This window comes from Periophthalmus magnuspinnatus, chromosome 11 (assembly GCF_009829125.3).
Source record: "Periophthalmus magnuspinnatus isolate fPerMag1 chromosome 11, fPerMag1.2.pri, whole genome shotgun sequence".
Classification (NCBI taxonomy): Eukaryota; Metazoa; Chordata; class Actinopteri; order Gobiiformes; family Gobiidae; genus Periophthalmus; species Periophthalmus magnuspinnatus.
In genome coordinates this window covers 26,580,578-27,157,293 of record NC_047136.2, presented here as the reverse complement: position 1 = coordinate 27,157,293, position 576,716 = coordinate 26,580,578, and the positions used below count along the sequence as shown (strand labels likewise).

Genomic DNA, 576,716 nt, shown 5'->3' with positions numbered 1-576,716 from the left:
ATGGCTGGTATGAGAACTGCCAGTCCCTGATGGTCCAGCCAAGGTCGTCTTACGTACAGCTGTGTTTCTGATTTCTCCTGAACGCCTCGTTTGGCTGACCCTTTTGGGTTTGTGTCATGTTTTGAGTAGTGCAGCAGACAGGAAGCAGGAGCATCTCGGCAGCATGGTGTGTGTTCCAACAAGGAGATAAATCTTTGAGCAAGTAGAGTTTATATGACGGCAGAGGGATCAAATTTGGCGTTATGCCTCGGGTTACAAAGTTCACAGCGGCATTTCTTTTGAGATGATTACACCACACAGGTTTAGACATGTCAATACCACAGCTCACACATAATATATCAAATGTTTGGACTATTCTGAGAGCCTATACATGTATATTTCGTAGATTTTGAAATATAATTTTCTTTGTGTATTCTCTATTAAAGTGTCTTCCGTCTTGGTCATGTCTTCCAAAGGTTTCATCCAAGTAATATCTATCTATTATATTGGATTGGATTTGTAATGAAACATATTTTTTGTAGAAGTAGGTAAAGAGATTCACATGTTTTCCATTTCTCTGTGAATTACAGTTGAGATAGATCTGAATGAGGTTGTGTGTGTTAGGGCATGCTATAATACTTTGGTTTTGTAACTTAATTTGTTCCATACACTTAAAATTGTAGAGGCAGTGTGACAGACTGTTTTTCATTTGTAAGCACTTTAAGGAGTAGCTTGCAGGGGCTTGCACAGACTTGTATTGAGACATATTTGGCTCCTCAGGTTAAATCTTTTGCTGGATTCAACACTCATGTTTATCCTCTCTCTTTCAGGTGGTCAGGGCTCGGCTGGAGGAGCAGGGCGTGGTGGTCCGTGATGTGAAGCTGAACGGTTCTGCAGCCAGTCACGTTCTCCATGAGGACAATGGGCTTGGATACAAAGACCTGGACCTCATCTTTGGGCTGAGCCTCAGTGATGACAAGATCTTTCGCCTGGTAAAGGACGTGGTGCTGGACTGTCTGGTGGACTTCCTGCCTGATGGAGTATGCAAGGAGCGCATTTCCCCACTCGCCCTGAAGGAGGCGTATGTCCAGAAACTGGTCAAAGTGTGCAATGACACTGACCGCTGGAGTCTCATCTCTCTGTCTAATAACACGGGCAAAAACGTGGAGCTCAAGTTTGTGGACTCTCTTCGAAGGCAGTTTGAGTTCAGTGTGGATTCCTTCCAGATCACTCTGGACTCTCTGCTCCTGTTCGACCGCTGCCTGGACAATGTCATGTCAGAGACCTTCCACCCCACGGTGAATGGGGAGAGTATGTATGGAGACTTTGAGGAGGCCCTGAGCCACCTGCGCACCAGGACGATAGCCACACACAGCCCAGAGGAGATCAGGGGCGGTGGGCTGCTCAAGTACTGCCACCTGCTGGTGCGGGGCTTTCAGCCCTCATCTGAGGCTCAGATGAAACAAATGCAGCGCTACATGTGCTCTCGATTCTTCATTGACTTCCCTGACATCAGTGAGCAGCAGAGGAAACTGGAGGGCTATCTGCAGAACCACTTTGCAGGCATGGAGCACAAGCGTTACCAGTACTTACTGACACTTAGACAGGTGGTAGACGAGAGCACTGTGTGTCTGATGGGCCATGAGCGCAGACAGACTCTGGCACTTATCTCTGCTCTAGCCCTGCGCGTGATGGCAGAGCAACATGCCATCCCAGCAGTGGCTAACATCACCTGCTACTACCAGCCCGCTCCTTATGTTAGAGATGTCAATTTCAGCAACTATTATGTGGCACAGGTCCATTCGCCCATGGGTGCATGCAGTAACTCTTATCAGACATGGCTGCCTTGCAGCTGAGCTACAACTTTTAAGGACTTTTAAGGAATTTTGTATTATTTGATTCAGGCTGAGCATTGTACTGAAGTGCCCTCGGTATTTTTGTAGCAAAGTGGGCTTTGATCTGAAGCCTGTGAACAAAAAATGAAAAAAAAAAAAATCTCTTTTGCCAAATGTTTTATCAAAACCATTCCACTAAGTTATACTGTTTATTACTGCTGTAAAAAGAAAAAGAAATACTCGAGCCATTGGGTACATTTTGTATTTTATAACATAAACACCTATGGTAAAGGGATGTTGTATGACTAAGGAGCTTTGCTGGTTCTGTTTCTGTGCAGTTAAAGCTGGGGGCAGGTCTAGATGAAATGTAAATAGTTGGTAAAGCAGTTTTTTGTTCCGACTGTGGTTTCAGCTGACGTGACCAGAAGAGAAAAGGACCAAAGAAATACTTTCTTGTAGCATAAAAGCAAAGACTGTATGTGTGGTTCCAAGTGCCTAAAACTGACCAACATCTACAACTTTATAGTAGTGGCTTTGTGACTTGTTTTGGAATATTTTTTTCAGCCAGGTTACTGTGCAAAGGTCAGGGTATTTTGCTATATAAAAAAATATTAAAACATGTCAAAACTAAATGTGTTACACTGGTCGTTATTTTCTTAAGTTCAGTCATTCAGTATAATTACAATAAAGTACTTTGTGAGAATATGTGCTCTACACTATCTCATTGCTGATAGCGAGATGTCTGTACTATCTGCCTCTCTCACTCCTTCAGACAGCAGTGGCCTGCTCCGCACACAAACATCCACTTGTTTAAGTTGTGTGCATTTTTTCTCAGAGTAACAAATTCCCCCGAGCTTGGGCCCATACATTAGCCATTTCCTTTCACTGGTGCATCCAACAAGGACTCTCCTTGGCCTCATTGACAGAGAGAAGACTGTGGGGGCTTGTCCTGGATGAGTGGAGCTGTGTGGGGGCAGCTGGGGACCAGGTGCTGAAATGCATTTGCTGGCGTTTTAGTAGAGCTGGGCTAATTAATCTAATCTGAATCAAGATCGAGGTTCAGTCATGTCTAATCATCGATGATCAGCTTGGGTCTTTTTATTTTAATCATGAGGTTCACAGCCAATCCTTTGTCAGTAGAAGCATTTTGGAGTTCAGAAAAAAATACATTTTTGGATGATATATTACCCAATATTTTGCTGCATCTTTAAATAAAATGTGTTTTACTGCAGTATAGATGTAATGTATAAGCAGCTGTTAAGGTAGAAATGAGACCACTGTGTGTGTACTGTCTGTATCTAATTATAAAGCATTTTATCCTATTTTAAGTGTACCGTTAGCATGCTAGCTGTTGTTAGTATTACCGTGATGGCAAAACTTTGATCTGGTGTCTAAAAGTTGTGAAATTAGAAATAATTAGAATGCTCAGGATTCACGAAATAAATGAGAAATAGCTTTGGGCCACTGAAAAGCATTTAAAATAAACTAGTTGTTTTTTTTCACATTTTAAAAACAGTAAAAGGTTAAGGTGTACTTTATTGTTCCTATAGGGAAATTTGGCTGCATTTGACCCATCCTTCAATGCCACTGGGGCACCTCATCAGTGCCGTGTGCAGTGTACCCAACAGTGCCTTTAAATAGCACTAATTAAAAGTAGACTCTGTATTTTTTATGTTAATGAAATCAATACTGAACACCATTTTTATTTTGTTTTAGATAAAAAATAAAATTTAATCAAATGTTTTTGTCATATTGGCCAGCACTACTTTTTAGCCCAAGTAGTAAAGTCATTCCAACATGTCTTTTCTTGAATGTTCAAAACTCCAACACCAACAGCTGGCCAACCCACACATTTCACTATAACTGCTTTTGCATGGGGATTTGATCTTGGCAATGTAGTGGAGCTTATAGTAGTGTATGCACCTGTTTACAACCACCACTTAGGGACACACAAACTTCAACTGTAGCTCTTGATTTCTTTATAAAAGTGGGTTTACTAGCGTAGCATGTGTCAGAGTGATTAGAGGGGCGAGACATGAGTGTGATAGGGGAACAGTGCCTCCCTCCCTGGGTGAGCTGTCAGACCCATCTCCTCACTGCTACACTAATGTTTGTGGAAACACACAACCTCCCCTCCAGGGTTTCACTGGAATAAACACAAGAGCTGCTGCTTGTCTAATCTCTAACAAAGCAGTGATTTAGGCGCCTGGAGGACCAGGCTCAGGGGTAAAACAGAGAAATGTGAACACTTTTAATAACTAACAAGTATGTAATAGAGCTTGAATGTCATCTCACCAAACAGCTCCAGGGATTGGAATTCAAAGCATAATCTATTAAGATTTTACATTAGCTTCACAATTAAAGGTGCTGCACCTGATTTTTATGTTTTTTAAAAATGTGAAAAACTGAACTAACTCAATTTAAAGTGTTTGCAGTGGTTCAAACTTATTCCTCATCATTGTCATCTAATGCATTCTGATCATCATAATTAATCAATGCAATGAGTTTATAGAGTCAGCTTTCAGAGATGAGAGTGGAGTTTTGCCATCCTGGTAAAGCTAAGAACAACTAGTAGCCACTTCCTGATTATCAACAATAAAAAGCTTTATAATTAGATGCAGACAGCATGCAGCGGACATATTTTGACATCAAGAGCTACTTACACAATATATCTGTAGTGGGAAGTTTAAACAAGAATGCTCTTCAATCAGTTTGTTATGTCTGAATTCACAATTTCCAACCTCTATTAGAATCACTATTACATACCCCATTGAAAAATTCAAGCTTTCCATTCGCCCTCTTATTCCAACACTTCCAACAAAGTGGTAGCTGCATTCCTAATTTGCCTTGTCAAATTGCACAGATACATTTGGTGGGATGTGTGGTTCATCCTTTGGCCTAGCATCAACAGCCTGTCCTTCTCCTCCTCTGCTCTGCACTACGTGGGTGGGCCCCAGGGGCGCCTGCAGGATTTTATTAGAGGGTACACACAAAACCAACATAGGCCTACACTTGAAGACACATAAGCTCAGCACGTGCAAAAACATATCAAACCATAGCCTAAATACATGGTGAATACAAATTATAGAATAAAGATGCCTATTTGAGGTAAATTCTTGTCCTGTTTAAGCATCTCCTCACTGTCAATACTGATATGAGGATGAATGTTCATTAGAGCCAGTCCAGTGAGCCTGGTGTGCATCATCGTGTTGTGCAAATGTATCTAGAGATGCCTCAGGGTGCTCAAAGTTCACTTGGTTGAGGCAGCAGACACTGGCATAGACAGAAGAACTTTAAATATTGTGTGCATATTTGGAAATATATTTTGTCATTATTTCTTTTTACACTTTGCAAATGTCACTGTTGTTTCCTTCTTTATCATTAAGCTGCCTCCACAGCTCCAACTCAACATCTGCATTGTCCAGACTGGGCATCAGCGCTCCATATTCTGTTTTTATCTCTTGCCAAACAGCGGCCGAAAAATCTGACAGTGCACTTGGCAGAAGATCTTGGCCTTTTAGCTGTGGGAGTGCCAGGCACACACGGTCTCTCACTTCTGTGGCAAGATAATCAATAAATGGAAGGAACAGGCTACGTCGCTAATCCTGTGGTATTGGTGGTGGCATGTTTGACCTTTTTGTCTGCACAGTCACAAATCTGGGCACTGATGGACAGGTATGTACAAGAGCAACTTCATAACCGTTATTCACATTTTTCCAAAGCAGTCGTCCTCTCTCTTTTTGTCAAGTCGCATAACTAACGTGCTGGCACTAGTAGCAGTACTGAGTAAATCACAGGCTGGGCTTTGGACACTGCTGCTGAGAGGTGTTAGATGTTGTATTAAACCCTGAATAACAATAACGCTGATAATGAAATCAAGAGACTCCATTGCTCTGCTCAAAGACACTTCAGTATTTCAACTTCAAGTTTAGGTTCCCTTCAATCTTCAGTTCATCCAGAGTCACAAAGATATTCTCTTAGTTTTTTGTTACAGTTGGAATACAAGCATCATGCTGAGAGCAGTGCACATCTGAAAACTTGTAAATGCTGATGGATGCTGCTGTCCAAGATATGTAGTCACTTTGATGATGCATTTATGAATGACACGATGTCACTGACTGTACTGACGGGCATTTTGTACTAATGAGATGCATGTGTAATCCCTCAGTCCAGGTCTGATCCATAGCCAAAGACAAAGTTTAAATCTGTCAACTGTACAAATCGTTGTAGGAGTGAAGACCTTTCAGTGCTCGTCCAAGCCGCTTCTTCAGTTCTGGTCAAATTGCAGGTGGACACTGTCTTATTTCTATCTAATGGGAGGAGCTAATTACACTGAAATTGTAAAGAACAGAAAAAACTTCTGAGAATTTTCAGACAGTATGAGATTCCGGTTTATTTCAAACCTACAAACACTTTAAGACAGAAACTGGTCCATCCAAAGGACAAAACCCTGAGCCATAAACAAAGTAATGTGGTCTACTCCATTCAGTGTAGTGAAGAGTGCAGTGAGTGTTTCACTGGAGAATCTAAACAGTCACTCCATAAGAGAATGTACCAACACCAGCGTGAGAGCTCCTCTGGACCCCAGTCTGCTGTAGATCTACATCTCAAAGACACAAACCACTCCTTTGAAGAGAGTGAAGTTCAGATCTGAGCCAGAGAAAAGAAATGGTTTGAGAGGAGAGTTAAAGATGCTATTTTGTTAGGAAAGAGAATTCTTCCTTAAACAGGAATGTGGGCCTGAGACATAATCTCTCACAGATCTATGATTCCAATGGAGACAATAGCTGTTTACAGTTTCAGTGTAGTTAGCCCCTCCCTTCAGCGGCTTGGACGAGCAGCGAAACGTCTTCACTCCCACAACGATTTGTCCAGTTGATAGATTTAAACTACGTCTTTTGCTATAACAGGATGGATGCACAGTGTCCAAGTTAAGTACATGATTTCTGCAGTACACATAGGGGGCAGCTGGATACATCTGTTTAATGCAAGCCTGAACTCGTCGCACTTTTCCACTGACATTCCTTGCCCCATCATATCTCTGTCCCAGTAGTCTAAATTTGCGTAACTTGTTCAATAGAATCCCCCATAGTATCTGCAGTGGAAATAAAGCAAAGGAAATTTTCTCGCGCTGTAAAGTCACAATCCACATAGATATCTGTCGGCTGTTTCATCTAACAATATACTTGCACATTTTTCAACAATGGAGTTTTGAATTTGTTTCCCACATATTTCAATAATTTAGCTTTGTGTTTGATGTCCAGTGTATGATGCATTTGCAGGAGCCTGTTGTAAATATTCTTTTAAGATTGCGTCACCATCTGTACGATAATTAAGAAATACTGTGAAACTGCTGCATTCATCAGTGTGGCCGCTAATAGTTATGTATTGTTTACCGCAAGTGACAGTGAAGTAAATGATTGCCTTGAGACTGTACGTCTTACATTCCAAGGCCTCTTGGTAAGACTCAACACACCCATAAGGCTTTGGCCTGAACAAAAGTGTAGAAATTCTGAAGCATGCAAATTGGAGCTCCTGTGTGCTTGTGAAGATACATGTTTAGAGACAATTTTCTTGGCATTACTCCAATCACTGAGTGGTTTTGTATGGAGAATCATATCACCAGATGAAAACATCATGGAAGACACACAAAACAGTCTCTCTTGTGAAATGCTGTATCCTATTTTCGGGTATAAATCTTCACTGAAGATCTCCTCTGGGACTTTTTATTGTCTCCAAAAAAAATGATCCAACGACCCAATTTCTTAAGGGTGTGAAACATTTTTGTAAGGCACAGAACTTTATAGAATTTCTAGCATTTTTTAAGTTTGTCCTCTTTTATTGCACCGATATCAGAGACGTCTTAAACTAGATGGTTCGCTTTGAGACCAGGACTCCCCTGTAATCTGAATTTTAGAGGGATTTGTCTGATTACATTTTAATGAGTAGCTAACGATTACCTGTGCATTGACAGTGGCTGAACTAATGGGCTGCTGCGAGAGTGAGAGGAGGGCTGGAGCTGGGCAAAGATGCTAGCGGCCAGATCAACCAGGTTAAAGGTTGTTTATTCAATTCACCATATCTTTCTTTATTGTTTCTTTTTTTTTTTTTTTGCTAATCAAAAATCTGACCAGTAGCATTTTACATGCACCTACACCTACATACATGTAAAAACATGTAAAACATGTTTATATTATTTTATTGTGTGATATTATTAAAGACTAAATAGCCAATTCAGTTACATAAATAATACACAGAGTACACACTGGATCCCAAAAGTTGCAGTTATCATCCCTCCTCTTTTTGTTTTGCTGTAGACAGTCTACAGGCCTCTTTGTGTGAATGGTAGGGATGTGGTGGTTATCGTGTCTGTGATTAGATTGTGGTAATGTTGGTTAATTTCACACCACCTGTGAGATTGAGGAGGAATCCAATTGTAACAAAGTGTCTACAGTATTCACTTCAGCTGTGGGAGACGTTTGTACTCTGTAATGATTCTGTATGTTAGCATGATGGCTTTGCAAATGAACATGAATGCAATGAACTTTGACAGTAACACAGTAGCTCTCAAGCTGTGTTGCATGGACTTTAGTTAGTCCTGGTTTAGTCTATATATATATATATATATATATATATATATATATATATATATATATATATATATATATATATATATATATATATATATATATATATATATATATATATATATATATATATATATATATATATATATATATATATATATATATATATATATATAGGGAAGGTAGTCCACACAGAAGGGTCTCCCACAAGCAAATGGCAACCTTGAAGAGGAAACAAGGAAAGCAGCCACGGCCAAATACCTCAGACGAGTAAGACAAGTCCTAAGGAGTCAGCTCAATGGCAAGAACAAGATCCAGGCAATAAACACTACATCCTGCCAGTAATCTGATACCCAGCAGGAATCATAAGCTGGCCAAAGGAGGAGATACATACCACAGATGTTAAGACCCGAAAGCTCCTGATGCATCCCCATGCATCCCAAATTCAGCACCCTGAGACTGTACGTGAGCTGACAGGAAGGAGGCCGAGGATTAGTGAGCGTGAGAGCCACAGTCCAGGATGAAAAATCCAAGATCCATAAGTACATCAAGGACAAGGCCCCAACAGATGACGTGCTCAGAGAATGTCTCAGACAGTGGAGCGCAGAGGAAGAGGTGCTGGAGGAACCATCATGGAAGGACAAGCCCCTGCACGGGATGTACCACCAGAACATAACTGAAGTGGCTGATATCAAGAAATCTAACCAATGGCTTTAGAAAACTGGACTGAAGGACAGCACAGAGGCACTCATCCTGGTGTACAGGAGCAGACCTTGAGCACCAGAGCAATAGAAGTCCAGATCTACCACACCAGACAAGACCTAAGATGTAGGCTGTGCAAAGAGGCCCCTGAGACAATCCAGCACATGACTGCAGGGTGTAAGATGCTGCAGGGAAAGCAAACATGGAGCAGCATAAGTGGCGGGCATAGTGTACAGAAACATCTGTGCAGAGTACGGACTGAAAACTCCAAGATTAAGGTGGGAAACACCTCCAAAGGTAGTGGAGAATGATCGAGCCAAGACCCTGTGGAACTTAAGATACAGACTGACAGAATGGTGATAGCGAACCAACCGGACATTGTGGTGGTGGATAAATAACAGAGCAAAGTCATTGTGGTGGACACTTGCAATACCAAGTGATGGGAACATCAGGAAAAAGGAACATAAGAAACTAGAGAAATACCAGGGGCTCAAAGAAGAGCTGGAGAAGGCCTGGAAGGTGAAGGCATCAGTAGTGCCAGTGGTCATCGGAGCACTCGGGGCAGTAACCCCCAAATTGGAGGAGTGGCTACATCAGACATCTCAGTCCAGAAAAGTGCAGTACTAGGAACAGCAAAGAGACTGCACAGAACTCTCAAGCTCCCAGGCCTCTGGTAGAGGTCCCGAGCATGGCCATAGTTACTAAGGAGAAACTAAAGCCAAATATTTATGAGGTGTTTTTTGGATTGCAACAAAATAATCTGCTCCCCATGGGATGTCTTACAGATAGTAAGATAACAATAAAGACATTTAAATGTCAGTGTTGCCAGATCACCTTAGTCAGAATGAACACAATGAATGAATAAATACATAAAATGGTTGTGTACTTATAAGAATTTATATTATTCATGGTGTCCAATTTTCTCTTACAATGGCACCACATCTTGGATAGTAAAACAACAAGCTGACTATTGTTTTTTTTTTGTTTTTTTTACAACCACACCATAACAGAGTAGTCATGGGGATATTTTAAGGAGGAGAAAATGCAACTTGAGGCAAATGAGGTCAGACTGGTAGTATTTTTTTATTCCAAGGAAGTATTTCAAAAGTAATGCTATAACAGCTAAGAAATTGCTTTCAGCAGAATAATCATGGTGAGGAAAGAATAAAGGAGTATTCTCTCCAAAAGTCAGTTTCAACATCTATCAATATAAAGCGGAGCTCTGATTATCCAAATTTTCTTCAATAAAACTTTCCCATGTTTTCAAACAATCCATGACTGCAACAGATTAAAACAAATAAAAAAATTAAATAACAAATCAAATGAATCAAACTGATACTAATTTCAGGCTTTACAGCTGGAGAACCAGGAAGTGGTGCTAAAGTTTTGCTCATAAAGCTGTTTTACTGGGCCGGGTGGCACGGCTCCATCCATCATCATGTCATTAGTAAGAAATTCCCAGGCACTTTCAAGATTTCTATTTGGATACTGTGAGAATATTCTGAGCAACGTTGCCACGGTGATGTTTATTTGTTGTCCCAAAATGCCAAAATGGGGGCTGCCCGTGCCGTTAAAAACTACACATCCACCTTGGCTTTGGATGCATTTTTTTGTGCCACAAAGTCTCCAAAGTCAGTTTACTAGGGGAATTTCTCTCCAAGAACTCTAAAATTCCAGATTTTATTTGCAATGTATAATCAGTGTTATTGTTAGTTAAACTGAGCGATACGTTGACTTTCGTCTGACCGCTCCATTGTTGGTAATTGACAACTTTTATTTTAAAAGCAACACCTCAGTAAACACATCCAAAATACAAAAAAATGGCTATATTTTAGTTTATATTTTTGTCTAAAATTGTTACACCTTGGGGCTTTAAGTACATTTTTTTTCACTGACATAAAATACATTAGACACCAAAACGCCAACAACAACATCAACCAATTATTCAAATGTAATTCAACAATTTTCCAGAAGTACAGTGGAAATATGTTCTTCCAAATGTGCAAAAAATAGGAAAGAATTTTCTACTCCTCACAAATAAACAGCCTTCTACAATCAAACTGATCAAACTGTAAACAAAAAAATCGACGTATTTTCTCTGCAATTGTAAAGGTCACTCCCAGGAATAAACTCCCCATAAAACCCAATTCAACTCTAAATCCTTCTCCAAATTTGTCTTCTAAGTCATAATTTTCCAGGCGTGACACATTCTATAATTCTCCCCAACCAGTAGCTGCAGTTATTTTTCCAACACAAGACTTTTCTTATAGCCTTCTTTTGCCCTCACCACTTTGAACAAATTAGTGAGTAACCTATAATTTACCAACAACATCAGAGACAGTACGTAGAACCCACCGCCTTTTCATTGCCAATAGGGGCTGGAACACATGAGGTTGAGCATGGATTCTGTTTAGTCATTCCCAGGCTGAAAATAATGAACCGTATTTTTAAGACACAGAGGGAGTAGACTATAAACAATGAGAGACACCAGGAAAGGCTTGCTGAATGGAAATGTCTTAAAATGGCACTGCTGGTACACTTTTGAATTTCTTTTTTATAAGACATGGATGAACTGGGCTCACACGCTTCCATGGCACTTGCCGGAATCTTTTGTCAGCACTTTAGCTCAAGGCTAAAGCTAACAATACAATGCCAACATAAGGCACCATCCAGAATTGTACTTCTCCTTTTTTATCACAACACATTCTAAAAAAACAGACTGAATGAATTAACATGCCGCTGACCTTCAGCACGGTGAGATTTTAACTAAGCCTGTAATACTATTGCCTCAAATCCATGTACCATCTCTTTACTCCACTCTACTACCACTGACATGATCACAACCACACCAAAAAATGCAAAAAAGTGGCTTCTCGTGCCCAGTGACATAACATTATGCAATGCAATTAGTGGGAATCAAACCTGCAATTTTTCAGTTTCTCATAATATATTCAATTACAGTTACAGTTCAATAAAAAATATAATATCAGAGGATTCAAGTAATGCCAGCGTTACATGCTAACATGAAAATGCCAACATCTGCTTTAAACTGGCAGCAGGCTGCTTTGATTTGGATGGACACTGAAAAAACGCCTGTCTTTCCTTATCCCAGAGGCTTCCTGACAGTGGCAGTAAACACTAGCCCTCTGAAAGGTCACCCTGTTTGTCCCCCCACGGGGCCTCCTCTAATAAATATTAATACTGTACCGAATGGGGCCCCGGACTCTTAACTAGGGGTGTGTGTGCAAGGCTGGTATGGTTTAACACTCTTTCACTGTGGGGCCATGGGAAAAGTTGGACCAACCTTGAAAAACCTGGCTCCTCGCTGCAGGCATGTGGATCTTCTTAGCCTCAAGTGATCTGATAGCTTTGATTGCTTCCAAACTTCAATAGGCAATAGGCAGTTTACCACATCGCCTCTCCAGAAGAATAACTAGCCATAGTAAATCTCTCTGAATGATTGATTACACCGCAGGCACTCTGAACATTCAATGCACCCAGCTGGGCTAATAATGCAGCCTATAGTGGGGCTTGTTTATCAGCAGGCTCAGACGACTTATGTAACAGGATTATATAATGGCCCAAAGGTTTACAGACTTTACCATATCACCTTTGCCCGTTTCTTCATAAGGTCCACATCACAGTGCTCACAAGCCACACTCTCACACAAGAAGTGCCGGCAACATCTGGTCGTCTGCTGATTTTAACCGCGGTCAAATCATATCCAGACATGAGCCACTGCTTCGGTTAACTCTTGAGAGTTTCTGAGTTCATGTCAGTTAGCGTTGGTGAAAGCGTTGGCATTGCAGTAGAATCTGAAATTGCCATTGAAGGATATCCCAGGATGGAAGAGATATTCGTAAAAGTTAATCTGGTCTAATTAAAACTTTGTTATTATGTTTTTATACCGCGAAAGGAGTAAGTTTGTATTTAAGTTCATCTAAGTCAGGGGTGTCCAAACTTTTCTTATTAAGAGGCACATATAAAAACACTGATAAAGCCGAGGGCCGATCGAGGGCCATAGACTGGTCAGAAATACAGTGAATACTTAACATCTGCGTTATTATTACACATTAAACTGAACCACTAGATCTTGATTCACGCTTACATCCTCAGTGGGACACATTAAATATTTGATTTGGGCTTGTTAACGTAGATTTTCAGAAATGTACAGTAAAAAGTACTGTTTAAGGTAATATGGGCCAGTTCACCTGCAAGATTGAGAGCCGAGAAAAATTGCTCTGAGGGCCGCATTTGGCCCCCGGGCCACAGTTTGGGCATGCCTGATCTAAGTCGTCCTTAGCTCTTATAAACCTTTTGCAAGCCCTCTTACTTCTGAGGCTGCGATCACGAAAATAATGTATTATTATATCCAATTTAAGTTATACAAAGACAAATTTATATTAGCATCTCATTGTTAGAACTGAGATGTCACGACGTGAATGAAAATGCATTTTGTTACATATTTGAGCAACATTTGTTTTGACCCAGTGCAGATATATTGCATGAGCAGCTCGAGGTCAAAATATGTTTGCTGCGTTAAATTTACCGCCACAGCAAACTACTCTGTGCCGGTGTCTGAGAGCTGTGAAAAGGGATTATAAAGCCTTTGCGGTGACTAATTATGATGATTGGAATGCACAAGGTAAGTGAGGAAAAACTTTGGACCAAACCGTTTAAAATGGTCTAGTGGTGGTTTTTCACTTTTTTAAGACAATAAAAAAACAGGAACAGCGACCTTATCTAATTAAAATACAAACATTAGAACATAAACCTTTTTTGTTTGTTTTTTTACAGTTTGATAACAGCACATTTCCCACAAATTTCAAGCTCAAAACAGTAATTGCTGATCACGCCAAAATGGATTTGAGTACCATATGTTCTCATGGTAAATGCATTTGACTGAGTACACATTTGGATGCATGACAGTTTTCCTATTTATCATCCACTTCAGGGCCAGCCATTACTTCATAACATCCAGTATGATAAAGAAATATTTTATCATTTTTGGAAGATCATTAATAGAATGTACATTATTTAGTAGAGTATTTATGTTACCTTCAGATTTGAAGCTAAAGGTCATGTTTTTCCAAGCTAAATGGCAGATGTCATTCCAAGAGGATCTCTGCATATTTGGCAGTGCTGATGTTTCTTTATGAAATACGGCTCAGCAGGCAATGGCATCAGGGCTCCCGCTGTGGAGACGACCGGGAGGCTTGATGGATGGATACAAGGCAGGGGTTTCTTTTCGAAGTATGAAAAAACGTGACATTTGATCTGCCAAGATGGGAATGGACAAGACTGCATCTGTTCCCATCAAACCCCCTTGGGCTTGTCCATAGGCATGGCAGAACACACATCAGGAGGGTTACATACACAGATACATAGGCTCTAGTAAGTTCTTGAATAATTTTTTAACTTAACTTCAACTTATACTTCATAAGTTTATGGTCAAGATACTTTCATTTCTATGTGTTGTCTATAAGTTTCAAAATGCAAATTTTTTTAGACTATAGCTTTTCGAACGACAAAATGCTTTTCAAAACCTTTTATTCTTTTAAAGGGGAGTATTACATGTCCATGGGGTATTAACTGCTGACATATTTAGATCATCACGTTATGTTTTTATTGTTTTGAAAATAAAATAAAATTAAAACAAATTGCTTCAATGTTTAACTGGAATAACTGTAGCTGTGCATTATTAAACCCACTAACACTAAGGTAGGCTAGTTGCTATCACTTGCTAATACAGCCAGGAAAAACACAGTTTATGAGGTAGAAGGAAACTTTGTGTAAAAATCCTGATGTTGATGAGGTAAAACAGTCAATTAAGCAAGCTGTTATGGATCTAACGCTGTAGTAATAACTGTGACATTTTCATATGCACAAAATCTGCTACGCTACTCACCCCAGCCAGCAGAATTACAGCAGCTACAAATCGATGAGGACAGCCCATGAAAGCTTTTCCATTTGCTCCCTATAGACTGAGACATTCATGGCTTACAGAAGAGGGGAAAATGCCACAAAAGCACACTTACAACAGACCTGTGGAAAACATAGTGTCACATGTCATCTATACAACCTACAAACGACGCCTGGTTAGCATCTAGGCAGGGAGCGACAATGGACTGAAAAAGAAAGGCTGTTACAGTAGGACAGTAGGCAATATAAGCAGACAAACCGGACAAGGAATAGGCTGGCATTAAATGTAATTATTTTAAAGGACAGAAGCTGAAAGATTAGCAATAATAAACTACCTGGAAAACTATGGCACTGATGATATTACCGACCTATCTTAAAGGATTAGGCTGCTTTTGTGGTATCTGTCGACTTAAACATGTGCCTGAATTTTTCTTTGTAAGTAACAAAATGAGAGCACTGCACATTATCTGCAGCTAATAATAAAGTACCTTTGTTTCTCATCGACCTGGAAGTAAAGCCTGAATGCAGCGCTCTGATTGGCTGCTGTCATGGGCGGCCCACCCATAGACTGTATATAAAGCAGTGGAGCAGTGGGAGGAGGCGGGAGGAGGCGTGCACCTTCAACAGCCTCGTTCCTGATTGGCTCTTTGGTTTTGCGCTCAGATTAATCATTATGGTCTGGTTACCACTATAGCTGCTAGCCTGGATCAGCTTCATTTGGTCACATCCAAACCCTAGGATGACGTCACTCTCCCTTTGTCTACTTCTATTATACAGTTTAGGGGTCCAAAATATCTTTACTTTGTAGTCTGAAAAAACTGTTCTAAAGTCATGCTTTAATGCATACAAATTAATGTACATAAACTATGTAGCTTACGCTTTTTAAAAAGGTCGCCTACAATCACAACAGAACCTGGGTTGCCAGTTCCTAAATCTGACACATACAATTTTTTCAGTTTTACTTGTATCTGGGGACACAGATAGGTCAAGTTTATGATATTTAAAACGATGTGCCAAAGGGTTGGTGAGAGCTAAGAATGATTTACTAATAAAAGCTAACAAAGCTTGCCTTGCTTGTCTTTTCTCTTTCACATACAGTTAAGATCTTAAGATCTCTGCTCTCTCACAGACTTACATTAAGAGTTGTAACTAACACGTGGCTGTAAATGTACACACAGATTAACTGGATTAGGTCGACCTGCACAAAGGCTTCTCAAAGACACACTTGAGTCCAGTTTTGAGACAATCAACCCACGCAACACCAGATGCTCTTTTAGAGTGACTGTTGTGTATTATACACTCGCTGCAGCCATGACTGAGTCATAATTAAAATAAAGTGTTCTCTTTAGGAGAGCTAAATACAGATATTATTATTGTTTAACTATTATTGTTTAACTTACTCAACTTACTTACAAGATGTGAAATATAGCTTGGCATACGTTAGTGCACATTCTATGGTGAATCATCATTAGATTAGATTAGATTAGATTAGATCACTTAACAAACTTGTTGACAGCATTAAAAATAAAATGAATTGGCTCATTAAGAAGTGCTTATGTCTTCGATAAATGTTTCACCTTTGAAAGTACATTGCTGTTTATCTTAATAACTGCATAAACAAATTTTATCCTTCTTAATCCAGATATTTCCTTTTGTCACTGACTACTGTACACGTTTCAGTTCATTATGGCCCTCTGCTTCTTCCTTCCCCATTGCACATTCATCCAGCATTTCTCCCATTGATCAAATATTTGCTCTGTGTGGGCCCGGGCCTGTTTATTTTTTGGAGTGCGATAGGAGCGGTGGTCAGTGCAGTGCAGTTCAACAGTGCCGTCTCAGAGTCTGGGTGTTTGGCTTCACGGCTGGGGCACAGAGGCCTGGGACATGGGGGAAGGGGCTCTGAGCTGAACCGGTAACGTTTTGGCTACGCTCCCTTGCAACCAAACTGGGCCCGAGCAACTCAGCACACTGCTCCCATTCACGTAGCAACAGCTCGCAGTATAGAGTCCAGATTGTGCGGAGGCCCGGTGGCAATGCCAGGAATGCTTGAGTTCCCTGGGAAAAAAAATGGTATTTGGTCGTGCGTGCTCTTCTTCCTGGCCCTCCTCCTTTGAAAGTGGTGCAGTCAGATGGAGAGGGATCACTAGGTGCACCGGGCGACCTGCTTCCGTTTTTTCCAGCAGATTCTGGATTGCACGGCTGTGAGCTCGGGCCTCCCAGCCAGAGGAATCCTGACGAGAGCTACTGCCTTCCATTCTGGTATTTCCTGACCCAGTCCCACATCCCCAGTGGCCCATTCACTGTTATACTAATAAAACCTGATGCTAAATGGAGATGTGTGATATAACAGCCATCTTTAACCCTGCATTCCTTAGGACGGGCTATTTCAAGTTTTTGGATCAATAGGACATTCAGTTAGACTGACCATAAAGGTTTCTAATCCAATCCACAAGTAAATTAAGGTTCTGGTATATTAGCTAATATGACCGCTAAGTGCTAAACATGAAAAATAATTCTCCCTGAGGAGAGGTATTGCTTTAGTTGCCCTGAACTTAAATCCATCACAAAATATAAGTAGAGTGGTAAAAGCTCTGGTTAGTGAAAATATAATATCAGGTGGATCTTTTCTGGCACTTTACTGACGGTTAGGGAATGGATATACTGTGGATGTGTCGACATATTTTCTTACTATATCTGTGTTTATTTACTTTTTTTTTTTTACAAAATAATGTCAAAGTGACTATGATTTCACAGAGATTTTAAGATATCAATCCAGTCTAGTCTTTCATGGCTCAAAATGATTTTTTACCATCTTAAAAAAATAATTCATTTTAAACTGTTCACAAAAGACTGATTATTCCTCCTTTGTCTTTATTAACATAGTCCTAGAATTCTTATTATTCACCACGATGAGTTTCACAACTTTCAGAGACCGGAGCAGAGTTTTGTCATAGCACAACACAACAGCACATCAAGTTTGCAGCCAATGATAAAATATAATAATAATAATAATAATAATAATAATAATACATTCTTTTTACTAGGTACACACAGAGGTCTCATTTGACTGTAAGAGATGCTTTGATGACACATCTGTACTGCCACAAAACAATTTTTACTTTATTGTGTGAAACAATTGGGTATACTTCTGTTCATTTGAATGTTCTTCTTTTCAGAAGTCTTGCCAGTTGCTACAGGTTTCATTTCAATCTCTGTCAGAGATCATGATGCCTCTGATTTAGGTTTTTCACAGGTGGTCCATGGTTTCTGCAACTAAGCCTCTTCACAGCCATGTCAAAACACCCACATGTCTGCATTGTCCTCCTCCAGACATATTGTCATCCATCATTTTCTCATATTATTAATTCAGTAACCAACAAACTCTTTAAACTGTTCCCCATATGCACCCGTTCTTTGGTATGTTCAACTCAGGTATCTGTTAATTCAATACATACATGAAACCACTAAAACAGAGGAAGCCATTGAGCTGAAAAGTATGAAAAATCTTCTGTGGGGCAAACATAAATCTGTAGGCACTGTCAGCAGAAGTGGCTTTCTTAAAAATCTGCAGAGGTAGTTTCAGTTTCCAATACGATAAGCTGGAAAATCCATTCTATTTATTTAAGCAGCTTCTCGAGCTGCCGAGTTTGGTGCACTGATACCCCGTACGTTCATAAACAAGAGAATGGGTCCAAGTGGAGGGCTTTACAGAGCTACGCAGCATCATAAACCTGATTACTACAACATTTCCTCGCCTTCACACTTCAGTAAACGCAGGCATCAAGGGGCCAAGTGGAGAGCGTCCAAGCCCATTTGCTCTATCGTGTTGGTTTTACAGCTCCGCCGCTAGAGAAAAGGTGATAATGTCCAGTACAACTTTGTAAAACTTTCAAGGAAACAGCCCTAACAGTGGAGACGGTGCTGTGTGCCTCTCAGGTCTGGTTGTCGGGGGCTTGTGAAATTCTGTTTTCAGTATGTCTCCACATGCCAAAGGAGCTCCCTGGGGTGAAATCACATCACCTCTGCAGCTACAACATTCAGTGCTCTGTGTATCGTCTGAATGGAAGGAAAGTGTCATATGGTTTGATGAGAATCGCAGTCCAACAGTAGCCGAACAACACTGGACGCATTTCCGTAGAAACAAGAGTTTGAAATGCAAATTTTGTGATGCTGTTTACGTTGGAGACAAAAATATCATGAAATATCAACTTGTTCAGCACAATTGGTTTTTGCCACCTGCTGCCATTTTGCTTCTAGTTGCTAATGTAGACAAATATAAATTTCTGCCCAAATTATCAGTATTAAACCAGTATCAGGTCAATTTGAGTAATTGTGCTCATATTCAGTTCACAGCAAGTGCTACATATGCCACACACATTATATATATATATATATATATATATATATATATATATATATATATATATATATATATATATATATATATATATATATATATATATATATATACATAAAACCAGTTTACATGTGCTTTTCACACTGTCTGACATGAAACATTTCCTGTTTTTAGGTTAATTAGGATTTCTATTTGCTAAATGCCAGAAAAATTAGGGAAGATTGATAGATAGATAGTTAGATAGATAGATATTTTGATTGATTGATAGATACAGACCAAAGATGTTAAGATATGAAATCTCTTGACCATGCACGGAGGGTTTCATCCCAAATCCAGCACCCTGACACTGTATGGAAGGAGGCCAAGCACTAGTGAACGTGAGAGTCACAGTCCAGGATGAAACATCCAAGATCCATAAGTACATCAAGGACAAGGCCCCAACAGATAATGTGCTTAAAGAATGTCTCAGACAGTGGAGCACAGAGGAAGAGGTGCTGGAGGAACCATCATGGAAGGACATGCCCCTGCACGGGATGTACCACCAGAACATAAATGAAGTGGCTGATATCAAGAAATCCTACCAATGGCCTGAGAAAGTTGGACTGAAGGACAGCACAGAGGCACTCATCCTGGTGCACAGGGGCAGACCAGAAAAGTGCAGCGCTACAAACAGCAAAGATACTGCACAGAACTCTCAAGCTCCCAGGCCTCTGGTAGACACCCCAAGAGTGGAAAAAGGATGAGACCAGCCGGGGGGAGGAAGAGATTTTGTTTTTAAATATATAAAACATGACTCACAAGGGAGGATTTGTGCTTGTTGCTGCATGCTTTGCTTTGAGTGACTTCTGATTAGATTGGCAGAGGTTTGTTTACAAACTGAAGCTGAATGTGAATAAATGAGTGTCTTGTGCCATTATCTGGACATGTGGGAGCTCCTCAGGGTGACAGGTGAGTGATGCTGCTGCAGATGTGAGACAATTCTGTATATACAAATGCAGTGAAGAGTTATCACAAACCAGAACAGATCAAACTGTACTGATATTAGGAAAAATGCAATATTTTCATTATATTTATGTAATGATTTTTACTTAACAAAACTTCTGCTTTTAAAGGTGTTCCACGGCACAACATAGAACAAATGTTACACTTACTGACAAATAGAAAATGAAAGATGTTTTTATTGCTAAAAACATTGAAAATGTGCATTCTTACTGCGAGTGTCATTGCCTCTCCACAAATCTGGAGTCTCATTTCTGAAGTGCATACATTGTCTGCACATACACTTTTTGTATGAATTCCAAGGAAAGACATAACATCTCCATGGAGACGCAAGCAGATGGCAAATGTTTCTCTATAAAGTTACATAGTGCCTCTTTTAGGAGGACAAGACAAGCTAATCTTTAATCAATATATTTTCTATACACTTTCTCTAATTATTATTAACCCTGCACTGTACATATATATACTGTATACTTTCTATTTGCTCCCCTGTGAGTAAAATCATGTGACCAGCCATGACACATCTTTCACACATTGAACAAATTCCCGGTGACATTTTACTGGACTCCCGTGCTTAAGCGCCGCTATAAATGCCCTCCTGTCTGAATAAACCTGTCCACAACCAACCCCGCAGTGACTAAAAGCAGGAAGCAAGAACCTATATTTGAGGCATATGGTCACAGAAGAGAGACTAGCTCCTCTGTTCCTGGCTCTAAACAGCACATCTCACAGTGTGGGACTCATGAGTACAGATATAAAATACTCACAGTTTGCTCAGAAACGCTGTCATTATGCTCAAAAGTGATACTTAGTGCAGTGGGATGAGGCGTTCACGGGCCAGCGCGGGGCAGAGCAGAGCATTCTTCCATGAGTTTGGAGCTAAAAAAGGAACGTTAATCTCATCAGTCGAATGGAAATCTACTCTAAATGTCAGTTGATAATATACAAAGAGTTTCATAGTTTTATTACGAAGCAGCAGGTGAAATGTTCAGTTTTCTGCACAAAAACACATTGCATAGGATTTGGTTGTAGTTATTTTATGTTCAACATTTGCAGTATTGCAGATGTTTCTTTTTTTAAGAAATAAACATTATTTTTAAATGGTATTAACCTATATCAGGACTACTACTACTACCTTCCTTTCACTGGTACTGTTCTATGAGTTGGCTAAGGCTTTTTCAGTGGGAAGGTTAGTGTTACCAACCAAACCAACTCCAAGATATGAAAAACTAGGGCAGCAGAAGATGATACTACCACTAAAATTTGCACACAGCCTAATAAGCATCCCAAACACACCACTCCTGGAGGGTTTAGATAAGATCACATGCTTTAAAGTGGCATTACTGCGTATCAAATCATGTTTAAAGAGCTAACCAACTTATGTCTACTGAGGGATTACACAGACTACACTTAATGAAATGCCACAAAAGGTAGTCTGGCTGGCCAAAAGTGGTAAAAAGTGGGATTGGAAAACTATTTAAAACCAGTATCTCATAACTCCTGACCAGGATTCTGGACTCAGATCTGCTCCCGATGCCACTTGCCTTGGAAATGACCAAACTTTTCAGAATTTACTGGAATCACCACCACTAATAACCCATCACTGCGGCTGGAACACACGGTAGAACTGAGCCGCGATTCTGTCTGTCTGCATATTATTCTAAACAGATTGGACTCTACCTACACTGGACTCTACACTTAGAACCATCGTGGGTTCAAATAGAAGCAAAGGGTGGATAAACAGCGCTCTTGACTGAATCTTGTGCCGCTCCCCACCGTCCACCAGCACCACCACAGCTGCGTCCATTCCATCCTGTTCAAAGCCTGACCCTCATGCCCACATCACAGTGCACAACCAGTCCCCCTGTGGCTACATGTAAGCAACATTCATCTCCTCCTAAGAAATAAATCTCTCATTAGTTTGTGTGCAAAGACCTCAGTCCCACCTTGAGGTCAAACGAGGCTGGAGTAGTCATGAACAGGTTTCCTTCTCAGTCCGCCAACAATAACACCACCCTCGCCATTAAGGAATACCGGAGTCTGCTCTGTGCAAACTTCTCACCAAATTTCAACAGGTAGTTTGGAGTGATGAATAGAATTGGGCTAGCATTTTTTCCTTTTTTTCCTTTTTGTATTCCAAGACACAACAGGCAATATTTTGGCTATTGCGATGTTAGGGAGAGTGGAACTGATAAAGATGTATTTGAGTGGAAGTGTGTCGTTAGCTTATCTGTAGAAGTATGGGAACTATCTCAGAAATGAAATGCGGAAAGATCTGTGGGATATGGAAAAGAATGAGAATCCTTTTAGTAAATATTTGCTCGCTTTTGCCGTGCAGCTGTTCCTATCATTCTGCCAATCATGAATGCTAAGTTGGTGAGTCACTTCAGTGTGTATGCTAAATTTATTGAGAATATTCACTAAATTGTTCGAAAATGTCACCACTGTAACAGTAGAACGATCAGTCACCTCATCCTCTTTATCTTCTCCTCAGTGTTTATTCATGAGTTTCAAGCTATGACAATGATCCTCTGTCGCCATAGCAATTAAACAATTAAAATCAAAACATATCTTTTCAATGGGGAAAGGTACTCACAAAAGCCTTGAAGTCAGGGGGGAGAATCAAATGCATGAAAAGGCCCTGTCGTTTGACATTTTCTTATCATAGACGCTACAAAAGATAGCTGCAATAGTAATTCAAATTTTTGGACAACTAACTAAAATTCCCAAGCTAAAAAGCCCAATAAAATGATAATAGTTGGTGCAGTGTGGATGTCAGGCAGTGGCACCAACGACAAGTGCTCGGCAGGAAGTAGGACCCAGCGAGGGTGGCGGCTGGCACTGCTGTCCATGGGTTTGGATGAAAAGTGGCAGTCTTTTTATAGCAGCAGTGCGTCCGGGCCGGGCGGGGTCAGCAGGTCTGACTGTGTGGGAGTGTGGAGTCGCTCACATGCAGACAGACGGATGGACTGACAGGAACAGACTGAGGTAATGGGCCAAAGAGAGGGTAAAAATAAAAACTGTTGTGTTTGTGTAGTTTAACTCTTTGTTCACATAACAATGCATTAAAGAAGCAGTGTGAAACGCATTTCTTCAAAATGTTTGTGTTCCTGAGAAAGCAAAAGTTTTCGGGAATGTTGTTTTTGTGTCTCAGATAATCCAGTGTATGAATTACTGTGGGATCCCTTACACTGATGTCAGTAAAAAAAATGGAAATGTTGCTTATTGCAATAATAAAAATGACAAGCTCTGGGGTCATTTGTATAGAATAATCTGTACAAATAATCTGCCATGTGCATTTTCCTTGGCCAAAAATGTTATTGTTAACACAACTCCTCTTGGCCATAGACTGACAGACTGACAGGGCAAGAAACTGTTGATGGAGCTGCATTAGAGCAGTACAGATAGTGACAAAGCTGACAAAAATATGAATGTTTTATTGTTTTGTTAACATTTAATTTAGTTGTATTTGAAAACTACATAGAATATTTCAGTTGGTAAAGTCGAGGAGAACCGAGAAGTGATTCAGGAAGTAGTCTTTTTCCAGCACTCCTCTTTAGTCACTCTCTCCCATCTGCCTTCAGTTGTGACTATCATAAACAGCTGAAATCCAGCTAAAATGATCTTATACAGACACCGTCATCTGGGCTGTGTTTATTTGGAGTTTTCTCTTTACGATTGTAGCCACATTACAGATGACTCAAGTCTGTTACACAGTGCTCTCTTAGACTGCAGCTGGGGGAGGAAAATCAGAGCACCAGGTGGGCCTTGTGATCCTGGCAAAATTCAAGAAAACTTGTCATCTATATACGACAAACTAGAGATATTTGAATGATAAGCACTCATAGTACAACCAGGGCTTTAGGGGTGTCTGTTACAGGTTAAATGCATATTACTGGTTCATACAGTTGCAAATGATCAAGACACAAACAATGCGTAACATTTCTTTCTTCTTTTTGTTGTCTTTTGAACAGCTTAGTCACACCAGTTTCTTGTCTACAATAAAAATGCCTGTCACTGAACATTGATAGATGCAGATTAAAATTACCTTTTAACCTTTGGCCTTAACCATTTTATCATTCATAACTTGAGGTATGATAGAAATATTTGTTTTAACATGATAGAAATGAAGAGAACTTGCAAGAGAACTTACAATGTCCCTGATGTTGAACTCTTCAAGGACCTGAGGCAACTCATCCATGCTGGGTGAATGTCAGAATGTCAGGAGGTCAAAGACTTATGGATGGTGTGAAAGTAACAGTGTCTGAGCCCTATGTGTTTTATAATTGAGATGTCAATCAGGAGAACACAGAGGGAAAATATCAGTTTTCAAACAGAATGTGAAAAGGGTCAACTATTTTTTTTTTTAGGGAATGTGAAACCTACACTGTACATCAAAATGAAGTATGTGTGCACTGTCATATACTATTGAATTCCGTTTAAGTACTTGTTTTATCACTATCTAGTATAAGAAAGACATACTTCTGTCAGCACACACCTCCAGATCATGATCATAAGCCAGGATCCAAGCCATGGCTTTCAGGTTAGCCTGCACTTTGAACACAAAAAGTGTGTGGTATAAACATTCCGCTGAAAAGAGCTTAAGTGGGCTGGATAATGACTAAATTGTGGCAGATTTCTGGATCAGAACATTTCCAACAAGCTGTTGTAATGTCTCCAGTGAGGAGGTGATAAGTGATGAAGTAATTCCACTACAGTCATATGGTGCTTTATAGAAAAAAAAAAAAACATGTTTTGCCCTATTTGTTTCAGCTTTGAATGTTCCCTTGTGAATTAATATTTCAGGCGAGATGTGCACAGGCAGTAACTTAGTCAGTAAAGAAAGTGAGGTCAGTGATGAAGCTGTAGCTTGTTTAAAACCTCATGTAAACTAACATTTGAACAATGGTAAAGCTTGGCATACATTCTCAATACATGTTTGACCTACCACTGACACCTACCACTTCTCATGGACTTGCCCTACAGTCAACTACATCACAGACTCTAGCTGTCCCAGATCCACCATACATGTAAACTCAGTGTAAATGCCCTATTCTCATACAAACCCACCCTGTACTTACTTGGTGTGGGCCTTGGTTTTTGGCAGCAGAGCGAGAGTAGCAGCACGCTGACTTATCGCCATGGCGCTCCCTAGACTCCGCTGGCCTTACACCTTGTTGTGCTACTCTATCTAGACTTGGCGGCCACTATTGTGTTCGGGGTGTCCGGTGAGGCAATGTACCTTTAAAAGAGTTTCTTGGTGGTGCTTTGGTTGAACAGGGACAAAGAAGAAGCCTGGGAACTGAAACGCAGTAGGCAGCCACTAGTGGAAATCCTAGAGCTGTGATCTACTCCCAAGTCGCCGGTCTTGTTTTTGTCATTACACTGCCCTATAATGTAGCAAGGCCTTCCCACTAAGAGGCTTCTATGGTTGGCTTGTGCTTGCGGAGGGTAAAGCAGGACACGTTTTTTTTTCTCAGGGCGGTTGCATGGACATGATTAACGAACTCACTGACGGACAAGCAAGACAGTATGCAGCTCCATGAAAAGTATATATCCAAAAAAATCTCTATTCTTCCGCCAAGAGTTGAAGAATGAATTATGATTTACTTTCTGAAGCTCTGGGTACTATTTTGTTGGTTCAAAAGGGTCAGAGAATGGATCCATGTGTGGGCACTTACAGGCTTGACTTCAAACCTTCAGTTGACAGACAAAATACATGTGCATAGCCTCTACATGAACCCAAACAACATGTGAACTTTGGCCAACACTGTGAAGTTGGGTTTATCGTAAAACTCTTATGGGGAATCTACATGTGGAAATATATTCAGTGTCTAATATTATACGTTTGAAGCATGTAAATGGAAAGCAAATCTGGTTAGCACACTTGCCTCCCAGCTAGAAGGTGGCATGGGGTATGTGATATGTCAAATTCAGAGAACCGATTTTCTTGCTAGGGTTTTATTTTTTTTACATGAAATAGTTAGAAATGATAGATAGAAATGATATAAAATGTGATGACCTGCAAGCTGGCTGTGTGCATACCGTACACGGCAAAGCTCTCAGCACTGAACTCAGGTTTAATTCTGCTCTGGCTGGACTAGCGTTTGCATGTCATTAGCCTACTCCATTTACCTACTTTTCCTTTTGCTTGATTCTTTCCAAGAACTCACTGCTGCAGGCCACCGCTCAATGCGCTCGGGCACTGAGATCTAACATCTTCATTGCCTCCGTTAAATCAGAAAGCTTTTGGCTAGTTCAGGTTTCTGCGGAAACTTCATAATTTCAACATCTTTTTAGATCATAAACTTGAAATAATTTTTATTATACAGCCCTTCTCTAGCTTCACTCCAGCCTGTCATTGCACTGATTAATCTGAGTGATGCCACGGTGCTCAAGCAGAAGTGTGCAGGCTCCATCAGTGAAGTAGTGCAGTTTGGAGAGCTACACTGTGAAGCTAGTGCACTAATCTAATTCGCCAATGACTTCAGCTTATTGCAATCATTGGGATGTTTGATTGTATGCACTGGCTACACGAGGGTATGTAATAACGTAGCTTTAATTTGACATCAGATAATCTTAGCTTGTCTATCTTAACTACACTGCATAAAATAGTCTTTCCCCGAGTGTACTTGCATGCTTAGTTGTCATGTAATCCTTTTTTGATAAATCCATTTTGAATAATATTTCCCACTCTCCAGAAATCCATAGATTAGAGTAATCATATTTTTTCATTTTGCTTGATGTCTGCTTTCTATTATTTCTGTTGACTTAATTATTCTCTGGCATATTTATGGACAAAGGTTATTGAACTGTTACAAGAAGCCAAACACAGCTTAATAAGAGTTATGTTTTATATAAATATACACTGGAAACTGTCCTGTCCTGTTAACACAAATCTTTGCCTCTTATCTTTTACTTGTACGTGGGAAAGCAGCACTTCTTTGGGAGTGTTGAGTCATAAATATATCTGCGTGCGGAAGCTGCCAATAGGCCAATGACGTAACAACATTTCTTGGTGTCTCAAGAAAATGGAAACATTTTTTAGCAGTTGAATGGATTATCAATTTCATGTTTTATTTCCATCAAATATTATAGGCTATGAGTAGTAACAAATGGCTTCGGTCAACAAGTTCTCAAGTTAACAGATGAGAATGGTCAGATATTTTTTTAAATAAATATGCACTGCCTGGCCAATAAAAAGTCGCCACAAAAAAAAGCACACACACTCTAATATTTGGTTGTTCTGCCTTTAGCTTTGATTACGTCACACATTCGCTGTGGCATTGTTTCGATTTCACTTCTACAATGTCTCAAGATTTATTTCCATCCAGTGTTACATTAATTTTTCACCAAGATGTTGCATTGATGCTGGTCGAGTCTGACGCTGCACAAAGCTTCTCCTGCACATCCCAAAGATTGAGAATTGAGAGAATGGGGTTAAGGTCTGGACTCTGTGGTGGACAATCCATGTGTGAAAATGATGTCTCATGCACCTGAACCACTCTGTCACAATTTGAGCCAGATGAATCCTGGCATTGTCATGTTGAAATATGCCCGTGTCATCAGGGAAGAAAAAATCCACTGATGGAATAACCTGGTCATTCAGTATATTCAGGTGTCAGCTGACCTCATTCTTTGAGCACAGACTGTTGCTGAACCTAGACCTGATCAACTGCAGCAACACCAACTTATTTGCCTAGTTAAATCCAGATGGAGACTTTTTTTTTGGCCAGGCAGTGTATTAGTCAAATGTGTTTTAATACTTTAATCACATCATAGTCAAAGATAAAAAAATTTAAAAAAAAAGTATGTATTGTATGTATTGTGCAGATGATATACACTAGGACAGTTGTTCATGTCACATTTGAGCAGTTTCAGTGTTTAAGTGCCAATATTATGCTATTCTTTTCAAATTTATGATATAATATTGTTTCCTCATAAAAACAGACCCGGAGTTGTGTTTTATTTCATTCACACATGTTTAACACACAAACTCTGCAGATTTAAGCTGAGTTATTCTCTCAGACTGAAAACACTCTGCTCCACCTGAGGTGTCGTGTCATGTGGTTATACAGGACGTGCTCCGCTGTGTTTTTGAACTCCATACATCTTCACTAGAATCATTTGGATGATTTGCAGCCCTGGAACTGCTATACTTTGAAGCTACAGAGAATATATTGTAAACTGTATTGCAGAGTAAAGCAATAAACTATTTAGGCAAAAAATAGCTGTTAACTTCAAAACTACCACTTGATGACATCACAAGGTGGAACAGACCATTAAGCTTTGGAGATGTAGACAGACTAATAACACAGGATTACTCAAACATGTGTGAATGAAACAAAAGGTTTTCGATGATGTAACGTGGGTAAAATCTCACAGGAGTTAGTTTTGCATAACATTGAATCTAAGTTTGTAGATACAAACATCATAAAGTATTTCTTTATTCAAGTTTCAGGTGATGCCAGTAGTCGTCAGATGGAACAGCAATAACATTAACATTTCAGAGAGTAAGACGCATTTAACAAATTGTATTTCCATGTCCTCCACCCTTTGGACAAATGAATTCTAAAGGACAAGATCCAAGAGCGACTGGACGATGGAAATAACAGGTGAGCCATTAGTCTGAGGGATTCACTGTGGCTGCACTTGAAACGACAATTACACGTCAAACAATGCAGTCTTTGTTTAACAGTCCAAGTTTATTTAAGTTTTTATACCGTCGCTTTTTCCCCATACAATGGTGAAGGTGCAGACGAGAGGCTGGCAGGTGCTGACAGAGGATGCTTTACAGTCCACACACTTTTCACCATATTTCATTCAGGATAGTTTAATCCAATATAGAGATAGCAGAGACCAGACAGGCCCAGAGCTAAGTCTGATGAATCACCCTGTCTTGAAAGCACTTGAATTTATTTTTTATTCTAACAAAAATATTAAACATTACAAAATACTATTTTGTCTTTGATGGTTCTTGATATTTTAATTATTCAATGACATTCTGTCCCAGCTCAAACTGACTAGACAATAAGTGAAAGCTCCTTGAAAACACATCACTCACTTTAGCTGCATTTGAATCACTGGTATTTAAAATGCACAATGTAACTTTTCTGAGAGAAGATCTTACACCTATTTATGTCCACGAGATGTTATGTAATGTTGGAATGTTCTACAATATGGCATTAAACTTCCATCTCAAAATGATTTCAATTACATTAGTTTTTATGTATGGTGGAAAACAATTACCTTAACAACAAGCATTATTACTGGGAGCAGAGCTGTATTATTTTCCACAGATCTGAGCCAGGTGTGTCACCTCATCTCCCTGGAGCTAGATGTAAGTAAAATGCCATACTGTGGAACATTTCAAGATAAGCAAAAATATCAGCACGGAGAGAAGCTGGTGACTGACCCTTAAAAATGCTCCTTTAAAAAGAGTACTGTTGCTCATTTTTGCTTAGATAAACATGGTTAGATGTGTTAAAATAACGACATAACCAGTTGGTCCAACACTTTAAATGAATCTGATTCCAAGAAGCAGAGCAGCAGTCTCATTAGTTTGCCTGGGGAAGTGAAAGTGCAATTAACACTACAGCTTTTAGGTTGCACTGCAGTATGTTTACATTACATTTATTACATTGGTTTGTTCAGTTGTTTGTTACTGTAGCACTCCAGTGGACATACGTGGTGGCACAAATAATTTTTTCATACAATTTAAGTAAAGTTATATTTCTATATTTATGACAATACAAAAACCATAGTGTGATTTTGCGACGCCAGTGTATAGTCCAGGTTGTTTTAAACTATGGGAGAGAATTTTAGACTATAGCAGGTCGTCATAACCTCGTCTATAAATAAGAAACTCTGCACTTTCACTGACAATCTGTTGACAAAAGCAGGGTGTTGCTTGCACAACAACTCTTAACACAGAAGACGTCTTTGTTAGGGCCCAATCTCCCCTATATACTTTTTGTAACTCCAATAATATGGCTTTAGTTTGAACGCTGTTGTGAAAGAGAGAAATCTGTCAACGTACACTTTTTGTGCCTCCCTGCCAGGCCCTGGGCTCCCCTGAGTTCCCAGCACTCCCCAGGTGGGGTGTTATAATGGCCATATGGGACAGTTTAATATGAAACAAACTGTATGCCTGTTAAAGCCTCGTGGCCCACTCCCCACTGAGGTCACAGAGCAGGACTGGGAGGCAGGATTGTGAGGCAGGACTGTGAGGCAGGACTGTGAGGCAGGACTGGGAGGCAGAAGGGAGTCATGCTGCTGTGTGCACCAGCCTGTGGCACTAGCAGCTGGAGCATTTTCCACTTCCACTGTTTGAAGAGCAGGGGCCAGTTCTACTTAGACCTGGAGGGGGAGTGAAAGTGGTAATTAGCTTGTACTTTTTCAGTAATGGTCTTGCGTGCATGTCCTACAGGCCACAGTGTTTTTGAAGTATTTATTAGTAATATTATCGCACTCATTTGCACCTGGGCTCAACGATGTGCTCATTGCGATGTGAGCTTGTTGATGTTATTACGTGATATTGAAGGGTGATTCCAGTGATTTTATTTCAATACCATGTAAATCTGATTTGACTGATTGATTTTAAAATGCACTGAAATTCCGTTGCTAGAAATACTTTTATTTTGGTGGCATTATCCTTGCTCCATCCAGCTTGTATACATGAATACAATATATTTAATGTATTTCAAAAAATTGCAGTCAGTCAGTAAGTATATCAACCTTTTATTTATCTATTTATTTTTTTATTTTAAGAAACGATAAGTTTACGTGAGAACTGATTTTTTTCCACACCTCAGTCAGCATGCTGTGCTATGCAAACAGAGAATGATTAACACCTTACACCAGCGTGGAGATGTGAGAGCCATAATTCATTTATTCATAGTGAAAAAGGGCTTCTCTGGCCTTCGGTAAATTCCACACTGTGACCTCTGCTCCTACATTCCCCTCCAGAACAGGAGATTTGCATTTGTCAAATGTTTGGCTCCATGTGCTTCCTGTGTGTAGATTTGGAAAACACTTGTGTTTTAACCAGTTGACTCTAGAAGGAAATGACTGTAGAGGTTTGATGGAGGTTTGCAGTCTGGTGCACTCTTGGCATATTAATGGCAGATTGATGAGATAGTTCAGATAGTTTTGAGAGCTTTTGCTTACACTACGCCAATCCACTTTATAGTTAAGTAATTGATGCTCAAGACATATCTTTAATCAACCAAGAATTTACTGTATACCTTTATACCATCTTTTATTGATGATATAACACTAAGTAATGTCCAGCCCTACGCACATGTTGCAGCTTAAACCTGGAACATTCTTCCTGAAGATGTGAGACAGGCCTCTACTTTGACAATCTTTAAATCCAGGCTCAAAACAGTTCTGTTTATCTGTGCATATGCCTGAAAGGGTTTTATTCTGCACTCTTCTCTTTTAATGTAAATTTTATGATGATTATTTATGTTTTGATTTGTTGTATTGTGATTTTAATGTCTTTCTTTTTCTTTGTCTTTGTGTACAAATTGTGCTATACAGATAAAACACCCTTTCCTTCCCACGTCAGTAGCAAAAAAGGAACAAGATTTTATACAACTTGTCTGGCAAGTCCCGACTGATATCTTTGTATTTTTTATATAGAGTGATATCAGTGTGGTCTCCACTCCCTCCACTGCACCTCAAACCAGGTTCAAACACGGCCGTGCAATCACATTTGATTATTTCAGTGACGCATGTGAAACAAAGGAGCTCATTGGTCATCTGTCATTTTGCAACAAAATTAAATTTCTCTCACCTCAGATTAACAGAGTTTTGTGATATTTTTCAGTCCCCTGTGATATTTTCTTCTTTCTTTTTTTTTTTGTTAGCAGCCATATTTGTATTGATATGAACAGAGCCATGTCCCTGATCTCTGTCTAATCCACCTGTCAATCACGACCTTCGTAAAGTAAGAATGAAGTATCCCTGGATCCCAGACAAACATACAACTATTTATTAACTTAAATGTACTAAAGTGCAGTAGTATCTGGCCTGAGCTTCTCATTACTGGGTATTTATTATGTCATCTAGAATTAAATGACACATTTTACCATTAACATGTCCTTTCATTCCATCTTGCTCTGCATTTCTCCAACAGTGTTCATATGATCGGACCACATTCCTCTGGCAGCAGATTAAAGTTAGTAGAACGTTGAGTTGATGGCGTGCTGAGATATTCCCCTGCTGTGGAGTGTCATAGTGGATCCCTGAGTTCCTGCGCCACGAGTATTGGTGAATTCAGACAGTAATGGCTCACACATGTCAAGTCTACAGCACAGATGAGACACTGTTTTTCTGTCTCATCTCATGACGTGTGTCTTATCTTTGAGGTCTTTGCTTTTGTTATCACAAGGACCAGACCAGAATGTGTGAAATGAAATCGATTGATATGGATTTAATTTTCCATAGTTTATCCCAGTGTGAATTGATATTGCTTGAATCTATACAAGGCATAGCATTTGAATTAAAGGTCCTGTATTATGCTAAAAAAACAAACAACTTTTAAGCTTTTGTGTTCTGATTCACATTTCACTGATCCAGGACATTACGTCTGTCTCCAGCTTGCTCCCCACTGTGGTATATGTTGTCTTATAGCAACGTGAAATCAACCTTTATGGGCTTTTAACCATGTCATAATTATATTTACTGATTCAAAGTTGTGTTTTGACTGAATCATGCTTGCATTGTTCTTTATTTGAGGCTTGAGCGCTTGAAAAATGTGACCTACCCCCTCTCTCCCCACAGCTCTGGACTTACTCGCCAAGAAATAGAATAAAATAGAAAATGTTAAACTCCAGGTCAGACAAGTAAGTTTGAAAATGTCACACAGATGCGCTTTCTAAAATTAAAATAGAATGGAAGTTTGCTGCGGGTGGGCGGGGCCTGTCATTTTTGCAGTTTTTTGAAGAGGAAGTCAACAGTCCCCTATCTATTATCAAGCTGTTGTAAATAAAAAGTGTTTTATGATGAACAAACGTGAACTCTTTAAAGTTTTTTATTAACTACTAGGTGGTGTGGGATAAAAGTGGTGCCACATCTCTTGAAATGTGAATGTGAAATTGTGCAGAAAAAGCTTAACATTACAGAATACAGAGGCTTGAATAAATATTGCATTGGAATATATATGAAATGTGTGTCTGGGGTGGTACAAAATAAAACTCCATAAGTCAGAGTGATTGCTTGACCTTTATATTTCCTGCAGGATTAATTTTACTCCATTACACACAGGTATCAATATACAGACAGTCTCCCTTCTGGTGCAAAAGTCCTTGCCATTAATGAAACATAAGAGAAGACATATGCTATTTCAAAATATTACAAGCCCTCAAAGTGAATATTTAAGTTTGAATTACTTTATCAGGTTTGGTTTTCCATCTCAGACTGCATACCTATGAATTTCCTGCCAACAATATGACAGTGTGATGTAGCAGACCTTGTACCTCATATGGAAGTGCTTTTCTATGGGGACCTCAGTGTCTAAACATTTAAGTAGCAGCTATTTTTCTTAAAAAGATCTACTATTGCCAATTTTCTGGTGCATTGAAGTAGCATACTTTCAATTGTTTGACTGTCCTTTTTGGAAACATTTAAAAATTTCACAAAAGCTCAATTTATATGTGAAATATACCCCAAATACACACATACAGACATCAGTTTTGTGATAGAAACATTTTTGTTTACTTTCTGATCTCTGTTGATATGCTTGTTGTTTGTTCACTGCCCCCCAGGATACACATATGTAATTTTGCTATTGGTCAAATGTGAATGCACTGCATTTTTACTGCCGTATGATAACTCTATATTATAAAATAGAAATAAAAACAATTCAACACAGTAAGAAGCTGAACATCATAATTAGCTCATAAGTCAAATTAAGTCCAAATTAAAACATGTCTTGGACTCTACTGAGCTGTTTTGAGTTTAATTCTGTGCTAATTCTTAAATGTTAGCGGGGTCAGCGTAGTGGAGCAGTAGACCTTGTCCATGTGAGCGGTGAGGCTCTGACAGGAAGACGCAGAGCGTTAATGAGAGTGGGCACATGGGAAAGCATCACCCGGAGCCACTCTTAATCACAGACATCCATCTGGATTCAGGCCACAGCTCATAAAGCCTCCTTCTGAAGCATTCACTTTTTTTCAATGCCTTTGGAGGCACATTGTCAGTACACACTCTTTATTAAATGTCTTTGTCAAAAGGGCAAAGACCCACGGTGGCAATGATTCGTCCTGGGCACGCTCCCAACTCCTCTGCATATTGAATCTCTATCGAGCACATTGCACATGACCCAAGTACAACATTTGCACCAGCTGTAGTTTATACAACATTGATATGGTTCAGCGACTTTGATGAAAAGTCCAGTTTCCCTCTTCTTGTGTGCTCTGACCACTGTGGAGCATGTGATCTCAGAGACGTCTCCCCCTCACCGGCCTAATTAGATAGGAACTTTCCGAGCTCATAAACACCAGTGCGACCATCAAAAGACGGAATGCTTGGAAACAGAGAGCAAAGCTCCAGGAATCACAATCTTCAGGCTGACGGAAGCCTCGTGGATTACTATTTACAGTGACACGAATCTGGGAAGACGGGAGCAGAGGAAAAAATGAAAATGGTTTGGGAAAGATGGAATACATTGCCGGACGTCTGGCCAAAAGGCTTGGTGGAAATAAAAAGCACTAAAACCTATATGCAGTAATTGTCTACAGATTGTTCATATTCCAGACGGATGAGCTCCATTATCCCAAACAACTCCTGTCTGTTATATACAGAAAAATTACAACACAAAATAAAATATCAGTCTTAAAAAGATGTCTTTATGTATTATTGTGGTGTAATTTGCTCTACATAAACACCTTGGCCTTAACCTTGCACAGCAAGATAGATTCTCTCGGTATTTGTGGGTTCAGAAACTCATGCGTATCCATCTTGAGATACTCTCGCTGTGAGGTTCAAATTTGCTCAGTCTGGGCCACTCATAGAACAGCACTGAGGTTTGTGCAAAAGCCAAAGACGAAGTGCCCAAGTGAACCAAAACAAACATGGCAACACCAGCAGACGTACTTCATTATATCAGCAAAAAAAGTACAGCCTGCATTTTGTTTGTGAAAAATGTGCAGAAGGTAAGAGCTTTTGTGCACTTTTCTATCAACTGAATGGAACAAAAGGTTTGATTTTTCAGCTTGTTCTGTTGTTGTGGCACTTCAGCCAATCAGATTTAAATATTCATCTTGACTTTCCGCCTTTTCCTGATCACTTTCAGTGAGATCAGTTTCAGATAGATAAATGTGTAGAACTCAGAGAGCTGCACATATCAATCTGGTGTGATCCAGGCTCCCTTGACATTGGAATTCAACATAACATAAAATAATGCTGTCCTATAGTAGGGTCCAGAGCAAAAAAAGGTAGAATTTTCTTAACTGGACAAAGTTTTTAGAGTCAACAACAACAATAAATATATACTCCTTACAGTAAACAACTAGGGTGTGTTAGTTTCACAATGGCTCCTCCCTTCAGAAAGATACAAGTCCCTTACGAGGGCCGCTTGAGAACTGAAGAAGCCGCTTGGATGAGGAGTCACATATTCACTCTAAAATATTTGCAACTGGATTCCCTCCCAGCGGAAAGCTGGTTGTACAGAAAAGCTGAGATGACTTCAGAAATTTTGTTTTTGCTACAATCACCAAAAACTTGTAAAGGAGTATTGACTGTGAAGCTTTGAAGGAAGAGACAACAGTACACAGTTTTACTTAAAACTGTGTGAATGAAGCAAAACAAGGTATGTTTTGTGATGAAGAAATTTTATTGCATAGTGAAATGATAAAAAGTCTTACCCATTTCTTGTGATGAATTTCTTCCCAGACCCAGTAAGGTATTGGTCCCCTCCGCCTGTAACATAAAACACAGTATTGCTGCTGTCATTATTAGCTATTGCTTTACCCCTCAGAAACCATGATGTATAGCCAACTCTACCGCAGTTGGGAACCACTGAAGGTAATGCCAGACGAGGCAAGATGATTCTTTTGGCCAGGTCGTCAGCAAACAGTGTTCTACCAGCATGAAACGCAATCACTCATAAAGAAAAATTCTATGTGTAACTTTGCTTTGGCTTTTCATGCAGCTCATACTATGGAAGTATACCCAATGTAGCTACAGCACAGGAGATGCCAAAAAGAATATTTGAACAGCAGGTTTAGCTCAATGGAAAGTAATGATAGATAATGAAAACATGTTAAAACGGTTAGCATACAAGACATGGGTGATCAACAAGGTATGAATAAGAAAGGAAAGAAGCCATTTAAGAGGTTAGTGAATTCAGTACCACCCACTGTGTTGGTCTCTGGTCTCCTTCTATTTGGTCTTGCAAGTATATCATTTAATTTGGGCGGTCTAGATGCCCCTGAATACTTCTTTTTGGCCTCTATGTTGACGGGACAAGAGAGGTCTGAGGTCAGTATGATGACCAGTTCTATGGAGAAATAAAAATAAATAAATAAATGACTAAAGAGCATACTCAGAGAAGGCCACCACTAGTCTACTGCATAAATGTAGTGAGCATGTGAACTGTATTAGTAGCACATTAGCAAAACCCAGCACTGAGCTAACTGACCCTGCAAATTCACTCCTTCTGCATCATTTAAAGTCTTAAAAGCATATAAAAACAGAACTAGTTGACTTTAAACACTGGTCCAAAGTTGTTCCTCACTTACCTATGCATTCAACATTCAACAACTGCATGCTAACTGCTAACTTCCTGATTACTGTAAAATAAAATACATTGCAGTTGACTTATTCTGACCTCAAGAACTACTTATATCTGAATGGGAAAAAATGGGTACAAGGCTTTAATAACCATATCCACCTTATAATATAATCCAGAGATAATTCCACTATTCTAGCATAAAGCTAATGTTTGCTTTTAAGAGGTCTTTGAGGAATCACATGAAAGGCTAAGCCATATTGTATGTGCTATCATTTACCCATCTGGATGTCAGTTGTGATTTATTTCCTTAGTCTAATCCTTCCTTCCTTGTCAGTCTCTCATAAGTAGAGCAGTGGTATTCAGCAGACGTCCTACCCAGATTTGCAAAATGCCATAGGTGTTTATAAATGGACACTCAAAGGATTATGTAAACTTGATAATGGAGAAAGAGCCATATACATTTAACATATATGTTTCTTCATCCGTAACTTACCTGGCTCAAAACACTTGCAAGGTGACATTAGGTGATTTAAGTCCATAAGCTCTGATAGTCCTGTAATTGATGCTAGTAGCTCTGTTTTTAATTTAATAGCCTAAACTTGCCACACTGGTGCCCACCACTAGCAGAGGGCTGCTCAGGAAGTCTGCTTCATATCAGTCAAATAAATCATGTTTTTTTGTCATCTGACATCACACAGTGCAGCAGATGACATACTGAGTCTATCAAATGGGAAAAGACATCATTTTTTAATGAAATAATTGAAAGTACTGAGAATGTGATCAATTAATTCATATTTCCTTTGCAGTTTACATTAGCAGCTAGAGCCAACATGGCATCTGGCCAAATAAATAAATAAATAAATAAATAAATAATGTCAAAAGGGTTTTACACTAAATTCTGTAATATTATGGATAAAAATAGGTTTTACCAAAATAAAAAGTAAATATCAGCACACAAGCACAACTAAAGAAATGCTTTTAATTGCAGGTAGCAAAAAGCAGAACATTCTACCAAAGCGTCACTTTTGGCGCCCTGTAAGGAAGACCAAGATGCAAACCACTACAGTAGCCCCCTACCCCTGTGATGATCTTTAACCTCTGCTAAAAAAAACCACATAAAATGCATGACCTGTGTTTATACTCACACCACGTAAAGACTAAAGAATATGGCCATATATGCACTTGTTTAGCCAGCCATCATCAGCAAATGATAATCTGAGGTAGGACACAGCCAGCCACTCTGAAGTACAGTCTGAGGAGTCAGACGACGTTTTACAGTCATGGGTCTGTCTGTGAGCGGACCTGAACTGACATTTTACATTTCCACTTGACATTCATTCAGTGGCCCTTTCATTAACATTCCGGGCATTTTTCAACACAAGTCCAAAGTTGGACAGGTTTGCTAAGAAGAAGAGAGCTGGCTCTTGTGGCTGAGGACAAGGACAGCTGCTCAAGTGATTTCCTAGGGTGATTTCAGCTCTACTCAACAGTCTTTTGTACTACTCTTTCTGATGGAATTTGCTATTGTGCACTTCAGCTAGCTGGTATAAACCCATTACACGCAAAATTAGCAGTGTAATTAGCAGCAGATCAGCAGCAATGTTACCTATCAATGTTTGGGAACTTATACAACAGACTGTTTTCTGTTAGCATTTACTTCACATGCAAAGTTGTTCTCTCACAGCAGTGATTCTTAACCTGAGTTCGATCAAACCCTGGGGGTTCGGGGACGCTGGCCGTGTCCCAATTCGACAAATGCACCCTCTGATGTGCCTATTGAAGTACCCACCCGACTTAAATGAGCCGTTCGAACTGCATAAAAAAATAAAACAACATCAAAATGAAGAAAAGGAACAGACTTTGCGGTGAAAATGACATGAGAGTGGCACTTGCCAAGGTGAAGCCACACGTTTCTGAACTGGTCTCTCAAAGGCAACAGCAGAAGTCACACTGATTTGCAGTAAATATTCATTATTATTCTAGCCTGATGGAAATTAGGTGATGGGTGTGTGTTAAAATGTTAAAAATAATAAATAGCATAAATACAATAAGTTCATTGTTGGAATACATAAGGTTAAAAAATGTAATCATTTCAGTGTGGTAGTATTAAAAAAGGTCAAGTCTTTGTGAAAAGGTATGTATGTAATTTGTTGTGAGTTCATGCATTGTACTGGTTTTATTCTTTGAACACAGTGATGTTAATACACGGTTCATTTTGTGCACCAGTAAAACATACATATGTATTGAATTTGAAAAAAAAATTTTTTTTTTTCAATAAAGAAGGGTTCAGTGAATGCGCATATGGAACTTGTGGGGTTCAGTACCTCCAGCAAGGTTAAGAACCACTGTCTCACAGTCTTTTGATGAGGTTGTGTATGGGTGGTGGGTCCATAGGTCTGTCATGTGTGAGCAGGTGTTACATTTACAAACAAAAGACACAAATGTCAATAAATGTTTGCTTTTGTGTCCTTTTTATTCTAATACCCTGACTTATTTGACTGACGTACAGTATATAGTGACCTAAAAACATTTTTAATCAACTAAAAAGGGGCGTAGTGGAGGCAAAATCTAAAAAATGTCTGACAGGAGTGTCTAGCTTTCAAGCCAATTTTTGTCAGATTCAGATCTTATGAGATCTCCATTCATCCATTTTTTTTGCCCTTATCCGGAGTCAGGTCGCAGGGACAGCAGTCTAAGCAGAGTCTCACAGATTTATCTCACCCCAGACACTTTCTCTAGCTCCTCCGGTGGGACCCCAAGGCGTTCCCAGGCCAGCCGAGAGACATAGTCCCTCCAGACTGTCCTAGATCTTCCCCAGGGGTGGAGATCTGACATACTCAATTAGTTTACTAACAAAGGTTGACTATAATTCCATAAGCCGTTTAACCAACTAAATCAAGATTGTCACCACAACAAACCCATCATCAGAGAAATAAGCCTATTATCTTTATTGTCAAACGTTGTGGATACAGCTGCTGTCATAGTACTTGTCCAGAAGGATTCAAAATGATTGTGGGGCTGTATCTGTTGGGACTCTTAAAGGTGTCTGACCGCTCCACAGCTGATCTCAAATGATTTATATGTTCTTGGCCACATGCTCAGTCGCGCTGTCCAAATATTCCCTTTGTGCTCTTCTTTATGGATCCCTGCTGTCAGTCTGCTACCTATTGTGAGGGAAAACGAATGACAGACATTGAGTCTGTTCATCTAAATCATAAAAGCACATACTGCCTGAACAAATTTGAAGGTTTTACCCCCATAGTCTTCAGTCACTATGTAAAAAAATAAAAAAATAGAATGAATAAAATTGTATCCGCCATGTCAAATGCAATAGATCAGTGAGAGGATATCCAGTCTGGATTGTTGTATAGAAGTTTGATTTCATTTGGGATTGTACAGTTTAAATCTTTTTGGCCTGTAGGCTTTATTGGAAAGGACTGCAAACATGAAATGGGGTTGAAGAGTGTGCACCTACACCTCAAAGCCGCAAAAACTGTCTGCAGATGGTACAATGCCCCTATAACGGGATGATTAGTGTCAGTTCCTACTGCACACAGCGTCAGTACATACCACTGTTGTGTCCAAGAGCAAGACACCTTATCTTTGTGAAAATCGTGAAGCAACTTTCAATTCTGAGAAAATGATTTAATGATGTATCAAATAAACACCACTAGTTTCAACCCAAACATATTTAAAAAGTAGCTGGTCAAATTAATGTACTGAATGATTCATTTGTGCAAAACATAAACAGACATACTCCAGTACTAATATTTTGTTTTGGATCAGTGATATTGGGAATCTGGGAATACGCTTCCTGTCTTGGAACACCCATTTCTCATAACAGGCTTTGAAACGCCTCCGTAAGTCTCAAAGGGGTTCCACATATGGGCAGCACTTGTTGGCGCCTTCTCTTTGAATCTGCAGTCAATCAAAGCCACGTAATTTATGTTCTCATGTTTTATTTTGTCTGCGGGTGGGAGTAACTTCTACACCTCGCGGCCGTATGTTGGTCATGGTGTTTTTTTCTCTCTGTTTTGTGAGCCGTGTGGTAGGCGCTCACACAATCACGCCAACAATAAAACAAGAATGAGAAGAGACAGGTGAAGATCAAAACCTTAAATAGGCAGATGTTGACCTCAGAAGTCTCCGTAACACATCCAAAATCTGGGTTTAAAAGGAATTTGCTGTAGCTAATGGGTACTTTATCTTTGAGTGACCCTTTGGTGACCGTGATGACTTGAAACTATTAGGAGAGCGCATGTAGCAAGTAAAGATACTGACAACTGCAGAAACTAAGAAACTCTATGTGACTAAGATTTGACATAGAAATACTCCTCTGGTCATGGATTCAAATGTGTTGTAAATAAATGAAGTAGCCCAAGAGTGTAAAGAGAGGCAGTATAAGGGACCTCTAACGCAGGAGAGTTTATTTATCATCAGAAGGGAACTGGAGACTTGAATATTCAACACATAGGGGTGGTATTTTTCATTTAAGCTTGACCATGCTTCCGTTGTAGGGAGTATTATAACCTCTGATCACGTAGGCCTGGGCTGGCAGTGTCCTTGGTGCAGCAGTGCAATTTCCGTATCAATTTGGTGTGACTTTCCTCTTCTGGATGCCATTTTGAGGACTTTTGGAACTGTGATGTCTTGAATTGTTTTTTTCTAATGACAATAATTTGAATAGAATGTTCACAAAAATACCAATATGTTTAGTTGTTGAAAAAAATGTACTGGATTTTGACCACAACAAACGTCCTTTCACATGATCGACAGTATGTACAGTATTTATTCTATGTAATAACTTTAGCAAAACATATTGGCCTCTTAAAAATGAAACTTAAATAGGTTTAAGCCTGTCTGTCTAAGAGGCTTTTCTCATGATTAACCATGGCTTGATGAAAAATAACCAAAAACATCCCTTCTGTCCCTGGTTACAAAAATGTCATTTTTAAAATAACATTTCAGAATCTTCCAGTTTTATTTTACTCAGCGCCATGAGATTACTAACACCTTCCAATGCCCGCAACAGAAACCCCAAAAGACTGAGTCCTCTTATTCACTGCTACACCACAGGAATATGGGACAGATCCTGATGGAAAAAACCTGGTCCTGGTTAGATGGTATTAATATTCACCAAATATAAAGTGTCAGGTTGAATTTGGGCCTGTGCGTGCAATAAAAAGAGGGATATTCTAAGTGGTGTTGTGTCAAAATACAGAGCAGCAGGAAACCGTTATAAAACGAGCTTTGCTTTCCCTGGCTGTCCCTGTGTCTGCTGGGAGTGGGCTTGTGGCTGCCATTGGGATTAAACTAATGTGTGGTAATAGGTGACATCCTGAATCTGGAATGTCTGTAGTTATATAGAATGTCTATTATTATCATCTGCAAAGCTATATATAATCAACACACAGACATCTATATCTTTAGCTATAGCTGTAGCACAAACACTTTTTGGATTTTGGATAGAGAAAGTGTCAGCAGTCACCTCCAGTGTCTCTCTCTAAAACCTTCAAATCAGGCAAGAAATCTCGGGGTAATACTGGACTCAGACTTGAACTTTAACAGCCACATCAAATCAATAACATCTGCAGCTTTTTACCACCTGAAAAACATTGCAAAAATCAAAGGTAAACTGTCAAAACCAGACTTAGAGAGACTTATCCATGCATTTGTCTCCAGTAGGTTAGACTACTGTAACGGCCTGCTCAAAACAGTTCTGTTTATCTGTGCATATGACTGAAAGGTTTTTATTCTACACTCTTCTGTTTTAATGCTAATTTTATGATGTGATATGACAATTTGTGATTATTTATGTTTTGATTTGTGTGATTTTAATGTCTTTCTTATTCTATAAAGCACTTTGAATTACTTTGTGTACGAATTGTGCTGTACAAATAAACTTGCCTCTCTTTGCCTTGCCTTGGATTAACAAAGTAATTTCATCTTGAAATAATCTAGAATCTAGTTAAAGTGAAGGCCGAGTTAAAGCGGCACATGTTTAAAGTTATGTAATACATATGGTTAATATTCAAAGTTGTGGTTGTCAAATTTGATGGAATTGAGTAACATTTGTACAAATACCCAAATACAATGTTTCAGCACATACATCCACATCATGGACCCTATATATTAATTAAATGTTTTTAGTGGAAAAACTCTACAGGAAACTTACAAAAGTCCACATAGAAAGGAAATCTTTTTGCTGCCACTGTGCCACTTTTACTAGATGCAGTAGCCAAGACACACAGTGCACCAATTAAGCCACAATTAGCACAATAAGCTCTGATATTGTCAGCTATGATTTAGGTTGATTGTACATTTCTCAGTTGTTTCAAATGGAAATGAATGCGATGTATGCATTTTTCCTATTGCCAAAACAGTAAAACTCATCTGAGCTCTTGGCTGTTTGGAGAGAGAAAACAAGACTCAGCAAAGCTTCCTCACGGAGCACTAAGTGGATCAGGCTCTGTTTCCTCCCAGGTAAGGTAAGATTAGCCTGCCTGCCTGCCTGGGAAAAGGGCACAAGTAGGTATTAGCACAGTGACATAGCCCCTCCACTGGCCCTGATGGACTACACCCCGAAGGCAGAATGGAATCAGATAATCAAATTTGCTGCAGTGGACTTATTGTATTATGTAAGTCAAAAGGGAAAATCCCATAGACAGATGAGCCAGTTGGACCAAATGCATGCACTGGGTCAGCTATATAAGTTTTGGTTCCACTTTATTGGTCTGTATAAACACCAATAATTGATAATATGAAGTCATGTCTGGTTCTTGTTATGTAATCCAGACTATCTAACAAAATCAATAGTGAACCATTGGAATAGTTCTGCATAGTTTATAGGCTACTGCAACTAAAACCGCAAAAGAAAAAACAAACATAGTACAGCCACCTGTTACAAAGGTAGAATAAGCAAGAAAAAAAATCACAGAAGGTGTGTTACCCCTCAAATCAACTTGTAAAGTAAAATTAAGGCAATATGTCGCAATGGTAATGGTACTCTGTCATAACTCATCACTGAATCAATCTAACTCAACCTAATTTAAGTGCACGGTGTAACGTTTTTGGTGGAGGGTATGCCACCGGCTCACCTGTCTCCATGGAGATGTGCTTCGTCAATTTTTTGTGTTATATAACTGAGGCAAAACTAAGTATAAACTGATGATTCAAAAGGACATTCACTATCTTTAAAGGTTTGGTTTTCATCATCACATTCACATATCCATTCATTTTCTTTAAACAAAGACTCACAGAATGTCAGATGTATATGTGGGCTATATATTTTTCTTCTTACAGTCAAAACTTGTTGCACTCGTGATGAAAATGACAGACGAGTAACGAGTTAGTGAAGCCCGGCTTGTCACACAGACTGAGGTTTGTGGTGTAAATTTTATGGATGCGTGTACGTTCTTGTAGACACTGGCCTATTTCTGCAGCGCTCTCACACAGCACTGTTGTACCCTGCAGGCAGAGCAAACACTTGGATATGTGCCGCACTGTTTTGACACAACTCTATAGTGGAAGTACAAACATACACACCAAGTATTTTTAACTTGGCACAGTTTCACGCAGTGTGGAGGTGAGGTAGTTATCCCTGCTTTAGCACAAAACGGCCATGTATGCTCTTCGCTCACGCAGGAGGGATCAAGGGCCCTCACGTTACTCTGTATGGGCACATTCACACCACAGCCTTAAGAAAAAACATATTACTATTTCCTTGTAAAATCATTGCGCGAAACTCACAAGCACTTTGAGCTCTGGTCCATATGAAATAAAGGTTAAATTGACTTCCAGCTATATCCTCGGGGAGTGTGTTATCCAAGATGGAGTTGGGGGTTTATTGGTGGAGTTACAGAATGCAAAGGTTCAGTGAAGGGACTGGCGTTACATAAATTCTTGCTTTGTAATGGTTGGTGTCTTGATGTGTGCGGTGCAGATTTTGAGCGTTGTTATTTATTTAGCAATATACTAAAAGCCAGTCAAGTTGCATAAAATAAACGATCATGTGTATCATTCTATCAGTGCTTCAATGATGTCCCTCATATCACAGCACAGCGGCTGTGAGAAGGTTCCAGGCCTTTCTGTGTAGAGTTCTGGGTGGGTTTCCTTTGGGCACTTCGGTTTTCCCTATCAACACAAAACACACTTCCAGCTCTGCTCTAGCCCAGCAACACTGAATGAGCTAAATGCATTTCTCTATGGGGACAATAAAGTGTACCTTGTGATTGGTTTTCCCCTCTGAAAGTCCAACCATTTCTTGCTTAAGCCCATATGTGGATATGCTTGGGTGACTGATTAGTGAGGGTCGAAGATAACAAAGGCACAGTTTGGCAGTCACACATTCATCAGGGCAGCCAATACAAGACCTTTAGACCTGGTTTATTATGATTTCGCTCAAGACTTTGTTGTTTGCGAGGAACCTCCAATCTTTCTGTACCCATTTGAACCCTGACCCATGCGGTGGTAATCGTATCTAGGTCTCATAGCATGTCCTTGCAGTCCTGCCATTTTAACGGAAATGCATAAAGAAGGTGAAATAGCCAGCTTGCAAAGAACCACAGAGTTTGTTCACAGGCAGCCTACAGAAAAGATTCCACATTGCCGACCATATGTAATTAACTCTTTTAGGTAGGTAGCAATAAAACTGCATTCGTCCCTTTTTCTTAAATTCTTTCTTGCCACTGCTGGGACCCAATCTCTCGGGACAGTCCAGCTTTTTGTTTAAATCTTGGTGAAGATCTGGCGGTTTGGGTGAGGAGAGCGAGAGTTGTGAGATGTTGTGGAGGCGCCGGGTGGAAGTGGACAAAAAGAGCGTGTAGTCTGACCATAAACACACAGCTGAGGTGAGGAGTTCAGGCCAAGAGAAGAGATAGGGGTCATTTATGTCAGAAAAAGTATAGAAATATATGACAATACAGCTCCTGCCGCAATGGACAGACACAAAAACAGCGCTTGTTATTTAGCAAAAAGAGCAGTTTCTTTTCTTATGAAAAGTGTGCGGAAGTGCTACTTTACTTGTGTCAGCTCAACAAAAGCAGGGCTGGAAAGTAACTAATTACAAATACTTTTGTTCGGGTAACTGTACTTTTTGAGTGGGTTTTTAAACCAGTTCTTGTATTAATTGAGTAAATCCTATGTACGTATGCATCTATGTAACTAAATATCTTGTATTTACATTTTAAATAATATAAATAAATATATTATAAATATAAATAAAAATAAATAAATAAAAGTTACTGAGTACAGTACAAATCATAATGGGACCATTATTACCCATGGCTGTCTCTGCTCCTTTATGTAGGTGTACCATTGGTCAGATGTAAGAAATATGCAAATTGTGATTTAAAACATCTAAATACAGTTTTACACTTTTTCATTAATGAAGTTTTGTATAAAAGTATTGATATTTAATGTTTAATGTTAATGTTAAAAAGTAACTAGAGTAGTATTTTCCATGCTTACTTTTTACTTAAGTGCACGTTTGGCAGCAGTACTTGTACTTATAATTGAGTAGATTATTATCCATGTAACTGTACTTTTAAGTGAGTACAAATTTTCTTTCCGCCACTGACTAAAAGGTATTTTTGTACATGATATGTGATTCAAATAGCAGTTAACACACCAGGACCTTGGAAGATGGACATTGATACTTAAAAGAGAGAAGAAGCTGCACTACAGTATACGGCAAAGGGATTTAATAGCAGCACATATGCCACAGGCTCAGATAGTGTTGTGCGTTTTATTCCCGACTGCAAATATTTGCTGAATGTCTCTCCCAGCTCTATACCCCAATTTCACATTGCTTACTGTTCTGTCCAATAAAGTCTACAGGGTAAAAACTATTTTTTTAAAAAGCGCCTGGTGAGAGGTAAGTATGCCCATGACAATATATGATAGAATTTAAGGGTAGAACTGACAAAAATTGATTCAATATTTTTACTGGCTTTTTCATTAAAAAGTATTAAGTTCAAACAAGAACATTTTCTTAAAACTTAATCATTACAACTTTTTAATGGCTTCATTCTCACATTTGAACAACATCAGTTTCTCGTTTTAATGTGAAAAGTTTCATATTTGAACAACACCACTTTCTCATTTAACGTGAACATATTAAGCTCATATCCAGTGCAATGGCTACTGGCAAGTCACTTTAAGCAGGTCTGAATGTGCAGTCTTTATGATCTGTAGCAATGCACAGAGGAAGATCGAGACAAGCACTTTTCATTTTGCTTATGTTTAATGACAGGATAGACTGCATGGCCGTCCTAAAAGAACTCAGTCTAGGTCTAGGTCTATAATAAGTTCATAGGTACATCTAAAATGCAGGCCCAGAGCTTATTACAGTAGGCCTACGTCTACAAGTCAGTGGAGTAGGAGTGACATGCAGCCTGTCCTGTCATTAGGCATAAGCAAAATGATCAGCGGTTGGCACTTCCCCTGTGCATTGCTACAGATTATACAAATCACGATATGAAGTGACTTACTCCTCTTCAGTGCATCGAATATGAGCTTAATAATTTCAAACGAGAAACTGATGCCGTTAAAACATGCCAGACCAAACTATCAGCAACAGTTTTATCCCGTCTTTGTTGAACGTCAAGAACGCTCACTCAAACGTTTTCTGAGATTCAGATACAAGATTCAAGATTTTATTGTCATTGTCATAGAAAACAACAAAATTACATTTAGAGTTCCAAGCACTGCATCGTTTTGATGTAAAGTGCAATACAAAAGTTGCAAGAGCCCAGCCAATGACCCCATAAATACCCCAGTGTAAACATTAGCACCATAATAGTGTTGAGTACAGCCCATATGTCATAAACAGTAAAGGTCTAAGCAGCAGCATAAAGAGCGTCTACAGTGCATCACAAAACATACAGTCACTATGTGGAGTTTTTTATGTCATTATGCAACAATGCAAAGTCAAATAGAATGTTTTTGTATTGGTGGGAGTGGATATTGTTCATGGGAGGGAATACAACCTTACTAATAGTCCATATGTCACAATACTGATGGCTCAGTTGTAGTTCACTCTCAGTGTTCTGGGGATGCTGGCACTCCTCAGTTTCCTCATGTAGTAAAGGTGCCATTGGACCTTCCCCACAACTGAGGCAGTGTGAATGCTCCAGAACAGGCCCACAGTCACAGTCACCCTCAGAAATGTAAAGTTGGTCACCCTCTGCCACTTCAGTGCCGACAGAGAGAAGCCGGTGGTTGTTTTGTCCACAATAATCTCCTTGGTCTTGATATTTATGTTATTGCTGTGACACGATGAGGCCAGATGTTTCAGCTCATTTCTGTAGTCTGTCTCATTGTCATGATAATCCGTGATAAAACCGAGCACAATGGTTTCGTCTGTGACTTTGACAATGTGATTAGAGGAGAAAGAGGCAAAGCTGTTATGTGTACACAGAACCCCTGTATTGATGAAAGAGGGGAACAGGTGTGCTTGTTCACCCTGACACTCTGTGTGCAGTTTGTTAAAAACTCCACAGTCTACCCCACAGTGTGGTGTTTAGGCCAAGATGGTGCAGTTTGGACTGGAGTGTGTATGGTTGGATGGTGTTGAAAGATGAACTGTAGTCCACAAAGAGGAGCTGCACATAGGTGTTCTTAATCTCCAGGTGCTCCAGCAGTGTGTGGAGCACAATGGCAAGGGTGTCCCCTGTTGACCTGCTTTCCATATAAAAAAAATGAGATGGGTTGAGTGATGGTGGTATTGCAGCTCTGATGCGTTTGATGACCAGTCTCTCCAGGTATTTGGCAGAGATGGAGGTGAGTGCCACAGGTCTGTAGTCATTTAGACATGTGACATTGGACTGTTTAGGGACAGGGTCTAGTGTAGCTGCTTTGTAGTAGGCTGGGACCCATGATGTGGACAGCGGCAAATTGTAAATGGAGGTGAAGATGTCCGCCAGCTCCGCCGTACAGTACTGTCTTTCAGCACCTGACCTACCACTCCGTCCGGTCTTGCTGCTTTCCTGATGTTGATGCTGCAGAGGACACATCTCACCTCATGTGTGCTCAGGACAGGGGCAAAGTCACTAGAGAGGAGTGGGGCAGGGCAGAGTCTGTATTGTCTCTGTCACAGGCATAAAAGAGGTTTAGGTCTTCAGCTAAAGTGGGACAGTCAGCTGAGGGAGGTGGTAATTTTCTCTTATAGTCCGTGATGGCCCTGATGCCCTCCCAGACCTGCCATGGGTTTGTGGCGGTGTCAAACCTGGCCTCAGTATGCCTTTTTCTGGCTTTACTAATACGCTCCACTTCCATCCGGAGCCATTCACAGTCTGTCATTGTGCTCCGGGCTAGGCCTTTCTCACTGCCACCCTGCAATCCCAAATAAAGTCACCCAAATTTTGCTGCTGATGTCATCCGCACCAGTTCAATGATTGCCCTATAATCAGCGGCCCTCTGCTCTGTGATTGGAGAGCCGCTCACATCTGGCCTCCCTGATCTGAGGACCTGACAGAAATTTTATTTTACTCAAGTTACTTCAGATTTATGGTTTAAACTCCTTCCCGAAAAATGTTTTTTGGCTGCAGATGACGAGACTTTGAGGCTTCAGGCTCAATAATGAAGTACTGTTTTATAATTGACAACTTTGAGTGAATGAAAAAACCTATATTGCCCCGAGGCCAGGGCGATTTGTCTTCATACGAGAGCACATAAAACCACTACACAGAGGCAAGGGAAGACAAAGACCGCATAAGAACACATATAGGCAAATTAAAATAGGCTACAGTCCATGCATCAGAACACTAGGATTACAGTTGAGCAGATGAATACTGCGTGGGAAAGATGTAAGACCTCTCTTGGTCTTTATTCGAAGCAACACATACCTTTGTCCAGATGGTAAGAGATTACTTCCAGACCTCAGAGGATGGTGTGTGTCCACCACAATCATCTGAGCAAGATTTAAAGTTTATTTGTCAGCCAAAAATGAAATTCTGCCAATTTGTTTCCATGAAATTTGACTTTCCTAGAAGTCTGAACACAGCATTCGAGTTCCAATTCAGTTCATTGTCTATTATTGTGCCAGAGTAAAGTCTGCCATAATTTCATAGGCTGTATTGTCTGGCTTCACAGGGGTGAGCTTTTCCTAAAAAACAAAATTATTTGTTTTTTCAATGTTTAAAAACAATGGTCCTCACACCAAATATAAAAAATAGCCAACTGCTCTGTAGCCTGCTGTTGAAAAAGCCAACAACAGCAACATCATCACCTACTAAATAAGCAAGCAGGTGCTTAAGTAGCTGACACAGTCGTTAGTACACACTGTGAATAATAAAGGAGGCAATGTCCTTGAGGTCCTTGAGGAACTCCTGTGTGCTGCATTTACGTAATTTCAAAACTGTACGCAATTGCTAAATATACAGCTCATTTGATTTTAATACTACTAATTATATATTGCATATAATAGGGAACCGCTACAGCAATTTATAGAAATGTCTATCCCTTTCTGATATAAATCCTAATCCCTGTTTTTGAGTGGCTGTTTACCCACATCCATCTAAAACCACCAGCTAAATCCTACACATCTTTAAAGTGTTAAATAGGCAGCGCAGCTTATTTAAATTGAAGGCTTGGATGGGTAATGGGCTTGCGTGGTGCCTGCTGAAGTTGCTGAATTTGGTTGGGATTGAATGGTACATTGTGTAGGCCCATCTCACGACAGATTTAGTGTAATGGCTGCCAGTTATTCCCTTAAGTGCATCCACAGGGGGGCTAAATAAAGCTTAATAACCGCTCTGCCACAACACGTTCAGCAGACCATCATTAACAGTCATATACTCAACTCTGCTCAAGGTTTTGCAGCTGTCTAAAGGAAAAGGCTGTGAAAGGGAAAACAATGGGATTTTTTAATGTAAATATTAAAGGTGTACTATGTAACTTTTCTGGTGGAGAGTCTGCCACCTGCTTGTCTCCATTGAGCCTAAAATGTTCCACAGTATTGTATTATAAATTTTGCAATTGGCTAATAGTTCAGAACTTTAGACATCAAACTCACTAACAAAAAGGAGGAGCACAATGATAACAGGGTTGACACTATGATAAGATAAAAATGTGGTTTTAATGAGCACCTTGTTAGAATGCATGCAGAGCAGGTTGGTAGCCTGGTGAGTAGGGGGCTGTCACTAGCATGATGGGACCCTGTGGTCACCAGTCTGTGGGGGACCCTGATGTCTGACCCTGCACCAGCCCTGTCACTGCACTACACATCAGCTGTCCACTCAGGGAGGAGAGAAGAGGACCAGAATAAAAACACTGCATGTAACCGTACAGCAGTGGGTGCCAGTACTATAACACAATGACAAGGTAGGCAGTTGATTTAGCCTTTACTGCACGAATTTGGTTATTTGATTTACTATTTTAGTCTGGATTTATTCAAAGTTTTGGCTCATTCCACTATAACCACCACAAAGAGCTATTCAGATCTATTCAGGAAGATAATTCTGTATTTATTCAATTATTTTGAGGAAAAATCAAGAAATTGTTAAACACTTTACTCTAAAATGCCCCGACAATGTATAGGTCCAGTCATATTTTAATATATTAAGATAAATAACAACAATTACAACAACAAACAAACAGCAACGTAAGGGACACAATAAAATGGAGCAAAGGATCATGGTCTAGGTAGTTTCTAGAACACTTGTAACATTGCACATGGTGGTTATTCATATATAGTTTTTAATTTTAATTTAATTTTTGTTTTAATTTCTGGTTGCTACTGGTTTGTTTTAGCTTATTTTGGGAAATTGTTACTATGGAAACATTCCTGAAATGTTCCAAGTCTGTGTCCACATGTGGCTGCTTCATGTGGAGGGTCAGGGGTCAGTGGGTCATTCACCCTGGTTGCCCTCTATGTGTGGGGCAGAATGGTAAGTTTTAAGGTCAAAGGTCATGGACAAATTGTAACTAAACTGATGTGGAACTGACACAACAGATAAAATCCATGTGTTAATGAGACACAGTAAGGATTGATTGCCTCTTGATGAAATGTTGAGTGTAGAAAATGATACTTAGTATTTAGTAGTTGGACTGTTGGTAATATGTGCAGTTTTTCAGTAGGCACCCCTTGTTATTGTGTAAGGCATGTATAAAGAGCTGGAATGTGTAGGATACAGATTAGATATGTATCTGTCCAACCTTTATAAAATGGTGAAACAAGACAGTAAAGTAACTAGCATTTCAAAAACAACAATATTGGTTGTTCAAGATAGATTTTTAAAGAAATATATGGTTTTAAAATTTGATGGATAAATTGTTGACATTATAATTTTAATTATATCAAGTTTTTTTTTAAGAATCCATAGTTTATTTCCTGTCTTATCTCGGAGGCTCTACTTTGTAAGGGGTTTGCATTCTACTACATTACTGAGCCAATAACACATTCAAGAGCTTCATTCTAGACTTTGTCTCACCAAGCTGCTTAGACTCCAGAACAGTGGAGGCAGACAGATGATGCAATAACAGTGCCCCCTACTGATACATTTCAAACATACAGTGCTGTTTCAGGTGTTGTGCAGACTACATAGTTTTGATTATCTTTATGGAATGATTTAGGTGTCAATAAGCATTAGCCCACTATCTCAAAGATTGCATTGCAGTGTGCTGTTTCGACACAATAGCCCTGACTCCAACACAGACGAGCTTTTATTAAGATTTATAAATCCTAAATAAGTCTGACAATACCAGGACTGAATGTATAGATTTACAAATGTCATAGGTAGTTAGTTAGAAAAAATAAAATAAATGAACTCTTTCATAATAACATTGAGTCTACCTGTATATACGTTTGCATTTATGATTTTTGTTGTTTTATTTCATCGTGATATTTTCTTTTTTACTTTTACCCATGATAGGAGAATGTCCTGCTGCTCGTGAATACTCCATTGTTGTCGTGTGCTCAGAGCAGAGGAGCAGAGGAGCAGGCAGAGGAGCAGAGGAGCAGTCAGGCGCCAGGCTGTGTGGTCCAGGCCGTGAGCTCCAGACACGTGTGAGGATCCGGAGTGAGCACAGACCTCAGACTCTGTGAGGGACACAGATCAAGAAAAGCTGGCTGCTACACTACGTCGGATTTTACTCAGATCAGCGATTAATTTATTTCATTGCAGACGGTTTTGTATCGAAAGTAAAGCCCTGGTAAGGAATGATCGTGATGCTGATGGTGAAGTTGTAGGCTAGTTGGTAAAGTTGCAGTAGAGCATTAGAGTGTGCAGCTCTGTCTGCTGCTTCCTGCTGTATGATGTGCTTAAGCCTTCATTAAGTTTCGGTTTTATTTTATTTTGATTGTATAAAGCTCTTAATAGTGATGTCATATAATAAATGCTTTACAAATTTTAATTCACAATTTGAGTTTATAGTGTGTATTTGTGGTATGTTATAGATCTGTTTGTGTCTTTATTTTGTAAACCGGTCGAGCTGCATTGTGCTCATGTGCTAGCTTGATTTAGCACAGGATGTCAGCCGCGCTCTCCTTTACATTTTATCACTTTATTGGTTACTTTTTGTCATGTACATTTCTACTCGTCGTTCTGTTAAGTTCATAGTTTTAGTGATTGTTTTTTTTTTTGTTTGCCTGTGCACCAGTGTTTACCTCCTTAGGTAACCTCAGCAGCTAGCCTAGCCTCTCGTGGCGCGGCAATATTGTGGTGTGTTAGTTTTTTTGTGCGGGGTTTCCTGTAAGAGCGGTGCACGCTGATTTAATGCCCTTATAATAACGGTGAATGAAACAGCGTTAATATCTGGGCTGTGAAGTAAATAATAACAAATGCACCATGTGCACATGCTGGTATTCACTAAGGGGGTTAGTAGGGTTAGTTATTATTATAGAGTTCCTTTTCCTTTGCCTCGAGGCAGCGCGTTGTTACACGCTCATATGAGCTTTTGTTTTAGGCTATTTAGTAGTTCCGGGTTTGATGAGAAAAGATTATTTAATAGGAACACTTTTTAATAGAACAGTTTTAAGGCTTATGATAAGAATAGTAGTTTAGGTCTTGTATATTTTACAGTAGATTGTGGGATTTATTTTGTAAATGTAAACTATAAGAAAATGCCATCAAGCTTTGCCAGTCTGCAGTGTTCCACAGTATGGCATTAGCTTCTATCTCCATGGAGACAAGCTGGTGGCAAGCCCAGTTGACAGACACCAGAAAGGTTACAGAGTGCACCTTTTAAAGTTCAGCCCAAATTATTTTAACAACCAACTTTCACTGACATCTCAGTTCATATTTTGAGTCAAAGGGATACCAGTATTGATGCACCTGAAATACTGAACGTGACCACACTGTATTCACTTTTATTCTGCATATTTGTTCATATTTTACATTTTGTTTGATTTAAGATACCAGAGCCCAGAAGGACAATGAAGTACATCCTTGTAACTGGTGGCGTCATCTCGGGCATTGGCAAAGGCATTATAGCGAGCAGTGTGGGCACCATCTTGAAGTCTTGCGGTTTACATGTGACAGCTATTAAGATCGATCCTTATATCAACATAGACGCTGGAACCTTCTCACCATATGAACATGGTATGGGAATGACAATTTTCAATGTATACGCCCAATCACTAGGGTTGTTCTTAATGTTTCCTTGTATCTTCAGGGGAAGTTTTTGTGCTGGATGATGGAGGTGAGGTAGACTTGGATCTTGGGAATTACGAGAGGTTCCTGGACATCCGACTCACCAGAGACAACAACCTGACCACGGGGAAGATTTATCAGTCAGTCATCAACAAGGAGAGAAGGGGAGACTACCTCGGAAAAACAGTGCAAGGTTGTTGTCACATTTGGTTTCTTGAGAAATAAAAATATGTATAATTTGGAAGAGATTCTCAATATTTTTAATTTGTTTTTTGCAGTGGTTCCACATATAACAGATGCAATTCAGGAGTGGGTTGTGAAGCAGGCCAAAATTCCTGTTGATGATGATGGTGTAGAACCTCAAGTTTGCGTTATAGAGGTTAGTCTGAGAAGTCTTGTTAAGTTGTATATTTTCAGTAAAAATCATGTTGTGATCATTTTGGCTGTGTTTGCTTTTAGTTAGGAGGAACTGTTGGAGACATTGAGAGCATGCCTTTTATTGAGGCCTTTAGGCAGTTCCAGTTTAAGGTCAAGAGAGAGAACTTTTGTAACATCCATGTGAGCTTAATCCCACAGGTTAGAAAATTGTTTCTCAATCTTTTAAAAATACCTTACCCTATACCTTAATAAAACCTATTGAATGTATAATTTATGTTATTTTGTTTTTCAGCCCAGTGCGACTGGGGAGCAGAAGACCAAACCCACCCAGAACAGTGTGAGAGAGCTGAGAGGACTGGGTCTGTCTCCTGATCTGGTGAGTCATGTTCACAGTTGGTCTGTCACTGTGACTGATGTCTGAGCAGAGATAGAGACTATCGAGGTGAAAGAATAGTGCCGAGTTTTGTACAATGATTGTTTTCTGATATTGACATATGATGTTTTCTAGCATGTCAATTTTTGTGTTGTTATTAATTTATAATTAAATCACACGCAATGTTGCAGCTCCTCACCTTCTGCAGTATCCAAATATACATGTCTTTAAAAATGGAAGAAAAGGAAATAGAATTTTGAGTGCAGATGCTACAAGTTATATGGGTTATTGATGAATTTACGTGTTGTGAAACTTCATTTGTGTGTTTCTCGTGACGGTAATAAGCTCATCATGTGTGCTTGTTCCTCAGATTATGTGTCGTTGCACAGCAGCTTTGGAGACTTCTGTTAAAGAGAAAATTTCAATGTTCTGCCATGTTGCACCAGAGCAGGTAGAAACTTGTCTCTTTTTGGAACAAACTTAGAATCTTTTTTCCAGATCTAAATGCATGTTGTTTTTCAGGTCATCTGTGTGCATGATGTCTCGTCCATCTACAGAGTTCCTTTACTGTTGGAAGACCAGGGAGTGGTGGGATACCTGAGTCGTAGACTCAACATGCCCATTGAGACACGCCCCAGGAAGATGCTTACCAAATGGAAGGAGATGTCTGACAGGTTAGTCACAACAGCAGAATGCCATGTTTTAATCCTAAATTAATAAATTCAGAGACAAATGGATGTTTGCATTATCTTCACAGATCAGACAGATTGCTAGAGCATTGTTCCATAGCCCTGGTGGGAAAGTACACCAAGTTTTCAGACTCTTATGCCTCTGTTATTAAAGCCCTGGAGCACTCTGCTCTGTCCATTAGCCACAAATTAGAAGTCAAAGTAAGTGCTCCTGTTGAAGTCGGACTTTTGTATAGGTTGCTCAGGTAATACAATGTACAGCGCTGTTGAATGCATTCATTTATTGTAGTTCTTCTCCTTTAGTACATAGACTCTGCATCTCTTGAGCCAAGCGCCCTTCATGAGGAACCTGTAAAATACCATGATGCCTGGCAAAAACTCTGCAGTGCTGAGTAAGAAAAATGGCGTACTTATTGCTGTAAATGATCATTTATTCAGTATAACAATCGGGTTTGCCTTTGCACTTTCAGCGGTATCCTGGTTCCTGGAGGCTTTGGTGTCAGGGGAACTGAAGGCAAGATTCATGCCATTGCCTGGGCCAGGAAACAGAAGAAGCCTTTCCTAGGTAACAAATGAGGACCTTCTATATGCATTGATTTAATATGTTTTATATTTATATATTTTTTGTGCAGGTGTGTGTTTGGGAATGCAGTTGGCTGTATGTGAATTTGCCAGGAACACACTTGGTTGGAAAGGTATGATATATATATAATGAAATTATGTATAACTATGTCAGTACTATGATCCAGTAGTCATAAAACATCTGATTAAGCCTGATATATAAAATTTTATTTTTGTTTTACAGATGCAAACTCAACAGAATTTGACCCAGAATCTAAACACCCAGTGGTGAGTTAAACATGATGTTCTTGGTTATGGCTTTTAAGTTGAATTGACTAATTTGACTGCATGTTTTTGTTACAGGTGATAGATATGCCAGAACATAACCCTGGTCAAATGGGCGGCACAATGAGGTTAGGGAAGAGAAGGACCATCTTTAAAACTAACAACAGCATATTACGTAAGGGAATCAAAGTGGATATTGACATGGAAAGATTTTAATGTATTTGTAGTGATGTACTTATCTTGTTATAGGTAAGCTCTATGGAGATGCAGAATATGTTGAAGAAAGACACAGACATCGTTTTGAGGCAAGTGTACTCACTCTTAATATGTATAGCTAAACTTAACTGGATGTAGTGATAAGTTTTTCTCTTCCTGATTTAGGTCAATCCAGAGCTCAAGAGCCACTTTGAGGAGAAAGGTTTCCGATTTGTTGGTCAGGATATTGAAGGGGAACGGATGGAAGTTATAGAATTGGATGGTACATGGAAATACAGGTTTAATGCTTTTAAGTAAATGGGTCATAGCTTTAACACTGAAATGGCGTTTTTATCAGATCATCCATATTTTGTCGGAGTCCAGTACCACCCAGAATTCACCTCACGCCCTATCAAGCCATCACCACCTTATCTTGGATTACTCCTGGCAGCAGCGGGGAAGCTTCCGAGCTACTTGCAGAAAGGCTGCAGACTGTCTCCACGGTACGTTGACGTTTTATGCTTCTGGTTATGTAAACAAACATGTGTACACTTGTATTTACCTAACATTTATACTTCTTTTACAGAGATACATACAGTGACCGAAGTGGAAGCAGCACACCTGACTCTGAAATCTCAGAGTTGAAGTTGCCATCAATTTCTAATGAATAAAGTGTGGTTTATTTTAAATGACTTTTTACACACCTCAAAATATTTTCTCATTTTATAGATTTAATCCTGTTTAATTAGCCGCTTTCAGCAGTAGAGGTCATGGTGCTCTAAACTGTCCCCCCCATTTATCAGAGGTTTGCAAATCTTTGACAAATAAGTGAGCCAATCGAGTCCATGTGTCAAACTGTGTGCCACTTTAAGTCACATGACTGACATCTCCCATGTCATTTTGTGTGGCCTGTGTCAGGAGCACTGAAGCAGATTGTGTAGTGCAAGGGTATGACAGTGTTGCTGTCCATCACAAAAAAGCCTATTCTGTGTGGGCTCATTTTGATCAGTCCCAAGAGGCGCTCAGTGCAGATCTGCTGAAAGCAGTTTCTGTATTTTTTTTTTTTACAACCATACACCTCATCATGCATCACTTATAGCAATTAACAGCCTATTGTAGAATGAGTCTTGGTCAGTTCTTTCATTTGTTGGATATCAGCACATCTAACACAAATTAATGTTAACGTTCCTCAAAAAGCCCTTTAACGCTGCTGCATAGGGAAGGTGATTCTTAAACCACCAGATGGCGCTATAATGCAAGTGTTGCACACACCTTGAGGCGTCATTAATGGGCCTCAAACTAAAGCCAAACCCAGTTCAGTGTGACAGTATTCCATGTAACTAGTGCAGCAAAGCCAACTACACGTTATATGGGGGCAATTCAGCTAGAGGCCTGGTGCAGGAGTGCCATTGCATAGGTACCACCAGTGGCACTTTAAAAACTTTCAGTGTCATTTTAGCCCTGGAAAGCCAAATATTTTCTAGGTGGTACAACAGGCAATTCAGTGAAACATGTAGACATTTTGCCATTTGCAGTCATGAGTTTATTGATCTCATCTCATTACACTTTCTAGAAATGGTGAGATGTCAAACAATTTGATCATCTTGAGCACTTCATCCAGATATCCTCCCCTCCCAGGACCTGAAAAAACAAGTTGCTCAGTAAAATGTATTCACTTTTACCACAAAGCATCATAGTACAGCTGATCTCAGTCCCATATCCGCGAGCTTCATCCAAAAGTCACCATTAATTTTGGGGTCATCATTGATCAGAAAATGAACAGCCTCTAAAAACCATGTTGCTCACCTCGAAATTGGGCTAGTAGGGGACAGGTTCATGCCAGTCTTTAAACCTCCTTGTAATTCTATTAAAAAAAAAATTAGCCTAGGGTTACAACTGAGAAATGTGTCAACTATATTGAAACAGTGCATTTGTTGGACAGTTGAGTGGCTGCTGACAGCACAGAGGGGCCACAACAGTCAAAGACCACCCAATGTTCTGGCATGCACTTGGAGAACCAGCACTACAAGCAAGTGCAGGTCCTTAGGATAGCATGCCTCCCCCCATAGTCTACACGGCATTTCTGAATCCAGGATTTACCTGAACAACAGACTTTGTGACCAGATTCCTTCACATGTTGCTCACAGCTTCCTTAAGAAAAAAATTAATTAAATTAAAATGCAACATTTCAGACATAAAAATCATACTTGAGGTCTAGTGTGGCTCAGGTAGAGTACATTAAAGGTCTCATCACCTTTATCAGTGAGGGCAAGTGTGTCATCAACGCCATTAGACTAGCAATAGAAAGCATGTTCAAGTTACCTTATAACTAACTCCTTTTAGAAATTCATTCAGGACTCATGTTTTGTCATCTCCATGGTCCATTGAGGGGCCGCACCTACACAAGACACCATGATTAATACAAACACAAAACTAGCACTTTTTTGATAATGTCCTTTCCCTAAATGTTGCTGAGACAGTTACACTGAACTGAACAGCGACCGTCGGTGAAAGTATTCATTTTGGCATCCTTTTGACCGTCCTCTGCTACTAAAGAACATGAACGGCTTCGATAGGTGCCTTCAAGTTGTATAAAAGTAATACTTACCACTTTTCTACAGCCTCCATTCCAGTGTCTTTTAATACGTTTAGATGACTCATAGCTGAAAAAGAAAATACACACGTTTTACCATTTAGATCGCATTGTGAAGCATGCATTTTACTAAGACGAGTTATAACATGCAGTCTGCTGTGCCATGTGGTCTGCAAAAAAGCGCCAATGAAAAATGTAGCCAAGCTTTAGCAATTCGCAGTGAAAAATAACGGCCAAATATGTCTGTAATCCCTCAGTTACAGCGGACAAATATGCACAATTATACAGGCATCCAAAGCCACTGACACAGTACAAGTTGCTAGCCCTCGCTTGTTAGCATAGCAGCACGAGTTAGCTTTGGCCTGTTATTTTCATCCGACTTGTTTCCCTCACTTCTACAAGACTAAAACCATGAGCTTTTTACGCGCTGAAATGATAACAAACCAAGATAAACGTACATACCTTGAAACAATTTAGGAGATTGAATTCGACCCTTCTCCCAGAAACCACGAGGGTAAAAGAGACTGAAAAACTGTCAGCACGCGCCTATATACCCCAGCGCCTTCCCACTCCTCGCTGATTGGTCCGCTGAGCTCATGTGATAAAAGGCATTCTGGGATATGTAGTTTGTTGTGCGTTCTGCGTAATAACTGCGTTTGTGTTGTCCCAGCACCGCACTTAAGATGCCGTACACATACACAACGATATTTAATCAGGGTTTATCCCTTCTCAGAGTCGCAACACCGTTCAAAACATGCACAACTGCTGTAAATGTGCCGTCTATGTGTTTCCCGAGCCTATTTCAGAACCACGGACAGCGACCTCTCTCTGACTACTATTTGGACTCTGCAGGATAGGCCCATTCAATCAACACATGAGCAAAAAGGAAGCATAAACTACAACGTGAAATGATTTCAGAAAGGGAAAGGAATGTGTGAACGCGCGTGACACGTAGCAGACTTGTGACCCAGATCTGAGTAGAGTTTTACGGCTTAAAATATCAATAGGGCTTATCTTTTTGTTCTTATAATTGGCCTCTGTGACTGTAGGTTTATAGTGGCCCGTGGTGGAGCAGAGGTACATGCGTCACGTGATTTGCGCCGTGGTTCGCCTGCTGCGCGCTCCTTCCTCCAGAGCAGCGCACGCACGGACACCAGCACCAGTCTGGGCTCCATGTAAACATTTTGTGGGGGGCTTTTGTTCCACGCACGCTAGTCATGCCATGGATATTTTGTGGCAATACCAGTTTAGGATCATTCTGCTCGGGGACTCCACAGTGGGCAAGTCGTCGCTGCTGAAGCGCTTCACGGACGGTATTTACAGTGATGTAGCAGATCCCACGGTCGGCGTAGATTTTTATGCCCGATCCCTCGATATCGAACCCGGGGTGAAGATAAAGCTGCAGTTGTGGGATACAGCCGGACAGGAGCGATTCAGGTGAAGAATCTCTGTAAAATAACCCATCTGTTTGGTATTGCATTACATGGCATTTTTTATCATGGGGATTTGACGTTTAATAATGGAGGGGCAGAGGCGTACTCATCTATAGGGGACAAAACCACACAAATATCGCCTCAGCTCACAACCTGCACATGCAAACTCAACCAGCCTAGCATAAATAATTCTAAGCTTATATATAAAAATCATATATAGGCTTAGAAAAAACACAATACATGATGTCCAGAAATGCACTCACTCATAATGGCCTCCAACAACAGCAGTGATAGCCTTGCAACATTACATTATGGCACTATAGCTACTAAGCCTACAACAAAATAGTTAAAATACACGTGCAAGACTCAAAATTGATGTTATGTGGCTAAATTTAAAACTAAAGCTGTGTGTAGTGTCCACATTTAAACCATTTCTATTGCTTTGCCTGCCTAACAGACAGTATACAGAGACAAATTACATACAACTAACGTGTTGATGATGCAATCTGGACTTGCACTAAAGTCTACCCTATCTTGAACAGCTGATGTGATAAAGGGGACGTTTGAAAACCAGGTCAGGGCATGATTATTACCAACCCTGGTCTTGTGTTGTCCCGGCCTGTGCATGAAAAAAATCACATTGCATCACTGTTCCATTCATTCACGGATGATGGACATTTCTGCATCCTCCACAGAATCTTGCCTCCGCTTGTCTTTATGCTCTGGGAATCTACAGTCTCCTAGGCAACGGAGACTGCAACAGGAGGATGACAAGTCTCAAATGTGGTCCCTCTTGCCTGTTGATTGCTCTGTTTCATGTGTAGCCGGCTGTCAAAGCATTTCTTAGTTGGTTAGATCTCCTTTGCTTTTGAAATCCAGACTTCTGACGAGAGGTTTTTCCACAGGCTCGCTTTCACTTTCTCTTTGCTAAGATGGAATGAAAAACTGAAACAAATAACAGTTCATGATGTGGTCTTAATACACTAATCAAACCTGAAATTGCATTAAAAATACTGCTGATTTTGTTCATTTAATGTTATTCTAAACCTTTAAATTAATACTTGGTGCGGAATAGCCTGCAGACCAAAACCAGGGAAAACTAAAGCCATCTGCTGACCTTTACCCCCACAGACCTTTTGTTAACTTTCTATGAGTCAATTGCCTAACAAAGAAGCTATAAAGAAGCCGGTGTCACTAAAGACACTAGCAATCCTTGTTTTGGAATGCAAAATGGCAGGAGAAATTAGCCTAATCCCAATTGAAATGTTTGCATAAAATAGTTTTCCCAGGTTAAACAGTTGCATGAAAGTGTGGAGTAATGATAACAGCTAACCACACTGGTTTGTAGCCGATCATGTGACATTATGTTAGTTCAGCAGTTTAACGTTTTATTCATAAAGTAATGCTTCCCTTTATTGTTCTTGTCAGACTAAACCCAGCCCTAGTAAATAGAAAAGTAGTTACAACTCATGGTTGTCCCAGGGACAAAACAAAACAAAACTAGGAACTGAGACTATAATGGTATTAAATCTATCTCTATTTTAATGTAATCACACTTTTTAGTTCCATGCACTCAAGATAATAGAAAAATGTGGACTTCAAACTAATCTAATTAGTTTTTTAAGAAAATGTTACCCTAAACACTACAAATGAAGAGCACAGTTTGAGAAACACCGATCTAGCGCTAACCATTAGTTTCTCTCTCCTCTGCAGATCCATCACTACCTCCTACTACCGTAACTCCGTAGGCGGCCTGCTGGTGTTCGATCTGACCAACCGCAAGACGTTTGAGCACGTGAGGGACTGGCACAAGGAGGTGAGCGAGCACATCCTGCCCCACCACATGGTCTACATCCTCATCGGCCACAAGAGCGACCTGAACAAGGAGCGCAAAGTCAGCCGCGACGAGGCAGAGCAGCTGGCCGCAGACCTGGGCATCCGCTACGTGGAAACCTCGGCCAAGTGCAACAGCAACGTGGACCGTGCCTTCGAGCTGCTCACCAGGGACATCTACGAGCTCATGAAGATGGGAGAGATCACCACCAGAGACGGATGGGACGGGGTCAAGAGTGGTCTGACCGCCAAGGTGCTGTACCCGGCCGACGAGGAGGAGGAGCTAGCCAGAGCAGCTCCGGAGAAGGGCTGCCACTGCTGACTGCTGAAGGACGGTGATATGGTACGGGTCAGGAAGGTGCTGTGGGGGTCTGCTGAGGGGAGCTGGCTGGACACTGAAGAGTGAGGTGTGCAAAGCAGTCCTGTAAACAGCGAGGGTCATACAAGATTTATTTTTCATTGATTGATTGTTGATGCAAAAATGTTCAACGTAAACCCTGACTTTACATGAGTTACTAAATAATATATATTGTGCCAAAATATGATAAAACATTGGGCCAGGGTCCGTCTTTTCCAGGTCACACATAGACATACTCCAGAGAATAATAATTTGTTTTCTTCAAATTAAATAAACATACATTTTTCAAAAGGCTCCTTATAACAGTCATGCATCTTTGGAAAACAGACCATCTGGCACTGTCTAAAATTAGAAACTGTTATTTCCAGTGAACACAAACTAAAAACAGAAAAGGACACTTAGTATGTTGACTGCTGACTAACCTGTACCATACCACTCAGATGGAAACTGTCCACGCTCCTACTAGTTCTCACAACCAGCCTTCCAACAGACAGACTGAGGCTGAGTACTGCTTGTTTCACCTCCATCACCGTCACCATGTGCTCTGTGGGACTGGCCTGATAGAGGACCAGTGTAGAACCTGTCGTGTCTCCAAACCACGTGATGAAGCATGTTGGACTGTGTTCTGTTCAGAGGAGGGAGCTCAGTCTTTGTGGCTGCAGTTGGCGGACTCCTAACAGAAAGTCTATGAAGTCTTCAGCCTGGTATCACATCAATGTTTTACTGCACTGTGTGGGTTTCCATGTGAATTAGCTAACCATCTTGTGACTGTACCATTGTAAATACAACTGAAATCTATTGAGATGAAAGCGGAAAAGGTCAGTGACTGCTGTCTGATGAGAACAGATGCGCTCTCCGCTCTATGTCACAAAGTCAATGCTTAAAGCTCTAAGTGCGCCTATGCCATACTTAGACTCTTCATTCTGTTAATAGATGATTGTTTTGTAAAAGAAATGTAGCTGTAGGTAAGATATCTAGAGTAAGACTGAAACATAGTTTCATTAAAATATTTGTATTATTAATGCAGGTGCACAAAGTCAAAGTTTTAACAAGCTTTTATCAAATGTTAGTATTTGATTACAGTTTAAAGCTGTAGTTATTTTTACAATCAAGCTCCAAACAGTGTCCCCTTCAAAAAGAAAAGAATACTACTTCCGTAGACACGAAAAAGACATAGTGGCCATTTTTAGTTAATTGTAAAAAAGAAAAAGAATGCTTTTGTTTTACCTGTTCAATCACAGACACATATTAGACATATTAGTTCAAATTTAAATCCTATGTCTGAAAAATGTGACTGATAACACTAGCGCTTGAACAACTGGGGGCAGTGTAGATGGAGAGTGGGTTTCTCTCATTTAACCAACCGTTCATCCTTTACAAACTGTGGTACACTTTTGTCTAAAACTTCTTCTATTTAGCAATTCCCATACTACTAATAAAACAAACTACTGAAGTGTCATCAACATTGCCAAAATATACTCAAGTTCACCTCTTCAGTAATATAGGCCTACACAATAACAGACTCAAGTCAGGTTTTTAATTACATTGATGTACAAATCTAAACTGCTATTGAAACACATTAAAACCCAAATCAGTAGAACAAATTATGAAGAAACTCTTCCTATGCTCATGTGTATGTTCAAATAGTCACAAGCAGAGCATTAACATCATAAGCAGTTTTGGATTAACTGATTTCACAAACAATGAAATGCATTCATATAGAAATCCACTAGTTTAATCTGTGTTCATACTTAAATTTAAAAATACTCAAAAGATGACTTGATACTGCCTGACTGAATCACTATTTGCCAGTAAGTTACGCTATTGTCTTTAACCTGGACCTCATTTTGAGCGACAGTATGTATTATTTTTGCCTAAACTATGTATTTCCGTAGTTGGAATACTACCCATATGCCATTTTGCATCAACCCTTTACTACTACAGCTATTACTATAAAACAAAGATGCTTACTTATGATAGCATGGGTTGACGACAATCAGATATGGTGTTTTATTTTCACTGAAAAAATATTTCATATTATTTTTTCCCTGTTTCTAATCCAAACAACTGTAAATTATTGTCTGTGGTCGTCACCTATATATTCTAAAAAAAAGTATATGCCATTATTCCACCAATAGACACTATTTCACATGTAATATACACATTACATAGGCCTATATAAGTGTGAGCAGAGTGCATTTTTGCAATAACAATAGTAAGAGTATGGTCTACTACAAACTGACAGACTGAATCAAGCTGCTTCATCTTCTGTACTGAAAAAATAATAATAACATTATTTATTTTATATATTGTGTTTAAGGGAATTGCCTTTTATTCACTGTCATTTTAGGGATTGGTTTAAAATAAATACATAGATGTTTGATGAAGGTGTCTGGACTTGTTTGTGCTGTCTTGCGCCCTCTTGTGGCGATTGTGTGAAATGGTATGACCCACTTACTGCTCTTGGGAAAATTACATACAATGCTTAGAAAATGATTATAATTCAGCTATACTAACATTTATTATTATTTATACTTGTATAGTTATAATATTTGTATATGATACTAGTCATGACAGCCTACATCTGAGGTTCCCAACGTTTATTACCTCCTAAACTCAGTCCGACTACTCCTCAACCCGGGTACTAGGTAAATAAATCTGTTTTTGTTGTGGTTTTGAGTTTGTCATTTATTTCTATCATATTTTCTTGTTTTAACTGATTAAATTGATATAAGCCCAGTTGACTCGCCACTATTTAAGTAATGTGGATAAATGACACTATCTACAAGTATTTTTACTTCTCTACAGCCAACTAATTGTATTATTATTATTATTATTATTGTTGTTGCTGTTGTTGTTGTTGTTGTTGTTGTTGTTGTTGTTGTTGTTGTTGTTGTTGTTGTTGTTGTTGTTGTTGTTGCTATTATTTAGAAGAAACCAACGTTTTCCTGGGAAGTATCAACGCCGCACAGTGGCAGAGCCAGAGACCACCAATGAGGGAGCAGACGAGTGCATTTCCCCGCCCTCTTTTTTACCCATGATGCCTTTTGCACAGAACGGTGAAACAAAACATTACGTCTCTTTAAAACTGTGTACAGCTAGGGCATTTCCTGATATGATGTTTTACTACTTTGTTTTCCATCCATTACTCATCTCAGAATAACACATCTCTCACGTAACTTTAGTTGATTTAACGCAGGGCGGATAAAACCCTGAGCGAGAGAAGGCTGCCCCCTAGTGACCACATGTCGCTTTTAAGAACATCATTAAAAAGGGTTTCTGCTGTACTGGCACACGGAGCGTGACGAACGTTATGCTTCGTGCGGAATCGCAATCAAGAGATTTCGGAAGCACAATTTTTAGTCCCGGGGCTGCTGGAGACCGCCTGTCCTGGCGCCCCATCTGAGAATGTGGAATAAAAACTCAACGTTGATATAAACCTGTAAACTCCTCCACTCCGGTGAAATGATACCGAGTGAATACAATACTCTTGTTACACGGAGTCTTGAGCGCTGGAACTTATATCTGTCATTTCTCTCTTGCATCTCGCTTCTGAATCTTTATGAACATTGTATATCTCTGTAAGAAAAATATTACTTGAAAGTCGTGAAATTGACAGTATAGATTGAAAGTTGAAGGTCACATTTAAGCAGCGCCGAAACACGTACATAGCAAATCCGAACAATGCTGAACAACGCTACATGTGCAAAGTGGCCTGTTTGTACTGTCCAGTGTTTTAAAAGACTTAAAAACTTGTGTTTTAACGAGATTTATAGAAGCGTGAAAAGAAGCCGCTGTTCAGCAGGAAGTTAAGCTGTAACCGCGATGTGCGCATGCGCCTCAGCTTCTCCCAATCTAGGGATGTGTTTCACTCCATAAACGGTAAGGCTTGAATTATATGTTTCTCTGCTTTATCTATGTGTTTTTTAGAGATAGTCGAGTCGCTCGGGTCGCACTCATGGCAGGTGTAGTCATGTTTGGACTTTAATTCACACAGAGCCAATCAGCCAGGCTCGTACAGAATGGAGGGGCAACGCCGTCGCCGTGCCGTTGTTTGCCGTACGTGCTGCCGCACAGGGAGACGTCATTTTGAGGGGGAGCGGAGAGTTAAAATGCACAGTTACGAAGGGACGCACGGCTCATAGACAAGCAGCACGCAGCCGTCACACTCCTAATGCACCGCTCTGCTCGCCCCGGGTCACTTCTTTTACTCTTATTTCAATGAATTACGCAGCTAGTTACGCCCTTGTGTTAGCCGTAATGGCTACCGTCAGAGCTGCTCTGTACATCAGCGGGGAAAAGCTGTCAGCTGCATTTGGCGGCAACGACATGCACCAAACACCACAAGACACGAAACGATTCAGTTTACACAACTAACATGCATTTATTGGACATATATAAATACAGTTTCGTACAACGGCAGAATAAGCAATATTTGGCACAATCAATACTTTATATGTTATCAGGCAGTCTTTTTATTGTAGGAGTCAGTCTCAGGCTGTAAAGTAACTCATTATAAAAACTCAAACTGCTGCAAGGAACTGGAAGTGAACTACATTTTTTCGGTATATTTGAGTTGATATTTAAACTTAGGTTTACAATTACTTGTACTTCTATACTTGTAAACTGGAAGTACAACTTGTAATTGAGTATAATGTAGCATGAGTAAACTTTAAAATGATAGAAGTTATAGAGTACAGCCCCTGTCCTGATGCACAGAGCTGTCTCACATCAGTGTGTCTTTCTATACTCCAGATCTACACAGATACAAATTATGACTCCAAATCTCCTGCTCTGAATGGTCAGAGCTCAAAGAAATGTGGGTTGCGATTTTAAACGACTGAATTCAGTTTAATTGAGTACTGTTGTTTATATATCAAAAATAGATTACCGAATTGTGTAGACAAAATGTTCACATTTTCTGCCAAATATGTAGGCAGTGTTTATGCATATTGCTTACATTAATTTGAAGTGATGTTCTTATAGCAATGATCATAAGCCTGAAAGGAAGTTGCAGAAGCTCTCCCCCCTCATAGGATACTGTTATGGCATCCCCTAATGAGGTCACTGTGCCTACTGTGGAGGACATGGTCATGGTAAAGGTAGAGGATGGTGACCCTGATGACCCCAACAAGACCCAAGTCATTCTACAACTTCAGCAGATCACAAGGTTTGTATGACTTGCTACTTTGTTGGTTAAGAGTAGTGCATTTTGTGAGATGACTAAGGTTTCTGACTTTTTTATCTTATGTATTTTTGTAGTGATGAGTCAAGTGAAGCATCCGCAGCAGTTATGGCTGTTGAAGCTGCCCCAGGTAAGTTGGCCCAAGTTAGATTAGATACATAATAAATAAATAAATAAATACATAACTTTTTTTTTTTTCAGAACAAGGTGAAGAAGAAGTAGAAATCGGCTGTCCCATTACCTGTGGCGACTGTAAAGCTCTCTTAATATTGAAAAAATTTGTTTGCCCAGGGATAAATGTAAAATGTGTGAAGGTACGTTCTTGTTTTTAATTCACATAGTTATTTTACTAATGTTACTGAGATTCACAAAATAACTGTTTAAACATCACTTGTCTTGCTAGTTTGGAGACCAGCTCATTAGCCCAAAACAGTTTGTGCATCTATCTGGAAAAGCAACTCTGAAGGACTGGAAAAGAGCCATACGTATGAATGGGGTCATGCTCAGGTGAGTTATGTCAGTCAGTTGAGAGAAAATTATTATTTTTTTGCTACACCGGTATAGAATTGATGTTTTTCCTATGCAAAGAAACCCTATTATACAGATATATACAGGTCAGACTTTGCTGATTGTCCTATTTTGCTGGCCCAGTTTTAGAGATCTGAATCTGAAGTTGTACTGTTTTATCGCCAAATGTCTACTAGTGCCAAACCGCCAAATGAAGAAAGTTAAAATTCTGTATTTGTATTTTCCAGAAAAATGATGGATTCAGGTCAGCTGGACTTCTACGAGCACACCACACTCTGCACTAACACATGTCGAAGTACCAAGTTTGACCTTCTAATCAACAATACCAGGTTCCCTCCAGATGGCACTGGACTCACCACTCCCACTCAAGGTAAAACACGGCCCCAGCTTTAAAGTACGTTGTAAAATAGCATTTATATACTTTGTTAGTTATTTCAAAACACTGGTGGAACCTTCTGTTTCATTGGTCCAGTTACCAAAATGGTTTATCAGTCACTATCTTCTCTTAAACCTCTGTAGGGATGTAGGACTTTTAATTGTTTGATGATGTCTTAGTTGACTAATGATTTATTTTTTAGATTGTAAGGATTTGGGACAGCAGTAGAAAGGACAAGTGAGTGAGTGAGCGAGTTAGCTGAAGTGTTTATTGATATGTATATGTAAAACTGCAGATTAAACTCATGATTCATCAGTTAAATCTGATCTAGTTTTTATATAAATATAAATACTTTTTATTTAAATAGTGGTTTGTGCATGAACTGCTTTGCAGGTGTAGTCTTGTGAATGCAGTTTGAGTCAGATACATAGAGAGACATAATAGTTTTTTGAGCTTTAGCCCCCTTTTTCTGACTAATCAATCAGCAGGGCATGTCTTTATCGGCTACAGCCCTAAATCTTTGCTATATAGAGACACTTACTCATACAAACCATATTCATTTAACATTTGTTCTTTTTATTTTAAATGTTTTGTAGGCCAAGCAGTTCTAGGTAATGGTGGCACTGGGGGAGATGGTCAAATAGAAGGTCTGGGTGCCAAGGTGGAGTGGAGCTCTGGGGACACGACGGAGAAATCCAACGAGATCTCAGGTCAGTTACATCTCATAACTGGATCATAAACTCTCAGATGTGGAAGAAGTGTCACTGAGGTACAGATGCAGGGGCAAAAAAATACCCACATAAAACAAGTAAACATATTAAAGTGCCATTTTACAATGTACTTTTAGAGTAAAATAGATTTTGTAAACTATTAAAGGTACATCATGTAACTTTTTGGAGGTGGCACGTCATCTGCATGATTCCACGGAAATAGAAAGTTAAAAGCATACTGTGGAATATTATGGTCAAAGGAACAACATTTCTATGCAAACAAGCAGGAGAAGGCCCTCCTCCAGGCCAAATAAGAGTAAGGTCTGTGGATTTGCAAGCCAAACACAACAAAATTGAAAAAAAAAACAAAAACATGCCTATACTTTAGCTGTGTAATCCCTCCATCGTCCTAACGCACATATTTGTTTACAGTTTTTGTTTGTTGGCTAAGTCTATTGAAATACACTAAGTATGAATTGTGCCTGAGGCATATTTTGCATAATGGTTTAGGCCTGTAATGGACATTCTCACCCTATTAGCATACTGGCCATCACTGTTGTTTTCCTTGTTTTGGGTCTGAGGATGGAGTTATAAATAGGAACTGCTCCTTTGAAGATAGTGAGGTACAGATCTTACCCAAACAAATGAAATGGTTTGAGAGGAGAGCTGAAGAAGCATTTTTTGTTAGGAAAGACAGTTCATCGTATTTTGCGTAATGAACAATTACGCAAAATATGACTCCGGCACAGAAACTGGAACTAACACAAATATTTGTGTTAGTTTCAGTGAGCTTAGCTCCTCCCTTCACATAGATAGAAGGCAGTGTCCACCTGCAACTTTTTTGTCCAGTTGACAGAATTACATTTTTCTTTTACTATGCCTATATTTTAGTCTAATTTTTTGGTATGGAGTTGAAGTTAAATTCAATATGGAGTTAAAGTGCATCAAAACATGTAGTGCATCCACCACTGTTTACTGTTGTCACGCTGCCTCTCATAAACTGCATAAAACTGAAGAATATTTCCTTTCCACGTTGTGCGTTCTAACAGAGGACACACTGAACTTCTGGAAGGGCATTGCAGACGTGGGCTTGCTGGGTGAAGTGGTGACCAATATCAACACTGAGCTGCTGGCACTGCTCAATGGAGTACAGCAGCGGAGTGAGCCAGGAGTGTTACAGGACACAGGTACAGAGATACACATGGTGCAGGTGGGGTTAGATTAGATATCATAATTTCAGTCATTGCAGAGGCCTGTATAATTAAAGTATATGTACCATAGAACTCTGACTTACCTCATCTCAGTATTTAACTTTGCTACATGTAGAATGCTTTGTTAATATGTCAAACTATTGTACGGACATGAGCATTTGTAAATGATCTTTCAGTATTGTTGTTAGATTCAGATACAGTATTTATATTTTATTATTCATTCATAATAGATAGCGTGTCATCTTCAAAGTGTCACCCACATTTCGTAAGAGTGGTGTATCATTATTATGCAAATGGACCTAATTGAAGCTATGCAAGGAAAGAACATATTCAGCTGCTATTGACCCTTTTGTGTGTCTAAACAACATGGCTGAGCTGTTAAATGCACATTGCAAAACATTGTTAAAAAATAGATTAGACGATTATTATTAAGAACTTTTAGTACATTTGTGTAATACGAGTTTAAACTAAGAATTTTCTATTCAGACACCCAGGATAGAGAAAATTGCAAATCAAACAACTACTAGAAAGTGTAGTGTATCATAAAATGACTTGTCTTGTAAAATGCCTCCTATATCGCCTGTTTAACTATAATTCTCTCACTTTTATAAGGGTCTATGAAGCATTCAAATGTATAATAATGTAAAATGAGTTTGAATGCACAGCAGCTGGATGTGTCCCTTCTTTCTAAATGACCCTGTGCTTGATTGCCGCACTGATCTCAGATTCCTGTCTGGTAGAGGTGGCCGTGCTCAGTAACCTTGCCCAAGTGTTCGGTCTGCTGGACACGGTCAAGAGGATCCTGGAGCGAAGGAGGGAACAGATTGACCCCAGCCAGGAGGAGGCGCTCCAGGTTCTCAGCAGTAAGCATTAGTGTTTTTTGCTATACTCTTTTTCGATACTTGATACTGTTTTCAGCGCCACACTTTGAATAAAGACAGGAGAATGCAAGTTTAACACAAAATACTAGTTGTTTTTTTTAATATTACAGTGTGGTCTTAGACCACAGATCATAATTATTCTAAAACCAATCAGAAAAGGTCTTATGTTATGCCATTTATGTAATAGTTCTTAGTATGTATTAATACTCCAAATTAAATTTCAGTATCTAGTTTTGATAGTAGTTTTAGTAATGATTACACTATACCTTAGTTAATACAAGTCATACTTGAGTATAAATATTAAGCTAAATTAAATAATCAGTCATAATTTTCCTATATACATATAGCACCTTCCTTGTAGTTGTGTATATTGATATATAGAGGTTCGCAATATTGACAAAAATGTGCCTATAAATATCTTTGAGGTTGAAGTATTTCCTTAAAAATGCGCTGTAAAATTAATAGTCCCTTGTGTATAATGACCCCACAGATTCTGTTATGTTTTTCTTTTTTCTTTTGTAAGTTGCTCTTATCATGGACAACTTGATATCATTTTTGCTCACCTTTAAAACAGCAATTTGTAGTATCTTGAAGACACACATCATCCACCTGCAATATAAGTCACTAATACTTATCTAACTGATACGAAGCATAATTTGTGTTTATTGAATTGAGCTCAATATTGAATCATATCAATAGCAAGGCTATACCAAACCTCAAAAGACCACGGTTTATTTCAGAGTTGCACTGTTACGAGTAAAAGTTTAAAAACTCCAGCTGACATTTTCCAACTCGAGCAATATCAGGTGAATATTGGCTTCACATATTAATATACATTTGAATGGATTTCCTCAGACCTCATTCAGTGTGTTTACATGTAGGAAAATTGAATAACTAGCCTAGTTCACTTTAACAGTTTTTTAATGCATATAAACTTATGAACTTACAATTGAGTTGAGAGGTTATGAATCGAATCTGAAGATCCCAATGACACATCTGGAGAAGCCGATATGCACTTGGATACCTGTTGCATGTTTACATTAAGCACGGACTAGCAGAGGCGTTCAGCTACACAGGGTAAAAAACAGCCAGGAAAATATTAGACATGAGTTTAGACGTGTACTCACTTATTTTAGATCAGCAGAGACGACAAACTACGGCCTCCACTGAGCACCCACTGAGCTCATGTTGCTTTGTTTTGATCCACCACGTTAAACGGAAAGTTAAAGTTACCGAAGCTTCAGTGTAGGCTATATTTGTGATGCGGAGAGAAAATAAATTGTGAGTAATGTAGGTCCTAGCACCATGTCTTATAATAAAATGCTCAACAAAAATGGGATGTCGCTTAGCTATGTCTGCCAGTGTGGTTATATGTAAGATAGTCGTTTTTATTACCAATTATAGGTGCAAAGCTTTAGTGCTCATGGTACAAGATTACAATTACATACAATAATACAATTACTACAAGCACCTGAACTCCCCTTAGCCCTCGTTCCCACCATTTCTGTTCTTTGACCTGCATGTAGGGCTGTAGGTGACTAAAGAAATTCTTGGTTGACATATCCTTCTGATTAGTTGACTAAAAAAAGCAGTGTGGAAAATGCTTTCAAAACTATTACGTAGCTCTGTGTATCTGACCCAAACTGCAGTCACAAGACTACACCTGCAAAAGAGTCCATGTAAAACAACTATTTATGCAGAAAAAAGCACTAGAAAACAATGTCATTATACAAAGACAGATTAAATTAGTTAAACATGAGTTTCATCTGCTTTTTAGCATATAAATAACATCTTCAGCTCACTCACTCACTTACTTCTCCTTTCTGCTGTTGTCCCATATACATGTTTATCATCTAAACAAAATGATGAGTTGACCGTTTAATGGACTAAACAATTAAAGGCCTACAGCTCTGCCTTCATGTATTTTAATAGATTCTTTTTTCAGACCGAGGTTTAGTCTGATTTCATACCTCACAGTTTGGACTGGTCACCAGCGCTCTTCCTCAGAGTGGTCACATGATGTCGCTATGAGGTGTCTGGTCAGCTCATTTAAACAGGTTTTGGTGCTGTCTTCATACCTGTGGAGACAGAATGACAGCACCACCTGCAGTCCAACTTCCTCTAGACAGTATTCCAAATGTGTGAGAGTAAAAAGGTCTTCTCATCCCGGTTTAAAGTCCTGTTTCGATTGCCTCTTCACACACCTGGAACACTGTGGGGAAGAAGTCAGATGGTGCAGTCGTCCTGCCTCCAACGGAAAGTAAGACTGGATGAAGCTGCATGTAGACTGGGACAAGAGAGGTTTTGAATTTGATTGTTTAGTGCACTCTGATTTCTCTGTGCATGTCAACGTAGTGATTGTTCTTCGTTGTAGATCTGGAGCTACAGTTGGAGGAGCAGAAGAAGCAACAGCAAGTGAGGGCTCTGTTATCCTGCCCTCAACCTCCCAAAATCAAGACTCCCACCAAGCGCCCCACCAAACGGCCCAGACTCACTCGACCCGCCTCCACCACCACCCTGCTCGCCTCGCCCCAGCAGACCGCCACCCTCCAGCCGCAGCAGTTCACCGTGCTCTCCCCCATCTCCCTGACCTCCGTGGGGCAGCCGCTGACAGTCACGGGGCTGCCCATCGCCTCCCTGGCCCAGTCGTCCAACACGGTCACCCTGTTGCCGGCCGGATCGCAGTTTTTCACCCGATACATGGTGGCGGGTGACGGGAAGACTGATACTATTACGCTCCACCCGTCGTCTGGGCTCACTCTGGTGGGTGATCAGTTATTCATCAGTTATATTATTATAGTGATTTGTTCCTCTGTTTAAAACTAGGAAATGTAAAAAAAAAAACAAAAAAGAAACAATTATGATAGATGTAAGAGTCAAAACAATATGTTGTTTAATAGGGATGGGACAAGATCTCGCAAGACAAAATTGTCAAAAAATTATCTGTTAAGATTTTTTTCTCCATGTGTTTATATTTGAATTGGACAAAAGAGAGTTAACTGCTGTTGAGTGACACCTCATTGAAAAGCTGTAGTTCCAAAATACACTGCTATAATACAACAAAAATATTAAATAAAATAATAATAATTAAAAAAGGGAACTGTATTGCACAATTTATGTATTACAAATTTGGTCAAAATCTTGTCTTTATCTCGTGGACCCAACCTCGTATCCCTTCTCGTCTTGTAGGAGCTGAGTCCCATCCCATCCTTATACAGCTTTTACTGAATAACCTACATTTAGCAATAACACTTACTACACCACTTGTACTTCTGTGGGGCAACACTAGTACATTAAATACAGCATGTTGCATATATTAATTACGATTCTATATATCATTCAAGTGAATAAATTGCGCACAAGAAAAGTGGGCCACTTCCTACTGCTTTAGAACTACATTCTGCTAAAACATTTATGCCAATACATATATAAAGTTTGTGGCCAATATTTTGCTGATATGGGCTCCACCGTTCAATGTTTGAATTCATATCAGTTCATTAAATTAGTTTAGACAGACTGAGCACATGAACAGGATTACTTAAAGAGGTCTTTATGTAAAATCTAATTTGATGAAATTGTAGCCATGTTGTAACAGTGTTCTTTATTAGCTTACTCCTTGTAAGAGTTGTATTTTGTTTGGTTCATGCTTGATTGAGTAATTTATCATTGTCCTGCATTTGAGGCTTGAGTGCTCAGAAATGTCAATTTTCACCTATCCCCTAATCTAGGTCTTGCATGCAGGGTTCAAAAATGTAATTTTTCAACAAAAGAATAAATATAGCATCATTTCACTGCTACAGTGAAATGTCACGATGAGTGGGTGGGTTTTTTGGAGTTCTGCGATTTTGTAAATGGACCAGTTTCTACTAAGCTATTTTAGTCTTGCCACACTTTCTAAAATGCAGTAGTATTGCAGTTTCCAATGAACAAAATGTCAATTAATGAGCTACGTGGTTTAATATTAATTACCCAGAGAAAAAAAGTGTCTTCTTTAAATTTTCCCTGCTTCATTCAGATATTGGCTGTACTGCCAATGTGGACTAAAACTTTCTGCTTTTCCAATGGTGCAATGGTGTGTAATCATCTGCCCTGTTTAAAAATGCTTGCCTTTTTATCTGATTGTATGTGCAGGACTCGAGCCAGCTCGGGGCCATGATGAACCCTGTGGAGTTGGTCCAGTTAAGCCAGCAGGGCGGCAGCACTGAGGTGGTGCCTCTCGACGGTCAGGTGGTGGTGCAGCAGGAGGGCGAGGTGCAGGACCAGGCCTTGGGCGTCATGGAGCTTCAGCTTACGGGGGACGCTGCTAAAGATGCCATGATGGTACAGAGTGGAATGGAGGTCACCATGGCAACGGAGGGGGAGGAACCACAATGCCAAACACAGGAGGGGCAGACTGACACGACCCAGGGGCTGCAGTTGGATGCCAGCGGACAGTTACAAGGCGTACAAATAGTGGTGTTAGAAAATTAGAAAACTCAGGAGGTCACATAGACTTTTTAATTGTGTGGAGCAGTTTTGGACTGTGTGCTTTGTAAATACACAGATATTACATTGGCTTCCGACCAAGTGCTAGGGTAGCCATTTCCCTCTTCGCTGTGTTAGTAAATATTCCTCACCACCACTTTTATTCTTTGTACGGAAAAGCAGAGGAGCAGACATTTAGTTTGTACTTCTCGTAGTTTTGTAACGTAAGGAGCATTCCAGTTTACTACAACGAGGTCATGGCATTTGTGAATAGTATCAAAAGTCACTCCATTTTGAAACAGTGGTGACGTTATGAAATTAGGACCAAAGTTGTGTGTAACTGGAAATGTCCGTTTGGCCTCTTTAAAACAATCAGAGGAGAATGCACTATCAGTGTCTACATGCAGGGTTCACCGGTGCTGTTCAGAATACATTCTCTTATGCAGAAGCCTCATTTTTACCAAGTTCCTAGTTTCAGTGCTTAAGTGGAAGACTTCAGATGAGTTATTCAAATGCTAAACATAAATATATATGTTATATTGCATTACTATTGTATATACCCTGACCTGTAGTGTAGGCAGAACTGCATTGTCCATGGTGGATGAGTAAAACTACATTGCCATGGAAATTATCACCAATAATTTCAATGTTATTAAACATTGTATACTGTCTTATGCTATATTGGAGAGTTAAATTGGTACAATGATTTATACTCCACTATTCTCTATACATCTCTTTACTAAAATAGATTAGAAGGGAATTTTGTCTGCTCTAAGACGAAACATAAAGGTGCACTATGTAACTTTTCTGGTGGAGAGTCACCAGCTTGTCTCCATGGAGACGTTATTGCTTTGCCTGGAATTTTTCAGGCAAATTTACTGTGTCATTAAACTCATCTATCATGCATTTATTTAATTAGAGGTGTTTTTATTGCATAAAAATATCTTAGGAAACATGCATGTGTACTATGAAAGGGTTCGCCTCTCCACTGATCTGACCTCTGCAGCTTGACCTGGTGGTGCCTCCTCCTTGTCACCATGGAGATGCTTACATTTCTTTTCAAGTGGAACATTCTAGGCAAAGCAATACAATTTCTGTGCACACTCCACCAGAAAAGTTACATTCTCAGAAGTAAAAATTCTCAACAGACATCAGTAATTTGTCCTGAAGTAACCGTACTGTTCAAAAAGGACCTCTTTAAATAAGGTTACAGGTGTCATCTGAAAAAATGTTGTAACCCCCCCTTTTCTTGTGTACCAAATCGAATCCCACCTTGGTGAAAATGAGGCTTCACTGACCCATCACAGACAATTGCTGCCTGTGGTCAATACTCTTACCAGGTTCAGTGTTGAAGTTACCTTTGAAATTATTGCACTGTCTATTGTGTTGTAGTGTTGCATCTTAAACTATAGCAGATGTAAGGTTTTTGCACATTGTGGTGGTCACCTTTTCCTGTCCACACCAAATGTTTTTCGCGACGTTGCCTGCTCCCTTAACATTTCTTTAGCCACAGCTTGGGCAGAATGTCTTCTTCTGTGTATAGTCTGGCTCTCACTGGAAATGCATTGCTTGTGCACTTACAATTTATTTTTGGAGTGCTCTCTTGCTGACTGAATTTATGGAGAGGTTTGCTAATTATTATTATTTTTTAAATAGATCTTATGAGTTCCTTTTTCAGTATCACAAGTCAAGTGACCTACTGGGCCATGGAAGATGAAGATAATTGTTATGTTACACTTGGTATGCCTGTATTTTACATTTGTATATTAGTGTCATATTGTATTTATTAGTTTGAACGCTGAAATCCTACCAACATGGACAATACATAACATTAATTTATGCTAACATCAACTGAAAACCTGTTGAAGACTCAAGCATTTTCAATAATTTAATTTAAAAGAGGATATTTACACAATGAATTTGTAATGTGTTTTATTAAGAGATTAAAAAACAAAAATGTTGGTTCTATTTAATGCCACAAGAGGGTGCTGTCTGCTCACACTACATCGGACAAGAAAGGAGGAATGATGCTCATAATATGAGGGATTTAATATCCGACTGGGCAGTATAGAAGGTGATATCGCTGCTTTGTGTGAGGTCCAGTGCTGACAGGGCATCATGGAGGCCACTTATTACTTTCACTTCTTATTTTGTTAATAGTCACCAAAGGGGGTAAACAAGCAGAAAAGGAGCGTTAAGGCAGCATTGAACTAAATTAATACTATTTTTATCAAAATAGACGTCATATGTAATATGAAACTTTAAGTTTATCAAAATTACAACTATACGTACCATAAGAAGTGACCATGGGCGCACTTTCAACTCCATCGACTCCAATTCACTTTACACTGAAAAACTGTGGCCCCTCTCTCTGTCACTGCTGCTGTCAGGCTTGTTATTTTGCTCTGAAAAACGTTCATATTAATCTGCGCTACATGATCCTAGTGTTTTATTTTGGCTATTTTAACCATAAACCAAGATATGAACATTTAGAACAGAGAAATAAGGCCCCTTCTGTCCTTGAGGTCGCTCATGTTAGCATTAGCAACAAGTTGAGCATTGCTAAGCAGCCGCTCCTTGCTAAATCAGCTGTGCAGGTGGAAAGGGGCATTACCTTCAAGAGCCTTGCTTCGGGTTGCCTCTTTGGTTGCTATGATACTCACGATTGGAATTCCAAATATGGAACTAACTGCTAGCTTTGAAGAGCTTCATTCGGCTGGAGCTGAACACTATGAGTGACGTCACTCTCCCTTAGTTCACCTCTTTGTACAGTGTATGCCCATCACTTTCAAACACTGATCCACCTTGTCTAGGTTTGGTCCAGAGGATGTGCTGTCAGTAAATTAGCCTGCTTTCCCCCAGGGGAAAAGTGAGTTTCATTTCATAGCTGGAACACGATAAAAACAGAAACAAAAGTTTTATCTGTTTGTTAGAAAAGCTCATAGCAGCAGAGGGGTTGAAAGGTTGTTAAGGCAGGCTAGTGGGCTGACGTTTCCCTCTCACCTCACCCTTAGCTAACACTCAGAATAGACTCAGCCACATGTCATCTTGTAGCTAACAAAGAGCACTATCTATAGCGTGTGGCTCCATAAACAAACTGTGTTATCACGTTCCAAGACTTCATTTAGGAGTGACAGCGACAAAGCGCTGTTTAATTAGGAATAAGACTTGAGCTTGTTTTTAATTAAGCCGTGAATCATTTTCCGCTTTTAAACATGTAAATGTGTCTAATGCTATGCTAACACTGTGAAGCATGTCACATAGACTTAGCTTAGTTACACTGATCCAAGCATTACTTTTGACAGCATTTTAGAAAGTGTTGCAATAATTTAAGGGTGTTAGTAGTATTTTGTGTTGCAAATTTAAAGCCAGTCGTAAACTTTTTTAATTTGTCAATGGCTTACTTTTTAAAGTGAGAAGTTTCTGAATTGCAAAAATGAATAATTATAACAAGGCACTGAATCACATTTTTACAGTTATTTAGAAAGCCATATTATTGGGACTTTCACAAGCCCAAGGTTCACTGCATAACATTTCTGGAACCTTCTTGTGTCCATGGAGATGTTATTGTTTTGTCTGGATTGTTCCACCAGTACATAATTGATCCATTATTGTAGAATACAGTTGTCCCTCACTATAACACGGTTCACCTTTCTCAGCTGCACTATTTTGCACATTTTTTTGTGTGCAATTTTACATGTTTTTTTTTGTTTTTGTTTTTTTTACAGTGTATGATCGTGCATTGTGTTCTGCGTTCTGATTGGCTGTTGGACTGTAGACCATTGTCCATCAGTCTCCTCCGTGCCGTGTCTCCTGTACAGTACAGAATGTGTTCAGACAAATTTACATAAATGTTGGATCACAGTGTGACTCTGAAGTGCTGTGTGTTTGCAAGTTTTCTCCCCGACAAAACCCACAATGTCGATGAAATGTTCTGCGGCGCCTACGAAGGTTTGAACTTTGAGAGAGTTTAAACAAGAGAGAAATGTGAGAAAATGTTAATGCCTGTGTGAGAAAAGTGTATAAAGTGTGTGGTGAGGGGTTTTACAGCAAAAAACATATTTGATAATTGTAAAAAATAAAGCTGACGACTTTGCGGATTTTGCTTATTGTGGGTTATTTTTAGAACGTAACCCCCGCGATAAACGAGGGACAACTGTACATTACATACTGGTGGAGCTGGTGAGTTTTCATTCCTAAAAATATATTTAAATATGCATTCTTAAGGTGAGCGGCTGTAATTTTGCTTGGTGCTGTTTCTTTCTTGTCACCATGGAGATAGATATGTTTAATGTCCTGTGGAATATCCTGGGCAAAGCAATAACATCTCCATGGAGACCAGCAGGTAGTTCACTAGAAAAGTTACACAAAACATCTTTAAGAATATTTACCAATGCACTTACCATGACTAAAGTAAGCACGCCCGTTATATCTTTCTGAATTAAAATTCCCACATTGACAAAAAAAAAAAAGGTTTGTGACGGTGTCAAAAAGCTGATTCTTAAATAGTACAACAGGTTCTCACGCTCGTAGTGCCTGTCCCGGTGCTCCTGTGTGCATTGTCTGATGGCTGCATGGAAACCCACTGTGTCTGTTCAGATGCATGTAGGCAGAGCATGGCGGGGTGTCACTTCTGAGCGGCATCGGGAGCAGCTGTAGGGCAGGAGCAGGTAGGCGGCAAATATCACTTTAAAACAGCTCCAAAAGGACTCAAGTTTCAGGCCCCTTAGGAGTTGAATATTTATAACTCTGAAAAGGAGTGCATCACAACCACCGTAAAGATAAAAGATTATATTTGATATGAGATTTTGTTTTTGCTTCTGAACGAATAATGACCATTTGTGATGAGAGTAGGAACATTTTGTAGATTAATCACTTACTCAAAGATAACATTTGGATGCGTAGCAAAAGACGAAATTAAATCTGTCAACTGGACAAATCGTTGTAGGGGTGAAGACGTTTCACTGCTCGTCAAAGGCGCTTCTTCAGTTCTGGTTAGATTACTGCTGTTGGGCACTGCGTTATATCTATCTGAAGTGAGGAACTAACTACACTGTAAACAGCTACTGTCTCCAGTTTCAGCCTTAACAACGCTATTCAACCTGTAATGGTCTATTGTTCTCTTTGTTTCCTGTTTGTTTTGGGTCTGAGAATAGAGTTGTAGATCGGTAAGAGATTATGTCTCAGGAAAGAAAAAAAATCCTTAAACAGGAATGGAGGCCTAACAAAAATTGCTTCTTTAACTACCGTCTCAAACAATTTCTTTTCTTTTTGGCTATGGACCGGACCTGGACGACTGAGGGATTACGCAGACATTTAGATACGTACAATGCCATTCTTAAAAAAAACAACAAAAAAAGGCAATATATCTTGTACTTATTCAGGTGTTAATGCTTAAAATATCACGAAAAAGCACTGTTACTTTGAGTGTGCTCGCCTATCCACACATCTGACCAGTAACTTCGTCCGGTAGTGCCACCTTCACGTGTCCATGGACATAGCCAAGTTTAATACATTCATTTTAAACATTCCAGGCAAAGCAATAACATCCCCATCCATCAGAAAAGTTCTATAGTTCACCTTTAACTTTCACAGACATAAGGGTTTGGCAAAAGTATACAAATCTCTGTGCGTTTGACATTTCATCCATCTGAAACCATCCCAGTTCACCAAAAGGGATGAGCGCTTAAGAGACCTATTGTACTCAAACTCCTCAGCCACCTCTTTTGTGAATAAACATGGCATTTCCAGCTTGTGCCCCCGAGTTGAGGTTAAATCGCCCACTCAACTGACACAAAACCCGCAGCCTTTAATCCACTACAGTAGCATCCCAAAGTCCCTGTTCAGTCCTGCGTGAAAGGATTTGTGCCTGCTATGTACACCGCACACAAAAGAACTGTCAACCTTGTCTGATTTGCGGCCTTGTTATATCCCTCCTGTCCTCCTTGCACCGGCGGCCATCTTGGTCTAAATTTACCCAAAAATGCCACTTCTTTTCTTAACTTGTCAAGAGCTGTTGCCGAAGGGTGCACGTCTCTCAGAGGGGGAGACCGTTGACCCATTGATGGACAGAGGCGCTAACCCGGGAATCAACACTTGGAGATAGCCGCGCCGTTGTTTACAAAGTCCCAGGCAAGAATCGTCACCTTGTCGGTTAAGGAAAAGTCCTATCTTCGCTTATCTGGCAGGAAGACAGCTAACCACTCTGCTGGCGAGGAAAGAGGGTGAAAGACTAGCTGCACGTCACTATAAATCATTCCTCCGAGACTTACTTTTGTTATGTTTTTCGTTTCATTTTTCCAGTTTTTGAAGTGTGTCCCCGGATGGCTTGGATTCAACGGGATATTCTTCACGGTCCAGGTTGACAGTGACCCTAGAGTCTCCGGTGCACTTAAGGGGAGGAATTTACATAAAAGCACCATTGGAATGATAACACCAAGCAGAGGGAAGTTTCTAAATGAAAAGCTTGTGTCAGATCATCTTTTCATAAGCAACTTTAGAACAATTAGCATCCTGGCAGGGAGTATAAAGTGTAATTAAGAGGTCTTACATTCCATAAATACAAAAACACTGCAAGAGCCCATATGTCGCTCAACATTTCAATGAAGCTGTGCAGTTATTTTCTCTGTCAAATGTGTTTTTCCTGCTATTGAGCCTTCACACATGACTTGGTTATCATCTTCTTTGATACCAGTAAAAGGATTTGAATACCTCGAGTCTCCTTTTCCCCCAATCTGTCCCCTGCAAAGACACATAGAAAACAATGTCAGGTCCATTGGCAAGTCTGTCTTACAATAGTTCCGACATCCAAAGATCATTTCCATTTCAGAAAAGCCAGGCAAAGATACAAGGTTCGATTCTAGGACTGTCTGAGGCCAGTCACTTGTACTTAAATGCTCTGCAGTGTTAACGAGTCTTTATTTGAACCATTCTGTCAGTTAGCCTGTGGGGATGTCCTCAATTTTATAGTAAAAGAAAAATTCAATTCTGTCAACTGGACAAAAAGTTTTTGCTCTGCTCATCCAAGCCATTTCTTCAGTTCTGGTCAGATTGCTGGAGGACACTGGCTTATATTTGTCTGACCAGAATGGCAGAAGCAGCTTGGATGAGCAGTGAAATGTCTTCACTCAAAAAACGTTTGTCCAGTTGAATGAAGTGAATTTCTTTTATTATGGATCATACCTGGACGACTGGGGGATTACACCTTATTTTTAAGGTTAAAATCTGATGGTTTAGCACAGGACTTTCACACACGTAACAGTACCTACAGTCCCTATTATCCCCCAGTACTTATTTAGTAAGATGAAGCACCCTGTCCCCCTGTGCCTGTCCACACAGCATGGAGGCTGAGAGAGAGTCTCATTGGCTTTAAAGTTAGCAATGTGTAAACTCTTATACTTTGCCATTAGTGTAGCTGCTAGCTCTGGTGCTGTACCTGTAAAAACCTGATTTCTTACATACATTTTACCATGTGGCTAAGTGTTAAAATAATAACCATGTTTTAAAACAGACTTATGGACTTAAAGCTGTATAGGGTTTCTACCTGTGACACAACAATTCTGGGAAAATTCAAAGTATTCAAGTATTTTGTGACTGCTCAGGAGTGGAATTACTGGACAAAATAAAATTGAAATACTTTTCATGCACATACATTAAAACATTGATTTTCTTCAATTTAGTGAAAATCAATATTAAAATGCAGAAAAAATATGAAAATAAAGTCAGTGTTCTGCTCTGAGTGAATGGGAGAGTGCCCGAGGACATGGACGGTCGCTGTCGATGTGTTGCAGCCTGATGGACAGTTATTCCACATATACATTTAAATGTGGTGTGGGGGCGATGCAAGGACGGAGCGTGCAAGTCTGAGAAAGTCCCAGATGTTACAAGTATTTTTATAAAGTGATGTTCTTCAAGTCAGAAAGAGAGAGAAAGAACAGAGAGGAAACAAATTGACAAGTGTTGAAAATGTGGATTTAACCAGAGCCGGTCTCTCCTGTTCTCGTTAGGAGTGGGAGATAACAGTTTTTGTCAAGCACAGCCTTTTGCATGTAAAATTAAATGAGACAACTGTGTTTGTGTGGCAACGCAGATAAAACTATACCAAATTGGAAAATGTGCAGAATATTAAGTGATCTGGGGAGGGAAGTTTCAGCTCAAGTCACAGAGTTTGGCCTGTGGGGCCGTATGAGTGTGCATATACTCAACAAAAGACAGCACAGCACAATGGTTAGATTCAATAAAAATGACCTCCAATTTAAAGCTCGATGAAGAAAAAGCCACAATAAGCATTATGTGTATTTCCTATTACAACTGTTGCAAACTTGAAAGTGCTGTACCTGATTTTTACTGTGATAAAAACATGAGAAACTCGTTCATTTGAACCTTTTTGCAGAGGTCTAAATTTATGACTCACCGACTTATGCATTCTGAACATCCTAATTGTTCACCATGATGAGTTTATAAGTGTTTTTCACAACTTTGAGAAGCCAGAGCACTTTGGTGTCACTGTAAATGTGTCTGTTAATCAATTCCTTTTTAGAGTAACTTGTATTTGAATTTGAATATTTAACATTTTCTCTTTTACTTTTGTCGTTGCAACATTACCTAGCCCTTTTTTACATAATCTTGCTTGACAAAACCTGCACATCTGTGAACAATCAGAAAGAAATCAGATCACTCACATCAGATGCAACTGTTCATGTGGCATTTGAATAATCTGACAACACCAGAAACCAGATACTAATCAGATTTTTTATGTGAACATGTCATAATTTGCACATTTCAAATTGCAACACAGTGGTCCCTCGTTTATCGCGGGGGTTACGTTCCAAAAATAACCCGCAATAGGTGAACTCCGCGAAGTAGTGAAATGTGAACCGCGATATAGTGTGGGACAACTGTATTCTAAAATGATATAATAAAAAAAAATGTAAAAACCAAGTCCGCTGACAGTTAGAAACCTGCAGTGCCCAATGGAAGCTGACGTCACCGTAAACCCCATCACAACAAAGCACCGTGTAGCTGTCGACCTCTCCTCCTCTCCCACAGCTGCAGATCACACTCCCGAGTAGTGTTTTTTATTCATTTTTTACAAAAATGACAGCGTAATGCTGCAGAATCCTACGCGTATCATCGATTAAGAAAATAAAATGAGAGAACGAAGTAAGTACGGAGCAGTGGGCGTTTGCTGGTGAAAATGGGGATTGATCGATAATATGGCATTTTGAAAATAAGGGATTAAAGATGAATAAAACATGCTAGAATCACTCCAAATACAACTATGAGACGGTAAATGAGAAAGGAAAACAACTACAACATGGATAAATGCTCTGAAAAGTAAAGAATAGGTCTGCTTTAATTAATATAATCTCTTATAATTCGCCCACCTCTGTTTCATATATGGGTGTTTTTTGTTTCTATCAATGATGAGAGCTGAAGATAGTTAAACAGCCTGCAGAATTCATGGCCAATTCCCTCCTGATTTATTAATATGAATCCAGGCTCTTGAGCTAAATCCTGTGGTTGTGCAGTCAGCATGTGATTCTGCCTGTGTACAGACTCAAGCTTTTAACAGCCACAGGCATTCATGTAATTTATGCACAAATATTTATTTTTATTATAGACGTGTCATCTACATTCTGCAGCACCCACTGACAAACTTGGGTAGGTTGTTTTATGGTTTCATGTTGATCTAAGGGACAGTGAATGAATTAACACTTTTTTTTTTTCATTTATCTTTATTTATACAGGGAGAGCCCAAGAGACTCAGACTCCTTTTCCCCTGTTCAAATACAGAAAAAAACAAAAATAAACAAAAGAAATAAGTCCATTTAAAACAATAAAACAGGAGCAGGTGTGAGTGTAAATGTTTGTCACCAGAGTATTAAATGACATTTGTGACACCAAAATATGAATGAAACTCATGACATGACATCGATAAAATGTTTAAATCACACCAAATATGGCTTAATTTCATAATGTCTTTACTACAAGTTCATTTCTGATGGATTAAACATTACAATTATCTGTTAATAAAATATTCTATCTGTGTAACCCTGTGTATGAAACCTTCATATAGTAAAAACAAATGTCTGAGTAAGAAGACGTTGTTTTTCTGGGATCACATCTAGAGCTTATTAATTCAAATATAATATGTAAAAGTCACCCATATCCTCGTCTGGTTTCCTCCTGTCTCCAGGCTGTTTCTAGGCGTCAGGTTTCTCTCGTTCAGATCATTTAAATAAACACTCCTTGGTGTTCCTGTTTATATTTTGGTTTAGGTGGAAGTTGATTAAACTGGAAGAAAGCCTAATTACATCAGCCCGATTCACTCCACTGATCATTGTCGTATTCAAATGAAATGTGTCTGCTCCTGCCAATGTTAGATAAAGATTTTTCTCACGGAATAGAAAGGAAAACATGAGAACAATTGCGGTTCAGATGTTGGATCCACGAATGCAAAGTTTTGTTTTACAAGATGAGAATACATTCTGAAAATTCATTGGCAAGAAGTTACCCTGGTTAGCCAAAAGCAAACAAGCAATTGCTTTATTTCTTAATTTTTGTTGTAACAGAAAACAAAATGTGTTTGCAAAGATAAAGGCCTGGCATGATAATGTGGAACATGATTTGTTCTGTATCCAGAATACACACTTCAGTACTTTACTGAAAGTAATTGCTGCTGATGTGTGAATGTATATATATATATATATATATATATATATATATATATATATATATATATATATATATATATATATATATATATATATATATATATATATATATATATATATATATATATATATATATATATATATATATATATATATATATATATATATAGTCACAGACTGAAATACATTGTGTATGAGCAATAACTGTTAACCTGAGGTTAACAGTGTTTCATTTGTTTTTTTTAATTATTGTATATTTAGAAAAGAGTTTATACTGCTTTCAATATTATCCTTTAGATCTAGTTTTATGGTTTATTAATATTGTGGACTGTATTTTTGACAGAGTAGCTCATTTATGCAGCTGAGCCTTCAGTACATTTGTTATTTATGTTATGATTATTATGCATATGACAGCTCTACACATGTGCAATGCACTTACTACACAAAGAGATACTAACAACACTGCACTGGTCACACAGGTGCACTGGTCACACAGGTGCACTGGTCACAGAGGTGCACTGGTCACACAGGTGCACTGGTCACACAGGTGCACTGGTCACAGAGGTGCACTGGTCACACAGGTGCACTGGTCACACAGGTGCACTGGTCACACAGGTGCACTGGTCACACAGGTGCACTGGTCCTGCAGGTACAGTACGGTGTACTAAAGGACACTGTGACTTGAACCATGCTTCAAACAGGCAGAAGTAAGGATAAAACCTGATTATTTGGAGATATTTCAGGACTATTTAATTATACTTTTGACACGCGCTGACTTTAGATTTTATTGGACAAGCACTGCTTGTCTTGATTGCCCTGATCGCATGACATTGCTTTGGATTTTCTTTAGCACTTTATCACATAATCGTGACAAGCCTACAAAGATGTAAAGAGAGGGAAATCAAAGTACATTTCAAAGACAAATAAAAAGAAAGTCATTTGGATGTTATGGTTGGGTTGGTAGTTAGACAAAAACACAAAATTGAGCTGGTGTCTGTTGTTCCAGATGGTGGGCACTTTTCTTGGTTCCCCTCACACATTTCAAGTGTATGAGTAAACAGAATGAACTGAGTCAGCCTGAGTCTAATGTACTTAGTCTCACACAAAAGTGCTCCTGCACCGCTGTGTTATGCCTTCATTTTAAACAGAACAGTGCGGGCAACAGGGAGACTGACACACACCTTACACTGTAAAATCTATGGGCCTACACTTACAGTAACACGCACTTCCTGACCCCTGTTATGGTCCTCTCTCGCTGTTGATTTTCAGGTACAGTAGTTCTCTTGTTCCTTGTTAGATTACATTTAATCCATTCCTCACTGGTCCTGTAGTTTTAGCTCTGAGGTGTGATTGCTGCAAGTGTGAAAGGGCAGCTGAACAAGTACCGCACATGTTAGTACGATGTCTGTGTAATCCCTCACCGTGGGCTTGACCTGCAGATTTATCTGTGTTGTTGTGGGCTAGAAGTGACCATTAGTTTATCGTTAGACCTGTCACCATAATTACTGTGTCGACTTATCTGTCAATATATGAAAGCTGAAACGATATTTTAGGGGTCATTGCGTGTTGTGGGTACTTCTTCTACTGGGGCATTGTTGGTTGTTGGTTTTTCAGCATATGATAAGATTTAAGTCATAAAAGGTTGGATTAATAACATCTATGGGTCATTACAGACACAAGCTGAGTACTTAAGTCTTTTATTCTGCTGTTTATTTATTGCAACTCATGATTTTGTTCGGGGAGTTTGTTCGGAACAAAGTTTAATACATTTTTCCAATTTAAATGGATTATTATTAATAATTTTGAATAACAAAATTAAATTGTTGCAACTGAACATTTTGTATTTACTTAGGATATTATAGTGGTGATAAAGTTTTTTTTATCCTGATCTTAGACACTTGAACGCACTGAGACCAGCAGGACATGCACAAGTTTAAGTTATTGTCAACAGTTCCTGGTCAATTTGTCTATTTTAGCACAAACTAGGTACATTCGAAGCTTTCTGGTCACAAACAGTCACAAACTGAGCATGTGCTGTCTCCCGTGGCCACTCCAAATTCAAGCACTATGTGACATCACCACCCTCTGCCCTGATTACATCCAGGTGTTTCTGATTACTAACACCAGGTCAGTGTGGACACCTGTCTGACCACACTGTTACTTATACCTCTTAACTCTGCTCCTCCTCTCCCATCACTCTTTTCTTTCGTCCTTCAGGCACTGTCCAGTTTAGCAGCTCTATTTGAAATGTGGTTGTGGAGTTGATGTGTTTAGTTCCACTTTAAAGACGACCTATTAAGCTTTTAGCATTTAGTATTGGGCCTTAGCATCGATAATTATCACATTTTGCTCACTGTCAAAATAAAAATTGCTCTGAAATGAGTAAGTACTAGAAATGGACCATAGACCGACTGCAATAAGAGATTACTCAAACATATATGTAGCAATCTAACTACAACTGTGAGAAAATCATAAAGCAGCACTGATATAACACAGTCAACAGCTCATTAAAGATGATTTTGCGCAACATATTAACGCTTGCATATAGGTAGAAGAAATGTACAGAAGAACAAATGTTTAAAAGTACCAAATGTGATCAAACTGTATCATTTAAAGCTGAAACTAAGCGGGTTGCATGTTGCTTAGCCTCTTGTATGTAGCTCTGCACAGCTCAGCGCACACAGGATTTATATAGAACAGGCAATTGGTTGAGTATATATTCTTTGTATTTCATTGAGAAAAGTGGTGTGCAGATCACATCTAGCTCTGCAGGGCTGGACGACTGGAACAAAAATAAATGTAGGCATAGTGTGAGAGGCATATATGTGGAAAAAGGCCAGTCCCTATAGAAGCCACAGGATCTGACATTAGAAGTTAAAGAACACACATTATGTAAAATGTTCTGGAGGTTGCTGTGGGCACTGCCATCGTCATTCAGGTTGTATTATTTTGCGTGGAGCTGCTGATCTTGAGAGCAAATAAATTCTATATGGACTACAAAGCTATTTTAAAGTCTCCTCTCATCTTAGTCTCATTTATAGCAAAAGTGGGCGGGGCTGAATAGGGTCAATAACACTGTACTCTCATCAAAAACAAGATAAGCTGTATTTTACTTTATCCATGCGTGTTAACTGCATGTTTCTGTTAGCATGCTGGAGACAGTTGCTAACCCTATTTCTTATGTGTTTATTGAATTGTAATTTCCCTCCTGCAGGTAGATGGCGTCCTAACCTCAGTTTCCAGTATAAGGACCGCCTCTGTAGAAATAAGAAGTCTATTGTCTGTAGATAGCCATTATTTTAAGTTCTAAAATGGACTGACATAAAAAGATAAAACATATTTAAAGATTAACAAAAATATGTGCCGTATTTTCTGGACTATGTTACTCCGGAGTAAAAGCGAAAAGTCTCACTGGACTATAAGTCACATTTTTGGGGGAAATTAATTTTACAAAATCAGACATTTTATCTTTAAAGGCAAGCTATAATAATAACAACAATAAAATAGAGAACAACAGGCCGAATAGCAGTACATCACGCTAACGTAACACATTTATATTTATTCAGCTACATGAAGCACAGACAGAACTGAACACGTGTCTGGTTTGTTAATGTAAGATATTAACAGTTAATCAGATAAATAAAGCAGAAAAAACAAGTTTACTCTGGATCTCACTCCAAATCAATAAATCCACTGAATTTTTCATTCCCCTTGTCGCTTCTGAGCAACTCCTCCTGCTCCAGAGGAAGATGAAACGCCACTTCAGAAGTAGATGTATGTCATACTGGTACGCAATAATGTGAAATGTTGTACTTTAATAATTTCACATATAAGTCAGATCTGAGTATAAGTCGCACCTTCAGACAAACTACAAAAAACAGTGCGACTTATAGTCCGGAAAATACAGTACAACGCATTTCCAAAATGGACCCAAAAAAAAAAAGAGAGAAAATCAATATTTGAATCAATTTTGATGCTTGGGAACCGATACTTGATACCTCAGTAAGTATTGATATATATATTTGGTATTGATTCACAAGCAAGATAAATAATAAAAACAACTGTTATACCCATCATAAGTAGTTCAGAATAGACAAGGCAAGTTTATTTGTACAGCACAATCCCTACACAAAGTAATTCAAAGTGTTTTACTGAATAAGAAAGACATTAAAACCACAATTCAACAAATCAAAACATAAATAATCACAAATAATCATCATAAAATTAACATTAAAGGAGAAAAGTGCAGAATACCTTTCAGTCATATGCACAGATAAACACAACTGTTTTGAGCCTGGATTTAAACATTGTCAAAGTAGAGGCCTGTCTCATCATCTTCATCCAGATTTTAGCTGCAGAAAACTGAAACACTGATTCTCCATGTTTAGTCTAGCGAGTCAGATCCACTGACCCAAAGGTTGACGGTTTGAACCCAGTTCCCACAGATAAATGCTGTTGTGTGTCCTTGGGCAAGACACCCAACCCACCTCGCCCCCAGTGTCTGCGTACTCTTTTGTGTGAATGGGTGAGTGGTCCCTTGATGTAAAATGCTTTGAAGGTGAAAAAGCGCTATATAAAAATGTGACCGGTTACCATTTCCATTCAGTCCACTATGCTAACGCTACAATTCAGCATTTTCTTAGCAACATGTGTCTATCCAGAATGTGTGCACTTGCCATTCACTCTACATTTATTATTTCTTCCTCCCACACTTCCATATATCTTGTACCACCCTGAGCACAGAGTGGTAAATCCTGTCTGCAAACACTCCCCCCACACACCTTGTATCTCTGTTTACGTTGTGCTGTGTTGTCTCTGCGAGTGTGTGATAATGAGTCCTGAGAAACAGGAGAGGAGCTGGAGGAAAACCGTGATTGTCATAAACGTTGCACCCCAGTCTGCCAAAGTCCCCTGCTTTATCTCCTGGGGGATATTCTTGGAGGAGGGAGAAAGGACGTGTCAGCTTAACAGGTTGAATCCACTCCTCTCCCGGGCCAGTGTGCCAAACAGAAATCTACTGTGAACTCAAACTCCAAATGGCAAATGTTGGGGAACTTGTTTATTGTTTTAAAGGTGCACTGTGTAACTTTTCTGGCAGAGGGTCTGGCAGAGATTTTTTTGCTTTGCCTGGAATGTTCCACAGTATCTGCCTCCATGGAGAAAATACATCTATACAAATGCAAGACAAGTTTAATGCCAGACAGTAGAAAAGTCCAGGAAAAGCGATAGCATCTCATCTCAGTTTTGCTGATATAACTGAAAAAAATAGGAATAGAAAATAGAAATGAAAGGTTTCTGTTTTTAATTGCAGTTTTTGAACAAAACATTGCCAAACTATCAGTTACCTTCATATGATGTAAAAATTCTCAAAAGTCTATACTTTAACACTGGGTTTGATAACAGTCATGAAGCTGCTGGTTTGCCATGTTTTTGCCTTTCACATGGAACAAAAATATGTACAAAGTGTAACATCTTCTGAGCACAAATGAACCTCAGTGTACAAGTGTCTTTAGTTTTTTTCTTCTTACTACAGTGCTACTTTTTTAAACACCAACATTAATGTCCAACAATTCTAATGGGAATCCAAAACACCTCAAAGATGACCTATTCTGTAAAATCGACTTTTCAGAGCTTTTAACCATGTGATAGTTGTTTCCCCTCACCATTTACTTGCCCAAAGTTGTGTTTGGGGTGATTTGTACATGTTTAAATAATCTTTAATCGCCTATTTTCAAAACACCATTTTCCAGATCAACTTCACTTTTCATCAGCACTGGCATACGCCCACTGTGACATACTTACTTCATTCTCCAATTTCATTTTCTTAATCTGTGTAAAAAAATAAAAAAGTGCTGCTCACTGGTGTGATCTGCAGTTATCCATCGGAGGTGCCAACAACTTCATGGCTCTGTGTTGTGATGATGTTTATGTCAACTCCCACTGGACACTGCAGTTTTCTAATACAGAAGTCTTATATCTTTTATTAAGTTGTTTTAAACATATATTACAATTTAAAGTGTTCAAATTACAACATTATGGATTATAATCATAGCAGACACAAACACAATAGGTCTTCTTTGACAAATATGCCATAAAAGTGAAACCTGCATGCTGCTTTAAAATTTTTGTGGGCCCTGTGTCAAGTCGGTTGGCACATCTTAGCTCGCTGTGTCAGCAACTGCAGGACGAGGCCGGTTAGAGTAACAGATGTAACTGACATAAGCAAATTGATGAGCATTATTACTTGAATAGACAGCACATTTACTATATTTCTTTAGGCAAGAGAACAACACTTCTTCTATTTATTGTTTGAATTACCAAAAATATACATTTTTATACATTCAAACACCTATGATTGGCTGATTTATAATAGTAAATAAATACAATTATAATACAAATCTATAATATAATGTACACTCTGCCTTTGGGGACATTCTAGACACTGAGGCCCTATGCAATAATAATAATACCTTGCTGTTACCACCCAGCTCAGCTAGGGAAAGAGGAAGTAACAAAACAAGATGGAAATTGGTCAAACTTAAGTTATAATTTATTTAAGAGGAATTTTAATGTGAAACCTACTCTGTTAAGAGCCTCTTTTTGTTAGTTTTTAATGTGTAACTCAAACACAGCTAACGAAACAAAAGTACCAAAAGTTACAATTACCAAAACAAACAGGTCTCAGAATTAACCAAAGATCTAGAAGAGTCACAGTTTCAAAGTTCAGTTTACAAGAGTCACAAAGAACAGAAGTGGCATGCTGTTCGTGCCAGTACCAAGCAGCCAGGAGCGGCGGAGGAGGGTCCTTTTAAAGGGATGCTGCCACGGGTGGAAGGTCGTGATTGGCCAGGCTCTTGATTGTTGCTTCAATCAGACGCAGGGCCCTCCAGTCAATCACCAGCCAGCTAGAGGAGCACCACCTGGAGAGGTCCATGGAGAGACAGCAGGGACAACACCGAGGCATGCAGGAGGAGCTGGAGGCCCAGGACCGTAACACTTGCACTTGTGCTTTACAGGCTTGTCAAAGCCTCTCAAAGCACTACACTGTAGTCATTATTCATTCACTTGGTTTACTACTACTTTTGTAGCCACAGAAGCAAGACTGCGCCATCAGCTCCTCCGACCACCACCAATCATTCAGACAATGACAGAACTTGGTCCAAGAGGGAATCGATCCTCTGACCTGCGGGTTCCAGCCACTGTCACTCTGCAACTGTAGATCTTATGCTTGTATTAAAGGAGGCCTATTATGCAAAATGTACTTTTTAAAGCTTTAACCATAATTGTTTTTCCTTCTCAATTACCCTCTCGAATTTGAATTCCCCAGAAATTCGTTCGTGTTTAAGTAATCTTTGTACTCCTGTATTCAAGACGTCATTGTTCCGTTTTACCCCGTTTTCACCACCACTGGTGCACGGCCACTACTCTCTACTAACACAAATGAAAAACAAATCAGTTGCTCACTTGTGTGATCTGCAGCTATCCATCGAATAACTATGGATGTATTCTCCTGCACAGCAACGCTTTGTTGTGATGACATTTACTGTGTTGTTGGCTCCTATTTTTCTCCACAATTTACCAACATGGAAGTCAGTTAACTTGTTTCTTTTATCAAGTCCTTTTAGATCAATATAACATCACGATCCATGGGTGTATACAGCATACAAAACTATAATATGTCTTAGACCACACAGACCTGCACAGTACATTTTACAACTTTGACTATATCCAGTACAATAGAATACTTTCTTTTGCTTTGCTTGTGCTAACCCAGTAGCAGAGGGAGAACCAGGCTGGGCAGTAGTCCTTCACTCCATGGTCGTCTCTCTATGTGGCTCTAAATCACGCAGCATCCTTTCTACCTTATAACTCCCCAACTCTGAACTTTGGGCTTGTGACAAATGAATATGGCAGTGGAGGGAAGCGTCTCACAATGGTATAAGTTACAGCGCGTGAAGGCCTTAAAACAATAGGCCATTAGCATAGCTCGCCCCTATCCATCAGAGGAGTGTGCCAGTGCGCTAGCTACCCATTCATCACATCTTTATGCCACTGAGCACAGCGGCCCCGGGCCCCCAGCACTTCTTATAAAGAGGTGTGTGAATACAACATGCAAGTTAGGATAAAGACAACCAAATTCAACAGTGAGTGCAAAGATAAATGTGTAAGCACTAAACACTGACAACAAGACTGATGGCTTTAATACGAGTGCATAAGATGTGTGGGGACTAGCATAGCCTGTTTGTTTTTATGGCTCTGTGACATGAATGATTACAGCTAAAGCCTATGCAAGGCCCTTTCACACGTCAAAGAATGAGAGGTAAAGCTAATACCATCGCTCAACAGCTGGTAGTGTTGTTATGTAATAATAAAACTACAGATATGCAACAGCATCAATGCAAGTGGTTACACAAGCATTGTACAGAAATATGTTGTTGTAGACAGTAGCTCAATTGGTAATGTTTGTCCACTGACCTACAAGTTGGCGGTGTGTCCTTGGGCAAGACACTTAACCCACCTCGTCCCCAGTGTCTGCGTACAGTTGTGTATGAATGTGTGTGTGAATGGATGATGTAAAGCGCGTTGAGTGTTGTGAATGTGGAAAAGTGCTATTTAAAAATGTGACCGTTTATAATAAATTGAAGTAGTCTGAGAGGAAGAAGAGTTATGAGGCTGGACTTCTAACTCAGCAAGTTTATTTACCATCAGTACAGCACCGAAAACTCTGACACATGAACGCTCAAGGCATTGTAATAGTGTTGTACATTCCAGTCCAGTCAAATCTGATCTAATCCAGTCTCATCTATGATTCTGTTATATAGAGTAGACACGGGCTAAGATAACAAGGACTGAGCTGGCAGTGAGGGGCAGGCACAGCACAGAAATGTCAGTTTTCTATTTTATACCACATTGCTTCTAGATAATAAAACTCTGAAAATATAGAAAAAAGTGCTGAGTGAACAATACACATGTTTTTCTTTCTCAATTCTGACTCTATATAACACAAAAGTACAAGCCCAATGAGAGAACTACACTCACCCTGTTAAAATCCACTACAACACAAACAAAAACAAACATATAACTTCATAGGCCTGTTGAAAACTTTAAAAACAGGTGCAGGTTTATTGGCAAATTATAAAACGCTCTCGTGTGAATGATTAAAACAGCGACAGCACCCAATGAAAGAGTCACAGCTGGCAATGAGCTAAACAACATGCTAATACTAAAACAATGCTGAATTTGAGTTAACACATGTAGCATAACACATGTAGCATCACACGATTTTGTCAGTAAATATTCACCTTCTGTTCTGCACCAGAATTGTGCAAATTATTGTGAGATTGTAAAATTAAACATGTTTGTAGATAACAGAGCCTCATTTATTTACATTATTTTATTGCATTATCCTTACGCATATCTTATTTTTTATATATTGAACACTGCATACGAATATTTTCACAATTTACACAATTTAATAAACATTTCTCTAGGTTTATTTTTGCGTGTTAGGTCATTTTATCAGTCATTTCCATTGCATCAATACATTTTAAATCATACAGTGCACCCAAAGACTACTGTTATGGCAACCTTCTCAAATATTTGATCTATAAACATACTCCTTGGTTGGTTTTTCGGACTATAAGAACAGTCTAAAGTCCCATGCATTTGGCTAACTGTGTGCAGCGCCTGAAAATATTAACGCAAGTGTGGTAACAGGCGCCTGCTGGGACTCTGCTCTGTGCATTCTGCTGTTCTTATCTGTTTACTACAGTACAGCACAGCGGAGCAGCCGGCAGACACAGGCACCGTCTCGCACATCGCCCTCCCCCACCAAGTCTACGCTGTGAAACTCCAATTAGTACGAACCCAAACCTTATTACAGGCAATTTATGTTCACCAAATATGATTATTAATAGTCAGACAGAGCTAGTGTCTGTATCAAATGCAGAGGAATGACAAGCCGCTTAATTATTTACAGTGTGCAAGGACTGAGTAGAACCAGTGTTTGTGTTCAAGGTTAAAGGAGACTTTTAAGAACTTTTAACCATGTAATAATTGTTTCCTCTTGTCATTTACAATCAAAGTAGTATTTAGAGTGATTCATGTATGTTTGAGTAATAGTTTAAAGACAGGGAATGAGCTCTGCAGTTTTTAACCCAGACATCAGCAGACCTGTTTCTCTTAGTGTGATTTTGCTGTAGATTCATATTCAAAAATGTCCAAAATACAACATAATGATCCACAGGTGTTATAGATTATAAATATATAGCACACAAAGCAATAGTAAATCTCCTTTAAAGGTCCTATATTATGCAAAATTAACTCTTGTAAAGCTTTAAACCATGTTATAATGTTGTTACCTCCTCAAAAACACACCTGGAGTTGTGTTTTGTTTCATTCACACATGTTTGAGTAACTCTTTATTATTAGTCTGTAACATCTCCAAAGCTCAAAACGCTCTGTTCCGCCTTGTAATGTCATCTAGTGGTAGTGTTCACATTAACAGCGACATTTTACCTTTAGTTCAGGTAATTCCAGGGCTGAAATCATCCAGATGAAGCTAGTGAAGGTGTATGGAGTTTAAAAACACAGTGGAGCACTTTCTGTATTACCACATGATGACATCAGAATCAGAAGACTTTTATTGCCATAGTCTGTGAACACAGTTCACAAACTAGGAACTTGATTCGGTGAAAAAGTGCAACATAAACACACTGAATAAATACAAATACAAATAAGGGCATGCACAAAGTTAAAGATATGCTTAAAAAAAAAAAAAAAAATCAAATCAAATACTTAAAGGGAGAAAATATATACAACAGCAGCATCAGAACAACAGTGCAAAGTGGCTTATTAAAGTGACTGGTGTTATTAAGTGTCCAGTTTAGTGCAGATATTATAAAGTGTTCATGAGACAAACAGCAGAGGGGAAGAAACTGTTCTTATGGTGAGAGGTTCTGGTCCCAATGGACCGTAGCCTCCTGCCAGAGGGAAGTGGCTCAAATAGTCCATGTCCAGGGTGAGAAGTGTCAGCTGCTCTACGGCCTGCTCGCCCCCGAGTCCTGGAGACGTACAGGTCCTGTAGAGATGGAAGGCTGCAGCCAATCACCTTCTCAGCAGAGGCACAATGCGCTGCAGTCTCTGTCTGTCCCTGGCAGTGGCCCCAGCGAACCACACAGTGATGGAGGAGGTGAGGATGGACTCAATGATGGCCGTGTAAAACTGCACCATCATCTGGACTGGCAGCTTGAGTTTCCTCAGCTGCCGCAGGTGGAACATCCTCTGCTGGGCTTTCTTGATGAGGGATCACAAGGTGGAACAGAGTGTTTTCAGTTTTAGAGAAGAACTCAAATGTGTGAATGAAGTTTAAAAGTTTCCAACAATAACAAGGAGCACACAGGAGGCAAAACAAGGAGCAGAAACACGTGAATCATGACATTGTGTTTTCACAGTTTTGTCTTGTGTATTTTCTATGAACTTATAATGAAATCAAAGTGTAACCCCCGACTCAAGACAAATATATTAAGATAATCTAATAGACTGGACCAAGTGCTAGGTTCGTAAGGGCTACAATAAAAATAAGACTAGAGAGAGTGTAAATGAAATGGCAGCAGACAGAAATGAGCAATGAAGATTTAGTTAATTAGAAAAAAAAAAAAAATTAAAATGGTTAACAAACTAACAGCCGGCAATTGTTACATTTACTTGCGTACAATATAAATCAGAAAAACAAGTCCTACTGAGCTCAGTGGTATTTCAGTCATTCAGTCACAGTCAATTGTCCAAAAAGGAAAGTTCCTCGTTGTGGTAGTTTGAGTTGTTACCACGTGATGATCAACAAGAAGAATAGAGAAAGTTGCCATTCTCCATTGACAGTTCAGGGTTCTGGGACAGGCTCACCATCTCCTCTGAGAGTCTTCTGAATCCTCTCCAACCATACAAAACCTAGCCTGCATAACAATAATGTATACAGCTAGTTAAAAGTCCATTTCCATTCTTTAATCTTTGTAGTAGTAGCTATAGCTTTGTTTCTTTTTTCTCTCAAAGTATCAAGTATTGTATTCCCATTGTACAATTTACAATATCAATAACATACATGCATGTTTTAACTCAAAATATCATTGTTACACATGAAATTGTTTTTTACAAATGCAATAATAACAAATTGAATCGCTCCTTTAATCTTAACTCACTAACCATGTGACTTGTGATTAACATTTTTATCCAATTGAATTAGTAAACCTTATCTGGTTTAGCATTACATTACATGCTTTTGCATAAAGCATCTATATGTACATTTAACATAAAAAAAAAAAAATCACATTTCACCCTGAAATAGTGCAAAATTAAATAAAATACAGTGCCATTTGTTAACTTTTACTTTTTCTTTAAAATACTGTAAAACAAGCACACATACGTTTCATATTGACCTTAAGCAGTAGTTTACCACTCGCGATTAGCATTAGCGATTAGCGTTAGCATCACGTTAGCTTGTAATGAGCACATGTTCACTCAACAGGATGAGGGTTTTGCAATGAACATGCACACCGTCAGGGCCGCTCTGGTTCACTCAGGGAATCAACTTAAAATAGTATAAACAAGTTCCCAATTAGAATTCTACACTAATATTTACATCAAAATAATTCAACGTGCACTCACCAACAATCTGTTAGCTTAGCAATTTAAACAGTTCGTCAACCAGCCTCTCTCGTGTGTGTCCAAAGCGTAAAAGAACAAAAAACTAAAGTAGACCTAACTTCACATCTGAAGGAGGTGGAACTTAACTACTTTCAACAAATAAGAAGGTCATTATCACCCAACGTGACTGATAATGACATGGGATCCAAGATGGCGCCACGTACGGTCGCCCTGGTGATTTGGTGCGCTGTGTGTTTTTTGTTTTTGTGTGTTTCTTCTGTGTCTGCGTGCTCTTACACCCATGAAGAGCTCTTAACAATCAGAACAACAACTCCTGTTGATCTACTGCCAGTCTTTCTAGTACCTGCAGTAGATTTTGTCTACTCTTTGGCCAAAAGATTGAGGCGCCGAAGACGAGGAAAGCGGGCAGGGGCCTTGGTGCGCCTCCGGAGACGCGGCGCTCGCACGCCCCTACCTGGAATTTTCTTGTCTAACGTTCGCTCACTCAGCAACAAGACGGACGAACTAGCGCTGCTGATGAGGAGAAACAAAGACTTCTCTTCCTCTTGTGTCTTATGCTTTACGGAGACATGGCTCAACGAGCGTATCCCGGACTGTGCACTTCAACTGGAGGGATTCCAACTCCTCCGCGCGGACAGACAACGGGGACTCTCCGGGGGAAAGACGAAAGGTGGAGGTGTCTGTTTCTACATCAACAACGCCTGGTGTACGGATGTAACTGTGATCTCCCAACACTGCTCTCCCACCGTGGAATATCTTTTCATTAACTGTAGGCCTTTCTATTCTCCACGTGAGTTCACTTAATTCATTCTGGCCACTGTTTACATCCCTCCGTGCGCGGACACGCACGAGGCCCAGCGCGTGCTCGCGGAGCAGATTCTGGATGTGGAGCGAACCTTCCCGGACTCTTTACTGATCATCCTGGGGGATTTTAATAAGGGAAATCTGAGCCAGGAACTGCCCAAATATAAACAGTTTATTAATTGCCCGACGAGAGAGCAGAAGACGCTGGATCGCTGTTACACAACAGTCAGTGGAGCCTACAGAGCCGTGCCCCGCGCTGCTCTAGGGTTCTCTGATCACGTCATGGTTCACCTCATCCCTGCTTACAAACAACGGCTGAAACTCTCCAAACCTGCTGTGAGGACTTCTAAGAAGTGGACCAGTGAGGCTAGGGAGGAGCTTCGCACGTGTTTGGACACTACAGACTGGGATGTGTTCAAGGCCACAGACAGTTTGGATGAGTACACAGACACTGTGACGTCATACATTCAGTTCTGTGAGGACAGCATCATTCCATCATGCACCAGGGTGACTTTTAACAACGACAAACCCTGGTTCACACCCAGACTTAGACATTTGAGGAGGGAAAAGGAGATGGCTTTCAGGGCAGAGGATCGTGAAGGCTACAGGTGTTGCAAGTATGTGTTTAGCAAAGAGGTGGAAAAGGCTAAAGCGAAGTACAATACACGTCTGGAGCAGCAATTCTCCACCAACGACTCTGCTTCTGTCTGGAGAGGGCTTAGGCAAATCACCAACTACAGGCCCAAAGCCCCTCCCGCCGTGGACAACAAACAACTAGCAGAAAAGTTAAACGGCTTTTATGCGAGGTTTGAAGTTTCACACCCCTCCCCCTCCTCCCCCACCATCATGGACATTACCTCCAAACCCACCTCGGACCCCCCCTCCTCCCCCACTGCCCTCACAGTTGTGGAGCAGGACGTGACTAAGCTTTTCAGGAAGCAGAATCCCCGTAAGGCAGTGGGCCCAGACGGTGTCTCTCCTTCCACCCTCAGACACTGTGCTGAGGAACTGGCTCCTGTCTTCACGGACATTTTTAACACCTCCCTGGAGTCATGTCATGTCCCAGCCTGCTTCAAGCTGTCCACCATTGTCCCCGTCCCCAAGAAGCCCAGGATCACTGGACTTAATGACTACAGACCTGTGGCGCTGACGTCTGTAGTCATGAAGTCATTTGAGCGCCTGGTCCTGCACCACCTCAAGTCCTTCACCTCCCCCCTCCTGGACCCTCTGCAGTTTGCCTACAGAGCCAATCGGTCTGTTGACGACGCCATTAACCTGGCCCTTCAGTTCATCCTCCAGCATCTGGACTCCCCGGGAACCTATGCCAGGATCCTGTTTGTGGACTTCAGCTCTGCATTCAACACCATCCTCCCTGCTCTGCTCCTGCCTGACTCCACCTGCAGGTGGATCACTGACTTCCTGACAGACAGGAGACAGCGCGTGCGGCTGGGGAAGAATGTCTCGGACACTCGGACTATCAGCACAGGATCTCCACAGGGCTGTGTACTTTCTCCCCTGCTCTTCTCCCTGTACACCAACTGCTGCACCTCCAGCCACGACTCCGTCAAACTGGTTAAGTTTGCGGATGACACCACCCTCATCGGACTCATCTCGGACAGCGATGAGTCTGCCTACAGGAGGGAGGTGGACCGGCTGGTGTCCTGGTGCAGCAGCAACAACCTGGAGCTCAACGCCCAGAAGACAGTGGAGATGATTGTGGACTTCAGGAAAGTCACAGCCCCCCTGCCTCCCCTCACCCTGACGGACTCCCCCATCACCACTGTGGTCTCTTTCCGCTTCCTGGGCACCTGCATCACCCAGGATCTCAAGTGGGAGCCGACCATCAGCTCCCTCATCAAGAAAGCCCAGCAGAGGATGTTCCACCTGCGGCAGCTGAGGAAACTCAAGCTGCCGATCCAGATGATGGTGCAGTTTTACACTTCCATCATTGAGTCCATCCTCACCTCCTCCATCACTGTGTGGTTCGCTGGGGCCACTGCCAGGGACAGACAGACTACTTTACTACTTTACTACTGGGACTTAAATACAGGCTGACCTGAGAGAACAGACCGTGGACCTGTACGAGATTCACGAACTGTTCTGGAGTCAGTCTGGAAAAACAAAATCTACCCCCCCCCCCCCAAAAAAAAAAAGAAAAATTAAAATAAAAAAAAAGATTAATAAATTAAACCTACAAAAAAGATTATTTGTAATGTCTTTTATTCTGTTGTTTTAATATTTGACTTGTTCTTGTACAGTGTCCTCGGTTTTGAAGGTGTTTTTAAAGGAAATGTGGGTGGCACTTTAAAATACGGTCTGGGACTTACCAGGACTTACTGTGGTAGTTAGTAGAAACTTGACTGGTAATTACGGTGGTACTTACAGTGGTAGTTACTTGGGTAGTTACTATGGTACTTCTGGTGGTACTTTGGCTGGTACTTATACTGATACTTACTGATACATACTGTATAACTAAAAGTGGTACTTTGTGGTACTTACAGCGGTACGTATAGTGGTACAAAAAGTGATACTTGTACTAATAAGTACTGGTGGTAGTACTGGTTCTTATTGCAGTATGTCATATTAAGTGAATGGTTTAATGTCTTTTTGTCTTTTGGTCCTCTGCCATGTTTGAAGAAAAAAAAACCAAAAAAACCCAAAAACATTACATCACTAATTGCTTGTTTGCTCAATTAATATCAATAGCAACTTCATTTTTCAGCAAATGGTTAAAAAGTGGAAATATTCTTATTAATTCTGTTTGCACAGCTCAGTATTATGGTATGAAACATCATTTTGTCTTGGCCATCAGATCTGATTCTAGTGGAACTATCTACAGTACTACAGATAATAAATAACAATACAATGAATGTCTCTGCAGTTTATAAACAACAGCTTTATAATCCTAAACCCCTATGGAGCCCCCGGATCAGAACATCCATGACAGCTGGACCAAAATAGAAGGACATGACCTTTGCATCTCTGCTCTGTCTCTCCAGCCCAGAGGAAGCAGCTTTGACTCACGCTCACACTCAGACGGCTCTATGGATGTAACATATGACAAGAGCAGGAAAACTAGAGGGGAACCGGAGTCCAAACTTTAAACTTACAGAGTGCGTTTTCCCAGTACGACGGAACATCTCAGAGCAGAAGAGACAGCAAACCTCACATTTGAGCACAGAGTTGACAAGGCCAGAGAATCTCTAAAATAAGATATTAAAAGTAAAAGTTGAAGTTGCACACATATTAGTTTATTGTAGTCCTTGGAAATAGTGGTAGTTTGAGTGGTAGCAGTTGTGTTGGCAGTATGGTATCGACATCCAGATCAACACTAAAACAGAACAGAGGCTTTCCTTGCATAACTTTAGAATGGTCTTGGTATAGGCCAGTGGTTCAAGTAGACCAAGGGTACGCAGACGGACATTCAATGAACAATGGCAGCATGATAGTTATTTATAAATATCTTGGAATATCTCGCTTGCCTGTTGAACACTGACACCGGAACATTTAATAAAAGATCATATGATTGTATAAGTCTAAAAATGGGCTGCACCAGAACTGACATGGCTTTTTGCTGTTTTACTTCACAAAAATAGAATATATTTCAAGGACAAGGAAAATAGGAAACCTTAGTGCCACAAATGCATTTTAATAACCTGGTGATAAACATTTATACACACACCTGCATCTGTTTTTAATGTTTTAAATGTTTTGTTTGTGAGTCTGAGTGCTCTCATCGTGTAAATAAGGATAAATAAAAAAATATAAAATAAATAAATAATAATGTGCTGTGTGTCCTGTCCAAACACCAGGGTCAAGTCCACAGCGGTGCAAAAGAGTGCATAGCAAACTCGGTTAAAAATGTTTGCACCCTCATATCAGGCGCCTAAAACAATGTCAATGTGTGTGTGTAAGGTTACATTTTACTTTTATTTATTTATTTTTAAATATTGTGTACACAGACACTGGGCAAGGTGGGTTAAGTGTCTTGCCAAAGAACACAACAACAGTATTCACTATTCATCTGCGGGAGCTGGAATCGAACCACCAACTTGTGGGTCAGTGGATCTGCCCACTCAACCAGTGATTTTTTATGTCGAGAATAGGATACAAACCGCCAATCTTCAGATCAATGGACAACCTCTCTAACAACTGAGCCACTGTGGCCCCACTGAGCTACTGTCGCTCCAGAAAAAAACAACTTGAGTCACTAGGGCGCCCTCTAGAGGAGAGTGCAGCAGTCCAAAATGTAGGACCTCTTTCACTAAATCCACTTTCTCTATTGTTGCTATGAGCAAGTGGAATAGTGGAATAAGCCAAATGAGATTATAACATGCACAAGTTTTCAAAAGTTTGCACTTGTGACAAAGAAATGGCTAATATCAACGCAAGTTTGCACCCATTAGTGAATGTGTATGAAAGAAAGAGTATTTGTATATCTGAAACTGAGTGATTGTATTGTAAATGTTGTATTCGAGGGGCGAGATGTGTTCTATTAGATGTATGTACCATATATTTACAGGTCTTTTATCCACCTACACCAAACCGTTACTCTTATTTAACATCAGCCTGTCCAGGGACAACAGGTGGAAATAAGCATTGCTGCTATAACCTGGCACCAAACATCTTTCCTGTTTTTTTAAAGTCATTGTATTGTTGTGCACTGTCCCAGTCCAAATAAAATCATACATACCATACTATAACCATATGGTAACTGAGGAATAACTTCGGACCACTGCAAACCTTGAAATTCACTTGTTCTGTGTTGTCGTTTGTTTGTTTTTCTCACATAAAAAAAAAGAAAATCAGTGACAGCATCATAAATTATCATTGTGGTCAAAATCAATCTCGAGCATCAAACATGTTCCTTAGTATTGAAATTGAGCGGGACATTTTAGTCTTGTGTTTCAGCACGGTGAGCGGCCGTAACAGAAGCGGTCGTAGTAGTCATCCAACAACGTTTTCCGTGGGCTGTCGGAATAGCGCGAGCATGGACCCACCTGCGCCCTATCCACATGTGCTTTGTTCTTGTTCAGTCTTCTTCATATGCCTGCTTAGTCACACACCGACTGTAAAATCACACCGCTGTTAGCCAAATTACCAGCTAGCGGCGTACAGTGTGGGGAACCATGTTTGTCATCACCAGAAAAACAAAGCATGCTAGGAATAAAGCCAGGCCTTCACATGTTCATCGATCCAGGAGATTTACTTTTAGAGCTTTGCCAAAACATGATGTGAAAATGTATTGATTTTGAGGAACAACGCTGAGAAGCAGAGAGAAAGTAGCACGCAGAAAGACAAGGTATAAAATGAACATGTTTTTTTCTAACACATCAAAAACACAAAATATTGAATTGTCTTGACCATGATTAATAAATGAAAAAAATCCTATCTTATCAAAGTATCAAAGAAATATCCACTGCATGACTCAAAACTGTCAATTAGTATTAGCATGTAGTAAATTTAAGAAGTTATATATATATATATATATATATATATATATATATATATATATATATATATATATATATATATATATATATATATATATATATATTTCCCCCTATTTTTTTGGTTCTCCTGCTTTTTACGGTCTCTTGTCTGATGTGGGTGTTCATTTATTTAAAGGTTCTATATTACGCAAAATTGACTCTTGTGAGCATTAAGTCATGTTATAATGTTGTTACCTCCTCATAAACATACATGAAGTTGTGTTCTGTTTCATTCACACACGTTTGAGCAACACTTCATTATTAGTCTGTTTACATCACCAGAACTCAACATGCTCTGTTCCAACTTGTGATGTCATGAAGTGGCAGGTTTCAAGTTAACAGCTCCTTTTACTGTTTGTTCAACAAAGACAGTCAATTCCAGGGCTGAAATGATCTAAATGTTTCTAGTGAAGGTGTATGGAGTTTGAAAATGATTGGAGCACTCCCTGTATTACCACATGATATGACAAGGTAACACCGGCGTGAGAGCTCCTCTGGACCCCAGTCAGCTGTACGTCTCCATCTCAAAGACACTAACCACTCCTTTGAAGATGGCGAGGAAAAGAAATGGTTTGAGAGGGGAGTTAAAGAAGCTATTTTTGTTAGGAAAGACAATCCTTCCTTAGACATCATCTTTCTCCCATCTATAACCATCATCAGACCCAAAGTAAACAAATGAAACAAAGAGAAAAATAGAACTAGCCAGGATGCCAGTATGTGTGAAAGTACCCTTTAAGAGTTGTATGAATATGCTAAATATGACTCAGGCACAGTGCACACTCAGAGTAGTCCAGCAGACCTAGCCTACAAACAGAAAATGTAAACAAAAGCTGTATACAGTTTAAGTGTAGTTAGCTCCTTCTTTCAGATAGATATAAGGCAGTGTCCACCAGCATTCTGACCAGAACTGAAAAAGAGGCTTGGATGAGCAGCCAAACAATAATTTGTGAGCAGTGAAACGTCTTCACTTTTTGTCCAGTTGACAGATTTAACTTTTGACTTTTCCTATGGATCAGACCTGGCTGACTGAGGGATTACATAGACAAGGTGGAACAGAGTGTTTTCTGTTTGAGAGGAGAACTCAATAACCTAAATATGCAGGATCTGTGTGTTAAACATGTGAATGAAATGAAACACAACTCCAGGTCTGTTTGTGATGAGGAAACAAGACCATAAGAGAAAATAGTGTAAAATGGGATCTTTAAGGTTATACAATGCATTTCACTTATTTTAAAATAATGTTTGTTTGTATGCTGAGGTATTGTCTTCCTTTCTAATTATGTCATAATTGTTTACTCATCAAAAACATCCCTGAAGTTGTTTTATATGTCATTCATTCATGTTTGGGTAATCTTTCGATATCTCCCGGGTGCTATTCGTCCCCTCCTTACAGTTAGCTGTACGATTCTGTCCAAAGCTGAACCCATTAGACAACATCACCCACACTCCCACACGACAGTTCTCCATAAATATACAAAAACACGATACAAAACAATACACTACAACTTCACAAACTTGATATGATGTGCAGTAGTTTCATGGCAGTGAAATGTACACTGATTGTATTGCGATAGCGCTCTGAAGGGGGAGTGACTTAGCGCAGGGAGCAGGTGAAAAAGGGATTCAGAGAGTCAAAAAACTAAACAGAAACTAATTATACATTTTAATACATTGTTTTTGGTGAATGTAGCTTTTTCAAATCAATAAAAGGCAACATGGCGATCTAAGTATGTTGTGTTAGCAGTTAATACCCCATAAAAGTGTAAAACTCTGCCTTTAAACTTTAAACTGATGTGTATAGGCCTACATGACCATGCGGCTAAGGGTACTTTTACATATTACACATCTAAAAATGCATCATCATTTTCTAATTCTCAAAAGACTCAATGGCGATAATTGCTGCAGTTGGGAAGTTGCAGGATAAATAGAATTTGTTTTGTTGCAGGTACTAACAATCAAACTGTCATAACAAGTCATAACAATGTGTGTGGAGAATCTGAATTAAAAGCTCACTTAACATAAAAAACACACACAAAAAAGGTGACCTGGTAAATTGGCGTGATTAGAACCAGTACAATCACACACGTGTTCTCTGGAGAGGTCTTATCAAAGAACTTTTACATTTTTGTTTACCTTCTGTTTGATGATGTACACCTGTGCCTTGTTTTCTTTATCTAAACAATACTTAATGTTTTTTTGTTCACAACTAGGTCAGCTTTTTATCTTATGTATCTGGTTTAAATAAAATCCTCTCCTCTTTAACCTTCGCTGCATGTCTTCTTTTAGCCATAAAGGCCTATCACAACACATCCTTGAAAGATTACAGTAGCTCCTGTAACAGTTCTGTTGAAATACTTTTTTCAACACTTTGTTTAGTTTTATAAGGAACAGCATTTCCATGGAAACCAGCAGGAGGAGGCCAAATAAGAGTCAGATTTGTGGAGACTCATGTTTTATCAGGCTTTTTAAAAAATCATTTATTATTATATAATAATAAATTATATATATATATATTCCCTGAACCGCCATGTTAACGTGGTGGAGGGGTTTGAACCCGAATGATCCTGGGAGCTATGTTGTCGGGGCTTCACGGCCCTGGTAGGGTCACCCATGACAAACAGGTCCAGGGGGACGGGTCAGATTAAGAGCGGTTCAGAAACCCTTTATGACAAGAGATAAATCAAGGCTGGTTACGTCGCCCAGACCGGCGTTACTGGAGCCTCACCTTGGAACCAGGCCTGGGGTGGGCACCTGGTGGCCGGGCCTTTCCCCACAGGGCCCGGCCAGGCACAGCCCGAAAGAGCAACGTGGGGCTGTCCTCGCATGGACCCCCCACCCGCGAGAGAATCTGTAAGGGGCTGGTGTGGGCGAGCTCATTGCCCCACAGCTCAGCCACATCGTGTTGGGGTTCACCCTGGTGAATGAGAGGGTCACGTCCCTGCGCCTTTGGGCTGGGGACAGGTCTCTCACTGTTGTTGCGGCCTACGGGCCAAACAGCAGTGCGGAGTACCTGGCCTTCTTGGAGTCCTTGGGAGGGGTACTAAACCGACTATGGACTCCATTTTTCTCCCAGGGTACTTCAATGCCCATGTAGGTAATGACAGTGACACCTGGAGGGGCAATTGGGAAGAACGACCTCCCTGATCTGAACCCGAGCGGTGTTTTGTTATTGGACTTCTGTGCTAATCACAGTTTGTCCATAACAAACACCATGTTCAAGCACAGGGGTGTCCAAGCATGCCGCAGTTTATGCGGTTACAGAGGCAAAAACTCGGGGTTGGGAGGAGTTCGGGGAGGCCATGGAGGAGGACTATCGGGCGGCCTCAAAGAAATTCTGGCAAACCGTCCGACACCTCAGGAGGGGGAAGCAATGCTTCACCAACACAGTTTGCAGTGCAGGTGGAGAGCTGCTGACCTCGACTAGGGATGTTGTCGGGCGGTGGAAGGAATACTTTGAGGATCTCCTCAATCCCACCATCACGTCTTCCGAGGAGGAAGCAGAGACTGGAGACCCGGAGGCGGACTCGTCCATCACCCTGGCTGAAGTCACCGAGGTGGCTGGCTGGGTGTACGAGATCCGTCCCAGTACCTCAAGTCTCTGGATGTTGTGGGACTGTCTGTCTTCCCGGTAAGGTCTTTTCCAGGGTACTGGAGAGGAGAATCCGGCCAAGTTTGCCCAACCAGTCCACATGTGTTTTGTGGACCTGGAGAAGGCATTCGACCGTGTCCCTCGTGATGTCCTTTGGGGGGTGTGCTCTGAGAATATGGGGTCCGGGGCTCTTTGCTAAGGGCTGTCCAGTCCCGGTGCATGTTGGACTCCGCCAGGGCTGCCCTTTGTCACTGTTTCTGTTCATTATATTTATGGAGATAATTTCTATCCAATCCAATCCACTTTATTTCTATAGCACATTTCACAAACAAATGCAGTTTCCAAAGTGCTGCACAAATACATTATAAATAAAAACAACTAATTAAGTAAATCAACATTTAGACTAGAATCAAATAGCAAAATTAAAATAATAAATATGTATATAAAAGCAATAAAACAATTACCAATAAAACAATAAAATCAAATAAAACAAGCAAATCAATAAAAGACAACAGAGGATCATACGACTCACGCTAAGTTAAAAGCCAGAGAGTAAAAGTGGGTCTTAAGGCGAGACTTAAAACACTCCACAGTGGGAGCTGTTTTGACGTGAGGAGGCAGAGCATTCCAGAGCTTTGGACCAGCCACAGAAAAGGCTCTGTCTCCTCTGGTTTTAAGTCTCGTCTTAGGCACCACGAGCTGGTGCTGGCCGTCGGACCTCAGTGTGCGCATCGTATATATAGTATAAATTTGGATGAGGTCCGAGATGTAATCTGGGGCCAGTCCATTCAAAACTTTAAAAACAAACAATACAATTTTTAAATCAATTCTAAAATGAACAGGGAGCCAGTGCAAAGACGCAATTGGAGTGATGTGTTCATGTTTTTTATTTCCTGTTAAAAGTCGGACAGCAGTTTTTTGGACTAACTGCAAGCAATAAAGTACATTTTGGTTAATTCCTACATAAAGTGCATTGCAGTAGTCCAAACGAGAGGAAATAAAAGCATGCATCACGCGCTCAAAATCTGAAAAAGATTAAATAGACTTAATTTTAGCTAAAACACGAAGATGATAGGTGCAGTCAGGGGCTGGGGGGGTATTATTATTATTATTATTATTAATAATAATAATAATAATAAAAACTGCAAGCAGTGATAAAGGCCCTTGCCATCCCTTGCGACCGCGGGGTATATGCCACCATGGAGTTCTTGCCTCTTGTTCCCACTTACATTGCCCCTCCCCCCAAAATCAGCGACTGAGTAATACTACTGCATTCATTCCAATGAGACCATTTCTGAAATTTTTCATGTATAGCAAATTTCAATAGTCTATGACAAAGTAATTTTTTTCATCCCAGTTAACAAAAAAACTCATGTATTTCAATGAGAAATGTCAGACGTTGCCATGGCAACGCACTTTTAAATGGAGCTATGTTCTCATTGGATTTTTTGTATGTGATAGAAATGTTCGTTTCTGATGCAAGCGTCAAAGAGGAGAAAGAGACTGAAATATAAGTCAGAAGGGTTTAATGAGTTCGTCACAGGTAAAGTTAACAATGGAGCACCGGACTCTCAGGAAAGGATAGGAAGAGAGTCCTGAGATGTTTGTCTTTCCAGCTTTTATAGGCCTCCCAGTGTGTGAGGCGGGTCTTCCTCTCGGCAGCATGTGATTACACATTAAAAACCTTTTTTGGCAAAATCCCTGAAGGTGCGTTTTTAAGTCAATCAATCTTATTGTTTTATGACCCTCACAGGATGGGGGCACTCAGACCTTGGTGAACAGGGCCACAGATAAGAAGTGGCCCTGGTCCTAGATGTTATCTTCTTGGCCCCAGTGCTGTAGATTGCTTTACGACCCTCTCAGGGTGGGGGTCTTTAGTGAGTAGGGCTACAGGCATCTGAGGGTAGCATTACATTGTTAAGAAAATACCTTACAATTCCCCCTTTTCACACCATGCTACATGGTGTGAACCCAACTATGAAAAAATAAAAAGTAGTAGAATAAATGAAAATAATTTTTCTAAATTAAAGTACGTGGATTTATGGGTACAAAATCTAAAAACCCATTTATTATAGTTTTGTCATTTTTTCACCTTCTGACTTAAATGGGAAAAGACATTTTGTGGCCCCGCTCCCGGCAACCGTCCGAAGACACCACATATACCCACAGTACTGTACATGATTATGCTATTATTAAACCAACCCAAAATCAAAAACATGAATTTCCCAAAACAACATTATACAGCATGTTTACACTGAATGTCCTCAGTCTCAGAGTCAGAAATAATTGTGATGTACATAGGAGGAGGGGTGTTAGAAGAAATAGGAAGTAGTGCCATTTGTTTTGCAGCAGTAACTTCTTTAGAAAAAGCTTCCTTTCAACCATAGTACGAGCAAAAGAGATGAAACAACAGCCACAGACCATCAGTATGGTTAGAATTATGCTAAGTGAAGTGAAAAGTGAGAGAAATAAAGTTTTCCATTTACCGAAGGTATTAGAAAACCAATCACCTATTACATCATTAATTCCAGAGACAGTAAGCATCTGGTCTGAGTGATCTTTCATTTTATCTAAAAGTTCTTGGAGAGGCCCAACAGGGCCAGTGTTATTGGGTATGATTGTACAACACTGGTCACCAAAGAGTGAACATACACCTTGTTTTTCAGCTAAAAGCATGTCTAGAGCAATACGATTTTGGTAGGTCATTAACGTATTAGCATGTAGTTCTTCTTATAATAGAAGTAAAGCAGCTCTAGTTAGATTGGCCTGATACATAACATTGTAATGAATATAATTAATTCTACATTTTTATTAATGGTACACCACCAACAAAGAATAGATTCGAAACCTGCAGCAACTTGGTTAGCAATCTTATAGTTAATGGAACATTCTCTAAATGATAACACCTTTTTTCACACAATCCAGTTTTGAAAACTAAAATTAAATTTGTAATATCCCCCCTTTGACACATTTATATATCTATATATACATGTGTCAACTTTGGATTCGTTGTCTTCTGCTGCAAGAGAACAGTCAAATTACTGTTGCTGAAATAAACATTTTGTGAAGCCCAAAACTATTATTGGTTAGTTGTTAGTGTTGTTATTGTGTGATTATTTCATAGGAACATGCAAAAGGAGAAAAAAAAAAAAAAAAAAAAAATTATGCAGCATCCGCATTACAATTAATGTAGTATCTCTTTGAGAGTACTCATACAATGCCACAGTCATAATTAAGAAGAATCAATTTCGGCCAAATCAGTTCTAATTTGTTTCAGAGTGCGTTCAGGAGGTTGGGCTCTGACGCAATGAGTAATGTGAATCCAGTGGCTCACTTTACTTTTGTGGGCTTTGTCAATTTTTTCGATTCTAATAGCCCTTGAGTGACTGTTAAGTACCTTGTAAGGACCAACAAATTTGGGTTCAGTCCAATTAGGTTTAATACTTTTTACCAGTACCCAATCACCAGGTTTGATTGGGTCTTCCAAAGTTGACTCAGAGGAGTTCTCCAGGTTCAGGATCTGTTGGGAGAGAACTAAACTTAAATTAGTTAATGCTTTGTAATAGTCAGAGATTTCATGATCTTGGTCATTTCTAGGTACACACACATCAGGTTGGAGAGGAGTGTCCATCCTCCTTCCAGTTAAGATCTCATGTGGAGAGAGATTGAGATGTTTATATGGTGTGGATCGCATTGCCATCAGCGCTAATGGCAAGGCATCCAGCGACGTCATTTTGGTGGAGTTCATGATTTTAGATAGATAGCTTTTCAATGTGCGGTTTGCTCTTTCAACCAGGCCCTGGGATTGTGGGTGAAAGACTGTTCCAAAATGTTGTTTTATTCCAAAATATTCACACACTGCTGTCATATTTTTGTTAGAAAAGTGTGTGCCATTATCAGATCTGATGGTACGGGGAAACCCATACCTAGGAACAAATTCTCTTGTCAGCCACTTAATGACTGAATTAGCTGTCTCTCTCCTTACTGGGGTAACTTCAACCCATCTTGAGAAAGAGTTAGGTGCAACTAAACGTCCGTCATGTTAGCGCCAAAGTCCTTCTTCGTCCTTAAATTAGTCCAAACACTATGTTCATACGGTCCTGCGTGAGTCTGTAAGTCAATAATATCCTGCTCTGTCAACTTAACTGAATCTTTCTCTTCATCCATCTGCACACACACATACTTTTTACTTGGAGGTCCTTTATAACCTGCTGCCTTTTTTGCTGCTGCATCTGCTGCTTCATTCCCAAGTGTTCAATTCTTCAAGTGTTGTTCTCTCTGCATGGCCCTTGCATTTTAATACAGCTACTTCAGATGGGAATTTAACAGCTTCTATCAATTCAGTCATTTCTTTGAGATGTTTAATAGGTTGTCCAGTGCTGGTTATGAATCCCTTACGCATCCAATGAGGGGCATCAATGTGTATTGCATGTGTTACATAAGCAGAATCAGAATATATATTTGCTGTTTGATCTTTAGCTAATTGCAATGCTCTGGTTAAAGCTATTACTTCTGCTAATTGTGCTGAAGCCCCTGGCATAAGTATCTCTTTAGCTTCCATGATTTCAAACTTTTGTCCAGTAGCTTTCACTACTGCATATGATGTTCTAATTTTCCCTGTGTTATCTCTATAGCTACATCCATCACAAAACAGCATTAGTTGTGGGTTCTGCAGTGGTTCTGCATACAATGTTGGTACTAGAATCATGTCTAGTTGCGCTATGTCAGCGCAGTTGTGCGGTGTCCCTGTCCCTAGATCATTTGCCATATTGATGGTTGTGCCTTCAAATGCAATATGTGGCTGATCTAGTATTTGTTAGATTTTTTCTGTGCGTCGTTCTGAGAGTGTAAAAGCTACTGATTGTAAGTAGGCTGCTACTCCATGTTGTGTATGTATGATTAGAGGATGACATTTCACTATGTGTGCTGTTTTAATTATGGCCATAGATATAGCTGCTACATGTTGCGTGCATGGTGGATGTCCTTTTTCTATATTGTCTAATTTAGCACTATGATACATCAGCACTTTACGTTGACCTGCCACACCGTCCCCCTTTTTCTGATAAAGTATTGCATTGCCAACTCCATTTTTCTCATACACATCTAGGTGAAAAGGTATGGTATAATCTGGTACAGCCAAGTCACATGAATGTGCCATTTGTTGTTTTAAGGAAATAAATGCTTCCTCTGCCTCGATATTCCAGTTTAATTGAGCAGTAAGGTTAGTTGGTCCTGCCTCAGTTATCAGTGCTCTTAATGGGGCTAGTAGTAAAGTATACTGTTTCCAAACTTTTGTTTCTAATTTTGTTAACTGTGGCCATTCTGAATGTCGTTTCAAATATGTTGCATATGCATTATGTAGAAGCCCCAGTGCGACAGCTCTGATGTACAATGAAAAGAAATAGCTTAAATAATGTTATATTGATATATGATTATTTTCAGGAATGGAGCAAAAATGTTTCAATTAAATGAATACACTTCTAAATTTTGTAATTGGGTTAAAAACAAAATATTTAACTATGTGGATCTGAGAACAGGCTCCAGTCATGAGTGCCCAGGCAAACACAGCCCAAACGCAGCAGCAGAGACAGTTTTATGGGGCCTTTAGAGGAGCAGCAGAGCACTTGAAGCTGTTGATTCAGTTCATTCATTTGTCATGTGACCAGTAGTGGAGGAGCCCAGTCCACAGACGAGTTTCAGAGCCAGCAGGACTTTCTTTGGTTTTAGTTCAGTTCATGTTTCTCAGTGACGCAGCAGCCATGTTTAGACAGTCTTTAGACAACAGCAGAGCAGAGCCAGTCCAGGTCATGTGACCTTTCAGTTCAGAGCTGGAGCGATGCACCCAGAGAGCCACTGCACTTAGACCACGCCCACCCAGACACAACAGGCCAAAGACCCATCTCAAATCCACTTCAGTCAAAACTAAAATCTATTTAAAGTCTATTCGAACTTGCATGGACAAGTTGTTCATTTTCACCTCAAAAATGTGTGAACAGTTTGCATAAGAAATCTGTATCTATATTTACAATATCCTAAAGTTAAAGTGAGGAACTTTCAATAATTATAAAGACCTGGTTTGAATTGTTTACTTAAATTTCAGTATGATCTAATTAAACAAAAATTCTTCTAAAGTTTATGTGAATGCTCAAATAAATCATTACTGTCAGATGAGTTTAAAACATACTGCTCTTTCTTTTTATATGCATACTTCTGATGAGTAAACTGTTCAGGGAGTGCAGGATTCTGAGAGTATGGTGATCTCTCATGCCTGACCCATGTAGGAGGGGTCAAAAGGTCAGTTGGAACTCTATCATAACCTGTGTTTGGTAGATCACTTAATATGTAAACTTTTTGGCCTTGTAGATTTAGGTTTAATATCAGTTGTAAACGAAGTCTTATTTTACTAGAAACCTCTTCTAGTGTAGAACTTTGAGAGTGCTTATCATCACTTCCAAATTGTATTGTTTTTCTTATTGATTCATGCCCTTCACATTAACAAATTTCAGTGTTTTAACATCATCTGGGTCAATCAGTTGCCCTGCCATAGATGTTGCTCCTGCTGCACTGTCATCACTGATTGCTTCTGTATTTTCATCAAGCATTGTGTTTACTACTTTAATAGCTTCAATTGTGGTAGGTTCTTCTACTATGTCTACTAATCCTGCTTTAACTAATACCAATGGACATTGTAGTGTTGTGGTGTTAGAGTCATTAGTTGTTATCAGTGTTGGGGGTGTAACAGCCCAAGTTTGTGAATTAGTAGCTTGAGTTAGTAATTTATGGGCCTTGCTATAAGGTGAAAGGTCAGTATAAGGAGGAGGGAGAAATGCATCTTCCCCCTTCTTATCTAAGGTCATTTCCCTTTCAGTTTTAGATTGCACCACTTGTATTTGTGGCGTCACTGTGGTGTATGTTATGTTAAAACCTGCCCCCCTCATTAAGTGGGGGAGGTATGCATTGCAAAGAACTTTATTTTTTCTGGCTATATCCACTCTCTTTTTAAACTCCCCTATACATTTTTTGCCATTTCGCAGTGAAATCACAAGCAGCATGGACAACCGTTTGAATATTCAGCAATTGTTCTTTTCTAGGATTTGGAGATGTGTCCTGTCCTATCAAACCTCTCATTTGCAAGTCTTTTACCCATATCTCAAACTTTTCTGTTTCTTTCTTCTTTTTCCTATCCTCTGTCCCAAACAAAAGTATATCTAAGGCATTAGTACACGCTTCTTTCGTCGTAGCAGGAGTAAACTTCGTCCCTGTATCGTCCATTGTCTAGTGGTGGAAAAGGTTCTCAATTTGACCTTCAGGTGAGAGGGAAACAGGCAAATGCTGATGGAAGATAGTGGGGGTAGGGTTGAAGAAAGGAGGGGATGTATAGCTGAGTAAGGGAGTATGATAAGCAGGAGAGATAAGACTCACCCTAAAGGAACTATTCACTTAGAATTTATTTGAGAGCAAATAGTCAGAATCCTAATTGAGTAAACCCGCAACTGCTTTTCCACCACAGTCAGTCAGTCTGTTTGTCACCAAGTCTGTTTTACACACCTGTAATTTGGACTATTGGGAATGAAAATGTTAATAAAACCTGTTTACATAAGCCTAATGTATGGATCCAAACCTTTCACCACAGAGATCCCTTTAGATCTACCCTTATCACCCATCCTTCTACGCAGAGGCCGAAGCGTCTGTGCGGGGTGGGGGTTCTAGCAGGATATGTGATTTTAGTTTTAAAGACCCGACACTCCTACACCCCGGGCTGTTTGCCTTTATTTTCTCCACCCCCAAATGCAGCCTACGCAGTCTCTACTCCAGCCAATACTCTATGTGATAAAGGCTAAAAATGAGGAGTCAGAGACCCAAGCCACCCACAGTGACCCAAAAAGAAGAAGAAGAAGTTCTGTCCCTACCGGTTTATTCAATCGTGCTCAGCTGAGTGGGTCCCGGACCCAGGGCTCCACACCCCACTTACACGGTCCAACCGTGTCTTGGTCACAGAGCGCTCAACACCCTCAGAGTCCAACTCTGGCCAACAATAGAACCTAGTCTATTGTCAGACGACCGGGCCTAATGCCACCTGGTCCCGGACCAGGATTTTCCCCCTAACACGGTCCCAGCCGTCTTGGTTACAAGGGCTTCGTGCGTTTCTTAGCAGTGACTACGTTCAATAGACTCTCGTCAGATTCTATTCCAAGAGGTAATTTGATTAAGAATTTAACTAGTTGCCCTCAGGGTCCAGCCCTGGCTTTCCAGTAGAACCTAGTCTGCTGGCAGTCTCTCAACCGGGCCTAGCGCCACCTGGTCCCGGACCAGGATTTCTAACACCGGCTCATTGATCTGTCCCTATGTGTTAGTAAATGTGCTTCATGTAACTTTACATGTGAAAGAACAAACTGGACTAGATAGCCCACCCAATAATATTCTAAATTTGCAAGACAAAGAATTACAGATTCATGTGACAGTGACAACCCTAATAAAGAATAAACTAAACTATGCAGAAATTTTATTAAAAAGGTTTTCTGCTTACCTTATTTTGGGGCCCCTGGTTGTCACCGACTCAGTCATCAGACTTCACCTCGATATGCCCAAAGGTCCTCCAGATCACTTGACACCAATCACGTCAGGGTCACCAAATTGATAGAAATGTTCGTTTCTGATGCAAGCGTCAAAGAGGAGAAAGAGACTGAAATATAAGTCAGAAGGGTTTAATGAGTTCGTCACAGGTAAAGTTAACAATGGAGCACCGGACTCTCAGGAAAGGATAGGAAGAGAGTCCTGAGATGTTTGTCTTTCCAGCTTTTATAGGCCTCCCAGTGTGTGAGGCGGGTCTTCCTCTCGGCAGCATGTGATTACACATTAAAAACCTTTTTTGGCAAAATCCCTGAAGGTGCGTTTTTAAGTCAATCAATCTTATTGTTTTATGACCCTCACAGGATGGGGGCACTCAGACCTTGGTGAACAGGGCCACAGATAAGAAGTGGCCCTGGTCCTAGATGTTATCTTCTTGGCCCCAGTGCTGTAGATTGCTTTACGACCCTCTCAGGGTGGGGGTCTTTAGTGAGTAGGGCTACAGGCATCTGAGGGTAGCATTACATTGTTAAGAAAATACCTTACATATGGGAATGTCAAAATGTATATTAATGCTGGTTTACAGGGCACAACATGTTTGAGTTAAGTGCAAGTAAATACGAAACGCCATTTTTGTTTGCATGTTGGCCACACCCACATTTTATGACGTAGCAAAATCCAAAGAGTAGTCAATAATTCCACATGGGTCTAGTTCATTTTGACCAATTTGCAAGTTTCGTGAATGAACATCCATGGCGTAAAAAATTCAAACGTGAGAGTTAAAATTTTGAAAAAAAATTGTTCCACCCACAATGACCGACTTCCTGTAGGGTTTAGGGTGGGGTCATAATATAATTTTTTACTTGCCTTGACATGTTCTATGTTTGTATCAAATTTCATTTGTCTATGATGAAAAAGGTCTCTCATTGTCGTAATGTATTTTGATTTTTGATGTGGCGCTAAATGAGTCATTTTGCAACATTAATTTTGTTTCACATGAAAATTGACAAACATGACAAAATTTGTCACCAATCTTGAATTTTAGACCATAGTTGAGTTATTGTCGCACATCTATTTAGTCTACAACAAAGTCCAGTACTCTGAACCGCATGTATTTCAATGACACATATTACATTATTATGTTACCATGGAAACATGGCCGCTGCGTGTTGGGGTTCTCTCCGGTGAACGAGAGGGTCGCGTCCCTGCGCCTTCGGGTCGGGGACAGGTCTCTCACTGTTGTGTCGGCCTACGGGCCAAACAGCAGTGCAGAGTACCCGGCCTTCTTGGAGTCCCTGGGAGGGGTACTAGACAGTGCACCAACCGGGGACTCCGTTGTTCTCCTGGGGGACTTCAACGCCCATGTGGGTAACGACAGTGACACTTGGAGGGGCGTGATTGGGAGGAACGGCCTCCCCGATCTGAACCCGAGCGGTGTTTTGTTATTGGACTTCTGTGCTAGTCACAGCTTGTCCATAACAAACACCATGTTCGAGCACAAGGGTGTCCATCGGTGCACATGGCACCAGGACACTCTAGGTCGGAGGTCGATGATCGACTTTGTTGTCGTGTCATCTGACCTCCGACCGCGTGTCTTGGACACTCGGGTGAAGAGAGGGGCTGAGCTGTCAACTGATCACCACCTGGTGGTGAGTTGGATCCGCTGGCGGAGGAGGAAGCCGGACAGACCTGGCAGGCCCAAGCGTATTGTGAGGGTCTGCTGGGAACGTCTGGCGGAGCCCTCTGTCAGGGGGGTCTTCAACTCCCACCTCCGGGAGAGCTTCTCCCTGATCCCGGGGGAGGTTGGAGACATGGACTCCGAGTGGGCCATGTTCTCCACCTCTATTGTTGATGCGGCTGCTCGTAGCTGTGGTCGTAAGGTCTGTGGTGCTTGTCGCGGCGGCAATCCCCGAACCCGGTGGTGGACACCGGAAGTAAGGGATGCCGTCAAGCTGAAGAAGGAGTCCTATCGAGCCTTGTTGGCTCGTGGGACTCCTGAGGCAGCTGATGAGTACCGGCGGGCCAAGCGTGCCGCGGCTCGGGCAGTCACAGAGGCAAAAACTCGGGGTTGGGAGGAGTTCGGGGAGGCCATGGAGGAGGACTATCGGACGGCCTCAAAGAGATTCTGGCAAACCGTCCGACGCCTCAGGAGGGGAAAGCAGTGCTTCACCAACACTGTTTACAGTGCGGGTGGAGAGCTGCTGACCTCGACTGGGGATGTTGTCGGGCGGTGGAAGGAATACTTTGAGGATCTCCTCAATCCCACTGTCACGTCTTCCGAGGAGGAAGCAGAAACTGGGGACCCAGGGGCGGACTCGTCCATCACCCTAGCTGAAGTCACTGAGGTGGTTGGCAAGCTCCTCGGTGGCAAGGCTCCGGGGGTGGATGAGATCCGTCCTGAGTACCTCAAGTCTCTGGATGTTGTGGGACTGTCTTGGCTGACACGTCTCTGCAACATCGCGTGGCGGTCGGGGACAGTACCTGTGGAATGGCAGACCGGGGTGGTGGTCCCTCTGTATAAGAAGGGGGACCGGAGGGTGTGTTCCAATTACAGGGGAATCACACTCCTCAGCCTTCCCGGTAAGGTCTATTCCAGGGTGCTGGAGAGGAGAATCCGACCGATAGTCGAACCTCGGATTCAGGAGGAGCAGTGTGGTTTTCGCCCTGGTCGTGGAACACTGGACCAGCTCTATACTCTCCATCGGGTCCTCGAGGGTTCATGGGAGTATGCCCAACCAGTCCACATGTGTTTTGTGGATCTGGAGAAGGCATTCGACCGTGTCCCTCGTGGTGTCCTTTGGGGGGTGCTCTGGGAGTATGGGGTCCGGGGCTCTTTGCTAAGGGCTGTCCGGTCCCTGTATGACCGGAGCAGGAGCTGTGTTCGCATTGCCGGCAGTAAGTCAGACCTGTTCCCAGTGCATGTTGGACTCCGCCAGGGCTGCCCTTTGTCACCGGTTCTGTTCATTATATTTATGGACAGAATTTCTAGGCGCAGCCAGGGGCCGGAGGGGGCCTGGTTTGGGAACCACAGGATTTCATCTCTGCTGTTTGCAGATGATGTTGTCCTGATGGCTTCTTCGAGCCAGGACCTGCAGCAGGCACTGGGGCGGTTTGCAGCCGAGTGTGAAGCGGCTGGGATGAGAATCAGCTCCTCCAAATCCGAGGCCATGGTTCTCGACCGGAAAAAGGTGGTTTGCTCTCTCCGGGTGGGTGGTGAGTCTCTGCCCCAAGTGGAGGAGTTCAAGTATCTCGGGGTCTTGTTCACGAGTGAGGGAAGGATGGAGCGTGAGATTGACAGGCGGATCGGTGCAGCGTCTGCAGTGATGCGGTCGCTGTATCGGTCCGTTGTGGTAAAGAAGGAGCTGAGCCGGAAGGCGAAGCTCTCTATTTACCGGTCAATCTACGTTCCTACCCTCACCTATGGTCATGAGCTTTGGGTAATGACCGAAAGGACAAGATCGCGGATACAAGCGGCTGAAATGGGTTTCCTCCGCAGAGTGGCCGGGCGCACCCTTAGGGATAGGGTGAGGAGCTCGGTCACACGGGAGGAGCTCGGAGTAGAGCCGCTGCTCCTACACGTTGAGAGGAACCAGCTGAGGTGGCTCGGGCATCTGCTCAGGATGCCTCCTGGACGCCTCCCTAGGGAGGTGTTCTGGGCATGTCCCACCGGGAGGAGGCCCCGGGGAAGACCCAGGGCACGCTGGAGGGACTATGTCTCTCGGCTGGCCTGGGAACGCCTTGGGGTCCCACCGGAGGAGCTGGAGGACGTGTCCGGGGTGAGGGAAGTCTGGGAGTCCCTGCTTAGACTGCTGCCCCCGTGACCCGGCCCCGGATAAGCGGAAGAAAATGGATGGATGGATGGATGGAAACATGGTTGCAGATAGAGGTATGTTCTCTTTGGCTTTTTTGTTCAGTTTGTCAAGCCAGATGTCCATGCCGAATTTCAAATGATTTTGACAAAGTAATTTTTTTGGTCCTATTCAAAAGTTCAAGACATATATTAATGCCGAGAAATAGGACACTGCATGTTTGAGTTATGGGCCATTTAAAACTTCAAAAAACATCTTTTCCAATTTGCAAGTCTCTTGAATGAAAATTCACGGCGTAAAAAATTCAATTCAATGTGAATGAAAATTGTGAAAAAATGGGGTTCCGCCCACAATGGCCAGCTTCCTGTAGGGTTTAGGGTGGGGTCATAATATAATTTTTTACTTGTCTGGACATGTTCTATGTTTGTACCAAATTCTATTTGTCTACAGTGAAAAAGGTCTCTCATTGCCGTAATGTATTTTGATTGTTGAGGTGGCGCTATTGAGTCGTTTTGAAGCATACATTTTTTAGCACATGAAAATTCAAAATTTTTCACCATTCTTGAATTTTAGGTCATAGTTGGATTAGTGTAGAGCATCTATTTAGTCTACAACCAAGATCAGCACCCTGAACCCCATTCATTTCAATGACACATTTATTATGTTACCACGGTAACATGGTTGCAAATAGAGGTATGTTCTCATTAACTTTTATGTTCAGTATGGCAGTAGGGATGTTCATGCCAAATTTCAAATGGTTTTGACAAAATCATTTTTTTGGGTCTCATTCAAAAATTCAAGGGGGCGCTGTGGAGCAATCTAATGTCTGACCTATGTAAATTGTATATCATTACGTTCAGATCAACATTTTTAACAAAATGTACATTAATACCGGGAAATAGGACACTGCGAGTTTGAGTGACGCACAATTTAAAACTTAAAAAATAGCTTTTTTATTTACAGGCTGGCCACATCCACATTTTTTGATGTAGAAAATTCCAAATGAGTTGCCTATAATCCCACATGGGTCTAGTTAATTTTGTCCAGTTTGCAAGTTTCTTGAATTAAAATTCACAGTGTAAAAAAATTTAAATGTGAGATGTAAAATTTTGAAAAAATGGGGTTCCGCCCACAATGGCCGACTTCCTGTAGGGTTTAGGGTGGGGTCATAATATAATTTTTTACTTGTCTTGACATGTTCTATGTTTGTGCCAAATTTCATTTGTCTACGATGAAAAAGGTCTCTCATTGTCGTAATGTATTTTTATTTTTGAGGTGGCGCTATTGAGTCATTTTGAAAGAATAATTTTTGTGAACATCAAAATAATTAATTTTTCGCCAAACTTGAATTTTGGGTCCAGTAAAATTGACTTTTTGTTAACATTTAGGGGGTCAAAAATGGCCTCAAATCAGTAATAATGGATTTTTTTTTCTCCTAAGCAATAAAAGCTACAGTCATGTAACTTTCTCAGGTTGTGCTCCATCACAAATAAAATATGATATGATTTGCATATCATTATGTTGAGTTTTCAAATGTGCATAAACGCTGTATTAGCTTTTTCCAAACAAAAGTATGTGAAAGTAAAATATTTTTGTGAAACTTTCCAAAAATTGCAATTTTGTTGAAAATTCACCATGACCACACCCAAAGTCATATTTAAAAGACAATTGATAATCTTTCATTACACATTAGTTTAGTGGGTTTTAGCCAAATTTGAATTGTTTGTGATGAAAACTGTGTGAGGAAATGTCCTAAATGCAAGGGTGTGTGCTTTAGTCAATTCCGAGTTTGATCCAATATGGCCGACTTCCTGTACATTTTAGGGTGGGGCCATTATATAATTTTTGTCATGTCCTGACATGTTCTATTTTTTGATACAAGTTTCAGATTTTTACGTTGACTTTTTCCGAGTCGGGCTTTCATTGGCCTCATGAAAATCAAAGTTTGAGGTGGCGCTACCGAGTCGTACCGTGTCTTCGGTGACAATTAGACACAACTCTGACATGTTGGGGAGTGTTAGGGGACTTTTTTTTTTGCTATTTTCCAGGTTTCGGATGCGGTTTTAATGAGTCCCTCGTTGGGACAATGTCCCAGGCTCGGGCCTAACAAGCTAACTGCTGTCATGGTAACAAGATACATTCCATGGTTGCTAATAGTTGCATATATAAGCCCTTACATTCCAATTTTCTGCCATTTTCTCTCTGCACTCGGAGAGAGAAGCTAAGCTAACTAGCTAATAGCATCAAGCTAATCGGCTAATTCTTCATGTGTTTTTCAGCAGAATTTGAACTCAACGGGCCTCAAATTCAACCACTTCAGCTCTCAGCATGTCCCAGGTCAGATAACTTTACTTTTTTACTATACTTTACCTATATTTAAGCATTTAATTTATATACAAAATATTAAATATAATCTGTTTAACGCTAGTAGTTATTAGCTAACTGTGAGTCAAATGTTGCTGTCACTTGATGTCCGTGCAAATTGGGTAGAGCTGGCCACAAATTGTACTAATAAGATTAAGAATAACCCAAGAAATTTGTCAAGTAGCAAGGAGTATTTATACTAATAAGTATTGTCATATTGTCAACATGAAGGTTTTGTCACTTGTTGACTGTTACTTCAAACTAAATATTAAGTTGGAATAAAGATAGTAAAATGTAACTGTACTACACATCTCTGCTTATAGACTTCCTCACAGTGGGAAAAGTCATAGGTACAGGGCTGGTGAGGCTTCCATTTATTCAACATAAGTGAATTGACAATGTTTACCGCTCTTTTCACCATGTAAAACCATAACAGCAAACCTAAAATTAAATCAAAACAAGCTAACTGCTGTCATGGTAACCAGATACATTCCATGGTTGCTAATAGTTGCATATATAAGGCCTTACATTCCGATTTTCTGCCATTTTCTCTCTGCACTCGGAGAGAGAAGCTAAGCTAAGCTAACTAGCTAATAGCATCAAGCTAATCGGCTAATACTTCTTTTGTTGTTCAGCAGAACTTGAACTCAACCGGGCTCAAATTGAACCACTTCAGCTCTCAGCATGTCCCAGGTCAGATGACTTTACTTTTTTACTATACTTTACCTACTTTTAGACATTTACTTTATGTACAAAATATTAAATATATTTTGTTTAACGTTAGTAGTTATTAGCTAACTGTGAGAGTCAAATGTTGCTCCATTGATGTCAGTGCAAATGGGTTAGAGTTGGTAACAAATTGTACTAACAAATTTCTTGGGTTATTCGTAATCTTATTAAGTAGTAAAGAGTATTTATACTAATAAGTATTTGGGGAAACTACTACTGAAGAGGTGTGCAAGAAACACAAATGTTCAAATCATTTCATTTTGTCACCATAAAGCTTTTGTCACTTGTTGACTATTACTTCAAACTAAATATTAAGTTGGAGTAAAGATAGTAAAATGTAACTGAGTACTACACATCTCTGCTTATAGACTTCCTCACAGTGGGAAAAGTCATAGGTACAGGGCTGGTGAGGCTTCCATTTATTCAACATAAGTGCATTGATAATGTTCAGCGCACTTTTCACCATGTAAAACCATAACAACAAACCTAAAATTAAATCAAAACAAGCTAACTGCTGTCATGGTAACCAGATACATTCCATGGTTGCTAATAGTTGCATATATAAGCCCTTACATACCGATTTTCTGCCATTTTCTCTCTGCACTCGGAGAGAGAAGCTAAGCTAAGCTAACTAGCTAATAGCATCAAGCTAATCGGCTAATTCTTCTTTTGTTGTTCAGCAGAACTTGAACTCAACCGGGCTCAAATTCAACCACTTCAGCTCTCAGCATGTCCCAGGTCAGATGACTTTACTTTTTTACTATACTTTACCTATATTTAGACATTTAATTTATCTACAAAATATTAAATATATTTTATTTAACGTTAGTAGTTATTAGCTAACTGTGAGAGTCAAATGTTGCTCCCTTGATGTCTGTGCAAATTGGGTAGAGTTGGCCACAAATTGTACTAATAAGATTAGGAGTAACCCAAGAAATTTGTCAAGTAGCAAAGAGTATTTATATGAAGTATTTGGGGAAACTACTACTGAAGAGCGGTGCAAGAAATAGAAATGTTCAGATCATTTCATATTGTCAACATAAAGCATTTGTCACTTGTTGACTGTTACTTCAAACTAACTATTACTTAAGTAGGAGTAAAGAGATGGTTGTTCAAAAAGTAAAATGTAACTGAGTACTACACATCTATGCTTATAGACTTCCTCACAGGAGGAAGGGTAACCTAAACTGTATACTCCAGTACTGTTACTTCAAACTTTAGATGTGCTCATAGAACTTTGTTTTTCAGGGGTTGTGGTCGTTGATGGATGTTTGGTCACAGGACAGACTGTTTACATCCCAGAGGAGATATCGGAAGAACCTCTAATCGCATATGGGCATAGTTCATTTTGTCCAATTTCTTGAATTAAAATTCACAGTGTAAAAAATTCAAATGTGAGAGTTACAATTTTGAAATAATTGGGTTCTGCCCACAATGGCTGACATCCTGTAGGGTTTAGGGTGAAGTCATAATATATTTTTTACTTGTCTTGACATGTTCTATGTTTGTACCAAATTTCATAATATATATCATAATATATTTTGATTTTGATCATATTTATATTTTTAGGTGGCGCTATTGAGTCATTTTGAAACACTTTTTTGCTCATGAAAATATAAAAAAATTTGCCAATCTTGAATTTTAGGCCATAGTTGAGTTAGTGTCGCACATCTATTTAGTCTACAACAAAGTCCAGTACTCTGAACCGCATGTATTTCAATGACACATTTATTATGTTACCACGGTAACATGGTTGCAGATAGAGGTATGCTCTCTTTGACTTTTTTGTTCAGTTTGTCAAGCCTGATGTCCATGCTGAATTTCAAATGATTTTGACAAAGTAATTTTTTTGGTCCTATTCAAAAGTTCAAGGGGGCGCTGTGGAGCAATATAATGTCTGACCTATGAAAATTTATATCATTACATTAAGAACAAGATTTTGAACGAAATTTATATTAATGCCGGGAAATAGGACACTGCATGTTTGAGTTACGGGCCATTTAAAACTTCAAAAAACATATTTTTTCTTTGTAGGATGGCCACACCCACATTTTATAACTTAAAAAAATCCAGGAGAGTATCCTATATTCCTAAATGGGTCTAGTTCATCTTGACCAATTTGTAAGTTTCTTGAATGAAAATCCAATGCCCAAAAAATTCAAATGTGAGAGGTAAAATTTTTAAAAGATGGGGTTCTGCCTACAATGGCCGACTTCCTGTAGGGTTTAGGGTGGGGTCATAATATAATTTTTTACTTGTCTTGACATGTTCTATGTTTGTACCAAATTTCATTTGTCTACGATGAAAAAGGTCTCTCATTGCCGTAATGTATTTTGATTTTTGAGGTGGCGCTGTTGAGTCATTTTGAAACATAAATTTTTTTGCACATGAAAACACAACATTTTTTGCCAATATTGAATTTTAGGCCACAGTTTAATTAGTGTAGATCATCTATTTAGTCTACAACAAAGTCCAGTACTCTGAACCCCATTCATTTCAATTACACATTTATTATGTTACCACGGTAACATAGTTGCAGATAGAGGTATGTTTTCATTGGCTTTTTTGTTCAGTTTGCCAAGTCAAATGTCCATGCCGAATTTCAAATGTTTATGTCAAAGTAATTTTTTTGGTCCAATTCAAAAGTTCAAGGGGGCGCTGTGGAGCAAAAATAATTCTGACACATGTAAATTGTATATCATTTGGTGCCGATCAACATTTTAAACAAAATGTATATCAATGCCCAGAAATAGGAAACTGCATGTGTGAGTTATGCGCACTTTAACACTTCAAAATATTGCTTTTTTCTTTGATTGGTGGCCACACCCACATTTTATGATGTAGAAAAATCCAAGACAGTTCCCTATAATCCCACATGGGTCTAGTTCATTTTGACCAATTTGCAAGTTTCTTGAATGAAAATCCACGGCACAAAAAATCCAAATGTGAGAGGTAAGATTTTGAAAAAATGGGGTTCCACCCACAATGGCCGACTTCCTGTAGGGTTTAGGGTGGGGTCATAATATAATTTTTTACTTGTGCTTGACATGTTCTATGTTTGTACCAAATTTCATTTGTCTACGATGAAAAAGGTCTCTCATTGCCGTAATGTATTTCAAATTTTGAGGTGGCGCTATTGAGTCATTTTGAAACATTAATTTTTTTGAATATCAAAATAATAAATTTTTCACCAACCTTGAATTTTTGGTCCAATAAAATTGACTTTTCGTTAATGTTCAGGGGGTCAAAAGTGAATTCAAAGCACCTACCAAAATAATAATAATAATGGAAACGCATTTTCCACCCATTATTTTTCTCCTAAACCATAACAGCTACAGTCATGTGACTTTCTCACATTTTGCCCCATCACAAATAAGGCCCCTGTGAATTTTTTCACAAGTCCACGACAAATCGTTTGTCTTCTACGAATTTTTGAAAATGAAATTTGAAGAGGGCGCTAGAGAGCCATTTTGTGAGAGAGTGCCTTGATTTACATATCATTGCGTTCAGCTCACAAATGTGCATAAATGCTGTATTAGCGTTTTCCCAACAAAAAATGTTTTATAACATTTTTGCAACAACATGTTTTATAAAAATGTTTTAATTTTATTGACATTTTTGTTGAAAATTCCCCCTGACCACACCCAAAGTCATATTCAAAATGTAATTGATAATCTTTAATCACACATGGGTTTAGTGGGATTTGACCAAATTTGAAGTATTTGTGATGAAAACTGTGTGAGAAAATGTCCTGAATGTGAGAGGGTGCACTTTTGTCATTCCCGGGTTTGATCCAATATGGCCGACTTCCTGTACATTTTAGGGCGGGGCCATAATATTATTTTTGTAATGTCCTGACATGTACTATTTTTTGATGTGAGTTTCAGATTTTTACGTTGACTTTTTTCTGAGTCGGGCTCCCATTGGCCCCACGAAAATCAAAGTTTGAGGGGGCGCTACTGAGTCGTCTTTGGTTATTTTTTCTCGGGGTCTTAAAAAATAAAAAAATCCAAAACACAATTGAGGTGACCATATTAATTTTAAAAACATAATTTGAACTACAAAAAATATAGAAACCTAGAAATTACAATAATTTCACACAAGACTGTTTGAAGTTAAAAAGAAAAAAAAAAAAAACATAAAAAAGCTTTAGGTTTCACCACAACACTTGAAAAAAAAAAACCCTGAAAATGTAAAAAAAAAAATAGTTCCAACAAGTTAAGAATTCCCAGTCATCCGTGCGTTCATTGAGTCCCACGCCGTAGAGTTTTGAGGCCTGTCACATCAGAATGAGGACAGGAGCATCCATCAAGCGCTCATCGCGGCAAGTACCAGCCTTCAGCCGTTTGACAGGGGCGCGCGCTGTGAAATGATGTGCTGTTTGAAGTGGAAACCATTTGATTTACAACCTGCTGCTATGACAGGACAAGCAGTCGGAAAGCGATGGGTGGGAACGCGCACTGTGGCGGCTGCATCAGAAACTGCACTGCATGGGAAGTTCCAGCTGAATGGGGAAAGTTTGAGAACAAATTACCCCATTGACAAAAATCAACCAGACGCTTTTACATTTTAACATGGAAATAGCCGTACTACTTCATGCATTTCCAGAGTGCATAAGGGAGCTGTTATGTCGCAAGTGTTATGAGGACAAAGATACATTTTAATACTCAATTTGTATTCATAGGGACTTTTAGAATGCATTTGCTTATGTTTGTAAACTCATTCAAGGTTAGCCAGCATACCAATAAACAAAATGTTATGCAGGAACACAGAGCACAGTGAGGACAGCGATGCATAGATCAGCACTGAGCCAAGACAATACAGCAGTGTCCTGTTATACCAGTTCAATCTGCAAGTATTTTTGTCTGGCCAGCCCAAACAGCATGCTTTTCATGTACTTTACAAAGGCATTTGGGTCTGGAAATGTCTCCAGGATTTCTGAAAGCATGACTGACAGATTTAATGACCAATCAGAGAAACACATGGTCGCTTTTATCAAAACAAATATTCAGTTTCAGGGGAAAAAAATAACAGAGGACACAGAGTTTAGCAGAATCAACAAGGAGGAGGAGAATTGTTCCACCACCCTCTTTTCATATAATGCGAAATAAATGTGTGTGTGTGTGTATATATATATATATATCTCCTAATAATCCCTGGTGGTAGGCCCAATCACCACGGGTTGGAGATTGGTGGATTGGTAACAGATGTACTTCTATTTTTTCTGAAATATGGACCATTTTGTTTTTGAAAAATGTGCAGGAAGAGCTTTATGCATCATGGATGGGAAGGATACCTGTGCTTTTCTCTCAACTAAATTGAACCAAAATTTGATTCACTGTTGTGATGCTTCAACCAATCAGCTTGAAATATTCAGTATTTGAACATCACGATCACTTTTCGAGACCTAGATTGATGATGTGTAGACTTAAATGCAAGCTGTCAAAAAGTTGCACTAAAATTGACATATACATTTTTTCCCTGGCAGTCTCGTCAGTAGTCAGTTCCTCTCTCCAGGATGCCGCGCAGTATCCTACCACCAGAGGCTGATATTTTTACTGATGCTATGGCTGGACCTCCACAGTCCCCTATAATGAGGCCTGGGAGATGGAGGCTGCTTTGCTTTTCACAGCTCCATGGACTGAAAAAGCTCCCTCTGCTCCCCCCGTGTCTGCTCCCTGTCTGGGCCTTGGTGCACCTCTTCTAGACCCCTCATAAGTATTCACTACATCCAGTGTATACTCCAGTCGGCCTGCTTAGAATGGGCCCTCTGTAGCGGCTCCCCCATCACCTGCCAGCGCGTACAGTTCACTCTCCTTGTGTTTTTATCTGCAACCCCTAGGGCCATATGTAATTGCACGGTGCTGATGAGTATGGCGCCCCGGCTCAGACTACCATCTTGAGTTACAATTATTATACAGATGGCAGTGCAGAGGAAAGAACACTGGGGAAAATATATAGGACGTTGTAGAGGAGGAGAACTAAAATCAAATTTCAAGATTGCATGGAAATCCATATTTTGGAATACACTCTGTGGAGATAGATCTGTTTTATGCTTATACCGTACTGTGGAATCCCATTGCCAAACAACATTTCCAAGGAGACGAGGAGGAAGAGTCTAATCTGGCGAACATCAAATTGATATGTATAGCACTCTGAACTGAGCCATACTCTTTGCATCTCCTACTTATTATCAATCTTGAACGGCTCTTGCTGAAATTGATTGGGAAAAGGCAGAACGTCATGACAGATATTTGAAGCTGATTGGTTGAAGCAGCGGACAGCGAAACAAGTTGGAAGATCAATGCTGTTAAATCCATTTGAGAGAAATAGGTCTAAGTACAGTACGTCCATTTGGATCTATATGTTTGTTTTGGTTGGTTTGGGCGCTTCACTGTTGGCTTCATCCCAAAGCACAATGCTGCTCTGTGATTGGTCTGAACCACAAGTCGCCCAGGTCCAATCAGAACAGTGGGAGCTGGGCCAGATGGATAACTTATAACTTCATTTAGTCAGCTTATTATTTCTGTTCTTCTTCATCATTCGTCAAATCCAATTTCACAAACCTGGGGGCATATGTAATTTCTTGCTGTTAACGAGAATGTCATCGCAGCTTGGACAACCTCATCATTATACCAGTGGCTGTAAGAAAATACTATATACAGATTAAAGCTGGTCTAATATGGAATAGGTGAAGGTATGGACTCCTAGACAATCTGAGAACCAAAAGTCAGCCATCTCCTTCGGGATAAAGAGGTGTTAAGAAGCTAATCCCAGGTCTGTGCATGACTGAGCTTTGACATTTGAAATCTTTTATGTTTAACTGAGTGGAGAGAATCAATATGAATATGACTTCCATAGCCAGTGGGGTTTAGATGGATTTAGACTCGACAATGGGCAGATTAAACTTACTGAAACTAAATAAATTAAACGGCACATAAAATACATAGTTTTGTACACGTAATTGGATAAGGCTAACACATGTTCTGAACCTGTGCAAAAAAACTGCCTGCCTGAAGAGGTTTTAGATGTCATCCATGCATTTTTTTCAGTAATTTAGTGATCTCTCAGGCCCTGTTTGAACCCTCCTCACGTTTGGTGTAAGATTCTGTCCAATGCTCAGCCCACAAGACTATTCTTCATGAACACGACACACAACAATTCTTCATGAACCTGTGGGGTGCCCCAGGGTCAATCCTGGGACCCCTGCTGTTCAATCTCTACATGCTGCCGTTAGGCCAGTTAATGTACAGCCATAATGTGTCCTAACACAACTGTGCAGATGACACTCAGATCTATGTCTCACTGCAGCAGGTGAATATGGACCAGTAGATTCACACAAGTCTCTCCATGGACCAGCATGAAAATACATCTCTGACATGTTAGAGCCACATGAACCATCTCACAGTCTGAGGACTTCAGGGATCGGCCTCCTGCTGGTGCCTAGAGTCAGGACTAAACATGGAGAATCAGTGTTTCAGTTTTATGCAGCTAAAACCTGCAACAGTCTTCCTGAAGATGTGAGACAGGCCTCGACTGTGACAATGTTTAAATCCAGGCTCAAAACAGTTCTGTTTATCTGTGCAGATGACTGAAAGGTTTTTATTCTCCACTCTTCTGTTTTAATGTTAATTTTATGATGATTATTTGTGATTATTTGTTTTGATTTGTGTGATTTTAATGTCTTTCTTATTCCGTAAAGCACTTTGAATTACTTTGTGTACGAATTGTGCTGTACAAATAAACCTGCCTTCCATTGCCTTGCCATAAATATATAAATCTGTTGACAACAACCCAAGACAAAAGAGAGGAGGGACTCAGAGTGTCTAAAAAATGTTAATACATTGGGGTTTTTGTTGGCAAATATGGCATTTTCAAACCATTAAAAAGTAAAATGGTCTAATCTAAATATGATATGTGTTAGCAGTTAATAACTCATAGAAATAAAATACCACCTCTTTAACGTGAAGGTTGTTGTATTGCCAATATGTCTTTATGTCCTTTAATGCTTTCTGTAGAGGACAATTAGGCATGATGGGATTTCTTGTTTTGAGAATGATTGCAAAAGGTTCAACAAATGAAAAATGCACCACCATTTTCAGCTCACACATTTTTTGTAAAACTAATTTTTTTAAACCATACTATAACATTGTTGAATCAAAACATATCTGGAGTTGCTTAATTCAGTAGGTCCACTCTAAGCAGTCATCAAACACTTTGGATTTTCCCAGGATCGTTACGTTGCAGGTAGAGTTCATAAATCATAGCCAGATTTGAGCATTTCTACCATTAAATTACACTCATTACATCATGTTTACATCAACATTTTGGTGCATGTTCCTCATTAGCCTTTTTTTGGTTTGTTTGTTTTTTTGTTTGTTTTCATCGGGAAATCCCTCTGTTACCAGTAGGTGGAGTTCTACATCAGATTCCAGTATGGGCACCACTGAGGTTGGAAAATGTCTGGTTCTATACATTTATAGCTGAGTAAATATTTAATCATTCATATGTACCAACAAGACAACCCTTTTCTATAGAAGACTTGGAAACAGCTTTGTAGTGTGTATGAAATCATAAATAAATGATAATGATAGTGACACCTTCCGACAGCTTCCAGAATAAGATCAATATCCTCAATAATTATATCTCTGATGTATCATTGTAACTACCTGCTGAATATAAGTGCTATAAAAAGACAACTCCTCTGGTATGAGTGCAGACAGTGACAGCTCTGTGCTTCCGATGGTTATGAAAATAAATGCTGACAAGTGTTGAACTGTCTGGAGCCTGTGCCGTGGTGTCACCCATGAGGAGAGCCAGCTGGAGGTGCTGACGGGAGCACCCCAGGCCTGATTTGCATGGAGATTTATGACATCCTCGATCACCCATAGGCTCCGAATGACGCCCGTGTAGAGCCCTGGTGACTGCAGTGTCTATATGTCTGTGTCTATATGTCAGACAGGACGGACTGTCGGCTCTGAATGTTGAATAAGTACAAGTTTTGTACAGTAGTGGTTACCAGTCATTTCTCACAATTTAAAAAAAGTAAAGTTACAAATCAAAGCAAAAGTATGAATAAATGTATTTCTGATTCTGATTTGTTTACACTGAGCCAATAAGTAAATATATTAGTGAATGATTGCTCCACCATAAACACTCATGTGCCTTGTCCGTATGCCTTTTTCTCCTGATTTTCTTTCATTTTAATTAAAGCCCCAGTACGTAACTTTTATTAGACTGAAAAATGAGGAAAAACATGTTTGCTTACTAAAACTGGACAGGTTTGCACTTCCATAAACCTGAGGAGGACTTCGTTCTTTGTTCCATGGAAATTATGTTCCTTTAATTATAATCTTCCACAATATGACATAAAAATATAAAACGTATCTATCTCCCTGGAAAAAGTTCCATAGTATGGTTTAAACTTTGTATTTCCATGGAATCATGTAAGTGATGTGCCACCTCCTGAAAGACAGTGTTGCTTTAAATTGTGGGATTTTAAATTCAACATGTTAACCTGATATACTGATGAAATGAAAACATAATAAAACTAAGATCTGAACTACAATTAAGTAAAAAAATAAATAAAAAAATCTGCTTTCCAAAAATGTTTTTCCAAATGTTGATTTCAATTATATTTCAATTCAATATATATATATTTTTTTTATCTATCTGTTAATCTTTTTGCCAGATATATTAACTATAATCAACGAACCACAGGCATTTACCTCCGCTTGACCCTTTATCAGAACCATCACAACTTTAGCGTAGACGTGTTTTCTTTTGTGTTTATGTTGGGATCTCACGTTGCATATGAATAAGGCAAAGATGATCAGAGTAATGGGCAGAGCAACTATCCAAAACAAACTGCAAAGTGGAGGCAGGCAGACAGTGGGAGAATACCAAGTTGTTGAAATAGACCGTTCCATCAGCACAAGTGGAGGTATCGAGATTCCACAGCCTCTAGATGGATCCTTGACATCTGTTTGCACCAAGAATGGGCTAACATGTGCCCACACCCCTGGAGCCATCTGGAATTTAAAAGAAACACAGAAATGGAAAGTTTAATGGCAAACAAACTTAAATAAGAGGTGCATCTTAATTGTCCAGTGGGAGGTACCGATCTGATCCGTACTCACACATGACATATTTTGCTGAAATACATGCAAAAAATCTGGTACAGGGACTTTAGGCCTATTTATTGTGGCAAAAAGAAAGTACAGTTCTGCTGATATCAAGTGTATAGGTTGAGATCACTTTGTGGCAGTCCTTCAAAGTTTTATCAAATATAACCTCTCCTGTTTGAAGGTAAACTGAGGTGAGTGCAGTGCGGGTGGCCCTGGCTGACTCATAGTAGACAAGCCAACTTCCCTCTGTGGCTAGAAATTATTTTGAAAAGAAAAACATTACAAGAAATGTTTATATCCTGTATGACTTTTCTGAACCACTGCCTCACTGGCTCCACAGCTGATAATAAGAGATTACATGAATATGAAAATGGGTCCCCCAGTTTGCAATATTATACATTTTAATTTCTTGTTGGCAACCAAGTTTTTGAATGTTGGTAAGAAAAAGGTTTACTCAAGAGTACTGAATTCAAAAACATTCCATTGCTGTCGAGTTGTTTACTTGACTTCTGATGCTGAGATAATGTAGTTAAAATGGTCAAAACACCAATGCGGGAAGGAAATCTCAAATCTCTCTCATAGCAAGAAGGTCCTGGGTTTGACTCCCAGGCAGCGTGATCCTTTTTGTGTGTAGTTAGCATGTTTCTCTGGGTAGGTTTCCTCCGGCACTCTGATTTCCCCCATGGGTATGAGATAGTCGAAGCCTAGCAGATCTGGAGATGCACTGCAGCTGCCCACAACTTCTGCATCTGCTTCTAAAAGGTTGTCTAAGCAGCACTGAAGATGGGTCAAACACAGAGGATCAATTTCCTTACAAGGATCATTAAAATGTACCTTAAACTTACCTCTTGAAATGTACCTATTCAAATCATGCCTAACCTGGTGTTACACCTGCACTCTGCCAAGCTCAGTCTAAGAGATTTTAAGTCTTGTGGAACCTGCACGAGTCCTGAATCACACCACACTTCCAGTCAGGGTCTAACCTTAACCATTATCCCACAGGCCAACAAATTCAGGAAGTCTGCCTGGCAAATCCAGAATAATAATAATCTGTATTTTTTTTATCCAGATTGGTATCAATTTGGTCCCCAGGCCTCTTTTGCATCTAAAGCCCAGCCAAACGTGATCAGGCGTATGTGAAATGAAGAAGCTCTTTGGTCACTTGCAAAAAAATCAAATTGATCTCACCTCAGATTAACAGTTTTAGTGCTTCACTCACTGATTCTGCAGAAATCCGCTTTTTTCCCTTTATTTTTTCCATATGGACAGACCATGCATGTCCCTGATAGGCTAATTCATCACACCCATTTGAAAAAGGGGAGATTCACCAGCAACCAGACTCGCATCTTTGTAAAGTATTGAAGAAGTGTGTATTTTGGATGCCAGGCAAGGAATGTAGAGCAGTGGAAACAACATTTTCTAACAAATGTAGAAAGTTTATCCCTGCGGTACACTCTATCCTACGCCAAAGTCTACACGGGTTTTATGGTGAGATGTTGATTTGGCCTGCTTCACTACACACCCAGCAGTGTGTCAGGGGTAAACTTTAGTAGGACAACATTCACGCATGAAGCCCACTGACAGTTACATCATCCTTTCTCCTCTTAAACTTTGCTCTGTTGTCTATATTTAGCCATGACGATATGGTCCTGCTATCGCTTTCACAGAGATGGTCCTCGTTGTGTCCAGTGCTGTTGAGTTGAGAGCCCTTGAGCCTGTTTTGCGCTGACATTCATCATCGGGTCTGGCTCATACTCGAGCCGTTGGAGGGCCCAAACACCAGTCTGTTCAAAGTGCACCGTGATGGATCTGAAACACGGACTCCTCACAGATGGTAGGTGGGTAAGAGCAGAGAAAATACGCTTCACGCTTCAAGTGTCGCAGCAATCTGTCTCAAACGCAAGACTGGTCATGGGAGAGATTATTTTACAGTTGATTTTTGGAGCGGTTCTTTTGGTGACGGTGACTCAAGTACATTAACAGTGCGTGGGTTGTCTGAAAAATAAAACTTCAAACAGGAAGTTATTGTCTTGCTGCAAACTTGTCACTTGATAGTTAGTATTTTAAAGTTGTGTACTATAAACTGTCAACCAGTGTTACTTACTCAAGTACATTTGCTTGAGTAACTTTTGAATGAACTTGAATTAAACGTCTCAGAGTATTTGTGTGGCACCAAGCTTTTACCTCTACTTGAATAATGACAGTGTAACAGAACTTCTTACTTGAATAAAAGTTTTAGTTACTTTTCCCAATGTGATTAAACAACTTACAACTTACAAAAGCTTTAAGTTGACTATACTCGATTTAGTTTTTGCTCTTGAGAACAATTGGCTCTGTGCAGTAGCCAGATACTTCCAATTAGAGAGACAGTAAGCGACACCATTCCCGCTGTTATATAATGTCTATGAGGTTTTTAGGCAGTGGACATGTTGTCAGTGACATGTTAACACTTTAAATATAAGGGGAAAATTTGGACAAGACTTCTGTTTTTACAAATGTACGCTTTTGTGCTAATTTCAGGGCTTATTACATATTTAATTAAAACCGCAGCCCGAACCATTTTAATAAAAGCTAGCATTAGCATTGAGACAGACCTATCTTTGTGTTCTGCAGTGAAGTTTTCTCCTCATTTGTAAAGTGTTTAACATGTCGGTAAACTCCACCCGCAGCTCCCTGTCCATTGCCTGATCTGACTTGCTGATTTTATCGTAAAAGACTCATAGACATTATATTAGAGAGAAAATGGCTTTACCGACCCTTCCACTGACCGAAAATAGCCAGCTGCCATTGCGCACAGAGCCCATTCACAGCTACACTGCCCATCTCTCCGGACCATTTCAATCAATCACCTCTCTAGCCTTAAGCATTGTAGTAATACAGATACTCTCTTGTTTGTCATCCTGCAGTTAAATCTGGGGTGAAATCTGAAGCTGATCAAAGTTTACATCATCTCCAGAAACTGTGCAAGATGAATGCACTGCTGAGTTTTCAATATTGACTTTGCAATGTTCCAACTTTGTTCCTTTCTTTTCCATTGGACACTAGGCTGATTATTCCGGTCACAGTTACACAGTTGTCAGTCTGTTCGATTCGTTCTGCTGTGTCAGACATTGTGGAAGACAGCGGATTTTAGTCTTGGCCAATTGAGCATCTTTGTCAGCCTCACAAGAACTCTGAATGATGGCTGCCATTTTTCATTAAATTAGAAAGCAATTGGCATTTAGTCCAATATGCTTCTCCAGTTACCCCATATCAACCCAAAACATGCACAGTTGGCAAACCCTCCAGCAAGGTACTCCGAAATCCTGACTCAAGTTCTGTGAGTGACACTGAATGGCTGTGCTCTTACTGGTTTTAAAAAGTTACTTCAGTCTTACTTGGGTTATCAGTGCCTTAACCTACATATAGAAAATACATTAATGTTATTTTCTCAGTCTTGGTATATGAACAGGTTACGTTTTATTTCAAAGCCATAATTCAGAATTCACTCACTGTTTACAGGAGGTGCAGTTGCTGGGGTTTGGGTATTCAGATCAGAAAGAGCTGATGAACACATTTCCAACTCTGGCAACCCAAAGTCAAGAGCTCATTCTGTGTCTGATTAGATAATGGACTTAAGAACCAAAACACCAAATGACATTCGTGTATTCAAGAATAACATTAGCATTAATAAGACATTGTTAAGTCTGCAAAATATGATAATTAGATGAAAATTAGAGCTTTTGGGGATGGTCAAGCCCTACTTGCCGCCTAATCAACTAAAGCCACTTTCCAAAGCAGGTTCCTCTAGAATTTTGCTCACTGGATAAAACTTACTCTGATTCTGAAAAGTATATGCACTAATTGCATCATGTCTGCACTATTGTAAATCACTGCACCACAGCCTGGACCAGTGCTGAACTCGCTGTCTACACTTGGTCCAAAACGCTCCTGCACAGCTCATCACAGGAAAGAGACACCACGCCTTTGCTGTCCTCCCTCCAATGGCACCTTCTAATTTATGTGAATTGCTTACTTTGCACAGTCTGCGCAGAACACCCAGGTCCTCAAACCAGCTGCTCTGAGACTGCCCAAGGACCACACTCAAGACCAGAGGAGACAGGACATTTGCTGTTATGGGCCCTAAACTGTAACTTTCTCCCTTTACATATCAGAGCTGCTGCTTCCCTGGAGAGTTTTAAATGGCTGCTGAAAATGCACTTTTTTTTACACTTTAATTCAAGCAGATTTTCTATAGTTTTATAATGTGTGGTCTCAACTCAGTTTTACTCATTGTTTCATAGCTGTGCTTTACGTGTTTGGGGCAGTACTTTCAGTTTTTTAAAGCACTATATAAATAAACCTACCTGAGGCTGCTGCAAAAGTCTGAAAATAGGAGACTGTTTGTGGTGAAACGAATCCATCAAAACATCATCTAAATAATAACGTCAACAGACCTTAAAGTTCCACTGTAAACTATGGTCGTACTTGTATATAGTGCAAGCATCACACTTTAAGCCTCTTTTCTTGTGCGTTCTATTCTTCACATAAGATAACAGGGCCGTGCGATAACAGTAGTGGATACATCATCGGTTGTTGAAGTGCTACAGGCAGAGAAAAAATGGGCTCCCAGTCAAGGACATGCAGTCTGACACATGGTTTGAGAACACAGAGGAAACAGACTGCAGGTGAACAGGTGGAACTACCTTCAACAAACGAATGTGAGTGTGCACGCTCAGTTCTCATTGTCCTTGAACTTTTGTTGGGGAGTACTAACTAAGAGCAACTTCTGAGTGGTCATTTTGCAATTCAAATTTCACAACAGTCGTGAGAGGTTGAAACAGGAAACTACTACTGAGAGCTGTATTTAAATTGTACATAGACTGGATGTATTTATATATTGTTAAAGGGGTTATAGTTTATTTATATGTATTTATTAAGTGTAAATAACATGAGCACTTTTTGTTTAAGCCCATTTTACTTGGTTTTATTTGCTGTGTGTATTTTAATATCTGCATATTTAGCCTTCAGGCAGAGAGGACATTGAGAGTGGAAGCGGGGCACCGGGGACGTTGGTCTGTGCGGCGCGCTGGGAGTGAGCAGAGTTTGTGGGACCTCTCTGTTCATGTGGTGGTGGTGCTCGCAATAGAAATGGCCTATGGCTGTTTTTGTGGGTCAGTGGTGTATGGTCCTGGCTGTGTTTGTGTTTATGTCCACAGATGATGGAGAGGGATCTGACATGGCGCCGCTAGTACCACGTCCCCAGGTTGCCCCGGCTGGACATTTTTTTTAAATATTTTAACTTTTATTTTTACATTGGTCTGTTTTTAGAACATGTATTTTGCCTCTTTATTGGTTACATTGAAGTCAAACCCTTTCTCATAAATTACCCATAGCTATATTTATTTGACCATTTGTGTCAATAATAATCATCTCCTCCATAAACATCCACCCACCTACCACAAGTACATATACATCATAAAAACTGCTCTTAAGGTCAAAATGAAACTGTTGCTGCATCCAATTATAAAGCATTTATAAAGCATATTGCCCACAAACTAGGCAGTAAGTCTGGTGCACTGTTAGCATGCTAGTTGTTTATAGCATTATAGCACAATAGAAAACTCTACTCTGGCAATTGAAAGTTATGGAAGTTATAAACTCATCGCAGTGAATAATTAGAATGGTAAGTTTAAAAAAACTGCAAACACAAAATTAGCTACTTCTGTTTTTTATGTTTAGAAGATTAAAAAAAAAAAAAAATCAGGTACAGTGCTTTTCATCTAACCTGAATGATAGTCATTTTCTATAAAATCACTGAGCATTAAATTAAGTTAATGTGGTTTGTAGAAAAAGTTTTTGTTTTTGACACATTTGAATCAAAATTTGAATTAAATGTCAAACAATCACAAATATAACTGTGGTTCTATGAATCACAGATGAAAAAGAACCAATGTCAAATCTTTATGCAATTTTCTAATTTGTTTTTAACTTCCTTGACCATGTTTTGACAGTGTCCTTCTTGCAACTTTCCAAGAACACTTTTGTCATGCAGTACATTTTAACCACTGGGAGCAAAAAAAAAAAACAAAAAAACTTTACCTTTGAGACTAGCTGCGAACACAACTTATGAAATATTCTGAGGATTCCATGGGAGAAAACTATGGATTTTTTCAGTGCACTTTGAAACTGTACGTTACACTCTAAGGAATCTACCGCCTACCTCACGAATGCTCACCTCATACGAGCTCAACTGGACTGTGGAACAACATGTGCCTGATGGAGAATTAAAGGCACTGTACGAGATTTTTACTATCTTAAAAATGTAGAAAAACAGAACTGGCTAATTTTAAACGTTTACACTGGTCCACTGTTATTCTTCACTTATTTTTTTATCCTGAACATCCTAATTATTCACCGTGTGTTTTTTGCAGCGTTTCACCATCACAAACTAGCATGCTAACAGCGCAGCACCCTTACTTTCTGGTTCACAGACAATACTTGCAGCGTTTCACCATCACAAACCAGCATGCTAACTGCACATTTCCTGACAATAAAACTGTTTAAAATTAGATGCAGACAATACCCATCTGCCTTTTTTTTTTTTTTTTTACCTCAAAAGCAGCTTATGCAATATATCTGTACTGGGGCAAGGCGAACTTTGCTCAAATACAGGGGGAAAAAAAAATCAGGTACAGGGCGGGATTTTAACTATTTCCCGAAAAGTTAACTTTCCCAAAAATTGATTTTGTTCTGCCGCTCTTTTGCATTTTCCTAATCCAATAACACTCTCATTTTTGTTCTATTACCAGCGTTTGCAGTGCCTATAAGCATTAGTCCAGGCTCAATCTTTACCTCTTGATCACCGCCCACCCTTTCCTTTCCTGAAACAAGCACTTTTATTCTCTTTTTTGACACTGATTAAATTCCCCCGCAGCCCGACTCAAGTTTATTGGAAAATTGATGTGTGGGAATGAAAACATTGTCCACAAAATGCTCCATAATTACAGCGGCGGTTCGATATGGCGGGCGGACGAATGAGTGCGCTCGGGCTGCACAAACATGCATTTACTTTGAAAAGTTTGGTAAATGTACTGAGTGTGAAAGGTGGCTGCACTATTTCAACTATAGAACTGTTCAGAGCGGTAGAAACTGTGGCGTGCATAAAAAGTACATCTTGCTTATTATGTAAGTAAAGTGCTGTGTTAAAAATATCAGCCTCGGTGAGAATAAAATCCTTCCATATCACTACACATAAGTCCATTATTTAAACTCTCCATTGGTGGTGAACTATTTTCAGTAGAGATGTGCCACATACCGGACAACCACTTATCACTAATACATATTTGAACCATGGGGGTTCTCTCAGTGTTGCACCATAAGAGAGAAACAACTGTATGAATGCCACAGGTACGTAGGTGACAACATAGTTCTTGTGGATTCAGTCCTTCAGCCGATAGCAGCAGTACACCATCTGCTTCTCTAAAACAACACAGAATGCACTTGGTTCTTCTCATCACACAATATGCCCATATGGACAAAATAGGGAACAGAAATTGTGTGGTTCTCATTCAATAAATAGTATGGTATGCTTTTATATATAACAGGTACAGTGCACAACAACCATTAACCAAGACAAAAGTCAGAGGAAAGATGCTGGTGCCAGATTACAACATGAACGCTTGTATTAGTTCATACATTTCACATTTAAATTCTATTCCTACAACACACTGCTTAATGCAAAGGAACTAGAAGGAACCAGAAGAGCTAAAAGTCAGACACAGGGCCCTTAGTCTTGCCCAAAGATCCTTTAGTTTTTTGTGTAGGAGTTTGTCCTCCTTACAAACAGTGTCTTTGATCAAGTACAGTCACATATTAGACATGATCTTAGTTGACTTCTATTTTATAAATGTTTTAGCACCAAGCAGAGTCAATTTGACTACCAACTTTGATGTAGCTTTTATGATGCATTTAAGTTTTATTCAAGGTTGTATAATTGATTTGACCAAATCTAAATTACATATACTCAAATATATTATATTACACTGCTCCATGGACCCGTGTGTTCAAAGCAGTACTTGGATATTTATTGTCTAAGGTGTGGGTATTTTTAGTTGAAATGTAGTAGCTTAAATTGATTTAGATATCTGTTCACGTCTGGTTTTATAGTTCTCATTCTGCACTTGGAGAATATCTGATCATAACGACTCCTTCTGAAGCACACACAGATGCCTCCGTGCTTTGACTTCACTTTGAACAAACCAGTATTTTCTATCTGTACAATGCCGACTGCCCTTTTGACCATGCTCTGCACCAGACAGCCATGTGAATAAGGGACTGGTTGTTGCAGATAGAAGAAAACCCTGGTAAAATGTGGAGCTCATTTCTGGTCATGCAAGTATCACCAAAGCAAAGAGCAGACACTCTTAAGAATACATCAAGTACACACTCCAGTGCTACTGCTAAAAGCTTTATATGACCCGAGTCCCGCTGAGTGCCCTTAGCCCTGCTCACTACAACAATTTGCTGCGTGGGAAATCAGAACTAACCTTTCAACCTTTTGAAAAACCTGTTTGCCATCAATGTCATTTACATCAAAGTTAGAACAGTGCTCTGCAAGGTTTTCTAACACAAAATCTGATACCTGGTTATGTAACGATTTTGACTTCAAGTTTAAACAAATACCCATTATCTATAATTAGATTTGTTCCAGAAGGAAGTTATTGATTTAAAATTGATTTCAGCCTTCTGGCATTTAGATTTTTGAGAACTCAGCAAATATACAGAGTATTTGAAACATCTGGGGAAAAAACAACTATCTGAAAAAGCCTTAGTGCTCTTACTTCTTCATAACTAAACTAAAGGGAGGCTAGAATTTTTATTTCAGCTTCCATAAATCTGTTGTCAGATTAACAAATATCAATTGTGATATTCTCAAGACCATTATTACATCAGAAACCAGAATGAACTTCACATGAGTCTCTCATTTAGGTTGCCACTTTCAAAGCTGAAATCCAGTTGGTTTAAGCCTAAAATTACTGTCTCTGATCTGAATCCTCTTTACCGAAACTGTAGCATGTGCAGCCATTCATGAATCAGTTCTGGAGGTTCTGAGCTTTCACATGAGGCCTGTTCATACTAAGAATGAGAAAATCTTGTATGTGTCCTTTATCTGCAAGATACAGCACTGGCAACCCAGGTTCAGTTGTGATTTTAGTTCCTTTTTAGTAAGAGTGCAAGCTATGTAACCTCCTTTTAAATGCATTTTTAAGTGAAATGTGCATCTTGTGGTCCCCCTGGTGGCTTGTGTTACCTCATGCATCTGCAGAATCTGCTGATACGCTGCTTGGCCCAAAAAAAATGTCACCATCAAAAAACAGGTCACACATTTTAATATTTGGTTGTTCCGTCTTTAGCTTTGATTACAGCACACATTCGCTGTGGCATTGTTTTGATTTCGCTTCTGTAATGTCACAAGATTAATTTCCATCCAGTGTTGCATTCATTTTCCACCAAGATGTTGCATTGATGCTGGTCGAGTCTGACGCTGCACAAAGCTTCTCCAGCACATCCCAAAGATTCTCAATGGGGTTAAGGTCTGGACTCTGTGGTGGACAATCCATGTGTGAAAGTCTCATGCTCCTGAACCACTCACACCCCAATTTGAGCCCGATAAATCCTGGCATTGTCATCTTGGAATATGCCCGTACCATCAGGGAAGAAAAAATCCATTGATGGAATAACCTGGTCATTCCGTTAACTGGAGTGAGTATGTTTAACCACTCATCTAAATAGCTTCTTCAGTTCTGACAAGGTTCTGGTAAGTCACTGCCTTATTTTCTTTTTCTACTCAACACATTGACTAACAAGTTGGTAACACTTCTACAAACTCTTGAAATGACAACATAGATTTCGCCAGACCCATCAGTGGAAGCTGTTCACCACCTTCACGACTTGTTGGTAGAATCTCATGCATAACGAATGCCTTTAATGACAAAATCCTTTCATTAAGGGTCCCAGTGAACTCTCCAATTAAAACACTACCCTTACTTACACTCTCGCTAATTTTCTCAAGTTCTCTCTGCCCTCCGGTATCAACAACCGCAAACGACAGACTCCGCAAAGAACATTCGAGTCCGCAAAGAACGATTCAGCGTTTGGTATTGTTGTAAATAAATACATAAATGAGTAAAACATTTGAAACTACCACAATTTTGGTAACAAGCTTTCTATTGAAGCCAGCTTTGTACTGAGGGCTTTGGAGGGCCCATTGAAACGAAATGGTCGCCCACGGAAAGCAATGTCATGAAGTACAATGGAAGTACACGGTTGGTGAACACGTGCAGTATTGGAGGAGTACTGTTCCTAATGTGAAAGCGTGAACTTTGGAGGATAAGTGAGAGCAAAGGAGGAGCGGGTCAAGTTATGGGGGACAGGGACATGCAGATGAGAATAAAGCGATGTGCCGCGCTACTTAAAATGAGATTGGTTTTTCATTTTGTGTTTTCAGTGTTTTTATATGTGCTTGGTGAATCATACAATGGCTGGGATTTGCAGTACAATGTGTCACAGCCTGTTCATGAGTGTGATTTTATGATGAGGCATGAAAGTAAAGGTGAATTGGGAAATAAAATAACACAATTAAACACATTTAGAAATAATAACTGTAAACCTGCCTACTTATTACTGACATAAATAAGAAAAAAATGAATTGCAAGATTATATTTTAGTGTTTAAAGCCACAGTATGTAACTTTTAGCCAGAAGTAGATATATTCTGCATCCATACTGAGCGGCGTCTCCATAAACCTGCCTCCTCCAGCTTGTGTCCATGGAAATGTTGCTCCTTTTGTTATAATAATCCACTGTATGTCATTAAATGCATGGAAAATGTATGGGTTTATCTTTCTATTTCTATTGAAACAGATGAAGTGGCACCTCCAGAAAATTATGTACTGTACCTTTAAGCGAACTAGGCATTTCATGTGTAAAAATACCCAAATTTGTATGGAATTTGCAGGATATAAATCTGGATAATGAGCTGTGCGTTGGTATTTATCGAAACATGTTTTGCATTTCGAGTGAGTTTAGGTATATGCAGCTAGAATAAATAAAGTAGTAGTTTAAAGTAGACATGGCAGTTATACTTCACTGCAGCATGGCCGTATCTATTGGTTTTAAAAAGGACTGTGAACTGTACACTGTAACCGCACACATTACCATAGCAATTGTGCCACAAATAAACATGCTGAGTTCATGCAACAGCAGGTGGCTACAGGTTAGCTTGTTCATTTTTGTATGTTAATGTGTAGGATTGACTGAGCGGATGGGGAGCCAATTACTCACATCACCGTTTGAAGCCAGGTCTAAGTGGACTGACCACACTGTAGGAATCAAACATTTTCTCTTTCACATAAGCTTCTACCCACGTGCCCATGGATGCAGGTGCCGCTGGTAAAATGAACGGAAATGGGGTTAGCAAACGGCTAGTAGTTGTGACATAAAAACAGATTTAGATGTAAGAAATTAGCACATAAGAAAAATACTTTTTACTACTTGTACCGGTGTTAAGGCAGTTAAGACAAGTCCATTTATAGAGAATGGTTCATACACAAACTCATTCAAAGTGCTTTACAGAATGAGAAAGATAATAATCAACAACATTCCAGGATGAGGGCAGGAATCAAGCTAATTATACAATTTGGAATTTACTATAAGCTGATGGCTCTGTAGCAAAAGATGAAGTTTAAATCTGTCAACTGGACAAACTGCAGGAGTGAAGATGTTTCACTGCTCATCCAAGTCGCTTCTTCAGTTCTGGTCAGATTACTGCTGGACACTGCCTTATATCTGTCTGAGGGGAGGAGCTAACTACACTGAAACTGTAAACATCTATTGTCTCCAGTCCCAGCTCAAACTGCCCTATTCATCCTGTAACGACCCTGTTATTGTTCTTTTTGTTTTGGGTCTGAGGATGGGGTCATAGATGGGGGATAGATGATGTCTAAGGAAGGTTAAAGGAAGGATTATTTTTCCTAACAAAAAAAAACTTCTTTAACTCCTCTTTCAAACCATTTCTTTTCTCTGGCTCAGATCTGAACCTCAGTATCTTCAAAGGAGTGGTCTGTGTCTTTGAGATGGAGATGTACAGCAGACTGAGGCCCTGAGGAGCTCTCACGCCGGTGTTGGTACATTGTCTTATGAAGTGACTGTTTAGTTTCTCCAGTGTAACTGCACTACAGTGAATGGAACAGACCACATGCTTTGTTTATGGCTCGGGGTTTTGTCCTTTGGGTGGATCAGTTTTTGTCTTAAAGTGTTTGTAGGTTTGAAAAAGACATTTGGCTCTGTGCTCAACAGTAGCCGACTCTCATCAGAGAGAGAGAGTCGGCTCAACCATATCTGCTGCAATGTAGCATCTTTGAGGTTTTTGACAAGATCCACCAAAATCAATAAATCCTGACAGATCAGGCTGTGGACAGGGAGCTGGATGTCACTGACAATGTGTAAACACTTTACAAATGTGAGGAAAACTTCACCACCTTCTGTGTAATAAAGGTATGGTATGTCTTTGTCTGTCAAGGCTAATGCTAATGCTAATTTGGGAGTTTAATAAATATTTAAACAACCCCACTGACTGAAATTATCCAAAAAATAATTAATTATTTAAAATTATTGGGATGTCCTTACAGAAACTTTTATGTGGTTATGTTACATTTAACGTTTTAATAGAATTTAGCATTAGCACACAAAGTTCTTTCTTAAAAGCAGAAGCATTCTTTGGTAACGTTTTCCTGACATTTCTAAGGTGCTTAACATGTTGTCAGTGACATCCAGCTCCTGCCTCATCGGCTTTGATTGATTTTAGTGTAGCTTGGCAAAATCTCATACTGATATTACACTGGAAATAGTCAGTCTGACTGTCAGTCGGAACTCGCTGGCTACTGTTAGCTAAATGGCCAATTAGACATAGATGCCATCCCAGGAAACCCTAAATAAATAAAAAAAAGAACATCTCACACAAGGGCAACACAGGTTTGTTTGGCTGAAAGACAGAGCTGATTATTTTAACACTGGATTTAAGAAGCAACTGTTCAGTTACACTTTTTCACATCCTGGAATGTGACCGGGCTCCTGTACGAGCAGTGTCTGACGCTGGAGCTGAGAGTACTCGTGTGGAGGGGTGAAGTGATGCCCTTTTGTAGGCACACAATGGTACCACCAACCTACTACACGGGCAAAGTACTATCATCTTCACCTGAAAAGTGAAGATGATAGTACAAAATTACAAAATTCCTGATCTTGTAAAATATGTTACATTAACTATACTATTTAAAGCTTCCATAAACGTGTTACCGAGTAAGCTGCAAGTTTTGTTTACAGCCAAAGAGAGAACATACAATCTTAGAGAATATGAGAAATTCAAATTGCCTAAAGTTAGAACTACTTGAAAAAGTTTCTGTGTATCGGTATGTGGTGTTAAACTTTGGAACAGTCTGGATATACACATCAAGCAATGCCATAGTATCAGTACGTTCAAGCATCGATATAAAAATATGATCTGGTCGCAGTATCTAGAGGAAGAGTCTTAATATAATTTCAGTAATCTTGTAATGCTGGCTTTGTATCTACCATTTCTTTACCATTGTTGGTATCTGTTGTCCATTACCATTGTTGGTATTTGTTGTCCATTACCATTGTTGTATTTTGCTGTCCATTACTATTGTCGTATTTATTGTTCATTACTATTACTGTATTGCTGTTCATTACCATTGTTGGTATTTACTGTCCGTTACCATTGTTGGTATTAATAACTTTCCTTACCATTGTTGGCACCTTATCCAATATGATGTAACACTTAAGTTGCATGAGACTAACTCATAGTCCCCAATGTAATCATGTAATACAATCATGAAAAGGAAGTAAAGTATGCTAAAGTTAAGAAATAATAGCAGAGGGGGTGGGATTAAATAAGTTTTCTTCTTCCCACTCCTTTTTGGGCAATCGGAGATAATCTTTTTTTGTGTGTGTGTGTGTTTTGCTGTCTGTTTTTGTTTATTTTTCCTTGTCTCTTGTATCATGTGTTGATTGACATCGATTGTGGCTGCCTAGGCTATGCAAGAGAAAAGATGTCCATTTGACCAAGACAAAAAAAAAAAAAAAAAGTTACACAGTGAACCTTTAAAACAATCGCCCCCCCAGTTCTGTATCCAAAACATCCAAGAGATGTAACACAAAAACAACATCTCTATTACTGTTAACCTCAAACTGCTGATCGCTGAAAATAAGAACACAGTGACGAGAGAGATGTGCGCTCAGCGGAAAGCTTCGTCTGCAGCCTTCATCTGCCTCTCCACTCGGATTAAATCATTGTGAACCCAACAAAAACCTCCACAGCAGTCTGCTAGTATCAAGAGGAGCAGGGCCATGTGCAACCAAGAAGAAAATCAAGCTCCAAAAACAAAATGGAACGTGCCTTTGATAAAAGAAAGAGAAAGAGACTTGAATTACTGCTAAAAAGGGATTTGTAAAATGCAATTTGACATACAAATAAAATAACTCTGCGCATCAGAAAAAATTTGGCTTCTTGAACTATAAAAAGTCAGTGCTTCTTAGGAATTGTATTTTAAGGGATTTAGATTTTTAACAGATTCAGAATGCTGAAAATGTACTGTAGATGGTTATTAAAGGGCCCATGTTACGCTATTTTCTGACAACACAACACAAAAACCCTGCAACCTCTGTTCCACCTTGTGATGTCACGTGGTAATACAGGAAGTGCTCCACTGTGTGTTAAACTCCACACCTTCACTGGAATCATTTGGATGATTTCAGCCCTGGAATTACCAATGTCTGCTGAACTAAAGGTAAAAGGTAGTTGTTGACTTGAAAACAGCAACTTCATGACATCACAAGGTGGAACAGAGCATTCTGAGCTTTGGAGATGTAGACAGATTAATAATGCAGGGTTATTCAAATGTTTTAGACTCATTTAACATATTTAGATTTTCTCAAAGCTGTGTTGGATCTGAAGTGGTTGTTGTCCAATTTTTTTTTTTTTTTACATGTGGAATATTATTTTTCTCAACTGTTCACCCAGACACATGAAGAGTGAAAGATGCTTGTAAATCTATTCAAACAATCTACTCTGCACCGTATTCATCTTCAGTCAGTCATTTGAAATAGGCTCTTAAAGTGGCAGTATCCTCTTTTTTTTCCCTGGAGATCGTCAGGAACAAGTGACAAGTATTAATGAGCAACACGAATCTCATCCATCTCTATTCCTCCTCTTCTGCCACTGCACTGTGAGGACCAAAAGCTGCAGATCACTTCATAATCACATAATCACATCCCTAGTTACATTACACGGACAAAAAAAAACAGGCGAATAAATACGGCCATATGAACTGTTATATAAGACGACATATAAGCACTTTACAAGCAGGCTTTTAGCATATACAAACTTATTAAGTCCGAAGGCCACATGCAATCACCATGACCAGTATATTTCAAAAATTACCTTGAATAATTACAGCAAATGAGACTAGCATTAAATTCAACGCATAGTTTTCCAATATTACTTCAAGGCAACTCAGGTTTGTAAATTAAAATTACATGAGGCATTGATCAGGTTAGAAATTCATTCAAGGCCAGTTCCTGTTTTTTTTTTTTTTTTTTTTTTACATGTATTTGAACAAAATTTGGCTTGGCCCAGAAGAAATATATATTAGGCAGCTCCTGAGGTTAAAATATGTCAGCTGCGTACTGTCTGCATACAAAAATCAAGTATTTTACTGTCCGATAATCAGAAAGTGGCTGGTTAGCATGCTAGTAGTTGTTTATTGCTTTACAGTGATGGCAATACTCTAAAAAGCTCAAAGTTGGTAGTCCGGTCCCAGCTCCAACCAGTGTGTACATACACTGCTTGGTCAAAAAAAAGTCATCACCAAAAAAAAAAAAAAAAAAAAAAAAAAGGTCACACACTCTTATATTTGGTTGTTCCGCCTTTAGCTTTAATTACGTCACACATTCGCTGTGGCATTGCTTCGATTTCGCTTCTGCAATGTCACAAGATTTATTTCCATCTCGTGTTGCATTAATTTTTCACCAAGATGTTGCATTGATGCTGGTCGAGTCTGATGATGCACAAAGCTTCTCCAGCACATCCCAAAGATTCTCAATGGGGTTAAGGTCTGGACTCTGTGGTGGACAATCCATGTGTGAAAATGATGTCTCATGCTCCTGATCCACTCTGTCACAATTTGAGCCCGATGAATCCTGACATTGTCATCTTGGAATATGCCCAAAATCCCATTGTCATCCTTGTCATTCAGTATATTCAGGTGTCAGCTGACCTCATTCTTTGAGCACAGACTGTTGCTGAACCTAGACCGGACCAACTGCAGCAACCCCAACATATTTGCTTAGTGAAATCCAGGTGGTGACTTTTTTTTTTGGCCAAGCAGTGTAAAAAACTCCCTAGAGTCTCTTGTCCTAGTCAGTTGCACAAAGCACAACCCAGAAACTGAACACCACACACATGCACAAGAATATAAACTTACTTACAAATAAATGGAAACTTTTTTATAGCGCTTTTCCACCTTCAAGATACCCAAAGCTTTTTACATCAAGGGACCATTCACATCACTGTACACAGACACCAGGGGTAAGGTGGGTTCATTATTTTCTCTGAGACACAACAAAAGCATTCATCTGTGGGAGCTGGAATCACACCGTTAACTTGTGGGTTAGTGGGTATGACCTCTGTACCATTGATGTTTATGTCGAGAGTGGGATTTGAACCGCCAACCTTCGGATCAGTGGACAAACTCTACCAACTGAGCTACTGTCACTGATACATAACAACAGCAACGTACAAAGTTTGACTATGTTTTGCATGTTGTTAGAATAAGCCATGTGTACTATCTGTTCTGTTAAAACCAACATGTTTCCATTATGACACATTCCTAAATGCAAAAAAATAATACCAATGGAGAAACAAATGTGTAAATTGTTCCCGCTGACAGCTGTTTAAATTTGATGTTTAGAAAATACTGAATGCTGCAGAGCAATTATGTTCAAATCAGGAACGCCAGTTATTACAAATTATCTGTAATAATAATTGTGTTTGGTGCAACCCTTCGGTATTTTCCTCGCCAGCTGACAGTCACAAAAGCTCGGCTTGCTTGTCTCCATCCCTGAAATGTTACACAGTAGGGCGTTAATGTTGTCTCTCTCCGTTGTTACAAGCAGGTATGCCACCAGGCCAAGTTACAGGTCAGATCTGTGGAGAGGCGCTAACAGTACAAATCCATATGATGCTGCTTTCTGATCTGTTCTAATGTTGTTTCCTCATCACAAACAGACCTGGAGTTTTGTTTCATTCACACATGTTTAACACACAAACCCTGAATATTTAGGGTTATTCTCTCAAACAGAAAACACTCTGTTCCACCTTGTGATGTCACAGGAAGTGCAGTCCCTGGTCAGGTTACAAACAATTAAATATATCTAAGTATCCGTTCATTTAAAATCAAACCATATATTATCCCATTCTTTCTTTTAAAAACATCACACTCCACATTTTCACATTTAAAAGTACTCAAATATTAAGTCAAAAATTACCATATAAGTTACGCCATGCAAATCAGTGCTGTCAGAGCTGACTCCCTAAAAGGACTTTTCTAATCTTATAAGAGAAATCCTTCAGGTCAGAGGAGAGTTTCAGTCTGGAGTTTGTTCTATTCTTTAATGCTCTTGTATGAGAAGGCTGTGCAAAGGCTGAGCTACATCTGGGGAGTATGCAGTTATTGTGACTTATGGATCTTGATGTTCTGGTGGACCTGGATGTTCTGGATGTTCTGGTGGCCCTTGATGTTCTTGTGGACCTGGATGTTCTCGTCTTCTGCTCAGAGTAAAGCTGGACAAATCTCTTGAGTGGTGAAGGTGCATCATTGTTTAAAATTCTATGTATTAATTGCACACCCAAATTTTAAATATCATACACCTTCACTGGAATCATTTGGACAATTTCAGCCCTGGAATTGCAAATCTACTAAACCAAAGGTAAAAGAAGCTGTTATCTTAAAAACAAAAAAAAAAACAAAAAACAAAACAAAAACAACACTTCATGATGAACAGTTTACAGTGTAGCAGGCTTAAAATGTGTTGAGTAAAATATTGTAATGCCATTTTAAATAATGCTGCAGGCCCTGCCCACATCTCATAGCTGTGATGTTTCTCCTGTAGTACATTCCACTGACTGATCATGACTCAAAAATATCCACCCTCTTACGCATAAACATGACTCAAACCCACGGTCAAAGAAATTACCTGCTTTAGAAGATCTGAAGTCAGGTTTGTATTTCAAGTACTCATTTTTCAGCTTCTTATGTAAATGGGCTTAGCCTTTTTACTTTAAATCCAGTGAAAAGAAAAAAAAAGGTAAATATTTTCCACCAGTAATCTGTAAACAGCCAGAAAAAGGGACAGTAGACAATTTACAAGAAAAAAGAAACATATTCAGATAAGTTAAAATGAGGTACAAAGCAGGTTGATCTAACACTGAGTTAAATTCCTGACTCAGAGTTATCAAACTCAGACCAGGACAACTCAGAGTCCCCCACTTCAGAGCACAGGTTTGAATGACAGTTAGACCACTCAAAGACTGTTCACTCTGAGTTTAACTGAGGAGAAAAGCCTCGATCGATGGATCAAGGAAAAGAGGATTTACCATGGCAACGGTAAACCAGAGGAGGAGTCCATCTTAGACGGGCACGAAGTCATGTGACTGTGGACATGTGAAATTCAGGTTTGATATTATGTTAAGACATGAGCATGACTTTAATGAATAATTAATATGATGCATTAAAACACAAAAGGTATATTTTTTACACTTGGACTTTTGTACTTCATTAAACTTTAAAACTTTTATATAATTTTACAGATATACAGATGCACATATTACACTAAAATGTCTGATATATTTGAGCATTTGCAGTGTAGTAACATAAACTGCACTTTTACACATGACTTTAAATACATTTATGAAATTAAGCCAACAATTAACTAAATTAACTGATCCATTTTCTTGTTTTAAAATGATAAACCAAACTATCAACGTTATCATAAGGACTGAGTTATGTTATATTATAAATGACAAATTGGAATAAAATCAATAAACGTAGAAAATAAATTCACTTAAAGTTAAATTTAAAGTTAAACAGCTAAACTTAAACTTAACTGTTCCTATATTTCTGTGAATGGGGAAGTGAAGTGTCCAATCAGAGCTCAGAGAATTAAACCTGTTCTGGACCAGGTCAGGTTCACAGAGAGCGTTACCATGGTGACTGACTCTGGGTTTAGGTTCACTCTCTTCTTGAATCAGGGCCACTGACTTCGACTTTTATGTATTTTTTTTTACTTTATTAAACATAAAAGTCACAGCCCACATACATGAGACTCACCTGCTAACCACAGCTCTACTAAACATCACGCATAACTGAACTGCAGCTACATTTTAATCACAGTTACATGTTGTCTTGACTATTACACTGCCTTTCCTTTACGCACTGACATCACTCATCCGTACGCTCCAACATCGCGCTTCATGCCTCCTTTTCATCCTCTTCCTCCGCTTTTGTCCGCATGGGGGCGCCGCAGACCCGCTTTCCCCGGCTCCTCGCTCGCTTGACAGTGCAAAAAAAGTAGCATGAGAGAAGCGAGGAGGGACGCGGAGAGGAGGGGGCTCGCTTCTCCAACACCGCTGCTCAGATGCTCCCGGTGCGGGCTTTGGCGGGGAGCACGAAGACACTGTGCGCTCGCGGCTCCGGGGGATTACGCGCTCCATGGAACAAGTGCGACCACAACTTACCAGCTGCACTTCTCTGTCCGCTTCTCTCGCCCTTATCCGTGCAAAACACTCACCTACATCTCACCGGACTTTCCCTACACTCTCGGATTTTGGTGACAATTCCTAAACGTTCCTGGACTTACTAACTTCGGATGCCAAGATGCGCGCGCTCGCCTTGCTCCTGATGCTGACCGTCCAGATCCACGCGGACAGTATGGAAAATCCAACAGGTAAAAGAACTAACACGGAGCTTTTGTGTGTGTGTGTGTGTGTGTGTGTTTGTGTGTGTGGTTTTACGCATCTGTGCTGTGGAGTTGCGAAGTTGTAAAGTTGCGTGGCTGTGTTTTACGCGTGGAGATGTTTGCGCGCGTGGGGGTAGATGCTGTTTTATCACTCGTTTAGTGTTTTAATTGCAAAAAAAAGTTGTGTTTCGCTGATATTCCCGTTAATGGCGCCAGTTTAAACGTTCGATCCTTTGTTTTATGCAAAGTAGCTCTTGGTTTTGAATGAAGCAGTGCGAGAATTCATGCTCTGTGGTGATTTCTCTGTCTATCCGAGTCTTAACGCCTTTACTACATTGTTGTTGTTGTTTTGTTTTGTTTTTTTTGCTATATAAATGCTTCTAGTCATGCACATATTGTTAAATTGTGTGCACCAGCTTTTGAAAGTCAGATAAACTTGATTTATTTAGCTAGAACCAACTTAAAAACAGCCATTTGTGGATTAAAACCTTCATGCAACACATTTCAAATCATTTTCATTATTGTTTTATGTCAAATTTAACTCATATTAGCAGCTTAGACAAGAGTTTATGCACATGTTTAGGCTATTGATCAAACATCTTATCACTTATTCATTGTCCTGATGTTGAACTGGCACTTTTGGCTGTTCCTACACTCTCTTTGAACGCTGGTATAAATCAACTCTTGGCACTCACAGATGATTTAGTCACGTCAATGTTCCGGCCCATATAACAGCTTTGACAGTTTAGCTAAATATCCAGGGCCCGGACTTTGAAAGTGCTCCCACCGCTGTGAAAAGGGAAGCTAAGGAGGATCCACGACTTCAACCTTCTCTGTTTTGCCTGTGGCGTTGGTTTGACTGTAAGGGGAGGCGCTGGCTGGGTGTCTTGTCTTTTGAGGAATAGCGGATCAAAGCTGCGTGGTAGAGTTACATATGCTCGGACTTACTTGAGTAACTTTTAGATGAGGGGGAAGGCGGTGCCGCGCAATCGCAAACAAATCGAAATCGCAGTTTGAGTGGACACATTAGCAAATCGCAAAGGCTGCAGTTTTTGAAGTGCTATGAAGTGTTATTTCTTTCACGAACGATGAAATATCCACGAACCATGTCCATCTTGTGTTAGTTTGACAGCTCATATTTCAGTTTTCTTGTCAATTTTTCAGGTTTTAAATGTGAAATTTGAACAGAATCCTTTATAAAAGTGAAAACTGCAAATCTGATTGCAATGTCAGTGTTGTTGAGGTAGGATAATAACTAGGGCTGTGCAGTACTACTTAATATATCGCTAAAGTAGGTATAATGATCATATTGGGTATCGCAACTATCGATATCGCGCCAAACTATCGATATCGCGCCAAACTGAATTTATCACAATAACGCAAGCTTCTCACGCTGACAGAAATGCAACGTGTTTTTTGTATTTATTTTTATTTACAGTTTTTATGCATTATTTTCCTCATTAAGTCCAAAAGTTTAGCCTTGATTTATCTCACTTTATCAGCTTCACTACTAAATTAAGACATGTACGTTTTTGATTTTAATGTAAGTGAAGTTATTTAATCCAAATGCATGTTAAAATATCTTTATACAATCGATATTGAAGTACTTGAGCAGGCACGATTTGAAAAATATCACATTTTTTGGTCAAATATTGCACATTTTACTAGATTTGTGATGTGTTTTTTAATAATGAGATTCTGTTCAAAGTTCACAGTTTTAACAGATCCAAAAGAACTGACCAAAAGACTGAAATTTGTACTGACAGGTTAATACAAGAATCACATGTGTGCACAGATCAAACCTACAGAGTTTGCAGTTTTTAGGCAGAATAACACAGGAGAGTTTGACGTCTGTGCAAACTTGAAAAACTGCAGCCTTTGCGATTTTCTCATTGTGATTTCAGTAAAAGCGTGTTGTTTGGAGCGAAGTTTTGACTTTTGAGGTGTTGATTGGTGGAGAAATTTCTGTTTTAAATGGCACAAAAAGTGTCTTGTCGTTGGGACATTGCTGTTGAAAGTCATTACTGTTTGTCCCTATTAAAAAATCTAAGTGAAAATAGCCTGGGCTTAGTTAGCACGATGTTATACTTAGATACTTTGATAGGGACGCACGGATCTAATAACAGGACCAGATATTGGCACCGCTCTTAAAACATTTGCTGGATTGGATATCGGCTTCGAAATATCGGTTCAAGTGATATCCAGATTGGGCGTATCATTTGATGTAATTGATTTAACATATGCTCAGAAAGTCTCAGTGTTTGAATGTGTTTTTATACAGTTGTTCTGCAGTTATTGTCGATAAATAAAGGCTACATAACATATTTGGATCAGTTTGGGCTTATTTTATTTTTGTTTGAAGGAAATGCTGTTGATATCGAGTATCGGCAGATTCTTAAAGACACAGTATCGAAATTTGTATAAGTGAAAAAGCTGGACCAGTGCATCCCGACTTATAAAACTAAATCCATTTCTTTTATGCAATGTCTTTATTATATCAAAGTGTAGCCTTTAGCTTTCTAATTCCACATCCAATTTGCTAACTGTGCAGTTTTGACTCCTACAAACATCAACTCCCAAATAAATACACACAATTTGGATTTGAACGTTATTTTTCCACACAAAAAATGCGCCGTTGGACACCATTCCAAAATAGCACGCTTTCCTCCTCCCCCTTTAGCTACTGTCATGGCCCTTTCCAAAGTAAAAGTGTCACTTGTGAAAAATACCACTGCGGAGTTGTGATATAAATACCACCCGGATATCACTTTCACAGGCGGACTGCAGCAGTTGGTGAGTCGACGCACACATGGTCACCTCTGCACTCCAGGAGACACACAACACACACAGCTCAGGAACACACACTGACGGACACATGGAGAACGAGAGGGGGGGAGAACGAGAGGGGGGAGGAGAGAGAAAGAGAGACACGGAGAGGGTGAGGGAAACACACTGACGGACACATGGAGAAAGAGAGGGGGAGAGGAGAGGGAGAAAGAGAGACATGGAGAGGGTGAGGGAAACACACTGACGGACACATGGAGAACGAGAGAGGGGGAGAGAGGAGGGGGAGGAGAGGGAGAAAGAGAGGAGGGGGAGGAGAGAGAAAGAGAGACATGGAGAGGGTGAGGGAAACACACTGACGGACACATGGTGAACGAGAGAGGGGGAAAGAGAGGAGGGAGGAGAGGGAGAAAGAGAGACATGGAGAGGGTGAGGGAAACACACACTGACGGACACATGGAGAACGAGAGAGGGGGAGAAAGAGAGGAGGGGAGGAGAGAGAAAGAGAGGAGAGAGAGAAAGAGAGACACGGAGAGGGTGAGGGAAACACACACTGACGGACACATGGAGAATGAGAGAGGGGGAAAGAGAGGGGGGAGGAGAGGGAGAAAGAGAGACATGGACAGGGTGAGGGAAACACACACTGACGGACACATGGAGAATGAGAGGGAGAAAGAGAGGGGGGAGGAGAGGGAGAAAGAGAGGAGGGGGAGGAGAGAGAAAGAGACATGGAGAGGGGGAGGGAAACACACACTGACGGACACATGGAGAACGAGAGAGGGGGAGAAAGAGAGGAGGGGAGGAGAGAGAAAGAGAGGAGAGAGAGAAAGAGAGACACGGAGAGGGTGAGGGAAACACACACTGACGGACACATGGAGAATGAGAGAGGGGGAAAGAGAGGGGGGAGGAGAGGGAGAAAGAGAGGAGGGGGAGGAGAGAGAAAGAGACATGGAGAGGGTGAGGGAAACACACACTGACGGACACATGGTGAACGAGAGAGGGGAAAGAGAGGAGGGGGAGGAGAGAGAAAGAGAGGAGGGGGAGGAGACGTAGAAAAGAGAAAGAGAGACATGGAAAGGGTGAGGGAAACACACTGACGGACACATGGTGAATGAGAGAGGGGGAAAGAGAGGAGGGGAGGAGAAAGAAAGAGGAGGGGGAGGAGAGGTGGAAAAGAGAAAGAGAGACATGGACAGGGTGAGGGAAGCACACACTGACGGACACATGGAGAACCAGAGAGAGGGAGAAAGACAGGAGGGGAGGAGAGAGAAAAATAGGAGGGGGAGGAGAGAGAAAGAGAGGAAGGGAGGAGAGGTAGAAAAGAGACAGAGACACATGGAGAGGGTGAGGGAAACACACACTGACGGGCACATGGTGAAAGAGAGGAGGGGGAGAAGAGCTAGAAGAGAGAAAGAGGATTGGAGGAGAGGTAGAAGAGGGGGGAAGAGGTAGAAGAGAGAAAGAGAGACATGGAGAGAATGAGGGAAACACTGACGGACACATGGTGCAAGGGAGAGAGAGAAAGAGAGGAGGGGGAGGAGATATAAAAGAGAGAACGAGAACAGGGGGAGGAAAGGTAGAAGAGAGAAAGAGAGACATGAAGAAAGTGAGGGAAACACACTGATAGACACGGTGCACGGGAGAGAGAGAAAGAGAGGAGAGGTAGAAGAGAGAAAGAGAGGGGGGAAGAGAGGTCGAAGAGAGAAAGAAAGAGGGGAAAGAGAGGTAAAAGAGAGAAAGAGGGAGGAGAGGTAGAAGAGAGAAAGAAAGAGGGGGAGGAGAGGTAAAAGAGAGAAAGAGAGAGGGGGAGGAGAGATAGAAGAGAGAAAGCAAGACATGGAGAGAGTGAGGGAGAAAGAGAGAGGCAGAGAAGGAGAGATTAAGAAAGAGAAAAGGACAGAGTTGGGGAAATAGAGTGAGAGATAGAGAGAGAAGAATGCAAACTAAAGTAAACTATGATTCCAAACTATTTTAAGTGTTACTTTTATGAAACTTAAAGCAATCTAAAAATAGTACAGTTCATATACACCGAGAAAGAAAGGAGATAATGAGAGGAAATACGAGAGATGTAGAAGGGAGAGTGTGAAAGAGACGTTTAGACGGAATGAAAGAGAGGGAGAGGAGGAGAGGGGAGGGGGAAATGAAAGTAAGGGAACGTGAGGAAGATGAAAGAGGGCAACAGAGAGGAAGGGAATGATAAAATGACATTGATTTTTAATTGAAAGAGAAAGGGAGAGAGAGGAAATTACGCAGAGAGAGAGAATGCAAGAGAGAGAAAGATGAGAGATGAAAGTGAGGAAATGTGAGAAAGTTAAGAGAAAGGCGAGAGAGGGAGAGATAGAAGGAGATTGATTTTTAATTGAGAGAAAAGAAGAGAGGAAATGAAGAGAGAGAGAAAGATAGAGCGTGTGTGAGAGAGATAGAGAGCGAAAGAGGGAGAGATAGAATGACATTGATTTTTAATTGAGAGAGAAAGGAAGAGAAGAAGTGACAGACGTGAGAGACGTGAGAGTGTATGTGAGAGGGAGGGAGAGATAGAAAGAGATTGACTTTTAATTGAGAGAGAAAAGGAGCGTGCGGTAATGACAGAAAGAGAGAGGGAGAGAGAAGAAAAGGGAGAAGGATAGATTTTGATTGGCTGTCAGTGGACCAACAGACGAGAAGAGAACGTTCTGGGTCGCCTCAACAGCTGGTGTCAACTGTCCAACGCATTTGTTAGAAGTCAGGAAAAGTAGGACAGGATCCCCGTGTCCTGAGATGGAGACGCGTCCAGGGAGTTTAAACGCTTCTCTTGCAATGTCAGCTTTGATTGTCGATGCAGTTTGTTGTTTGAATTTGTAAATGATTTAAAAAATGCAGAGACTTTTTTATTTCTTTTCAGCAATTGTCAGATTTCAAAAGATTGACACTACGAATGTGCTGAATGATTTCCGTATGTGGACGGAGCTGAAGCAGAGCAAAGAGTTAGAGATGGATCGATATATCGGTTGGCTGATATTTGGACTTTTTAACGTATCGGCTATATCCAGCATAGACCGATATTTTGTTGTGGTCAGTCTGCTTCCTAAAAATTCCACACAAATCTTTATATTAAGACATTATTTAAGACGTGGCTGTACAAAAACATAACTTAACACTGCTCTTTTTATAGGTTTGTGGTTAAAAAATGGCTTGGGGACAAGTTTGCAGTAAATTTAAATTACATAATTTGGGGAAAATAATCAAAATCGACCCAACATATTGGCCCAAAAATACTACTAGAGCTTATCGGTCGTTGGTTGCTCTGAATTTTTATCGGTAACTGTTCCTAGGTGCAAAAGGAAGTAACACAATCCAGATGGTAGATGGATAAATGGATAAATAATTTTAATTAAATCATTTTTTAACTTATACTCCGGAAAATATGGTAAATGTAAGGGATACAAGTTTACACATGATAATAAAATGAAGAAGTGTACAGTAAAAACTAAACAACGACAAAAGGAAGCTCAAACAAGTTCAAAACTGATGCAAAATAAATTACAAAAACCGCTAGCGACCTCCAAACAGAGATCCACACGTTAACAACTAGCAATGCGACACACCATCGGTCATGAAAAACCCCAAATATTGTCACGTTTTTCCATTCAATATATTCACAAACTCCTCTTTTTTTTACATTGAAATAAAGTGTAAAAGCTGCTAATTCATATTTTAATTTGGAAGATTTGTCTGGTTTTAATTCACAGTTTGAAACACCGACAGCTGGATTCTTTCTAATTGAGTGATCGACAGGTTTGAAGATCCGCCCCCTCGGTTTACAGAGAATTAAACAGTCCGGCCCGGAGGCTTCATTTGTCTAAATAAAAGATGGAGGAGTTGAACGTAAGCATGCTTTGGAGAGAGTGTGGGCGAAGGCATTTTGGTATTACATAAGTCGTCTAACATCAGATAGACGGCAGTAGACATCTGTGAGGGCACATGTGGTTTCTTGATGGAAAGTTAGATTAGAGTTGTGTTTCATGTGATGTATTTTGGGGTCTACGCACATATTTGTATCTCATATTTCTCATAACACTCTGTTCTGTTGTCATTAGGCCTGTCATGATAGTTTAGTTACTATATCGACTTATCGTTCAGTTTATGCAGCTTGGTTTTTTTGAGGATCAATATTTATACATTTGTCCCTCACTATAACATGGTTCACCTTTCGTGGCCTCGCTGTTTCACGGATTTTTTTGGTGCAACTTTGCGTGCTTTTTTACAGTATATGAACGTGCATTGTGTTGTGCGTCCTGATTGGCTGTTGGACTGTAGACCATTGTCCATCAGTCTCCTTCGTGCCGTGTCTCCTGTACAGTACAGAATGTGTTCAGACAAATTTACATAAACGTTGGATCGCAGTGTGACTCTGAAGTGCTGTATGTTTGCAATTTGTTTTCTCCCCGACAAAACCCACAATGTCGATGAAACGTTCTGCACCGACAAAGACGCCTACGAAGGTTTGAACTTTGAGAGAGTTTAAACAAGAGAGAAATGTGAGAAAATGTTAACGCCTGTGTGAGAAAAGTGTATAAAGTGTGTGGTGAGGGGTTTTACAGCTACAAAACATATGGAATAATTGTAAATAATAAAGCTGATACTTCGCAGATTTCGTCTATTGCGGGTTATTTTTAGAACGTAAGCCGCACGATAAACAAGGGACCACTGTACTGCTAAATTTTTGGTTATTTTTAGCTAAATGATAAGATTTAATCTGTAAAAAGTTGCATTAATAACTTGACTATGACTCATTACAGATGCAAACTAAGTACTAAAGTGTTTCATTGTGCTGTTTATTTACTGCAGCTTATGATTTATAACAGTATTGTTCATTTAGAATAGTGTTTGTGGTTTAAACAGGCTCTTGGGTTGTTATGTCAGGGGCATAAATTTGTTTCAATATTACCTTTTATCGTCTGTATTAACTTATAACAATATATCGAACTTCAAACTGTCTACAGGCCTAGTTCTCATGAGATGTTCCTTCACATTCTCCCTGAACACCTCCTGTCTGTAAGTCCATACAGATTTGTTGCTTCTAACCTGTTCTGCCGTTATTTTGCCAATGGCATTGTGACATTCTATATTTAACTGTGTGATGCCATAATACTGCAACTAAAGTCGTTCCCATGGGTAAAGTGAACCGTTTAACCCAGTTTGGCCAAAGATGCTTGAAAGAAGGTTAAGGTATGCACTTTATTGTCTCCGGAGAGAAAGTTGTCCCCTGCATTTGACCCAACCTGTCAGGAGCAGCGCCACATCTCCAAATCTTGAGCTAGCCTCATCTCTGGACTGCGTCACTGGAAGATTTAAGCTATTGTGCACGATTTTGGGTTGGGAATTATCTGTAAAACTCACCCGGAAACATGCAGAACTGCTCGGGTGTTGAACCTGGAACCTTCTTGCTGTGAGGTGTGAGCGCTAGCTAGTCACTCAACCACCATGCTACAAAAATAAGTAAAGAAACGTTAACTTTTAGCTATAACAAAACAGATCTCTGCACATAAATTTGCTGCTGTATGTGTCTACTGAGGAGGCAGTGGCTCAGATGGTAGAGCACCACCAGATGCTTAAAATCCTTGCACTAAACACTTTCTTGCATAAATGTGACAACGATTTATACTGTGATGAGACAATGCAATCCATACGCCTTCTTACTTAGTGAACAAGTAATTCTAACTTTCTAACAACACTTTCAAAGATCAGATATTATGAGGCAAAAGGCGAGAGAGCGGTGAAAGGCGCGATTAGCAGATGAGTGATACTGTCAAAAGCAAAAATCGTAGGCCGACACCGAGCGGTCACACTTGACAGACGCTTCCATTGTTGACGCTGTAATCCTGTAAGATGCTTTTCCGGTGTTTTGACAGCATCCTTTTGTATTTTTCTCTCATTTTTTCCTTCAATTTTTTTGGGGCGTTTACATCAGTGTCGGGTACGTCACTGCTTTCAGACAAACTGCCACCAATGTTTTGCCGCGACCATCAAATCGTGTTTTCATGTTAGGTGGTTTTGAAGATTTAGATTTAGCGTGATATAGAAAATGGAAAGATAAAATAGGTTCTTTGTGCTTGTCGCATCAGACAGCCTGTGTGCCGGTTGTGCCCTGGGAGCCTAATTTTCTAATGTGATAACAAAATGGATAGAGCTTGAATTGCAGCCAGGATCTGTCTGGTTGTGGTTTTGTTCCAGAGAAAAATATATTTAGATGTTTTGTCTTGTTGTTGGAGATATTGAGGATATATTTGAAATGATATCGATATTAATGTGTTATCGGCTCCAACAGCAAGACAAGTATCGGATATCGGTATCGTCGGGAAAACAAAATCAGGAGAAGCATAATACATGAGGTGCGACAGGTCGTTTATTGATTGGATACAGTTTGGCATCAATAAAGCCCAGACAAAGGTGTGGTAGAAAGAAATAAGCCGAGGAGGCTAATGTTTCTGCTGCTGTGGTAGAAATCTGTAATATATTGTGAAAAAGGAAGAAGAAACTTATGAGAGATTTGCCTGTACCCAATTTTTTTTTTTAGCGAGATTGCATACAGATATATTATATAGGTCAAAAAAGACAGCTGTGTTCTGTTTGCATCGAATTATAAAGTTTTTTGTCTGTCAGATAATCAGGAAGTGCGCTGCTAGCATGCTAATTGCTAACCTTACTTGATGTAAACTCCTCTCTCATCTCTTGAAGCTGTGAAAAGCGCTTAAAAACTCACCAAAGGGAATAATTAGGATGCTCGGAATGCATGAGCTAAGTGAGGAATAACTTTGAAAAACTGAAAATCGTTTTAAAATGAACCAGCTCATTTTTTTTTAAGTCTGTATAAATCAGGGGCAGCAACTTTAAGCTTACATAGTTCATCCATGCATTTGTGAAAGTCCTATCGATAACCTTTTGTAACACCATTTAGAGTAGAATGATGAAACAAGAATATAGCATGATGTCACACGGGAAAAAGTAGCTCGCAGGCACTTTTCTAACACCTTAGTCAGTTGCCCAAGAACAAATGGCCCCACTGAAACTGCAGAAGCTTGCAAATAATAAATGTCTTCCCCCGTTTTGCCCATAAAGTAGTTTAAGAAATCAATATCTGTCCCAAACCATGAAGACATTAGGCCTCCTAGACAATGCTTTCTCTTTCTATACAGTAGCTTCTAACGGAATACAAACGTTCAGTTCTTTACAATCAAGTAAGGTGTGATAAAACCAAACATAACGTTGTGTGTGATTGACTCTTTTCCAGCTTTGTGACAGTTTTTGTGTTGGAAAGATGTACTCCAGTTGATGTCCTAATGTTGCATATCTCCAAAAAAGCGATGTCGATATCACCCATCTAGGCCTGTCACGAAAATTACTATATCGACTTATCGTTCAAAAGATGAAATAATAATTTTTGGGGATTATTATTTATCATGAGGACTTTTTCTTTGCACTAGTGGAAAAAGTTTGATTAATTATCTGCATTATGGTAAGATTTAAGCTGTACAGGGTTGAATTATGAACTTCTATGACTCATTATAGATGCAAGCTAACTACTTAAGTGTAGCATTCTGTTATTTATTCTGTTATATTGTACATTTAGAACTCTTTGTTCTTTCTTGGGGCCAGTTCTGCTTTATGTTTTGGTTTCACTGTTATCGTTTATCATCTATATTTATTTCAGCAAAATATCGCACTTTAAAATATGTTATTGTGACAGGCCTATACCCATCTACACTATGGAGGAAATTTGAGTAAAGAAATTCATAAAATGTGTATCTATGACAAGAAAATAATGTTGCAACATGGTTAAAGACATACTGCAACTTTTTGTCATATATAAGTATGTAAGCTTTGCCTGGAATGTTCCACAGCATTGCATTTAACTCATTTATTAATCACAGATGTTTTTATTTCTCAAAAATACAGTCAAAAACATATATTCTTAGTGCGGGTTCAGATCTGAGCTGTAACTTTTCCTGATGGCATCACATGCTTCTCTATATGGACAAGTTTAATGCCATACTGTGGAATATTGCCATGGGGACCTTGCTCCAGTTACACAGTGGACCGTTTTAAAGCAGAAAGTCAGTCTAGCTTATAATATGAGACTGTTAATATGGCAAAAAGATGGTAGCATGTGTTGTTTTAATCCACCAATTTAAAAATCCATGTTGTAAATTAGATTAAACAGCACAATTTCCTAATATAACACTTACAGGTTACGCAATTACATTACATTTTTACACTATCTATACTTAAATCATATTATAATTGAACTCAACAGGAACAACAGCAGTTGGGTGCAATTTATTAAGTAACACAACTTCCAAGGGGCTCAAAATGGAGGTGTGTATTCACATTGTATCTGCTAATGTGTAGTTGGCACGAGAAAAAATAGGTGTAATTAAGCGTGGAATGGATAAAAATGACCAGTTAGTGATGAGAAAGCATTTCGGAAATCACTGCATTATTAGCGAGGGAGCTTTTTCTCCATGTGTGAGTGGGTGGGTCAAGCTAGGAGCACGCTAGGCGGACGAATGGAAAAAGGGAGGAGGGAGAGCGAGATTCAATAAGGCATTTTACTTCTCCATACTCCAACAGTTTGATGACTTTTTGAAAAATCGTAATTGCTTGGACGGCCGTTTCGCTGGACTCTCTACTGGCAAAAGCAAACTTGTTAAGGTGCCTGAAGGAATGGGGTTTTTACTTTTACCATTAATCATAGCAGTTCCTTGTGGAAGTTCCCAAGCGTGGAAACTGTTCAAATCTTGGCAGTGTCCAAATATGAGAAAGGATTGAGTATCTGAAATCACATGCGAGAAATAAATTGCATCCTTACTTAGAAGAATTGGCCGTCAGTTTAAGGGTAGTGGACATAACAATTAAGCCCCGAGTTTAAAGGACTTTTTGGCATAGAGAAATGACTGTAAGACTTATGAGCATGTCGACAATATGTTTCGTGAATGCTAATGCTAATGCAATTTGGTAACTGCTGCAAATTGTATAAGTAGCAACTGTAGTTTACGATGTTCAATCTTCACTTTTCTCTTATCTGTGAGCAATACGACATTATTAAACTGACTTGTGATATAAACCGGTAACAATCTGCCAGTCTGAGGAGAAGTTATTGTCTTTTGTTTATCTCCTTGCTCATACTAATACTTATTCTCACCCATTTTTCTGATTGGTTAGTCTCTGTTGAGTGAGGTAATTAACAGGTGAATTAAACCAACCAGTGTAAGGTCTCAGAAGATGGCAATTATCAGTATTTTTGAAGGGTCAGATGTCCTTAAAATGGTGCTTTCTATAGGATCTCAAACCCATAAATGTGAACCAGAGTGTATTTTGTACGCAACTGCAACTTTTTCCAATCTTGCAAACTCCTCTTGTGTGTGTCTGTGTATAGCCAATTCAGCTTAAACTATGCTATTTTCTTTACATCAATATGTCAGTAATCCCATTGTGTCTTTCCCTGGTGCGATATCATCTCCTCTGCTCATCACCTTCCCCGTACCTACCTGTCAACACGCCGTCCTCCTTTTGCGAAGCAGCGCTCGAAACCCCCAGCCCCTGCCCATCTCCCGCCCCCTCGGCACCTCAAAATTGGCACCCGCCTCCCCTCACCAGGTGTTTCCAACATGTTTATCCTCTCCCTAAATACCAACAAATGATTGCGGCACAGATGGAGCCTTGCCAGTCGAACGCCACACTGCCTGTCAAGTCCTTCCCTCAACATGTTCAGACAATAAAGTTAATTTGCCCACCTCGAAATCCCACTAACATTGTCATTGAACGGCTGTATTTAATTCAACCAGAAGCTGCTGCTTTTGGTGATTGCTTCCCTCAGTGACTCATTTGATTGCTAACACAACCGTAGCGCCACTCTTCTGGGTTTTATTTTCAACAAGCTTTCTAATGATGCGCTAGATGGAAGGCATGGTGGAATCGGGCAGATTGTTGGGGAGAGTAGGCTAACATAGTAGCTAGCACAGAATAACTACTGGTGGAAAGTTGTTTTGGCATTTTGCTGGCTGCGAGGGATGGGTGGTGCAGCTAAATGAATGCATGTCTTGCCTGGCAGCATCAGTGTCCACCAGTTAGATAAGAATGTCAGATGGCATTTTGGCTGATTCCGCAGAACTGAGAGATAAGAGTAAATCATATTTTTTTACCTAGAGGTTATTGTAGACATTGTATTGTTAAAGGTCCTGTACCTGAATTCTATTTCTCAAAGTTTAAGTAAATACCCTCTATAACACATATGTCAAACTCAAGGCCCGTGAGCCAAATGTGTCCCGCCACGTCATTTTATGTGGCCCGAGGCAAAGAAAATTATGTTATGACTGTGTTAAAATGTCAGTTTATTAAGTGATACAGAGTTACAGAGTTACAATTATTGTTTCATATGTATGCAAATCCATATGCATTATTTGTAACTTGAATAAGTAATACATATAGAAACAGTTAATTAACAAGATTAAAAAGTAGTTGCATTTATTTTACAATTTTACATTTGGTTACATTTATCTTACAGTTACATCTAGCCCTTGGAGAGCAACCATTTTATTGATGTGGTCCTCTGTGAAAATGAACAAAAATAGACAGAAGGAACAAAAATATATAGAAGTTTGTCTGTCGTGGTTCAGCGTCATTGAAGGAATGAACTAAGTGGGTAGAGTTGGCGATGTTATGAGCTATGTGGGTTAACAAACTTGTTCTTTGCTTCAAATGTTGAAATTAAAGAATTACTTTTATATTTAAGGTATTTTAACGTATAATGTTCTTCAAATAAACTTCAGATTATAGAAAATATTTAGAGGGTTTTCTTGCTAGCAGCAGCCAACAGCTTTTAACTCGTTTAAGATGTGGCAGCCCATCATCAAAAATGTTCAAGGACTAAATCAACATAATCATTGCAACAGACACTGCATATTACTTCGGGTCATTAACAAGTAATTTGAGCGATAAACGCAGGAATGGTTACAGCGCAAAACAATGATGCCTAAACCACTAAAAGTATTTCAGCTTCCAACTCCTGATTAGATTTTATTCCCGGTGCAAGCATCAGCACACCATGCCAACACATCTTACACCAACCGCTACTGATTGTCCGGAATTGTCCAGAGCTGTGAGAGCGGCGCTATTGATCCTGCAGCCGAACCCTGTACCTGATTGCGCGGTAATGGTGCTGACAGCAGTATGTGTTTCTAAAATGTTGACGATCGTTTATAGCCCCAAAGTGTCTCCTAATTCCTCCACCATTTTGTAGACAGGACGTATCATCAACAAGACAGGGACACTTACGCTGTCAAATAAGCTTGCACTAAGCTATCCACCCAAAATGTCGGTTGTTTATGGAGGACAATTGTAGATTTTTTATTTTTTTTTAGTGCTATTTTCTTCTTCAGTAAACCCAGCAAGAGATTTTTGCGACAGATGCCCTTCCTGTCAAGAACCGGAAATGGACAATGTGGGTGAAGTTTCTGGTGGGAATCAAACTGGCTACCCTCTGGTTCATACAATTTTTAACCCACTACAGCTTTTGCATGTTCTTCTCTTGTCTATCTACACTTTGCTTCAGAAAATATCACGATAATTGACGAACCAATAAGCCTAAAGCAGGGTAATGTACTTATTTTCTTAAAAAAACGAAACCAACCAACCAAATCAGCCATAGACATTCTACAGCTCAAATCTTATGCTAATACGAAAAATAATGACAATTTACTCCACTAAGTGCAAAGAAAAAGCACACACAATAAATACTGAGCTCAAAATATATTGTCCCAGCTTTTATTTATGAACGATAAGTCTTTAAGAATTACTGTGACAACCTGGGATAAATTTTGAGCCAGACCAAGGACTAAACGGACGACACATTTCTACATTTTCTATAGAGATTGCATAGCGCACCATAAACTGTGAGATCCCGTATTATTCTTCACAATAATAACCACTTGGAGCTTGTTATGTTAATGGTATTCGCTCGTAAAGACAATATCGTTTAGTTTTGTTTCTTTCGTGCATACTTTACCACTTCTCCAGAGCTCAAAATAGGCCTATATGAAGGAACAGATACCGTATTAGCACAATAATTCCTTTGCTATCGGCTAGGATAGATTCACAGAACTATATCAGGGGATGAATCATGCAGCGTTCGAGCCAAAGTTCTGGATTTAGCATATGAATTTAAACAATTCAACTGTTATGATTTGTTTGGTATCAGTCCTGTTATATTGTTATTTCATGATGTGTCCTGCTTTTATCACCCTGATTTTTGTCTCATTGGCAGTACATTTGATTTCTCTTAGTTTTTTCCTATTTTGAGTGCTCATTGTCATCTGCTCCTTAATTCAGAGCCAGTCAGTTGAGGTGGCAGATGGTTTTGTGAAATCCAAACATTATGTGTGGGAGTTTTTTTGTTTTGTTTAGTTTTTTTCTTCCAGACAAAGTTCAGAGAAAAATCCATATATTTTTGGTGACGCCGGAACTGCGCAAATGATCTGAAGGCAAAACCCGGGCTATTTTGACTCACAATATAATTTTAAGACAAATTAGAGAGTGAATTTAATGTCACGGTGGTACAGTAGGTTAAAAATTCACCCACCAACCAACGGAAGGCTCACCAGTTCAAACCTTAACCAGTTATGTGCTGTTATCATAGCAGGAAGGCACTTTATCCATATTACGATCAACACTAGAGCAAGTTGCAGGCCAGATCTGTGGAAAGTGAGCTCACACATAGTCAGACGGCAGATTATGTAAAAAAATACTTCTTGGAATTAATAGATATAACAGATTTTAATGTCATACTGTGAAACAACCTAATAGGCATAGAACGATATTGAAATTTAGTGTCACGATTATCATGGCTAAAATAATTGCGATTAACGATTATATCACGATTATTATTAAAGTTGCAGACAGTTTAAAATGTTATGGATATGAATAATCAGAATTTTAATCTTATGAATGAAGTTCCATGTTTAAAGAACTGCTATAGTTTTGTACTTTATCATCAGTGAAAACAACTACGATCTAGAGGAGAATATTCTTAATGAGCAGGACCGTCAACGAAATTTGGAGGCCCGGGGCAACAAGTCTCACATGGGCCCCCCTCTAATACAAATTAATAGGAAGAGAGTCCAATTCCGGGCCCCTAAACCCCGGGACAACAGACCCCTTGTCTCCCCCCGTCCATTCTCCTGTGGATAAGTAGTTTTCTCTGCATATTCTGGTGATGTAATGATGATTATCTTTGTTGGATTTTATCATGATCATATAAAATGACCCAAGAACGATTATTGTCAACCCTTTCTATCACGATAAATGATATTATTGTTTATCGTCCCATCCCTACAACCTACTCAATGCAATAACATCTCAATGGAGACAATGTCAGTGCAGCTTTAAAGGTAGAGTAGGCAACTTTCTGGAGATGGCAAGTTAAAACGATACTTTAGAACATTCTCCATGGAAATAACTTTTATAATATACTGTGGAAGAACATAGCCAAAGGAAACAAGCAGGAGTAGACCATCCTCCAGGCCAAATAAGAGTCAGGTTTGTGGAGATGCAAGCCAGCTCACAGTACGGACGCATGCTTTTCTGTGCAAAAAACACAACCAAATTGAGAAAAAAGGCTTTTATTTTAGGCTATTTTTAAAAGTTACATACTGTGGCCTTAAATATACAATATAGAAGCTTTCTTCCTTCACGCATTTGCCTTGGTAGCATTCAGACTATTTCTAAGTGACAGGTCCCCCGTGTAGCCAATGACAGCTTTATGATTGATGCTATGGTTTCCACTGTGCCCCTTATTGAACAGCCCCAAATGCAACAACATATCTCCTCCTCTATAATGGCTTCTCGTCCATTATCCCTCCATTCTTGGCATATGTGGATCCACCTCTCCACCATTACCTCTGAGATTTGTCACTCCTGCTGACACAACCCGGGAATAATCTCCATGAATATTCCACCGCGGCTCCTGTTTACACTGCACGGCGGAACCAATTGTCTGACCTAGAGAACCCGCGGTTAGCTCCGTCTGCGGCAATGACAATCTGAGAGGTGACGAATGCTTTGCTAGCTCCGACCCTGCGTGCGCTAAAGGTTTGCCGGCCGCGAGGGTTGGCACTCCGCATTTGGTGACGGGGGGAGGGGTCAAAGTTGAAGCGGGTGGATGATTCTTGTAGTCATGCTGTCAGCGAATGTCACTATGGATGAGAATAAAATCTGCTAGCCAAAGTGAGGCGGTGAGATTTGCCAGAGAAGGGGCAGAAAGATGCAGAGCGCCAAAAGGGATTTCTGTTTTAAGGGCTTGGTTCAGAATATGGTCATGACCGTAAACTGGTGGAAGTGGTTAATTAAATGTGTTTTTTGCTTTCATAGCTTTGCAGTCTGTCATGACATTTCGTTTTTATCTGATTTCAATATGTTGTTGACAATTTTTCCTAATTATTTTAGTAGCATTAGAAAATGGCATTTAAAGGGACATATATCTTTTTCATGTGATAAAGTAAAATTTGTTTTGCCCCAGTGCATATGTGTTCTAAAAGCAGCTCTTAGAGTCAAAATAAAACCACTGTCTGCTGTTTGCATCTATTTATAAGTCATTTTTACTATCTGCAAACCAGGATGTAGCACAGGTAGATGGTTAGCATGCTAGTTGTTGTTAAGATTGCTGTGAATCCTAGCGTTCTGAGGAATAATTTAGACCAACGGAAACAGTTTAAAATGAGCTAATACTGTTTTGCATCTTTTTAAGACCTCAAAATCAGGTACAGTGCCTTTTTAAAAAAAATGAAATTTCATAAAAATATTCAAGACACAACGTTTTTGTCACAGATGGCTACTTCCTTGCGAGGTATTTTGGAGTACATTAATACAACTTTTTTTATCTCTTTCCTTGCACATATTTAATCCCCAATGTCATTATGTAGCAAATTACATCACTGATAAAACTCCGGTTCAACTAATTACAAAACTGAAAATTCTCTTCGCTCCACAAACCTCTGCCTTCTATTTAGGAAAAAAGTGAAATCACTGATATGGAGCAAGACCCGGGGTATGTGATCCCAAGGTGGCTGTAGATATTACGCTTTAAAAAGTAGGCGTTTAAACTTATCAAAGCACTGGGCCTTGGAGTGTCCCAGTGGCACAAGATATTAAAGTTGAGGAGAAAGTTGTGAAAAGAAGTGAAATAAATAAATAGCTGGGATGACTAGTCTGACGAGGTGTACAAGGTCGGGCACTGCGGGAGGGGACCGAGAGATAGATAGACCTTTATTGCCCCCAAGGAGAAATTCTTTTTCACAGACACTGTCAAAAGAAAACACATAGATACAAAGAATAGAGACAAATGAACACAGGACAACACACACATACACACACATACACACACATACACACACATACACACACTAATGAGGATCCAGATTACAGACTGTTGAGAGGAGTGATGGCAGACGGGACCAAGCTTTTACTGAAGCGTGCCCACTTCCACCTCAGAGTCTGCAGCCTGAGGGCAGCAGACAGAAGTGTCTGTGAGGACAGGGGAGAGGGTACAGTCTAAGAGCCAGAAGATTAGCTGTTCCTCTGTATTTGACCCATTCAGCAGAATTGCTGAAGCCCCGGTCAGTAGGAATATGTGTCTGCAGTGGGGGGTAATCTGCGGTAAATTACATCAACATATATATATATATTTTTACAGTAGTTAATTTCTGTCTGTTAGTTATACATTATGACAGGTATGTGGTGTCCAAATCATGTTAGTGGTTCCCTGTGGAGCCCCAGCCCTCTGCTCTGTCCCTGTGCACCGCCCCTGCCCCGTGCTTGCTCCCCTCACACTGCACTCAGGACAAACGCTACAGACATCAGTTCATGCAATTCGAAGCCTAAAACCTTTTTTCAGACTCCTGGCCTCACGTTCTATGTTCAACAGAAGTACGCTTTGTCGACTGACAAAACTTTTCGTGGATGTAGAACAGTATTTCATACTCCAAACTCTTCCCAGACACAATAATCCTTACAAAATGTGAACAAAACATGGTTCAGTGCTCAGTTGAATGAAGCAAAATACAATTCTATGCTATGAAATTGATGCAGGGACAACAATGTGACATGCAAAATTGACTCTTTTAACTAGGTGTTAATAATTGGAAATATAAAAACTAAACAATGAATAGCATTGTCTAGCCCAAATCGCTTCCACTGATTTGGATGGAATCAAAGCAGTGACCATCCAGTTCATGGGCTACAGCTTGGCCCACTACACTACTGCTGCAGTTAATGTAGGCCACTGGGAAGAAAATCATTTGTATTTATTAAAACAAAATGTATTCTTTTTTTATACAGACAACTGTGCTAATTAACCTTTATAGTAAAATCTCAAAATAATTGGAATTGAGTAACAATTTTTGCCCTGTTTACCATTATTCCTGATCGCATTACTGCTGTTTTCATGTTCACACACAAGTTCAGAAGATGCATACAATTATACTCTGAGATGCAGATTCCAATTAGCCAACTATCCAATCCTGCAGCAGGTGAACATATGCTCAGAGAGTTTAGCTTCTCAATTCAATTCAGTTTATTTTTGTAAAGCCCAAAACCACAACAGCAGTGGGCTCTTAGGGATTAACAAGATCATTGGATTCTCACTTCAGACTAAATGCAACTTTGGCAACAGGCAGCTAAGAAATCTATCCTTAAAGCCCTGTGCCCATTTTTCACTGTGTATTTGAACAAAATATGTCTTGCCCCAGTACAGATATATTGTATAAGCAGGTCTTGAGATCAAAATACATCCACTGTGCTATTTGCATCCAATTACAGTATTTTCCGCAATATAAATCACAAGTTTTTTCAGTTTGGCCGGGGGTGTGACTTAAACTCAGATGCGATTTATATGTGAAATATATGATTTTTTCCTCATTGACATGCATTTTTTGACTGGTGCGACTTTTACTCCAGTGTGACTTATACTCCGGAAAGTACGGTGTAAAGCACTTTATGTTCCAATAATCAGGAAGTGAGCATTAGCATGTTAGTTATTGCTTGGTTAGCTTTACTGTGATGAAAAAACTTTGCTCTAGCCTCTGAAAATTGAGAAAATGCATAAGACGAATAATAACTTTGGATCGTTTAAAATGAACTGTCTCCAAATGAAGTTTTAGAGACAGTAAAAACAAGATAATGCGCATCTCCAATTCTATGTCTCTATTTTGTGGTGGTCCCTCTGAGGGCTCTTACCTCAGGATTATGTGTTTTGGAAATTTAAAAGTAAAATTGCAGTCAGGGATATTTTTCTATGCTAAATTCACTTTTAAAACTAGATTATCCACCATGGCGTTCCATTCAGACTTTGCCAAGGAAAGGTGAAATGGATTGAACTGGCTACGCTTCCAAATTTTAAAATAAGAGTTTCTAAACTATACATGATTTTTGGTAAAGCTACTGCAACACCATTTTTTTTAGAAAAGTGTTTGCTCTTAAAGTTGCTCTGAGTAACTTTTTAATGGATAAAATGCCACCTGATTGTTTACATGGAGATTCTACTGCTTTGCATAGAATTTTCCAGGGTATGGCATTAAATTTTCATAGCGACGTCACTCCCCAGGGCCCTGTTTATATGTGCTTAAGCATGCATCTTTTCAAGGACGTTTTTGAACAATAAACCACCCAAACTGAAAAAAAAGCTATTTGTTTAATGCCATACTACGGAAAAACCCAGGTGAAGCAGTAACATCTCCATGGAAACAGTCATAGTCCTTAACAGTTAGATTGAAAGTGGTTTTATTATCAGTATAAAACCATTTGTACATTTTGTTTTGTGAAATTTTGTTCTTGCTAAAAAGAAAAAAAAAAAGCATCAAAAACACATGTCTCTGCAGAGTCCAGGACTAACCACTTAAAACAGACATGTAACAGAGTAGTACTGCTAAAGACATCTCTAAAAGCCTGATTTAAAAGTCGAAATGTGGGTGTTCTCTGTGGGAAATTAACCTCCAAACCCCGGCAGTGTTAGCGTGGTGCTGCTCCGCTTTGGCCTTTATGAGACTTAATCCATCCTTGCTCACGCTGGTACAATCTCCACAGCGAGCCGCCGCATTCTTCATTGATTCTCTTCTCTCTGTGGCTGGAATGTGTTGAAATTCTTCGTTTTTGGCTCGGCTTCAGAACAAAGTGGCGTTTGGGATTCAGCTGAAGGAATGAAGGTCGTGCAGTATTTATGTTTACAGTGAAAGAAGGAGAAACCAGGACTAAATAGCTATAGAGGATTGCAACACACTCGTCAAGGTTGGAAAAACAGAACAAAACCAGCAACTTTTAGACTAAACCAGGGCTAAACCGGGACTAAACCATTTTAAACTGTTTTTTTTTAAAGGTGCGCTACTGGTGGAGGCTCCGTCACCTGCTTGTCTCCATTTTGATGTTAATCCTTTGCATGGAAAGTTGCACAGTATGATTAAATGTATCCATCTTGCATTCAAATGTGCATTCTTACATGAGCAGTTCAGTTTCAGTTCAGGGCTGAGGCAAAATGCTATATTGTGGAACATTCCAGTTAAAACAAGAACATCTCCATGGACACAACCAGTTGGCAGTTGAAAAGTTATATACTTTTTATACAGGATCTAGAACAACACCCTGACTGAACTTTAAATACACTGATCAAATCAGGTTTGACTAAACCAGGACTAAACCAGGACTAACTCAGGACTAAACCAGGACTAAACCAGGACTAACTCAGGACTAAACCAGGACTAAACCAGGACTAAACCAAGACTAAACCAGGACTAACCCAGGACTAAACCAAGACTAAACCAGGACTAACCCAGGACTAAACCAAGACTAAACCAGGACTAACTCAGGACTAAACCAAGACTAAACCAGGACTAACCCAGGACTAAACCAAGACTAACCCAGGACTAAACCAGGACTAACCCAGGACTAAACCAAGACTAAACCAGGACTAACCCAGGACTAAACCAAGACTAACCCAGGACTAAACCAGGACTAACAAAGAACTAAACCAGGAGTTAACCAGGTTTGAATCAGGACTAACCCAGCACTAACCCAGGACTAAACCAAGACTAACCCAGGGCCAATGCAGTACTAACACAGGACTAAACCAAGAATAACCCAGGACTAAACCAAGACTAACCTAGGACTAACCCAGGACTAACAAAGAACTAAACCAGGACTTAACCAGGTTTGAATCAGGACTAACCCAGCACTAACCCAGGACAAAACCCAGACTAACTCAGGACTAACCCAGGACTAAACCAAGACTAAACCAGGACTAACCCAGGACTAAACCAGGACTAAACCAAGACTAACCTAGGACTAACCCAGGACTTAGCCAGGATTTAATCAGGACTAACCCAGGACTAACCCTTAACCAGACCTATCATGACTATGTACTTTAGTCTGTCAGCTCACACAGATAAACAAGACAAACACGAGCCTTACATTCATACTGCTCCATCTACACTGGAACCAGCCCTTCCTTACATTTTAGCGCACGGGGGAAATGTTGGCATAGCCGTGCATGACTGAAAGCACACACCTAGGACATCTGTATTCCACTTCATGAGACGGATCGCTGCTGTTGGCCCGGGTGCACACAAGGATCTGGGTTTTATATGAATCACTCAAGGCAGGGGCATGGTAAGGCAATATGTACTTATGGTGATTCACAAATCTCCACACACATGAGCTGTCTGGATCTTGACTTTTCACGCAACACTTTTTATATGTTTTTATATTGACACCATGATATCGCTGCATGATTCCATGTAAGAGGAGATTGTAGTGATACTTGCAGTGAAATAATAAAGCCAGTGGAGTTGAGATAACTTGAATTAAAAAATACTTATGTTGCTGAGAGGAGTTTTAATGAATTCCGATCACATTTTCCCATTTCAATGTTGAAAAAATTGACCATTCAAGTGCATTTTTGTAATACATTGAAACGGCTAAATATCTCTTTTAAAAATCTGTTTGACATTGCACATTTCAGCGGAATCCAGAAGAATTCATTCAATATTTGAAATAAGATGGAAATCTGAACTGCTAAATGAATACAGGAATTGTAAATGTGCTTGTTGTAAGAGGTCTTACAGGGTTATCAGGGTTTAAATGGTAAATCGACAATGCTCACATTTTTATACAGTGCTTTTCCACTTTCAAGGCATTCAAAGCGCTTTAAGGGTGAGGTGGATTAAGTGTCTTGTCCAAGGACACAACAACAGCATTCATCTGTGGGAGCTGGAATCGCATCGCCAACTGTGAAAATTATGGTATATTTATAACTCATGCAAGGATTCAGTTTGTTGTCAGGCAAATTTATCGGTCAATTCTCTCTATAAGAAATCATAAAAGAAAAAAACGTCAATAAAATAAATGCATACGATACTAGAATGCTGCTGGCACTACCTATCCTTGCATTTCATGCCAACACTGGTCCTCCAAATGGAATATTATATCTTTTGTGATCTATTTTTTATTAACATTTTTTTCTCTTTTTTTATGTATGGGGGAGAGTAGGTGCATCTGTCAAAAACAAGGGGCACAGAAAAGAGAATAGCAAATCAAAAAGAAAGAAAGCAACAGAAACAAAACATAGAGGAACGTAACGTAGTGAATTGAATGGTTGATGCTAGTGCTAGTTAGCTTGGGACGAACGGAAATGATGGGTAACTAGGTTCCAAACTCCACCCATAACCCATTTTCTTTAAAGTATATCACAGCAAACTGTCCCTCACAAATGCCGTTACGAAACCATTCAAATCTCTTAGGAATCATTCCCCCGAAACCTCTGATTCGCCCAACCTCGTACTGTGAAGCAACATGTTTATCAGCTGTTGGTTGGCGTATAGTCTCCAGCTAGTACCGGAACGTTCTCATTCTACTCATTCTATGAAGACTCAGCATTATCCGTCTACCACATGTGCGCCCCCCCATGCCCTAGTGACCCCTCCCACCCCATCCCTCCCGCCCATCCCTAATCTGAACACGAACACAATAGACCAGGCCCAGATGGCTACAGCTGGGGTCACTCTGCAATAATAGGGCGCCAGAGGATGATCGAGCCGGTCCAGACATCGAGGCCGTCTACGATGCGGGCGGCGGCCACTTTGTTTGGCGCTTGCGTAAGGCATCAGTAGGCATATGTTGTTTGTGCATCGTGTTAAGCTCAGATGAAGATGCAAATTGACCCAGAAAGTGATGAGGGCCGTGTGGAGAGGCGCCACGGTTGATGTCAAGAGGAAGTGTTGCATCAAGAAGTTTCATGCTGGTAGTGGGGAATTATGAGCCTCAAGCGGAACTTAAGAGATGTTTGGAAAAAATAAAATACATTATAGACTATAGTGTTGTGTATTTGCTTAGAAAATGATGGGATATATGTATTTGTCTAAATCTAGGACAAGTGGTTGATGCCATTTTGAACCTGGTTGCAGAGAAAGAGCTGGCTGCAGTCCAGGCATTGATGTCTTCCTGTGCAAAACTTTTAAATAAACGATCTTAAAAAATATGAAAAGGGTAAAGCTTGGGAAAACTAAGATGCTAACACATACTTCCTTATACAATGCATCTGTACTGGGGCAAGACAAATTTTGCTCAAATATGATACAAAATCAGATACAGGGCGGTTTTGCAGAAAAAAAACAAACAACTGGTGTTATAAACATATCAGCAAACACAGTGATTACATGAGAGATTATAATGCATTTCTCAAGTATTAATCTATTTTTTATTTTTTCTATTTATTTATTTTTCCCATCCATTTTCATCAGGAAGTAAGTTTTGAATTTTTTGAAGAACTATTTGCAAACTCGCAAACTAAGATCTGCAAATTCACAGATACATTCAACCAGGTCAGGGAATCGAACAGGGAATCTTTTTGATATGGGGCAAGTGTGCTAGCCAGTGCAGTACATGTGTTACTGTATCATGGGATATGATACAGTTGATAGATAAATAAGACAATTCAACCCTAAAAGCAGCTCTTGAGGTCAAAATAAGTCCGCCGCGTGCTGCCTGCATCTAATTATAAAGCGTCTTATTGTCAGATAATCAGGAAGTGCGTGTTAGCATGGTAGTTGTTTCAAGTTTTTAACAGTGACTGGCCTCTAAAAGGTGTGAAAAGTGCTTATAAACTCATTGCGGTGAATAATTAGGATGCTCGGGATGTATAAAGTAAGTAAACCAGATAGAGCACGTTCAAACTGAAGAGCAGTTCATTGAAGTTACTGTAAACCGATGACTAAAAAAATATAAAAATCTAAAATTATATAATCGACATTTCTGCATATATTGAATCTGCTAACTTGCTTTCGACATTAATTCTATGTGGTTGACGTGTGAGTGGAGCATGAAGTCTTCGAGACATGTGTCATAACACCAGACTGTTTATTTGAACCTAGCCTAGCACTGATTTTCATTATGACAAGTTGACAGCATAATTTTGTCTGCATACATCCAAGTGCACTTAAATTATGTAAAATTGTCATGTGTATTGCATGGGTATGACAGGTGTTGATTGCCATAGCTTCTCTGCAAATGTGTAAATGCCAACACCAAGCATATATTTTCTCACAATTTAATTACTTACATACTGTGAGTGAAGGATTGTGAGAAGTGTTACATAAAAGTGTTGTACTCTATGTAAGATTTTGATGATAAACTGTGTCCCCACATACAAAGTTAACATTACTGATGGGAATTTCGGCTCCTTTGTGGGATCCGAATCTTTTGGATCCGTTCTCTTCAAAGACCCATTCGAAATTCAGAACTATACACGCTTTAAACCAGTACAGGTTCAGGCATGGACTAAAAAAATTGGGATCCTGTTTGCTAACTGAGTGCCAAAACGACTAACTTCTCAAATTTAAGTACAAGAATTTGCTTGTAAATTGAAAATTTGGCAAGAAAACTTCTGTGGGTGTTTACCGTTCTCTAATTAGTTCAGTTGAGTTCATTTGAGCAACTTGCCTTATACGGTTCTTTGCTTCACATTTAATTTGTACCAGACTTTTCTAGTGCTGACAAAGCGTAGGAAAAATATAAACGTGTGTACTCATGCCCCACTGCAATACGGCTTCATTTTCTGTGCTAACACTTAGACAGAAAGTGGAACATGCCATGAGAGAAGTCGTCGTACGTGGGTCCTGGGGGAATGCTGTAGAACGCGCCTGTGCATAAACCCCAAAGATCATTGAGTCAGACACCAGAAGGTCACTCTTATTTATAAATATGCAAATGCCCTACCTGACATTTTGATTCTTGGCTCTGTATTTTTTCATATAACGGCCCACTAAGATAAAAAGGAGAGGTGCCAGATTACAATGGCCCAGGTGCACTTTGGAGGGGTTTGAATGTAGAACGACTGTGATATCTTTGTCACTGGGAGTCCGCTGGGACGCTGGGTACATAAATTATAAATTCATCCGCCGTCACATTTGTAGGCCACACCCACCATCTCACGAGCTAGTCCCACGCTAGGCTAATTTGATGCATTGCTAGATTTTGTTTTTGTTCATCACATCAGTGTACTTTACTAACCTGTGCATGGAATGAGCTGACTGTTGGACTAACACTACTACTACTACTACTTCTACTAACTGTGTATGACTACTATAATTCATCCTCTGCATGCGTTTTCTGTGCTGAAAAAACTACGGAAGGCATGCCACGTGTACTAGGCCTATCACGATAAATACTATATCGACTTATCGCTCAATATATGTTACATTCATTATTTACTGTGAGTACCTTTTCTTTGGTCTTTGGTTATTTTTCAGTACTACAAATGGATTTGGGCTATAGAAGATTGAATTATGTACTTTTAACAATATTGTACATTTAGAATAGAATAGTTTTAGTAGGTTTGGTTTCAATATTATCGTTTATCGCCTATTGAAAATTTGCTATCGTGACAGGCCTATGTGTTACTAAAACTACTACTACCTCATGATAAGCTACTTACTGCTACTTCAATTACTGCTGTTCCAAAGCATGTGCACACTGCTGCTTTTGCAAAAACTACTAATACTACTAATGCTGCTACTGCTACTACAAGTGTTATTAGCTCAGATTGCATGTCTTTATGGTTGACTATGCTGCTGTTTGCAATCAAGGTAATTCTGCAGTGCCAACTAATATGTATGTTAGAGCTACTAATTAGACTACTTCCTGTAAATTAGGGTTGTCAAAAATATCAAAACTGAGATACTAACTGATACTAAAACAAGTGTTGGATCTAGTTACTAATTTGAGGAAATATTGTTACTAAAAAGTCACATTCACGGGACAGAAATGAACCTTTCCTGAATAACTGTAGACTGATCTTAAGCTGTATCAGAACAATTATAAGACACTATACTATATACTATACTATATACTTTAAGACTAGTATACACTGATATGATATGAGCTCATCTATGATCAGGGAAGTAACAAAAAAGATGGAAAAATTGTGAAATAAAGCAGTAATTAAATGTACAGGGTTGTAAAAGGGCAAAGTAACAAACAGAACCTAAATTCAGAAACCAAAAACAGCACAACTAACAAATAACAAGATTTGTGTCTTGAAAAACTGGTCACGTAGGCCTATTAAAAATGACAAAACTAAGGGACTCATAACACGAAAAACAAACTACGAGTGCCCCAAAACAAAACATGAGTCACAGCCTACAAACAGAACTGAGAGACGAAATAAAAAGACATGAAACAAAACTAATGTCTCACACAAAGTTAAACACAAGAACCAACAAGTGACTTACGAAACAAATGAGGGGATTACACAGATATGAGGCCACATGGGAATATAAAAGAAAGCACTAGAACAGTATCAAACACAGAACCGAAATTGAGTTGACAACACTAAAATAATCCATGCAAACTACTGGAGTAAAGTATTTAGTTACTCCCTTTGCCCTTCTTCTCACTTTCTGCTGTTGTACCAAAAACCAGTTGTTAATTAATCTGTCAATCACAAAGACAATATTAGCATGTCCCCTAGCCCCCTTCAACGTTATGCTAATGCGCACGTCTTATTTAGCCTGCGTTCGTGGGCCTTGTCGCGGTATGTGCATGCATGAGTGAGCTTAAGGCGGGAGCACCAATTAAACGCGCGGATCACTAAGAAGACTGCCAAAATGTGACAGCTTTTTTACCAGTTTTTTACAGCGGAAGAATGTAAAGGATGAGTGGTTCACTAACACACGCTGAGACACATGGCGGGGTTAGCTAACCGCTGCTTCGCGCCCTGCTTTCCTGACCCTACGTGTTGTGCGTGTGTAATTAAGAGACTTCAGAAGAGGGATTATTGTACAAAGCAGGGCAGACGCGGACAAGAGTGGAGGGCATTCGTGGATTGATTAAAGGGGGAGTATGGTGTTTTTGCTTTTCAATGTTGTTCTAAAAGAGTCTTGGTTACTTCGAGGGAAAGTGTTCCATGTATTTGAGAAAAACTGGTCTTGCTCCAGTACAGATATATTGTGTATGCAACAGTTGAGGTCAAAATAAGTCTGCTGAGTGTTGTCTGCCTCTAATAAGAAGCATTTTATGGTCTGTTAATTGTGTGATATAAGTGTGGATTAGCATGCTAGTTGTTGTTGGCTTTACCGTCACATTTCCAGTTCCATTTCACATTTGTTGTTCAACCTGGTTTTAACCTTGATTACAGACATTTGCTGCTAAATTTGACAAAATGTGTAACCATTTTTTGCCACTTTTGACATAAACATGGTTGATTTAGATTCATGCCGAAAGATACAGAATAAAAAAAAGGCAAAAAAAAAAAAAAAAAAAGTCAAATGCCAAGTATGTGTTTTGCTGTGTGGACTACTTTTTTAATTGTGATATTAGAGACAATACAAACAATAAAAGACATTAGTCATTTTGACTTGAGGGAAGGGGGAGTGCATACATCCAGGTTTGAAGGGGTGACGAGTCAATAAGAATGGCATCTGTTCTTATTGTGTGGACCACTTAAAGGTAGACTATGTAACTTAGTTGGAGGTTCGCCACCTGCTTTCTTCCAAGTTATTGCTTTGACTGCAATGTGCCACAGTATGGCATTAAACAAAAAAATCTATTCTGTGAACTGGACAAAAGTTAAGTGAAGACATTCTGTCGCCAGACCTATTTGTTTACAGTTTCTGTTTGTTGGCTAGGTCCATTTAAATACACGAACTGTCAACTGTGCCTGAGTCATATTTAGCATAGTAGTTCATGCCCCTAATGGGTGTTCTCTTACCTGTTAGCATGCTGGCTATCACTATATTTTGCCTTGTGTGGTTTGGATCTGAGGATGAAGTTATAAATAGGAGATAAATGATGTCTAAGCCTCCCCATTCCTGTTGAAAGATGGATTGTCTTTCCTAACAAAAATGGCCTCTTTAACTCCCCTCTCCATCCATTTATTTTCTTTGGCTAAGATCTGTAGTTCACGGTCTTCAGAGCTGTTCTCGTGACACTGTTGGTACGTTCTCTGGAGTGGTTGTTTAGTTTGTCCAATATAGCACTCACTGCACTCTTCACTGCACTGAATGGAGTAGACCACATTACTTTGTTTGTGGCTCGGGGTTTTGTCCTTTGGGTGAACCAGTTTCTGTCTTAAAGTGTTTGTAGGTTTGAAATAGACCGGAATTTCATGTTGTCTGAAAATCCTCTGAAGCTTTTCAGACACACCAGCTGTGTAGGGATATTCTGTTGTCCTGTTTTTTGGCTCCCTTAGATCTATTGAGGGCCCATTTTGGATATACACAAGCAGCCAGGGCTGTCTCCTTGTGTTGTTCCTCCTTCACTTTCCCCTCTGTGCTTGTTTGAACCACTTGAGCTCTGTGTTGTAATGTTCGAATAACTCCAGGTGTGTGCTGCAGTGGATGGTGTGAATCAAAAAGCAAGTATTGGTTCATGTGTGGGCTTCCTGAAGACTTCTATCTGGAGTTGCCGACCCTCACCTATAGTTACAGGATCTTATATATATAGAGGCCCAGTGACTCCAGGTAGAAGTCTTCAGGAAGCCCCCACAGCGACCAATACTTGCTTTTTGATTTACACCATCCACACAGAGAATCAGGGCCTGGGAGAAAAAGGTGTAACTATTCCATACACAGGTGGTGTGTCTGAAAAGCTTTAGAGGATTTTCAGACAGTATGAAACTGTAACGTCTGCAACTGAAACATCTGCAAGTAAATATCGGACCTTCTGAAATCAGGAGAAAATGGAGCCTTTTAACACATTGGTGATAGTTTCTTGCTCTGCAGTTGCTTAGTCCATGCACATACACAGAAGCTCTGGCTGTAACAAAAGCTCGCTTAGAGGCATGTTGGAAAGTGCATTCAGACATAGATGATGAGTGACATCTCTGCCTGGATAAGGGGAAGTGAAAATAGGCCTCTGGTAGGTTATGGTTTTTCAAAGGAGTCCACTGCCAACCTGAAGATTTCTCTGCTCAATTTGACGACCTCGTGCACCTAGAGCTATTTTAGATTTTGTAAAGTGCAATACCACTTCAAATATGGCTTTTTGGTCGGCTTCTTGGTTTTATTAATGCAGCGTACATATGGACACAACAGTATTTATGATATTCTGATAGATAATATAAAAATAAAAGTGCATGCTTTCATTTCTACTGCAGTAATATTCCAATTAAAGTAACAATATTCTTATTTGAGTAAGAGTTTTGGATACTTTTCCCACAAGTGACAAAAGCTTTATGTTGACAGTATGAAATGATTTGAACATTTGTTGCGCTGCTCCTTCAGATTTAGTGATGCTTTTTTTTTTGGTTTATTTTGTAAAAACAAAAAAGTAAAGTTTTGCGCAATATTTAAAGTTTGGTCCTTCCAATTATACTGACCTTAAATTTATAAATCAGATGTTACGCTCTTACTTGAATAATAGTTTCCCCAAATACTTTTTTACTTCTACTTGAGTCATTTCATGGACCACACATTTGTACTTCAACTTGAATAAGCTAATATTATTTTGAAGTAAAGTAATCTACTCTACCCACTTCTACCTAAATTGCATTACTAACCATAATAAAGCATGAAGAAAGATATATTTGACAGTGTACAACATGAACAGTTTTCGTAACTACTTAGTTAATACCCAACTCCTACTTAGTTAAATATTCTAGTTAATATAAAATGTTACCAATAATTCTTTGCTGTTTTTTTCAGAAAGTTGAGAGACTGCGTTTCTACAGTGCCACTTGCTAACCTTTGTACAATATCTCAAACATACTTTAATTTGAGTGTAAAACCTTGGCAATAAAGTTATTAGAAGTCTATATAGTTACATTTCTATATGCACCTTGTGACTGCACCATATGCTTTATCTCATCCTGATGTCTCTTCTCCGTTAGGAGGTTGTACCACTTCATGACCTATGTACCACCCCAAAGCTGTCTAATTTACATTTCCCAAACAGTTATAAATGAGGAGCCGACCTTTTACAACAAAGCTTTACACAGAGGTCTATGGCAAAGTCATTCATCAACATATGCCACGCTGGGTGCTCGTAGTGTCAGGATGGGGCCATACCGGTCGGTTACACATTATATTATGAGGAATTGCTATTAGTGATACAACTGTTTTAAAATTCTATGTCTTGCTAGAATTTAAAGGTGTTGTATCTGATGTTGACTGTCTTAAAAACAGAACTATTTCATTTTAAGCTGTTTGTGGTGATCCAAAGTTATTCCACGCATACTTTATGAATTCAGAGCATCCTAATTACTCACCATGATGAGTTTATAAGTGCATTTAACAAGAGACCACAGCTTTCTGATGCTCTGACAATAAAACGGTTTATAATTAGATGCAGGCAGAACATAGACTTGCAGATGTTTTTTATAAGTTGCTTATACAAAAAAGCTGTACCAGGACAAGACTAATTTAGCTAAAATCCATGTAAAAATAATCAGGCTAATGGCACCTTTATGGCTTGGATCACTTGTGTCCTTGGGCTTTTCACCCCCATTGCCTGCATGAGGTTGTTATCGTGATTGCATAATTGGTCTGAGGAGCTGGGCCTTTATGAATGCGTAATTATTAGCTGTTGATTGTGATGTGTTTAATTAATTGCTACATGCATACATGCTTTGTTATAATCCACTTTAATAATCTGGTGACAAACATTTATAATCGCACCTGCCCCTGTTATTAACGTTTTAAATGGACATATGCAATTATGTTTTGTTTGTGTTGTGCTGTATTTTAATTGTGTTCTCACATTTCTGTTTTAATGTCTGCCAGCTTGTCTCCATAGAGATGTTATTGCTTTCTCTGGAATATTTCCTGGTATGGCATTAAACAAATATGACTTGTTTTTACTTTATTCAGCTCAAAATGACCTTGAAAAACAGGAATTCTTACAGTCACTGGGCTTGCCTCTCCACAGATGTAACATGTAGCTTATCCTGCTTATTGTTGGGTTTCAGATGACATCACAGCATTCTATAGGTCAATACTAATTACTGTATTTTCTGGACTATACGTTGCTCCAGAGCCAAAAAATACATAATAATGATAAGAAAAACATATATAAGTCGTGCTGGACTATAAGTCACATTTTTGAGGGAAATTAATTCAACAATATCCACGACCAAGAACAGACATTTTATCTTTAAAGGCAAATTATAATAATAACAATAAAGCTGAGAACAACAGGCTGAATATCAGTACAGCACGCTAACGTAACACATTTATATTTATTCAGCTACATGAAGCATCAACGGAACTGAACGCGTCTGGTATTTTAATGTAAGATATTAACAGTTAATCAGATAAATAAAGCATAACAAACAAGCTAACATGTTTACTCTGGATCTCACTCCAAATCTCTAAATCCACTGAATTCTTCATCCTCGGTGTCGCTTCTAAAAAACTCCACCAACTCCAGAAGTAGATGAAGCGCCGCTCCCTCTTCTGCGTGCCTGTCATCAGACTCAGCAGAATACAATTTTCTTTTAGGAGGCATTTTTGTTCAGTCTTTCTCAGTTGTATTTAAATTACCGTAATGTTGAAATTTAAAATTTTCAATGGTACAGGAGATGGTGCAGGTAAATATCAGGTTCAACATTTGTGAATTTACCTTTTGGATATTTCATGGTAAAGTACAATGTAAACAACAGTGAAAACTGTCTCTTGCGCCCCCTGGTACAATGACATAATCACATTCTAGACACTGAAAAACCGCCAATAGATGGATCAGTTTAACGCCATACTGTGAAACACTAATTCAAATGTTTCTTGATTGTATGCACTGATGTTAGCAGATACCATTGGTCACCTAATGTAACTTGCTTTACACAACTAAAACATTTCAAAAACAATATGAGGTTAAAACTATACGGTATTATTCCTCATGATACCAGCTATGACATTTCACATCTTCCAATACCATCAACCCACACTCTGACCTTTTAAAAGCTCATCTGACATTCTGCACTGATTTAACCAATCTCTTGATCCAACACACACTTCCCACGTTAGCCTACATACACATAATTACACTCTGTCACCTTCATGAGACCTTCGTATAAACCTCATTCTTAAACCATAACCTTGCATTAAAATCTTCCCCACAGCTGGTCCGGCTCTGAACCTGGACTGACAGAATCCTGACTCAGAACTAACCTCCAAGTTTTGCTGGCACAACACTCCGCGGGCACACTAGGGGCTCGGATATGGGATACGGGAGCATGGTGGATATGCCAAAGGGGACACAGGTCAACACTGTTAACACTGCTCCCGAACATGGATGGTTGTCCGAAGGCAAAAAAGGGCAACGTCTAAAAAGTATTGAGAAAGCAAGTGGGAGTTTATATGTATTTTTAATTTGGCCGCAAGCGTGAATACAAATTAAGCTAATTGCTACCAGTATTACTGCTTAAATAACTCCCATGTTATAGGAAAGTTGCTTGTCTCCATGGAGATGTTGCTGGGAGATGTTATTTCTTGGCCGCAAATGTTGCACAGTATTGCATTAAACTCCTCGACCTCCATGAACGTAAGATACAGATTACATTTTAAACAGTTTTTTGAGCCAATACAATACGTGTAGTTGAATAAATGCAGGTTAAATGCCATACTGTGAAAGGTGCACCTTCCACTAGAAAAGTTACACAGTTAGCACCTTTAGAATCATTTTAATTGAATGTACATTTCAAAAAAATATCAGCCTAAACGTGTTTTTGGGTGTTTTATCTGAGTGTTTATGGCAGATTAGTTTTCTCATTCAGAAAATTTGACAAAAAATAATTATCGTGACATATTGCACTTTGAAGTTTGCTGGAGTGTTCGTCTGGTGGGGGAATTGAACCCAGTACATTTTGGTTGTTATGCGCGACCAACCACCGCGCCTCTGTATCACCTTGAAATATTATGCAATTCATTTGAGCCCGACATCGTTTCCCCTCAGATTTTCAGGAATGCATCAAGGTAGGCCATTACGTCGAAGATGACATGCCATTTTGTTGTTTTCCTTTTATAATGAATGTACACGCTGGTATTGTGTTATTGACAAAAACATCGCACTTCTCCATAAAAACAGAGAAGTAGAAGTAAGTAATATCTTGCATTGTCTGTGTTAATATTCAAGCGTTTTCCCTGTTGACTTGTTATAGAAGCCAGACCAGGTTGTCAATATGTTCGACTGTGCAGGTTTGTTTTTTTTTGCAGTGAGATAAATTTTGCTTTAACTTCAATCAATTTTAACAAACAAAGCAGTGGAGATATATACTGAGTATAATGGCAAACATGTTGAAAGAGAGCTGGCATGTGTTGGGTATCTATATTTACAAAAAAGAGAAAAAAATCAAGCTAAAAAATATACAAAAATATTTTTTTGATTATTTTTTATTTTTAAATTAATTAATACATTAATACATGAAATAAACATAAAAAATAATGTTACATAAAAATAATAAATATTATAAATAAAAATAGTACAAATTATTAAAAAAATTTAAAATGTAATAACCCCACAAACATAAGTTTCCCACCAACTAACACACATCCTAACTCATTAAAACATATGTGTATGTATATATATATATATATATATATATATATATATATATATATACATACACACACACACAATACAAACAGTATATAGACAACACTGATACTGATACAATAAACAATCATACTCTCAGCTTGTTTCTCCTGCTCGAAAAGTTACACGTAAGATGAAAATGACAAATTATACAACTTCCTTACATAAATATCTAAATAAACATTAATTACATCGACTGCCACACTCACTGACACTTGCTCTTAATGATGTTGACATTTGGAATCTGCCTGAGAGAAAACATTGTTCAGCGCTGGCGGTCTTTTGGCTCTGCGTCGTCGCAAGTCTCCGAACCAGTGGCATGTGAAATTCGCATGGGGGAGCAGACAGTCAAGAGCTGGAACAAGGACTGCCAGGGAGGGGGCTACAAGTAATTCTCTCCTGGTTGATTAGGCAGCTGAAGTCATCCATTGTGAAGGCAAAGTTACGCGGAGGGTACTTGGATTTCCAGAGGAGAGCCTTTTGGGTTCACTGCCTCTGTATTGGAGATTCCATTACATTGGTGATATGGTTTTGGTATCGTAGTGCAGTGTTTCTTAAACTATGGGGAGCTCCTTTTGGTGGTACTTGGTCAGCGTTGGGTTTGCGTGATTTAAAGTTCATTTTATCCACTTTTTTGTAGTTCTTTGGGTAATTTCTTGTTTAGAACTACATTGCCAATGCTGTAGTCCACGTTTAGACCTAGTTTAGCACCAGATTAGAACTATTATAGACCTGGATTAGACTTGGTGGTACTTGAACAGCCAGATGTTTTCTTTGGTGGTACTTGGTGTGAAAAACTTGAGAGCCACTGGTATAATGTATGGAAGGGGGTATAGTTCTAGGTAGGGCTGCGCTGTATATCAAAATCTTATCGAGAACGCACATATTCTTGTTGTAATCCTGTTGTACCTGTAGTTTAGACCTCTACAAACTTGTTGGAAAATGTATGGCAGTCTTGTATTAGTTTATCAGTTCATATTTCAGTCTTTCAAATGTTGATGCTCCTTGAGTTGTTTCCAATGTGCACTCAGAACAGACTCCAACTTTTTAAACATACTATTTTGAAAGTCGAATCGCAATGCCAAAACTTGCCAGGAAAAATAGCAGTTTGATTTCTTTCCAAAATCTTGCAGCAGTATTCTCGCCTAAGTTTCTGTAGGATATGTGCCCATTCTAAGGCGACACTGCGGGCTTCTAGATTTCTTCCGTTCCAGTGAGTAGCTTCAGCATTGCCGGCGGCCCCGAGATGGTGGATTTAAACCCCCGTATCGTAACAGCTTCCAATTCGCACAAGAACACAAAATGCACAGAACCAAGACGGCGCAGAGTCTCATTATCGCGGACTACAGGATACCGAAGGCAAGGGATGGACTGTGAGAGATTGCCGCGGAAACGGGGGAGAACAAAGAAGCGCCGGCGATGCAAAACAAAAGTTATAGAAAGCAATAGGAGTGTGCAAATGTTTAACGCTTCAGCAATAATACATGCGGACGGATAGGAGGAAATGGACTACTTAGTGACTTTGTGAAGGATAGAGAGGCTGTTGTCCGGGGTTTGAACACAGCAGTGCCTCTATGCGCAGCTGCACGGGCCCCGCGATGTCGCTCCGTCAGGGGGCACATCAGAGCTAGCTCATTAGCTTGCGGCGCTGCGTTCAAGGCCTCGGAGTAAGAAATGCGTGTTTGTTTCAGATAGAGCAGCGGTTTATTCGGGTTCTGTGTCGGAGGGATAGCAGGACCTGTCTGTGCGCAGCGGTAGGGCAGGTCGTGCATTACAATGTGTTTACTTGTTAGCCAATCGCAAGTCTGTCGGCGTGGGCTAATAAGGTGTTCTACGGAGGCTGCATAGGAGTTTCGGTGTGCAATTTACTTTATACTTATTTTATAGTAGTCTTCAACACTTTTTAACGTCGCACTTTGTAACTTTTGAGTTTGGGGGGTCTGCCATCTTTATGTCTCCATGGAGATATTATTGCATTGTTTCTAATGCTTCACTGTATGACAACAAACAGATCTATCAGGCTTTTTTCAGTTATTGCAGAAAATTACATTGAAACACATGGATCCTTACTGTGAGAGCGAGTCACTTTTTCATAAATTTGATGTGTCCCTTGCTTGTCTCCATGGATATAGATAAGTTGAACTCTTTACTGAGGAACATTTCAGAAAAAGCAATAACCTCTTCATGGAGACAAGCAGCAAAAATGACATTGTGCACCTTTACTGTAATGAAACTTTTAACCTAATCAACTTTTCAATTGCAAACTACATCATAATTCAGTCAATATTTTACTCACCCAGACAGAGACAATAGAGCTTTGATGGCTGTTCTAAAGCTTCTCTTCATTATCAGGGGATTTATGCTCCATGATACGGCACCCAGAAACCATTTACATTTTGTGAGTTTATAGGTAGGTTTTTGCACATTAATTTATAATAGAAATCGACCGATATGAGATTTTTCACAGCTGATACCGACGCAATTGTTTAGAATCTAGAGGAATCAATGGGCTATTAATTTTGATGATATTTTTTGGGCTAATATGTAGGACCAATTTTGATTATTTTCAAGCAAATTATGTTATTTAAATTCATTACAAACACCCCACAAGCCAGTTTTTACTATAAACCTTTAACAGAGTAGTGTAGTCATGTTTTGTGCATCTATCTCTTCGTATTAAAGTGTTAATATAAAGCTTTGTGTGTATTTTTAGGCAGCAGATTGACCAAAACAAAATATCACGACCTATGCTGGAGATTTAAATGCGATATGTTAGTCTAAATATTGTACAGATATATCTCTAATTTCAAGCAAGAGTGAGAAAATAATGTGTACTTCCTGATCAAAGATGGAGGGTTTCACATAGTTTGTTTGTTTTTTTTATGATTTCTGCCTTTGTTTGTAGATCTAGATCAGGTAAAACAAAAATGAGCCCATCTCAAAATTTTTAAAGTTGATTACATTTAGTTCTAAATGTTCCACACGATTTGTCCTTTAAGAAAAATAAAAGTTGCGATGTCAACCTTGGCGTCTTCCATGACTTTGTAAGTTTTTCCTCATTTACCAAGTTACGCCCAACCATGCATCACAGTTCTCCTGGCGACATGTTGCTTTCTCTCCGGCCACCGCGCCTGGAGGTCAAGAGCTCAAGTCTACACACCATCTATCAGATCTGAGCCTCGCAATGTTCCTCGTACTCTCTACAAGGACACAGAAGAAAAAAAAATTCCCATTCTAGGACGCACTTTTCAAGACGTTTCATTCATCATTGCTAACCCTTGGAGCTAGCTAGCCAACCAGACAGGAGCCATTGAGCTGTTCCCCTAAGCGTTTGCCCAAAAGTCGGACTCTTACCCACTCTTTACAAAGGATGTCCCAGGAAAAAAAAACAAAAAAACAAAAAAAAACCTGCTATAGCTTCTTATAGACGGAAGTTTTCTCCCTTGGGCTTTAGAATATAGATAAAAATGTAGACGGCAAAGAACTTAGAAACTAATATGGCATGTACATTACGAAATATATGAGTTTAAGTAAGTTGGCGGATTAGCAGAGTAGTTAACACAACAAGAAAGTTCTGATTTAGATTTGCGGACATTTTTGCGTTTTACTACTGTATATGGAGTTTGCATGTTCTCCCTATGCATGTTCTGGCAGACTTTCTCTCCACTGTCGAGTTTTCTCAACCTAAAATCTGTACAATTGCGCCTCCAACCAGATATTTCATACATCCTGGTTTTGGAGAAATACGATCTTCTGCACTCTTGTCTAAGGTCGTCAAAAGTATCAAAAATCAGATAGTAATTGATGTTAAATTGAGTCTATTTAATATCGACACTTCTAGTGAACATGACTCAGTTACTCAATATCTTGAACAGTTTTGGTGAATTTTCAACACCGGTAAAGAACCAGAGGAAAACGCAAATAAATCACTGTTATTTTATGCTGAAAATTCCATAATTTTTTTGTGATCAAGTTTCTTAAGTATTAATCTCAACTGCAGCTATAGAGGTTACAATCTGATTACAATGTTTCCCCTTTTTCATCCCCCATAGGCATATAGACAAGAATTAGTTAATAATAATAATAATAATAATAATAATAATAATAATAATAATAATAATAATAATAATAATAAATACACATTAAAGGTAAAATAAATACTAAATAAACATATAGAAATAATACAATGTAATAATAAAAAATATATTAATAATAATAGTAAATAATGTAAATAATATAAAAACTAAAGTAGTAAAATAATGAAAATAATCCCTCCCAGGTTTGAATTCCTTCCATACAGTAATTGCAGATTTCCTCCATCCAAAGACATTCCATTATTTTGTCTAAGTGTTGTTTTTTTCCATCATTGTGGTATCGCAATTGGTATCGAGTATCAAGCCTTTTCCTTAATATCGAAATCGAGTTTGAAATTTTCGCTTTGTGACATCACTGCTCTTGTCCCTTATGTTTCCAAGCTGTGATATTAAAAATTGGCCAAATGCAGTTGAGTGTAATTTTGGATACAGCTAAAACGTAGGGGTCCTTGTTAATGGGCTTTCCAACCTTGAGATGACCAATCAGAATATTCAATCAAACCATGGCACTGCATATTAATCATTGGCTAACAACAAAATGTAACATTCAATCAGGACTAAACCAGGACAGGACAGACCAATGAATTTAATTTTTTGAAAATCCAAGGACACACTCCTCTAGACACTTCATTCATCATCTCTAACCCTTGGAGCTAGCTAGCCAACCGGACAGGACCCACTGAACTGTTCCCCCAATGTTTGGCCAAAAGTCGGACTCTTACCCACTCTTTACAAAGGATGTCCCAGAAAAGCTGCTGACTTGAAAGTGGAGTAGTTGCTGAACTCGTATAGAGGGGACATGGGGGAAGGAGTCCAACTGTTCACGTCGACTGACTTTTATAGAGGGAAGTTTGCTCCCTTGAGGTTTAGAATATATGGGCAAAGAGAAGAAGGCAGAGAAGTGAGAAATTAATAAGTGATTTCTGAGCGTTAAGAGAGATGTGGGTTAAAATAAGGTGGTGCATTGGCAGAGTGGTTAACACAGCAAGAAAGTTCTAAGATAGTACCAGAATGTCAAGAAATCTACTACTTCTACTACTACACAAATTACCAACTCAAGTGTTGTTAATTTGTTAAAGTGTAAATGTCGTGATATTGATTAAAAAATGATAGAGGTTTTGGTCAGTAGTAGCAATAAGAATAACTTTCTTCATTTTTCTTGTGAATTTTGTGTATTTATTTTTGTTTGCTCAAAGCCGAAGCTTGAACTTGAAAACTTAACCCTATAGCGTCGAAGGCTATCGTCGCCGATAGTTGCGGACTTTCCAGCAGCGTAACTTCGCAACCAGTTGTGCTCTTATGTAAATTCAAACGGCGTCTCAAAGCGGAGGCACAGGGCTATCTAAATATTTTACCATCATTACGGTAATCTGCCTCTGTTGTCCCTCGAAGGTGACGAATGAGAGCGCAGATGCTGTGCGGATTTTCCCAGTCATTTATTCGATGCGTAAAAGAAAAAATATGGATGGATGTGTAAAATGGATGTAGTTGTGTGAAAAAAATGCAGTAAATTCTGATACTTTGTTTAAGATGATTTTTATGGCTAAAAAAGAATAAAAGTCTAGTTGAGCTATACTGGCCCATAGTGTGCTCAGTCCTTAAAGGGTTAAGGATGTTGTCACAAACATGCTAAAAATAACCCATGAAATCATATGAAAAGTACTTTTTACTTTTCAGTTCTGTTCAAAAATGTAGTGGAGTAGAAAGTACAGATACTGCTCTCAAATGCCGTGATCTACTGTAAAATGTACTTAAGTAAAGTTCAGATACCTATAAAAGCAGTAATTTACTACTTGTACTTCGTTACTTTACACCTCTGCAACTACAAATATGCATAACATTCATCATTTGACTTTTATTGTGCTTTTTTCTTGACACAAGATGCTTTACAGTGGATTCATTTACTCCACACATCATAAGCTGCTTTTATAGCCACAGCTGCCCTGAGTTAGACTGACCCGCCCTGAGTTAGACTGACAGAAGAAATTCTCCACCACTGACCACCACCAACACACACACCACATTAATACGAGGCGATGTGTCAACTGTCTTGCCTAAGGACACAACATCCAAGTACTAAACAGGCCTGGCCTTGCTTAGCTTCCAAAATCTGATGAGATCGGTCATTGACAAGCAGGTATGTCATCACTCTACTATATGTTCTCCATATTTGTAGTTAAAATTCACGAGACCTCACGTGGCTCAGGAATTAGTCACCCTGATTCAATTTTTGATCCTAAAAAAAATGACTGAAATTTTATGACTAAAGAAAGAAAGGTGTTACCCTAGTCCACAATTCCACAATGTCAATAAATACCTTCTTTCAGTGGAGAAGAGAATGCACTTTCAACACAAAATAAGAGTAGCTTCTTACTAAAACTAATGCTACAGATTCACCTGTATTGGTTAGGATTGATTTTATTGGACAACTTTGACCGAAGATTAAACCCTGAACCTTCTTGCATTGAGGAAGGATTTCTATTCACTTAAAGTACCCACATCTAAGGCTGCTGTATTGTGATAAACCAATTGCTTGACACAGGCACAGCTAGCATAGAGGTCACCCGGACGCTATTCTACTCTGGCATCATCTGCTAATACATATGCATGCCTCCACTGTACAAGGCCGACTGTAAATCAGCACAGCGGACTGGTCCCTACGTCCCCTACCGTTCACTCATATACATAACCATGTCCGTAATGTCTTGACACATTCACTGTTTACCTTCTTTGTTATTTTAAAGCCGTAATAAAAAAGAGAGCGTTTTTTGGACATGTATGTTACGGTTGAAAAGCATCGTCAATTCGAACAAAAGGCAGTAACTCAACCAACTGACACGGAAAAGTCACCTTGTAAACACCGTGCTAATAAATTGGGCCCTCAACCGTCATTCAAAAGGGTTCTCGGAGATCTCATTTATGCACGAGTCGGGATACAAGGGTCCAGCTGGATTCAACGGTGTCAACTCAAAGGTCAACTGGTGTTAATATGAGTGGTCATCCAGAGACAAGGCATGGGTCAGCAACACAGCGAGTGTTGAAGACTGTTGAGTGGGGTGCCTTCCAGTCCTTGTATTCTTGCTCTGTCTAATATGACCTTTTGTTTCTGTGCTGATCTGAGTGATAACAAGTCGTAGTTATCCATTCGCTTGTTTCTTATGAGCGTTGCTTGATCTGCTTGTCTGTTATTGACCAATGTCTGTGTTTCTGTTGATTTTTTCGCTTTCTGTTGGTTAAAACAACAATATTGTTAATCCCTGAGAGGCGACAGCTGTTGTGATTTTGGGCAATAGAAAAATAAATTAAAATTTAATTGACGGCTCTCTGGGGAGGTGTTCCGGGCATGTTGCACCAGGAAGAGGCCCCAGGGAAGACCCGGGACACGCTGGAGGGGCTATGTCCCTCAGTTGGCCTCGGAATGGCCTTGGGGTCCCGCGGGAGGAGCTGGTGGATGTGTCTGGGGTGAGGGAAGTCTGGGAGTCCCTGCTTAGACTGCTGCCCCCGTGACCCGGCCTCGGATTAGCAGAAGAAAATGGATGAAATTTAATTGAAACTACTGTTGTTAAGGGGGCTGTATAACTCTGTATTAGGGATTATTTAGGATAGTCTGGAGGGTCTGCCACCTGATTTGTCCATGAATTGCATGATTTAGCTGGAACATTCCACCATTACGGCATTAACGTGATCAACCTTAAGCAGGGTATGTGATTAGGTAGAGTTACAAGTCAGATCTGTGGAGAGGCTCACTTGCTCAGGGTAAAAAAAAAAAAAAAAGCATGTTTCTTGAGGTCATTTTGAGCACTTAAACGCCTGTAATTGAATAAATGCAAAACAGGATTAATGCCATACTCTGGGACATTCCAGACAATGCGACTGGAGACAAACTTTAAAGGAATGAATTTATGGAAAAGTAAATTAGCCCTGATTGAAACGCCAGCCTCCTCTGCAGATGGCACATGGGCTTGAGTGAAGTCTATTAATAAAGATAAAATATTGTGACATGATTAAAAGACAAATATAAAAGAGCAATTGTAGTCAAAAGTCATTGTTTTTGTAATTAATATTTTAGCAAAGTATAATTTAATTGATTTATTTAACAATGGCTATTAGATAATGATCCTAAATGGCCAAAATGCTAAATGCGTTGTTATCTGTATATGTGCTCAGACAGTGTCAAAAGCACTGACAGCCTCCTGAGCCTGAGTCTTCACTTGACTGCAGTGTACCATTCAGAGCCATGTTATCTGTCAGGCCTGATGGAGCCTTCACTCTGTGGCCGCTTCATTAAATGTCAGCAGGGGCCTGTGGTGAGACATGTGAGAGTGGGATCACACTATACGCTCATATGCATGCAAACGTGACGGCCACCAGAACTGTTCAAATGAAATATGAAGCCTTCTTTTGGGTTTTAAATGGTGATATTATGTGTGTGTGTGTGTGTGTGCGCAGATTTAAATGCATGTTTAATAACTGCATTTGATGGGCTGAGCAATCAAATTTGCATCGAGATTCAGATTCAGTTATTTCTAAAAAGGATCAGCTTGTGTCTGTTTATGCAGACTCAGTAAAACATGTAGGTTTGGGGGGAGGTTAACAACATGAAGTAAAATTTAATCGAAAATCTGACTGATCAATATGAGGGATTTTTTCAGCCTTATGTTGTCTTTTTTGTACAAATGATACCACTTGGTTGGATTCACTGTTTAATGTCACACCACTTGTTCCAAGTGCTCCAACATTTTTTCGGTGACTTCACACAGAATACAAAATTGTGACTGAACCCAGAGCTATACCTGGACTAGACCTAGACTGAACCAGGGCTAGGACAGGCCCAAACTAAGTCTACATCAAGACTAAACTGGGCTTAAACCAGGACAAAACCAGGACTAGTACGAATGCACCCAAAGTCTAAACTCTTTCCATGTATTTTAGCCCTTATTCTGCCTTTTTATGTGCACCTCATTGCTATTCCTGCATTGTTACCAGTAGATCGGAACACACACTTAATGTTTGTCTTTTTTCTGTAATGACATGATGGTTAAGCACTTCCAATGCATTTTCAAAACATATTTATATCCTCCGTATAGTTGTAGAACACTGAAACACAAACACAAACGTTTCCTAACATGTTTAAATACCATGAATAAAGCAAAAATGTTGGACCATTTAAATGCAAATCCAGCCTCAGTTGCAGATGGATGTGCAAAAATGTGTCCAACTTTGCTTCAATTTGGCCTTTTTTTCCCTCCACTTTGAATATCACCTGACTAAACATAACCCTTTGGTCAATTTAACTTCCCATTCAGCCCTAGACTTTTCACTTCCAACGCATTCCACAGCACCTGTGTGTTCTAAAGCAACGTGAATCACATAAAACTAAAAAGATTTGATTACTGAGCTTGCCTGAATAAGAACCATGATTGTAAAAAAAGAAAAAAAATCCGTGGGTCACTGATTGCAAGTGGCCAAAATGCATGGTTATTTTATCAAGTGGTTAGCAGCCAAATTAGATAATTGCTAACATCAGAGCTTTTACAACTCTCTTTCATGAGTCAAAAAACTTCTAATGAAAATCTTTACGAAATCATTGCTAGGCGCTTTTGTTCAAGTGTGTTCTAGTCTATACAGCAGTCGGCATCCTATAGCAAATGAATCATTAACATGTACAATGGGCTATAGTTATAATCTTGGAAAACGTGTGCGTCGTTAAGTAGGCTGCCCATGCTGAGAGGTCCCAAAATGAATCGAAATGTGAGCAGCGCCAGGTTTATTCTAGACTACAGAAGTGAAAGTGGCAAGAATCTGGAGCTTTACATAAGGTGTAAATTAACAGTGGGATAAGATAAAAACAGTAGCCACAGCAGGTGTAGCATAACAGGTGAAATAACTTGTTTCAGTCTGAGCAGAGAGGGGTAAGGATAAGATATAATTGCAAGATGAGATAAATGGTTATTGGATTAAACCTGCTGTTTGAATGGTCGCAAATATGAAATAGCAATGATGTTTATTACGGTAAAGTCCTACAGTCCAGTGTTTTGGGGTTCCATTGGAGGAGCTGGACGAAGTGTCTGGGGTGAGGGGGAGGTCTGGCCCAAGAGAAGCGGAAGAAAATGGATGTTTGGATGGATCCAGTCTTTTAATGTAAATCTACTGCAGTTTAGATGTCCTCAGACTTCCCGAAAAGCGTGATTCTTGCTTTTGTTTTGAAGTTCAGAGTTCAGTCTGGCCTCCTGCTGGTGCTCAGAGTCAGGACTAAACATGAGGAATCAGCGTTTCAGTTTTCTGCAGCTAAAACCTGAAACAGTCTTCCTGAAGATGTGAGACAGGCCTCTACTTTGACAATATTTATTTCCAGGCACAAAACGGTTCTGTTCAGCTGTGCATACGACTGTAAAGCTTTTATTCTGCACTTTTCTCTTTAAAAGTTAATTTTATGATGATTATTTATGTTTTGATTTGTGTGATTTTAATGTCTTTCTCATTCTGTAAAACACTTTGAATTACTTTGTGTGCGAATTGTGCTGTGCAAATAAACTTGCGTTATCTCAAATGTGAAAACTACAATCTGTCAACAAAAACCTGATTTATATTCCAACTTATTTCTACTTTTGTACTTCAGACTAACCCTGTGTAGTATATGTACATATGTAAATAGACTTTTTGTAACACTATAGCCCGTGTTGTACCAAATCCCTTTCTGAATACGTTTTTTATTTTATTTTTTCTAATCTGTGTTTATACTGTGTCAAAATTACTCACATTATAGTAGAATCGATCTCTCCTGGAAACCCTAGACCACAATTTCGCATAATTTCTTGGGGCCCTGAAGCTTGCCTGTTCTAATCCAGTCTCTTGTTACTTGCTCGCACTGCACCACTTTGCTGTGATGCTGTGGTGAATAGGCTTCTCCCAGGACTATGGCTCTCCGTGGGGGTCGGGCTGTGTTTGCAGAAGTGATGTGTGGAGATGAAGAACGTGTCTCGGGAGTGTCTTAACTCTCACTTTGAGGCAGAATGAAAGCAGACACAGCACTCGCTCCCCATTATCCGAACAGGCTATAGTCTCTTGTGGGCTTAGCTGCGATCCAGGTTAGAAGTTGGAAGTTTAATGGGTTGTCGTTGGGTCTGTTAACAGATGCAATGGATATTATGTATGTATATGTATGTATTGTCTAGAGGACGATAAGAATTGGAGCATTACAATTTTTGGTGACGGTTGCTGTATGCTGTATGGTGAATGTAAAACCACAAATCAGAACATTTTTTTGTAATTTCTAGACACAGAAGTTGAGAAAAAAATGAACAAATTTGAACAAACTATTCACTCGGTCTCTGTGAGCTGAAATTGCACAGTTCCCAAAAGATCCTTGGCCTTTGCTCAGTCGCCTTTTCATTTCAAACCTTCAGAGAATCAGCTCCAAACAGTCTGAAATTGTCTGTAGATTTCACATCAGTCTAGTTTATTTGTTATGTTCAGTGTCACTGTAAAAACCTGCACATAATTGATTTTTTTAAACATATTTTATTGGTTTGGACTGTGGGAAACATACTGTATTGGACATGGGGATACTGAATTGAATTTGTACACGGTCCCTGACAAATAAAAATAAATAAATAAATCTGAGCAAGTATCAATACTAAAAAAAAGAAAAAGAAATAAAAAAATCCTGAAAAGTTTTGAAACTGTCTTGAATTGATCTCATTGAACCAGTGTAAGCCTCAAAACTACTATAATTTATCATCAAAATGTGTGAAGTTTTAGTATGGTGACAACACACCTCTTAACAACCATCCTCAGTCAATATTTTAAATGCGCACAAACTTTTGCATCACTCACTGCCCTGTTTAGTGTTCACTCCCCTCCAGACTTCCAACAGCTCCTGACATCACCTGTTCACTGATGGATGATGCAAACCTCACAAACGCAGTGTCGTTCAGCCCCAAAGCCCCACAGCGGAATCTCATGACTATATTAATCTCACATTTGCATTGACGCACGCTTGTACTTTTATTGTTGAGATTCAAAAGACAATAATATTCTATAGAGTGATTCACCTTCGTCCGGAAGTTGCCGTGGGCGCTGCCGTGGCTATTCAGGTCGTATTATTTAGCATGGGGCTGCCGATCATGACAGCAAATAAGTTCTATACCACCAAAAAGACAGAGAATCGGTGCAGTGTTGGCTTGTATTCGCACATGAACACTGAACATTTTACACAAATCAACCTACTTTATGTCATATTTTAGTGGCAAAACCCGTGCTACTACAAAGAAAGTGCGGTTTAGTAGCATTTACAGCAAAAGTGGGCGGGGCAGAAAAACATCAATAGTGTTTTATACAAATTTGAACAGGCAAAATTGTGATTAATTCATCAACATTGCGTCATATGACAATTTCTTGAAATAAAAGACATTTGAAGGACTTTTTGAATTGCTAATTGCTATGGCAACGGTCCATATTTGCATCACTCAAATCATCACGTCGTGGAGATTGTGTGGTTGGATAATATTGGGATAATGGACCTTCTCACCCTCAACAATTGTGGATTTTCCTTATCAAGATTTCAAGTAATACATATTAATAATTAGTCTGCTCCTGTCTCCATGTAAATAAACACGTCTCATTCAAATAACATTAAAGTTAGCTAGCTAGCATTAACCTAGCCATAACTGTTCGTCAGTTCATCATATGCAACCTTTTTATGGAAAATCAAGCACCAAAACAAGACGAAAACACCCAAATTATTGAACAATAACTGAAAGTCCTCATATATACAGTCTTTCATTATTAGTTTGTGGAGAAAAAACAACCTAGTCTGTTTGTACGCAGGGGCGGCGCCAGGGGGGGGGGGGGGGCTTGAGGGGGCATTAGCCTATCCTAGAAGAGTCAATATTCCCTCATAGCTCCCACAAAGGTTTTTACCCCATTTTCATAGGACATTCAGTCTTTACTAAAAATGTACCAATGGCAACCGCAGTTTATAGTGTTTATAGATCACTACAGGGGCTAACTACATTTTGACTAGTTTAAAACAGCAAACCAAACATAATGAGGGGTGGGGGTACATTTGCATCCATAAAACGCTCTGAATTAACATGCTAAGTGTGCACCCTCATTGACGAACTTAGTACCCCCATAGCTCCTCCAACCAAAAGTATCTGACGCCGCCCGTGTTTGTACCAACACAAAACACATTGAACTTCGTGCCAGTTTTTGTTTCAAGCAGATAGGCCCAGCAATCACCGATGTATAAACCACAAACTAGGGCAAAACATTCGCAGTCTGACAATTTTGGCAATTTCGTCCATAGACCTTCTGACTTGCCCCACAGCTGAACAGTCTTAAATACGATGATGTCTTGTGAATCCAACTTATTAAAACATCACCCGTTGGTCTGCATAATAACATCCCCTGCATTCTCTTTAACATACCAAGAAAAACAACAAAAAACCCCACTGCTGATGCACCCATTGGTCTTGTGATGCCAAAGGGGGTCAGAAAGCCGTGCACTTCAAAGCGTAATGTATACAGTGAACTTCATAAGTTCACAGTACAAGTGCTACAGAGCTGGCAGTGCCACGGCCTGTATGAATAAGACATGAAGTCTGTGTGGAGCACTGCAACTTCCCCACTAAAGTATCAAACATGAAGAATGGTCAGTGTCAGTTCAAAAGTAAATAAGATTGGCTGGGTTATCCAAAGGAAGCTTTTAAAGCGCCTAAGCTTCATTCTTAGATGGTCAGAATGCAGAATATACTGGGATGATAGGGCTGCAAAATAAAGATGCAGTATTTGATAACTATATTTTCTATTGTGATAGTATAATTGAGATTTATATATACTTTTTCCACACAAAAAGTTTAGCAAAATTAAAACAGAATTTACTAGTCAAACAACAGAACAAAACTTGCGTCATGGGGACCTGACTGAGTGTGATGATTACCCACCCACCACTCTAAAACCGGGACTTTTGGAGTGGTGAGCTCACAACACAACCAGAGTTAGACCAGGAGGCAACTGGGAAGCAACCGGGACCAGAAATGAATAACAGTGTCAGTCGCTACTAAGTGCTGTCAGTTTTAGCTCGCTTTTATCTAGTTAAAACGGTCGGGTTAAAGGAATTCTAATGTTGACAATTTTTTGATCAAATTAATTGCATGTTAATTTTGTCCATCAGCGTGCTCTAACCTCAGCTTAATCTGAGGAGTTTGGTCCATATAAAACAACTGTGAGTGCAACTGTAGAGCGAGGCTCCAGACTGGGCTCTGGGGACTCTGATTCTGCAGGTTTTGGTCTTGTCCTCTCCTGCTGTGTGTTTGTGTGTGTATGTGTGTACGCATGCGCACGTGCATATGTGTGTGTGTGTGTGTGCGCGCGCATGCGGGCGCGTGTGCACGAGCCTGCAGAGGACAAAAAACGTGCGTTTACCTCATGCACATGGGCACAAGAGGAGGGTGCGAGCAGAGCGTCTGTCCTCTCCTTGTAAAAGTGTTGCTAAGCGTCCTCGCCTTCGTGTATCACGTCTCAATGCAAAATGCTTGGTCTGTCATTTCATGTCATTGAAAATAATCAAAACAATACTTTTACATGTTCCACTCTTTAAGATGTCAAGGCTCTGCTAGTTTAACTAACACTTAGTGTCTCTTAAACATTAAAAGTTTGTGTATACTCCCACTTCAGAAAGAGTCTTATTGTGAAAGACTCAGACAGCGACAGAGCACGTCACTGTGGAACACAGCAGAGCCACAGTGAATGAATGCTGATAATAAAGCATCATAATGTCACTGCTTCACATTATTATTATATAATAATATCTATATCTGTCTATATAATATATTTTATGTAATATCTTATATAAGATATTATTTCTAAAACACATTTCTAGATAGTATTTATGCTTACAAATTAGTAGAATAAGCAATAAAAAAACAGACAAATGCTAAATGTTATTAAAAGCTAAATGTGTTATTAAAAGTACTTTTTATAAAATGATCAAATTGAGTGTGATTAATTGCGAGTAACTCGGGATATTCATGTGGTTAATTGCAATAAAGAGACTGAATCGACTGACAGCTATAATTCAAACTTTTTCTTGCTAGTTCTTATCTTAAATGACTCTCCAAACTGTCCTCAGGCACTGTCATAACAGCAGATTCCCTCAGGTGGTTGTCCAGAAAAAGTGATGTCACCTTGGAGGGACACTTTGATTTGGTCGGGGTCATGTCCTGGGACAGAATGTCATCATAAACACAACATATTTCTGTCTGAGATAAGTTCACAGAAAGTTCTACCACAATCTAACCTGCTGTGACAGAAGTTACTTTTATGTTTTAGTTTTATGGCACCACAATTATCCCATCATGTGCCTGCACCAAGAGAACTATTTGTGCTGTAGTTTATCCTGTACTTCAACGTCTTATGTACACTAGGGCTGTAAACAATATTGAAAATAAGATATTAATTCATACTAAAACTAGTATTGAAACTAGATACTCATTTTGCAAGTATGAATACTCAAAAGGTCATATTCACAGGACAGAAATGAACCTTTCCTGAATATCTTTAGAATGATCTTGAGCTGTATCAGAACAAGACCACATATACACACAGACATGCACCTATGGACCACTACGGGACCTACCCGTTATGTTTCATGTGATACCCTCACCTAATTTATTATTTTTGCCTCCCCTACAACAGTGTTTCCCAAACGGGGGTACGGGGACTCCTGAGGGTACGTGAGAACAGATGGTATTCAGTGGTATTTGAATGTGAAATGGTCTTTGTAATGTATTTTACACCCTTTACACCCATGCTTTTGTGGGAGATTTTTTTGCATAAATTCTATTAAAACAAGAAAATATGATAGTTATAATAAAGTGGGAAAGTACTAGTAAGCAAATTAATTACTAAAGAAACTCAATCGGGGGGGTACTCAGTCTGTGAGACGATGCTACTCGAGACAAAAAAGGCTGAGAACCACTGACCTACAACACAACTGCTTATAACTGCCAAAAATACTAGCAACTATTTAGCATTTTTACATAGCACTTTTATTCCTGCCTTTGTGAACATGCATTTTGTCAGTGTTGCTTTGCGGTTATCCACCCACTGGGCTGTCCATCACTCACGCCCCCTGCAGGCCCGTGGATGTGACAGCGGCGACAGCTAGAGGAGTGACAGACAGACAGACAGAGAGACAGCAGGACATGTGCCAAGCAAACACTAATACGTCCCTGCACTGTCCTTTCATAAAGGACACATTGACATAGTGGGGAGTGGCATTGGCTCCTCTCTCCGGCAAAACCACATTTAAATGAGATGGTGCTTAAAGGTGCACTGTGGAACTTTTCTGTTACTGTGTGCCACCTGCTTGTCTTCATGAGTCAATTCAGTTTATTTTTGCATAGCTCATAATTCCAACATTTTAATCCAAAAGTGAAACAGTAATTGGTCAATAACAGATTAACCAAGATTAATGATGAGAAACAAATGCAAAACTGTCCCAGAATGTTCCGCAGCATGGCATTAAACATTTTCATCTCGCATTGATTTAATTATTACTCTTTTTGTTGCTAAAATACTTTGAAAAACATGTATTCTAACTCTCAGCTGGGTCGCTTCTCCTCGAATCTGACCTGTGATGTGGACTACAGCATGTTTAACACCATACTGTGAAGCATTTCAGGCACAAACAAGATATAATTTCCCATCTCCGTAGTGACGAGCAGATGACATCCCTTCCATACCTCTAGAAAAATAACACAATGCATCTTTGACTTTAAATATTTATATGAAAAAAGTGATACTGATGGTTTAAATAGTGTTAACATTTCATTTTCATGCAAAACACCTCAACCAGCGCGATTATTTTGAAATTTATGTTTCTGAAAATAATGATTTTCATGGAAGTGCTTATTTTTGTTAAGACTTTAAACTCGGTTCTGGTTAATGAGACAATTCGCTCTATTTACAAAATCCCTGTATTCTATTACGGAGGGCTTCACCTGACCAAAGATCGCTCAAATCATATCTAATCATTTTCAGTTCTGTGCCATGTTGACCCCTGCCTCCACGCCCATTCAATTTCAACTTTTAACACCACTCCCCAACAGCACACACGAACACTAACTTTACTAATTTCAGTGTAATATTTCTTCCCAGAGCCCTTTACGATTGCTTTTTCCTGTATAAATCTCTCCTAACCCAACTTTCTGATGCCTGAAGTGCATTTGTCACGTTGACTGCTGTGACTTTGGCTGTCTCACCCCCCTCCGCGCCCACCCGACTTATTTACACAGCTTTGGGTGAGGATCATGTCCGCTGGTGCTGATTGTTTTGGGTGCATGACTAGCATTAATGTGTCGAGAGTAGCTAAACGGTATGGAGCGACGCAAGGAGCAGACAGCCTCGCATAGAAAGCTCCAGCCATACCTCAATCAGGGGCAGGATGATCCAGGATTACCCCACGTCGCAGCCATTCATTCCCCCATCGGCCGCGTGTCAATTGGTGCAGGTCCAAAAGCGGCTATGTGATAATCGCGGCTGAAACGGCGTCTGCGGAAATGTGGATGTTGTTTAGGAATGCAGAAAAGTCCTATAGGGTTTACTGGAGCTGTAATGAAAATATGAGATTTGCACAGACAGCGACTTAAAATGCATTCGGGCAAAGTGCTCAAAGTATTTCATTAATGTAGGATTAAGTATGGTGGCCCGCATGGCCTAAAAGAAAGAGTGCGCAAGTAAAAGGCGTAAGTGACGAGAATATAAATAGTGTTTGGATGCAGCCAGCTGAGTAATCGCAGTGTTACAGGAAGACTGGTTTATGCAAATATGTGCTCTATGAGTTTGCATTTTTAACTGTCAAAAAGTTCACTCTCTTGGTCTTTATAGTTGTAAATAATGATGCATATAAATGTCTTGAGATAAGCAAAAAACTAACATAAGCAAAAAGCTAATTTGAGTCACATCCGAACAAACAGAATTTTCAGTTTCAACTTTTTTTTATATATATAACTTATAACTTAAACAACTTTTCTATGTGTTACTATTGCCAAACAGACTAGACCTAAAGCTGTACTATGTAGCTTTTCTGGTGCGGGGTCTCCATGGTGACATTACTTTGCCTTAAAAATCCCGCTGTATGTATTAAAGGTCCTATGTTATGTTATTTTCACATCTTCGCTCAAACCTAAATCCACCTTGTTCCACCTTGTGATGTCATCATGTGGTAATACAGGAAGTGCTCCATTGTGCGTTTAAACACCATACACCTTCACTAGAATCATTTGGATCATTTCAGTTCGGGAATTGACAATCTCTGTTCTACTGAAAAGGTAAAACGTAGCTGTTAACTTTAAAACTACCACTTCATGACATCACAAGGTGGAACAGAGCATTTTGAGCTTTGGAGATCTTGACACCGTAATAATGCAGGATTACTCAAACATGTGTGAATGAAACAAAACACAAATCCAGGTGTGTGTTTTTAATGAGGAAACCACATTATAACACAGCCTAAACCTCACAAGAGTCAGTTTTGCGTAATATATATAGATTTTTTAACTACTGATGCTATATTTGCTCAAAAATCTCTTAAAATACCAGCGCAGATCTGACCTGTAACTTGGCTCGTTAGCATCACCTTCTTATAGTATATATTATTTAAGTTTCTAAGCTGCTAGCAAAGCAAATTACCACATTAACCTAATCATTATACCCCATGTAAAGATCAAATATACATAGTAATTATTTTTTTAATCAAGACTTTCTCTAAACTCCCTCCCGACTGTTCTCATCTGCAACTAGCAAAACAAACCCAACCGATAACCCTCCCACCAATATGTCGCCCTCGTCTCACCCCAATCCGTACTACAACATAATTAAGCAGCATTATTGCGTTTAATATGGCAAGTCTTTTCTCTTCTGAACCCCCATTGTCTTGCGGCTAAATCGTGTGAAAGTCCTGACAAAAGGAGATTAAGGGGCGTCTAATTCTCGTCTGAAATCTACTTTTCGCCTTACCAAACCCATCCGGCTCCAGGCTGCTATCGACACTCGGCTATCCCCATCTCCTCTCACCGCTGATGGGTGAATCTGATACCATCTACCTGGGGGCTAATCGGACCCATTACTTTCCTCAGTCTACTTTGATGACCTTTGACCTCCATCGCTCCTAGTAGTACTTACCTTTTCCATGCTAATGTCAGGCCGCATGCATAATTTATCGCTAACTTCCAAGTGGCCGCTCAATTAGTATTCTTTTATATGGTCAGTTTTAATTAAGCACAACAGATTTTTTTTTTTTTTTTTTTTTTTTTTTTTTATCATAAGGCTGTGGGCGATGAAGTCTCCCATAGACTCCTGGGTATTGGACGTTGGGCGGTTCGGTTCATCTCAAAGGTGGCACGTTGCTAGTTATACTGGCGATGAATTATGAAGGAGTTAATGAGAGAGGAGAAGGCGGTGTCTGCCGGGGCGTCGTCGGTGATATTCGGGCAGGGGTATAAATCACGTACACGAGCGCCGGTGTGGACGGTTTAAAGGGGAGGAAGGAAAGTGTCAGGTGGCCTACTTCTAGCCAAAATAATTTCAGTTTGTGGGTTTATAAGGTCATGGTTTGATTTAAAGGTAACTTTTCTGGCAGAGGGTTGTTTTTAGAGAGGTGTTATTGCCTTGCCTTTGCCTGAAATGTTCCACAGTCTGGCTTTACACATGTCTACATTGGATCCGCTCTTATTCAGTTACAGACGCTTAATTAGTAAGTATAATGAATATCTTTGGGTTTCAGAATGAGGAAAAATGAGGATTGTTGGAATAGTGATTATCAATTTAAAACAAAATATTATCTTGAATAGAGATGGGACGATATTAAAATTTAGACTCACGATTATTGTGACCAAAATAATCACGATTCACAATATTATCATGATAATTATTAAACCAAGGCAGTATAATGTCCTCATACGTGGACACCAGAAACTGTACTGTGGCCTAGACAACCCAAAATGTGTTGTCCACGCCAAGTCCTATGAGGTTGTAGGTATTCAGATTAATTCATGATTGTTGTAAAACCATGCGCCGCTGCTAGCAAGCTGTGCAATATGCAGTTCAGCTTGCGCTAACCTAAGAATAGCAAAGTCGACACAAACTACATTCAATAGTGTGTTTTGCATGGTATGTTACTTATACGATGGATATTTTCAGCTCAAGTTTGTCAAACAAGGCAGAATGGTTATTTCTAAATGCGCGTGTAAGTTGTTCGTGTTTGCCCGCGGAGCCATATCTTTTTTTTTTTTTTCGGCAGGCTCTCCAGATCAGTGGCTCATCTTGTTGGTCGTGTTTTCAAATCCATTATAATTCCACACATCAGACTTCACTCCTCGCAATTAACGGTATTATCGTACTGTATATTGTCCCATCCCTAATCTTGAATGAAAAAAAATCCGTTATATGTCGTATATAACCCATGAACATTCCTACTATTTGCCCCCAACCAGAAAAGTTTTAGTGTATTTTAAACAGTCCAGCCTAATGTTATTCAAAATTTTGTATCTACTTTTTGTATACAGCTTCAAAACACGTAATTACTGCATTTTTCCAGTGTGTCGTGCATCTACCCGGAGACAACCTGCTCTATGCGATTCATAACGGACTCAGTTGTATCTCTTGTCTCCATTTTTGTCCTTGTCTAGTTGTCGGACTGCGTTGTTCCGCCATATTTCTTCGTTTCTATATCACACCATTTGAGTCATCTGGTTCATTTTGACAATCCAACTTCTTTTGATGCCCCCTCGCTGGTCGTCGCCGCTGTGTTTTTGATAGGGGACGAGGGGTTGTCCATTGCCCCCATGCTTACACCATCCTGGCCGTCAGTGGGGTGGCGCCGTACCAGCCGTGCGCGCTCCATTAGTCACACAAGTTTGAGCACCAAGACGGGACATAATGAGCCAGAGCACGCGCTGCCACTTCTGAAGGATTCCTAGTCATTATGTGCCCTGCTTCTTGGGCACTTGCCATTAGTGAAGTGGTATTTGGAGCTTCAGAGCTTTCCTCAAAATGGCATTCGGTACTTTTATGAGTGTATCTTATCTCCGGGACACTGTTCTACACATCAGGATACATCATTACGCAGTGAGATGCTTCAATGTTTTTAACCCAGTCTCCAGTTGGTCCCAGGATCCTGCTGTTGTCAGTGTTGGCTATCATGGCATGACATTTTGTTATTTGGATCCAATTCGAGCTTCATGTTGGCTTTCAGATAGACACTTGGGTAGAAAAATCAGCAGAGTGCGATTTATGTTGATTAATGAAATAATGGCGGTTACACACTGTTAGGTATGTGAGCAACATAATGAAGTAAAATCATATTTGTGAATTATCCGTCTTCCGGGTCTCACACAGTGCAAAGAAAAGTATGTTATGTTGAGGAAGCTGATGGTTCTGCTGCTACGGTGAAGTTCTGGGTCAAAATGGCAGAACACAATTAGAAAAACGATATCGCTGAACGTAAAAATCTAATTATTTTTTTTGTTGATTTATACTTTAATTGTAGATTTCTGTTCACAATTCACATTTTACACACTTCCAGGAGTATTAACCATTCTATATTATATAAAACTGACTCTTGTGAGTTTTAAGTCATGTTATAATGTTGTTACCTCCTCAAAAACACATCTGGCGTTGTGTTTTGTTTCATTCACATGTTTGAGTAACACTTTATTATTAGTCTGTCTAGATCTCCAAAGCTCAAAATGCTCTGTTCCACCTTGTGATGTCATGAAGTGATATTTTTCAAGTTAATAGCTCCTTTTACCTTTTGTTCAGTAGAGGGATGAAATGATCCAAATGATTCTAGTGAAGATGTGTGGAGTTTATAAACACAACGGAGCACTTCCTGTATTACCACATGACATCACAAGGTGGAACAGAGTGTTTTCTGTTTGGGAGAAGAGCACAGACTAAATATGCAGGGTTTGTTTGTTAAACATGTGTGAATGAAACAAAACGCAACTCCAGGTCTGTTTGTGATGAGGAAACAACATTATAACATAGATGTGAAAATAATATAATATGGGACCTTTAACCTTTGAGTGCAGACTTAAACATGAACCACTAACACAAGAATCTCATACATTTCAGAACATGTTTGTAGAGGCCTAAACTACTGGGTTAGCAGCATTTATACATTACATTTTGGTAATTGTCTGTGTAGTCCCTCAGTTGTCCAGGTCTGATACATGGCAAAAGATGAAATTAAATCTGTCAGTTGGACAAATCGTTGTAGGAGCCTTAACGACTCTATTCAGTCTGTAAAGGTTACAGGTTGAATAGGGTCGTTGAGGCTGAAACTGGAGACAATAGCTGTTTACAGTTTCAGTGTAGTTAGCCCCTCCCTTCAGACAGATATAAGGCAGAGTCCAGCAGTAATCTGACCAGAACTGAAGAAGCAGCTTGGATGAGCAGCCAAACGTCTTCACTCCTACAACAATTTGTCCAGTTGACAGATTTAATTTCATCTTTTGCCATTTTGATAATTGCAAACATTCACATTTCGATTTTGACTTCCACGTGTACAAAACAATCTATATTTTCTGTCTATGGCATATTGCATCTTTGGAGCATTCAAATTTCCTTCCCTGTACTCCACATCAGTTGAGTGTCATTACAGTGAGATGACCTCTGTTTCTTCTTCCCAATCTCCAGCTGGTCCCGGGGGTCCTGCTGTTGTCTTTTTATAGATAACATGATTTCTTGCAGACATGTGTGTTTTCGTAGCATATAGACACGCTGGGGAGACACAGTGGAGTCGTGACAGCCCCTTCACTTAATTCATTGACCTGGTTCTGGATGTTGTTTATTTGTGTTACCGTGGTGCTTAGCCATATTCTGTAATGACAGCGGGCAGCTAGCAGAGCGCAGTGGAGGAGCTTATGGGCGCACGGAGGCCTATCGCGGCTGCTTTGAAGGAAGATTTACAGCTTGTGAAATCATCGGGTGATTTGAGCTTTGTTCCACTCAGCTGACAGGGGACTTTTAAACGGGCACTGCTGCTGCTGCTAGTCTGATGTATTGTCTGAGCCTAGTGCAATTAAAAGGAACAATGCACGCCAACTAGTTTCTTTTTAGTGCCATTAAATAAGCTAACTCTTGGCGCATCTACTTTCTGAAAATAAATCAGTGTACTTGACATTCTAAAGGTCAATTATGTAACTGAAGTTGGTAAGCGCTCACCTTGGCACATGAATTTTAATCCTTTGTAATTTGTGTTTACACTTCAGAAAATATTACAATTGTACTACTTGATTAACTTCTTTTCAAACTTGTATGTATTTATTAATGTATTTTGTAAACTATTAAAGGTATAATATCTAACTTAATGGAGGTGGCCTGTTACTTGATTGAATGGATATAGAAAGTTAAAACCATACTTTGTAACATTTTCCATGGAGATAGATATGTTTTATGCCATACTGTGGAAGATTATAGCCAAAGGAGCAACATTTCCATGGAAACAAGCCAAGTAAGAGTCAGGTTTTTGGAGATGCCCGCTCATGTTTCAAGTTTTTCAGTGCAGTAAACACGAATAAAATGGGTAAACCAGGGGTGTCCAAACTTTTAACACCAAGCAAACCATTTTGAAACAATTTTGAAGCAAGCGGAGTGGTCAAAGTCTGGTGGTCAATATTAATTCAGATTGCTGCATTTCGCATGTTTTTTAGAGTTACAATAATTTTAATAAGATTTGGAACATTAATTGTAGGTCTGTATCCAATGCAGTGTTGGTTTTAGAGGTAAAAATTACTTACATTTACTGAAAAAAAAAAAAAAAAAGATGAGTTGGGCCAGTCCAGCAGAAGGTCTGAGGGCCGATGAAAAATGGTCTCAGGGCCATATTTAACCCATGAGCCACAGTTTGGAAATCCCTGGGCTTAACAGCTACTTATTTTGGCTTTACATATTGCGCTTTTTTTTTTTAGCTTTTTTGTGTTTTTGCTCAGATGACGTATACAAAACAGAGCGTATTTATTCTAGCATTTTGCATTCCAAATACCATCTCAAGGTAAGACAAACAAATGAATCTAAACTGTCCCTGAGGCCCTGTTGGTCTTGATTCCTCTCCAAACCATCTGTGACTGTCTGCGTTTACATTGTTCTCTCAATCAATTCCATCTCGCTCCTCAGCCCTCCAACTCCGCAGCGCCTCCTATAGGATATCTATAAATCAATCGCGTAATGACAGTCAGTCTAAGTTCCTCCCACTCCCATTATGCTCCATAATGACCGATGCCACGTGTAGGTCACAATCAACTGACAGAATTTGAACCCGTTCCATCTAATTGCATAAATACCGGTAGTGTATTTGAATTTTTCTGCAGCGTTTCACAACTTTCAGAGGACAGAGTGGAGTTTTGCCATCACGGTAATGCTAACAACAACTAGAATGCTAACATAACAGTGGTCTATTGTTACACCCTGCAGCCAGAAAAAAGCTGCTTTGGGTGCAGACAGAACACAGCAATTTAATTTTGACCTCAAGAGCTGCTTTTACTGGGGCCAAACACATTTTACTTTCTTACATAAATTGTGCTTGTGTTTTTGCTGTTGCAATCTTTCATCATATGTATAAAAAACACTAGTAATTCAACGAATTACAGTCCATCAAAAGCAGCTTAAACAGAAAGTCTGTTGTAGATAATATAAGGCTAAGAACAATAGTTGAACGTTGGTTATATGCAAGAGCAGCTTTAAGGCACCTTGACAGCATGGATATTTTTAAAAAAGAAGCATGGGTGAATGAAACACAACTCTAGGAAGGTATAAGAACATTACAGTTATATAAGACACTAAGTGATTTATCCAAGCGGCTCTTTATGTTTAAGGGTAGGCGTCATAAGCTTTGGCTTCTGTCTATTCCTTTTTCAGACTTGTGTATTTTCATTGTTTCCTTGACTTAAGATTGAAATGTCTGGAAAGAAATAAAATAAAGTCAAAGTATCCATGGGGTAAGGTATTTTGACTGAAGTATAGTAAACATGTCTTTAGAAATACACTGAAACAACATGTATTAGATTGTTCTAAATCTACAGCAACTAATTAAATACATCTACTTAAGGTAAGAGTATGTAACTGTTTGAAGGAGGCACAATTACACCTGCATACCGTATTTTCCACACTATAAGTTGCTCTGGAGTATAAATCGCACATCGTCAAAAAAATGCATAGTAATTAAGACATTTTTTTCCGTGACCAAGAACAAACATTTTATCTTTAAAGGAAGGTTATTATAATAACAATAAAATAGAGAACAACAGGCTGAATATCAGTACATCACGCTAATGTAACACATTTATATTTATACAGCTACATGAAGCATAAGAACTGAACACGTGTCAGGTTTGTTAACATAAGATATTAACAGTTAATGAGTTAACTAAAGCTTAAAAAACAAGCTAACAAGTTTACTCTGGATCTCACTCCAAATCACTAAATCCATTGAATTCTTTATCCTCAGTGTTGCGTCTGAACAACTCCACCTGCTCTGGAAGTAGATGAAGCGCTTCTGCATGACTGTCATACTGGTACAAGTCTAGAGTGTCCTCACACAGTTGTCAGTGTGACAATAACGAAGATGTGAAATTATATATTTGAATAATTCCACATATAAGTTGCATCTGAGTATAAGTCATACCCCCGGACAAACTATGAAAAAAAGTGCAACTTATAGTCCTGAAAATACAGTAATTATAAAGAAGTTTTAAAGCATCCAAAAAAAAAAAAAAAAAAAAAAAAGTTTTATTCTATTCCATCTTAAACTTCAGTTACAGATAAAAAAATACTCAAATTAAAATACATTGCATAACATGCAGTGCATAACACTCATTGCATAACATGGTTTCTAACTATACAAAGTGCTGTATAGATGTATAACCTTCATATATGTCCAAGTGCATCCACTCCCATACAGCCGTGAGGATGGACGGGAACAGGTCACATTGTCCCAGCGTTGACTGCGATTAATTGAGGCCAGGTGACCTCGTGCCCCCCTCAACCTCCGTGTGAATAACCTCTCCGAGCCCAGCCAGCGTGTCGTCAGTAACAGGTGAATATTTCATGAACCGCAACGACTGGAGAGCAAGGCACGATTGGAGAGCCAGGCACCACCGATTTTCTCTTTCCTAATGGCCTCCACTCTGAAACAGGAGAAGAATTGGAGTTTAGCTTGCCTCGGCGCGATCTAAGGGCTGCTGGGGCCAATCTGTGCCGCAGACGATGAGGGGAGGGAGGGGTAGCTTCGTTAAACTCTGTGTCAAGTTGATCTGACCTGGCTCCTCCTGGGAGTTCTCTCTTTGGGGAACTTTACGACATATTGACTCGAGGTGAAAGGTATGAAGAGAAAAGTGTGTGTTAGACAAAGCTGAAGAAATTGGAGATAGATTTGAGGTGTTGTTGGATTTTGTCTGGGCATGTTACGTAATGACGACTTTTGAACGCAATAAAAGCTTTTATATATGTTAGACTAGCTGCTTCTTTGTAATCCAGAACTGACTCTTATGATTTTTAAGGCATGTTAATGTTAATGTGGTTACCTCATCATCATCAAAAACAGACCTGGAGTTGTGTTTTGTTTCATTCACACATGTTTGAGTAACACTTTATTATTCATCTGTCTACATCTCCAAAGCTCAATATGCTCCGCTCCACCTTGTGATGTCATGAGGTGGTAGTTTTCAAGTTAACACCTCCTTTTACCTTTAGTTCAGTAGAGATTGTCAATTCCAGGGCTGAAATGATCCAAATGATTCTAGTGAAGGTGTGTGGAGTTTAAAAACACAGTGGAGCACTTCCTGTATTACCACATGATGACATCACAAGGTGGAACAAAGTGTTTTCAGTCTGAGAAAAGAACTCAGCCTAAATATCCAGAGTTTGTGTGTTAAGTTTGTGTGATTGAACAAAACACAACTCCACGTCTGTGTGTGATGAGGAAAAACATTTTAACAAAGAAAAGCGTAACACGGGCCCTTTAAAGTCCATTCGTGTTCACCAGACTCATCGAACTGATTGCAGCACTCAAATTAGCAGCTAATATTTTAGCCTGATTTAAACTGCATCACTCTTTAGTGAGCAAGCAGCTGGAATAACTGCTTACTCTGCATATAAGGCGTCATACAGAAAGTGAAACATCACGGCTCGAAGATGTCAAAGCATAGTTAACAAGGAAGAAGTTACATATTGAGCCTTTAAATTCAACTGAAACTACAAACCTTTATTGTCAAATTGTGCCTCCTGCTCATTTGATTAAAACTCACGTTAGCCTTTCTGCTTCTAATTCTTACTTTTTACCACAAAAACCCATAAAAACTAACTTTGAACATCCCCAGTATCCCTGTATGTCACGTTGCCCTTCGTAATCGCCCCAAAAAAGCGCTCCTTCCTTGTCACTTGAAACGACAACTAGCTTTAGACGCACTCTCTTTCCCTCTCCCTGCCGCGGTGCGTTCAGTATGCTCCACCGAACCGCTCATTTTCTTTTGTGCCATCCCATCTGCCTCCGCTCCGGAATACGCGCCTTCCCGATTGCTCTCCATAAACGTCAGCCAACAGTACATCAAACTACCACCGCTCCACCTGGTGATATTGCAACCCCTTCTGAATCTCGCCAACCCGCTAGCTCAATTACCTTTTGTAGACAAAGAAGTGTTGCATGAAAAACAACTCGAGTTTCATCACTAGCTGGTTTCCTCCGCCATGTTGTGTCGAGATGGGCGGAGAATATAGGGCCTTGGGGGGTCTGTGGGTGACATGGGGAGAAGGCGGGATCCATTTTGGCTTCACTGGGGGGGCTGCTGCATCGGAAGTGTGTTGTTCGGTATACTGAAGATGTTAGCGGGGGGTTAATGGAGATAATTAGACATTTCTGAGGCGCAGTAGGGGGTCAAGGGGATAGGGGGGTAGTATAGGCGCCGCTAACATCACGCTACTGGGGGATGTTAAGGAATTGGTTGATGGGGTGGTGTCAGATTGGCGTGAAGTGTGGAGGGGGGATGAGAGAACGGTGATATTGTGTAAGTGCAATTAAATTTTCACACTACGGTAACTCTCAGTTGATTTAATTTAATTTTTTTTCTTCATTTTTCTACCTCAAACTCAAAAGCCTTGAAGCTGCAACTCACCAATTCACGTTTTATACAACAGTCCATGCACTGGAGGTAATTTACTCTAAGTGTCTTGTCAATGGACACAACAACAGTACGATGGGAGCTGGATTCTTGGAGTTTGTCGTAACGTCTGGGGGATCAAAGATACAGACTTGGGGCCATGGTGTAACAGAGTTTATTACAAACAAGAGAACGTGAATGCTGGGTGAAGGAGCAGGTAATAGAGAGCTGGGTCGGAGGCTGAGGTGTTCAAACCTGTTGTGGAGAGCTGGGTCGGAGGCGGAGGTACAAGGAGTTTCCAAGAAATGGGATCTGGTGAAAAGATGAGAAAAAACAATGACTATATGACCATAACCACAAAAACAGACTGAGCCAAGCTGAACTGTACCACAGAGGATACACTGACAATCTGGCGGTGTGTGTAGAATCCTCAGTCCCTTTGTACTCCCGAGATGCAGGCTTCTTTGCTCATGAGCTGCAGGTGTGTAGTGGGTGGTGCCAAAGTCTCCGTCGAGCTCCAGGCAAGGACACAGAAGGGAGGGAGGAGAGACAGCACAGAAACACAAGGACAGACTGGGATCTTTACAGAGCTACTGCCACCCATGTCTTTAAAAACCCTGTCCACATGTATTTGAGCATTATGCGTCTTGTCCCAGTACAGATATTATATAAGTGTGCTCTTAAGGTCAAAATAACTCCGCTGGGTGCTGTCTACATTCTGCTAGCTATTGTTTACATTACCAAGGTCACATTTTTTATATAGCGCTGTTCCACCTTCATGGCACTCAAAGCTCTTTACATCAAGGAACCACTCACTCATTCACGCTAAGAGCGAGGTGGGTCAAGTGTCTTGCCGAAGGACACACAACAACAGCTTTCATTTGTGAGAGCTGGAATTGTACCTGCAACCTATGTGCGAGTGGATCTGACCGCTCTGCCAATGACGTTTTCATGTTGCGAGTGGGAGAGTTCGAAAGCGCCAAACTTCAGCTCAGTGGACAAACGCTCTACCAACTGAGCTAATATGAGCTTATAAACTCATTGTGGTGAATAATTAGGATGCTCGGAATGCTCAAGGTAAGTGAGGATTAACTTTGGACCACAGCAAGTTCTGTTTTTAAGACTGTTAAAATCCGGTACAGCCTTTAAGTAACCATTAGGGATAATTCCAAGCATGAGGTTTTGGGACATTTCCACCTCTTGACAATAGAATCGGATCCATTGTGCATATAATTCCCAGCAACCATTCCCGTCCCCACTCCCTTAGCCCCTGTCTAACCGGATAAGCACTCAGAACTGTTTTGAAAGCCGGAGTAATGATTAAGAGCTGGCAACAATGACAAGCCCCCACCAGTGGCTTTGCATTACCCCAGGGGAACACAGCCAGATGAGTTTTTAAAAATAAACACCACACTTGTCCCGACTTGAGCAAACAGGGGACATCATACGTGCTCGCTGCTGCTCTGAGATCGCATACAGTGAATTTATAAATAGTCAGATGTGGAACAGAAAAAAAAAATATTGCGTGTTTATTGTGAATTTCTGTACTTGATTATTCCGTGTCATAAAATTAATTTAGAATAAAATTTATGTTCATTTTCGCAGCCCTCAGAGAATCGCTAAACTTGTGTAGTATGCTAATGTTCTCTACCCACGCCCTGACAGCTCCCACATGACAATTGTGCAGAATTTGTATTTTTATGCGGCTTAAATAACTAATTTGAGTGTGTATTGCTTTTTGAAATCTTGCCAGCGTCATTTAAAACATGCCTTATTTTTCATTTGTTTCTTTGTAAAGGCGTTCTGTTAGTCATTTCACAAAGCCACCCATTCCCATCAGTATTCTCTCACACTTTAGCACCATCTGTCTTTTAGATTTCCATCAAAATGATATTTCCACTTTCTTCCTCAGCACAAAGACCCCCATTATAAAGCGTTTTAGCTAGCATCCTCGTATTGAAATGGCAATATTTCTGAAAAAACACTCCCCCAAAAATAATCCCCCCAGACCTCAAGACTTTTCTCACTTCGTGACAGGTTTTCTGCTTTTGGTTGGCTGTGGATTTTCGCCAAAGCTGCCAGTTCAGCCCTTCTAATGACTCTGTGCTTGGTCAGGAAGAGTGATAAACGATAAAACTGAAGACAAAATGAACCTTTACCAAAAAAAGTTTGTGATATTTTTTACAAACTTGATGTTACATTTATTGTTGGTCAAATACTAGGGTATACTTCATATTTCATGCTTTATTTTTAATTTTTTTCAAACAGATTAATGAACACAAGAAGTCAGTATACATGCATCCAGTTAATTTCATGTATTTTTCTTATTTAACCTTGAAAAAGAGTGAGAAGAAGAAAACGTATTAAATACCGTACCTGTCTTCATTAATTAAATGTTCTAATCAATTTTACTACTTGCTTGAGTTTTGTTTCATTTTTATTTTTATTTTATCTTTATTTAACAGAGAGCCCAATAAGAGCAGTCAGACTCTCTTTCATGAGCGCCCTTTTAAAATACAGAAAAATATAAACAAAAACAAACAAAACAAATAACTACATATGTCCATTTAAACCATTAAAAACAGGTGGAGATGTGATTATAAATGTTTATCACCAGATTATTAAAGTGCATTAGTGGCACTAATCTATCTAGTTTTGCCTGACCTTGAAATGTATTACATTTTTGGGAAGCAAAATAACTTTTTTTTTTTTCCCCCATTTCAGTTCTTGTGCAGACAGTTTTTAGACATAGACAATCATTAGATCTTGTATTAAAAGTTGAAATTACAATCATCCATGTCAACATTTCATGTCAACTGGCTATCCACTAATAATAATAATAATAATAATAGAAATAATAATAGAAATAATAATAATAATAATAATAATAATAATAATAATAATAATAATAATAATAATAATAATTCTGTATTTTTTCTATAGAAACTTTCACATTTGATAATTTTTAATAAACATAATTACCATGATGAGATAAAAAGAAAAATAAATAAAAAATATGCTCATCAGCAAGACTTGCAGAATTAACAAAAAAACAACATTATTATACTTTTTTTTTTTTTTTCAAAATTAGACCTATCAACAAGACAAACATATGTAATTTACAGAATAAAATAGTTTCTAATTCTGTAAACATACAGGCAAAACAACAACCTAGTCAGTTTAGTCAACATGCTTTATTATTATTATTATTATTTTTATTTGACAAGTTTTTATGTTGCTACAGTCACTTGTTTTGTTCTTCCCTTTACAAGCCTGGTTGCATGGTTTGTCATGAATACTTTACTTGAGTACATTTTAAAGTGGATACCTTTTACTTCACTACATTTGAGAGCAGTATCTGTACTTTCTACTCCACTACAATTTTGAACAGAACTGAAAAGTAAAAGTATTTTGTATTATTGTTTGAGACCTGCTGAAAAGTCTGAGGGTTTTATTTTAACACATTCATAGTTTCAGCAAACAAAACATACAATAAAAACGGTCGCACAACAACAAAAATCTTCATTGAAATCGATACAATCAATCTCATGAAATACTTTTGTTTTTTACTCTTTAAGTACATTTTGAAAGGGGTACATTAATACTGTTAAGTAGATTTTTTAGGTGATACATTTACTTTTGCTTGAGTATTTCTTGTGCTCTAGTATCTGTACTTTTACTTTACCAAATTGAGCACTTCTTCCACTGAAATTGCACTAACAGTGATCATTGGGCAGTCTGTGGGACAAATCAAGTCCCCCAAAGCTTTGTATTGCCTTAAGAACTTCACAACTTCACAAGCAGCTCTACCTGTTTTACAAATTGACAAAATCCTCAAACTATGACGATCACCCGCTGCTTCTAACAGGTTGCCCCATCTGCTGGTTGAAAAATGAGCCAATGCAGAGGACGAACTTCCTTATGGGGAAAAAAAACAAAAACATTTATACCTACTGTTCTTTAGGACTGCACGATTTGGGAAAAATATCCAATCACAATTTTTCGAACGAGCATTGTGTTTGTGATTAGATTTGCATCATAGGTTTGGATAACACGACATTTACGGATCCAAATTACACAAAAAGACAAGAATCACATTTAAGAACATAAACTACAGCCTTAACAGTTTTTATGCAAACCGGGATGGGATATTTTTGTTGTTCGAGGAGGAAATGATCAATTATCGTACTTCAAAAACGACAGCCTTTGCGATTTGCTAACTGTCTATTCAAATTGCAATTTCGATTTGATTGCGATTCACGTTACCCCACTGAAAGAACCATTTACGACCTCCACAATGACAATCTAAAGAAAAACTCCCCATATTGACTTCCACCAACCTCGGTAATCAATTGCGCAAAGTCTATCTTGCAGCACAATATTCACACCATGCTGTTGCTGTCATCTATATTCAATAACTACACCAAAACCCTAGAAAATAACTTGTTCACAAGTCGTTCCGAGATACAAACACCATAAAAAGCTACGCAATACCCAAACCGTATCTTTGTTCCACGTTAGAAGTGCTATCATACTCCCAAAGCTAGCAAACCCGCGCTGGCTACACGCTGATTAATCCTGCTTCACTTGACACTTCGCCTCTCTATCCTCCCATGCCTCTTGTCTTTTGTTGTACTATTCCTCGGTGTTGTTTGTTGCCGACGAGCTGGTACGTCCTCGGGGCAATCATGAATGTTTTATTTGATCTAATCTTATCTCTGGAATTCTGCCTGTGTTTTCGGTTCACCCTTCTGTCGGACTGATCGGAGCTTGAAAGGGGGCCCCCCCATCGTGAGCATAAGGCCGCGGTGCTGTTCTTGACAAAGACGGGGCTGGAACGTGGAGGGCTTCATCAACCATCATCGTCCTCCTCCTCGCGGGGAAGTGAAGACTTCAGTGTTAAAATGCAGAGTGAGGGGAGGGTTTGATGTAAAGGGGAATGTGTCAGCATAAGGAGAAAACAAAACATCAAAACAACAAAATTCTATAATTGAAATGTGGAGTCTGACAAATCTTGAAGGTGCATTATGTAACTTTCACTTGTTTCCATGGAGATGTGATGGCTTTGCATGGAATGTTCAACAGTATGGCATTAAACAGTCTATCTTAGCATAATCAATTACATGTGGTTTTATGGCTCAAAATGGCCTTGTGACTGGGGTTGCCTCTCCACAGATCTGACCTGTGGCCCCACCTGCGTGTCTTCTTGTTTTATGTGATACTGCCAGACTGTGGAACATTCCAGGCCACAATAACTCAATCTCCATGGATACAGCAGGTGGATCAACAAGTAAAACAAATGTAAAATGTGTTACTTATGATTGGTGTGAATTTGAAGAAAAAACAAAAAACAAAAAAAAGGGCAGATATGCTCTTGTGCAATACCAAGGGTACAAGAGTACCAATAGTCGATACCAATGGTTCATACCAATAATCCATACCAGTAGTTGATACCAGTGGTAGATAGCAGTGGTCGATACCAGTGGTCAATGGCAGATTGGCAGCCACATCTCCCCAGGGCAGCTGTGACTACAGTCGATGCCCTTCACTGTGGATAATGTATGAATAAAACCAAAAAGAAACATACTACTTTTTATATAATTGCATAACTGAATGACATTGAATTGTTGAATTGTTTACATATTAAACAACCCAAATTAGTTCAGACCTGTCTTTCAAACAAATCCACCCATCTAGCATTTCACCCTCTCTGCTCCATTTAACCAGACTCCTCGAGCAGAAACAACTGACTGGCTCTTGCTAATCCTGGAAAGCACTGAAAAAGGGTGTTAGCTGCTAGTCTCCTTGGGGCTAATCAGTCCGAACAGCCCTTAGCGGTGATCCCACGCAAGTCAATGGCCACCCTCTTGGCTCACACTCCCAAAGCAAATGGTTTGGAACAACAGGGGTGCTTTTCTTTGCATGTCTGAAATTGGTTGCAGGATTAATCACAATCGAAATCGCAATTTGACGGACACAATTAGCAAATTGCAAAGGCTGCAGTTTTTAAAGTACCATCATTTTTGAAATATCCTGTCTTATTCTGCATAAAAACTGCTAACCCTGTAGTTTAGAAACTCTTTACAAACGTGCTCTGAATGTAATTCTGGTATTAGTTTGTCAGTTCATATTTGAGTCTTTTTGTCAGTTCTTTTGGATGTGTTTAAAATATGAACTTTGAACAGAATTATTTTATTAAAACTATAACGATTATTGGACAGAGTTTTTCAATACTATTTAAACTGATGGTTGTCAGTGAAGGCACCAAAACTATGACAACAACTATGAACAATGGAAAAGTATGAAATAACTTTGTTTAGATTGTAGATTCTTAAAAATAGCCACCGTTGCACAATTTGGCATTCCATTTCTGAACCCTGAGAGGTACACCTGTGAAGTGAAAACCATTTCTAGAGACTTCATCAAGAAACTCATCAGGAGAAGCCCAAAGTTGTGCAGTGATGTCAACAAATCAAAGCAAAATACTTTGAGTTACGTATTAAGTTTTTCTTTGCTACATAATTCCATACATCTTGCATCATATTTTTGGGTTTTTGATGACGTCGCAACATTTTATAGCTTGAAAATGTTTAATATAGATGACGGGTATCTGACATTTTGATGTTTTTTGTTGTAATTTAGCAGGTTCTCGGGTCTAGTCTCAATACAAATTACGATGTAAGCAATAGTTTGTAATGTCTCCAGTACGTAGCTAACATGTTGAAAATAGTAAACTAAGGAAAAAAAATGGAGTTCAAACTTTTGACTGACGCAAACCTTATTTCAATCGCAATTAGATCTTTTTCCAAAATTATCAGCTCCACCACACAAGCCAATAACCACCCACTTAACTCTCTCTAAAAGCAAATGGTTTGGAACAAGATGGGGTTGGCTGTCTTTGTATGTCTGTGGGAAAAAATGCAAAGAGGAAATATTGTTGGGTTGGTTGGCGGCGTGGAACTTAACATGCAGAGAGATAAACAAGAGGGCGGGTGAACAATCTATTTTTCATATTGCAGCAATATGTCTTTGTTTTCAGCGCAGTCAGTTTCCCCTGAGCTCCATTAAATGATAATAATAAGCCATTTGAATGTGTTCGGAGGGCTTTCAAGCTGTTGTATACCTGCTGCAGTCGCTAATGCCTTCGAGGGCATTCCAAACAGAGAGAAATCCAACAACACAGAATGGAAGATTGGTCCTGTTCGCTGAAGAAAAGACACATCTTGTGGTTAATTGGATCAATGTTTCTAGCTGTGGAAGTACAGTTGAAACTAACAAGTTACAAGACACCCCATTGCTAAATATATCAGTGATGGAGGTGCAGATTTGTTAGGACTCTCATCTCATAGCAAGAAAGTCCCTAGTTTTAAATCCTTAACTGTAGGACTGTCACAATAACAAATTTTGAAGTGCGATATATTGATTCTGAAAATATTACGATAAACGATATTAAGAAAATGTGTTTCTACCACTTTCTCAATTACCTTAAAACAGGATAAACCCTTTGAAACTGAATTATATAAAACATAATGTGGGCAGCAATATGTAAATAGTACAATAGTAGTTGTAGTACACTGAAGTAGTTAGCTGTAGTATCTATAATGTGTCATGTACGTTAATTATTGGAAGATGAACAACTCAAATGTCGTCATATTGGGCTAATGCTACAGAAAATTAAAAAAAAATCCTCACTAATGCAAAGACAAGGTACACACGATGAATATTGAGCCTGAAAAAATATTGTTAATGTAGCATATATTGAATGATAAGTATACAAAAAGTGATACACATGCTACAGAAAGTGATATACCGTATTTTGTGGATTATAAGTCGCACTTTTTTTCATAGTTTGGCTAGGGATGTGACTTATACTCAGATGCGATGTATATGTGAAATATGTATTTTTTCTTCATTATTATGCCGTTTTTTAGCTGGTGCGATTTATACTCCAGTGCAACTTATACTCTGGAAAATACAGTAGACTTTTTCTAAGCTAGGACGTCAGCATAAAACTCACTCTGCAAATCTCTGTCCAAGGAGGTCTACAATTTTGGCAACACTGTAGCTGTCCAGTACTGTTTAAACTTTTAAGCCGCTTATAATCGTGACTGTTTATTTGCCAATTAATTAGCCTGTGTAGTCTGGAAAAATAGTGGCCTAATGAACTCATCACTAATACAGTATTAAAGTTGCACTATGTCCCTTTTCTGGTGGGGGTCAACCACTTGCTTCTCTCCATAAAGATTGTATTGCTTTGCTTAGAATGTCCCACAGTATGACATTAATTTTATCTTTCTTTTATTGAATTGCAGGTGTTTATATTGCTAAAAAAAAACATGTATTCTTACTATAAGCAGAGTCACCGCTCCACTGACCTGACATGTAACTTGACCTGGTGGCATCTCTTGGCAATTTTCTAGTCAAAGCAATAAAATCTCTACGAAACAAGTTACATAGTGTACTTTTTCTGATGATGGACATTTGTGATATTTCATCTTTCCAACATAGTTCACTCCTAAAACCAGAACACCGGATATCTTTTTCTGTCCCTCTGTGTGGTGATTAAACCGCCCTCCTCAGGTCAGCCAGGGGTCTTCTGAGATGTCCATGTAGGATTTTCAACCATCCTCGGATCACTCTTGACTGACAACTCCCCTTATTCCCTTTATAACCCTCCTATCTTGTTTTCTTCCCTACCTCACTAGCCTCACAGACTCTAGCAGACACACTCCACCTTGCAGAAAAGCCCTTGGTCATGATGATTACCCATGAGGCCCCTGGGCAGGTCTTGAAGGGCCTTCTCCACCTGTCGTGTCTGAGTGAAGCCATCTGCTCTCGGTCCCTCTCCTCGCACACTTCCCCTAGGCCCACTCACCCCTCGCCGTAGGGATCGGACTAGGTTGCAAACTGTGGTCTCCTTAATGTGTTTACCTGGGTTTTATGGCGCTAATAAGATGTTATGGATGGGCGGTGTGCTGTTTTAGGGTTGTAGGGAGGAAAGCAACACGATTTAGTAAGACCAAGACCATAGTGGAATTGGTTTTCATGTAGTCAACACATGCTAATAAAATACATACTTTTATTTTATTAAGTTGGTAACACATTCAAGTGTGTTAGCACCGCAGTTCAAAGTGGTTAGGACTCCCACCTCACAGCAAAAAGGTCCCTAGTTTCCCAAATTACATGGAGCAGGAATGAGATGACTCTTCTTTCATTAGTACTTTAGAGAGTACTACATCAAAATCAAACTAACTATAACTGTACATATATTACAATAGTAGGCAGGAAAGCACAGCATGTTAGTATTTTTACGGTGGCTTTTGCATTTCAGCTGAAATTTTGTCCAGGTAAATGTGTGTTTATTAGGGAATGCATTGCTCATAAAAGAGGATATGGCAGGTAAATAAATCACAAAAGTGCACAAAATTTACAAAAAAAGACAAAAATCTTATGGAACGTGTATGCTTTTTAGTTTTCTTTAAAGTTACAGTATCATTTTCTAGTCACCTGCATGATGCTGTGGTTCTATAGCAGGCTCTGTCTGTGGTCCGCCCCATGTTGGATCGTTTGACAGCTGTCAGTCACCGGTTCAGAGATTGCGTCCACTTTCACAGCACCGCTCCCTCAGTCCTCCAGCCACGGCCCACTTTACTGGAGTTTTAAAAATTTGATTGTGGGTGGAATAAGCTCTGGTACGGCTGTTTAGTTCGCCTTTAAGCAAAAGCACACATGGAGGGATCAGAAAAAGTTAAATTAAAAAGGTGCTAAAGATCTTTTGCAGGGGTATTGGCTACGGCCGTGACAGATTTTCGCTTAAATCAAGGTTACAGAAAGATATCGACTTTTGCATTGATCTGTATAATCCACTGGGTTATCTTGTCTGTGCTCGAGCCAAAGTTTTCCAGCTGCAATATCTCTCAATGCTAACGCTATAAGGGAGATTCTGGGAAAGCTTCTGAAAATGATGCTTTTTAAGTTTATTTTCCTTCTTTTTTTTTGCATGGATGTCTTTGAGGAATACTTTCTAACCCTACAGAAGTCACTATACTACATTTTTATTGTTTCAAAATCTGTTTGCAGAGATCCAAATTTACTTATTTCTCACATTCCTATTGCACTGCTAGGATTGTAATTATTCACCACAATGAGTTTATAAGTGCTTTTCACAGTGCAATAGAAATGAATAGAAATGTGACCGACAGCACAGCTCAAATTCTTTCTAAAGGTTAATTTCTGTCCTGTGAATGTGACTTTTTTAGTATCTATGCCCGCTCAAACGAGTATTCCATTTTTAGCATCGATTAGCATCTGATTTTTGACAACCCTAGGCTACAAAAAGGCGAATGCTGACTTTTTTTCTAATAGTACTACACATTTTTCTTTTGGTTGGAAGGTTACCATTTCCTTTTGACAGTGCCGGATCCCTCTAAACCTCTAATAATACCACAACGACCTGACTCTCCCTGCCCCTCTCCGGATAACGTGCAGCTCGGCCATCTTTGTAAGGTCAAAAGTTGGCGTGCCCTTTGTAAGATGGCGGATACTTAACACGAGGTCGCTCTGACAGGCTCCTCGGGCATTACGAGACATATGGCCGGCGTTAAACCCACATCTTTTAGCTCTCTACCTGCAGCGCCTGACAACTGGCACTGCGCCCGCTACCTTGAAAGGACACCCTATTTCAAATGCACACACTTTAACACCCATACTGGCAATAGGGGACTCTTTTAGCTTTCTTTCCGATCCATAATGTTGTTTTAAATGGGGCTACTGCCAGCTGCTGCCTGCTGCAAGATAAAATGCCACTGTGAGGATTGGATTTAAAGCGAGGCTATAGTCACGCACTGTCTTGAAATCATGAAGAGGTTTAAAGGAGCACTATGGAACTTTTATGCTTGTATCCCTGGAAATGTTATTGTTTTGTTTAGAATGCTCCATAGTATGACATTGAACATCGGTTTTGTGTTTATTCTATTACAGGGTTTTTTATTGCTGTAAGAAAAAAAAAAAAAAAGTATTTAGTGTTTGGTCAGATCTGCGGAAAGGCAACACTTACTGGCATCACCTGCTTATCTAGCTATATAATGTTTATACCATACTGCGGGACATTTAAGGCACAGACAATAGACCATGGACACAAGTGGTAGTTGCTACATTAAAAATACCAGTGCTACATTAAAAAAAAAAAAAGTTTGGTGTCCTTGTCCTATGTTTTTGAAGTTCATCCATCTTCACAGGACTCATTCTGACAGACACGTTGCCTTCTCTATGCGGCTAACCACCCAGCAGCTTCTTGTTTACACTACTCATCTCCTCAGTGCAGCCACAGAAGCCCTTGCGACCTCTGCTGCCAACACTTTTAGCTTCCAGACATGGCATGATTTAAATTATGAAAAAAATATGAAGTTATCCCAAAGAAGTTTTACTGGCCTGACTAATACATTATAAAACACCGTATTTTTTGACAAGATAATTATATACTGCACAACTTGATGGAGTGTTCTTGTGATAAATATGTGTTTGTTTTTTTGCATTACTTCATCTTCACTGTGTTTTTGACCTTTAAAGGACTAACTGCTGCCAGTCAGTTTTCTCAAGTATGATTTAGGACAACACCCTGTGTAAAAAGAGACCATCCATTGACAACAGCAGGTTAATTGCTGACAAGTTGTTTGGAAGCAGCAGTAATTTTGTAATTAGGATAAACATGTCACTTGAGGTAATAGGTTTATTTTGAACACTCGAGTCTTAGACTCAGGGGGCCAATCGCATTCTACTCACAAAATTATGGGGGAAAAAACAGAAAAGTTTATTCAAACTGCACATGCCAGATGAAGGTTCACTGTGTAGAGGGTCTGCCACCTCCTGTCTCCATGGAGATAAGAAACTTATCTAGTTAGCATTTTTAAAAATATATTTTTACGTATTTGGAAAAATACAGTAATCTTACATTGAGGGGAGTTGCTTATACAATATATTTGTACACAATTTGGGATTGCATTTTGGTCAAAGCAATTAAGAACAAATGTGTGCAGAGCGTTTTATTTTACTGTAAGCGTGATCGCTTCTCCACAAATCTGGCCTGTGGCATCAACTGGTAGTTTCCATGGTGATGCATAAGTTCAATGCCATACTGTGGAACGCTGTGTTCAAAGCAAAACCACCCACATAGAGACAAGCAGGTAGTCTAACATCTATCTGAAATGTTACACCATACGCCTTTATATTTACAACAACTGTAGCTAATTTGTGTTATAAATAAATAAAATACAATTAAACAACTGCAGTATATTACAACGCCATGTGTAATTGTTGCATTTCGCTATAAAGCAATGACAGGACATTCTTTCACCGTTTGAGTCTGTTCGACTTGTCTCCTCTAGGGCTGTCAAAAGCAATAAAAATCAGATACTAATCAATGCTAAAACTAGTAATGAACCTATATACTCATTTAAATAGGTATTGATACTAAAAAGGTCCTTTCCTGAATAGCTTTAGAAAGATCTTGAGCTGTATCAGAACATATACTTGGACGAATGAGGGATTACACAGAGGCCACATGGTAATATAAAAGAAAGCAGTATTATTTAATGTTGAAAATGACTTTCTGCTGTCTGAAATCTATCTTATCATGACAACACTAGTCTCCTGTCTTTGTGCCAAACGCTATTAAACCAAAGACCGCCCTAATGGTTCTTCCCTGCCTTCGTTCTCCACACCCTGCTGCTTGTAAACCAGAGCAGCTGCCCGATGTGAACAAAGAACGGGGTGGGAGATGTCATGGGAGGCTTCCAACGTTCCGCTCACGTCTGACTGATCACGAGCTTTAAAAATGTTATTGCCGTGTCCACTAAAGTGTCATAATGGATCTGAGTGCGTATAGTTAATTGAATGCCTTGGAGAAAGGGCTGAGCTGGTGTGGACTCGTGCCTGTATATGCCAGCGTAAAGAGGAAGGATGCAGTTAACCTTGACGTGAGAGTTTTAAACGGAGCTCGGATGGCGTGTGGGATATTCATTGGCCAATAAAAAAATAAATATAAAAGAAAAAATCAATATGTGCACATTTTCATTGCAAACAAAATGAGTTGTGTGTTTAAAGTCGCACAATGTAACTTTTCTGGTGTGTCTGTTGCCTTTAGATGTTGCTACTACTCCAGTATATGGGATTTAACTCACGCAGGTGTTTGTATTGCAAAAAAAATCCTTGAAAATCATATTTGTTCTGCGAGTAGATCCAACCTGTAGTGATCATGATGTTTATACACAAAAAAACAAGTGTTACTATCACTACTTTGCTGGTAATGTTCCACAGTTCGGCATTAAACTCATCAATCTTAAATTTATTCAGTTACATGTGTTTTGTAGTGAAAATGCATTAAAAAGATGCATTGCCACTATGAGATGGGTCACCTCTCCACAGATCTGACCTGTAACATCCTGATAATGTTATATCTTCTTGTCTCCATGGAGATATATTAGATTAATACCATACCTTGCAACATTCTAGGCACGGCAGTAACATCTACATGAAGACACTCAACCTCTCCACAGATCTAACCTGTAACATCCTGATGATGTTACACCTAGTTGACTTCATGGAGATGGACAAGTTTAATGCCATATTGAGCAACATTCTAGAGAAGCAATAACATCTCCATGGTGACAAGCAAGTGACCTACGCTCCATGAGAAAAGTTACATTGTGCACTTTTAATATTTATGTACGTATTTGTGTTTTATGTCGTATTTATTCGTAATAATGATTAAGAGATAAGTCTGTCACGATAGCACATTTTTGAGTTGATATATCGCTGAAGAAAATAGACGATAAATGATCATTTTAAAACTAATTTAAGTCACTGACACAATAATCCAAAAGTAGAATTATTTCCTTATATAGACTTAAAATGTACAATATGGTTACATTGAATTAAACGGCAATAAACACAGAATAAAACACTTAAGTTTGTATCTATAACGAGTCATAGAAGTTATTTATTCAAACTCTACAGCTCAAAACTAATTGTAAAAAGGAAAAAACAACAAAAAGTTCCCCACTAGTACTGAGAAAAAGTACTCATGAGAAATATTGACCCCAAAAACTACTGTTCCATCTAACATATATTGAACCATAGGTCGATATAGTAATTATTGTGACCAAATCTGTATTCCCTTTGGACATGGACAAGACGATAAGCAAGCAAAGAACTCATCCAAATGGTAGAATAAAAAAAAAAAAAAAAAAAAAAAACTGAAACTTTTACTTGAGCTCTAAATTATTGGTGTGCAGGGTCATATATTTTTTTGTATTTTGTGGTGCATTTTCATTGCTCTCCTGAGTGTCAGAGCTGGCAGAGCCTATTGTATTATTAATGTCATTTTGGTGTTTTCATCTCGTACTCAAATAGAAAAAGTCCTGTGTTTCTGAAATCCTCATTGTTTGGAAGTGAGATAGCAATTCTGCAATTTTGCCCCAAGGCTGTTTTTGCCGTGAACAAAAATCTACTATTTGAGAGTCATGAAACCTTTTGTGCACGTAGGTCATGGGCAATGGAGAAATAAAATGTTTTTCGAGGGTTCACTCAAAAGTTATGCAGACTACGCGCTGAACAAAATCCTTTCATTTACTCATTTAATACTCCAATTACTCATCAAATCATATTAATCATTGAAATAAGATTGAAAGTATATGACAGACACATTGTATAACCAGCTCTTGAGATCAAAATAAGTCTGATGTGTTCTGTCTGCATCTAATTAGAAAGCGCTTTTTTGTCCGATAATCAGGAAGTACGTTGCTAGCATGCTTATTGTTGCTAACTCCACTCTCGTCTTTGAAAGTTGTGAAACGCGCTTATAAACTCATATACAGCAATGAGGTTCATCTGGTTTCCCGTTAATTTATTTGAATACAGTTGTCCCTCACTATATCGTGGTTCATTGTGAATTTTTTTGCGCAATTATACATGCTTTTTTTTACATAGTCTGATCGTGCATTGTGTTGTGCGTCCTGATTGGCTGTTGGACTGTAGACCATTGTCCATCAGTCTCCTCCGTGCCGTGTCTCCTGTACAGTACAGAATGTGTTCAGACAAATTTACATAAATGTTGGATCGCAGTGTGACTCTGAAGTGTTGTATGTTTACAAGTTTTCTCCCCGACAAAACCCACAATGTCGATGAAATGTTCTGCGGCGCCTACGAAGGTTTGAACTTTGAGAGTGTTTAAACAAGAGAGAAATGTGAGAAAATGTTAATGCCTGTGTGAAAAAAGTGTATAAAGTGTGTGGTGAGGGGTTTTACAGCAAAAAAACAGAATAATTGTAAAAAATAAAGTTGATACTTCACGGATTTCTCCTATTTCGTGCTATTTTTAGAACATAACCCCCGCAATAAATGAGGGAACACTGTAGATTAGTTTTCTAGACCTAGGTGTGCAAGAGTATAAAAGCCCCCTCGTCCCGGTTTAAAGTCCCATGAGCATGTTTCTGCACTTAAACGCTCTTATAACCTCGACATTGTGAATAATTAAGATGCTCAAAATGCATAAGGTAAGTGAGGAAATACGTTTGGACCATTAAGATGTTATTGGTTTGTCTAGAATGTCCCACAGTATTCATAAATCTCGTATATCTCCACGGAGACCCACAGGCGATGATACCAGACCTACTCGTCATAAAATGTGTGTCTTTCAGAACATTTGTGAGCATAATTATGCAAGTTTTTAAAGTTTTTTTCATGGAAACTTGGAAATTCAGGGAAATAAGATTTGTGGGGTGTTTTTTTTATCCAGCCGTAGTGGCAAATGTCCATGAATGAGGCACCAGTTGTCAGAAATCCACCAGGTTTTGGAATCCCCAGTCCTGCCATGTGTTCGGTCTGTGTCTGTGTCACTTTCTCTCGTCCTCAGCTGTGTTGGGACAGATGGATGAGTGCCCAGCCGCGCGTTTGGCATTACAAGAATCTAGTTACAGACACAATACTCCAGGCTTACATGCGAGAGAGTTGTAGTGTCAGTAAGCTTAATTCAAAGATACGATTACATTATATCAGTCAGATGAAACTAATCCTTATTTTGTCTTGTCACGGTACAACTCTAGTGTAAAAGCAGCTCTTAGTGTTGATATGGGACCTTTGTGTGGTGTCTGCATCTAATTAAATATAGTCGTAAAGCATTTTTATCGTCCGTGAACCAGCAAAGTAACAAAGTGCGCAATTCCAATTCTGAAGTTTGCTTATAAACTCATCATGGTGAATACTTGCGATGCTCGGAATGTCTTACGAAAGTGAAAATTTTGTTTAGACTGCTGCTAATTATTTAAAATAAACAGGTACAGTTTCTTTAAGAGAATTTAATAAAAATAAAAACAAAATGTGCTAGCTTTGAATTTGGTTAGCTCCATAAAGATGGTAATTCCAGGTTTGGTATGTGAAGTTTTTAAACTCTAGAGGTACTTCCTGGATAACCATTTGATGACATCACGCAGTAGTAGCTCATAGCAGACATAAACTTTAAAAATATGCAAGATTATTAAACACATGAATGAAATAAAATGTAATACTTTTGATGTTTTTTGTTTTTTTACTGAATATTCAGACAATACCTTCTGGCTTCTTGACCAAATATCCACAGATTTCATCTTATATTTACACACAACATTTTGAGGACCATTCAAAAGCTATAATGCTGTTTTTGTTTTCATTTAATAATCACTATGGCAACAGTCCTCATGTTCACCATTCTGAAACCTATGGCTGACCCAACTGCTGATGTGTTTTAATTGGACAGGACCAAAGGTTGTGAATACAGAGCTGAGCTTGTCTGGTTTTTCTGGTTGGGTAAACAAAATCAGTGCCCAGTCGACATCATACGGCTCTGTCTGCTGACCTCCTCTCAACCTCCTCTTTCTCCTCAGTTAGACCTCAACACACCAGGAATCTGTTTTTTACACATTTCATATGGCAGAAAAATTGCAAATTTCGACAAACAAAGAATGACTAGACTTGTTACTGTGACTTAAAGACACATTATGTAACTCTTTAGCCAAACTTTACTTTCATTTTGGTTGTTTTTATTGCACACTTTTATCCTTGCTTTAAACAGGCTTGCATCTCCACAAATTTGACTTTACGGTATAACATAAAACTTGTCTCTTATAATAATGTTTCAAAGTCTGGGTTTAACTTTTCTGTTTCCATGGTGATGTGTGAAAGTTGGTTTCTTCTTTACTTGATGAACAAATTCCACTATTCCACTTAAATGTTTCTAACTCGAGTCCACACATTGATTCTTATTTCAAGCATTCCAAAGCAATAACATCTCCATGGTAACGACGATGGTGGACCCTCTGCTAGAAAAGTTACATAATGGATTTTTAACCCAGTCAGAACGGCCAGTAAACAATTATGTATTTTTGGTCATGTAAGAAGACTTTAAATCTAAAAATTACCACTCTGAATGTATATAATTTACAGATTTATACACTTTAACCCACACAAGATTTTCAATTTGGCAGTGACTTCTCTACTTCGATATTCGCTTTGGTGTTATTTTGCCGTGCTTCTCCTGCCTCTCTGTTCTGCTCAAATAAGCCATACAATACAGATGACATTTTGAGAGCTTTTTCAATGGAATGGGTGGCATGGGTGTCATATCAGCTGATAATGGGTGGGCGGATCTAGCGGTTTGAAAAAAAAAGGCAGAAAGCAAAATGAGGATTACATTAGTCCACTGAATAATAAGAATATACTGAACAATAGACTGGAGTGCCACGCAGAAATGTCATCGGATTATTTACTTAGTTTTATTTTGGTTATGGTCTTTTAAAAGCCTGGCATTGCTTAATATTATGTTATAATGTTGTCAAAAACATACCGGGAATTGTGTTTAGTTTCGACGGTAGCTCAGTTGGTTGAGCGTTTGTCCACCGATCCAGAGTTTGGTGGTTGGAATCCCACTCTTGACATAAACATCATCGGTTGAGCGGTTAGATCCACTGACCCATAGGTTGGCGGTGTGATTCCAGCTTCTACAGATGAATGCTGTTGTTGTGTCCTTGGGCAAGACACTTAACCCACCTCCCCCCCAGTGTCTGCGTACACTTGTGTATGAATTTGTGTGTGATCGGATGAGTGGTTCTGTAATCTTAAGAGCTTTGAGTGCTTTTTGAAGGTGGAAAAGCGCTATATATATGTGACCGTCATTCACACATTTTTAACACACAAGTCTGACGTATTTAGCTTATTCTCTCAAACTGATTGCCCCCCATCTCGCATCTTAAGCCGTATTCAGACAATGCCATGCAATCAGATTTTTTTGAATGAATCGATGAAACCTCTCACCTCAGATTAGTGTACAGTTGTCCCTCGCTATATCGCGGTTCACCTTTCGCAGCCTCACTGTTTTGCAGATTTTCTTTTTTGTGGAATTTCACATGCTTTTTTACATAGTATGAACGTGCATTGTGTTGTGTTGGCTAAGGGACTGTAGACCATTGTCCATCAGTCTCCTCCGTGCCGTGTCTCCTGTACAGTACAGAATGTGTTCAGACAAATTTACATAAACATTGGATCGCAGTGTGACTCTGAAGTGCTGTGTGTTTGCAATTTGTTTTTCTCCCCGACAAAACCCACAATGTCGATGAAACGTTCTGCACCGACAAAGACGCCTACGAAGGTTTGAACTTTGAGAGAGTTTAAACAAGAGAGAAATGTGAGAAAATGCTAATGCCTGTGTGAGAAAAGTGTATAAAGTGTGTGGTGAGGGGTTTTACAGCTGCAAAACATATAGAATAATTGTAAAAAATAAAGCTGATACTTTGCGGATTTCGTCTATCGCGGGTTATTTTTAGCACGTAACCCTCGCGATGAATGAGGGAACACTGTAGTGCTTCGCTCGCTGATTCTATTCCATGTTTTTCAGTCCCTTGTGATTTTTTTTTTTTCATTCTTTTGTTCCTTGTAAGCAGCCATATTTGTTTTGATATGAACAGACCATACATGTCCCTGATTGGATAATCCACCTGTCAATCAAAACCATCTGAACTCAAGGAGAATCACTGATGACCAGACTCTCATCTATGTAACTTATTGTAAAAATGTCTATTCTGGATCCAGGGCAAGTATTTTTTTTATCCTGAGAGGCCTAGTCAACAGCTGATAAAAAAAAAAAAAAAACTTTACAGAAGAACATTTTTGAGTTCTCCACCACCTCCGCATTAGCATTCACCATCCCACCAGCATCCCATAATTCTTCCACTGTAATTTCCAAACCTACAGGTAAAGTACATCTTACCCTCTGAAAGCTCTCTCCAACCTCTATACCTTGAAAGCCTCATTTTAAAGCTACATAAACACGACCATTTTCTCTGTATGTGCGGAAACAAAATTACGCCCATTACCCGTGTCCCGTTCTGCAAATAGATCCCCGTAAATCTCCCACAATGCACCTTTACGGTTGGCGCAGACAAAAGCTAAAATCCTAGCTCTCCGCGGGCTTGATTGAGCGACAGTGCTTTTTCATTCCGTCCGGCCGTTACAGATGGTATGCCTTTTTTATGAGACGGGGCCAGATAAATATTCATGTGGTGTTGAAATGTGCCCCTTTTTCATTTGCGTTTATAGCCTTCCTTCTGCAGTCAGTTTGTTTTACATAGGAGATTAGCGCCCTCAACCAGCCAAATAATCTATGCTGTTTGTTCACGTACCGTTCATGTAATCTAACCTCAATCAGACTAAATTCTCCAGTTGGGACAATACTTTGCTCAGTTGACCTAAGGGAATGCTTTCTTTGAATACTTTGATCCCAGTCCTTCAGGGGGCGCTGCGCTAAATATGACTCTGGAAGTAAAGGTTTGCAATAAAATAGCTGTGATTCATGGCTAATAGTTAGTGCTTTAGAGATAACGTTTTTCCTTATTAAAATCGTAAATCAGTGAAGATTTTAGTAATTTAAAATGATACAATTTTAGAGCAATAATCACAGTTTGCCTTTTATTGACCCCGGAATATTGGTAGTTCTGAATTTTGTCTTTTTGGGAGCACAGTTTGACTGAGAAGAAGGATAGAGATGGCTTATGAGCTTAAAACTGTGCAGGAGAGGTTTGAATTTGTACCTATGACGCAACAATCCAGGCAAAATGCAGCAAATGTAGGGTTTTTTTGTGCTCTGAGAAGACAATTTAGCTAATGAAGCAAACATGGATGAAAGAGAATACAACTCTCAGTATGTTTTTGAGGAGGGGACAACAATATCGTTAAAAGCTCAAAAAAGTACGTACAGTTGCGTGCGTTATACAAAACAAAGGCTAAGATGTGCAAAGTAGCCCAAAGCCTGAATTATGTTTACAGTAGAAAATGTATCGCAAGGCATTTTAAAATAAAACAACTTCAGATCTTTGAAGCTCATTTGATGCTCATTTCAAAGTACGCAGTAAGGATAGAGGAATTTAAAACTGTCAGTGAAAGCATTTTTACAGTGCACGACTTGACCTGTGGCAGTTTTCCAAAAAAAAAAAAAGCTTCATACGCAGGGGAGAAAGATGGGAAGTGAAAAAGTACGGAAGACAAAACGGCTTCGAATGCACGGAAGGAAGGGATCAGGAGGTCCACGGGGCATGAGAATCAAAGGGGATAATTAGGCTCAGATACCGGCCCCGTCTCTCTAAGGATGCTATAGGAAGGAGAGCCGAGGAGTCAGACACATGCTCAGGAGCCTTCTGTTCATGGCACTGGAGAAGTGGTTTGCATAGTACCAATTAGCAGGATTATTAGCTTTAAAAAATTGAATAAATTAGTTGTGCGATATCAGAGGGAAAATGGTCAAATCAAGGGCTCAAGTGGCGTTTCAGATTAGTCCTAAAAACTACATTTTCAGAGAGAGAATCGCTAATTTTGTCTCATTAATAGAGTGCAGTTAGGTTATTGTAATATTATTTTTATTTTAGTTTAGTTTTTGGATATATTTTTTTTTTCTGTTTCCCAAAAATAAAACCCAATTTAGGCACAGTAGCAATGCCAGTTAGAGACGTTTGCTTCTTGGTACCTGCATTACATACTTTTTTGTGTCCTTGGGCAAGACACCTCACTTGCCTGTATGTATTAGAGTGTTTTTCTGATAGATGATCGGCGTAGATTGACAGCCACACTTCAGTCAGTCTGCTCCAGGGCAACTGTGACTATCAAAATGTCTTTTTTTATTATCCTGCATGAATTTGTCTTTAAACTAGCTAGCCTGCAAGTTAAGTTCTCCAAATCTATTATTCTTGGAAGTTTTAGCAGGATTTTTACCTCCAAACTTGTTAATTGTAGGGTTACTTTTTTGCTGTTATGGGGTTGTGCTAACTCAGTGTTTAAACCTCTTTTGCTAGCAGCACTTTTTGCATATTTCAAACTGTAACAGGTGGTGATTTGTTTTGCCTGAAGTGATGCCAGGATTTGCGCATAGAAAAAAACAACAATCAAAATTGACAAATTACACCTCTGCTGTGGCTCTTCCTCTTGGCGAGATAGCGGAGCATACACTTTACGACGGGCCGCTTTAGCACGCGCAGATGTCTCGAAGATAGATAGGAACGGCCGCGATGTCTTCTTGTTTGGCTAGCCGTCGCTGCCAGAGTTTGCTAACATAACGACACATGGCCAAATGTTAGCTCGCAACTATGTCTGGAGCTACTGTTGAAGTTTTTGCAGATAAAAATTGTTCATTTGCATACACGCTAATAAGAAAAGTTATGTTTTATTGATGTAATTTCACATTTTATTCCAACAAAAGGTATTAATATTGTGAACATTAATGAACTTAGAAGATTTATTGTTTTGATAAATAGTTTAAAGGTTCAGTTTTATACAACGCAAAATTATAGGTAATGTTAAACCATATACAAAATGACGTAGTTGCCAACAGGGGGCGCATTTCCCTGTTGTGTTGAGAGAAGCAATGTAAATAAGGCCAAAAACAATAGCTGTTAGCCTCCAAGTTTGTTATTCCGCCTAGAAAATGATTAGAAAAAGTGTCAACGCCACCAGTATTCTCAATTTCATTCTATTTATTCATTTAATTTCATCAATTTTGTGGTTTCCCCTGTAGAGATTACCGTAAGAGCAACATTTTATTATTAGCTACAGCATGCCGAGTTCTCATTTTGTCACAAAGTAATTCTACTTCTCAATAACCTGAAGGTATTGATTGAGTATTGACGATTATAGATTGGCTTGGCTTGAGGTATCCACACTACATTTACTTTGCCGTATGAAAAAAGCAGTTTTAAGCCTTGCACACTACCAGAAATGAATGCATGTGGATGTTAGCAATGTGCTGAAGGGTTTGTGAGAACTAAAGATGAGTTAGACATTTAAATACCTCCTTTACAGTGTGAAAATCAGCTACCCAGGATTTAACTTCAATCTTTTCTCTTCATATTTTACAGTGTTTCCTTCACTCTCTCCTTAAAATAGGTATAAATCTTCAATAATGTGCCCATTATGAGTCCCATCTGGTTAAATAAGTGTATGTAGACCGCAGGAGCAGGACTTTGTGACCTGGACCTGCCGTAAAAGCTTAATAGGACTTGGGCAGGGGTCAGGGGGACTCCATAATGATAGGCTGAATAAATCGCCTGGGCCCGGCCGATCGATACCGCTCAGAGCTGCTGTGTACGGCCAGTGGGAGCACGACTGGAATTAAAACACACGCTGGAGAAATTATATAGAAGACGTCTATTGACAAAATGGAAATACGTGTGCGAACGTAATGACAAATAACACGTTTTTGAAAGATTTTGGGAACATTTATGATGGTTCTGTCTCACTACTACTTCTTAGTAATTTGAACTGACAGTATAGCACAACGTTTAATGCTGTTATATGCACTTAAACATTATCATTTTCCTATCTGTTAGCGCGGTAGACTTATGTGGGTATTATATTTAAAGGTGTAAGATGTAACTTTCCTAGTACCACCTGCAGCACAGATCTGTTTTTATAATGCAGCTGGGTGAAAATGTGTTCAGTAAGTGACAGTTCAATTCCTCTAACCTTCATTTCTGGGTGTTATTTTATTTGATTAAAAGGCTTGTCTTTTGTGTTTTATCATACGAGACCATAGAGTATGTTTATGTGCTTGTTTCGACGTGCCCTAATGAGCTTTTGCTAATAGTGAGGGTAAAAGACGGTTCTTGGAGTGGAAGATGTTACTGATCATTGATTTGACAATGTATGAAAAACACATGTTATGATAGCAACAGGGCCCAGTATTGGATTTAAATGTCAGGTTTGCGTTGGTGTGGGCCTTATAATCTATACTTTACATGTCATTTAAATTCACCCCATATTGATCTTATCGTCTCTTGCCAATATAAATATAGAAGCTGTTGTGTTCATTAAAAGTGACTTTAATTTCTAATCTGATTCTAGGTGTACACATTAAAATTTCACCAATAATCCCCAATAAACATTTCAACTTCACAAAACGGTATTCAAAATATTGAAAATTTCTATTTGCAATTTTTAAATTACTTTTGACCTTCATCATTTTAGAAGGATAACATTTTCAACATTGGAATTGAATTTACAAAATAAGCAAACCAAAATACAAACGGCGTATTAGGTCACTGAGCAAAGCAATTCAGTTTTTGAATTACAATTTTTTGATTAATATTACTGCTACTATAATCAAAAGTGAAAAGAAATAAAGTGTTTCATTCCCCCCAATAATCTTGAAGAACCAATATTATGCATTATTTGTATTGTTGGCTTTTAAACTCACTCCTGAGTACCTTTGATTTTAGAATGAATCTACTTTTATTATCGTGTCTTGCATACCTTTAATGGGCTTATGAGACACCATTAACAAAATACAATAAAATACAACCGGCCAGTTGCCAGACGTGTTACAAACTGACTCATTTAAACAAACTCATTTACCGCTTCTTCCAGGCTTTACAGAGAAATGATGCCAAATTATAAACATTAGAATGAAACAACCATTTCATCTTGTCGTCGTCATTACACCAGAACATATCAGGGCACTGGGTGAACATTTCATCAAATAAAATGTATTAATTCATCATAAAATGGACAATACAACAAAAATGAGCTGGAAAAAATACGTTCTGATTAGAAACACTGAACTGGGGTTAGGGCGCCACTTATTGGCAGTAAGGGGAACTACAATTCATTTGACAAGCCCCAGGTAAGGTTAGGAACTTTTAACGATATGCTAACAGAAACATGCAGGTGCAATGAAGGCGATGATTTAGTTTTATGGACTTACACATAACAGCACACAAGAACCCTGGACTTTTACCTCTGACGTCACAAAACTGGAAAATTCAAAGGCACGTGTTTTTATCGGGCTTAGAAGGAATGAACTCAGGGAACAAGGATTCATCAAACAGGCGTGAATAAAGCAACACACAACTCCAGGTAGGTTTTTGATGAGGGAACAGTAGTATAACATGATTAAAACCCCTGATACTACTACTGAAATCAAATATTGCAGTATTCTAGTGGTGAAATAAACGGCCTTAAAAAAAAGTTCAAATTTATTGTGCAAACTTGGTTGAGATGACACCATGGAGAGTTAGAATACCCCAAGCTCACCGTCTGGTCTGAGTCTGCAGGGAGGAGGGAGGGGGCCGTCTCTGAAATGGGGTTCACTGCTCCTGGGACCAGCCCGGTGTGTGTCGGGTTTGGGGACGTACAAATTTCCAAATATACTCATCTAGTCATTGCTGGGAGAGTTTTTGCTAATACTGAGACACTGAGATAGTGAAAATGTCCCAGTGTTGTTAGTGTCCATGTAGCTCTGTGAGGATTGACCAAAATCATCAAATCAGCATACTTTTTGAGGGTCGGAGTACTTTTTCTTTGTACTGCTGGTGAACGTTTTGTTATTTTTCTGTACTACGAGATTTGAGCTGTAAAGTTTGAATTATGAACTTCGATCTTCAGTATAAATACTAACTAGCTACTTAAGTGCTGGATTTTTTTTATTGCAGCTCATATTTTTTAACAGTATCTTTACATTTAGAATACTTTTGGGGGATAATTCTACGTTGTACTTCAAAATGTGTTATTGTGACAGGTCTGTGCAGCATCTATCGTTGGCTGAAAAAAAAAAAAAAAAAATTCCAAGTCCAGGTTTTTTGTGGCTGAAAATGCATAAGAAAAACAAAAAAAAACAAAAAACAAAAAAAAATACATTCTCGCCTCTTCACAGACCTGACCTGTAACCTCGGTCTGGTCGTGTCACACAATTAGCAATTCGCATCTTGATTTCCCCCTAAAAAAAAATGATCTTCCATCTTCCATTCTCCATAAAACTGCTAACAATGTAATTTCAAACTGTACAAACATGTTCTGAAATGTGATTCTTTTATTAATTTATTTGTCAGTTGAGTTTTTGCCCACTGGTCCGAAGGTTGTCGGTTAGATTCCTGCTAAGAATAAAGAATAAAATAAATGAATAAATACACAAATAAATAATAATAAAATAAAATAAAAATAAGAATAAAACCATAAGAATTACAAATATAATAATAATAATAATAATAATAATAATAATAATAATAATAATAATAATAATAATAATAATAATAATAACAACAAAATAAATACATAAAAATTAAGAATAAGCAAGAAAGAGGACAATATATGAGGATTAGTTTATCATAAAAAAGCTAATATATAAATATTGCTATGCTGACTAATTCAGTGATCTATATGTCATAGCAATCATGATATCAGAAAAAAAAAAAAAAAACATCTAAATGTTAAAAGGCAAAAAGGCAGTTAAGTGTATTAAATTATCGCAATAATATCAGAAATTTGGTTATTGAATATCTAGCATCTACTTTGACTTTCAGTAATAATAAAACCCATAATATTTTGAATACCAGTGCAAGGGCTGTAGGCCTTTTCGATTAATCGGTTGATGGAGTCTTAGTAACATAGTAAAGATTTGGGAGTGAATTGTTAGTTTAACCTGCCTTTTTACAAATAAGCACTATATTTTTCTCAAATCGTTCAGTTTTATTCGTGAGCACCAGTGACTTATCACACTGTCAGCCATATTGGATTTGACATTTTTCTTTGCTTTTTCAGTATTTAACTTTTCTTGTAGTGTCTTGTTGCATTTGACAATATTAGTGCCATTTCAAGCCAGCGACCCCCAAAACCTAATTTCAGTTAAAATTTACTCTGCTTATCTGCTCTCAAATCAAAACCCAAACATCTGGCTTTACCAAGTAGACCGAGTGGAAAGTGAAACGGCACGGCACATTCATCATACACTGACCTGGATGACTTTGAATCTCTAAATCTCACAAACACTATGTAAAAGAGAAAACGCGTTCTACTCTGTTAGCTCTGCGATTAATTAACTGGCCGGTGTCCAGGGAGCGCCCCGTCTCGCAACCCAAGCAGCTGGGACAGGATCCAGGCCCCAGCCACGCGTAAAGGACGAACCTCACCGGATTACATCAGGGGGTAATCTGAAGTCACATGGCGTACGAATGACAATGGAGAGAAGAAGTGTTTCTGTAAAAATAAGATAAATACATAAGCAACAACAATGGAGTGATATTTGTTGAAAGTTAAATTGTCAAAAGATGGATTTAACTATGGAAAGAATTCTCACTCTGCACCAGACGTGGAAGAAGTACTCAGTTCTGTTACAAAAGTAAAAGTACAGACACTGGAGCAAAAAAAAAGAAGTAGATTTTCCCATGTGATAATTTTACTTTTATTGAGTACAAATATTTTGAGAGCTTCAAAGACTTGAGCTGAATTTTATTCAACAGAAACAGTTCAACTCATCGTTTTTTTTCTATCTGTTTTTATTTGTATTGTTTTGAGGTTTTTTTTTTTTTCCAAATTATGAACTTATTAAAAATAAAACCCTCAGCCTTTTTTCAGCAGGTTTAATTTTTTTAATTTTTTTTTTACTTTTCAGTCCAGTTAAAAATGTAGTGCAGTACAAAGTACAGATACTTTTCTCAAAATGAGTGAATAAAAGTAAAAAGTAGCCACTTTATAATGTACTTAGTAAAGTATAGATACCTAAAATTTATACTTACGTAAAGTACTTCACTACTTTTACTTTACATTCCACCATTGCTCTGCACCAAGTATGCTGGTGGAAGATGTATAAATCTTCAAAAGATACAGACATAAATATTAGATTTTCCCCACAAATTTGATTATCTACTGATTTGTATGTATAACTGTGTCAACCTGTTAGCTGCTTGCTAGTTTCATAAATGAAGAAACAAGCTAACTGAATTATGTCTTCATAGTACACCATAAAACTATAACGTCTTTATGCTGAATATTTTTACTGAACAGCGTGGCCTCTCCACAGATCTGGCCTGTTACAGCTGTGTTGTTGCCTGGTATAGAAGTTATCTGTTCCCATGGAGATAATTAAGTACTTGCTTGATCTGTTAAAGTGACATCCACATCCACTGACCCACAGGTTAGTGGTGCAATTCAGGTTTCAACATACGCCTGATATTTTTGTTGTGTCCTTGGGCAATGACAGTGTCTGTGTACACTGGTGTATGAATGTGTGTATGAATGTGTGTGTGAATGTGTGTGTGGGGGTGTGTGTGGGGGTGTGTGTGAATGTGTGTGTGAATGTGTGTGTGAACGGATGAGTGGTTCCTTGATGTAAAACGCTTTGTGGCTTCAAGGTAGGAAACTGAAATACGATATAGAAATGTGGAATGTTTTACATCTAAAAATCTAAAAATCATTGGAATTGTGGTAATAAAACATCTTGTGGAAGTGGAAGTGCCTTGCCCTTATTATACAGCACATAATCATCCAATTGCTTTCCATTTCTTGCTCTGTCTGGTGCACTGGTCTGCTTGACTGACTCTTGCCTGGAGCCAGTTTTAGCATTTATTCATATGTCCCCCTCACATGTAAATGACCATCAGAGCTAGAGGGTCAGACCTGTCCTAGCATCACGCTAACGTGCATATTGTACAAATCTATGCATGCTATTACCATCTACATTTGTAGAGCTCCTGCTTTTAAAAGGGACACGATTTTAAGCTTGTCACATACAATAGGAATCAAAAATGCAGGATTTGTATGAATAGTTATGGCCGGCAGTTGATTGAGTTTTTGCTCACTGGTCCCAAGGTTGTTGGTTCCTTGCCATCTTGTCCTTGGAAAAGAAAAGTGAAGGAAGAATATACGACAATTAGTTTATCATAAAGAGCAGGTCACTTTTGATTAGGGCTGCACAACATGTTGCTAAAAAAATCTATATTGCAATATTGGCTCATGCAATAATCAATATAGCATTAAATGGACCACTATTGGAAGGAGAAGGCTTGGCGTGAGGTAAAGATATGGGAGTAAATTGCTAGTTTAACCTGTTTTTTTTTCTTTTTTACAGATAAATGCACTCTTTGGCCTTGTCTGTGTTATTTGGGTCAGATACAGGGTCTGTTTAGAGACTTTATTAGTCACGGTGACATTTTTGCATAATGCTTTTCCACCTTCAAGGCAAACCACAGGAATCGAACCACCAACCTTCAGACTAGAGGCCAAACACTCTACCAACTGAGCTACTGTCATCCTGTTTGTTTTGTTCCATCAGCACATTGCATTTCCCGTGTTTAGCCAACTACGCACAGGGCATGGCTTTAGTGGACCATGAATAATAATATTGGACTACGGCCCAAACCAATACAATATTAAGTTATGTAGATGACCCCCCACCACTCCCCACCTTTTTTGGGACAAAGTCTGTTTAAATTCATCAGTGCCTATTCATGCCGGCTTCTCCTCCTCAGGACACGGCTAACAATGGCATTAAGTGGCTAAGTGTTATAGATGAGTTATCAGAGAGGTTTGGGAGATAGACTTGTAATGGATGGAGGGAGGGAGCTTCAGACAGGATGATTAAACGTGAAAATTAGTAGAAAATGTGCATAAGCTTTTGCTAATCCCGGCTGTATGAAATGTAGCAGTATTTTAAATCCAACTAACATCTCCTTCTCCAGATTTGAAAACACTGTATCGTCTGGTTCCCGTCTTTCTTAAATGCTCCGCCATGTTTAAAGTCCATGCATCTGATTCATTTCAACAATTTAGCTCTCAAAAAGCCTGTATATTGCTAATACCTAACATTGATTCTAGCCACTACCATATATTCAACAAAAAGGTGCACTGTGTAACTTTTCTGGTGAATGTTTTTCACCCGTTGTCTCCATGGAGATGAAATTTTACTAAAATATAGGTTACTTTGAAAAGCATGTGAGCGGGGTCGCCTCTTCACAGATGTAACCTGTAACTTTTCCTGGTGGCATCGACTGCTTGTCTCCATGGAGATACAGTACATAAGTTCAATGCTATACTGTGGAACATTTCAAACAAACCAATGACACAAACAAGGAAATAAGCAGGTGGTATGCACTCCATCAGAAAAGTTACGCAGTGCACCTTTAATCAAAAACTGCTTTACTCAACCTCACTGTTGCCAGACCATGATGTTGCAGTATGTTACAAGTCGTCGCTAGCCTACATAAAGGTATTTTTGTGCTAATTAATTAGTATGCATTACTACGCCTTAAAGCGCCCGTATTACACTATTTTCTGATGTTACAATGTTGCTACATCATCACAAACAGACCTGGAGTTGTGTTTTGTTTCATTCACACATGGTTAACACACAAACTCTGCATGTTTAGGCTGAGTTTTTCTCTCAGTCAGAAAACACTCTGCTCCACCTTGTGATGTCATGTGGTGATACAGGAGGTGCTCCACTGTGTTTTTAAACTCCATACACCTTCACCGTCAGAATCATTTGGATGATTTCAGACCTGGAATTGCCAATCTCTACTGAGCTAAAGGTAAAATGTAGCTGTTAACTTGAAAACTACCACTACATGACATCATAAGGTGGAACCGAGTATTTTGAGCTTTAGAGATGGAGACAGACTAATAAAAAAAAGCATTACTCAAATGTGTGAATGAAACACAAACACAACTCCAGGTATGTTTTTGAGGAGGTAATAACATTCTAACATGGATTAAATCTCACAAGAATCCATTTACAGGGCCTTTAAGTAACTTTGCTGTTTATAATGTAATTAAATGAAACTAAATATTTGGCTTTCTTGCTTTGCACCTACCAAAGCTTTCAGGCAGTCAGAGAAAGCCCAAAATGGAAAGGCAGCAAATCGGTTTGGCACCACTAATGAAGACACTGAATTCTAAGTACCATTTTATTTTTATTCATGCCATTTCCAGCCATTATGCAAATGAACACAACTGCTGTACAAATCTTCATTAAGACACTTGTTCATTTAAGACAAATTTTCTACAGTGATTCCTCTTTTCTTTAAATACAAGTTGAGACAAAAGTTGCAAACATCCAATTTCTGTTGGATTTTTAAAGGATGGATTATGCAAAACTGACTTTTGAACCATGTTCTAACATTCTTCTCTCATCAGAGTAGTATTTTGTTTCATTAACATTGATGTTTGATGTATTTTGTGTAAGTCCACTCCCCCCGAGGCATCACAAAGCATTTGGTTTGAATTTTTCCAGGATTGTTCCAGGTTGTTTTTAAGTTGTTTCTGCCATCAAATCACACTCCCTTCTGCAGACATGTCCGACTCAGGCCTTTGGGCCAAATTTGACCCTCGATATAATTATATTTGGCCCGCAAGATCATATAAAATATGTATTAAAGCTGGCCTGCCAGCCACCGTGCCAGTATAGGGCATGCACCTCTAATACTATGAATCCCAGAATGTTTTGCAAATGTGTTGGCGACGGCCCCGCTCACTTCTGTTGACATTCATTAGCATCTGCTACCTGTCGCCTCACTCAAATTTAATCCAACCCTTCTGAAAAACATGCAGATGTTGAAATTTTTCAATAAATATTTAGTTTGGCCCGCGACTTAGTCACAGTTTTTTATTTTGTGCCTCTGTGAATTTGAGTTTGACACTCCTGCCGTACTGCATGTTTGTTACACGTTGATGGTATTTCCCTCAGCTGCCAGTAGATGAAGCTCACACCAGATTCCAATATGATGAGTGCCCAGGCTGGAAAATAATGTCTGGTTTTATACATGGTCATTTTTTAAACTTCTAAAACATGAAATCCCAAAGGATAGGTATTCAAGAGCAGGCTTAAAGGCCAATTTCAAAAGAAAAATGCATTATATGTGCCCTTTAAGTAATGCATTTTAATGGCAGTTGAAATTGTGCATTGGTTGAAACTGTTCAAAAATACTTACCCTTTACCAAAAAATGGCAACTGAGATTTCTCACTGTGCGTCTGAGGAGTGGAAGCGCAGGTTTGTAATGAAACTATTTCACAGCACAGCATATGCCCTCTGGTGCCAATCTCAGAGACCCCTCCCCAAGTGTAAAAACGTGCACAATGCACTGAGTGGAGAATGAGATTTTACCTTTTGCTTCTGGTGCTTCTAAGATTCACGAGGTCTCACTGAGTTTGTGGTCCTACTCAAATACTCCCATTTTCCGACATTGTGGAATTTCACACATTGCAGTTTATGAATAAAATTACCGGTAATTCTGGTATTTAGAAAAAAGAAAAAAAACCTTTATGGAAAGGATGATGGATATAATCTAAGGGATGACCAAAATGTCAAAATTCAATGTGTTTAATAATTAAGGGTGTAAAACTATGGAACAAACTGATAAAGCAATGTCCAAACATGAACTGATGCAAAAGAAAATACAAGGAAATAATTTTCAAAAAGTATAACAAAGAATGTAATTGATGGCAACTGATATGTGATAATCAGGCTGTTGTATTATATTGTGTTGAGAAGAATATGACTAGATTGTGTAATAATAAAGTTTGTAGTCATTGTGAAAGAGAACGGGGATCAGATCACATAAGGTTGACTTCTTCCAACTCCCTTTCCAACATGTGTACATTATTTTCATTTTAGTGATGCTTTATATATACACCAACTTTCTGTTTTCTATGTCATCCATGCACTTTTGAGAAATCTGGCGATGTCTCCTAGGCGTATTTGAACCTCCTTACAGTTTGCAGTACGATCCTTTCCAATACTCAGCCACTAGCCTATGTTACTTTCATAAATATACAAAAGTGGGATAGAAAACAATAAAGTACAACTTCACAATCCTGATGCGATGTGCAGTAGTTCGGCAGAGTACGGCATTTTCAAAACGATAACAGGAAACACTGTCATCTGAATATATTATGTGTTAATAGTTAATATTTTGAAGTGTAAAAGTGTAAAACTCCTTCTTTAAAAACATATGTAAATCCTTCAAAACATTATTTCCGCTCCTTCTCTATGGTTTCCCTTCTGCACTAGTATCAGGGCTTAATGAAGACTTGAGCTGTGGTATATCTGTACCTCTTGGCTCATAAAGGTCACACTATCTGTCATAACCCTTTGCACTTTCAGCTGTCACTTCCAGATCTGGTGATAAACGATGCTGAACGATCCTGGAACATCTCCTCCACACATTCCCCTCATATGTATCTCTGTTTACTCTGTAGCTTGTGTTCAGTTTAGTATGTGTTATAATCTGTCAGATAGAGGCCAGGGGCTATATAACACTGTGGTTTTGAGAAAAATAACAACAGAAAATCCACGAATCCTGAACTGCTTTTGGTCGAGTTTTGCATACACACATTTGCCTTGTGAATTAAAAGAACATTTAGCCATAAGATTAAAAACAATGACACCTTTTGTGAATGAATAAAACAAATCAAACATAATATCTGCTTGTATTCATGGAAATTACAGTATACAAGTTATTGCTTTGCCTGAAATATCCCACAGCATGGGTTTGAACTTTTAAATAACCATGGAGACGAGTAAATGATAAGTTTAGTTTATGGAAAATTCCAGGTAAAGCTATTATCATATTTTCCACCATAAGTCGCTCCGGAGTATAAGGGAAAAAATGCATAATAATGAAGAAAAAACACAGGTTGGCAGGGTGACCGTTACGAAGATGTGAAATTATATACTCAGATGCGACTTATATTCCACATATAAGTCACATCTGAGTATAAGTCACACCCCCAGCCAAACTGAAAAGAAAAAAAAAGTGCGACTTATAGTCCAGAAAATGGAGGCAGATGGTTGACACCCTTCCTGAAAAGTTGCATACTGCACTTTCAACTTGTGCAAAGCTTGTCTGAGCCAGTAATTGCAAATATAAACCATAAACCAGGACAACCTATCTACACTCTGACAGCAAATCCCACCATAGAGCTCCCCCCTGCCCCTTTACTTGGTTTTCAATTATGGTAAATGGTAAATGGTCACCTTTTTATAGAGCGCTTTTCCACCTTCAAGGCACTCAAAGCACTTTCAATCAAGGAACCACTCACCCATTCACACACATTCATACACCAGTGTACGCAGACGCTGGGGGGCGAGGTGTTTTGCCCAAGGACACAACAATAGCCTTCATCTGCGGGACCTGGAATCACACCGCCAACCTGTGGGTCGATGGATGTGAGCGGACCAATCTACTAATGGACAAACACTATTCTACCACAGTATAACATGAGATTAATGCAATCCATGAACCCGTGAACCCACATTCCTCCGTCTGCATATTCACCTTTTATTCCAAGCTACATTTTAATTCCCTTTTCTCTTGTACCAACCCTTTCATGTACACACTCTACAGCAAAGGCCGCTCGTAAGGTCACCCTAATAAAAACATGTTATTTTTCTAAAGCTTTTATACATGTTAGAGGTTGATGGTGGAATTGAAATGTGATACACCGCCTTTTAAGCCCGGGATGTGTAATTTTCACCCATTGGGGCTACACCTGTGATGTTCCATCTCTTATGCATGAGCATGTGTTCTTGTGGCTATTTATGTAACATACAGATGAATGGTGGAGGATGTGATGCCTTGTCGGTGTTAAAGTGATTTAAACGGACAAACATACGGCGTACCCTAGAGATGGGTATATAAATGTTAATGCTTCAGCTTAAAACAAGTGTATCAGATAACGCAACCATTAAACTGACTTGGAGCGCAGGTGTAATGTTCTCAAAGTTGCAATTATGAACTGATTCAACAGGTTTGAATTTTTCACAACTCGAATGATTTGGGGAAAAGTATCTGATTGCGATTTATGTTTGAACAAAAAGATTCTATGCAAAGTTCACCTGCTAATTCCAGTCAGAAGAATTGCCAAAAAACTGAAAGATAAACTATGACAAATTGCAAATTAATACAAGAATCTCCTTTCAGAACATGTACAGATCTAAACAGGGTTAGCAGAGTTTTTTTTGCAGACAAAGATGGGATATTTTGTGCCAGAAATGATGGTTCTTCAAAATTGCAACTGTAACTTGTTGGAATTTGCTTGTTTTCTGAGTTTGTTAACCCTTCCGTACTGTTAGATTCTTTTAAAACACTTTTTCTGTCTTTAAATTCTCTCTTAAGAACATTGAAATAGCATTATAAGCCCTGATCTAGTTTCCCTCATGTATTTGAGCAAAATTTATCTTGCCCCAGTTCAGATACAGTCTATAAGCAACTCTTGAGGTCAAAATACAACCGCTGTGGAAAATTTGCTCTGGTCTCTGAGAGTTGTGCTTATAAACTCATAGTGGTGATTAATTAGGATGCTCAGAATGCATAAGGAAAGTGAGGAATACATTTGGACCACTGCAAATCGTCTAAAACCTGAGTTGTTCACTTCTTTCACTTCTCAAACTGTAACTTTTATAATACCTGCACAGTCTTTATGACAATAATTACATTCTTACCTTGTACAAAATTTCTAGTATGTACAAAATTGGTATCTTAAGATATTTGTGTTCTTAGCATCAGTAAAATAAGTTGAAAGTTGCTCTGTAAACTTGCATTGTTTGTATGGCCTTGACGACCATTTGTGTCAATCTATTCACTAAGTCCTCTGTGCATACCATCTTGAATGTACTTTTAAAAGAAAAAACATCGGGGTTAAATCTCTTGCAAAAGCCAATATTTTGTTTGGATCATGCATCACGCTTTATTTGAACACCTTAGGACATTGCACAAAATATGACAACACAACTCTCATATCCATTTGAAAGTAGAACAGGTGTGTGGATGAGCTTGTTGTCATTTGGGAAAAATACACACATATTGACACAAAAATTTCGGTAAAGCTTATCGGCCATCGGCTTCTATGGATTCTAACCAACCGTTATCAGCACCGGTCATGGAAAAACCCATATGATTGCAGCCTTTTTTATTTTATGGAAGTAGCAACAAAGGTAGCTTAAGGAATTAGCCTGATAGCTTGAATAGCTTGACTGTAACTGGAGATAATACAAATACTAATACATATGCTAAACATAGGCTATTTCTTAGAACATCATTGAGCATCATTAACATCTTAGAACATGGCTTTTTTTTGACACATTTTCTTTGACTTTGTTAATAATAAGGTGATATTGCAATTACAAGGATTAGCGCGCTGCAGAGATTCCACATTCCAATCGCCATTCAGACTAGCATATTCCAGAGAGTTAGAGTCTTGGAGATTTATATTCAAAATAATCGTTTGTGACTCATTGCAATAACTCATAATTACTGCAATCCATGTAAGAGTAATTTCAAATGAGCACGCTGGTTACAAGTTATTTTCATCATTAATTTACTATTGTCTTGACCGCTAGCTTGCATTTGACCATCACGACCTTGCCTGAAGCCCGATCTTGAGTCAGGCTCTTCAGTTGCCTTATATCTCTGCTCCGTCTCCATCTGCTCCTACGCACTGAAGGACCTCTTTGCCGGGGCCCGCATTGTTCTGTCCTTTCATTTATTCCTGCCCTCTCCTGGATGAATGCTCCATATGCGGGCCCCCGTCCTCCATCACGTCGTATTAATGATGTGGCAGCAGTGCGGACTATTAGTCAGACTGAGGAAAGGGCCCTGACTTTGGCTAGTACTACTCCAGTCCATCACGCCTCTCCAGATCCTGCCATGCATTCATCCCGACTGTTAGGATGTACATCAGAGGCCTGTTAGGATCCTGTTGAACTTACTCCAACTTGCGGAGTTCTGAGTTAAAACCAAACCAAGGCAAACTTTCGGTTCATGCGTTTCTTGAAAATAATTTGATGTATTCTTTCAAACACATTAAAATATATGAAATGCATTACTTTTATTTTTTATACAGATTGATATCAGATCAGTCTGGTCCTCCTCTCTTGTGTCTGAAGCAATGCATTTTTAAATTTTGTTGAATAAAAAGTCAATGAAAATTCTCTATAAAAAAGAGTGAAGACTTGTAGTTTTTTAGTTTTTTTTTTTTTTAGTTTTTTTTTTTTTACCATAGTCTGGTGTAATAAAAAAAAAAAGTCAGAGAGGTTCAATATACATATGCATTTTACATAAGTTGTTGGAATTATCCTCAAGCTGAAGTTCTAGAAAGTGTTTATCTATTCATCCATTTGCTTCTGCTTATCTGGAATCAATTCGCAAGGACAGCTGTCTAACCAGGGACTCCCAGACTTCCCTCATCCCAGACATTTCCTACAGCTCCACCATTGGGACCCCAAGACATTCTCCCAGAAACAGTCCCTCCAAAGTGTCCTGGGTCTCCTTTGGGGCTTCCTCCCGGTGGGGCATGTCCCTGCCATAATGCGTTTAACCTACCATAATTCAACCTAAAATAACAACCTTATAACAACTTAGTTTTTCTTCTACTTTCCAGACTTCCAAACTACTGATCCAACATGTCTTCCTACTCTTTTATCAACTCAACTGTGGTGACACTATAAAATCACCTTTGAATTTGACCGTAAAAACCCACAACGTACGAATCCTACACATACTTGTTGTCTATGTCCAAACGGCGAACTTCCTGACTTTGAACGCTCTATGTAATTGCTATAAATGGCTATAATTACTGCTCTATAGCCTCTACTTCACTCACGCTAGGCACTCTTAGAAGGATGAAAAGTGTCTTCTTAAGGGCCCTTTTCCCCAAATTATACAAACCACGCACATGTTGTTGTTCTCCATGTGTTTCGATATCACACAAGTGGTTATTATATCCGTCCTTTAGCCATTGAGCCTTGCATATCAGAGAATACATCCCCCCACATTACCGTGGCCGCATTTACGCTCGCCCGCCCCGGTACATTTCTTATTGGAGTGAGATATAATAAAGATATATACGGCTTTTGGATCATTGTACAGCTAGTGAAGTGGAAGTGTTGACGATATGAAAGCTCATACAGATGACTTTGACAACATTCAATTTGTCGCCAAAGAAATGCACTTAATGGAGTCTTGTGAGATGCTAATGTTGATGTTACGCTAGCCCAAAAGGAGTAGCAATTTTGGAAGTCATTCTTAAGTGCAATGGATGTTTGTTCACTCAAAACATAACAATTTAAGAGTAATTTCAGTGTATTTTATAGTTCATTTGAAGTTGTGCTTTTTTACATAAGTTGAAGTATTAACAAGTGAAATGAGCATAAAGGATGATTGGCAGATTGCTCTTTGCAGATAGTTTTTACAAATTCAAATATAAAGTCTAAAGATTTTTGTAAATCTTAACATTAAAAAATCCAGTCACCCACAGTGTTCAGCTCCAGTTAAATGAAGCTCGTCGAGGCTAGCAGTTATAGCGACGTATTCAGAGCTGAGTCCCGTATTTGGAATTCTGACCTCGAGTATCATAGCAACCAAAGAGCCAATCCAGAGCGACGCTGTTGAAGGTACCGCCCCTTCCCGACCGGAGTGCTGGTCTCTGTCAATCAGACTTGTTGCTAACGCCTGTTTCGTCTGTTCATATCTTGTTTTATGGACACAATAGCGAAGCAACATTAACAGAATCATTTAGAGGCGGTTAACAGGAACATTTTAAGACCAAAATGACGAGGCTTGCTGCAGCAGTTACAGAGAGAGTGGCCACAGTTTTTCAATGTAAAGTGAATTGAAGCCGATGGAGACGGAAGAGCGCCCATGATCACTTCCTATTTAGAACGCAGCGGCTAGCAGATTAGCGATGCCCATTTATTTATAACAAATGGTGTTTCTGGATTTTTGCCATCCTTTTTTTTTTTTAACGCTGGAGCGGCCATTTTGAAAAGTACGTAAAGTTGGCACAAGTGACCGGTGCAGGAGGTTTCTTGAGGACACTTGAACGCTTGCCCTTTTATTAAGTCAGTATTAGTTTATAAAAATGTAGGGGCATGATTTACATCGCCCTCGTCCTCATGATTCATCTTCACTGTCGAGTGGGAAGCCTCAGAGACAAAATTAGGCCCAAAGCTGTATTAATGATACTCGGGACTAAATACCTCTGCGTCCCTTCCTCTGCTGATGGACTGTATGACATGAGATTTGTAATCTGGGGAAAACATTCCAATGCTTGTTTCATATCGTTTGAGAAAACCAGGGTTGAAAGAAATATGTGGGATTAGTGCAATGAAATGCCACTCAAAACTGAGTCACTAAAGGCTCCATTCAGCAGACGTTTCTGATGCATTAGGTGGGTGAGTAAAGGCGTTTGCATCAAGTAACACTTAGGAAAGTATGTAGAGTTCCACACATGGAAGATATTGGGCTTAAATCACGTGCAGTACTAAAGCAGGACTGAGTAAGGTCTAATAAGAGTAGAACAGGACTAAACAAGGATAAAGATGAACTAATCCAGATCTAAAGAGCTTAAGCAGAAGTAAAATAATGATAAATTAAGTTACAGCACAAGCTAAAAGTCCAGAAAGTACTGTATTTATATATTTAGTATTATAGTGTTGATCTAAAACTAGTACAAGTACATTTTCAGGTGAATACTTTTTATTTTTACTGTACTTGTCTTGTCTGTGCCTTTTATCCCACAACATTTTTGACTGAAAAGATAAAGTATATTTTGTTACAGTTTGAGACCGGCTGAAAAATCTGAGCAGTTTATTTTTTTTTACATGTTTGTAGTTTTAGCAAAATCAAAACATTTGAAGACCTCAAAATATGTGTGAAATACTGTTACTTTTTATTCTTTATGTGCATTTTAAATGGATACTTATACTTTTATGTAAGTAGATTTTTTTTCATGTTGTACTTTTACTTTTGCTCCGGTATCTGTACTTTTATTTAAATAACAAAATTGAGCACTTCTTCCACCACTGGTTTAAGTTCAACATTCATTTTTATCTTTTGAGGGAACTATACATCCATCAAACTGTTCAAACCAACACTCATATGCATATGCATTTGAACTCTACGCACTGAGCCACACAGCTGCAGTCATGTTTCACTTTACCTTGAAAGAAATATGTTTGTATTACCCAATAAAACACAATTCAAAACTTTGCAACTATAACCCTATTGTTTGAGAAAGTTTTGCTGTTTGAAAGAATAGTGTGTCAAAAGCAAAACAAAGAGCACTAAGACAGGTGGACAAGCCCGACACAGATAGCATTGTGGGAAAAAAACATCCCGCCGTTGTTTGGCAAATTACCTTTCGTGGCTATCAAAGTGGAGGCTAGATTTATTTATTTCCTCTCCTTTGTTCTGCCGGGAGGAGCTTGTCAGTGCAGACAGGGGCTTGCTGAAGATATCTGGGGCCTGTAGCGTTCAGGTGCAGTGGTGCCGCAGTGCCATTGTTTTAGATCAGCTCTTGGACAAACTGTGCCGGCCCGGTTTTTACCATCAGAGCGGAGAGTGGGAAATCTTTGCATCATCCTGCTACGTCTGACGGAGTGGCACCCTGCAGCTAAAAGGAGATATTGTTGTGGATGGGGAAAATAAATATAGAGATAATGTTGCAATGCAGCTTAAAGACTTGCAGAGTTCAGATGTCAGTTATAGGTACGGCTGCTCAGACAGGCTAAATATATATATATATATATATATATATATATATATATATATATATATATATATATATATATATAAATGGATTTTGTTATTAATATAATGACAACTTTTAATTACTGCTGTGTAACACTAAAATAATATTGCAATTTCTTCCTCCAAGGACAAGTCCAAACTCAACTCCAAACTGCCTGCTTTTACTGACAAAATTTAATTTAATGGATTTTTTATATATATATCTCGTTTAAAACTACTTCAGCTATCCAAAGTCACATCACTTCACATAAAAAGTCAACAAAAAAATAAATTTACAGATAATACGAGCGGCAAAGAACAGTAAAACACCAATATATCCTGTGTAGCTAGTATTAAATGCCAGGGCGAAGAGGTGGGTTTTCAGGCTAGTCTTAAACTGCGTTGAAGACTGAGAGGATCTGACAGATAGATATGCTTAATGCTGTATTGTGAAACTTCAAGGCAAAGCAATCACATCTCCATGACGACAAGCAGGTGGCAAACCATGTGACAGAAAGCATCAACTCAGTGTGCTTACTTGTCTTTTCAAAATACATGAATTTGGTCTTTTTCTACCCGTGCCAGTGAAAGCTATTTGGACCCTCTCGAAAACACCAAATCCTGGAAGCAGGATTCTGGGATACGATAACTAATAAACAAAAAGCAGGGAATCAGAGTTAGTGAAGTTGGTGGACTATTGGCGAAAGGATATAGTTGGATAACCCACTCCGCCCCTGATCCCTAGTGCAAAGCCAGAAAAGACACAGGAGGCAATTAAAAGTGTGATCTGCTTACAAGTCCGGAAATTCACAGATGGCTGCAGGCCAAAGGGAAGGGCCCGGAAAGAATGAATGGAGGTAATGGGGAGGGTAACTCGCGGGGTGTCTCCTGTTTGTTTGTCAGTGCTGGCTGGGAAACTGGGGTCTCGCATGGACAGAAGTAGTAGTTTGGACACGAATGTGGGTTTGGCAAATTGTTTTTGGAAGACTCATTTATGTTTGATTTCACCACATTTTATTCCTAGACATGGTAGAGCTGGGCAATATGACAACAAATTATAATCACTATTTAATTCCTAATATCCATCACAATGTTTGGTTAAATTTTATGTTGTGTTATTAAAAAAATATAATAAATACAAAATACTATTAAAAAAACACATTAAAAATACATTAATAATAATAATAATAATAATAATAATAATAATAATAATAATAATAATAGATTTTCTGTACATACAAATCTATTAATGATCTTATATTGCACAAAATGGATTCTTGTGAGGTTTAAGCCCTATTACGTTCTTAACACATCAAAAACATACCTAGACATGTGCTTTGTTTCATTCACACATGCTTGAGTTAATTTATTAGTCTGTCTACATCTCCAAAGCTCAAAACGCTCTGTTCCATCTTGTGATGTCATGAAGTGGTAGTTTTCAAGTTAACAGCTCCTTTTACCTTTTAGTTCTGTAGAGATGGCTGTTCAAGGACTGAAATCATCCAAATGATTCTCGTGAAAGTGCATGCAAGTTAGTTTGAAAACACAGTGGAGTACTTCCTGTCTTACCACATGACGACATCATAAGGTGGAACAGAGTGTTTTTAGTTTGAGAAAAGAATTCAGCCTAAATCTGCAGGGTTTGTGTGTTAAACATGTGTGAATGAAACAAAACACAACTCCAGGTCTGTTTGTCATGAGGAAACAACATTGTAACAGATCAGAAAATAGTGTACTATGGGCCCTTTAATAAAACATATATTTACATAGATATTTGCGATCCAATCCATAAACATTGGGGCTTTCAGAAATGAGGCGGAAGATCTATGCTCAGAAAAACAAGAAGTGAAGAAGTTCGTGGAAGTTTGTGTTTCGTTCATGCTCAACACTTTTAGTAAGAAAACAATAAAAGGTTGAAGGAATGTAAATATGACAACAGTTAACTTTTAAAGAAGTTAAATTAAAAAGTGTTAGTAAGAGACTCCTTCAGAAATACTTCATACCAAGAGCCTCATCTAACATTTGTTCTTTTTCTGGTGTTGAAGGACAAGTGAAATGCAGAGGATACATTTTCTTTACCGGAGTATATAAAGCCTGAGAATAGTGAATAGAAAGAGTGTTTGTGCTCACATACATACAATATATGTTTATATCTCAGAGAATAGCAGACCAGAACTAGTATCAATGCACTCTTTGAGCTGTTGCCAAAGAGCTCCTTGAAACATATATAATCCACAGTTACAAAAGGCTTTTATAGACTGACCTTAAAAAAAAAAAAAAAATAAATACATTAAAAAAAAAAAAAAATCCACTGTTACAAATGGCTTTTATAGACTTTTATAGACTGACCTTAAAAAAAAAATAATAATAATAAATACATACATAAAAACAAAAATCCACTGTTACAAAAGGCTTTTATAGACTGACCTTAAAAAAATAAAGAAATAAAATAAAATAAAGAAATAAATTCATTAAATAAAAAAACAAAAAAAAACTTGATTGCTCTCTACAGACCTGACCTCTAACTGGACCTAGTACCGTCACCCCCTGGTCTCCACAGAGATGGATACATTTAATGCTGTATTGTGGAACTCCTACGCAAAGCAATCACATCTCCATGGCGACAAGCAAGTGGCAAGCCTTCCAACAGAAAAGTTACACAGTACAAATATATGAATTGGCTCTTTCTAGCCATGCCAATGAAAGCTATTTGGACCTTCTCGAAAATGCCAAAACCTGCAAGAAATGTATTCTGGGAAACGTTTGGTGGTAATAAACAAAAAACAGGGAATCAGAAAGGATATACTTGGACAACACACACAGCCCCTGATCCCTAGTGCAAAGCCAGAGAAGACTCAGGAGGCAATTACAAGTGTGAATATAAGAGAATATAAAGTCTGAGAAAAGAGAGAAGACCAGACTAGATAGAACTAGTATCAATGCACTCTCTGAGCTCGTGGAAACATATATAATCCACTGTTACAAAGGTTTTCTAGGATGAAATAAGACTCCCAGACTTCCGGGGTGAGGGAAGTCTGGGAGTCCCTGCTTAGACTGCTGCCCCCGCGACCCGGCTCCGGATAAGCGGAAGAAAATGGATGGATGGATGGAATGGATGGATGGAAATAAAAATGGCAAAAAGAAAAAAAAAAAAAGCATATATATTGCTGAATTTTAGCTGATACAGGGGACAGCCATCCAAATGAGTTGATTATATTTGATGATTTTGATGTTAATATTAATGTTTTTGGAGAGTTTGGAGAGGAAAGTAACCTATTAGTGTAATCTAGCTAGCTATTGTTTTTAAAATAGCTAACTCGTGTAATGTTGCTGTCTAGATTTGCCATTGCAGGTAGAGTTAGCACACTGAAATCCATTAAGTTCCTCGATGTTGTTAAAAGTTCACACACCAGACATACATGTTCATACCAGCTGGTGCATCAATTTGCCTTCAGATTGCAGATGCAGCAGTTTTTATTGTGTTTTTGTATCCGCAAACTTCATACCAAAACGTATTTCCCATGATACACTAAGTTATACAACAGGAAAAGCAATATCTAGTCATTTGAAAACCCCAAATAACAATTACAGCGCTAGTGTGGGTTACTGTTCGCTCTATCTGCCCCTCTCTGTATCCAGACTGAGCGATGACCTCCTCTGCACATCGGTGACAGGTCTTTGCTGCGCCGTACGTCTTGTAAATGATCGGTTCTTTCACATTATTCCCGGATCTCCCCCTCCGGCAGCGACTGTGCTTTTCCCAATGTCCATGTCCACAAATCACTCTCGCATTTAACCTGCGGAGACTCATTTTGTGCAGAGACGATCCCAATAAGCTGATACTTTCAGATTTTCCTCGCAACTTCCGAGCGTGAGGGCAGCGGGGTTGAAATGATTAAAAGTGTAGATGGTTTATTAAATATTGGAGTCTTTTGGGGGGTGTTTCTGTAGCGGGGTTGTAATTACAGAGCTGAGAAGGCAAAACTACTTGTGTACAGTAGGTGGAAGTTGATATGGAGATTATACGGCATGGCTCAAGCCCACACAGACACCAAATTTAGTTTAGCTAGCAACTTAGCAGGTCTAGCTAGTGTGTAATTTAGCTGGCTTCATTTACAAAACTGTCAGGCAGTGTTTCACAGTGAACTGTTAAAATTAGGGCTGCAAGATGAACCGCAGTTGAATCAAAAATGCAATTTGAATGAACGGAACTAGCAAATCGCAAATATTGCACTTTTAACGTAACAAATTTCATACCACAAAATGTCCCATGTTATCCTATCTAAAACCTGCTAACCCTGTAGTTTTGTGATTCTTGTGTTAGTTTGTCAGTTCATAGTTCATGTCAGTGTTTTTGCTGATTCTTCGGGACCAGTTCAAAACATGAACTTAAAACTAAAGATAAACTTTATAACTTTTTTATAACTAGAAGAATCCAATTGTTAAAAAATAAGCTGCGAATCTAATCACAATCTCAATGCTTATCAGAAAAATCAGTCAGATACTTTCCAAAATCATTCTCAAACCAGCACAAACACCAAAGTTATGGTAGTTTAGCTAGCAATTTAGCAGCTTAGCGAGTTCAGGTAATGTATGATTTGGCCTGCTTCTTTTACAAATTTGTCATGCCGTCTTTTACAGTTATCATTGTGTAACAAAGTTTTGAAAGACAAGGCATTTTCAGTACTGCTTCTTGCATAGGCAGACTGTGCACGTTTGGCGATGAAAAATGAGCACTGTTATAGCAATTAATAATTCAAAACTAAATATTATGTCTTTTTAAATGGTCAAGAGTACTCAACAATAGGGCTATAATCAGAAAACTGAGAGCCAAGGACAGGGCCATACAGGTGACAATGCTGAAGGGCCATTACTGAGCACAATTCATAGGTTTCAGCTTCCTGTTGCAACATTTAGAGGACCTAAGACATAATATTTAGCTTAATCACTGTGGCAATGGTTAAAAAGTTTCATCATTGTAAAACGTATCAATCCTAATATGGCAAACAAAGCTAGATACATCAATTCAACTGAAAATATTTGTTTACACTTAGATTTTAATATTTTTTGGGGAATTTCTTTTGCAGACCACCCAGTTTTATTTCACTAAAAGCCCAATGTCGCCGGACATTTCTAACCTTATCCTTTAGCAAACTTTTTCATTTTTTGGACCATACTTAAGTGCACTATGATTTGAACAATAGCACGGCCATTCCCTCCCTCCACTGGCCTGATACAGCTGGATATAAAAGCCTGTATTTTGAGCTGCAGTGACACAATAGTGAATGCAACCGCTCCATTGTGGACTGGGGAGGGGTCACCTTCACAAACTGGCCCCTGCTACTATTGGGCCCCGGTCCCTCCACTGCTATTAAGTGACCCGCGGCCTATGTCTCATTCCCACACCACAGGCTAATAGCACAAAATAGCACTTTTTCTTTCCCCGATGTGAGGGGCCACGCTGACTGCCCGGTGCCCAACCATTAGCTGTCATTTAGTTTCACGGATTGTATGTATTTTAGTGTTTAATGTAATCCAGTAATAGTTCTGTGGCTTATAATGTGATTTTCGATTAGGAAAAAAAGAAGATACCATTTAGATAACCATGATAAAAATAGTACTACGCAAGCATTAAACGTATAGCTTGCCTTTACTCAATCGTAGATGTTTTAATGCTGGAAAATGACAGTAAGCTAATGCATTCTAACTGAGAGCAGGGTCGTCTGCTAGAGCTAAAGTACATTTTACCCGAACTTGAATTTTCTTCTTCTCTCTGTCTTTGTCTTACAGCGGGGTGCACTTTCGACGAGGACTCCGACCCGGGCCTATGTGAGTACAGACAAGGCCAGGAGGATGATTTTGACTGGCAGCTGATACGCACCTACAACTGGCCCCACCCAACGCCCGATCTTCTCCGAGGTAGGCCGCACACTTCGAATATGGGAATACGGGACACTTCTCTCGTTTCTACAGTCCGTACTCTTTTACCCGGCTCAAGGTTATTGTGTCATATCAAATGGTCTCTACTGTGCAGTTTGGATTAAACTTTGATAAGGAAAACTACTTCACTTTTCTGTATATGCTTGTAGTTGTAGTCTTTGTACCCTCTGCTGGTACTTTCTTTCAACAAAGTAATGGGAACATACCTAGTAATTCAGTTAAATTCAATACAAGTTTATTTACAGTATTTTTCAGACAATAAGTTGCACTTTTTTATAGGGTGGTCAGGGGTGCGACTTATACTCAGATGCGATTTATATGTGAAATATATGTTTTTTCTTCATTATTATGCATTTTTGTCTGTTGCAACTTATACTCCAGAAAATACTGTATTCCTGAGGGGCAATTTAAGCACACTGAGCAGTTAAATCACAATTATAATCGCTCAGTAGGTCTCAGTGCAGCTTTACACGAGGCCTGGTCCGGTAAGGTCAGCAGCACTTTGAGGTAAGTAGCAGCTCTCTGGACAAAAGTGTCCCCTATTAGTAATTGGCATGGGCTGCTGTTCACATGTTAGGGTTTTGACAAAAAGCTAATTGTCTCATTTTTGTTGTCACACAAAATTGTTCAGCAGATTAAAACACTTAGTTACACATAGTTAAACAAAACGTTTTTCTGTTATTTTTATTTAATTGGATTGCGCTGCTCCACGTGAAATTGTCTTTCTTTGTTGCGTTTTTATGTGGTTTATTTCACATGTGGCGCAGTGGCATAAACAACAGATGGATGCGTCTTGTAAAAGAAGACAGAAGACATTTTTATTTATTTATTTTATAGATTTGTGCTTTGGGAAAAATTACAGCGGCTCATACTGTATACTGCATTCTGTGAATATAGTGTAGCAAATAACGGTGGAATGCATATTTAAACCCATGACTTTGTTTGACAAGGGCACCATATAAACTTTTATTTTAATTTCTTCTTTTTTTTCACACCATCCGTTCCTAGCGTAAAATAAGATCACCACACCTTTATGTCACCAAAACACGTTCTGCAATGTACAATATCCATTAATGTTACAGGAAAAACACAGTAACCCAACATCTGCTCAGTACTTTTCCTTTATTAAACCTCTCCTGGGTATTCAACCACTTTTGTTTTTGCTGAATCCCGTCTTTCTCCAGTGTGGCATTATTTTTTATTCTCCATAAATAATGTACAAATATGCTTTACAACGCAACGTGCCTTCAAAAAAAATAATAAAACACTGTTAGGATTTTCTACCCAATTATTTTGTTTTGAACAGAATTTGGTGTCTGCTTTCATGTGGGGTGCGTCATTATGCAAGCCCCGCAAATAAAACAACATAAGGCGTGAATATAATCATTTACTCACAAACTTCTGCAGAGTATAGTACCAGGAGAATATGTGAAAGGAAACTTAAAAATGGCATTCGAACAAACAAATAAAATGTAAACACACAAAATACAATAGATACTTGTGAAAATGTATGTAAAGTTGTTTTTTTTTGTTTTGTAGTTCTGTGTTTTGGTACATTTTTGGATCTTTACCTTTGCCGCAGAGTTTTATCATAAGGATGCGTACTACACATAAAGTAAAAACAACACGTCTTTTCAAATAGGACAATAGAAGCCACAGTAGTATTTGATTTTTCATTAGGCAGACAAAGGGCTTTGTCAGTGAGATACGATGCCTAACAGTATTATGTACTGTTATTGTTTAATGCAGCATTCATGAGCAGTAAATGATCACAATGGGGAAGAAACATTTTAGTAAGTAAAAGGGCATTACGCATTTGTGTGGTTCAATATTATGACAAGGTTCAGAGAAAAAAAAAGTAATTTGGCATTTTATTTGAGTGACATTTTCGTACCTTGATAGTAGTGGTAGTAGTGGTAGCAGTAAAAATAAAGAAAATAGCAGTAGCAGTAGTAGTAGCAGTAGTAGCAGTAGGGTTAGCAGTAGTAGTGGTAGCAGCAGTAACAGTAGTAGCAGCAGTAGTAGTAGTAATAGTGGTAGTAGCAGCAGCATTAGCAGTAGTAGTAATAGTAGTAGTAGTAGCAGTAGGGGTAGCAATAGTAACAGCAGCAGTAGTAGTAATAGTAATAGTAGTAGCATTAGTAATAATAGCAGCAGTAGCAGTAGTAGTAATAGTGGTAGTAGCAGCAGCATTAGCAGTAATAGTAGTTGTAGCAGTAGCAGCAGTAGTAGTATTTCAGTCTGGTATTTATCAATAATCATGCAGAAGGCAAAATATAGGCCTACTTTTTTCTCACCTAAATTTGTTCCACTAAAGAATTGCATGGTAGCAATATTTGAATATCTTCCTCGTGTCATCGGTTTTACTGTACGCACATTAAGGTTACACATTGAAAACATAATCACGGTGAGGATTACATACCACTGCATGTTCTTTACGGTCAAGCTGCTCATAGTCGAGCTTTAAATACGTGATTATTAGCATATAGAGCCATGCAGTTCAAAAGGGCCAACTTAGAAAGGAGACTTAAGACTTATGCTAATTCTGCTAGCATGACAAATCCCCAGCAGACCTAGAGCTACGCTGCATTAAAGTAGATAAGGGTATAAGGACAACGTTTGCTATCATCATCGAACCCACTCCCATAGATGAAAAGAAGATAAAACGCTAGAATATATGTGGTACTAGCATGGTCCCCTGAGGAACCCCAGGAAGTCTCATCAGCAATGACCCGTACGAGACTGCACCGATGCTGGGGAGGCGGTTAGCATGACACCTCCAGGGATGGAGCCGTGCCTGGAACAGCGGAACTAGCATGATATGGTATTTCCGCCAATTAATTATGATGAAGTCCCACATGTCTGCTGGTGCTTCATTTAAATGGATGGGTTTATAAATGGTTTAGCTAAGCAAGGATCACAGAAAAGTTAAGTATGCAAAATTTGTAAGAGTTTTCACATTTAGGAAAATGCCTTTTACTCCATACAGTATATTGTAGAAGCAGGTATTAGGGGGGAAACACTGAATTATATTTTCTACATATTTTAAAAGGCTAATATGACTTGAATTCTTTATGATAGTTTGAGTACTTTTGAATAGTTAGAATTTATTTTGATTTGAATGGTTGGATTTCTTGGTTGGTTTCAATTTATGTATGATGTTTTCAAAATTTTGTATATATTTTTGTTTCTTGTTTCAAGCTACATTGTGTGTTCACGGAGAAGGATTTTTGACATGTAACATTTAAAGGTGTTCTGTGTAACTTTTCTGGTCAGGAGTCAGCCAGTTTATCACTATAGAGAGGTTAATGCTTTAGCAGTTATGGCAAGTACAGTAAGGTCTTGCCCCTTATTCCATTTATGCCATTCCTCATTGGAGATACAGTGAATGCCATACCATGGGACATTCTTGGCCAGGGGTGTCAAACTCAGATTCTCAGTGGGCCAAAATAAAAAAAAAAAAAAAACTGAGACTGGGATTTGTAGTATTAGTGGTGCTATAAACCGGCAGGCCAGCTGTAATGCACATTTGATATGATCTCACGGGCTAAATATAATTACACCGTGGGCCAGATTTGGCCCCCGGGCCTGAGTTTGACATATGTGTTCTAGGCAAAGCAATAACTTGGAAACAATTCCATGGAAGCGAGCATGTGGCAGGCTCTACATCAGAAAAGTTGCATAAGTCTCTTTTAAGTGAAAGTTTCTTAGTCAGTTGACAGATTTCTACTCAAAATAAGATAAAAACACTGGGGAACTGATGTTGAATTAATTTCACAGTTACAGCTGATATTTATGATTCCATAAAAAAGTAACAGATTTTCAATAAAAGTACTTCTTTGTTCAACATTGTCTCATAATGACACATATTTCGAATAGAACACAATTTAATTTGGATATTATTTTAGTAGAGTTTGTTTGTCAAGTTCGTCTCAGGTTGATTTATTGAATTGAAGCATATCATTTTTCACTAAACCCAAAATCTCTTTTATTGTACCTGTATAAATTACCCAGGCCAACACAACACAACCAGCAGACAGTTTTGTTTTAAGTTTAAGATCCCAGCATAAGCATCCCTCCTTTATTTATACGTGTATGTAAACTGTCAGCGGGGAGCGGGACCCCCTGCATAGACTTATGACGAAGTTGGAATGAAAGCTAGCATGGGGCCCGCTGGAGTGGTCTATGATTGGAACAGCCATTCTATGTGGTGGAACTGTTTGGCATAAATCAACACACGCTACACGCAAGCCAATTCCAACATCTATTAACATTCTGCGAGGGTGGAATAAAACGCGTTGTACATTGCTCTGGGCCAATCGCGGTAATTCACGAAAGACTTATTTGACTTGGGGTCACCGTCACGCATGTTAAACCGTTGTTCGTCAGTTCGCGTGTATTTGTCAAGGGGATGTGGTAGTTGTTGAATCATGCCAGACTCAATAGCTAGAGGTGGGTAGGAGCCTAAATTTGATGTAAATGTGACTGATTTAAAATAAAAGACAACAGTAGACACTCTAACTGTTTGTATGGAAAGTAACAGCGCTGCTATAGTCTTGAATAGCACATTTCGATACTGCAATAATTTCATGCGTTATTATGTGTAGCCATAGTAGCCCTGGGGCAGATTGGAAAAAAGTGGCTGCCAAAAAGCGCCATTTAACAGCCAATCACAAATGCATTGATATCATACGTATAGCAAGATTGGTGAAGTGAATTACTGAAGTTATAATGATTGGAGCTTGGTGAATTTAACTTTTTGTTTTGTGATAAGGATTAAAAAAGCGTAAAGTATCGTATTTTCTGGAGTATAAGTCGAACTTCTTAGTTTGGCCAAGGGTGCGACTTATACTCAGCTGTGATTCATATGTGAAATTTATGTTTTTTTTCTTCATTATTATGCATTTTTTGGCTGGTGCGACTTATACTCCAGTGCGACTTATACTCTGGAAAATAAGGCATATGTTATAGTATTTGAGGAGTAGAAAAGATGAAAAAATATGATACTGTGCATTCAAAAAGTTATTTGTTTGTTGTTTAAAACTGTGCTGGAGAACAAATCCTAATCCCATGGTAGAATTTGCTGTTTAACTGTTAGATAGCAGATTTGTTGATCACTATCTCTGTAATTACAGGTTCTTTCCGCATGACACCAAAACTGGCACAAAACACAACACCTTTTCTGTCAGCGTAAATAAACAAAAGTTCGATTTTTCTTTTTTTCACAGTAGCTTTTGAAAATGGTGCTATTGTTTAACACCAAATATGTAATTGTTGTCAGCTGAAAGGGCTAAGCCAGAAGATTAATATGACAAGTTTGTGGATCATAAGTTTGTCCATAAGTATATGTAAAATAATAATACGACCGAGCTCTGGGAATTACCATAGCGATCCCCCTTTCATACATTCATAAAGTGGGCGAACCGAGCCGAAAGGATTGCTATTTAATACTTGAAAATAGACAGGAATGTATTAAGGCTTTATTGGTCACTTCAGGGCACAACATCCAGCTGAGTAAACAAAGCTAATTCCTGTATTAGGCTAATAAGGCAAACTTATTAACAAACAGTTGCCTGCAGACCCTACATTAGCATGCATTAAAGTCGGCTAGAATGAGCTCACTTATCTGCCACGGTCCTTATTTAAAAGAGTCCTAAAGCGTATGCAAGAACCGCCGGGCAAAATGGAACTGCATTCATTTAATTTTAAGATGAATTAATGCAGAACTATTTTTTTCCAATGATATTACTTTAAACCAGGAGTATATGCAGTGTAACTTCACGCAATATGTTTAATTTATAATGTGCCAAGTACTAAAAAGTTGTGAAAATCAATATACTGGGACTACTCAAGCAATGTGTGAACAAAATCGACGATAGAACCTGTTTAAAAGACACTAAAAGAGAAATACTTGAAATATCCAATGGCTGAACCAATATCAAAGCTCACTATATAACATTTCTGGAGTCTATATGTCACCTTCTTATCTTCATGGAGACGTTATTGCTTTGCTTGGAATGTTTCACAATATGACAATAAACGTAACTCTATCCATGGAGACAAACAGGGCCAAATTACAGCTCAACTCTGTGGAAGGGTGAGCTCTTTTTCAATAAAACACTTGACTGAATAAATGCAAGATAGATGTGTTAAACTTTCTAAGCGGCAACAAAGACAAGCTGGTCATGCCAAAAGATCCATAGAGCACTAATCCCTGAGATAAACTATCACCAATGTCGCAATAAATACAATTATATCAAATGTATGTCAAATTTCTGCCTCAGATGCCCTTCCTGTTGCAGCTAGTCACTCATATACAGTATTGTGACTGGAGAGTGTCTTGCTCAACAGCATAATAACAGCAAGTTTGAATCAAGTCGGGCAATTCATTTATATATAATTCATACACACACACACACACACACACACCCACCCACCCCACACACACACACACACCCCGACATATATGTAATTTTCCACACACACAATAAAAAACTGGTATATCCAATTAAAAACAGAGACAAAAAACACTATGCCAAATTTTTAAATACTGCCTAGAAGTTCTTTTGCTCATTTCCAAGCTAATTAACCTCTCCATATTCAAAACAAATGTCCTGCTTTGATGATGGCTGGAAAGGTTAGCTCGCCTCGCCGGTGTTGCCGAATCTGTTGGGTTACCATAGCTCCCCAAAGTTAGCGCTACTCGCTAAAGGTCATACATGACACGAAGTGGTGAGTTAAATTGTTAAGTAGCGTGTAAACCGGACTTTAAATACCACCGGCTAATTATCAGATGAGAAGTTACCAGGAAGACACAGCGTCTCTAGTCCAGGCTGCTGTGGATACATTTGGGGAAGTGTTATGGCTATAAAGATGGCCACGAAAGGTCACGCGAGATATTTTTGGCACAGTCCCACACAGTTAACCTAATTGCAATTACAGTGGGAAAACTAGACACGTTTATGCAGGCGCCTTTATGTTCTACCAAGTGGCAAAATTTCAAGGTTTTTATAGCAAGTAATTACGTAACCTACTTTGTTTCAACTTTTAACAAATTAGTTTTTTTCTTGCAAAAGTTTCAGAAGTTGTTTTTAGATATTACTGGATGTTTTTGCTTAGTTCAAGCTATCAGGCACCGCCAAGTCATTAGTTTTATGTTGTTTTTTTTTTTTTTTTTACTAATCAAGTTGGCTTATTTAATTCTTATCTCATTGGCAGATTTTTGATAACTTGTAATTTCATACAGTGAGGTGCTACTGAGTTTGTTGTGACAGGCTTAAAGTGCCAAAGCTATTTATCAGAGTGTAAATTGTCTCCCAGGATTAGCTGTATAAAGTTTCCACCTTGCTTAAAAAAAGAAAAAAACAAGAAAACACACACATTGGTTCCCATGTTTTTGAAGACATTACATTAACCTATTTTAACCATATCTGAACTTTAAACCATGTTTTTGATTAAATAATAAAGGATTTCCACAAAAGAGCAGGTCCAACATGAAGTAAGTGTGTGTTAGTGTGTGCGTTATAAATACCCACCCACACATACACACTCAAAATTCAGTTTATCTTTCCGCCCTCAAAGCCAAGAAACCAGAAAACCCAAGTGCTCAAAATGGCCCAAATTTTCCAAAGGGATTTTAAGTCTTGCTGCGATGCTAAAGAGACTGCAATTGAGACAACAACTCAGTTTATTGAGCAGCAGCAGCTCGATATTATTGATCGGGCTCCACCGGGCTGTAGAATACCAATGACATGAAACTTGCAGCTAAAACAGCAACATGCTACGCTAGCTTTTCCACTTTTTTTCTTAGGTTTACCTGTCTTGACTTCAAATTTTGTTGCACTGGGCTATTCTACAAAACCTGAAGAATACCTGCCTGAAGAATACAAATGACATGAAACTAAAACAGCAATATGCTATGCTAGCTGTTTGATTTTTTATTTAAATTTTTCCTCAGCTCTTAGTTTACCTGTCTTGACTCCATATTTAATGTGGTGGGGAAAACTGTTGAGGTAGACATATCAAATTGGACATTTTTACCTGCAGAATGCCAATAACATCAACAGTTGCAGTTAAAATAGCGACATGCTACGTTAGCGTGTCCACTTTTTTTTGTTTTTTTTAGCTCACCTGTCTTGACTTTAAATTTGCGGGCTATTGTACAAAACCTGTAGAAAGCGAGAAGAATACCAATGACTGAAACTAAAACAGCAAGATGCTATGTTAGCTTTTTGATTGATTTTGAATTAAATTTTTTGTTAGTTCACCTGTCTTCACTTTAATCTGTTTAGACATATTAAATTGGACATTTTTGCCTGTAGAATGCCAATAACATCAATGATTGCAGTTAAAGCAGCTACATGCTACGCTAGTGTGTCGACTTTTTAATGTTTTTTCTTAGCTCACCTGTCTTGACTTCAAATTTTATTGTGGGCTAATGTACAAAACCTGTAGAAAGCGAGAAGAATACCAATGACCTGAAACGTGCTGCTAACATGTTACGCTAGTTTTCCCATTTTTGTTGTTGTTTTTTCTATTTTTTTTCTTTATTTCACCTTCGAATTTAAATGCAGTGAGGTTTGGCTTTCTACCAAACCTGTAGAAAGCCTGTAGAATACCAATGACATGATACATTACAGCTAAAATCGCAACATGCCGCAGTAGCTTTGAGTTTTTTGTTTACGTTATTTCCGTAAGTGCATTTGTTTGGATTTCAAATTTGAATGCAAAGAGCTATTACACAAAACTAGGATTGGGGCAGGATACTTTTGCCTGTAGAATACCAATGATATGAAACAATCCAGTTAAAATTACAACATGCTACGCTAGCTTTTCGAGTTTTTTTAGTTTTACCTTTTTCTTAAGCTCGCCTGTCTTGACTACAGATTTAAAGGCAGTCGGCAGAAAAGTCTCAGGTTAGACTTCTGAAATTTGTCATTTTTGCACCAAATTCAAGTGGTGGAGAATTTATAGAAACAAAATTAAGTAAGCCTACGCCGTATGTGTCTGCAAAATTGGACCAGTCGTGGGTCGATATCAGAGATCCTTTGAGAACTGGGGATATCCACACCGGCTTATCAGGATTTGTATCAGAAAAGTTCTATTGGATGAAAATACGTCTTCCCTGCAGTACATGTATCTGTGCGGTGGTATTTGCAGCCTGGGCAATAGCTTTGGAATTATCTTTTTGTCAATATTGCCTTTTCACAGTGTCTGGATATAGATGCCAAGTTATAGTAGCAAATAAATGTGTAGAAAGATGGTCTCTATACAATTCTATATATGTTCAAGATATGCTTTCAACGTGGCTGCCTGAATTAGTACTGTACTTTACTGCTTTTGAGGAACAACATGCCCACATTCGGTATACACAGACAAAGCAAGGAGTTAAGTGTTTTGCTCAAGAACACAACATCAAATTGCAGACAAATGCTCACATGCTGGACCAAAATGTGACAAAAGTGGGTTGTTTTTTTTGTACATTTTTATTAAAGATGCACTGTGTAACTTTTCTTTTGGGTGTCCACCACCTGCTTGTCTTCACCTAATTGTGGTGTTATTGCTTTGCCTCAGATGTTTCACAGTATGGCATTAATCTAAACCTAACTAACTTTGTTTTATTGCTCAAAAGATGTAGTGATTGGATGGGTTCTTACTGTGGGTAGGGTCACTTCTCCACAGATCTGATGTGCAACTTGACTTGTTGATGCCACCTGCTTGTCGCCATGGAACTGGGTAAATCTAATGCCATACTGTGGAACCATCCCAGGCAAGACCCTCCATTGGAAAGGTTATGTAGTGCACTTTTAATATATCAATGGTGGATAAAAGTGGTGAAAATACTTATTATGCAACAAATAATGATTTCAAATGTTCAATGCTAGATTTAATTAAAATGTCAAAATGTGAACACAAAAACAAACCCAGGCTCTACATTCAAATATAGAACTTGTATTAATTAAATTTTTCCATTTTATCGTGTTTGCATAGGAGTTTCAACAGCTATACAACTAACATGAGCACCACAAATCGACAGATTTCTTTTCAAAATCAACTACCACTTCCGTCTCCCCTACATTTCCTCTCGGCAGACGCCCCCTTACCGACATTCATTGCACTTCTGCATCTCAACTTCATCAATAGCACCTTTAAACCTGCCATTTCACAGAGACTGAATTCAGATACCATGCAGTTTGCCACAAAAGCCCGCTTCCCTCCTCCTTCTATGGCACTTTTCGCTCATATCACGTCGAGGTTATGAATACAATCCCTTCTGGTGGCCTGAGGTGCACTCAGCTCTGCAAAGTGAACCACCCTGTCAAACTTACCTTCTGAAAACTTCGAACATCGATCGTTTGCTAAAAGGCACAACTTCAAAATGGCCCCTCTAGCCCGCCGTCCTTGCTTTGACCTTACCTCTTTCTGTCAGTTTCCCTCTTCAGGTTTGGGCTCGACTTTGCGGACTTTGAGGATCCAGTTGAAAAGCTAACTAGATTGACGGAGTGGCTCTTTGCATTTAAATGGGGCATTAACACAAAGGCAGCGCTCCCGGAATTGGTTGGCGAAGTGGAATTTGTTGGCTTTTCGAGGGTCTGTTGTTGTATAGAGATACTGTATGGTGTATTGAGTGGTCCATTCGTTGCACTTAAACTGTTTGGGTTGGAAAAAATGAAGTGTTCAATTTACAAAACAGATTTCCAATTCGGAACACTTCAACAACAATACAGTGCATGTTGTTTTACTAGTTTATGGGAACTATAAAATATGAATAAATCATATCACGGTAGACAGGTTCATATTTGAATAGAGGGCCTGATTTGAATGGCCGAAAGTACAAATCACAAAGGCTGTGTCTGAATGTCCACCCTCGTCCCTAACCCCTCATTCACTACAGAGCCTCGCACTCTTTAGTGGACTCTGTAGTGCACTCACTCACAGAGCGATTGAGATACGCAGCTCACTGCTTTCGGATCACGTGACTCTGGCATCTAGGTGAAAGAAAGTCAGCTAAACTCAGATAAAACTTGATTTCTGTGATAAATAATGATCAAATTGGACTGGCACAAGTATTTATGGACTAATAATAACCATGGACATTTTGTCAAACTGGGAAAAAAAAAAATGTCTGAGATGTGGAAATGATTACTCTTTTAACAGCTCAAGCTAAAGAAAACGGCTAACGCTAACAACTTTATACAGCAATGGTTTATTTACGAGCATTTTATTCATTCATAATCGGTGATCGTCAGTGAGATAAACCAGCGCTTCTATCTGATTTCATTCAGTTGTGGCACTGTAAGCTGATGTTTTTATGACTCTCGCAATGCATTGTGGTCTATATTGGTCTAGTGATACCAGTGCCCACAACTTTTTAAGGTGCATTGTGGGAAATCTTCAGTTCTCTACTTTTTTACTAACTGGTCATTTGGACACCACTAAAAGCAGCGTGAACCTTAAATAGTGCCCTAACTAGGGAACAGTTTGAACAAGGCCAATAGCACATTTTTTATACCTTTGACCACTGTCCACAACTTTGTTCATATCAACTCAAACTATACAACATAACAATCCATGAAAAATATGATTGTACTTTTACCCGTACATAACCAAGAACATCAATAGTTTTATGTTTTGAAGTAAAAATACTCTTATAAAATAACTCTTCTAGTGTGGTTATGATGCCTGCTCGTCTTCATGGAGATGTTATGGCTTGGTCTGGAATGTTCTATACTGTGGCATTAAACTTAAACAAGCACCTGATGCATCTAGGCCATGTTACAAGTCAGATCTGTGGACAGGTGAGCCTAGTACACAGTAAACAGTAAAAAAAATGTACCATATTTTAATAATGAAAAAACAACAACATATATTTCTCATATAAGTCGCATCTGAGTATAAATCGCACCCCCGGCCAATCTATGAAAAAAGTGCGACTTATTGTCTTACTAAAACAACAAAAACACCAATAGGTTACTTTAATGCCATACTGTTGCACATTCCATGGAAAGCATTAACATATCCATAGAGACAAGCAAGAGATGGAAATGGAAAGCTAAAACCATGCTTCGCAACCTGCTTTTATTTGAGTCTATTTTAAAATATCGGCTTCTTGACAGACTAAATAAGTGTTGAAATTACAAAAAAGTTGACAACATGGTGATGAAAACAGTATGTATTTCCTGTACTTTACTTATGTCAAAGCATTTTATTAAGACAGAATCTGCAGTTTGTTTATATCTCCATCTCAATCCCAGTGCTAAATATATCGTTACATCCAATCAGTTCCCGCTCCTGCTTGGCACTATAAACCCTCCTTGCTGTTCTGCAGAGCCACCTTGCTTACTTGATACAGAGGCACTTGTCCTTGGTCTTGTCACCTCCTCCCAAGGCCCAATCCACTTAGTTTTAATCAGACACTGGGGCTGAGATAAGGGTATAACATGACGCACACAGGTAGCATCACTGAGCTCGAGGAGTACCACTCGCACATATAAGGAACACGCTCAAACCAACGAAACACTCTGGAGGGCGAGGTGGGATTTTTTTTGCATTAGAATTCTCCATGTGGAACTCGTGCTCACCTGCCTTTATGTTTATGTAGTTTGTTTAATGATAAAACTCCAGAATTGCATTGTGGGTGTTAAAATAGAAATAAAATAAAATAAAACTGAAAGTGCAGTCATGTCACGCACAGTAAAGATGCAGGTACAGTATGTGTTCAGTTGCGTGACGTGTTGCCTAATAGATTAAATCATGATGCACTTCAGGTTAGCATAATAGATAGCAACCAAATGCTAACCGATGCTAAGTCCATCCATTTTCTTCCGCTTATCTGGGGCTGGGTTGCGTGAACAGTCTAAGCAGGGACTCCCAGACTTCCCTCACCCTAGACACCCTTGTCCTCCAGCTCCTGGCACAAAAGCTAACTGTAGACTAACTGAAGACTAGATTTTAGTAACAAAACATTTCTCAGTTAGGGTTAGCCAAATAAAAGTGCTGTATCTGGTTTCCGTTACAATTGTGAAAAACAGAGGTAGATCATTTTAAATGGTTTGCAGTGATCCAAAGTTATTCCTCACTTACCATGCTATCTGAACATCCATCATGGTAAAGCTAACCACAACTAGCATGCCAACATGCACGTCCTGATTATCAGACAGTAAAAGGCTTTATAATTAGATGCAGACGGGATGTGTCAGACATATTTTGATCTCAAGAGCTTATACAGTTGTCTCTCGCTACCTTTCGCCACCTCGCTTTTTTACAGCATTTGAACGTGCATTGTGTTGTGCGTCCTGATTGGCTGTTGGACTGTAGACAATTGTCCATCAGTCTCCTCCGTGCCGTGTCTCCTGTACAGTACAGAATGTGTTCAAACAAATTTACATAAATGTTGGATCGCAGTGTGACTCTGAAGTGCTGTATGTTTGCAATTTGTTTTCTCCCCGACAAAACCCACAATATCGATGAAACGTTCTGCACCGACAAAGGCGCCTACGAAGGTTTGAACTTTGAGAGAGTTTAAACAAGAGAGAAATGTGAGAAAAAGTTAATGCCTGTGTGAGAAAAGTGTATAAAGTGTGTGGTGAGGGGTTTTACAGCAAACAACATATAGACCTGTAAAAAAATAAAGCTGATACTTCACAGTTTCTCTTATTGCGGGTTATTTTTAGAACATAACCCCCGCGATAAACGAGGGACCACTCTACATGGTATTTGGCTAGGCAAATTTTGCTCAAATACATGGGGAAAAAAAATCAGGTACAGGGCCTTTAAGATAGTGTCAGTTATTCAAATTTAAGTGGGTTTTCCAATACCCAGAGCATTAACGAGTTAAACATGATATCTGAATAGTCCTATGAACATTCACTAGCAAAAACAGCAAAATAATTGTATTTAATATAACTTGTATTTTATTATTTCAACCAAACTGAACAACCGTTAGGTCTCACACTGTTTTGGTTATCTCACCACAGGCACAATACAAGATGCTATGCTAATTTAAACATAATGGAATTCATGTATTGAACAGACACCAGTATGGCGCTTGTGAGATAACCGCTTCATTGTAAACGCTGATTTTTTAATTATTATTTTTTTAATTGCCGGGAAAAAAACGATCCCTTGATTTCTGTTCTTCATTGCGATCCTGAATGGCTGCAATAGCACAGAAATTCCATTGTGTGATTTGAGTGGTCTATTATGCGGTTAGAATGACATGATTATGGGGCTTTATCCGATTCTCCTTTGTCTTTACCGAAATGAAACCAACCATGTTAATTACTTAATTGTATAGGCAAGATGCTTTTCAGTCCGGACGAATCGTGACTAGTGCACATCCAAAATTAATGTCAAATTGATGTACAGAATATTAGCGTTTTTGACATATCCCTCTAAAATTTGACATCTAATTGCTGACTTTTTTTTTTATTTTTTTGCACACAGCCCCCTGTCATGTTCAATTATAGGCATGGCTTGGCAATTTAAATTAAGGTACCTATTTTGTGTGGCGCATCTACGGGGGATTACGCTATCACAGCAGTAGGAATGATAATAATGTCACTCTCCCTTGGTAATTAACATGTCGCTAATGACAGCTCTGTAAATATAGCCACGTACTAGTGAAAAGTAGTGCAGTGTTAGCCACGTCAGCACTCACTCTATGTCACGCAACCTGCTGTTTACGGTCAAAACTTTGGGGAAACTTTTTACTGCTGGTGTCTTTTTTTCTTATAGTAGTAAAGTAAGATGTGGTTTATCCAAGGTTTTATCCACTAGTGATGTGATATCTACAAGGATAAAGTCAAATGTAAATATTTAAATGTCTTAATGTATTTGGACTGCTGATGGGGTGCTCCCTCCACTGGGGATTGGTTGTTAGTGTTCAACATTTTTAAGTGTCTCAATAACGTCAAACCATCTTTGAAGACATGACAGATGGAACAATTATTTTTAGGGGTTAAATCCAGGGCTGGCCCGAGCATTCAGGGGGCCCTGAGCAGAATGTGTCTCTGGGCCCCTTGGCGGTGGATGTACCTGGGCTCAGCTATTGGTGATTCACATTTGACGACATTATGACCCTTTGTTTCTATTTATATGACCAAAAGACTGAAATGTTTTAATCTAACTTGTAAAACAGCCATTCAAAAGTACCTCAGGGGCCTCAGCGCACCTCGGGGGTGTAAACACATAGCTAAAACAAATGTAGGCAGCTGATATTTTGCTACTATATATATATATATATATATATATATATATATATATATATATATATATATATATATATATATATATATATACATATATTAAAGGTGACCTTTATAGAGGGCTATTTAGGCTGGTGTAAACACCCAAGTGTCTAGTACACTTTTGCATATTACATTATATCCAAAATAAATGCATGGGCTCTTGGGGGCCCTCTGGTGGCCTTGGTGCCGTAAAATGATGCTTAGTCTGCTTATAGTCTGAGCCGGCCCTGAGTATATCTTAACAATATGAAGCCGTAGAAGGTTGAGTTATCAACTTCTATAACTCATTACAGATACAAACTAGCTACTTACGTGTTGAAAACGCTTTTATTTATTTAGTTTAGCTCATATTTGTAACAATATTGTAAATTAAAAATACATTTTGTGGATAATTCTGCTTTATGGTTTGGTTTCAATATTATCATTTATCATTTATATTTACTTCTACAATATTTTATCGAGACAGGTCTATTTAAATGTCACATGGGCCAGTTTATGAAGTACCTGCACACTGTCAACTGCTGTCGCTTTGCTTCTGCCCAAAAAAGCGTGTTGCCTAATTCTTGTTAGCTAGCCATCTGGTCAAATGTGATTTCAAGGTGGGACTAAAATGTGCAGACTAGACCAATCGTTACATTTGTGTAGAGATAGTTTGTGGATCACTGACAAATCCTGGAATATGGCAACAGTGGATTTAAATAGCTTACAGAGACGTGCTGTTGCAAAAGAGCAATCCAACATGGCTGCCAATTTAAATGTTTTGGTTTAGGAAATTCTGATGCCGGGTATGTCATTAAACTCTGTTCCTCAAACAAACAAAGCAATGCAAAACTATAAACAACGTAACTTCTTATAATTATGAACTAAGTCGGTAAGTTCAGTCACTCTAAACCGCAACAGTTTCGTGTTAAAACAAAAGAAGCAAGGAAAGTTTCAGTGCAAACTCACATTCACAACATAAAAAACCCCTAAACAAAACAAAAATGTATTGCTCTTTGATCTGCCGATGCAACTTTTTACTTAGTCTTACGAGTCAGCGCTACAAAGGCCACATTTCTAAACGTTTACATGTGGATGCTTTACCAAAAAAGATAAAAACAAAACACGTAGACCTGAATGTCAAAGGGCAGCAGGGTCGTTTAAAAGCTTTCATCTCCTACTTCACAGATCAAACAAAAGGACTAGTTTTGGTTGACATAGTCACGAAACGAAACGTCATCTGAAACGGACCATTCGCAGATCAAAGACGTTTGTAGCGGACATGTAAATACACAAATGCTTCAGCCTTTCTACACTCAATTTGACACACTTTGCCAGGAATGTTCCACAGAATTTCATTGAACCTGTCTATCTCAATGGACACAAGTGGATCAGGCTAAGTTATTGGTCAGATCTGTGGAGAGGCGAGCCCACTTCCCAGTAATGCATGTTTTTCAAGGTAGTTTTGAGCAATAAAAACAACTTCAGTTCAACAAATACTCAACAAATATGTTAAACGTCACACTGTGAAACATTCAAGGCAATTATTGACAGCGCATTTTTTGTTCCGTGCAATGTGAATGAGCTGAGATGTTTGTTGTATAAAATGTAATTAACGCCATGTTTTTACTAATCCTACATTCATCGGTTGTTCCTTGTTGACATTTAAAAGCCCCATTCAATAAGGACCTTCGCTGTAATAAAAATGATATGGAGCAGGCATTACCAGGTGCTTTTAGAAGACCATCGTAAATTGAGTTTATGTCCCAACGATTTAACCTGCTAGCTTGTAAGAACAACGTGCGATGTTTCAAGTATATGGTGCAATACTTTACAATATGAACTAGCTGTAAAGATTTGTGTTTTATTATTATGTATGTGTTTGTGTAGCTGTTCTTTATTATTTTACTAAATGATCCAACTTTACTTTTAGTGGCATTTTGGGTAAGGCTTTTGATATGATTTGCTAAAGGATATGTGGACTTTTTTCCCATAATCTTAGTATAATTAATTGTGGGAACTGTGTTTGCATAAATCTGAAAATTTCTTAAATAGTTCATTCAATTATAAAAGCAAAATGTGCAGTGTTGGCTTTTTATGGCATTTATTTATATTCTTTATTGCTGGCAGAATTTTTCAGTTTATATATATATATATATATATATATATATATATATATGGTGAACATTTCTTTCTAATAAATGTAATGTATATTATATTCAACATTTTTTATTTTTTATTGATACATAGCCTATTTTTTATTTTTATTACATTTATTTTCTTTATTTATTCAAGTCATTTTTTCTTTTTTCTATTTTTCTTTTTTTTTCTTTCTTTTTTTTTTTTTACAATATACAAAATTGCAGTTAATCATAAAATGTATCAGTCCATTCAACATAATTATATTTATTTAGGTAGATATTTTTTATATTTCATGATTTCATTTTTGTTCCAGTATATAAAATTATAGTTAGTGCATAAAATGTGTAGATCCATTCAGCACAATTTTATTTATTTAAGTTAGCATATATGTATTTTTCCATCATACCCATTTGCACACACCTTTGTAACTGATCCTTTTCTCTATACCTCAGTGTTTTGGCTACTTCACTCAAAATTCCCCCTGCCCGGCTGTAAATGTGCAATGACTCACGCTCGCACGACTTTGACAAGAGCTTTGAGTGGAGTTGTGCTTTGTACTTGTCCTCGCCGCTCTCCCTCTTGTGCCACTGTTGGCTCTTGAGTCCTGTGCTAACAAGGGGGTCAATGGTAGCACCCTCTCCTAAGCTCTCCCTACTCCACCGCCCAATGCGCCAGTGGATTTCCATTATTTATTGGCTCTGCTTACGTCCCTCGATGTTGGCCTGAGCGCTTTAAATCCCGGTGTTAGCCGTCAGCGCGGTGGCAGTGGTTTCGGACGTGCGCTCGAATAGGCACGCTTTTCACATGCTCATTGAGAGTTTGATACATGTGCTAACCGTCTGCGGACTGTATGCTAATGAGACAAGTGTTTCAGAGGAGTTGTAAGTCACTTGCATTTGATGTGCTGCTAATAAAAGAGGAAAAAGCTCACTGAGGAAGAAAGTTAAAAAGGGTTTATTTTTCAGACACACCATCCTCTTATTTTTTTATTCTTTATTTTTTACAATTATTCTATGTTTTGCGGCTGTAAAACCCCTCACCACACACTTTATACACTTTTCTCACACAGGCATTAACATTTTCTCACATTTCTCTCTCGTTTAAACTCTCTCAAAGTTCAAACCTCTTTGTTGGTGCAGAACGTTTCATCGACATTGTGGGTTTTGTCGGGGAGAAAACAAATTGCAAACACACAGCACTTCAGAGTCACACTGCGATCCAACATTTATGTAAATTTGTCTGAACACATTCTGTACTGTACAGGAGACACGGCACGGAGGAGACTGATGGACAATGGTCTACAGTCCAACAGTCAATCAGGACGCAGAACAAAACATGAACCACGATATAGTGAAGGACAACTGTATTTAACGATCTACACTCTAAGTAGTTTTGTCATTTTAGTCTATATTTTTCTTATTCTTATGTTAAAGAAAAATTCAAACCTGATTGACAGATTTGAATTTTTTGAATTTTTTTTTTTTTTTTACTATGGATCATACCTGGATGATGGAGGGATTACACACACATTTTGTTCTTATGTTCTTCTTTCTGGTTGCCTAGTCTGCAATAGTCTGATGGTTTTTCTTTAGAATTTTATGACCAGAAACATACATCTGCAGCATCTAAATTGCCCGAACCAATCAGAGCACAGAATAATATTAAACTGACCAATTACATTCAACTGCTTTGGATGTCATTGGCCAGTCCTTGATCTCTTACAGTTTAGTAAATGCATTTGGATACATCACCAAATCAAGAGTTTCATTTTCTATCATACTTAAAGTGCCTAAAAGTGATTTTTTTATTCTAACGCTTTAGGCCAAAACTGTTTATACTATAATAAGACAATATTGGAGAAAATAAATAACGATAAAACAACAAAAATAAAATCTTTTTCATATTTTTAACAGTTTGTAAGTTCTTCTGTACGGAAATACATTTTATACTTTCCAATACAGTGATAAGATTTAGATGAACACATTGTGAATTTCCTTAAACAAGAACACATTTGACAAAGATGTGTAGTTTTACAACAGAAAAACAGCACACAAAAAAACAACTTTTGCCAAGATTCAGTTCCAACTTCAAACCGGACCTTCCTCCCTCAATATGGTATCGATTTTAACCACATTTCATATGATTTTAGGTCTCATTATATAAACGAATTTTCTCTTCTAATGCTCTCCATCATTCACCATTCTCTGGCCTGTCTCCCTCAGGCCGCTGGCAGCCTCTCCTCCAGAAATATTTCCTTACTCGTTACCGCCAACCTCTTCCTGTCACAGTAATTGATTCTTTATATATGATAGGCCCTATACTTAGGATGAGTCATTTGCTTATAATGGGATGATAACCGGCGTAATAATGAAAGCCCAGGGCCACGCAGGAACTCAGAGAATGTAAGAGACTAATGACCCTTTAAATAATTCACAATAAGCAATATTTTCTAGACAGATACATTAAAAAAGCTGTGAAAAGCGAGAGAAAACAAGAGCTGCTCAGAATAAAGTCAAAAAGTATTCACGAGAACCTGCGATGACGATGAAAACAAGACGTGCTACAGGCGACATAATACTTTAGAATAACTGTATTTTAAAAGGCCCAATATTACACAAAATGGACTCTTGTGAGCTTTTACCCATGTTATAATGCTGTTACCTCCTCAAAAACACACCTGGATTTGGGCTCTGTTGCATCTTGTGATGTCATGAAGTGGTAGTTTTCAAGTTAACAGCTACTTTTATCTGTCGTTTAGTACAGATTGGCAATTCCAGGGCTGATATGATCCAACTGATTCTAGTGAAGTTGTAAATGGAGTTTAAAAACACAGTGGAGCACTTCCTGTATTACCACACGATGACATCACAAGGTAGAACAGAGTGTTTTCACTGTCAGATTGCAGATTTGTTGACCTGGTGTGTGATTAATATCTCTGTAATTACTGGGTCTATCCACATGAAACAAAAAACTGCAAAACTGCCAGCAAAGTTCAGCATCTTCTGTCCGTATGAAAAATGATCGAACATGAACACGACCTATTGAGCAGAATTTCTGTGTGAACCAAAATGTGTACTCTGAGATGTTATTACTACTAATATTACAAAAACAAGTCATGTCTGAAGGTAAAATGTAGGGAGCGTAAATCTTATCAACTCATATTATCAGCATAAAGTTTCTGAAAGTGGGAAGAGTAACCAAAACTAGCGTACTGATACTTCAAACTAAATATTTCTCAAGTAGAAGTAAAAGTAAAGTGTCAGAATACAATCAACTAAACTGTAACTGAGCACTGCCCACCTCTGGCAGTACTTACAGCATTAGGAGGTACTGTTATTCCTGTGTTGATGGAGCGATTAGAACATCACTGTTGAACTTGGCTCCTCTGCACCAGATGTGATTCCTGAGGCTGGGTTTTCTGTATGAACTTACTAATTAAAATGATGCTAACATATGCTATTGATAACGAGTACAAAGGCTAATTAAAATGTGCTGATAATGCGCATGGAAGTACACAGACGATGTATATGTAATTACACTGTACTGCCCAGTTCAATGCAAAGAACACGCTCCATGTCGAACATATCTCTGTGCTCTGTTATGGCACTGTTTATCCTGAATCTTTACTTGTCTTGTTATGGATCTTTTTGACCTAACCTTCGTGATACTATCTGTTATCACGCACGGGTGTATCTCTTCTTCGTTAGCCTATGAGACGATGTGACCAGTGGCGTCGAGTCACTTGGACTAGATTGATTGTTTTGAATGTACAAATGCACTGTCTGTATGTTCATTTGTCAGCTGTGAGTGAGGCGACACTTTGTTATATACAACAGCTTCTTGACGATTGTGCACAGTTGATTCAATAAACCAGACTTTTTGATTCAAGACGACTTCTCTGTTGATTTTATAGTTTTTACAGTTTTTACTATTAGAGATTCCACAACAGCTCAAATGCTCAACAGCTCAACTATGGATCTAGTGCAGTGGTATTACTCAGTGTCTTTTCTAACATTTCTTACATTGTATTTTATTAATCTTATGTAGTTTTACTCTTATTAATCATTTTTAAGGAAACTGCACTAATCCTGACTGTATCCCCACGCCACATGTTTCTTTGTAATAAAATAATAAAATGAAAAAACTTACGCACAATGAATACTATTTATTTTTAGATTTACAGTTTACCAATGCGTCCCACAACAAAATGAAATTAAATATTTATATTCATATACCTCAAAAGTACCCACAACTGCACACCTGTTGTACCTGTACAACAAAGCAGTGCTGGGTCTGTTTTCGGTGGTTTCATCCTAAAGAGAACAGTGTGGCTCAAACAAGGCCACTTACAAGGTCTCTTTTTGTAGTGTAACAGTTGTTTAGAAGAAGTAAACATGAATCAAGAGCTGTGAGCCTTTGAGGCCCACTTTGTATATCCGTACACAGATACCCAAAGGCACCTGTCAGCTGCTGCACTCAAAGCAGTCGACTGTCACAAGGTGCGCTTTGATTTGCATTTTACCCAAATACAGATAAAAAATGTCAAAAGTAAAACATAAGATTATTAGCAATATAGTCAACTACTTCATAATAATAATGCGTTGTAGTTATATAGTACCTTTTATGTGCTTTACGATAAGTTATGAGTATTGCCACAGCTCACACGTCACTCATACTAAGCAATGTGAGTGCAGTGTCTTGCCTAAGGACACAACAAGTACAGTTTGCACAATCGCCGGTATTCCCAGCGGTGTCCCGTCCAAGTACAAAGCAGTTTCGGACTCGCTTAGCTTCCGAGATCAAACGAGATCTCGCTTTGAAAAAAGGTATGGCTATCTGCGGCTAATCATAAATGACCTTCTCCTTGACGTAATTAACGGTGGTGCTTTAATTAGTTGATTGAAAGACCCAGCGTGCGCATAAATTACCGCATTGTTCCAAAATCAAAGTTAACGTTCTTTATTTAAATCATGTTAATCGTTTTTTGCAGCTTAAAAAACAAAAAAAAAGCATTCAAATAAAAAAAATAAAATAAAAAAAGTTCTTTTTTCTGGAGTAGATAACCTGGCGCTTGAACTGATAATTTGTTGATTGAACGACCCACTGTGCTTGCTAATGACTTTATTGTTCCAGCTTACCACCTCCCCGTCAGTCATGATACTCGAGCTCATGTTTGTCATATGTGCTAAGTGCTAATCAATCTCATGCTAGCTTTATTTTTGGACTCAGAGTTCTGATTTGGGAACAAAGCACATTCTTCTCTGCTCCGTCACCCGCTGTTTATATCACCTAATGTTTTAGATGGAAATTCAATCAGCCAATTCAAATGTGCTGAACGCTAATATAACAGCTAGCTTTTGACGTATCCGCGCGACCGATGAAGTGTGAAAGCCTGGTATAACAATGCTAACACACTTACTGTCACATTATATACGGTCAAATGAGCCACCAGAGATTCTTTTGGCGCTGAGATCGTCCTCACAATCTTTAATTAAATGGCTGATAGATATTAATCTTGACAAAGCAGTTAGCACTTGTGTAGGCAGAAGCTGTAGATTTTATAATCCAGCTAAAACATGGCCAAAAAGTGATTCTTAGACCACAAATACAACGTAAAACCTGTGAATTTGTAGGAGAAAGGTCGTCTTCAGGGCAGGAAAGCATTGTATATTTTGCTACTTTCTAACCCAGACTATGGATATTAATAGTAATTTAAGTAATATTTCATTTAAGTTAGTAAAAGTGACTTCTATGGGGTATAAACTGCAAACACTTAACAAATTCAGATCACCGTGTTGGCTTTTACTGTTTTGAAAATGCCATATTTGCCAAAAAAACAACAACGTATTAACATGTTTTATAACTTTCACTTTCATTTTTGAAAGTTTCCCTTCTCTTTGCTCTCTGTGCTAAGTCACTCCCCCCTCAGAGCGCTCGCACAACACCATCAGCGTGGATGAGCATTGAAACTACTGCACATCACATCAGGTTTGTGAAGTCGTAGTGTTCAGTTTTGTATCATGTTTTTGTATATTAATAGATAGATGTCATGTGGGAGCATGGGTGACGTAGGCTTGTGGGTGGAGCCTTGTACAGAATCTCACAGCTGACTGTGAGGAGAGTTCAAATAGGGCCCGGGAGAAATCACTAAATGAAACATACTGAAACATTCACGGATGACATCTAAAACTTTGTCAGGCATGTTTTTGATGAGAGAACACTGTTATAACATGGTAGAAAGTCGATTTTGCATAATACACCATCTTTAATAAAGTTATAGATGGCAATATTATAGAAGAACTAAAAAATTACCAAAAAAGTTTTTGAAATTGAGTTTACTCTCCAAAAGGTAAACCTAAATGTCAAGCGCTTGTTAACTAAATTTTTTATAACATGTGATTTCATAAGCCTCATCTCATCAGTACAGATTTTCACTTTTGTTTTGGTTTTGGTGTCAATAATTGTTAATAATTGTAAAAAAAAAAAAAAAAAAAAAAGAAAGAAAAGTAGGCATTTCAAGTGTGATAGGCTCGCCTCTACAGATCAAGATAGAAGGGAATAGAGAATAGACGATAGAATATAGAGAAAAACAAAATAGCATTACACAGTCCAGCATGCTCAGTGTTATAAGTCGGTCATAGTCATATATTTAGACACACTCAAATCTGAGAAGTCTCACCACTCTCAGAATTTATGTGATGTATTGCACTAAATAGCAAGCTCGTTCTCTGTCTGATTACAGAATGATCTTTTAATTTTGTCAAGCGGGAGAAATGCCTTTGTTCTTGGTTCTCGTGCAGGAAACAAGTGCTGAAGACTGCGATTACAATGCATTTAGGCCATAAGAGAAATCACAAGTGGTTATACGATATGTGCGATGTGAAGCCTCATTATCTACTTGAGTTTAGATCCACGTTTCATTTTTAATTAAAGTCTGTGCCAAAGCTCGCTCAGCCTTAATCCAGATTAAATGAGCTGGATTTCTGTGGCTACAGAACGTTTTGTTGAGTGGTTCACTGCTTTGTCACATTTGGTGCAGATTTCAAGATGAACAGTTTTGGTTGTTTCTTCATTTTTATAATTGTTTTTTTACATTGTAATCTGAGAAATGTATTTTTATTGTTTTGATGGTAAACTTCAATACAATTTGTAGCTAATCTATCGTCTGAGTCGGAATGCAGCTCAGTCATGTGTCACTGGACTGAAATTGGATAAACACTTGATAAAACCATAACATATTTTATATCTATGTAGAATACACATTTCTTACTTCTACAATACTTTACAAAGACATGAGTGTGGTCACCAGGACATCTCCACAGGTTCAGACGGACGTGATTGACAGGTTAGCCAACCAGAAACCTGGCCTGTATCCAAAAAAATATGGCAGTTTATGTGGAAAAAAGAAAGGAAAAAATATCACAGGGGACTGAAAAACAGATTTCTGCAGATCAATGAAGCGCTAAACTTTTTCAAAATGACGGGTGACTTGGATCGTGACCCATGAGCTCCTTCGGAATTGTTGTTTTTTGTTTGTGTCGACATTTACTTTTTCATCTTAAAAAAATAAAAGATATAAAAAACCCACACACAAAAAAATAAACACTGTACTACTTGGAGCTGGCACTTGTACAGCTTAATCCTGATAATGTGCTGACTGAAACCCCCCTGCACTCGCTCAGGACTCTGTGACATGTCAAGGTGACAGTAACGTGAAATGACTCTTTTTGTAATGCTCCGAACAGCAGCCCTAATGTTCATTCTGTGCAAAATATTCTAACATGATCATCTTATTACAATGATGATGAAAATACCTATGGGTACGTTTGAATGCAGTCTAACCATGTGTCATTGAAACTAAAATTGGATAAACTGATCATGCATCACAGTTTTTCCCCCAAATATATAGAGTTACAACTTGAACTGGACCAATTACAAAAGGGAGAAATATCAGTCTGATCAAAACTCGCTCTGTCACGTCTCGAGCCAGAGCCGTGTTCATGTGATCAGATTAGATTATTTCAGTGACATGTGAAAGTGAATGAGCTCATTCACATTCACTATCATTTATAAACATAATGACATTTCTCTCACCTGTGAATAAAAGAGTTTAGTGCTTTGCTCATTGATTCTGCAGAAATCCACAATGTTTGTGATATTTTTGTTATAGTTTTTCCATGTAAGCGGACATATTTATTTTGGTATGTACAGATCATGCATGTCACTGATTGGCTGATGCACCTGTCAATAAAATATTCACATTATTCCGCTACTTGCGTGGTCGCCGTTATTGTGGTTGTATAATTTTGCATGAGGCTGCTAATCTTGACAGCAAATAAGTTCTATATGTGCTCCAAAGCTTTAAAGCCTCCCAGAGACTTGTTGGTCACATGAACACTGAGCATTTGACATCACTCAACCTACTTTATATCCCAGGCCACCAAAACATATCATTTATTTAATGATAATATAGTAATCATCTTGATATCCATGTATGTTGTGTATGTGACTAGAATGCCTCTGTGTAAAATGGTTATATGATAAAATAGCATCTACTTATGGAAACTTTTGAGAAAAAAAGAAACTTGGGGAAACTTGGGGAGATGGATATAAACATAGACATTTTCCATCTGTGTTAAGTGCTGCTCCATTATGTGACCTTTAACTTCCATTTGCAGCTCTCTCACATGCCCCCTGGAACACATGTCAATTATAGACGCATTTGTCGGAAAACGTTAAAAACAACCTCTCAAGAAAAAAGAAAAAAAAAGTGTGTATTGTATATAGACATAGATGCACATTCACAGTTACATGCCATTCACAATGTCACATAATTATCATGGTATTCTATAAGATGTGCAAAAGGCCTATGATTATATACTTGTTGAAAAGTGTTAGCACAACCGAAGCTCCACCTTGACCATAATAAGCATGTTTTCTTCTTTTCATTTACGTGGCAAATAACTGTAAATGTGTAAAGAAAGTAAGACACATGCTGAATTGTGTAAAATAAATAATTGCTGTCTGACATTGAAAGTACATTTACATTTACACCTATTTCAAACGTCGGGAACTGTATGTAGTCTGTGTGTACTTGTAGACTCTAATCAAGTATCTTCAGCTTTGACACAAATAAAGTTTCATGTACATAATCATATATATGTGTTTTGATAGTTTTCACAATCTGAAATTTTTTTTAATTTATTTTTTTGATTATTTGCTTTTATCAAATTGCAATTCACATCACTTCTGATGAGTTTACTTTGCCCGAGAGCACGTTACAACATCTCCGCTTGCACCCTGCTGTCTTTCAATCACAATCGTAATTATGAAATGTGAATATGTTCTGTTCTATTGCTGTTAATGTTATAGTCTGTGTTCCATTTCCTCAATTTGAAACACATTTTTTTATATAGCTGTTATACTTCTATTGCTTGGAAATCTTGTCTTATGGATTCTCGGTAACTCGCCCGTGCAGTAGTTGGACTTCCTGATATGTACCACACGTTTCACGCAGGTCTAGATGTATAGGTACAAACACGTCTCTAATATATGTATTTTTTAATTGTATTGTTTTATTTTCCATATTTATTTTGAGTAAACTACCACAAAAAAACAGAACTAGAGAACACTGCCACTTGGGGATGCACTGCTGTCTTTACCAGGGGCGATACTTCCACACGCAGGAGTGGAGAGCTTTGATTGGGCCGCCCACACTGGCTCAATGCTTGGACCGGAGCTCGCGGCTTCTTTGGCGTTGGTGTGGTGGTGTTGGTGTCGGTGGTGGTGTTGGTGGTGGATGCGGTATGTTTTATTTATTTATTATGAGTCTAAAAAAGCAGGAACAAACTGAAGGTGGTGACCTTGAGAATGGCCCTTGGCAGTTTTGGCTTGAGCGTCCCGTGGAGAACTGAGACCTCAACTGAGAGCGCTGGTGCAATAAAGAGGCTAGCAATGGAGAAGGCGTTGGACTTTGGCGCTATCGTTCACGCAAGCTACTTTTTAGTTTATTTATGTTTGTATTGTTCTGTAAATCGGGTGATGTATAGAATATAGTGCAAAATGTGAAAAATGTGAGGAAATGTGCAGCTAATTCCCAAGATGACAGGTTAAAAGATAATTTAATAATCACCTGTTTGGAAATTTGAGTACATTTGTTAAGTACATTTTTTAACTATTGGTATAAATACAAATCAAACTATACTTTTTTGTTGTTGTCTTATAAAAGTATGTTATTTGCATGGCAACAATATCCGATACTATATAAAATTCAAGTAATGTAACTTTTTAGTATCTTTAATATCTGCACAAATATGTTTCTTTGGCTATAATATTCCACAGTATGACATTAAAGTTATCAATCGCAGCATATATCGAGAATTTTACTGTGATTTTAACTTTCTGTTTCTGTTCCTAGAATCCTGCTTTAAGTGCTTTAAGTAATATTTGGAATTTGAACTAGATTTTTCCTTTACCAAACCTACAATGGCTAATACTACAAATAAAGAAAGAAAATGATCAAGCATTTTTGTGCAGTTTCAAAAGCATTTTATTTTTTACAAGCTCTTGCAATGAAATGACACTAGAATCACACGTTTCCTTTACAGCTGTGTACAAACATCTTTTTTCTCCATATGTACATATTCAAGTTTGTTAAATTCAGTCTCTTGCTAGTGTCCACTTGTGCCACTTCTGTTTTGCGGCGAGCTCGTCTGCCTTTTCCTCCTTGCCCTGTGGTTTTTGAACCAAATGCGAACGGTCTCCTCGCTCAGATCCGTACTCCGAGCCATCTCCGCTCTCATCTCAGGAGCGGGGTACCTCGTATGCTCAAAAAGTTCCTCCAACCTCTGCAGCTGGCTCTCCGTGAACACCGTCCGAACTCTTGGCTTCCATTGCTGCTGAACTTGCTTCTCTTCTGCGTTTCTTTGAGCCCCGTTACACGCTGCGTCGTACGGGTAGGCTTGTGTGTCAGTTACCCTGGAAACCGCCGGGTATGACGGGTAGAAGGCACATTGAAAGTATGAGCCAAAAGTTCCGTTGGCCATGTAGCAAGATGAGGGCGTACGGTCCTGTGGGAGCTTCGTTCCTAGGTCTGGAGAAAGGATGTGTTCGATGCTGAAATTCGTAATTCTGTTGGGGTTTCGATAGTCTGAAGATGGAGCAGGAGCAGGACGGATTCTGGTGGGATCCAAGAAATTCCAAGAGAGTGAAGGTCTACCATGATCCCGATGGTCCAAAGATGAATATAGACCTGTGTGCCTTGTGTAATCCATGATGAAGGCAGGGACAGTCCGAGTGTGCTCCAAGTAAGTCCAGGGAGAAGACTGACCCAGGTGAGAGCTGGTCTGGGGTCTTATAGGGTTCAAGTGATGTCCAGCTCTTTCATGTTGAATCAATCAGAGGTCATTGATACTGGGCCATTAACACACGTTCTTAAAGACAAAGGAACCTCTAAACGAGTCACCGCTCATTAAAGAACCTAAAGTAAGCTTGAAGGAAGTTTTGATCTATTGAGTTCAAAGATTGAGACTGTTTGTAAATCAAAACTAATTACAGAAACAAAATGTTAAAGGAAATGGCATTTGTTGTTGTTTTCATGAAGACGTCAAAGAAAGTCTAACCCTGTTAACTCTTTGAACCAAAAGTGAGTAAAGTAACTAAGTAAAGTAAATAAAGTATGTCATGTAAGTAAAGTAAGCAAGTAAAGTTAGTAAGTATGTAAAGTAAGTAAAGTAAATAAGTAAGGTAAGGAAGTAAAGTAAGTGAAGTTAGTAAGTAAAGTAAGTTAAGTAAGTGAGTAAAGTAAGTGAGTAAAATAAGTTAAGTGAGTAAAGTAAGTAAATTAACTAAGTAAAGCAAGGACGTTAAGTGAGTTAAGTAAGTAAATTTAGTAAGTAAGTAAAGTAAATAAGTAAAGTAAGTAAATTAAGTAAGTAAAATAAGTTAAGTAAGGGAGTAAAATAAGTAAAGTAAGCAAGTAAAGTTAATAAGTAAGTATGTAAAGTAAGTAAACTTAAGTAAAGTAAGTTCAGGTAGACAGCTATGTTTGAACAAAAAAGTGTAGACATATGAGTAGACATATGAATAATTTAAAATATACATATATTGTGTAGACCTTATTCATTCAAATAAGTGACTACTTTTGAGGTTCTTGTAAACTATATAAAATACACAAATAAAAGTTCACAAATTTAAATGCCATATAGAAGAGGAGAGAAACATGTTTTGATTTAGCAAGAACTTTTATTCTAGCAAATCTAAAATAAAACTAAACTAAGTAAATATTTGAAACAAAATTCATCCATGGTCACTCAAATTGATCCGGTTAGGACAAAGACATTTCATAATTGTTTATTTATTTATTGTTTATATAAACTTCATAAGTCTTATTTGTATTAATAAAACAATGCATATTATGAAAAAAAAAAAAAAAAAATCTGCCTATGTTTCTATCTTAATTTTCTCATTAATCTATCTAAGGAATATTTCACTAACTGGACGAAAATAGGAATTATGAATTATCGCCCAACTCCAAACCAATTAGCGTCTCTTACAAAGATTCAGACCATTTTGAACTCTGCAAATGAGAGCGTAGAGTTTAATTAGATGTGGGACCGTCTCTCCTGATTAGAGCATCTTTGGTGGCTTTGCAGATTTTCGGACTCCATGCTGGGATCTCATTCAAACTCCCCAACAACCCAAAAGAACCACTGCTGCGATGCTGCCATGAGATAAGTGTGTGTCCCAAAAGGCCTCATAATGAATGGGACATGAGTCGTGATGTAATCCAGTTTGCTCTGCTTGGTGAGAGATTGGATATGGGAATGCATAGTTTAGTAATTGCCCATTTAGACTAATCTAATAGAAGCTAGTATCTGCGTCCAAGTCAAGTTGTAAATCTGTATAATATTTTTTTTGTGATAATTTCAACATCAGAGGAAGAGACAAGCCTCCAGTGATTACCCATGAGCACCGTGTGTGGTGTGGGTTGCTTCAAGTTTCAAAGGCGTTTACAATATACGGTATTATATTATATCGAAGAAATAATAACCAGAATTTTTCATTGACGTAATTTATATCTTGTAGGTTATATTTTGTATTTAGATTAGTAAACAAAAAAGAGACAAAAACAAAACAAAAAAACAACAACAGACAACTGGGCTTCACTGATCACAATTATTTTAATTTAATTTTATTTATTTATTTTTTATCCCATTTACATTCTCTATATCTTCTTTTCTCACTTATGAATTACTAGTAATATTTTGTATTTAGATTAGATAAGGTTAGGAAAGCCAAAAAAAAAAAAAAGACAAACAAAAAAAAACAAAAAAACAACTGAGCTTCACTGATCACAACACCTATTTTTGGTGTATTTGTTGTTGTTTTTTTCCTCTCCCATTTACATTCTCTATGTCTTCTTTTCTCACTTACAAAATACTAGTACTAGTGTTCTCCTCTGCTGCCCCCACCAAAATCACAAAAATATCACACACAAACACACACAGACTTATCACATACAATGCTAAATAGTTTTTATGTCTACAAACCATGTAATGTCTTGTATGTCTAATCACCACTTGTCACTACTGTATATCACGGGTCAGTATGTTTGTCTGTCTTGCATTAAATAAATTAAATACATTTCTTTGTCTCTTTATCAAGAAATTCTTGTTAGACAACCATTGGGCACAAAAACACAACAACAACAACAACAACAGACAAATGGTGGCAGTTACTATGAAGAAAGAACTGACCAGATCTAATACAATACAAATTATAAACCAATTCATCAACTATTTCCAGTCCAAGGCAACTAAACCTGCGCTGTGTCCTGCTTCTAAAAACACACACAGTACACATTTGCAACCTTAACTTTGTCCTTATAAAATGTTTTCCTCTGGATCATTTAACCAGTGTCTTGGGACGACCTGTCAGGGAACCCGTGTCCACATAATGAGCCAGGATCCTGCTCATCAGGACCTACCTATTGCATGTTTTGTTTTAATGGGAAAAAAAAAACACAGCGCCTGCAGGAACCCAATAAGATGATTGCAGCAGATCTTCACCAAACATCTCGATTGATTTAGCAGTAGAAATTTAAAATGACATGTCCAACGCAGTACAAGACTCTATAAAGTAAGGACATACCATGCTTTGTTTACATGTTGTATGGCATTTGACACCTTGATTTACATGCATAGATTACATGTCCAACTATGACAAACTGAATTTAACCAATTTCTACCTTAAATCTGCCTGAAGTACTAGTTTAGCTGTGCATTTGACTGAAAGGTTTTTAGTGTACGCTCTTCTCTCTGAATGTTAATCTTGATGAATCTTGTTTTTAGCGTCTTTCTTATTCTGTAAAACACTTTGAATTACTTTGCGTACGAATTGCCATATGAATAAACTCACCTTGCCTACTGTATGTTGTTCTGTAGGTGGCCATAAAGTCTCCAAGATGGCTGCCGTTTGATGGGATTATGACGCACCACTTTCTCCATGGTCGTCTTCTTTGTCGGACTTTAAAGCGGGCTTTCTTTGAGCCCTTGTATCACTCTTTATCTTCATCCATTGCTTTGCTTTTCTTTCTAACACACACAGACAAAATTAGAAAGGAAAAGTAATTAAAAGTGAAATGATTTGCCTTATCAAATTTGGTCGTTTTTGTCTGGAAGTGCGTGCTCTTTTAGAATCGTGCTACTATCTCTAAAGAAGCCGTAATGAAACGTGTGCAGTTTCTTTTTATCCTTATGAGATCATATTAGGTAGTAGTTGTTCACACTTGTCAGCCTCGATGAAGCTTGTTTATACTTGTGTTTTATGTTTTGTTTTGCGAGGAGTGTCAATGAAAAGGTCACGCTAATTTCGTCAGCTAAAATCATGGTTTATGTCAATCAGTAAATTTAACATTTTTATTTTAACTATGATAAATTATTTTGCTTTGGTTCGTGGGACAAGACGTGTCTGTCATGTTTTGTGCTCTGGGATTGAAACGGGGAACTTTTTAAGATTTCATGATTGTACCTTTTGATCATTTATGTTCAGTTTTTAGAAAAATATCCACTTCAAGTCTTAGTTGATGAAAATGCTGCAGTCAGTTTTAGTTATTATGATTACATTTAATTTAGTTTTTGCTTAGTTTTAGTCAACAAAAATATGACATTGAGTTTAGCATTATAAGAATTACTAGCACTAAAAGAATGTAGCACGGTCTCATAAAGTCCTTGGTTAACTTAACACTTTATGATGCATTGGAAAACAATAATAATATAATGCATTATCTCGAAGTCACTTTATATTTTATACTATTTCATGCATTATTCATTCATTCCATATTCGATGGTGGTGGCTGCCAATCTGCACCATGGCCCACTCCAACCACCACTAACACTTGCAGACACATCACATTCGTACTAGGCAATATGGGTGACGTGCCATGCCTAAGGACACAACTACAGCAATTTTAGTTATTATGATACACTGACTGGCTAAAAAAAAAATTGCCACCAAAAAAAAAAAAAAAAAAAAAAGGTCACACAGTCTAATATTTCGCTGTGACATTGTTTCGATTTCGGTTCTGCAATGTCACAAGATTTATTTCCATCCAGTGTTGCATACATTTTTCACCAAGATCACAAAGCCTTCTCCAGCACATCCCAAAGATTCTCAATGGGGTTAAGGTCTGGACTCTGTGGTGGACAATCCATGTGTGAAAATGATGTCTCATGCTCCTGATCCACTCTGTCACAATTTGAGCCCGATGAATCCTGGCATTGTCATCTTGGAATATCCCCAAAAATCCATTGTCATCCTGGTCATTCAGTATATTCAGGTGTCAGCTGACCTCATTCTTTGAGCACAGACTGTTGCTGAACCTAGACCGAACCAACTGCAGCAACACCGACATATTTGGTCAGTTAAATCCAGGTGGCGACTTTTTTTATGGCCAGGCAGTGTATTTTTGTTTAGTTTTTTACTTAAATTTAATGTAAGAGCACCCCAAAAGCACATAGCACAACTTTCTCATGAAATCCTTCCTTAACTCGTACAGTAAACCACATATTCCCTACTCTGTACAGTGCAGTGTCTAACGTAGATTGAAATGCGCCTATTCTTGTCTTGGTGCCCGGACAGCCATATTTCATCCCTTAGCACGCTGAGCTCTTGTCATTGTTCGGGGAGCACAATGCGGGCGTGATTAATTGAGTCTATAGTCCACCTAGTGTATACCCCACCCCTCTCCAAAACACAACCATAAATAAGACCAAAGAAACTGCGTCCTGCAAGCTGTCCCGAGATGGATAACTTTCATAGCAGTCGACAAAAAACAAGCCAGATCGGATATCTATTGATAAATATAATGGCGCGTGATGGCTATGAAAATGGTGGAAGAATATAGTCTTTTAGGGAACAAAATCCAATGCTAGCTTGTGATTTATTTGCGAAAGAAGTCTACAATCAAAGACAACATTGCAGCGCTTTGAAATATCTTGTGGCAAATTCGGTAAAACACTGAAGATACACTTGTTACGCGGAGAAATTTGTGTTTTGTTTTGTTTTTTTCCAAACTGAGAGTTAGAATCACAGCAGGGTAGAGAAGCCAAAAACTGTAGTCAAATAATAATAATCTAACTCAAAATAATAATGTTCAAGTTGAAGTAGAAGTACAAGTAGTAGGAGTGAGGCAGTTTGCAGTTGTGCTGGCAGTATGACTGTCAAAAACATCAACATCCAGATCAATACTAAAACTACTACAGAAACTATATACTCTGTTGAGCAAGTGTCGATACTGAACAAAAGTATATTCACAAGATCTAGACGGGTGTTTGAAGAGAGACTGAGGAAAAATTTAATTGTCATCTAGTCTTTATTTGATAAGATCTGTATCATTTAGATCCAAGAAATTCGAGTAAAGAGTAAAAAGTTTTTGGGGAAACTACTACATAAGGAAGTGATCGTAAGAGTAACAGTCTGGATCTAACATCTGATTTATAATTTGAAGTTTATGTAATTGGAAAGACAAAAACAAAACATTAAATGATGTTGTCTGACATTTTGAAAGGACAGTCCACAAAAATGACACCAAACCAAATCTATTATCAGCAGAGCAAGAACCTAGAAATGTTAAAATTATGTGTCTCTAACAGTGGGAAGAGCCACCCAAATCTTCTACTAAAGTAAGAGTACTGTTACACGATTAAAAATATTATTCAAGTACATATGATATCTGAAATCTACTCGGAGAAGTGCAATTTTAGGAGGAGGTATTATGCAAAATTTACTTTCTAGCGTGTTTGTTCCCTCATCAAAAAAACATGTCTAAAGAGGTTTTATATGTCATTCATACATGTGGTACGACTCTATCCCGTACTCAGCCGGCAAGCCGACACCACACAAGCTCCCACACGGCAATTTGGCCTAAACGTGCAAAAGTATCATACAAAACAATACACTACAACTTCACAAACCTGACGCAATGCACGGTGCATTGTGTTGTGATAGTGCTATGAACGGGGAGTGAGCAAAGGCGAATATAGCATTTTCAAAACAATAAAAGATAACATGATGATCTAAATTGCTGGGTCACTTATAGAAATGCTCAAGTTCAATATTTGTGAATTTACTTTGACATATTTCAACAAAAAGTACAATGTAATCAACAGGGAAAACCACCAACGTGCATTGACTTAGCAATTAATACCCCACATAAGTGTAATACCCGCTTTTTGAAGATGTACACAAGTAAATGAAACTTAGTACTACCTCAAACTGTCCTGTCGCCATAAGGTTTTCATTATTTCTCAAGGTGCCCCAATTTCTTCTACAAAACATAACTCTTTTTCCCTCGCAGCCAAAAAGCGAGCAGGGAGCGTGAATATTCGCAGAAAACACCATTGGCACATTTGCGTTTCTTTTTTTGTTGTGTTCCGGTTAAAGCCGCGCTGCAGGCTGCAATGTTACCTCAAAGGAAGAAGTGAGGAGAGGCAAATTTAGGCGATTCCTTGCAGTTGAAAATCAATTCTTTTTAAGGCTACCGGAGGTTTCAAAAAGTCTGTTAAGGTTTAGAGCTGGGTGGCATAAAAATATTCTACAAGAAACATACAGGCAGGCGAGTTTCTTGGATAACGTCTGTGGGATTTGGATTCTTAAATGTGTTTTTCTTGATGCTGTTTTTTCATGTGTGTCCCTACCACTTTTAAAGTCTGGATTACAAATGTTTAAGTCATTTGTAAAGCTTTAGTCTGTGAGGTTTTGCACTTTTGGTCACATTTTTATATAGGGCTTTTCCACTTTCAAGGCACTCAAAACACTATATATCAAGGAACCACTCACCCGTTCACACACACATTCATACACCAGTGTACACAGACACAGGGGACAAAGTGAATTAAGTGTCTTGCCAATGGACACAAGCACAGCGGTCATCTGTGGGAGCTGGAAACACACCGCTAACCTGTGGGTCAGTGGATCTGACCGCTCTACTAAAGATGTTTATGTCGAGAGCAGGATTCGAACCTCCAACCTTCGGATCAGTGCATCTGCAAGTCTAATACCGAAATGACATGCTTTTCAGAACTACAACAATATCAGGTTTTATAATAAGAGACATTTTTTTGTTGTTGTTTGCAAAGGACATTAAGTCGTAGTTGCAATTATTCGTTTTACTGATATATCTGACTGCATTATAGGAGCAATAAGACGGAAACAATGCTAACAACTCTGCCATTAAGCATGTCCTTATGTTTGTCGCTTGTGAAATACATTAAGTCATTGAGTTTATTAGAGTACAATATGATGTTTTTATTACTTTTGATGAGAACTGCCATGTTGAAGTCGACAGTTTATGTTTTCATTGGCCCTTATTTTTGCATTCCCTGACAGACGCCCATATTAATCTTTACGCGTAGGTTACTAAAAGCCCATTGTACTCGGAACATTATATCAGCAATTATTTTAGTTTAGTTTCTCTTTTATGATACACAAACTGCCCTGAAATCTAATCGAGTCGTTCAAATGCGTTTATTGCAAAGTCAAAACTATATCCACCAAAGTCATTATAACAAACTTGTCACTCAGTTTCGCTTTGACAAATTGGCAACATCTGAAGTAACTTTGAATGCTTCGCACAGGTCAAGGTTGGGCCAATCTTCCTTTACTCCCACTTATAAATAATTTGACACACAATCAATCCAACGTGCCCCATTTGAGAAAGTCCCCAGCCGCCCAGCTCAAAAATATAGCTGATAGTTCTGCATTCTGAGCTCAACGCAGGTCCAATAACAGCAAAGTGGAAGTCTTTGAAACCTAAACATTGCCAATGAACGGCGCTGCGTCCAGGGTGTGTTTGAATGACAGGCTGAGCTACGTTCAAAGAATAGCAAAATTGATTCTAAAACAGAACGTGAAGAGATTGCGCAAAACAAGACAAGATCATGGCCAGGTTTATTATGCAGATTGGGGAAAGTCATGTTGGCTAAACTTTCACGGGAGCGCTAATTCATCAATGTCTCCCGTGGTGTTAGTTCCGGTTAGCCTAGCATCTGCGTCGCGGGCTGCCGTATCTGATTGATCACCCGTCTGGAGCGGCGCGGGCCCGGGTCTCGTGTGGCACCCGCGGGTCCCCTGCGAAGATCTGAATAACACACACAGTCTCACAAGTAGTGGAGGATGGATGGCTTTCATTGCATTGGAATTAGCCAAGCTGGATGTTGGTGAAATTTGATGATCTGTGGAATACTGTTCATTTTAATCATTTGGAGAGAGAAAACATTTAGGCTGCATAATTTTACAAAACAAAAAAGAATGTATTAACATTAGATTTAAGGTTTACTCTTTTTAAAGGATTTTTTTGTATCCTGTGCTCTGTTTTAATAAAGGTAGTATAGTCACAACTGAACCTGGGTTGCTAGTGCTTAAACCTGCATATAGAGGACACATACAAATTTTTTCAGTATATGTCAATTCTATGCAGAAGCTCAAAACCTACAGAATTCACTCACAGAGCTGCAGAGGCTGCAGTAGCACTGATTGGCTGCAGGTGCTGGGGTTTAGGCAGTGACCATTCAGATCAGAGAGAGTCCCAGGAACTTATGTGGTCATTTTTGACATAATATTTGAGGACTTTTAAAAGTGGAAATGTGGAGTATGATGCTTTTAAATGGAAGGGTGGGAGAATGCATGGTTTGATTGTAAATGGATGGATAATTAGATGTGTTTTAATTGTTTGTAACCTGCCCGGGGACTGCAGATAACGACTAACAGATATCGACTAACCATTTGATTAGTTATGCGAAACTAATTCACATTTTACAACTATCAAACCAGGACCAAACAAGAAAACAAAACATATTTCCTATAAATGTTATCACGAGCCATTTCTTGCACTATCTGATTCCCATGCCTGTTCTCCTACATGACATTTCCATGCTTGTCAACATTTGACATCTACATTTCTGTTGACATTTACATAACATAGAGTCCCAAAACTCAAAGAGCAGGTGTGAGTCAGTAAATGGCACAGAGATTTCCAGAAAATAGAAATCCATAAAATGAGCATTGTTTCTTGTTGACAGTGTCGATGTGTGATGATGATGTCTGCCACACGTCTGCAACAACAAACACCAACCACAGCTACACGAACAGGCGATTATTCAAGAGTCTTACCCAAGGACACAACGACAACAGAATGAAATGGCTCGATTGGGATTCAAACTGCCAACCTATTAGGCTCACCGTTCACCTTTATACATCTCTCAAAGTGCAGTAACGCCCTCAGACAACCACTGACTGTTCAAGGGGGTGAAATTGTCTTGCCCAATAACGCGACAACAACAACAGAATGAAACAGCTAACTTGGGATTTAAACTAACCTTTTTAGGTCACTTTCACCTCTTTCACTTCTCTCATTCTGCACCAACAGCCTCTCCAACAATCCATGACTGTGCAAAGTGGTTAAAGTGTCTTGCCCAATTACATGACAACAGCAACAAAACAACAGAATGAAGTAGCTAAATTGGGATTCAAACTGCCAACCTTCTTTGGTTACGCTCACTTCTACGTATAAGTTACTAGGAGACGTTGTATTTACCATAGTCCCCGCACCCTCTACTGGCGTTTTGTATGAACTCAACAATACAAAAATATATTAAGTTAGCACACCAAATCAACTAGTTTCTTCATTATCTTTCATGCTGTCACTATTTGAAATCTACAACTTCATCCCAAACATTTGTCTCCGCCTCGTCTGCATTGGCAAAACAAGTCATTTGGCAGTCCTGTCAGAACGCCTTGGTAATTTCCCTTCTGTTGGATCTGCCCATCAAACACACTGGATGTCTTTCATATTTCAACTAAGTACTTTAGCGGATGGAGTCTGCCGGGCTATTTTTAACAGTCAAATCACACTTCTGAAAATGTTGCACCAAGGCCGAGCGGAAAGCAGAATGTTTTATTTAGCACGAGTTTGAGGCTCCAATTGTAGACTTCCACAATGAAGGAATGGGCTGAAGTAGTGGTCAGTTCTTCTTATTGACGGTGTAGTGGTAGTATCTTGTTCCACGCTCCCGAGGACACGAACAGAACATCAATATCCAGAATTAACAAGTATGATCAATGTTTAATTTGCTTCTTTCTTAAATATATTGTTTTTCAGATGCAGTTTGTATGAAAGACTGGTTTAATCTGCTGTCACTCAGGTTACATCTGCCTCACAATAACCATCACCGTACTGACGATGGTTTAAACGGTTAAATATCTAAAGTGTATGTAACTTTTCTGCAGTTGCGTGTCTGTATGTGTGTCATATGTCATTGATTAGCTTGGAATGTTTCACGATATGGCATTAAACTTTCTTAAATCTCCTTTGTATTGAGTTAGAGGTGTAAAAATACCGTCTTCATGGGGATAGCTTGTCATGTCAGTAATGCCATACTTTGGAACATTACAAACAAAGCAAGCTCTATCTCCATGGACTCAAGCTGGCAAGTTGGTGGTGGACTGTCCAGCACAAATATTACATAATAGACTTTCAGGGATGTTGGTTTTCATCCCATTCTTGTCTGCGCTTACTGCTTAATGTTTACCCACCTTGCCTATATGCCTGTGTATATATATATATATATATATATATATATATATATATATATATATATATATATATATATATATATATATATATATATATATGTACCCGTCAACATAGGATTTGACTTGAGAGAAACTGACGTAAAGTTGAATAAACCTTTCGTTGCCCTGTATGGTCCATAACATCAGAAAAGATGATATTCTCCTGTTCTCTCCAGCCCAGTGACATATTGAGCTGTATATAGTTCCCAGGCTCTGTTTTGACTGGCAGGCCTACAAGTCGTTCTCTGACAGCTGACAAAATACTACTACAGAGAGGTCACTGGGTCATCATGTTGTAGATGCTGTTGGGTCTAAGTTTTGAAGGGAATCCATACACAACCGAAACAGTGGCGTATTGATTGACAAGTGATACGATGTACCAGCCGCAGTCATGTAGAGAGGAAATGGTCAAATCTATGTAAGACAAAGGTGCTTCAGTTTGTATTGATTCAATGTTGCAAATACTGCAGTAAAGTAATTGGTGTATATATGGATGAGAACTTTAGAGTTTACTATGCCATACAAATAAAAAGGTGTATAATTGGTAGTGATGGGAAAAAAATAAAAAATAAATTTCTAAAATTTCTGAATAAAAATGTTACTCAGTCTTTCAAATATATTATATTTCAATTTATGTGGAGATAGATTACATTTTAGATCACTTAAAGCTTTGGTGGAGCAAAGTTAATGATAAATATTTTTATAGCAGAGGGGCGCTGGTATCTGTAGGAAATCAATATTGCAATACTACCATAGTATTATCACTGGTGTTGCCCATCACTAATAATTGGGGTAAATACCAGTTGATTAACAGATTATCTAATCAATTTTAATGAATTTGAGATGCAATTGTAAAACCTTCCTTTTTAGATATATTATTTTATTTGTAAAATCATACAGTTTTTCTCTTTTGGAAGAAAATAAGGCTTCTGAAAAGTCCTCTCATATTAATTTGCATCAACTTCATTGATTCATTTGTTTGAAAATATCAGCGGGCCTAACATAGACCTTTGAGGTATCCTATAACTCACAAAGGCTACTTTGATTTGATCATCACTGCCAGTCTTGATGGTTATGAAACATTCATTTTTATTGCTTTATATATTGAGGATTTCATTTCTTTCCAAGTATGTTATTACAGAGAAAACTTAATGAAAACCGTGAGTTAAGTGGCACTAAATCATTCGGCTCATATTAAACCATGGCTAAAAGGACCCTTGAAGCTCAAAGGAAATAATGATGAAATTTGACATTTTTATAACTTTTTATCTGGTGGTTTTAATCCTCACAGACAGGTATGACTAAATCAGAATACACCAGTGTCAGACTACATAACCCGAGAACTAAGTAGCCGTCACTTAAGATTATGGGTGGAATTTAAAAGCACTTTAAAGTTTAAATGGTGTTGCAAAACCTAGACAAAGCTTTTGTCGGAAATTGAGCATGACCTACTCTTTATTAAAAGTTTTTTTCTTCATATATGATGAAATCACAATGTAACTTCTTTTTGTATAGTTTCAGGAGTACCTAGCTAAGATTAGGAGTATGTTGTATATACAATCCACATACCTTCACTGATCCAATTCTTTCCATTTCACCACAATAAATCTCTCACTACAAAACGAGTTCAAAGAGTCTTTTTCATTGTTTTTTTCTTTTTTTTTTTGTTTTTTTCAATCAATATATCAGACTGTCATGCCAGACTAAAGTTAAAGAAGCACTATGTAACTTTTCTTAAGGGGTATCTACCTTGTATTCAATTATACATTTTTATTGCTTAACAAAAATTCTTGAAAAACATGTATTCTTACTCAATGGTAGCTCGACTCTCCTCAGATCTGACCTGGTAGCGTTACCCTGCTTGCCTCCACGGAGACAGAGAAGTTTAATGCTATACTGCGTAACATTACAGGCAAATCGCTGGGCACCTTTCATATTAAAACCTTCCAGACCTCCACTTATCATGCATTCTACTTTCTATATTGACTTTCCTCCAACATCTCCTCTGAGCTCCTCATTCTGTGGTCTATGCATTAACAGGCCTTACATGTCAGCTTTCCATCGGAATGTCGGCGTTCCCAATCAAACAGCTGCTCCTACACTCCCTCGGCATCGCATTATTTATCCTGACATCTGACACCCATCATCCACAGACGTTCACCCCGAGGCTCGCTGACAGCCCCAACTGTTGCCCCACCATCGCATTGTCAGCCCCGCCCAGCCAGAGGAGGGTAGAGCGGCTAGAAACTACTGAAGAATGGGTACTGTGAATTTAAAAGAATATTACACATGCGATGCAAAGGATTTTTAAAAGTAGAAGTAAAATGAAGTTTGACAAGTGAGAATGAAAAAGTTGGAGACATGTGCCTAGATTATATTTCAGTCGTGATGATATAAAACAGGCAACATTTTTTTCATGAAATTTAAAATGTAAAGAATATTTTGAGAACATTATTTTTTTATGCGATTTCTGGACCTCCTCCGAACTAGCGTTAAGACAGCTGCAGTACATCCAGAACACTGCTGCTAGGGTCCTGAGTAGAACCAGGAAGTACTTCACACGTGTCCTGTGCTCAGGTCTCTGGCTCCTGTGGCTCAGAGAATAGACTTTAAAGCAGCTCTGTGTGAACAAGTCTCTCCATGGACCAGCACCAAAGAACATCTCCCACATGTTAGAGCCACATGAACCATCTCACATGAGGAGGACTTCAGGGACTGGCCTCCTGCTGGTGCTCAAAGTCAGGACTAAACATGGAGAATCATTGTTTCAGTTTTCTGCAGCTAAAACCTGGAACTGTCTTCCTGAAGATGTGAGACAGGCCTCTACTTTGACAATGTTTATATCCAAACTGAAAACAGTTCTGTTTATCTGTGCATGTGACTGAAAGGGTTTTATTCTGCACTTTTCTCTTCTAATGTTAATTTTATGATGATTATTTGTGATTATTTCTGTTTTGATTTGTTGTATTGTGTTTTTAATGTCTTTCTTATTCTGTAAAGCACTTTGAATTACCTTGTGTACAAATTGTGCTGTACATACACACTTGCCTTGCTTCATTACAGGAATAGAAATTAATTTATTCTCTACTGGGGCGACAGTAGCTGTTAGAGCACATGTTGACCAACTCGAAGGTTAGAGATTTGACTCCCGAAAGGTTTTGACTCCCCAAAGATCTGTTGTTGCGTGTGTGTGCGAGTGTTGGTGGTGATCGGAGATACAGATTGGCAGCCTTGTGTCCATCGGTTCGCCCCACAGCAGAGGTGGGACAAACTGGTAGGAATGAATGTCTCCAGTGTAGCCCAAGACCATTAAAAGCATAAGTCATTCTTATTCTCACCATTATTGAAAAGATTCAGCTACAGTAAAAGTATGTGGTGCTGAACTACTATTTGAAGTACTCACGTAAATACAATTGAGTAGATAATGCCCTTGTTGTCAGCGACAGCCCCTCAAAGTTGCCCCCAAAGAAAGTATAGGATTTGTGCAAAGCTGGATTAGCGTGGCAGAGGTGCGGGGAGATATGGAAACACAAGGCCAGTTCTGATGTGCCTGTAGCTTTTTGAGTAATCAGTGGAATAAAACAAAGCAAAGACTGTGTTGAGCTGTGTGTAGAATTTGGGGAAGTTGGTAATCCTTTTAGCGGGGCAAATGGGACGTTGCCAACAGAACGGGTAGAGGAAGATAATAGCACAGAATTTAGGGCAGATTGCTATTGTCAGATTGGCTTGGGACTATATGGGAGGTCTAATGCACATACACAAGAGCTGGACTTATGAGTCTGTTTTAATTTGTTTATCTATTCTTTGGAAACTGCCTCTTTGTCTCCATGGAGATGATATTGATTTGCTTGCAATGGTTCAGAGTCTTGACAATTAGAGGTGGTACGAGAAGAATTAACAAACAAAACATGCATCCATACTGTGCGCAGGCTTGCCTCAGCGTAGATCTGATCTGTAACTTGTGTCAATAGAGGTAAATACTGTGGAACATTCCATTAAAGTCACTGGCTTTTACTTGAGCCATGTTTATCTACTGTATTTTTTGGACTATATGTCACTTTTTTTCATAGTTGGGGATGCGACTTATATGTGAAATATACGTTTTTTTTCTTCATTATTATGCATTTTTTGGCTGGTGCGACTTATACTCCAGAAAATATGGTACTTGTTACTTCAACTGTGGTAATATTACGCATGAGACATATATATATATTACATTATTTCCAGCTTTGACAATGAGGTTTGGTCATACAGAGTTATTCTGTTGACTATGCTATCCACCAGCTGCTAACTACGCTAATAACCGATGTCTTTAGATTTATTTCATTTAAATATGTTCAAACTACACAATTATTAACATGGCAACAAATCACACATCTCCATTTGACCAGGCCAAGTACTATTTACAGTAAAACCCACCTTTCCCGACAAACAGCATTGACCTTGATCCAAAACAAATCCACCGCCACATACCAGACTGTCTTACACTCTGAGGTCAAAGTTCATCCATGTATTGTTTTGCCATCTCTTCCCGTATTCCTACACTACCCATTTTTCCACCCATCTACCCAACCTTCTCCTCGGTCATGGATTAATTGGATTTTTTGTCCCCACATTCCCCCCCTCCTTCTTCTAATTTTCCTGGTGTTGTGTTCGTGGACTGACACCACTGGAGGATTTTCGGAACGCTGCTGGCCTATTCGTTTCCAGTCTGTTGGGGGGAACTCTTTTGTTTGGTTCAGCTATAGGCACAACAAAGCCAGCCTCTCTCTTTCTGAACCCCATCCTCCGATTCCCACAATGCCATGCTCCCCCTCCCTCCGATATTCAATTCCGTTGCCGTGGCACAACTATAACGGTCACTGGCTATTGTCCACAGTGAGAGAGACGAGGGGGAGAGAGCGGGATGAGGGGAGGGTGGGTGTTTTGAAAGGGTGGATGGGCGGGTTGGTTGGCGCTAAGTTCAAGTGGAGTGCCCTCTGTTGAAGGAGAAGGAATTACCCAGAAAAAAAAGCTAAAATACTGTTCAGGCTGTTTTTTGTTAATCGATAAAGTTATTCTGAAGTAAGTCAAAGTCGGAGTAGTGGCGCATCTCAGGAGGCTGCTGCTTGTACAAAATTTGTTTAGGTTAAAGTTAGTCTAAGTGGTCAAAAGAAAAAGAAAAATAACTAGAGACTGCAAGTTTGATCTGAAATTTCACCTTTAGACACTACGACATAAGAATAATTTTCATTGATCGCTTTAGAAAAAACATTTGAGTGATAACTTTACAAACTTATTTCATCAGAAGTCATCATCAGCACGTGTCCAATTCTTCTGAACATATTTTGCAAAAAGTTAAATCATAGCTAACTACAAATTAAAGGTTTTGCTAATGCTAAACAAGACAACTAACAAAACAACTTTGATACTTGCAGTTATACCTTTTCCAGCTTGGTCAAAGTTGCTTCACTCCTGAGTACTTGCGTTGTGTTAAGTAGCATGTAAGATTTGTATTTTCATAAACATTGTCTAACTGTGTCTCGTGCGTCAAATATATACACTGCCTCGCCACCAAAAAAAGGTCACACGCTCTAATATTTGGTTGTTCCACCTTTAGCTTTTATTGATGACTCATGCTCCTGAACCATTTTTTCACAATTTGAGCCTGATGAATCCTGGCATTGTCATCTTGGAATATGCCCGTGTCATCAGGGAAGAAAAACTCCATTGATGGAATAACCTGGTCATTCAGTATATTCTGGTGTCAGCTGACCTCATTCTTTGAGCACAGACTGTTGCTGAACCTCGACCTGATCAACTGGAGGAGGCACTGACAACCCAGGTTCAGTTGTGATTCTAGTACCTTTTTTACCGTAACTGCACAGGCAAGATACAGTTCCTTTAATAATATCACTCGTTGACATTTACTTATAATGCATTTCAATGTGATTTCTATCTAGCAGCAACGCACTGTAATAATTATACCTGGCTTGATCCATGCCTTCTTTTTACTTTTTATATCCTTTCTTCCCCACCTTGCTCTCTATAATGCCTCCTTGATCCCTTTCCTCGCTTCCTCGCACACATTCCAATTATTTTCCCCTTAAACCTTATTAAGACACTGCCCTGCGTTTTACTGTGCTTTGCCTTGGTTTCCCATGATCATCGCCTTATTCTCATCTGCACCTGGCTCTGTAATTACACCTCTCTCGGGTTTTGGGGGTCAGATTTGGTGGGTCTTTTATGGACATTGGTTCTGAGTTTTGTCCTGATTTGTAGTCCCCGCTCGCGGCCAGTTCGCGGATTAAGACGTGTCGCTCGTAAATGTCAAATGATGGATCTCAGAACAGGCTGCCTTCAGACTTCATACGCTTATTATGCTGATTTATGGCTATTGATTTCAATTTCCAAGGCTTTATTTGCTGCGAGCTGTACCATTAAAAATCGCAGGCACACAGGATATGAATTAAGACGCCCGGGGATTACAAATTCAATTGTGTCGGGGCGAGGGATGACTTTGAAATGAGCAACAGTCCTTGTCTGAAATGTACAAAGTGGGGCTCCAGAGTGCCACCGATTTGGGAGCACATGCAACTAAAAGTGTCTCTCTCCTGATTATAAACGGTAGTTAAATAGTATAGAACTCATTTAAATAATTGTTTTAATTGACAACTACATGAAAAAATCGTTAAATCACTTGCTCTCGCCTCACCTCTGACCAGTCCGCTAAAGCTGGTCTGAGCTGAGGCCAGTGCAGTCAGATCACACTCTGCTGCACACAGCTGAATGCATCACAGAGATCATGAGGGGTCTTCATCTATTTGTGAATTATTTGATCAAATAAACAACTTTGCATAGATAGTCGGAGTCATTGAACTATATATTAGTTTATTTTTGTCTTTAATAACTGTGTAGTATAGAGTATGAATTGTATAGCCGAATAAAAGTACCTAACCAAGTTATTTATTTAGGCCTTTTTGTTGAAGCAATTTAAGGACAATATATTGTGATGGCTTAAATATTATTTAAGCCATCACAATATAGTGAAAATTGAATGAAAATCTTAGGCACACTATGCACCCAACTCAAAGTGTTCGTCTGGAGTCCTGCAAAGTCGTGTGTATTTGTCTTTTTAAGGTAGTCTGTTCCGTTCAGTGTCATTGTTGTTTGTGTGACGTCAGACGATAGTGACACAACAGTGCTAAAGGTTTTTGGTTTGTTAGTGACTTTCAAATGAGCAGCAGTCCTTGTGCAAAGTCAACTTGATGTAACACATATACTATTTAGTTTCATTCACTCTGTCTGATGGTGCTGTGTGCTATGTGCTTGTCTCCATGGAGATTTTACCTGGAGTGCTCCACAGTATGGCTTTTTGCTTTTACTCAATTACATGTTCATCAAGAAAATGTGTTCATACTGTGAACAGGGGTCACCTCTCCACAGATCTGTCCGGTAACTTAATTGCTTGTATCCATAGACAAACAGAACTTTATATTTATACTGTGGAACATTCTGGACAAAGCAATCACTTCTCCATGGAGACTATGAAAAGTTACACAGTGGTGTCCATAAAGTGGTCCTTCCTGTTTTTAAAGCACATATAATGCCTAAAACATCTATTTGTTAGCATCATGTTGACAATAGCCATGCTGCTAATTCCTCCAAACGAAATGTTTCAGTCCTTAATGTTACCAGCAGAGGTCTTACTGTTGTCAGTGAAAACAAAAACACACGTGCTGATATATGCTTGTCATACTTTATACCTCACTTTAATTTACAAGCTACCAAGTAAGTTCATGCTCCATTTTAAGAGCAATTATTGAAATGGCCTATTCAAAAATACCAGTGGTAGTTTTGGCGTAACTTCTTATCCAATCAAATGTAGAAAGCATGTTTTAATGTTCTTGTGTTTGGCTAATGATTTTTTAAGTTACGTGACCATCTTTGTCCACAGTCAATGAACTGAAACATTACCCCTCGCTTTTGTTTGGCCCATTCAAATTTCAAAGACATTCTATTGGTTGTTTTGTCTGACCCCGGGAGCCAATAGCCTCGGAGCATGAATAGTTTTGAATAGCTCACACACGACCGTGCCATGTGTGAATACGTTAAGCCGTTAGTCAGTTACTCGTGGTCCCAATGGGGAGTAAAAAAGGGGCCTGTCAAGTAACGGTCTTGCTAACAAAGACGCATTTACATATTAAACCTCTGCTCGTTTTTGGCAGGCTCCAAGCGGCCGGATGGTGGTGGCGGTTGGAGATTAAACACACATGAAAAGACATTGTTGGTTAAAAGGTTTAGGGAAAGTTAGACGCTTGAGTTAGTTCGCCCTCTAGTGGTACAGCTCAGCCAGGAAGGTACATAACAGTATTTGACAGCACCGTAATGAAAAAAGTACACCAGATTAATCAGATTTATGAAACATGACCTCTGTGAACTGTAATCCTATCTCCAATCCCAGACCCTAACCCTATGATATAATGGCTATATATAAGTTTACATTTCAAGCCTTGCTCAAAGTAATTAGAAGTTGGATTTTGAGGTTTGGTTAACCAGAATTGTATTGGGGGAAAAAAATAAGCTTGTACTGTAGTATTTTGACGTAAGGAAGTTACAAGTTAGATCTAAGGTGATCCAGCTCACAGTAAGATTGATATGTTTAATGTTTAATGCCATACTGTGAAACATATCATGCACATTTAATTACCCTCTTTTAATATTTTGTAAAGAATTGTATCATTTGTGGAAGTTGAACATCTCATATAAACTTTCTACTCCCCACATTTGAGGAATCCTACAACTCTGAAGAATATACTTTTTCGATATGACCTGCACCATTAATCTCCAGTCAAAATAGATGCTTCTTGGTATTTGAAAGACGAGTGCGAGTTTGAGCGATAATGGGCCCGTACTTAACTCACAAATGAATTGAAACTACTCGATTTAGTATAATTTTAACCTCTTCTGAGAACCTCATTCAAAGTCTTTAAAATGAAAAGCGCGTCACATTGCAGCTGTCAGCGATTTTACTAGAAAAATATTAGCATCTGTGCACCCATTTAAATGCTAACTATTACTTTGACTGGCGTGCAGATAGCTTGGGGTTGTCATGGTCAGCGTTTTGGCTGAGCAGAAAGTCAGTTCGATTGTAGAGGGAATGCTGTATAGGAAGTTAGAACTGTATAGAGCAGCAGATCCCAAGCTGTTTCTCTTTGTAAACTTTATTTTACCTGTGAGTATGAAGATTATACTATAAATTCTTAGAGATCACAAATGTTTATTTAATTTATTTATTCATTCTACCATTAATTAATAATAGATTTCTTGCTAAAGCTAACTTGTATGTGCAAATTACTCCTCTATGCCGGATTTTCATAAATAAAAATATAAGTGTCCCTTAACCCTGAATCCAATAGTTCTCAGTTGTGATTGTATTGGTTATTTAAACATATAGAAGCACATGCTACAGCCTTATTTATTTCTTTCTTTATTCTTTATTTGTCAGGGTCTATGTACAAATGCATTCATCTTACAAAGAAGAGATGGTTTGTACCAGATTTAGCTCCTGTTACTTTCCATGTGCGGTCCCTGGGCAGTGAACACACATTAAAACACACATTTCAATACAATTACATTATAAGACTAACAGTTCATCATTGACATTAGCAGGAAAATACAATAAATGTCTCCATGTTCCTTAAAGTATGTTTCCTACAGTTCAAACCAATTTAAAAAAGTCAATAACGTGCAGGTTTTTACAGTGAGACAGAACAATACAAATTAACTAGTCTGCTGTGGACACATTTGATTATCTAAAATGTTCTTTTTCAAAATTCTACAGACAATCTGAGAGTCTGGAGCTGATTCTCTGTCTGATGATTTGAAAATGAAAAGGCGACCGAGCAAAAGGCCGAGGCTAATCTTTTAAATCGACTTCTTTTTTACAAATGACTCCACTGACAGATAATATTGCTTTAAAATATTGCATTAAAATCTCTCAAAGTCGCAGTCAAATTCTGAATCCAGTCACCAGTCTGTGCTTGTACTGAATACTGGGTCAGTCCATAGCCGACTGTCGTATCATTGCGTGAAGGTGATTTGAACCAGATGGCGCCCTCCACGATCCAGCTGTACTCTGCTCTTCTGACCAGCGGTTCACAGCGGGACCCTCCCTGATAGACCCTCTGTGCACGTGGAGGTGGGTGAAGAGTGATCGAAAGTAGCCAAGTACAAAAGTAAAAGTATCAACCAATATATGTTTTCATCCTCTGTCAGTCCTTTTCCTCACTCAAACTCTTTTACTTTTACTAACTCAACTCTCATTTTGTCCGTCCAACTTTCTACCTACTCCTCACTTCGGTGAAGAAATAGGGCCAGTCCGAGCCAGAATGGCGGCTTATCTCGAGAGCAGCAGGAGAGCGCGATCTGTTTGTCTTTGCCAAGGACTTAAGGATACGCACTTGTCTCCTACACACTTGTCTCCTACACACTTGTCTCCTCTCTCCTTCGCACTCGTCTCCTTCTCTCCTTCCTCCTATCAATCTGTCCTTTTAACTCAGGTTACTCCTCCTGTACTTCTCAAGTTGCATTTGTAATGAGTTTTGAAGTGAAAGGATGTTGCGTGTAGGTCTCCTTTTTCAAACTAAATATATTGATTTACTTTACTCTTCGACACAAAATATTTTAAATGAAGAAATCCGGGTTTAGTCTTAAAGATAATAGTGAGTCAGGCCTGTTTTAGATTTGATTGGTTAATGTATAGATCTTTAGTCCTGGTTCGATCTGATCTAGACCTGGTTTAGACCTGGTTTAGACCTGGTTTAGACCTGGTTTAGACCTGGATTAGACCTGGTTTAGTAGGGATGGGAGTTTATATACACAGTTCAGACTCTAATAGTACTAATTTGGCCATCAGTATTGTTCGATTTTAAGGGAAATAGAAGATGTCTTCACAGAATAACATTATTTTGGGTATACCATATAAATACCTTATAAATTATTAAGGTAAAGAAATGATGTAAAAAAAAAAAAAAACAAAACAAAAAAAAACACACCCAAAGTACTCAATATCAGTAAAAAAAATATGGTAATGTTTCAACACTATTGCATAGTAAATATTCAGATGTAGCCCTTTATTCCACCTTGTTTGTCCCAATGTTAGCCTGGTTTAGTCTGGCTTTAGTCCTACTTTTGACCTCTAGTCCTTAGTCCTGGCTCAGTCCTGGCTTAGTGCTGGTTTAGTCTTGATTTGGTCCTGATATAGACCTTCTGCTCCACTTCCCTGTGCGATAGCTCTCATATCTTGCAGGATGTAGGTCTCCTCTTACCGTGAGGGTTTTGTGATGTTTTAGATGTTCCAGATAAACCTGTGTGGGAGCCAAGATGGGGCCAGTTACATTACACAATGTCTATTATTAGTCATAGGGAGGCAGTGTGCAGAGTTATACAAGCAGGAACCAAGCAAGTGAGTTGTGAGTCAAAGAGTGTTACTTGCCCAGTTTTGTGTTCTCATATCCACCGAGGCCCACAACAAGCATACATTTAAAACAGAAATTTAAATGGAATATAAAAGTTTTGATTATTGTTCTGATCTATTTTCGGTTGTACAGTTATGATTTATGTTCTCTTAACTTTATAAAATAATACAACACATAGCTCTGAAATTAATAAACAAAAACAAAAGTAGTTCCAAAACAGTACCTTGGGGAACCCCTAATGTTGTAGCTGTTTTTACAAGAAAAGGGACAAAAGTGTATTGGAGGTTCTTTTAGTGAATATTATTATGAATAATGCATTTAAAAGTTTCTGTCTGGGCACTCAAGGGCACTGTAAAAACAACTAATAAACTTATGATTCAAATCACTGAAGTTAACTTTAGAACGTCTGCCACCTTCATGTTTCCATTGGGATGTTGTTGCTTTGCCTACAATATTCCACAGTATTAACTTTATCTTATCTTAACATTATCTATTTACCAGAGTTGGTTAATAGGCAGTTTTAGGAAGTAAAATACTTAAAATTTAATAAATACAAGATGGATGGTGTATGGTTGAACATTCCAGACCAAGAAATATCTGGACACAAGCAGACCAGACCTTTCACCAGAAAGATAATACAGTTACATGCATTTGAGGACTGTACGTACAGAAGTTACCACCGTCTATTACTTACATAGACGTGTATCAGTCTCATTACATTAGCATGCTCACTTACTATCCCTGTTCTTTAATGTATTCAGTCAAGCGTACCTTACAATCAATACATATACATTACCTTGTTATTTAAAACTTAGAGATAAGCAAAGAGCCCTTTTCAACATTCCCCCAGAGGTCCTGAAATCCCATTACCTCGAGTTTGTCCACAAACCTGACAAGTCTATGCAAGGGGAAATGACATTAGCATCGACCTGCAGCCACGCAAGCACGGCCGCGGCTAGCAACGGCACGCGCGGAGCTAACCTTTGCTAGGGCATGCACCCCTTACAAAATGACACGAATAAACAGAGCAGAACTGAGGCGCGTCAACTGGAATAAACAACTCTAAGTATCATGTTGAAGCTGTTTTGTTTGGTGTTAATAACAGGGTATTTTTTCTTGTTTTTTGGAGAGATTTATGTAAAAAGGCCAATAGGTGGAAGAAAAAAATGAATACTGTACATATACAAATTGTTTTTTTTTTTGTTTGTTTGTTTGTTTTTTTTCCTGAAAATGTAGTTTTTGTTGAAATACATTAGATAAAAAGAAAAAAAAATCCCTCTGTGGATGATAAAGTGTACCTATCATTAATTAAAAAATAGGTAAATAAAAAAAAAAAAAAAAAAAAAAAGCAAGGAAAAAGTATGGAAGCCCGTTTCCGCCATGAAAAAAAAAATAAAAGCCCCACAGAAAGTCGAAATTACGAGTTTAAAACTCGTAATTATGAGTTTAAAACTCGTAATTATGAGTTTAAAACTCGTAATTATGAGTTTAAAACTCGTAATTATGAGTTTAAAACTCGTAATTACGAGTTTAAAACTCGTAATTAGGACTTTTAAAACTACTAATTATGAGTTTAAAACTCGTAATTAGGACTTTTAAAAGTATGAATTATGAGTTTATAACTCGTAATTTTGGGAATGTAACATTTACAAAAAGTGAACCTTATCAATTTTGATTAAATGAATTTGGTATTTTAATAATTTCCTCAATAAACCAGCGGGGTTGTGACCAGCTGGCACTCTGCTCAGACCAGGAAAACGAGCGCTCACAGACACAGAGCACAGCTCATGAGTGGTCAGAACAGCACTCAGGGCCCACTGATTTGTTCAAGACGCCAGAAACTTTACTGGAGCTTAATTTATTCATTTTTTAAAAGTATGTAGGTGATAAACATAACAGTCCTCCTCCTGTCTCCTCTGCTCTGTACACTCAGTTGCAGTGTGCTACAAGCTCAATTAAGACTTTAAAAGTTCTAATTACGAGTTTTAAACTCATAATTAGTAGTTTTAAAACTCATAATTACGAGTTTTAAACTCATAATTAGTAGTTTTAAAAGTCCTAATTACGAGTTTTAAACTCGTAATTACGAGTTTTAAACTCATAATTACGAGTTTTAAACTCATAATTACGAGTTTTAAACTCATAATTACGAGTTTTAAACTCATAATTACGAGTTTTAAACTCGTAATTTCGACTTTCTGTGGGGCTTTTATTTTTTTTTTCATGGCGGAAACGGGCTTCCATAAAAAAGACAGTCATTTACAACAGGAAAAAATACGATAAATTTGAGAGAGCAAACTCATATATTTTTTTTTATTTTATTTTATTTTTTTTTATAAAAGTTTGCAGTATCAGCTCTTGCCAGTCCATTGACCTCAGAAGTATCTAGCATAAGGCCAAGGTTTGTAGCTTACAACAAGACAGACTAAAAGTGCAAGGTTGTCAACCGAACATTGGTCTCAAACTCTAAAAAGGCGTTTATATGTTATCATAAAAACACTTTCTAAAGATGAAGGTTGTAATAGTTGCATCAGCTGAACAGCAGGCTTTCTTTACGAGTAAGTGCCAAGTGGTTTTCAAATGCAGCTGAACTGTCTTTGAAATCTTAAGCCAATATTTGATTGTCAAGGTAAGAAGCAGATATCTCACACTGTGTACTACTCCACATCTGAATTATTCACACGCCGATATCTTCAATAATTCACCACGTTTACTAAAGCATAACAAGTTTACAGCTTATTTTTCACAATCACAGGGTTATTTAGTTTTATTTGTGACATTTGAAAAGGTGAACAATAAGCAGATGGCCGTGGACATGTTCTTGTTAAGATAAGAACAGCAGAGATGGAAAAGTATCAAAAGTCAACCAATTAAACAGACAATGCAGTGAAACTTCAATTCAAAAAATGATTATAAATTGTATGAATAGCACTTGTCATATACTAGTTAGCAGTTATAGCTTATACATAGAGTAACAAATATACTTTGGAACATTCCAGACACACCTTTAAAGTGTTAATTTGTATTATGTTGTTATTAGAGTCCATGGCCAAAATCAAATTCAAAAAAGTTCTTTGAATAAAATAATTTGAACAAATGTTTCAACAAAATCCACACTTTCTCCAGATGAGGCTGTAAGGCTTTCGTCGTTTAGACGACTGATCAGTCGACAGTGTCTAATCAAACAAAATTTGTATTAGCTGAATAATCATTTTACACTGAGTTATACGGAGCAACAGGAGCAGACCAGGGTCGAGGCATTTGGTGGCCAAGCAAGATTTTGCCTGTGACCCCTTCATGGATAAAGGGCCAATTGTAGCTAGAGCGGACTAGCTTTGTTTATGCTAACATGCTAACTTAGCATGACATTATTAGCAAAAGAGCAATAGGTCACTTACCTTTACAGTGTGTTCTTTTTTCTTACGCCAGGTTTCTTTTAGGAGCCATTTCTGATGTTAAAGCACAAGGTTTTTTATCTTTTTTTCCAAGTGTGTTTTTGCCTTTATGGGATGTGGTCAGGCCGTGGCAGTTCTCTGAGGATGTGGCCCCTGTGGGTGTGGCCCTAAATGCCACAGGCCGGGCCTGAGCAGAAATTCGTGAGTGACTTAGCTGAATATTTGGTATTATTGCTGAAATGTATATATACATTTCCTGAACCATTGATGCTTGTAGTGAGAGGTACAGTGCTTTTAGGTTTAATCATTTAAAACTCCTACTTCATAGTCATTGTATAATATTTGTCTTTTTGTCTTTTCTGTCTTATTATTCCAGATAAACTTAAATATTGTTCGTTCATACATTCTAAAGTAGCTCTGTGATGGTCTGGGGAGAGATAAAAATGTGCATTATTAATACATTTAACAGTCTTATTCTTCCATATCTGTCGTAACGGTGCGGATAGGACCAAAGGATGCAGACCAGAGCAGTTTTAACAGTGTTTATTTACAGCGGTGAAAATGCAGTCTTTAAACAGGTCACAAGAGCAGGTACAGGAACCGGGGAGCGGGAGACGGGTCAGGCGGGTGCGGTGCAGGTAGAGGCGGGCAGGACAGGACCAGGACGGGGATAGAAGCAGGTGCGGTACCAGGGCGGGCGGAGCAGACGAAGACCAGAGCGGGGAGCGGGTGACAAACCAGAGACCAGGACCGGACAGGAGACGAGACGAGCAGGAGACGAGACGAGCAGGAGACGAGACGAGCAGGAGACGAGACGAGCCGGAGACGAGACGAGCAGGAGACGATACCGGGACTGGAACGTGACGGCAGGAGCTGGGCGAGTGGAGGCAGGAATCTGGAGGGTGCATAAATCCAAATGAGCATTTGCAGGAAAGTACCAAATAACAAAGCTTAGCTAGAAACATTCACGTTTTACACGCGGACGGTCTGGCACCGAGTGTAGACTGCCAAGCCTTCTTGTACTCAGCAGCAGGTGGTGGTGATTAGGCTGATGCACCCCAGGTGTGCACGGGAGGAGTCAGGCACTCCACCCAGCTCCAGACACACAGGTAGGGGAGGGGGAGAGAGCACGGGAGGACAGGGAAAACTGACATCATGACAGTACCCCCCCCCTAAGGTCCACCTCCTGGTGGACCCCCAGGCTTGTCAGGATGAGCGCGGTGGAAGTCTCTCACCATGTCGGGATCCAGAATGCGTGCCCTGGGCACCCAGGATCGCTCCTCCGGACCGTAACCCTCCCAATCGACGAGGTACTGGAGGCCCCTACCACGGCGACGAACGTCAATCAGGCGGCGGACGGTGAACGCCGGGTGGCCGTCAATGACTCGGGCGGGCGGTGGGGGATCGGCCGGAGGGCACAGGTCGCTGGTCCGGACTGGTTTAACCTGGGAGACGTGAAAGGTCGGATGAATCCGGAGAGACGGGGGTAACTGGAGGCGCACCGCCGATGGATTTATGATCCTCATGATCTTAAACGGTCCCAGGAATCGGGGGGACAGCTTACGGGAGTCCGTCTTCAGCGGGATCGTCTTGGCGGAGAGCCAAACCATCTGGCCAGGTTGGTATACGGGCGCCGGGACACGGTGGCGATCGGCCGTCGCCTTAGTGCGCGCTCCAGCCCGAAGAAGGGCCGCCCTGGCCTTCTTCCAGATCCGGCGACAGCGCTGGAGATGGCGCTGAACAGACGGGACGGCGAGGTCCCTCTCCTCCGTGGGGAAGAGAGGGGGTTGGTATCCCAGCGATGCCTCGAAGGGGGACATACCAGTGGCGGAACTCACGAGGGAGTTGTGAGCGTACTCTATCCAGGGCAGGTGAGTACTCCAGGTCGCGGGGTTGGCGGAGGCTGTGCACCGTAGAGCCGACTCCAGGTCTTGGTTGGCCCGCTCCGTCTGCCCATTAGATTGTGGGTGGAACCCGGACGTGAGGCTGACCGTGGCCCCCAAACTGTCGCAGAAAGACCGCCATACCTGAGAGGTGAATTGGGTCCCTCTGTCGGACACGATGTCCACCGGGATGCCGTGGAGTCGGAAGACATGACTGGTCAGCTGGTCGGCAGTTTCTTTGGCTGTGGGGAGCTTAGGCAGGGCAACGAAATGGGCGGCCTTGGAGAAGCGGTCCACAATGGTGAGAACCACCGTGTTCCCCTGGGAAGGGGGAAGGCCCGTCACGAAGTCCAAGGCGATGTGGGACCAAGGGCGACGAGGAACTGGGAGAGGATGCAAGAGACCAGAAGGGGGTGAGTGGGAGGCCTTGGCCCGAGCACATACCTGGCAGGCGGCGACATAAGCCCGGGTGTCTGTGTCCATCGTGGGCCACCAGAAGCGTCTCCTGAGGAGGGAGAGAGAGCGACCGGCACCAGGATGGCAGGCGAAACGGGAGGCATGGACCCACTGGAGCACCTGAGACCGGACAGAATCGGGAACAAACAGTTTATCTGGAGGGCCGTTACCTGGGTCGGGGTCGTTGGTCTGGGCCTCTCGGACGGTGTCCTCGATTTCCCAATGGACCGCGGCCACCACACACGAGGAGGGGATAATTGTTTCTGCGGTGACCGGGCTATCCTCCAGGGCGAACTGGCGGGAGAGGGCATCTGGTTTGACGTTCCGAGATCCGGGGCGGTAGGTGAGGAGAAAGTTGAAGCGGCTGAAGAAGAGGGACCAACGAGCTTGACGGGGATTGAGGCGCCTGGCGGACTGGATGTACTCCAAGTTTTTATGGTCGGTCCAGACGATGAATGGTTGCTCCGCCCCTTCGAGCCAGTGGCGCCACTCCTCCAAGGCCAGCTTTACGGCAAGGAGCTCCCGATCCCCCACGTCATAATTGACCTCGGCCGAGGACAATCGCCGGGAAAAGAAGGCGCAGGGACAGAGGCGGTTGTGGGGGTCGAACCTCTGCGAAAGCACGGCCCCCACTCCCGAGTCGGAGGCGTCGACCTCCACGATGAATTGCCGTGAAGGGTCGGGCTGGTGCAGGATGGGAGCGGAGGTAAATAGTCTCTTAAGCTTCTCGAAGGCTGTCTGCGCCTCAGGGGACCAGGCAAACTGCAAAGCAGGAGAGGTGAGTTTAGTTAAGGGCGAGATAACCCTACTAAAATCCCGGATGAAACGTCTATAAAAATTGGCAAAGCCGATAAATCTCTGGAGCTGTCTCCGGTTGGTAGGAATGGGCCACTCAGTGACAGCCTGGATCTTTTCAGGATCAGCTCTTACTTGGCCCCGCCCCACAATGAAGCCCAAAAAGCTGACCTCCTCTGCGTGAAACTCGCATTTCTCAGCTTTCACGAACAGTTTATTCTCGAGGAGGCGCTGGAGAACCTGGCGAACGTGCTGGTGATGCTCCTGGGGGGACCGCGAGAAAATCAAGATGTCATCCAAGTAAACAAAGATGAATCGGTTAAGGAAATCACGGAGCACATCGTTGATGAGGGCTTGGAATACGGCAGGGGCGTTGGTGAGACCGAAGGGCATAACCAAGTATTCGAAATGTCCCAGGGGTGTCTTGAAGGCCGTCTTCCATTCGTCTCCCTCCCTGATGCGCACCAGGTGGTACGCATTCCGCAAATCCAACTTGGAAAAGATGGTCGCACCGTGGAGGGGCGTAAATGCCGAGTCCAGTAGGGGTAGCGGGTATTTATTCTTTACAGTTATATTGTTCAGACCCCGATAATCAATGCAAGGCCGCAGGGATTTGTCCTTCTTGGCCACAAAGAAGAACCCCGCTCCCACGGGTGAAGTGGACGGGCGGATGATTCCGGCAGCAAGGGACCCACGGATATAGTCCTCCATTGACTCGCGTTCAGGTTTAGACAGGTTATATAGCCTGCTAGATGGTAGTGGGGCACCCGGCAGGAGGTCAATGGCGCAGTCATATGGGCGGTGGGGCGGTAAAGAGAGGGCCTTGCTCTTGCTAAAAACCTCCCCCAGGTCGTGATATTCAGCAGGCACCGAGGACAGATTGGGGGTGTCTGGGGACGGATCGGCGACAGGAACGGACCTCCCGGCCGGAGGGAGGGCGGACCGAAGGCACTTGGCGTGGCAATCGGGACTCCAGCCCGAAACTCCGCCCCTGGCCCAATCGAAAACAGGGTTGTGGGCGCGTAGCCAGGGGTAACCAAGGACCAGAGGAGAAGCGGAGGAGGACAGGACATGAAACTGACGGTTCTCTTGGTGGTTGCCGGACAGAATCACGGTGACAGGTTCTGTGATGTGGGTGATGTGCCCCAGAAAACGTCCATTGAGCCCCTGGGCATTTAAGGGGCGTTCGAGGGGCTCCAGGTAGACCCCGAGCTGCTCCGCGACTTGGGCATCAATAAAGTCCTTCTCAGCCCCGGAGTCGATAAGGGCGGAAACGCATAAAGTCTCTGTGCGAACGCACAGGGTGGCGCTGAGCCGCAGTCTATTAGTAGAGTCCAGGATGTGTTGCTCGCCCACCAGTACTCCCAGCGCTACTGGTGGGCCCCCCCTTTTGGCCGAACTGGGCAAGTGACCACATAATGTCCGCGCTCACCGCAGTAGAGGCAAGCCCCGGCCAGGCGACGCCTCCGTTGACGCTCCTCGGCCGACACAAGGGTCCTGTCGAGTTGCATGGGCTCATCTGGCGGGGGCGGGGCAGCGCGTGGCTCCGGCGGGACCGGTGACCGGCGTCTCTCTCGGCGACGAGCCCGTAGCCGGTTGTCAATACGGTGAGTGAGGGAGATGAGGCTCCGCAGGTCGGGGGGTTCGTCCCGGGAAACCAATTCATCTTTCAAAGTCTCGTTCAGGCCCCGCACAAACACAGCCCGCAGCGCGCTGTCCGTCCAGTCCAGCTCCGCCGCATGTGTCCAGAATTCAATGGAATAATCCGCTACCGTCCTGGAGCCCTGGCTGAGAGTCAATAACCGGGAGGCAGCATTGTCCTGGTAGTGCGGGTGGTCAAACACCAGCTTAAACGTGGACACAAATTCATTAAAATCCAGGCTATCCACAGACGTCTTCATTAGGCGCGCCTCTGCCCACTGGAGAGCTCTGCCCCGGAGTAATCCACATATATACCGGATCTTGGTGGCCCCCGAGCTGAAACGAGAAGGGCATTGCTGGAACATGAACTCGCACTGGAACAGGAATCCGCGACAGAGGTGAGGTTGTCCAGCATACGGCTCCGGATCCGTGCCTCTCGGCTCCGGGAGGCGTGGCGGCGCTCCAGCTGCAGCAGGCGGGGTGACGAGGAGCGCGGCCACCTGGTGGTTAAGCTGTGCCACCTGCTGGGACAATGTCTGATTTAGCTCCAATAGAGTTCGAATGGATTGTTCATGCTGACCCAGCACCGCCTCGGGGTGAGAGTGCGTGAGGCGGCGCGTCTGGTCCGGGTCTGAGCCTGCTTGGTCCATAGTGGCCAGACCGTTCTCTCGTAACGGTGCGGATAGGACCAAAGGATGCAGACCAGAGCAGTTTTAACAGTGTTTATTTACAGCGGTGAAAATGCAGTCTTTAAACAGGTCACAAGAGCAGGTACAGGAACCGGGGAGCGGGAGACGGGTCAGGCGGGTGCGGTGCAGGTAGAGGCGGGCAGGACAGGACCAGGACGGGGATAGAAGCAGGTGCGGTACCAGGGCGGGCGGAGCAGACGAAGACCAGAGCGGGGAGCGGGTGACAAACCAGAGACCAGGACCGGACAGGAGACGAGACGAGCAGGAGACGAGACGAGCAGGAGACGAGACGAGCAGGAGACGAGACGAGCCGGAGACGAGACGAGCAGGAGACGATACCGGGACTGGAACGTGACGGCAGGAGCTGGGCGAGTGGAGGCAGGAATCTGGAGGGTGCATAAATCCAAATGAGCATTTGCAGGAAAGTACCAAATAACAAAGCTTAGCTAGAAACATTCACGTTTTACACGCGGACGGTCTGGCACCGAGTGTAGACTGCCAAGCCTTCTTGTACTCAGCAGCAGGTGGTGGTGATTAGGCTGATGCACCCCAGGTGTGCACGGGAGGAGTCAGGCACTCCACCCAGCTCCAGACACACAGGTAGGGGAGGGGGAGAGAGCACGGGAGGACAGGGAAAACTGACATCATGACAATATCAGGTTAATGATGTACATTTTAAGCTATTTATCTATTATCTTGTTTTATTGCATGTACCATTTTCCTTCTGTTCTTTAACTGTGCGGTGCAATATTGGAATTTCCCCACTGTGGGACTAATAAGGGCAAATCTTATCTTATTTCCACAGTTGTAATATTTGCCCTATCTTTTCAAGTTATTATAATTTACTTCCAGGTCTTCCAGGCTTTGCGGAATTTCAGTGCCCAGAATATTAACTTTGTATTGTGTTTTGAACAGCGCTCCCATGAAAAGTCCAAGTGCTCTCATTGGGTTCCTCTGTATAAATAAAGAGAAAGAAAGACCATTCCAATGATATATTACTTTGTATTTTGAAGGCAGTTCCTTTTTATGCTTTCAATCGTTAGAAAGAGGTGAAAAGTTTTCCAAAAGTTCCCATAATGCATGCAGGCTGGAATGTTTGGGGCTTATGAGTATCTTCATGCATAAAGATCTAAATTTTTAACCCTTCTGTGACTTCATTTGATCTTACTTTGAAGGCCAAGAATTATTTAAATTGATCTTGAAAATATTCTTTTTTGAATTATTCTTCCTTTGATCATTTAGAAAGAACTTTGTACGTTTTCCCCATTTCTGATCCATTCTGCTTTTTTGAGCAGATAACTTTTAGAGAAATGTCTTTCCATTAACTGTTAACTCATTTAGTTTTATCCTCAGATCATTTCATTGGTCTTGACTTGGGTGATCTGATTTCTCTATTAAAGAGGTAAGACTTTGGATCTCTGAGGCCAGGCTTTGCTCTTTATTTTCCATTAGATTTTTATTTTATTTTATTTTTTTTTCCATGTGGAGAAACTAATACTGTGGCCTCTAAAACCACATTTAAAAGCTTCACAAACCATCAGTGGTTTAGCTGAACCAATATTCTGTTCAAAGATTTTTTTTTTTTTAAATAAAATCATTAGTTTTATCTGTAAAATGGAGACTTTGGTTGAACTTGTCGTTCTTGTTTTGATAGTGATAGTGTATTGTTTGAAATCAATACAATTATGATCAGAGTACAATGTATCCTCTACTGAAGCATCTACTACTTTGGGAGTTAACGAAAATGGGATTAAGCAGAAGTCTATACTAGCCTAGTTTTGTCTTGTCCAAGTATGTCTTGTAGATTTTTTTTTTTTTCACTCTCCAAATGTCTGCAAATGTTTGATGTTAATCTGTCTTATATAAATACATTGTTTCTCAGTACTTTTTTCTGTATAAATAGTTGCAGTAGCAGTTGTATTCCTGTGAGTGCAGCTTGGGGCAAATACATAGAGATACGTTTGTTTCTCTTTCGTCAATCAAGAAATTCTTTAATCAGCTACTGTCGTACTCCACACTAGTTAAGACACTTGTCCCTCACGAATGTCCCTCGTGAAATACTCATGGATGTGTTAATCCATGTTTAGTAGCTATGGTTTAGTCATATTTCAGTTATAGACCTGGTTTGATCTAGCGGTGCTAAAAAGAGAGAGATTTTTCCTCAGCTTTCTATTGGCAATGAAAAGTTTGAGAACCGTTGGTATAAAAAAATAATGACACCTCAACTATAGGTGCAAATCGTAGCTACAGTAAAAGGGGGTAGAAGGGCTCGTTAGCAGTTAGCACCATGTCAGGACGAGGCTAATGCACTATTGATTGGGTGAAATAGAGAAGATTCCCACTGCAGTCAGTGCGGTCAGCGTGAGCCCCACTGGACCTGAGGCAGAGCAGGTTCAGCCACTTAGAGGCACTAGATTTAAGGGCCGATGTGCAGTGGCCACTAGACCAGAAGAGGGTAGAGAACCTGAAGTGTTTTGTGTGTCAAATTAAAGTTTATGCTACAGCTACAGCCAAAATAGTATCAAAAATATTCACAACAATTTAAGAACCCATGAGAAAAATATGGTGCTATCACATTTGATGTTTTTTATTGATTTATTTGTTTATTTTTTTTCAGTAGCTTGTATGAAAATGGCCAAAGTATTAAAAAAACGAATAAAATAAAACAATAATTAAAAAATAAATAAATAAATAAATAATAATAATAATAATAATAATAATAATAATAATAATACTAATAATAATAAATACAATAAAATAAATGGAAAACTGGCTTGTTTATTGGGAAAAAAAAAATCCCTTTAAACATGCAATGTGTAACTTTCTGGTGGAGATTCTGCCACCTGCTTGTCACCATGGAGAATTATTGCTTTGCCTGGAATTTTCACAACAGGGTATTCATTTTAACTTTAGCATTGGTAACATTATTGTTGGAGAGAAGAAAAAACAAAACAAAACAGAAAAACAAATTGAATGTTTTATATTAATTGGAGCAAAGACTTCTTGTCTGAAATAACTGGATGTTGCTTGCACTGCCTTGATTCTATACAACTCAAAACTAGACTTATTTTTAAAAATATGTTTTTCTTTGTACTCAGAAAAATAAAAAATAAAATAAAAATCAGTGTGTAGCAATTATAAAACAAACATTGTCAACAGCAGCTCGTCAATTGTTATTTTCATTTTACAAATTTTGAGGGAGAAAGGAGGAATAATTGTCCCTGCACCATGCCTAGAAAACGATGTGTGATTTTTCTTCATTTATTCTCCAAATCGATTGGGAAGACTGCTGTGGTGCCATTATAAACATCTGTCACATTTTGGGCACAATTAGGTTTTTTTTTTGCAACTTTCCCCAAAAAGTACGAACCTACAAATCATAATAAGTCTGCTGCCAGAGCTTATTCCTACAGAGCATCAGTCTATATCTAAAATAATTTACCATCATGCGTCCTTATAGTGCTGTATTTTAGACTAACCGGCAATCCACTGAAGGGCCATTGTCAGAGAGTGCCTCTCATATAAACATATCCATCTCAAGTATTTTGTTATGAAATATGACTATTGTTGTGTTCATAATGACTGTACTTAAAGCGTTATATAATCTCACAGTTACAAAGTCAGTGTAATTGTACTTTGTATAAATATTACACAATGTTGTATTTTCCAGCACAACTCATTTTGAAAGTTTTATAGGTTGAAGTACCAATGGCTCTGCTGGTGTTTGAGTGTTTGTCTGCTCTCGACATAACATCATTAGAGCGGCGAGATCTATTGACCCACAGGTTGGAGGTGTGATTCCAGCTCCCACAGATGAATGCTGTCATTGTGTCCTTGGGCAAGACACTTTCCCCTCCTCGCCGCCAGTGTCTGTGTACGCTGGTGTATGAATGTGTGTGTGTGAACGGGTGAGTGATTGCACTGAAGGTGGAAAAGCGCCATATACAAATGTGAACATAACCATTAAAAGGTTCCACAGTATAGCATTAAACATATCTATATCGTATTTGTTTGTTCAATTACAAGTGATTGCCCTTGTTAACAGGCTTGCCTCTCCACCGATCTGACCAGTAGCTTGGCTTGATGGCGTCACCTGTTTGTCTGGAGATCAATAAAGATAAATGGCACACTGTGGAACATTCCAGGCAAAATCTCATACAACAAGCTGGTGGTGGCATCAACCAGAAAAGTTGCATAGGGCACCTTTAAGTAATTTTGTTGTAAGACTTTGTATTTCATGGCCAGTTAAATTTTAAGTCACATAGTCTCATAATACCACGACTTACCTTTTTTTCCCTCCCCCTTGTAACAAAACCACGAATCAATTGGCGTAATTGGATTTCTCACCCTACCCCACTTCCGTGACGGCATTAAATTATATATGGTTATTACAATCTCCCCATAAATCTCCATGCGATGAGAAATGTGCTAAAATCGCAAATTTAGATGTCAGAGATATGCCCCATTTACGCTTGGTCATAAATCTCGTTACCTGATCAGCCATTATGAGACAGCACTTTTCGTCTTGGCTAGCTAGCTCCCCAGGCTACTCCTCACTGTAAACCATTATTTCACAGGACTTGCATCATAGTACAACTCCGCTCCGCACAATCCATGACCTCCATGGAGTGCATGCTAGGTAGCGGTTAGCATCTACAATGTAATGTAATGAGGGAAGACCTAGCCAAGCTGACATGTACAACTTGTGAAACTGGTTATATCTTGAATAATAACGTAGTACTTTCTTTTATATTAACATGGGGTCTCTGTGTAATCCTTCCGTAGCGGTCTATGGGCGTATGCTAGCTTATGTTGTCTTCTAAACCTATTCCGGAAAGGTTCATGTGCACGACTCTTTTTACCAATACCTGCTCAAATGAGTGTCTACTTTTGAGACCACTTTTAGCATCGATTAGCGGTTCTCGATACTTCATTTGACAACCCTAGTGCTTAGCGTTGTTAGTTTTTGTTGTCGAGGTTAGCAATGCGATCCAGACCCCATGGCGTACATCTGGGGAGTTCATTAGTGCCAGCAGCCTGTCCTGTCAAATAGTTTTTTGTTTGTAACTGTTTTTGTGGCTAGTCTTTGGGGGTTGCTTAGACTCCATCAGTGTGGCATTCATGACCAGCTGCTGTTGCTCCGGCACATTTCCCATTGGCGTAGGTAGAACCCGGGGAGAGTTCTGAAAATGCTAAAATCAGTGTGGCGTCCTGGCTGGAGGTACATACATTGTTTGGGCAGAGAAAGCACTCAGGCCAGCTAGGCCATTGTTCCTAATTTTGGGAGAAGTTCGCCCAGTACGTAACTCTATGGAGGAGGCAATGCATTCTCCAGGAAAACAGGAAGTGGTTGTTTTGATCGACGTTTCTGCTCAACTTTACGTGCCATCCACTTAAAGTAATTTACAGTATTCTTAAAAGAAGCGCTATGCAACTTTTCAGCTTTACAAGTGCAATAATAAATTCATCTATCCTGCGTTTATTCAAAATCCCACCCTACTTTTTGTTTGCTTAGTTACATAGTGCAAATTTAAGAACTTTTTTGTTATACTGCAAAAATATCCAATTATTTATCAGCATAATCCCAAAAGACGCTGTGATTCATTTTCGTGCACTTTTTTTTTTTGCAATAACAGACTCATATTTCTTCAAAGACTTCTAATTAAAGTGAAAGAGCCAAAATAAGATTTACTCAGGCTAGACTAAAGGTTCACTGTGTAACGTTTTGTTTTTTGGAGGGTCCAACACCTGCTCGTCGCTATGGACATGATATTACTTTGCTAGAATGTCTCACAATATGGCATTAAACTTGTCTATCTCACTGCTTAGCCAAGTTTCAGGTCAGATCTGTGGTGAGGCGAACCCACTCACGGCGAGAATTACGTTTTTGGGGGAACGCAAAGCAACAACATCTCCATGGCGACAAGTATCTCCAGCCAAAAAGTTACATATGCAGATTTTTTTTAATCATTATCATTATCTGCTTTACTCTTAAGGTCACAAACAAACGCGAGCACACAAACTATTTTAAGGTCACAAACAAACCCGAGCGTCTCACCATGTTCTCACCACCGCATCATACGCTCCACGGCTCGGGACGCCAAAGAAGAATGGAGCACAAAAACCAATCTGCGCCCTCCCAATCATCTCTGCTCCCGGCCACTTCACTCCTCTCATATGTGCAATATCATCTAAGGTCAGGCGGCCCCGCGATCGCAATATCACACGAAAGTATAAAAGACACCAAGCAAATGAAGACCTGAAAGAGCAAATTCAAAGTCCAAATTGAAAATCTCAGATGACCTTCTCGTCGCGACCCGTACGGATGAGGGTCGGCGGGTGGAAGAAGAAGTGGTCCTGTACCGATCGGGCCCGTCTTTATCAGCAGAGTTTTAACTGTTATCCTCGGTGACACAGCCCAGTGGAAGAAAGCAGATAAAAATGTGATTAAAATGCAGCAGCTTGAGCACGGCCTTTTCCAACTGAAAGATTTGTGTTGTCAGTTTGGGAAGTATGGCTCCACAGGTTTAGTTGATGCAGAGGCTGTGTGCAATGAGAATTTAGGGCCATTTTGAGCTAGTTAACATTCAGTTGTTCTTTTATAGCATTTTTTAGTAGCTATCCATGTGTTGAAAAATTCGTAGCAAAGCATAGCTGACCTACATAGACCTACATAGCCACAGTCACGATTACACATTTTAAAGTTCGATATTGCTGAAGTAAATATAGACCGGTGTATTGAGCCTAATTTATGCGACTGACACAAAAACCCAAGATTTTAATCACAAAAACAATTATAAATCTACAATATTGTTAAAAAATCATGAGCTGCACCAGAACGAAACACTTTAGTACTTACTTTGCATCTGTAAAGAGTCATAAAAGTTTTTAATTCATCCTTTTGTGGCTTAAATCTTGACATATAGCCAAAAAATTACCAAAAATTTTGCAGTAGTGCCAAAAAAAAAAAGGTACTTGCGATAAATATTGGCCCCCAAAATAATATTGTTCCAACTTTAATAACTGAACAAAGTTGTGACAATGTAATTATCATGACAGCCCTAATGCTACACAACTTCTTTGGGCATTTGTTGTAGCATTTGTTATTTGAACGCTAGCTTCTGTGGTTATTTTTGGTGTATGAGTTTTAAAACTCAGCAGCTCGAGCACCGCCTTTTCCAACTGAAAGACACAATCCCGAGAGACTAAGCGCTAAGACAAACGCATTAAAAACATGATTACTTACGAGTAGACCAATTTACCAAGTTAGGAGTTGCTAGCTGACCATCTGTTAATGTGTTTCATGACTTTCTAGATTTGATATTTCGTATTTCACATGACGTTTAGCCTATTTGTGCCTGTACATGTTCCATTCCCTCAAAACCTACGTCTATATGCCTTCTTCCCTCCCTGACACAGCCGGGTGGAAAAGCCCCGATAAAAATGATTAAAATGCATTGACTTTTCCCCGGCCTTTTCCACAGAAAGATGGTCTTGTCAGTTTGCCCAATATGGCCGCCCCGAGTTCTACAAAACGTTATTGATGGCGATGGAGGGAAGCTAGCAAAAAATGACATAGACAAACATAAAGATAAAACCCCCCTGAGCTATCTGTTTCTGCTTTCTCTCGCCTGTTCTCGCCGTTTTGCTTTGGGTCGATGTGGGTTTTGTGAGCCTAAGAGTGATAAAAACGTGCAAAAACTGCCACTTCCTGCCCCCACGCGTATAGGTCCCCGATATGAATTGAGGGAGCCGTGGTCGTCCCCTAATCTCTTAATGCATGCTACCCGCGCCCTTGGCTGGGTCATGCGAGAAATAGATGGTGCCTTATCATCTTTTTATGTACTTATGGAGAATTTCACTGCACTGCGAGATACGTGTGTGTATGTGTGTGGCGTGTACTCTAGCTAGCACGGCGCGAGTGTACAGTAGGGATGGTGCTATGCTAGGTGTGTGTCTTCAAGGGTGCGGGTTAAGGTTATCGGAGCCAGGGATATCTTGAGGAATGTTATCAACTTTCTAATTGCTGCATCAATCATCTTGTCATATTGTCCCGTGGAGCCAAAATGAGATGTTGGGCCCGAGGTTTGTACTGTAAATGCTACGTTAACTCTAGCATTAGGCTGCTATTATGAAGAAATACAGTTTGAAGGCTCTTGTGAATGAGCAACCATGCAAGCATTTCACGACGATGTTTAAGATATTATTGATTTTTCTTTTTTTTTTTACTCATCTGTTTTTATGTTTACTACTGCAGGCATATTGAAATCGATATTGTGATGTTCAGTAAATAAAGTGCAGGCTAATAATAAGTAACAACCTGGTTTCATTAAAGGCACTGTACCAGATTTTTACTGTTTTAAAACTATAAAAAAGTATTTCATTTCTTCATGTCTTTACCTACCTCCAGGACCCAATAAAGAGGGCAGTGGTCAGACCTGTGAAAAACAGGACACTTGCAGCTGTACACTTGAGAAGGTGAAGGAGAACTGTGCACCCCTCATCATTTCTTTTAATTGTTGTCTGCTGTCAGTTTGTTGACGTGCACACGCAGATTATCACACTCATTTTGAAGTTGGCTGTGCTTCTGTTTGAGGTCATCATGGAAACCTTTGGGACCATAGCGTCTGAAAAAATAAATTGGACAAACAAAGGTTCTTTTCATTAGAAAAAAAACTAAATTGGTTCACAGACAGTCTGGGTCAGGTTCATGTTAAGGGTTCTTACCAGAACAAAGATCAGCACCAGGCTCCAGTCCGCAATCATTTGGAGAGAGGCAAGTGGATGTGGACTGACAGACACTGTCTGAACATCTGCTGGTCTCATCCCATCTTTTTTTTCTCTGAAACAGCTGAAACACACAAAAGCATCATAATACAAAAAAGTATCATATATAACCAAGTTACTTTACTTGGTTTACCACAGGTGTCTTACATCCTCAATTCAAAACAGTACAAATCACATATTCAGAAACCCCTACTTTCCCATCTAAGATGTCTCCATACCATGTATCAGCCTGACAGATAACCCCAATAATAGTTGTATTAAATCACATTTTTTATTTGCACTTCCAGTCACAATAAGTGGAATTAAGTTGGTTGATCAGACGACAACAAAGCACCTGGAAGTCATCATTTTTTGAATTTTGCATCACCGTCTTTAGCTGACTGTGCTGAGTTGGGGACGATAGATGGGACAAAGTCAGGACTGTCCATGTTGTCGATGCCTCTCCTGTACAAATACAAATGTATTCCAGTGACTTATGTTATGATAAAACGTCACAGTTGGCCTGAGGTCACTTCGCCAGTGGCAGCAAACAACAGTTGCAAAACAGCAAAACTGAACCATGGTCTGTGAGCCAGTTGTACTCCTATTTGAGCCATTAATTATTCACATTTTAGAACTCAATAATAGTGTTTTGTAAAATAGTCAATGACATGCGCAGTAGAGCGGGAAGTGACACAGACTGATAATCCCTCTATACAAAAGCGTGATTCAAACTGTACACAACAACTTGACAAACCTGACACAATGTACAGTATATCACACAGCATTACATCCAGTCCTCCATTACTTACTCTTCTGTTACTGTCACAGGGGTTAAACATTTACCCTGTGACATTATGGATCTCCAGCTTAGAGGAGAAAACGCTGCAATTTACCCCGAGCCCCTTGAGAGAACACAGACATCAAAACAGTTACAGAGGAGCGCAGATCGGACAGCTACAGTACGTGCAGGTCTATTCCACTGGGCAATTGCGAAGTCTTGTTATCAGCGAATATTTCTTGGCAGTTTTGACATCAGGTCCAGCTCTCTCGCGCGGTGGGCAGTGGTCAGTTGAGGATCTGTGACATGCATTTGAAATCTCCAGATATATACTTTGAACATCCAGCCCTGCTCTTTTCAACCTTTTCCTTTGCAGTAATAAACCCGGCTAGCACATGAAATCAGAGAAGTATTTAGAGTGCCTGCCCTGCTTTAAACTCTATAATACTGTATTTTCACACTCACAGCATAAAAGGAGAGAACTTGAATGAATTGAATTTTAATGAACTGTTGTGTTGAAAAGGAGGAGATACACATTTTATTAGACTATAAACACTGACCTAATAAAAAGAGGAAGAAAATAGTTTTTTTTTTACTGTTTCTTGTCATAAAGAAAATATTGATTCAGTAAATTCACCAAGGCAATGCTTTTAGTAGTGTTTTGTCTTTTTGTCTTTTATTTTTTTGCTGTCAATGTGAGTTAAGTGTCTTGCTCAAGAAAGTAACAGTTATCTAGGATTTAAAATGGCAGCCATCATAGACTGTATAAAGAAGTGGACTAAGTGAGTGTGACATCACCTATAGCTTTCTGCTCCAGTCAAATGAAGCAGAGCAGTTATAGGAGCGAAATTGGAGCTAAGTTCCATATTTGGAATTCTGTCTGTGAATATCATAGCAACCAAGGAGCCAATCCAGAGCGAGGCTGTTGAAGGTAACGGCCCTTCCCTCCTGCACTTCTGGTTGGTCCATTTATATATACAGTCTATGGTTTAAATGGATTAATTGAATTTTAGTGAACTGTTGTGCTGAAAAGGAGGGGTGATACACATTGTATTAGACAAAATAAATATGGACCCAATAAAAAAAAAAGAAAAAAACCCCACTGTATTTTCTGGACTATACGTTGCTCCGGATTATAAATGGCACCAGCCAAAAAATGCATAATAATGAGGAAAAAAAACAAAACATATATAAGTCGTACTGGACTATAAATCAAATTTTTGGGGGAAATTTATTTTACAAAATCCAAGACCAAGAACAGACATTTTATCTTTAAAAGCAAGATATAATAATAAGAATTAAAATAGAGAACAACAGGCTGAATATCAGTACATCACGCTAATGTAACACATTTATATTAATTCAGCTACATGAAGCATAAGAACTGAACATGTGTCTGGTTTGTTAATGTAAGATATAAACAGTTAATCAGATAACAAGTTTACTCTTAATCCCACTCAACAACTCCACCTGCTCCAGAGGAAGATAAAGCGCCGCTCTGGCTGTCATACTGGTACAAGTCTAGAGTGCCCTCGCGCAGTTTTTAGTAACAAAAATGTGAAATTATATATTTTAATAAGTTCACATATAAGCCACATCTGAGTATAAGTCACACCCCCGGACAAACTATGAAAAAAAGTTCCACTTGTAGTCCGAAAAATACTGTACTTTTATTTTCACAAAGCAAATATAGATTAAGTATATTCACTACAGCAATATTTAATATATTTTTAGTGGTGTTTTAACTCTGAACTGGCCACCCTCTTGTTAGTGGGCAAATGCTTTACCCTCTGCACCACTGCCTTTCTGCAAATAATTAATATTTAACATGTGGTTTGAAATCTCCAGGTATATACTTAGACTATCCGACGGCTCTTTTCAACCTTCAGTAATAAGCCGGGCTCGCACATGAGTTCAGTGAAGCGTCAGAAGCGAGGTCCATAGCTCTATTTACAACGCCATGTCCGGCTTTTAAACGACATTATCCAGGATTTTCACTCTTATAAAAGGGAAACGCTTGAATAGGATAGATTTTTTTGTGAACGTAGTGCTGAAAAGGAGGGAGGATTAGTTCTGAGAAAATCGTTGAGACCTAACCTGACTTTTGCCTACAACTCTGAAGATCAAATGTGGAGGTTTGTTAAGAATGTCTTCAAATATTAAGCTTTGTACTTGTGGAAATGAGAAAAAGTTACACAACAGTTCAAGAATGGAGGTATTATATAAAACAGTATTTCAAAATTGAGGTTGTTAATACGAATTATTACAAACTTACTTTTAGAAATAGAAAAGTAAACATATGCTAGTGCAGTTTAAGGACGCTGTATCTGAGTTTTACCGTCTTAAAAATGTCCAAAGTTGTTCCTCACTTACCTTATGCATCCCGAACATCCTGATTATTCACCCCGATGAGTTTATAAGCGCTTTTCACAACTAGCATTCCAACACACATGCACTTCCTGATACTCAGACAATAAAACTCTTAATAATTAGATATAAACAGCACACAGCAGACTTAATTTGACCTCAAGGTAAGACAAATTTTGCTCAAATATGTGGGAAAAAAGTTAAAATAATCAGCTACAGGGCCTTTAAAGACTCAACATGTACAGTTAGATCAGTTTTAAATGTTTTCTATTCATTACTGGCCAAAATAAGCACATTAAAACAGCATTGTCTAAGCCTCCAGTGCTATTAAAAGTCCCAGCATGCTCCTTGCTTCCTGTTGTGTTATTTACCTTTATAAATCTCTTAAAGGTTTGGTGGGGACACTGCTGCTTCACTGACACAGTCCAATTTGCCAACATATACAAACTCATAAAAAAACAAACCAAATAAAAAACAATTAGTGTTTCTTGTCTTAAAATAAATTATTCCTTTGGGTGAGCCGTGATAAAACCAAATCCCATATTTCTTTAAAAGGAGCCTATAAATTGGTGATAAAATGGTGTTAAGCTGTCTGGCTCTGGTCCCATGCCTGTGGCTATAAACATTGTACTCAGAGGAGCATTTTCTCAAACACTTTCAGGGCTAAATAGCTTTGTTTTGTATGTGAAGTATTTAATGTGATCCTTAACAACAATAGAGAAGGATGTAAAGGATGATATGTCAAAGGCGCTATACCGGATTTCTTTAAAGTCAAATTTGTGTTGTTGTGGTATATTGTGGTAGCTCTTATGGAGTCAAAATACACTGCCTGGTTAAAAAAAAAAGTTGCCACCTGGATTTAACTAAGCAAATAGGTTGGGGTTTTGCAGTTTTGCCAGGTCTAGTTTCAGCAACAGTCTGTGCTCAAAGAATGAGGTCAGCTGACACCTGAATATACTGAATGACCAGGTTATTCCATCAATGGATTTTTTCTTCCCTGATGACACGGGGATATTCCAAGATGACAATGCCAGGATTCATGGGGCTCAAATAGTGACAGAGTGGTTCAGGAGCATGAGACATCATTTTCACACATGGATTGTCCACCACATAGTCCAGACCTTAACCCCATTGAGAATCTTTGGGATGTGCTGGAGAAGCTTTGTGCAGCGTCAGACTCGACCAGCATCAATGCAACATTTTGGTGAAAAATTAATGCAACACTGGATGGAAATAAATCTTGAGACATTACAGAAGTGAAATCAAAACAGTGCCATAGTGAATGTGTGACGTAATTAAAGCTAAAGACGGAACAACCAAATATTAGAGTGTTTGACCTTTTTTTTGGTGGCGACTGCATCGTACTGTGAAGCGTTTTGTCATCCACAAACCAGGAATAGCAAAAGAAAAATTTAATTCCGTCAACTGGACAAAAGTTTTAGAGTGAAAATGTTTGACTGCTCATCCAAGTCGCTCTGGTCAGATTACTAGAGGACACTGCCTTGTATTTATCTGAAGCTACTGAGGAGCTACTGAAATTAACACACCTATTTGTATACACAGAGCTCAAGAGGTTCCTAAGCACGGAAGGAAAAGTGAAAGAACAACACCACAAGGAGTAAGCCCTGTCTGCTTGTAGATATCCAAAATGGGCCCTCAATAGATCGAAGAGAGCCACAAAACAGGACAACAGAGAATCTGAATTTAGGAGAAAAGGTGTAACGATTACCTACACCGCTGGTGTGTCTGAAAAGCTTCAGAGGATTTCCAGACAGCACAAAATCCCGGTCTATTTCAAACCTACAAACACTTTAAGACAGAAACTGGTTCACCCAAAGGACAAAACCCCGAGCCACAAACAAAGTAATGTGGTCTACTCCATTCAGTGCAGTGAAGAGTGCAGTGAGCGTTATATTGGAGAAACAAAACAGACATTTTTGTTAGGAAAGACAATCCATCTTTGAACAGAAATGGCAAGGCTTAGACATCATTTATCTCCTATTTATAACTCCATCCCCAGACCTAAATTAAAACAAGGAAAACAACAGTGATAGCCAGTATGCTAATAGGTGTGAGAGCACCCATTAGGGACCTGAGCGATTATGCAAAATATGACACCGGCACAGTTCACAGTGTGGCTCAATAGACTTAGCCAACAAACAGAAACTGTAAACTAATAGGTGTGTCAGTTTCAGTGTAGTGAGCCCCTCCCTTCAGACAGATATAAGGCAGTGTCCACCAGTAATCTGACCTACAATGTTTTTTCTTGCTATGGGTCATATCTGGACAGCTGAGATGACAAAACAAAGGAGATGAGCTGGAGTAGAACTTAAACACTGCTTTCAAACAAAATTTAAATTTAAATTGTCAACTGTACATTACTTTGCATCATAAGTCCGTTGTTCTAACTAGAGTTCGCATTGTTCCCATTTTTCAGGTATCGGTATCGACGAGTACTCATACCGAATCACAGATCTGAGCATTCGAGCACTCCCGCTGTTGACGTCTGTGGCTAATGCTAACGCTAACACACCCAGAGCAGGTTAAATGCGGACTGTGGAGGCTCTGCAGATACTTAAAACGTGCTAATAATGACAGAAAAGACATTATGTTACCTCTTTGATAGCTTCATTTAACCTGAACTTGGTACAGAGACATAAACCAGGAAGTTAGCGTGCTAGCTGTTGTTAGCATTACCCTGGTTGCAAAACTAAACCTCAGTACGATGCTAGGACTGTGTTAGGAAAGTGAGGAGTAGGTTTGTACTGCAAAAAATGAGTTAAAGTTAATTTACTCTGTTTTTAAGACCGTTGTAATGAATAAGACTATACTTGTTTTTTTCTATGTACTTTCTGTTTTTAAAATGGTTAAAGGGAAACATTAAACCTATTTTTAAATGTACTTGTAATTGGTAAATAGATTGTAACAAATAATCCCCATTAAATTTATACATTTCAAGGTTTTGCAAATATATACACACCAATGACAGTAATTTGATCCGTTCAGAAAAGAGTTGCGTTGCGGTGGCTTAACCCAACGCTGATAAAATCCAGAATCCAGCTCTAGCCTTGGCATTTTACACTTAAGCATTCCCCAGGCTGCCTTTACATGCTAATAACCATGTCAGTGTATGATTAACGACGCACGGCTCTGCCCCCAACGTCTGCCCTACCTACTCGACTACAATACCCATGATCCTCTTGTCTGAGCTCCAGCCGTGTCTAAAGGCGCCCGGTGCACTCCTGCGTGTGTGAAGGTTACACATGCAATTATAAAGCTCTGCCCCTCCTGCAGGCAACATCAAAACGATTGAGATTTACTTATTAGATCCTGCAATGAAACCTCCCAAGGTCACTAAGCAGGACGCAGTGATATTTGTAAAATGGAAACTTTCTGGTTGGATGACAACAGTGCAAAAACACATTGGGAAAGTCGGAAATTGTTTGGGAATTGGTTCTAATGCTTTATTCTCACGATATTTGTGATTTCATAAACTAATGAGAATCCATCGTGACAGGGTCCCGCTGGTGCAGTTGGGCCCAGTTGTTGTCGGGATAGACTTAAGACTACATGTGTCAAACTCAAGGTCCCTGGGGCTAAATGCGGCCCATCGGATCATCTCATTTGGCCCACAAGAAGGTGAATTAAAAGGTATGATTGTCTGTCTGTATGTCTGTGAGTAGGTGTGCCCCGGACAGAGACAAATACTTAAAAATATCAGTTTATAATGTCAGTTTAATGTCAGAAATATGCAGTTACACAGACATATTTTTCATATCTTTGCAAATCCATATGTAATGTTTGTAACTTGAATTAGTAATAAATACAGAAATAGTTAAATAACAAGTCAAAAAGTACTGTAATTTATTTGAGTGAAAATGAGTTTGACACCCCTGCTCTGGACCAATCACAGGACAGCGTTTCTGGGTGGAAACCAAATATGAAACGACCCAAACAAACGAAAACAAACATGGCGATAATACAGACTATGCTGTTTGTGAAAACTGTGTGGAGGAAAGTGTTTGTGCACAGGAAAGATGTTTGATGTTGCATTGTAGAACATTTCAGACAAAGCAATAATGTTGCCATGGAGACGAGTAAGTGGTAGACCCTCCTACCAAAAAATGTGACATAATATACCAGAAAGCATAATGACTTTAGTTCAACTTTTTATGCAAACTGTATGTAGGTATTGCATTTTGAATACTTTAATTCCCCTTTATCTAAACTTTTTTTTTGTTTAATGATCTTGAATTCACTCATAATCTTGCCAACGAAGGGCATGAGGCACTCTATCCGAGCATAAAAGCACTCTCCCCTTTTACACGCTGCCTCCTCTCCTGTTTTCCATACCATTATTTCAATAAAACATAAAATCTGATGGAAACCTATATGTGGACTGCAGACTATGAGTGGTTTAAGTGCTTATGAGCCCGAGCTGAAAATACAGTGTGGATTCAAGATCGTGCTGGAGTCCAGACTGTACAGCATATGGCCACATTTGGATGGTAGAACAGTGTCAAATGTGCCATGTGTTCTCCAACCTGGAGAAGAAACAACAAAGTGTCTGCTACTATAAAACTATAAAAGAAAAGTGAACTGAAAAAGCACATGACAGGGTGTCAGGTTTTTATAATTATGACTTGTTCTGGTGGGATTGTACCTGTTGTAAATATTTATCATACGCTTACATCAGTTAAGTGCAAGTTTGTGGGGAAAAAGTACCAAAAAAGTATCATATACAGGAAGTAGAAATGAGTTTTAAAGCAGAATACCTTAATCTGTGTCATCAAGACCAAAAACTCCATCCAAAATATTGCATTATGGTTGTTAACATTATGGTTGCTAGGTAACAGTTACGTACTCCGGCTTCCCATTATGGGAAAGAAAGAAGATATAAAAATGAAAAATGTAATAGATGACCTAAGTCTTAAGGACAGCCCCAAGTATTGTGTTGCTGTTGTTGTTGTTTTTTTCTGCATTTCTATATAATACATGGAACTGTTCTATTATGCCATAAATGTTGTATACCTTTATTATTATTATAAAATAAAATAAAATAAAATAATAATAATAATAATAATAATAATAATAATAATAATAATAATAATAATGATAATAATAATAATAATAATAATAATAATAATAATAATAATAATAATAATAATAATAATAATAATAAACTAAAATAAATAAAATAAATAAAAATGAAATAAAATACAATAAGATAAATAAATTAATCAAATAAAATCTCCTATCCAACCAGGAAGTAAATTTTGAACTTTACCTAAATTAAATTCAATATAATAGTTGTGTAATGCTCTTTAACAGAATTTATGGTAACACATATTTTATTTGAAAGAAAAAAATCTCTTCTTGTCACATTCAAGGCAGTAAAATAACCTCGACAGGCCACAAAACCAGCACAGTGTCAGCTGAAGGCGTGAATTCATCATTTCTTAAAAAAAAATAAAAATAAATAGCCAAGTTTGTAACTTTGCCAGATTCTCCAAAAATTGTTAGGCTTCATGTGATTAATGATCCTGGGGCAGGTTTAGCCGCGTCTGCATTTTTATCTAGTAACTTAATACTGCATAGACCTGAAGAAATATAGTGAAAATGCACTTATTGACTTAAATATGGAGCCCAGAAAATATGTCTGTTGACTTTGGCCCTATTTTAGTGGTGTTTTAACAGTTTGTATTGTCTTTTATTCAGTACATTTTTTATTTGTAAGCCAGATGCCCTTCCTGTCACTGTCAAACATGTGCAATGAGACTTAATTTGAATTAGCACAGAAACCAAACCGTTCTGTATCTGAACTGGTGATTTTCCCATTAGTGGGTGAATTCTTTACCCACTGCACCACTGCACATAATTCCATACGTGGTAGTCGACTTAAGATGGAGTTTTTCTGTTTTGTTTTGTTTTGTACCAAAGTCAAACAGTTCAAGGCAGGGTTACAAAAACACGTCTTATTTTATTTTTGGGGAATGCACTGTTCTGGCTTCAAGGTGGATGCTGCATTTGGGCTTTTCAAATTGCATTTCCCACCGATGTGATGCCGCATTCAAACACTCCTATACAGATCTGTTCAGCTCCACCTCTCCAAAAAACCAACAAGAGATACTCCACACGGCCCCGGAGCCACGGACAGATGTGCCTCTGCAACACCAACATCTCAAAGGAAAGAACCGCACGACGCCTGGAGAAAGACAGAAAGAGAGAGAGAGAGAGAGGAGGGGGAGGAATCTGATTAGATAGAAGGAAAGGGAGGAGAGAAAGAGACCAGAGAGACAGTGGGGGGAGAGGAGGAGGAGGAAATAATGAGAGAAGAGGGAGGAGGTGCAGTGGAGGAGGAGAGAAAAAGAGGAGGGGAGAGAGGACAAGGAGAGGGCGGTAGAGGAGGAGATAAGAAAGAGAGGAGAGAGAAAGTGGGGGGAGAGGAGGAGGAGAGATAATGAGTGGTGAGGAGGAGGGAGGGGAGAAAAAGAGCAAGAAGAGAGAAAGAGAGATGAGGGGTGGCAGGACAAGAGAGGGAAATGATAGGAGGAGGGGAAGTGAGAAGATGGAAGAAGAAGGAGGAGAGAAAGAGAGGGGGAGGAGGAGGAAGGAGGAGGAGAGAAAAAGTTGAGAGAGAAAGTGGGGAGATAGTAGAAGGAGGAAAGAAAAAGAAGGGGGAGAGGAGGAGGTTGTAGAGAAAGAAAGAGTATAGAGAAAGTGGGAGAGGAGGAGAGGGAGATAATGAGTGGAGATGGAGGGAGAGAAAGAGAGAGGAAGGGATGGCAGGGCAAGAGGGGGGAAGACAGGGAAATGAGGGGATAGGAGGAGAGGAAAGGAGGAGGGGAGAGAGGAAGAGGGGGAGAGGAGGAGGAAAGAAAGAGGAGAGATAAAGTGGAGGAAGAGGAGGAGGGGGAGATAATGAGAGGAGAAAGAGGGGGAGAAGGAGAGAAGAAGAGGAGGGGCAGAGGAAGAGGTGAGAAGGACAGAGAGAGAGGAGAGGTGGGAGAGGAGGGGGGATAGAGCAAGAGAGAGAGGAGGAGACAAAAGGGAGGAGGAGAAAGAGAGAGAAATGAGGGGATAGGATGAGCGAAAGTAAGGATATAGAAGGAGGAGGAGAGAAAGAGGGGAGAGAAACGTGGAGAGAGAGGAGAGAGGAGGACAGGAGTAGGAGGAGAGAATGAGGAGAGAGAAAGTGGGGAGAGAGGGGGGATGGGAGAGAAAGAGAAGTTGGAGAGAAGTGGGAGGGAGTAAAGTGAAGAGAGAGTGGGACAGGAGGAGGAGAGGAGGATAGAAAGGGGAGCGAGAAAGTGACGGGAGAAGAAGAGGGGGAGATAAAGAGAGGAGAGAGAAGGTGAGACAAGGAGGAGAGAAAAATAGGAATGGGAAGAAGAGGAGAGAAAGGGAAAAGAATGAGGGTGTGAGAATGAAGAGACAGACAGAGAGTCATACAAGAGTCAGAAGAGAGGAGAGAAGGAGGGGAGAGAGAAGGGAGACAGAGAGAGGGGAGAGGAGAGAGAGAGAAGGGAGAGAGGGCTTTGAACCGCCATATTCGCTCCAAAAAATGATGATAGGATCCCAGGCAGCAGTGGGCGCAGGCGGAGATAGACCAAACAAATAGCTTCAAAGTATTGGACAGATAGAAGCGGGATAACAACCTAAGGCCAAACAGAGGTGAGTTTAAAATATATAGAGAGGATTTGCAGCACAGGAAGAAGCCTGGAGTCTGCAAAAACCTGGGCTAATGGGATATGATTGTAAAGGAAATGTATGCAAGTATAAAAAAGCCCAGTCTAATGAGTACAAGTATTATTATGAGGGCAATAGGACTTTGTGAAACGGGGATGAAGAGTGGGGTGGGACATTCATCTAATTGCCCGAACCAGGGAATGTTGCTTGTACTGTTAGCAAACACAACTGAAGCATAAAAAGTGTAAAGTATGCTAACCTAATTATTATGTAACAAAAGTACACAAGTATGTAAGTTGTGAAGTTATACACCGCATATGTCAAACTCAGGCCTGGAAGAAAAAGAGGAAGACGGGAGAGAGGGGGAGGGGGAGGGGGAGGGGGAGGGGAGAGAAAGTGGGGGCAGAGGAGGAGCAGGAGATAATGAGAGGAGAGGAAGCAGGAGGGGAGAAGGAGGAGAGAAAAAGGGGAGAGGAGAGAAGAAGAGGAGAAAAGGGGAGAGGAGGAGGAAAGAAAGAGAGGAGAGAGAGTGGGGGGAGATAATGAGAGGGAAGGGAGGGGAAGAGGAGAGAAAAAGAGGAGGGGGAGAGGAAGATGGGAGAGGGAGGGAGGAGGAGGAAAGAAAGACATGGGAGAGAAAGTGGGGGCAGAGGAGGAGCAGGAGATAATGAGAGGAGAAGGAGGGGGAGGGGAGAAGTAGGAGAGAAAAAGAGGAGAGAGGAAGATGGGAGAGAGGAAGAGGAGGAAAGAAAGAGGAAGACGGGAGAGAGGAAGAGGAGGAAAGAATGAGGAGAGAGAAAGTGGGAGGGAGGAGTGGAGATAATGAGAGGAGAGGAGAAGGAGAGAAGAAGAAGAGGGGGAAAGAAAGAGAGAGAGAGAGAGAGAGAGAGCAGTAGAAATAGAAGCAGAAGTTGAAAAGTAGAAGTGTTTTTACTGAGGAAACATCTTTATGTATATACATACTTTTTTCACAACTCATTTCTATGGATGGTGTAAAATGTATTAACAGCTTCAGCACCTGAACTCTGCTGTCAGTCAAAACATTAGACAGGTGCGTAGAGTGAGTGGGCATGAGGGATTCAGCAAAAACAAGCACGAAGCGGAGTACATTGTGGATATCTCTGGGCGCAAACTGGCTGTCAACAAATCATCACGAAACTTCTGTCTATACAGCTCAATGCACTCACTCTGATTGCTTGTGTGGAGGGAATTGTTCCATTTTTTTCAGCTTTGAGATTGTGTCTTGTTGCGTGCCCTTTTTAATGCTGGCTTTTATTTGGAGACAGCACAATAATGTCTTGGTTTATGACGTTGAGTTATGAATTATACAAAAATGTAACTGGGATTTTCCACAGTTTGATGTTAAAGTTGATTTGGAGCCATGTCCTGGTTGTTTCCATGGAGATAGATGCATTACTCCACCCTCCACCACGAAAACCAAATGTCAGACTAACATATTCACATATAATGGATGAAACGTTCCAGTTCGATGGCGACTACTAAACCCTCTACACCATTGTCACTCCATTATTCCTTGGCATTTGACGGTACCATATCCTTTGTATCTCTTTCCAGGTTCTTTTATGATGGTGAACTCCTCTCAGCACTACGGCGGCCAGCGCGCACAGCTCCTCCTGCTGCCCCTCAGCGAGAATGACACCCACTGCATCCAGTTCAGCTACTTCCTGTACAGCCGCGACGGTCACAGCCCAGGGAATCTGCAGGTCTTCATCCGCGTCAACAACGGCCCCAAAGGCTCGGCCGTGTGGAACATCTCTGGAGCCCAGGGACGTCAGTGGCACCAGGTGGAACTGGCTGTGAGCACATTCTGGCCCAGCGAGTACCAGGTAAGAGACGGCCCACAGTCAGTGTTATTATCGTTATCGTTATCACTGCATCTGGTCAATACAGTGGGCCTCAAGGGCAGGTCATATCCATCAAATATCCAAGGGGCAGGTCATATGCACAAAAAACATGCACATAAATACCAAAACATGGCCAGATTTGGAAATGTACATCTACTACAATAAAGTCAACATGCTCACAGATACTCATTAGTCAACTATCCTTCTGAACAGAATGGCATTTCTCTCACTTCTGATCAAAAGTTTTGTTCCTCCTTCATTGGTTGTGGTTACACGCGGAGTTAACCTGTCACAAGAACAAATTTTGAAGTTTGTTATATTGCTTAAGCAAATGCAGTCGATAAACGTTAATATTGAAATTAATTTATGCCTGACACAACGACCCAAGAGCAGGGGCGGTGCCAGATATTTTTGGTTGGAGGAGCCAAGGGGGCGCTAAAGTCTTCAGTTCAGGTGCTCACTCATCAAGTTCATTTGGAGTGTTTTAACAATAAGGTGTATCTCCACAACATGTTTGCTGTGCTGTTTCAAACAAGTTTAAATGTAGTGAGCACTGGTAGTGATTTATAAAATATGAAATTATGTTTCTTTTTTTAATATACTACATGCAATTTGGAAGTTTTTAGTCGAAATTGGATGTTCTATGAAAGTGGGGGAGCTATGGGGGAGTATTAGCCGTTCTAGGGGAGGCTAGTGTCCTTCTCAAGCCCAATGAAAATACATTTTTAAATAAATTGTGGCAAAATATGATCACATATGATTTTTCCATTTGCATGTCCAGAAAACAACAAATAAATTATTCAATTATTTATTTATTTATTTATTTTTATTTCAATACATGCACACATTCAGAAACATGCCCACATAAAAAAAACAAAAATAAAAACTAAAATAAAAAAAAAAAAACAACTAAAAATATAATTGGAGATTGGCAGCCATTTTGTATTGTAGACATGCCTTTAAAATCTCCCCGCATCAGCTGTCCCCACCAACAACAAAAGGAGCATACACATTTATAGATTTTCTCTGGGTTTATTTCACAATACCTGTTCAAACCGAGCAATTCCAGATGGACTTTCTTTGGGAACGCAGTGTGTTAAAGGCTCTGTACCCAGTTTCTCCCCGTGTGTGTGAGCAAAATGTGTCTTGCCCCCTGTACACGTTCATTGACCAAAGGGACTGATAAAGAGCTTCATGGAGTTGCAGGTTGCCTCTATCATTGTTGAGAGTGGAGGTTACAAAGGAGCAGGAGAGGCGTGATGCATACAGTAATATGAGTGGGTGGAGTAGAGTGGGCGGAGAAAAGCCAATAGTGCATCAGAACAACTTTTGAGAATACAGGCGTAATACATTGTGCTACACTGTCAACAAGCCAGCAGCTAATCCAAACAACTACACTTACTTTGGACCGATATGAAGGCAAAGATTGTCTATTGTTAGTCCTTGGTATACTGAGTGAAAAAAAAAAGTTAAGTAAAAACTATAAAAAAAAAAAAAAAAAAAAAAATTAAGGAACTAAAAAAAAGTGATATTTGGATAAAAAAAAAAAAAGTTGCAATTTCTAACCCTGAACAATACTCTATTGTTTTGTTTTGTTTCATTTTCAGTTTCCCTTCCAAGGTTTCAATAAAACATTTGTTGGAAGATTTTTTTTGTCAATTTTTTTCCTGTATCTCTATATCTGGTAAAACAAACAAACAAAAAAATCATAAAAAAGAAAAACATAAAAAAGACAAAAAAAAAGAGAGAAATGTGTCTGAAAACATAATAATCAACGATTGTCTATCAAACCCTGATTCTAACCTTGAACAATACTTTTATATTTTTTTTCTTATCATTTTACAGTATTATTTGATGGGTTTCCTCCTCAAGTGTCACTAAACCATTTCTTGGAAGGACTTTACTATCATTATTTTTTCAAATACGAAAGGTTTTTTTTGTCATTATCTCTATATTTGGTCAAAGAAAATTTCTGAAAATTTGGAAAAATGTGTCTGAAAAGTAAATTATTCAAACAGAATGTGCAAAAGCTAAAAGTTCTAGGCTACTATTTTTCATCGCAAATTGCAAAAAGTTTCAAATTGTAATAAAGGCTGTGATAAATTTCTGAGCACAAAATATGCTAATGCTAATTTCACCGTATTTCGTTCTTGGATTATATTTTTCCATCCCTCACATTCATCAAAGCCCTTCTCCTCCATATTGGATTAACTTTCTCAGATAAACAACATCTTTACCTTGAAGGTACTTTCAATCAATGCTAGCTTTCCATGTTTAACTGACAGATGGTGCCACTTCAGAGAGTCTTGCACTTTCATACAGCCCTCGATTAAGGCTGAGGAAAAATATCTAATTACTATTTCTGAGACGAGTGTTGCAATTTATGTTTTAATAATGGGATTCTATTCAAAGTTCACATTTTAAACACGTCCAGATGACAAAAAGATTGAAATAGGAACCGGCAAACTAATACAGGAATCACATTTCAGAACATGTCATCAATCTAAAGCACATATGTCAAACTCAGGCCCGGGGGCCAAATTTGGCCCACTGTGTAATTCTATTTGGCCCGTGAGATCATATCAAACGTGTATTATGGTTGGCCAGCCGGTATATAGTGCACCACTAATACTACAAATCCCACAATGCTTTGCTAGTACGCTGCATTCGAGACCAGCAAGCTCCCCACCTTTTGTGTTGACACTCATTAGCGACCAAGCTACTGGTCACCTCGGCCAAACCAATTGCTACAGAGAGAGACACAATGTATTTTATTAATTTAAATAAGAAATTAATACTACTAATGTGTCTTTTATTTCAAATTTAATTTCTCATATGTTTGTAATATCAAGCTTGAGCTGTTCCAGATTTTGTGTTTAAGCAAAACTAAAGTTTGTTTCCATATGAAAAGGTTAAACATCACATGTCAGGTACAGTCAATTTTTCAATAAATATTGAGTTTGCCCTGGGAATTTGTCTTAGTTTTTAATTTTGGCCCCCTGTGAATTTGAGTTTGACACCCCTGCATTACCAGATTCAATGCTAGTATCATTATGCTAGCTGTGAGGTTAGCATTCCTACCGCACAGCAAAAACGTCCCAGGCTCGATTCCAGGGACTTTCTATGTGGATTTTGTAATTATGTTTTTGTATCTGGATAACTTTCATTCAGGTATTCCGGTTCCTTTTGTAAATATAAAACAGGCACAATATGCTAATCCTCCAGCTAGGTACTCTTATCCTCAAAACTATCTCAAGATCTGGACATATTTGGACAATTAAGTACTTTCCCTTAACAAAAAGGAGGATGTTTGACCAGACTTTCAACGTCACACCACATCCGCAGCATATTATGTCTTTCACGTCACCTAATATTCAAACTTTTATCCGATTAGTGCAAAAGCGAGTATTTCCCAGGCGCATTGCTTCTGAAAACTTTGTTCAATTGCCCATTGCTGACACTGTTCAACCCCTCCATCCCCGCGGACCAGACAGAAAATAACCAGCCGCACTCCAGTCAGTCCCTTGGAGCCTTCTCTCCACTAAACTGTCTCTGGCCACGGACAAGAGTTAGTAACCCCAACCTGGACTTGAGCGGTGGACAGTAATGGGATTTCAAGAGGTGCTCAAAAAAAAGAAAAAAGAGGACACTAATGGACCATAGACCAGACGGTGACAGGGATCAAATGAAAAATAAAGAGGAGTTTTTTAAAAGAAACATGAAACCAGTTTTTGTCTGTTATATATCGAGAGGTAGGACAGTCCTGCAAGAGAGGAGAAGTAGATGAATCACAATTTGAACAGAATCCTGTTATTAAAACACAAATCACAAATTTGTCTAAACCCTGTAGTTTAGATCAGGCGTGTCAGACTCAAATTCACAGAACAACTCACAAAATCTGGAACAACTCAAGCTTGATATTACAAACACATGAGGCATTTAATTCTGAAATAAAAGACACATCAGCAGTATTAATTTCTTATTTAAATGAATAAAATAAATTATGTCTCTCTCTGTAGCAATGAATTTGGCTGAAATGACCAGTAGCTTGGTTGCTAATGAGTGTCAAGAGAAAAGGGGGGAGTCACTTGCGGGTGGTGTATGTGCTATATACCGTTGGGCCAGCTCTAATGCACATTTGATATGATCTCACGGGCCAAATATAATCACACCGCGGGCCAGATTTGGCTCCCGGGCCTGAGTTTGACATATGGTAATAGTGCATATTTTCTTCATGGTCTGTTAGCGCCATGAGATGTTACAGTGTACAGCAGCTTGTAATTGTGGTTTTGTTTTAGTTAAAGCAACACTGTGTAACTTTCCTGCGGTGAAAAGTCAACTGCATGATTCCATGGAAATAGAAAGTTACACTGTGGGATTTAACAGTGTTACATGTCTCAGTTTAACACGGGACATGTGTAACTGTTGAACATTCCAGCCAAAGCAAAAACAACAACAGAGCAGCAACGTCCCACTATAGAAAAAGTTACGTAGAGGTTACAAAGAAATGTTATCTAACGAGTTTATGAACTGCAATTTACACTCAGATCACAACCTTGTTTCGTTAATGGACCCGGCGTATGCGACAAGCCCGTATGAAAGTCACTGTGCTCATAATCGGCGTTTTAATTGTGTCATGTAATATAAATGATTAATGTGCAATCAGAAATAATTAATGCATGCAACATAATTAAGACAAGTATTCGTTACAGCTCCATTACTGACGGCTGTACCCATGTTGACGGATATTATAGTTAGATCAATTTTATGCGTGTAGGAACTGAGAAAGTGATTACGAGCAGAAACCTATTGGTATTCAACTCCGGCGGCCTTGCTATGAAGACTGCATGTACTTTTCAATTATGAAGATAGAAAAGCCTCGCACTTGAAGTTATTTTGAGCTGAGCAAGAATTCAAAAATCCCCCTGACCACTTGATAAAATAAATGTGCATTTTGTAACTGCGATTATAATCAGGATTTCAATGGCCCATTTACAAATCGTGAATCCTGTCTCGATGGGATGTTATTATGCTGAAAACCTGGCTAGTCCTGTATTTCAGACTTCTGTGAACATGTTTCAAAATGGATTCTTGGATTAGTTTAGTGGTTTATATTGAAGTCTTTTCTGTAACATTAATGCTCCTGTGATATAGGCCCACTTTTACTAGTTTGCCGTATGTATTTTTATTCACAAATCCACATAGAAAGTCTGGAAATGGCCCTGGAATTGAACCTGGGGCGTTTTTGCTGTGCGGTAGGAACGCTAACCTCACAGCTAGCATCATGATACTAGCATTGAATCCAGCAGTGCGTATTTTCTTTATGATCTGTTAACGCCACAAGATGTTACAGCAGGGGTCTCAAACTCAAATTAGCCGGCGGCCGCAGGAGGCAGAGTCTGGGTGAGGCTGGGCTTATCAGGTATTTAAAATTTTCTCAAACGTCATCGCTGTTTTCAACATACATGAGGAAATATGCCAATTCTTGTGGATTTTATGGATATACATCGTTATTTGTTGAATCTTTTGCGACAGGAGTGACACATGTTAAAGCCACACTAACATTAAACTTTCATATTGTCCTGCGGGCCATAAAATATCCTCTCGCGGGCCGCAATTGGCCCCCGGGCCGTGAGTTTGAGACTCCTGTGTTACAGTGCACAGCAGCTTGTAATTGGTTGTTCTGTTTTGTTTTAGTTAAAGCGACACCTCCCTTCAGATAGATATAAGTCAGTGTCCAGCAGCAATCTGACCAGAACTGGACGAGCAGCGAAACATCTTCACTCCTACAACGATTTGTCCAGTTGACAGATTTAAACTTCATCTTTTGCTATGGAGATAGATGCTTTTTTCTTAACAACCCAATGACCCAATGAGAGCGCTTAGACTCACTTTTTATGGCATGCTGTTCAAAATACAGAAAAATCCAAACAAAAAACAAAGCAAATAAGTACATAAGTCCATTTAAAACATTAAAAACAGGAGCAGATGTGAGTATAAATGTTTATCACCACATTATTAAACTGCATTTGTGACACCAAAGTATCAAATTTTGCTCGTCCTTGAAATATATTCAATTTCTGTGAAGCAAAAGCCTTTTTTCCCATCTCAGTTCTGGTGCGGCTCGTCCTTAGACTTACACAATCATGAGATCTCGTATTAAAAGTTTCCATATCTGTGTTCAACAAGAAAGTGAGATATTCAGGCAGTCTAACTAGTAGCCCCTTATAAATACATTTTATCCAGTGTTGTTTTCAGATAGCAATGGCCAACCCACCTTTTCATAGAGTGCAGTGAAGGGTTTTAAATTCATCACCTGTTATGAAACGAAGGGCTGAGTGAAAGAGTGTGTCTGAAGGTTTCAAAGTAGAGGCTGAAGTCTGCATGTGTATTATATCTCCATAATCCAGTACAGGAAAAAATACAGACTACAGTATTGCAGCCAGAACTAAATATCAACATGAATATATATTGTATAAGAAGACACTTTTTTTTCCTCATACTGTGTTTTCTGGACTATACGTCGCTCTGGAGTATAAGTCGCACCAGCTGAAAAATGCATAATGATGAACAAAAAAACATATAAGTTGCACTGGACTATAAGACGTATTTTTTGGGGGGAAAATTTATTTTACAAAATCCGAGATGAAGAACAAACATTTTATCTTTAAAGGCAAATTATAATAATAACAATAAAATAGAGAACAACAGGCTGAATATCAGTACATCACGCTAACGTAACACATTTATATTTATTCAGCTACATGAAGCATAAGAACTGAACATGTGTCTGGTTTGTTAATGTGAGATATTAACCGTTAACCAGATAAATAAAGCATAAAAAACAAGCAACACTCTGGATCTCATTCCAAATCACTAAATCCACTGAATTCTTCGTCCTTGGTGTCACTTCTGGACAACTCTGCCAACTCCGGAGGAAGTTTTGCTTTCTGCTTCCTCTTCTGTGTGGCTGTCATCAGAGGAGTAGATACTGGTACAAGTCTAGAGTGTCCTCACGCAGTTTTCAGTGTGATAATAATGAAGATGTGAAATTATATATTTTAATAATTTCACATATAAGTCGCGCCTCGGGCCAAACCATGAAAAAAAGGAAAATACGGTACTTAACTATGCTGATAATAATATGCATATTATTATAATATGCAATAATATGCATATTAATAATATGCATATGCATGCATATCATGACATTATATTTAGTTTACTTCAAACTGTTATATTGATCTAAGGTGAGTTTGTCAGAGAATTTGGACTAGCTTGGAAAAAAATTGCAGAACTGACGGATTCCTTTTTTTTTTTTGTTTTTTTTGTTTTTAATAATTGCAAGTAAGCTGAAAGCAGCAGGCAGAGATAAGGCGTATCTGAACACTAAAGCCTCAAATGCAGGACACTACAGGATAACTCAAACAAGCATTTATCAAAGTGCTACTCCAGAAAGGCATGAGGGAAAACATTATTACGTAGTTAAAAGCTCATAACAGTTAATTTAGCAGAATTTGTCTACTTTAAAACCAAGCACTAAACTCTCCAAGCCATGCATAAAAATACAATTAAGACTATTAAACCAGCACATTATTATGTGAGTTATGTGAAATGAGGAGTCCACAGTAATTCCACACATTCTGAATGGAACAAGTAGGAAAAGGTTTTGTAAATGTCTGATAAGTGCTAGAGCAAAAATAATTGGAAAGGTCATTTTTTTGTAAAGGAAACAGCAAAATGATCTCTTACTTACTTTACTTATTTCCACCTACTCGTTTGCAATTGTTTTTCCTATTTTAACTTGCCACTTGGATTTTATGTACATATTAACACATAAAAAACAAAGCATTAATACATCATCTTAAGCTATTAGTTTTAAAGAGGAAGTACTATGCAAAATCAACTTTTTTGGAGCTTTCTACGATGTTATAACGCTGCTCCCTCATCAAAAACATGCCTGAAGAAGTTTTATATGTCATCCATGCATGTTTGAGTAATCTAGCGATCTCTCCCGGGCCCTATCCAAACCCTCCTTACGATCAGGAGTACGATCCTGTCCAAGACTCAGCTCACAAACCTCTGCCACCCATGTTCCCACTTGACAAGTTTCCATAAATCTACAAACGCAGGATACAAAACAATGCACGGCAACTTGAAAAACGTGATGTGATGTGCAGTAAATGAAATAAAATCAAAGTCAAAGTACACATTTTATTTTCCAAATCCTTGACAATGTATTTATTATCTGTATATTGGATTTCAAAGACTTAATTTAACCCAAAGGAGATTTCACATTCAAACCCCACACCAGGACTGCACAATCTTTAAAAAGCCCTTTTCATACAGAAACCTAACATAAAGACAGCCAAGCATCTTACTCCCACAACTGCCCAACCCCACACAACCGTACAACTCACAGACACACGCACATACACGCACACACTCACACACGCGCTAAAATACATAAGGCTAGGTCCAGATAAATGAGGCTGAGTACAGACGAACCAATTGAAAACGACTCATCATGGCTCTGTGCTCCTGGCGCAGATCGCTCCTACAGAGGAAACACTGGAGATCCAAAAAATGATGAAACAAGATGAGTTAAAAGGACGGACGGGCCCATACGTGGTGGTTCTCCGCGGGATGCACGCTGGTTGTGTTGTGATAGCGCTCTGAAAGGGAAGTGACTTAGCGCGGGAGGGGAAACTCACAGCGTTAAAAATGAAACAGCACCGTGTTAATACTTGGCTTTTGGTGAATATAGAGTTTTAACACGATAGAAGGTAACATGGTGATCTAAATATGTCATGTGTTAGCAAAAGTGTAATGCCGTCTCTTTAAATACAAAATAAACATTGTAGAAAATAAAATGTCTTCCACAAAACAGGTTCCACCTTCACAACAGGTTCCCCTTGTTTTATTTATTAGCAGAGTGGTTTACTCTAATAGGCTCAGTCCAGGCTGATAACATCTGTGTGCATTTGGAGCTCGACACTTGTGTTGTGTACGGTGAGTCCCTGGCACATCATATCTGTGTCCATATCTACACCTGATAAAATATTAAAGATTGTGAAATTTTGTACTGTTCTGTGGCGCCAGTGGAACGTCCAAGAAAGATGAGGAGCTGGATGAAAAATAGTACATATAGATTTTTATAAAACTGTGATGCAGAAGTACCATTCCTCCCAATATAAATGACTTTATATTTTAGTCCGACTGAGCGGCCCTCGAGATTTCAGCAGCTTTCAGATACGAGACATATTAAGGCCTATATGCCAAATTGGTGTTGTCATGATACACATTTTAAACACAATTTTGATTCTGAATAGCTCAATACCAGATACGAAGGTGATTCCCAGGGTGAGCTCCTACTCTAGAGTGTATATATAAATGGACATAGCTAGCCGGCACGTTCCACATAGGAAGTTCTCATGAACACGCTTCGAGCTCCATCGACTCTGGCTTCAATTCACTTAACATAAAAAAAAGTCACCCCTCTCTCTGTAACTGCTGCAGTGAGCCTCGTCATTTTGGTTGTAAAATGTTTGTATTAACCCGCTGTACATGGTCCTGGTGTTTTTATTTGGCTATTGTGTCTGTAAATCAAGATGTGAACATTACTAACTGACAAATCAGGCTCCTTCTTTCCCAGAGGTCGCACCCGCTAGCGTTAGCAGCAGGTTTGATTGACAGCGTTGCTAAGCGCCCACTCCCTGCTAAACCAACGATGCAGGAGGGAAGGGGCGTTACCTTCAACAGACTCGCTGCAGATTGGCTCTTTCGTTGCTATGATACTTGCGGTCAGAGTCCCAAATATGGAACTCGGCTCCAGGCAAATTAATACCATCACAGAGACAAGCAGAAAAGCGCCATTATGCACCTTTAAGCCATACTATTAAATATATACTACTAGACTACATAATGGTTTCCAAAGTACTTCAAAAAGTCACAGTAATGCATAAAATAGTACTTCTAAATCATAGTTGAACACCTCCAAATCGCTTGTGTGTAAGTTTTAGACTTGTCCAGAAGTGCACTTCAGAGAAACGTAACCATAAATTAATAAAATACCTTTAGAAATCACTTTTAAATAGTGCAGTGTCATATGTCAGGGCCGCTCGATAAGTATTTAATTGCACCTGGTCTGCTGTTTGCATTGTATCTTTATTTATCGCTCCATTTACCTGCGTGCTGCAATGTAATCAATATCCATGTGTATGCCTGTATTGTGCACGCAGCATTATTAGCTTTGTAGCGGATCGCTTGTAACATCGCCGCGACTGGATAGGCTGCTTGCTTCACCTCATTACAGACCATAATTTATAACCCGGCTCTCCAGTCATCCCCTGCCCTCCCACTAGCACGTTGGACGCTCCCTCCCTGTGCCCCAAACCCAAAAGTACAGCTGTTAATGAGAAGGCAATGGATAGCGGGAAGGCGGAAAGTCAATTGACCTCAATACGAAGTGACCCTATGCGGTCGGCGTGAGTTGGCGTGGGTTGGCGTGGGTTGGCGTTCTTGGGTGGGGGGGGGGGGGGTACCAGGGGGGTAGCTGAGGTGCGACCATAACCTTGGTGCACTTTAAGGCCCCCTCTCAATAAATCAAGAGGCAGTAAATGAAGCAGGGCGGATCAATGCGGACAGGCTAAAGCTTCACCATCCCCGGCCCTCCTGTCCTGGGTGACTCTGAGAAGCCAAACTCATTCAAACTAATGATTTTTCTTCCCCCTTCCTCTGTATTGAATTTTGAGATAAGTGGAGACAGGATACTTGCAAAGATGTGTTGAGAAAGTGGTCAACAGTGTCAATTTGCAGGAAATTTTGGAAACTTCAAATGAGTAAACATCAATTTACCAGTAACTAGCAATTGCCTGTGGTCTAGTGTTGTCACGATGCTGAAATTTCAAACACCAGTCTGATTCTAAGAAAAAAAAAGACTTGACAATTGAGGCAACAATGGTCATAAAAGCACATTTATTTAGACAATAGTATAATTTTCAACCAAAAATATAGTTTCTATGTGGTCTTATTCTTGTTTTGATAAAGACCATTCTAAAACTGTTCATGAAATGTCCAAATTTGTTCTATTTTTGCAATTTTTTCCAGTATCGATGCTCGTTCCTTTGAGTGATAATAGTTTTAATATTGATTAGTATCTGGATCTATCAATATTTTTGACAATCTGAGCACAGTCATTAAGTAGAAAGGGAGCATTACGTTTGGCAGGTAGCTATTTATTCAGGGTAACTTAACAAAACAGCCAAAAAGATTTTTAAGTTTTTTCACTGAGGGTTGGTTATGTTTATATTTTCCATATTTTGCGCTTTCCTGGGTTGCTGTAATTATTTCCAGTTTCATTTCAGTCATTTTGCCTTTGCATTTGACCCATTCTTCAGTGTTTCATCCATATACAGTGCTTGGGACTTACAATATCTCTAGATCTTGCACTAGTTTGGATCAAGACCTCCTAACTGGGGGATTAGCCTATAATGCATTTTTGTGTTTTTTGGTGATTATAAATTACTGTTTTTCATCAAGCGATACAAAGATCGATGGAGTTCTTCAATCCTTCTTGACACCTTTCAGACTAGTTCAAAATAAATGTTCCTCCTGTATCAAACTTGAGACATTTTCTGGGCTTGTATTAGATGGTGAATTTTATGGCAATATGAGGCGAGCCGTCAGACGCCAATGGAGAGTTAGCCCAGTGCCGCAGTGTTTACCATCCGGGCAGGCATACATAAGCAATGTAATCTAGTGCTGGGGTGATGTATGTGCTCTTGTCTGGCGGATGAGAGGCACTCCACTCCCAAGACACTTTGTATTGTTTGTCCTACACCGATAGCACTGCGGCGGAGAGCTAATGGAGCAGGTAAGGCCCCAGCACGCTCAGCCTGGAAGTAAGAGCTAGCCCGGGTTGTACTTATAGACATGTGCGTTTGTCTGATATATAGTTATATTCTATGACACCCGTGGTCCATTCCTGCATATTTTTGACGTTTTAAATTGCAATATTGATCTAAACAAAACACCAAGTCGTCTAGAGCAACATTTACTACAAATAATGTAAAATTATACTAAAGTGGTGCTGTCACTTTGCTATCGTTTTACCTCTATGAAAAACATAGTCAGAGATGTGTTTGATTCAAGCATGTTTGAGTATTCCTTAGAGCTGAAGGTGTACTTTAAATCATGAAGTAAACTATACATTTTTTTTTTTTTTTTTGGTCTTAGAAAGTACTCTCTTCATTTTCAAATTTGCTGGACATGTTCTAACCATTTCAGCGATCCAACTGTCTTTGCAATGATACAAATAAGAACCAACAAAACTACCAGCTACTGTGTTTAGCCTTATTCAAACTGTTTTGCATCTCCTATTTTGGCCTGCAGTGGGCACTGTTCACAATTATTATTATTATTATTATTATTATTATTATTATTATTATTATTATTATTATTATTATTATTATTAGTAGTAGTAGTAGTAGTAGTAGTAGTAGTAGTAGTGTTTTTATTATTTATTATTATTTTTATTTTATTACTATTATTATTATTATTATTATTATTATTATTATTATTATTATTATTTCAAATGATAAAGATACCGACGCTATGGTGTTCAAAAGCAAAAATCCCTTTGTTTTACTGTTAGCTTGTAGGCGCTAGACACTACTACTGTACTTTATGTAGTGTAATCATTGCTATATTCATGTGCTAACACGTCCTCTTATACTGTAAAAATAACTCTCCCTTAAAGTCCATTAATTCTCCTATCTCTGTATCTCCAACAGTTAGTTCAAGTCTTCTCTTAGCACGTCCCCATAGGGCTCCACTCAACCCGTCCAATCCATAGATACAGATCAGCAGAGAGAACTCGGCCAGCTCACGAGGCCTGCAGGGACCGGAGAACCAGGCGAGGTGTGGGCCGAGATAAAACCTCGAGTGAAAAAAAAAAAAGAAAGAAAATCATTGGTTTGCATGGACAGGCCCTGAGGAGAGACAGGAGAGCTGCTACACAGATAGGCTGAACAGTGATCAAAGGGTTACTGGCCCTAAGCCGCTGGGTAACCCTGACTAGAGGGAGATAGTGAAAATACTCATCTGACCCCAAAAGTACAGGCTAACATGGAGATATCTGATGTTGTAAAATAGAGCGATTTTAATCTAACGCTTTGAAACAATGTGCAGTTTTATTCAAAGTCAATTTACAACCGAAGTGATTCTTTTGAAAATAATGTTGAAATAGGATCCTTTCATAGGTGTTTGATAGATCTAATACGTGAATTTTGTCTTAATTGAATTTTGGATAAACAAGGTAAGAACAAAAATGAATTTTCCTTGGTTCAAAGTCCATACCCAAGTTTTTAACTGAATCGAAACAGGGGCGGCGCCAGTGGGGGGCTTAAGGGGGCCCAAGCCTCCCCAAGTATGGAGGCTTGGGCCCCCTCAAACTCCTCATAGCTCCCCCAAAGATTTTACCCCACTTTCACTTTCATAGCACATCCAATTTCGTCGAAAAAACTGTTCAAATGGCAACCGCAGAGTGTTAAAAATGACTACAATAAACAAAGAATTCCATATTAAGTGTTATAAATCTAACTATATTTAAACTAACAAACTTTTAGGTGATACACTCTGTTAAAAAGATTCTAAATTAACTTTTTAAGTGATCACCCACGTTGAAGATCTTAGCATCCCCGTAGCTCCTCCAACAAAAACATCTAGCTAACCCCCGAATCCAATTAACCAAAGTAAACTGTTAATTCAAAAATCATTTAGTTTGAAGCCATGCAAACCGAATTATTGTTGTACATCTCCAAACTACTGAAATATTGATTAACTTTAACATATTAGCTTATTTTGCTTCTTCTTACTATACATCCCCGGTCTTAATCCCTCCTTTTATAAACGAACAAGACGTGACCACAAAAAACAAACAATTAAAAAATTCCAAAACATTTTAAGCTTGATCCCTCAATCCGGATGAGGCTATTGACTATCCATGAGGTGCATAATATTCCCGGGATTAGCAAACACAGTGTCCTATTAGCATTCTCCGTGGCTAACTTGTGTGAAGGCAGTGGATGGTAAAACGTGATGCGATCAGTCAAACAGAACCCACGAATGAGCTGTAAATGTGCATCCCGGTGATAGAATTTCAAAGTCATTCCTATGCAAAGTGTGGCCAGGGATTCAAAACACATCCTGCAGTTAATTCCATTTTATGTACCCCCGCACTGAAGTCTGTTTATAGTCTGCTATACATTTCCAACTCATGTCTTTTTTTTTCGTAAATTGAACATGTGCATGCCAATGAGTTCTATAAGGATGGCATTTGGGCGTTCTGTTGACTTGGTTTTAGTATTACCTTGAATATACAGCCCACCTGATCAAATAAAATGTAATATTCACTGAAAAGGGGTTTACAAAAGCTTTCAGTACATTAAGGTAAATTTCTTATTTTATTTTTACATGCATCATGGGTTAGTCATTCAACCATGGTTTCTCATGAATAGATTTGTAACTTGTTGGATTGTTTTTGAAGTGTGCATGTTTCCAGATTTCACATCCTAAAAATTTTGAGCTAATACTCCCTAAGACCTTGCCTGGGATCCAAAATACACACTTCTGCAATACTTTACAAACATGTGCGCCTGGTCTCCTGTGAATCTGCCAGTCTTCAATTGGATGTGATTGCCAGGTGGATTAGCCAATCAGGGACAGGCATGGGCCGTATCAGACAAAAATAATGTGAAAAAATATCGCAGAGGACTGAAAAACATTGTGGATTTCTGCAGAATCAATGAGCAAAGCATTAAAGTCTGTTCATCTGAAGTACGGTAAATAGGTGACCAACGAGCTCCTTCGTTTCACGTGTCACTGAAAAAAAACAAAAACAAATCTGATTGCACGATCACATTTGACATTTGAATCTGTTAATCTGTTACTTTTACTTAAACCTTGTGTTGAATGCTGTGTCTTAAACTCTGAGGTGAACTTGTTTCTCAGTAAGAATGTGACACATACTTATTTTATGATGTCCACACTGGAATCTGCTACTTCGGTTACATGATACAGGTATTTATCTTTCGGTTGAGAAGAGGCGTTGTTATACATCTTTTCAGTGATGGCAAGCATCTTTTTAGTGACGTTTCTACCTTCCTGTAAACGGCTAATGGTATATCCATTTACGACCTTGTACGGACAGTATGCAAATAGGACCAGCCTTCTATAGACAGTACTTTTCTCAGAGTATAAGTACTGCATGGCTCTTTTGTGTTCCTTCACAATTACAATAAAATTATGAACTTGCCTCGTCTGGGATCCAGAATACAACTTCTCCAATACTTTACAAAGATGAGGGTCCGGTACATCTCCCCAAAGTCAGATAGTCATGATTGACAGGTGGTGGATTAGTCAAAGGACAGAAGTATCACAGGGGATTGAAAAACATTGTAGATTTCTGTAGAATCCAATTAGCAAATCACTAAACTGTGTAATTTAGTTCTAAATGATGGTTGACCAATGAGCTCCTTCGTTTCCAGACTGATACACGTGACCAGATTGATATTCTTCTACATAAAAAATACAGAGAGAGATCATTTTGGATTTTAGGTTTCCTCTACACAGTGGCATGTAGCTCACCAGCGTTTCAATCTGAATTCATAGTCGATATTGTAGATTTCATGTAGACAAGAATTAATCTGGGTTCAAGAGGCCTCCTGAAGAGAGTTAGCAATAATGCAGTCACAAAAAAGCTCATTTCCTAGACAAAATTTCTTCAAACTTCGGAAAAAGTTTGCTCACCTATGCACACTCCTAAGGCTATCTAAAACCAATTTTAAACTCAATCTATACAAACTGACAACTTCAACCCGACATGCCCTGACGATATGACAGCATTTCTTCTTCTCTATTTGCACTTGCCTCCAGAGCGCTTTGCTAAACCCTCAGTAGTACAACTTTCCAGGATTGCTGAAGGACACTACTTCTTCCCTCCCACGTGCTTTTGTTGAAGAGGCTATTTGGACAGTATAGCTTTGATCATTTCCACTCGCTATCTCCAACCATCTCCATTCTCTTATCTTCTTTTGCTTACCTGTTCTATTGCGTTCCGTTCTGTGCAGAGCTTCATTTGATCCAGTGTTCCGGTTTCTCTCAATTTTCAGCTGATACGGATCCGGGAAATATAATTGTTTGATCCGGTAACTTTCCCGGCTGCTATCTGTGCCAAAAGAGTCTGACAATTGCTTTTTCAAATCACCGTAACTCTGCAACAAAATGTGCAGTCGTCACAATTCAAACAGCTGCTGAAAGACTATTGCTATTACATATATTATGGTAAATACTGGAGTGCGCACATCAGGGGGGTGAGAGGGTGCGGCCCCGACACCTCTGACAACAGAAGAGTGTAAACAACATGCAAACCCAGAGTGCAGCTTTATAAGTGATTTAGACAACTTTTAGGCAACTTGTAACTGACTTTTAGCATTTTTTATTAGTAAAATTGGTTTTGCATTGTAGAAAAAGCAAATAGATGTTGTTCTTGGTGTTTTATATCAGATTTTGGATGCTTTTTATGAAGTAGAGGCTCTACTTTGAGTTTTTTTGTCATCATTAATCTTCAGACAAAACTGTAGGTTTACTTAATTAAGTACAATTTTACTTAATGGCAAATGCTGATCTTTGAGGAAGACAAGACCCAAGGAGACGAGCATCCACAGGGGAAGACCCCCTCATCCACTGTAAGTAGTAGTCTACAGTTTACAGAATGGTTTTGTCACAGTCTTATAGCTGCATTGGCTGCATTAGTTTTTGTTTTGTTTTTTTCCCCAATGTATTTATTTATTTATTTTTACAATTACGCCTACACAGTCATTTATGACTTTGTTATGTTATTACTTAACTATTACTGTTGAATATGTTTTTCTGTAAATTTACGTACCAAGTCTTTGTTTCTAACTTACTATTTTTATTACTCTGGTTTAAGCAATTTTAAAGCCTAAAACAACCACTACTTTCTAGATTCTGAAAATTATAGTACTTACACACACTTCACAGACTAAATAAGTGTGTAAAATGTCATGAACATAGGCCATTACTGTTACTATTGCAGGCCTAAAAGGGAGTCCTGCTGTTTAAATACTAGGCACGTTCACTTGGCTTTCTGTGTGTCCCTGTAACGGCTTTGGCCTGATCCCCTGCGTGTTCACCCAGTCTGCCACTGTTCCTCTGAATATGAATGTACAAATGAAGCACCGGTTCTGTGCCTATATCCTCAAAAATGCTGGCTGCACAGAAGTCTAAGCTCTCGGCCCCAGTTCAGGTCAATATTTGCTGAGGTGGTCGTTTCACAATGCCACTAAATGTCCAGTTAACGGATGCTATGGATTGGAGAGTGTGTTTAAATACGTAACGGCTTTATCTTTTAATGGAGGTGTCATCCCTGGGTAAATTCATTTGAGCCTGCTGAATCTTTACGGTTGTGTGGGGAGCACAGAGAGCATATATTTACGTGAGGTAAGGTAGAAATTGTTCAGACATTATGTAAAAAAAATCTCTAAATTTGACCAATCCTTCAACCACTTTCACTGAAATTATGGTAACTTCACAAAGTCCTCTTTATTTATTTCATCTTTCTGTTAAATACAACATTTTGAAAACTTTTTCTCATTCAAAAGATATAATATTTTGTTTTAAATGGTTGATCGCTATGGAAACAGTCCTATTTTTTTCACTTTAAAACCCATGGATATTGGTCTCAAATACTATTCATTTTTACCAAAACATAGCAACATAATATGAAGCAATTTGCTAGCTGGGGAGTACCATATTTTCCAGAGTATAAGTCGCACCAGCCAAAAAAATGCATAATAATTAAGAAAAAAACATATAATTCACGTTTAAGTCGCATCTGAGTATAACTATGAAAAAAAGTGTGACTTATAGTCCAGAAAATACGGTAAATTGTTTGGGTTTTGGGTTTGGGTGAGATTTATTGAGATTGGAAGGCCCATACGTGCAGATTGTCACTTTTGAGTAGTGGTGGCTACAAGTTGTCTTTTACCTTAAAGAAGCCATATTGTGCCTTTGTCTGCTTTATAGTTATAATCTATGACTCCTGTGGATTATTATGTTATAATTTACACATTTTAAATCACAATATTCATCTAAAACAACTTAATAAAAGAAACAAGTCTCCTCACTTCCATGTTAGAAAACTGGTGCCCAATGGGAGTTGACGTCGCCGTAAACATCATCACAACAAAGAGACGTGGAGCTGTTGGCCTCTCCTATGGATAGCCGTCCATTAAAGGAGCAAATAGCAGGTGTTTTTATTTTTTTTTAATTTTTATTTGTACCATAATGACTATGCAACACTGCCGAATTCTATGTATATCACCGATTAAGAAAATAAACTTGAAGAAATAAGTAAGTACGTCACAGTGGGCGAATGCCAGTGAAGGTGAAAATGGGCACTGATCGGCAATATGGTGTCTTTAAAATAAGCGGTTAAAGATTGCTCAAACATACACGAATCACTCCAAATACAACTTTGAGCGAGTAAACGATGAAGAGAAACAGCTGTAGCATGGTTAAAAAGTCTAAAAGTTGATTTTGCAGAATGGGTCTGCTTTAAATCATCACTTAAATAAATCAAGGCTTAGTAGAACACTTGAACTATTGAAGTAACTTGAACCTAAAAACCAAGGCCTTACACACTAAAGTTTGCTTATAAGTGTGCAATGTAACTTCTAGAGGGTAAATGAGAAGGGAAACAACTATAACATGGCTAAAAGCTTTGAAAAGTCGCACAATAGATCTGCTTTAACATTTAAAGGTCATTCGCTATTTGAAACATACACATTATAATTGCTGTTACCGTAACCATAAATTACAACACGTGTATGACCAGCTTTATCTCCTGCATTTTAGAGTCTAGACACAGTGAATGAGCAAATACAGAGTGATTTGTCATTCAAGGCTTCTTATTTCCTTTTTGTTGATAGAATGCAAAATACTGTCTAGACGTTTTTATGTATTGAAAAGCAAATAAACTACAATTTAAGAGCTACAGTTCTCCTCTAACTCTCTGTACATCTCATAATTGTGTCCCACATTTGCAAACCTTAATTAGTCTAAAATTAGAATCACACTTTTGCATATGAAAGGAACTGCCGCAGCCCCTTAGGTATTCCAACAAACCATTCTTATCTGAACTCCATTGTCTCTCGCGCTGTCTCGTGTCCTCTTGCACCCGACATGGAAACACAACACTATTTCTCCATCCTACACACAACCGCTACCATATATTTCAATGCTGCGCCGTCAATAAGGATCGATAGCCCGGTTGTAGCTAGCGAAATCAATTAGCGCAACGTTGGTGCAATTTCGCCTTCAACACATTCCTCAAACGATCGCTAGCACGCTTGTAGCATTGGTTAAATAATTAGCCCTTACGGAGATGGATGATGTACACGCTCCGAAGTTTATCATTGGGGCGGGCACATAAATTACTCGTACCTAATGCGAACTTAAAGCGAAAGAAATATTAATTGCAGTACAAATCTTGCTTTGTTTTTTTCCGAACGTCACCATTCAATGTTTATGTTTGAAGAGTTATGGCGTATGGATTGGGTTTATTCTACGCAATCAATTGGGCGCCGTATAGTTTTATGAGGCGGGTCTGATGTTGCAGGAGGGGCGTATTAAAATGTTTGTATGTGTTTTTCCCCAAGCACGCCCATCTGTTTCTGTCTTGGATTGATAGCTTTGGACTCTTTAATGCATGGTTGTAAATGTTAGCATAGCATAGCTTCATAACATGGTTGTCTGGTGGGATCCTAGAAAGATGGTGGGATTGTGAGCGGTGAAAAGATAAATAGATATAGAGTAGAATAGTAAGGGTCCCTAGGTGCTGCGGTGTAGACGGGCTCTGCTCCGTGGGGTGTTCTAGTGAGGGTGAAGGATGGGTTTGCATATGCAGGGGAGGTTAGCGTATCCGACTTAAACGCACTAGCATGTTTGTTGTTGCAGGTGTAACTTCTTGGCAAAAAAAGGAGTCAAGATATGTTTTTGAAAGTGTAGGTTAGTTAAAGCAAAAATGTATGCTCTTGAGGAAGCCGTGATGGACTAGTGCGACTGAGAACACTTTACTGTACTAAGAACTTTAATGCACAGTTTAATTTGCAGCTGAAGTCAGAAAATGAAATAATGATGTCACTCACAAACATAAGATTCAGCACAATCCAATGTGTGGAGAAACTGGTGCGGCTCTTTTTAGAATATAAATGTTGCTATTTGTATTGTCACTGTTCCTGTCTCTCTTTAAAAAAAAATGGAATAAAGATTTGAATTGAATTGAATATATTTAGGACGGGACAAGGTCTCATGTCATAACATCTCACAAGCTGAAAGTGCCACCCGTGCATTTACATTTGGATCAGACATAAAAGGGTCAGGTTTACTGAAGAAGCAGTAGTTCCAAAAAGCATGGGTTGAATTCCAGTGAAAATAGGAAATAAAATGCATAAAAAAAAAAAAAAAAAATACATTAAGAACTGATTGACAAAATTTATCTCGTTTACTGTGTCTCTTGGACCCAATCTCATGTCTCATTCCATCTTGTGAAAACTGTATATTTATTTCTGCAGCATATCTTCCAGCTCCCTGTTACTTAATGGCTCGTTTACCATAATACATACATATATATATATATATATATATATATATATATATATATATATATATATATATATATATATATATATATATATATATATATATATATATATATATATATATATATATATATATATATATATATATATATATATATATACTCCCATGACTTAACCCATTCATTTCTAATGCTGTGCCATTTTCTCTTTGGCGTCATTTGTTGCGTCAGCCTGTCTTTATAATGGTTTAGACCTCGTTTAGTTCTGTCTTAGACGTTATTTAGCCCTGGTTGTCATATAGATTGGTTCAGTTAGGTTGCATGCAATTATCGTTATTTCCTAGGAGATCATTCCGTTATTGGCTGTTGTTTGTTTATGAGACAAACCTGAAATACTTCTATTTTAAAGTGGCACTATGCAACTTATCTCATCTGCATGCTATTATCTTACCTTACCTTAAATGTCCTATATTACGCAAAATTGACTCTTGTTATAATGTTGTTACCTCATCAAAAACATACCCAGATCAAAATGCCCTGTTCCACCTTGTGATGTCATGAAGCGTTTTCAAGTTTTACCTTTTGTTCAATAGAAATGGGCAATTCCAGGTGTACGGAGCTTGAAAACACAGTGAGGCCCTTCCTGTATTACCACATGACATCATAAGGTGGAACAAGGTGGAATGTTTTCGGTTTGAAAGAAAAACTCAGCCTAAATGTGCAGGGTTTGTGTGTTAAACATGTGTGAATGAAACAAAACACAACTCCAGGTCTGTTTGTGATGAGTAAACATAATAACAGAGATCAGAAAATAGCGAAATATGAGACCTTTAAATTTAATTTGATTGCAATGCCAGAAATATTCCACATACAGCATTCAAATTATCCATATTAAAAAAAAGGCACCCCAGACAGTATGAGCTCCATGAAGTAAGTAAAGTTAAAAGGTCTTTATTTATAAATTACATAATGATCATTTCAAGTTTAAACGAAATTCACCATTCAACTGTTTGTTTTGTATAACAGGAAAATAATTCAGACATAAAGATTAAACCATTTATACCACATTTAGTTTATTTTACTCTTGTACGCCCCCCCCCCCCCCCCCCCCCAGTGGTCTGGAGTAACCCTACACCCTACATCCTTCACCTCTCTTTCTTCATCTCACCTCCACAAAAGCCATCACTGAGCACGATGACATTACCCTCCACCATCTTTTCTCTATTCCATGAATCCATCTCGCTCATTGTTTGCAGAAATAGATTTTTCTCCTCAACGCTCCGAATGGGAAAAGTGCGAGACTTGCGCTATCAAATATTAAAGATTCTATCAAGCTCCTGCCGTGCCAAACAATACGCGAATGGCTTAAGCTCCCAGCTGTATCCTCTGCTCTTTTTAGGAGCATATTTTATTTTATTTTTTTGTACTTTTTACACTTCTTGGGTGTGAAAATAAGATCTTTTTGTATATTTCGTCTTTCCACTGATTTCTATCTGCAGCCCGTGTTGAAGCGTCCTTGGATAGGTAGTAGCTCGAGTGCTCGGGAGCCTTTTGAAGTTCTATTCAATGTAAAACATACAGTACAAATGCTTTTTAATATTTGCAGCGAAAGACAGCCTTGAGACCGTGGTACTAGCAGCAGAATATAGCAACAGTAATAAGAATGTTTTATTCTAACGTGTAGAATATTTATGTGTGTATAGGGGAAGGAGATGAACATGAATATTGAATTGAAAATATACGTCATATCATTTTGCAAACTAGAATGCTTTAAGGGAGAAGGTTGCAGTGTATTCATTCCATAGCACTTTTTAAAGTAATTACTTTATACATGAGCATGTTGGGTAACTTTGTGTGACAAACCTCCTACTCTACAGTGGCTCAAAAATGAACTAAATTATATCATTTCTGGTCTAGTTATGTGCTTTTTAATATGCTATTTCTCTTCCTCTAACTATATTCTACAGTTATTCCAAAGGTTGTGTTCATAAATCTTGGTTAATCTGCTTTAGAAATATTCCATAATCTTATTAATTATCAAAACAAATCAAATATATATCCCTTTTTTTTTCAAGTCAACATTTATAAAGTACATTTTTGGTCATTGTTGTTATTCTCCGATCATAAAGATATCATTTATACAGAAAAAAATCCGATCACAGTCTTTAAAAAGTAAAATATTTTTTAAACCAACTCTGTTATGGAGGCCATTTTGAGGACTTTTGATGAGTGGCAAGCATTTTGAATATTACATGCTATTGTATGATCAGTAGATATACCATCAAATAATACAAACTAAACATAAATGAATGAAAGGAACAAATGGACAAGATTACAACTTTTTGTCCAGTTGACAGATTTTACTTTTGGCTTTTACTCTGGATCAAACCTGGACGACTGAGAGATTACACAGACAAATGGACAAGAGTCAACATCCAAGGAACATGCCTGAGTGTCACATTTTCAGGCTGACTGAAACGATTTAATTTAAAACTTAAAAATAATTATTTGACAAAATCCTGACTAAAACTAAAAATCATTACTAAAACCAAAAATTCGCGTCAAATGAACACTGCTCTCGGGCTCTCCTCTTCCTCGCATAAGCACAGGTTAGACGTGGAGCAGCAGCAGCAGCAGGAGCTCGGAACAGAGTGAATCGATGGCGCTGGGAGCGTTGACGCGTGATGAATTGAGGAGTTAATCAGTGCGACGTCTCTAATGGTCCGACGGAGAAATGAAAAATAAAAATAAATTAGTGCAAAGAAAAGCCCGGGTCTGTATCCATCTGCTCGGGCTTTTTGTACTATTGATCGGCCCTCGGCACTTAAGGCATGATGTATTGTGAGTGTCTGCTGCGTGCGAGCTAGTCTGGCTTCCACTCCCGAGTTGAGCGACTGTTATGAGCGAGCAAGTTATCACACATGGCAACAAAAAAAAAGAAAAAAAGTAATACTACTAGGGAAGGTAGGTGAGTGCTTTGAGCCCCCTGCAGGTCTCTGAGGGGCGCCAGAGAGCAGACAAATAATTCATGTCAGGTGACGTTTTGGTGAGTGCACTTACATTTCTCTTCTTTGACCTACCATCATATGTCATGGTTCCAACATATTGTGTCCTAAAAATGATTTGGGTTTGAGAATATGACTTCGTAGAATGAAGATTTATTTTATTGTTTCATTAATTTTTTTTAGTAAACCTGAGCAATCAGATTTTCAAACCGCAAAAAGATAAAGTATACATTGAAATCTATGTGTCGTAACGTCTGGGGGATCAAAGATACAGACTCAGGGTAAATGTTTGACAGAGTTTATTACAAACAAGGAAATGTGAATGTTGGTTGACGGAGCAAGTAGTAGAGAGCTGGGTTGAAGGTTGACGTCTTTGATCCAGTTGAAGGAAGCTGGGTCGGAGGCTGAGGTGCAGGATAGTTCCAAGAAGAAGGCTCATGGAGGATACACGGACAATCTGGCGGCGTGTGTAGAATCCCCAGTCGCTTTGTACTCCAGAGGTGCAGAGTTTCCACACAGCTCTAGACAAGGACACAGAAGGGAGGGGGGAAGACAACACAGAAACACACAAAAAACTCAAATCTTAACACTATGTTAACTTAATCTAATCTAACAAATCTATCTCAAACCCTTTAGCACATCGTTAACGTACAATTTCATGGCTTGGCTTTTTTTCAGCGAAACAAGGCTAGACCACCAATGCTCAGCCAATCCTAGTGCTGCTTACAGCTCTTTCTTCCAGGTTTGCAATAGATAAAATACTTTGATGTAGGAAAGTGCTGCTAATATCATATGGAGTTAACATTATGAACTGAGACTCAGGAGCAGGACCATGCCTCCTCCTGTCACAGTTCTGCTTATTTGAAGGACACTTATCTGTTTGCATGTCTGCATTTTGATCCTGTATTAGTCTCTGGGGAAAATAAACTCCGGAACAGGTCCCTCAGACAGTCCAGCTTCATTTCCCAGCCTGTTCCAGTCCTTCGTTTGCTGCCTCCCTTTTCCCCACACCTCCCGTTCATTTACTTATGTTGCTGGATTGTCATTGGTTCTTTTCATTTCGCAGGCTCTGTGTTCGAATAAACCTGTTGTTTTCACTAGAGACTAATATGTTTTTGGGGTTTTCTTTGTGTTGCCTTTAAGTCCAGTTTAACCTGCGTGACAGAAGATTAATACAAGTTCAAAATGCAGACATGCAAACAGATGTATCCTTCAAACAGGCAGAACTGTGACACCTCCTACTCCTCTCCAGTGACTCCCAGCTCACCTTAACCACATCTCTAATTACCCAGAAGCCCTATTTGTACAAGCATTACCGTCTCCGCTCTCTCGATCACTCCCTCCCTTCCCGTGTCTCTTGTTCATCCTGAATTGCCTGAGCTAACCACCTGAGACAGAGCCCTCCATCCTGAGTCTGAACCCAGCCTCCACATCTATCCATATCATCAACAAATATCTTTATTGTATACCTTTGTTGTGGCGTTGTCCTCGGTGGTAAAATATTCATTGAGGAGTTGGGTACCACAGCTTTAGATCCATCCTTGTTTTGGTCAATGATATGATGAAATTTGGATAGTGGAATGATGGAGGTTCCTATATAAAGCGTTTCATTTTGTAGTAATATTTGATCATTAAAAAAAAAATCTAATTCAGAATGATACAAACATACTTCATTCGTCATTCTCTCTCTACACTTTAAGTTCCTACTGTAGCTTCAGTCACCCTGAGGCTGATTGACAGGGACATGACTGCCAATCTGTACCGACAGCTTTCCGAATCACCACTCACTCGCAGTACATTTATACAGTTTTGGCTTGCAGAGTCCTTTGTTTCCACTTGCTTACATTTACACCAACCGCCCACTCACACTATAGACAGACAAATATCAACAGCAGTGTACAATAATTCTAATATTGGTTGATTAGTACATCCATGCAGCCAGCGTTCTACTTGATTTATGCTTCTTGCTTGGGAACATCTGTGTGCCTCTCAGCTCTTCGGCTCCAGGGCTTCTCAAACTTCTCAAATCAAACCTATCATTATGCAGCAGATGTTGTGCGTCTTTTTCTTGTCTGCTAAAAAGTTCCCCATCACAAAACTGAACAGGCCACCGCTCGCTCTTCAACTACACCAGCAGATGGTAGACGCAGACTCAGGCAAACTGTATTGATCCATGCAAGAAATGAATCGGTCACGGTAGTCCAATGTTGCAATAAAGTAAATCTTATGGAAAATAGCCCAAAGCAAATAGATGAGAATCAAATTAAAACGTAAAGAAAGTTAGAAACCATTGAACGAGATTTGGATTATGAATGTGAACTCGTTTGCAGGTTATAAGAACTAATAAAAAGGTATTACTGACATACGAGTACGATCCATTATGCAACGTTTATGATCCCTGGTCCCTTGGGATGGTTTCTTCCTGACACTGCGTTTTCTCTCATCAACGCAAAACATGCACATCCTCCAGCTAAGGTAGTCCTGACCAAGTTGCCCTAGTGGCGTTGAAGATTGGGTCAAATGCAGAGGACAAATTTCCCATAACCCTTCGTCTTAACCTTAACCCTTATCCTTGAAGAACGTGCATTATTACAGTGAGAAGGGTCACCTCTCTACAAATCTGTCCCATAACATGCTTGTCTCCATGGAAATAGATTCAATTTCATAGATTCAGACAAACCAATAATATCTCCATGGTGACTAGAAGGTGGCGGACGCTGAAATTTCAACCTCTTCGTGAACGGCATCTATTTCCAAATTGAGCTTTTCATCGACCTGTGAATATAATAAGCTTGCGTCCTTGCTGCCAAATGTCTTTCCAAGAATTTGTTGGGATTGAACTGCCAACCTTCGAGTTGCCGGGCAAATCTACCATCTAAGCACCCTAAAATGACATTTAAAAAACAGCAAGTCGATAACCCGCCTTTGTCTCCAACGGTAAGCCTCATATCAGAAATAGTATGCAACTTAATCCGATAAAGTTTTCCATTATCAGAACCATAAAGACCCCGGCCTGCGGCGCACCACTGTCGCTATTGTCAAATGAGCCGTGGGAGTGCTTAAATGCAGTCTAAATATTCACTCCGTCATCTAAAAATAATCCAGCCACATGCAGAGTTTTAAAGTGAATCTCTGAGACTACCCATAGTGCCGCAGAGACAGGCCAAGGCTGGTGAGCGGTAATTACAGTCAGAACAACTCAAGTCAGTGCCTCTACAAGCTAACCATTTCAAACTGAAGATAAAAAGATAAATGTACAGGCGATGGGCGATATAAATGTCACGTAAGTTGAGGGGGAGTTAGCTGCTGGCTGAGGACTTGAGGAGTTAGAGGGCTAGAAAAACTGTGTGAATTTACTGAACATCATGTTAATGCTAATTTACTAATGTTGAAAATATGATAATGAAAATGTACCGCAGTGGTGCATTGGCGGAGGCGTTAATGTCACTCGTTGGAGAGATTGGCATTTTGTTGATCAAACGATTTTCTTTTTCTTTTTTTTTTTTTTTGCTGAACCCAGTAGGGCTACGCAAAAAAATATTCTGGGGCAAGTTCTAGTTTTTTGGGTACTCTGTGTCCTTCAACGCGCTAAATACAACCTTCCAACAAGGTAATGTAGATGCTGGTTGAAAATGAGTCCCTGGTTAACGAAAAATCCAGTCCGCATGCACTGTCTCGACCTTACATTAAAAAAAAAGATCTTTTATAGTACATGCAGTTTTTTTAGCGGTAGAATAATCATGCCTATAGGCCCAACGTTACAGGGGGTTGCACTTGGGCCAGGTTTTGGTCCCGGATCTACACTCTAGTCTACGGGCGCCAGATTGGAGGATTATAGACATCAGTATCATTAACAGTAATTGACAATATACTACAGATTTATTTGCCCAGTACAAGCATTAGGGGGGTACTTTGAGTGTGAGATAAAGCTTAGATAGTACTCTAGACAAAAAAGGTTGGGAATCAGTGCACTAGATGGATTGAATACTGAGCACAAGTTGTACAAGTCAAATACTATTTCCAATAAACAACCAAGAAAAGTCATCAAACCGCCATAACGTAATGTCTGGGTACAAATGGTAACACAGCATTTTCTATGATGTATCTAACCATTACCTGTTCCAAAACAAGATAAATATTCAAATATACACTATATAGTCTTTCTGGTAGAAGTTCTACCAGCGTGTTTCTATGGAAATTCAATTGTGTCATCAGGAATTTTCCACAGAATGGCCTTTAACTTATCTATCCTGCCTTTGGTGTTTTTATTGGGCAGAATATGCATCCTTACTGCCTTACTGCCTCTCCACAGAGTTGACCCGTAAGTTGACTGCTTGTCATCTTGGAGGTAGAGAAGAGCAATGCCATACTGTGAAAAAATCCAGGGAAAGCATTAACATTTCCATGGACAAAATCAGGTGGCTGACTGTTCACCAGAAGTGTTACGCAGTGAACCTTTGAATTCGTGAAAACATTCAGATTTCTTCACACCGTCGGACTTTCTTCATTACCATCCTGTGCGAAACCCGCTTCCGATGTAATTGCCCATTCACTCATCCCATGTCTCTCTTGTCCCTCTCTCCATAGGTCGTGTTCGAGGCCACCGTATCCGAGGAGCGCCAGGGCTACATCGCGCTGGACGACATCATGCTGCTCAATTACCCCTGCTGTAAGTACCCAATTGTCCGCCCCCCCACCCCCAACCTGACCTTTACCAAGCACCAGGGACAAGAGGCAGGTCCAGTTCTCTCAAATGTGATGGAAAACCGCATAGGCCATTCAGGTGTTCAGACACGGGCTAGTGGTCCCATGTCACCGCCACAATAACACCACAGGACACTTTTCTTTTGTCCAAGCACAATACTTGACCTTTCCCATCTTGATTACAATTGTACAGAAAAGACAATATGTGAAAATGCTATATTAATTATAACTAAAAATGATTCTTTAGTTTTCTTTCACAACTTGTCTCTATAGAGATCTTACTTCTTTGCCTGGAACTTTCCCCTTTTCACAGATCTGACATGTAACTTTGCCTAGTGTTGATTCCTGCTCATCATATTAGTTTAATGCCATACTGGGGAACATTACAAACAAAGAAATTACATCTCTATGGACACAAGCAGATGGCAAAAAAGGTGGGGAAAAAAAAAAAAAATAGCACATTGTTAATAATAATAAAAAAAAAGTATATATAGCGCAGATTAATAAAAAATATACCGTTAATGGTAAAAAAGTATATATATATATATATATATATATATATATATATATATATATATATATATATATATATATCGCACTGTTAATAAAAAAGTATATATAGCCCAATGTTAATAAAAAGTCTCACACCATTAATAAACGGTATATATAAAGCACTGTTAATAAAAAAGTATATACAGCACACCGTAAAAAAAATAAAATATATATATATATATATATATATATATATATATATATATATATATATATATATATATATATATATATATATATATATATATATATATATATATATATATATATATATATATATATATATAGCACACGTTAATAAAAAAAAGTATGCATAGTGCACCGTTAATAAAAAAAAAAAATAAAAAAAAAAACTGTTAATGAAAAAAAAAGTCAAAGTATTTAGCAAATTTTGAAATTAGATAGTAATTGTCACTCAAAAATAAATGTTTTTTTTATTTTTAATTAGCCATCAGGGTACAAAAATGAACATGGAATGAGACAGACTTTCACACTCCACTGGCAAGTCATCGTCATCACAGTCCCATATTAACTGTTAGTCAAAATTCTCAAATCTTCTCAAATTAATATTCATTTTCCAAATAGTTAAACTCTATGAGGAGAGTCTGATTCAGTATTCATGGAGGTGATTCAACTTCTCCTGAATCTGCAAATTGAATCTTGTAAGTAAAAGTATATATCCAAGGAAAATTTTGTAAAAAACCCAAATGAGATAATGATGGTTACTCCAAAATAACGTTATATTGAAAATTGCTTCTTTATCAACAGCTTGGTCAAGACAATTGCACTTTAAATAATAATAGACTAAACCTTTTTTAAATAACAAATATATTTAGTTAAATGGCCTTTACCCTTTTTTCTTTTTTTTTTTTCTTGTATTTGAAAATAAGTTAACTGCATATTGTCCACATCTGTGTGTTAGCATGCTAGTTGTTGTTAGCTTTACCATCACAGCAAAAAAAAAAAAAGCTCAGAAAAGCTCATGAACTCATCGTGGTGAGTATTTAGGATGCTCAGAATGCATAAAGAGAGTGAGGAAAAACTTTGGACCACTGCAAACCGTGTGTTTTTCATGTTTCAAATCGGGTGCGGCACCTTTAACATCATCTCAATCACGATTTCATGTCAAACAATATCAGGTGCAGGTCTTTCATAAATTATCAAACGTGACTGACGAGGCCATTCTGTTCCTTGAGTTAGCTGTCTCGTGTCATGGCTACAATAACACCACGGGACACCTTTCTATTGTCCCGGCAAAATGGCTGACTGACCCCTCACAACAATCGCTGCCCCCTCCCTCTCGATACGCTGCAAGCTAATTTGATATAACGGTCAAGGCAAGGGCAGCTGCAGGTTGATGGTTCATTCTATCGTCAGTCACTGCAGTAACGTGGATTATCTGAAACTGTGACATCTGTAAAGCCCCTCTGGAGATGAAACGAGTGCTATTATTCTACTGGGTTTGGGGTGACTATGATGATATGTAGTTAAAAGTGGGCATGCTTTTGAAATAACAGTCAGTTTGGCTGGTTTGGTAGGTCTAGGCATAATTGGCATTATTGTACTGTATTTTCCGGAGTATAAGTCCCACCGGCCAAAAAAAATAATAATGAAGAAACAATATATATTTCACATATAAATCGCATCTGAATATAAGTCACACCCCCACACAAACTATGACAAAAGTGTGACTTATAGTCTGGAAAATAAGGTAATTAGGCTATGGCAAGGATTTCTGATAATACACTGGCCAGCTATAGTCGGTTACGTGAGAAAATTAGGAGAACAATTGTTTTTTTAAATTGTAATTTTAATGTCTTGAACTAATGGGTGGTGCTGGATGTTTCTATGGAAACCGGTCAGAAACTTGTTAGATTTCAACTCTGTAAACAATTTTTAACAATCCTCCTAATGGACTGTCAAATGTTCAAAATTAGAAGGGGACATAGAGGTTAATTGTCACATTTTTTTCAAGCACTTTTTCACCTTCAAAGCAAAGCGCTTTACATAAAAGAACCACTCACCCATTCACACACACACACTTTCATACACCAGCAACAAAAATAGCTTATTTTAACTCTCTCAAACCATTTCTTTTCTCTGGCTTGGATCTGAACCCCACTATCTTTAAAGGAGTGGTTCGTGGCTTCTATCCTCAGACCCAAAATGAACAGGGAACAAAGAGAACAATAGGTCATCATTACAGGTTGAACAGGGTCATTAAAACTGAAACTGGTGACAATAGCTGTTTACAGTTTCAGTTTAGTTAGGTCCTCCCTTCAGACAGACATAAGTCAGTGTCCACCAGCAATCTGAACAGAACTGAAGAAGCAGCTTGGACGAGCAGCGAAACATCTTCACTCCTACAACGATTTGTCCAGTTGACAGATTTAATTTAATCTTTTGCTGTTAATTTAAAAAAAGTATATTTTTTACACACTTTCACCGTTACACCCTTAACATTGAACATTGCTTAAAAAACTACACATTTCAAACAAACTACAAAGTAAAACACAATGTAAACCTCACAACCGATATCTAACGAACCTTTGGTCCTACTTACACTGCAATGGTGCAAACTGTTCAAATAAGTTGTAAGAAATATATATATATATATATATATATATATATATATATATATATATATATATATATATATATATATTTTGTTGTTTTTCCTCTAACTTGGTGGTTGGCAATTCCCCATCTGTAAACTTGTTCCAAGCCACATGTGTGTGCACAGAAATGTTAATGACAATAATTTATCATATTTATGAGCTCATGAAATGCAGATCTCCTCCTCTAACTCCAGTGGGACTAAACATATGAGGCTGGCCGCATGTAAAATTGTGAAATCCTCAGTGAGAAGAAACTAGGAAACTTCCAAATAGACCTTTTAGAAACCACTTAGTTATTCTCTGTGCCATAGGGTGCCATGTTTTGAAGCTAGGGCCGAGATATAATTGGACAGCTTTGATTCAGCTGTTTATGAGATCCAGTTCTTGAGTTTATGAGCTAAATACATCTCCCTTACCCGAGTTAATTTTGTCCTTTGTTGTTTGTTTGGTTTTAAACCATGAGCAGGGTCATATCTAGAGTTGTGTGTGCTCTGTACAAGATGCTTTTTTACAGACTTCAAGACTTTACAAAGATGTGAGTCTAGTCACTGGTGAATCTCCATGAGGCAGATGGGTGTGATTCACAGGTGGAATAGCCAATTAGAGCTATACACGGTCCGTCCATATAAAAACAAATATGGCTGCCTATAAGGAAAAAGAAAAGAAAAAAGATTCTACAGAATCAATATACTGGACTGGTAATCTAAGGTGAGAGATATTTCATTTTGTTCAAAATGATGGGTGACTAATGAGCTCTTTAACATGCATCACAGAAAAAAGCTCATCTGATTGCACATTTATTTAGATTTTGCCTCTGGACAACAGAGGAAGTGGAGACTAATATCTCTCTGTATAAAATGTATGGATGCCATTCTGGACTTATCTGTGTTCTGTTTATATACACTTGACATACTGTTTTAACAAGTGAATTGATCAGCAGACCTTTCACCAATGTTTGTTCCAATAAAAACAAAGGAACAAACATATGTCCCTTCCACGCCCGGTCACATACACGTTTCTCTATATCCCATTTTATCTTTGAAAATGTCTCCTGACCTTTTCAACCAATTCTCGTAAAACCTGTAGGCACATATTAACAAACATTTCCACCCCCATCAGGAGCGCTGGTGCCTCCCATAGGCCACACTGTAACAGCTTTTCAATCCGTGTTCATTCTGCATTGACATTTGTGTTGTTTTTCCTCCGGAGTCCTCTTCTCTCCTCTGCTTACACGTGTTTCTGTCAAACTCAGTCTCTTTGCAGAACCAAGCCACGGCATCGCTAATTCAAAAAAAACATTTTAAGGAGAATACGCACCATCCAAGTCATTAATTACTGAAAATGTAAATTATATCTGAATGTAATGAATGTAATAAAAATGCAACACGGCAATTGCAGTAGTTTTTGTCTCTTAAAGATATTATTCAAGTCAAAGTTAAAAGTTAGTAGGAGTTAATAGTAGTCATCATTAGAAGTAAGCAGTAGTTGTAGTAAGTCATATTGGTAGTTAATTGCAGAAATAAGTATTTGCAGTAGTTATTAAGTCATCGTGTCAGTTTGTTGTAGTTAGTAGTATCAATGGTTAGTTAATAGTTATTACTAAGGAGTAGATATGGCCATACCTCTTTGCCAGTGTCTTATTTTCTCAGATCTCAGAAGCGGGGCTGGGTGCAGGGTGGGTGTTTGTGGGGAATATCAGGTGCCAGAGTGGGGTGCTAGAGGCTCTGTAGTGAAAACTGTCACTACTGTCCACAGGGAAGACACTTCTATGGTCTATGGTCTATGGTGCAGATTGGCCCAGGGCAGCTGTGGCTACAATAGTTACGTACCACCATCGAGTGTGGAGTGAGTGAATACACTGTAAAACATATTTGAGTGTCCAAAAAAGTGCTATATAAATCTTGCATTTTTATTATTATTATTATTAGTTAGTTGCAGTCCTCTTTTTTCCATTCATGTGTTTATGTCAAACTCTGTCCTTTAGTGTAAAAAGCAATACCATTTCAAATTCTAATGAATAAATAAAACACACCGTATTAGCAGTCTTAGGACGCTGGAAGTCAAACACAATACAAAACCTTAGGCAAAGATTACATTTATTAAACTGTGTAAATTTAGTATTTTTTCTCATGACAGTAATTAAAAGATTGTGAAAATGGATCCTCACTCTGATGCTTGCGGTATTGTGAAGCTACGCCCGTGGAAATTACTTTTTTTCTCAGCTATATAATTCAACACGTATCCTAAAAAAGGCTCATACAGAACAGAGAGGACGTATAAAGTAGTGAAATATTATCTCTGCCTTGCTTTTGTGGGCGAGCCGGTGGTTGCTGTGGAAACCAGATGTGAAAGCGAGGCGTCTGGATAGGCTGGAATTCACATTTTGTCCATTGCGTTTGTGATTGAAAGATTTTCTTATGCTATTACTGTCTGAGTTTGCCCCAAAAAAACAGGACAGTAGTAGCCTCAGCTGCCCTGGGGTAGATTGACAAAAGTGAAGATGCCGATCTGTGCCAACTGTCCCACCAAACAAATGACTCACACCAAATTCATACATAGGAGGTCTTGCCCAAGGACACAACAATATTATGGATTGGTCAGTTCTGATCTCATTAATCTACTCGCCTTTAAAAGTGCATATTTTGAAGGTATACAAAGAAGCAATACCTAAATACCAATTGATACTAAAACTAATACTAGCTAGATAGAAACTCATTTGTACGACAAAAATATAAAACTGGACCATTCCTGAATCAATACTGAGTATGGAACTTTTTCCTTAGTAGCTGAATAATCCATTTTAAAATGTTAATATTCCTAAAAAAAACACAAATAGAGCTGCTAAACTGGGCAGTACCTGGAGGACTAATGGGGAGAGTAAAGAGAAAGGAGGGGCGGGGTCTGGGGGTATAAGAAACACTGTGACTGGTCTAACAGATGTCCACATTTCAAACTCTGCCCCTGCAGCCAAGTGTAATCAGAAACACCTGTAATCAGAGCAGTTCTGTGTGATGTCACATCGTACTTGAAATAGCAGTGGCCACTGGAGGCACCACACACGCAGTTTTGAAATGTTTATGAACACAAAGCTGCAGATATACCTAGTTTGTGCTAACATTGCCAAAGGACCAAGGAACAGTAGACAATGTTCTTAAAACACCATGTACACACTTTACTTCCACTTTAAAAACTAGAGTTGCCTTCACAACATTTAAACCACAATGAATTTAAACCACAGACTGTATAAAGAAGTGGGCTAAGTCAGTGTGATGTGACAAATGAAGCTCATCGAGGCTAGAGCAGCTATAGCAGGAAATTTGGAGCTGAAGTTCTCCATTTGGAATTCCGACTGTGAGAATCACAGCAACAAGAGTCCATCCTGTGCGAGGCTGTCGAAGGTGATGTCCCCTAGCAACACTGCCCATCAAACCTGTTGCTAACGCTAGCGAGAGCGACCTCAGGGAAAGTGCCTGATTTGTCTATTTATTTGTCTATTTATGAAAGAAAAGTTAAACCTTTATTTATACAAAGTAAAAATAGTGTCTTTCAAAAGTATGAAACATTAAAAGACCTACAAGCGTCCAGCATGTTTCAAGGATGTGCCACTTCACTCTGCTCCTGATCTGATCCTTACTCTGCTCTCTGACTGGACCTCAAGAAAATGTTAGATGTAAACACAACCATTTGTTTACTTCTATCTGTGACCCTTTAACCCCAAAATATAGCATTTTACAAGATGCTTTCTCCATATGGTGCAGAGCATAAACATGGTAAAGCTGAACACAGTGCGTCTTGGATGTGTATTCTTCACCATGCAATGTAACTTTAAATTGCATTTTAAATTATTTATCACCGTGTGCAGCATTGTGGAGATAATATCAACTTTAATCACGCTTTTCATTGGAAATATTCAAGAAGAAACTCAAAAACTAAACATTTTGACCACATAAAGCAGACTAGATTGCAGATTTTGTTACACATTATTGGTATTAGTATTAGTAGTAACACCAGCAGCAGTAAAAGTAGTAATAATAGGTTTGTAGTACAAGGTTTGTAGTATAAGTAGTGGCTCTGTGTGTAGTAGTAGTAGCAGTAGTAGTAAATTCAGTAACTCAGAAGCTGGAGTGCAGTTTTGCCGCAACTGTAATGCTAAAAACAGTACACTTCCTGGTTCACGGAAGATAAAAATACTTCGTAGTTGTATGTAGACCACACAGAGCAGTATCATATCTAGGGCAAACAAAATGTTACTTTCTTATGTGATTTTTTTTTTTTTTAAGTACAGTGTCTTGAAGTACTGATTCTGAGTAGTTCCCCATTTTCTCAGTGTTATGTAAGACTATATAAGCTGTGCCACGAGAGCGCATGATCGGCTGATGTTTTTGATTTGCCTTCAGAAGAGCAGAGACGGAGAAGATGCCTGGAGAGATACGCATTTGATTTGTGCACAAACACAATGTCGCCGTGTGATCCCAGCTGCACTGACTCACTCAAACTGAATGGAACATATACTGTAAGTGAGACTGAGAGGAACGGAGCAGAGCGCGGGGACGGCGGGAAAATAATGACTTTTTAAGGCTCGCTCTCTGTGGTTTTGTTGCTTTGGTGTTGTCCTTTGGTCTATAGATGTAGTGGAAGATCAAGAGGTATAGGTAAAACAGCACAGCATGGTTCAGTAGGGGTCTGGAAGTGGCCAGGGGTTGTTAGTAGATAGAAGTCCTCTATTTGTGCTAGCAGCTGTTGTTTTGTTGTTGTTTTTTTCTTTTGGAGTGATAGTATGTTTTCATGGTGCAAAAAGCTAGTAGATCCAGGGTTTGAGTCCGGATTGCCGTGGGGGGTCAAAGTAAAGTCACAGAACTCTGAACCACTAGATTATAGTTACTTCTTTGACTCCTCCCCTCCTAGTTTCCATGTGTTTCACTTTGTGCGGGTAGGTTTTCTTCAAGCACTCCTGTTTCTTCCATCAATCTAGAACATGCACAACTGTCAAAATCCTACCATTACAATATAGCTCTGACCAAGCTTAGTTCAAGATCTAGAGATGGATCTTAGGATGCGGAACTGCTGCGGAAGTTACTCCAGAGACATTGAAGAGTGGGTCAACTGCGCATAGCGGTGCACAAACCTTAACGCTACTATACAATTATTCATCTGGTTAAAATATTATCAGATGACCAAGTCTTTTAAGTACTGTAGTTGGTATTGTCCAACCTCAGCCTGGCTAATGCTATATACAGCCACATCTTTACATGAATTTTGCACGATTTAATTGTTGTAGTAGGGTCTTGCATTCATATGTACAAGGTAAAGGGCCCATATTCAAGTTAAAACCATACCCGAACTTGTGTTTTGTATCATTCACACATGTTTAACACCCTGCAGATTTAGGCTGAGTTTTTCTTTCAACCAGAAAACACTTTGTTCCACCTTGTGATGTCATATGGCAAAACATGAAGCGCTTCATAGTGTTTTTAAACTCCATACACCTTCACATTTGGATATTTTCAACCCTGGAATTGCCCATCTCTACTGAACAAAAGGTAAAAGGAGCTGTTAACTTGAAAACTACCACTTCATGACATCACAAGGTGAAATGGAGCATTTTGAGCTTTGAGTAATCCTTTATGAATGAAACAACACAACTCCAAGTATGTTTCTGAGGTGGTAACAATATTCTTACATGGAATTACATTAAAGCTCCCAAGAGTCATTTATACGTAATATAGAACCTTGAAGCTATAATGATGGCTTGTATCATTTTTGCTGAAATTAGTTCTCTGCATTTGACCCATTCTTAAATCCGTAATTGCAGTGCAGCATCTGGGTAAGAGTACCTAGCTGGACGACTAGCCTGTGCACATATTTTGATTAACCTCTCAGAAAACCCATCCAGACTTAAGGGCACCTGAGAAACACCTGAGACTGGGAATTGAAACCTTTTTTACCGTTTAACTCTAAGGCAAGAGTCCAAACCGCGATAAACTTCAATGTATTTTTCCCAGTACCATTTCCCAAGCTGCTCCTACAGTTAGCGCTACATAATCGTTTGACTTATTAGTTGAAATGCTATTGCTTCTCATTTGCTGGAGTAATCCGCCCCACCTGGCAGCTGAGAGACAGGATGCTGATTAAAGAGCGGGATAATTACACAGGTGTAACTTGTCCCGATAGACCACTGTAAAATGGAGATCAACACACACTTCCTAATGATTTTATGCTACAACTGTTAGCGAATGAAAAAGGACAGGTAATTGATCTTTTTAAATCAAAATATTAGCGGATGTCTGCACAAATATACTAATTTGTTGAAGGATCTGTACCTGATTTCAAACTCAGGATTTTGTTTTAGTTTGAACTTTTAGCCCCGCCCACTCAGTGATATTGAACCATGGGATAGTGCCATCTAGTGGTTTACTTATAGTTCTCCAATCTCTGCGTACTGTTAGCTTTTTTGTCACTCTTGAAACGCACCATGACAGAGAAACAAATGTCTGGGATACTGGCAAGTAGGTTTCCCATGAGTCTTAGTAACAACGTTTCTGATTGGACGATCCTGTCAGTAGCTTTTGTGTTAGTTATTGCCGGAGAACATGCGATGCAAATTGAATAAATTATGTTACAATCTATATTTTTACATATTTAGTTACTTTTACTATACAATGCATGATGTAAAGAGCGTTTATCTAGACAAAAATATGTTAAAATCCGGTCCAAGCCCTTAAGGAGGAGACAATGTGACAGAAATCTGTATGAGGTTCATTAAAAGGATCGAGGAGAACCATCCAGCAGGAGACAAGTGTGGAGTCCTACTAAACTCACACATCTTTTGTACAATGAAGAAGATTTTCAACCTTATATTGAGACTAATAAACACTGAGGATGAATAGTTGTAAAGATGAAGATCACGACCATGATTAACTCCAATGTGTTTCCCTCCATTTGTGTGTTGTTGTTCGTTGTTTTAAAGGTGCACTATGTAACTATGTAACTTTAATTCCCTAACCACTATTAGGTTACTAAGCCTGAATCAGTCCGGATAAATGGTTCATGATGATAAGGCTAATTAAAGTGTAGCTAAGTGGTTCTCAATTTTAGATTTAAATGCCTGCAGAAGTCCGAAAAATGGAAGAATTCTAAATTTAAAATCTGATTAAACAAATATTTATCCATCCGTATTTGTAGGAATATACTGGATTGTCACATTCAACTTCACTTTAGGCTGTTTTGAGTTTGCTGTAATCTTCAACAAATGCTCGCAATTTAAAATGGTGATTTCTGTATTTTCACAAATTCCTGAGCGTCTGTTGTACCAAATGGGAAATTAGCAGTCATGTTTTTTCGAAATGCTGAAGGAAAAATGTGACAGTTGTAATTTTTTTTGTTTTGTTTGTTTGTTAGTTTATAAATTCATTTATTCCCATTTCAGACTTCAAAAGTAGCATTTTTTCAAACTATATAAACTCTTGAGCGATACTTAGGTAAAGTTTGGAGTTTCTGTGCTGATAAACAAAGTGCTTTGAGGCTCGTTTACAGAGGGCAGCCCTGGGCACACCTGCACGTTCAGCTGCGCTCGGATATATCGGAGCTGCCAGGTGCAACTCACCAACGCTACCTATAAACAAAATAAAGCTTTTGTTTGGAAAAAAAAAAAAAAAGTCTTTCATCTCAACTTCCTCAAAACAATAAACAAAAAAAGACATTTCTGAGAGGCTACACTTCAGATGCCATTTCACATCTGTCCAAGCAATATGTTTAGATTTTCTTTGTTGATAACTATGTAGATTTTTGAAGTTTTCACAACTTAAAATTTACAAAGAATTAGCTGAAGATATTTTGAAATGATCCTGCCAATTTAATACTAACCTTTTTTTGTTATTTAAATTCCAAGGGAGATTTAATAATACTTGAAATAAAGCAAAAAAACATAATGCTAAAGACGTATAATTTTGATTCGCAGGTCCAAATAAAATGAATAGTTTTCTTAGTAATTCAGTTTAAAAAGTGAAGCGTGCCTAAGTATAGTTTCATTTTACAGAGGAACACTTTCAGTTTGTAACATTCTTATCATTTTGAAAATTATGACACAGTAAAAATAACATTAAAATTAAAAAAAAGATGTTTAACTTGTCCCCTCTCACAAATCCTTTAGCATATATCCATTTTTATTCATTCTGGGAATAAGACAGTGCTACTGTTAAAATATACTCAAATTATACCCAAAAATACCCCAAATTCATTTACAAAAAACTTTGGACATCCCATCTTTAAATAGCGCTGTCAAAACAGTAAATTTGGTATACTAAAAAACTCTTAAATTTGTCTAAACTACTCAATTCTAGACCATTTTAATCACTTTAAGGATGTATAAGTAGGCCTGTCACTGTAATTACTAAATCGACTTATCATTCTATGTATGATGGATGGAACGATACATTTTGGGGGTCAGTATTTATCATGGAGACACTTTGGTATTTTTTTCTGTTCTATGATAAGATTTGAGATGTAAAGTGTCAAGTAAATAACTTTTATGGCTCATTATAGATATAAACTAACTACTAAATTACTGCATTCTACTATTAATTTATTCCAGGTTGTTGCTTGTTAGGGTTATTGTGTCAGTTATTGTGTCAATTAATTTCAATATTATCATTTATTGACTATATTGACCAAAATTCCATACCGTGACAGGCCTGTGTATAATTTGTTCACACATTTTCCCAGTAAACAGTACTAGAAGCCGTTACTCTTGCCCTGTGCCTCCTCTACCTTCCTCCCGCCCGCTCACTGCCTGCTGTTTGTTTGTCCTTGTGCAGATAAGGTGGCTCACTTCTCTCGGCTGGGCGATGTGGAGGTGAACGCCGGGCAGAACGCCTCTTTCCAGTGCGTGGCCACGGGCAAAGTGTCCGAGTCCGAGCCCTTCCTGCTGGAGGTGAGAACCAGAGCTGCTATTGTGGAATTTTCTTTTCCATCTATTTTCTATCCTTCTGTGCACCTGGGTAACAGGAAGAGAATGCAGAATGAACAGAGTGAAATGTATTAAGTAGTGCACATACTGACATGACATATATGAAGCAAGATTTACAGAATTGTGTATCAAAGAAAATGATGTGAAATAGCTCCAAATATGTTTTATATTTTAGATTCAAGTTCCTCAAAGTAGCCACCCTTTGCTTTGTCGACGGCGCTCAAGCCCTTGGCCTTCTCTCAAGCTTCATGATCAAGTCTCCTGAAATGGTCAGGATTCATTAGTGGAATGCTAAGAGAGTGCAAAACAGTGATCAAAGCAAAGGGTGGCCACTTTTAAAGGATCTAAAAGATAATATTGTTACATTTTAAAAGCTTTTGGACAAAAAAGAATAAGCAATCAAAAGAAGAAATAAAAACTTCATTAAGGTTATCTTCTACGTCAGCCAGTCCCAAAGTCTGCTGTGCCGCGCCCCTTCCCTCATCAATGCGAAGATCACACAGGGCCCCTCTAATAATGTTTAACACTATATACTCTGCCTGGCCGAAAAAAAGAAAAAAAAAAGTCACCACCTCAAAAAAAGGTCACACACTCTAATATTTGGTTGTTCTGCCTTTAGCTTTGATTACGTCACACATTTGCTGTGTCATTGTTTCAATTTCGCTTCTGTAATGTCACAAGATTTATTTCCATCCAGTGTTGTATTAATTTTTCACCAAGATGTTGCATTGATGCTGGTCGAGTCTGACGCTGCACAAAGCTTCTCCAGCACATCCCAAAGATTCTCAATGGGGTTAAGGTCTGGACTCTGTGGTGGACAATCCATGTGTGAAAATGATGTTTCATGCCCCTGAACCACTCTGTCACAATTTGAGCCCCATGAATCCTGGCATTGTCATCTTGGAATATGCCCGTGCCATCAGGAAAGAAAAATTCCATTGATGGAATAACCTGGTCATTCAGTATATTCAGGTGTCAGCTGACCTCATTCTTTGAGCACAGACTGTTGCTGAACCTAGAATGGACCAACTGCAGCAACACCAACATATCTGCTTAGTTAAATCCAGGTGGTGACTTTTTTTGGCCAGGCAGTGTATAAAAGAATATATAATGTTTTCTCCTTAGATTTGCATGTTAAAACAACACACTCTCGAGAGCTTTAATATAAACATATATAGAAAGTTGATTTAAAGTTCAAGTTTCTTTCGTGCTTGTTTGTGTGGACAATCTTTGCGGCTCCTCTGCAATGATTTTGAGGCCCCCCAGTGGTCCCTGAACCCCACTTTGGGCACCACTGTTTGCATCTGTGGGTTTCAGAGTGATGAAAATGATTGTTGCAACATCTTCTGAAGTATCAAAAGTCCTCAAAATGGCATTCCTTGCAGGAGAAGGATAAGGCACAGTTCTAAGGTTCTGGACTACCTTTGATACTGAACAGGAACTTGCATAATAGTTTTTTTTTTCATTTTTTTCTCATTGCATATCGTCTCATTCAGATTCTGTCGTATATTAAATGTGTTCTTGACCATCTAGCAGTCCCACATTACCATTTCAAGAACTCTACACAGCAGCAATTAGCAGTGTATGTCTGACTGATGCATGCTAGACCGGCCATTTACATTGAACAAGTGGCATCCAGACAGTTTGGAGGCATTTTCATATAAAGCCTTGGGGCTAAGCTAACCTGCTGCTAACCTCATCACATCCTGCTGCTATTGTTTTGCTCAGCCCACACCTGTGACATGTTGTTGGAACAGAAGTGAAATGTGCTCCCTCACACCGGTATAGTGCTGCCAAATCCAGCCCCAGCAAGTAGCTAGGAGAAAGCTAGCGGCTGACAAAATGTTGCAAGAGAAAAAGCACCTGCGAGTTATGTTCAATATTAAAGTTTCTCTGGCTCAAGGCTGTTGTGCTTCTCTACCTACAGGAACAGGCTGGTTGAAATGCAGCAAAAATATAAATGGGAAATAGTTGCAAGTGCCCAAAATTTTAGGTATATGCTCCATTTAGTTACACAATTTAAATCAGCAAAATTAATTAGGTGATGCTAAAGTAGTTATGGTGAAATCGTTTCCTTGGCAGTTACCAAAAAAGAACAATTGAAAAAATAAATTAATTAATAAAAATAATAATAAAAGTAAATAAATAAATAAGCAATTTAATAATAATAATAATAATAATAATAATAATAATAATAATAATAATAATAATAACAATAATAAATTAATATTAATAATAATAATAATAATAATAATAATAATAATAATAATAATAATAATAATAATAATAATAATAATAAAAGTATTGATTGGAAATGAAAATAAAAAATAAAATAAAATTTCAGTTCAATTAAATCATGACACCAGGCCAAGTTACTAGTCAAATCAGTGGAGAGGCAAGCATGCTCAAGTAAGATTGCATGTTTTTCAAGGTCTTTTTAACCATGCTAACACCTGTAATTAAAGTAATGTGATAATATAGATATGTCATATATACCATACTGTGGAACATTCCGGGCAAATAAAAAACATCTCCATGGAGACAAGCACGTTAAAATTTGATGATATTCCGGGAACAGAAAGTGTTCCTCTCTGGTCAGCATCCAGTGGAGCTTCTGACATTTGATAGATGAAACTTCAGAGCACTGGGGTTCTGAAAAACTCTGTATCCAGCTGCTAACAAGGACGAGCTCTCTCACATGTGCCGTGCTTTCATTAGTCAAAACGGACATGGCATTTAAAAACTACAACAAACAAAGGAATAATGACAATGTATCAGTAATCAAATGGACTGAAAAGGACCTATACGTTGAGGTCAGTTGAGTTGATGCATTGTATTTGTACGTAAATGTGTCTGACCAGCTAGTCCCTCCTACATTCAAAACTCGTGTATAATTCTTGTATTATTCTTAAGAAAATATATAGCTTCTTTGACCTAAGATAAATAAGACTTTGGTGCTGAACAGACCACGTGTCTCTCTGATTGGTTAATCCACCTGTCAGTCATGTCTATCTGCAATCAGGGAGACATTAGGTCTGGAGGAGGGCCTAGACCTGCTCGTCTCCATGGAAATGTTGTTCCTTTGGCTTTAATCTTCCACAGCACGGATTTAAAACGTATCTAACTCCATGGAGAATATCCTGGAGTAGTTTTAATTTTCTGTTCACAAAGAATCATGCAGGTGATGTCAAACCTGCAGAAAGTTACAGTGTTGTTTTTTTTAAACTATTCTAGATTATATACTGATACATACATATTGTCTTGCATTTTCACTGTTTTTGGAGTACCTCAAGGCTCTGTTTTGGGTCCACATCTCTTTAGGCCATTTTCCCAGTGACACCTCCTTTTTAAATACATTCATATGGACAGAACTGAGTATACTGTTCCAGACCCGCACGTCTTTTTAAAGTTTTGTTCTTTGTAGGGTCTATCCATGTGAAACAAAAACTGGCACAAGGTTTACTTCTTTGTTAGCCTTTGTTAGCGCTTGTCCACTGATCCAAAGGCTGGCGGTTCGAGTCTCGGTCTTGACATAAACACCATTGGTCGAGAGGTCAGATCCACTCATCTACAAGTTAGCGGTGCAATTCAAGCTACCACAGATTAATGCTGTCGTTGTGTCCTTGGGCAAGACACTTAACCCACGTCGCCCCCAGTGTCTGTGTGCACTGTTGAATGAATGTGTGAGTGAATGGGTGAGTGGTTCCTTCCTTCTAATCACAAGACTTAATATATTTGCAATAACGATAAGCTTTAAGTTTTTTTTATATTTCATGTGTAGAGGTTTATCTTAAAAATAGTGCTGGCACCTACCTACTCTGTTTGGAAATGTCACTCAAATTAATTTATTCATCAAATTATTGTTGTGGATACTTCAAACTGATTACTTTGGCAGAGGGGTTAGGACTTGGGATCATTTTGGGGGTAAAGACTCCAAATTGACTTAACTCAAAATTGGGTTGTCCTTTTGGCCCCAATTTGAAGTGAATTCAGCCATAGTCTTATTATCTCTACATTCATCAATCATGCATTCCACTTAACTAACTTTCCAATGTGGTATGCTCCATTATTTGAATACTATAATCCTTTATCTACCTTCAGTTCCGCGGGCTCCTTCGGATTAAAAGAAATCACTTCTCATTCTTTGATCCGCACCAGTCTGTTTCACTCTCGCACAGGCTGCCGAGGTAAAAATCCATGTTAATTCCAAACGTATTTATGCACCTTTTTCTTCCTCCAGCCCAGTGATTAACTGTACTTTTAGATGAAATGGAAGCAGTTCTCTCAGGCTGCGGCACAATTTTAGCAATAAAGTCTCATTTAATATAGTTACATAATGAGGTACTGCAGGTTAAAGGCATAAAACCTGATCTTTAAAACGCTAAAAAACACGACTAGTTAATTCCAAAGTGTTTGCTGTGATCCAAAGTTACTTCTCACTTATGTAATGCACTCAAAACATCCTAATTATTCACCATGATGCGTTTATAAGCACTTTTCACAACACTCAGAAACCAATGTGGGGTTTTGCAGTCACGGTAGAGCTAATAACAACTAACATGCTAACGAGATTCTGGTAATTGTCCAATCAGAAAGCAGAATGCGCCGCAAATGAGTCTCTCATTTGGGTTGCAAGTTTCAAAGCTGAAATCCACTTGGTTTAAACTTAAAAAGGACTCTCTCACGCTGATCTGAATGGTCACTACCTAAACCCCAGCACCTGTAGCTAATCATGAGTCATTGCTAGTGCAGCCTCTGTAGCTCAGTGAGTGAATTCTGGAGGTTCTGAGCTTTCACATGGGGCATGTCTATTTACTGACAAAAACTCATATGAATGTTGAAGGTTTAGGCACTGGCAACTCAAGTTCAGTTTCAAACAGTAAGAGCACAGGGTATATATAGTTACAAAGACCTATTGTGCTTGTATCTGCTGTATAGTTATAATAGAAAAAGATGAAATTTAAATCTGTGAACTGGACAAATTGTTTTAGGAGTGAAGACATTCCGCTGCTCGTCCAAGCAGCTTCAGTTCTAGTCAGATTACTACTGGACACTGCCTTATGTCTGACTGAAGGGAGGAGCTAACTACACTGAAATAGCTGTTTACAGTTTCAGTGTAGTTAGCCCCTCCCTTTACATAGATATAGGGCAGTGTCCACCAGTAATCTGACCAGAACTGAAGAAGTGGCTTGGATGAGCAGCAAAACGTCTTCACTCCTACAACAATTTGTCCAGTTGACAGATTCAAATTTCATCTTTTACGGTGGATCAGACCTGGACGACTGAGAGATTACACAGACATATAGTTATAATCTATGATATGTTATAATTTGCACATTTTAAATCACAATATTAATCTAAAATGACTTAATACAAGAAACAAGTCGGCTGACTTCTATGTTTGAAAACTGTGGTGCCCAATGTGAGTCGCTGTCGACGTAAACATCACGTGTTTTCATTTGTACCAAAATGACTGCGATGCTGCTGCTGAATCCTACGCTTATCATTGATTAATAAAATAAAATTGAAGTACGTCAAAGTGAGAGTATGCAGGTGGCAGTGAAAACAGGGGTTAATCGGCAATAAAGGCGATTAAAGATTGCTCAAACATGCTCGAATCACTACAACTACAACTTCTAGAGGATAAATAAGAAGGGAAACAACTAAAACATGGTTAAAAGCTCTGAAAAGTCGACTTTGCGTAATAGGTCTGCTTTAATGCCACCAGAATCTGAAGCCCATAGAAATGAACGGACACATTTCCTCCTCCAGCCCAGTGATTATCTGTAGATGAAATGGAAGCCGTTCTCTCATGCAGTGATATAACATTAGCAATAAAGTCTCATTTAATATAGTTACATAATGAGGAACTGCGTGTTATTGGTTATAAAGAGCCACTGCCAAGGAATTAGTCAAGTCTAGTCCAGACCTGCTCATCTCAATGGAAATATTACTAGAGCATTAAACTTAATCTATGTTATCTGTCTCCGTGTAGACAAGCTGCCACGTTACAAGTCATATCTGTGGAGCGGTGCACCTGCTCACATTAGGTTTACCTGTTTATCAGTGTAATTTTGAACAGTTAAAACACCTGTAATGACATCTCCATGGAGACGAGTTAGCAGCAGGCCCCCTACCACATCCCGCACCTTTAATAACTGTTAATGTATTTTGACAGCGTTTTTTGGCACTAAGCCCTTCCTCGACGCAACCAACTGCAAATAGTTTCAAAATTTCACCACTTTTTGACAACGCACTAATATTAGGCTTCAAAAAACTCTCAGTCTCTTCTCTGGCCTTGAAGTGCGCCACATCTAAGTGCTTTTGAATTTGCGGCATTGGGGAGCATAGGCTTTCACAAATGAGACTGCACTATACCCATCCTGCGTGTTCCCGCTCTTCTTCCATCTCCTCCTCCTCCTCCTGCTCCTCCTCCCTCTTTTCCACCCCTCTTCCTCCATCCCTCTGCTGAATAAGAGCCTTTGAAGATCATTGGCGAGTGAGAAAGCCCATTTTTGTCAGCCCCGCAGCGCGCTGACGGCGATGCGGCGGCAGCCAGGAAGGGGAGATGCTAACAGACAATGCTAGCTAGTTGTTTTTTTGTTTTTGTTGGAAGTGACAGTGGTAATATACAGGGGAGTTGTGATAGTTCAGGTGTGAATGTTCAAGTCTGTAAAAAAAAAAAAAAAATGTCACCAAAGTATACAAACAAACCTGGAGTTGTGTTTTGTTTCATTCACCCTGCATATTTAGAGTTCTTTTCCCAAACTGAAAACACCCTATTCCACCTCGTGATGTCATCATGTGGTAATACAGAAAGTGCTCCATTGTTTTTTTTTAACTCCACACACCTTCTCTAGAATCATTTGGATGATTTCAGCCATGGAATTGTCAATCTCTACTGAATTAAAGGTAAAAGGATCTGTTAAGTAATTAAAACTATCACTTCATGACATCACAAGGTGGAACAGAGCATTTGGAGCTTTGGAGATATAGATAGACTAATAATAACGTGTTCGTCAAACGTGTGGATGGAACAAAACACACCTCCAAGGATGTTTTTGACACGGTAACAACATTCTAACTTGGCTAAACGATCACAAGAGTCAGTTTTGTGTAATATAAAAAAATAGATCTTTGTTTAATTTATGGTTTTCTGTGAATCATTTAAAAAAAAGAAATTAGAAAAAAGAAAGAAAGAAGTTGAAAGGCTCAGGTTTTATATAACCCAAATCAAGTCTGATTGCATTATTAATGTCTGATGAGTTCACTTTAAAGAGGAAGTCTGACATGGCCACACTGCACTAAAGAGCAAACTAATAACCTTTGAAATCAAGTATCAAACAAGTAGATTAAGGGTGCACTACGCAACTTTGCTGGTGAAGGGTCCACCACCTGCTTGTCTCCATGGTGATATATTTTTTTTTGAGGAATGTTTCACAGCATGACATTAAACGTACGTATCTGACTTGCATTTCTTTAATTGCAGATGTTTTTATTGCTAACCCCCCCCCCCTAAAAACATGCATTCTCACAGTGATCAAGCTCACTTTTCCACAGATTTGGTCTATGGTGCAACAGCTTGTCTCCATGGATATATATGTTAGGTGCCATGTTGCAGAATTTTCCAGGCAAAGCATTAACATCTCCATGGCGACATGCTGGAGGCGTACCTTGAGAATAACATTAAAGAAGACCTACTGTGTTTGTGTCTGCTCTAGTTTTAATCTGCAACACCTGTGAATCATTCTGTTATAATTTGCACATTTTAAATCGCAACATTCATCTAAAATTACTTAATAAAACAAACAAGGCCGCTGACTTCCGTGTTTGAAAACGGCAAAGCGCAATGAGAGCTGACGTCGCCGTAAACGCCATCACAACAAAAAGTCAGCCCCTCCGATATATAGCTGCAGATCACACTTGCGAGCGGCTGACTTTTTTTTTTTTTTTCATTTGTACCAAAATGATTGTGCAACGCCTACATGCAAATCCTACGTGTATCACTCATTAAGAAAATAAAATTGGAGAACAAAGTACAGAGCAGTGGGCGTATGCGGGGGGCTCTTCGGCAATATGGCGTCTTGAACATAAGGAGTTAAAGATTGCTGAAACACGCACAAATCACTCCAAATACAACTTCGGGTGTTGTATATAGTGTATATATAGTTAGCATAATTACACTGTTAGTAAATACAATGAAAAACAAAAGGTGTTTTAGCGCTGTGATGTTTCAATTTTCAATACATTTAAGAGGCCCTTTATGTCAGCGTGTTTAGTGAGAGTGTGAATGTGTGGAGGCGCAGGTGTGAGACGAGCTATACAAAGAAAAAAATCACAACTTTAAGGCTTTAACAATGCATATAAATGGCTGACAGTTTATTTTTAACAAGTTCATAAATTGAGCAAACAAAACTATAACAACAAATTCAAATAAAAAAACATCATTTCTGCACAAACTGTATCAAAAACCACAACATTTGAAGCCTTATAAGACCTCAAAATCTGTGCGATTAACGATTGTCTGCAGGTGCCGGGGTTTAGGTAGTGAGGATTTAGATCAGAGGGAGCGTAAACCAGCTGGATTGAATCTGGCAACCCAAATGAGAGGCTCACGTGAGGCTCGTTTTGCTTTCTGACTTGGCTGTCATGTCCAACGTTTGTGTAATCAACAATAAATCTGATTTGAACAGGTTTCCATCACATTTGGGGACATAGTTAGATCGTGTTTTTGTAATTTGACATAAAAATCTGACATGCAGTTCCTTTAAACATTTTATATTTCGATAAACTGACTCATTGATCTTTTAATCCTCTGTTTTTCTGTGATAAAAATATACCTGGAGTTGTTATGCATTTGACCCAGTGCCTCTGTATACACCTCTGTATTTTTGAACTCTTGACACCCACAGACCCATTTTATATATTTCAAATTTCAACCTTCTGTTACTTCCTGTTACATTTTGAGGATTTTTTTTTCCCTATTCAGAAATATATGATGTTTTGTATTTATCCATGAGCTTCAGAATAATGAAAAAAATAGGACGCTTGCCATAGCGATTAAGTATTAAGTACTGTATTTTCTGGACTTTTTTGCATAGTTTGGCTGGTGGTGGGACTTATACACAATTTATATGTGAAATATGTTTGTTTTTTTTTTCATTATTATGCATTTTTTGGCTGGTGCGACTTATACTCCAGTGCGACTCATACTGTACTTAATCGCTATGGCAACTGTCTTATTTTTTTATTATTGTGAAACCCATGGATAGCAGCCAGCTTACCTTAATATTCGTAACTATTGCTTATGTTTATTAACTACCGTTCAGGCTAAAGTGTTCATATTGATTCTTCCCAGTGGCGTGCACACTGCTTGTTTCCATGGAGATGTTATTGCTTTGCCTGGAATGTTACCCAATATGGCATTAAACATATCTATCCACAGATCTGATTTGTAACTTGCCATGGTAAATTGATGTCACTAGCTTGTTTCCTTGGAGGTAGAAAAGAAAAACATTAAATACTAGTCTGGAAAATTCAAGGTAAAGCAATAATATATCCATGGAGACGGACCTTCCACATGAAAAGTCACATAGTGAACCTTTAAAACACCAAATCTGTAGTAATCAGCTCTGCATATTTTCGATTTTGAAACAAGGCTAAAGTGTCCATAAGTTGCATTATGTATTTTTACAGTGGAGGGTACATCAACCTCTTGTCGCCATGGATATGTTATTGCTTGCTCGGAATGTTACCCAATATGGCATTAAACATATCTATCCACAGATCTGATTTGTAACTTGGCCTGGTAAATTGAGGTCTATTTGGAGATAGAAGCATTAAATATTAGATTCTGGAGCAATAATTTCTCCATGGAGACGGACCTTCCACAAGAAAATTTACATAGTGAACCTTTAAAACACCAAATCTGACGTAATCAGCTCTGAATAATTCATTTTCCAACTTCAGATTTGAAAAGTTTGATCTCATCTTGTTGCATATACTCCATGAAATCAATTGGCTTATCTCACATGACTAATACAATGTACTACCAAAAACAGTGGGATAAGAAATAGCCCAAATAAACAAGTTTTGACATTGACTGGTGTTTCAGAGTCACCCCCACAGAGCGGTACGGGAGAAGCCACGGGGGGTAGAGGGAAAAAAACAAAACAAAACTTGGATACAGATTTTGGCTTCTTGTTTTTGGCTGAAAGTAAAAAATCTGCCACAGCCTGTTGGATATTGTGTGTAAAATGTGAGTATAGTAGCGCTGTATGAACAGAGAATGGCTCGTTGTATAATGCGAAGGCCCAGTTACACGATACCACCGAGCTGTCGTCACTGCTGTCGAGCGTGTGCGTGTTTTTTGAAGTGAACTCAACTTTTCATACATTTTTACTTCTTTCCCAAAACTTAACATAAGCCACATGGATGGTCTTTGGCTAGAATATTCACATAAAAAATTTGAAACGACGGTATTTTCCGGGCTATAAGTCGCACTGGAGTATAAGTTGCACAAGAAAAAAACATATATTTCACATATAAATCGCATCTGAGTATAAGTCACGCCCTCGACCAAACTATGCAAAAAACTGTGACTCAGAAAATACTTAATCGCTATGGTAACTGTCCTATTTTTTCATTATTCTGAAGCTCAAAATCATTAGATATTTTTGAATAGGGGAAAAAGTTGAAGATGCACTATGTAACTTTCTGGCATTGGGTCTACACCTCGTCTTCATTAAGATGTTATATTTCTTGGTAGGGATGTTCCACAGTATGTCTTTAAACTTGTATATTGCATTTATTTGAATTGCATTTATTTGATTAGAGGTGTTTTCTTGCTCAAATATTGGTAGTCACCTGCACAGTTAGATAAGTTCAATGACAGAATATTCCAGGCAAAGTAATGGCATCGTCATGGAAACAAGCACTAAAAAGTTTCATAGTGCACTTTTAATTTCAATGTAGTTTTTACCAGTTTAGGTTTTAGTGTGTAGGCCTTGGTTTATGGGTTCAAGTTACTTCAATAAGTGTCTACTAAGCCTTGGTTTGTTTAAGTGATGATTTTAAGCAGACCTATTCTGCCAAATTGACTTTTTAGACTTTTTAACCATGCTACAGTTGTTTCTCTTCATCATCTACTCACCTGAAGTTGTATTGGGAGTGATTCGTGCATGTTTAGCTAATGTTTAATCACTTATTTTCAAGACATCATATTGCCAATCAACCTACTGCAACCAGCAAACGCTCTCTGTGACGTACTTATACTTCTTTCTCTCGTTTTATTTTCTTAATTGGTAAAATGCATGGGATTTGGCATTGTTGCATAGTTATTTTGGTGCAAATGAAAAAAAAAAACTTCAAAATCTGCTGCTCGCTTGTGTGATGTGCAGCTATCCACAGGAGGAGCCAACTCTTTGTTGTTATGGCGTTTACGGCAGCTCCCATCGGGCACCGCAGGAAGGCAGCGGACTTGTTCCTTTAATTAAGTCGTTTTAGATGAATATTGCGATTTGAAGTGTGCAAATTAAAAGATAATGATCCACGGGTGTCATAGATTACAGCTACATAGCAAACACAAGCACGATATGTCTTCTTTAAAATAAAAAAGAAACTGCAAAGCGTCATTTTTAGGTAAATGTTTCATAAAATACTCACCAGCACTGTTCCCTCTAAGCTGCGCGCGTGCGCAATTGCGCACTGCTGACACGGTCTCTGCGCACAGAAAATCTGTGCTGCGCACAAAAAAATCGAACCGGAGTTGAAAATAAAATAAACACACAACAATTCATTCTGCGCTATTTTTCAATGTGAGTCAGTGAGTGTGACCGGGGACGAGCTGCTCCAGACAATTATGTGATTCACATACGTATTTGTGCAGCTTATCAACATCACTGACAGGCTCCTCATGTCCTTATGTCCTCATGCGCCGCTACCAGAGTTTTAGCCGATGTGACCGATGTGGAGTGAAAACTCGCTAATGATGCTAAGTGTTTATCCTCTTAACGTTCCGACGGCCCGCCCCCGGGGGCACTGTTACGCACTGTTTTGTAGCAGTTTTGCGTTTTAAACATGACGAAAAGGACAAAACAAAGTAAGTACGTGACCGAGGACACTGTGGATGTTTGTACAAGTTAAACTAGAGGCATCTCGGACCCAGAGCGGTTCGTGGAACTGAGTGAAGATCTCATGATGGACTCAGGAGCAGAGGACCTTATGTAAATGTTATTTTAGAATGTTATTTCAGAATGTTATTTTAGAATGTTATTTTAGAATGTTATTTTAGAATGTTATTTTAGAATGTTATTTCAGAATGTTATTTTAGAATGTTATTTCAGAATGTTATTTTAGAATGTTATTTCAGAATGTTATTTTAGAACGTTATTTCAGAACGTTATTTCAGAATGTTATTTTAGAATGTTATTTTAGAATGTTATTTCAGAATGTTATTTTAGAATGTTATTTCAGAATGTTATTTTAGAATGTTATTTTAGAACGTTATTTCAGAACGTTATTTCAGAATGTTATTTTAGAATGTTATTTTAGAATGTTATTTCAGAACGTTATTTCAGAATGTTATTTTAGAACGTTTCAGTTTCTTGGTCTTTGACCTTTACAATAGAAACGAACATTCTTACATTATTCTTATTGCGGTAATAATTTTTTATGATAATAATGTCTTCTTATTGTCTAGCAATAACTGCACATTCCTTTATTCCATGTAACGCCCCTCCTTTTTAATCATCACACACAGCCTGTACAGATCTTTATTCAGATTTAACAGTTTCATGTCGCTCTGTTGTAGATGAGGTAAACCAGTATGAACACTTGAACGTGTATTGTATTGTGTACTTCCATTCTCTTTTTTGTGTAGCCGCGGTGCATGATGGGATATAGAAGTGCGTGAAGTGTGCACGGATGCACGCTTCGGTTACGTCCGATCTCCATGGAAACGGTGCAAAGGGAAGGGCAGGTTTGTCGGGCGCATTCAGTAGGGTGCGTTGAAATGGGACAGCCCTTGTTGCGCCGGAAATTACGTAACCGTCCTTCGATGCACACTTCGAATGGTGCATCTAAGGCCAGTTTGGCGAATTGAGACACGGCCGTGGAGTGAAGACTCACTAATGATGCTAAGTGTTTAACCCCTTAACGTTCCGACGGCCCGCCCCCGGGGGCACTGTTACGCACTGTTTTGTTGCAATTTTGCATATTAACCATGACAAAACGGACAAAACAAAGTAAGTACATGACCGAGGACACTGTGGATGTTTGTACAAGTTAAACTAGAGGCATCTCGGACCCAGAGCGGTTTGTGGAACTGAGTGAAGATCTCATGATGGACTCAGGAGCAGAGGACCTTATGTGCTGATGGACTGGATGCTGTTCCTGATCGGTAAGCGTGGTTTATTCTGCTATTAACTTAATTGTGGGTCAAATATATCATGCGTAACCATTAGCATTAGCTAATGCCAATCTGCACCCCCCCCGACCACCACCAATCATCACACACCGCTTGGGCGAGTTGTCTTGCCTAAGGACACAATGACAGAAGTTGGTCCGAGCGAGACTCGATCCTCCAACCTCTAACCACTGAGCCACTGTCACAGAATGACCGTCACACTGTACAATCATGTACAGTGTGTTCTTAGTTTCCAGTGTGTTTGTTCACTGTTTGCAGTGTGTGGTTTGTAAATATATATTTATTTTGACCCATACCACTTGTTTTGACTATATTTTATATACAAATACACATTATATATTGTGTTTTGATATGTTATGTAAATGTACAGTAATAGAGCAGCTGGGTGTGCAGATACAGATTCCTCTCAGTGTGTATTGGTCATTGACTGTCACTAGTTCATGAGTTGTAAAAATCAAATGATCGTGTCATATACTGAAAAAGAGTTACCGGACTGTCTCCCAGACACAGTAGGACAATCTCACTCAGTCACAGCAAAAGCTTCACACAATGGCTTATACTCATAATACAAGTCAGAGCTTTATCATAAAAATGTTAAGTGTGTTTTCAACATTGGAGTTTACAGTTGTCTTGGTTTGGTTGAAGCTCATGTTTTGCCATAGTTAAAATTAAATATTTATACTTCCAATAGCATTAACATACGACACAGGTCATGAGCAAGATTTTTGTCATTTTCATTGTATAAGTGGCTAAAGCACTTAATTAAAAGTCTTATAACAGAAATGTAAATGTGGTAATTTGATTCTTTTAATAAACCATTTAACTTAGATGGATGTGATGCAGAATGACCACAGTGCACACGTCTGATGTCGCTCACAGTGGTCCATGGGAGGCTCAGGGACTTTGTGTGTTTGCTCAGACTCGTGAGAAATTAGAGGGAACATTGCACACCAGCCTCTTAAAGTGAACCACTGAGAGTAGCCACAGATACCTAAGGGCAGAGTGATGTTAGTGTGGCTACTATTGTATCCAGCCTGCTAGAGGGCGCTAGTCACAAGTGTAGTATTAGGCCATGTCCCAATTCACCAAATGAATAGTACTGAATCTAAGTACCTTTCGAAGCACCCGGCCTACACCATGGACCGAAGCACCCGGCCTACACCGCTGTCTTTGACTTAAAAATTATTAAAAATAATGTATGTTACGTACGTTATTTTAATTTTTGTATTATTTAGATTTAATATCAATAGGCAAATATAACATTCGAGGTGATTTTTTCCCCAATTGTAGCTACTTCATAACTTTAACAAAATATACCTTGTGAAAATGTAATAACAGAGACAGAGGTAACAATATAATTTTTAAATTCATAGTCTATAAACCAGAGAACACTTAGATTACTTGTACATAAAGTGGTATATTGCAGTTTAACGATTCTGTATTTTGGCCAGGTTTAATTTGATCTGTGGCTAAACCACTTTAATACCAGTAGAAGGCGCTGTTTTCCTTCTGTGCCCTGTGCCAGTTCTTTTCATCTTATTATCGTAATGTATTTCCTAACCGTGCAGCACTACATGAAACTGGTATCTTAATTTACTAACATGAAGGTAAATGACACGTCGCCACCAGGGGGCGGGCGGACCTATGGAATGTACCGGAACTCATGAATACACACCCCACACACACACACACTGGGGGACCCTATAAAATCTGTCACATGCATATCAGGACTCTCTTCTGTCCTTTCCTGAGAGTCCGTTGCTTCATTGTTCACTTTACTTGTGGAACTCATTAAATCCTTCTGACTTTCTGTTTCAGACTCTTGGTCTTTGACCAGAAACAAACATTCTTACATTATTCTTATTATTGCAATAATAATTTCTAATGATAATAATGTCTTCCTCTTCTTATTGTCTGGGAATAACTGCACATTCAATGTAACTCCTCCTTTTTAATCATGAAACACACGGCCTGTACTTATCTTTATTCAGATTTAACAGTTTCATGTCACACTGTTGTAGATGAGGTAAACCAGTATGAACACTTGAACGTGTATTGCGCAGCGGACTCCATTTTCTTCTCTTTTTGCGTAGGACCGGTGCATGATGGGATTATAACAGTCCGTGAAGTGTGCATAGATGCATGCTGGTTACGGCCAATCTCCGTGGAAATGCTGGAAAGGACAGGGCATGGTTGTCGGGCGCATTCGTCAGATGCATTGAAATGGGACAGCCCTTGTCACGCCGGACGTTACATAACTGCCCTTCGACGCACACTTCGAATGGTGCATCTCGGGGCATTTTGGCGAATTAGGACACGGCCTTAGATTTAGCCAGGAGGTACTAGTTTACAGAATGACAATCAGTCCATGATGTCTTCTGCTTTTCTATCTGAAGCCATCCTCTCATTTTTAGCCCTTTAAGTGGCAAAATGAGGAAGTTTGTTTTATATTAATGCTGGCAACTATATTTATGACAATTTATGGAAGTTTGTTACATTTTATAAACGCTAATTTGAGATGTTCCAGAAGGGATAATGGAGCCTATCTGAGTTATCTAGCTAGCATTGACCCTTTATATTTGCATAGTGTAAATTTAATGGACTACTACTACTGCTTACTGCTTACTGAATACTTTTTTTGTATTTTGTATAATTGCAGTTCCACACTGTTTTGCATTAAATCCGTCCAAATACAACGCCTGCCTGTTCCTTGGAGAAAATGATGCAAGAGAGTTTAGCTAGCTGTGACACTCAATTAGGACACAAGGTCATGTTGGGTGCAACAGTACAGCTATTGTGTATCTTCTTGACGACCACTTTTGGAGACACAAACAGTGCAAAGCCCTTAACTCACTTTAGCTCGCACTGAAACATGCATTTTTTGTTAATGTTATTCAGAAACCACGCTAACTACCAGCTGCTAGCGTCAACTATAACTCAATGGCATATGCTAAAACGATATGATTTATGTTGAATGCAATATTTTAGTAATATTAATGACGTAGTTAGGCCTTAGAGGAAACCACATTTTAAATAATTTTCTAACATTCAAAACTGAGCACATATTTACTTCACACCCTTTGGGGATGGTTTCAAATGACGAATGCTCATAATGCTTCACAGCAAGAGTTGAAACCACACAAAAAGTTAAATAAATAAATAAATGAATGATGAAAAGTACATTTACACCGGAAAAGGCCTCGGAGCTAATATTCGAGATAAGAAAAAACTTGATGTCAAAGTTAAAGTTAAAATGAGCTATAATCCCTCGCTGGAGGCAGTAGCACCGCGGCACTGTACATCATATCATTTTTTTTTCTTCCTTCTCTCTCTCCCACGTCGCGCTGCTAAACCAATTCATACATGCAGACGTCAAAACCCCTTACTCCTGAAAAGTGCGAGCCGGCGACAGCTTACATAATAATCAGCTTATTCTGTGATGAAGCAGCGTATATTGCATCCGCGGCACCTGGAAAAGCTCCTCTCCAAGTGTCACTTTAGAGATTTTGGCCGCGCTGTGCCACTTGCTAGCTAGAATGCCCGGAGCGGTGACATGTTAGCATAGCGTGTCAGCTCCAGTCCCACTGTGCCAAACAACAACCCGGGGAGGCCTGTGTCAACCGCACTTCTCCTCCTGTTACAATTCGTGTTTGTTTTCTTGTAAGTTTTGTTTCTAATATGAAAGTTAGCTTAACTTAACAGGGATAATTAGAAAGGATGGACAGGCATTTCAATTCATGCAAACCAATAATGATTTTAGGAATTTAAGGTGAGACTAAACACCAAAACTCCGCCCACAACCACATTTTGAATAGAGCTGCTAAACTGGGCCGTACCTGGAGGATTAAAGGGGAGTCTGAGGCGGGAGGAGGTGAGGGGCTCTGGGGGTAGAAGGAACAGTATGATCGTTCTAACAGGTATTCACATTTTGAACTTCACGGATGCAGCCAGCCTAATCAGCCTAATCAGAAACATCTGGCTGTAATCAGGGCAGTCATATGTGTTGTCACTTAGTACTTGAAATTGCAGTGGCCATCGGAGCGACAACACAACACTGCAAATTTACCCTGTTTGCACTAAAATTCTCCAAAAATCACTAGGAACAGCAGAGAATGTTATCCGGCCTATAAGTCACACTTTTTTCATAGTTTGGCTGGGGGTGCGACTTATACTCAGATGCGATTTATGTGTGAAATACATGTTTTTTCTTCAATATTTTGCATTTTTTGGCTGGTGTGACTTACACTCCGGTGCGACTTATACCCCGGAAAATACGGTACACAGTTCAATAACGAAAAAAGTTGATTAAGTGTTTAGTTCCACTTTAATAAAAGGTCATAGTTATTCTGGTTTTATGTTGTCTTTTTGAGTTTAAGTTTTATTAATACAATTTCACTCTATAGCCATGACTGCCCCGGTGAAGTGTCTTGCCCAGAGACCCAACAACATGCATGGGTCAAACTACTTAGCTGGACAAATTTCTTTTTTATTTTAAAGGCAAAGAATCTTTCAGTGGGATAACTTATTTTAGTTTTTAATTTGATGTTATTATGTCATATTGAGTTGTTACCAATGTTATAAATGTTCTCTCACTGTTGGTTTCCTAAACCTTGTCCTTGCATAAATTCATTTATGTTTGAGAAATCTTGCATTCTTCTGCTTTTGCGTGCTCAGAAAATGTCTGTGTTCGTGTACCTCTATCCCCGTCCATTGCTCTGTACTTATTTGCAGTGATTCTAAACACTCAGACTCCTCAGGATCCACTTAAAAAATACCATGATTTAACACTGAAGCCATTTTAGATCAGTACTGCGCTCTGTAATGAACAACGAAAAACAATTACGTATATTATATAGAGCTGAGATGTGTATTGTTATGGCAACTGGTTGAGGTGCAAATCAAAAAATCCTAATGAATGTCTTTCTCTTTTGTCTTACTCCCCAGCGGAGAAATGGCGTGGTCCTGGGCTTCCCCCTCCTCTCTCGCCTCAGCCACAAGCGTCTGATGGCGACGTTCCAGGTGGAGGCGGAGCGCGGCGAGCAGGACCTGTACCGCTGTATCACGTTGTCGCCAAGAGGGGCCGCTGTGTCCAACTTCGGAGAGCTCATAGTTAGAGGTACAGTATGCCCAGAAAATGAGAAAGAGGCGGGGATCCAATAGGGAGCCTTGAGGTACTCCAAAAAACATAGTGAACATGCAAGACAGTATTTATGTAAAGGCATTAGTATATAATCTATAATAGTTAAAAACACTAACTTTCTGCAGGTGGGACATTGCTTGCATCATTTCTTTGTGAATAGAAAATTAAAACCACACATCAGGATATTCTCCATGGAGTTAGATAAGTTTTAAATCCGTGCTGTGGAAGATTAAAGCCAAATGAACAACATTTCCATGGAGACGAACAGGTCTAGGCCCTCCCCCAGGCCAAATAAAATGTTTGTTGAGACGCAGGCCCACTCACTGTGAGGATGTTTTTCAGTGCAATAAAAACATCCAAAAGAGTGGGGAAAAAAATCACATGCTTTTATCTGAGTTTTTGTGTTTTTTGCTAAAATGTTATGCATTGGGGGCTTAAAGCGTAAAATTAATGGGAATCAAGTATGGAACTCACAAGGGAACTCTAAAGCTAAATGGGGAATAATATATTTAAAAAAATAATACCGTTTGTACAGTATGCCCTGGGGTACTAAAAGGGTCCTGTTGTATAAGTTTTACAAGTTGTCCATAGAATATCGATGAAAAGGCAGGAGACAGTCTGGATGTCTTATGCAGAAGACGTTTATTACAAATCACAATGACCAGAGGGACTTGAACATTCAACACAGCAGCGTCACACATGGGACTGTCTATCCAAGGCCTGTTGATGCTCCACGTGAAGATTTACAGAACCTCTGTAGTGTCATATCGAAGGACAGTGTGTATATCAGAGGACATGAGATATCTGGACATTGTATTGACACGATGTTCTAGCTTGACCGTACAGACTAGACTACTGTAACTCCTCATCTGGGCCACTGGCAGATATCTGCAAAAGCTACAGTCCATTCAAAACAGTGCTGCCAGGGGGCGCGGAAGTATGACAGCATCACACCAATTCTCAGGTCACTGCTTCAGCTCCCCAGGACTAAACTGCGAATCACCGGAAACAGGGCCATCAGGGCTCCACAGCTGTCAGAACAACTCAGGGCGCCAATTTTTAAAACACTGTTTTTTTATTTTTTATTTTTTTATTAGAGCACTTTGAGATTTGTCTTCAAATGTAAAGTGTGTTATAAAAAATCTATTATTATTACATTATGTCCAGTGTCCAGTTTGACCTATAACATTAGTGTATTCTGTTATTCTGTTATTAGCTCTGTTATTCCCTAACAGGTCCAGTATTACATATAGTATTTTACCATATCTTTTAATGGACAAGCAATAAATTGTATCCTCATATTGTATGCAGGTAGTGTAGTCTGGGAAAGAACATGCAAAATGACCACCTTTCCCCTCATAGATTTTATTGTGAAAGCAGCACTTTATGACAAAATCAGACCAGGTTGTGCTCTTTGAACAGTGTTTTGAGCCAAAGTGGTCCACTCTGCTTTGCTTTGCCATCCGAAAAACTATTCTAAAGCATTCGTCCCCCCGAAAAACACTTGTGCATACTGTTCCAGAGCAGGTCAATAGTCTACAGTTTGAAAAATATATACACAAACTTTAATACCAAGCATACAAATGAGGAAAATAGGAAAAAGTACTGCCCTCAAACTCAATTGTGAAAAATGTTAGCGTCTTTGTTTATCCATCTGAAAAACAACGCTAAAGCACCCAAAAAAGAAGCATACTTGTGAATACTGCGCCGAAGGGTTTGTGAGAGCTAGAGCTAATTGTCCACACTTCTAAAAATAGGTACCCAAACTTTTAATAACACGTGAAGAAAAGAATAATAGGAAAAGAAGGAAAGGAAGAAATGCCCTCGCACCCAATTAGCATAAACGCTAGCTTCTTTGTTTACGCCTGTACCGTTTTAAGGTTGAGATAAAGTCAACTGTTATTTTCGCATTTGTTAAACAGCAAAAGATGAAGCTATTTGAACAAAGCTCCGATGTTAGATATGCCCCAAAACAGAGATGACAGGATAACATGAAAGTGCCGGGTTAGCATAGACAGTGTTACCGAGTCAGCAAGACACAAGGAGTTCACGATTTGTTTACCCGACTATATTCATCAAAGAATGTTTTTTAGCAGATGTCTGAAGTTGATTCTTTGGAAAAACAAAAGAAAGGTCTCATAAAGCTGCCGTAGTTCACTTGATTTAGTGGCATTTAAGAGAGCCTTAGTGTCAGAGAGAGACGCGTCGGTGAAATAAAGCGCTAAATAGAAAGGTATAAAATCTTAACTTCCCGTGAAATAATGCAGTAACGGTATGCATAAAATGGTGCGTAGAATCTTATAGGGTCTGATGTTGAGTTTTATTTTGCCAGTCTACTATATACTATATATGAAGTGACAATTTGCTTAGGCTATATTTTCGCTTCGCAGGTAAACGTATATTGGATTTTGACGGGTTCGTTTAGTGCTTCGCAGAACAGTTCAGGCAGTTTAAGCAGACTATAAGGCACGAAATGTTGTTATTCTTCAAGACAAAATCAAATATATCACGTAAGTTAGGGAAAAGTCATAGTGTTCCGAAGTACAGAGAAGGAGTTGTTGCAATGGCTCCAAAGGTTGGTGGTTCAATCTCAGTCTTAACCGGTGCATACTGACATTGTGTCCCTGGGCAAAGTAGTTTAAGATGAATAAAAGGCAAGAAATGTGGTTATTTCACAAGACAAAATCAAAATATCACATAAGTTAGGTAAAAGTCATGGATTTGCAAAGTACAGAGCAGCAGCTGGGTAGGGACGTTGTGTCCCTGGGCAAGGTAGTTCAAAGGGAATACAAGGTAAGAAATGTAGTTATTCTCTAGGACAAAATCATATATATATCACATAAGTTGGGTAAAGGTCATAGTGTTCCAGAGTACTGAGCAGCAGATGCAGAGTAGCTCAAAAGGTTGGTGGTTCAATCTCCCAACCGATGCATGCTGACATTGTGTCCCAGGGCAAAACACTTTAAGAAGATTACAAAGCAAGAAATATAGTCATTCTTCTGGACAAAATCAAATATATCACAAAAGTTTTGGATTTGCAATGTACAGAGCAGCATTTGGGCAGTGGTTGAAAAAGGTTAGTGGTTCAATCTCAGTCCAAATCGAGTTATACTGCCATTGTGTCCCAGGGTAAGTCAATGTAAGATGTCAATTCAAGATCAAATATATGACATAAGTTAAGTAAAAGGCATAGTTTTGCAAAGTACACAGCAGCATTTGGGCAATAGTTGAAAAAGGTTTGTGGTTCAATCTCAGTCCTAGCCGATGCATTCTGCCATTGTGTCCCTGGGCAAGTCAGTTTAAGCTCAGTACAATGCAAGAAATATAGTTATTCTTCAGGACAAAATCAAATATATTACATAAGTTAAGAGTCATAGTTTTGTAAAGTACAGAGCAGCGGTTGGGCAGGGTTGAAAAAGGGTTAGTGGTTCAACCTCAGTCCCAATCAATACATACTGCCATTGTGTCCTTGGGCAAGGCATTTTTAGTGGAATGCAAGGCAAGAAATGCAGTTATTCTTGAGAACAAAATCAGATATATCACATAAGTTTGGTAACAGTGATGGTTTTCCAGAGGACAGAGCAGCAGTTGCGCAGTGGCTCCAAAGGTTGGTAGTTCAATCTCAGTCTCAGCTCATATCTCCATTGTGTCCTTGGGTAAGGCAGTTTAAATAAATACAATGCAGGCAATGTAGTTATTCTTCAAAATTAAATATAGCTTAGCACACTCCAGTATGAGGAGAGAATGAATAAAGCACAAAATCAAAGCAACTTTAATTGGAAAGGCGTGATCATTGTTAACAAATTAACACTACCAATTGATTCCCATTGGCCTCTTCCTAACATCTGAAGTTATTAACACATGCAGTTTAATTGGTGATTGCTCATATAGTTAAACACATAAGGGGTAATAACTGACTGATTGTCTGTTGAGATTGTGACACTAAGGAATTTCTTGATAATTTGTTGATTATGATTGCCGTGGTGTAGGCACAGATATCAAACGTGTGAATACACTTTTTTTCTGTGTAGTTGAGTAAAATTAGTTTTGCCCCAGTACAGATATATTGTAAAAGTAGCTAGAAATGAGACCGGTGTGTGCTGTCTGTTTCTTTTGATAATTACTTACTACAACTAATTGTGCTTCTCAAAACGGTAAAGCTAACAACAACTAACATGCTAACACATACTTTCTGATTACATTAAAATTTTTTCGATATATTGCAGACTGAATGCAATCTCTGTGCTATGTAGTCTCACTCTAACAGGTACAACATAAGACACGACACAGACCACACCGTCCTCTCTATATGCACCATAGACTGTAGTCATTAGTGCGAGTTGAAAGTGGTTTCTATTGGAGCTCCTCACCATGTCTTCACATAATGGGGCACTTCAGTGTAATTGTCGTAGCATAAATCTGAATCTGGATTGTTTTGTTTACTCCTGGAGTTGTTCATCACAAAGTACAAGCCGCCATCATTTGCTATAGTCTCATTAGACAAGTTGAAGTAATGGCCCGTCTATGCTGTTGGGAGAGTATAAACAAGAACAATGTAAAACGAAAAGCAAACGCACACATTTCGTCTTGTAGAAAATGTTTGGTTGTCTTGAAGGTCCACTGTGTAACTTTTCTGACAGGGGTTTTGCTACTTGTTTGTCTTTAATGGAGAAGTTTTACATATCTATTCTGCTTTTAGTATATCACAAGTGTTTTTGTTAATGGCTCAAAAATGCTTTGAAAAAACGAGTATTCTTACAACGAGCAGGCTTGCATCTCCACAGATCTGACCTTTAATTTGCTGGCATCACCGGCTTGTTTCAATGAAGATAGATCAGTTTTATGTCATATTGCCATAACATTCTAGGTAAAGCAATTACAGACGATAAGTTTACATTGTCAGTCATGTCTGTATTAGGTGAGTCCATAATATATAATTCTTTGTATTTCGTATTCGTATTTTCAAGTATTTCATAGTGAATCAATTTATTTCTCATCTTAATTTTACTGCCTCTACCTTATCTCCAGATCTACCGCTTCACCTACCCAGTTTACACCAAAACACTTCTATTTTGAGATATTCACTGTCACATTATTTGTGAGGAGTCGCACCAGTCATTTGTCATGGCTTATATGCTTAAAATATTCAATTAGCGCTGAAAAAGAGCAGATGTGCATGGATACGTTTGCTAACAGAGTGAAAAATAACAACTCCCACTGAACAAAGATCATAATGTTTGACCTAGGTTTGCACTTCTTATGAGATATTTGCCTTGGAAATCAATGCTTTGGAAAGAAAAGTAAAAAAAAAAAAAAATCAGACAGAAGCCTTGACTCGCTCATGTCTTGACCACTGTGCAGAAAGCCAATATTTGTAGTTTTATTTCAAGGACTCAGAAACAGCTGTAGCCTTTCAAAAGTCCAGTGGATACATGTTTCATCTACCTAAGCTCTTAACTTTAGCAAAAGTTGTTTCACATTACCCAAAAAGATTACATTTTATTTATTCATTCATTTATTACTACATCAACCACACGCAAAACTACATGGTTGGACAATTTGGTGGTTTAGCGTTTCAGTCACAATTTAATAGTTTATTTATTTATTGACCCCAATTTTGTCCAGGTAAACCATTATTAAAGGAGCTGTACCTGATTGTTACTGTCTTAAAACAGAACTAGATCATTTTAAAACAGTTACGCATTATGAGGATCCTAAATGTCCACCGCAATGACGTTATAAGCGCTTTCACAGCAGAGATCAGTGCGGATTTTGCTGTCAAGTAAACTGTGCACTTCCTGATTACTGAACAATATTATTATCAATTATTATCTGGAGGCGCTCACATTACTTAAAAATAAATTGCTTTTTAAAAATGTCTTTACTTTATTTTTTTGCAGTGCCACCCACACCCATCGCGCCCCCCCAGCTGCTGCGGGCCGGCCCCACGTACCTCATCATCCAGCTCAACACCAACTCCATAGTGGGCGACGGGCCGGTGATCCGCAGGGAGATCCAGTACCGAGCCAGTCAGTCCACCTGGCTGGAGACTCACGGCGTGGGCTCTCTCACCTACAAAGTGTGGCACCTGGAGCCGGACACGGAGTACCACATCAGCGTCCTCCTCACCCGGCCCGGGGAGGGGGGCACCGGAGCACCAGGGCCCCCCCTCATCAGCAGGACCAAGTGTGCAGGTAGGGCTGAGTGAAGACTGGCTGATACGGTGATAAAAATCGAATCATGATCTCATCTCTGTGACTGTCTATCATTTTTGACAAATTGTTAGTCAAGTCAAATTTAAAAACAACAGCCGCTGCCCCAAAGTGCAATCTAATAAAACACAACATGCAAAAATAACAATAGAATACAAGAGTCCTGCTCAGCTCGCCTTAAAAGCCAGTGCAAACAAATGAGTTTTCAACAAAGATTTAATAATATTTAAAGATTGAGCTGATACCCAGAGAAAGATTGTTCCAGAATCTTGGACCAGCTACAGCAAAAGCCTGGTCCCCTCGAGCGTTTAGCCGGGTCCTTGGAACATCCCAAATCATCTGCTAATCTCAATGTTCTACTGGGAACATGGACAGACACAAGCTGAGAGACAGGGAAGGGTCAGCCAATGGAGACATTTAAAACCATCATCAGAATCGTCAGGTTAACATTGTTGTAGTGTGATTCGGGGCTTTCCACACCCACTCCTCCTATTGGCCAGTCTCTGTAAGGCTCTGAGTGAGTGACAGGTGGATTTAACCAATCAGAGAAGTCTAACCCCTAACCCTAACTCTAAGGAGAAGCAGCTGACTTTAGTTCAGTCTTCAAGTCAATATTAAGATACTGCGTTTGCATGGAACTCGTGATCTGGGTCCATGGAAATTGTGATATGAATTATTTGCCCTATACCCTTAGTCGGAATAATGTCAAAAGATACTGGATAGTAACTTATATTATACTTGACGCAGTACAAAGGGAAATGAATAAGAGGTATGGACTGTATACATAAATGGACATGGCTAGCCTGCTAGCAACAGTAATACAAATAGGAATCGTCCGTGCTTCCAGCTCCATCGACTGTGGCTCCATTTCACTTTACATTGAAAAACTGTCGCCCCTCTCTCTGTAACCGCTGCTGTCAGGCTAGTCATTTTGGTTTTAAAATGTTTGTATAAATCCCCGCTACATGATTCTGGTGTTTGTCTGTTTTGTCCGTAAATGAAGATATGAACATTAATAACAGACCAACGAGGTTGCGTCATCCCTGAGGTTTCTCCTGTTGGCGTTAGCAACAGGTTTGATTGACAGCCCCCTCCTAAACCAGCGGGAAGGGCCGTTACCATTGGCTCTTTGGTTGCTATGATACTTGCTGGCGGAATTCCTAATATGCAACTGTGCTCCAAATTGGCCCCTGTAGCTTCTAGCCTCAACGAGCTTTGTTTGATTGGACCACCATGGGTGATGTCACACTCCCTTAGTCCACTGTTTGATGCAATATTTGTTGTTATTAGTAATTTCCTTCACTGGCAATCTGCGTTATCTGACTTTTTTTTTTTTTTATTGAACAAAGACATATGATTAAAATGATTAATCATTTTTAGTCTAATAATTATTCTTTTTTAGATTCAGAATAATTTTAGTTGATGAAAATGTAATGCTAATTTAGTGCAGTCAGAAAATCCATTTATTTTTAACTATGATAAATGGTATGAGTTTGTTTATGGTCTCGTTTGAGGCTCTGGGACTGTAAAGCGGAACATGGATGTAGTAGGAAGAGAAAGAGATGGAGGGGTCGAGGAGGCTGTGGTGGAGATGATGCATTAACATTTTGTGACAGAGAATTTCAGTGCTATGAAACAAATGGTAAAGAGTGCATTTTTATGAATAACTTGAAAGCCGTCGGTTTAGAGACAGAGGTGACAGAGGTGATGATGAGAACCAAGTGGAAACAACTGCCCCTGACTATCCTGGACAGTTGTTTCTTTATCATGGGCCGTGTCCCAATTCGATGGTTGCACACTTTGAAGTACCACTTGAAGTACCTGGCCTACGAAGTTTACTCGTCCGTGTAGCCTCCGTCGACCACAAAGGCCTTGCCGCAATGGGACAGGCCTATGCCACGGAGCGTACTTCAACCTCTCTCTGTGCGCTTATGTTACATAGCTTACGTTATGTCGTTGACTAATGAGCTACACGGCTACTGACTTATGACCTAAATGTGTAAAATGGACACTGAAATAATTAGTTTTATTTTAATTCTTTATTATTTCATAGAAGAAGAGTCAAGGTATTGTCATCGCAGGTGTTTATTTCTGTTTAGATTGAATAAAGTAAGGAATTAATCTTTCCCTTTGATTATCAATAGGCAAATATAATGTTATGGGTGATTTCTTCCCTATTTCAGCTAGTATTACATAACTTTAACCTTTTAAGGACTGAGCATACTATAGACCAGTATAGCTTGTCTAGACTTTTATTCTTTTTTAGACATTAAAATCATGTTAAAGGAGATATCAGAATGTACTGCATTTTTTCACACAACTACTTCTATTTTACACATCCATCCATATTTTTTCTTTGATCCCTTGCAGCGCCCGCACTCTCATTCGTCACCTTCGAGGGACAATGGAGGCAGATTACCGTAATGACAGTAAAATATATAAAGAGCCCCATTCCTCTGCTTTGAGATGCCGTTTGAATTTACATGAGAGCACATTTGGTTGCAGAGTTACGGTAATGGAAAGTCTGCAACCGCGCTCTATCGGCGACTATAGCATCCGCCTCTATAGGGTTAAGAAAATATACCTTGTTTTTCTCATAGAAGAAGTCACGCGCAGTGCATGATGGGATATAGCAGTTTGCAAAGTGTTCTGGGATGCACGCTTCGTTCACAGCTGATCTCCATGGAAACACAGGGCACATTTGTCAGCCACATTTGTTGGATGCATGAAACGGGACAGGCCTTGTTGCCCGGGAATTGACATAAATGTGTATTTGTCGAATTGGGACACGGCCTTGGTTCATCATTAGAGTGGGGGAAAGTAGGCGGGGCTAAACGTTCATTGCAGAAAATGTTCGTCGTTGTGGTTCAAAATGAGTTACAAGTCCCTTAAGTTTAAGTAGAACTCTTTTTACGCCAATCATCGTAAATAATCACAACTGTTGACTTATGTAAGATCTTTTGAATATTTTTCTCACCTCATATTTCCAAAGATAACTCTAGAACATGTCAAGTTTGAAGTTATATTTTAAATTTCTTGCCTAATTAGCGGGAACAGTGATTGACATTAAGATGCTTTTTAACACTTACTCTCTATATATAGTCTCACCGTTATGAGAGGTTATAAATGAACATTTACAGGAGGATAATCCGTTTGATGCATTTTTGCACAGTGCTACATATGGGAGTGAGTTTGAATTAAGCACATCATAGACTTGCAAATGTGAATTAGCGAAGCCATCATCTGTAAAATATCGTCTTTTACAATGTACGAAAATTCACTTGAGGATTTTACAGCCGTAAGTTCTGATGTCTATTTATCACGCGGCGTAGAGAGGAGCAAAGAGGTGTCAGAAGATGGGACGGATTTGAAGAATGCAGCCAACTCTGATGCAATGTTTAAATTTATGGTTTTAATATTGGAGAAGTTGAAAACTGTCTTGAGAATTTATTGCGTTTGCTGCCTTTTAGATCGGGCAAAAAACTAAAATCTTCAAATCTAAACTCTAACAGAGGATGTATGGAGAGACAATAAGGATAAATACGTAAGAAATATGAAAGAACATTTTGGGATTTAGTGTCAATGTCCTTGTAGTGCATTCAAGTAATAATCATCATAATGAAAACAAAGGTGCTTTTTACTTAGTACTGCATTATCAATGACAACTACATTTGATTTGTTGATTTGAACATGTCTACGTCATATATGGGACAGAGACAGGTCATGTTTATGAAATTTAAAATCCAAATATTCCTTTAAAAGTCCCATATTACGCAAAATTGACTCTTGTGAGGTTTAAGTTGTGTTTTGTTTCATTCACACGTTTGAGTAATCCTGCATTATTAGTCTGTCTACATCTCCAAAGCTCAAAATGCTCTGTTCCACCTTGTGATGTCATGCAGCCATTGTTTTCAATTTAGCAGCTATATTTTACTTTTTGTTCAGTAGAAATGAGCAATTCCAGGGCTGATATTATCCAAATGATTCTAGTGATGGTGTATGGAGTTTAAAAACACACTGGAGCACTTCCTGTATTAACTCATGACATCACAAGGTGGAACAGAGTGTTTTCTGTTTGAGAGAATAACTCTTAAATATGCAGGGTTTATGTGTTAAACATGAGAGAATGAAACAAAACACAACTCCACGAATGTTTTTTTAATGAAGAAACAGCATTAAAGCATCAGTCAGAAAAATAGAGTAATATTTGCCCTTTAAGTCATGCACTCAGATATTTATAGTACAAATGGTGTTTTGAAGTTATTACAATATTAAAACTTAACTCCATTTCAATAGTGAGGACATGCCTTGAACTATTTTCCAATTTAAACTACAAATACACTCACCTTAACACAACAAAAACACTTTATTTGTATGTAGAATGCAGTTTTCACCTTAAAATAATTGTGATCCTAAGTCTGATATCAAGACCATTTTATTTGTATATTCTTTTGTGTGATTCATTCCCAGGATCAACACATATCCAAATGAGTCTCATATCTCATCCCATTTGGTGACATGTGTAATGGACCATAGCGGAAATCAAACCAGCATCCTTTTGGCTTGGGGGCAAATGTCTACACCACCTGAGCTATTGCTACCCTGAAACTATCACTATTTACCATGGAAGCATTTTTTTTTTTTTGTTATTTTTTTTTTTTCATCCTGTCTCATCCTCTAGACAGCTCTTATTTGTAGAGCTCCCCCCTCCTCCTCATCCCCCCCTCCTCTTCATCACCCCCCCTCCTCCTCCTCCTCATCCCTCCTTCCTCTCTATCTCACCTCCATGATGCCGCTGTCACCTGTCACACTCTTTGATCTACCCCTCTCCGGCTCCCTCCATGTCGCCCACCTCCTGTCGGCTCCCATTGCCCACATGAGAGGCCTGTCCTGGGGGGGAGAGCGCGGCGCAGACAGGCCCGTGCTCCTGACACATAGCGCTCCAGATGAATTTGTCTCTTAATATGTCACACCCCCCTCTGAAAAAAAGAAAAAAAATCTCTTCTTTAGCCACACGGAGCGCTCTTCTTGGACAGGTAGTGACATTTCAGACACGCTACAGCAGAGAATGGAAATGGTGCTCAGTCATTCGTAAGAGCAGCCAGACACACGCTAGCACACTTACACGTCTATAGTTATGTGTATATAATAGTTTGGCTACTCAAAATGTAGTGTTTTGTTTTCAAATTACACTAAAAAGTCACATTTACTTAAGGTGGGTTTCTGTTTTCTGTTATAGGCAACATACTAAGGACTTTTTCCCATTCAGACGATGTAATATTCTGTTTTAAATGTCCTATATTACACAAAACTGAGCTTTAAGTCATGTTAAAACATACCCAGAGTTGTGTTTTGTTTCAGCCACACATGTTTGAGTAATCCTGCATTATTCATCTGTCTACATCTCCAAAACTCAAAATGCTCGGTTCCACCATGTGATGTCATGAAGTGGTAATTTTCAGATTAACAGCTCCTTTTAACCTTTAGTTCAGTACAGATTGGTAATTCCAGGGCTGAAATTATCTAAATGATTCTAATGAAGGTGTGTGGTCTTTAAAAACACAGTGGAGCACTTCCTGTATTACCACATGACATCACAAGGTGGAACAGAGTGTTTTCTGTTTGAGAGAATAACTCTCTTAAATATGCAGGGTTTATGTGTTAAACATGTGTGAATGAAACCAAACACAACTCCAAGTATGTTTGTGATGAGGAAACATTATAACATACATCAGATAACACTGAATATAGGCCCTTTAAATTGTTAATCACTATGGGAAAGTCTTGATCATTCTGAAACCCACAGAGACCTGGTGCTGCTCAAACTGATGAACTGAAGGGCTTTGAATGTACTAACTCATTTCTAATTTTCTAATCTTATTTTTTGAATCACAGACTAGAGTTTAACTCCTTCGCCCATTCTAGTTTTGCAAAGATTGTTTTTATTTTGGTGTACGTTCATTTTTAAATCTTTTTTTTGTTTTTTTATTCAGTTAAAAAATGTATTTCTTTACATAGTTTTAGGGAGCATCAGATCATGGTACTGTGCTTTGTGTTGGCCACTACTATGTTCACAATCAAATGGTTCATATTGCAGTTGTCAAAAATAGAAAATATGTTTTTAAAATAAAATTAACATGAGTGGCAAATATTGAATCTCAGATTTCCTCCAGTCATCTCCTTGACGATGAGCTGTGATTGCACCAATCAACAACTGCCTAAAGTGAAATTCTCTGACTGAATAATTCATTCCACATTGATACCAAAATAATCCACACAGGCCCTGTACTCCATGCATTTGAGCCAAATGTGTGTTGCCCCAGTACAGATATATTCTATAAACAGCTCTTGAGGCCAATTTAAGTCTGCTGTACTTTACTGTCTGCAACCAGTTATAATGCATTTTACTTTCCAAGTATCAGAAAGTGCACTGTTGTTATTTGTTGTGCACTATTCTCTGAAAGTTGTGAAAAGTGCTGTTATGAACTCATCCCAGTGAATAATTAGGTGCATGAGAAATAACTGCAAACCATTTCAAACCAGCACCGTTTGTCACATTTGACAGTACAAAAGGTGCAGAGCCTTTAGTGCATTTCAGCCTCAGTTGCATTTTGCCAAATTAAATCAACCATTTTGTTTTTAGGTTCCGTATATTAGCAAGAGGAAAGTATATCTCCCCTCGCCTCTCATAAATGCACAAGCTAATATTTTATCTGCCCCGTATATGAAGTGTGCACACTGGACCATTACCTCTCCTTAAATTACTGCAGTGTGGAATCCAAGCAGCCAGCGTTTCAGAATATATCCTGACACATTATGGCTCTCAAGTGAACAAGAGGTGCACATCAGTCTATAGAAATGCCCTACCTGCGATTTAGACTGTTATTATCGATTAATTATTGTGCTTTGCTATTATTGTAATGTGCAAGTGTATCCAAGCTGTTTCCCTCGTGCATCAATGTATCTGCTGCCGTCAGTCTCATGATTTTGGTCTTAAATGTTCATATTAACCCGCTCTACATGATCCTGGTATTTTTATTTTACTATTGTGTCCTTAACTCAAGATATGAACATAATAACAGACAAATCAGGCACCTTTCCCCGAGGTACCTCCTGCTAGCATTAGCAACAGGCTTGATTGACAGTGTTGCTAGGCGCAAAGGAGCGTTACCTTCAACATCCTCACTCCGGATGGTTCTTTGGATCTTTGTTTGCTATGATACTTGCAGTCAGAATTCCAAATATAAAACGCAGCTCCAAATTCACCCCTATAACTGCAAACCTCGATGAGCTTCATTTGACTGGACGCTATGGGTGACGTCACACTCACTTAGTCCATGAGACACAATTCCCACAAGATGATATGAGATTAGGTCCCCAAGAATGAGACAAGAAATGATCAAGACTCAGTTTACAATTTTGTTTTGCAACATTTCATTTCTTGTATTTAACATTTTTGCTATAATTTTGGTCTTCTTTTTGGAACTACAGCTTCTCAAGGGATGTGATTCAGCTAAGCAATTTAAAAATGTATTGTTGTACTAGCACAGTTGAGCAGTTCAAAAACACTTATAAAATAGCAACAGGAAATTGTGTTATAACTCACAGATTTGAGTTGTGAACTGATTCTGAAAATAATCCCACATACATAATCTTAAACATGTGTCCAAAATCGACTCCTCCTTAAATCCAGCAGTGTCTGTGTACACTGGTGTATGAATGTGTCTGAATGGGTCAGTGGTTTCTGTAAAGCAGGGGTTTTCATAACATTTTCACCAAGGGCCACATCAACAAAATGGCTGCCCTCAAAGGACCAGATGTAAAATAAATCTAAGTAACTGTTTCTTTATTTATTACTTATTCAAGTCACACATATTACATATGCATTTGCAAAGATGTAAAAACATGACTGTGGAACTGCGTTTCTCCAGATAAAATGACATTTTAAGACCATCATAACTGTTAATTTAGCCTGTCAAGGGCCACATAAAATGATGCGGAGGGCCACATTTGGGCCGCAGGCCTTGAGTTTGACACATGTGATGTAAAGCATAAAGAGTGGCTTGTATTTACCATTAACCTGCCTGAGTCTAAGCACCAAAGTCTTCCTATCCTAAACTATTCATTCCACCTCACTCGTTTATCTATGTCTTTTTAAACCTTCTACAATTGATAAATCTAGCAAACTATCTTGACTTAGAAACCTTGAGTAAACCATTCAAAGTGTCAAAGCCCTTGGCAGTTGCGCGATAAGGTCCAAAGTTCATCCATCTAAATCAACTGCTAGCATACAGCACCAACCGGGACCGTCCCCCATGTTGGCGCATTCCGACATCTGCTATCAGCACGAGTGCAACGCTCCGATGGAAAGTGTACGACCACGGGGGACAACTCGGCCTTATTCATGCGTGTCCTCTCCTGGCCCGGGATCCAGCCGATACTCCCGGATAATCCCCCTGATTGGGATAATAGGGCCGGACGTTAGCTTGGGACATGGCTGGTGTAAAACAAGGAGGGGTGGTTGGAGGGATAGTGTAATGATGAGTAATGGGGTTCCAGGCAGAGAGGGAGCCCCCGGTGGCAGGACTTGGAGCTAACAGCGGCTAACCCTTAAATAAAGCTGATGGCAAAAGTGGAGCTGAGGCAGGAGTAGTGTGATTAATTATAGGCGCGGGGAAGGGTTAGTGCTTTCAGCTGTTCATACCAAAATGAATGGTTTATGAATGCGATGTGCAACCGTGAGGATTAATCTTGTTTTACTTGGTGTAAGTCGGATTGTGTAAAATGTATCTTTAGTGGAGATAGAATCCTGAAAGAACCATTCGTTTACAGGGGAAATGTGAAATATGCACTTTTATGATTACCAACGTGTGAAAATGAATGTGTTGGCTAACTTTCTCACCTCCTGCATTATTTATATAGTGAGAAATAAAAGATGTGATGTACTTTGGAGATTGGTCATTGATGTTTTTGTGAGACTGATTTAGGTTTAGGTACATGAAATAAATTGCATATTGTAATATTACACTATCTCATTAAAATGTCTAATTCTGTGTGATTTCATTATACAGAAATTATTGTTTGTTTATTTATTTAGGCTAGTATTATGAATAAAAATTAAAAAATCTGACTCAAAATCTAAATTTGCCTAGATGTAAATGAATGAATGGTATACTGATACAACCTAAAAGCTAACGGCACATTTAAAGACTCTGTATCCTTCCCAAGTTTAATAACGCTGCGATGCTAACGCTAATTTTGTCCTTAGTCTAGCCTCCCAGTCTGTCTCGTCTCATCCAATCCCGCTGCGCTGTTAGCTAGTAGTGTCTTGAGTACATTTGGACATCGAGGCTAAGCTAGGAGATACATGTAACCTTATATGTACCAGACAAAATAAGCATCCACTCAAACTCTAAATTAGCTTAGATGTATATTAGTTATTACTGATATAGCCTTAAAGCTAAAGGTAAATTAGTTTCATAAAAAATGTGATTTGCCATAACACATAAATAACTTTCTCTTCTAAACTTTAAAGACTCAGTATCCTTCCCAAGTTTAATAGCACAGCGACGCTAAAGCTAATTTTGTCCCCAGTCTAGCCTCCCAGTCCGTCTTGTCTCATCCAATTCTGCCGCGCTGCTAGCTAGTAGTGTCTTGAGTACATTTGGACATTGAGGCTAAGCTAGGAGATACATGTAACCTTATATGTACCAGACAAAATAAGCATTCACACATGACAACGATAATTAGCCATCACGGGTACGGATTCGGTTAGCTTGGCTTTGCTAGTGCTGGAGTAAGATGGAGCGCTAAGAGCTTTTTAAGGTGATGTGCTTTACCTCCGTATGACCCTGTAAGTCTGTAAAGGCCGCTGCAACTGTTACAGAATAATCTTCTCTGTCTCGTCCCTTGAGGTGTCCTCGATGGAAACTCTGTGAGAAAATACACTTTTCTTGTCAAAAGCAATACCACGAATTCAACAATACACACTGTCAATTATTTTCAAATAGTTGTTGAGAAAGTGAGAGTGAGTGTCATCCTTTATGTTGCGTTTCACTACGTTATTTACTTTCTTCCAGTATTTTGCTAGTGGTTTATTTTGCTATTGAACTGTGACCAAATTATGTATATTTTAAGTTTAAGTCTGCCGCACTCACAACAATAAATGCAGTCGGCATATGGAACGCCCAGGGAAGATTGAAAAACCTATTTTAACAATAGGCTTCTGCAAGAGCAACTTCAGGTTATAGTGTTGGCTCTGTATCGTAGCAAAAAACAGATACAAAGGCATGGAGAAGAATGAAGTGGTACAACGATCCAAGTTTGTATTATTGGGTTTCAGACGACATCGCAACATTCTATAGACCATATCTACTTTAGTTAACTGGACACAAGGACAGTATGACTATTACCGGGGCGACAGTAGCTCAGTTGGTAGAGTGTTTTTTTCCACTGTTCTGAAGGTTGACACTCCCACAAATGAATACTGTCGTTGTGTCCTTGGGCAAGACACTTAACCCACCTCACCTCCAGTGTTTGTGTACACTGGTGTATGAATGAGTGAGTGGTTCATTGATGTAAAGTGCTTTGAGTGACTTGACGGTGTAAAAGCGCTATATAAAAATGTGACTGTTTGACCACCACACTGGTAGTAGGAATCAAACTATAGTTGACTATAGTCAGAGAATTATTTCTATTGAACACTCTGCTTTGCTAGCAACATCTTTAACCGACTAAAGGCTAAAATTAGAGATAGATCGATATATGCGCAACTGGCTATCAACCTTAAATCTTCAGCTCAGGTCTATATTTTGTTTTGACTGTTCTGCTGCCGTGAGTAACACTTTATTATTAGTCTGTTACATCTCCAAAGCTCTAAATGCTCTGTTCCACCTTGTGATGTCATATGCAACTTAAATATGCAGGGTTTGTGTATTAAATATGTGTGAATTAAACAAAACACAACTCCAGGTATGTTTGTGATGAGGAAACAACATTATAACATAGATCAGAGGTTAATATTAGTAATATTAGCCCTTTAAACTAATTGATTAATCTGGTTGTCTTCTATTTACCATTTGTAATTTTTCAAAAACGCTTCCACAGTTGTGCCATTTTTTAACCCCAGGACATGATTGTTATTTGAAAAACCCTAAAATTAATATAGCAAATTTGTGGAGCTAATCCGACACAAATAGGTTCTACATTTGGGGAATACAAGATTGGATATTCCCTTCATAAACGCTAAACCCCCCATGAAATTATAATATCATCAAATTCTACAACATGAACTGTACCCATTGCATAATTCAGTCACGAAAATCTCAAAAATACATTTTAGTTTTAGCATTTCTCTCCAACCTCAGCACTGCTCCCCTCCCACACACACTCCGTACCTTCTACCTTTGTCAGAACAGACAAATATTGAATTCTATGTCCATCGGTTATATGTGGCAGTAGGGGCCCCTTGTGCAGGGACTCGGTGATAGATTCGCGTTTCAGCGGTTAGCCCTGGGTTTGTCCTCCTTTGAGCGCGATATCGTTCAGTCATGTTCGGAATACCAACGCGTGGAGGTGAGCTGGGTATGAGGTTCACATGGGCCGTTTTTTTTTGTGGAAAAAAAAAAGAACTATTGCAACGCTCCCTAAGCTCTCTGGATACCTACAGATCTGAGGCTGGGAAGCTGCCAGAGAATGTGTTGAGATGTGAGAAAAAGTACATAGGTAGTATTTGGGGGATTGGGCAGCATTACGGTGTATGAAAGATTTTCAGTGGAATCATGTAGGCGTGGTCCATATGGCAAATGAGAAAATGTATCAAAACTGAGCTGTTGTAGAATATTATGTCATTCTACGCGTACGCTTTTAGCTAGGGCTGCAAATAACAGTCCGTTTAGTACTGGACTAATCAACGGTTATGATTTTTTGGTTAGTCGACTAAAGAATTATTTCTGTTGAACACTTTGCTTTGCGAGCTACATCTTTAACCGACTGAAGTTTAAAATTAGTGATAGATCGATATATGCACTTCTTGGCAAACCGATTATCAGCCTTAAATCTTCAGCTCAGGTCTATATTTTGCTGATTAAAGTAGACACAAAGCTTTATTTAAACGCTTAAATGCAAAAAGATAACTGTTCAAAATGTGCCTACACTGCTCTGTTGAAGGTTTATGCTAAAAGGGGACTGTAGATGAGTTCTTGTGAATTAAAAGTACATAATTTGGTGAAAATCTCCAAAATCGACCCTACATATCAGCCCAGAAATATCGGCAGAGCTCATCGACTATATCCTAAACAATATCAGTATTGGCCATGAAAAAATCCATATTGGTTGATCTCTAGTTAAAGTATGGTAACTGAAGGCTTAGAGCATATGGATGAATTAAGGATATTTTTGATAAATGTTTATTTTATTTCACTTTACTTTTTGTGACATTTTGATTCAATTATGCTGCTGTCAAAGATCATATGGCATGTGTTTGAGTCTATATGGTCCAGATAGATGACAATAATGATTATCAAAGGAGATTAAAGATAAAAGAAAGACAAGATTTTAAAAAAAAGGCAAAAAAAAAAAACAATCACAACAACTTCACCGATCACAACAACTAATTTATATTCTCTATATCTTATTTTCTCACTAATGAATTACTGATACTAGCATTCTCCTCATGTACCCACCTTACCCCCTCCAAAATCAGGGATATATGACACACACATACACACATTCACACACACGCACACAACAAGACCTTGTCACATACAGTTGTAAATAACTGTTACATCTACAGATCATGTTATGATTTATCACTGTGTATATGACTGGTCTCTATGTTTGTCTGTCTTGCATTAAATAAAAACATAATAATAAAAAAAAAAAAAAATTATGATGATCGTGATTATGCTGGTTAATCCTTGTAGCCTTTGTATTACAGTAATTAAAAAAAAAAAAAAATCCAATCCCAGCTCTCCACCATACAAACAAAGACAATGTTCACTTGTATCCATCCTTTTTCTGTACAAAACAAACTAAAACGCTCCACAAAACTGTCTATAAACCTCATTTCTCGCCCTTTCTCCTCCACAGAGCCGATGCGTGCCTTGCGAGGACTGACCGCCACAGAGATCCAGCCTCGGCAGCTGTCTCTGCAGTGGGAACCTCTGGGATACAACCTGACCCGCTGCCACACCTACACTCTCTCCCTGTGCTACCGCTACTCCATGCCTACAGGGGGCAGCGGAGGGAACAACGCCACCGTGCGGGAGTGTCTTTCGGTGGAGAGAAACACGTCTCACTTCACCCTGAGGGACCTGCCTCCGTTCCGCTCGGTGCATGTACGTCTGGCCCTGTCCAACCCGGAGGGCAAGAAGGAGAGCAGGGAGGTCACGTTCCAGACCGAGGAGGACAGTAAGTGCGATATTAACCTTTTACACCTTACTTTTTATTGTGGTTTGCAATGGAAAATCACGTTTTATGTAACGCCTGGTCTATGTTCTAATGTTGTTTCCTCATCACAAACAGATCTGGAGTTTGGGTTTGTTTCATTCACACGTTTAACACATAAACCCTGCGTATTTAGCCTGAGCACTTCTCTCAATCGGAAAACACTTGATGTCATGAGGTAACACAGGAAGCGCTCCACTGTGTTTTTAAACTTCATACACCGTAGCTAGAATCATTTGGATCATTTCAGCCCTGGAATTGCCAATCTCTACTGAACTAAAGGTAAAAGGAGCTGTTAATTTGAAAACTACCACTTCATCACATCACGAGGTGGAACAGAGCATTTTGAGCTTTGGAGATGTAGACAGACTAATAATAAATAAAGCGTTACTCAAACATGTGTGAAAGAAACAAAATACAACTCCAGGTCTGTTTTTGATGAGGGTTAACATTGTAACAAGGCTTAAAGCTCACAGTCAATTTTGTGTAATATAGGATCATTTAAACTTTTGGGAGGCAGTTGCCATTTTAGCTATACTGACAAGATAAACGACAAATCCTAGCTAATATGGAATGCAATTTGAATGAAGAAATTACCAGAAAACAATATGGAAAATGGAATTGTGTGAGATCTTTTTAGTTGGAACTCTGAGGGAAGACAAATGTTTAAAAGGATAAGTGACCAATGAGCTCCTTCGCTTCACACATGTCACTGACAAAAAAATGAACACAGATGCCATCCCAGGTTTGCCAGGCAACCTTTAAGCTATTGAGGACATTTGAAATACCAACTTTACATTGGTAATTCATGTTTTATACCTTCATACAAAGATTATGATTGTGGAAGCTCAATGAGGAAGTTCTGATAGGTGATTCTTGTAGGGCATTTGCTCTCACTGTTAGCACGAGGGGAACTTAACCAACCTATGAAGAAATTAAGAGCCATTTTAGCAAAGAGATGAATGTTAGCAATTTGAAGCAAGAAATTATTTGAACAAAAATTTGGAAATTGGACTTGCGCAGGAAGCTTCAAGACAGAAATATGTTGTGCAAAAGACAAGACTGTATATATAAATGGACATAGCTAATCTGCTAGCTGCCGTGTTGTGTATAGGAAGTGAGAATGGACGCAGTTCCAGTTCCATCGACTCTGGCTCCAATTAATTTTCTATTGAACTTTCTATCGTCATTTTGGTCTTAAAATGTTCGCTGTACATGATCCTGGTATCTTTATTTCGCTATTGTGTCTGTAAATCAAGATATGTTTGCCCACTCCCTGCTAAACTAGCGGTTTGGGTACAATTTTGTCAAGCATTAAGGGAAATTATAAAGCTTGCTAAGTCAGCTAAGTCAAATTGGCATAATAGAGTCGTCACACATCAACTGTTCACTTTCATTTTACATGTTAGTTTAAACCAATGAGAATAGTTGTGGTCTTTTGTTTACTTTTTTATTGTTTCAGGCCTGTACTTCATCAAAAATTAGCTCTTTGATTCCACATATTTATTTCAACACTTCTAATCAACCTAAGAAACAGCATTAGTAATTTTCTGTATTCCAATTTCTACCTGTAGTATCTTAATTATATGTAACAGGTTGTTTTTATTTATGCCTTTAATTTTTCATATTTTCTGGCCCCCACCTTTCCGTGCCCAGATAATTATTGTTCACCACTTCCACAAATCCTCCGTCTTTAGTCATACACCACCAGCGGGAAAACACACGCGCGCAAATATTGACTAACAAAATAAGCTGGATCAGCGTAACTAAACGGGATAGCTGCTTCCTCAATGGGGAGCAGCGAGACTTTAATCAGCGTGGTCTGTGGCCCGTGGCAGAAGAAGCGCTTACATGGTTTTGCTTATCTTTTTACTGATATATTCCATAACATTTACAGCAGATTAGGCATATTCTAATGCTAAATCCCATACAAGAGGGAAGCCATGAGATAAAATGGCTGTGTGGGATTTTGGTAAAGTGGAAATTCAAGTAGCAAGACAATATTATTTTGTTTATCTTCTATTGATGGTTTTCAGATTTTAAATGTGATGATGCCACACTCACAGTTTGGAAGCGAGAGACATTTTTTTTCTCTATTTATATGTATATTTGTGTGCTGTAGTCAAAAGGTAAAATCATAAATGTTGAAGCTGATTATTTCTATAATTGTCTAGACTAAACTCACTTATTACTACAAAAATCTGCAGTTTACATTATTAATTTTAGCTACCCCGTCTGTTACATCATATTATCACACCATTATTATTATTATTATTATTATTATTATTATTATTATTATTATTATTATTATTATTATTATTATTATTATTATTATTATTATTATTATTATTATTATTATTATTATTATTTTATTTGTATCTATTTATTTATTTATTTATTTATTATTTTAATTTTATTATTAGATCATATTATCCTAAAAAAATGTTAGCAATCAGCAATCAGTTCTTTGTCGCTGGGTACATTTACCGGTCCATGGTCAATAAAAATCTGGTAACGTAATGATTAAATCTGATTTTTGGTGTGTGTTCATGTGCCCAAATTAAAATGTGATCATCAAAAACATGCATCAGTTTGTGGATTTTAAGAGTAACTGTGTTTATGAGACAAAGTACAAGTGCATTTTAAAATAACTTGTTCAATTTTTAATATTTTCTTTCATATTTGTCATTTTCACATTTATTTGCCCTTTTTTGCATACTCTTCCTTGTCAAAACCTGCACAGGTGTGAACTATCAGAAAGTAATCCGATTACTCACATCACACGCAACTTCTTACATGACATTTCAATAACATTTCAATAATCTGATAACTCCAGAAATCGGATAATGATCAGATTTTACGTGCGTCAACCAATAGTAGCCTGCTACTTTGTCTCTCAACTATCATTTCCAAAATCCCCCTCCTCACTTGCTGGTCCAGTTATGCCAAAATTCTCCTTCCATTCATTGTCAACGCAGCAGCAGATCCATAAGCCTCCCCAACCTCTCCATCTCCTCTTCTTCTGTTAAGCAACAATATTTAGGGCCAATGGGGACATAATTTTTCCAAACATTCTTCTTCACTTTACAGCTCATCACGTTTTAGTCATTTTTCTGTGCCTGAGTCTATCTTAGTTAAATAGCACGCAGGCAGAAAATGGAGGATCTGTTCTTATTGAGATTTTTATTACTTCTGCAAAATGCACTTAAGCATCTGGTGAAGGAGCAATTTTGTTTTCCATGTGATTTAACAGCGAGCAGTGAAAGAATATGCAAAAAGCAGAAGGAAGGCTTGATGGACCACGCCCACACAGTGCACTGAGACACTTCGGTTAAGTCAAATGAAAGAAGAGAGCAAAATACAATACAGGTTTTAATCACAAGCTGGTGGTCAATGTTGTGTAAGCTAACAGTACTTAGGTTAAGTAAAAGAAAGTTTCAGAAAGTACGAACCAAATGCATGTGTTTTTACCATAGACTGTATATATATAAATGGACATAGCTAACCTGCTAGCCGCCACGTTCCACATAAGAAGCGAGCATGAGCACACTCCCAGCTTCACTGACCTTGGCCCCAATTCACTTTACACTGAAAAACTGTCACCCCTCTCTGTGTAACTGCTGTGAGCCTCGTCATTTTGGTCTTAAAACGTTCGTATTAACACGCTCTACATGATCCTGGTATTGTTTTGTCACTATTGTGTCTGTAAGTCATGATATGAACATTAATAACAGGGGTTATTGCAGCAGTTAGCAACAGGTTTGATTCATAGCATTGCTAAGTGCCCGCTCCCTGCTAAAGCAGTCATGCGGGCGGGAAGAGGCGTTACCTTCAACAGTCTCGCTCCGGATTGGCTCTTTGGTTGCTACGATACTCGCGGTCAGAATTCCAAATATGGGACTCAGTATAGCCTCTTTTCCATTGGCACAGTTCGGTTGGGGACACCTTGGAGTGGGTCTGTTTGGTGTCGGTGCCACTGGCCGAGTTGCGTTTTCATGTTTCAGGTCCAGAGGCAGGGCTCTGTTCTGTGAGACACTCATGTCACCGAAACATTACAAATGCTGTCTTAAAAAATAAAATCTAAATTGTGTTTGAAGTAATTATAAGGCTGATTTTAGCAATTCACAAAAGACGTTTAGTTTGTAGCACTGTGAGAAGTGACTGAAGTGTAAACACTACACTTCCGGGTTTATTGTCAGCTTTTCTGCTTTTATTTCACTTCTTTGCACTTCTACTGCGTAGTGTCTCTTTCTGTAGTGCAGTGGGTTTGGTTTATGTTAGTTGCAATATGCACTGGAAATATTATTTTTTCGATCTTTATACGAAAGTGCATCGATAAACAGAAAACAGCTGTTACATTCGTGCTTTGTTTTGCAGAGTATTTTGGCTCAACATTGAATTTGCCATAACTGGAATATGGCATTGAGTCAGCATTTGGTGAGACATTATAATTTTATGTTTATATCTGCTTTTTGCTGTCTTGAGTCTGCGTTCTCTCTTGCCAAATCATCTTGTTTCTTCTGTATTTGTTAAAGCGATCCCTACCTCGCTGGTTCCGTCTGGGAACTAGTACCCTCCAGGGTCCACTTTAGACCCCTTAGACGGGGTAATATGGTTCACTTTAGACTGTGGAGACTGGTGGAAATGAGGCTTATGGCATCCAACTTGTAAATATTGTAATTATTTCCTTACATGGTTGGTGTTTTTTATTACACAAAAATAGTTTGAAAAACCTACATTTCTACAATGAGCAGGGTCGCCTCTCCACAGATATGACCTTTGCGGTGTTGGATATTTGGCGAGAGCCTAAGGCTACAGTATGCTAATCCTTACTGTGCTTGACAGTGTGCTTATAGAACATTTTCAAGATCTTATTAATTATATGAAGTGATTTTTAATTGATATTTTACTGCTATAGTTTATTGCAGTGTATAAAAATGATATGATCATATATCATATACAATAAAGCTGTTTTAATCATCTCTACTGACACAGTGGACTATAGAAATTAATATTCTCTGTGTAATTTCCTCTGTCAGATCTTTACCTATCTGACAGGTTAATAGTTTGCATTGTTTTGGCTCACTTGGCTTTATATTTGATATGACGGCACTAGAAAGTTTTTCAAACATTTATCACAAAAACTTTCTAAAATCTGCACTGTGTAACTTTGCAGATGAAGTGTCCCAGTACTTGATTGTTTCCATGGAGATTTATTGATTTACCTGGAATGTTCAGCAAGGTATCCAACTTGTCTATCTTGTAATTATTTTGTTACATTCTTAAAAATACTTTGAAAAACCTACATTCTACAATGAGCAGGGTTGCCTCTCCACAGATATGACTTTTAATCTTTACATTGTGTGATATTCAGTGAGAACCTTTACATGTACATTTACATACATACATGTACATACATTGCACATTACACTCATTGCACATTCCACACATTGCACATTCCACTCATTACACATTATACTCATTGCACATTACACACATTGCACATTATACACATTACACATTCCACACATTACACACATTACACATTCCACACATTGCACATTATACACATTGCACTCATTGCACATTACACACGTTGCACTTTACACACATTGCACATTACATACCGTTCCCATAACTGCACTCCTAATCATTGCACATTCCAACCTAAGGCTACAGTATGCTAATGTCAATGTCCTTCCAGAACATTTTGAAGATCTTATTAATTATATCCATTGATTTTTTTTAAGTGATATTTTATTGCTATAGTTTATTGCAGTGTATAAAAAGGATATGACCATATATCATATACAATAAAGCTGTTTTAATCATCTGTACTGACACATTGGACTGCAGAAACTCTGGACTGTGTAATTTTCCCCATTAGATCTTTACCTATCTGACAAGTTAAAAGCCTGCATTGTTTTGGTTCTGTTGACTTGATATTTCAGACGACAGCACTAGGTTTTTTTGGAATTTTTTTTTTTTTTTGGCTTGAGTGTTTTTGAATGCCACTCTGACAGCTCTGACAGTCTGCAATCCCCCCTGTCAGCTCCAGCGCTCCATCTCATATCTATACAGTAATTGAGCCAATGACAGTTCCTCCTGCCTCACTAGTAGGAGTGCTTTGCTCATGGGCTCGGCGGGGGCTTTTGCGCGCGCCTGTCAGGGAGGCGTGGGTGCACAAAAAGGTGTTTCTAGTGCGCTCTGACGGAGGGTTCTAAGGTGGAGACGGGATACTTTGATGTTGTATGCAGAAGTGAGGAAGGTCTTGAGGATTGGGGCTTTCGAAAATAACTGACAAAGGTGAAGCTTTGAGCGGCGTACGGCAGATTTTGTGGAAATTTCTAACAGCGAGACATGGCAGTTTTTCATTTTATTCAAAAAATTCACTTTTATACCAAATGCGACCCTGGCCCTAACCCTTAATATAACCCTGCTTAACCTAACCAAACCCTAAAAGGAATCTAACTAGCATTATTTTTAAAGCTAAGCGTCGAAATGTGCCACTGTCAGTTTTCTACCTTAGATATTATTTGGGGAAGTGTATGACTATCCGTTTGCTGAATTTAAGCACATGCAGGCAGACTAACAGGTAGCATTATACTTTAAACATTTGAATAATTCATCCTATTTATTCTTTTCTTACTTGCGCCCATGAGACCTTTTTGTAACTCAAGGCTGCTAGAAGCGGAGGCTCAAAATGTTAGCTGTGTGCTAGCCTCGTAATGACTTTGCTTGTGCTTTCTTTGATAAGCCAAATTTCACTGTATGTAGCACAGCCTCTTTGATCCAGTGCTTTTCACTCAGTGCCCTTTTTAAGTCTTCAACCCTTCAACGCTGATTAAGTCTCGGTTGCTATTACTTTTTTACTGGAACTCATTTTAAATTTACTCTATTTACTCTTTAACATTTAAAAACTTGAAAACTCCTTTCGCTCCCAGCTCTGGTGGCAGGGCCGGTCCAGACTATAAGCAGACTAAGCAGCTACTTAGGGCCCCGAGGCCAGCAGAGGGCCCCCAAGAGCTCATACATTTATATTGAAAATAATATTGGGCACAGGGTTTGTGCGTTTACAGCAGCCTAAATATCCCTCTAAAACAATTACATTTGTTTTATATCTATAAAATTATAATAAGCAAAATATCTACTGCTGCTACATTTGTTTTTGAGTCGGGCAGAGGTGAGGGCAGCTGTGTTTACACTGGTGCAAGGACCCGACATGATGTAAATGTAAGCCCACTGTCTCCAACTGGAACACATTAAAATCCACCAGAAATGAAGAAAAAATGTCTAGAATTTAAACAATCTTGACCCCCTTATGTTTGTGTTCTGTGGTAGTTGTGACATTCTGGATGTTTTTAGTCTGATGTTCATCATATAAATACAAATAAAATACAACTGGTCAAGGTGATGAGAGCAGAGTCAGAATGTGTCAAATGTGAATCACCAATAGATGAGCCAGGAAGCATCCGCTGCCGGGGGCCCCAGAGATAAATTCATCTTAGGGTCCTATCTGGTGATGCAGCGGACAAGACATTGAGCTCACACACTGAAGACTGTCCAAAATCTAGCATGTTGCATTTTTTACAGCTGATACAAGTTTGACTGATTGTGTGAACCTCAGAAACCTATTTGAAACCAACAGCTCCAACAATCCAGACTCTCGTATCAGCCGTATAGTGGACACACCAGTTGTCTTTGAAATTTAGAGTTGCTGGTTCAAGTCCTGACACTGGCACTTTATAATAGTCACCCTGCACAATCACTTAAAATTACTTTATCCATTTACCAATTCTAGTTTATGTTGATTTTTTAAAGCTATTTTTAAATGTTTATCATGTGGCTATTGTGGGTGACCAGTACATGTCTATTTAAATTAAAGGGCTATGTGTCAGTATGCATTTTCAGTTTTTAAGTACATGCATTTTGTCTGTAATTACTGCCCACCCTCTATGTTAATTATAATACAAAACATATGGTTTAGTCTAGCACCGTGCTTGGTAAATATAGCATTTGCTCAGGTGTGAAGCAGTAGCCTAATTATTGCACAATGCTGTTGGCACCACAGTCTTCTCATTATCTCCAGTTGTTTACCGTTTCTGTGGAAAGCGGCTCTGATTGACATTTTATACTTCAATGAAACCTTCATCCGATTTAAAGAAAACATATTATGCATTCTTGTGGCTTTAATTCTCTTAAACATGCTTTTGGTCACCCAGGGATTAGTATGTGACATTTTCTAACTTAAAATAATGTCTACTACGCTTCCTTTTGTAATGAGGAATTTGGAGTTGGAGCTCCCTCTGCTGTCAGCAACGGGAATAAACGGCAATAAATGAATGAAGCTAATACAGCCATGTGTTTGTTGTGAACACAGTTTAACAGAAGAAAGAGTCCATTGATGGTTTGTGGTCTGGATTTTTACCTGTGACGCAACAATCCGGCCAATATGGGATTATACTGAAACAAATACAAAATAGATGAGATGAGTAATTTTGCAGGAAATACAAGCAACCATGTTTTTTATATGGTAATGCGAACAAAATTGCACAGTAAATGAATGCAACACAATTAGCATGGTAGAAATAAGCTTGATAATATTGGCTCGATATGGACTCACTCCACCTTACTTAAGATTTGATTTTTTATGTTTGAGTGATCTTTATACTTCTGTGATATGTGACATGTGGGGCCATGAAAACACTCTGCTACTTGCTAGTGTGATCTGCAGCTAACCGTAGAAGGGGCCGACAGTGTACGGCTGACGTTTGTGACATCAGCTCCCACTGAACACCACAGAGGACTTGTTTCTTTGATTAAGTTGCTACAGATCAATATTGAGATTTAATATGCCCAACCTACAACGTAATGTTCCATTTGTGTCATAGATTATAACTATATAGAGGACACATGCAGAATATGTCGTCTTTAAGCCCCAGCACAGTGCAGTGTTTGTTTTTGTCACTTACTTGTTTTTCTTCTCTCTTTCTCCTCGCCACAGTTCCCGGGGGCATTGCTCCGGAGTCGCTGACCTTCACCCCATTGGACGACATGATCTTCCTCAAGTGGGAGGAGCCAGTGGAGCCCAACGGACTCATCACACAGTATGAGGTTAGTTATGTCATTACTTTTTTTTTCCTATGCTGTTTGTTTGTGGTCTCTACAGTAGCTTAATTTTTGTTTGAAAACATTTTGAGAAGCTTTGACAAGATTTTTTGTGTAATTAATTTGGCAGTGCTGCTAAATGAAACTCTGATTGCTGAACAACACTTTTTTCATTATATAGCACCTGATATAAGACCTTCCTTTTGCAGAGTGAATGAATTGAATTCTAAATGAAGTAAAGAATGTGTCAGAGTTATTCTGTTTGTTGCTAAGACCTGAACTTAAAATTCACACTAGACGCTGTGCAGTGACCCTGAGCAACATTGTTAATAAGCTGTTAAATATTTTATATATTTCTCTAAAACAAAATCTAAATCCTGGATGCACTGATTCTTCTTCTTTGTAAAATAATGTAACTAACCATTTTTTCCTGCTTAAAACTACAAAGTTTACAAAGAATCTTTATGATGCATTAGTGCAACTACAACAGTTTGTACTCCAGTCCCACACATTTTAAACTATGTCAAAAATGTGCAAAACTTCAGTCATACAGAGCTTGTTTTCACTTTCACTTTGACCCAGACAGAGGCCAAAACTACAGAGCCTCAGCTTCACAGAGTCCTGTGCTCCAAAGGCTTCACAACCGGGTTCAGTTTGATTTTGGGCTTTTTTTGTTGTTGTTTACTTTAGGGAAAAATGTGATGGATTAATAAGAGGCTGAAGAACAAATTCAAGCACTGAAATTAGTGGGTCTAAACTGGGTTAAACTGGGTTAAGATTTTGTGTTACAGTTATGTAAGACAAAATCTACCAAAATAATAGCTGTCACTTTGATTATTTTAAGCATTCCACTCAATAAACTAACAACTAAATCCTTTCATTCCCGTTGATCTGACTCGTATCTTGGGTCTCACTTTAGACATTTAACTAAAACAAAATCCAAATTCTAGATGCACTAGAATTCTAAAAAAGATTCACTGATTTTTCTTCTTTGTAAAATAAATGCAACTAACTTTTTTTTTTACTTGAAGCTACAAACTTTCCAAAGATTCTTGATGATTCTAGTGCTGGTGTAACACTGCAGGGAGCGCTAGTCAGGTATTGCACCTTAGGAGACAAGTTAAACAGTTGGGATTGAATAGAAACAAGCCAAAGTCAGCCATAAGACAGTAGAAAGTTTACGATTATAAGAAAAGGTCGACAACAGGTCAAAACAGGACATTGATATTCCGTGTATGGGATTGGATGGCTGTCTGAGTTCATTGTTTACCTTTGTGAGAGAGGATATATCCCATTTTGTCAGTTGGAAATGTAAGAGTAAATGTCACAGGATGGCTGACAGTTGCAGGAGAAACTTTCTGGAAAGGTCACGGATTGGGAAAGACACAACCGGCGATGCAGTCAGTTGTGATCCAATGGTATCTGGGGGTAACTGGGACAACAACTATGTAACTACACAGCTGAAAACTGTTTGAAGACACTTGATCGGATTGAGATATATATTCAAAATGACCATTGTCCATAGCATATTCCTAGAACAAGTTAACAGAACTATTCAGTGTTTCAATAATGTGTAAAGAAGGCCTGTGAAGTATTGGTTATGGTTAATGGTATAGTGCAAAGTTATCAAAACATAAATTATTTGCTCCTGTGGGAAGACAGCTCAGTAGCTCAGTGGCTCAGTTGGTAGCGCGTTTGTCCGCTGATTCGAAGATATCGTAAACATCATTGGTTGAGCAGTCAGATCCATTGACCCACAGATTGGTGTTGCAATTACAACTCCCACAGATTAAGATGCTGTCTTTGAGTCCTTAGGCAAGAAAAAAGAAAAAATCGGATAATTTGCCTTTTTTTAGGGTGCATTCACACTTGGTTTATCTTGGTTTGATTCTAGTCTGAGCCTATTTTAGTCCTGAATGTAGACTTGGTTTGGTCCTGTTCTAGTCCTCGTTCAGTCCTTATCTGGTCGATGTTTAGTTCCAGATTTAGTCCCAGTTAGTTCTGATGTGCAATGTGTCTGTGTAATCCCTCAGTCATCCATGTCTGATCCATAGTAAAAGCCAAAGTTAAATCTGTTAACTGGACGAAAAGTTGTAGGAGTGAAGGCGCTTCTTCAGTTCAGAACTTGGCTTGGATGAGCAGCGAAACGTCTTCACTCCTACAACGTTTTGTCCAGTTAACAGATTTAACTTTGGCTTTTACTACGTGATGTGCAAGTGTTAACACAGCCTCAACCTCTTATGCATAAAATATAAGCTTAAAGGCATTTTAAAGTATTGAAAAATCCTTAACAGTGGAGAAACTTGGGTACGTTCACCTTTACAACTGGGACTAAACTGGAACTAAACACAGACTTAAACCTGAACTAAACCAGGACGAAAAACACTAGGAACTGGACCAAACAATGTCAATGTCAAGACTCACCTGGGCTTGAACCAGGACCAAAAATCCCCATTGCGTATGAAAATATGAGCCACTTTGTGAGCCTGTACACAACTTTATACAAACTAATATTGCATGTGCTGGTGTCATTCCCTATTGGTACTATCTATTTTTTACATTGCTATTTTGCATTATGATTCCGAAGCGGTCTCTCCATTTTGCCTCGCTCCCCCGATCCCCTCTGGTGGGTTCTTTCTATGTCTTGCATTACCAGCACGCGTGGCCCAGTTGTGCGCGGGACCCACTTTCCGCACATGGCCAGATTTACACTACACGTTCATATGCTAATGAAGCCACGGCCCAGACTGTTCGCTGTAATTACATAGGGGACCGCCGTTCTAATTATGTATTTGCCTAAGAGATGCCTCCACTAGGGGCCACTTTAAATGTGTCTAATGAATTATTGACAGCCTCATAAAAATGTGTAGGTCTTTATAGTGTGGACATTGGCGGGTGCATATTATGGGGCTAAAATGGTACGGTGACTTTGTGAACGGACTTGAGATTATATTTGCGAATGTACTTGAAGAAATTTGCATACAGTTTACATTGCAGTGTTGCTCGAGTTATTTTTTTAATAGAAAGCGACAATAGAGAACAATGTAAAGACAAAGTTTTACATTTTTACCATAGACTGTATATATAAATGGACGTAGCTAACCTGCTAGCCACCGCGTTCGAAATAGGAAGTGATCATGGACGTGCTTCTGGCTCCATTGACTCTGGCTCCAGTTCACTTTAGATTGAAAAGTCACTCCCATTAGCATTAGCGACAGGTTTGATTGACAGCAGTGCTAAGTTAAGGGGCGTTACCTTCATCAGCCTCGCTCTACATTGGCTCTTTGGTTGCTATGATACTTCCATCGGCTTTCCAAATATGGAACTCAGCTCTAAATTCGCCCCATAACTGTTAGCCTCGGTGAGCGTCATTTGGCTGGATCCCATGGGTGACGTTACACTCTCTTAGTCCACTTCTTTGCACAGTCTGTGATTTTTTCAGTCATGCACATCATCAGAAGTAACCTTACAGTCAAAGTAAAAGGAAAAAAGCAGACTAGACTTGACCTTAATGCCTCAAATTCCTCTTCCTGGCCACTGATGTTTTCAATTCCTTTTATAATATTTCATGAAAGTAACACTATCAAGCTCCTACACATGTGGAATAAGAAAAGAAAGCTGTATTTTGGCATGAGTCAGGATCAGTTTGAACTCCAAATCCACAAATAAAAAAAAAAGAAAAGAAAAAATGCCAAAAAAAAAAAAAAAAAAACACACAATTTCAGTCGTACAGAGCTTGTTCAAAATTATAATTTTAATCGATGAGACGAGCAGAGGCCAAAACTACAGCGCGTCAGGTTCACAAAGAGCCCAGACATTTGTGTGCGCTCCAAAAGATTCACTAACACATTCAGTTTGAGTTGGGGCTCATTTTAGTTTGGTGTTTTGGAGAATAATCAGTTGAATTAATAAAAGGTCGAAGAAAAAATGTAAGCACCAAAATCAGTAGGTCTAAACTGGGTCAGCATTTTTTAACTCTATTTTATTTTTGTTGTTGTACCACATTCTGTTACCAAAATATCTTCAGATTATTATGTTAAGCATTCTACTCAATAAACAGACAAATAAAATCCTTTCATTCATTCCTGCTGGTCTTGCTATGAGTAGGCTTGCCTTTACATAGATCTGAGGTGTAACTCACTGTAGACACGCTATGTGAAATGCAACACAATGGGGCTTTAAGAACTACATGCTATTTTGAACATGAATAGGGTTATGCATAATCTGACCTCGTTATATCTCCTAAATAATCACTCAAATTGTGGATACTGTTTTTCGATCAGTCTTTTTGCTTTGTCTCGGACGGTAAGAAGAATAGCAAAGGGCTCTGTGGTTGGATGTATCGCAGTCCGATTGAGAGCGAAGTTTTGTTCTGAAGAGGAAGTGTGATGCGTGGAGGAGGAGACAGAGGAATGATTGGTGCTCTTACCCTGGTCCATACAGATGAGCCCCGCTGTCTGTAACATCTGACCTGCCGCTGAGAACGATGGAAAACACACTCAAGCGCTAGAAATATACACCAGCACACACCAGAACACAAAGAAAAGTATTGTGTAGACGAATACAATTTGAAGTAGAGCTGGGAGTTATTGGGTGTGTAACCAGGTCTTGATATTAAAATCATCCAACTAGAAAAACAGTTTAGGCTAGTAACACTCAGTCCATTTGTTTTATGCAATGTGGGTGTAATTTTTACGAATATTCAAATAAATTCACCAAAACATGTATTAAGTAGTTGTCCAAAAATAACTCATTCAAATTCCCAATTTAAAAGTGCTTTACAATGATGATGATGATGATGATGATGATGATGATGATGATAATAATAATAATAATAAAATATACAATAATTTATATAATAAATACAATAAATAATAAAATAAATATAATAATTGCAATATAATAATAATAATAATAATAATAATAATAATAATAATAATATTAAAATATACAATAATTTATATAATGAATAAAATAAATAATCAAATAAATATAATACATGCAATATAACAACAACAACAACAACAATAACAACAATAACAACAACAACAATAATAATAATAATAATAATAATAATAATAATAATAATAATAATAATCATAATAATAATCATAATAATAATCATAATAATAATCATAATAATAATCATAATAATGGTGATGTGTTTAAAGACATTATGGTTTATTTACAGTATTTTCTATTAAACTAAAATCATTATTTCACATTTTGTTCATTGTTCATATTGTCAAAAAATGCTGAAACTGTTACTAGTAAGTACAGAGAAGTGGGCAGAGATAGGGGGTATGTGAAAACGATTACTGTCTGAGCGTGCAAACCTCAAAAGACAATGCAAGATGATGCAAACATTTAATGACAAACTGTGGAACCAGACACTGCAACATCTCCATGGAGACAAACAGAACAAAAGCTGTAAAAAAAATACATAGCTGACCTTTACTTTTGAATACCCCAACAGACACATTTAGTTCTAAATTGTAATTTAAATAATCAGCTCTAGCTAAAATGTTCATTTTTAGCGTTTTCCATTTGGCTCTGATGGTTACATCATACGCTACAGCTGTGTCTTTCTAGGCCATGTACACAGCAGGAGCAGAGTTAATGCAACAGTGTTTTGAAGAAATTCGGGTTAAAGAAACAAGAATTCAAATCTCTTGCCGTTCTACTTCTGACTAGCCTGGTGTGGAGACGTACTGCACATATTTTTCTATCTTTGATTAGTGGTGTTTTAGAGGAAAGTTAGAGAGCAGATCTTTGGAGAAGCCCACTCATCCAGAAATATATTCATGTTAAAAAGTCATTTGTTTTGCCCCAGTACAGATTCTAAAAGCAGCTCTTAGGGTAATAATGACCGTCTGCTCTCTGCATGTTATTATAAAGCATTTGTTTCCTCCGTGAACCAGGAAGTAAGACTGGTACGCAGTTAGTTTGCTAGTTGTTGTTAGCATTACCGGGATGGAAAGTTGGGAAACCCGCTTATCAACACATCATTGTGAATAATTAAGGTGTCAGGAATCAGAAAAGTGAGGAGTACCATGGAACTCTGCAAACGATTTAAAATGATCTAGTTCTGTTTGTCATGTTTTTCAGACAGTAAAAATAAGTTACACTGTTTTGAACATTTTCCAAGCCATAACTTCAATTATGCTGTATTTATGATGCACTGTGGTGCAGACAGATTTGATTGTATTTGTCTAAAAATCAAAACTAAATCGACCTGCTGGTTTTCATAAATATAGATTTAGATGAGAAGGAAATAACTTCGAGAGGCCCCACTTCAGACGGTAATTACTGTGTGTTAGCCAAATTTCTCAGAAAGAAATTATTATTTCAAAAGTAAAAAATGATTTACTTTTCAAACATATGGCAAAATCATGGGCTTTTCTGCAATCAGTTGGTTAGGAAACTGTACCCTGTTACCTATTTTATTTTCCAGAGGTGGGGACTTGCAAGTCGCAACTTGAACTCAAGTCAGATTTGAGCCACTGTTTTGAGAACTTGAGACTTGACTTGATAAAATGGAATAAGACTTGGGCTTCGACTTGAATTTCAAGGCCAATGACTCGAGACTTACTTACTCGGGAGCGCTGTGACATGAGACGAGTTGATGCAAAAACAACAACAAAAAACCAAACTTTTCTGTGCCAAAAAAAAAAGGAAGAAAGTGGAACATGTCCCTCCAACTTCTCTCTTTATTACTGAGGATATAACAATAACTTAAATACTGTGAGATTGTATTGTGAAATGTTACATTATTAATAGATTGCATTGTTTCGTTGCAGCAACAGCTAAAAACAGGGAACTACATAGACCATGATCCTTTGCTTCTTATGAGTGCTGACTACATGGCGAAAGAGTTGTAGAGTTGTAACTCTCAAATTAAATCTTAATTCTTAGGACTATGACAGTAATGTTTCACACTAAGGTCTTTTCAAGGCTTTTAAAAAGGAAAAAGTAGCATGGCATTTGGATAGTGCTTCATCCCTGTTTGTTACCATGACGTTTTAAAAGTAGTGCAATTTAGTTTAATTCAATTGGAAAAATATGAGCTGAAAGAAACTGAGACTTACTTGGGACTTGCAAAAGAACGACTTGGTCCTACCTCTGCGATTTCCTCCACAAATACTGTAAAGCATATACAGAACTAAATATGTTCTCCTTCTAAACAGATTGTATTGATTAAAGGAATGTGGACCAGATGATAAAAAAGGACAGTAAAGAAATCCTCTTTAACAAGTTTAAGTCAAATACAAACCTCATGTGTGCGTAGCCTGAAATCAGATTCACAATTTATTTCTTCAGAAGAATCTCTTGGGGACGCTCTGACTGGCCTTATTGGATTTCTGTTATTACAAATCTATATTAATGACATTTTTATGAACGGAAGTTTCCTCTGTTGCTATACAACTCTACAATTATGTTGAAATTCCGGTAGCACTTTAAAAAAGGGTCCACGATTTACTAGGTACTTACTTAACTGGTAATTATGGTAGTACTTACAGTGATCGTTCCTGTGGTACTTGCGGTGGTACTTTGGCTGGTAATTATACTGATACTTACTAGTACTTCATATGTCTAATGATAGCATATTCTTTAATATTGTGTATTACATCTTTTTTTCTAACTGCAATAACACACTAAACCACATCACTACACCCCTCAGTAGATACTGTTGTAACTAACACTATAATTCACTTAATACGACATATTACTGTAAGTATCAGTACTAGTACCAATAACTATTAGTGTAAGTATCACTTCTTGTACCACTATAAGTACCGCTATAAGTACCACAAAGTACTATTAGTTATACTGTATAAATCTCAGCCAAAGTACCGGTAAATATCAGTATAATTATCAGCAAAAGTACCACCTCACGGAACTACCCCAGTAACTACCAATGTAACTACCACCATAATTACCAGTCAAGTATCTGCTAACTACCACTGGACCCTATTTTAAAGTGCTACTGAAATTCCAAAGTATATATTATCTTTGTCTATAGTTTGAATATCTTCCATTGTTCAGACTCATGTGTAGTGCAGTCCTAACATTCTCATGACTCACTGCAATGAGTTTATAAGAGACACAGATTTCAGAGAGTGAAGTTTTGCCGTCATCCTACGGTAAAGCTAACGACAACAAGGATACCAGCCACACACTTCCTGGTTCTTAGTTGATCAAATGCTTTATAATTGAGTTTGAGTTTATAAATGAGGGTAAAGAGAGTGTATTTGTGTGAATCTGTTGAAAGTAATTGGTTGGAAATCTTTCAGCTGGTTGAAATTATCCTTGGGTAAACAGATGAAGGTTTTGAAAGTATCATTTTTGGCAACTTAAAACAAAGAATCTAAAAAAAAAAATTACCTATGTATTTTCATCTACTTATGTAATGTTATTGGAAATGACCTGATTTGTTCAACTTTTCCATTCTGAAAAGTTCCCTCACCATGAAACTTGTCTAACTTGGCGGTGTCATTTTACTGGGCGCTCTTAGTCCCAAAAGTGATTGTGGCTGTGTGTGCGGACAGGTGCCTAGCTCCATGAAGAATGGACACTGGTTCATCTGTGGCCTGTTTGATTTCCTGAGCCGTGTCCGTCCAGATTTACGGCCTTAAACTCATTCATCAAACGCTAACAAATAAAAACAACCATTGCCGGCGAGCCCTCATTCATACTTGTCATGTGCTGTTTTCTCATAACGTTTTTTTTTTTTTTTTGGTTTATGTTTTTATCTATGCTGCAATGTTTCGCTAACTCTTTATAATACCCACACCCAATGACTACAACTAGCATGCTGACTGTGCACTTCTGGCAATAAAACACTGTATAATTTGATGCCTATACACAGCTGACCTATTTGAGCTGCTTAATAAATCTGCACTGGAGCAATTCATAGACAAACAGACTGATCCAGACTTAGTAAATACTTAATAAACTCCAAATCCTTCAGTTAAACTCGCTAAAACTTAAATAATTTGTTTGTCAGTTAAGTCTTTGTTTGTGCTAATTAAGGCTAATTAAGTGTAGTTATTATCAAGTCTTACAAATGCTTTTTCCTCATTAAAAAGTTGTGTTTTGTTTCATTATTGACATTTAGAGTGTGTAATTTGACCATCTCCTTCTGTTCCATCTTTTTACATCATTCACTGGAAATGTTCCTCTGTGTTTTTAAAGTGTACACCCTATTTACAGATGTCTAAGTTTGATGCTAGCAGCCACTGTTTTGCTCTAAGTAACTGGTTGCTCTGGTGAAAGCTCTGCCACCTGCTCGTCTCCATGGAGATCTCATTGCTTTACGTAGAATGTCCCACAGCATGCAGTAAAGCTATCGTGCATGTACTTATTTATAACATATCATTACTTTATTACTGCTAAAAGAAATCTTGGAAAAACTTACTTTCTAACTAACTGTGTACAGGGTCGCCTCTCCACAGATCTAACCTGTCACTTGCTCTGGTCACGTTACCTGCTTGTCTCCATAGAAATTTGTTTAAGAGGACAGTGGAATTTTCTAGGCAAAGCAATAACATCTACGTGGAGACCAGGAGTTGGCAGACCCTCCAACAGAAAAGTTACATAGTTAGGCTTTAAATTGCTTCACTTTATCCACTTGTTGTCTGTAGATGTAGATGGTACTACTAGATCTGTCACGATAACAAATTTCGAAGTAGTCAATATCGTGACAGGTCTAGTTGTACCATCTACATTTACCGACAACAAGTGGATAAAGTGAAGTAATTTAAAGCCTAAATATGTAACTTTTCTGTTGGAGGATCTGCAAACTGCTGGTCTCCATGGAGATGAAAATTCCACTTTCTGCTATTAAACAACAGGCACAACTGGTGTATGAATGCAACCTGGACTAGTCTTTCACATTTTTTTTTCTTCATACACATGATTTAAAGTTTTATAAAGTTAAACCTGTGAAGTGTGAATATCAGTGCTTAGAGATGATTTCCTGGTTGGCATCTTTTGCACCAGTCGCAAGATTAATTGAGCGAAGTTTCTCATGAGAGCGAAAAAAAAAAAAATGTCCTCCAAGTGTTCAGCCTCTCAGACAGTGAGTAATCAGCGCTGTGATGAGTGGAGAGGCTAACTGTAACATGTGTTCACAAGATGCTAATAAAATGATGTAAGAGTGGAGCCTTGCCATATAAACTGGACGCTGTGTTTATCTGGTCAGTATAATTCTATTTATTGTTACTTTGAACCAGACATGCCACGATGGTGTTGCAATCATTGGCAGTGTTTACATGCACACAAAAATCGAATATGATCTGATTTCTGAACCTGAAAGTGCAGATATTACACTTTTATGGGGTTTTAACTACTCACACATAACACATTTAGAACACCATGTTATCTTTTATGGTTTTTAGTGTCAGTTTTGACCATAAACTGTATGTTCCATGTATGTTCCAGGTAGGACATGAACCTGGGCGCACTTCTGGCTCCATTCACTCTGGCTCTTGTTCACTTTACATTGGAAAATTATTGCCCCTCTTTCCGTAACTGCTGATGTCAGACTTGTAATTTTTGGCTTAAAATGTTCATATTAACCCGCTCTACATGATCCTGGTATTTTTATTTCACAGTTGTGTCCTTAACTCAACATATTAACATTAATAACAGACAAATTTAGCTCCTTAACTGCTAGCCTCGACGAGCTTCATTTGAATCCGAACGCTATGGGTGACGTCACATTCACTTAGTCTGCGGTATCACGTTACAATCAGCGTGCGTTTTGCTATTGAAACTGCACATCACACCAGGTTTGTGTAGTTGTAGTGTATTGTTTTGTATCACATTTTTGTATATTTATGTAAAATTGTCGCGTGGGAGCATGGGTGACGTAGGGTTCTGAGCTTTGGATAGGATTGCACTGCTAACCGTATTCAGACATACATGGATGACATATAAAACTCCTTGAAGCATGTTTTTGATGAGGCAACAATGTTAAAAGGTCCAAAAACTTGCCTTTCTTTAAGATTATTTAAATAACATCCAAATGCCATTCTTCTCTTTCCAGATCAGCTACCAGAGCATAGAGTCATCTGATCCCGGTATCAACGTCCCGGGACCTCGCCGCACAGTGTCCAAGCTGCGCAATGAGACGTACCACATGTTCTCCGGCCTGCACCCGGGGACCACCTACCTGGTGTCTGTGAGGGCCAGGACCACCAAAGGCTTCGGACAGACCGCCCTCACCGAGATCACCACCAATATCTCGGGTAAGCTCTTCATGACCCACTGCATTCGAGATCCAGTCCAGAAAAATATGGTTTTCTATTTGTGGCAAGTCCAAAACCAAACCTGTTCATACAACTGTCTCAAACGAATGTAAGTTCAGATATCCTCGCGAATTGTTTGAAACTTATAGTGCTTTCTCGAGCTTCTGTCCTCGGAGCAGAGAGACAAGGGCAGACGGAGGAAAAGTGGGTGTGGGAGCCCTGACAGTAACATGAGTAATGAGTTGCTTATAATATTACATCTACAATGCACCAGAATATAGGGAATTGCACGACCTTTGTCCAAAATTTGTTGAAGGAGAAAATCCAACAGATTTTTTTAACTTTGGATGGAGGTTGGGGGCATGGATGCACCACTGAGAATTTCCGCTTAGGGCACCCGAATGCTTAGCAGAGGCCTTGAACATAGGATGAGAAACTAACGGAAAGGAAAAGAACAAGTAGAGGAGATTATATTTTAGGATGGAGGTGTGGGTAATAATTGGATGCTCTTCATGAAGCCGCAGGTACGTCTTTCTTATCTTATCTGTCCCACAAGCAGATTTATCCTTACTCCTGTGCTTCAGTTTGGGCTTTTAGATTTCTGCAACGATGTAACATAACAAAGTACAAGTAGTAAAGTACTGTATGTAAGTAAACATTTTCAGTATCCATTCTTTTGTTAAGTACATTTTACAGTGGGTACTTTTTTACCTTTTTTCACTACTTTTGAGAGTAGTATCTGTACTTTCTACTTCACTACATTATTCAACAGGACTGAAAAGTGAAAGCATTTGTAATTACTGTTTCAGACCTGCAGAAAAGGCTGAGGGTTTATTTTCATCAACTTCATAATTGGAGCAAACAAAAATAAAAAAAAACAGCCAGAAAAAAATAAATAAATAAATAAAATAAAAATTATTCAGTTGTTTCTGTTGAACCAAATTAAGCACAAATCTTTAGCAAAATCACTACATTTGAAGCTTTATTAAAGATCTCAAAATCTGTGAGAAATACCACTATTTTTTATCTTTAAGTACATTTTTAAACGGGTAATTTTATATTTTTAGTTAAGTCGATTTTTTCATGTACTACTTTTACTTAAGTAATTTTTTGCTCCAGTATCTGTACTTTTACTTAAGTGACAAAAGTAACTACTTCTTTCACCACTGGATTTCTGTCGACGGATTTGAACTCCTAGAAATGAAAAAGATACAAAATGATTTTGTTGATTAAATTGTTCATTCATTATAGGAACAATAATAATGTCTTACACTTGTAATGCACTTTACAGGCTTGTCAAAGCCTCTCAAAGCTCTACACTACAGTCATTATTCATTCATTTCCACACTTGGTGATGGTAAGCTACTACTGTAGCCACAGCTGCCCTGGGGCAGACTGACGGAAGCAAGGCTGCCAATCTGTGCCATCGGCCCCTCCGACTACCACCTATCATTCGCACACACACCACTGTCATACTAGGCAATGTGGGTGAAGTGTCTTGCCTAAGGACACAACGACAGAACTTTGTCCGAGCGCGACTTGATCCTCCGACCTTCGGGTTGGGACCAACACTCTAACCACTGAGCCCCAACAAAAAAACAAAAATGATTGAAGTTTAAAATGTCAGAACACAGAACAGGCCATTATGTACTTGTGTATTGCACGTAGTAGTTGTAATAGTAGTTAATACATCTGATGAATTTATTTATTTTTTTCAATAATAATTTCTGTCTGTTTAATCCCTCAGTTGTCCAGGTATGATCCATAGTAAAAGAAAAAAAAATGACAGAAAGTTGTAGGAGAGAACAGGAATGGAGGCCTTAGACATCATCTATCTCCTATTTATAACTCCATCATGAGACCCAAATCAAAACAAAGAGAACAATAGGGCTAGCCAGTATGTTAACCCATTAGGGGCCTGAATGATTATCCTTAGTGTAGCTTATTAGAAATAGTTTCTTTTGAGTTTCAATGTAGTTAGCTCCTCCTTTCAGACAGATCTAAGGCAGTGTCCACCAGAAATCTGACCAGAACTGAAGAATGACGAGTAGCAAAAAGTCTTTACTCCTACAACTTTTTTCCCAGTTAAATGTTCTTTTACTAATAACCACTTATTTATTCCTACTGCATAAAACCATAACTGTAAGAGTCTGCAACTGCTCACTACACATGTCTAGACACACTCTCCCTCCCGTCCCATGCCACACATACCCCCATACCCCTAATCCCACTGCCCATTACAACACATTTACCTCTCAAACTACATTTTTCATTGTACCCAGTTAGGATTTTACAACCCCATTAAGATACAAGATTATTGCACTGCCCTCCTCGCCCTGAAACGAGCTTCTATGGCCTCAGATTATCACAGCAAATGATCCTAATAAATGAGAATTGCCTATATTTTTCAGTCATTGTGCCAAACCCCTGATTTTGCACAAAAGAGCTGTTCTGATCTCCATTCTAATCAATTTAAAAAAAAACTCCACAAAGCCTGCCCTGTATTTTGCTTCCATTGTAAGAGCAGTTGATTCGATTATACATATACTTATAGCTTGGAAGGCGTTCGATTGTGGGTTTTTTTTTTTTTTTTTTTAAGAATAAGTGCCATGTGAATTTTAGCCTTGTTCTGCTCAAGCACTTTAAGAAGAAAATGGCTGTAATGGATCTTTTTAGGGCTTTTAATCATTGCATTGGTTAGTCGGCCAAAATAATAATTGAATATTTAATCAGCCTTTATATAAATACATTGTTTATTAGTGGGCTTTTTTTTTTGTTTTTTTTTCTGCATAAAAAGTTTAGCATGAAGTCCCATGCAGTTATAATGTTGAGTTTGATCGACTAAGAATTTACAACGATCGACCAAGAATTATTTCATTTGTTTGTGTATTTCCTCTGTCTTTTCGTGTGCGTCTGAAATAAAGAAAATAAAAAATAAGCTAACCCATTAGGAAGGGATGGAAAGAGCTCAGAAAATTTGTACTGAAGTAAAAGTACAGTTACTAAATGTTATGTAAATGTACTCCATTAGCTGTACAAGTACGGCTGCCAAATGCAAGAAAATTGGGGCGATAGAAGTGCTCTACTCAATCACTCCCACGATTTTAAATATAACCAATTATAATTAGGCTACATGCTGGAATGATACTCAGTTACAAGTACGTGTTTTAAAAATCCACTCAAAAAGCAATTATGGTAACGTGAGAGTTTGTAATTAGCTACTTTTCACCTGATTTTAGCTCGCCCTCGATAGCGTAGGTTTCACACACAAACAAACTGAGCGGCGGTCTGGTGATTTTGTATAAAGCTCTATTTGTTTACATGTTTACAGCCAAGTACCATAAAAAAATCGAATATTGTGCTGTCCACATCTTTTGCTAATAACTACTGCGTGACTACTTATACTTTAACGTCCTCTGGAGTCGTTCTTCTCTCTTGATGTACTCCTTTTGGGTACTTCCATAATCTATATTCCTGTTGCGGCTCTTTGTCCAAGTGGCTGTCTGCAGGCACTTAGATAATTGTGTTTACGCTGATGAAATGTCTCTTGCCATTGTGTTTTTTTTATGAATGAAGCAAGCGTAGATGCGACCTGCTTGTGTTCTGTTCATACCCCTCTATTCAGCATGTTACTTTCTATTTTTTTATATTTTTTTCTATGCTTTTTAATCTATGAAATTACAAATTACGCCCACTGCCTAATGGAACAGCCACACATCTCATTGCACTTCCTGATGTATACAGCATAGTACTCAGCATTGACCTGATTATCTACATAACTTGGATACATATGTCCTCACGTCAATGTACTGGCTGTGACTAATAACTGTGAGTATTATACTGCGGCCTATTCAAACAAGCACACATCCAGGAACCAGAACCGTTTTGTAACAGGCAACTGGGTGAATTTGCACGATCAATTCGGGCCACAGTGGCTCAGTTGGTAGAGCGTTCATCCACTGATCCGAAGGTTGATGTTTTGAATCCCACTCTTGACAGAAAACATCAGCTCTTTCAGATTAATGCTGTTGTTGTGTCCTTGGGCAAGACACTTAACCCCCTTTGTCCCCAGTGTCTGTGTGCACCGGTGTACGAATGTGTGAGTGACTTCAAAGTAGAAAAGGTCTTTTTTTTTGTTGGGATTTGTTGACAATATTGCATTTTAGGTTGTATGTAAAGATGTGCTGTGTAACTTTTGTTGGTGGAAACCCCTGCATCTGCTAGTTTCCATGGATATTTTATTTGTTTTGCCTGGAATGTTCCACAGTATGGCATTTCATGTATCTATTTTCATGAAAACAGATGCGTGAAGTTACAGAGTTATTGAGTTTAATTCCAAACTGTAGAACATTCCAGGAAAAGCCATAGGGTGGATCCACCATTAGAAAAGTAACAAAGTACACCTTTAAATACAGTTTTTTTTTGGAGGGGTTTGTTGTTTTTTGGTACATTTATATTTGTTTCTATTTTTTGTCTGTTCTTGACTTAAGTGGCCACAGCAAATCATTTTTATAATGTCGTTCAGATGGTTTCTAAGTCGGATTCTTACAGTCCGCTATATTGAAGGTCAGCTTTGAACTGTTGACCCTGTGGTTTGTGGGTGAGCGCTTAAACTGTAGCATCACTGTCACCATGGAAACACACACCTTTGGCTTTTAACCTGTTAAATTTTCCTTGCGTTATCTCCAGTCATAATGATTAACAAGCAAAAAGAATTTCATATTGTCATTGTTTCATATTGTCGCTATTTGATTATTTCTGTGTATAGAACTTTTCCAAATCGTTGATAAGAGGCAAAACTAAGCAGAACGGGTGATATTTTGCCGCATATGTGCATCATATCTGCCTGTATACCAGACATATTGAAGTTTGTTAGCTCAAGTTGAAAACAGATGAGGGTTGCGTGCTTCCTTTTTTAAATAAGACAAAATGCTTCTCAGTTAACGTTAGCGCACTGGCGGTGAAACCTCTGTGCTTACTTCTTCTGCAGAGGCTTTTGCATAACACTTTTTCTGCTGACACTCGTGCAAACATTTACCATCTGCCGGAGCGCACCTGATTTATTCAAGTTAAAATCCTCAGCCCGAGATGTCACTATGGATCATGTACAGTATATTTTATCTGTGTTTCAGGATTCTTCTTTTTTACAAAAGGAACATATGCCCTTGCAGATATGTGGTGTGTTTCAAGTTTTGCTCAGAAAATGTTTAGATCCTTCTTGTATTTTGTGTCAACATAATTCTTAAAATATATCTGACACATTTATCAATCATCCTGGCAGTTTATACTTTCTTTTAAATAGTAACATGCTTTAATTTTAATTGCATATAAACTGGATAGGCCTATAGTAATGTTTGTGTCAGTCACCAAACATGTCAGACATATTAGTGTTGTCACAAATAATACAATTCGAACTTCATTTCCAAACATGGGACAGAGGTGAGTAGAGTAGCCAAAAAATTCTACTCAAGAAAGAATATAGTTACTTCAAAGTTGTTATTCAAATAGAAGTATTAAGTGGTTTTATAATTTTTTTATAGTGATAGGCGATACTGTGATTTGTGTTTCGATCTGATAGCTCAGTTGGAGTGTCCAAAGGTTGGCAGTTTGATTCTAGCTCCCACAGATGAATACTGTTGTTGTGTCCTTGAGCAGGACAGTTGCTGCCTTGCCCTCAGTGTCTGTGTACAGTGGTGTGTGAATGTGTGTGTGAGTGCTCTTTGAGTGCATGGAAAAGCACTATCTAAAATGTGACTGTTATACCAAATATGACAATATTGGTCCGATATCATGAATGTGTTTTTTTTATTAAAATAAAAAAAAAAATTTATTTGACAATGGGACATAAAGGAGACAGATGTTGTCTTTAGATTTTTATCATTATTCTTCACCCATTGCTTTATATTCAGTCGTCCATTTACTTCCATCCATCTTATTCCGGGTCGCAGGGGCAGCAGTCTGAACACGGGCTCCCTGATTTCCCGCACCCCAGACTCTTCCTCCTGCTCCTCTGGTGGGACCCCAAGGCATTCCCAGGCCAGCCAAGTGACAGCCCCTCCAGTGTGTCCTGGGTCTTCCCCTGGGCCTCCTCCTTGTGGGACGTGCCCGGAACACCTCTCCAAGGAGGTGTCCAGGATGCATCCAGCACAGATTCCTGAGCCACCTCAGCTGGCTCCTCTCGACATGAAGGAGCAGCGGCTCTACTCTGAGCTCCTCACCTGTCTCTAAGGGTGTGCCCAGCCACCCTGTATATCAGAGATCTTGTCCTTTTGGTCATTACATAAAGCTCATGACCATAGGTGAGGGCAGGAACAGAGATTGACCGGTAAATCGAGAGCTTTCCTTTCGACTCATCTCATTCTTCATCACAACAGACCAATACAGTGACCACATCACTGCAGACGCTGCACCGATCCACCTGTCATTCTCACGCTCCATCCTTCCCTCACTCATGAACTCATCCATTTACTTGTTTTATAATATTTCTGATAGCACTCAAACCAAATCCGCTCATTGACATTGTTCAGTCAAAAATACAAACTTTTTAAATTCTAATAATAAAAACCCACTACCAACCCCAACGCCCTCACAAAACCCCGCTGTTTATCTCCTCAGCACTTTCAAGCAGCGACTTGCGAGCTAATTTTTACAAGGCTCCGATAATGACTGTGCCTCGCCAACTGTTCGCCCCCTTATCTCTGTTAGCAGGGCAGCCCATTTGCTTGACTACATCGTGCCGCTAATTCACTCCCTGTAGCAGCACGAGATGGGAGACACTCAACCCTATTGTCCCCGGAGCTTTGGCGAGGGCCCGTGCTCCTTTTGAGATTCGTCCTAATTATATTATAAGGGTCTTGTTTTCACTGCTGTTTCCTGAGTCGTCATCAGTCAATGGCAGCGTGTGGGAGGCCCTCGTGCACCAGGGAGTACAGTACAGAATGCATTAATATAACAAGGTTTCTTTTCATGTTAAAGGGGGCGTGGACCGAAATATCTGAGAGCAAAAATAAAGATAGGATACGCTTTTGAACTGTAATGTTTGATCTGGAGTGTGGCATGTATGGACCCATACAAAGGAGGTAGCAGTAATATATGTAACTGCACTTGTATTATTTTAGATGTCCTGTAATATGCAGTGCTGGAAGAAGTACTCAATGCTGTTACTTAAGTAAAAGTACAGATAACGAAGCAAAAAACTGCTCAAGTAAAAGTATCACATGAAAAATTCTACTTAAGTAAAAGTATTAAAGTAACTGTTTGGAAATATAGTTCATATTTTGTGCAGATTTGGAGATCTAATGAAGCTATTTGTTTGCTCAAATTGTGTTTTGTCATCAGTAATTCCCCATAATTGGCCAGTCTAAACTTTAAAATACTTTGTTCAACACTGTGACATCACTAGGTGCTCCTTTGTGTTTTGCATAGAGTTAATTTAGATAGTGGCTTTTCATTTCATATTAAGGGAGTGGACTGAAAAATCTGAGATAGGGAAGGTTTTTGAACTGCAATGTTTGATCTGGAAGAGTAGAGTAGGGACGGTATAGACCCGTGCAAAGGAGTTAGCAGATATATGTAGCTAGTGATGAACTCTTTTATTTTAAACGTCTGGTGTTATGCTAAACTGACCTTCTGGACTTTTGTTATAATGTTGTTTCCTTGTCAAAATTATACCTGTGTGTTTTGTTTCAAGTAATTCTGCATATTTGAGCAGTCATGCTAAAAAATGCTAAAAAAAATACTGCGTTCAACTCTGTGACATCTTGAATGTTTTTAAAGTCTGTTCACCTTCATTGTAACGATCACATTTCTGTCACTAAAACTGATTTGAAACTGGCTGCTATTGTATTTAGCCCAATTTAAAACAAAAGCCACATCCTTTTCTAAAAAAGAAAAATGTAATTAAAGCTACACTAGGTAACTTTTCTGGAGGAGTGCCTGCAATCTGCTTGTTTTTTTTATGTTTTTTCATGTGAGCAGGGCCATCTCTCCACAGATCTAACCTGTACCTTGACCTTTGGCATCACCTGTCACCCTGGAGATGGTTAAGTTTAATGTTATTCTGTGGAACATTCCAGGCAGGGCAATAATATCTCCATGGAGACAAGCAGGTGGCAGAACTTCCATCAGAAAACTTGCATAGTGCAGATTTAAGTAGATTTGCGTTTAATGATTTTAAACTAGATGTTGAGCCAAGATTGTAGCTTAAATTAAAAAATAATTTTGTAGTAAATCAAGTAATTAAACACAGCCACGTCCCTTTTAAGACAAACTTTGTGACAGTTTTAATTAGTGGATCTCTAAAAATAGGCAACAGTTGCTCTTTTAAGATGGAAAACTGGCAGTGAACCAAAGCAATCTTCTTCCTGTTCTTTTTATCACTGCATTATACGACTGAAGCGTCAGCCTAGAGCACGGTTACTTCCTCTTATTTGTATTCCTGTTTGTAGCACCTACGTTTTAAAAGGTCACTTTAAAATCCACTACTTTTTTACTTTGTTTACTGCAGTATACAGTACAATATATTTTTACTATGTGGTATATATTTCAACCAGGGGAGACCCAGAAGATGTATTGGCAAATGAATGATCTTTGACACTTGGAATTAGAGACTTCTCCACAACAAAAGATGGAGAGGCTGAGGTGGCTGATGGTTTTGCTGCTGCATTCAGGATGGGGTAGAGGAGGACATATAGCTGATAGGGCAGAATGAAGGAGCGGAGAGAAAATGTTTCAATTACAAAATGTGCAAACATGCCTGGTCTCTATCTTCTTGTCTATTATTGCATTGCGTGGGATTTTCCACAGTATAGCATTAAACATAGCTTTCTGCATTTATTTAAGAACAGCAGTGCCCACACTATGGATCAGCGCCCTCTGCCTGTCAGATCCTCTCAGTCTGTAGCAGAGTTTAAGACCAGACTAAACCCCCCTCTTCTCCCTGGTATTTGGTTCTAGACAGGATATCTTTGTATTTCATTGTATTATTTTCCTTTGCCTATGTGTTGTATTTTTTGTGTATCTGTTTTCAGTAGCTTGTACATGGTTAAGGTTAGACTAAACACCTAAGCTCCGCCCACAGCCTCACACCAGATTGACATGTGTAACACTCGGAAATGAGTTCTACAAGTTAATTATCTGGAATGGCTCTCCCTGAAAACGATCAGAAAATACTGACAAGAAAGCTGCAATGTACATAGTTTGCACTAATGTTTACACAATATACACAGTTTAGTAGTGAAGTTGATTCAGTGTTCAGTTCCACTTTAACAGTGAATGTAAAATAGTATGTGCATTATACAGTCAGTCTTTGTTGCACATTGATATATGAGTTGTTTACCTAACCCTTGTGTTGCAGCTCCAGTGTTTGACTATGAAGACGTCCCCTCTCCCCTGAGCGAGTCGGAGAGCACCATCACGGTTCTGCTGAGGCCTGCCCTGGGACGAGGAGCTCCTGTCAGGTACAACAAACACACACGGCCTATATTCATTCAGGACGCCTTACTTTTTGTGTGGAGATATTTATAAACTCACGAGTAGGATGTCAAGATTATTAGGTTAATAGACAAAGTAGTTATTTAGGTTTGCAATATAAGAATGAATCAAATATAATAGTGAACATTTTAGAAGCAAAAAATGTGAGGTCAACATGTTCAAATTACGTTTAGCTTTACAGAAGAATATTGTTGCACATGATGGCCAAGTTATTTTGGTTGTCAAGACAATCATCCAAACAGAAAGCAGTTTCTTAGGGTGAACTTACACTACCCCAATCGAACTGTGCCCAAGCGGAAAGCCTCTAAAGCGCCGTACGTTTGTCTAGTGTGAATAGAAACAAACTGTGCCCAATGCAGCGTTTTAGACTTTGACCTGTGGGAGGAGGAGGTGGGAGGAGGTGGACCAAAGCACGGGACGGTTGCTCATGTACACGCACCTGCCATGTGTGCTGATGTTACTCATACGATGAAAACATTGAAAAAAGCTCTGCTCCAAAACACGCTGTGAATCTCCCTCAGACACGATTTTGGACAGAGACAAAAGTTTTGCAGCCTCTCGCCTCTTGTTGTCCACATGTTATTCTATCCATAAACTCATGGAGAAGCGTATCACAGCAGGGCTCTTATCTGCCTCACTGTTTAAGAGATATTTCATGCATCTGGACTTGCTCTCTAAAAGGATAACACTGCTGCGTGACATGTTAACAAACAGCTCCTTTTGATGACGTCACCGGGCCGTGGCTTGACTCTCTGGTGCAGGTTTGAGCGTCGGCCATAGAACGCTCCATGATCGTGTTCGAGCGTGGCACCGTTCAAAAGGCCTAGTGTGAGTGCGCTCTTATTGGGGTTGCCAGATTCTTTGATTAAACCCAGTTGGAAATAAACCTAAAAGCACTGAATACTGACTAGCTAAACCCCCAGCACCTGCAGCCAGTCATGAATCAGTGCTAGTGCAGCCTCTGTCCCTCATTGAGTGGATTCTGAAGGTTTCACATGAGGCCTGACCTGGAGCTGGATGGGACACACTGAAGAGAGGGACTGTATTGCTCAAATGGGAGGATGATGAATAAGAGAGCGCATATTAAGTTAAATGTGCTGTACCTTATTTGCACTTGTCTTAATAAAAACGTGTCAAACAGAACTAGTCCATTTTAAATTGTTTGCAGTGGTGCAAAGTTATTCCTCAAGCATCCTAATTATTCACTGCAATGAGTTTATACACAATTTTCACAAATCTCAGTGGCCAGAGAGCAGAATTAGTTGTAAAGCTAACAACAGCAAGCATATGAAGCGCATATTTGCTGATTATCGGACAAGAAAATGCTGTATAATTGACTATTTAGATGCTGACTTTGATTTATTTTGACCTGAAGAGCTGCTTATTCGAACGCATTTATTTACTGTATGTGTTTAATGCTATAAGAAGATTGTAAAAGTTTAGGTGATCTTAAAGTTTTTTTTTTATCAAGAATGACGCATTTCAGATAATTACCATCATTCAAGACGTGTCAATTTGGAGGCTGTTTGTGCTGGCACCGTCGTAAAAGCTGACAAACAATGGCCGCCAATAGTGCGAATGCCGACCAATCATCAGCTGACAGTTTGACAGCCTTGTCACTGTAACTAGGGCAGCGCGCCAATTCCACTCAACAACATTGCCAGCAGAAAAATGGAAAGGCGACTTTGAGGGAAAAGAACACCTTGATTGTGAAAAAAAAAAAAAAGTTTAAACTGGGTATTGTGGGTGGACCATTTATCCCACACAGTTGTTTTTCTGTTGTGGTGTAACGTTGGAGCAAGAGAAGGGACTAAATGGGCAGAGCTAACAGTTGAAACTCAACCATGTGAGGACAAATGTGGACAAATGTGGTTTATTGCAAGTAAACACATTTCTGGTAAATTGTAGAATATTGAACCAATTTTAGCCAATGGATCATAGACTGTATATGGACATCGCTAGCCTGTTCGCCGCCACGTTCCAAATAGGAAGTGAGCAATGGCGCAAAATTGTTCCATCCGAGCCATCTGGTTGCAATTGACTTCTATTGAAAAATGATCACCCGTCTCTTTGTAGTTGCTGCTCTCACGATTCTCATTCTGGCCTTAAATGGTTAGTTTTTACCTGCTCTACGTGATCCTGATGTTTTTATTTTTTGCTGTTTTGTACTTAAATCAAGCTATGAATAACAGTTAAATCAGATGTTTTTCCCCTAGGCCGGCTAGCGTTAGCAACAGGTTTGATTGACAGCAGTGCGCTTTGTCGTGAAGTCCCCGTCTTCTGCCAAACCTTGTTCCTGATTGGCTCTTTGGTGGCGCACTCGTATTTCCAAATTTGGAACTTGGCTTCAAATTAGTCACTATAAATAGGTGACATCACACTCCCACAATCCACTTCTACATATAAACAGTCTATGCAATATTTCGTTCTGCATTTGGTTCAAAGATAGCACTGTATCCTTAGCAGTACATATCCAGCAGTTCCAAAAACATCAATTTTCTTTTGCTTATCCGGGGCCGGACCGTGGGGGCAGCAGTCTAAGCAGGGACTCCCAGACTTTCCTCACCCCAGACACGTCCTCCAGCTTCTCTGATGGGACCCCAAGATGTTCCCAGGCCAGCTGAGAGACATAGTCCCTTCAGTGTGCCCTGGGTCTTCCCCGGGGCGTCCTCCCGGTGGGACATACCTGGAACACCTCCAAAAATATATATCTTAAAACAGTCTCTTACTTGGGACTGGGGGTGAAGAGGAGCTACAGAGAACTGTTTTGCTGCTGTGATGAGTGTAAGAGGAAAATTGTTCAGTATTTATATGAATGGTTAGCAAGCTAGCAAGCTGTGACTGACGAGAACAGACAAGATGTTTGAATTCTGACAACAAAATAAAGTCCGTCTTCTTAGTTGAAATTACCCTTCAGTTTTATTTTTTCAAAAAGATATTATGTAAATATTACAATTAACTCAGGACATGTCCACAGTCACTGAAAGAAAGTTGGAACATTAGAGAGATCTTCTGCATGTAAGTGACTGTTTAAGTGTCTAAAATACAAGTTAAAATTCTTGGCACGCTCCATGGACCCACTGAAATGTGCTCATCTAAAGCAAAGTCATTTCTGCTGGCCCTTAAGGAAAACTACAATTATGTGTGCCAAAAATTTTCCAATTTCCCAAGCAAAGTTTTCGATTTTTCATGGCGGCTGGAAAAAATGTGTTCTCTCCGCTTGTAAATGTGGCCTTTGCAAACAAAATTGCCAAGGAAATGTTATTTTTCAAAGCCCTGCGACTGGTCTTTCTAAATAGTTTATTTCTCATGACAGTATTGGGCCCTGTTGCCTTACTTTCTCTGCTGTGTAAATGAAAGAATAGAACATTGTCCAAATTTAAACCGTGTGAAAGCTCATATTGATGACATTTGTGCTAAGTATGTGTATCTGTGATTAACCTCTGTCAAAGGCTTCTGAAAATGGTAAATTCCTGACCAGTTACCATTCTCTTTTAGTTGGACGGAGGGCGGAAGTCTTATTGATTTATTTTTATTTGGAAATTTTGTATTACATCTATTAAAACATCTTCCCTTGACTCAGCCCAAAATCAATCCACTGGAGCCTTGAGGATTGTCGCAGTTTGAATCAGGCTACAAACCATAGCTGCTGCATTGATGTTGTCGAGACACTTAGAGTAAGGAATATGGATGAAGTCTGATAAACTTTAAAAACATGGAGGAGCACTTCTGGCTTATCACCATATGGCATTAAGGGTTTTCAGCTATCATATGTGAATAAGCCAAATTGTTACAGCCAGGGCAGGTCCAGCCTATAAACAGACTAGTCAGGTGCTTAGGGTCCCGAGGCCACCAGAGGGCCCCCAAGAGCCTATACATTTATATTGAAAATAATATAATATATCAAGTTTTATTAATATAATGTAAATTTAAGTCCACTATCGCCAACTGGTACACAGAAACAAAGAAAAAATGTCTAGAATTTTAAACACTTGACCCCCCACCCCCACCCCCACCCCCATCCTTATATGTGTGTGTTCTGTTCTTGTGACTATGGTAGTTGTGAAATTCTGGGTGTTTTCAGTCTGATGTTGGTAATATAAACACAAATACAACTGGTAAAGGCGATGAGAGCAGAGTCATAATGTTGTCAAATGTGAATCACCAATAACTGAACCAGGAGGCATCCGCAGTTGGGGACCCTAGAGACAAATTCAGCTTAGAGCCCCCTGAAAGCTAGAGCTGGCCCTGGTTACAGCTATATTTTGGTGAGGAAACAGCATAATTTGGTTAAAAACTCAACTAAAGATTCAAGTTTATCCAAACACTACCTCCTTAAAAGGTACCATCCATAAATAGACTATCTGACCCGCCCATGTTGCATTCTCACATCCCACCACTAGATGCTATCTACATTACTTCTGTCTGTTCTGATAGTTTGCAGGCAAGGTGAGGATGGTCGCCTTACAAGACACACACAAATGACCATGAAATCACAAAGAAATGCAAATACATGTAACTGTCATCTACAGTGACCGATATAAATATGCCGCTTGGCCTCGGCGACATTTAAGGTGGACCTGGGGATATGATGAGATAGGGTTGGCCCGGGGTGGCACACACAGCCATTCCTGAGCATTCAGTGTGTCAGCCATATTGATTTAGTGACAGGAGCAATGAAAAACACTGGCAAGCTATAAACAGGTGATGTCAAAGTGTCCAGTCTGAGACACGTCTGAATTTATGTGTTCATATTTCATCAGCATTATCATACCCTGCAGCGCCTTTGAGAGACAGAAGCACTGTTCTCTATAGCAACTTAAATTTCATTTAAACTGAAGCAATTTTGGTACGACTTTACAATAGCTACACCGTTTTTTTTTAGCTTGCTTTAGGACCTATACCTGATTTTTCCATTTAATTTAAAGTAAAAACAGTCTAGCCACACTTCAGATATACTGTAACAGGGTGAAAATGAGACCGTCTGCTGTTTTCATTGAATTATTAAGTATACTATTGATACTAGGAAGTGCACAGAACACGGTGAGCATGCTAGCCTCCTTAAGCTGCTGTTAGCTTAACGTTACACAATCTCCCATATACTTGCTTTTAATGTAATGTGATCAGTGTTGGGAGTAACGGCGTTAAACTATAACGGCGTTACTAACTGCGTTACTTTTTCAGTAACGGAGTAATGTAACTAATTACTTTTCCTAGCGTTGTAACGTCGTTACCGTTACTGACAATAAAATGTAGCGCGTTACTTTTAATTGAGTTCACGCTGCTCTTCATCAGAGTCTCTCAGCCGAGGAGCTGCTGTTGTGTTTCTTTGGTGAAAGAGGAGGCTGGGGTGAGATAAAAGGCTCGTTTGAGATGAGGCGGTAGCAGATACGACGCCGTCAGTCGGTGCGCGGTGCATGCCTGTTAGTTTTGTGTCCAAGATGCCACCGACTTGCTCTGACGTATGCGCCGGTAACGGGAAGTTTTTGAGCGAGGCGAGCGCAGCAGCTCTCCACCAACTGTGGCCGCCTGCATGGACTACAAACACGTTATGCATGATGGGAAATGATGTCCTGTCCACACGTGCATTCACAGCGGATTAGGTCCGAGTTGTGTTTTGATCAGAAACGTGACTGTGTTCTCTCCAAAGAGGAACAGGCTCAGATCAGAGGTGATTAATATTTGAATAATGGACAGAGAATCACAGTGTGTGGCCAGAGAAGGTTAAAGGTTTTGTCTTATTTTACATGGTTTACATTTGAATGCCTTAGTTTTACAAAACATGGTAATGAATCTTTTCAGTATTATACTGAAAGCACTTTATTGTTACTGTTTATTTTAATGAAGAAAATACTTGAAGTACAGTCGACTGAAATTGTGTGACATGTTGATTTATTTGCACTTCAAATGAAATGTTTTATATATATTTTTTATTTTTGATACATTCTATAATTTACTTGAAAACAAATGCAATATAATTGCAATCTGTTAAAGTGAAATAAATGTTAAAGGTTCACATCTGTTGTGTTTTTATTGTTTTAACATAATAAGTAATGTGGAGTAAAGTGGAGCAGAGTAGTTACTTTGCCTAGTAACTAGTTACTTCTCCCAAAAAGTAACTGAGTTACTAACTCAGTTACTTTTTAGGAGAAGTAACTTGTAACTATAACTAATTACATTTTTGAAGTAACTTGCCCAACACTGAATGTGATTGAATACAAGTATGTGCGGGGAAATAGTTACATCACAAAAGTAAACAGTAGCAACTCACATTCTTTGCCTTCACCCGACGCCCACTCACTACCACCTCACGTCAGATCACTTTCAAACTTACCTTTACATTAATTTATACTTATGTTACATAATAGACACGCAAGCTAATTATCTCCACGGCCCTCGCTTCACAATCGAACAGGTAATCAACACATTGTAACAGGAGACGTGATGTGCTATTTGTATTTTCTTCATCAGTTCTATCTGTTTCTCTCCAGCGTGTACAATTTAGTTAATACTTTTTATCTGGAAAAACTGTCAGACTTGTGTGGGAGGCTCTATTTTAATTTTTTTTGTTTGTTTTTTTTCTAAAGTTTGCACCTTGCTTCTAACACCGCCTCTATAAAGTTAATTTGCATTCTCAAGCAAAAAATACATCTTGTCACTGTAATTTATGTATAAGCTCAAAGTATTGTTTATACTTTTCTGGCTTCAGTTCGTTCTTATATCTTTTTTTTTTTTTTTGCAAATTATGTGCCAGTGGAGTTAAAGCTACCATCCGTAATTACATTGGCTGACCAGACGCTGCTGTATTTTCACATATCACCACTAGATGCTATCTATGTTACTGCTGTCTGATAGTGTGCCAGCTTTAGCCTGACAGAAGAAGATCAGAGAGCACAAGTGAACCCCTAGACTGTACATATAAATGGACATAGCTAACCCGCTAGCTGCTGTGTTCCAAATAAGAAGTGAACATGGGCAGCTTCTGGCTCCATCGACTCAAAATGTTTGTATTAACCCGCTCCACATGATCCTGGTGTTTTCATTTCACTATTGTGTCTATAAATCAAGACATGAACATTTATAACAGACAAATCAGGGCCTTCTTTCCCCGAGGTCGCTCCTGCTAGTGTTAACAACAGGTTGATTGACAGTGTTGCTATGTGTTGCTGTAGCCGGACGCTGTGGGTGATGTCACACTCACTTAGTCCACACTTTATACAGTCTGGGTGAGCCTGAACAAAGGCCAGGTGAGGGGAGGGGCAGGTTTCACATCTGCCACCTACTGGTGAAAAAATAAACTTACAGGTGGAAGCTTTGGGTAAGATTATTAAGTTGACATATAGAAGGTGCACTGTGTAATGTTTCTAGTGGAGGGAAGTTGTTGTGTGCATGCTCCACAGTATGGCATTAAACATGTCTATTCTAATGGAGAATTGCATGTGACATCTCCACGCCGATTACAGGTCAGATCTGAGGAGAGGCGAAAGCACTCATATTTACATAAAGATACATCAGGGTATTTTATCAGTAGAAACACATTTAATAAGTCCAAGATGGATAAGTTTAAGGTCGTACTGTGGAACATCCCACCCATCTAGAGGAAATACAAACCCCACACCAGAAAAGTTACGTGGTTCACTTTTAAATGACATTTCTGGTACCACGTTGTAATTACTACACCTTAATTAGCCTTAGTAAAACATGTGGGTTATATAAGAGGTGGATAAGGAGAAACATTGCAAAGATGAAATAATGATTGACATGACAAATAGTTCATTATGAAGTCTTTGTTCATACTTTATTAATTATGCTTAATTAAAGGTGCACTCTAACAGTATGACATTAAACTTCTGCTCTGCTTCTATTAAATTACAAGTTTTGTTTTCGTTAAAACATATCTTGAAAAACATGCATTCTTACTGTAACCTGTAACTTGGCCTGGTGGTCTCACATGCATGTCTCTATGGAGATAGAATTGTTTAATGCCATACTGTGCAATATTCCAGGCAAAGCTATAACATCTCCAGAGAGACAAGAGAATGGCGGACCACCAACAAGAAGAGTTACATAGTATACCTTTTGTAGATACTAAGTGTTCCCAATTTACTTTACCCTTGTTAAAGAAATATATTGATCTTCATGTGTGGTGTATACCTTCAGACCCCTAACAGTGTCCATGTTCCATCTCCCCAGTGCGTACCAGGTGGTGGTGGTGGAGGAGGACGGCTCTCGGCAGGTGAAGAGGAGAGAGTTGGGCAGTTCAGACTGTTTTCCCAGCCCCAGCTCGCACACGGAGGCCCAGGCCAAACGGGCCCCCCACTACTACACGGCTGAACTGGCCCCCAGCAGCCTGCCCGAAGCCACCCCCTTCACTGTGGGAGACAACCACACCTACAACGGCTATTGGAACAGTCCCCTGGACCCCACCAAGAACTACCTCATCTATTTCCAGGCCACCAGCAACTTCAGAGGGGTGAGGAGCAGTTTCATACAGGTTTAAAGCAGATCTAGTATGTAAAATAGACTTTTTAGGCCTTTTAACCATGTTATAGTTGTTGCCCCTCACCATGTACTCACCTGAAGTAGTATTTGGAGTGATTCATGCATGTTTGAGTAATCTTTAATTACACATTTTCAAGACACCATATTGCAGATCAATCCCCCTTTTTACCATTACAGGCACCCGCCCACTGTGACGTACTTTGTTCTCCAATTTTATTTTCTTAATTGGTAATATGCATCAAGAAAATAAAATTGTTTAACAGGAGGAGTGCCGGTGGTGGGATTAATGTCTTTATTATTCAAACATGCACAAATTTATAACATCTCGGCTAAGCTTTAAAGATAAAAGTATTTTTGGAAAACGCCTTTAATGAGCTTTTCCCTCATTAAACTTACATATTTGTATGTGTAGTGACTCATGTGTGTTTGAGTAATCCTGTGTTGGCCTTGCGTTTGAGGTCTGAAAGCTCAGAAGATTTCATTTTTGCAGTTTGCAATTCATACAACGTAAGATTTATATTGTCCGAGCCGCCCCTGTTGTATTCTCACATAACACCACTCCTGTACACGCTGCAGTAGCTTTGGTCTGACAGAAGAAGAGCAGAGAGCCGAGGGGAGTCTGAACAAAGGCCAGGGGAGGCCATCTGCAGGTAATGGCCATCACTAGAAGGATATCTATAGAGGATTAACTATATAGGAGTAACTATAAGTATATATATATATATATATATATATATATATATATATATATATATATATATATATATATATATATATATATATATATATATATGAACATTTTAACCAATGGACAGAAAAAAATAATAGGTCTTAGAGAGAAAAAGAGATAAACTGGTGCTGTATTATTTTGCGGTATTTATACGAGACAACAAGAAACACTGTTAAAGTTGTCACAATAACTGGAACATGCAGTGCCTTCAGTATTTTCCTGATATTTTTAGGTTGGAGTTGACTCTGTCCCAGCCCTCGTGCCCTCCCTCTCTCAGTGTGCTACGAGGTGCTCGAGGGCAGTGCAATGTCAGATAAAGCATCAGTCCCAAACAAACACACACAGAACAGTGGGATTTTTTGTCTTTTTTTCCAAAATCTTCCAAACAATGTTTCTTTGAAAATCTGCCTCATACACATGACTAGATCAGATCTGGATTGGGCATGTTTTGTGAAAAGAAACAGAAATAGATTTTTATTAATTTAGTAAGTCAAAAACTTATCAGAACCTATATCATACATTACCAAGTCAAATTTTATTAGATTCAGCTATTGTAAATTCTAAAGAGGAAATACATGATGCTTTTAATAGGCATTTTATCTCTGCGTGTGTCGTAACCAGTAAGATGGAGGGACCAAAATTGTGCGACTCACGAAGGTTTAACTGAATTTTATTTACAAAATGTTCAGGGTTAGAGTTCATAAATCCAATACAATTTTTAATCAATGAGTTCAAATGGCAGTTATACCAGAATTATGGAAAACGACACATGTTTTGCCTTTACATAAAGATGGGACAACTACTACAAGAACTTCCAGACAATATCTAAATTACCTCATGTTGCAAAAGTTGTAGCTCCATTTTGAAGTGTTATCACTCGGTTTTCAGAAAAGGTCACAGTACTGTCACTGCAACCACAAAAGTTTTAAAAGGCATTTTCACAGCCTTGATGATAAACGTATGTGTGTCTCTGTTTATTGATTTAACTAAACCTCAACTGTTTTTAATGTTTTAAATAGACCTATGCACTTTTTTGTTTTGTTTGTTGGTATTATACTGTATTTTAACAGGGCCCTCATAAAAAGACTATGTTATATTATCTGGTTAATACCAAAATACCAAAATACTTAAAGGTGCAGTATGGGATTTTTCTGGTTGCCACCATTTTGTTTTCATGGAGATATTGATTCTTTTCTTGTCTTCAGCAGTAGCAACAAACTTTAACTATCTATCTACTATGAAATTAAGCAGTCAACACAAATAGGCCAAGTTACAGGTCAGATCTGTGGAGAGGCTAACTGACTACAGTGAGAATGCACTTTTTAAGGTATTTTAGCAATAAAGCCATAAGATGTAATGGCACACTATGGAACATTTCAGGGAAAATAAACATGCAGGTAGTGAACCCCAAACCAAAATAGTTATATAATGCACCTATATTTTTCTTCTTCTTCTTCTTAATTATAGTTATTCATTATTGGGCTGCATTAGACACGCACAGACAAACTACCCTGATAATAGTTTTCAACAAATTGATTGAAAATGTACCCATGCCGCTATAATTTGGTACTTCTTGTTAGAAAGCTGCGAGCTTACGCCTTACGCATAAACAAAACTTTGTAATTTCATGTTTGTTATGTGTTATATCCCTACAGAATTTTTTTCTTTTTCTTTTTTGCATCACTCCTAAATTAAAGACAAAACAGTGCTCTTGAGCAGACACGACAGAAACCGCAGCGGTGGTGGATTTCAGGGGCTTTCAGAACATAATTACTTGCAAAGACAATGCCTGCTTGTGCTTGTCAAACTCCCATACACTCAAAGAGTAGTCTGTGTTCTATGGGGAGAATCTAACGTCACTGTCCAGTTTCAGGGGAAAATTTACTCCCGAGTGAATGGAATGAAACATGAATAAGGAATGTACCAGGAAGTGGGCAGAAACTGGACCAGATGGAGATTTTTTTTTAATTTTTTTTATTTTTTTGTGTGTAAATAAATGTTAAAAATGTTTTGGATATCCTTCTATAAGCTTCTTACAGTAGTTGGCAGGAGATTTGCTCCATTTCTTCTAACAAAACTGGTGTAACAGAGCCAAGTTTGTAGGTCGTCTTATATATTGTATTCTATTACAGCTGTCCCTCACTATAACGCGGTTCACCTTTCGGGGTCTCGTGAAAGGTGAACCGCATATGTACGTTTGCAAGTTTTCTCCCCGACAAAACCCACAATGTCGATGAAACGTTCTGCACCGACAAAGGCGCCTACGAAGGTTTGAACTTTGAAAGAGTTTAAACAAGAGAGAAATGTGAGAAAATGTTAATCCCTGTGAGAAAAGTGTATAAAGTGTGTGGTGAGGAGTTTTACAGACAAAAACATATAGAATAATTGTAAAAAAATAAAGCTAACTACTTTGCGGATTTTGTCTATTGCAGGGGTGTATCACAAGTACACATTTTGTCCTATATTTATTTATATATGTATTATTTTTTTTTAATAGTGCACACTCCATGATATTATGTGAAATAAGAAAAACACATTAAAATAAATCAAGAGCCGCTAACTAGCTGATTTATTGGTAACATTGTGTAATAACTTTTTAAAACGAGGAGCTGCAGTGTCTACTTTTCTTTGTGTGCACAGGTGTGAACAATCAGAAATAAATCAGATTACTCACATCACATGCGCCAGTTTACATGACATTTCAATAATCTGAATACTCCCGAAATCAGATCATGATCAGATTTTTGGTGTACATGCAAACACAGCCATTCTTGTAGTTAGCCCACCTCATCTATCCTACCAGGCTATCACTGCTCTGCAAAATAAATCACAAAAAATGTATCAAACTATCCAATACAACATTAATTTTCCCCAGCCATTTTAACTCAAAAATATTCCTTTTTCTCTACAGCCTGCTCTCTATCTTGTGTTTCAATATCACAGGCTGGGGTTGAGGAGAGGGAATGGGTTTCTTGGGGCACACTGGCCACGGTTTGCGTTTGGTGCAATCATCCACGCCGATACCCCCGACAGGACTCCGGGATAAAAAATCAAGTCTACTGCACCTGTTTCGTAAGATAGTTTCAACCAGCAGATAGTCAAGAGTAATATCCAACAGGCATTAGAAGACATGATGGAGAGGAGGAGGAGGAGATGGAGAGGGTAGGGAGGCTACTCGTTTTTGCAATATTAATCTGTTACGATACCAATTTATAAAGACTTGTATAATTATTTTTGCTCCAATCCTGTTCAAACTGCTCTAAAATTGAAATATATGTGCAGATATAACTACAATATTAACCTCCCACGTGCTCTTTCATGACACGCTTTATTAATTCATCTTTGATATTTGGGCTGATTGGACCTGGTGAGTGTAAAAACAAAGAATTATTGTGTTGCATTATGAGAAAAATGATGTTCACATATGAGGACATTCGTTTTACGTTTTAATCATTTTGATAGAACATTGCATTGTGCCTGAACACAGTAACATTTGTCCACAATGTAAAAACAAAATGAGAAACAACAATTTTGCCTCTTGGGACAATGTGTCTCATGCGAAGTGCTGCTCACAGGTGCAGGATGAAAAAAATAAATAATTAAATAAAAAAAATTCTGAACATTCTAAACTCTTAAAAATATTCTAAATTGAACATTTTTGCATTGTTGCTGTTCTTCTTCCTCTAAAAAAACTGCAATGTGGCCTAGACAACCCAAAATGTAATGTCCACATATGTAGACGCCAGGTCCTAGGAGGTTAACATTGTATTCAGAAGTTCCTCCCATCACTAGAATGTGTGTAGTGAATTGGCTGAATGTAAGAAGGGAAGAGAAAGTGCATTTACTGTGTATGAAATGTATGTGATGAGGTCCAAAACCTACCTATCTATTCGACATGGAGATGTTGTAGTTTTGCCTGGACTGTTCCACAAAATTTTCAGATTTTTGAATGTGATGACGGTGAATCCACAAATGTTGAACCTGATCATTCCTATCTGACTAGACCAGTGGTTCTTAACTTGGGTTCGATTGAACCCTAGGGGTTCGGTGAGTCCGTCTCAGGGGTTCGGCGGAGATCAAGACATGTACCCAATATGATTCGTGGACTGCGAGCGTCTCCAAACGCTGGCCGTGTCCCAATTCAACAAATGCACCCTTCAATATGCCTATCGAAGTACCCGCCCGACTTAATTTAATGGCACAATGGTGCATTTAAGGGCATTTAAGGGCACTTGAATTGAGACACGGCATGAGACATGGCCAGAGTGATGCCCCGGCATTGACTGGGAGGATCCCGGCGACAACCGTGCTCTGATTGGACATCTCTGAGGGACCATGGAAGCACATTACCGAAATTAGGTGATGGGTGTGTGTTAAAATGTTAAAATAATAAATTGCATAAATACAGTAAGTTCATTATTGGAATACATAAGATTAAAAATTAAAATCATTTCAGTGTGGTAGTGTTAAAAAGGTCAAGTCTTTGTGAAAAGGTATGTATGTAATTTGTTGTGAGTTCATGCATTGTACTGGTTTTATTCTTTGAACACAGTGATGTTAATACACGGTTCATTTTTTTCACCAGTAAAACATATATGTGTCTTGAATTTAAAAAAAAAAAAAAAAAAAAATTTTTCAATAAAGAAGGGTTCGGTGAATGTGCATATGGAACTGGTGGGGTTCAGTACCTCCAACAAGGTTAAGAACCACTGGCCTAGACCCAAGAGCTGACTATATTACAACACAAATCTACATTTCAACAATATTAATTTTAGCTGCCTCCATCTGTCTCAAAAATGATTGTCTTATACAACGTTGTGATGTCGTCTGAAACACAGCAATGAAACTTTATGGTAAACATGCAAGCGACTCACCAAAACAAGTAATCAAACAGTTTATAGATAATACCATACTGCGGAACATTTCAAGCATACAGTAGAGGGATGCCTGAAACATAGACTTGCAGATTTGTGTTTTATTGCAACATACTTTATAATAAACTATACACTTCCTCATACATAAAGTGAAAACTATTTGTAGGTTGGACACTCAAGAAAAGTAATTTATGTTCATTTCTATTTCATGAACATTTTTTATCTTCAATCTGTTTTCTAAAGTACAGCAGGCGACATGGGCAGCTTAAGGGACAAAAACAAATTATTTTGACAATCGCGCTGGATAAATGAGCTGTATAAGGCGCTCTTCAGACCACGGACCAGCATCGAATTGGAACTGTAATTGCTTTGCTGATGTGTCCAAAGTGTGAGAATGCAGGGTTATGGCACGATAACTTGTACATAGACATTTCCAAAGCTTCTAAACTTCTTTGCAGATGAAAGTTACTAAACGGACACGTGTTTGTTTTAAGTGCTCACAAATTGTCTTTAAATTACCTAATTAAAGCCTCCCTAATTAGCGCCTTCTAATTATATAGTTACAACTTTGGGCGTATGCAACTTAACTCACGACTTAGATAAGGTTCCGTGTGCAACGTAATTGGAGAGGTTTGAGATATTTTGGGAACACTTTATTGCTGGGTTTTAGATGACGTCACAACATTCTATAGGCCAATAATGTTTAATGCAGATGGGAACAGCTAAAATTAATGTTGTTAAAATGCAGATTTGTGTTGTAACAGTGAGTTCTGGACTCAAGGCAGTAACAGAAATGATCAGGTTCAATATTTGTGCATTGGAGTTTTGGTTATTTCATGGGAAAATATAATGTAATCAAGTGGGAAAACTGTATCTTGGATCTGGGAGTATGATCAATAACATCTACACTTTTATTGTAAAGGTTAAAGTTAAATCTGTCAACTGGACAAAAAGTTGCATGTGTGAAGACTTTTTGCTGCTTATCCAAGACGCTTCTTCAGTCCTGGTCAGATTACTGGTGGACACTGAAACTGTACGCCGCTATTTTTTACAGTTGTTGGGAAAGACAATCCTTCCTTGAACAGGTCCTTAGACATCACCTGTCCCTCATAAATAACTCCATCCTCGGACCCAAAGCAAACAAATGAAACAAAGAGAACAATAGAGCTAGCCAGTAGGCCCATTAAAGCTGAAACTATAAAGAAAAATAGCTGTTTACAGTTTTATTGTACTTAGCTCCTCCCTTCAGATAGATACAAGGCAGTGTCCTGGAGTAATCTGACCAGAACTGAAGAAGCGGCTTGGACGAGCAGCGAAACATCTTCACTCCTACAACTTTTTTGTTCAGTTGACAGATTTAATTTTAGCTTTTACGATGGGTCAGACCTGGATGACTTGGGGATTACACTTTTAATAACATGAAAACTTAATTCACAGCAAATAGTTTAATAAGAATGATTCAGGCTTAGGAACTAAACCCTTAATTCACGGTGCAATAGGCAACTTTTCTTGTGGGTGATCTGCTACCTGATTGTCTCCCCTGAGAAGGTATTGCTTTGCCTGGAATGTTCCACAGTATGGCATTAGACTTACATATTTAGCATGTTTTCAATCACAGGTGTTTGTATTGTGCAAAAATACCTTGAGAAACATACATTACCCACAGATCTGACATGTAACTAGGCCTGTCACGATAACACTTGAATATATTGCTAAAGTAAATATAGGCAATAAACGATAACATTGAAACTAATTTATGCCACTGATACAACAAAAAGAGTAGATTTTTACCACAAAAACTATTCTAAATCAACAATATCTTTCAAAAAACATGAGCTGCCATAAATAAATAGCAGAAAGAAACATGGTAGTATTGGTTAGTACTCAGTTTGCATCTGTAATGAGTCATAGAAGTGATTAAATCTTAAATCTTATCATATAGCCAGAAAATAACCAAACATTGCCCAGTAGTGCAATGAAAATGTACCTGCAATAAATACTGACCCCAAAAATATCATCGCGACAGGCCCCTCCTCCCATATCTTTTTAGAAGAAAATGTAAAATTTCCAAAAATGAATTTCACAAAACTTACAATTACTACTTCACATGGCCAATTGTCACTGTAAGACATGACAGGAGATGAGAACACACTCCAAACAGCTTTCCAATTAAACTACGATAATTTGGCTGACTTTGTGGGTAAAAGGTTTCTGACTCCAATCTTCTGGCACAAATTAGCATAATTGTCCATAAATGCTCATTTACTTTATTAAAATCTTAACTAGTTTTCTTGGCCCTGCGTATTCGGGATAGAGGTGATTGTTTTGGAGAGGCCAGACAAGCTTTGGTCAGTGACACCCGTCCGCTGGCAAATTTCAATTACTCCTCGACAAGCCAAAGGTCCGAGAGACTTAGACATCTCCAGATTACACGGCCTCTGTTGGTTTCATAATTACCTGGTCCTGTGATCCCTGCACCTGCTAATCAGTGTGGTTGAATGTCACCAGGAAATGAATTCACTTCTCTCCTTCTGCTTTCTGCCTGCAGGAAACCCGGATCAACTGCATTCGGATTGCTCGGAAAGGTAAAAATAGTCGTCACATACTGTATATTGGCCTATTCTATTCATCTTCATTGTTTTTGTGATGCCTGATTTCCACTGTGCTAAAACACTTGCAAAACACAAGTCTTACAGCAGCGTCAAGTTATTCTTCACTTTAACTGATGTTCCTGGCATCCAAACTATTCTGAGTTTCCAAGCATGTTCACAACAGAGTTCTTCAGTCACAGTAATAAATAAGAACTAGCATGCTAATGACACCATTCCTTGTTTGTAGATGATGGAAACTCTTTGAATTGGATGCAGACAGAGCAAAGTATTTTAATTTTAACCCTCAGAGCTGCTTTTCTGTATTGCGTCAAAACAAATTGTACTTATTTGCAAGAAAAAATTAAGTTGACGCCATTTAAAATAACATGTTTACATTTTGGGCACCATGATTGCATAGGCTGCATGTGCTTTTGTCTGCCACATATCAAATATCAAAATCATATGGACTGGATCAACAGTTTTGAACATTTCATCAAAAGAATAAACATAATTATTTAGACCAGAGGTACCCACTTTTTTTTTTGATTGAGGGCCACATCTCAAAACATATTTGAAGCGGAGGGCCACAGACTCTTGATAAATGCTGTAAGCTTTAAACACAGCTTTGCCAGAGCTGCTGTGTATTAATAAAGCTTGAAACACATTCATTTTAGGTCTGTATAACAATGTAATGTGATGTTTGAGGATATAGTGGTAGAAAAAGTTGAATTTGCTGTTAAAAGTACTGCTTATGATTAATTGGGCCGGTTCAGCAGAAGGCTTGTGAGCCAATAAAAACTGGTCTGAGTGCCGCATTTAGCCCCCGGGCCATAGTTTGGACACCCCTGGTTTAGACCATAGACCCTGGCAGGTAGAAATAGCAATGAGCTGAAGGGAGAGAATGACAAATTTGAAATATGGGCCCAGACTCTGTTAAAGGGCGTTTTGAATGTTGGTCTGACCTTAGTTTAGTTCTGATGTAGAGTTGGTTTGGTCTTGTTGTAGTCCTTGTATAGTCCTGTTTTAGTCTTAGTTTTGTGGTTTGAATGCACGCTTAGTGGTAAAGGCTGGATAGGTTGAGGAGGCTGGTGGTTCTGCTGCTTCATTGGGGTGAAAGAAGTTAACACTATGTTGAAGAAATGGCTGAAAGGAGAGACATCACTTTCTTTAAGGTGTGTTTTAAACTACTGCCACATCTCACATCAGTCTTAGAACCTTAAAATCAGGTCAAACTTGCACCGAGAGTTCAGTTATTGGGGTTGTATCGTAAAAAATATTTCACCAATACACCCAAGACATCAGTATTTATCCCCCGGGCTGTCGTTTCTATGAATGGCGATGATTGACAGAAAACACCTTTGTTGAACTGACACTTCCACTTCCTTTTGCCATCACAACTCTATCACTCGCTTTTCCAGTGCGGTACAACACTGCGGTACTCCGTGTTGGATCAGATGTCCGCTCGTTCACCCCATGTCCTCGGTATCTGTCCAAATCTCCCCCAGTCATATTGATACACTTTTTTCAAGGTCGTGACTTTTTTTCCTTTCTTACTTCACATCCCATGCTCCGTCATCCCGGATAAGAACTCTGCTTAGGGGATCTGACAGCGACTATAGTGTTGTTTTGGGTACCGCCGGGAAGAAAGACCCTGCCAACCTTTTCTCAAGTGCGACAGGCAAATAGGTGACGTTGACATTTCGGAAATTTCCTCCCGGGATTTGCGCCGCTTTGAAAATGTAGCACAAATATATTTTTTTTTTTATAGCTTGGAGTGTTTGCTTAAAGATAGATAGAAGATTCAAACAATAACGGAGGAGAGGATGGAGGCGGACAGGAGGGGTGATAGAGTGGCGTGTCCTCCCTCTTGGATGACTTATGTGAAGAGTTGGGAAGGCTCTTGGGGAAGGTGGCAGTTAAATTGGATTCCACTGGCTGAACTCTGTAGCGTTTGAAGTGCGATGGCATCAAGCGTGTCCTGTCGTTCTATGGTTGGAATGCAGTGTTTGCAAGTTCACTTCACACTTCAAAAGTACAGAAATTAAAATAAATCTAAACTATAACAGCACCGTAACTGTTAGGGAAAGTAAGTGTTGTCCTAACGAGTCCTACAGTTGTAAAGAGAGGCAAAGAGAAACTCTGGATGTCGAGGCAGCAGAAGTTCATTTACCATCAGTCCAGGACCCGGTGGCTTGAATACTCAACACTGCAAGTTAGGATCAGTCGTTCAAGTCTGACTATGCTTCCACACAAGGAGGTTTAAACAGGAGCTAAGAAGGACAGTCCTGAGACAAGCTGATGGAGATAAAATGAGAAGAGCAGCAGAACGCTTCTGTGAGACGAGTGAACAACGAAAGGGATAATGTTAAAGAAGGACAAACTCTGTGATAGTTGCATGACGCCATAGCCACAGAGAAATGTCAACAATGAACTGCAGGTGTCCTTACTAAGACTGTGCAGGAGATACTAAATTCCACGACAATAATGGGGTGGAAAAAGCATCCTCGTTGGAGAATATGGGGCATGCATTTTTGCCCTGCTGTGTTCATATTTGTACCAGTATAATACTTAGATTGGTATCTGGTAGTTTACAGTCTTCGAACTAGGTAAGGGTCAGGACATGAATGGGTAACCTATGAGTAACTACAGATCAATCATACCACCTCCAGAAAGTTACATACTGTACCTTTAACAAATGTCACCTGCACGATTCCAAGGAAATAAAATGTTAAAACCATAATTCAGATCATCCTCCATGAAGATACAGTAAATATGTCTTATGTCATACTGTGGAATATTATAGCCCAATTAATAACATTTCTGAAAAAAACATACAGGAAGAGGCTCTCCTCCACGTTAAATAAGAGTCAGGTTTGTGGAGCTGCAAGTCCACTCACTGTAAGGACACATGTTTTCCTAAGTTTTTCAGTACAGTAGAAACTACCAAAATGAAATTCTGAAACTTCCTATTACCCTGCCATTACAGTGGTGTAGAGTATGGCCCCACATTCGAGTTCCTCTCTTCATACAGACCTACACCAAACATGGGGAAACACAACAGAATTTTGCAGTGAATTTAAAACAGGCTCACAGCACGCTCCATCCCATCCTATCAGGCTACATATCCCTCTGTCTCTGCCTGCTTGTCATTTCACGTCCCTGCTCTCCTCTCTCTCCTCTCTCTCTCTCTACTCTCTCGCTCTACTCTCTCCTCTCTCTCCTCTCCTCCCCTCTCTCCTCTCACTCCACTCTTTTTTTACTCTCTCCACTCTCTCCTCTTTCTCTCTGTTGTCTCTCCTCTCTTTCTCCTCATTCTCTCCTCTTTCTCTTCTCTTTCTTTCCCCTCTTTCTCTCCTTTTTCTCTCTCCTCTCTGTCTCCTTTTTCTCTCCTCCTTCTCTCTTCTCTCTCTCCTCTTTCTCTCCTCTCCCTCATCTCTCTCTCCTCTCTCTTGCCTCTTTCTCTCCTCTCCCTCCTCCCTCTCGCCTCTTTCTCTCCTGTCTCTCCTCTTTCTCCCCTCTCTCTTCTCTCTCTCCCCTCTCTCTCATCTTTCTCCCCTCTTACTCTCCTCTTTCTCCCCTCTCTCTCCTCTCTCTCTCCTCTTCCTCTCCTCTTCCTCTCCTCTTTCTTTCCTCTCTGTGGGCTCTGAGCAGCAGTGTTCCCTCAAACACCTGGTCCTCCCGGTGGAGGCACAGAGGTGGACAGTCTTTTCTGCTCTCTGCCTCCTCTTTCTCTCCTCTTCCTCTCCTCTTTCTCTCTCCTCTTCCTCTCCTCTTCCTCTCTCTCTCCTCTCTGTGGGTTCTGAGCAGCAGTGTTCCCTCAAACACCTGGTCCGCCCGGTGGAGGCACAGAGGTGGACAGTCTTTTCTGCTCTCTGCCTCCTTTAGTCTCCACATGAGGCTCCCTAAGCTCTTTGTTGTCCTGTCTCTGCATGACTTATGACTAGCATTAGCAGATAGCACAGAACAATAGGAGCACAATCAGCGGGCCGCGGCCTCTGATCTCCTCCCAATTCGACGCACTTATTTTTATCATATCCCTTTTATGATGTGTATTGTTTGAGCATATGGTGTAAAATATAAAAATATAGTGATTTACCAAGGTGACAACAAATAGAAATAGCCTAGCTTCTCTCTTGGGTTAGCAGTGAAGATATGGATAGTTGCTTTTTCCACTTTTCACTTTTAAAAGATGCAGATGAGGTAAATTTGTCCTCTGCATTTGACCTATTTGCTCTATTTACATCTTTATCTTCAGCTTTTAAATCAAGACAAAGAAAACCACAGGCTAGGCAGTATGCTAATAGACGTGAGAGCAGACATTAGGAGCCTGAACGATCATACAAAATATGACTGACACTGAGGGTCGTTCAATAGACCTAAGTAATAATAATAATGTACTTAAATCCTCCCTTCAGACAGATATAAGGCAGTATCTTTATGGCAGTAACTAGTAAAGCTACTTGGATGAGTTGACAAAATAAAATTTTCTTTTGAAATGGAGCCTACCTGGACAAAGGAGGAATTATACAGACACCTACAGTATGAAAACATTATAGATTAATTATAGATTATATATTCTGATAATCCCACCTGGCCTCTTGGGTTCATTCCTGCTTCTAGTCACACATTCTTGTCCGTTCTTCTCATGAACAGCCAGATCAGAATGTAGAGTTGATCATTTAATGTGCAATAACTGTGCAGATGTGTAGTGGTTAGGAACATTTTCCTATTATTCCCACTTGAGTTTAAGTGATTGCACTGTAAAGCATTATAATTACCTACATATGATGTTTAACTTTGTTCTGCACAGCACATATTGGCCAATTAAGGCAAATGTGATTCTACTTCACTATTACAGTTTGAAATGTGGTGGTCACCTAGAAACCACCAGGTTGTTATAGTTTGTTTTTTTTTTGTAGCAAAACAACTCACAACAATTGGCAGCAATTAGTCTACAGTTACTTTTTAATTGTGTCGACTATTGACATTCAGAAAAATTCAAGAAATACATAGTGCATGAGCATGAAACATTTGAACAACAAAATCTTGGTCAATTTAATATAATCTGAAACACAGCTGGTGCTGTACCTGATTTTTCCAGGTTTAAAAATGTGAAACAGAACTGGTTCTTTTAAATGGTTTGCAGTAGTTCAACGCTATTCCTCACTTACCATATGCATGGCAAGTATCCTAATTATTCACAGCTTTTCTAAGCAAGTTTATAAACATTTTTCACAACTCGCTGAGATCGGAGTGGAGTTTTGCTCTTAGTAAAGCAAACAACAACTAGCATGCAAACATGTGCTTTTTGATTAGCGTACACGGACACTTAGCACACAGTAGAGCTGCGTATACAATATATCTGGAGTGGGGCAAGACACATTTTCCTTAAATAAATGGCAAAAAATCAGGTACAAGGTTTTAAAATTTTAGAAAGTAGAAGATTTTGATATTGTTAATCAGAATCAAAATTTAGAATAACAATTACAATAGTAAAATATGAACAATGATTAAAAAGCAACTTCCTTCTCCCAACATCTATGACACTCTTTACCACACTGTTTAGCAGTGTAATGAAACACCTGGTTTATCCCCCCAGAACAGAACACTGTCTTCTATCACACATCTCAAACTCAGTGGGATCATGTCGGAGCAGTCGGATTTGGGCAGCTCTCCCGTCTCTAAATATGGCCCTGTAGCAGAATGACTCACCACTAGCACCGTTTGTGTGCTTACCACCAGTCTGCCAGAGCCCATTGTGAGCCAGAAACTATACTGCCCAGATTATCAAACCAGCTCTGCATCCTGTCGTGCTTTGAGTTACAGAAAAATGACAATAACAAGAAGAACTGTATATACAGCTTTGGAAGCAGTCAACGATGCTGTAACAGAGCTGCTCTGAGATGTGAGAGAGAAATGGACTGCATATGCAAGATTGCCATTGGCTGATATATCGAGGCAATATTGGCACTTTTTAGCATCTTGGTAGCCTTGCCAGCAAGACGAATTGATGATTTTGTGATTTTTGTGAGTTCACAAACTCTTGAGAATCCATCTTGTACAGCCAAGTTAGCATCCTGGCTATCAGCCTTGAATCTCTTGCAGAGGCTGATATGTTGTTTGAGCCAAAAAGATGCCTAAAGAATATGCATGATGCTTTATTTGAAGAGGACTCTGCACAAAATGTGACTGCCCAGCTCTCATATGGACTTTGTAGTGAAAGAGGTTTGTGGAGTAGCCATTTCAAATCATATAATTATCAACCCAAAAATATCTGGAGACCTGCAGAAAAAAGTCCTTTGATTTCTAATTATGTAAATGTGTGTGAATGCAAGACAAGTCAGTCAGATTTTGATAAAAGAACTTTATCCCATGGTTTAAAGTTTAAAGGCCTTATATTACACAAAATTGATTCACGTGAGTGTTAAGCCATGTTAGAATGTACCTCATCAAAAACAGACCTGGAGTTGTGTTTTGTTTCATTCACATGTTTGAGTAACACTTTATTACCAGTCTGTAACATCTCCAAAGCTCAAAATGCTCTATTCCACTTTGTGATGTCATGTAGTGGTAGTTTTCAAGGTAACCGCTCCTTTTATCTTTTGTTCAGTAGAGATTGGCAAATCCGAGGTTGAAATAATCCAAATGATTCTAGTGAAGGCGCATGGAATTTAAAAACACAGTGGAGCACTTCCTGTATCACCACATGACATCACATGAAGAACTAAACATGCAGGGTTTGTGTGTTAAACATAACATAAACTATATTCTTGTGTAATCTAGTGTAATTTATACTGTGTGCCAGTTGTCCTCTGAGGTTGGATTTTCTGAGTTCTGAGTTGTAAATTCAAACTGATACATTCTTCCATCTGAGAATTACTACTTGGAAACTTGGGCAACATTTCCAAACCCCAATCTGGACCTAAGTCAGAAAATCCAACATGACTGTGCCTTGCGTTCGGATGTATAATATACTACGACTACTAAAATATTGATACTACTTGTGTTTTTTTTTTCTGTTTAGTTGCCTCCTACTGTCCACTTGCTTCTGTGAGGCTACTCCCTGCATCGAGCCTCTGTTATAAATGTGATCTTATGCTCTCTTGGCCAAATAATTAGTTACAGTTACCTGTTACTTCTCCACCAAAGTAATTGTGTTACTGTGTGATGAAAGTAACTAATGACCAGATAAAGTAACTATTAAATTACAAAAAAATAAAAATAAAAGATCCCTCCAAAATACACCCCAGCTTTTTTTCTGGCCTGCAAATCACCACATGCACCGAGAGTCACAGAACTTAAGCCCCACCACGGACTCACTGTACACTGATACCAACGCAGGACAAACTACTGTGCCCTTTATGCAGCAGACTGTGGCCCAACAGAGCTTTTACCAAATCACAGATATCAGAACATTACAAACATGTGCGCGCCACATGACAGCACGGACACACTTGTAAAACCAGAGTTGAATTAGCAAAAAGGTATTAAATTAGCTGCACTTACGATTAGCATGAGCGGAGAGCTGTGTCCACTGTCCCATCACGTTTTTTTAGCGATATGTAAACTCCAGATGCACATGTCACTTTCACTGTAATCATCTGTTTGTTCTCCAAAGAGTCTACAAATAATGATGCATATCCATGAAATCCACTTGTATTCTGCACATTTCCTCTTGAAAAGATTGACTATGTGAATTTAAACCAATGAAATGTGAGGAAAGTGTTTACGCCCACTTAACGCTGCTTCTGATTGGTCACCTGTACAGTCACTCTTTTTTTTAGCCAATCACTGTCTGTAATCCCTCGTTTCAGTCTTGTTTACTTCCCAAAACAAAGGGAAAACGTTGCAGCTTGTCTGAATGAGATGAGAGAGCAGAGTCTGATCTGTCACCTGCTCAGACTCAGTAAAATAACGATCCCCATTACAACGGCGTTACAGCAGAGGAAAAAGTCATTAGTTAGATTACTCGTTACTGATAAAATACAGCATTATTCCCAACACTGGTCAGCAAAAACAACTCTCACTCAATTGAGTTTAATCACTTAGATAATAGAATTTGGCTTTTTGGCAGATTTGTATATTCCCCAGTATTACTTGATTGTGTTGTTATTATTATATTGTGATGTATGCTTATTGCTTTTCACATTTGACAACTGGAACACAGAAACTTGGAGAATAACATCACTCCGAGGTCAAAGCTCTGACCTTTGACCTCTGCAAACCTTTTAAAATAAACTAGGACTAGTTCTGTTTTAAACCGTTTTTTAAGTTAAAGTGCCTTTAATGGAGCTGACTACAAAGTTGATATCTTCCCTTGATTATTAACTCAATTTCTTGTTATAGCGGAAGAAAATTAGCTTAGATGCGACACAGTCAATTCAGTTTTAGCTTTTCTGTTTCTTCTTTGGACTAAAAAGTTTGACTTCTCTCCCTAGCTCGCGGACTTCACAAAAACCCAGTTAGCCATCTTAATTAAGCTACAAAACTCTGCATCGAGCATCTAAGCTATGCCATGTAATCGTATTGGCAGGCAGTTTTCCCTCGGTGTCAGTCCAATTTCAACTGTTTGAAACGCAACTTTCAAACTTTCATTTAACTCTTTGTGGTCTAGCCGACTTACCGTACAAAGTTGCAAGTCTGATTCCATTCCCGTATATATGCAACAGTTTTTTTTTTTCTTTTTAAACTTTTGACTGACATAAACTAGACAGTCATGTTGTTCAGAAAAAGGCAGAATTTCATGGTTTTGGAAGAGATTTTCACTGTGAATGTTGCAGTAGGAGGCGAGCAGATGCTGTCTCAGTGGAGTGATAACCGGAGCGTGAGACAAAAATGAAAATAGACCCTTTGGAAATTGCGCGGTGATGTATTGCTTTCACTGGATATTTCTGTTCACCTGTACTGTTCAAAAAAGCCGAACCTATTTTGCAAAGGGAGACATACAGCTAAAATGGTGGTCTATATATGTCCATGATTGGGTCTATAGAAAAAGGCTATGCTGCTTTGGCAAATAATAAAAAGGAAAGATGAGAGAAATTGCACATATATGGACCAAAATCATGTTATCCATATTCACCGATACTGTCAAATCGTCCTTTACAGTTATTTGGTCTTTTTGCATGTCAAAAATTGCATGTAAATTACAGCTAATTTGATCAGTATATAAAGGGGAAGTAGATATGGATAAGAACGAGAGGAACCAAGAGAAAACTGTCTGTGTAATCATCAGTCGTCCAGGTCTGATCCATAGAAAAAGAAACATTTAAATCTGTCAACTGGACAAAAAGTTGTAGGAGTGGAGACGCCTGGCTGCTCGTCTTCTATTTTTTAGGGTCAGATTACTGCTGGACACTGCCTCATATCTGTCTGAAGGGAGTCATCTGCCTGAGTCATACTTGGTGTAATCATTCAGGCCCCTAATGAGTGCTCTCACACTTATTAGCATGCTTGCTAGCCCTATTGTTCTCTTTGTTTTGGCTCTGAGGATGGAGTTATAAATAGGAGATAGATGAGAAGCAAAAAGAAAGATCTCGCTTTGATACCTTTTATGTGATAACTAGCTAACTAGAGGCACCGCTCTGTCTGAAGCTCTGTTGCTCGAGGATCTGCTGAGCTCTGTTTTAACGCTATCTGACCATTAAGTATGGACTTAATTGGTACTACAACAGGTGTGGTGATTTGGGCAGTGAAACAACTCCTTTCCAAATAGCATTAAAATGTCACAAGCTAGCATTAGCCAACTGTTTTTCAGCTAAATGAAAGGGAACTTGCAATAGTGTTGAAGATCATACAGTTAACAATACAATTAAATCACTTGGCTAATCATAATCAAATCAAGCTAACTGCTTTTTATAAATCCATTATGCATGTATTTCATTTAAAAAGTGAGGTTTATTTTCATTAGAAGTATTTTGAATTATATATGCCATCGTTTATCATGTGTAATATATTCAATAACTTCATCTTACTATGATGTTGTCCTGTTGCTAGCCTGGTAGCCTTGCGTCTTGTACCAATTTGTGAGTCAGCCTGTGATTCTGTAGACGTCCTAGGCCTACTTTCTTCTGTGAGGGAAACACAAGTAGGAAGATTATGTCATTGGATGAAATTGCTTCAAGTACGCTACAATCTCTATTATCTAAACAGCAGGTTTCACACAGGTCAATTTCAACACGATAGCGCTCCTCACTGACGATAGACCTACAGTATATTTAAGTGCAGACAGTGCTGTGACCTCTATAACCACCTCGCCTTCTACGGGATTAGAAGACTCTATAAGGATTTACCCAGGCCAGGCACCTGCACAACATATCAACTTAAATACAGCATTATTACACCCAAGAGCACACAGGGGGCAGCGTAATTTGTACAGATATGGCATGGTCTTCATTGGGTTTAGGAGGATTAGTTTAGAGCTGGGCAGCGATTGTTGTGTGCAAAGGTTAAAAGAAGGTTTTTTGGGTTTTTTTCAGTACCTGTTTATTTAAGCATTTAGGCCTATATTTACTGGATTTTTTTTTTTTTTTTTTTTTTTTTTTTTTTACAATGTATCTGGTTATTTAGAAATGAAGTCCAGATTTCAATAAGGCTCAGTATTAGTCTATTTTGTAATTTTTCTAACGTCTATATTCAAATAAAGGATTGGGATGTTAATTAACCTTTTGAATTTGAAACTAATTTTCAAATCAAAGTTTCTCTAATCGTGTGGTTGTCCTGTGTAGTCTTCTGCTCCATTCGCCTCACTGTGAGCTGAATAGATGACTGGTAATAATGGAAGTCCTGGCTTAGGCTTCAGTCCTGACTCGGGTCTGGTAAAGGTCGGTCCTCTTGCTTAGTCCTTGTTTAGTCCTGGTGCAGTTCTGGTGCATTCCTGGTTCAAATCACCTCTCTGCTTACAAAACATCAATATCTCTATCATAGTTTTCAAAGTAAACATGATCTACACCAGCGGTAAACCCCACACATTGTCGCTGATAGATCACTAATGCATATTTAATCATTTATCCCGTGTCGGTCTCAGTGTGCAGACTTTAGTGGGCTGTTCCTCTGTCATCACTCACTCATCTCTTTTTAGATGTTTAAAAAACTCAGACAGAGCTTGTGCTGAGCAGGGAGAGAGACTGATGTGTGTGTGTGCTAGGCAGAGAGAGAGAGACTGGTGCATGTGTGTGTGTGCTGCGCAGAGAGAGAGAGACTGGTGTAGGTGTGTGTGTGTGTGTGTGTGCGCTGAGTGGAGAGAGAGACTGGTGTATGTGTGTGTGCGTGTGTGTGTAAGGTGAGTGGTTCACAGACCGGAGCAGGCCTCTGTGATCCTGTTCTTTTGACTGATGCTTGTGACCTGTGATAAAACGTGTTAACGTGCTCAGCTCTACTTTAAATACCCAACAGTCCATTAAGAAACCACAAGGGGAAGGTTCTGGAGGTGTGTCAGTGCGGTCAGTGACATCCTGTGGAGGGTTTGTTGATGAGGGAAAAGCATTACTATAGGCAGCCATTTTGTTTGTATATGCTTTTTGACTGTAAATCTCTCTGCACTTAAAATAAGGGCTTCACACAGACTGGTTTCACTCAGGTGAGAAACCTTAAACACTAATATGAATCAAAAGCATATTTTCTCCATATAAAAAGCAGAAATGAACCATATTGCAAATACATTTAACCAAGTAGAAGGTATAAAGGGTAATCATCGAGATACTGTTTTTGCAATCAAGACGTTTCAGCTCAAAAGCCGTTTTCAATTTGATGTTACTGGTTTGAGGCACTGAGATTTATACTACTCTGAGTTAAAGTCCAGAGTTTTCAGAGTGAAACTGAAGCTATCAGGGCTGGCCCTAGCTTTCATGGGACCCTAAGCAGAATGTGTCTCTGGGCCCCTCGCAGTGAATGTGCCTGGGCTCAGCTATTGGTCACTCACATTTGACAACGTTATGACCCTGCTCTCATCATAGTGTCCAATTGTGTTGTTTTAATGTTTTAATCTAACTTGTAAAACAGCCATTCAAAAGTACCTCTGGGGCCTTAGCTACCTCGGGGTTGCAACACATAGATAAAACAAATGTAGGCAGCAGATTTTTTGCCACTATATATATATATATATATATATATATATATATATATATATATATATATATATATATATATATATATATATATATATATATATATATATATATATATATATATATATATATATATATATATATATATAAAAACAATTATATTATTTTCAATGCAAATATATGGGCTCTTGGGGGCCCTCTAGTGGCTTTGCGGTCTTAAGCAGCTGCTTAGTCTGCTTATAGTCTGGGCCAATCTTGCTAGCTATTAGCTAACAACCTAATTTAACAGTTAGCTAGTAAATATCAAATTGGAAATGGCTTTTGGATGGGAGTGGAAACATCTTGATGACCATTGTTGAAACTTTGTCTACATTGACCCACTCCTGGACGAATGAGGGATCACACCACCCCCAGATGTGTAACCAAGGAACACAAAAACATAATCATGAGATTTTTAACATAGATTTCTAAAATGTATGTATTTAATGACTTTCTTTTTACAGTATAAACCTAATTGAATAACAAACTGAATCATTATTTGTACTGATATGGAGGAAGTTGGGTTGGACAAACCTTGTCCAAATGCATATTTTTGTTGTTTCCTTTAGCAAGACTTTTCACCAACTTTTCCCTACACAAACATACACACACCTTACTAAAGAAATGCATTGAAAAAACAAAAGCAAATCAGAGGAGTGTGATTTCAGACCTCCCTGGATGATCCCAGTCCACAGTCAAACCCTTCAATTGATTTTCAGTATTAAGTTAAGTAAGGTTATACTTTATTGTCTTGGATATGAAGTGCATACAGCTGCATCTCCAACTCAATAAATCTACACAATACTCACTGTGTTATATAATCAGTGAAGTTTGTAGAAAAAAATCAATCAATACAAATGCTACTGTTTACGGTTAACTACTCAACTAAAGAGATATATTGATTTGCAAAAGGAGTATTTAGTTTTTTCCAACCACTGATTCAATTTTCTCAAACCCACCACCACCGTACTGAAAGACCATAAATTAAACATAATCATAATTACACTGACACCCGGATTCCGAGGGAGCCATTTTTCTTGTTGGAGATTGACTTGGCAGCGTCTGAGGCTGCGTTAGTCAAAGGAACAGCCTGCAGGAATCCCCCAGCTCGCTCACAAGTCCAGATCGGAGCTGTCAGTCTGTTTGGCAGAGAAAGAACCATGTTGTCTATGTTAATTGTATTATTGTATCATAAGGAAGCAGGCATGATTCAGTGACACAGAATTGAGGGACATACCAGCGCGTCTTGGCAATTAGGTTGGGTTCTAATTGATATCGCCACAAGAGCTGGAAGATTAATTGACATCTGAATCAAAGTTGTAATTTGGACAGTTGTAATTATCAAATGGAAGAAGCTGCAGTAATTTTAGTAAATGCAATGTTCTCCTGCAGAGAACGAAATAAGTGTGTCATATCATATAATTCTTCCTAATCCCGAACTTTAGACTCCCGCAAACATGTTGAAAATACATTTGGTTTAAAGGGCCCATATTTGGTTTTAAGGGCCCATTTTCTGTTCCATGTTATAATGTTTTCTCATCACAAACATCACAAACGGACCTGGAGTTGTGTTTTGTTTCATTCACACAAACACACAAACCCTGCATATCTTCTCACAACCAGAAAACACTCTGTTCCACCTTGTGATGTCATGCTGCACTAGGATCATTTGGATAAATTCAGCCCTGGAATCTCTGCTGAACAAAAGGGAACTGGAAAACTACCACTTCATGACATCACAAGGTGGAACAGAGCATTTTGAACTTTTGGAGATGCACAAACTAATAATAAAATGTTGCTCAAACATGTGTGAATGAAACGAAACACAACTCCACTCATGTTTTTGAGAAGATAACAACATTCTAACATGAGTTAAAGCTCACAAGAGTCACTTTTGTGTAATATAGAACCTTTAAGATACACTCTATAGCCCCCGTAGGGAAATGTCCTCTGCATTTGACCCATTCTTCAGTGTCTCTCGAGATCTTGAGCAGGATTTTAACTATTATGCATATTTTGGGTCGAACCTGAAACTTTCTTGCTTTGATTCATGAGTGCTGCCTAGTTAATGTGCATATAGTTAATTGAAATCTTCCCAAGTGTTCCTGAAATTACTGTTTTGATTTAGTTTAAGTTTATGGTTTTACTTCCTGGTTGGATGTGGACACCAGATGACATAAGTGATGTAAGTGGAGGTAAATCGAAAACTAAGGTAACCCTTACCCTTACCCTTGTTTACAGCACTGTAAACAAGGGTAAAATAATATTGGGTACTAATATTTAGACATTATCATTTAACAAATACAAATATATGACTCCTTTTTGTTTATGAAATTGATTTTGAACTGACATATACAGTTAAAGCAAACCAAAATGCTCCAAAATGCGCCAAAAAAAACAAAAAAACCAAAAACAATTTCCCTATTAACACCCACTGCATGTTTTAGTTGTTCCTGACTGTTTTGATAGAATTGTCTAGAATTACCAATTAGCACCATCCTAATGGGTCCTGGCACTGTGTTCTGCCTCTGTCTGTGTGCGCAGCTGCCTGTAAGGACTCCAAACGTGCTCTGGAGGTGTCCCAGCACGCCGAGGACATGGGCCTGATTCTGGGCGCCTGTGCCGGAGGTCTGGTGGTCCTCATCCTGCTGCTCGGAGCCATCGTCATCATCGTCAAGAAGGGGTGAGTTGGGTTCATTTCACCTGGTATTGTGTAAAGAGGTTTGGGGAAAGATAAATGTGATGTTTTTTATTTACTTACCTATGACTCGATGGGTGTGATTACATAGACAGACAGCCAAAAATCAAACAAGATTAATGTCATTTTTGATGTGTGTTTATATCATGGCCTGTGTGAAGAAGTGGACTAAGTGAGTGTGATGTCAGCCATAGAGTTATCCTCCTGTCAAATAAAACGCATCGAGGCTAAAGGCAAAGTTAAAGGGGCGAATTTGGAGCATAGTTCCATATTTGGAATTTGGACCGCGAGTATCATAGCAACCAAAGAGTCAATCCGGTGCAAGGCTGTTGAAGGTAATGCTTTTTCCCACCCACATCGCTGGTTTAGGGGAGAGCGGGCGTTTAGCAGACCTGTTGCTAACGTTAACGGGAGCAATCTCGGGGAAAGAAGGCGCCTGATTTGTCTGTTATTAATGTTCATATCTTGATTTACCGACACAATACTGAAATAAAAATACCAGGATCATGTAGAGAGGGTTAATATGACCATTTTAATAACAAAAATGTCTCGTGTGACAGCAGCAGTTATGGAAAGAAGGGCAACAGTTTTTCAGTACAAAGTGAACTGGAGCCAGAAGTTGCTCACTTTCTATTTATAATGCGGCGGCTAGCAGGTTAGCTACGTCCATTTATATATAAAGTCTATGGTTTACATTCACAAAAGAAATCTGACCATCAAAAACACTTGGGGACGTGTGTCAGTTAAACAATGGATAAACGATGGGGAACATTTTCTCTTCCACGTTTATCTTTTTCATGTTAGTTGGTCCTTTTGCATATTTTGAATGTCAAAATCAGATAACGCACGTCAGATGTAACTATAACTGCGGCATGACGTTTCAATCATTTGATAACTCCATAATTCAGATGATCAGATTTTGTGCATGCGTGTAAACATAGCCACTGTCATTCCTCATTCGTCCAGGAGCAGTGCACGGTCGTAAAGATCTCAAAGGCAGTGATCTAAACAATGTTATTGAAATGAAGACGTTTCGACTGCTATGTGGAAGTCATTTTTAAACTAAAGGTATTGGTCTGAGAAGTTAGTACATATATTGTCCTGTGTTAAAGGGCACACATTACACTACTTTTTGATCTATGATATAATGTTTCCTCATCACAAACAGACCTGCAGTTGAGTTTTTTTTTTCATTTACACACGTTTAACACACAGACCCTGCACATTTAGGCTGAGTTCTTCTCTCAAACAGAAAACACTCTGTTCCACCTTGTGATGTCATGTTGCAATACAGGAAGTGCTTTACTGTGTTTTTAAACTCCATACAGCTTCCCAAGATGTAGACAGACTAATACGCAAACATGTGTGAATGAAACAAACAGAACCCTGGGTCTGTTTTTGAGGAGGAAACATTATAACATGGATTAAAGCTCATAAGAGTCAATTTTGTGTAATATAGGACCTTTTTGCGCCATTCACCTGTACGTTTTGTACGACTTCCATATCCCATGTTACACAATGTGTAGCAATTGGCAACATAACCCAAATGTACCACAATTTGTAATAGCATGCACCATAAACCCTTAACCCACACCGACACAATGTATTTTATCAAAGGTTAAAGGTTAAAAGTGTGTTATATTGTTCTTTATGAGGTAGACACCATATGTCATGTGAAGTGTAAAGACCAATGTTTGGATTTATGAGATGACACTTTTCTTGCAGCAGCGATGTCATGATGAAAAGCCTCACTATTTATTATCAGAGGAAACTTTCTGATTTTATGATTGTCACAAATTTTGTCAGCGTAAACAAAAACAGTTGTGTAATCTTTAATTAAAATGTTTTCGGCGTAATGGAGTATAAATCCAGTTTTATGAAATCAAACTTTCAGATTATTATGTGGTTGTTATTTAACTAGAAAAAAACATCTTGGCTCCTTTTATGCAGACTTTGAGAGAGAATTTTTAAAGGCACATTTAAGGATAAAAATGTCTCCGTCAAACCAATCATAGGATCAGACAATTTACTACAGTTAAAAGTTCTTGACTCTACACTACACCCCAAAATGTACATATTCACCACTTTCCTTCTAACCTTTTGAAACAAGATGAACTGTGCCAATATTTGTGAGTCATGAGAGTTGATCTTGACAGGTTCCCGCTGTTGCAATTGGGCCTGGCCATCAGTGAGCCAGACAGAAGACCAATCACAGGACAGCATTGTGGTTTCAAAAAGTGAAGCTCCCACGTTAACCAAAACAAACAATGCTAACAGACATGCCTAAGTGTCTGTATAATCTCTCAGTCGTCAGGTCTGATCCATAGCAAAAAAACTAAATTAAATCTGTCGACTGGACAAATCGTAGGAGTGAAGCCGCTTCTTCAGTTCTACAACAGTTCTCTACAACTCTATCCTCAGACCCAAAACAAACAGGGAACAAAGAGGACAATAAGCAGCCATTACAGGTTGAATAGGGTCATCAAGGCTGAAACTGGAGACAATAGCTTTTTTTGAAATGTCTTCACTCCTACAGCGATTTGTCCAGTTGACAGATTAAATTTCTTCCTTCGCTATAAACATGCCAAATATAGAAGAAATACAGACTTTTTTGTATGGAAGCCATTTGTTATTAGCATTTCTTGGAACGATGGCTTTCAGGCAAGAGCCATTCCACATTGATCGTTTGTAGAACTTAACACATATCGATATTCAGGACTACCAGAATCTGACCTAACCAGCAGCAAAGTAAGAAGTTGCCATAGCCTTTTAGCCTGCGTTTTAAACCTCCTCTATCTAGTTACCTCACCAACACGGTGTATTTATCTGTAGTCACCCGGCGGAAAGGTCTATTGAGAGGAGCAGTTGGCAACACGAGTGAATTACAAGTGGAGTTAGTGCAATAGTGGCGCATTAATCCTTAGCAGCACGCCGCCGCTCCCAGCTTTTGTGTTTCATCTCATCTTTTAATTTCAAGGTGCGTTGGCTGAGTACATTCAAATGCATTCACCGCGCTGTCTCTGTCTCACCTGCAAATTACCTCCGCCGCCGCTCGCACCTGCACTGTATTCTTCCCCAGCGCTCCAAAAGCCTAAGTGTGAAACGTTTCATCAAGAGCCATGTTATTCCATTGCCCACTCAATTACATGGGGCGGGCGGCTATGAGGTGCCAGTGGCTGGGCGGGTAATTGGTCAGGAAGCTTGTTTTGCTTGCTTTTGAATGAATTATTTTTATAAAGGTGTGCTGGTCGAGGTTCCATCATCTGCTCGTCTCTGCAGGGATGTTATTGCTTCACTAGGAATGTTCCATAGCATGGCATTAAAATCTACCTCTATGAAGATGGCATCGGAGCAAGTTACAGGTTGGATCTGTGGTGAGGCAAACAGTTTTTTAGACTGTTTTCCAAGGTGTTTTTGTAGGAATAATATGAACTGTTACCGAATACATGCTAGATGGAGAGATTTAATGCCATGCCATGGAACATTTCAGGCAAAGCAAAATACATCTTAAGAGAAGTACTAGAAAAGTTACCTACTGAACCTTTAATGACCCAATGCCCACATGCTAGCTGGTCCTTTTAGCTTATACCAATGCACAATAGCAGTATCAGGGACCTGTGTAGTCTTGGAATATAAATAGTGTTCAGTCCTAATTTATCACTAGTATGGGTACATATTATGACATGTCGGCATCCATCAGTCTGTTTATTGTATTTGACTTACTTGAGGGTGACCACATCTGTCCAGTTTATGGAATTGTGAGGATTCGAAGGAAAATGTGTAATTTTTCACATACTTGTTTTGAGTGATCCTCTTGTAAATAAACATAAACTGTATATATAAATGGACGTAGCTAAGGCGCTAGCCAGTGTGTTCCAAATAGAAAGTGCTCATGGGCGCGCTTCCGGTTCCATCGACTCTGACTCCAATTCACGTTGTACTGAAAAAATGTCACCCCTTTCTCTGTAACGGCTATGGTGGGCCTCAGCATTTTGGTCTTAAATGTTCATATTAACCCGCTCTACATGATCCTGCTATTTTAATTTCACTATTGTGTCTGTAAATCAAGATACGAACATTAATAACAGACAAATCAGGCGCCTTCTTTCCCCTAGGTTGCTCCCAACAGGTGCTAGCAACAGGTTTGATTGACAGCGTTGCTATGCACTCCCTGCTAGACCAGCTGTGTGAGCGGGGAGGGGACTTACCTTCAACAGCCTCGCTCCAGATTGGCTCTTTGGTTGCTTTGATACTCGATGAGCTTCAATTGACTGGAGCCGGACGCTGTGTATGACGCCACACTCACTTAGTCCTCTTCTTTGTACACTATATGTAAATGAACTAAATAAGTGGCCTGTCTGAAGAAACATTTCATGGGACACCAGACTAGATTCCCTTAGAATTTATTCAGCATCGTTCTGAGAATTCACATCTTCAATGAAATGATTTGTCATTAAAATCCACCAGAAAACCTAATTTTAACTTGAACATTTGTGCCTTTTGAAAATGTTCTCAGATTTTCTTTTCTATTCTTTTTTTTTTTTTTTCTTTTTTACAAATCCAATGTTGTGGATTTGACTAGACCAGTAGTAATTATTTTTTTCATTATAATTTGTTACAACATTTCAGATTAAATACCGTAACTTTAACTGTTTCTCCATTCAACCTCTCATATGATGAATTAAAACTTTACTGAGGATAGCATGCCCTCAGTTTAGATATATAATTCAAAAATACACCACGCCATACTCCAGTTTTATCGCGTTCGGCCTGGACACTTCCGACTGGTCTGCGTCCTATGTAAACCACTGGAGGCATCGCCCATTCACTGCAGTGCTCTGCCAGGCGACACCATTAAAAGGAATATGCATCAGAAGACATGATTACTCAAACTAGAAGTCTGGACTGGCATCTCAGATAACCCCTTTCAAACCGACCCTGCGTTTTCCATGAAGCTCTTTGCTTGAAATGACAGGACATATTTAACCAGTGCATCAGCAACTCAGCAGTGGGCCCATTGTTTTCGATGATATTCACATGCTGCGGCGCTGTTAGGCATTTATAATACATTAAGGCCAGACACTGCGGGTTAAATTGAGAGTTGTCAATTTGAAACTTCTTCTGGAGTTTGCAAAGTTAATGTCGTCACATAAAAATAAGGCATTTTATTTGAAAAAAAAAATGCACATATTTGTTACATATATATCTAAAAACAATGACAGAGCTAGGTTTCAGTTTCTTGCTTACATTTTGTTGACATATTACACACAAAATACTTTCAGAGAGGATTTTGGATATCTTATTTAAACTTGAGTAACTTACCGACAATGTAAAACAAATCTATTCCGCCTCCTGTTTTGGAGTTAAAACTTAATAGGCTTAGAATTAGCTATGAAAATCTTGTTTAGATTGGAAAGTTTAGTTTATCTGGGTACTTCTTTGAGGAGTGATCTTTTATGCGTCGCTCATAAATGGATACAAGCCGATTAAATGAAAAAATGAAATCTTTATATGCCCATTGGGGAAATTGGTTGTTTCCAAATGAAAGCTTATCGAGAGAGCAAAACGCCTAGTAAATGAATAAATAAATGAATAAAAACAACAAAAAATGGTTTATTAGCGTAGTGTCTCGCCTCAAAGCAACAGGGCAATACAAGATTACTTAACGACACTGCATAAGGAACGGTGCTAGCTTTCTGTTAGCTTAACTTTGTTCTGCTACTACTACAACTCCATTTTTGTATGTATTTTAGCTTGAAATTGCAAAATAAAAAGTAATCATTCATCAAACACATATATCTGAAATCATTTGACAGAACTGCTCTCAAGTTCTCTGCGTTCCCGGCTAGATTTGGAAGTCCACTCCAGCCGTTGCTCTGTATACGCGGCGTTCATGGTTAACCTTATGCCATGTAGTAATCACAGCTATGCAGCAAAATAGCAGGCCCCATCAAATGCCTGTTTCCACTGCTGATTGTGGCATTGTTGTGTTCTCATCAAGGGCACCACCAGTCTGGCCCCCGCAAAAAAGAACATTCGATACTTTGCCCAATGCATAAAAGTTCAGAAAAGAAAAGTCAACTTGTTAAGAATATAACTTTGGAGAAGTGGTACCATATGCTCCTATGTCTTTAACTTAAAAAAAAAAATCAACAAAAAACAAACAAAAAAAAAACGTAATGATTTTTTTGTTTTTAGACTATGTAAAGATGTAGAAACAAAGTACACAAAACTGTCTAAATGTCACAGATTGCCAGTTGCTGAAAGGTGTTTCCTTGACAACCACTTAATAATAACTACAAATGGATTATGAGCATTAAGTACTAATTTGGATCAATTTAGGCGACGGTTTTATACTAGTTTGGATGTGTCTTTCATATTACGGTCTGTGATATACTAAATAATCCATCACACTCAAAGCGCTTTACGTCAAGGAACCACTCACAAATTCACGTGCACATTCATACACCGGTGTGCACAGACACTGGGGACGAGGCGGGTTAAGTGTCTTGCCCAAGGACACAATGAAAGCATTCATGGATCTGTCCACTGTCGTCTCACTGTCTCTTACTATCGATACTATCTGTAAGGAATTTATACATCTATATGTTCATGCTTAAGTCTGATTGGTTAATGTCTGTTTATGAGCATAGAAGTGCAGAGAAGAACTGTCAGTGTAGACTGGGTTTGGTCCTGTTATAGTCCTGGATTAGTCCTGGTCTAGTCCAGGTTTAGATACATATTTAGTCCCAGTTTATAGCCAGCTTTGATGTGGTGATTGTGCATGCGTCAACACAACCTGAATCACAACATAGCAATCATACACTGTATAAAGAAGTGGACTAAGTGAGTGTGATGTTAGCTATAGCGTTCAGCTCCAGTCAAATAAAACACATCAAGGCTCGAGCAGTTATAGGGGACAAATTGAAGCCAAGTTCAATATTTGGAATTCCGATCGTGAGTATCATAGTAACTAAAAAGCCAAGACCAGAGCAAGACTGTTGAAGGTAACTCCACTTCCTAACTGCACCGCTGGTTTAGCAGGGCGGGCACTTAGCAACTCTGTCAATCAAACCTGTTGCTAACGCTAGTGCGAGCAACCTCACCTGATTTGCCTGTTTATTAATGTTCATATCTTGATTGATGGACAAATAGCAAAATAAAAATACCACAATCATGTATAGTGGGTTAATACTAACATTTTAAGACCAAAATGACAAGGTTTACTGCAGCAGTTGTAACGAGAGGAGCGACAGTTTTTCAATGTAAAGTGACGTGAAGCCGAGTCGATGGAGCCAGAAGCACGTCCATGATTCCTTCCTATCTGGAACGTGGTGGCTAGCATCAAAATGTTGATTTAACCTGGACTCGATCAAGACTAAACCAGGACTAGAACAGGACCAAACCACGTCTACCCCATGTCCTACAACTATTCTGAATGTCAAAACTGCACCTAAGAAGAAACTTTTAAAGAGTGCATCGCATAAAAGTTCAATTTTCATTATCAATTCAATGTTTTTATTTATTTTTTTATCAGTTGAGTGTATTTTTTTACAGCCCAACTTGAAACTTCAAATTCACAACAGCAGTCACCTCCGAACAAAAATGTTACTTTAACCAACAACAAGTTAGAAAATCAAACAGTGAAACAGCCATCGGCCAATAACAGATAAGAAGATCGACCGACATTCACAGGAACCAGCAAATGGATAACTGTCCTTAGACACTCCTTCTCTGCAAGGAAAACGACAAAAACAAAACTCTATATCTGCAAAGGCTAAAAGTACAATACGCTATAGAGTAAATAAACAGCAAAATGAAACTCAATGTTTAGTTTTCAGCTCTTGCCTTTTGTACTTTTGCTGTTTGTGTTTGGTGATGGCTTACAGGAGCATTCACCGAGCGTTGTCTTTGATTGCTCTGATAAACTATACGCACCTCTATATCTATACAATGACAAAGCGACAATAATAATAAAAATACACATAAAAATGAGACTCAATATTTTGTTTTTATTCGTAAGTGGATTCAGCGCAGCATTCTGCCTTTTGTACATACACACCTCGACACTACCAGACAAAAGTTAGGACACATCCTCTTACTATTTTCTACATTTATACAGAAAACATCAAAACAGTGACTGAACCAAAGGGTGGCAAATACAAAGTTGAAAAAGGTCTTGTACATTTATGGGTTATTGTCATGTGGGAGCATGGGTGACGTAGGCTTGTAGGTGGAGCTTTGGACAGGATCTCACAGCTAAGCATAAGGAAGCTCCGAAAAAGGGCCCTGGAAAGATCACTAGATTACTCAAACATGCATGGATGACATCTAAAACCTCTTCAGGCACATTTTCGATGAAGGAACAACAGTATAACATGGTAGAAATCTCCAAAAAGTCTATTTTTTGCTAAATACTCCCTCATTAATCCTCATATTATGAAGGCACTGTTGCTCTCCATGGAAAAAATGCAATACAACAACAAACGCAGTAACTAATCCTGCACAGTTTCCGAATAAAATCACATGAATATTCTTTTTAGATTATATTTTTTGTTTACTACATTCCATATGTGTCAATTTTGATGCTTTCTGTGAGAATCTACAGTGGAAACAATAAGAAACACATGAAAAAGTATGTCCAAACTTTTGACTGGTAGTGCATATCTGTATATAATGAAAGTAAAGATAAAAGTAAAACTCAGTATTCCGTTGTGGTGTGTGTTGGTGAGTGGTTCCAGCTCCTGCCTTGTGTACTTCTGCTGTTTGTTTGGTGATAGCTTACAGAGGCATTCACTGAGCATCCTCATTGTTAAATCATACACTCTTTTTTCTCTCACTCTGTCTCTGCCCTCCTCATGCTATCAGAAGGGACTTGTATCCTTACCCTTATTACCCGTAAGTTACTGTTTCTCCATCATGGTCACACCTCCGCACATTTCGACATTTCGTTCCCTCTTTCCTTGCCTTAGGATTTTAGCGTGGAAGTAAACGGTAGCCCCTTGAATAACTTCTTTGGTTTTGTGGCATATTTGCATGAGTATACTGTAGTATTTTCAAAGTGGTAATTAATAATAATCATTTGGAAAGTATTTGGTTTGATATCAATGTGAAGTACCAACTGCAGAATTAGATGAAAATAAATCTCACAAATTGTGCCATTTCTGCTCAAAACACTGAACTATAATGATAAAAAATAAAACATATGATGGGATCAGTTAGAATTTTATTTTCACCTTTGTTTCAAAATTCTGTTCTGAAATTTGAAACTGTTTCAAACCAGATAACAGCGAGAGATCTCAAAAGTATCTATACACAGATATTCAAATATAAGTAGTACTGAAAGTACTTATTTTAGTGTTGTTTATATATATATATATATGCATGTAACTAAAATATTAATACTAACAAGAATTTCAAAAACTCACCAACTAACTATTGATTTTTTTGGGCTAAGAAACACTACTTTTCGATTCCTCAGTCAGTATCAATATATCAGTATTTGGTATCGATCACAGTTCAAATCATTGAATGTGCCGTATTTTCCAGATTATAGGTCGTGCTTTTTGCATAGTTTGGCCGGGGGTGCGACTTATACTCAGATGCAACTTATATGTGATTTTTTTTTTCATTGTTATGCATTTTTTGGCTGTTGCGACTTATACTTCAGTGCAACGTATACTCCGAAAAATACAGTATTCACTTAAAGCTTTTGTCACTTAAAGACTTAAAGATAGTGAGGAGAATAAACAAGAACAGTGTAACATGTTTCTTTCAAGTAGTAGTAAACGTTTGCTGTCTAAAAACTACTCTTTAGTACAATTAAACTAAGTACTACCTGGTTTAACTGTCCATAGCAACTGCAAATATCACAAGAAAGAGTCAAAGGGTGCTACTGCTTCCTCCACCTCATATTCTAGTTTCATTCCATCCAAAATGTTCCACTCTCCTCTATCACTCCATCTCCTCACTAGCTTCAATCTAGCCTCCTCTTTCCCCCTACTTCCAATTTCTCATCTCTCCTCAACCACATTTAGCTTTTCCTACACCTCCGTTCTTTATCCTTTCTTATTTCTTCTTTTTTCCGCTTTCTCCATCCTCCCTTTCTCTCTTTCTCTCTCTATAGCAGGAAGAAGGTGGCCATCAACAAGGCGGCCATGTCTTATCGGCAAGAGAAGAATCGCAAACTGAGCTCTCTGGACTGCAGCATGACGGAACAGAGCACCCTCCAACAGGACGCCAGCCTGGCCCACTCCTTCCTCGACGCCCACGGGTGCAACGCTCGAAGTAAGGCGTCATACGGGAACATATGGGTGCTTGAGAGAGGGAGGCGGTTGAGATAGGTGACACTTCTGAAGCTTCCGAGTGGGTATCCAATCTGCCGTGCCAGACGATGGCCAATCTCTTGATCATGTAAATAGGCTAAAAATACACTTGGGTTATGAGATTTTGCAGTTGAAGGAGACATATAGTGCTTTTGTCTGCTGTATAGTTATAAGCTATGACACTTGTGGATCGTTATGTTTTATTATGGACATTTTAAATCGTGATATTGATCTAAAACGACTTAAAGACGCTGTACCTGATTTCTACGGTCTTAAAAACGTGAAAAACATAACTAGTTAATTTTAAACGGTTTGCAGTGGTCAAAAGTTATTCCTCACTTATCTTATGCATTCAGAATATCCTAATTATTCACCATGATGAGTTTATAAGTTGAGTTTAGTTTTCACAACTTTCAGATCAGTGCGGAGTTTTGCCTTGACAGTAAAGCTAACAATGCTACTGTGAGGAAGGATGGGTTTCCTCGCTGTATTAATTTGCTGGATCGCTAAGGTGGAACCCACAGCAGGTGAATGGGTCAGAATCACTGTGACGCTTCACTTAATTAGATAAAGTTTATTAAGAACTGTACAGGCTGTGACTGGGTGCGAGTGTGTGTGTGGTTTTGCATAAGACGCACACAAAGCACAGGATCAGAGGACGTGGATAAACAGATGTAAGGCAGGTTGATAATAGTCGGTGCTGCTGAAACACTGCTGCTTTTAGCGAACTCTGCGCAATAGAAAGTCCAAGGTGTCCTCTGATTGGATGAGAGTCTAGGTGGAGTGAGGAGCATGGCAAGTGAAGAGAGAGAGTTAGAGTCGGAGCCACAAAGGGGCCTTTTTTACAGCTTGCGAGTAACAGATTCACTTTTTTTTTTTTCATTTCTGCCTCGCAGCGCTGCCAAATCCTACGTCTATCACGATTAAGCAAATAAAACCAGAAAACAACATCAGTATAGAGCAAAGGGCATGTATCGTGACTGTGAAAAGGAGCAGTGACATCTTAAATGCTGGAGAGTATAGATTACTTAAAGTTGCATGAATTACTCTAACTATAAATTTGAGATGGCAAATGAGAAGAGAAAACATTTATAACGTGGTTTAAAGCTCTGAAAATATGTCTCCTTTAATGTGTCCTCAGCAAGGTGAGTTCAAGTAGACAGGGAAACAAACTACCCCAGTGGAATGATAGTCAAAGAGTATCGGTAGATTTATTTTAGAAGTGCAGTCGTATTTTCTGAACTTGTGGCTTTTGCCTAAGGCCCAAGCATCAGGAGTGGAGAAATCAGATAAAAGCCAATGGCAAGTTAAGTTTTAAAGGGAAATAAATACTTCAACTGCTTGGTTAGAAAACATTTGAGTTCTAAGGAGCATGTGGTGTTTACTGCAAATGTGTGGAGTGAGTGGACAACAAAAACATGGACATTTGAAATAAAAATGGATTTAAGGGTACACAATGTATCTTTTCCAGGAGGAAGGTCCGCCACCAGCTTGTCACCATAGAAATGTTATTGCTTTTCTTGAAATGTTTCACCGTATCTCCATGGAGACAAACAGGTGTTTCCGATAGGCCATATAGGAGATACAGGTCAGCTCTGTGGAGAACCTGAGCAGCTTACAGTGAGCGTGCATGTTTTTGAAAGTATTAAAAACCTGATTAAAAAAATAAAATAAAATCAAGACATGCCAGTATAAAGACATGCTGTGGAACATTCCTGGCAAAGCAATGACCATGAGACGACCATGTGGCAGTCCCTCCACCACAAAAGTTACATAGTGCACCTTTCAATTCAACAGTTCAACATCACGAATGAGCTCATGGGCAGGTAAGCTGATTAAAAATGGTTTTGCTAATCGCTAAAAATGCTTAAATAGAGGGGATATTACACTTCTATGTGGCATTAACTGCTAACACATAAGATATTTACATCACCGTTTTACCCTTTATGGTTTTGAAAAGTTGCCAAAACAACGTATTAACATGTTTAATAAGTTTCGGTTTCATTTTTGACACTCTGAATCCCCCTTCCCTTTGCTCCTCCATGCTAAGTCCCTTCCCCTTCAGAGCGCCGTCACAACACAATTGGTGTGCATCCTGCTAATTAAACAATTTTGCATCACATCAGGCTTGTCAAGTTGCTGTGTACAGTTTAGTATATTTACGGGTAATTGTTGTATGGGAGTTTGGGTGGTTTATGGGCTGAGGTTTGGACAGGATCTTACAGCTAATCATAATGAGGGTTCGAACGAGGCCTAAGAGAGATAAGTAGATTAATAAGAGATGCATGCATGACATCTAAAACTTCTTCAGGCATATTTTTAATGAGGGAAGAACATTATAACATGGTGGAAATCTCCAAAAAGTCAATTTCTCTTTATTGCTAATATTGTGAAGGAGCTGTCACTGTACATGTAAAAATACAATACAGTCACAAATGCAGTAACTACACCTGCACAGTTTCTCAATAAAATCACATTAATATTCTTTTTAGATATAACATTATTCACATTGAGAAAAGCGTCATTCAGAATTTTAAAAGTATTGTCTCATTAGTTAGCTGAATTGCCTAAAACGCATTATTTTCCAAGTGTAATATAAAAACAGAACTCTTGACTCTTTAAGACTCTGACACTAACTGCACGTCTACATTCCCAGACGACCAGCGCAGCTCGGTGAATGAGTCCAGCAGTCTCTTGGGTGGTTCTCCACATCGCCACTGCCGCAGGAAGAGCTCGCCCTACCACACGGGGCAGCTCCACCCGGCCGTGAGGGTGGCCGACCTGCTTCAGCACATCAACCAGATGAAGACAGCGGAGGGCTATGGCTTCAAGCAGGAGTATGAGGTGAGGGGAGAGGGGAAATCTGAAAAAAATATTGCGGAATGTGAATGTTAGAACTCACGGCACATAAGAAGTTCTATGGTCCAAGTCCGCAAATTGTGGGTCCCCTTTCCATGAGGAGGGTGCATGTTCTTCTTGCCCTGGTGCTTCAGTTTTGACTTATAGAATGCAGACAGTTGTGTGTGTGTTTAAGGGATGCACATTTTTAAATCAAGTAAATGCAAATACATGTACCCATTCATGAGTTTCAGGCTTGAGTAATTTAGATTGTTGCTGTAGCAATTAGCAATGTAGAACGAAAGCCTATCCAGAGTCTTTATATCATTTTAATGGTGAAAAGTTCTCAAAATGACACCTGTAAACAAAAAGCTGAAACCCATAAATTAACATACACATTTTTAATCATCTTTAGTCCCAACTGGCCTTGATGGGAAATGTGTCCTGTGCATTTGACCCTTCCTTAAACCAGTTCTACAACAGTGGGCGAACGTGCAGCAAATGGGAACCCATCTCTGGATCTTCAACAAGGATCTTTATCATGATTAATTAGCTTGAGAAATAGCCTACTTCTTTGTAGGTTGACTTATGCTCCAGCTGGGTACTCCTCCATGCATTCAACCATGTTCTTTAGGCAACTCAGCGGCAATGGCAGAAGGATGCCTTTACTTGCCGATTGCACTTTCCACCAAAAAGGCAGTATTATAGAGCACTAGTTGTACCCTGTAGCTTATACCTTTTCATAAATGTTCTGAAATGCAGGTAACTCTAATTTCAGTGTTTATTCCACTATCATAGCTCATGAACCTGTTTAAAGCAGACCTATTGGGCTTGTATCTGCTATTTAGTTATAATCTATGACACCCGTGAATCATTATGTTATAATTTGCACATTTTAAATCGCAATATTTAATTCATCTAAACGACTTAATAAAAGAAACAAGTCTGACTTTCATGTTAGAAAACAGCGGTGCCCAATGGGAGCTGAGGTTGCAGTAAACGTCATCACAACAAAGAGCCGTGTATCTCTTTTATGGATATCTGTGGATCACATTAGCAATTAGTGTTTTGTTTTGGGTTTTTTTCATTTGTACCAATGCTGCCAAATCCTACGTGCTAATTAAGAAAATAAAATTGAAGAACAAAGTAAGAACAGAGCAGTGGGCGAATGCCGATGGCGGTGAAAGCAGGGATTGATCTGCAATATGGCATCTTGAAAATAATTAAAGATTAATCAAACTTGCACAAATCACTCCACATAAAACTTCTAGAGGGGGAATAAGAAGGGGAAACAACTATAACATAAAAGTCTATTTTTCATAATATGTCTGCTATAAAATAAAACTGACTATGAGCTAAAAAAAATAGTCCAATTTCATCCATATTTTTAAAGTCAGAGTTGTTCGTCTCTTCTCCCGACGCGTTGGTATGCAGCAGCGACATTTTAGAGAACAGTGGGCTTTCAACTCCATGTCAACAATTTGTCCCAATTCCTTTGTAATGTGACAGAGCACTGATGCATCGGTCCCGGCTGTTAGGATGTGGCCTTTTCACAGTTATCGGGGAGAAAGATGAAACAGAAGGGAGAAGTGTAGAAGGGAGACAAAGTGAGCCCGTTTTCCCTCAAAAGTGCAGCCAACTTCCAATGAGTAAAAACGTGTCAGTGCCATATCAGTGTACACCTGCCTGCCGTGTGCTTCGTCTAATGATGTTTTGGGTAAACTTTAGCTTTTAGTGTCTTTGCTTTAATTTGTTATGTTATCGTTTAGTCCAGTAGTGCTTGGTCAGTCACAGTTTAGCTTTCAAAAAAAAACAAAAAAACAACTGATAATTTGAGTCATTTTTAGCTAGAAATAATCTACTTGGAAATAGTATCACCTTATCTCAAAAGTTACACACTAGTATTATTATTATTTTATTGCTTTCTAGGTAATTGTGAGATCTGACCTAGGCTTAACTGTGGAATAATCCATGTAAATCATTAAGATCTCCATAGAGACAAGCAGGTGGCGAACCCTCCACTAGAAATGTTGCATAGAGCAGCTTTAAATACTATTGAAACCAGTAAGAAATTAAAACTATAGGGTTGGGTGACCTGTAATGTATGTGACAAAATAAAGGGAACATTTGTAAAAACATTATAATTGACGCTTTAACAGTGGCCTTCATTGTATTTGTGCTAAAAATGAGTCCAAAATGATGTATCTTCCACAGTTTATACCACACTTGATACATTATGAGCGTTATGATACTATGATACTGTAGTAATAATGGACGTATTCTGGATTTGATGTACAGGATTTGTATGGATTTATTGGCATTGTAAATGTGGTTGGTGTTAATTATGTTTTGTTTACAATTAGATGTTATTTAGGTGCCACTTTTCACGTATTCATAAACATAATTAGCTTTAATAAAGAAGGACTGAACTCATAATGAACACATTTATTAAGAATCATTCACACTTACTATTTTTTTCTTTCTTTCTTTCTTTTTAGTTGTTTTTATTGCACAGAAAAACATACATTCTAACTCTGAGCAGGCTTGCTTTTCCACAAACCTGACTCTTACTTGACCTGGAAGTGGACCTACTCCTGGATGTTTACCGTGACAGTGTTGCTCTTTTGACCAAAATCTTCCACAATATGACATAAAACATATCTATCTCCAAATGTTCTGAAATAGGGTTTTAATTTTCCATGGTTTCACGATGTGCCACCACCAGAAAGTTACATACTATACCTTTAAGGGATTAGGGTTAGGAACTAGAGTTGGGTATAAATTAAATGTTAAGTTTGCGTGATATCCAGAATACACACTTCTTCAATACGTTACAAAGATGTGAGTCTGGTCACTGGTGAATCTCTGAGTGTGATTGACAGGTGGTTTAGCCAATCAGGGACATGCACAGTCTGTATCAGAAAAAAATAATGAAAAATACCACAGGGAGCTGTAAAACATTGCGTATTTCTGCAGAATCAATGATTACTTAATCTGAGGTGAGATAAATGTGATTTTATTCATAAATCATAGTCGACCAATGAGCTCCTTCGTTTCACATGCGTCACTGAAAAAACAAACGCAATTTCACGATCACGTTTTACCAGGCTTGAGCGGCATCAGACGACATTGGGACCAGACTGATATCAATCTGTATAAAAAATACAGAGAGATATTATTCTGAATTTACCAGGCGATAATTAAGTAGTTACTAAGCCCACATAATTTTTAATAATTCATAATGAACAAATAGTTGAAGTCTTTGTTCTTTATTAAGGCTAATTACGGTGTAGTTATTATTGTGGGTTACCATCATTTCTTGTAAAATATAAACCAAAACAACAATTCCTTATCTCTGTAAAAAACATAGTGACCTTTAAAGTTTACAACATAAGAGCATATATTCAGTGTTTGGTTTGCGTGCCAAAGCAGCTTGTTATTTGTGATTTGTACAGTGCAACAATAGCAAACGCCTCATGTGGCCCGCTGCCAGCCATTTTAATTTGGAGAGCCTCTTCTTACTAATTAGTCTTACACAATGAAAGGAGAGTGGAGGAGAGGGCTTTGTATGAAAAGTGCAGTATTTTCAGACCCACAGCGCAAGCCCAGTAGAACAATAGCATAGTGGAGTGTATACTTGCCAAATGTTTAAATGTGGCATTTAATATGTATGAGCTTGTTCTGAATTCCAGCTTTGCTTCATCTGCATTACATAGATTTTGACGGTATGTGCTGGACTTTCTCAGAATGTTTACATTATATACTATTCGTGCTATCAGATAGGTAGGTAACTTGTATTTGAAATGCCTATTCTATGTATGTATGATGTATATATATTATGTATTATGAACGCATGTTGGCGACAGTAGCTCAGTTAGTAGAATGTTTGTCCAAATTCCACTCTCAACATAAAAAAAATAAAAAATAGAGCGGGTTGGCAGTGCGATTCCAGCTCCCACAGATGAATCCTGTCGTTGTGTCCTTGGGCAAGACACTTAACCCACCTCGCCCCAGTGTCTGCGTACACTGGTGTATGAATATGTGCGTGAATGGATGAGTGGTTCCTTGATTTAAAGTGCTTTGAGTGACTTGAAGGTGGAAAAGCGCTTTATACAAATTTGACCATTTACCGTAAAGTTCCACAATGATACTTTATACTCTAACTTTTAAACTGTATTTGGACAACAGAGCTTTGGCGTGATTGGAAGCTTTAAATAATCTAAGGAAGAGGTACGGGAAAATGACATGAGGAAACCATGTGAAGATTTTCAATGAGGCTCTAAGGAGTATTTTTAAAGATGCACTATGTAACCTGCACCCGCACCTGCCTTTCCCCACAGAGATGGTGTTTTTTAACCAGGAATACTCCAAATTTTGCTTTATATGTGTCTATTTTACACATATTCACTTATGGTGTTCCACTTGTGTGAAAAATATCTTGAAAAACATGTATTCTTTCTGTGAGCAGGGTCACCTTTCCACAGATCTGACCTGTAACATGACCTGGTGGCGTTCTTGTTGGTCTTCATGGGGATAGATATAATGGTATACTGTGGAATATTCCAGGCAAAGCAATAACATCTTTATGGAAACAAACAGGTGTTGATCCTCCTCCAAATTGGTACATAGTATACCTTAAAGCACATGTGTCAAACTCAAGGCCCAGGGGCCAAATGCGGCCCGCCACATCATTCTATGTGGCCCGCGACAAGGTAAATTAAAACGTATGACTGTCTTAAAATGTTAGTTTATCAGGAGATACACAGTTACAGTCATATTTTTTTTATTTATTTTTTTATATCTAAACGCGTATGCAATGTTTGTAATCAAGTAATAAGTTAAAAAAGCAGTTAGGTTTATTTTACATTACATTCAGTTACATTTATACGTTTTTACAGTTACATCTGTCCCATTTTGCTGATGTGGCCCTCGGTGAAATTGAGTTTGACGCCCCTGCCTTAAAGGATTGATGCTGAGTTGGGTGACGGTGTGTGAACTTTAAAAACACAGAGGAGCACTTTTGGTGGAGGAAGGGGAGCCAACACACGATGTTACGCAATGGTTCCCAACTGGCGGGTTGAGTAATAATTAAAGGTAGTAAATAGAAAAAAGCTTTTACTATCTGAACCTCTTGAAATACTTGTTAATTTTCAACTCCAACACGTTCTCACGCTGCTCCGAATTCAAAGTTCTTCATATCACCCTCTACCTGAAGAAACTGTGATGCACTTTTTGATTCATTAAGCCTTCCCTGAGGGCCCAACAAATTCAACCCCCTCAAAAATCAATATATGGGTGGTTCTCTTGCTCGGTACTTCGGCTCTGCATCGCCCAGAGAAATAAACAAGATGAAGGGGATGAGAGCTCGCACCACTGTCAGGCTTCATAACCCTTATTTCCCACTGGGTTGTTGGGGCTGTCGCTGGTCGGCCTTGTTGGAGGAGGGCGAGGAGAGTCGGAGGAGCGGTGGTGGTCTGGAGTGGGTATGGATACCGTGGTTACAAACTTTTGATTTTTCTGACAAGCATTACGATTCGATTTGCGATTTATGTTTTATGTGTATAGTTCAAGTTTTAAACATGTCCAGAAGAATTGACCAAAAGAATGACTTATGAACTAAACTAAAGCGAGAATGTTTCAGACCATGCAGAGACCTAAACTACAGGGTTAGCAGTTTTTATGTAGAATAACACAGGATATTTTGGTGTTTGTGGAGGAAATTATGGTAGAAAAAATGTTCTGCGTTTGACCCATCCTTTAATGTGACTGGGGCAACCTGAGTGGTGCAGTCTGAGCAGTCAGTTAATTCTGAATCTTGAGTTTGGTGTGATCAGGAGTACCTAGCAAGAGATTTACCGTATACATGAGTTTTAGAATAATATAAATTGAATTGGAAAAGTCCTGAAAATATTGCATATAACAGGAAACTGAAAACCGTGCGTTAAGAGCTAAATTTCCAGTTTGCCTAATGTTGAACCAATGGAGTTATTCTGACTATATAATGTGACAAATGCAATCAACTTTTGTTTACTTTTTGACATTCAATCCCAACCCATATTTTGTGTTTTAGACGAGGTATTGTAAGTCCCTTAAGATAAATTGTTCTCTCCTTCTTCATAACAGCAATCATTAAAGAAGACCTACTGTGCTCCTGTCTGCTGTATAGTTATAATCTATGACACCCATGGATCATTCTGTTATAATTTGCACATTTTAAATGGCAATATTCATCTAAAATAACCTAATAAAAGAGACAAGGCCACTGACTTCCACCCAATGGGACCTGGCATTGTCATAAACGTCATCCCAATAAAGAGCGGTGAAGCTGTCAGCTCCTCCTTTGGATAGCTGCAGATCACTAAAGCAAGTAGTGGATTTTTGTTTCATTTGTACCAAAATGATTACGCGACGCTGCCAAATCCTACGCATATCATTGATCAAGGAAAACAAACTGAAGAACAAAGTAAATATAGAGCAATGGGCGTATGCTGGTGAAAATGAGCATTGATCTGGAATATGGTGTCCTGAAAATAAGCGATTAAAGATTGTTCGAACATGCACGAATCACTCCAAAAACAACTTCAAGGGGCTAAATGAGAAAGAGAAACAACTATAACATGGTTAAAAGCTATGGAAACTCCATTTTGCAAAACAGACCTGCTTTAAAAGTTTTGAAGAATCTAGTATACCTGGATATTTGGGTTCACTTTATACATTTTTGGTGGTGTGAAGCATCTTGCCCAAGAATTACTCGCACAATACCTGCAGAGATGATTGAACCAGCAGTGTTCCAAATTATTTATTCAGTTGAGCCTCGAAAAGGTTACAGTGCCAATTATGCCGAATTTGTGTATTTCAGAATCTATTTTTCTTGCTTACAAAAGTGTTCAACTAAAGGAAGCTGATACATTTGTGTGCCTGCAATCTGTCTTAAAACCCTCACGTTTTAAAGGCACCTCAAACACAAAGCCCAGTATGTTCCTGCTTAGTCCCATTCTTTCCAAGGCTTATTGTTTTGATCCCGACTTTCTTTTTCTATTCCTCGGCATCAGTAGGCAGCGGTGTGTGGCTAAAGTTGCTGTAATAAGCCCCAAACAACAGATTCACGGTGTTAGCAGGCAGCTGGTAAACATAGCATTTAGCTAATTGAGCTCCAAGCATTTTCCCAGTTGGTTAAGAGCAAAACACATAAATGCAAATTCAAAATGCTTTGTGAGCTGCCACAATGAGGGAATAATAAGTCTGTGTTATAAATGATATCTCGCCTCAGGATTGCTTCAAAAGTACAATTAAGGCAGAGAAAATGAGGCAGGCAGGAGGGCCATTTAGAATTTTGGATGTTTTAAATATTGCGCTATTCAGTGGTTACTAAACATGGCTTAAATAATAATCAATATGGGCTTTACTTTATTTCTGAAACTACCTTTTTAGAATGCAAGGTGGAGTTTAGAGTAGAGTTCCTATTTACAATGCTCCAACCGTAACCTAGTACATACCACACTCGCATATTTAATTTTGTCTGATCTCAGAAGCTAAACGGGTTTGGACCTGGTTAGCACTTGGATGGGAGATGCTAGATGCTGCAGAGAGGTGGCTGTGGCTCTTGTGCTTACTGTTTTTGTGTCCTTATGCAAGACACCTCACACACTTTGCCTCGTTTGAATGGAATGTGAGAGTGGTTGGGGTGATATCTCAAATTGGCAGTCTTGTTTGTGTCAGTCTACCCCCGGACTTCTGTCGATCTGTTGTGAGTGAATTCTTAGGTCTAGCTAATCATATACATTATCGTACTCAACATTTGTGAATTTGCCTTTTGCATATTTTATGACAAAGTACAATGTATTTAATTAAAAAATCTGGCTCCCCTATCTGGGTTTATGACACCTTCCACCACCGCTATAGTGAATAAAGCAGTGTAAAAAGCTCTGGACATCTTGTAAAACGCTATATAAACCCAATAAATACTTAGAAACCATATTAATCACTGGGTGGAATGCTACTTTTGCCACATAGTAAAAGAAAAATTCCAATTCTATCAACTGGACAAAAGGTTTTTTTGAGTGAAGACGTTTTGCTGCTCATCCAAGCTGATTGCTCGTGGACACTGCCTTATATTTATGAAGGGAAAGAAAATAAATGGGTTGAGAGAGGAGTTAAAGAGGCAATTTTTGTTTGGAATGACAATCCATCTTTAAACAGAAACAGTGCCATACACATCGTTTATCTCCAATTTATAACTCCATCCTCAGACCTAAACCTAAACAAGGAAAAGAATAGCGGTAGACAGTATGCTAATAGACTAGAGATTTAGCCTTTAGGGGCCTGAACGGTTATGCTAAATATGACTCTATCTAAAAAAGAAACTGTAAACAACTGATATAAGGCAGTGTCCACCAGCAATCTGACCAGAACTGAAGAAGTGGCTTGGATGAGCAGCAAAATTCAATTCTGTCCACTGGAGAAAAAGTTTTTTGAGTTTTTTGAGTGAAGCAAGAAACTTTTTGTCCAGTAGACAGAATTGATTTTTTTTCTTTTACTATGGATTATACCTGGATGACTGAAGGGTTACACAGACTACTTTTGCCACAGTCGCCCTCTAGCATACTGAAGATGTGCCAGTATTCGGTTACAAGACGGGCTCCACTCAAGGCAATGCAAGAAATCTACTACTGATCCTGTCTCGCAATGTTAAATATAAAAGTATAGATATGTCCAGCCTATCAACACACTGTATATAACATGTCCGGTAGGCTCTTATGTGGAGGAGAGTACCCAGACTGTACTGTACCTAGGCACTCCTGGGTCAATTACATAATAAACCCATACAAAATGAAGATATCTTTTCAATATTTTACAATCCTGTTTCACTCTCCCAGAATTGTATTATTTGAAAAAAAAAGTCTTTCAGGAATTGCTTACTGCTGACAATGTGTTAACCGAATACCATCCCAAAAATAAACCTCTCCTCAGCAGTCCAATCTAGCCGCCATGTGCACAAATTTGACCTTCAGCGGCAAGAAGAAAAGATGTTTTGAGAAAGCGAGACAAATAAAGCCAAGGCTATCAGTGGAGGTTCTAACGGTGCAGCCCACTCTCATTGTATTCCTCCCTCCTGCTGCTCCTCCATCGCGCCTCCGTATTGATTTAGGTTCAATGATTCAGCATGGCGGCAGATTTACTAGATGGGTGTCATAAACAGCTGTCAGGAATTTTGCAGGGGAACACGGCGGCATTATGTGTAGGCTGCTGCTGCATCTCAAGGCTGATCTTATCTCAGTCGCTCAGCGCAGTATAGACGACTGGGCAAGATGTGAAGAAAGTCGATTTACGCTGCAAGATCTTCACCGAAGCGTTTGAAGTTGGATTAAACGCCTAAACTCCGCCCCATAATTGTAGTTCAAATAGAGTCGGTAAACTGGGCATTGCCTGGAGGATTAAAGGGGTGTGTGAAGAGGGGAGGAGATGTAGGGGTCTGGAGGACTAAAGGGGAGTGTGAGGGGGGAGGAGCCACAAGGTCTGGAAGACTAATGAGGAGCGAGGTCTAGAGGACTAAGGGGAGTGTGCGGAGGGGAGGAGATGTAGGGGTCTGGAGGACTAAAGGGGAGAATGAAGGGGGAGGAGGAGCAGTGCTTGGAGGACTAAAAAGGAGAGTAAGTTAGAGGAGGTGGGGGGTTTGGAGGTCTAAAGGGGAGAATGAAGAGGGAGGAGGGACGGGGTCTAGGGGACCAAAGGGGAGAGTGAGGTGGGGTCTGGAGGAAAGGAGGTTTGTGTCAGAAATAACTGACATTAATTAAGGCAGTACAGAGTGGTGTCACATAGTACTTGAAATTGCACTGGGCACTAGAGGCAGCAGACACCAAGTATTTGACAAATTTACCAAGTTTGCACTCAATTTGAAAAAAAAAAACAAATCAATAAATAATAAAAAAGACAATGCTATTCAAACACCATGTGCACAGATAAGTAGCAAACAAAAGTTGATGTAATGTTTAGTCTTTAAGAAGCATTATATCAGCAGTTTATATTGTTCCTTCAAAGAGTTGGTATGTAACTTTGACTTTACTTTTGATGCTATTGCAACTTTTCTTTTCCAGAGTTTTTTCGATGGATGGGATGTCAAGAAGAAAGATAAGACTAAAGGGCGGCATGACACCTTGCTCAGCCGTAAGTATTGTAGTCTGTAAGTTTTTAAAATGATTTCTTTAGCTTGTTGGGTTTTGTTTACATGAGATTACAGGACAATAGTCTAAATTCAAATGTGTGGTGGAGGACAGGTCAGAATCGTACGGGTGAATTTACTGTGAATTGGTCAGAATGTAAAGGTTTTAATCTCTTTATTGTCACTATCTTTGTAATTAGTTGCACAAACAAAAATTGCCACAAAATCCAATGTCCCCTTTTAAGACACAGATTAATATGGCACATTTGTGAAACCAATCTAACCAAAAGTGATAGCGTGGATTTTCTGATTGGTTATTTCTTTGAAAATCAAGACTTATATAGCCTTTCCAAATGAAATGAAGCCATCATTTTAGAATGCCACAAATAAACATTTCTGTGTCAAATGTGCATATTTCCTGTAAGGCACATTCCAATCATCCAAGACATTATTTTAAATCCTTCATTCTTTTTTCTTTTTTTTTAACTTCTGCTACAGCTTAATTTTGCTTTGAGTAATTATAATTGATTCTTAAACAGTTTTTGTGTGCGAAAAACACAAAATGGAACATCTGCTTTTTCCAATTTGCACAGATTACCTTGAAATGTGCAAGTAAATTTAACTAAAATCATTTTAATTAATTTAGCATGGACAACATTTCTATGCACCACATTTGTAATCTCGTTTTTGTATTTACAAGAATTTGGCGTGTTAAAATGTTTTGACATGAGCGCTGCAAATGCATACACTATAAAACTAATTTAGAAGTTGAACAGTTTAAAGTACCACTATGTAACTTTTCTGGTTCTGCTTGTACTCAGATGTTATGCTTTGCTAGAATGCTCCACAGTATGCCATCAAGCTTTTCTATCTCCATGGTGACGGTCAGATCTGTAGAAATGATCACCTGCCACAGTAAGAATCCATGTTTTCAAGGTGCACTTAGCAATGAGCAATAAAAAAAACTTGCAAAATAGATTACTTTAAAGCTGTACTGTGGAACATTACAGACAAAGCAGTAACATCTCCATGGACATGAGCAGAGAGGGGATCGCTGGAGGTCAGAGGTACATAGTTAACCTTTATACAGAACGGTTTTGCTTTGTCTTGCAGATGATCGGCACAGGGTGAAAATGCACTCCTTGCTGGCTGACCCGAGCTCCGATTACGTCAACGCCAACTACATCGATGTAAGTCTCCTCCCATCACCTCTGCCTCCTTCTCATCTCATCCTCTTCTATCTCCAAACCCACAGCTTTCCATCCATCCATCGTCCATTCATCCTTTACTCTTGTCTTAAAATATAACCACTCCACAAGAGACATTTTTGACTAAAGAAAATCCTGGTCAACTAAAGACATGTCCTGCTGATCCTTTAGCTGACGAAACAGGGGACTTGGCAAAGCTAAACTGCACTCACAAGACTACACCTGCAAGGGAGTTAATATACTTCAGAAAAAACAGGAAACAGCATATTTATATAAACTCTAGGCAGACCAATTTAACCAATTAAATAAATGCAATCCACCTTTTTACATATAAATACCAAAAAAATACCACTTCTTGAGCTGACTCACTTAGTCGCTAACTTCCCCTTTCTGCTGTTTCCCCATACAAATCGTTAGAATCGAAACAAAATAATTAGTTGACTCATACAAATGACCCACACTCCACCTCTGTTAGGGCCAGTCATTTAGCTAGCACAAAAGACACATTTGTACAAGGTTCTGGGTGAGATGAGATTGTGGCAGTTTTAAAAAGATGGAGCTGAGCTTAGAGGCAGCTGGTGTAGAGGCTAAGTCAAACAGCACAACAGCGAGGACAGAGCTCACACATGAGACACCGACAGACATACAGAGCCTCTCATCTGCACGGGTATGTGCTGAGAGATACGGTTAAGCCTCAGAGACAATATCAGAAGCAGTTTAAGATTCAGACTCAACACATAAGCTTTAGGTGGATTTTAAAGGGGCTCTGCCAGATTTTTTTTTAAATGTAATAAAGTAACAGACAGTTCAAAGGGTTAAAATGAGACCTTTGTCGTTCACAAAACTATGAAGTAAGGTTGGTACGTGGTTAGCATGCTAGTTCTTGTTAGCATGTTGCTAGCATTATTGTAACGATAAAACACAGTGTATAATTCAAATGTTAGGAATGTGTTAGACAAATGACTTAAGACCACTGCAAACCATTAAAAAGTTCTTGTCATGTTTTTAAAACTTTAATAATCAGGTAGAGTGCCTTTAACCCTGGAAGAAATCTTTTTATGGTAATCAGTAATATTTATTCAATAGCATTTATCAAGTACAGAACTTAATGTGCAGTTCTTAATTCACTGCCTGTGTCTGTTATTATAGATATATTAAATATAAAATGGAACATTATATTAAGGAATATTCTGGAAAATATTATTTGGAATTAAAAAGCAATTTTTAAGATATTTATTCAAAAACATTAAAGTATTACACTATTTTTTCCCTCTAAACTTTCGTTTCTTAATTACTTTCAGTGTGCACGTCTAATTTTCTCACTGAAAAACGATTTATTCTGACTGTGTAGCATATATTTGAGGTATGCCACTACGAAAAGAGGGACATTTGAGTTTAGGCTAGGACCAGAAGAAAAGGAACAGGCTCTTTGAAAGGTGGAAGAACTGTACGAATGATACAAGCAGACACTGGGCATTATGCTTAAGTGGCTGGTGCCATGTACTGACAGTGCAAAGTGAAATAACAAACAACATATACCCAGTATATGCAGTATTTACAATCTGCAGAGTTAGGTTTGATCAAGCTGGATTGGATATGACCTTAAGCTAAATTGCACTTCATTTATAATATTCACAAATATTTCAGCTCATGACTATACAACAGTAGCAGCAGTAGTGATAAAACAAAAGGGGGTCACTCATGACAGCATCACAGTTCACACAGAAGTGGTGATTGCCACAGTGATGTGGGCTAATGTCCATTAATAAAACCAGATAGTCCATTAACCAGAGTTTATGTGATAGTGAGGAGTGTGGGAGTGCAACAGCCCCTACCAGGCCGTAGAAGCAGGCTGTTGTAGAGTGAATGATCTTTCATTCTTTGTGGGCTCTTAGCTCACCATAAGATAGTTTAGTACCCAACTGGGCACACCTGGCCTGTGTTGGACCGACGTTAGCATAACATATCAGTACCGTTTAGCTCATTCAGCTATTTGGCCATATACCTAGCTGGCATTCTGTTTTAGCAGTGTACACATAATATTAACTGTTCATGAATACAACAGTAAAGAAATACTTCAAATGGCTCAGTACTCTTTGGCATTAAAGTGCATTAAGTGCATAAACAGCAGTATAGAGCTCAGTAGAAGGTTCCAGCATGTTGTCATACTGAACTAACATGGCTTTAAGCGCTTTAACCAAGAAAAATAGTTTGGCTACTGTTGCCAATAATAGTCAGATAAATGGCGACATTAGCATAAAAATTCACCGCAACCAATAGACAGTAAACAGGTGCAAAAACACAATATTGCTATGCTAATGTTACGTGGCAAAAACAGAGTCATCAATCCCCCTTGTAATCACAGATACACAGAAGTCTACTTTTTTGCGTCAGTAGCAGTGAAGGCTCCAACAAGCTGATATTATGTAACAAGGTTTTAGTACACATAATCATTTTGTATCATGGTACCTCTGCACCCGTCTGTTTCGCCTGTTTCTGGAGGAGGACAGGTAGCTTGTACGGAGCGCTACTGGGCATGCAATTGGCTGACTCAATCTCGGTCCTGTGCAATGATGCGTTACAGCCATGCAATAATAGAAATTATTAATATTGACCCCAGATGGCATATTTTAAACCTGGGTTACAAATGCCCTGCCTAACCCATCTCAGCATCAAAACCAATTACAGTTTCTTTCTTTGTCCATTCGGATTGCATTTGCCTCACCACCCAATTTCTTGGGTCACCAAGACTCTGTCCTAACCTTGCAACTGAACACTCCATTTTGGTTCTCAATTTAAACACACACACACATATATAGTCCTTAACTAAATGCAGTATACCGCCTATTGTTGTCCTTATTGTTAGTTGCACAAAAGTTAATGTAAAAATGTAGCACCCAGGGAGAGCGCTCACTTGCTAGGCCTGACTCAGCAAAGGTGGGTGGCTAAAATATACCCCACACCGTCCCCCCTCCCCCTTCCATTACCCACAATGCACCATTAGGGCTCCATTAGGACGAGCGCCGGCAGGACCTCTATGTCATTACAGCAGCGCCCGCTTGTCATGCCAAGACCCCTGGCACACAAAACGCCATCGCAAAAAGCCTTCCAAAGGACTCGTGGAAGAGGGCCAAGGTCAGAACAGAAAGGGAAGGCAGAGGGCAGTTTTAAAGGTTAGCCGCCAAGTTGCACCGCACAGCTGTTCAGTGCATAAACTGGTAAAATAAGACATTTTTCAAAATTTGTTGAGGTTTCCTTAGGCAGCTGAAAGATATGTTTCAGAAGTGACAGGATAAGAAGGGAGTACTGCTTAAGACGTAGTAAAACAGTTTTTGAAAAGATTATTGCATTAAACTTATCCATTGATTACAGTTACATTTAATCTGTTACAAGTGTCTTTTATTTTGAAAGATTCTTTGTGAGAGGGCTTCACTTGTCTCCATGGAGATAGAAAAGTTTCATATCATACTGAGGAACATTCTACAGAAAGCAATAACATCTCATGGCAGCCGATACTTCACCAGAAAAGTCACATAATGCACACTTTAGCAATAGGATAACAAAAAACTTACAATTGCTTAGTTATAAACCGTGGTATGAGGAAGACTTCAAGTTGTGGAAGTCGTATTGTGAAGTACAGATTATCCCAGTCAACATAGACATACATAGTAATCAGAAACTAAATGAATGCCCATACAAACTGTGATACCATTTACAGTTTCTAAAAGCGCCTGCTACTTTGGCACTATAGTGACTCATTGCTACAACTCAGCTTGATTCAAATTAGCTAAAATAGGAACGACTCTCTGACGCAGCTGTGATGTTATAAAATCTCAATTCGGAAATTCATTAGCCACCTATTAAAACGCTTAATTAGATCACACTCTGATTTTTATAATTAGTTACAGATAAAATATAGCAATCGTACTGGCATTGTGTTCCGAGTGACTCTTCCTTTTCAGGCACTGGGCTCCTTCAGACCACAGACAACACCGTAATAGAGAACCATAGAGCTATCAGCTATAGAGAATCACTCCAACTGCAATGAATAATACATAACCAATTTCAACCAAGGCCGTCTGACGAGTACCACTGTCTGAAGGCTGTTTTTGTAGAGCCAGGAGCCAAGAATTTCACCATTCCCCATAGAGCATTACAACCACCTGTAATATATGTTTAATATGTGTCATTTATTTAACAAAGGAGACACAGGCTGATCCTATATCTCATTAAATACTAGCGTACTTTGAGTTGGTCGTATGTAGTATAATAGGTTTGTCGCCTCAGTTGGAAATGTCAGTATTTCAAGTCACGTTGACAAAAGTGATTAAGTGCGTTGGAGGTTTTCATGCCAGGAACAACCCAACTGGGAAGGCAGTATCAGGGGTTCTTTATGAACTTTAAAAAACATATATTTATTGAAACGGCTTCACACAGTTGGACCAGTATCTAAAATCGGCGCTGGTATTGAAATAATTACCCCTGTAGGACTAAACCAGGTCTAAAACTTGAACAAACCTGACTATACTAAATAAGAACCAACAAAGAAATGTATTAATATTGTAAGTTAAAATGATTATATTGCGTTGCGTAGAATGTTCCTCAATATGGCATTACCTATTGCGCATTCTAACCATAGACTGTATATATAAATGGACATAACTAACCTATGCTTTTTATTTCGCTATTGTGTCTGTAAATTAAGATATGAACAATAGTAACAGGTAAATCAGGTATGTTTTTTTTTTTTTCTTTTCTCTGAGGTCACTCCAGTAGTGTTAGCAACAGGTTTGATTGACAGCATTGCTAAGCACCCGCTCCCTGCTAAACCAGCGGTGCGGGCAGGAAGGGGCGTTACCTTCAACAGCCTCTCTCCGGATTGGCTCTTTGGTTGCTATGATACTCACGGTCGGAATTCCAAATAAGGAACTCTTCTCCAAATTCGCCGCTATAACCGCTAGCCTCAACGAGCTTCATTTGACTGGAGCCGAACGCTGTGGGTGATGTCACACTCACTTAATCCACTTCTTTATACAGTTTATGATTATAACTATGAGTATCGCATCTCCGCACCTCAGAATTGCAACTTTGCCTGATTGTGCCACCTGCTCAATTCCATAGAACTTGATAGACTTAATGACACATTATGGAGCATTCCAGGCAAAGCATTAACACCTCCATGGAGACAAACAGGCAACGGACTCTCCACCAGAAAAAGTCACATAGTACACCTTTGATTATGAACGAAATTACAGAAGTGAGCCACAGTTGCTCCTAAGGTTCAATTTCACCCCAAACAAATCCACATTTTCATTACCCGTCTCCATCTGATTGTTTGTTTCTGTTGGCTCTGTAGATGTGTCTCCTCCATTGATTGGCCAGCTTCTAATTCACAACCACAATCTGTCTCATTACGGGCTTATTACGGGCCGAATAAACAGCTGCTGACGAGATTTTCCCAGCGTTCCCAACCAAAAACTATCCAAACTACCTCCGTCCTAAACAGAATTCCTCATTGCACTGCATCCTGTACATTACATTGTCCACAAAGTCCTAACTGTCATCTCTCCATTTTCCTGCCTTCACAACAATAACTACATCTTCTTCCCACTCCTCCTCCTCTCTCTCTCTTTCTCTTTCTCTTTCTTTCTGTTTTCTCCACTTCCCCTGTGTCCAACCTTTGGCATCTCTTAGATTCGGATAAACAGGGAAGTAAGTATCTTGCTCCTCCTCTCTCTTCCCCCTCACTGCTTTCTTGCCTGACCCCACATGGCTCCACTACAGCCGCGACTGTCTGATACTTTTACCTGCTTTTAAGGCGAGACACTAATGGAAAAACTTTTATGCTTTTTTTTTTTTTTTAAGTTTTGGTGAGTTGCTCTTTCAATATATAAGCTGAATATATAATTACAATGTCCAATCGGCGCCTAAAGATGTTTTATTTTATCATTTTGTTTCAATAGAGTCATATGGGACAACTTTAAAGGTGCTATATTACACAAAATTGACTCTTGTGAGCTTTTACCCATGTTATAATGCTGTTACCCCCTAAAAAACATACCTGGAGTGGGTTTTGTTTCCTTCACACATGTTTGAGTAACACTTTATTATTAATCTGTCTACATTTCTGAAGCTCGAAATGCTCTGTTCCACCTTGTGATGTCATGAAGTGGTAGTTTTCAAGTTAACAGTTCTGTTTACTTTTTGTTTAGTAGAGTAAATTGGCAATTCCAGAGCTAAAATCATCCAAATGATTCTAGTGAAAGTGTATGGAGTTTAAAAACACATTTGAGCACTTCCTGTATTGCCACATGATGACATCACAAGGTGGAACAGAGTGTTTTCTGTTTGAGAGAATAACTCAGCCTAAATATGCAGGGTTTGTCTGTTAAACATGTGAGAATGAAGCCAAACACAACTCTGGGTTTGTTTGTGATGAGTAAACAACATTATAACTATTATGGGCCCTTTAAAATCTTGTACTTAACAAGATTTTAATGTATAATTGTACAGAAATATTTATGATAACTTATTCTAATCCCCCCAAAAATGAATTATTATTCATTAATTATTGCTAATTTTCAAAATTCCGTCTGTACATTTTTTTTTATTTCTAACCAAAAAGTGTCAACAAAATGTATCAAGAAAATTAAATCTGGCTGTATGTCCCAAATTTTGTACATTTCAGCCATTTTTACACCAAATATACAATTTTTTATTTATATTGCGTAGTTTATAGATTTTTCCCTGTTCACCCGCACTGTCTCGCCTTAAACGCTTCAGTATTTTCACCTCATACATTCAAAACACAAGGCCAAACCTGAGAATCACAGCCTGTTAAAATCTGTACCACAAACCACGTTAGCTTGCAGGTCGTAGGTTAGTTTGTGTTCTCCATTCATCAAGCATCTCAAAGAAGGCTTAGAGCTGTTTGACATGGCGCTGCATTATAGCTCTGCAAGGTGTTTGGTGACATTTAGCCGCACTATTCAAATGGTAATAATGTCTGTACACAAATCATTTTCTAAAGGATACTATCGCAGTGGTGGAATGGAAACCTGTCCTTAAGAATCAACCACTCCACTCCACTGGCCTTGCACCGTGTAACAACATTGATTTTTGGACATAACAGATGCAAGGCAATGCGGTTACAAGCTAATATTAAAAAGAACTATATTATGTACGTTAAAATTTGAGATTGGTGATGAAATGGCATGAACTTTGTCAACTTTCCAAGCCCAAGTTTGTGCAGTGAGTGAGTGGGTAGACAACATTAGAGTCTACATCGCATAACTTGTAATAAAAAGTTAACAATCCAGGCAGTCTGACTCAAGACATAGACTTTTGCTTGTTCATCTTTTTACAATTGGAGATAGCACATTTGGAGCGTTGCCAGATTGCACTGAAAGAAATTATACTTTTTTTTTTATCGCCAATAAAATCCTAATTCTCAATTTTCTAATATAAAACCTAGACTCAAAATCACCAAATTATCATCATTTATGCACCTCTACCTGGCTTTAAAAGAGGTAACTTCCTGCTTCTGCTAAAAGTTCACACCTCTCTCTGATTGGTTGAATCCACCTGTCACTCACTCGGAGCATGACAGAAGCTGGCCAGTAGGGGGAGTGGGTAAGAGCAAGCTAACTACATGTATTTGCATTGAAACATATATGTCATATTACAATACAGCTAGATTTTAGGGTCATAGGGTCATAACGCAATAGATTGATTGATTGACAGCCATCCACTGTTGCATTTTGGGTAATGTAGTTGTATGCCAAATAGAAAAATATGTCAACGTGGGATACGCCTAACTGCTTTAACCAAAACCGTGTCTTGTCCCACGTTAAACTCTACCAACCTTCTGAGATGCTTGATCCTACCACAAATTACATCCAGAATAACTTCAAAATGTCTTGATCCAAAATACAAAAAAAACCCAAAACAACAAAACACCAGAAATCCTCACCATACCTGTGTGTAACGTTGCATGCCTCACCTCACATACTTCTGCATTGTGAAGTCGCTCAATGCTTCTGCGCACGGCTGCCGCTGGAACGCACATCGGTTACCACGGCGACAGACAGGAAGCGGATCGGCCTGGGGAAAAGTCTGCATCAGCAAAGGCTCCTGGGAGGGAGGGTGGGAGAGCGGGAGGAGGGCTCATCTATCTAAACTAGCCCTCTGTGGCATGACACTTATGGAACGTAATGCCTGCCTAGGAGAATCTAGCGCAGGGGTCACCAACCTTTTTGAAACTGAGAGCTACTTCACGGTTACTGAATCATACGAAGGGCTACCAGTTTGATACGCTCTTCTGAAATAACAAATTTGCTCAGTTTGCCTTTAGTTATACATTATTTATAATGATTAGTAATACTCACCTATGTAAAGACACTGATCATGTTAATGATTTCTAACAATGATTATCAAAAATGACAACAAGGTGGGAAACAGATATCAATATTCAACACTTTATCTCTATTAATCACAGTATTTGTTACATTTTCAGATGATCACTTACATCACTACATTTTAGCAAAAAATATCCCATTTGCACAAGCCACTGACATGCCCTGTTAACAAATCATGAACTATGTTGCAACATGTTTCAAAAAGTTAACAATTATGTAATGTTAAACAAAATCAACTTACATATTTTTAAATATGTAATACATTTTTTATTTCACATTTTGAACTAATGGCCAAGTCTGTGTTATGTTTAACAAAATTATAACTTTTAAATGTCATGAACACACTTTTAAATTGAACACAATTCTTCAATATTTTAATTCAACTTTGCCATGGCACTACCATGTTGTCACTGACTACATCTGGTATCCGTCCTTGGTTAGTGGGAAGACTGGCATTGCATGCTGTTCACCAGTGTGTTGTAATCTGGTGTGTAACTTGACACTGCAACTGTGAGTGAGTCTCTCAGATGTGCATCAGTGAGGCGTGTTCTGTGTTTGTTTTTGATGAAGTTCATGTCAGAAAATGCTGATTCACAGAGATAGGTTGAGCCAAACAGGCTGGCAACCTTCATGGCTGCTGTGCATACTCCACTGTACTTCTCTGTGTCAACAAGGCGCCAAAAGTTTGGTGCAGCCTGGTAGGCTTTGAGATGGAGATCATTTTGCAATGTTATAATTTCAATCTCCACCTGTCCAGCATCCAAGTTGAACGTTGCACTTAACTGCTCAGCAAAGCATGTGGTGTCCCCATTCATGAAAGGGTTGGAAATGAAGAACACACATGGTTCAAGCTGATGAAGGTCACAAAACCTATTCTCAAACTCTTGCCCAAGTCTGTTTATTACTTCAATGTACTTTTCTGCCACTTTTTCAAATGTCTCAGATGCAGAAGCATTGTCTTTCAGCACTGACTGCACAGAGGGAAAGTGCAGAACTTTTTTTCTCTGTAAATCTGCAGAGAATGCATTCATTTTGGCTTTAAATGCATTTAAAGCACTTATCATATCGACAACAGTCTTACCTTTGCCTTGCAGCTGGCAGTTCAGGAGGTTTAGTTTCCCAGTAATGTCCACCAAAAATGCAAGGTCAAGTGTCCACTCTGTGTCCTCTAGCAGTGAGACATCTTCGCCTTTGGACTGCATGAACTCTTTGATTTCACGCAAAAGAGACAAAAAACGATGCAAAACTCGTCCTCTGCTGAGCCATCTGATTTCTGTGTGTAGCAGTAGGTCCCCATATTCTGCTGACATCTCCTCTAATAGTACCTTGAAAATCCTGTGCTGCTTTGCTTTGGAGCGGATGTTGTTTATGATTTTCACAACGGGAGTCATCACGTGCCCAAAGCCGATCACTTTCGCACACAACGCCTGCTGGTGAATGATGCAATGGTAATGCAGAAATTTGGGGAAGTCTGGGTCACGTTTACAGTGAGCGATGAAACCTGTCTGTCGGCCGACCATAGCAGGAGCCCCGTCTGTTGTCACCGCTACCAGCTTTTCCAATGGCACCTTTTTCTGCACGAAAAACTCCTTCACCGTGTTATAAATGTCAACTCCTCTCGTAGTTGTCTTTAAGGGCAGTAGTGTCAGGAGTTCTTCTTTTGTGGAGAAATCATTAAACACCATCCGGATAAAAACCAATAACTGCGCTGTACTGCTGCTGTCCACGGACTCATCGCACTGGAGGCTAAACCACTTGCACTTCGCCAGATCCTGCTCCAACTGATCGACCAAGTTACTGGACATAGCTGATACTCGTCTTGCCATCGTAGATGCCCCCAGTTGGACGTCGGAAAGAGTGGAGATTAGGTCGCTTCCATTTTTCTCGTCTTTAAATACAGTGTTAGCAATTAATAACATCGCTTCTTTGACAACTTCTCCATCTGTAAATGCCTTTTTTTTCTTGATCAGAAAATGTGTAGCTCTAAACGAGGCTTCGGTTGCTTTTTGTGAGTTTTTGGCCGGCCTCGTAAAAAAAGACTGTTGCTTACCCAGAGCGGTCTTTAGCTCACGGGCTTTTTCTGCCCGTAGGGCGCTTGCAGGTGGATATTTATCATGGTAGCTTTTGTGACACGTATTGAAATGTCTCTCCACATTGTGCCGTTTTGCTGTCGCCACGGTCGTCCCGCAAATCAGACACACGCAGGTTTCTTTTACAGTCGTAAAAAAGAACTCCTCTTCCCATTCACTGTGAAAGAGATACGTTTTCTTTCTTTTTTCTGCCATGTTTTTGGGGTACGAAAGTGCATACAGCGCCCGCTAGCTTACTCTCCACATCCCACAAGCTCTACTTTACTGCCCATAGGTAAATATTGTGCGCGTTAACCTTAAACTTTAAGGTTAACGCGCACAATATTTACCTATGGGCAGTATCACACTTGTATGTATATAGATTTAAAAAATACTATCTTAAAAATACTTTAAGGCTTAAAGTATTTTTAAGATAGTATTTTTTAAATCTATATACATACAAGTGTGATTAAAAAAATAATAGCAACAGAACAAAATTAATTTTTAGACGCAGCTCTCTATGAGATGTGCTATTTTTGGAACAGGCCCGCGGGCGACTCATGTGGTCCTTGCGGGCGACCGGGTGCCCGCGGGCACCGTGTTGGTGACACCTGATCTAGCGCATATGTGTATATCAATTTATGACAAGTAGAGGGTGGAGGTGAGGGAGCGAGAGAACAGAGAGGGGAGGGCTGCCAGATGACTTATTGTGTACAAATGTTTTACCGTAAGCACCACTACTTAGGTTTTGACGGATGAGAATAGGGTTATGTTTAATTTAAAGGATCTATCAGACTATCTTGCACTTCTATCTTGCATCGGCTACAGATATAGTGTTGTTTAATAATAATAATAATATTATTATTAATAATAATAATAATAATAATAATAATAATAATAATAATAATAATAATAATAATAATAATAATAATAATAATATTACTATCTTCTGCTATTAAAGGTCCCATATCACACAATTTTCTGATCTGTGGTAAAATGTTGTTTCCTCATCACAAACAGACCTGAGTTGTGTTTTGTTTCATTCACACATGTTTAACACACAAACCCTGCATATTTAGGGTGACTTCTTCTGTCAAACTGAAAACACTCTGTTCTACCTTGTGATGTCATGTGGTAATACAGGAAGTGCTCCACTACTCCACACACCGTCACTAGAATCATTTGGATGATTTTAGTGAAGGAATTGCTAATCTCTACTGAACTAAAGGTAGAAGGAGCTGTTAACTTGAAAATTACTACTACATGACATCACAAGGTGGAACAGAGCATTTTGAGCTTTGGAGATGTAATAATAAAGTGTTACTCAAATGAATGGATGAAACAAAACACAACTCCAGGTCTGTTTTTGAAGAGGTAACAATGTTATAACATGTGTAAAAGCTCACAGGAGTCAGTTTTGTGTAACATAGGACCTTTAAGCCTTGAGCATTTTTAAAAATAAAAATATTGGATATGAAAAACAAAATCATTTATTGAATATTAGTCAAAAGGAAAGACTAAAAGCATAATACATAAGTACAAGTACATATATGTATGTAAATATATGACAATGTGTCCAAATTTGATCCTTTTTAATAAAGATATGTTTATTGTTTTCAAATTATCAAATACAATCAAGAACTAAGTGTAAAACAAAACCCACAAAAAATAAGAAACCCACCCCCCCATGTCTTCTGAAATGCATTGATATTTTGTTTGAAAAAAAAAAAAAAAAAAGTTCTGTTAAAAACCCACAAAAATACCACAAACACAAAAGAGAGAAAAATGTTTTAGTGTCCAAAGCAAGTTCAGTTTTATTTATTATACAATTAGCTTAATGAAAAATAATCTGAGGTGTTAAAAATGGGAAAAATGTGATCTAAAATCTCAGTATAGTTTACAGGGCATAAAAATAAAACACTAAAAATACATTTTAAACTAAGAGGAAATTTATGTCAGTAAGAAATCTATTGAAAAGTTTTACAACCCCACTGAGACTTAGAATTCCGATCAAAGCGTTCAGGACTTTCCAGAAGAGCAGTGCCGATTGTATCACTCACTGTAGGCAGGTAAACAGCAGAGGGACGATTTTTCTTACAAACATTTACCGTAGGCTCCACTTTAGCTCTGAGCGATGAGCCACCTCACTAGTCCTAATTCAAAAATCTATCAGACGTACTTGGCATTCCGCGCACATTTACTTTCTTTCTCCAGCCTGACCGTGTCGCTAATGGCCTTCCAGACTGGCGCGCTTAAGCTAGGGCTAGGCTAACGCTAGTCCGTCAGTCAGTGCCGCTCAGGTAGAATTACTCCGCGCTCTTGTCAATCTGCTTTTGATCCGGGAGCTCCTATCCGCATGCAAAGAGGTCTACAGCACGCCGGCTTCCCTTTGAAATGCAGACTCCCCTCTCAGCATGTAATGACCCAGCTTTGAGACACACAGAAAAAGTTGAATAGATATCATTTTTAATATATTTTTTCCTTCCCGTGTATTCTGTTTCAAGTGGGGGCCCCTTGATAAAAACCACGGTGAACTGAAATGAGCCAGAACGTGCGCAGTACTTGTAAATGGGTTGTAAGAAGCTTGGTTTGAAGTTCAAATTATTAATAAGCAGATGTCATGTTCGGATGTCATAAAAGTCTGTGCTTTTAAAAAACGTTTAACAATGGACCACTGAACCGGTAATGGTACGAAAGATGATAAAAACATATAACTTTACCGGGCTGTTGAGGTGAAAAAGATGAAGTCTGGTCAAAATACAAGGATATATTGTAATTACTAGTACGCAAAACCATGTACTTGATGTTTGGCTGCTTCAAAGGCATTCACATTCATAAGATGCATGTGAACATATGTATTTTTTATGTGTTTATGTGTTTTATGGTTATATGTTTTTCACTGCAATCAATATCAGGACACATTTGGTTTTGCATGTCACTATTGCCCGGCTCTGACTCAACACCAGGAACTTCGGGCAATTTTGATATTTCGATACTGACAAGGTGCTGGAAAGTATGTGCAACAGCGCCCGGCGACCTCACTGTTAGCGTCACTACTTCCTGTCCAATTGTATCTCTGAGGTTTTTGCAGATATCGCTAAAATGAATAAATGTTTAACAATCAGGCAGTGGACAGGGAGCTGTGCGTGGATGTCACTGACAACATGTTAAACACTACACAAATAAAATGAATACTTCAGCAGAGGACACTTCTCAATGCTAATGCTAATTTTGAGGCGTAATAAATATTAAAACAATGCCACAAAGTATTCTAGATATAAAAATAACTGGATAGTTTGAATTAGTTTGAATTTTAATAGGTTGTTTATTTGATGTTTTCTGAATTTAATAAACGTGACTGTTAGCTTTGAGACACAGTGAGCTAGCTAGCGTGATGCTGTGCAGAGAGACAATTGTAATCTTTTTTTTTTCAATATATTATTTATATTTTAGTTTATCTGACTCATTTTTTTTTTTTTGGCATGCTAAAAGTATTCATAGTAGAGAAGTTTTATTGATATCACAACACTTGCCGTAGTATTACTTGTTATCGTATCACCTGCACAGCGCTACCAGAAATTCATTTAGTGGACAAATGTTTGAAAGACTATTATTTTTTCACGTTACTTTTTCTAGGTTTTTAAGATTGCCGCCATAAGCACCAAACATAATCGATGTGTATTTGTGATTTGCTACTGCATGACAATCATATCATCAAATACTTTCCACAAAACGTGTTCATCACATGCTTATTGTCCAGCATCCGCTTAGAAAGACGCACCCAAGATAGCTAAGTTAGCATCTCACTAATTACTAGCATTAGCATTAGCAGTGTTTTCACGTAACTCCTTGTAGTCTGTAGAACTTAGGTTGAACTAAACATTTCCGTTTTTAAATCTTGTAGTTTGAACTTAGCTTCAACCCAGAGTCCAGATGAATAAGAGATGGCGTGATGCTTTAAAATGGAGGAGGGAATGTTCGGTTTTAAATAAGTCTGACTTTATTAAGAGCTGTGTAATTATTAAGCGTCTCATCTGCTCATCTCTGTCTGTCGCACAGGGCTACCAGCGCTCCAACCACTTCATCGCCACGCAAGGTAAGGTTCTCAACGCTGTCTCCTATCTCATTCTGAACAAGTATTTATGGCGGATGATGTAGTAGTACTGAATAAGTATGTCATAAATACTTAGAGATAATCGAGTGTGCGCCGTGTATTTATGAATGAAGGTTGGGTGCTCGTAAGTTCCAAGACAATGGCGGATCGATGGTGTTTCACAAATGTATCGGGGTGTACATTAATTTTCATTTTTTGTTTTTTTCCTTAACTTTTAAAGAAGACCTATTGTGCTTGTGTTTGCTGTATAGTTATAATCTATGACATCCGTGGATCATTGTGTAATAACTTGCACATTTTGTAAAAGAAAGTTTGCTGACTTCAACGTTAGAATACTGCGGCGCCCAGTGAGACCTGACATCGCCGCAAACCTTATCACAACAAACAGCCGTGGAGCTGTCAGTGTCTCCTGTTAAAGCTGCAGATCACGCTAACGAGCCACGGATTTTTTTTATCATTTTATTGTATCAAAATAACTGCGCATATCATTGAATAAGAAAATAAAACTGAAGTAACGTGCAGAGTACAGAGCAGTGGTGGTGGCAGTGAAAACAGGGATTGATCGGCAATATGGCGTCTTGAAAAGAGGTGATTAAAGATTGGTGCACGAATCACTCCAAAAACAACTTTGGGAGGGTAAACGAGAAGGAAAACAACTATAACATATTTAAAAGCTCTGGAAGTTACAGAGCCTGGCATAGGACATTTGCAACATATAATATAAATGTGTGGCCACGAGAGGGAACGACTTAATTATCACAAGATATTATTTTTATTTTTTAAGTTAAATATCTTGTGCACTTGTGAAAATATATGTATAGAAATGATTATGTTCCCTCAAGATAATGTCTCGTTCCCTCAAGATAATTATATTGTTCTTTCAATATAATATTTCATTCCATCAAGATAATGTCTCGTTCCCTCAAGATAATTATATTGTTCTTTCAATATAATATTTCATTCCATCAAGATAATGTCTCGTTCTATCAAGATCATATTTTGTTCCGTCAATATAATATCTCTTTCCCTCAAGCTAATATCTCGTTCCCTCAAGATAATTATGCCGTTCCCTCAAGATAATATGTCGTTCCATCAAGATAATATATCTTTCTGTCAAGTGGGTATCTCGTACTTTCAAGATAAAATCTTGTTCCCTCAACTTAATATCTCTTTCCTTCAAGATATCTTGTTCCGTCAATATAATATCTCTCAATATAATATCTCTGTCCCTCAAGATAATGTCTCGTTCCCTCAAGATAATATCTCGTTCCATCCAGAATATTTCGTTCCCTCAAGCGGCTCCGTAGAGAGTCAATTTTGCAGAATAGATTAGTAGATGCTTTAAAGGTACACTATGTAACTTTTCTTGTGGAAGGTCTGTCAGCTTCACTCAGTGGAGAAAAACACATTAAAAGGTGTACTGTAGAACACTCCAGGCAACGTAATAACATCTCCATGATGACCAGCAAATATCATACCCTATACCAGAAAAGTTACATAGTACACCTTTAAGCCTTTAAGCTCGGTGCAATGTTCTCATCAAAAACATGTCTGAAGTTGTGTCTAATTCATCTCTTTTTTCAGAACTCAAACACTTGCCTTCCGCTGTAAATGTCGTAATGTATAATCCATGAAGATACTCTGTGTTTTTAAAGTCCACATTAGCTAAACATTTTACTATAACAGATCAGATGAAGGCATACATTTTGGAAGCTTTTTCAGAAGAGCAAAATCAGAATGTTACACTAGCGGCTAAACACTACCACAATAACAAAATCCAAACTTTAATTATTAATACGGCATTGAAATAATATAACTACTGAAATTCTACTGCGTAAAGTGGAGAAGACACATCTTTTCCTGAGTAAAATTTAACTTTCATATCAAGGCCACTTTAAAACTAATATGATTAATTAGCCTTAATAAATCATGAACAAAGACCAGCAGTAGTAGTAGTGGTAATAGTGGTAGTGCTTAGTGTTAGTAGTAGTAATAGTAGTAGTAGTGCTTAGTGTTAGTAGTAGAAAGAGTTAGTAGTATTAGTAGTAGAAGTGTTTAATGTTAGTAGTAGTAGTAGTTAGTGGTAGTTGTGTTAGTAGTAAGTAGTTAGTAGTTGTAGTAAGTAGCAATAGTAATAGTTGTAACTGTAACAGTAGCAGCAGCAGTAGTAGTAGTAGTGCTTAGTGTTAGTAGTAGAAGTAGTTAGTAGTATTAGTAGCAGTAGTGTTTAGTGTTAGTAGTAGGAAGTAGTTAGTAGTAGCAGCAGCAGTAGTTGTAGTAATAGTAGTACTAGTAGTAGTACTGTTGTAGTAGAAGTAGCAGTAGTGTTAGTAGTTGTAATAAGTGTTGTAGTAGTAGTAAGTAGTAATAGTTATATTAGTAGTTGTAATTGCAATAGTAGTAGCAGTAGTAGTAGTGTTGTTAGTAATAAGTAGTTAGTAGTGTTAGTAGTAAGTAGTTAGCAATGTTAGTAATAGTTGTTAGTGGTAGTAGTAGTAGTAGTAGTAGTAGTAGTAGTAGTAGTAGTTGTAGTAATATTAGTAGTAGTAGTAATATTAGTAGTTGTAATTGTTGCAGTAGTAGTAGGAGTAGTAGTTGTTCTAGTAGTCACAGTAACAGTAGTAGTAGTAACTAAGCCTCAAATCTTAAACTATTTGTTCATCATGATCTAAGTCTTGTTCATGCTTAATTAAGGCAGTATTAAACAGTGTTATTGTAAAGAGTTAGAGTGCGTGTCTTTGTATGTTTGTGCCGTCGCTAACCACAGCCTCTCCTCTCTATCGTCTGCATTAGCGGCTGTGATACTAGCTTGATTCGCGCGGCTCTGCACTTAAAGAGAAGAGATGGAGGGAGCAGAAAGAAAGAGCTCTATTCTTCCCGTCCTGCTTCTGATCCTATTTATTCACTGGATATGTTTTTCATTTGGCGATACTCCTCTGATATCTTTCCATCTCTGTTCTTTGGTCTCACTTCTATGCTAGCGTAAGAATAACCTCGGAGACTTGCACAAGGCGAAATGCGTATGAGAGCGCCACGCTGTGCAGTCGAAGCAGAGCTAATACGGGTAAAAGGGAAGATTCTGGGAGTATATGAGAACCGTCAGAAATATGTTTATGAACTTAGGTGAAGGTAAAATTGGTGTCATGGCAAACTTTATAGTAGTGTGAATGCAGAAGTATGTTGCATAACTAAAGTACACAAGTGGATAGTACATTTAAAGGGATAGGAGCGATAGTAGTTCAGTTGGTGTTGAGTGTTTGTCCACTGATCTAAAGGTTGGAGGTTTGAATCCCGCTCTCGACGTAAACAGATCCACTGACCCACAGGTTGGTGGTGCGATTCCAGCTCCCACAGATGAATCCTGTCGTTAACCCACCTTGCCCCCAGTGTCTGCCCCCAGTGTCTGTGTACACTGGTGTATGAAAGTGTGTGTGAATGGGTGAGTGGTTCCTTGATGGCCTTTGAGTGCCTGGAAGATGGAAAGGCGCTACATAAAAATATTACCATTTACCACTGGTTACAGTATAGCCACAGTTAACTTTTGTCATAGTTATGCCAGATGCCCTGCCACTCACATGTGTGACCAGGTGTGTAAGCCCAGGTATGTGGTCTAAATAAAACAATATGTGCATTAGAAAGAAACTGGTGACACTCTGGTTGGAGGGTGGATGTTTATTGACCATGCCACTTTTGCTCTAAACCAACTTTTGCCAATTATTTATTATTATTATTATTATTATTATTATTATTATTATTATTATTATTATTATTATTATTATTATTATTATTATTATTATTATTATTATTATCAATTTATTTTATTTTTTTGTATTTTTTATAAATTTTTTAATTTAAAAAAGATTGTCTTTAAACCAGATGTTTTACCCTCTGTCACAACAATATTAATGCAGTACTGTAACTTTCTGGAGGTTGCAACCTTCATGATTCTATGGAAATAAAAATTGAAAATCATACTATGGAACATTCACCATGGAGAAAAGCAAGTGGGGGCCCTCCTTCAAGCAAAGCATGACTCAAGTTTGTGGAGATGCAAGCCCACTCAGAGTAAGGTTGGCGTCTTTTAAAATGTTTTTCAGTGCAATCAATAAAAAACTAAAATCAGCTACCTTCTGGTTAGAGGGCAAACACTCACCTTCTATGCCACGTTTCCTTCTAGCTTACAGCAACAAGTAAACATGTACATATTTAAGTAACTGTAACACTGTTGGAACCTGTGGAGCCTAATGTATATTGCATACGTTTTCCCGACGCATTAGCATGAAGAACTTTTCCATAGCCGCCGTCCGAGTGCAGCGTACGGGCTTGTGTGACGGATACCTCCCCCTCTCCCGATGACTTCCAGCTCATACATTAGTAAACAAACACTGAATTGCATCATGGTCTACTCAAGGCAGCTGCGCTTTTCTCTGGGAAGGCGGGCATGCGGGCCAGCGGGCGGGCAGCAGGTGCTCTGGGCTAACTCTCTATTATGTCCAGGGATGAGGAGGAGGAGTGAGGAGGGGGGTGGTTGTGGAGGGGTCGGTGGTTGTGGGGAGGGTGGAGTCGGGCTGGCGGACTGAGAGGTAAAAATGCCAAGCGTGTTCTGAAAAGGTTTGCTCTCAAAGAACTGTGCGGAAGCTACATATGATCTGTACAGAACGGTAAAACAATAAAGACTTGGATATATGAGCAACAAGATTTAGATTTGAAATAGTCACACTTAGCAAATCACAAAGACTTAAAGGTGCAGTATGGAACTTTTCTGTTGGTCTCTCACTTGTTTGTCTCTACAGAGCTTGTTCCACAGTATGGCATAAATTATATATCTCACAATAAAAAAGTGTTTCTACTGCTCCAAAACCTTGAAAAATATGTAGCCTGGTGGTAGACACTGCTTGTTTCCATGGAGATGAATAAGTTTAATGCCATACTGTGGAACATTCTTCGCAAAATGATAACTTCTCCATGGAAACAAGCTGGTAGTGGACGCTTGAACATAGTGCACTTTTAAGTAACATAATTTTCTTTGCAAATGGTAAGTCACATTTGAAACGCTTGTCAGAAAAATCACACTTTGATACAGATAAGCACAGCCACCCGAGGGCAGGCTGACGGTGGCTGCCAATCTGTGCCATCTGCCCTCCCAGCCGCCATCACTCACATCATTTCCACACGGGCAAGGTGGTCCATTCTCTGGCGCATACATGAGTTTCATATCTGAAATGTGCTCTGGGTGACGGTTTTTGTGGCTGCTATGGTAAAATATGACTTTGATTCAAATGTTAGTTAATGTCTGTCTTAAAATTTGCATAAAAGTTACTCGATCCCAATTAGCAGTGTCTGGAATGCACTTAAAATGATGCCGTATCATTAAGGCTTTATAAGGTTACAATAGTATGAATTTAAATGTCTTCATTATGACTTAGTTAGAAACCAACTTCGGACATTTTAATCTTTATGCACTATGAATAATTAGATTGATTAGATTTTTTTCCAATTTTTGAAACAGACCACCTTTAGCTAAATACAGATTATTATCATTTTTTAAAAATGTTTTTACTGCACAGGAACTGACTCTTACCTGGACCTGGAGAAGGACCTCCATTCAAATGTTCTTTTGGCTATAGTCTTCCATAGTATGGCACAAAACTTCTGTCTCCATGGATGTTCCAAAATGTCTATTTCCATGGAATCTTTCAGGTGATGTGCCACCTCCAGACAGTTACACATAACGTGATATTTATATATATTTTGAATGTATATATTTTTATTTTTATATTGATTTGTACATTATTTCTTTTCAAATCAAACATCAAATCACACGACACTGAAAAAAACTCACATTTTTAACACACATATACCCACTGCTCTGTTAACAAGGGATTAACCTCCTCACACTTTACACTGAGCCATGTAACTGTGCTCTTACCTCAGGTCAAGTACAGTACGGCACATTTATCCACATTAAGTGCAGAAGCAGTAGTGACAGCCTGTGCGAGTTCTGTTTACTCTGGTCTGGTTTGGGTTATCCGAGTGTCACCTCCCATTACACCTACCCCCAGCACTCCGACACTTTGGCCCCACGGCACAAACATTTCACTGCATGTGTGGGACAGGAGGACTGCATTTGTGTATGGAGCCAACTATAACCATATTTTATATCTTAAAGTGCATCTGACAGGTGAGACTATTAAAAAATATTGCCTATAATATTGCATATATATATATATATATATATATATATATATATATATATATATATATATATATATATATATATATATATATATATATATATATATATATATATATATAATAAGTTTTGTTTTTTTGTTTGGACATAAAGGTAATTCCATAACAAAGTTCTACAAACTATTTTTTTTCTAAATTGTACTATTGCACTATTACTGTTACTAGTAGTACTATTGCACTACAATTGTTGAGTAATGAAAATAAATGACATCACTTTTATTTATTTTTTTACATGAAGGTTTAAAGTGCTGAAACATGTATTCCCTGCACTGTGATTGGAGTTTTCTGTGTTCATGACATAGACACATTGTGTTTTAAAACACAATTCTTGTATTTTTGTTCTTTTCTTCTCACCTTTTTTTCCCCACAAACGGCCACTTAACTTATGTAAAACTATGATAAATATTTGGTACTGGTACTATTCCACCAAACTAAGTCAGAATTAGAAAAACCTGAAAAGCCGTGCTGGGTTTGCAGTGGGACAGGTTCAAACAAATAGCAGGAGCATGTTATCAACAACAGCGTACATATTTTTCCCAATGAGCCATGGTGATGTGCTTTTAATGCAGCTGCAGAGCTATAAAGCTTTGTCTGTGCGATTTATTGACCATACAAATACAGGACCACTCCAGGCCTCCTTTTAATGGGCCTTTACTGTTCTCAGTGCCACAACATTATGGTACGAGATGCCCGTCTGCACTCATCTGCATCTGCCCTCACAAAACAAAGATGAGTAGTACTCACATTTACATATTCTTGATTAACTTCCTAAAATTTGTCACACTGTCCAATTAGTCCTGTTTAGTGAAATAGCCTTACTTGAGTTTTGGTTACTCGTCCCACTGTGAGTGAATATTCAGTGGTTTGAACACTTGTTTGTTGTTCTAGTATGATTCAGTTTCTTGGTATAATACCAGTCAGAGGTGGGACTCTGTTGGTATTACTACTTGAATTGGGCATGTGCAGAGGGAACATTCAGCGCTTTTAGCTCGGCCTTCTAGTGGTCAGCCAGGACTTATCGAACCATAGATACATTGTTAACGTTATTTTTTTCCCTTGTACATTGTAAAAGCCGCTCTTCAGGGCAAAATGAGTCTGCTGTGTGCTGTCTGTCAAAATGACCTCCAGACTTTTAAAGGTAAAAACACTCACAATTTATCTGTCTGTCCAAATTACAGCAGATGATGTAAAACATCATGACCCGGAACATGTTGGACTTTAAATACAAAGAGTCCTGAAATTAAGAAATGTAACAATGCCCTGTGCTGGTTTAGTGATGACAGCGGAGGTTATTTTTAACAAAGCGATGAACCACTTTGACTCGTTTAAAGTACCTCCTGTCCTGGTTTAAAATGAGGTACACAAGCTTTGATGAACGGTCATTGCACTGAATTCAATTCTCAATCTGCTGAAAAGACTGAAGTAAATACATGTATATTTTTAGGATTTAGAATTGTATTAATTTTCTGTACTTTTTGTATTTATTTTATTTAGCAATGGGATTTCTATAAACATTTAAAGATGCACTAACTAACTTTGCTCTGGTGGAGGATATACTGCCTCTTAGGAGATGTTATGCATTTGACTGGATGTTCCACAGTATGGCATTAAAGTTATTTATCTCTATGATGATGCCTCCTGGCCAAGATACAGATCAGATCTGTGGAGAGGTGAACATGCATGTTTTTCAAGGTAAAGCAAAGCACCTGTAATTGAATAGAAATGCAAGATAGATCAGTTTAATGTCGTACAGTGGAACATTCCAAGCAAAGCATTATCATTTCCATGGAGACGAGCAGGCGACGGACCCCTCCCCCACCAGAAACCTTTAATATAACCAACTGTACTGCTTCTAACTTGTTCAGCATAACACACAGAGCATTTTGTTTACAACTCTCCCTCCGTGTTTCACACTTATCTAACTTTTGGCCTTGCTGTCATCACCGCGATTACAGTGTTGCAGCTTTGTTTTCTCGCGCCGCTTCACTTCCAATACGCTTAAAAACCCCAATATATAACCCTGGATTACTCTGTTACGAATCCAAGAGCCTTCAACTTTTTATGCAGTTAGGGTAGACTTCCAAAACAGTTGTAAATCAATTCTTTCTTTCACACCATCTCAACCATCACTCACTGCATAACCAGCAAAAGCGCCATCAAATGGGAAATTGAATAGATAAACAACATTCTTCGTCGCACAAATCAATGTTTATGATGAACCCGAGCTACTATTAAACAAATGCCGTGGGTCGGAATGGATGTTACTACGGCGACAGGGACGGGGGAGGGAGGGCCCGGCGATATTATCAATGCCGCAACGTAATGAAATCGATGAAAGTGTCATCTGCTCCACGGCTTGTGATTTGTGACAAGAATGGGTGCCACGGGAAGCCAATCGTGGAGCTTGTTTGCGCGCCGGAGCAGGATTTGTGGCTGTATTGAAATGACTCCCTCTCTGTAGCATTAGGAAAACAGTAGGTGCCATAGCAATAGTTCAGCCATGACACGCTGTTACGCCGCTCCTTGGCAGCGCTGCTTGTATACAGATGGTTATTGATGGTTACAGAGGCAGAAATGTGTACTTGAGTAAAAGTACAGTTCCATGGCTAATAATCTACTCAGTTACAAGCAAAACTACTGCTGATAAATGTGTACTTAAAGCAGATTTATTGTCCGAAAATCGACTTTTCAGAGCTTTTTACCATGTTATAATTGTTTCCCCTTCTCATTTACCTTCTCAGAGTTGTTTTTGGAGTGATTCTTTAATCTTTTAAGACACCATATTGCTGATTAATCTACGTTTTCAGCCCCACCGGCACACGCCCACTGTGACATACTTTGTTCTTCAATTATACTTTCTTAAGCTATGATACTCATATGATTCGGCAGTGTAGTGAATTTCTTTCTACTTTAAAATGTGCAAATTCTAACTTGATTATCCACAGGTGTCAGAGATTATTAGCTATAGAGCGACACTAGCACAATAGGTCTTCTAGAGATGCTGTTGCCTCATCTAGAATGTTCCTCAGTATGGCATCAGACTTGCATATCGTCATGGAAACAAACACATGACAAGACCAAGCTAAGTCACAGGTCAGATCTGTGGACTCTGCTCGCATGCATGTATTTTTGAGCATGAAAAGTACGTGCAATTGGGAAAAACATGCCCGATAGATGAATTTAATGCCATGCTGTGGAACATTCCAGACCATGCAGTAATATATCCAGGGAGACACGCTGGTGGTGGAAAAAGTAAAAGTAATAAACCAAAAAAAAAAAAATAATAATAAAAATACTACTCAAAGCAGCAGTTACTTTTAATGCAGTTTTATAAGTGTTTTAGAACATTTGGACAAACCTTCATCAATCAAACTGTAACTGAATCAATTTAAACTTGAATCTATAAATTCTCTGAAGTCTGGCCAATCAGAGCAGGCAATTTGGACAACTGGAACTTAGACAGTATTCAGTAACAGGTTTAAAAATGTACAACTATCCAAAGAATCTTCGTCTATGTCTCCTATTTGCTCTGACTTATAAGAGGACTACCTTTGAAAGCCTTTCTATCTGACTTATAACCCGTTTTATCTCTCTCCCCATTCGCTCTTGTCATCCATTTTGTGCATTTTCTTCCATCTATCTCCCCGCTGCTCCTCACCACCTCCACAGGCCCAAAGCAGGACATGATCTACGACTTCTGGAGGATGGTTTGGCAAGAGAACTGCTTCAGTATCGTCATGCTCACCAAGCTCGTGGAAGTGGGCAGGGTAGGTACAGCCCTCACACCCTCCCCCACCACGCGTCGTAACTCTCTGTCATGTGACCTATCCAGCGAGCCAGCCCAAAGATGGATGGAGTGGAATGTATTTCTGGAGCTCCCTTTATCATGGAGGTTATATATGAAATGTGGTGGGAGGAAAATGGCCGCCCGTGTCTGATCATGAGCGATCACCTTAGGCTCCCCAAGGTCAAGGCTTTGAAATATGTGAAGGCGACGTGGCAACTTGGTCCCTTATCAAAAACATATCTGCTTCAGTCATGCTTGGTTTGCTAATTAATGAATCCAAAGTTGGTTATCAGTTGCCCTGGATTGTTGCGTCATAGGTAATGTAAATATTATTTTAAGTTAGTAAATGTGAAATATTAATTGCAAAGCATGCAAATACAATCACAAGAATTCATAATATTTGGATCATAAGATTAAATATTTGTTTTATAAATCTCCCAGTTATTTCTAGAGTTATATAGGCCCCAGCTCTCCATCTGAAACTATGACATCATCAAATGTAAACGCGACCTAGAAATTATATGAATGCTAGTTTATGTTGCGATATTGTGATACTGGAAATCTCTCCCAAACTAATACATGTAATGTTGTAATGAGAATGTATCATGAGAAATGTAATTTGAAATAAGACACATCAGTAGTATTCATTTATTATTTAAATGAATAAAATAAATGATGTCTCTCTCTGTAACAATTAATTTGGCCAAAGTGACCAGTAGCTTGGTCGCGAATGATTGTCAACAGAAAAGGGGTGCTTGCTAGTCTTGATTGCAGCGTACTAGCAAAGCATTCTGGGATTTATAATACTGGTGGTGCATGTGCTATATACCGTTGGGCCAGCTCTAATGCACATTTGATATGATCTCACGGGCCAAATATAATTACACTGTGGGCTGGATTTGGCTCCCGGGCCTGAGTTTGACATATGTGTGCTAATCTATTCTTTTCTAATGATATTTTGAGAAAGTAGTATAGTTTTTAATATAATAAGAAACTTAACTTTTTAAACTGATATAAAACTGGCTTCAGCTTTGGTGTCGTTGGCGCTTGTTTACATTAACTAAGTGTGCGGTTAGCGAGCTGAAAAATGTGTATGGCTAAAATAACTGTTCATATTTTAACTTTGAATTAGATTTTTGGTTAACATTCTGACTATAAATAATATTCGTACATGGTTTAAATTAAAGCAGAGCACAGTCTGAACTTAATACAAAAGTTTAAAACAAAACTTAAAAGTATCTAAAATAAACTCTACTGCGACATTGCCTTTATTTCACAAAAAAAGTCCAGTGAGACAAAAGCCAAAAATGAAATGTTGACATAAGATGGCTGGCCTATGAAACTACTGCCTCAACAGAAATATAAAACAGACATTTTCTGCAAATAGGACTGGCAGATATACGGAGGAGGCGGTTTGGGGCCTTGCACGATGCCAGAAAATCGCACCAACACCTATACAGTAACTTGTGAGTGCAGGACAGCCAATAGAAATCAGATCAAAAAATGACTTATCTTCCTCCGTGTCAACACTTTTATGCGGCGTATCTGATGGCGGAGAGGATAGCGACGTCTGCAGTATAAAGCTCCCAAAATATTAGCTAAGGTTATAGAAGGAGAACAACTATGCAGTTTTTCTTCAAAGTGACAAAGTTGCTTGTTTATGGTGGAGATGGACGTCCTTGAAAATCAGCCTGAACTCTTTGTTGTTTGTCCAGATGAAGTGTTGCAAATACTGGCCGGACGACACGGAAATGTATGGAGACATAAAGATCACCTTACTGAAGACGGAGACGCTGGCCGAGTACACAGTGCGGACCTTCGCCATGGAGAGGGTAAGAGCACGACGGGTCTTTGTTCATTTAGAGCATTGTTGTGTATTAAAGGGACAGTATGTAAAATTGAAGACAGATGCAAGATAGACAACTCAAATATAGCTTTTATTGATAACAACTCCAATGCTGATGTATCCCTATCCAATCCGTATTTTTAACAACAAAAACACTGGACATTGCCAGTTTTCAGTTGTATTTTATTTATCTTTATCTTATCTACAGGGGAACACAATGAATTCAATTTATTTTTGTAAAGCCCAAAATCACCACAACAGTTTCCTCTTAGGGCTGAACATCAACTGAACTGATTTAACCAACAGAATTTAGAAAATCAACAATGAAAGCACCACTGAGAGCACTTGGGATCTCTTTTTCATGAGCACCCTGTTTAAAACACAATACAATCTGTATAAAACATTAAAAACAGAAGCAGTTGTGTGTGTATAAAGGTCTGTTACCAGATTATTAAACTGCGATTGTGTCACCAACGTATCCAGTTTTACTTTTCCTTGGAGTGTATTCCATTTTTGGGTGCTGGAATCCCATTGCTTTGAATCTAAAATGCCTCTCTCTGATCTGAATCCTCACTATCTCAACCCCAACTCCTGCAGCCAATCATGAATCAGTGCTAGTGCAGCCTCTACAGCTCAGTGAGGGAATTCTAGACGTTTTGAGGTTTCACACGAAAGGCAAACCAAGTCCCGTTGTGATTGTAGCGCAGGATATATACTTCTCCTTGAACATGCTGTTTGTTTCTACAGAGAGGGTACCCGGCCAAACACGAGGTGTGCCAGTTCCACTTCACCTCGTGGCCTGAGCACGGCGTCCCGTATCACGCCACAGGACTGCTGGCTTTTCTCCGGCGTGTCAAGGCCTCCACACCTCCAGACGCAGGGCCGGTGGTGGTCCACTGCAGGTAACCAGATGTCAGGTTTCATGTAATTTTAAGCACGTTCTTCTGCTTCATGAGTCATGTTAAAGGTCCTGGACCTGTATTTCATTGTCTTAAAAAAACATTTTTTCCTAAGTTTTCACCACAAATGTGCTTTAAAACTAAAAAAGGCTAGTAGCGCATCGCCTTACTCCCTGGTTCACTGAGGATGAAAACACCATATAAACAGATGCAGACACATAACAGGCTCATTTTGACAATAAGAGCAATACATCTGTTCTGGGTCAAACAAAGCACATTCTGAAGTTGCTTGAAATTGAGGTGAAATGAGAAATTCTGGGTTATCCTGAAGCACGGCTGAATAAAGCATAATCTGGAAACTGAACTTCCATCCCGCTGCAGTGAATATCAGTAAATAACTAACTCTATGCGTGCGTGTGTACAAGCTGGCGGGGGGGTGCATTTCTGAGCACAACACCTCTGGCAGTGGAATCTAACAGCGCGCCTCTCTGTCTGTCTGGCACCTGTACAATCCTGCTAGCCTCCAACTTCATTTCAGAGACGTTCATCCAACATATGGTGCTGTGTTTGTCTATATACTGTTCATCTTATGGCATAGTATTATCATATTGTTAACATTACTGTACATATCAGGGGAGATTGTTTGCGCTTTTGGCCCTGTTGCTCAATATTGTTCTGTTTTCTCCATTGAGCTTGTTGTGCTATGACTGGTCTATATATAGTTTTGTGATTTGTATGTATTTTTAAATCACTGCTCTCCTCCAAAACAATATATTTTAGGATTTTAGACTCAAGAGCCTGCTATTATTGGGTTTCAGATGACGTCGTTGTTGAAAGTTCCAGGGTCTATGGGTTTTAAGTAAAATAAATCAGGTTCAATATGTGTGAATTTTAGTTTTTATGATGATTAAAGTGATTACAGATGCCAGTGAATGCAATTCCCAAACTAGCAATGTACTTTGGTGTAAACGTATAAGGTCTACTTATAATATTAAAACAATAGGCGTACATACTGTTAGCTATTAAGGATAATATCATAATATCCTTTCTAAAATGTAAATACAAAGTAAACAATATGGACAGAAATGATAAGAAAAACATGAAATGACAATAACATAACCTTCTTATTGGTTTCACAATGTGTCGGTTACTTTAGCTTTCCCCAAAATATCTGTATTAGCTGCGAGGTTGTGTGCATTGGTGGTGTGCACACTGCTGATGATTCCTAATGGCACCAGTATTATGAATGTGTTGTATCTCACACATTCACTTCGGTTCAATTAAAATGCTGCGACTTCTTGCAGACCCACCGTGGAGCTGTGCACTACATTTGGAAAGTCATAAAGTCAGAGAACATATGTGTCATTCTTTTATTCTTCATAATTCTGTTGGATTATAACAAAGGGAAGTAGAAGTAGATGTAGAAGTATGAGGCTCACACCAATTGTTGGGTGTAATTGAGAAGGAAATGACTCAAGACCAGGCAGAGAGTTTAAATAAGTTTTTATCTGATCAGGTGAGTGAAGGTACAGACAGCAGACACATACCTGACATTACAGAGGAGCCTTCCCTGTACTTATACTGGGAAAGATACTATCTATAAAAAGCTGTACCTACATGGACTTAAACTACATTTAAATACTCTCTGTACAGGGTTGTAAGTGGAAGGAAGGCAGGCAGAATTTGTCACAGGATAGATTGCTTACACTCATTGAAAAGGCGGGTTACAAGGGCCTCTTGTCACAGGTATGTAGAGCCACAGCTTGTAACTGAAGGAGCTGGCCACAGTGAAGACATCTTAAAATAAGTATGTGTAGCATTCATACTGAGAGACAAGCTCATCTCCATGTCTGTAACAGTATTCAACACAAGGTTTAAGAGCAAAGAGATTAAACACAATCATGATTTCAGGTCCCATGCTTCTTTGGGACATTGGATTGACTTACATTCACTTCCTGGAGACTGATCTCAGCCTTTAACATAGACGCTACTTGCCTGACTTTAACATAAACCATAATCTCAATCTCAATCATTTTAACCCATATCTGATCAAATACATGTACATGCCTTCATTTATAAGTCCAAGTGGGTCAAGAGATTTAACAAACACAGAAACACAGCTAAAGCAGGAAAATCATCATTCAAATCATTTTTTTCAATTTTATTTTTTTGCAATGTAATTATTAAAAACAGCTGTGTCAAATGGAGATTTTTATATTCTTGCAAAACATTTTTTTTCCCAGTATTGATTAGTGTGTTATGCAATATCAATACATTTTATATATTCTAATGTGAGTGTGTATACAGATTACACAGTCTGATAAATACCTGCCCACCGCATCAGAATTGGTACTAGATCCTAAAACTAAACCTGAACCAGACCAGGAGTAGACCGGGATTAGACCGGGACTAGACCAGGACTAAACCAAGACTAGAACAGTAGAAAGCAAGGGACAAAAGAAGCAAAAGAAGATGAATGGATGGATGAATATAAAAGAAAGGGGGAAAAAGAAATTAGACAATAATTTGATGGCAGCATAACAAATATTAAAGTGTAATATTTTTGTCTTGCTATTAATAAAACATAAAAAAAGAAAAAAAAGAGGCTTTGGTGGAGTTGTGGTAGTTTAGTAGATTAAATTTACCTGATAACCATAGTGTAGCTGGTTCCAATCCCACCCATGCTAATCCTTCTGATTTATTTGAGTTTCAGTGGACAATACCTGAACTTGGTCACTTCTAGTTAAAGTTTCTTGATTATATTCACTTGATATAACTCCACACGTTGATGCGTTTCACCTCGCGTTTGTTGACTCTCAAACAGTGTAGAAGTAAGAGCGTTTTACTATGTACTATGGGCCCTATTACCAAAATGAGTGTTCAAGGCCACTGAGAATCGCACTGAATAACTAACACATTTGAATTCAACCTAGGGGCATGTAGTAATGACTTGCACTGGTGAGATTTATTAATGTAGTTTTTTATATAATTTATTTCATTTCCGTTCTTTTTTAGCAGTGATTTGTGTCTAAAACAGCACAAAACAGTGTTACATAAGGTGTTATGTTAGTTTGATCAAGTTCATGTCCTGGTTTAGCTCTGGTCTAGTCTGGTCTGGTTTCAGTTCTGGTTTGGTTCCAGTTTAGTCCCAGTTTTGTTGTTAAAGAGATTTCATTCAGTAAATCAGAGAAGTAAAGAACAGTTTGTGGTTTTAGAATGTGGTTTAGTCAGTTATTGTGAGTGTCTTTTCTACAGGTTTTTTCCTAACTTTAATAATCTCTCATTAGTTAAAGCTGCACTGTGTAACTTTTTGATGGTGGGTACAACTTCTGCTTGTGTCTAGATAGTTATCAGTCAATCAAACTTTCTAAAGCGCTTTTCATGCCTGTACCTGTCACGATAAGCACTATATCAACCCATATCGCTCAATATACAAAAGCCAGAACAACGTTTTTTGGGGGTCGATATTGTGAGTACATTTTCTTCGCACATTTGGTATTTTCTTGGCTATTAGACAAGATTTAAGCTGTGAAAGTTTGAATAAATAACTTCTATGGCTCATTATCAATGCAAACTAAGTACTAAAGTGTTTTATTCTGTTGTTTATTTATTGCAGCTCATGAATCTTTATCAGTATTGTACATTTAGAATAGGTTTTGTGCTGTAAATCTGCTCTTTTCATTGTGTCAGTGGCATAAATGAGCTTCAGTATTATTGTTTATCGTCTATATTTACTTCAGCAGTACATCAAACTTCAAAATTTGTTATCGTGAACCGCCTGTTCATACCAAAAAACTGTAACAAAAAGTGATTTACAGTCATTAAAAACAACCACATCTTGCTTGGCTTGAAATATTCCAAATTATAGCCTTAAACATAGTGCATTTATTTTAATAGGAGTGTTTTGGTTTTTTTGCTCTAAAGTGCTTTGAAAAACATGCATTCTTCCTGTGAGGGCGATTGCCATAGACCTGACTTGTAACTTGATGTTACTGAGACAAGCAGGTGGGAGAAAAGCTACATAGTGCCCCTGTATTTTTTGCCAGTTCAGAACATGGATGGAATAATACAGAACATTGATTTTGTAGATGTTCACTGCTCGTAAATGATTTATGTGGGATATTACAATGTTTTCCTAAGTTAAGGAAACTGTAACCCATTTTCTTCATGTATTGGAGCAAAATTTGTCTTTCTCCAGTGCAGTTGTATTATTTAAGCAGCTCTTGCAGAAGAAATGAGACTGCTCTGCTTCAGTACACTGTCTGCATCTAATTATAAAGCATGTTTTCTTCAGAGAATCAGGAAGTGCGCTGTTGGCAAGCTAATGTTTAGTATTATGTTGACTCGAAAAACTTTGCTCTGTCCTCTAAAAGTTATGAAAAGTGCTAACAAACTGATCGAAGTTTAAAATAAGTTTGTTATTTTGTTCATGTTTTGAAAATGGTCACAATCAGGTACAGCACCATTAAGTTCACTTTTAGCTACTTGCACTCTTGAAGCTACGGTGAAAACATGGCCGGATGTCTGAGTGTCCTCTCTAGCGCACCCATCTCACCATCTCATCCTCTCACCCTCTCTCCCTCACCCTCTGTGTTGCAGTATGGGTGCAGGTCGGACCGGGTGCTACATAGTGCTGGACGTCATGCTGGATATGGCCGAGTGTGAGGGAGTGGTCGACATCTACAACTGTGTCAAGACCCTCTGCTCCAGACGCATCAACATGATCCAGACAGAAGTGAGTATACTGTTGCCATAGCGATTAACGGTTTAAAACAAAATAGTAAGCTGCAATCGTTGAATACATGATGCTACTTCGTGAAGAGGGTATCACTCGTCTATGGGGTATTATTTGGTTTCACGGTGTTACCTTTTATTGGTTTGAAACTGATGTATTCACCAACAATAATGTAGCGAAAAGTCTGATTAGCATGTGTAGCATCGCAGAGAACTTCCTGGTTGCGTAGGTTGTGGGTGGTGCTTTAGACAAGACGCGTGATCTCGTATACGTAACCGTAAGAAGGGTTTGAATAATCCCTGTGAGAGATCGCAAGGTCACTCAAACAAGCACTAATGATTCAGTTCAGAAAAACACTTTAGGCATGTTTTTTTTTCAACATTGTCACATGGTAAAACGTTCAAAAAATGTGATTTAGTAGAATAAAGGTCAGATATGTTAGTGCAATATAGATATTACTCTTTGATCAACCACACTCAACTTTACTTTCATTTATAACATCTTCAGAAATAAAAAAAAAAAAACAATAAAACAACAAAAAAACAATAAAAAATAAATTAAAAAAACCCAACAATTTTTCAAAGCTATTCAAAAATCTACTCAATAACTGCAAATATCAATCTGTCTTAGCCTGATTTCTTTAGATTATATCATTTACGACTGGGCCCAGAATGAAACTAAAACATGTACAAATAAGTACATAGTAAAAATATATTCTGTCAATATAGTTTGAAAAAATAGATCTTGTACTAAGTTTCCCCATCAAAATAAATGATTCAGGTTCAACAGTCATGGTACTATTAATACTGACTTCTCCCTCAATCACACATTTTAACATATTCTTCTTTATTCCAGCTTTGCAAAAAAAAATCTTGATTTTTGTAAATGTTTTCTAAGCAATCAGTAATTTCTCATAATGCTGAATTTCACGCTACATCAGTTGGTGTGAAGTGATTTTCAAGGTTATTAAAACGTTTTGTCCAATTAAAACTGCTCACGCTCTGTTGCATTGTGTCATATTTGCTAAACAATAATGGGAGTTTATTCATGTGAAAGATTGAGCTTTTAATACAATGAATACTGCTCCAAACGTATCTTGAAGATGATTTAAAAGTGTATTGTATAAGTTTTCAGCTGGTGGATTTGCTATTTTCTCATCTCTATGGATGTAGCTGTGTTTCATTCGTAGACTAAAGAAACGAGGACTGGGTGTTTAGCTCGGGGCTAGCTGTTATAGTGGCTAATTTGCAGCCTATGTCCATTTACAGTATATATACAGTCTATGGCCAGTATATAATCTGAGGGACTTCTGTTGGGACGTTTTTTGCCTCATAGCCATTTTCAAGCACTGTTTTCTGTATTTTAGCTACAGAAATGACAAAATATTCCCTTCTTTACTGTTGGTGGGAGTCAAATTTGTCAAAAATAGCTACATCTGGAACATGTTTTTTTTTTGTAAAACTGGGACAAATCAATGGTTTTGGATAAATCTGCTGGATCGGGGGACACAGGGACCGTCCCGGGTACATAAGGTAAATATGCTAAAACTATCACTCAGTCACATTGTTTCACTAATGACCTAACCGCATACTTTTGTTCATTTTTATTAAAACTTTCTTATCAGTAAAACAACACTTTTTCCCGCAGAATAGCTACTTAAAATTTCACTATTAATTGCGACCGCTCTAACAAACCAAAAGCCTGTAATTGCCAGAACAGATAAGCACACAAAATATATAAATAACAGTCCATATTAACTGCACTCTGAATGTACCACCATGTTCACCTTTTAACTCGTGTTTTTGTGGGGAATGAATGCACGCAATTAGTTTCTACATGTAAAATGCCAAATAAGTTGCAAATAGGCCAGTTCGATGCCGCTGTTTTTGATCTTTTGTTAGCTCCAGTGTCAAAATAAAGCGAGACAGTTTAGCCGATAATTGCGCGGCTCATTATGGGTTTTAATACAGGGAATGGGCAGCGTTTAGGTCCTCCGCTCTCACCGTGTACGCAGTACTTCAGGCTTGGGTACAATGTAGAGGAGCAACAGCGAGGAGGAGGAGGAGGAGGGGGAGGCTTTGGCAGTTGTGGATTTTAGGCAATTTCAGTAATTAACCAGATAAACTGTGATTCACGGATGATTAATTAAAACTCAACTGAGAGTACATGCAGTAAAGTGTGACATGTACTCTTTTGGTACTTCTGAGAGTGTCATTTTACGTATATTACTACTACTTACAGTTTCTAATCTCCTTATATTGGTAATAGCCATAGCTGCCCTGGGGAGAGCTGGAAGAAATGTCAAAAACAGGGGTGGGATTTAATAAGTTTTCTTCTTCCCACTGTTTTTCGAGCTTAAATAAGAAAAAAAAAAAAAGTGAAACGTGCATTAAGTGGACTGGATACATGTATACTGATGTCTTGTGTTCATTAATTTGCTCAAGATAAATAAATAAGTAAAATGAATGAATATAAGTGGCTGCCATTCTGTGAAAGTGTTTTGCCCATGGACACAACAAACAGCATATTATTTAAGGGGGAAAAAACATCATAACTAGACCGCTCTCTCTACCTCCATGTCTGTTGCATACACACATAAAACATTTTAGAGTAAATGTATTATATTTTGTGATTAAAAGAGCTGTACATAAGCATGACCTAACCGTGTCCACAGAGGTAAACATGTTCACATCTAATATAGATTTTACTTGTAACTATTGCTGATCATTTCTTAATTATTAGGTTAAAGTGACACAGGTTCAGTATGAGTGCAGGCTACATACAGTTCCTTTTATTTTTACTGTTGTATATAGTCCTGTCATCATAATTACTAAATCAACTTGTCATTTAATATATTAATAGTTTGTGGCTTCATATTTATCGTGTATACAATTTTTTTGCAATAGTGGAGAATTTTTTTTTTTTTTATATATTTTAGATTTTTTTTTTAAATATTTTAGATTTTTTTTTAGATATATATATTTTTTTTTCAATGTTTTACATTTTTTTGTTTGTAATAAGGTCAGATTTGAGCTCTGGAGGATAGATTCAATAACTCCATTCTGCTATTTACCATTTTACTGCTCATACTTTTTAGTAGTATTTTTAGTATTATTGTTTATCGCAGTATTTCTCTGTGTGTGTATAAATGGACATAACTAACCTGCTAGCCGGCACGTTCCAAATAGGAAGTGATCATGGTCGCGCTTTTGACTTCAATCTCCCTGGCTTCAATTCACTTTACATTGGAAAATCTCTCTGCTCTACATGGTCTTGGTATTTTTTATTTCGCTGTTGTGTTTGTTAACATATGAACATTAATAACAGGGAAATCAGGTGTCTTCTTTCCCCGAAGTTGCTCCCGCTACCATTAGCAACAGGTTTGATTGACAGTGTTGCTAAGCGCCCAGTCCCTGCTAAACCAGCAGTGTGAGTGGGAAGAGACGTTAGCAACAGCCAGTTTCACTCCCTTAGTCCATTTCTATAGTCTATGATCATGACAGGCCCATTTGTATACCAGTGTTTTTTATGTAATGATTAGTAATATTTGAAGTCATTATTTTGGATGTAAGCAAATGGACGCTGTATGCTGACGACTGTGTGGTGTGTTTGACAGGAGCAGTACGTGTTCATCCATGACGCCATCTTGGAGGCGTGTCTGTGCGGAGAGACCGCCATCCCCGTGAGCGAGTTCAGCCTCACCTACAAAGAGCTGCTCAAAGTGGACTCTCAGTCCAACACCTCACAGCTCAGGGAGGAGTTCCAGGTAACACACACACACACGAAAAGATACACATGTTTACGCTTTGATTATTTCACTGGTCTTAATTGTTATATTTTCCATATACGCCTATTTAGTTTTATATTAAGCGTTTATTTTTTCATTGTGCTAGGTGTATGTTTTATAACAGCTCAGTCTTAAGGCAAAATGGGACACAATAAGCTGGTCATTTAAATATAATTAGAGCTAATTTTATTTTTTATTATTATTAGAGGCAATACAAGCAATAAAAGACATTAGACAGTTTGACTTGAGGGAATAGGGAGTGCATTCATCAAGGTATGAAGGGGACGACGAGACAATAAGAATGGCATCTGCTCTGGGAGTGTAAGCGTGTGTGTGTGGGTGTGTGTGTGTGTGTGTGCGTGTAGTGTGTGTGTATGTGTGCGTGTATGGGTAGGTATGTAATAAAACAGATTAAAAAGAAATAAGAGGGAAACGGCAGAAAATTAAGAAAGACTAGAAAAAAATAACTGAGACTGAGGTTCCAGTTGTTTTCCTTTCCTAGAGCTAGTTTAAAATATTTTGCAATGTGACATTTTTATTGACATAATTGTAATTTTGCAGTGGGTGTCCCAGATCAGTTGCATGGATATCCAACTCAGCTAAAGCTAAAGCTAAAGCAGATAATTAGACTAAACTGCAGTCCAAAAACAAATATATGTCTTTAATGTCTTTCCCTAACTTTTACAGACAACATGTATGTAGAACTCTTCAAATTTTCCAACATCATTGAAATTGATGAAAGTTTAATATTTATTACAGTTTGACACTGTCCTCAACTGGCCCCAGACACTAAAACAAATTTATTTAAACCATCATTAAAACTACTGCAGCTTCCCTCCACACACAACACATCCTATTTCTTTGACTCTACGCTCTGTTTTCTGAGCAGTAGCAGCAGCTGTTGTCGTCTCTGTTTCCTTAATTGTCTTTCTATCGCTTGGATGCATTTAATTTATTGCCGGCCATTACGCACGGACCTGCGGATTATTGAAATTAACAGATGGCGAACTAAAAGGTAGTAAACGTAAATAATGTAGTGTAACAACAAAGCAAAAAGCATATTTCACTATAACAGCCATAATATTCATAATCTATGTAAGTCCGTCGTAGCGCTCGCTTCTAAATGCCACTGGCGGCAAACGATCGTGTTGTCTTGTAATTGCATTTAGCCCACCGTTTGACTTCAGCTACTCAACGAGATGTCAACTGCAGCTATAACTTATGATTGGTGCACAGTGCGGTGTATATTAAACAATTATGAGATGTGAACTTGCCAAATGGGAAAAAGCTTGAATGGGGGTTTTGTGTGTCTATGTTTGAGCTTGATCCTAACTCAAAAAGTGTCATGTTTATTTGCATTTGAGAATGATAGTAGTGTTGATTTGAATGGTAAACAGCTAAAGGTTTACTATGTTACTTTGCTACTCTTTCACAGTATGGCATTAAACTTACAGTATCTTACATTTATTGAATTGCTAGTGTTCTACAACTAAAATTAAACTTTAAAAATCACGCATTATCACTGTGCATGCGCTTGCCTCTCCACAGATCTGGCCTGTAACTCTGTCCAGTGCCATGTCCTGTTTGTCTTCACCTGAAAATTTTCCACATTATGACTTTAAACGTATATATCTTGCTTTTTGTTGCCTTGATAAACTTGCACTGTGGTTTCTATCTGGTTGCGTTGATGGAGATGGATAAGTTTAATGCCATATTGTGGAACATGGCAAAGCGATAACATGTCCATAGAGACAAGTGGATGCCCTATACAATGGTACCTCGTTTATCGCAGGGGATATGTCTAAAAATAACCCGCAATAGGCTAAATCTGCGAAGTAGTCAGCTTTATTTTTTTACAATTTGTATATTTGTTTTGAGGTGTACAACCCCTCACCACACACTTTATACACCTTTCTCTCACAGGCATCAACTTTTTCTCACATTTCTCTCTTGTTTAAACTCTCTCAAAGTTCAAACCTTCGTAGGCGTCTTTGTCGGTGCAGAACATTTCATCGACATTGTGGGTTTTGTCGGGAAGAAAACAAATTGCAAACACACAGCACTTCAGAGTCACACTGCGATCCAACGTTTATGTAAATTTGTCTGAACACATTCTGTACTGTACAGGAGACACGGCACGGAGGAGACTGATGGACAATGGTCTACAGTCCAACAGTCAATCAGGACGCACAACACAATGCACGATCAGACTATGTAAAAAAAGGTCTGCGAAATGTTACCAAAGTAAAAGTAAAAAGCATGTATGAAACATTTTACTCAAAGTACTTGCGTGTAATGCGTTACTTTCTGCGCCGCTCGTTCCTCTATAATGCCTTACTCTTTGATTGAACTGTGCGCACGGCGGGGCAGTGTTTTAACTAATGCCACGGGCTTGTCCACTTTAATGCAGTTATAATGGAGCTATTGATCGCAGACCTTTGTCCAGAATAATTAGATGTGCTCGCTCTCTCTCTCTTTCCCTCTCTCTCTTCTTCTCCCTTCTGTCTCTCTCTCCCTCTCCTTCCCGTCTCTGTCTCTCTCCCTCTCTCTCGGTTATACCTCATGGTGAGCCTCTAGCCAATAGGACCGCCCTTTGTAATTATAAGGCGTCACGCATATCACGCACACACATTATATTCCAACTGTGATTTCTAACCAGCAGGGACTCGTTCACTCTATGAAGGGAGATAATCACTTCCTATTGCTATCTGTGCGTAAGGCACTTTGTTAATAATGTATGGATCTATGCTAAATGTGGTTTTATCCTGCAGGCCTGTAGGAGTTTGACTTGCAATAAAGGTCTGACTGTGCGTATGCGATGGAAAAACGGCCACCTTGAATGTTAATGTGATAAGATAACTGAAAAATATGAGTAATCAGTAATCGATAATAAAGAAACATTTATATTTTAGTAAAAGCCAAACATTAAATCTGTCAACTGGACAAAACATTGGAGTGAAGACGTTTGGCTGCTCATACAAGCCGCTTCTTCAGTTCAGGTCAGATTACTGCTGGACACTGCCTTTTATCTATCTGAAGGAGCTAACTGCATTGAAAAAGTAAACGCTAATGTTAACAGTTTCAACCTTAGATAGCCCTAGATATAAGGCAGTGTCCACCAGCAATCTGACCAGAACTGAAGAATGAGCAGCGTAACGTCTTCACTCCTACAACGTTTTGTCCAGTTGACAGATTTAACTTAGGCTTTTACCATGAATCAGACCTGGACGACTGAGGGATCACACAGACATTTATATTTTACTCTCTGTTATGATATGATAATGTGTAAGCGTCTGTGTCCAAGTAATTTCCTGGGTGGATCAATAAAGTTAGTCGAAGTCTAAGGTGAAAGAACCAGAAAAGTTATAAGAATGTCATCTCAGTGTCAATATTTTTAGCTACATTGATGCGTTTCGTTCATTCTGTCTTATTTAAGGAATGCAAACATATAGTCCATAGATATTCTGTAGATGTATGGCATAAAATCTATTGTCAATCAGCCCAACATTAGTGAAAAAGCTTTTATTTTTGAAGGTGCACTTTGTTTCTTTTCTGGTGGGTGGTATGCCACCAGCTTGTCTCCATGGAGATGTGAACTCTTTGCCTGAGATGTTTCACAGTATGGCCTTAAACCTGTCTATTTTAAGTATAATGCATTTAGTGTCTATTGTGCCATCACCAACGGATATGAAAAATAACATAATGCACCATTTTCAAATATCTGTGCTGCGTATTTACCGTGCGTTTGCCTCCTCTCCTCCAGACCCTGAACTCGGTCACCCCTCACCTGGACGTGGAGGAGTGCAGTATCTCCCTGATGCCGAGGAATCGCGAGAAGAACCGCAGCATGGACGTCCTGCCCCCTGACCGCTCGCTGGCCTTCCTGGTGACCACCGAGGGGGAGAGCAGTAACTACATCAACGCGGCGCTCGCAGACAGTTTCCTCCGGCCGGCGGCGTTCGTGGTCACCCCGCACCCTCTACCCGGGACAACCACAGACTTCTGGAGACTGGTGTACGACTACGGGTGCACCTCCATTGTCATGCTCAACCAGCTCAACCAGTCCAACTCGGCATGGGTAAGAACGCAGACGGCAGAGGATATGGAAATACGCTCCAAACAATTTTTAGACTATTTCTGTTCTATTTCATCATAAAATTAAAGAGAAGAGTGCAGAACAAAGCCTTTCATTCGTATGCGCAGCTAAACTCTTCTGATCTAAGGGCTGAACAATTTTGATCTATTACGTAGGCTGCTACAAAAAAATTAATAACAGCAAATAAGCAAATAGATACAAATGGAATAAGATGCATTTGCGAACACGTTTAAAGAGTCTAAACTAGTGGCTTTCAAACTTTTAACCCCAAGTTTCACCTAATTATAGACTGATTTCAGAGTTCCACCAGATCTAAACCAGGCCTATGATTATCTCCAGGTCTAATTAGGACTAAACCAGGTCTAAAACAGGACTAATCCATTGCCACAGTAGATCTAACCAAGAACTTACCAAGAAAAGTACAAAAATGTGTATGAAACTCAAATATGTACTGCACGAGCCTGTACATAAGTGAGTACATTGTAGTTTTTGAACAATCTGCGCATTTCTAGCCATTTAAACTGTTATTTGGATTCGATCACAATTCATTTTTCTGCACAGCTAGAACATATTAAGTGCATTTTCACTCTCTGTCAAAAGATGAAGTCATATACACAAATGACTCATGCACTGATTCTAAGCCAGACGTCCCAGTCACAAGGAAAGAGGTAACTTAATCATATTCTTGGCTGTCTCCAACGTCATCAATGCTTAGTCACAAAAGTTGACAGTTTTATATGGCAAAAAAATATATAACACTTAATAATAACTACATTTCGAATAATAAAGCATGGATGAAGATTTCAGAATGTACAAATAGTTTATTAAGAATCACACAAGCTTAGTAAGTACTTATACATATCCCTAATCTTTAAAGAGCTTATATTATTCATTCACACATGTTTAACACAAAATCCTGCATATTCTGTTCCACTTTGTGATGTCACATGGTAATACAGGAAGTGCTGCACTGTTTTTTTTTTTTTTTTAAGCACTAAACACATTTGGATCACTTCAGTGTCTTCTGAACAAAAAGTAAAAGGAGCAGTTCGAAAATGACCACTTCATGACATCACAAGGTGGAACGTCGCATTTTGAGCTTTGGAGATGTAACAGACTAATGATAAAGTGTAACTCAAACATGTGTGAATGAAACAAAACACAACTCCAGGTCTGTTTTTGAGGAGGTAACATCATTATAACATAACTTAAAGCTCACAAGAGTCAGTTTTGTGCAATATAGGACCTTTAATGAAGTAGTTACTAAGCTTATTGATTAATCTGCCCATACTTTATTAAGAATAATTTAGGTGTAGTAATTATGAAGTGGTAGCCAAATATTCTTTAGCACACTTTTCATACAGCCTATTTTATATAACACATTTTATTTACATTATCAAAGGCTCTGTTACAGTTTCTACCTATTGACAGGAGCCTCCATTGTTTCTACATACATTCAGCTGTCTCCGTGGTGATTACCCTATAATTACACATGACAGCGTTCCATTTGACGCGTATAGCAAATCCATAAATCAATCAAACTTATGTAAAGGCCATACCAAAAGCAATAGGTTCCATCACTCACGCTTCCTAACAGAGCGATTAAGTCTAGCCCTATAGTGGCAGAATGTCACGGCGCTGACAGCGGAAGGCAGGTCATCGCGGGTTGCGTGCTAGCTAGCCCATCCAATTTGCGCGGCCTGTCACGCCATTAGCATGCTCTTATCGGCGGGGCCATGCTTGCCGGTGCGTGGGCTCGCTATCGCCCCCTCTGTCAGCGTGTCATGTCGGATCGAGGCTGCAGCACTGCTATCTGCACCAGGCTGTCCGTCTCCGCCTGTCTGTCACCTGAGCCGACTGCAGTGGAACGTGGAAAATAACAATTATATGAAAGCTTAAAATGTATTATGATTACAAATACTACTGCTAACACTATTACTACAAGAACTACTACAATGAGCCCTGCTACTGCCTTTATTTATAAAAAAAAAAAAAAAAACCTAACGTACTGCCAGTAATATTTGTGTTGTTTGTAAAAGTAGATTTTATTTAATAACAGATATTAAACAACAAATTCAACATTAATTCTTATATGAGGACTCATTTTACCTCTACTTGTGACACAGTATATTGCCAATCCCCATTTCAATCTAAGAATACCTCAAAACTAACAAATCCCCCTCAATTTTTTCTTGTACTGTAAGTAGTACTACTATTTCTAGCAGTACACTTCCAAAATCATGAGTGAGTTGGACTGACAGAACATAACCACAAATAAGAAACAGATCTAAAGCTTAGAACTACTACTGAACAGCTCACCGACAGTAATATAATATAATAGTAATATTTGTTTTGTTTGGAGGTGTAGGCTGTACTGGTAAAGTAGTAGTATTTTTTGTATTACTTTCACTTCCTATTGATTTAACATCTACTTTAGTCATGTTATCTTGCACATCTTTACACTTTCATGCTAATACTATTTACTATTTCTATGTCTTGTGATAATAATAGCAGTAGTAGCTGCAGTACTAGCATTACTACACTTACTGATTCACCAGTAGAACTCTATACAAATACATTATGTGCTTGTCTCCTACAAATGCATTACTAACACAACTACTTTTTACTTTTTCACCTTAGCATACATACATATACCTCCTCCCTGCCCAGTGTCACTCGTTTACACCCTCCTGTCAGTGTGAAACGCTTTTATCAGCGTGCGTCTCAACCCCCCGGTCATCCCACTCATCACCCACTGACGGTGTCCCCCATGGGTCCGTCCTAGGCCCCAGTACCTTTGGGCTCCATGCCTTTAAACTGTCACGCTTTGTCAGGGCGAACCTTGGCCTTTCCATTCTCCAACCTCGTGTTTATCTCTCCCAGGCCCCGGCAAGGTCTACCACTCCATTAATTTCAAATGTGCTAATGGTAATGATTTCGACACATGAATAATTCAAACGGTAACCGTGGCTTTTGCGGGAGATAGTTCACCCGTTGTTTCATCCGACGGTTTAATTTGGGGTTGCTATTTGTAGATAATCATTGTCATTTAAGCTAATTGTGTGTGCTGTCAGTGCTCAGGTGTCCTGTTAGCAGCGTTCGCCAATCTGATTTGCTCTGTCCGGAGCATGTACTATGGGGTAATAACTTGTTTGCGTGTGTCTCGTCTCACAGCCCTGTCTGCAGTACTGGCCCGAACCAGGACTCCAGCAGTTTGGACCAATGACGGTAGAGCTGCTCTCCCGGACGGCGGATGATGATGTCATTATAAGGCTCTTCAGAGTGCAGAATATCACCAGGGTAAGTGGGAAATCAAGGAGCACTAATTAAAAGTTAAAGTCACCCATGTAGCTTTGAAAAACTACTCAGAACTTTTTATATATATATATATATATATATATATATATATATATATATATATATATATATATATATATATATATATATATAAAGACTTCCTTTACTCAAAGTGCTTGAACAAAACAATTCTATGCATGTTTTTATATGGGTATTTTATAGAATTAAGCATCAAAGTGTGTTAATTGGACCTTGACACACATTCACAGGCCATATGTCCGCAAATACTCGCTAATCATTATATAGCTCATTAAATTAAGAGTTTGTTTTTGTAGTTTACGTTATAGTTAGACATCCATTGCATTGTTAAAAGTTTATTGGATAGAGTGCCCTCTATACTTTAGCGATTTTAAAGGATTTGGATGTACTACCATCATGAACATCAATCAAAAACATGTACAATAAGCAAAATTCCAGGTCACAGTTTTCTAGGCGTAAAAAATAAATTCCACACCGTCAGTAGTAGCACATCCGCTCTTAATACTATTGATTGGTTATGTTTAAGATAAATAAATACTACTACTACTACTACTGCTACTACTACTACTACTACAATCCACTGTTATGAGCTCACATGAGAACAGTGGTTGTCCACATTCAGGACTGTCTAGCCTGTGTTCAGTCCATTAGGTTTAACAGAGTAAATGAAGCCCGCTGCTCACTGAGGCCCGTGTAATGACTGTGGATGGTGACCAGGTCCCAGCTGTACCACTACACACCACAATAATCATAATAGTGATATTTCTTGTTAAACTCCGTGACTAGATAAACTGCTCAGTGGGGTCAGTGGGGAGAGCAGGTCATCAACTAAAAGAGCTTCAAATTTCAATGATACTGCTTTGTATTTTTTGTTATTTGTTTTGAAATGTAATAATCTAATACTAACACAAGTTATGGCGTACTACTATCTACAATGCTACTAATTTGCTAACAACACCACTACTACTTTTCCTGTACAAATATAACTACTACTGTTCTACTTCTCTTACAACTATTCCCACTTATAAATTCAAGCCACTTATCGGGAACCCTACAAATGCTACTGTCACTGCTACTACAACTACTAAATACTTCCAACACTAGTACTTCTACTTTTGGTACTACTACATTAGCAATCACTACTAGTGATTCAGCTTTTAATTCAAGCTAATTATATATTGTTCAAGACATACCACAAAAATATATAAACTTACTACCCAACTCTACTATACTACACACATTAGTCCTTTTACTTTTAGTACTGCTACATTAGAAACCACAACTACACTGCATCTACACGTCCTTCAGCTTTTAATTCAAGCTTTTTTTTTTTTTTTAATATACTACAAAACATAAATTTTTCTATCCAGTACTATTAGCATACGGCAAACACCAGCCTGGTTGTGGTTGCTAATGTATCAGTAGCAAAAAAGTACTAAAGTAAAAATACTATCCAATACTATTATTATATGATTAATCCTTGAATTTATGTCTTTTTATGTGTGAGAAAATCGATGTTCCAAGTAGTTCTTTCCTTCCGTCTCCTCTAGACCATAACACTAGTATTAGATCCTTGTAGATTTATCCTCCTCTCTTGGCTGTAGTTCCTTTAACTTTCCAAAATAGTTCCACTAATCTCTCAACAAACACCTCCGAAACAAATACTATGGCATCTTCACAGGATCTGGACGAGACTGACCTCTCAGAGCAGGACACCACTAGACTCTTACCCAAGCAGGTATTTCATCGTGTGCTAAATATAGACCTAGTGTGTAGCATTCTGGAAGTACTTAGTCATTTTTGCTGTGCTGCCATCCTACAGCTATCCTAAAGTGTCCACTATTCCCCTGGTTCAGAATGGCCTTTTTAAAACTTTGTCAACTTTCTATTGGGCGCGTGCTAGAACATCCTGCACCCAAATCCCTCGACTAAGAAGTCTCATTACGAAGTACAGGTAACTGGGACGGCCTCAAGAATGGATGTGGAGAGGTGCGAGTACATTATCAAAAAAAAAAAAAAAAAACCTGCAGAACAAGATGTGACACAAAGAAACACCGAGGGACTTATAGGACCTGGTTTTCTCAACAATACTCAGGATAAAAAAATAAATATTAATGAAGACGAAGGCATCAAACAACATTTTAACGATTTTCAGTTTGCCCCATTTGGATTTTAAAATATTAATAATAACATTCTCTAAAAGTACACATGGAAACTTATTATTTACTTATTATTATATTATTATTTTTTATATTGTTTAAAATTTTATCCAATAGAATCTAGATATATGGTGTGTACACAACAGTGATGGGTGATACTAGTGATTTTTATTTTGATTTTTGAAGTAATACAAGGGCACGTATCAGTAATATCAAACAGTTGTCATGTAACTTTTCTGGTTGAGCGTCAGCAATACTTATTTCCATGGGGATGCTATTGTTTTAGCATGTAATGTTCCACAGCATGACGTTACATTGATCTATTTGGTAGTTATTTTTATTACCCCAATAATATCTTGAAAAACATGCGATTTTACTGTGCGCCGGCTTACCTCTCCACAGATCAGACCTGTGACTTGGCCTGTCTCCATAAATTTAATGACAAACTATGGAACATCCGAGGCAAAGCAGTTACAGGTCCATGCAGACAACTGTGTGGCAGACGCTCCACCAGATAAATAACTGAAAATGGAAAATTTTAAAAAGCCAAATCCAAGACCAAGAATACTCTGTGCTAAAGTGACCGAGGATTTTGCATATCTCTCCACAAACCTGTCACTTTGTTGAGTTCACTGTGTTTGTCCCCACAGATCCAGGAGGGACAGCTGGTGGTCCGTCACTTTCAGTTCCTGCGCTGGTCTCCGTATCGGGACATCCCAGACTCCAAGAAGGCCTTCCTCAGCCTGCTGGCCCAAGTGCACAACTGGCAGAGGGAGTGCGGAGAGGGCCGGACCGTAGTGCACTGCCTGTGAGTGTCCCGCATTAGCCTCGCCGACCACATACACGCTTTGAACTGTAGTCGTATTTTTACACTGTTATGTGAAAATACGCTCGTACAATAACAGCTTTCAGAGGAGCTGGAAAGTCTTGAAACACACCTTTTATGTCATTTGTACTTTTAATTTAATCCTCTGGCCTTCAGGTTGGTGGAGTTGGTATTGTTTATGCTCAGTTACTTAAAAAGAGAGTTTTATTCATTTATAGAAGAATAAAATAGAATAGGAAATTGTGATTCATGAACATCAGAAGAACTTTTTAAAATCTTTTTGTCCTTGTTCTCCCATTCATCAAAAACGAAATGTCTTCACTCCTACAACGATTTGTCCAGTTGACAGGTTTAAATTTCGTCTTTTGCCTTTTCGTCTGTACAATAAGGTTATTAATCCACCTCCTGAACATAAAACGGAAGCTCAATTTCTATTGATTGGACCCCAAGGGCTGCATTTTTGTTGCGTCCTTCACACGACAGGTAGCCCTTTGGAAACTAAAGATGGGTCAAATACAGAGGACAAATGAGAAAGATAAAGTTCACCTTGCCTTAAAATGGAAATTGTGGATCTACGTATCTGTAATGTCAACGTTAAAACAAGTTCAGAATATCTCCATTGAAGTCCACTCCAAAGCGAGACATCTCCTTCCTGCATAATCCTTGATCTCTGTTTTAATTAAACCCCCTCTCTGCCCGATAGTTGACCTTTAGTGACATTTTAGTGAGCCGCTCATCAGACTTACTTCTTCTACTTCTACTTTTGACTGAGTGATTGAATTTTCTTCTTTTTTTTCTCACAGGAACGGAGGCGGCCGCAGCGGGACCTTCTGCGCCTGCACCATGATCCTGGAGATGATCCGACACCACAGCATGGTCGACGTCTTCTTCGCCTCGAAAACTCTGCGCAACTCCAAGCCCAACATGGTGGAGACTATGGTGAGGAACCTGCACAAAGAAAAGAAATCAAATCATTAGTATTGTCAAAACTGTGACTAAGTGTGTATTCAGGATCCCAGGCAACTAATCTGTACAAAGATTTAAGTCTGGTCACCGGTGAGTTCAGATGGGTGTGATTGAAAGGTGGTCTTGGGTGGTCTGTCTGTATCAATACAAACATGGCTGCTTCTAAAAGGGAAAAAAATATGGTAGGGGTCTGAAAAACTTTTTGGATTTGTGCAGAGTCAATGCGCAAAGGACTAAACCAGCGGTGTCCAAACTATGACCCTGAGGCCTCCTGCTGAACCGGTCCAATTAATCATAAGCAGTACTTTTAACAGCAATTTAAACAATTTCTACCACTATAACCTCAAACATCACATTGCAGTGTGATACAGACCTAAAGTGAATGTGTTAATACACCGCGGCTCTGGCCCTCCATAAAAAAAAAAAAAAGTTTGGGCACCTCTGGACTGAACTGTTAATCTGAGGTGAGAGATTTGATCTTGTCTGCAAATGATAAGTGACCAGTGAGCTACTTTGTTTAAAATACATCACAGAAAAAAAAAAAGAAAAAAAAAAAATGGGTTTGAACAGTACTTTGCTGCTCTGCATTTTTTTATTTTCAGATTTTCAGATTATTATAATGAATGATTGAATGTACCATTTATTTTAGTTTCACAATCCTTTTAAGTTCTTTTTATAGACAGACTTGATCTGTTATCAGTTACAATACGTTGTTTACTTACTACATTAAAGCATTCATCTTTCCAAAGTCTATGGTGATTTGCCTTGGACTTGTTTTAATCCTTGTTTTCGCCAACGTGTATTTGTATGTTTTTTTGTTTAAAGCTCTTAAGACTGAAGGATTTTATTTCTCTGTCATTGGAATCCAAAGTCCAGCCCAGGGGAATGAGGGATGTGCTGAATTTATAATAATAAATATGTAAAAGAAAAACAGTGGCTCCAAGGAAACTGCAGAGGAGCAAGAAGGCCACAAAACAAGGAAGCCCACCGGGACTCCGTCTAAAGACAAAGTCCAAAACAAAAAATAAATAAAAGTAGAAAAGTAGATCACAGTCACAAAGCAGCGTCTAGGATATTTTGTAACTTGCTTTACATTTTGTTATTGAATGACCAGTTGCATCACATTTGTCATAGGTGGACGATATGTATACAAAGAGCAACTGCAACTGTATTTTTTTATTTTAAATACTGCCACTATTTACTTCTTAATTATTATTATTATTATTATTATTATTATTATTATTATTATTATTAGTATTAGTATCCATCCATCCATTTTCTTCCGCTTATCCGGGGCCGGGTCGCGGGGGCAGCAGTCTAAGCAGGGACTCCCAGACTTCCCTCACCCCGAACACGTCCTCCAGCTCCTCCGGTGGGACCCCAAGGCGTTCCCAGGCCAGCCGAGAGACATAGTCCCTCCAGCGTGTCCTGGGTCTTCCCCGGGGCCTCCTCCCGGTGGGACATGCCCAGAACACCTCCCTAGGGAGGCGTCCAGGAGGCATCCTGAGCAGATGCCCGAGCCACCTCAGCTGGTTCCTCTCAACGTGTAGGAGCAGCGGCTCTACTCCGAGCTCCTCCCGTGTGACCGAGCTCCTCACCCTATCCCTAAGGGTGCGCCCGGCCACTCTGCGGAGGAAGCCCATTTCAGCCGCTTGTATCCGCGATCTTGTCCTTTCGGTCATTACCCAAAGCTCATGACCATAGGTGAGGGTAGGAACGAGGGTAGTATTAGTATTATTAGTATTATTTTATTTATTATTATTATTACTATTATTATGCACACCGTATACGAAAGCTTCCCAAAATATATCAACAATGATTTTTTTTCCTAATGTTTCACCCAGATATGAATGATTACATTTAATTTAATTACATCATGAGTGAATTGCATGGAATTGTGAGCTGGCTTTACACTTACCCCTACTGCTTTGTTAAAAAGTAAGATTGGACATTTACATAGGTACAGTACTACTCCACTGCTCCTGCTTGCCCCAGGCGGGTCAAATGAATGAAATGATCCATAAAGTATATCTAAAAGTGGGACTGTTTTTTATTGACTTTTTACATGAAGCACTTTGGATAGCTGAAGTTTTCAAATGTGCTATATAAATAAAACTGAATAGTATTGGATAAACAACTAAACTCTACCCACAACCCCATTTCAATAAGAGCTACTAAACAGGAAAGTGGAAGGAATAAAGAGGAGAGCGAGAGGGGAGGAGGTGAGGGGTCTGGGGGTATAAGGAACAGTGTGATTGGGCCAGCAGGTATCCACACTCCGAAATCTGTTTGTAATGAGAAACACCTAGCTGTAATCAGGACAGTTTTGTGTGATGTCACCAAGTACTTATTTGCAGTGGCCATTGGAGTAAGCACACTCAGTTTTTGTTTTTTTTTTAACCAGAAAGCTGCAAATTGACATAGTTTGCACTTCAGTAGCAAAAAAATGACTAGGAACAGGAGACAGTGCCATTAAAACACATCTACACAGTTTAGTCCTGTTGATTTAGTGTTTAGCTCTTTAGTTCCACTTTAAGTTTGACACTTGGAAGGGTCACTGGTAAAGCTTTAAAAAATGGAATAAAAACTGGCATAAAGACCTATGTTTCCTTCGGACACTCTTTGTCAATCATAATGCCCTTTTATTTCACAGAGCTCACTTCTGAAATCCCTGTGTTCTGTGTCTTGCAGGAGCAGTATCGATTCTGCTACGAGCTAGCGCAGGAGTACCTGGACTGCCTGGAGGCCAGATAGCAACTTTACCCTCCTCCAAGTCCTCCTTCACCCAGGAGACACACCCCACCCCAGCTCTCTCACCCTGGCTCCGGGTGTGCTGGCTCCTCCACCCGCCTGTACAGCTCTGGTTGTGTCTTTTCCATGCCGTAATGCCATACAGATTGCTCCGAAAGCTCACTGGAACAAAACTTGTATCATACCACTGACACTAAAAACACATTTATATTTCGCTCTTTCCTCCTGCAACCTCTTTTGTGCCACTTACATCTTTGCCAAAAATAACCAGAGGACACTTAACCAGGACTGGAGTTTTTTGCCTTGTCCGAACTATCAGGCTAAACCCGCTGAACTCCTCAACGGCGGGTTTCAGAAGAGCTCCACTGTATCCTGCCTTATTGTGGACGAACACTGGACGCTAACAAGAAGCTAACGAGATTCTAACTGGAAGCTAACGTGTAGCTAATTGGAGGCTAACATGTTGCCAATTGAAAGCTAATGAGTATTTAACTGTAAGCAGATGGGTTGCTATCTGGAAGCTGATGGATAGCTAACTGAAAGGTAACTAAGCTAAAGCTAACGTCAACGACCCGGTGATGTTCATGTTTGTTTGTAACACTGTAAATGGTGCAATCTGCTGTCCCATGTTGTACTGTACTATATTTGAAGATTATCGTGGCAAGAGGCTATCCGAACGAGTTGATGTCAGAGGGACAGAGGGGTGTACATTGGAGTCGTCTTGGACCTACTTTGTTAATTCTTATTTATTCTTGTTGTAAATAGGTTGTTCTTTTCTCTCCTCGCCGGCGTGTTTTCGAGTTGTCCTTAATGTGCCAATCCATGCGCTGTGTGTCTGTGAACGGGACCGCTCCAGCGTCTTGCATGCCCAGTCTGAAAAGTGTGTTCTTTCCCCCCATCGCACTATGTGGCCCAAAGTGTGCTTCAGGAGGGAGATTCCGTCATCCGAAATAACCGCGTGTCGCTGTGAGAAGCTGGCAAAGGCGTCGCTTTCTAAATTTATATTTATTCTATGTGTTTTATTTTCTAAATAGTGTAAAAACAGAAAAGAAATAAAGTATGTTGTTGCTTAAAATGGATGGTGTGGGGTTTTGTTTGTTTGGCTTCATAAAGAATATCCAGGTTAGTCCCATTGCAGCCTCATACCGACAGATACCATAAAAACATGGTGTTTGTGGGGAAAACTCCTCATATTCCTTGCCGATACTTCTATTCAAAAGTTTGGACACATGTTTTCTTTCAATTTTTCAAGTTTTTTTAATGTTTACTACATTTTAGGCACTCACAGAATACAGCACATATGGAGCTGTGTATGGAAGTATGTAGTAAAGAACAATAAATGTTAAATAACTCAACTAAATATATATTTTAAAATACATTCGTCAAAGTATCCACCCTTTGTTTTATTGACAGGGCTGCAAACCTTTGGCCTTCTCTCAGTGAGCTTCATGATGAAGTCTCCAGATATCGTATTCACGTGACACGGTGGCTGCGTCAGGGTCATTGATTCAGATTCAGATTCAGAAAACTTTATTGATCCCAGAGGGCAATTCATTTGCAGCATTCTCCGAGCAGTTCTCACTCTAACATACATGCAAACACACAGTGTGTCAGTCCATTACAGTCCACAGTGGAACTCAAAGCACAATATAAGAACAATATACATAAAAAAAACAGTGCAAAACTTCAAAAAACACTACCTTTAGAATTTAGCAATTTAATAGCTGAGGGCACAAAATAATTTGAAAAACGATTTGTTTTCCTTATTGGAGCATAAAAATAACGCCCTGAAGGCATCATGATGAAGTCAGGAGCCAGAGGATGGAGGGGCTGAGCCAGGAGACACTTGGCTTTGCTCAGCACCCGCTCCTCCCACAGAGAATGCAGCTCCCTCTGTTTAACCCCTGTCATTTTTGAGCAGGTTTTAACAATGTTCTGCAGTTTGTTCTTATCCTTCAAGGACAGGGACTGGAACCAGCAAATGCAAGAAAAAGTGAGCAAACTCTTGATAAAAGAACAATAAAAGTTGTTGAGAATATTTCTGTTTACATTAAAAGAGTTCAGTTTTCTCAACAGATACATTCTTTGCTGCCCTCGTTTAACAATACTTTCAGTGTTTAGATCAAACCTCAATTTGTTGTCTATCACGGTGCCTAAATACTTGTAATTATCGACAATTTCAACAACATCTCCATGTATGACACTAACACTATGAGAAGGTGCACGTCTAAAATCAATAACCATATCCTTAGTTTTGGCAACATTCAAATCCAGGGAGTTGTCCTCACACCACTGGACAAACTGCCCCCATTGTCAATGAACAAATAGTTTTTTACTTTGAGAGAGAAGTCTTTGCACTTGCAAAGACTAATGGGGAGTCTTAAATAAACAAATAAAATAAATAAAATAACTGCCAAGAATGCAAGCCAGTGTTCAAAGAAAAGCTACTTTTGGCTATTTTTCCAAATCTAAAACAATGTAAATAGCCATGAAAATAAAGAAAAAACAAACTTGAAAAAGCGTGTCCAAACTTTTGACTAGTGTACAAAGAGTGCAGGTGAAAAAGGGCAGCTAAGGCTGTAGAAGTGTCTTACCACCGCAGAGTGTGAGGAGTGAATGAAACATCCACTGCCACACACCTTTAGTGTTTATAACAAAGGCATGGAACAGGATGAGCTCAATCTTAAACGTGTTTGGACATAAAAATGTGCCATAGATGTAGCCTGTTTTAAACAAAACATTCTGATTTGCAAACTTGGATAGTGCATGACTTTCTTGATGAAGCAACATACGAGTAAATCATGTAAAATCCAAAGCAAAATTGTCAAGTGACTGTCAGCGAGTATCTACTTTGAAGTGGCACAGACCAAAGTGTTTCCAAAGAGTAGAACGATGAAAAACAAGACAATGACCAGGGCTGTTGGAGTTGTTCAATATAAAATAACCTCACACATTTAGCTTCAGAACAGATTAGGTGAGATGATTCACTTTTCATATATATGACAATAAAAGTAAATATATAAAAATTAAAAGTGAACATGTAAAAAATATTATTATTATTATCAGGATTGTTAGTTTTTTGAAATTACGGCAATCGCAGCATTAAAAAAACCTAACAATACTGATCTATTTTGTTCCATTTCTTTGTTGACTTTATATAAATGGCTGATAAAAATACAGCTGACATTTTAGTTGCAAACAAAAATATTATTAAAAAAAAAAAAACCTTCTCAGATTTTAGACAGGATTTTGGCCCTCTTTTCAGTATGGGCTCAGTCTGTTCCACAAAGATATTTTTACCATCTTCCATCTGCCTCCACTTGAGCCTGGAGCGTCCTCATATACTTACCAACTCCACAGTTCATTCCTTTGACCTGTCTTTTCATTTACGCTTATCATTTAATTAAGCCGCCATAATGGAGTTTTTTATCACTGGCACCAAAACAAACCCTCTGGTACGCGGGCGCCTCTTTAATTGGAGAGCCTTGATGATCCATTGATCCAAGTACTTAATCTACACGGGGCCATTTTACAGTCACATCTAGACACTGATTGGGTTTGATGTCCTCGCGTGACCCCTCGTTGACCCCAGTGCTGGAATTTATGTAGTAGTTTTGATGGAGCTACTACATTTTTTATGGGTTAAAGGACGCTACAAGATAAGATAAGTGTAGTGGCACCTTGTTTGTGATCAACAATACACACTTCTCCCATTACAGTTGTCTCTCACTATATCGACAAGCACGATCTATCTGTATCAAAACAAAAATGGCTGCTTACACTGAAAAACACTGCATATTTCTTACTTAAAGTTTACTGTATGTTTGCCTAAGTTTGCCTTGTGTGAAAGCTCAGAACCTCCAGAATTCACTCAGAGGCTGCAGTGATAAATGATGGGCTGCAGGTGCTGGGGTTTAGGTGGTGAGGATTGAGATCAGAGAGAGGCCTTTTAGGTTTAAACCAGCTGGATTTCAGCATTGAAACTGGCAACTCAAATGAGAGACTCATGTGATTCTCGTTCTGCTTTCTCACTGGATCGTCTTCAGAACCAACACAGAACATAAATAAATGATGGGTGTAATGTACGTTGGCCTTTAGCAGTAGAATGTGAGACAGAAGACAGCAGCATTGGCCTGGCAATTTTGATTTATTTATTTATTTTTTCCAGTCATTTACCAAAGAAGTGCTTTGTGCAGTGGAGGTTTGAGGAGTGGTGTCTCCTCCAGCAGCGGAGCACGTTGTGTCCCACTAACTGGATGAAACTAGTGTTAATTAAGAGGGGTGTTTAAAATGAACATTAGCTCTTTAAAACTTTAAAACCTCCATAAACCCAAATGAACCCATAAACCAAATTCACTTTATACAAATATATACAGTACATTAAAGCCTAAAACCAAATATGCTTAAAACCCATAAATCCTTTAAAATGCCTGACATGCCTCCACTACACAATCAAACACGCACACGCGCACACAACCCCCCCACACACACACGCACACCCCCCCCACGCACGCACACACACACACGCACACACACACACGCACACACACACGCACACACATGTGCGCACGCACACACACACATGCACACGCACGTACACACATACACACAAATCACAAATATGTGAAATGTGGCGCAGGACAATTTAAATCCTTTGTGTGCAATTGTCTTATTCAAGTGTAAATAATGTTCAAAGTGCTGTTAAAGTGTAAGTGTGATTTAAAGTGCATATAGAGAAGGGTGTAAGGTGAGTTACTTTTGTAACAAATGGGCAGTTTGTTACAATGGAGCATTGTGATTTTGTAATTAAGAATAAATCAGCATTCAGTTCAATTCATTTATTTTTGTAACGCCCAAAATCACAACAACAGTTGTCGCGAAGGGCGTTCATGTTTTGGTTGATGGGGGAAACCGGAGTACCCGCAGGACACCCATCCAGACACGGGGAGAAACATGAAAAACTCCACACAGAAAGGCCTGGGCGACCCGGGGATCGAACCAAACCTTCTTGTTGTGAGGCATGAGTGTTGCCACGCAGCCACCGTGCTGCCTACACACAAAAACAAACAGGAAAATCAAACAACAGGAAAAATTAGCATTAGAATTGTTATTCTGTTAAGATGTTTACCTCGTACCAGGGGACAAAGATGAGACGACTTATGAAATTTAAAATCAACATAGTTAAACAACTCACTTAAATTTAGGTTTTTTGTTCAAAATGTTGGGTGACCAATGAGCTCTTTGTTTGCAGAGACATCTTCCTAATGGCAGCCATAGGCTACACACAATAGTTGTGTGTTTGGCCATAATGTAGATGTGGACAGGTTCTGGTTTAGTCCTGGTTTAGTTTCTTGTGTAATCTTAGTCCTTGATTAGGAGTAAACTCTGTGCCATTAGCTGCAGACGTTGATCTTACTTTAACATCAGTATTCTGTTGCTAGGCTCCCAATGGTTTTCTTTGACTTTCTTTGGTCTACTTATTTTTGTTGCTATTCTTCGTTTCAGCTCAATGGATGAACTCATCCACTGCTCCTGAAGGATGGGTCCACTGGTGACTTCAATTCCAATATCGTACTGGCTGCAGGTAGTACTCAAAATATGAAATGTTAACTTTGCCGGAATTTTCCACAGTATAGCATTAAACTTATCTATTGTGCACTTATTCAATTAAAGATGTGTTTCATTGCTGAAAAAATATCTTAAAAACATTTTTACACTGTAAAATTGGTGAAGTTAGATGAACTCAGCTGATTTGAGGAAGCCAAATTAAGTTCATAAACTCAAGTGATCACAGATGAAAAAGACCTCTCAAAGACCTGGGCAAAAGAACTGATTCACTGAATCCATTACTGTATAAGTCATAGTATACACACTATAATGTACACAACTCAAAGAGCTCAGTCTGTGTACTTGAATGGTGTATTAATTTAAACACATTTTACAAGGTTACTCATATTCATCAAATTTGACAGTTTTTATGAACATTTAAAACCAAAACAAATGTTTTAAATTATAGTGCCTGTGTAACATATAAATTGCTGACTGAATGTTCTCTTTAGTTTAGTCAAAAGGCCAGTCAGGACAACATGTGCATCTTTCTTAAATGAATCAGTTTCTGGGGCAGCTTTGGAAAATTGTACCATAAACTTATCAAAATTGACAAATGTTTTACATGTTAAAATTGTATGCCTCCTACAAAATAAAAACAGCTGAACAAATTCTCCATGTCTTATTTCAAATTACAAATGATTTTAATACAAATCCTGTATGAAGCACTTTTGAGAATTACTTTTTTAAAGCTAGACACAAAGCTTGACACTAGGGTGCCAATTTATACTACAAATGGAGTTGTCAAGTTAAGGAATCTAGACTTTTGGTGCAGATTTCAAACTTAAAATTTTAAACTGGCGACAAAAAACATTGAACTTCAGTTTAATGTTGGTAGGAAAATTAAGGCATTATCCATAAAAACATTGCCTGGGATTCAGAATACACACTTCAATACTTTATGAAGATGTGACGCCCATTTGAAAACAGGGAGATCCACCTGTGACCAGACACCAGTGAATCTCTCTGTTTTCAAGTGGGTGTGATTGACAGGTGGATTAGCTTATCAGGGACACGCATGGTCCATCCATACTGGAAATAAACTAAAGGGGAAAAAAATATCATATGGGGCAGAAAAACATTGTTGATCTTTGCAGAGTCTATGAGCAAAGCACTAAACCCTGTTAATCTGAGGTGAGATAAATTAGTGACCAATGAGCTCCTTCATTTCACATGTGTCACAAAAAATAAAAATCTGATTGTACGATCACATTTGACCGGGCTTGAGGCACAATAGAGGACATGGGGACCAGACTGATATCAATCTCAAATCAAAAATACAGAGAGATATCATTCTGAATTTGCCTGGCAATAAAATCCATGCACTTGGACATTAAATGTTGTCAAGGAATTGTACCATAAGCACATCACAAACAGTAGTAATGAAGCTGCATCTCAGCAGTTTCTATAAAATCAGAACAAGAACAGATTGCATTTCTTAGCCTCACAGCATCACTGCCAAAGTTTAATTAAATGTGTATTATTTATGTTCTACAGTCACGTTGACTTCTGTGAGCCACTATCACACTGTGGTCTGCTTAGTTCTACTTCTCTCAAAAATGTGGATCTTCACTCACCGCGTCATTTAATCTCTATGAAGACATTAATGAGTACATTAATACAGATATGGATAATCACTAGAGTATCACAATTTTTGTACCACCGTATACTATGACTGAGGTCACATCTCCACAGAACTGACCTGTAGGGGGGAATGATGGCGTCATCCCTCTGGAGAAATGCTTGAGCTTTTTAATGAAAAGATAAAAGAGCATAGTATATGACAGGTGGTTTACACATGTTTCTAATTATGCCTTTGTTTTGTGGGACAGTAACAATAACGTTCCAATGCAGAGAAGGTTTCAGTGGTGTTCATCTGGACAGTTTTAGAGATCAGAATGTTTCGGCTCCCATCCAGAAGCCATTTTCAATTTGATGGCGCTGGCTTGAGGCACTGGATTTATCTAAGTCTAACACCAAAGAGAGGAGTTTTAGAGTGAAACTGCCCTGCTCTTGTTTACCACCAAACATCATTATGGGTCGTTATGGCCCTATTGTGTATTGGCTGCCTGACGTTCTGCATTGATGGATGGGAAGGAGCAGAAACGCCTTTATTACAGAAACGCTGAAACCTCTTTGACATTGAGAAGAAAAGTGCATAACTACAGGAAATCATGCACTTTAAATTCTGATCCCCAAACGAACCTCTGATGTCACCGTATTCCTGTCCATTGTTTTTATAGCTACTGTTTATATCCCACTGTGGCATTGTTTATCTGCCGCTCACAGCCTGTTCCCACCGCTCTAGTATTTATGCTTTAATGCAAATATTAATATCTTATGAGTGAGAATTTAAACTATCATAAGCAGAGCCTGGATGTGGATGTGATTGCTCCCTTAGTGGGCGGATGTGACAATGAAAAATGAAACAAAAGAGCAAATAATAAAGAATTCATGCGCAGTGGAGATAGTCTGAGTACACTTAGAAGCCGGCTGCTACCACCTGTGTAAAGGCAATTAGGTATTCTCTCAGTTATTCTTAATGCTTAGAATATAAATGTACCTGATTTGCCGTCATTTGTACGATACACAATACAAAGTTTGCATTTTTCCAGACAAGTAAAACTACCCAATTTCCTACTTCAGTGTAATGTGTGAAGAAGTCTAGTACATACTGTTACTGCTCATTTAGCGGTAGGTAGTTTGGCCCTTGACAGCCAATATAGGGGCCAAATCAGAGTCTTTATACAGCGGTGAAGGTATATAAATGCCTGATGATAACAGACAGTGTCCAGTGTATGCTTCCATGGCCCCTGACAAAATTCTGTTTAAGACACTGATACCAAGCGATTGTTTTGATAGAAGTCAGACTCAGGTAGGATGCAAAACACTCAATACTGGTGCCAGGATCTGATACAGGAGGATCGACTTGCCAGATAAAGAACATCACCAGGACTTATACCATTATGATAAGAGGCAGGTGTACATGCATAACACATTTAGGTACAGAGAGTCTTACTTCGTATATAGGAAAAGTTCATGAACATTAACAAGAGGTCAGTGTATCATTTAACCTAAACATTCAATTCAATTTATTTTTGTAAAGCCCAAAATCACGACAGCAGTCACTTCTTAATTGATTTAACCAACAGAAACTTAGAAAATCAACAATGAAACAGACATTGGTCAATAACAGACAAGCAAATAAGTTACACATTGACCACTATAGCCACTGGAAACACCTTTATAAGGATAAGGCTGGTCCAGCACATGCCTGGGCCAGGACAACAGAAACAATGCTGGCCCCTGCTGTTTTTGGGTTTAATATGATTTAGTTTGTTTTCTATTTAAAGGTTTGTCATTGGTTTATTTACAACCTCCATTACCCTTTTCCTTAGTTCAGTGTCTGTTAGCTCCACACGTTATTAACCTTAATTTCCCCTTTTTCTGAATGTTTATAATTGCTGTTTGTCTTCGTAGCGTCTGGAGCAGTGCGGTCGCTCCACTCGGTGAACGGTTGGCGACAGAGTTTCCTACTTCGGTCCCATCGCTCCTCGTGCGTTGTGGTATTTTCCGCACGTCCTCACTTTGCATGTTTTAGTTGCCCTTAGGGTTTATCAACTGTGTGTGTGTGTGGTTCACGGTGCTCGCAGTGGGTGTTCTGTCCCATAGTGCTTTACTGATCGCTACTGGGCACAGCTGCGGTCAGACAGCCCTAGGCAAATGTTATCATTGTTATCATTTTTTTTTTTCAGCCTACATAACTACATTTCCCTCTTCCTGTGATTACTTTTTATGCATTTTTTTTTTTCTTTTAAGGTTTAAAGCTTTCCTCATTTTATCCACCATCTGCAGTCCTAACCTGAGTTTTAAGCACCCTTCTGGTTACATCAAAATGTTCTCTACATACTCACTTTACTTCTCACTTACTATATAAATAGTAAGAAGTAGCTAACCGCCATTAATCACTTACCATTATGTTCAAGTATAGACCAAGTGGATGAAGGGTCTTACCCAACCATTATTATTATTATATATAATTACCATTCATTTGAGTACACAGCCATGTAGATCTGAAAATGTCTGTGTAAACCCTCAGTTGTCCAGGCCTGATCCATTGTAAAAGACAAAGTATAAATCTGTCAACTGAACAAATCGTTGTAGGAGTGAAGACCTTTAACTGCTCATCCAAGCCGCTTCTTCAGTTCTGGTCAGATTGCTGGTGGATACTGCCTTATATCTATCTGAAGGGAGAGGCTAACAAAGCTGAAACTGGAGACAATAGCTGTTAACAGTTTCAGTGTAAACGACCCTATTCAATCTGTAATGGTCACCTATTGTTCTCTTTGTTCCTGTTTGCTTTGGGTCTGAGGATAGAGTTGTTAGGAGTGGTTAGTGTCTTTGAGATGGAGATGAACAGCAGACTGTGGTCCAAAGAAGCTCTCGTGATGGTGTTTCTACCTGGAGACACCAGTCCTCTCCAGAAGTTACTGCACAATCCAAGTCCAGTTTGAACTAGATGCCACAGAGTTAATATATGCAGCATAGGGTTTTATATCTTGAATTTTGATTTTAGTCCAATTGTCATCCACATATCGATACCAATGCATGGGTAGATCAAATACTTTATAATGTGAATAGTATTTTCCTCTTAAAGGTGCATTATGTAACGATTTTGGTTGAGCCTTTTTGCCTGGAATATTCCATCGTAGGGATTTCAAATGATCTTGTTCCATTGGTGGTCAGTCAGTTTATTTTCAAGGTATTTTCAAATTGGATATTATGTGTAATGCCTAGTGGGACAGGCAGCAAAACTTTCACCCGAAAAGTTACATTGACCAAATCAAGACATAGACTTTAAGAGTAAAAGTTTATGTCTTGCTCAATAACAGATAAATACTGATTGCTTAACCTCCTCACTGACAACACACACTTAATGAGTTACCGCCATCTTGTTAATAAGAATTCCCGTTCCCGTGCCTCTTTATAACATCTCTACACCTTCTGACAAACAAATAATCTCCCTTTGAAGCCAGCCTACTAAAATCACGATCACAAACGTAAAACAAAGACCACATTTCCCTTCGGTATGCATGAAAACCCACTCGTGATTAATGGAATCATCAAGATAAGCATCCCAAACTCCTCTTGTATTCGCCTCCATCTCCGAAGCTCATCCCCACGTTCAAATGCATCTTTTCAGGCTTTAAACAATAGCTCCCGGAGTAATTACAGGCACGGTCACTTTAACAAAGAACCACTCACTGTACTCCCAGGAACAAAATTTAAATAAAAAGAATAAAGCATTTTCTTTCAGGCAACGCGTGATAAAACTCTAGTGTAATCTAACATAAGCAGACGCGTCGAGTATACGAAACGCAGGGAGCCTTTGAACGTGACGCACAATAGCAATTATGTTTTTCATGGCTGCCAGTGTTATATTGACGCTTTTCATCATCTTTTAAAAGGAGGAGAGGAGATCCATCAGTAGCCGGCCACAAAGACGCTTGTAATTGAACTGCGTGGAGACAAAGGCGGAGGAACAATGCTTTTCCACACAGGATGGCGACACAGTGCACGTTTGTGGTGTCAGAGGTTTCTTTGTTGAGCTACACGTATGGAATAGAAGTTGGGTTTACGTAATAAACATTCTTGAATCCCTGTAGTTTGAAATTGAGTTGGAGTGCTGAGGTTAGGGTTAGACTTTTTGGATATAACTTAGTGTCAGATATCAAATTTGTTGACCTGGGCTTTGTCTGAAAGGGGAACATACCTACTTTATCCCCCCACAGTCCTGTTTTCTCACACTTGAAGGTCCCAAGTTACACAAAATTTACTATTGTGAGCTTTAAGACATGGTATAATGTTGTTACCTCATCAAAAATAGACCTGGAGTTGTGTTTTACTTCATTGAAACATGTCTGATTATTACTAGTAGTGGTAGTTTTCAAGTTAATAGCTACTTTTTAGGAGTTTAAAACACAGTGGAGCACTTCCTGTATTACACCATAACATCACAGTGTATGTTCTGTCTAAACTAACCTTAACCATAATTGCCAAACCAGGCCCTAACCTCAACCATAACCCTGTAACCCAACCCTTTTTCCAAAATTTTCTAACAAACACTGTAACAGTCTCCACATCATTGCTAAGGGTGATCATGCTATTTTGAGTGAAAAAGTAGTGCACTCAAAATTCTCCATAATACATCTTGTGCAGCGATGGTCACTAGACTAGTCATTGTAACTGGACACAACATATATAAATGAAATCAGACAGACACAATACACTTAATGAAACACTATCAAATAAATTGTTATGGCATAAAGTTGCTAGCATTTACTGATGGCCTATTGAGTGCTTCTTAGGCAAAAAAAAAATAAGAGTACAGTTGTCCCTCGTTTATCGTGGGGGTTATGTTCTATAAACAACCCGCAATAGGCAAAATCCGTGAAGTCGTCAGCTTTATTTTTTACGATTATCATATATGTTTTGCAGCTGTAAAACCCCTCACCACACACTTTATACACTTTTCTCACACAGGCATTAACATTTTCTCACATTTCTCTCTTGTTTAATTCATTAATAGTGACTCACGTGTATTTCACAGTTCTTCTGACCGTGCCTCTTCGTCCTAGCGCCGCTCTGCTGTAGTGTCGATCGAACGTTTATGTAAATTTGGCGGACGGACCGTATTCTGTGACGTGCAGGAGACGCGGCATGGAGGAGGTTGACGATGGTCTGAGGTCCCTTGTCCGGTCGGGACGCAGAACACAATGCACCTTCAGACGCTGTAAGGAGGCGTGTAGGATTGCACTGGAAGGGTGAAACACGATATAGCAATGGACCAGTGTAATCCAGGCAGTTTTGTAGTCTAATTTGAGATCCATATTAACTCAAACTTTAAAGGATTAATATTAGTACCAAATACTTGAAGGACAGTTGGATTTGTAAGGTCACATGTGGCTGTGTGTCCAGTACAAGTTGACTGGGTAAACTGAAATACCCATCCATGCACGAGAAAAATCTAACCCCACAAGAAAAAAGAACCCACATGGTCTAAGAATGGAACCAGGAACTTTCTTGCTGTGCAGTGAGGTTATATAGTTACTTCGACTAGGTTTTTTCATACATCTGCAGACTTTCCTTTGAGTGGGAGTTCTAGGTGCCAAAATGTAGAGTTGACATAAGCGATGGAGGAGAGAGGTGTTTTGGGGGCAGGATAATAAAAAGGCATGTTTAAATAACTGTTCATTTTATGCCAAGACCATCTGTGGGCACACAACACATCAAACTATGGAGCAGATGGGCTACAGTTGCAAAAGTGGATTTTGAGTGTCATTCCTGTCAGTTAAAAACAGAGAAGGGAAGCTTTGAGGGCACAATAGGAGCCCAGGGAAAAAGGAAACCTGCTCAGAACATTCAGATGGTAATGTTGTTCTTTATTTAAAAATACCACCTGCTATAGTGATGCATTTATTTTGTTATTTAGTAGAAATGCAATGATGAAATGTTATTTGAATAAAAATGCATTTGGTTTTGAACTCTGTGTTGGCAAAATTATAGAGCCTTTTTTTTCCCAATGTATTTGAGCATAATTTGTCTCGCCCCAGTGGAGATATATTAAATAATCAGCTCTTGAGGTCAAAATCAGACAAAGTGCGCTGTTAGCCTGTTAATTGTTGCTAACATTACCGTCACAGTAAAGTTCACTATTGTAAGCATAAGACAAGTGAGGAATAACTTTGTGCCGCTGCAAACTGTTTAAAATGAACTAGTCCTGTTTGTTGTGTTTTTAATGCAGTAAATATGAGGTACAGCGCCTTTAAGTGAATTAACTGCACACTGAATATAGTCTTCCAGAGAATGACGTTAATCTTATTGCTATATTTTCCGGACAATAAGTCGCTCTTTCTTTCATAGTTTGTCCAGGGGTGCGACTGATACTCAGATGCAACTTATATGTGAAATTATTAAAATATATAATTTCACATCTTTGTTACTGTCTGCAATTCTTATTTATCTACTACTCCTGTTCCATTGAAATAAAAAAAATAAAAAAAATAAAATCAACCTTATGGTAATTTAAAAGACATCTGAGAAAGACAAAAATGCCCCCTAAAAGAAAATCGTATTCTGCTGAGTCTGAGTCTTACCAGACACATATGAATAAATATAAATGTGTTACATTAGCGTGATGTACTGACATTAAGCCTGTTGTTCTTTATTTTATAGTTTTTATTATAACTTCTTGTCTTTATAGATAAAATGTCTGTTCTTGATCTCGGATTTTGTAAAATAAATTTCCCCAAAAAATGCGTCTTATAGTCCAGTGCGACTTATATATGTTTTTTTCTCCATTATTATGCATTTTTTTGACTCCGGAGCGACGTATAGTCCAAAAAATACGATAATCTCCAGGTGATACTGCATATACCCATTATTATGAAATTCTTTGATGAACCATGATAATTATATTTTGACATCATAACATCACAACTAATAAAACTGCTCTCGACGTCCTCGGTCGTCTTTGTCACCAGAGTAAAGACGCGAGCTTCTGGTCTGCACCAGCCGCTAACAGCAATCTCATTTAATGTAATGTAAAGTGGTGCTGGAGATAAGATGAATCCTCGCCAAGATAACCCACCGCTAGCTCAAATTGAATCTGCCACGAGCCTGGGGAAAACACATGCGCACACATACATCTCCATTCACCACTACCTCCCATGATGCCGTTCTGTCAAAATGGTGGAAATATTCATTGATTCATGTGACTACCCAGCGCAACATTGGAGCAGAAGCTAGCTTAGAATTAGTTTGCATACTTTTTCATGGTGTATAGTTTCTTCTGTGCTGAAAGATGGTAGTCCATACAGTCATACTGTGTTTATATGTATTTAATATTTCATTTGTCCTTAAAACATGAAACTCTTTTTCAGCCAAATACTATATTAATTAAATTCTTGCTGTATCAAAGACAATTTTGGATTTCAGACTGTAAACATTGTTGCCTTGGCTGAGTAGATGAAATTGTCTACTTTATGATTTTCAGATCAGTCCCCTGAGTATCTTTTTGTGTCAGTGATGCATGATAAGTCCCAGGTGGAATCTAGAGAGAATATCATCATCATTTTCCCACATCCCGCAAGTCCTTGAATGCACCTTGTTCATATGACTGCAGTCACATGTTTGCCTCAGCTGTCACAGGGATTATTGAACCTAAATACCTAAAGACAAACAAATGTGAGTGTTTGGTGCATGTTAAAAGGTAATTATGACATTGAAAACATGTAGATCCAGAACAGTTCAGAAAATGTAATGTTCAGTGTTTGCCACAGATATTGATCAAAGAAATGTGTGAGTCTGTTTGTTTACGTGTTTTGACTCCGCTCTGGTCACTGTTAGCACCATATGCTAAGGGAAAACATTAAAAGAATGGTAAATATGATGTTAATTTTACATTTCATAAACATGACATATCAGTGTTCATTTTTTTTTACACTGGCGTCTGACTTTCAGCCCAGACATGCTTTTCCCATAGACTTTGAATACGTTCAAATATAACCCGCAATAGACAAAATCCGTGAAGGAGTCAGCTTTATTTTTTACAATTATTCCATAAGTTTTTTGCTGTAAAACCCCTCACACACACACTTTATACACTTTTCTCACACAGGCATTAACATTTTCTCACATTTCTCTCTTGTTTAAACATTCTCAAAGTTCAAACCTTCATAGGCGTCTTTGTCTGTGCAGAACGTTTCATCGACATTGTGGGTTTTGTTGAGAAACTTGCAAAAATACAGCACTTCAGAGTCTCACTGCAATCCAACATTTATGTAAATTTGTCTGAACACATTCTGTACTGTACAGGAGACACGGCACGAAGGAGACTGATGGACAATGGTCTACAGTCCAACAGCCAATCAGGACGCACAACACAATGCATGATCATACACAGTAAATTTCTTCTGCGAAACATTGAAGCCGTGAAAGGTGAACCGCATTATAATGAGGGACGCTCCTGATGCTGTGGTTTGAACACAGGATAAGTGTAGTGTTTTGACCTAGTTTGTTGTTAATATCTAATTAGTGGCCCTATCCACATGCAACAAAAAACTGCTACCGTCCAAAGTTGATTATTTTTTCACAATAGCTTCATAAAGTGCTGTTATTATTTACATGTGATACTTTTACTTATTTAACCAAATTAAGTACTTCATCGCCCACTGAATACCTGAATGCATTACCCTGCAGTCTGGCTTTGTACAGCTGGATAACGGCGCTTTGAGGCACAAAACCTCGAGGTCGCAGAGAGGTGAGTGTGGTATTCAATAGTGAAACATGTCATGACATAGAAGAAACATTATTGTTAATCCATAGACTTTGCTGACACACAGTTGATAAGTTCTGTGGTGTTAATGGCTGTGGAAATCAAGGAGTGGAAGGCCATGGGTCCATACTTGGTCAATGTTGTCCAGAAGCTGTGGACCAATCTATTACCCCGAGTGAAAATCAATAACCAATCACGACGCAGGATCCAGATAGGTGTAGCTATAAGAGATAACCTCCGGGA

At 39.0% G+C, this 576,716-nt stretch overlaps 5 protein-coding genes, 1 long non-coding RNA gene and 4 other non-coding genes across 16 annotated transcripts in view; 6 read left to right on the top strand and 4 right to left on the bottom strand.

The window, feature by feature from the left end:
• LOC117378902 (terminal nucleotidyltransferase 5B-like) overlaps window positions 1–2,446 on the top strand; it is an 8,003-nt gene extending 5,557 nt beyond the window's left edge. The window contains exon 2 of the mRNA XM_033975590.2: window positions 810–2,446. Coding sequence (XP_033831481.1) covers window positions 810–1,835 — 1,026 coding nt within the window. The 3' untranslated portion in view covers window positions 1,836–2,446. The remainder of the gene's footprint in view (window positions 1–809) is intronic.
• Window positions 2,447–53,043: 50,597 nt separating this feature from the next.
• Window positions 53,044–57,896, top strand: LOC117378623 (CTP synthase 1). The gene is made up of 18 exons (XM_033975264.2): window positions 53,044–53,274; window positions 54,476–54,662; window positions 54,736–54,906; window positions 54,992–55,092; window positions 55,173–55,289; window positions 55,384–55,467; window positions 55,835–55,915; window positions 55,987–56,138; window positions 56,222–56,354; window positions 56,457–56,545; window positions 56,624–56,718; window positions 56,786–56,848; window positions 56,959–57,002; window positions 57,078–57,174; window positions 57,249–57,304; window positions 57,381–57,477; window positions 57,553–57,697; window positions 57,781–57,896. The coding sequence occupies exons 2-18, from the start codon at window positions 54,497–54,499 to the stop codon at window positions 57,863–57,865; spliced, it is 1,776 nt and encodes a 591-aa protein (XP_033831155.1). The 5' UTR covers window positions 53,044–53,274; window positions 54,476–54,496; the 3' UTR covers window positions 57,866–57,896.
• An 827-nt stretch (window positions 57,897–58,723) lies between these two features.
• On the bottom strand, window positions 58,724–60,299 carry LOC117378624 (uncharacterized). Its single transcript, XR_008648897.1, has 5 exons — window positions 60,250–60,299; window positions 59,803–59,857; window positions 59,517–59,592; window positions 59,001–59,345; window positions 58,724–58,835 (listed from the first exon to the last, which is right to left on the bottom strand). It is a non-coding gene; the product is annotated as an uncharacterized LOC117378624 (long non-coding RNA).
• LOC117379171 (small nucleolar RNA SNORD99) lies at window positions 58,895–58,967 on the bottom strand. Its single transcript, XR_004542053.1, has one exon. It is a non-coding gene; the product is annotated as a small nucleolar RNA SNORD99 (small nucleolar RNA).
• Window positions 59,124–59,253, bottom strand: LOC117379165 (small nucleolar RNA SNORA44). Its single transcript, XR_004542047.1, has one exon. It is a non-coding gene; the product is annotated as a small nucleolar RNA SNORA44 (small nucleolar RNA).
• On the bottom strand, window positions 59,643–59,778 carry LOC117379177 (small nucleolar RNA SNORA16B/SNORA16A family). Its single transcript, XR_004542059.1, has one exon. It is a non-coding gene; the product is annotated as a small nucleolar RNA SNORA16B/SNORA16A family (small nucleolar RNA).
• A 626-nt stretch (window positions 60,300–60,925) lies between the features above and the next one.
• rab42a (RAB42, member RAS oncogene family a) lies at window positions 60,926–65,796 on the top strand. The gene is made up of 2 exons (XM_033975213.2): window positions 60,926–61,224; window positions 62,934–65,796. Exons 1-2 carry the CDS (start codon window positions 61,010–61,012, stop codon window positions 63,373–63,375), a joined length of 657 nt encoding a protein of 218 aa, XP_033831104.1. The 5' UTR covers window positions 60,926–61,009; the 3' UTR covers window positions 63,376–65,796.
• An 883-nt stretch (window positions 65,797–66,679) lies between these two features.
• Window positions 66,680–66,812, top strand: LOC117379168 (U11 spliceosomal RNA). The gene has a single exon (XR_004542050.1). It is a non-coding gene; the product is annotated as a U11 spliceosomal RNA (small nuclear RNA).
• A 338-nt stretch (window positions 66,813–67,150) lies between these two features.
• gmeb1 (glucocorticoid modulatory element binding protein 1) lies at window positions 67,151–78,747 on the top strand. 2 transcript variants are annotated; one of them, XM_033975664.2, is made up of 11 exons: window positions 67,151–67,293; window positions 68,398–68,581; window positions 68,674–68,726; window positions 68,798–68,910; window positions 69,000–69,103; window positions 69,352–69,494; window positions 70,097–70,210; window positions 71,260–71,397; window positions 72,162–72,284; window positions 74,677–75,065; window positions 76,434–78,747. In XM_033975664.2, exons 2-11 carry the CDS (start codon window positions 68,457–68,459, stop codon window positions 76,770–76,772), a joined length of 1,641 nt encoding a protein of 546 aa, XP_033831555.1. In that variant the 5' UTR covers window positions 67,151–67,293; window positions 68,398–68,456; the 3' UTR covers window positions 76,773–78,747. The 2 variants fall into 2 exon arrangements, with proteins under 2 accessions (XP_033831555.1, XP_033831554.1); XM_033975663.2 differs by having other exon boundaries at window positions 67,152–67,293; window positions 72,147–72,284.
• A 76,753-nt stretch (window positions 78,748–155,500) lies between these two features.
• On the top strand, window positions 155,501–561,605 carry LOC117378592 (receptor-type tyrosine-protein phosphatase U-like). Of its 6 annotated transcripts, XM_055225577.1 has the most exons (32): window positions 155,501–155,644; window positions 264,426–264,554; window positions 345,572–345,843; window positions 374,137–374,218; window positions 386,237–386,352; window positions 404,759–404,930; window positions 410,855–411,148; window positions 424,256–424,576; window positions 433,617–433,726; window positions 444,771–444,972; window positions 454,328–454,430; window positions 462,658–462,937; window positions 471,119–471,155; window positions 485,807–485,945; window positions 494,829–494,858; window positions 496,087–496,247; window positions 498,942–499,129; window positions 509,218–509,287; window positions 510,396–510,472; window positions 516,185–516,202; window positions 525,036–525,072; window positions 535,012–535,109; window positions 536,845–536,961; window positions 537,723–537,877; window positions 542,474–542,609; window positions 546,226–546,375; window positions 550,160–550,474; window positions 553,667–553,792; window positions 555,510–555,566; window positions 556,638–556,795; window positions 557,617–557,752; window positions 560,471–561,605. In XM_055225577.1, exons 1-32 carry the CDS (start codon window positions 155,575–155,577, stop codon window positions 560,531–560,533), a joined length of 4,419 nt encoding a protein of 1,472 aa, XP_055081552.1. In that variant the 5' UTR covers window positions 155,501–155,574; the 3' UTR covers window positions 560,534–561,605. The 6 variants fall into 6 exon arrangements, with proteins under 6 accessions (XP_055081552.1, XP_055081554.1, XP_055081553.1 ...); XM_055225579.1 differs by lacking the exon at window positions 494,829–494,858 and having other exon boundaries at window positions 155,507–155,644; XM_055225578.1 differs by lacking the exon at window positions 516,185–516,202 and having other exon boundaries at window positions 155,507–155,644.
• The last annotated feature ends 15,111 nt before the right edge of the window (window positions 561,606–576,716 follow it).

Excerpts from the sequence above, each read along its gene's own strand:
- gmeb1 (XM_033975663.2), top strand. The coding sequence starts at position 68,457 with ATGGCATCCCCTAATGAGGTCACTGTGCCTACTGTGGAGGACATGGTC. Across the intron at positions 69,495-70,096 it reads ACTCACCACTCCCACTCAAG|GCCAAGCAGTTCTAGGTAAT; the intron begins GTAAAACACGGC and ends AATGTTTTGTAG. Across the intron at positions 72,285-74,676 it reads GGCGCTCCAGGTTCTCAGCA|ATCTGGAGCTACAGTTGGAG; the intron begins GTAAGCATTAGT and ends TCTTCGTTGTAG.
- rab42a (XM_033975213.2), top strand. The coding sequence starts at position 61,010 with ATGGATATTTTGTGGCAATACCAGTTTAGGATCATTCTGCTCGGGGAC. Across the intron at positions 61,225-62,933 it reads GCCGGACAGGAGCGATTCAG|ATCCATCACTACCTCCTACT; the intron begins GTGAAGAATCTC and ends TCTCCTCTGCAG.
- LOC117378623 (XM_033975264.2), top strand. The coding sequence starts at position 54,497 with ATGAAGTACATCCTTGTAACTGGTGGCGTCATCTCGGGCATTGGCAAA. Across the intron at positions 56,719-56,785 it reads ACAGAAGAAGCCTTTCCTAG|GTGTGTGTTTGGGAATGCAG; the intron begins GTAACAAATGAG and ends TTTTTTGTGCAG. Across the intron at positions 56,849-56,958 it reads GAACACACTTGGTTGGAAAG|ATGCAAACTCAACAGAATTT; the intron begins GTATGATATATA and ends TTTGTTTTACAG.
- LOC117378592 (XM_055225577.1), top strand. The coding sequence starts at position 155,575 with ATGCGCGCGCTCGCCTTGCTCCTGATGCTGACCGTCCAGATCCACGCG. Across the intron at positions 264,555-345,571 it reads AACGCCCGATCTTCTCCGAG|GTTCTTTTATGATGGTGAAC; the intron begins GTAGGCCGCACA and ends ATCTCTTTCCAG. Across the intron at positions 553,793-555,509 it reads GAGTGCAGAATATCACCAGG|GATCTGGACGAGACTGACCT; the intron begins GTAAGTGGGAAA and ends GCATCTTCACAG.